Source organism: Bos indicus, chromosome 9, assembly GCF_029378745.1.
Source record: "Bos indicus isolate NIAB-ARS_2022 breed Sahiwal x Tharparkar chromosome 9, NIAB-ARS_B.indTharparkar_mat_pri_1.0, whole genome shotgun sequence".
NCBI lineage: Eukaryota > Metazoa > Chordata > Mammalia > Artiodactyla > Bovidae > Bos > Bos indicus.
In genome coordinates, this window is record NC_091768.1 from 49,193,523 (window position 1) to 49,725,950 (window position 532,428).

At 37.7% G+C, this 532,428-nt stretch overlaps 1 protein-coding gene and 1 non-coding gene across 2 annotated transcripts; one reads left to right on the forward strand and one right to left on the reverse strand.

The window, feature by feature from the left end:
- Positions 1-142,656: 142,656 nt before the first annotated feature.
- On the forward strand, positions 142,657-478,729 carry ASCC3 (activating signal cointegrator 1 complex subunit 3). Its single transcript, XM_019967310.2, has 42 exons — positions 142,657-142,966; positions 163,436-163,566; positions 165,108-165,258; positions 181,806-182,365; positions 206,350-206,470; positions 212,572-212,776; positions 213,455-213,596; positions 214,163-214,288; positions 231,708-231,908; positions 232,354-232,494; positions 271,246-271,410; positions 283,684-283,860; positions 286,314-286,385; positions 327,420-327,554; positions 342,109-342,300; positions 342,612-342,836; positions 349,237-349,356; positions 353,503-353,667; positions 355,949-356,035; positions 356,895-357,071; positions 360,161-360,386; positions 361,835-361,989; positions 364,745-364,843; positions 365,789-365,957; positions 367,499-367,719; positions 369,756-369,841; positions 371,294-371,460; positions 371,571-371,716; positions 371,837-371,957; positions 374,127-374,269; positions 392,252-392,389; positions 392,499-392,619; positions 393,975-394,107; positions 400,326-400,451; positions 406,152-406,263; positions 406,451-406,585; positions 446,185-446,409; positions 468,778-468,929; positions 471,109-471,256; positions 474,731-474,940; positions 477,448-477,623; positions 477,953-478,729. The coding sequence occupies exons 2-42, from the start codon at positions 163,477-163,479 to the stop codon at positions 478,095-478,097; spliced, it is 6,606 nt and encodes a 2,201-aa protein (XP_019822869.2). The 5' UTR covers positions 142,657-142,966; positions 163,436-163,476; the 3' UTR covers positions 478,098-478,729.
- A 1,545-nt stretch (positions 478,730-480,274) lies between these two features.
- TRNAC-GCA (transfer RNA cysteine (anticodon GCA)) lies at positions 480,275-480,346 on the reverse strand. Its single transcript has one exon. It is a non-coding gene; the product is annotated as a tRNA-Cys (tRNA).
- Between the last annotated feature and the right edge of the window lie 52,082 nt (positions 480,347-532,428).

Below are 532,428 nucleotides of genomic sequence, written 5' to 3' on the forward strand. Positions count from 1 at the left end.
GCATTCTTTACCTCTTCTTACTCTTCTGTCTCACAACAGTCCAGAAGGAGCTTGATATTGCCAAAAATCTCCCCAGAGAAGATGAATGAAGAACAAAATAAGGGGTCAAAATAGATCTCCTCTTCCTCCTTTACGAGGGTACAGGAAACACAGAATATTCATATGATAATTTTTCCCAGTATAATGCGAAAATCTTCTCAAAGCTATTCTTACTTCTTTTCTGCTTTCCCTCCTTTTCATTTTCCTCACTGCTGTTAGAGGAATTACTCTAGTTACAAATTTTATCCTATTGTTCATTCTAAAACATTTAAATAGTTTCTGCTATAAATTGAAAAAAAAAAATGGCCACAATTCTCCTCTATTCCCTATACCCAGGCTTCTTTGCAAAGGTGATGTGACTGGTCCTCTTATCAAAATGTACAGCCTAGTTCCCCTCACTCTTGGGAATCCTGCCATCTGTGAACAAGCCTAAGCTGCCCTGAGTGATGACAAGAGACACTTGGTCTGATAACCTCTGTCATCCCTAAAAGCCAGTCAACCACCAGACATGTGAGTAGGGCCATCTGACCCAGGCAACCACAGAGCAATGAGCAAGTCTAGTCAAGTTCAGTGGAACCTGGACCAGGTCAATATTACCAACCAGCAAAGCTTCTAACTAATAATGGTAATAATGGCTACTATATATGGAGAAGGAAATGGCAACCCACTCCAGTATTCTTGCCTAGAGAATCCTATGGCCAAGGGAGCCTGATGGGCTGCTGTCCATAGGGTCACACAGAGTCAGACACGACTGAAGCGACTTAGCGTGCATGCATGCGTTGGTGGATGAAATGGCAACCCACTCTAGTAGTCTTGCCTGGAGAATCCCAGGGACAGGGGAGCCTGATGGGCTGCTTGCTGTCTATGGGGTTGCATGGAGTTGGACACGACTGAAGCTGTTTAGCAGCAGCAGGCTACTATCTAAAGCCAAGAAGTTTTGAGACTGTTTGTTATATAACAATAACAGATAAACTCCCCATTGGATATAATGTCAGAAATATGAACTCTCATAATAATCAGATGCTTCATAAAGTGTAATACAAATGTTCAGCATTATACTCCAACCTTTAAGCTTATCTATATTACAGTTCAGCCCTTAGAGTCTGATCAATATTCTGCAAACAAGTGCATACCTTCATACCTCTGTGCTTTGCACATGAGCTGGAGGACAGAGGAGACTGAAACTAACAGGTGCAGAACATCTACAGTGTCCCAAGATTCTTACATATGCTTTCTAATTATGCCCTCACAGTTAACCCTGTAAAGCTATAGTCATCCCATTTTATAGGTTGGACCATTGTGGCACAAAAAGGTTAGATTTCTCAAGGCTATAAAACTAACAAGTGATAGATCTGTAGGATTTCAAAGTGTGTGATCTTCCTAATGCAAAATAGGTTCTCAGTTTGGTGACCAGAAGAGGAATGAGTTGTGGCAGATATTCAGAACTGTCATGATACTCCTTTCAAAAATTATTTGCCTACTCTCTCTATTCCACACACCCCTCTTTTAAAACTACCATTCTTACTTTTTCTATATTATTTTCTCTGTTTGAAAAACCCTTTTCTCCTTTTATGTCAGTCTAACTCATACACATCCTCTAAGGTCCAGATAAAAATAATCGAAACTTCTTACTGAAGATTAGATAGAAATATTATATGTAGAAGTACATGTTCACTCCTCTGAGCTTTAAAACCACTCTGCTAATGTGTACCTTCCCTTCTTCCTTGTGAGCTAACTGACAACAAGGACCATGTTTTATTTATTTTCATTCCTGAAACTATACCTGGTGTGTAGGTATAGCAAGTGCTCTCTGAATATTTGTGGAATTACAGTGAATAACTTCTCATGTGCTTAACAAGAAATGAAAGAAATATGTTTCTTTTCTTCCTCAGTGATCAATGCAAAGATGCAAAGAAATAGAGGAAAACAATAGAATGGGGAAGACTAGCTGCTGCTGCTAAGTCACTTCAGTCGTGTCTGAATCTGTGCGACCCCATAGATGGCAGAGCATCAGGCTCCTCTGTCCCTGGGATTCTCAGGCAAGAATACTGGAGTTGTTTACCATTTTCTTCTCCAGTGCATGCATACATGCTAAACCACTTCAGTCATGTCTGACTCTGTGTAACCCTATGGACATCAGCCCACCAGGCCCCTCTGTCCACAGGATTCTCCAGGCAAGAATACTGGAGTGGGTTGACATTTCCTTCTCCCGGGGAAGACTAGAGATCTCTGCAATAAAATCAGAGATACCAAAGGAACATTTCATGCAAAGATGGGCACAATAAAGGACAGAAACAGTATGGACCTAACAGAAGCAGAAGATATTAAGAAGAGGTGCCAAGAAAACACAGAAGAACTATACAAAAAAGATCTTCATGACTAAGATAACCACGATGGAATGATCACTCACCTACAGCCAGATCCTGGAATGAGAAGCCAAGTGGGCCTTAGGAAGCATCACTATGAACAAAGCTAGTGGAGGTGATGGAATTCCAGTTGAGCTATTTCAAATTCTAAAAGATGATGCTGTGAAAGTGCTGCACTCAATATACCAGCAAATTTGGAACACTCAGCAGTGGCCACAGGACTGGAAAATGTCAGTTTTCATTCCAATCTCAAAGAAAGGCAATGCCAAAGAATGTTCAAACTACTGCACAATTGCACTCATCTATCATGCTAGCAAAGTAATGCTCAAAATTCTCTAAGCCAGGCTTCAACAGTATGTGAACCAAGAACTTCCAGATGTTGAAGCTGGATTTAGAAATGACAGAGGAACCAGAGATCAAATTGCCAACATCTGCTGGATCATCGAAAAAGCAAGAGAGTTCTAAAAAAAACTACTTCTGTTTTATTGACTATATCAAAGCCTCTGACTGTGTGAATCACAACAAACTGGAAAATTCTTAAAGAGATGGGAATACCAGATCAGCTTACCTGCCTCCTGAGAAATCTGTTTGCAGATCAAGATGCAACAGTTAGAACCAGACAAAGAATAACAGACTGGTTCTAAATTGGGAAAGGAGTATGTCAAGGTTGTATGTTGTCACCCTGCTTATTTAACTTATATGCAGAGTATATCATGCAAAATGCCAGGCTGGATGAAGCCCAAGCTGGAATCAAGATTGCAAGGAGAAATATCAATAACCTCAGATATACAGATGACATTACCCTTATGGCAGAAAGTGAAGAAGAGCTAAAAAGCCTCTTGATGAAAGTGAAAGAGGAGAGTGCAAAAGCTGACTTAAAACTCAACATTCGGAAAACTAAGGTCACGGCATCTGGTCCAATCACTCATGGCAAATAGATGGAGAAATAATGGAAACTGTGACCGACTTTATTTTCTTGGGCTCCAAAAATCACTGCAGATGGTGATTGCAGCCATGAAATTAAAAGACGCTTGCTCCTTGGAAGAAAAACTCTGACGAACCTAGACAGCATATTAAAAAGCAGAGACATTACTTTGCCAACAAAGGTCCGTCTAGTCAAAGCTATGGTTTTTCTAATAGTCATGTATGGATGGTAAGATTTGGACCATAAAGAAAACTGAGTGCAGAAGAATTGATGCTTTTGAACTGTGGTGTTGGAGAAGACTCTTGAGAGTCTCTTGGACTGCAAGGAGATCAAACCAGTCAATCCTGAAGGAAATCAGTCCTGAATATTCATTGGAAGGACTGATGCTGAAGCTGAAGCTTCAGTACTTTGGCCAGCTGATGTGAAGAACTGACTCATTTGAAAAGATCCTGATGCTGGGAAAGATTAAAGGCAGGAGGATAAAGAAATGACAGAGGATGAGATGGTTGGATGGCATCACTGACTCGATGGACATGAGTTTGAGCAAGCTCCAGGAGTTGGTAATGGACAGGGAACCCTGGCGTGCTACAGTCCATGGGGTGGCAAAGAGTGGGACATGACTGAGCAATGGAATTGAACTGATAGCTATAGTAAGTGCTCACTGAATATTTGAATTATAGTGAATAACTTTCCATGTGCTTAACAAGAGATGGAAGAAATATGTTTCTTTTCTAAAGCTTAAGATAAAAGAGCTGGTTGGGGCTAAAAAAGAGATATTTGCTAAAATCCCAATTTATGTTGCTATTCCAAAATAAGAAAATTTGTCCAAATTTCTTTTATAAAGTAATTTACAATATAATTAATTCCAAGAATTAAAACTTGAAGCCCTCTAGAGAAGAAAAATAATGACAGCAGTGTCTAGGGTAATTGGGGAATGTAATTGTGAATTTGCACAATAGACAAATAGAACTCCTGAAGAAATCCATCCTGCTAAATGTAGTTATTAGCAAAGCACATATTAATCTTCTCATGCCAGATAAAGTTCCATACTTAAACTTCTACATACTTGATTACTTAGCTGACAAAGCTGTAAATACAGCTGCTAATTTTAAAAGAAATGGCAAGATATTGATGTAGCCTGGTCTAAAAGTGTGAAAGTTATTTGTTTATGTTAAGCTATTTTGGTAGATAATGCCCTTTCTGAGAAAAAGAATGACAACGAGAAGAGTACACCTTATACGTGAATTTCTGGACCCCATTCAAATATCCCCTGAACCCAAATCAATCTTCCAAAAGGAAGGGCCTCTGATTGTTACCTTGACACTAGGATCTGACAAATTGGGGCTCCGTATTGATTTAGCTCCATTTTAACACAGCAATATAGATTTCAGGGTTCAGTGATGCTATTTTTAATTCTAGATTAAGTTTGACCCTTGCCTCCTATTCATTTCAGTGACTAACCATACCACCACCATCTTCAAAAGTATAGGATCAACTTTGGTAATCACTGCCTGTAAGGAGACATGAAGACTATTTCCTGTGTCATCAATGTTTATTTTTATACAAGTGTCTATTATTCAGAGCAATAAAAGAGGCTTAATTTATAAGTACACCAATTGATGATCACAATAAGGTGTGTTGAACCATAATCTTAATCTGACTACATGGAAAATTTTTGTGAGCATAAAGATACATACAACATCACACACTAAAAGCGAGAAATACTATAGGTGAAACAATTTAGGCAGCTAATTGATCACAGATCATGAGAAAATGATCATTTGTTCATAAACAACAGAGTCAAGAATGTACATGATTCATTAATTAATGATATACGAGGGTATAAGTGCAGGCCCCCCAAAAGACTCGTCCAGGTGTACAGTCAGTTATAAGACAAGGTTCAGTTCAGTTCAGTCACTGAGTCATTTCTGACTCTGTGACCCCATGGACTGCAGCATGCCAGGCTTCCCTGTTCATCACCAGCTCTGGAATCTTGCTCAAACTCATGTCCATCGAGTTAGTGATGCCATCCAACCATCTCATCCTCTGTCATTTCTTTATCCTCCTGCCTTTAATCTTTCCCAGCATCAGGATCTTTTCAAATGAGTCAGTTCTTCACATCAGCTGGCCAAAGTACTGAAGCTTCAGCTTCAGCATCAGTCCTTCCAATGAATATTCAGGACTGATTTCCTTCAGGATTGACTGGTTTGATCTCCTTGCAGTCCAAGAGACTCTCAAGAGCCTTCTCCAACACCACAGTTCAAAAGCATCAATTCTTCGGAATGCCAAAGAATTGATAAGGCAGGGTAGCTACTGGCTACCTTCGAACATGTTAGTCACAGTTCTAGATGTAGACTACTACTACTACTAAGTCGCTTCAGTCGTGTCCGACTCTGTGCGACCCCATAGACGGCAGCCCACCAGGCTCCCCCATCCCTGGGATTCTCCAGGCAAGAACACTGGAGTGGGTTGCCATTTCCTTCTCCGATGCATGAAAGTGAAAAGTGAAAGTGAAGTCGCTCAGTCGTATCCGACTCTTAGCGACCCCATGGACTGCAGCCCACCAGGCTCCTCCATCCATGGGATTCTCCAGGCAAAAGTACTGGAGTGGGGTGCCATTGCCTTCCCCGCTAGCTGTAGACAACAGTGGCTTATTACAAACGCAAGAGTGGGAAAAGGAATTGCCACTTGGAAAAAGCATGAAAATCTCCAAAATTTAGCATTCAGCTGTTTAGGGCACTTATAGGTGTATGCATGTATGTATATGTGTGTGTGTGTGTGTGTGTGTGTGTGTGTGTGTGTGTGTATGTATATATGTGGATTGATTTATATTTTAAAGAATAGCATCATCTTCAAAAGTAGTTATTTTGTTAACACTAGTGAAGGTTAAATCATAAGAGAGCAGTTGATAAATAAACAGAATCTCTAAAAACAAAAACATCCTAGTAAAGGTGAAAACGTTAATCCCAAACCATACGTATTTACATAGTTCATGAATGATGATGGATCATAGGGTACATAATTGAAATATAATTTTGAAATGTAGTTGAAAACTTGGAACCAGTTTTACATGTTTCCTAGTATTTTTCCCCACTGAAGATTTTGGTTTGAGTTCTGTTTCCTTTGCTACTTTCCCCTGCCTGCAGTCATAATCTTCCAATTCTGACATAAAAAATCTTTTTTGTAACAACCAACTGTGATACCTCAAACAGAGGACTACTCTTTGAGATTTGAAAAATCAGCAGGAAATGACTGTCAAACTTTTTTTTAAAAAATCCCAGCAAAGAACTAAGCGAGAGAAATTCAGAGAACATAATGTAGAAACAGAAATGATCTTCCAGAGAATGCCTAATTTTCCCAAAGAGATTTTATAGGTTCTATTAGGCCACTTTCACAAAATACAATCACACAGGATTCATCTTGAAAATAATGACAGAGCTTCAGAATACAGAGAATTTAAGACCCAGGAATCGTTTAAAAACTCACAGTTCTAAAGAACATCACTATTCCAAACAGAAATCTCACAGAACTAACTTCTTAAAAATAACTGAGTAAATATTAGTAAGTCAAACTGTAAAATCAATATTAAGGAAATAGACTGCCCACAATAGAAATAGTACAACTTCCATGAAGTTACATGCTACTTCTATTTAAAGAATTTTTAACTGTTATAGAATTGGCAAACCAGGGAACAAAAAACTGACCATAATTGAATGACAAAATGATTTTGAAATGAATAAGCATTTAAATTTTTACTTGAAATACACAGTTAAATCATTTTTTTAAATTTCAAATTAACAATTATGTGAATATATTGCTCAAAAACAATACCATCCAAGCTATTCAAGAGACCAAGATCACTAGAACTGTAAAATAAATAAATAAATAAATAATAATACTGATTGCTGTGGGAAATAAAAGAGATAATATATATAAAGGAACTTTATAAATATAAGACATTAGTCACATGAAATGAATTGTAATAATCATTTTGGGGGACTTGATACAAGTGATTACACAGCAGATTCTTGGGTATTTTACACAACCTCATGATTTTGACTCTTTCAAACCAAATGTTTTATTCTCTTTTTTGTGATTGTCTCAAGAAACATTTTCTTTTTATTTTTAATACTCCATCTCTTGCTAATATTTTAAAGATGTTATACTAGGGGGGATAAGGTCTACTTATGTCTTATCTAGTTCACCTAAAGGCTTGTAAATCTCTTGGTTTGAATTTTCTAGAAAAAAGAGGCTAAAATGAGTAAGTGTATGCAAGTAAACTTAATGTGGAGGCAAAGTGAGACAGGGAATGACTAGTTAATGAGATGGTACCTGTTGAGGTCACTGATACAGTCATCCCAGCACTTCTGGGAAACATAGATGTCTGCTTGAAGAACACTGGACCTTTTCTCTACTGACTCTAGCCTCCACTGAGTTAGTCATTCCCCCAAAGCATTAAGGGCTTCCCTGGGGGGTCAGTCAGTATAGAATCTGTCTGCAACACAGGAGACCTGAGTTTGATCCCTGGGTTGGGAAGATCCCTATGGAGAAGGAAATGGCAATCCACTCCAGTATTCTTGCCAGGAAAAATCCCACAGACAAGGAGCCTGACGGGCTACAGTCTATGGAGCCACAAAAGAGGCGGACACAACTTAGTGCCTAAACTACCACCACCACCAAAGCACTAAGTTCCTCATCCTTACAAGCTTATGTGACTGAACAGAGCCAAAGAGGCATCAATTGCATTGGAGAAGACCCTGAGGTGGGAAGAGCATGAATACACAATGTACTCTGAAGAAAGGATGAAGCCAGTGAGAGATGAGTCTGGGCTCACACAGAACTACATGCAGCAGTTAAGGCTATGTAGTATTAGTTTTCTATAGCTGTGTAATAAACTACCAGAAACAGAGGCTTAAAATAATACCCATGGAGAGGCAGTCCAAAGATGGTGGAGGAATAGGACAGGGAGACCACTTTCTCCCCCACAAATTCATAAAAAGAAAATTTGAACACTGAGTAAATTCCACAAAACAACTTCTGAATGCCAGCAGAGGACATCAGGCACACAGAAAGGCAGCCCATTGTCTTCGAAAGGAGATGTTTTATCAATGGTGCTGTATAGATGGAGAAGTCTTGAGCCTACTTTAAAAATAAGACTGAACCAGAAGCAGGAGGCTTACGTCAAAATCCTGAGAACACCAGAGAACTCCCGACTCCAGGGAACATTAATCAACAGCAGCTCAGCAAAAGCCTCCATATCTACACTGAAACCAAGCACCAACCAAGGGCCAACAAGTTCCAGAGCAAGACATACCATGCAAATTCTCCAGCAACACAGGAACACAGCCCTGAGCTTCAATATACAGGCTGCCCAAAGTCACTCCAAACCCACTGACATCTCATAACTCGTTAGTGGAAACTTCATTGCACTCCAGAGAGAAGAAATCCAGCCCCACCCACCAGAACACCAACACAAGCTTCCCTAAACAGGAAACCTTGACAAGCCACCCATACAACCGCCCCCCCCCACCACCCTCCACAGCGAGGAAATTCCACAATAAAGGGAACTCCACAGACTGCCAGAATACAGCAATGCCACCCCAAACAAGGCAATATAAACAAGATGAAGAGACAGAGGAATACCCAGCAGGTAAAGGAACAGGATAAATGCCCACCAAACCAAACAAAAGAGGAAGAGAGAGGGCATCTACCTGATAAACAATTCGGGGAAAAAAAGATCATAAAAAGATCATACATCATGACCAAGTGGGCTTTATCCCAGGGATGCAAGGATTCTTCAATATCCGCAAATCAATCAATGTAATACACCACATTAACAAATTGAAAAATAAAAACCATATGATTATCTCAATAGATGCAGAGAAAGCCTTTGACAAATTTCAACATCCATTTATGATAAAAACTCTCCAGAAAGCAGGAATAGAAGGAACATACCTCAACATAATAAAAGCTATATATGACAAACCCATAGCAAACATTATCCTCAATGGTGAAAAATTGAAAGCATTTCCCCTAAAGTCAGGAACAAGACAAGGGTGCCCACTTTCACCACTACTATTCAACATAGTTTTGGAAGTTTTGGCCACAGCAATCAGAGCAGAAAAAGAAATAAAAGAAATCCAAATTGGAAAAGAAGAAGTAAAACTCTCACTGTTTGCAGATGACATGATCCTCTACATAGAAAACCCTAAAGGTAAGTCACTTCAGTCGTGTCTGACTCTGTGCGACCCCATAGATGGCAGCCTACCAGGCTCCCCAGTCCCTGGGATTCTCCAGGCAAGAACACTGAAGTGGGTTGCCATTTCCCTCTCCAATGCATGAAAGTGAAAAGTGAAAGTGAAGTCGTTCAGTCGTGTCCGACTCTTCGCGACCCCAAGGACTGCAGCCTTTCAGGCTCCTCGTCCATGGGATTTTCCAGGCAAGAGTACCAGAGTGGGGTGCCATTGCCTTCTCCGAAGACTCCACCAAAAAAGTACGAGAGCTAATCAATGAATATAGTAAAGTTACAGGATATAAAATTGACACACAGAAATCCCTTACATTCCTATACACTAATAATGAGAAAATAGAAAGAGAAATTAAGCAAACAATTCCATTCACATTGTGAATTCCATTCACATTCCATTGAAATGAAAAGAATAAAATACTTAGGAATGTATACCTAAAGAAACAAAAGACTATAAAACACTGGTGAAAGAAATCAAAGAGGACACTAATAGATGGAGAAATATATCGTGTTCATGGATCAGAAGAACCAGTATAGTGAAAATGGGTATACTACCCAAAGCAATTTATAGATTCAATGCAATCCCTATCAAGCTATCAATGGTATTTTTCACAGAGCTAGAACAAATAATTTCATAATTTGTACGGAAATACAAAAAACCTCAAATAGCCAAAGCAATCTTGAGAAAGAAGAATGGAACTGGAGGAATCAACCTGCCTAACTTCAGGCTCTACTACAAAGCCACAGTCATCAAGACAGTGTGGTACTGGCACAAAGACAGAAATATAGATCAATGGAACAAAATAGAAAGTCCAGAGATAAATCCACGCACCTATGGACATGTTATCTTTGACAAAGGAGGCAAGAATATACAACGGAGAAAAGACAATCTCTTTAACAAGTGGTGATGGGAAAACTGGTCAACCACTTGTAAAAGAATGAAACTAGAACACTTTCTAACACCATACACAAAAATAAACTCAAAATGGATTAAAGATCTAAATGTAAGACCAGAAACTATAAAACTGCTAGAAGAGAACATCGGCAAAACACTCTCCGACATAAATCATAGCAGGATTCTCTATGACCCACCTCCCAGAATATTGGAAATAAAAGCAAAAATAAACAAATGGGACCTAATTAAACTTAAAAGCTTTTGCACAACAAAGGAAACTATAAGCAAGGTGAAAAGACAGCCTTCAGAATGGGAGTAAATAATAGCAAATGAAGCAACTGACAAAGAACTAATCTCAAAAATATACAAGCAACTCCTGAAGCTCAATTCCAGAAAAATAAACGACCCAATCAAAAAATGGGCCAAAGAACTAAACAGACATTTTTCCAAAGAAGACATACAGATAGCTAACAAACACATGAAAAGATGCTCAACATCACTCATTATCAGAGAAATGTAAATCAAAACCACAATGAGGTACCATTTCACACCAGTCAGAATGGCTGCAATCCAAAAGTCTACAAGCAATAAGTGCTGGAGAGGGTGTGGAGAAAAGGGAACCCTCTTACACTGTTGGTGGCAATGCAAACTAGTACAGCCACAATGGACAACAGTGTGGAGATTCCTTAAAAAAACTGGAAATAGAACTGCCATATGACCCAGCAATTCCACTTCTGGGCATACACACCAAGGAAACCAGAATTGAAAGAAACACGTGTACCCCAATGTTCATTGCAGCACTGTTTATAATAGCCAGGACATGGAACAACCTAGATGTCCATCAGCAGACGAATGGATAAGAAAGCAGTGGTACATATACACAATGGAGTATTACTCAGCCATTAAAAAGAATACATTTGAATCAGTTCTAATGAGGTGGATGAAACTGGAGCCTATTATACAGAGTGAAGTAAGCCAGAAAGAAAAACACCAATACAGTATACTAATGCATATATATGGAATTTAGAAAGATGGTAACAATAACCCTGTATGCAAGACAGCAAACGAGACACAGATGTATAGAACAATCTTTTGGACTCTGTGGGAGAGGGCGAGGGTGGGATGATTTGGGAGAATGGCATTGAAACATGTATAATATCATATGTGAAATTAATTGCCAGTCCAGGTTCAATGCATGATACAGGATGCTCCAGGCTGGTGCACTGGGATGACCCAGAGGGATGGTATGGGGAGGGAGGCGGGAGGGGGTTTCAGTATGGGGAACACATGTGCACCCATGGCGGATTTACATTGATGTATGGCAAAACCGATACAATATTGTAAAGTAATTAGCCTCCAATTAAAATAAATTTATTTTTTTTAAATAATAATAATAATACCCATGAATTTGTCCACAGTTTCTGAAGGTCAAAAGTCCAGGCATAACTTGATTCTCTGCTCAGGGCCTCACTGGACTGAAATGAAAGTGTTGGCTGGGGCTGTGGTTCTCATCTGGACATAGGGTCCTTTTGCAAACTCACTCGTCATTAGCAGGAGGCACTTCCTTGCAGTTGTCAGACTGAAGTCCCTGTTTTCCTGCTAGTTGTTGCCTGGAGACTGTTCCTGGGTATAAGAGCCTACCCATATTTCATTCCACACAGACCCTCCCTAGGCAGGCAGTTCACAAGACGCACATTTGCTTTCTTCCAAGCTAGGAGGGGTACATCTCTCCGACTTCCTTTTCTGCCACCAGTTGAGAAAACTCTGTTTTCAAAAGGTTCATGTGATGAAATCAAATAATGTCCCTATTTTAAGGTCAACTGATCTGTACTTTGACTACATTTGTAAAAATCCCTTCACAGCAGCATCTACATTAGTGTTTGATTCAGTGACTGGAAAAGGATGTGCACACCAAGGACGAGGACCTTCAGGAGGTTAGAATTCTCTCCCCCAACCCAGTACTGAACTCACAAATTAGCTGAGAGAATATGACATGGAACATCAAAAACATCTGCTGCGTGAGTTTTGTTTTTGCTTAACAATTTAAATAAAGGAGAAGCCAAAGTCTAGGAAGATGGGTCTGAATTTAAAAGTAGCTCCTAAAGTTTGGTTTGGGCAACTAATTGATCATATTTTTTCTGATACTTTAATAAAGAACCAAATGGAGTAGATCTCAACACCCATCATAACCTATTCAATTATTTTCTCTGATATCTTCTACATAGTGTGCCTAGATAAGTATACCTGTTAAATAAGAAATATGCCATAAAACTGATTGCTCTGAAGAACTGTGCAACTACTAAAGAAGGTAAGTGGGATATTTTTGATTTACTTTCCCTTTATTTCTTTATCCTGTATTGTAAGCATTATTTGAATGAATTACAATGGACTCAATTTTTGCATACATAATTGTTACATTTTATCTAGCCTATTAAATCTAATATTTAAATTTAAAAACCCAGTTACTATAAATTAAATATCTGCCAATTTTATGGCTATGAGCACATGCTAATCTTCTTGCTGGAAGATGAGCCATGCAGATTGCAAGAAACCAAGCTAAATTTAGAAGCACATTACTGGAGCTGGGTATTTCAATTTGAGCTCTGTTAGATCTTGTATGACACTCTCTTCCATTTTGTAAAAATGTTCAACAGTTCTTCTAATTATATAATTTTACTACTGGGAGACTAAGTGGCGTTCTCTCATTCTACATGAACAACAGTGTTGTGTTTGTGGTTACTGCACACAAAGGCAGCCCTCAGATTTTTCTGAATTCATTTCCAGCTCTACTTGGCATCTCTGCTGTGGCTTCCCGGGAAGCTCGCCGGGGTAGTATAAATAAGAAAAGGCAAAGGGAAATACAGACCACAGGGGCCTCCATCTTTACTCTTGTACACCCTGATGGCTCCCCTGCTTCTTGGCTTGAAAGAGGGAGTATTATACATATGTGTGAGCACTTACTATATGCCAAGCACTATGCTGAGAACTTGATTTATATGCTTTATCCTCATTTAATCTTCACAGAAACTTTAGGAAAAAGGGCATCAGTGATATCCTCATTACAGATGAGGTTACGGAAAAGCTTACATGATGTGGCTAACAAGTTTGCACAGTCAATAATAAGCTACTGCTGCTGCTGCTAAGTCACTTCAGTCGTGTCCAACTCTGTGTGACCCCATAGACGGCAGCCCACACGGCTCCTCTGTCCCTGGGATTCTCCAGGCAAGAACACTGGAGTGGGTTGCCATTTCCTTCTCCAATGCACGAAAGTGAAAAGTGAAAGTGAAGTCGCTCAGTCAGGTCCGACCCTCAGCAATCCCATGGACTGAAGCCTACCAGGCTCCTCCATCCATGGAATTTTCCAGGCAAGAGTACTGGAGGGGGTGCCATTGCCTTCTCCGAATAATAAACTAATAAGGGTTCAAATCCAGGTAGCCTAACTCCACAGTCAGTATTCTGAACCTTTATGCCATACCATCAAGAAGGTGTGAATAGATTAATTTTCTAAAATTGCTGCTCAAGGTCCAAAGAAATTAATAAATTTTCCCGCAGGTCCTTAAAACCAAGATGCCTGGAGGATATAGATTCATAAAGTATTATAAAATGCCACATATAAATATACTGCCAAGTATACTTTAATATGAAGCTTTTGAAAATCTTAAGACTTCTTTTCCTTTTACAGAATATGTCATTTATTGAGGCATCGACAGAATTTTTATTATCAAATGTCGATGTGCCAAATGGAACAATGACTATAGGATTGTTTTTACTTTAAAATTAAAAAAAAAAAAAGTGACTACCAGAACAACTGTCTGAATATCAGAATTTATATTCTATTCATTTTTTCCCCTTAAATGTCAGTCATTTTTGAAAAATAAGGCAAAAGTTCTCTCGTGTCGGATATACTCATACCTGGCAAGTACTCAGACCTCTGAGTCCTTTTTCCCCAAGCACAGTAAGCAGGATTCATGATGGATTTTAAGGGTAATTATTTAAAAAGGCAAAATGATATAAAACTACTAACATGCATTTACTATTATTTGTCAGAGAAATTTTTCTCTTGAAGTTTGGTTCTTATTTGGAGGAAACAAAGTGTCACCTAGAATTAAAAGACTACCAAATGGTGATTCATAGTCCAAATGTATTGGTTCACATACTCTAAAAACAGAATGTTAAGCTAAGTCTTTAAACTGCCCATATGGACTTTGTAGGCTAAATGAAGTTTAGGATTGAACTACAAAAGGCATCAGGGATAAATTTCACCAAATGCGTTGCTTCCAAACTTAGTGTTATCAACTTCCAACCCTTAACTTACAGGATTTTGTATAACATTAGGGAACCAACATTTGAGCTCATGCATTTCTTTTTCCTTTAAAGAGTCTTGGTATCCTGGAACTGCAAGGGATGTTCCATAACTGGAAATGATCACCCATATTCCACTATGCCATTCAGTTCAACCCTCATTGAGTCCTCAGAGCTTCTCACAGTGTTCAAAATCATTCATTTCCTCTCTGTCATTGTGATGCATAAATTTTACTCAGTATAGATACATTTGGGGGTTTAATATCATTATACAATCATAATGTAAGAATAAAACTACTGTTTTTTCCCAGTTTGAGTAAAATATTTGCATATTCAAAATAAAAATTATAGGATCAATGAAAGAAATACAATATTTTGTATTGTATTTCAAATACAAATACAATATTGCAAATACAATACTTACAAATTAAATGCTTAACATGAGTGATCTGTACTATCATCAGAAAACCTTATTATACACACAATTTGTTCAAGTTCCTTTTATCAATTCTACTGAGAAGCAATGAGTATACGCTCTTTTAAAATATATGGTTCCTAAAGAGATCATAATCGACAGGTAAATCATTAATACCATAGTTCCATGAGGGTTATGTATAATAAAATTATTTCTTTAAATGAAGTAGAAAGGTTTTTTAATTCGATTTTAACTTTATTTTTTCTCTTGGAGTAGCAAGTAATTCATAGTAAAAACTCAAAAATATTGTATCCTCAGATATTATAGTGAAATGACAAATAAATATATATCAAATTTTAAATCATAGAAGGATGTCTGATATACCATGATTTGTTGCATTTTGGATAGAACAAAAGCCTTTTTCTGTAAAAGATAATTGATGGGTGGTTTTCTCATTTGGTTTAATATTTATACATTAAATATAATCTTGATATTTTAACTGCTTGATGCCATATTAATCCATATTTAATCATTTTTCTGGAGAGCTCTGAATCATGAAGGAGTCATACTTCTAATGAAACCAAGAACTTTATGATGAAACCATTCAGAAATCAAGGAAATAGCCCAGCAAGCAAGTCCAAGTTGGAATATAAAATAAAAAATAAATATATATGATATATATTTACATAATATATATCTTTATATGTGTATTATATAAAACTAACAAAAAGCAAATGCAACATATACTATATTTTCTTCACTGGGCAGAAAACCCAGGGAGGTGGGAGGTATAGTATTTGTGGCCCTGGACTTAGATGGCAAGTCTATGTTTAAAAAGAGCGCTTATAAAATAAATAAAGTTAGAAGAGCTCTTATTAACTGAATGACTCATGAGCCTAACCTCCTTCCTATAAATGGAAGTGATACCATAAATCACTGGCTTGTTGTGAAATATGTCAAGCAGTTGAATGGAAGAAGTTACATTTTTGAGACAGTAATTGAAATAGAGCTATTTATTTAATCCTTACAAAAACCAAACAAATTAAACACTATTTCCTCATTTTTTAGATAAAGATATGGAGGCTCAGAGAAGCTGAATAACTTGCTCAAGAATGCCTACCCAGAACACAAGAATAACAATATTTGAACACAGATCTGTCTGATTTTTCATTTATACCACACTGCAAACTGTATTCTACAATTCTCAAAGTGCCCTAAGGGGGGATTTTTATTTGTATTTAGTTTTAGTTTTCTCATTGCCTTTTATAGCCCCTGCCTTGGTTTCCTAGGACTGCTGTGACAAAGTACTAAAAACTGGGTGTCAGAATAAACAGAAATTTACTGTCTCAGAGTTCTGGAGTCTAGAATTCCTAGATCAAGATATCAGCAGGGATGGTACCTTGGAGGCTGCATGGGAGAAGATCTGTTCCTCTCTTTTTGCTTCTGATGGTTTACTGGCAATCTTTGGTATTCCTTGACTTTTGCTGCATCACCCCGATCTCAACCTTCAACTTTACATTGCATTTTTCCTGCATGTGGGTCTTGTCCAAATTTCTGCTTCTTATAAGGACATTAACGATTTTGAATTTGGGGTTCACCTTACTTCAGTATGATGTCATCTTAACTATACTTACAATGATCCTGCTTCCCCGGTGGTTCAGTGGTAAAGAATCCACCTTCAATGCAGGAGCCTCTGGAGACAGGTTCGGGAAGATTCCCTGGAGGAGGGCATGGCAACCTACTCCAGAAGTCTTGCCTGGAGAATTAGGCAAGACTACTAGAGTAGGAAGAAGGCAAAAATCAGGCAAGAATCTGGAGACTCAGAAGACAGAAGAGCCTGGTGGGCTACAGTTCATGGGGTTGCAAAGAGTCAGACATGACTGAATGACTTAGCACACATAGTGACCCTATTTCCAAAAAAGGTCACATTATGAAGCATAGGGGGTGGGGAGGATTCAACATATGAATTTTGAAAGTGAAAGTGAAAGTCAATCAATTGTGTCTGACTCTTTGAGATCCCATAGACTACACAGTCCAAGGAATTCTCCAGGCTAGAATGCTAGAGTGGGTAGCCTTTCCCTTCTCCAGGGAATCTTCCCAACCCAAGGATTGAACCCAGGTCTCTCATATTGCATACAGATTCTTTACCAACTGAGCCACAGGGGAAGCCCAAGAATACTAGAGTGGGTAGCTTATCCCTTCTCCAGCAGATCTTCCTGACCCAGGAATCGAACTGGGGTCTCCTGCATTGCAGGTGGATTCTTTACCAACTGAGCTATCAGGGAAGCCCTGTAAGAGGTATAAAGTGCTATGTATAAAATAAGCAATTCAACAGTCCCCAAAAGGGGAAAAAAATCTTATGCAGGCAGGTGTGGAGGCTTGTAACACTATCCTTCCCTGATAGGATTTGCCCACACAGTGCTTGGTGTATTGGTGTGATCATTTCACTGCTATGTTGTCTGCTGGCTCAAACTGCACAGTGCACTGATTGTGCATTCAACTGTGGCACCCAAAGCTAGCTTATTGATCTTACTTCTTCTCCTAGCCAGCATCCTTTGATCATTCAAGTCTCCCACCATCCCTTGTGAATACCTAGATATTCCACTGGAAAGTTAGGAAGATCTGACCTGACCAGTGATGAGCTCTCACACTGCCCATGCAGCTCTAGCAATCACTATTTCTTGCTGACATTTCCACACCCTATTTTAGAGTTTAACAACTTCTGTTTCAACTTCTGTTTCAGTTTTACCTAGAAACAGAATATTCTTTTTTTCTCTCTGAGTGGCAAATTCTCTTTACCTTTGAGTTTTTCATCACTGAAGATTGTTCACTCACATTTCTACTTTCAGGGAGCACTTGTGATTACCAAGGTGACATCTTCCTGCTCTGGGATGTTTATGTGTTTGTTCTACTCTTCGCAACATCATCACTGGCTGACTTGAGCCGGTCAGTTGATCGAAGCCTTACTTATCCCACTCTTGAAGATGATGAGGCATTTTTCCTGAAAATGGCTACACCTATCTTTCCAGGCACCATGAAACTAACTCAATTTGTTCTTAGTTTTTGAGATCCATTAAAAAATGGCAACTATGAACATGTATTACATATGTGTTAGGCTTCTCTTGCAATTAAGGGGACAAGACGTTGGGACCTGAATGTCATGATTTTTTGTTTATGGATTATATCCTGTCATTCAAACATAGAAATAAAAATCCAATATTATAGCATTTACTAGAAAATATGTCATATATTTCTAAAACTCTCAATAATTCCAGTTAAAATGGCTTCTCATGGGAAGGCAGGATAAAAGACAATTTTAGTGTTTAGGTTATAGAGTCTGGCAAAACCAAGTTCAGGTCCCATTTCTGCCACACCCCAGTTTTGTGACTTTGAGCAACTTAATTAAGTTCAATAACCTAAGATATAAAGTGCAGAATAAAATCAGCTTTTACAAATAAGGTTGTATTTGTGTAAAGCAGGGTTTTCAAATTTTGCCTAGTGATAAAAATTGCCTAGAACAGTGAAAACACAAATTCTAGGACCATTTTTCAGGAGAATAGGATTCAGAGGGTTCCCTGAATCCTCTACTTTTGAGATAGTAAGTATCTACAAATCCCTACATTTGAGATAGTAAGTATCTCAAATGATCAGTATTATCAAGCAAGTTTGGAAGATATTGCTGTATTTCACAGTTTATGTCCTACTTAGTAAATATTAGTGCCTTTCTGTTTATCAAATTTTATTTCCTAGAGACCCACAGAGGGAAGCTGAGGGAAACTTACAAACCAGTTTCCTCTTCCTGGTCCCACTGTTAAACTACAATTCCCAGGTCTTCTTGCTTCTCGGTGACTTCATGAAACTAGCCACATCAACAGAGATAGTTTGTCTCTTCTCTCTTCACCTCCCTCCCTCCAGTCTGTTGGTTGTGTACACTCTAAGGTAACCTTGAGACCCCAAGTTAAAGATGGTTAACCCACAGTTCACAAATTACATGGGTTTATAAATGACTTTGTAGCATTCAGTCCCCTACTGGCCCACACTTAGTTCAATACAAAGACAGATAAAGCTTTATTGTGGTTAGCCACTGACTTTTGGAACTATTGCACAGCCCGCATCACATTACACACCCACATGATATCATCAAAGATTACTGAAACTGGTCTCACTTCCTTCATTCAGGCTTGCAGTCTCTCAATCCAGTTTGCATACCACTGCCTGACGCTAATCTTAATACCACACTTTCCTCAACTCACTTATCTACACAAACACATATTAATGACTTTTTTTGTTTTTTGGCCCCACCTTGCAGCATGCAGGATCTTAATTTCCCAACCACGGATGGAGCCCATGCCTCCTGCAGTGGAAGCATGGAGTCCTAACCACTGGAGCACGAGGGAAGTCTCATTAATGACTTCTTTTATTTACCTTATCAGGTCAAAATTCTTCATCTTTATTTTTAAATCCCTGAATATCCCATCCTAACGATCTCAACTTTATTTCTAGAGGATGGAAGACATAAAATGCCTAAGAAAAGTATAAAGAACTAGGGAGCTATAAAGGTCATTCTTTCTTCATGGAAATCTTGTTTCACTTGGTGTCATAACCACACAACATGAAGTACCATTTTTCTGTTATTTTTTCTAAGATAGCTTTATCCCCTCTCCTGGATGATGCCACTAAACTTGGGGTCTATAGCTCACACTTCCTTTTTATCTGGTTTCGTGTCTGGCACCATGCTAAACACACAGCAGGAATTCAGTAAAACCTTGTTCCTTGATTGTTGAGCTGAGTTCATAAGGTTTTACATCTCCTTTCTTAGTTGAAACTGTTTATTTCTGAAATGTAGCACTTTACACAAAGTGCTGGAATAATGTGAGCAACCAGAGAAAGTATTCTACTTCGTGGCAGGCAATGGAGTGACTAAAAGCTATGTGGTTTCCTGGATTGGAGAAGCCTGTTGAGAGCTGCTCTGCCCTGCAAGACATATTTCAGTTCTGTTCAGTTCAGTAGTTATTTGTTGCCCATTACTTAGAAGTTTTGGTACAAGTATAGAAATTAAGAAAATCCTCAGATTCTTTATAAAATGGATTTTAGAGGAGAAATGAACCATAGGGCTTCCCTGGTTGCTCAGTGGTTAAAAATCCACCTGCCAATGCAGGGAACATGAGTTTGATCCCTGGTCTGGGCAGATCCCACTTGCCTCAGAGCAACTGAGTGCCACAATTATTGAGCCTGTACTCTAAAGCCTGGGAGTCACAACTACTGAAGCCCACTCACGCTAGAGCCGTGCTCAGCAATAAGAGAAGCCGCCGCAGTGAGGAGCCCATGCACCGCGACAAGAGAGAAGTACCCCTTGCCACAGCGAAAGAAAAGCCCACACAGCAACGAAGACCCAGCACAGCTATAAATAGATAAATAATCTTTTAACTGTTTAAAAAGAGCCATAAAAATTATCCAGTTCATCCCTTCATTTTTATAGACAGGAAAATGGCATGGTAGAAAAAAGATGTGACAAAAGGCCACACATCTGTTTTCTGGTTTTAGTCCCACATGTGTGGTTTGGGCAAAACACTTAATTTCCCCCCAGCCTCGATTCCTCATGTAAAGATTAAGGAAACATGATGATACTAAAGGCCCCTTCTAACTCTGCAATTCTAATAGTTCTATATGCTTATTAAATACGTTTGAAAAATGTTAATTTATAAGCCTAGATAAATAATGTGATTTCTCTACTTATACAAAAGAATGAAAAAGTCTTTATACAAAGATTGAAAAATTCATACAATATGCTGTGTTAATAAATATACTATGATATTCTACTTTGCAAAAATATGGCAAAACTAAGTTAATGAGCCCTTAGTTTAAATCAATGCAAACGAATTACAACCAAAACTAAAATTATGGACTTATTTTTTAGAATCTACAGTAATAAATTTTTGCCTATACTGCTTTACTTAAATCTATTTTTGAGCATATAATGAGTGAGCTTTCCACAGTACCTAAGTTATGACATGGACATCAATTAGGCACATAAAGAAAATGAGCTTTTGCAAGCCATCATATTACTACTTAGTGCGTAGAGGAAATATAATTACTAAATGATACACATAAGATTTGGGGGGGAAAACAATGAAGCTTTTATACTGACTTACTCCAACAGTGTTGCCTACAAACTAGACCCATACTTATTCACTATAAACTGTATTTATAGTGAATGAAATCCTCTACCCCTTGAGTTACAGATAAACAAAACCCCTCCCCTTATTCTACGGCCTGGACAAGCCCAAGTGAACATATAACCTCTGCCTTCTCACAGGCAGACAACCTTTCACTCCTCAGCAAATCAAATGTGATATTCAACAGCCATTCCACCCATTGCCTCAAAAGCTACATCAAAGCATTAATGAGGGGACTTCCCTGGTGGTCCAGTGGCTAAGACTCCAAGCTCCCAATACAGGGAGCCCAGGTTCAATCTCTGGTTGGGGAACTAAATCCCACAGGCTTCAACTAAGAGCCCGCATGCTGCAGTTAAGACTGAAGTTCCCATGTGCTACAACTAAGACTCAACACAGCCAAATACACATATATATATTTGAAAGCATTAATGAGAATTGAACACCTTCCCAAAGATCAGGGATCATGAGGAAGAATCACACAGCAATTTTAAGATTCTAACAATGTGAGAAGGGTTCTCCAAGTCTCCACATCTTCCTGAGGCATCATAATTTTCTTATCTTCCTTCACACCAAAGAGCCATAACAACAAAAAGTATTTTATCACCTCCTTTTCTAAAACTGCCTTCAATTCTCAGGTCCTTGGGGTGTCATCTTTTATACCTGGAGCATAAAGGTTTTTCAAAACAAAGTTCTCTCCTGTTTAAGGCAGGATTTAGTGGGAAGTTACTGAAAGAAACAAATTAGCTTAAGCCACAAAACAAGATTTATTAACTCATGTAACTGGGAAGTTGGAGGTGGATTCTAGGACTTAAAACTGTACCATTTAGACTTTCTCACTGACTCTCCTGCTTTCTTTCAGTGCTCTGTTCTCTTCTACCTGTCCATGTTTTTGGAGATTTGACAACTGGAAGATAGAATCATTTCATTAGAGCTCACAACTGAAGAGGACCAAGAGGCCTACTTAATCTGTTATTGCCATTCTTCAGAGGCAGCATGGATCCTTACCTAAAGTTTAAATCAAGTCAAGACTGATGAAACATAAACACAAACACCAGGAGAGTATAAAGAAGGCTTGCTACTATGTAGCAAGGGTTTCTAGAGAGAGCAGGGCAGACTTTCCATACTGGTCAGAAAATGGCTTGAGAGAGTGAAGGGGACTGACTTCACTTGAAAGAGTGAAGCTTTTGCTGTGATTAAGAAGTGGGGTTGGAGTGAGGGTTCCCATGCTTGGGCAGGTGCTTGCCCATCAGCACCAAAGGAGAACCCCAGTCCTTTCCTAACATCATGTCCAGATGCGAGGTGTAAGGGATGAGCAAGGGGTAGGCTGAAAAGTTTGTCAACTGCCAAAAGTATGGAATCAGACTATTTATTTATTACAATATTTCAACTATCAGAATCACGATGGTATCTGAAAGGATACAATCCTGTAATAGATCTCATGCTTACATTTGTGGCCATGGGACCAAAATGCTAAAATTGGCAGCCCCACCAAATCCAGTATAACCGGTGGTGAAAAAAGAGTGAATCCTCAAAGAAAAGATACATGCTCTTGCAAAAAAAATAATAAAGTTGAGGTAGCAGGCTGAGTAGAAAAAATATATATAATAATAATAATTCCAAACCCAATAAAGAGATTATAGAGCTACTTGAGGAGATTTGTAAAAATCCCCTCCTTGTTATGTGTGATTGGTAGCACAAATAATAAACAGAAGTGCATAATAAAGTAGCACTGAAGTTTGGATCCAGAATGAACTTGTTAGGAATGTAAAACCATTCACTCACTCTGGGAACTTGGGCAAAAGTAAAATAAGAAAAGGAAAAAGGTAAAAAGGAGAAAATAAAGATTTTTAGAAAGTGCTTAGGAAGTGTCAAGTAACATGATGACTGCTTTACGTGGATTATTTTATCTAATCTCCCATAAGAACCCTAAGATTTGGATGGTGTTATAACTTCCACTTTATACTTTTGAACTGAGAGTTTAAAAAATTGAGAAAGTTTATAACTTTCTCAAGTCCTACCACTAGAAAGTTTTGGTTCTTGAATTTAACTTAAGTGCAAAGCTTACATGATTAACCACCATAACTTAACTTCTTTAAACCATATAAAATGAATGATGAGTGAGTTTTTAAAAATAATTCTGAAATCTTTGCTCTTAAGTCAGTCAGTTCAGTTACTCAATCGTGTCTGACTCTTTGCCACCCCATGGACTGCAGCACACCAGGATTCCCTGTCCATCACCAACTCCTAAAGCTTGCTCAAACTCATGTCCATCAAGTCAGTGAAGCCAAACATCCCCTTATCCTGCCTTCAATCTTCCCAAGAGTCAGGGTCTTTTCTAAAGAGTCAGCTCTTTGTATCAGGTGGCCAAAGGATTGGATCTTCAGCTTCAACATCAGTCCTTCCAATGAATATTCAGGATTGATTTCCTTTAGGATTGACTGGTTTGATCTCCTTGCAGTCCAAGGGACTCTCAAGAGTCTTCTCCAACACCACAGTTCAAAAGCATCAATTCTTCAGTGCTCAGCTTTCTTTATGGTCCAACTCTCACATCCCTACAAGACTACTGGAAAAACCATAGCTTTGTCTAGATGGACCTTAGTCAATAAAGTAATGTCTCTACTTTTTAATGCACTATCTAGGTTGCTTATAGTTTTTTCTTCCAAGGAACAAGGTCTTTTAATTTCATGCACTGCTGTCACCACCTGCAGTGATTTTGGAGCCCCAAAAAATAAAGTCTATCACTGTTTCCATTGATTCCCCATCTATTTGCCATGAAATTACGGGACCAGATGTCATGATCTTTGTTTTTTGAACATTGAGTTTTAAGCCAGCTTTTTCACTCTTCTCTTTCACTTTCATCAAGAATCTTTTTAGTTCTTCACTTTCTGCCATAAGGGTGGTATCACCTGAATATCTGAGGTTACTGATATTTCTCACAGCAATCTTGATTCCAACTTGTACTTCATCCAGCCCAGCATTTCACATGATGTACCCTGCATATAAGTTAAATAAGTAGGGTCACAATATACAGCCTTGATGTACTCTTTATCCAGTTTGGAACCAGTCTGTTGTTACATATCTGGTTCTAACTATTGCTTCTTGACCTGCATACAGATTTCTCAGGAAGCAGGTAAGGTGGTCTGGTATCCCATCTCTTTAAGAATTTTCCACAGTTTGTTTCGATCCACATAGTCAAGGGCTTTAGCATAGTCAATGAAGCTGAAGTAGATGTTTTTCTGGAACTCTCTTGCTTTTTCTATGATTCAACAGATGTTGGCAATTTGATCCCTGGTTGCTTTGCCTTTTATAAATTGAGCTTGAACATCTGGGAGTTCTCAGTTCACTCAACCAACCCTTTAAATTTTAAGGAGCAACTTTAAATTTTTTTCATTGTATTATGTAAAATAGATTCCAACTCTTCATCCTTACTGCCAGCTTCACACTGGTTCCCAAAGATATCACCTTCAGAGCAAATATCTCTCAAAGTATTTTTTATATCAAATTATTAAATACAGCCCAAAGTATTTTTTTAAATCAAGATAATTCCCTCCTTGAGAACTGTGCTTATAATGTTTCTGTCTCATGAAAAAATGATCAAACAAAAATGATAGTGAACAAGAATGACATTACTATCTCACTGTCTCACATATGATAATGAAATCAATTTTATTATAGGATTAAGCAAAAAATCTAGTTAAAATTGCCCTTAAAAATTCATCCAAGTCTCCACTTGAGACCTACATTTAATTTGTAATTTAGTAAGTCCAGCTCCACCAGATCTTCCCCCAGCACTGAAGACTATCATTCATTTTGAGTGAGCTTAGTAGAATACTGGGCTTGTGTTTTAAAAGTCATGTATGAAAAATACCTACCTTTAATCACTAAAATTGCACTAAGCCCAGCAAGGAATTCACAGCATGAGAAGTGTGAAGAGATTAGGATTCATTGTGGTAAGAGTAGATTCAATGTGCCTTGGAATAAATACAAAAGAGATGAGATCATACTGGCATTTGAGAAAGATCATTTTTATTTCAATGTGGAAAACAGTTGATAGGAAAGAGACCAGCATGAAGTCTGTTGTACTACTCCCAGTAGAAAGACAGTGGTGGTGAGAACTCAGATAGCAGCATTGGGGGTGGAAAGAAAGAACTGATTGTTTTTAAGAAGGTAGACATAACAGAACTTAGTATTTGATTGGATGTAGAGTTGAAGGGACAGGGGAGCCTGGTGGGCTGCCATCTATGGGGTCGCACAGAGTTGGACACGACTGAAGCAACTTAGCAGCGGAGTTGAAGGAAAGGAAAGAGTTGAGGATGAAGACTGGATATTGAGATGATTATGCATGATACTATCAACACAGAAAACACTAAAACAATTACTTTTTATCAAGTGGGATACTGTCCTTCCATTAAAGCAGCACGATTGCTTTTTCAATATCACACTAGTGTTTTAACCAATTAGATCCCTAGCTCTTTTTTTTTTTTTTTTTTTTGCATAAACTTTAAACTTCTGCCAAAGTAATGTCCCTGATACTTTATTTGGTATATAACTTTTTAACCTCCTGATCCAATATGTGGCAGTTCTCATTTCTGGAAAACTTTTATTTGATAATCATGAACTGTAATTAAATATAAGAAACATGGTTAAATCTATGGGTAAATTTAAAACTTTATAGTCAGTTCTTATTTTCTCTTTTATTATCTATAAGTCCACGTGTCATGTGGATGTGGGAATATAAATTTCTAAGTGACTCCATGGGAGACAAACAAAGCTATGGCTATAAGTTACAGGCTATAAGCTATAGCTCAGTTGGTAAAGAATCCGCCTGCAATGAGGAGACCCCGGTTTGATTCCTGGGTCAGGAAAACTGCTGGAGAAGGGATAGGCTACCTACTCCAGTATTCTTGGGCTTCCCTTGTGACTCAGCTGGTAAAGAATCTGCCTACAATGCAGGAGACCCGAGTTTGATCCCCGGCTTGGGAAGATCCCCTGGAGAAGGTATGCTAGCCTGGAGAATTCCAGGGACAGTCCATGGGGTCGCAGAGTCCGACACGACTAAGCAACTTTCACTTCACTTAAGCTACAGGAAGATCGATTTTAGTTATGTATAAGGACAACCTTTCTAGTATCTGTAGCTATTCAGAAATGGAGTGAGATAAATGCTCTGTCTCTGATGGTGTTTAAGAGGCTTCAAGCATTTTTGGAAGAATTAGATCAGATGATCCTTCCAAAAGAAAAATGATGATGATAATGATGATAAGTAACAATATCTTACTGAAACCAAAATATATGCTAACATTGAGGTGTGCAAAAAAGAAAGTGTTTATTTACTATACTGACTTTATCTTGCTCTACAGCTCAAATCCTAATGATGACAGTACAGAACACATTTTCTTCCAGCTTAATATAAATATTTTCTCTCAGGTTCTTAACCTTTTTCAAAAAAATCAGAGTTTTCTTCATTTCCTAAAGTTATATGTGGGGATATAGTTGAGCAGAAGGATACACAGGACTTCGGGGGTAGGGAGCTGCTGCTTCTTATGCTGTTCTCCGAATTCTCACAGGAAACTGTGACGACGTCCCCAGTCCTGTCTGGATACCAGGTGCCCACAGTAACCATCCACTGATAGGTGGGTAGCCCCTTCTGGCTTGGGTAGCCATTGTACTGAAGCCTGTGGCTGAAATATATGGTTTCTGTCATCTTCTCCTGTCATTCTGATATCTCTTTCATTCCTTCCCTAGGCATCTTCATGCCCACCAGTTCCATCCTGGAACATATGGAAATTCTGGATCACATTCAGTGTGTCACATTCAATCTCAGAGTAGCTTAAAGAGCAATCTTAGGACCATCTAACTTGCTCCTCCTTTCACTGATGCTACTTCACTGCTCTTGCACCATGTTGGATGCTACTCTGAACTAGAAAGAAAACTTCTCTGGGAGGCTTGCAAATGTCCTGAGGTACACATGAGAAAGTGAAGCATTAGTCTGAAATGTTGGGGTTCACTCAAATATACCTGGTATTTTTACCTGCCTCTCCCTATTCCCAGAGTTTCTCTCCAGAGAAAAGAATAGTTAAGACTTTACCTCTTATCCTGGCTCTTTTTATGATTTCTTTCTCTTTGGCTCCTTTTATCAGTCATCTACTGCCACATTAATACTACGAACAAGTCATTTCAAAAACTAAGTGACTTAAAAAACCATCATATATTTCCACTAGTGCTTCTGCAGGCTAGAAGCTGGGGCTCATGGGACCTAGTCAGGGTTGGCTGGTTTAGCTCCAAGCTGAAAGTTAGATCCCAGTCACCATATCCTGTTTCTCATGCATGTTGGCCCAGTGGACTAACCAGGACACATTCTTGTCATGACCATGTTGCAAGCGCTGAAGCTCAACCACATGGACACATTTCAAGGCTGTGCTTATGCCATATTCATTAGCTTTTGCCTTGGTCAAAGTACTTTCCCCCTACTTTAAGGCCAAATTGAGTCACATGACAGAATCCAACATGAATGAGGTAGTGATGTAAATTCCATCCATGGAGATGGGGCAAAGGCAGGTGAATATATGTGAACAATAACCTAATAGAGTATTCTCCTTCTCCCAGCACCAAAAACTTTCTCTATTCTCTCTTTATGCCAGAAAGAGACAAAAAGACATTCCCATTGTAACACTGGCCTTTCCATTGAAGAATCCCACTGGATCACTGAGAAGAAAAAAAAATCAGGTAATATTTCAAATATGATATCCCCAAAGCAATTGCTAATATCATTTAGTCCAGGTCCTTGCTAAGTCTTTTACTATTTCAAATCATTTAATTATTACTGTAACCTAGTGTAACAATTTATGAGTACTTATTTTACAACTATGGGCCATGATAAAGTTCAGAAACTTGACCAAGATCACCCAGATGAGTGAAAGAGATAAAACTCAAACCAAATTCTATGTGATTCAATAATTTATTACCAGCAAGAATTCAAGCTCAGCAAGGAATGCTAGGAAAATACTTTGTAATCCCTGCAAACATATCAGTAAGAGAATGCTGTTTGTTAGACTAATGGCTAAATCTTAACATTTCCTACAGATTTATTGTTTCAATGAGCATTCATCATATTTTCTTAGTGATCATCATATGCCACTAATTCGTTTTGCCTAATGACCTCATATTTTCCTCCAAAATTCATGGCTCACAAGTCAGAAACTAAGACATTTCTTTATTTATCATCATCTAGTCTCCAAATATCAGGCACTGCTATCTGTCATGGTAACTTGATATCTTAATTTAGGAAAATCAATAGGAGCAATAGGGGCAAAATTTCTTGCAGTAACAGAGATCAGGAATGAAAATGTACTTGTGTGAAACAAATAACAAAAGGGCCACCTGCGAGACACACACACAAACCATAAAATACTAAAAGTCCCCAAATCTGTGACCATAAGTTATTACTATCACAAGGTGTGAAATCAATAATGACAACAGCAATGATTCAAGTTAATTGAAATCTGAGCTCCCTTATTGTTATCTTCACACCCCAATAGGTGCTCAGGAATCTTTTCCTGACTGAAATCATCTATAAAATACCTTCCACTCTCTCCTTCAGTGTGCATTAATATGTAAGAAATCAAATCAAATCTCTCTTTTTGTAAAGAATTCACAAAATGGTTGAGTGAGTTTTGTGCTCTTTGCTCACTTTTTCTGCAAAACTGTCATCTTCAGTTTAAAATAATATTTCTTGTGTTATGTACCAAGCATTGACCTAGACTCTGGATTACAAAGTTCAGCAAGACAAACAGGTCATTGCTTTGCAGAGTTTATATTCTGGAAAAGAAATATATGCAATAAACAAATGAAAGATAGTTTTATGTTGTGATTAAAAAACACTTAATCCTTGGAAGAAAAGCTATGACAAATATAGACAGCATATTAAAAAGCAGAGATATCACTTTGCTGACAAAGGTCCCTATAGTCAAAGTTATGGTTTTTCCAGTAGGCATGTATGGATGTGAGAAATGGACCATAAAGAAGGTTGAGCATCAAAGAATTGATGCTTTCAAACTGTGGTGCTGGAGAAGACTCTTAAGAGTCCCTTGGACTGCAACATTAAACCAGTCAAGCCTAAAGAAAATCAATGCTGAATATTCATTGGAAGGACTGATACTGAAGCTGAAGCCCCAGTACTGTGGCCCCTGATGCCAAGAGCCAACTCATTGGAAAAGCCCCTGATGCTGGGAAAGATTGAAGGCCAAGGAGAAGGGTGCGGCAGAGGATGAGATGGTTAGACAGCATCACTGACTCAATGGGTATGAATTTGAGAAAACTTTGGGAGATAGTCAAGAACAAGGAAGTCTGGCATGCTTCATTCCATGGGGTCACAAAGAGTTGGACATGACTTAGGGACTGAGCAACAATATATAAAGATGGTTGAGAAGGTGGCAGCAATTTTAGATTACGTAGAGGGAAAGATGTTCTGTGAATGAATATCCAACAAGACAGCCAATATTCTGCTGTGGTAAGAAGTGATCCCAATGTCTCAGTAGGGCTATCTGCTCCAATTCAGAACAACCCCCAGAATAACTGATATTTTCACAGTAATTCAACAATACAGGCTAGTGAGGTCTTCACTTTCCCAACTGCACCATCTGAAAGACCCCATTTCTCCACCTGATATGGCAGGAAAACAAAGACTGGAAAACAGCACAATCAATGGCTTTTCACTATCACCCTCCGTTATAGCCCACTGGCCAGAAGCAGTCACATAGCCCTGCCCAATGCCAACCATCATTGGTAATTTGCCCTCAAGATGGACCCTTTAACATGGTACACAGGGATCATCTTGACCTGTGAACTCTCCTATTTATCTCCCCAAACCTTGCCCATCCTAAAGCATAATGGGGCATGTTCACATCACACATTTACTTCCAATTCCTGAAAAGCTCTTCCTGTCACCATTCACCTCCCTCACCTTTCACTGGGATAATTTTTACTTGTGTTTCATAACCCAGCATACTCATCCTCCTCCTTTCCTCTGGTGAGCTTCTATGACTCCCCCAAGTTGGTCTAGTGTCCTCGTCTGTGCTCCTGTGCTTACCTCTGCACTTGCTAATTTATCATTTGTTTCTCTCCTTGACTTTCTACCAGACTGTAAATTTATGATGAACTTAACTGTATCCTCCTAATTATTATACCTCAACATATTTCCTTAAACACATAAGAGTTATTTAAATACTGTTGAAGGAAAAAACAGAGAGAAAAATAGAAACTAGAGGAAAGATGCTGAATGTTTAAGTGTAGATAACTCACCATATAGTATCATTCACATAAAAAATGACAAGAATCATGAAAACTAGTGTGTTTGATGCAAAAGGAAACAGAACAGGAATTTTTTTTGAGTGCCTATCATATGCCAAGTATTGAGAGAGAAGTATTATGGATGTTCACATGCAGTTTGAATATACTGAATGTAAGATTCTATTGGAATAATCATTAGAACATGTCCAAAACACAGTGGAGATTGAAGTCCAGTTGTCATGGAAGAAGACATGTAGAGTTTAGATTCATCCATCAGGGATAATGGGATCCATCCAGCATAGATCCCTGCATCTCAAACTCTGTGTAACAATACTTGATAGAAATAAAACCTGGCCAAGTCAACAGCCCACAAGCATTGGGTGATAGTGAAGAAAAAGCTTGTCTGACATCCTGAAGCAAGATACCGTTGAGAATTCTAAAGGACAGATTCTATGGCAAACAGGAGCTAATGGAAAGGCTGTGAGGCTCAGATTAATTCCATCACAGTTTTCATGGGTGTTCAGCTTGATTTTGATGTCCCCACATCATTTTTACATCTCCAACTGTTCAATTATGTTTTAAACATACCACCATTTCTGAAAAGAGACAACCGCCTCTTTATGATAAAGAGGAAAAGAACCGTGAGGATTGAGAGGGACAAAGGACTGATGAAACAGAAGGAAGTAGAGGGCAGGAGAGGGGATTCAGCATAGAATCTGAAGGGGGAAGTATATTTTGAAGCAGAAGAAAAACAGTTGAAGGACTAGTGAAGGGGCAGTTATATAGATACGGAGCATAATTATGGCATGTTTCTAGTGATTATTTCCAAGTGTATTAAATAAAGGAAGGAGCCGGGGGAGAGCTAGGGAAGAGGGAAAGACAATAGGAATAAAAGTAAATTAGTTATTACTTGCTTAATGATGAAACCATTTTCAATTTACAACTAACCACTGGAAATACTCTGAAAAAGAAAATTGTTTTATTTACAAGTGGAAATGCCACTTGCATCTGATTTTACTTCTTATATCATTCATCACTGATGCAAGAACTAGCTAAGTATCAGCACAAATCTGGGAAATGCCACTTGTTGGCTGTGTCTTCCTGATTGCAGAAGAACTGTGTGGAACTGAAATAGTCAATGCAATATACGCAATTCAATTTTAGCTTGTGAAGGCAGTCTCATGAGATCAGTGTTTGAAACCTCTCTGTTTTGTGCCACTTGTAGAGCTACATAGAAAGATTATGGTCAACTAGAAGCAAATCTTTTGTTCAAGCCAGCTCAACTCCAGTCCTATAAATATTGCTATAATGCAGTTGACCTTTGAGCCTCTTTGATTTTCATATAATTCATCTAAAATTTGTAATACATTGACTAATTCTGGACGAAGTTTATTTTTCCTAAACCTAAAAACCCTCTGACTTTCATTTCTACAAACTAGCTAACCAGATTATTTTTGAAGTGCACTCTGCAGAATAAATATTCACGATTTTTTTAAGTGTTAAATTCAGGAATAAGCAAGTTGAACAGCTTTATTTCCTATGAAATTTCTAAGCTTTTTAAAATATATTAGTGCCTATTGTGATTTTCTTAAAGGCAGATACCCTATGGCATGTTGCCAAAAGTTATTTGACCTTGAAACCCCTTTTTCCTAGAATGCATTTTGGGAAATATTAATTGAGCTTAAAGTATGCCAGTACAGATTTCATTTATTTTCAGACCATCTATACAGTATGACAGGCATTGTGCTAGCATGGTCTGAGGAAGCAGACCTAATTTCTGTCTGGGTAAGACACACACTAAGTTACAATTAATTTAATAATTTTGCATGTGCAAATTACTAAAAGAAAAATGTGGGGAAATATAACCTGACCTGGGAGGTGAAGAAAGACTTGGAAGTGGAACATTGTTTAAGACCTTCAAAATGGGTGTGAGTGTGTAAAATGAAGAAAGGCAACAGAGCACCCTAGTTAGAGGAAACAGCAGATACAATGGCCCTGAAGCAGGAGAAAGTATAGCCAATATGAGCAGAGCTGAAAGGCAGGAGACAGCCTTCATGGAACATACTCTCTAGTTGATGAGAAAGATGTGTTATACTTTACCCTTCTAATTCCAAACCATGAGGAATCATCTTTTCCAGCAAATGATCAACCGTTATTCAGGACTGATACAAAACTGAGAATAACCTGAAGAATGGGAAGAAACATGGAAATCATGTCTGAAGACATGGGAGTACTGCCAAAGTAGACATCGAAAGGAAACAATTCCAAAAGTAAGGGAAGCTGAAAGGTGAAGCAAATGTTGGGAACCTCTCTTAACCTGAAGGCATTAGTCGCTTGGAAGCATTAGCTGGAAGCTGAGAGGCTTAGCAGGCAAGTCAGTAGTTTCAAAGAGTTTGGATGACAAAAAGAAGAAACAGATTAAAACATTGAAGGTCTTCATTTGAGAAAACAAAGAACTACAACCAATGTCTAAAGTGAGTGTTTGCAAAGGCTAAATCCCAGCTTCAAATCAGCTCAATGTCTGTTCAGGTTAAAATGGTCCACTCTATCCTTACTGCCCACCAGAAACAAAAGTAAAAGTTAAAAAAGTATAAACCCAATCATCAGCAGACAGGACTACCACCTCACTCAGCCTTGCCCATCAGAGGGAAAGCAAACAAACAAACAAACACTCAGCACAAATATCACCCTATACAAAGCTTACAAAAAGCACTGTACCAAACTTAGGAGGGCAGAAACCAAAAGGAAGAAAGAATTCAACCATGAAGCCCGGGAAAAGGAGACTTCAAACACAATAAGTTTAAAAAAATAATAATGAAAAGCCAGAGAAATACTACACAAATGAAGGAACAAATGAGAAACATAGAAGTTCAAATAAACGAAGAGGAAATAGGCAAACTACCTGAAAAAGAATTCAGAATAATGATAATAAATATGACCAAAAACCTTGAAAATGGAGAAAATGCAAGAATCAATTAATACAGACCTAGAAAATTAAACAATAAACATACAGAGACAAACAGCACAATTACTGCAATTAAAAATACTCTAGAAGGAATCAATAGCAGAATATCTGAAGCAGAAAAACAAATCAGTGAGCTGGAAGATAAAATGGTGGAAATAATTTCTGAAGAGCAGAATAAAGTAAAAAGAATGAAAAGAACTTAGGATAGTCTCAGAGATCTCTGGGACAATGTCAAATGCACCACCATCTGTGTTATAGGGGTCCCAGAAGAAGAGAAAAAGAAAGGGTAGGAAAAAAATTTTGAAGAGATTATAGTTGAAAATTTCCCCAACATGGAATAGGAAATAGTCAAGTCCAAGAGGCACAAAGAGTCCCATACAGGATTAAACCCAAGGAGAAACATGCCAAGACACATACTAATCAAACTAACAAAGACTAAACACAAAGAAAGAATATTAAAAGCATCAAGGGAGAAGCAACAAGTAACATACAAGGGAAACCCCATATGCTTAACAGCTGATCTTTCAGCAGAAACTCTGCAGACCAGAAGGGAAAGGCAGGATATACTTAAAGTACTTAAAGGGAAAACCTACTATCAAGATTACAGTACCTGGCATTGATGGAGAAATAAAAAGCTTTTCAGAAAGCAAAAGTTAAGAGAATTCAGTACCACCAAACCAGCTTTACAACAAATGTTAAAGGGACTTACATAGTCAAGAAATACAAGAGAAGAAAAAAGATCTACAAAATCAACCCTAAATATGTAAGAAAATGACAACAGGAACATATATATCAATAATTACTTTAAGTGTAAATGGATTAAATGCTTCAACCAAAAGACACAGACTGGCTGAATGGATACAAAAATAAGACCTATAATAAATGCTGTCTATAAGAAGCCCACTTCAGAGCTCAAGACACATATATACTGAAAGTGAGAGGATGGAAAAATATATTCCATGCAAATGGGAAGCAAAAGAAAACTGGAGTAGCAGTCCTCATATCAGACAAAATAGACTTTAAAATATGGAAGATTACAAGAGATAAGGCAGGACATTACATAAAGATCAAGGGATCAATCTAAGAGGAAGACATAACAATTGTGAATATCTATGCACTCAACATAGGAGCAACTCAATACAAAAGACAAACACTAACAGACATAAAAGGAGAAATTGACAGTAACACAATAATAGTAAGAGACTTTAACACCTGTTCACACCAACGGACTGATCATCAAAACAGAAAATTAATAAGGAAACACAAGTCTTAAATGATGCATTAGATGAGATGGATCTCATTGATATCTTCAGGACATTCCATCCAAATGCAGAAGAATACACCTTCTTTTCAAGTGCACATGGAACATTCTCCAGGATAGACCACATCTTGGTCTACACATCTTGGGTCACAAATCAAAGCTCAGTAAATTTAAGAAAATTGAAATCATAGCAAGCATTTTCTCTGACCACAATGCTATGAGACTAGGTATTAATTACAAGAAAAAAAAAACTGTAAGAAACATAAGCATATGGAGATTAAACAGCATGTTTCTAAATAACCAACAGGTTACTGAAGAAATAAAAAGGGAAATTAAAAAAAATTCTAAAAACAAATGACAGTGAAAACGTGACAACTCAAAACCTATGGGATGCAGCAAAAGCAGTTCTAAGAAGGAAGTTTATAGCAATACAATCCTACCTCAAGAAACAAGAAAAACATTGAATAGACAACCTAACTTTACATCTAAAACAACTGGAAAAAGAACAACAACAACAAAAAAATAGTAGAAGGAAAGAAATCATAAAGATCTGAACAGAAATAAATGAAAAAGAAATGAAAGAAACAATAATAAAGATTAATAAAACTAAAAACTAGTTCTTTGCGAAGATAAACAAAATCGATAAGCCTTTAGCCAGACTCATCAAGAAAAAAACATAGAAGAACAAATCAACAAAATTAAAAATGAAAAAGGAGAGGTTACAACAGACAGTGCAGAAATACAAAGGATTATAAAAGACTATTATGAACGACTATATGACAATAAAATGGATAACCAAATGGAAGAAATGGACAGATTCTCAGAAAAGTTCAATCTTCCAAGACTGAACCAGGAAGAAATAGAAATTATGAGCAACCCAATTACAAGCACTGAAATTGAAGCTGTGATCAAACATCTCCCAAAAAACAAAAGCCCAGGACCAGATGACTTCACAGGAGAATTCTATCAAACATTTAGAGAAGAGATAATGCCTATCCTTCTAAAACTCTTTCAAAAAATTGCAGAGGAAGGAATATTTTCAAACTCATTCTATGAGGCCACCATCACCCTGATTAAAAAAAAAAAAAAAAACAGAAAAAGACAACACAAAAAAGAAAACTATAGGCCAATATTACTGCTGAACATAGATGCAAAAATCCTCAACAAAATTTTAGCAAACAGAATTCAGCAACACATCAAAAAGATCATATACCATGATCAAGTTGGGTTTATTCCAGAAATGCAAGGATTCTTCAATCAATCAATGTGATACACTATATTAATAAATTGAAAGATAAAAACCATATGATAACCTCAATAGATGCAGAAAAAGCCTTTGAAAAAATTCACCACCCATTTATGATTCAGTTCAGTTCAGTTCAGTTGCTCAGTCGTGTCCCACTCTTTGCGACCCCATGAATCGCAGCACGCCAGGCCTCCCTGTCCATCACCAACTCCCGGAGTTCACTCAGACTCACGTCCATCGAGTCAGTGATACCATCCAGCCATCTCATCCTCTGTTGTCCCCTTCTCCTCCTGCCCCCAATCCCTCCCAGCATCAGAGTCTTTTCCAATGAGTCAACTCTTCGCATGAGGTGGCCAAAGAACTGGAGTTTCAGCTTTAGCATCATTCCTTCCAAAGAAATCCCAGGGCTGATCTTCAGAATGGACTGGTTGGATCTCCTTGCAGTCCAAGGGACTCTCAAGAGTCTTCTCCAACACCACAGTTCAAAAGCATCAATTCTTCAGGGCTCAGCCTTCTTCACAGTCCAACTCTCACATCCATACCTGACCACTGGAAAAACCATAGCCTTGACTAGACGGACCTTTGTTGGCAAAGTAATGTCTCTGCTTTTGAATATGCTATCTAGGTTGGTCATAACTTTCCTTTCAAGGAGTAAGCGTCTTTTAATTTAATGGCTGCAATCACCATCTGCAGTGATTTTGGAGCCCCAAAAAATAAAGTCTGACACTGTTTCCACTGTTTCCCCATATATTTCCCATGAAGTGATGGGACCAGATGCCATGATCTTAAAGCTTTTCCAAAAAAAAATGGTCATAGAAGGAACCTACCTCACCATAGTAAAGGCTATATATGATAAGCTTCCAGCAAACATTACTCTCAATGGTGAAAAACTGAAAGCATTCCCCTAAGATCAGGAACAAGACAAGGGTGTCCACTTTCACCACTACTATTCAACACAGCTCAGGATGACCTAGCTATAGCAATAAGAGAAGAAAAAGAAATAAAAGGAATCCAGATTGGAAAAGAAGTAAAGCTCTCACTGTTTGCAGATGACGTGATATTGTACATAGAAATCCCTAAAGATAGTGTCAGCAAATTAGTAGAGCTAATCAGTGAATTTAGCAAAGTTCCAGGATACAATATCAATACACAAAAATGACTTGCATTTCTATATACTAATAATGAAAAATCAGAAATAGAAATTAAGGAATCAATCCCATTTACCATTGCAACAAAAAATTAAATATCTAGGAATAAACTTACTTAAGGAGACAAAACAACTGTACACAGAATATTATAAGACACTAATGAAAGAAATCAAAGGTGACATAAACAGATGGAGATATATCCATGTTCCTGGGTAGGAAGAATCAATATTGTGAAAATGACTATACTACCAAACACAATCTACAGATTCAGTGTGATCCCTATCAAATTACCAAGGGCATTTTACACAGAACCTGAACAAAAAATATCACAATTCATATGGAAACACAAAAGACTCGAATAGCCAAAGCAGTCTTGAGAAATAAGCACGGAGCTGGAGGAATCAACCTTCCTGACTTCAGATTATACTACAAAGCTACAGTCATCAAGACTGGCACAAAAGAGAAATATAGACCAATGGAACAAGATAGAAAGCCCAGAAATAAACCCATGCACCTATGGGTACCTTATTTTTGACAAAGGAGGCAAGAATATACAATGGGGCAAAGACAGCCTCTTCAATAAATGGTGCTGGAAAAACTGTACAGCTCCATGTAAAAGAATGAAATTAGAACACTTCCTGACACCATACACAAAGATAAACTCAAAATGGATTAAAGACCTAAATGTAAGACCAGAAACTATAAAACTCTTAGAGGAAAACACAGACAGAACACTCAATGATATAAGTCAAAGCAAGATCCTCTATGACCCACCTCCTAGAGTAACAGAAATAAAAACAAAGGAAACAAGTGGGACCTGATTAGACTTAAAAGCTTTTGTACAGCAAAGGAAACTATAAGCAAGGTGAAAAGACAACCCTCAGAATGAGAGAAAATAATAGCAAATGAAACAACTGACAAAGGATAAATTTCCAAAATAATCCTACAGTAGCTCATACAACTCAGTGCCAGAAAAATAAACAACCCATTCAAAAAGTGGGGAAAAGATCTAAACAGACATTTCTCCAAAGAAGACATACAGATGGCTAACAAACACATGAAAAGATGCTCAACATCACTCATTATTAGAGAAATGCAAATCAAAACTACAATGGCCATCATCAAGAAGTCTACAAACAATGAATGCTGGAGACGGTGTGGAGAAAAAGGAACACCCTTACACTGTTGGTAAATTGGTACAGCCACTATGGAAAATGGTATGGCGATTCCTTAAAAAACTACAATAAAACCACCATATGACCCAGTAATCCCACTCTTAGGCCTGATGAAACCAAAATTGAAAAAGATACATGTATCCCATTCTTCACTGCAGCACTGTTTACAATAGCTAGAACATGGAAGCAACCTATATGTCCATCAACAGATGAATGAATAAAGAAGTTGTGGTATATATACATATATACACAATGGAATATTACTCAGCCATAAAAAGGAATGCATTTGAGTCAGTTCTGATGAGGTGGATGAACCTAGAACTTATTATACAGTGTGAAGTGAGTCAGAAAGAGAAAGATAAATATCATATTGTAATGTATATATACAGAATCTAGAAAAATGGTACTGAAGAATTTATTTAGAGGGCAACACTGGAGAAACAGACATAGAGAATAGACTTATGGACATGGAGATAGGGGAGGAGAGGGTGAGATGTATGGAAAGAGTAACATGGAAACTTACACTACCATATGTAAAATAGATAGCCAACGGGAATTTGCTATATGGCTCTGGAAACTCAAACAGGGGCTCTGGAAATTCAAACAGGGGCTCTGGATTGGGTGGGATGGGGTGGGAGATAGGAAGGAGGTTCAAGGGGGAGGGGATATATGTATATCTATGGCTGATTCATGTTGAGGTTTGACAGAAAACAACAAAATTCTGTAAAGCAATTATCCTTCAATAAAAAAAATAAAAATAAAAAGTAGAGCTAAACTGACCCTAGAATAAAGGCTACTCTATGAACTCTCTTTAAAAAAAAAAAAAAAATGAGTAGAAATGGTGGGGGTGGGGGTCGGGGGAGGTTGAAGTGGAGACTGAAAGGATCAAGTTGATCCACAAATTCTACACAAGAATACATAAATCTCAGAGTGTCATACCAACACTAAGGCCCTCTGCACAAGTGCTGTGGGTCCTTCCTCTAGGACAAGGTAGGAGCAATATTATCAGTGGAAAAATGAAAATAAACAGACTGCTTAGAGCACCACTATCCAATAATACTTAATGCATACTACATATTGAAATTTAAATTGTCAAGTGACCACATTTTAAAAAATAAATGACATTACTTTTAATGTCTATTTTAAACTTGATATATCCAAAATATTACGGTTTCAGTGTTTACCTAATGGGAAGTAAATTATTATTAAAATATTTTACCTGTTTTTCATGCAAAGACTTTGAAATACAGTGTATAATTCAGCAGATCTGATCTCAGTTCAGGTTTGCCTGATTTCAAGTCCTTCACAGCCATATATGATTGGTGGTTACTATACTGAACAGCACAGACCTAAATCTAGGGAGTCTGAGTGTCAGTTGTGTATAAGAGTGGTCTAGGAAGAGAAAGAGAAATATCATATGACATCCTTTACATGTGAAATCTAAAAATAAATACAAATGAACTTACAAAACAAAAAGAGACTTACAGACTTAGACAATGAGCTCATTGTTTCCAGGGGAAGGATGAGGGGAAGGGATAGTTAGGGGATTTGGGATGGACATGCACACACTGCTATATTTAAAATGGATAACCAACAAGGACCTGATGTAGAGTACATGGAACTTAACTCAATGTTATGTGGCAACTTGGATGGGAGGGGAGTTTGGGGGAAATTTGATACATTTATGGGTATGGCTGAGACCCTTTGCTGTTCACCTGAAACTATCACAACATTGTCTTAATTGGCTATACTCCAATGCATAATAAAAAGTTTTTTTAAAAAAGAGTAGTCTAGGAAAGCCAACATCTCAGGACCTTGAGCTCATAAGAAGTTGCAGCCCCTCCAGCTGGAGAAAGAGAGTCATCATTCCCTTAGGAAAGGAACCATAGAAGCTAAGTTTAGAAGAGGCCCCTTGTAATCGTCCAGCATTATTTTGGGGCCATCCTGTTTGTCAAATCACAGAATAAGATTGTTAATACCCAAAATATTTATTTAATGTATCTGTCTGCTGTCATTAAAATAATGTAGCTTTTTCAAGAGCTTAATTAGACCATGAGGTAAACAGGAGCAACCTACTACAACAACTTCAGTCTTGCAAAGTCATTGACTGCCAGATGTCACCAATGAAAATCATATGCAAACTGATAAAGATCACTTCCATAATAGATCAATCATATTTAATACAGGCATGCCATTTATTAGAAATAATCCATCTACTTTACTTATTACAATAGACAGCAGCAAAAGAGTAGTCTATCTAAGAACTATAAACAGACAACGAAAGCAGGTAGCTCCTGGGTATGAAAGAGCTTGTTGTGAAAACCTACCAGTCCCAAAGGATATGCCAGTATGTATATCTAGACCTTATACATATAGGACACTGTGTCATTTGTTTATGGTTATAGATTTTTCATGTTACTCAGTGACATAAAATACCTAGTTTTCCCAGATACTTTGCATAGAATAAAAACATTGTAATTCATAGATCTGAGTTACAAAAGAAAGATAGATCTCTTTCAGTGTTTTAAAGAGTAATATGCTATGTTCCAGTTAAAACAAACCAAGAAATACTCAGAAAGCTTGTTTGGGGTAAGTGAGTACAGCGTAGATTTAGTCAGCTCAGAGATTTGGAGAAGGAAATGGCAACCCACTCCAGTATTCTTGCCTGGAGAATCCCAGGGACAGAGGAGCCCAGTGCGCTGTCGTCTATGGGGTCGCACAGAGTTGGACATGACTGAAGAGACAGCAGCAGCAGCAGCAGATCTCATATGGTTGTCTCATCTGGTATATATACTCACTGAGTCTCTGAATTTCTCTTTTCAGTGTAACATTCAGGCCTTCTTTTCATATTTCTTAAAGTGCTTCTGGTATCTCTCTATTTTAGAAGTGTGTGGAAAAACAAGACAGTGTATTTTTTAATAGACATCGCTCACCTCTCCAATGATTTTCACAGGATTCTTCCCTGTAGCCAAGATCTTCAGCTGGAGTCTGAGCCAAATGCACCTTTCCAAATGACTTCCCTGTTGGAAAACTGAGGCAGCTGGAAACCTGACCACACCCCAGGCACACCCTCCAAATAGAACTGTTTATTTCCAAACCTGGGGACTTGATAGCTTTTAGAGTAAACCTGTTGAGAGATAGCATATTCAGAAGCAGAGACATTATTTTGCCAACAAAGGTTTGTCTAGTCAAGGCTATGGTTTTTCCTGTGGTCATGTATGGATGTGAGAGTTGGACTGTGAAGAAGGCTGAGCACCGAAGAATTGATGCTTTTGAACTGTGGTGTTGGAGAAGACTCTTGACAGTCCCTTGGACTGCAAGGAGATCCAACCAGTCCATTCTGAAGATCAGCCCTGGGATTTCTTTGGAAGTAATGATGCTAAAGCTGAAACTCCAGTACTTTGGCCACCTCCTGCGAAGAGTTGACTCATTGGAAAAAACTGATGCTGGGAGGGATTGGGGACAAGAGCAGAAGGGGACGACAGAGGATGAGATGGCTGGATGGCATCACTGACTCAATGGACGTGAGTTTGAGTGAACTCTGGGAGTTGGTGATGGACAGGGAGGCCTGGCGTGCTGCGATTCATGGGGTCGCAAAGAGTCAGACACGACTGAGCGACTGATCTGATCTGATCTGTTGAGAGAATTTCTGCAGGATTATTAACAACGTTGACAACAACAACATAACTGATATTTAGTATCTCTTGAATGCTTATTACATGCAGGTCTTGAGCAAAGCTTTCCCCATGGTTCCCTAATTCCATTTGTACAACAACTTTTGAAGAAGGTATTCTGATTTTCCCCTGAAGGAATATCAGGGTAAAAAGTCAATTATCCAAACTCACCTTGCTAGCCATGATGGAGCTGGGGTTTGAACCCAGTCTGATTTCAGATCTCATGCAATTCTTGCTACACATACTGACTGTAACTTGTGAGGGAACAAAATCCCACTTTCAGCTCAAAATTAACTCAGACTCCACCAAAACCATATCTGCACCCATTCTGGATCTAAGAGTCAGCTAAGTATTCCTCTTCTTTGTTTTTCCAATAATGTTTGCATTCCCCATTCACCATACTTTTTGCATTATATAGAGCATTAATCAACTTCTCAGTTGTCTCCCACTAGTTTAAAATTTCTTTAAGGCAATAGTTTTAACCTAGAAGTGATTTCATCCCCCAGGGCACACTCAGCAAGTCTGGAGAGCTTTCAGTTGTCACTGCTGGCAGAGTGGTGCTACTGGCATTTAGTGAGCACAGGTCTTTTTTGTTTTTTTGTTGTTGTTTAATCACTAAGTCGTGTCTGACATTCTTGTGATCCCCATGGAGCCCACAAGGCTCCTCTGTCCATGGGATTTCCCAGGCAGAATACTGGAGTGGGTAACCTATCCCTTCTCCAGGGGACCTTCCTGACCCAGGAATCGAACCAGGGTCTCCTGCATTGCAGGCAGATTCTTTACTACCTGAGCTACCCAGAAGCCACTGTTTTTAACAGGTCAGAAAAAGCAGGTCTCAAAAATTACTGTCAGGACACTCTGCAGTAGGGACTTTCTTGCTTTTCCTGCAGAGGAAGTGGAATCTAAGCAAGCCTTCCTGTGAGAACTTGCTACAGAAAAAAGTGATTTTTCTCATTGAAAACAAGTGAAATAGGATCAAGAACCATAATGGATAGCTCTTATTCAAGAGTAAGAAAATGTTTCTTACAAAAGGCATTGAAAAATGCCTGTTAAATCTCATTGGGTTATTAAGATAACCTACCCAGACTCTTTTCATTAATGTTTATTTATTTATTTCTATTGAAGTATAGTCGATTTACATGGTTTTTAATTCCTGTGATATAGCAAAGTGATTTGGTTATGTACATATTCTTTTTTAAATATTCTTTTCCATCATAGTTTACTGTAGGATTTTTTTAATTAGAGGATAATTGCTTTACGATGTTGTATTAGTTTTTTCTGTACAACAATGTGAATCAGCTATAAGTATACATGTATCCTCTTCCTCTTGAGCCTCACTCCCCCCAGTTAGTGTTTTGTTTGATAGCAATCTAATATTCTAATATTGGTAAAATAATGGTAACCTGATGTCTCTCATATGAATTATGACCTGTAGTAGTCTTTCCTTAGTTTAAATCTCCTTCTGAGGCTGCTCAGTCTTCCTTTCTGGACTAAGATTTGATTAACATGTTACTCTGATGTTTTATTTTTTATAAATAATTATATGTCATTAGATCATAGTTTTCCCCTTTGAGATATTTTTCAAGTCTTTGGGACTTTGGAGCAAGAAATGTGAATCTGGTCAGTAAAGCAGCAGAAATTAGCTGATAAGTAGTGCTTTGAGTAGTTGCAAGAAGCTGGGAGAATAAAAATTTGAGTTCTAGGTGGTGCTAGTGGTAAAAAACCTGCCTGCCAATGCAGGAGACATAAGACAGATTCAATCCCTGGCTTGCGAAGATCCCCCTGGAGGAGGAAATGGCAACCCACTCCAGTATTTTTGCCTGGAGAATTTCATGGACAGAGAGGCCTGGAAGGCTACAGTCCATAGGGTTGCAGAGTCAGACACAACTGAAGTAACAGCACACAGCACTGGCAAGGAAACCCAGGACTTGAGGGACAAAGAGTCAGACATGACTGAAGCAACTTAGCACGCAGCACTGACAAGGAAGCCCAGGGCTTGATGGACCAAGAACCTGTATGAAAGAAAGGATACTTTCAAATAAAAGATACTGGGACTGTGGCATACCTACATGAGAAAAAAGGAGAGAGAATCTTGACCTTTATTTTATATCATACCATTTAAAAAACTCTTCCAGAAGTATTTTAGGTTTAAATATAAAATTTAAAACTAAAAGCTTCTAAAAGACAACAGGAAACTATATTAAGAGTGGAAAAAAATTTAAGCACCTCAAAGGCACTAAATTTAAAAGAAAAGATTGATCAATTGGACTGCATTAAAATTAAGAACTTCCTTTTTTTTTTTCAAAGGACACCTTTAAGAAAGTGAAAAAGGTAAGTCCCAGAGTAAAAGATTTTCAATTTATATATTCAACAAAGGACTTGTATCTGGAAAGTAAAAACAGTTCTTCCAAATCAGTAAGAAAAAATAGACAACCCAATTGAAAAAAATGAACCAAAGACTTACACAGATGCCTTGTAAAAGATGATGTCAAAAAGACAATAAACATGAAGATGTATCAAAATCATTATTTATCATGGAAACACCAGGTACAACTACAGTTACACAATAACAGCTAACATTTTAAAAGAATAGCACCAAATGTTTGTGAGATTGTGAGTAACAGTCTTACACACTGTTTGAAAAATGGGAATTGGTACTTCTACTGTTTGGCAATATAGGCTTTTACGTTAGACATATGTATAACTTAGGATCAAGCACTTCTACTCCTATCTTTCCACAATGCAAAGATGCAAAAATATGTTCAACAAAAGGCATTCATAATAATGTTTATTATAACACTATTTGGAATACCCCCAAACAGGAAACAACACAAATGCCTTTTAGCAGAATTGACTAATAAATCATAGTCTATTCAGACAAGGTAATATTAAATAAGAATAAGAATGAAATACTATAATATTAATAGTGTTAGCAATATGAATGAAATAGAGCAACATTGATAATCTTAATGAAGGAAAGAAAGCAAATACAAGGGCATACACTATGCAACTTCATTTATTTCAAGTTCAAACACATATAGAATTAGTTAGTGGCAAAGATGTCAAGATAGCAGTTGCCTTTGAGAGAGATGGTAGGGACTGCAAAGAATACAAAGGAGGATTCTGGGCTGTTGGTAATGTTCTTTCTTGACCTGAGTAGTAGTAGTATAACCACTAATGAAAAAAGTTCACTGAGCTGTACACTTATGATGTGGGCACTTTTCTTCTGTGTGTTATATTTTAGCACAAAGTTTATGCTCTAAAAATTCCATTACAAATCAGATGAAAAAACAATGTTCATGTCTTAGGCAAAGCCCTTAGAGACTGTATAAGATAATCAGGTTGCAAAAAGAAACTCTGACCTCAATATATTATTTGTTTTGATTAAGACAAAAATCTTAATTTCTTCTTTCTATTACATATTTTTACCACTTGACATTACAGTGTTTATTAACTTATTTATTGCCTGCTTCCGCCCCCCAACTAGCATGCAAACTACGTGAAGGCAAAGAGTTTGTCTAATTTATTCACTGCTGTAAACTCAGCATCTAAAATAGTACATAAAAATTCCTTATAAATCTTTACTGAATGAATGAATCAAGCACATTATGGTCATTACTGGTCATTGATGATTTCATTTTGTTTGAGTTTCACACACACAGAACCTTACAGAAACCTCACAATAATTCCAGAGCTTAAACAATTTGCAAGCGGTGGACAATAAGTAATTGAAAAAAGTTCTGGAAGATAACCCCTTAATCTTGCTTCATAGCGACAATGGAAGAAGACCATAAAGCATTATAAAGAATTATTTTGGTTGAAGGGAATATCTTGCCAATCAGAATATTCTCTATACAATGTTTAGTTTTATAAAGGGAGAAAACAGTTTTTCCTGCCACTCAGACAAGAAGGAAAATATGGCTCAAAGGCTATAAGATAATGCCATTATCTGGACTGGACTAGTATCCAGAATGATGTGACCATCTGCTGACTGATTTGCATCCCTACCTAAAGCACATTGGGTAGGTGAAGTAATATTGGGAAATCAATAAGAACATTCCCTTTATGAAACAGGTGATATGAGCCCCTTCCTTACAGGCTACTGGCCCCAGAGGATGTGACTTTTGGGCTCACATACAATCCATGGGCATGACTCAAAGAATCAGGCACTACTGAAGCAACAGAGCAAGTAAGCAAATGAATAACACAGAGAGGAAGCCAGAGAGCTCAGGGGAGGTCTGTACAGACTGCCTGGTGAGGGGTGAGCCTGGGAAAGCAGCCCTGGATGGGTGAGCACAGAGAGAAGGAGCAACAGTGGGCATAGCATCACAGGAGACCATGAATAATTCAGTATCAAGAATAAATGTGAGAAAAAATGGAGCAGGAAGAGAAAGCTAACAATCAGAGCCGTTGCAAGAGAAATGGGGAAATGCACACGTGTCCATCCACATCCAGGGAAGCAAAGCCCATTTACTGAACTGAGTATTGCATAAAGACTGAATCAGCTGACATAAGAAGAAATGGGAAGAGGAAAGAGGTGAAGGAGTGAGGAAAAGCAGGAAAAGCAGCAGGACAAATGGTCATTGTCCAATGAGAACAGGCAGCTGTCCTCATTGAGGGGGCAGAGCTAAATGTATGTGTGTTGAAATTGTGATATCATTGATGTTTAATACAGCTACTTCATAAGTGCATTTTAAGCTAATTCTAAAGAATATTAGTAAGCCTCCAAAAAGCTTTCTAAAAGATAATTAGTTTATATTTTTTTAAATTATGAAATCCTGGAGGACTGATGTCCAGTAAGGCTGTACATAACAGAGGCATGTACCTTCCCTACCTGGCAGAGAGAAAATGGGACTGTTACAAGGTAAATTCCCTAAATAGGAGTGGTTTGAGGAATGCCTGTGATCAAGGTTGTGTCTGAAGGATATCCTTCACAACACAAGCAGAATAAAACCTGATACACCAATCTGCTTCATTTGTACCCTTAGTCCAAGCAGCCAGGGTTTGGTCTTTATTCATGGCATAAATATGACTCAAACTCAGTATTCAAAATTGTGTTGGGTCAATAGACACAGCTAAGAATTCAAAATTAAAACTAATATTAGAATTGGTTAGAGCCTTCCTTTTTTTAAATGCAGACTCATGTAAAATATACCCTAGATAGGTTGTTATGGTTCCAAACTGAATTTTTTTTTTCCATAGAAGTTAAAATGTTAATGAAATGTCATTACCGGGGGCAAGGGAAAGGAAAGGATTAAACAAACTACTGTTGTATAACTCTGACTTAAGGGACAATATCCATGATGAACCTATTATCTCTTTTTCCAGGCAAGATATTTACTGAATCTACTTTTTAAACCAGCCAAAATTGCAAAATGCAATTCATTCTTTAAATAATTGGAAATCAGTATTGTGAATGGATTTTGATTGCTAGGAAAAATTTTTTTGGCTTTTTCTTATTAGCAAGGCACAGCTGAAAATGAAGATGGAAGACAAATAAAATATGAACTTGTTAATGGACCCTGGAAAAATAAATGAGTTTTTCTTAATTTCTTAGTGACTGTGGAGAGAATGTTTATGTCACAATAGAAAAGACAGTTCTGTCAAAACTCTGCAAAATAAGTGGGAAACATATAGAAATAGGTAAGTTATTTTTTTTTAATTTTATTTTATTTTTAAACTTTACATAATTGTATTATTTTTGCCAAATATCAAAATGAATCCACCACAGGTATACATGTGTTCCCCATCCCGAACCCTCCTCCCTCCTCCCTCCCCATACCATCCCTCTGGGTCGTCCCAGTGCACCAGCCCCAAGCATCCAGCATCGTGCATCGAACGTGGACTGGCAACTCGTTTCCTACATGATATTTTACATGTTTCCTTGCCATTCTCCCAAATCTTCCCACCCTCTCCCTCTCCCACAGAGTCCATAAGACTGTTCTATACATCAGTGTCTCTTTTGCTGCCTCGTACACCGGGTTATTGTTACCATTTTTCTAAATTCCATATATATGCGTTAGTATACTGTATTTATGTTTTTCCTTCTGGCTTACTTCACTCTGTATAATAGGCTCCAGTTTCATCCACCTCATTAGAACTGATTCAAATGTATTCTTTTTAATGGCTGAGTAATACTCCATTGTGTGTATGTACCACAGCTTGCTTATCCATTCATCTGCTGATGGACATCTAGGTTGCTTCCATGTCTTGGCTATTATAAATCAAAGAGGACACTAATAGATGGAGAAATATACCATGTTCATGGATTAGAAGAATCAATATAGTGAAAATGAGTATACTACCCAAAGCAATTTATAGATTCAACGCAATCCCTATCAAGCTACCAACAGTATTCTTCACAGAGCTAGAACAAATAATTTCACAATTTGTATGGAAATACAAAAAACCTCGAATAGCCAAAGCGATCTTGAGAAAGAAGAATGGAACTGGAGGAATCAACCTACCTGACTTCAGGCTCTACTACAAAGCCACAGTTATCAAGACAGTATGGTACTGGCACAAAGACAGAAATATTGATCAATGGAATAAAATAGAAAGCCCAGAGATAAATCCACGCACATATGGACACCTTATCTTTGACAAAGGAGGCAAGAATATACAATGGATTAAAGATAATCTCTTTAACAAGTGGTGCTGGGAAATCTGGTCAACCACTTGTAAAAGAATGAAACTGGACCACTTTCTAACATCATACACAAAAATAAACTCAAAATGGATTAAAGATCTAAACGTAAGACCAGAAACTATGAATTAAGTTATTTTTTTATCCTCCCTAACAACTTCTTGAAAATGAGTTTTAAAAATAAAAAACTAAGTAAATTACTTATTCAGAGTTGATTTTTCTTGTAGTTGTTGAAGTCTTAAATATTCAGGATACATACAGATTCATTGATTCCAGAGGCAAATAGACTTTCAAGCTTTATAATTTGGTGTAAAAGGTTGAGTCTTATATCTGGAAATATATCAAAAGAAAGGACTCTGCTCCACAATCAACCTTTAACTGTATATATAAATTGGGGTTGGTTCCTTAGCTTCTGAGAGTTCATTTACTCATTTGTTAAGTGGAGAAAATAATACCGTCCCACTCAATACTCATTGTGAAAATCAAATTAACAACAGAAGGAATAGGCTGTTGAAAGTGATTTTTCTTATTCTAACATCTTGTTCACTAGCTGAGCATTTGTTGACTTGCAGAGGCTTGTGTGTCCACTACTGGGCTGCCACCTGGGTGAAGAATGATGCTGCTGCTGCTGTTGTTAAGTCGCTTCAGTCGTGTCGGACTCTGTGCGACCCCATAGACAGTAGCCCACCAGGCTCTGCCGTCCCTGGTATTCTCCAGGCAAGAACACTGGAGTGGGTTGCTATTTCCCTCTCCAATGCAGGAAAGTGAAAGTGAAGTCACTCAGTCATGTCCGACTCTTAGTGACCCCATGGACTGTAGCCCACTAGGCTCCCCCGTCCATGGGATTTTCCAGAGGCAGTGTTATTAGGCTTCTCCAGAAAAACAAAACCAATAGATCTATCTACCTATCTATCTATCTTTATATTTGTCATTGTTTAGTCACTCAGTTATGTCCAACTCTTTGCAATGCCATAGACTGTAGGCTGCCAGGCTTCTCTGTCCTTGGGGTTCCCTAGGCATGTGCAAGTCGTTCAGCCATGTCCAACTCTTGGCGACCCCATGACAAAAAACAAAAACAAAACAAACAGCCAAAAAAAAACCCTACCATTGACTGACTGGCTTATAAACAACAAAATATATATTTCACAATTCTGGAGGCTGGAAGTCCAAAATCAAGGTGCCAGTGGATTCAGAGTCTGTTATTTGTCTGCTTCCTGGTTCACAGATAGACATCTTTTCACTGTGTCCACACACATCAAGAAATGAGGAAGCTCTCTGGTTTTTTTTATAAGGGCACTAATCCCTTCATCAGAGTTGCACTCATAACCTAATCACTTCCCAAAGTCCTCACCTCCTAGCATCACTACATTGGGCATTAGGATTTCGAGACAACATAAATGTTCATTTGTAGCAGATGCAAGGCAAATGCGCTTCCTCCAGGACACACTTCATCTGTGTGTGCTAAGTCCCTTTGGTCATGTTCCAGTCTTTGTGACCCTATGGACTGTAGCCCACCAGGCTGCTCTGTTAATGGGATTCTCCAGGCAAGAACACTGGAGTGGGATGCCATTTCCTTCTCCAGTGTATCTTCCCAACCCAGGAATCAAACCCACTTCTCTTACATCTCCTGCCTTGGCCAGTGGGTTCTTTACCACTGGCACCACCTGGGAAGCCCTCCAGGACACACACAAATAACCAATGAAAATGTGCATGTTTACTACACAGAGGATATTTAAAACCTGACTGCAAGAGTCTCAGGGATATAAGAAATATGATGATTTTCCACTAATCTGCTCTTCTCTTTCAACAGCCAGAATCATCTTTAGGTACAGGAAAGAGGGGCCACTGCTCTGAATCCTCCGAATGTCTCTTCCCCAGGTCCATCCTCCTAAGGATAGACTGTCCTGCGGGTATGTGCACCATACACTGAGAAGTGGCCAAGAGTTGGCTGATTGTAGAAGGTGTGCTAAAAGCTTGGATAGTGGGTCAAGTTAACCGTATATGTGGGTATAAGTCCCTCAAAGAGCCAAAGGTAAGAAGAGAAAGAGGCAGGTCCTCTCATTGGAGTATAGAACTGTCTGAAATTTTTAACTTCAGAATTAGCTTTCCAAAATATTATGAAGATCCATCTGTCAAAGGAAGAAAAGAGGAAATAATTTTATATTACAGTTTGTTGTCTTGATTTCTAACTGTAAGTTACAAATGCCAGGATATCTTGTTTCAGATCACAAAGGAAGCAGGGGTATATTATAGTATATTCTCATTGTCTTCAGTTTTTTCCTTTTCAGAGTGTTGGCTAACCCCCATTTAGGTAATTGGTAGTATCTAATTAAACTACCTATGTGGTTTTAATTTGTCATGGCATTTTTCAATGTTCCTACTCACCAAGAGTTAGATGAAATATTTTCTAAGTATATCATTTTGTAAAGCTCTCCAGAGTGAAACACAAGATTAGTATAAGGTCATAATCATGATGATAAAAGCAGAGTCTTAAATTTATGTTCAAAGTTTCTATAATGATTTGAGACAAAAACTTTTGTCATTATAAAATGTGATCAGTGGAAAAGTATGTCATTCAAACTAAATTGATTAGTAGATTTATGTTCTCTACTTTGACTTTACAATGCTTTTGCTAAGTTTTCAAGCCCATCTCCAAAACAGATCCATCAGGCACTTGCTAGTCAATTTCCCCATCAGTGAATTCCTGTTTTAAGAAATGTTGGGTCCCACACCCCTTACTGAGTGGGCAAGGTGCCATCTCCCCCCTGGCCTAGCTGACTAAATGAGGATGGTCACCTAATTTGAGCTGAACTAAGTAGCATTTCTTGCAAACATAGGCTCAACAGACTTGTGGACACAGGGAGGGAAAGCCAGGGTGGGGCAAATTGAGAAGTAGCACTGACATATACTACCATGCATACAATAGATAGCTAGTGGGAAGCTGCTGTATAGCACAGGGAGCTCAGCCTGGTGCTCTGTGATGACCTGGAGGGAAGAGAGGGAGGAGGGGATGGGTGGGAGGCTCAGAGGGAGAGATATATGTATACCTATAGCTGATTCAAGACAGGCGGGTCATGGTGCAGAGATCTGACAGAATGTGGTCCACTGGAGAAGGGAATGGCAAACCACTTCAGTATTCTTGCCTTGAGAACCCCATGAACAGTATGAAAAGGCAAAATTATAGGATATTGAAAGAGAAACTGCTACTGGAGATCAGTGGAGAAATAACTCCAGAAAGAATGAAGGGATGGAGCCAAAGCAAAAAGAATAGCCAGCTGTGGGTGTGACTGGTGATAGAAGCAAGGTCCAATGCTGTAAAGAGCAATATTGCACAGGAACCTGGAATGTCAGGTCCATGAATCAAGGCAAATTGGAAGTGGTCAAACAGTGGATGGCAAGAGTGAATGTCAACATTCTAGGAATTAGCGAACTGAAATGGACTGGAATGGGTGAATTTAACTCAGATGACCATTATGTCTACTACTGTGGACAGGAATCCCTCAGAAGAAATGAAGTAGCCATCATTGTCAACAAAAGAGTCCGAAATGCAGTACTTGGATGCAATCTCAAAAACAACAGAATGGTCTCTGTTCATTTCCAAGACAAACCATTCAATATCACAGTAATCCAAGTTTATGCCCCAACCAGTAACGCTGAAGAAGCTGAAGTTGAATGGTTCTATGAATACCTACAAGACCTTTTAGAACTAACACCCAACAAAGATGTCCTTTTCATTATAGGGAACTGGAATGCAAAAGTAGGAAGTCAAGAAACACCTGGAGTAACAGGCAAATTTGGCCCTGGAATATGGAATGAAGCAGGGCAACGACTAATAGAGTTTTGCCAAGAAAATGCACTGGTCATAACAAACACCCTCTTCCAACAACACAAGAGAAGACTCTATACATGGACATAACCAGATGGTCAACACCAAAATCAGATTGATTATATTCTTTGCAGCCAAAGATGGAGAAGCTCTATACAGTCAGCAAAAACAAGACCAGGAGCTGACTGTGGCTCAGACCATGAGCCTCTTATTGCCAAATTCAGACTGAAATTGAAGAAAGTAGGGAAAACCACTAGGCCATTCAGGTATGACCTAAAGCAAATCCCTTATGATTATACAGTGGAAGTGAGAAATAGATTTAAGGGCCTACATCTGATAGATACAGTGCCTGATGAACTATGGAATGAGGTTCTTGACATTGTACAGGAGACAGGGATCAAGACCATCCCGATGGAAAAGAAATGCAAGAAAGCAAAATGGCTGTCTGGGGAGGCCTTACAAATAGCTGTGAAAAGAAGAGAAGTGAAAAGCAAAGGAGAAAAGGAAAGATATAAGCATCTGAATGCAGAGTTCCAAAGAATAGCAAGAAGAGATAAGAAAGCCTTCTTCAGTGATCAATGCAAAGAAATAGAGGGAAAAAAAACAGAATGGGAAAGACTAGGGATCTCTTCAAGAAAATCAGAGATACCAAAGGAACATTTCATGCAAAGATGGGCTCGATAAAGGACAGAAATGGTATGGACCTAACAGAAGCAGAAGATATTAAGAAGAGGTGGCAAGAATACACGAAGAACTGTACAAAAAAGATCTTCAGGACCCAGATAATCACAATGGTGTGATCACTGACCTATAGCCAGACATCCTGGAATGTGAAGTCAAGTGGGCCTTAGAAAGCATCACTATGAACAAAGCTAGTGGAGGTGATGGAATTCCAGTTGAGCTATTTCAAATCCTGAAGGATGATGCTGTGAAAGTGCTGCACTCAATATGCCAGCAAATTTGGAAAACTCAGCAGTGGCCACAGGACTGGAAAAGGTCAGTTTTCATTCCAATCCCAAAGAAAGGCAATGCCAAAGAATGCTCAAACTACCGCACAATTGCACTCATCTCACACGCTAGTAAAGTAATGCTCAAAATTCTCCAAGCCAAGCTTCAGCAATATGTGAAACCGTAAACTTCCTGATGTTCAAGTTGGTTTTAGAAAAGGCAGAGGAACCAGAGATCAAATTGCCAACATCTGCTGGATCATGGGAAAAGCAAGAGAGTTCCAGAAAAACATCTATTTCTGCTTTATTGACTATGCCAAAGCCTTTGACTGTGTGGATCACAATAAACTGTGGAACATTCTGAAAGAGATGGGAATACCAGACCACCTGACCTGCCTCTTGAGAAATTTGTATGCAGTTCAGGAAGCAACAGTTAGAACTGGACATGGAACAATAGACTGGTTCCAAATAGGAAAAGGAGTTCGTCAAGGCTGTATATTGTCACCCTGTTTATTTAACTTATATGCAGAGTACATCATGAGAAATGCTGGCCTGGAAGAAACACAAGCTGGAATCAAGATTGCCAGGAGAAATATCAATAACCTCGGATATGCAGATGACACCACCCTTATGGCAGAAAGTGAAGAAGAACTAGAAAGCCTCTTGATGAAAGTGAAATTGGAGACTGAAAAAGTTGGCTTAAGGCTCAACATTCAGAAAATGAAGATCATGGCATCCGGTCCCATCACTTCATGGGAAATAGATGGGGAAACAGTGGAAACAGTGTCAGACTTTATTTTTCTGGGCTCCAAAATCACTGCAGATGGTGACTCCGGCCATGAAATTAAAAGACGCTTACTCCTGGGACGGAAAGTTATGACCAACGTAGATAGCATATTCAAAAGCAGAGCCATTACTTTGCCAACAAAGGTCCGTCTAGTCAAGGCTATGGTTTTTCCTGTGGTCATGCATGGATGTGAGAGTTGGATTGTGAAGAAGGCTGAGCACTGAAGAATTGATGCTTTTGAACTGTGGTGTTGGAGAAGACTCTTGAGAGTCCCTTGGACTGCAAGGAGATCCAACCAGTCCATCCTAAAGGAGATCAGTCCTGGGATTTCTTTGGAAGGAATGATGCTAAAGCTGAAACTCCAGTACTTTGGCCACCTCATGCGCAGAGTTGACTCATTGGAAAAGACTCTGATGCTGGGAGGGATTGGGGACAGGTGGAGAAGGGGACGACAGAGGATGAGATGGCTGGATGGCATCACTGACTCGATGGACGTGAGTCTGAGTGAACTCTGGGAGTTGGTGATGGACAGGGAGTCCTGGCGTGCTGCAATTCATGGGATCGCAAAGAGTCGGACATGACTGAGTAACTGATCTGATCTGATATGATCTGATAGCTGATTCATGTTGTTGTACAGCAGAAATAACACAACATTGTAAAATAACTATTCTGCGATTTAAAAATAAATTTGAAAAGACTAAATTAAAAAACATAGGTTCAAGGACTCTTGTCAGTCTCTGTTGGGCATTTGATCTGATACAGGGTGCAATGCCAAGATGGGGGTAACTACATTAGTTATGAGAGAGTGGAGCATAGGAAGTCTACCTGCAAACAGAATCACGAAGTAGACAGACAGACAGAGATCTTAGCAGAGATCCCAAGAGACTGAAAGGAAAAAAAAAAAAGAGATGCTGCCTTGATTTCTGTTACTTTCCCAATCCTGGTTCCAGATCAAGTGACTGACAGCTGCATTTGCTCTTTTGGGTTCTGAAAAGATGCCCTTGTATTTTTATAATAAATTAGATAGCTTACTTAAACTAATTTAAGTGGTATTAAAAGCAACCACCTTTCAATAAAAAGTAGATTTTACCATCTGTAATTCTGTAATTCTATGATGGCACTTTGTATACAACCTACATGCAGAAACGAATTTAATAATATAAATCTTATAATATAAATAGTATTAGAATCACCACTTTACAAATGAGAAAATTGAGGTACAGAGAAATTATGTAACTTGTCCAATGTCATTCAACTAGTATTGAAGGTCATTCAGTTAAGAATCAAAAACAGATTGTGTGGCTCCAGGATCCATACTCTAAAGAACTATCTACTTCATAGCATATCTACCATTTTTCTATGATTCAAATAACCATATTTTAGAGGAGGCTGATAGTAACTCATAATTTATTTAGTAACTGCATTAAGCAAAATAAATAAAACAATACAGCCATGAGAAGGAGCCTGAGAAAACCATTAGCATTTGGAATTATGAGTTTGTTATGCAGATTAAAGTCATAAAACCTTTAACCTTTCTTTATAGAATGCCTCACTGACCATCCTTTCTCAGAGGATCTACAAAGAAGATTGATGTATGATAAAATCATTATGAAAATTAGGGTATTTATTTTAATTTTCCAATGAATAAGCAAACATGAACTAGAGAGTAATAAGATTAAATATTTATTAAGCACCCAAGAGAGTCTGGATAACAGTTCCCACATGGCTGAGAATCTCTTTCCAGTTAAAATAATTTCTGTATATTGTCTTCTTTCTACTATATCATTTATTTACTTAAAATGAGATGTAAGAAGCTAAGATTACTGTGAGATCAAATTGAAATTTTAAAACTTTAAGGGTTCTTTTTTTTTTTTTTTACTAAAATTTACACCATTCTGAGATAAAACTAAATACAATCTCTAAAAGTAGGTTTTAAAATGTTAATGACCAAGAACATAACAACAATAAACAATGCTATGTTTTGGATCAGTAAGAATTAGATAATACTAATCTGCTGTTTATACTCTGAGCCCAATTCTGTGAGGTACAGGAAAAATAGAGGGCAAAATTCCTGTCAGTAAAAGTGTACAATCTGGCTTGGAAGACAAAAGAGATCTTCATGAAACAAGCACAGACTGGTAAATGAGGGTATGCTTTGTTATTTATTCATACTCCTAACTCATTAAAAAATATATCTGGTCATCTTCAAGTAGCAGCATTTAATCCAGCCTACATTGTGTGGCTCAAAATAAGCATCTAACAGAGAAGGGTGAGAATGGGGATGCAATAGTCAAGTATGATATCTTGTAGCAAGAAAGTAAGGCTTGACCTTATCCTCCAAGATGAGTATTCCAATAAACAGAAATAAGGGAAGAATCCATCCAATTTCAGAAAAGCAGCATAAACATAAGTTTGGAGGTAGGCAGTATTACACTGTGATTGTCCTTCCAACGTCCATTCTTGCTATACATTGGAAGATAATATCCCCAGTTCCAGGAATGAACCAGGCCCCAGGCAATCAGGGAAAATCCATCTTTTTTCCAGTCACTGGCCAAATTATCCAGGCCTAAACCAATCAGTAAATGTTATTCACTGGTCTGAGTGGTTTAAAGGAAGACTCAATATTGTTTTGGGAAAATATGCTTTCTTACACTGGCCACAGCAAAGCTTGGACTCTGGTTTTCTAAAGTAATCTTAAGTACTAGAACATGAAAAGTGTGATTCTTCATACTCATGGGAAATAGAGATGTTTACTACTGAGGAAATACTGTCAGTTTGTGATGTCACTGATTTGTGATTCTACTTACAGTCCTTAAAATACAACATCTATAAAGAGGAATTTTGTGTTCTTGTTGTATAATATTCTCATTGATAACATATATGAAGAATGAGAAGATTCCCAGGTGGCTCAGACAGTAAAGAGTCTGCCTGAAGTGAGGGAAAATACATTGGGGGATTTGCAAAGCATGTCTATTGTGTATAATACTGACTAAGTTACTTGACTTCAAAGATTATCATTTCATTAAAAGTGAAATACTGGCAAGGGGGAGGGGGGGACGGGGGGAAGTGCAATCCTTAGATGGTGGAGGAATAGGACAGGGAGACCACTTTCTCCCCCACAAATTCATCAAAAGAACATTTGAACGCTGAGTAAATTCCACAAAACAACTTCTGAATGCCGGAGGAGGTCATCAGACACCCAGAAAAGCAGCCCACTGTCTTTGAAAGGAGGTAGGAAAAAATATAAAAGATAAAAAGAGAGACAAAGAGGTAGGGGTGGAGCTCCAAACCAGGAAGGGAGTCTTAAAAAAGAAGTTTCCAAATACCAGGAAACACTGTCACTGCCGAGTCTGTGGCGAGCCTTGGAACCACAGAGGGCAACATAACTGGGAGGGAAAACAAATAAATAATTAAAATCCACAGATTACATACCCAACGGTAACTCCCCCAGCGGAGAAGCACCTCAGACGCCTGCATCCACCACTAGCAAGCGGGGGCTGGGCAGGGAGGCGCGAGCTGCATTGCTTAGAGTAAGGACCAGGCCTGAATGCCCCAGGGCTATCTGAGGGAACTAACTTGAGATAGCAAACCAGACTGTGGGATAGCTACCACGCGAAAAGCCCTAACCAAGAATACACAGAAGAACTGTACAAAAAAGATCTTCACGACCAAGGTAATCACAATGGTATGATCACTCACCTAGAGCCAAACATCCTGGAATGTGAAGTCCAGTGGGCCTTAGAAAGCATAACTACGAACAAAGCTAGTGGAGGTGATAGAATTCCAGTTGAGCCATTTCAAATCCTGAAAGATGATTCTGTGAAAGTGCTGCACTCCATATGCCAGAAAATTTGGAAAACTCAGCAGTGGCCACAGGACTGGAAAAGGTCAGTTTTCTTTCCAATCCCAAAGAATGCCAAAGAATGCTCAAACTACCACACAATTGCATTCATCTCACCCGCTAGTAAAGTAATGCTCAAAATTCTCCAAGCCAGGCTTCAGCAATTCGTGAACCATGAACTTCCTGATGTTCAAGCTGGTTTTAGAAAAGGCAGAGGAACCAGAGATCAAATTGCCAACAGCCGCTGGATCATCGAAAAAGCAAAAGAGTTCCAGACAAACATCTATTTCTGCTTTATTGACTATGCCAAAGCCTTTGATATGTGGATCACAATAAACTGTGGAAAACTCTGAAAGTGATGGGAATACCAGACCACCTGACCTGCCTCTTGAGAAACCTATATGCAGGTCAGGAAGCAACAGTTAGAACTGGACATGGAACAACAGACTGGTTCCAAATAGGAAAAGGAGTACGTCAATTAAGGCTGTATACTGTCACCCTGCTTATTCAACTTATATGCAGAGTACATCATGAGAAACTTTGGGCTGGAAGACGCACAAGCTGTAATCAAGATTGCTGGGAGAAATATCAATAACCTCAGAGATGCAGATGACACCACCCTTATGGCAGAAAGTGAAGAGGAACTAAAAAGCCTCTTGCTGCTGCTAAGTCGCATCAGTCGTGTCCGACTCTGTGCGACCCCATAGACGGCAGCCCACCAGGCTCCCCCATCCGTGGGATTCTCCAGGCAAGAACACTGGAGTGAGTTGCCATTTCCTTATCCAATGCATGAAAGTGAAAAGTGAAAGTGAAGTCACTCAGTCATGTCCAACTCAGCGACCCTATGGACTGCAGCCTACCAGGCTCCTCTGTCCATGGGATTTTCCAGGCAAGAGTACTGGAGTGGGGTGCCATTGCCTTCTCCGAAAAAGCCTCTTGATGAAAGTGAAAGTGGAGAGTGAAAAAGTTGGCTTAAAGCTCAACATTCAGAAAACAAAGATCATGGCATCTGGTCCCATCATTTCATGGGAAATAGAGGGGGAAACAGTGGAAACAGTGTCAGACTTAATTTTTTTGGGCTCCAAAATCACTGCAGATGGTGACTGCAGCCATGACATTAAAAGACACTTACTCCTTGGAAAGAAAGTTATGACCAACCTAGATAGCATATTCAAAAGCAGAGACATTACTTTGCCAACAAAGGTCCGTCTAGTCAAGGCTATGGTTTTTCCAGTGGTCATGTATGGATGTGAGAGTTGGACTGTGAAGAAAGCTGAGCACCAAAGAATTGATGCTTTTGAACTGTGGTGTTGGAGAAGACTCTTGAGAGTCCCTTGGACTGCAAGGAGATCCAACCAGTCCATTCTAAAGGAGATCAGCCCTGGGATTTCTTTGGAAGTAATGATGCTAAAGCTGAAACTCCAGTACTTTGGCCACCTCATGCGAAGAGTTGATTCATTGGAAAAGACTCTGATGCTGGGAGGGATTGGGGGCAGGAGGAGAAGGGGACGACAGAGGAAGAGATGGCTGGATGGCATCACTGACTCGATGGACATGAGTTTGAGTGAACTCTGGGAGTTGTTGATGGACAGGGAAGCCTGGCGTGCTGCAATTCATGGGGTCTCAAAGAGTCAGACATGACTTAGAGACTGAACTGAACTGAACTGAAGACACCCTCAGGCCCGGTCAGAACAAAGGAGTGAGCAGAGCAAGCGGGCTGCAGACCGGCCCATCCCCCTCCAGTGATAGGCAGACAAAGGCAACCAGAGCCAGAAGGGGGCAATCGCAGCCCCAGAGAGGCATTATCTACCAAACTGCAAGGAGGCTTCGTTGCTAACCAAGACTTCTTGAAATTCTGGACGGTCAACATCCACCTGAGAACGTGTGCCTGTTGTACACCCAGAAAACTGAGCGGCAGGGAAGGGGGAGGCCATAAGTCACAGTGACTGTGCTCACCAAATACCCGGTCACCTGAGCTGCTCTGACCTGAGAAGGGCACAAAACTCAGGCCCAACCGAGTCTGCACTTTTGAGGAGTACCCAAGTACCTGAACCTGAGCGGCTTAGACCTGGGAAGTGCATACAACCCAGGGCCGGCCTCAGACAGTTCCCAGGCAAAGCAACCTAGAGCCTGAGCAGTGTAGACAGGGAACGCACACACGCCGTGAGTGGGGGAAAATTCTGTGTGGCCGAGACACTGCAAGCACACGCCAGTGTTATTTGTTTGCAGCATCCCTCCCTCCCCACAGCACTACTGAACAAGTGAGACTAAAAGAGTGTCCACCACAGCCCCCTTGTGTCAGGGTGGAAATTAGACACTGAAGAGACCAGCAAACAGAAGAAGCTAAAACAAACTGAGGAACCGCACTGGAAGTGACAGATGCAATAGATTAAGACCCTGTAGTTAGTACCGACTACATAGGAAGAGGCCTATAGATCTTGAGAAACATAAGCCAGATAAATGAACTACCCGAAAATTAACTGACCCCACACTGCCCACAACAACACCAGAGAAAGTCCTAGATATATTTTTACTATATTTACTATCATTCTTTAATTTTATTTATTTTTTTTAATTTTAAGTCCATTGCTTCTTTAATTTTCATTTTTATAACCTACTATTACTTTGCAAAAAAAAAAAAAAAAAGAGAGACCCTATTTTTTTAAAGCAAACTTCATATATATATATATTTTATAATTTTTGTGACTTTTTTTTTTTCTTTTATATTGTATTTTTGAAAATCCAACCTCTACTCTAGATTTTTAATCTTTGCTTTTTGGTATTTGTTATCAATTTTGTACCTTTAAGAACCCAATCTTCAGTACCCATTTTTACTTGGAAGCGAGATTACTGGCTTGACTGCTCTCTCCTCCTTTGGACTCTCCTTTTTCTCCACCAGGTCGCCTCTATCTCCTCCCTCCCCTTTCTCTTCTCTACCCAAATCTGTGAATCTCTTTGTGTGTTCCAGACTGTGGAGAATACTTAGAGAACTGATTACTGGCTGGATCTGTCGCTGCTTTTGATTCCCCCCTTTATCCTCCTGGCCACCTCTGTCTCTTTTCTCCCTCTTCTCTTCTCTGTGTAACTCTGTGAACATCTCTGAGTGGTCCAGACTGTGGAGCACACATAAGGAAGGGATTACTGGCTAGCTTTCTCTCTCCTCTTTTGATTCCACATCATCTCATCCTGGTCACCTCTATCTCCCTTCTCCCTCTTCTCTTCTCCATGTAACTCTGAGAACCTCTCTGGGTGTCCCTCACTGTGGAAAAACTTTTCATCTTTAACCTAGATGTTTTATCGACAGTGCTGTATAGATGGGGAAGTCTTGAGGCTACTGTAAAAATAAGACTGAAAACCAGAAGCAGGAAGCTTAAGGCCAAATCCTGAGAACACCAGAGAACTCCCGACTCCAGGGAACATTAATCGACAGGAGCTCATCAAACATCTCCATACCTACACTGAAACCAAGCACCACCCAAGGGCCAACAAGTTCCAGAGCAAGACATACCACGCAAATTCTCCAGCAACATAGGAACACAGCCCTGAGCTTCAATATACAGGCTGCCCAAAGTCACTCCAAACCCTCTGACATCTCATAACTCATTACTGGACACTTCATTGCACTCTGGAGAGAAGAAATCCAGCTCCACCCACCAGAACACCTACACAAGCTTCCCTAACCAGGAAACCCTGACAAGCCATCCGTCCAACTCCACCCACAGTGAGGAAACTCCACAATAAAGAGAACTCCACAAACTGCCAGAATACAGAAATGCCACCCCAAACACAGCACTATAAACAAGATGAAGAAATAGAGGCATACTCAGCAGGTAAAGGAACAGGATAAATGCCCACCAAATCAAACAAAAGAGGAAGAGATAGGGAATCTACCTGATAAACAATTCCAAATAATGATAGTGAAAATGATCCAAAATCTTGAAAATAAAATGGAATCACAGATAAATAGCCTGGAAACAAGGATTGAGAAGATGCAAGACTTCCCTGGTCGCTCAGAGGGTAAAGCATCTGCCTGCAATGCAGGAGACCCGGGTTCAATCCCTGGGTCGGGAAGGTCTACTGGAGAAGGAAATGGCAATCCACTCCAGTATTCTTGCTTGGAAAATCCCATGGACAAAGGAGCCTGCTACAGTCCATGGGGTCACAAAGAGTCAGACACAAATGAACTACTTCAATCAATCAATCAGAAGAAATAAAAAAGAGTCAATATATAATGAATAATGCAATAAGTGAGATCAAAAACACTCTGGAGGGAACAAATAGCAGAATAACAGAGGCAGAATATAGGATTAGTGAGGTAGAAGATAGAATAGTAGAAATAAATGAATCAGAGAGGAAAAAAGAGACACAAATTAAAAGAAATGAGGACAATCTCAGAGACCTCAGGGACAATGTTAAATGCCCCAACATTCGAATCATAGGAGTCCCAGAAGAAGAAGACAAAAAGAAAGACCATGAGAAAATACTTGAGGAGATAATAGTTGAAAACTTCCCTAAAATGCGGAAGGAAATATTTACCGAAGTCCAAGAAACCCAGAGAGTCCCAAACAGGATAAACCGAAGGCGAAACACCCCAAGACACATATTAATCAAATTAACAAAGATCAAACACAAAGAACAAATATTAAAAGCAGCAAGGGAAAAATAACAAATAACATACAAAGGGATTCCCATAAGGATAACAGCTGATCTTTCAATAGAAACTCTTCAAGCCAGGAGGCAGTGGCAGGACATACTTAAAGCAATGAAAGAAAATAACCTACAGCCCAGATTACTGTACCCAGCAAGGATCTCATTCAAATATGAAGGAGAAATCAAAAGCTTTACAGACAAGCAAAAGCTGAGAGAACTCAGCACCACCAAACCAGCTCTCCAACAAATGCTAAAGGATCTTCTCAAGACAGGAAACACAGAAAGCGTTTATAAACTCGAACCCAAAACAATAAAGTAAATGGCAATGGGATCATATTTATCAATAATTACCTTAAACTTAAATGGGGTGAATGCCCCAACCAAAAGAAAAAACTGGTTGAATGGATACAAAAACAAGACCCCTATATGTGTTGTCTTTAAGAGACCCACCTCAAAACAAGGGACATATACAGACTGAAAGTGAAGGGCTGGAAAAAGATATACCACGCAAATCGAGACCAAAAGAAAGCAGAAGTAGCAATACTCATATCAGATAAAATAGACTTTAAAACAAAGCCTGTGAAAAGAGACGAAGGACACTATATAATGATCAAACGATCAATCCAAGAAGAAGATATAACAATTATAAATATATATGCACCCAACATAGGAGGGCCACAATATGTAAGACAAGTGCTAACAAGTATTAAATAGGAAATTAACAATAACACAATAATAGTGGGAGACTTTAATACCTCACTTACATCTATGGATAGATCAACTAAACAGAAAATTAACAGGAAACACAAACTTTAAATGATACAATAGACCAGTTAGACTTAATTGATATCTATAGGACATTTCACCCAAAAACAATGAATTTCACCTTTTTCTCAAGTGCACATGGAACCTTCTCCAGAATAGATGACATCCTGGGCCATAAAAGTAGCCTTGGTATATTAAAAAAAAAAAAAAATTTGAAATAATTCCAAGCATCTTTTCTGACCACAATGCAGTAAGATTAGATCTCAATTATAGGAGAAAAACTATTGAAAATTCCAGCATATGGAGGCTGAACAACACGCTGCTGAATAACCAACAAATTACAGAAGAAATCAAAAAAGAAATCAAAATATGCATAGAAAAGAATGAAAATGAAAACACAACAACCCAAAACCTGTGGGACACTGTAAAAGCAATGCTAAGGGGAATGTTCATAGCAATACAGGCATACCTCAAGAAACAAGAAAAAAGTCAAATAAATAATCTAACTCTACACCTAAGCAACTAGAAAAGGAAGAAATGAAGAACCCCAGGGTTAGTAGAAGGAAAGAAATCTTAAAAATTTAGTACAGAAATAAATGCAAAAGAAACAAAAGAGACCATAGCAAAAATCAACAAAGCCAAAAGCTGGTTCTTTGAAAGGATAAGTAAAACTGACAAACCATTAGCCAGAGCCATCAAGAAACAAAGGGAGAAAAATCAAATCAATAAAATTAGAAATGAAAATAGAGAGATCACAACAGACAACACAGAAATACAAAGGATTATAAGAGACTACTATCAGCAATTATATGCCAATAAAATGGACAACTGGGAAGAAATGGACAAATTCTTAGAAAAGTACAACTTTCCAAACCTGAACAAGGAAGAAATGGAAAATCTTAACAGACACATCACAAGCACGGAAACTGAAACTGTAATCAGAAATCTTCCAGCAAACAAAAGCCCAGGTCCAGACGGCTTCACAGCTGAATTCTACCAAAAATTTCAGTTCAGTTCAGTTGCTCAGTCGTGTCCAACTCTTTGAGACCCCATCAATCGCAGCACGCCAGGCCTCCCTGTCAATCACCAGCTTCTGGAGTTCACTCAAACTCACGTCCATCGAGTCAGTGATGCCATCCAGCCATCTTATCCTCTGTCGTCCACTTTTCCTCCTGCCCCCCCTCCCAGCATCAGAGTCTTTTCCAATGAGTCAACTCTTCGCATGAGGTGGCCAAATTACTGGCGTTTCAGCTTTAGCATCATTACTTCCAAAGAACACCCAAGACTGATCTCCTTTAGAATGGACTGGTTGTATCTCCTTGCAGTCCAAGGGACTCTCAAGAGTCTTCTCCAACACCACAGTTCAAAAGCATCAATTCTATGATGTTCAGCTTTCTTCACAGTCCAACTCTCACATCCATACATGACCACCGGGAAAACCATAGCCTTGACTAGATGGACCTTTTTGGCAAAGTAATGTCTCTGCTTTTCAATATGCTATCTGGGTTGGTCATAACTTTCCTTCCAAGGAGTAAACATCTTTTAATTTCATGGCTGCAATCACCACCTATCCTACTCAAACTCTTCCAGAAAATTGCAGAGGAAGGTAAACTTCCAAACTCATTCTATTAGGCCACCATCACCCTAATACCAAAACCTGACAAAGACGCCACAAAAAAAGAAAACTACAGGCCAATATCACTGATGAACATGGATGCAAAAATCCTTAACAAAATTCTAGCAATCAGAATCCAACAACACATTAAAAAGATCATACACCATGACCAAGTGGGCTTTATCCCAGGGATGCAAGGATTCTTCAATATCCGCAAATCAATCAATGTAATACACCACATTAACAAATTGAAAAATAAAAGCCATATGATTATATCAGTAGATGCAGAGAAAGCCTTTGACAAAATTCAACATCCATTTATGATAAAAACTCTCCAGAAAGCAGGAATAGAAGGAACATACCTCAACATAATGAAAGCTATATATGACAAACCCACGGCAAACATTATCCTCAATGGTGAAAAATTGAAAGCATTTCCCCTAAAGTCAGGAACAAAACAAGGGTGCCCACTTTCACCACTACTATTCAACATAGTTTTGGAAGTTTTGGCCACAGCAATCAGAGCAGAAAAAGAAATAAAAGAAATCCAAATTGGAAAAGAAGAAGTAAAACTCTCACTGTTCGCAGATGACTTGATCCTCTACAGAGAAAACCCTAAAGACTCCACGAAAAAAGTACTAGAGCTAATCAATGAATATAGTAAAGTTTCAGGATATAAAATCAATACACAGAAATCCCTTGCATTCCTATACACTAATACTGAGAGAATAGAAAGAGAAATTAAGCAAACAATTCCATTCACCATTGCAATGAAAAGAATAAAATACTTAGGAATATATCTACCTAAAGAAACAAAAGACCTATATATAGAAAACTATAAAACACTGATGAAAGAAATCAAAGAGGACACTAATAGATGGAGAAATATACCATGTTCATGGATCGGAAGAATCAATATAGTGAAAATGAGTATACTACCCAAAGCAATCTATAGATTCAATGCAATCCCTATCAAGCTATCAATGGTATTTTTCACAGAGCTAGAACAAATAATTTCATAATTTGTATGGAAATACAAAAAACCTTGAATAGCCAAAGCGATCTTGAGAAAGAAGAATGGAACTGGAGGAATCAACCTGCCTGACTTCAGGCTCTACTACAAAGCCACAGTCATCAAGACAGTATGGTACTGGCACAAAGACAGAAATATAGATCAATGGAACAAAATAGAAAGCCCAGAGATAAATCCACGCACCTATGGACACCTTATCTTTGAGAAAGGAGGCAAGAATATACAATGGAGAAAAGACAATCTCTTTAATAAGTGATGATGGGAAAACTGGTCAACCACTTGTAAAAGAATGAAACTAGAACACTTTCTAACACCATACACAAAAATAAACTCAAAATGGATTAAAGATCTAAATGTAAGACCAGAAACTATAAAACTGCTAGAAGATAACATAGGCAAAACACTCTCCGACATAAATCATAGCAGGATCCTCTATGACCCACCTCCTAGAATATTGGAAATAAAAGCAAAAATAAACAAATGGGACCTAATTAAAATTAAAAGCTTTTGCACAACAAAGGAAACTATAAGCAAGGTGAAAAGACAGCCTTCAGAATGGGAGCAAATAATAGCAAATGAAGCAACTGACAAAGAATTAATCTAAAAAATATACAAACAACTCCTGCAATTCAATTCCAGAAAAATAAATGACCCAATCAAAAAATGGGCCAAAGACCTAAACAGACATTTCTCCAAAGAAGACATACAGATGGCTAACAAACACATGAAAAGATGCTCAACATCACTCATTATCAGAGAAATGCAAATCAAAACCACAATGAGGTACCATTTCACGCCAGTCAGAATGGCTGCGATCCAAAAGTCTACAAGCAATAAATGCTGGAGAGGGTGTGGAGAAAAGGGACCCTCTTACACTGTTGGTGGGAATGCAAACTAGTACAGCCACTATGGAGAACAGTGTGGAGATTCCTTTAAAAACTGGAAAAAGAACTGCCATATGACCCAGCAATCCCATTCTTGGGCATACACACCCAGGAAACCAGAATTGAAAGAGACACATGTACCCCAATGTTCATCGTAGCACTGTTTATAATAACCAGGACATTGAAGCAATCTAGATGTCCATCAGTAGAAGAATGGATAAGAAAGCAGTGGTACATATACACAACGGAGAATTATTCAGCCACTAAAAATAATACATTTGAACCAGTTCTAATGAGGTGGATGAAACTGGAGCCTATTATACAGAGTGAAGGAAGCCAGAAAGAAAAACACCAATACAGTATACTAACACATATATCGGGAAAGGCACTGGCGACCCACTCCAGTACTCTTGCCTGGAAAAATCCCATGGATGGAGGAGCCTGGAAGGCTGCAGTCCATGGGGTTGCTAAGAGTCGGACACGACTAAGCGACTTCATTTTACTTTTCACTTTCACTTTTCACTTTCATGCACTGGAAAAGGAAATGGTAACCCACTCCAGTGTTCTTGCCTGGAGAGTCCCAGGGACAGGGAAGCCTGGTGGGCTGCCATCTATGGGGTCGCACAGAGTCGGACACAACTGACCCAATTTAGCAGCAGCCGCAGCAGCAAAGCTTATATATGGAATTTAGAAAGATGATAACAATAACCCTGTATGAGAGCCAGCAAAAGAGACACAGATATATAGAACAGTCTTTTGGACTCTGTGGGAGAGGGTGAGGGCTGGGTGATTTGGGGAAATAGCATTGAAACATGTATAATATCATATGTGAAATGAATCACCAGTCCAGGTGTGATGCATGATACAGGATGCTCGGGGCTGGTGCACTGGGATGACCCAGAGGGATGGTACGGGGAGGGAGGTGGGATGGGGGTTCAGGATGGGGAGCACGTATACACCTGTGGCGGATTCATATTGATGTATGGCAAAACCAATACAATATTGTAAAGTAATTAGCCTCCAATTAAAATAAATAAATTTATATTAAAAAAGAAAAAATAAAAGTGAAATACAATGTTTTTGTCCCTCTGTCTCACAGATTTTGGGAGTTATTGTCCATGAAAGGAGGATGTAGTGGTGATGCACAATAAGCTTTAGGAAGAACATAAGCATAATTGCACTAAAGTGAAAATCACTACTAAGCCAGTTAATAGCCAAATTTATATTCCTTTTTTGTTTATTTGTTTTATATTCCTTTTTAATAAATAGCTTTGCTAATGTGTTCTAGTTTCTAAAACACCCAGAACACTAGGCTTCTTTAATCAGAGTTCCTCTGAATCATTTTCTTTTCCAACATAGTTGAAATATTTGGAATGGCTGAAGAAAGAGTAAAAAGAGTAAATTTATATAACTCCTACTTCAAATAAGGAAAAGTACAATACAACTAATCCATATTCTTTGGAATGAAAGTCAGTTACAATATTACTTTGAGTAGCTGAATTTCTTATTTTTCTCTTGAAATCTAAACAGTCCTTTCATAACTTGTAGTGATTTTTAACTGAAATTTAGGTCAACTGACTGTCCTCTTTTTCCTTCTATTCTAGTTTTCAAATCTCTAAGTTTTATCAATTCATTTTCTGTCAGCACAATATATAAATACACAAAATCAATACTCAGTTTGATAGATACAGGACTAATTTTAACAATTGTTATCTCAATCAAACCCTATTCCAAATGTAATCTTTATTTTAAATGTCCTATATTAGTGTTATTAAAGTTATTTTCATTTCACTCTCAGCACCTCTGTCTCTTCATATGTTCAATAATAACTTGTCTGTTTTTTCTTATTTTTGATTTGGAAATATTTGCCATTGAAGAAGGAGTACCAATTGATGCTTTCTTTTTCACCTCAATTAATCCTTCAAAAAATTAATGTATAGATATAGCTTCTTATCTCTTGAAAAGAATTCTAATTAATCTTCATGGACAAAACAGCTCTGGTATATTAGACTCCCATAATATACTTAGATTAGGGACACATTTTAAAAGAAAAAAATTTAAGTCAATAGTTTCTCTCAATCTTTAAAAAATTAGTTTTCCAAACTCCTAATCTGCTTAACAGAAACATGAAATCTAAAACTTTATGAAAAATTTTATTTTATCAAAAGGTATTCATATAGTATCTTTCTGAACTTCCCAAAATATCACCAAACAACCTGTTAATAAAGCCATGCTAGGTTCATCTGGACTCACTGCATTAAAGTAGAATACCACTTTGACAAAGTGTTAGCAGTATTTCAGAAAAAAACATGTCAGAAGTGCAATATCTCTAATACTTTGGAGTTTGAGCTCAACTGGGTGAAGATGAGTCTTTTAAGGCAGGGAACTAATTAAGATTCAATAAAAACTTGTTATATAATTGCTTAAGTTGGTAGACATAGCCAAGAAAGAGTCTTGAAGAGACTCTTGAAAAGTAAACCCCTGTTTGTTTAGGAGTAGTTTGCCCAGGTGAGCATATTGTTTCCAATAAATTGATCTATAGGAAATTCCTGAAGCAAACACTGAAGTTTTATAGTTGTATCTCTCCAAAGCAAAATTTTCTTAGAACAAACAATTAATTCAGGTTGACATCATTGGTCTAAAATATTATTGAAGTCCTGTTGATACAGATAGTCATCCTCAGTCTTTCCTTTTGATCATTCTTCAACCTGTCCTGGTTGGTTATCATAAGGGGAAATAGTTAAATAGATGTTTGCAGAGCATCTGTTAAATATCAGGGTTCTGTTTTTCATTATTTCAACAATTACACACACACATCAAGTTTTCTCATTCTTTCTGTTGGATTATCATTTGATGGAATGTAACCTATGAAAGGCACTTAAGATTCTAAAGGTTACATATTTGATATTATAACACAGTCAAATACTTAGAGTACGATGATCAGATTCTACTGTCCACATCTTAGTCAAAAACCAAGGGTGGTCTAATTAAAACAAAATAAGAGATGGCATCCACAAAAAAACCTCCTACTGGATATCAGTTTATCAGCCAAACTGCCTAATTTTAACATTTTCTTTGTTTCCTGGACCATCTTAATAATATTAAAATTCTCAGAAATATCTATAGGAAATATTCTTTTTTGAAAGTGATATTTGTAACACCTCTGCAGTTCAGTTATGTCTAGGACTTTTTTTTATTTTTTTTTAATTTAAATTTATTTATTTTAATTGGAGGCTAATTACTTTACAATATTGTATTGGTTTTGCCATACATCAACATGAATCTGCCACGGGTGTACACGTGCTCCCCATCCTGAACCCCCATCCCACCTCCCTCCCCATACCATCCCTCTGGGTCATCCCAGTGCACCAGCCCCAAGCATCCTATATCCTGTATCAAACCTGGACTGGCAATTCGTTTCTTATATGATATTATACATGTTTCAATGCCATTCTCCCAAATCATCCCACCCTCGCCCTCTCCCACAGAGTCCAAAGGACTGTTCTATACATCTGTGTCTCAATTGTTCTCTCGCATACAGGGTTATCATTACCATCTTTCTAAATTCCATATATATGCATTGCTACTGCTGCTGCTGCTAAGTCGCTTCAATCGTGTCCGACTCTGTGCGACCCCGTAGACGGCAGCTCACCAGGCTCCCCCTTCGCTGGGATTCTCCAGGCAAGAACACTGGAGTGGGTTGCCATTTCCTTCTCCAATGCATGAAAGTGAAAAGTGAAAATGAAGTCGTTCAGTCGTGTCCGACTCTTTGCGACCCCATGGACTGCAGCCTACCAGGCTCCTCCATCCATGGGATTTTCCAGGCAAGAGTGCTGGAGTGGGGTGCCATTGCCTTCTCCGATATATGTGTTAGTATACTGTATTGGTGTTTTTCTTTCTGGCTTACTTCACTCTGTATAATAGGCTCCAGTTTAATCCACCTCATTAGAACTGATTCAAATATATTCTTTTTAATGGCTGAGTAATACTCCATTGTGTATATGTATCACAGCTTTCTTATCCATTCGTCTGCTGATGGACTTTTTATTTTTTGAATAGAGAAGGAGTTCTAAGGATTTTTGACATTATCTAACTCCTCTTTCAATCTTGGAACCATGGTGTGTTAAGATTTTCTTCACCATCCATTCCTCTAGTAGGGTGATATGAAGAGGCTTAAGGACCAAAAAAAAAAAAAATCATCCTTAATTTGCCTTGAATGTATAGAACTTCAGTTTTTTGGGTTTTGTTTTCTTGGTTTTGGGGGTTTTTTTTGTTTTTTTGGTTTTTTGTGTTTTTTTTTTTTTTGCCTTCTTGAAACAAGCTATAGAATTATCTTGTTTCCTGAGAGCATCAAATAGTGGACCAAAACAGTCTCAGTGGTATCAGAGACTCCTGACTACTTGAAAAAGGCATCAATTCACTAAGATAAGACGTATCTGTCTGATTTGTTGGCAGCAGTCAGCAGCCTTTTGTGCCACGTTGAATATCTATGCTAGAGGACTGCCCAATGACAAATTCTTAGACAACATACCCATGTGTGGATGCCAAGATTTATTATATAGTTTCAGCAGTATTCAAAAGTATTGGGTACTAGCTGGGAGAATATATAGTAAAGATGTCATGAAATAGATGAAATGTTCTATCTTGTAGAAATCTTTGGATTTCCTACATTGTTTTTAAGGTCTGTAAACTTGAGGCAGGTGTTAAATAAATTACATGTGTTCCCTTTCTGAGTCTTATCTCTGTAAGAGCTCAGTTATATAGAGATGTGCTCCTACAAGTGACACCTGGGTCCTCACTTTCTATCTTCCTAGGTGTTTTAGTTTTTGATTATCTGCTTGATGTGCTACCCTCTTACAAAAAAAAAAAAAACAATCAACGACAAAAACAACAGAACCTGTATGTTAGTGATGGAATCAAATAATTCACAAAATCACATTTTTTTATTATAAGCAATTGGAACTAAAGGGAGCAAGTTGATAGAGAAAACAGTTTCAAGCTCAACCATTGGTTCAATTGTATGCTTTACCCAAATCCAAATCATGAACAAATTACATTCAGATATTGGACTTATACTTAGTCATGAATAAGATGGCAAAAGGCAATATTGATCATAGAGAACTTTTAAATAATATAAACAACAATAAGTGTGTTTCTTTAAAATTCAGAATTTTAACTAGAAAAAGATGGAAATGGCTAAAAAAATAAAATAATGAAAGCATACAGATTAAAGAATGACGATCTTTGGCTCCAATCCTTAGAGTCTTTTCCATAGCTCTAGAGTAGACGTCATCCATATTATGCAACTGTCCATTGATGAGGTCAATAACCTCATGGAGAGGTCCACTGATGAGATATGAAGGGCTCCCAGCCAATAGTCATATGAATAATGTTGGAAATGGGTAGTCTAGTCAAGCCAAGGAGAAGGCAATGGCACCCCACTCCAGTACTTTTGCCTGGAAAATCCCATGGATGGAGGAGCCTGGTAGGCTGCAGTCCATGGGGTCGCTGAGAGTCGGACTCGACTGAGCAACTTCACTTTCACTTTTCACTTTCATGCATTGGAGAAGGAAATGGCAACCCACTCCAGTGTTCTTGCCTGGAGAATCCCAGGGACTGGGGAGCCTGGTGGGCTTCCGTCTATGGGGTCACACAGAGTCAGACACGACTGAAGTGACTTAGCAGTCAAGCCAAGACTTCATATAATGGCAGCCCCAACTGTTTTCTTGATTGGAACCTCATGAGAGACCCAGATCCAAAATCACCAGCCATATCATTCTCAAGTCTTGGCCTCAGAAATTATGGGAAATAACAAATGCTTACTGTTTTGAGTCACCAAATCTGGGATCATTTGTTAAATAATTTGTTCCTCAGCAGTAGATAACTTGGAGCTTCCCCAATGGCTCAGCAGGTTAAAAAAAAAAAAAAAATCCACTTGCAATGCAGGATACACAGGAGTCTTGGGTTCAATTCCTGGGTCAGGAAGATCCCCTGGAGAAGGAAATGGCAACCCACTCCCATATTCTTGCCTGAAAAATCCCCTGGGCAGAGGAGCCTGATGGGCTGTAGTCCATGGAGTCACAAAGAGTTGAACATGACTGAGCAACTAAGCACTATGGGTAAGTAATACTAAGGGTGAAATTCTGTGTCTTTTTAACTAGAAGACATAAATCCAGGGACCCTGAGAGTATAACTGCTCTTATAATCGCTGGAAGTATCTAATGAAGTTCTTTGCAAAATGGCTCCTAACAGTTTTCTTCTCCCTGCTTTTGTCTTGTCCTGAAGAGGAAACCTCCAGGCTTTAGGCCATATAGAGCTTCTTAGGAGGATGTAAAGAAAAGAGAACTTAAATCTGCTGCAATAAGACTGAATATATAGCATGAATACTTTGCAGTGATTTTCCACATATGTCTGAAGTACAGTCCAAAATCGAGGAGCAGTATCATAGGGTAACTTGTAACAAGTTCATGTAATAAGAATTGATGAGTCCCAGAGGATGTGAACCTCGGGATCTTAAGAGTTAGAGGAAGCCCCGAAGTGTCAGTTTTAATATCATTAATTCTGTCTCATTTTCTTGAGGTTTGAGGAGATGAGAACAATAATTTTCTCAATAAGTTCAAGGCCTTACAAAATTTTCTAATAGTCCCGGTAAAATGAGTGTCTCTATCACTGGAGCGAGAGATTGAACTTCCCCAGCTTGGGAACATATAATCAACAGTGTGTGTGCTATGTCAAAACCATCACTCTCCAGGAAGGAAATGTTTCAGTCCACTCTAAAAATAAGCAAACAATGATCAGAAGGATATACTAAAAACCCTTAGACATGCTGCAAAGCAGAAACTAACACATTGTAAAGCAGCTATTTGTATGCATGCATTTATGCTCAGTCAGGCCCAACTCTTTGCAACCCCATGGACTGTAGCCCACCAGGTTCCTCTGTTCATGGGATTTTCCAGGCTAGAATACTGGAATGGGTTGGTATTTATTCCTCCAGGGGATCTTCCCAACCCAGGGATTGAACCCACATCTCCTGTGTTTCCTGCATGGACAAGCAAATTCTTAACCACTGAGCCACCTGGGAAGCCCAAAGCAACTACAATACAAATTTTAAAAAACCCATAGGAGGAGGCAGTTATTTGAACTTCATATGGTCCTAGAAGCCTGGGCACTTGTCCATGTCCCATCTTTACACATACCCACAATTTTAATAAAATTTTCTTCATCAGTGTTCATTGACTACAGCAGTCAATTTGTCCTTCTTATGGTAGATAATTTCATATGAAAATTTGGGCAAGGTTCCGGTTAACATGCCCTAGTGTCATAGAGTAGCCCCTTTGAAGTGTCAGAGATTATCTTCACATATTTTAAAACTGGAATTTTCCCAGTATTCTTCATATTTTGGAGTCAATCACTGCCATTCCATAAAAGCTTCCTTCAACCTCTCAAAAGAATTGGCTTCTAGGACTATCATGGGAGCCAAGGAGCCTGCCTGCCATATTGATTATCTAAGATTTTTTGGCCTCCATGCTGTTTTTTCATGGCTTCAACCTTTAAAACAGCCAACTCCTTAGGAGTACTGCAGCATTTAAAAGTTACTTGATCAGTTATTTTTAACTAAGTTAACCTCTAAGATGAAAAATCTTCATTGTTACTACTTTATATTCTTTAGGATAGCTATTAAAAATATGGAAAATAACAAGTGTTAGCAAGGATGTGAAGAAATTGGAACCCTCGTGCATTACTGGCAGGAATATAAAGTGTTGCAGTTATTGTGGAAAATACTTTATATTAATATATTAACCTTAATGTTATATTATGCTATGTGAGGTAAGCCAGACACAAAAGAAAAAGCACTACATGATTCTGTTCATATGAGGTACCCAGAATAGGAAAATTCATATAGAAAGAAAGTAGAATAGAGGTTACTAGGGCTAAGGAAAGTGGGCAATGAGGAGTTACTTTTTAATGGGGATATATTATACTTTCTGTTTGGGATGATGAAAAAGTTATGGAAACAGATTATCGTGATGGTTGTAGATGCCTTGATCTTGGACTTCCCTGCCTCCAGAACTATGAGAAATAAATGTTTCTTGCTTAAGCCACCCAGTCTATGGAATTTTTGTTATAGAAGTCCAAATGGACTATGAAATATGTATGTGTCTATATATATGCATAACCATAATTTTTAAAAAGTTTCCTTTGTTTCTGCAGCATTCCAAAATCATGGACCATTCCAATAGCCTACCTGCTATGAGTGTATATTAACTCTTGTCTCTTATCAATTGGCAAGCTCTGGCAAGAACAAAAAAAAATTGACCATACGGGCTAAATTTACTTCTGATAAAGGGTCATATCCCAGGAATGAATTGAGATCTTTCATGGCATATCTTGCCTAATATTTCCTAGTTTCAGAAGAGCTGACTCATCAACAAACAATACTAAACCAGGATTTTCTAGGGATGTTTATAGCAAGTCTGTTCAAAGCATAGTCAGTTCTTAAATAGACTCTAGATAATCATTGGATTCCCTTTTTGGGTAATAAAGATTAATACAATTTAAAATACTACAATGATGGATACAATGTGAGGAAAAGTGATAAAATTTCAAAGGAAGTAAGCCTGCTTGCTGAATACTGTCATCTATTTTCAACAGTAGTAAATATTATACAGCATGAGATACCATCACTTTTAAGAAAGATCCTGAAACCAAGTCAGTATAATGTTCTACTTGCTTGGCTGCTGATGCTTAGATAGGAAGATGTGGGTCCAGGGAAAGGCTGAAATAAGCACTTAGTCTCTGATGAGTCCCGTGGGTTTGCATCAGAATACTAAGGGATTATCCCAGAGCATTGATGCAGAAATAGGAACTCTCAAAACTTAATTTAAAAAAGCAACCCAGTTTTTTAAAAGAGGTAAAACATAAAACCATAGCCAAGAAAGCTCAGGATACAATTATAGTAAAATAATATTTTCACCTATCAAAATGACAAATTACTTGTTCTATACTTGCAAGAAAACGTGAGGACAAATATTCATATTTTTGTAGGCATGTAGGCTGGTAAAACTCTTCTTGAGGAAATTCTGATGCTTTCTATTCTAGAGCCCTAACTATGCTCATTATTTTGACCCACATATTCTCTTTTGTGTAGATAAACTAAGGAAATTATTATACATGTAGTCAAAGATACAGCCAGCATAGGAAACCATCTGCACTGAAAGGCAGAAAATGTTAGCTCTTGTCATTTGTAACACATAAGTTTCTGGATTTTTTTTTTTTTTTTTTTTTAGATTGTGGATAACTTTTGTCTTCTTTATATTTTCAGTGTTCTCTATAATAAACATGTATTTCCTTTATATTGAAAATCAGATTGTTTTCTCTCACTTATTTTAGGTGGTACAGCAATCATTCAAGTGATGGCTTTCAGGTACTGATTTATCACAGGAGACAGTGAAGTTGCAATATAGATCCTTCTTTGTCTTAATCTTTTTAAAACACAGATTAAGGATAATAAGCTCAATCAGAATGTTCTTCAAGAAAATTAAATTAAGGGACAGTTTCCAAAGTTTTATGTGAATACATTTTTAAGACTGAATTTAAGAGTAGAGCACAGAAAACACAGTGAATCAGTGCTCTTTCCTTTGACACTGAGGGATAGATGGAAAATAATGGCTCATGACTAGTGGATTTTTATTTTTTTAAAAATCAGAGGTTGCTTTATTCAATCTTCTCACTTTGTAGATGGAGCATCTGAGAACTTCCTACTATCCCTATGCCTAAAAATCTACTATGCTAGCTAGTTACTATTTTCTATCCCATATTATGTAACAACCTAAATGGGAAAAATACATGTATATGTATTACTGAATCATTTTTCTGTACATCTGCAACTATCACAACATTGCTAGTCAACTGTATTCCAATATAAAATAAAGTCTTAAAAAAGGGTGCCTACCAGTACTCAGAATTTTGTTGACACTTTAGACATCTGTTGCTGCTGCTGCTGCTAAGTCGCTTCAGTTGTGTCCGACTCTGTGCGACCCCATAGATGGCAGCCCACCAGGCTCCACCATCCCTGGGATTCTCCAGGCAAGAACACTGGAGTGGGTTGCCATTTCCTTCTCCATTAGACATCTGTTAGCTTTCCTATTTGTTGTGGTAAACAGACAGGAAGGGATGCCAAAGGCAACCTGTATAATAATAAATGATGGTCACAAATGTGGCCCAAAATGTATCACAATGAACTTCTGCTACTTTTATTACTAGAGACCATCTCCCTTTCAAACTGTGTCTGAGTCATTTCTGACAGTCTTCCAGTGTGCTACCTCTCATGTGCTCTCATGTCTTGTCGTCCACTTCTGCCTCAGGTCAGTACTGTTACTTTAACGCTCCTAAAACTGCTTTACCATTGACTATAACTACCCTCATACAATGACTGTCTCCACTACTATCATCTGGTCTCAGAGAAAGAATTCTGCTCATTCATTGTCTACTTTGTCATAAATGTTGACCAGGTCTTCTCTTTAATTCCCCATAGCACACCATCAACCCCTCATTACATGGGAAATTGAAATTTATGGCACATCGTTAATGAGGATGAGGGATAACAGAAAGGAAACGTAGAGGAATGGACAACCTCCCATAGCCATCATTTGAGTAAATCATACAAAAGTAAAGTCAATGAATTCATACCCCAAAAAGGGGGTTGGAGGGAAGAGAGGGCTGTTAAACAAACAATTCTATTTCCCCTACACCATTGTGTACTCTAGTGAGCAAATAAGCCACACTCTTCACAAATGTCCAGAGATTTATTTTGTTTTAGATTGCCTGGTCAATGATTCATCTAAATCTTAAATACCTTTAAAGCTGAGATTAAAAAATACTTTTGCCATCACTAGATTTTACTACTGTGGCTCTCCTTCATATATGACATTTCTGAATTGTTTGAATATTTACATTTGTAACACTGCTGCTGCTACTGCTGCTAAGTCACTATAGTCGTATCCGACTCTGTGCAACCCCATAGAGGGAAGCCCACCAGGCTCCCCCGTCCCTGGGATTCTCCAGGCAAGAACGCTGGAGTGGGTTGCCATTTCCTTCTCCAATGCATGAAAGTGAAAAGTGAAAGGGAAGTCGCTCAGTCGTGTCCGACTCTTAGCGACCCCATGGACTGCAGCCTACCAGGCTCCTCCATCCATGGGATTTTCCAGGCAAGAGTACTGGAGTGGGGTGCCATTGCCTTCTCCGTTTGTAACACTAAAGGATAGCTATTATACTGCAAGTTCTTACCTTGAATTTGTTTCATTTATCCTAATTCCATCTCCACAGCTAAATGGCTAACATTGCAAGGACAAGAACTGTTATTTCTTTTTCCACTCTCCATAGTACTTTGCACAATACTGGACAGAGAGTAGGCTTTTGATAACTCAAAGACTTGAGTGCATTTGACTTATAGCACTAGGATAATTTGAGATTTGAGATATGATGGCAATAGACTTCTTCAAATGTTTATTCTCTTTCTTCAGTGATTTAAGTGCCTTAGCCCTAAATTTAAGAGTGAACATAAACCATTATAAACACTATCATGAAACAATAAGGAATGAAATCCAGATTTAAAAGGAAGTAACTATGCATACATATGATTAGTCATTTGTATTTGACAATCCAGTGTTATTCTCTTTCTTTACATAGTTTGTTAAGCTTTTAATGACAAAAATGTATTTGAAAAATGTATTCTATTTTATTATCAATCCAAGAAAACACATGGACCAATAGTATCCTAAGCACATTAACCTGCTGACTAGGGATTATCTTAAAAAACAGCAAATCTAACATTCATTCCCTGGAACAAGGACAAATAGAATAGAAAAACTGTTCACCTCCAGATTCAGGCAATTAGTTTTGAATATGTCTAGATGAGTGCTGAGATGAGAAATAAATGCACTGAATAGTAACTATGAAAAAAGATAAATTGCAAAAGAAGCCAAGGTACAAGTAAATAGCCTAACAGAAGGCACTTGAAAATAAATCCTCCCTAACTAATATCAGAGGTTTCAAAATATAAAGATCTATTAAGTTTTATTTCTGAACTTCTATAACTGTCCCCATGGTAACGTTCCAGGACAATTCAGATGGAAAATTTAAATTGAGAACCGCAGGTTGGACAGAAAGCACAAATGTCCATAAATCCCTAACTTAATTGAGAAAATGAATTCTAGCGTTCATCTTTTTAAAATAATAAAGCAATAGGCCTTCTGTCATGATCAGGAGATGGGGTAATCTGAAGACAATCTGATAATTCTTCTTTTAAAAATGTGACCATAAAAATACAAAGTGGCAAATATTCTCAAGATAATATTTATCTTTTCTCAGAATGGCAGCTATTCCTTTCCAAGTAAAAACTCTTATTTTGCTCCTATTATAAGAGTAATAGATGCACACAGAAACAAAAGTTTTTAAAATATAGAGGGTTTTAAAATGAAAAGCAAGTGTTTCTTCCTGCCTCCCATTTCCAATTGCATTCCCCATAGATGACAATTTTTTTATACACTTTCTGCTTTTAGTTCTTTTATAGATTACCTTTGTTATCTCCTAATTAACAAGGATTACCTACATTCTAGGTTATCTTCTAGGGGTTATCTATATAAGCATATAACAATATTGCTGATACCGCTATACCTCTTATCGAGGTTGTCTCTAGCAGAAAAAAATGAGACATTAGTCAGGCTTTCCACACCTTCCCCCTTCCCATTCAGTCTTTATTACATTTTTGTTTTAGTAAGTTTACTTGAGAATTTTAAGTAAACTGCTTAAATATGTCATTCTTTAATTTATATTTCATCTCACTGAAATATGAAAAATATTAGTTATTCTGTAGTTCATTCTACTTCTCCTAAATTCAGATATACCATTATTTTACTGTTATAGAATTTGCATCTTATTTTCTAACAAACATAAATTCCTTCACTTTGTCTATATGTTCAATTCTGAAACTGAAAACCAACAGAAAGCATTTCCATGATCATTCATTACAGAATCACATTCTATTTTTGAATTTAGAAGGAAAATAAATATAGTCTACAAAATTGAACTTTGTAAATAAAATATTCCAAGAGCACAGATCAATTGGATTCTCAGTGTTTACTTGGCTGCTTCTCAAATCTTTTGCCTAGGAGGAAATATCTGAAAAAATAATGAAACTATATTTTCCAGAATTCTTTTAAAAGTGAAATATTTCAAATTTTAAAAGTTCACAAAGTGCCAAAGTGAAGAAACAGAGAATATCCACCTTGAAACACACCAGAGTGATGTTTCTGAACATCAAAGACAAAGAGAACATTTTAAAACCTTACAAAGAGAAAGAACAGAGAATACATAAAGGAATAAGAATTAGACTGACTTCAGATTTTTCAATAGCAACACTGGATGAAAGAAGACAATGGAGAAAAGTCTCCAAAGTATTCAATACTAAATAAATAGCTTTTTCTCCTATCTTCTACTGGGTATTGATTCCTCTTTTTCACTATTTTGACTTTTGTGATCATGAACCTCAACCAAGCCAGTGAGACTCCCTTTCTCGGTATTATGTACTGAATTGTGCTCTCTGCTTCCATCACCAATCAGTGTTTAAAAGTAATCAGTCCTATGAATAAAAACTACATGAGAATAAGGGAGCATATGGATGGAGGAGGTGAGTCTATTTTAAGGTAATTGTGGTGGTTTAGTCATTAAGTTGTGTCCGACTCTTGTGACCGCCAGAGACTATAGCCCACCAGGCTCCTCTATCCATGGGATTTTCCAGGAAAGAATACTGGATTGGGTTGCCATTCCCTTCTCCAGGGGGTCTTCCCAACCCAGGGATCGAACCCGGGTATCCCGCAAGGCAGATTCTTTATCGATTGAGCCACTAGGGAAGCCAGGGGAGTAAATATTGGGAATTTTTGTTCATTGTGTGCTTGTCTACAGTTCTCAAAGGAAAAATACTCTCTAGTATCAGCAAGAGTTTTATGTACTTTTACCAATGACTGGTTCATTTTCACCATGTTAAAACCACAACACTTTTAACTGTTCACATTACACATGTAACATTTGTAATCTACCCTTACCAACAAAGGAAAGCAATTGGTCAGACAGCTGACAGCAGCAACAACTGAAGATAGAAAACAGAGGAATATTTTCAGAGAGAAGAGGCAATCATGAAATTGAAGTCATATTTTAAACATAAACCGTCTGGACCCAATAGAAGTGTGTCCTCATTATGGAGATGGCTAGATCAGGTTACCGATGTGCATTTGAATCGAGATAATAGCTGATAAAAATACCTTCTGCCTACAATACACATAATCTCCAATCCTAAAATCAATCCTAAAAATAGGCATTATTATCTCTGTTTTATAAAACAGAACTAGAGACTTAGAGAAGTTAAACTACATAAAACCACTCAACTAATCAAAAGATCCACTGTTAAGAGTTCAAAGCCCATACTCTGTACTTTAAACCACCAACCTTTCCTAATTTGCTAACTTTATGTTCATCAAGAAAACTTCATAATATTTATTATTTTTTTAATTTATTTTATTTTTTAACTTTAAAACATTGTATTGGTTTTTGCCATATATCAACATGAATCCACCACAGGTATACACGTGTTCCCCATCCTGAACCGTCCTCCCTCCTCCCTCCCTGTACCATCCTTCTGGGTCATCCCAGTGCACCAGCCCCAAGCATCCAGTATCGTGCATCGAACCTGGACCGGCGATTCGTTTCATATATGATATTATACATGTTTCAATGCCATTGTCCCAAATCATCCCATCCTCTCCCTCTCCCACAGAGTCCATAAGACTGTTCTATACATCAGTGACTCTTTTGCTGTCTCATATACAGGATTATTGTTACCATCTTTCTAATTTCCATATACATGCGTTAGTATACTGTATTGGTGTTTTTCTTTCTGGCTTACTTCACTCTGTATAATAGGCTTCAGTTTCATCCACCTCATTAGAACTGATTCAAATGTATTCTTTTTAATGGCTGAGTAATACTCCATTGTGTATATATACCACTGCTTTCTTATCCATTCGTCTGCTGATGGACATCTATGTTTCTTCCATGTCCTGGCTATTATAAACAGTGCTGCAATGAACATTGGGGTACACGTGTCTCTTTCAATTCTGGTTTCCTCAGTGTGTATGCCCAGCAGTGGGATTGCTGGATCATAAGGCAGTTCTATTTCCAGTTTTTTAAGGAATCTCCACACTGTTCTCCTTAGTGGCTGTACTAGTTTGCATTCCTACCAACAGTGTAAGAGGGTTCCCTTTTCTCCACATCCTCTCCAGCATTTATTGCTCATAGACTTTTGGATCGCAGCCATTCTGACTGGCGTGAAATGGTACCTCATAGTGGTTTTGATTTGCATTTCTCTGATAATGAGTGATGTTGAGCATCTTTTCATGTGTTTGTTAGCCATCTGTACGTCTTCTTGGGAGAAATGTCTATTTAGTTCTTTGGCCCATTTTTTGATTGGGTCATTTATTTTTCTGGAGTTGAGCTGTAGGAGTTGCTTGTATATTTTTGAGATTAGTTGTTTGTCAGTTGCTTCATTTGTTATTATTTTATCCCATTCTGAAGGCTGTCTTTTCACCTTGCTTATAGTTTCCTTTGTTGTGCAGAAGCTTTTAAGTTTAATATTTATTCTTAAATATATTTCACTACAGGGAAAAAATTGCATAGTGATTTTTCATAAAATTCATGTAAGAAATATATTTGAACTATTAGGGAATTTTTAATTATATGAATAATATACTGTCTTTAACATATAAAGTACAAGCCTATCATCAGAAGGACAGGAAGACTGGGATTTTTCTCAGTAGAAATGAAATGTTGGTCCTACTCTACCTGGCTTTCTCACTTGATTTCTCTTTATGCCTTTCCCAACCCCCAGCTGGAAGATGATTGGTCGTCATTAAGTGCTTAACTCAGCCATAGAACATTCTGACCCACACAAAAAAAATCAAATTCATGTCCTTGGCCTTATTAGAACTGTTTCACAAATCATCATTATCCAAGTTTATGTTTTAAAAATTCCAATAGTAATTATTGTCTGTACAATCTTCTCAGTAATTAATCATGCACTGCTTTGTGACAAATCTATTGTTCTCTTAAACTGTTACTTACTGTTTTGTTATTTATCTGGATGCTACAGTCCATCTTTTACACTGGCACAAAACTATCTTCTTAAAGCACAGATACTACAGTCATGTTAGTGGCCCTGCTCAAAAACTGTGAAAGACACATTCTTAGGATTCTCTCTGGTGTCAAGGCCCTTGTTTCCTCTGAATTGGTGCATTGTACAAACCATGACACTGTTCTACCTTCACTTTCTGTGCTTCCCCACAGGGCAGAGTAATGGACCCCCCAAAATGCCCACGTCCTAATCCCCAGAACCTGTGAATATATTACCTTGCATGGCAAAAGTGGCTTTGCAGTTGTGATTAAGAATCTTGAGATAGAGAAATAAGCCTGGATTAGGTAGGTGGGGGCCAATGTGATCGCAAGGGTCCTTATTAGGGAAAAAGGAAAGCAAGGGTCATTCAGAGAAGAAGTGACAACAGAGACCAGGATCAGAGTGAAAAATCTGAAGATGTGATGCTGTTATCTTGGAAGGTGGAGAGAGGACCACAAGCCAGAGAATGTGGGAAGCTTCTAGAACCTGGAAAAGACAGGAAGAGATTTTCCCTAGAGCTTCCAGAAAAAAACAGGCTTCCCAGGTGGCACTATTGATAAAGAATCTTCCTGCCAATGCAAGAGACATAAGAGACTCAGGTTTGACCCCTGGGTTGGGAAGATCCCCTGGGGCAACCCACTCCAGTATTCTTGCCTGGAGAATACCATGGACAGAGGAGCATGGCGGGCTACAGTCCATAGGGTCACAAAGAATCGGACACGACTGAATGGCTTAGCATGTACACACCAGAAGAAGCTAGTCTGCTGACACCTTCATTTTGGCCCTGTGGGACTGATTTTTGGACTTCTCACCTCCAGAACTACAACAAATTTATGTTATTTTAAGCCACTAAACTTATGTTAATCCATCATAGTAGCGATGAGAAATTAATACTAATCCAATTGAGGAAATCAGTCCCTTCTCTCAACTTGTAAAACAGACTCTAAATTTTACTGAGGATTTTGGGAGATTGAGTAGAGTGTTCACATTTCAGAATAATGAATATTAGACATCTCTGCTTTTAAAATATACAAACTTTTTCTCTCCCTTTCAGTTGTCTCTTCCCCCTTTCCTCAATTTCTTGTTTATCATAAATAGACATTAAGCTTTTCCCTATGTTAGATTTAGGGGCTTCCCTGGTGGCTCAAATGGTAAAGTGTCTGCCTGCAATGCTGAAGACCTGGGTTTGATCCCTGGGTCGGGAAGATCCCCTGGAGAAGGAAAAGGCAACCCACTCCAGTACTCTTGCCTGGAAAATTCCATGGACAGAGGAGCCTGGTAGGCTACAGTCCATGGGGTTGCAAAGAGTTGGACACAACAGAGCAACTTCACTTTCACTTTCTTTATGTTAGACTTCTGATAATCCACACCCTTAGGGTTTCAGGTAAAGTGATTTTCTTTTTCCCTTGAGAACAGAGCCCTTAGGGGTAAGATGGATAGCAGCCCAAAAAGTTATTGCTCAATCCTTACAGTCAAAATAAGTCAAGGATGGATGAGGGTGGTTAAAGACAGAACCCCAATCAGGACCTCAATCCATTGCCCAGGGCCCAGGCATGGGCCAAGTTTTTATCCCAGAATCTTTTGCCTGAGGGAGGAGTCAGGTCCCCATAAAGAATGATCCAGCAGCAGTGGGAAGAGGATACATGGTCATGACTTCCTCCATCCTTTTCCAAAGAAACCTGTGGCCATTTACTCACGTAACTCTGTCCACTGGGGAAAGGGGAGCACTCAAGCATGCTGAGGTTTAGGGGTGCAGGGTCCAAATTGACACTGAAACCTGGAGATCTGGCTTTCTAGATTAAGTTTAACTCATACTGGGTATCCCATGCCCATGGAGCCCTCCATGATCATTCCCTCATCCTCAAATATGTAACTGAAACAGACATCCTTGGTAGTTGGCAGAATGCCCATATTGCTTTCTTGCCTGTATAATAAGAGTTATCATGGTTAAAAAAAAAAAAAAGCCAAAAGGTGAATCTCTCTGCCCCTGAACCAAGATAGCAAATTAAAGGGGGAAAAAAAAAAAAGCATTATGGGGAAAAATGGCAGATATTAGGACCACCCTTAAAGATGCAGGTTTGGTGTTTCCTATCAAACTCACTTTTTTTTTTTTAATCTAAGCATTTCCTCAATAAAATCCAGCTGTTAAGATAACAGCTTTTTCATCTCACTGTACATGAAACAGATATCATATATGTAGATATAGATACATGTATATATTGCTTTTACCTCTCCAGGTCCTTTCTTAAGGCAGATGCTCAGCACATTTTCCTTTCAATTTTACTGGATCAGAAGTGCTAATATCTGAATTCAACATATAAGTTTTAGCTGCACACAGGGTTAAATAATCTGTTGCTGATGGCTCCTGGAATTGCCTTTGAATTTCCCGTCAGGAAGAGGTCAATGGATCTAAACTTAGTAGGACATTAGTTTTATTTGCTTTCCTTTTGTGCTGATAGTTTTACAAAGACCACTTGCAGCTTCTCCACATACTCTCTGTGACTAATGGAATATACTTTCGAAATGTTTGCCCATGTTTTTTTTCCTCTTTCTTTGTTTTCCTCCTAACTTGAAAGAGAGGTCTCTGAATTATCAATAGAATTATGTCCAGTACCTAGGTTTGTTTTTTTTTTTTTTTAACCTGAGACCAAGAGATGACATTAGACTATACCAACTAACAGGTCTTAGGAACACAAATAGAAAGCCAGCAAGAAGGCAGATGGTCAAAAATCGAGCACAAATACTGACAAAGAAGTACCAGGAATACTACAGGATACAGTTATAATGCCAATTTCTTGCTCTTATTTCCTAACTTTGTAGAAAGTTTTTAGAAAGCAAAATCACTGAATGTGATCAATATGAGGCAAGTCTAGGCTGCCTCAAGTTTTTCTTATCTTTTGTATTTAGAAGAAAAGTATGTAACTGGTTTGACAGGAAGAAACCAAAAAATGTTACATGAAATACTCTATCAAGGAATCTGTTTTATAAACACCGTTCTCCTACTCAAGGTAAGGAAACTATGGCACTATAAGTCAAATTCTGCATCTGATTTTATACTCCTTGAGTGGAAACACTCTACATCCAAAATTGTTCTGGTATTTGATGCTAGCATACCCCATTCAGAATGGAGCTTTATTTTTGAGATTTAAAGATTAGATCAGTTGAAATATGGCTAACAGTGGTTAATTAGATACTCAAAATTTCAAAGGGCAGAGATAATATTCAATCATTTACTTAAAATCCCATAGCTCAAGTAAATAGTAGAACATGACAAAAGGTTATTTCCAACTCACTTCCACCAGAGAAGACTCAAATTACTTACAAAGGACAGCAGTCTGTCACACCCCTCAATTCCCTACCAATTCTCCACATCTAAGTTAAATGGACACAATATAAAAACATGAGGTAATTACTTAAATTAAAGAAAAGCCCAGAACAGAGACAATATTCAACAGACACACCAGTAGATCAAATGCTCCCAGGTGAGCATATCTCAGTGTCACACATCGGTTTGTGTGAAATTATGCTAGAGGCCATTTCCCAGCCTCAGTTACACAGCCTTGCACTGACATTCTCTACTGAAGTAATTATTCTATGAATGCAGAGACATTACTTTGCCAACAAAGGTCCATCTAGTCAAGGCTATGGTTTTTCAGTGGTCATGTATGGATGTGAGAGTTGGACTGTGAAGAAAGCTGAGCACCAAAGAATTGATGCTTTTGAACTGTGGTGTTGGAGATGACTCTTGAGAGTCCCTGGACTGCAAGGAAGTCCAACCAGTCCATTCTAAAGGAGATCAGTCCTGGGTGTTCACTGGAAGGACTGATGCTAAAGCTGAAACTCCAATACTTTGGCCACTTCATGCGAAGAGTTGACTCATTGGAAAAGACTCTGATGCTGGGAGGGATTGGGGGCAGGAGGAGAAGGGGACGACAGAGGATGAGATGGCTGAATGGCATCACTGACTCGATGGACATGAGTTTGAGTGAACTCTGGGAGTTGGTGATGGACAGGGAGGCCTCGCATGCTGCGATTCATGTGGTCGCAAAGAGTCAGACATAACTGAGCGACTGAACTGAACTGAACTGATGACTGCTAACAACCTTTTTTGACATAAGCTGCTGTCAAAAGGTTTTGTTGTTGTTTTTGGTTTTGTTTGAAATGTCTTCTACCCAACTGTCTTCTATGTTTTCCCCTGCTGGAGAAGCAGATATTGCCAAGTATAATTCCAAGTGTATTGCTGAGGAATATTCTACTATAAGATATTCCATAATTTATTCATTCACTTTTCAATAGGCATTTGAGCAATATCCAGGTTTTTAACTATTGCAAATAATATTGCTATGAACACCTCTGTACATGTCTTTATGTATACACCTGTTTCAATTTCTTTTGGTAAATTCCTAGAAATGAAATTATTGGATCCTGAGGAAAGTATGTTTACTTTCTTAAGAACTGGCAAGCTGTTGTTAAAAATGGTCATACCATTTTATATTCCCATGAACAGTGAGTGTATGACAATTGTATTTTCTAAACATCTTCACCAAAATCAATCTTTTTAATTTTAGCCATTGTAGGAGGTATGTAGTAGTTTCAAATGCATTTCCTTAATTATTGATGAGCATTTTTCATGTGCTTATTTTCCATTTATAAATCTTCTTCAATAATGTGTCTGTTCAAATGCTTTTGCTCATTTTTGTGGATTGCTTGTTGTCTTAATACTAAATACTGAGAGTTATTTTTATATTCTGGCTATAAGTCATTTATCAAACTTATGATTTACAAATATTTTCTATTCACTTCATGTTTCATCTTTCACTCTCCAAGAAATATCTCTTGTAGAGCAAGAATGGTTAATTTTGATGAACAGTTTTTCAATGTTCTTAATGGATGGTGTTTTTGGTATCTTCACTAAAAAAAAAAAAATCACATAACCCAGGGTTTTCTACTATGCTTTTCTGTGTCTACTGAGATAATCCATATGATTTTTCTTGTTTAGTTTGTTGTTATGGTGAATTACATTGCCTGGCTTTCAAATGTTAAATCAATTCTGTGTTTCTGGAATAAGCTCCATATGATCATGACGTACAGGCAGACTTCAGAGATACTATGTGTTCAATTCCAGACCACCACTGCAAGAAAGCAAGTGTATCAATAAAGCAAGTCACATGAATATTTTGGTTTCCCAGTGCATATAAAATTATGTTTACATTGTACTTCCTAGGTGACTCTAGTGGTAAAGAACCTGCCTGCTGATGCAGGAAACATAAGAGATGTGGGTTTGATCCCTGGGTCAGGAAGATCACCTGGAGGAGGCCATGGCAACCCATTCCAGGCTTCTTGCCTGGAGAATCCCATGGACAGAGGAGACTGGCAGGCTATGGTCCATAGGGTCGCAAAGAGTCAGACATAACTGAAGCAACTTAGCACATACTGTAATCTATTAAGCGTACAATAACATTATGTCTAAAAAATGTACACATACCTTAATTGAAAAATACTTCACTGCTGAAAAACAGTAACCATCACCTGAGCCTTCAGTGAGACGTAGTAGTAACATTAAACCTCACTGACCACAGGTTACCACAACAAATATAATAATGAAAAAGTTTGTAATATTGTGAGAATTACCAAAATGTGACACAAAGACACAAAGATCAAATGCTGCTGGAAAAATGGTGCTGATGGACTTTGATTCAGGATTGCCACAAAGGTAAAAAATATAATATTTTTAAAGTATAAAAATAGTATTTTATAAAAAAACAATACATGTAAATCACAATTTAAAAAAAGAACCACAATAAAACAAGGTGTTCCTGCATTATCCTTTCCACATATTTTTAATATAATTGCAAAATTTATTTAAAGTGTTTCATCTTTGTTTTTGAGGAATGCCGCTGCTGCTGCTGCTGCTGCTAAGTTGCTTCAGTCATGTCCGACTCTGTGCAACCCCATAGACGGCAGCCCACCAGGCTCCTCTGTCCCTGGGATTCTCTAGGCAAGAACACTGGAGTGGGTTGCCATTTCCTTCTCCAATGCAGGAAAGTGAAAAGTGAAAGTGAAGTCGTTCAGTCCTGTCCAACTCTTAGCTACCCCATGGACTGCAGTCTACCAGGCTCCTCCGTCCATGGGATTTTCCAGGCAAGAGTACTGGAGTGGGGTGCCTTTGCCTTCTCCGTTTATGAGGAATTCAGTTCAGTTCAGCCGCTCAGTCCTGTCCGACTCTTTGTGACCCCATGAATCGCAGCACGCTAGGCCTCCCTGTCCATCACCAACTCCCGGAGTTCACTGAGACTCACATCCATCGAGTCAGTGATGCCATCCAGCCATCTCATCCTCTGTCGTCCCCTTCTCCTCCTGCCCCCAATCCCTCCCAGCATCAGAGTCTTTTCCAATGAGTCAACTCTTTGCATGAGGTGGCCAAAGTATTGGAGTTTCAGCTTTAGCATCATTCCTTCCAAAGAAATCCCAGGACTGATCTTCCTCAGAATGGACTGGTTGGATCTCCTTGCAGTCCAAGGGACTCTCAAGAGTCTTCTCCAACACCACACTTCAAAAGCACCAATTCTTCGGCACTCAGCCTTCTTCACAGTCCAACTCTCACATACATAGATGACCACAGGAAAAACCATAGCCTTGACTAGACGACCTATGTTGGCAAAGTAATGTCTCTGCTTTTGAATATGCTATCTAGGTTGGTCATAACTTTCCTTCCAAGGAGTAAGCATCTTTTAATTTCATGGCTGGAGTCACCATCTGCAGTGATTTTGGAGCCCAAAAAATAAAGTCTGACACTGTTTCCACTGTTTCCCCATCTATTTCCCATGAAGTGATGGGACCGGATGCCATGATCTTTGTTTTCTGAATGTTGAGTTTTAAGCCAACTTTTTCACTCTCCTTTTTCACTTTCATCAAGAGGTTTTTTAGTTCCTCTTCACTTTCTGCCATAAGGGTGGTGTCATCTGCATATCTGAGGTTATTGATATTTCTCCCGGCAATCTTGATTCCAGCTTGTGCTTCTTCCAGTCCAGCGTTTCTCATGATGTATTCTGCATATAGGTTAAATAAGCAGGGTGACAATATACAGCCTTGACATACTCCTTTTCCTATTTGGAACCAGTCTGTTGTTCCGTGTCCAGTTCTAACTGTTACTTCCTGACCTGCATACAAATTTCTCAAGAGGCAAATCAGGTGGTCTGGTATTCCCATCTCTTTCAGAATGTTCCACAGTTTATTGTGATCCACACAGTCAAAGGCTTTGGCATAGTCAATAAAGCAGAAATAGATGTTTGTCTGGAACTCTCTTGCTTTTTCCATGATCCAGCGGATGTTGGCAATTTGACCTCTGGTTCCTCTGCCTTTTCTAAAACGAGCTTGAACATCAGGAAGTTCACGGTTCATGTATTGCTAAAGCCTGGCTTGGAGAATTTTGAGCATTACTTTACTAGCGTGTGAGATGAGTGCAATTGTGCAGTAGTTTGAGCATTCTTTGGCATTGCCTTTCTCTGGGATTGGAATGAAAACTGACCTTTTCCAGTCCTGTGGCCACTGCTGAGTTTTCCAAATTTGCTGGCATATTGAGTGCAGCATTTTCACAGCATCATCTTTCAGGATTTGGAATAGCTCAACTGGAATTCCATCACCTCCATTAACTTTGTTCGTAGTGATGCTTCCTAAGGCCCACTTGACTTCACATTCCAGGATGTCCGGCTCTAGGTCAGTGATCACATTATCATAATTATCTGGGTCATGAAGATCTTTTTTGTACAGTTCTTCTGTGTATTCTTGTCACCTCTTCTTAATATCTTCTGCTTCTGTTAGGTCCATACCATTTCTGTCCTTTATTGAACCCATCTTTGCATGAAATATTCCCTTGGTATCTCTAATTTTCTTGAAGAGATCTCTAGTCTTTCCTATTCTGTTGTTTTCCTCTAGTTCTTTGCATTGATCACTGAGGAAGGCTTTCTTTGTCTCTTCTTGCTATTCTTGGGAACTCTGCATTCAGATGCTTATATCTTTCCTTTTCTCCTTTGCTTTTTGCTTCTCTTCTTTTCACAGCTATTTGTAAGTCCTCCCCAGACAGCCATTTTGGTTTTTTTGCATTTCTTTTCCATGGGGATGGTCTTAATCCCTGTCTCCTATATATAGTAATAGTTATCTGTAATTTTATTTTTGGTAATTTTTTTGTTATGGTATCAATAAATTTTGCCTCATTGAATTGGGAAAAGGAAACTCCTTTTTAATTTTCTAGGGAAGCAAAGGGTCACCTCCTTGCCGAGGCAAAGCCTTACGGGAACGTTACCCTCTGCCAGGCAAAGTTGGATATTGCATTTGGAACACACCACACGTAAGCAATTTTTATGAAGTGGGGGGGGGATTTGAGTTTAAAAGATTGAATGATGCTCTTCAGAAATCAGTCTTAAAAGGGACTCACATGTGACGATTTTGTTGCGGGGAAAGCTGTAAGTTAGGAAGTAGAGGAAATGGAGTTTTTCCTAACAGTCTTAAGAACAAGTACCAGGAAATCAAAGTGTGGATCTGTGGACCTGGACTGGACCTGACAGTCTGAATCTCTGATGTGGTTTTCCACTCTCTGCTCAGGACTTTCCTTACAGCCACTCAGGGGGCACAGGCAGGGATAGGTTGTGGTCCATGGTTGTGAGTGACTGTAGACGTGGCCATCACATGCCTGAAGATTCCACTGGTTTAAAGAAAACCTTGTGATTTTCGTAAGATTCTAAGTTTCAGCAAATAGAATATTGTTAGGTCAGCTCTGTGCTGTGAATAAAAGAAAAACAATTTTGCAAGAAAAAAAAAATAGAAGAGGTTGTTGAAAACTAGTATTATTTCTTTCTTAAATGTTTGGAAGAATTCACTAGTCAAGCCATCTGAGACTAAAGTTTTCACTGTAGGAAGGTTAACTGCAAATTATGAAAGTCTAATTTCATTTACTTATTTCTTCCTTAATAAGCCTGGTGTTTTGTGTCTTTGAAGGAATCTGTTCATCCAAGTTTTCTCATGTATTGGCATACTGTTGCTCTCAATTTTTAAAGCAGAAATTGTCAAAGGTTTGGGGGCTTCCCCAGTGGCTCAGCGGTAAAGAATCTGCCTGCAATGCAGGAGACAGAGGTGTGATTCCTGGGTGAGAAGATCCCCTGGAAGAGGGTCTTGCCTGGAGAATCCCATGGACAGAGGAGCCTGCCAGGCTAAAGATCTAAATTGCCATTTGTATTTTTATATATGTGGTAGGTTAGTTACTTTTCTCGGCCTTGGAGAAGCGACCTTCTGCAGGAGGTTCTATGTGTCCCAGAGGTGCACTACCCTCTCTCTCATCACCCAACCTGTATACTCTGTGGTTTTCCCCTGAGCGGGCTGCATGGGTTCTTCTATAGTGGTGGGCTGACCACGTGGGCAGTCTGGTGGGCTTGGTTGGCCTCTAATCTGGTGGATTGCCAGGTCCAGGCTTGTGTGGCTGCTTCCCCGTTGCTGGCTAGCAGGGCCTAGTCACAAGGTGGCTGGTTGCTGACTCACTGTTGAGTGGAGTCAGGGTCCTTGAGACTCTTGTCTGTTGCTCACCCGCTGGCAGGTGAAGCCAGATCCTGGTGTTAGTGCTGGATGACTGACAGCAGAGCTGGTTTGTGGAGTTTAGCTGTAGGACCCAGGGATCCCAAAGCTCATTTCAGATTGTTAGAGAGAAGGGACCGGTTCCTGACACAATTGGTATGGGGTCTGGAGTGTTCCGAATGTTGCACTGTCCTGCTAGTGGGCAAGGTCAGGGCCCAGCTGGCCCTGGGGTAGGGTCTGGCCTGTGTCTGCCCTCTCGTGGTAAGGCTAGTCTGGAGGTTTCCTGGTGGAAGGAACAAGTGCCTGCCCACTGGGAGGCGGGGCTGGATCTTGGCCCTGTGGTGGGCAGGGCTGTTTTAGCGGTGTGTCCAGAGGGAGGTGTGCGCTCTTAGTCTTTAGGCAGCCTGACTGCTGATAGGTGGAACAGTTAGTTGTCTCGCCTAAGACATCCCAGGGGCTTCGCTGATGGCTCATATGGTAAAGAATCTGCCTGCAATGCAGGAGACCTAGGTTTGGATCCCCTGGAGAAGGGAATTGTTACCAATGAATTCCATGGAGAAGAACCTGGCTGGCTACAGTCCATGGGGTCGCTGAACTACTAACACTTTCAAGACATCTCAGCACTGGTGCCTGCAGGCTGTTGGCGAGGGTCAGTGTTAATGTGAATAAGCTAAAGTATCTGCCAGCAGAGACAACAGTGTTCACGCAACAGCATATTTTCCCTTATGAAATGTTTACTGTTCTTTTAAACTATAAATTGTTACACAGCATCACATAACTAGCATAATTAAGTGTATTTCTTTCACTCACATTTCATTTAGTTACTACAATCATATAGAAACAAGAGAGTCTAGGAAGTGAATTCTACCTATATACACCCAGTAAGAATGAGAGAACAGCTTTTGGTGGACTGCTGGTATTCTCTGAAGGCACACGTTCTAGTATCTGGACATTATCTGAGCTGTGGTTCAGTTTCTTCAACTATACTGTGGAAATGGAAACCCAAATTTTAGTGGTGATTAGCTATTTCTGCAATAGCTGACTTGCGTTAAATGCCTATACTTGAACGGAAGAATGGAGGCCAAGAAACCGGATTAACTACTAGTAGTATGAAGGCCATCATTGTGCAGAAACAGAGGACAGAGGGAGTAGTTCTCAGAAGACATATGGACACAAGTTCTAGGTAGACAATTGCACAGATACACACTACATTTCTCAATAGATACCTTTAGAATGAATTAGTAACTCAATTGAACTTCTCTACAAAAGAATGTTTAAAATATAAAACTGTTAATGGACATGAGACAGATGTATACATCATGACACAGAAAGAGGTCTGTTGTATACTGTTAAGTGATAAAAGCAGGCTATAGCACAGTCTGTATAAAATGACCCCACTTATAAAAGCAAACAAATGAATATGAATATATATATATATATGCATGAAACAGTCTTGGGAAAAAAATGTATTAATACTTCAAACTGTTAACATTTGTTGCCCCAAGGACATTCACTTTCTCTTCACAGTTTGCTATTGTTTGAATTTTTTTACTATTTTATACACACTGCATTGTTTAAATTGTTTATACTAAATATCTGTTACATTTATAGGACTATGTAGTAATAAAAAGCAAAAAGAGCAATAAAAATAAATATATTCTTTATTTAAAAAAAACTCTCTAAAATGCTTCACAAATCTGTCCTTTTCTCTCCATTGCATGCTGCTTCCTAAGCTTAGTCCTTTACCATTTATTACCTAAACCAGCAAAATTTTCCTGTTACTGGCCATACAGTAAATATTTTATGCATGCAGACTATGTGGTCTCTTTCACAGTTGCTGCTGCTGCTAAGTCGCTTCAGTCGTGTCCGACTCTGTGTGACCCCATAGACAGCAGCCCACCAGGCTCCCCCGTGCCTGGAATTCTCCAGGCAAGAACACTGGAGTGGGTTGCCATTTCCTTCTCCAATGCAGGAAAGTGAAAAATGAAAGTGAAGTCACTCAGCCATGTCTGACTCTTCGCGACCCCATGGACTGCAGCCTACCGGCTCCTCCATCCATGGGATTTTCCAGGCAAAAGCACTGGAGTGGGATGCCATTGCCTTCTCCTCTTTCACAGCTACTCAATTCTATTGTTACAGCTTAAAAGCAGCTATAAATGATACCTAAAGTATCGTTTACAGTGTGGCTGTGTTACAATAAAACTCTAATTACTAAAACAAGTGGTGGGCCAGCCTAAGGGCCATAATTTGCTAACCACTCACTTGTGCTGTGGTTAGTCACTCAGTCGTGTCTGACTCTTTGCAACCCCATGGACTGCAACCCACCAGGCTTCCTCTCTCCACGGGAATTCTCCAGTCAAGAATACTGGAGTGGGTTGCCGTGCCCTCCTCCAGAGGATCTTTCCAACCCAGGGATCGAACCCAGGTCTCCCACATTGCAGGTGGATTCTTTACCAACTGAGCCACCAGGGAAGCCCAAGAATATGGAGTGGGTAGCCTATCCGTTCTCCGGGGGAATCTTCCCCACCCAGGAATCAAACCAAGGTCTCTTGCATTGCATGCAGATTCTTTACCAGCAGATCTACCAGGGAACTCCAACCACTCACTTAGACAACTTCAAATTGTATCTCTGACTCCAAACCTTCCCTCCTCCCCCTCCCATATCTTGCACTGTTTCTGTATATGTTACATACATAATTTCTTCACATCCCATGTTTTTGCTTAGGTCTCAGCCTCCTGGAAAATCCTTAGATTTCTGGTGACATCTAGATTATTTTTTAAGACCCAGAATAGCCTTCATGACTCCAATAAATAATACTGACTGCTTTCCTTCTATGCTTTCATAGAATTTGCACATACCTTGATTAGTACTCCATATTGTGATCATTTCTCTATGTCCCTCCCAGGCAGACACAAGAAGGCCGAAACTACACTTCTGAACTCCTGGAACCTGACACAAAACAGAGCAGATAATAAGGATTCAGAAATGTTTGCTGAGTGAATAAAGACAGAGAAAGAGGTGTCTCTTCCGCCTTTAGGTTTTCAAATTAGGTGCAGAAAATTGCTCCTTTCGGCAGTCCTTTTTCCTTCTACAATCAGAGATATCAATACCTGACAGCTTGGATCTTTCTTCTTTCCTTCCTTTTTACATTTCTGCATAATTTAATCCCCAGAACAAATAAACCACATAGGTAATATCAACTTTTTGAATCTAATTTGTCATCAGATCCATAACAATACTCTAAGCATTTACAAGTAACATCATTTGGGGGGTTGGTTCATCCTAGACTTCTTGTCCAATTTATAAGGATCTTCTCCAACCCAGGTTCACTAGGTGGTAAGCCACTTGACTATGGGGAGTATATTTCTGAAAAACTAAAAAACACTTAATGCATAAATGAATGGCTTCCTGTGTCACAGCCTGCAAATTCAGAATGTGCCTCTGGTATGCTTAGGACCTTTTCACAGGGCTTGTACATAGGATAAACAACAACAACAACTTACTTATGCATATTAACTATCAAAAACCTATTACATTATTTATTAATAACTTAATCTTCCATCGGATGTTTAGTGGCTATCATCACCAATTTGGCAATGAGCAAACTGAGGCTCAGAGTTGTTAAGTATCTAGCCCACTGTCGTGGTGAACAATGAGGGACTCCTTCAGATTTTAAATCCTGTGTCCTTTTCTCATATATGACTTACCCTCATCTTCCCTTCACTCAGCACTTGTATGAAAACCTTTTGTGTATCATTTAACATGAGTTATTGAACTATCCTGTCTAATCCTGGAGCTTTTGCAGCTGACTTTCCCCTAAATAATATAAAGTATGCAAATCACTGTTAAAAAGTTTGCAAAAGGCAAATGTGTTAAAACACATTTTAAACATTTAAAACCTAATATTTAATTTATTTTTAATTTTAATGCTTAAGTGTTTAAAACAGACAAGATGGTTTTAAGCCTCACTCTTTACTGAACTTTGTTGATCCATCCCTCGGTTTTGACCAGCAGTGAGACAGGCAGACTGAGATGACTTGCATGTGAAGACAGAATAAATATCCATCCACAGGCAAGGCAAGTGAATGGCTAGAACTGAGCAGCCCAGCATGGTTGGGGAAGGTTATTGTCAGTTACAATATTGGAGAATTTAACAATGGATGGGAGCTCCAGTACATGTACAGAATGTATTAACGAAAGATCCAATGATCTACCCATCATCCAAAAGATCCTGAAGATAACAATAGAAATCTACTCTCAGGGGTGGAACTGAAGTGAGAAAAAAAAGAAACAGGGAAGAAAGCTCAGCTTCATAGAAGCTAGTATACCCGTCTTAGAAACACAAGGCTAAGACTCAGGCGTGGGAACCAGCAAAACACCAGGGGCAAAAAGTAGGCTACAAAGTTAAAGCGACAGCAAGTGACAGGACTAGGGGCCCTCCCATTGTTGCTTCTCAAAGGCAGAAATGTTTCAGTTATGTAGGTTGGAAGCTATGAGTGGTAGATATAACCTTCCAGGTAAGAAGAGACAGGAAAAATGAGCAGAGATCATAGTCATCTGTATGAATATCTCTCTTCGAGAGCACCTAACTCCTTATGTATGTTTCTCTTTTTCACTCTTGCCTGCCTCCCTTTAGTCCTTGCTCCTCACTGTTCAAAGGCTTTATGGAACCAAAGTACTCTTTGGAATATTTTTCTTAATTATTAAATAATCATTTTTCTTGTTCTGAATTTTTTAAATAATTGAGTATTCTGCATTTCTATTATGAAAAATATAATACCCAATTGATTCCTTTCTTCCCTTTGGGCCAACAACACTCTGTAGAATTCCTAACCCTCCTTTACCCAACTCTTTATTCACCAGAATGAAAACTGTAATAAATTCAAACTACACAGATTAATGTTTTTTTTAAAAAATCTCTACCCTACAATAATAGTTAAGAGTATACATGCCTCCTAAATATTCACCAGTGATGAAAGTATTAATTATTGTGCATTCACTTGATGGAATATTGTGCACTAAAATGATATTTTAAAATGCTAAAAAGCCAAGTACACTAATGCCTACACTTAAAAAATGAAGCACTGTATACTTAACTACAAAGAGGTAAAAAATTTTATATGTTTTTGTATTATAACTATAAAATGGGCAAAAATGTTAATAATGTGGAAAAGGAAAAATATAATTTCATAAAGAGGCAGAAACAAAGACTAATGATGAATTATATTTTACTTTTTTGGTGTTATTATATTACTTGGGCAATTGATCATATTTCTTAAAATGAATAAGAAATATATAACCCTCACCTATATTCTTTTTTATATATATATTTAACTTTAATTGAGATGAGTGCATGAGCTCACATGACAGTTTCACAGAGCCACTGCCATAAAAAACGTTCAGTTGTTCCATTGTGATTGGTCTGAAATAAAGCACTTTAAAGAATCTAGGATCTTTGGGAAATGGAGCTGTAACATCATGTATCTAAAACAAAAGCAAGAGTCTTCCACGATAGGATGATAAAGGAAGGTGTCACTCAATACAGATTAGAACAGAGTATGCTCCAGGGAAATTTCTAGCTGTCACCTCCCACCCACCTCTATCCCCTAACCCTCTCCCTCCCCATGGTTCTGCAATTTGAAATTTTTCTCTAATCCTCAGTGTTCTCATTCAGAATGCCGAAAGACTTGTTGCCCTTCCTCTGCTTTCTGATATGCCATTTTGGGTTTCTAATTTGAATATACTTAAATCCTGCCCAAAATTAAATTCTGATTATGCATTCACTTTACCTTTTATTCCTTAAATGTAGTTTTCCTTCCCCTGAGATTATAGTAGCAGGCTGATAAAGGCCTGCTTACATGTGCAATTTTATTAAATTAATACACATTCAGTAGAAGCATTGAGATATGATTATTTTACTATTCATAATACATAATTTGTTTCCTTTGAGAAATCGTTTATTCTTCCAACAAGTAACTTCAATAAAATACAATAACTTAAGATTGAATACATAGATAGACCTTTTTCATTATGAAGAAATATTAAAAATATGGTCTTTTCCCATAAGAACTTCTTAAACATCAGTTCTAAAAAGATGAAGTAAAATGAATTTTTATAATAGTATTCAAATTTGTGGCAGTTTAAACTGAAAGAAGATTCTAATATGAAAATAGTTACTTTTTATTGTTTATATCTTCAGATTCATTGCCACTATATTGTTTCAGCTGCTAGCTATGACCTAATTTTCATTTGTTTACATTTTTTCATTTGCTTTATTTTTAAAATCTTACAGCAAAATAAAAAATATTGAAAGCTTCTTTCAAATAACATTGAAGATTTTATATCAACTTATTCTACAAAATCTGAGTATTAATGAATGTAAATTTGGAGTGGTGATTCGGAAGCAGGAACTTGCTTAAGCGTTTTCAATAATAGCAAGGAGGCAGGATGAGTGAAACAAAGAGAGGGAAGAAGAGGATGAATGAAGAAGGTAACAGCACAAAAGATAACCAGAGGGCAAGACACTGGGCTAGCTAGGTCTTCAGATATCATGCAGTAAGAAGCCATTTCTTTGAACTGGATGATGACATGACCTTATTTATGTTTTTAAAGGCTCATTCAGGCTGTCCTGTGGTGAGCAGACTGTAGAACCAGCAACATTAGAATTAGAGTAATGAGATGGTGGCTTTGAGATAGGTTGTTTTGCATTGGATGGTAAGGTGTGCTTAGATTCTGGAGATGAAGAAACCTACAAATATATCCTTTACCAGGTTCAATATCAAGCTCACTTGCTTTATCCCCTTCTTCCTCTCTCTTTCTCAAGCCTTATTACCATCTCTCTGAACTATTTGATGTATTATATTCATCATACATCATAGCCCTTTACTTTTTTTTTTTTAAAGAATGCTCTGATTATTTATTCAATTATTCAACAAATAGTTTTGTTTGTTTGCTTTTATAGTTGTTGTTTGGTCATGCTCTGTAGCATGTGGGATCCTAGTTCCCCAACCAGGGGTCGAAGTTGAACCCAATGCACTGGAAGCACAGAGTCTTAGCCACTGGACTGCCAGGGAAGTCCCCATGGCCCTTTACTGTTAAATTCTTCACTGTGCATTTCCAATGAATAGGGCTTATCCCTTAACTAACCCTTGTACAAATTCAACGTCAACAATGAATTAAAACATTGATAGAGCATCTAATTTTATGTAATTCACCATTCATATTCCAATCTTGTCCTAGTACACTGACCTAGTAATGTCCTTTATAGCATTGTTCCTTTCCAATATAGGATCCAGTGTTACACTTAGCTGTCATGTCTTTTTAGGCATCTTTCTTATGGAACTTCTCAGAAAACTTTGTCTATTATAAATGTATATTTAAGGTAGAGTCAACTAACAGGACTAAACATTTATACCCATGGATTTGTTGTGGGCTTTCAGGGAGTTGAGGATGACTCCAAAATTTTTGGCTTGAAAAACTGAATGGATGTCATTTATTGTCTAGTCTTTTGACTAGAACTCTCCTTGTTTAAAGATGAAGGTAAAAAAACACCATAGCGTTTATGAGAGGGACTTCAGGAAATAGAAAAAACATTAAATTGAAAAAACAGTGGATCACTGAAAATTATTTATTGTATACAAAAGAACAGGTAATCTTAATGGTTTTGTTAAAATACAACTTATATATCATAAAAGTCATTGATTAAAATAATTAAATAAATAAATATCTTATGTTTACATATACAACCATCAACACAATCTAATTTTAGAAGATTTCTATTATTTTTTTTAAAAGATGACAGGATTATACAGTGATTTCCCATCCCTACCCACCCGCCCCCAGCCCTGATTGTATCATATATCAGCTCATTTTTCTTCTTCTTTTTATTGTCTGTTACTACTGAAGAGTATTCCACTGTATTTTGTTTACACATTTGTTAGTTGATGAACATCTGATTTGCTTCCATTTGGGGGGGGGGGGGAGGTGCTATTGTGAATGATGCTATTATAAACATTCATGTACAAGTCTTTATGTTGACATTTTTACTGTTCGTTTCTCTTAGGTAGATATGTAAAAGCAAAAATGTTGGATCACATGTTGACTCAATGCTTAACTTTTTGAGGACTTGCCAAACTGTTTTCAAAGCAGCTACCCCATTTTACGTTCCCAAGCAGTGTATGAAGGTTCCAATTTATCCATGTCTTCCAACATTTGTTACTATCCTACTTTTCTGTTGTGGCCATTCTAGCAGACAAAAAATGACATCTCATTGTCATCTTGATTTGCATTTCCCTAATAGTTAATGAAGAGAAGTGAAAAGCAAAGGAGAAAAGGAAACATATAAACATCTGAATGCAGAGTTCCAAAGAATAGCAAGAAGAGATAAGAAAACCTTTTTCAGTGATCAGTGCAAAGAAATAGAGGAAAACAACAGAATGGGAAAGACTAGAGATCTCTTCAAGAAAATCAGAGATATCAAAGGAACATTTCATGCAAAGATGGGCTTGATAAAGGACAGAAATGGTATGGACCTAACAGCAGAAGATATTAAGAAGAAACTGCAAGAATACACAGAAGAACTGTACAAAAAAGATCTTCACGACCCAGATAATCATGATGGTGTGATCACTGACCTAGAGCCAGACATCCTGGAATGTGAAGTCAAGTGGGCCTTAGAAAGCATCACTACGAACAAAGCTAGTGGAGGTGATGGAATTCCAGTTGAGCTATTTCAAATCCTGAAGGATGATGCTGTGAAAATGCTGCACTCAATATGCCAGCAAATTTGGAAAACTCAGCAGTGGCCACAGGACTGGAAAAGGTCAGTTTTCATTCCAATCCCAAAGAAAGGCAATGCCAAAGAATGCTCAAACTACCGCACAATTGCACTCATCTCACACGCTAGTAAAGTAATGCTCAAAATTCTCCAAGCCAGGAGAACTGTGAACTTCCTGATGTTCAAGCTGGTTTTAGAAAAGGCAGAGGAACCAGAGATCAAATTGCCAACATCGCTGGATCATGGAAAAAGCAAGAGAGTTCCAGACAAACATCTATTTCTGCTTTATTGACTATGCCAAAGCCTTTGACTGTGTGGATCACAATAAACTGTGGAACATTCCGAAAGAGATGGGAATACCAGACCACCTGATCTGCCTCTTGAGAAATTTGTATGCAGGTCAGGAAGCAACAGTTAGAACTGGACATGGAACAACAGACTGGTTCCAAATAGGAAAAGCAGTACGTCAAGGCTGTATATTGTCACCCTGCTTATTTAATTTATATGCAGAGTACATCATGAGAAACGCTGGACTGGAAGAAGCACAAGCTGGAATCAAGATTGCCGGGAGAAATATCAATAACCTCAGAGATGCAGATGACACCACCCTTATGGCAGAAAGTGAAGAGGAACTCAAAAGCCTCTTGATGAAAATGAAAGTGGAGAGTGAAAAAGTTGGCTTAAAGCTCAACATTCAGAAAATGAAGATCATGGCATCCGGTCCCACCACTTCACGGGAAATAGATGGGGAAACAGTGGAAACAGTGTCAGACTTTATTTTTGGGGCTCCAAAATCACTACAGATGGTGACTGCAGCCACGAAATTAAAAAACGCTTACTCCTTGGAAAGAAAGATATGACCAACCTAGATAGCATATTGAAAAGCAGAGACATTACTTTGCCAACAAAGGTCCATCTAGTCAAGGCTATGGTTTATCCTGTGGTCATGTATGGATATGAAGGTTGGACTGTGAAGAAGGCTGAGTGCCAAAGAATTGATGCTTTTGAACTGTGGTGTTGGAGAGGACTCTTGAGAGTCCTTTGGACTGCAAGGAGATCCAACCAGTCCATTCTGAGGGAGATCAGCCCTGGGATTTCTTTGGAAGGAATGATGCTAAAGCTGAAACTCCAGTACTTTGGCCACCTCATGCGAAGAGTTGACTCATTGGAAAAGACTCTGATGCTGGGAGGGACTGGGGGCAGGAGGAGAAGGGGACGACAGAGGATGAGATGGCTGGATGCCATCACCGACTCGATGCACATGAGTTTGAGTGAACTCTGGGAGTTGGTGATGGACAGGGAGGCCTGGCGTGCTGCGATTCAAGGGGTCGCAAAGAGTTGGACACAACTGAGGGACTGATCTGATCTGATCTGATCTGAATAGTTAGTGACTTTTTTGTGTTTATTGACCATTTGTGCATCTTTTTTTGAGAAATGTCTGTTCAGATCCTTTATCTATTTTAATTAGATTATATATTTCTTTATATTATTAGCTGTAAGAGTTCCTTATTCTGGATATGTCTCTTATTAGATATGTGATTTGCAAATATTTTTTCACATTCTATGAATCTTTTCAATTTCTTGATGGTATCTTTTGAAATGCAGAAGTTATCAAAAAAATTTTTTCACTTGTAGTTTTTTGTCACATCCAAGAAAATTTCCTCTATGCTTCCTTTGAAAACTTTCACAGTATTAGCTTTTACATTTAGATTAGGTTTGTGATCCATTTTAAGTTAAATTTTATATATAGTGTGATTTAGTTCAGTGTCATCTTTTTCCATGTGGATATTCAATTGTCCTAGCACTATCAGTTAAAAAGACTCCTTCCTATTGAATTTTCTCAGCACCTTTATCAAGAAAATTGAATGACTTTAGAAAGGCAGTTGACATACTCAGTATGACAAGTCACTGACCTGTATCAAAGAAGAGTAAACCATTAGAAGAAAACAGGCTAACATTAAAACAAGAAGAGAATAAGATGAAATAGGTAAAAGAAGGAAAGAATGCAAAGGAATAAATAATGTAACAGAAACACTAACATGCACAGTACAGAGCAGAACTATTGAATGTCTAGCCTCTTCCAGTTATACACATACATACATACACATATATATACATATGTTAGGTAGTTAGAATAGGAAAAAGGAGTCTAAAATGGTGGTGGCTAAAAGACAAAGAAGGGAAAAGCCCGCAAAAATAGAACAAAAGAACGTCTGGGGACCAGAGTGAGAACCTCAGGTAAAACAAACAGCCCTCCTGGCTAGCCGGATTTACACAGTACAGGCTCAGGGAGGGGAGTAAATAACATGTAAAAAGAGGAGCCAAAATTGGACCAGGGGGCTATTCTCTTCCTGTCTTTTGTGTTAGCCCGCCCTCACGCCTCGAGGATGTATTTTCCTATACTTTCTAAATAAAACTGAGCTGTAACACAGCTGTAACATGGGCCTGTCTGAGGAAATTACACGGGGCTGTAACACTGGTCCATCTGAGGGCTGTAACACCGGTTGGTCTGTCACTTCAACTTTTTGTTGCAATGAGACAGAACCAAGGAAATTACAAACTCCCCGACATCTATGGTGCTGTGACTCATATTTAACCCGGCTGAAACAACCTTGGCTCAGCCCCTGCGAGGCAGAGGCCAAGCACAGCAGAAGCCCAACTCAGCAAAAACTCCCACGGTGGAGCTGGAACAAAAAGAAAACCCACCGCAGCGGAAGTGACATGAAGCCCAGCGTGCTGAAAACTGGGACAGCAAAAACAAACTCAACAGAAAGCTTACACGGCTCACAGTGATAGGTTAGAGGTGAATTTGTTCCAATTCAGAGAGAAGCACACTCCACAGAGTGTGGGCCATCACAGAGGAGAGTGCAGTGGCCATGGAATGTGTTGTGGTTAGTTTCTGCCAGCTGGGTTATTTCATATGCTAATGAGTGGGAGGTTCATCCCAACAATTAGGGAATCACCCTCTCCTTGGTCTTCTGACAGAGCCTTGGAACTGTCCTGGTGCCTCTGGGTGTGTCATTTAGCTTGTAGATTGAGGATCAAGGTTTAGTTGATCTTCTTGGACCCATTTGATTTTAATCAGTTTATGTTATGCCCTTGGGCTATGTCATTCTCTCAAAAGCTGTGTCCTGCCCCCTTCCCTCCGGTTTCATGCTTTTTTCCTGAGCCCTATCTGGGACCACAATGTTGCGTCTCCAGTCTTCTGGAGGAACAACCAGAAAATAGCTGGCCCTTGGGAGGGAAATGCTGTATAGTATCCAATCTCTCTAGATATTCAGGCCTTCATCTTCCATGTTTCCTACAACGTGTGCAACAACAGCATCTCTCAGTGAACCTGCTAAGGTGGGTGACAGGCACACAATGCCTGGTAGAAGTCCATCTGCTGGCATCCCTTCAAGGGCAATTGGGCTTCCAGGGATAATGTTTGCCACTTTGGGAGTTAGCCCTGCAGGCTGTTTGGGCCCAAACGTCTACCACCCTTCTCCTAAAGTTACAAACACACCCCAGGATCAAATCTCCACTCCACTTTTATGAAACATCTGGTCTGTTGCCTCTTATCAATTTGGTCTTAAACCACTTTCTAACTCCTACAACCAGGACCCTGCCCCCTTATAGGCAACATTGCTCCATCCTGCTTATTATTAAAATATTCTTAATGCTCCTAACAGGACCAGATAACCCATTCCCTTGTCATTACTTCTGCTATTACCTAAAGTGGGTCTATAACAATGAAATGTTTACCATTGGAGACACCCTAAGCTGCTCTTATGGAGGACTAGGGGAGGAAATCAGTGACTTACATTTCCTCAGAGCAATAAGAGGATAAGACTTATGGCTGCTTCACCAGGTTCCCAGTCTCAGGGCACAGGCTTGGATTGCTTTACATCATGATATCTATTCCCATCTGTGATGAACAAACTGGCAGTGAGTTAAGATTACAACTCCTCAATCCTACCCAGAACTGGTCATGCTGGAGACCTTGGGGATGCCCAACTCCAGTCCTGGGGTCCCAGGAGGCTGACCTGCCTTGACCTGCCTAGGGATCCTGTCCTTGAAAGGTTGTCACACCTCAACCTGCTCAGGGATCCGCCAGTCTAGGGATCCCAGGAAGTCAACATGCTTCGACCTGCCCAGGGATCCAATTCTCAAGATGCTGCCCTGCCTCGACCTGCCCAGGGATTCAATCTCCAAGAGGCTGTCATGCCTCAGCCTTCCCGGGGATCTGCACCCTGGCCCGGGGATGCCCAGCTCTCAGGTTGCAACAGTACTAGGTAGGATAAGCTTCAAAAAGCCTCACTCCTAAGAAGTCCACCCATGGAAATAGAAGGAAGCCTATTAGCCGTGGGACTATGCCCAACCTCAGCAATAACTCAGGAGTCCAATGAGAATTCCATTGCCTTTCTGGAAAGGCTAAAAGAAGCCCTCCAGAAGTTTACCAATCTTGATTTAGACTCTTATGAGGGACGGGTGATTTTAAAGGACAAATTCCTGTCCCAACATGCATCAGACATCAGAATAAAGTTACAACAGCTACAGCAGCAGGACCCTGCTTCCTCTTTAGATGAGATGGGCCAGTCAACCACCAATACCTTTTATAACAGAGAACAGGAGAGAGAGGCCAAGGCCCAGGAAAGGGAGTAAAGGAAAGAGACAAGCCATGCCCAGATGCTGGCTGCACTCCAGGGAAGCTCTATGTCAAACCCTGAGTCTTTAAAGGACAAGGTAGGAGGCAAATGCCTAATCTGTGGATAGGCAGGACATTGGGCTAAAGCGTGTCCAAACTGTGACAAGTCTCCTTGCTAAAAATACCATCAATTGGGACATTAGGCAGCACTCTGTCCTCGGGCCCAAGAGCCTCAAGGTCAAGTGCCAAGTCTTCCCTCACAATGGTTCAGGAGGACTGAAGCAACCCACTCCAACCAACCCACCAGTCACAGATAACCATCACAGGGCTGGAGCCAAGGGTGCAACTGGATGTGACAGGTAGTTCCAAGAATTTCTTGGTTGACACAGGGACTACCTACTCTGTCCTGACCTCCTGCTCCAGAGCCTTCTCCCCCCATATCTGTACCATTTTGGGTGCTACAGGAAAAACAATTACAAAAATACTCACCTGAGCACTTTGTTGCTGGGATGGACAAATATTTTCCCACCAGTTTCTGTTGGTCCCTGAGTGTCCTACTCCCTTATTGGGAAGAAATCTCTCTCCACCTTCAAAATCTTGCATATTTATATACTGATAGAAGATGCATTGAAACTCTCTTTTGGGGGCAAGCTAACTATTTTTACCAGCCACCAAGTGAAACAACCTCTGAATGGGAGAGGCCACTTATGGATGTCTGATCAAAGAATCCTCAGATATCAAGTAGTGCTGATGAAAAATCCAGGCTTGATTATATTCCTTTGTGAGGTTCTTAACCCTACCACCCTCCTGCCTATTCCCGAGGACTCTCTCCCCTTTCACTGTTGCCTAGAAACTTTGGACCACTGGACAAAACCATGAGAGGGGTTGTCAGAAGATGCTTTGATTGATCCTGAGGAAATCTGGTACACTGATGGAAGCAACTTTGCCTTGGATGGAAAAAGAAGAGCCAGATATGCAGTAGTTTCCAATTTTGAGACCATAGAGCCTAAACCTTTGCCACCAGGTACTTCAGCCCCATTAGCTTAGCTCATAGCCCTGACTCCAGTTTTGGAGCTGAGAAAAGGGGGAAAAGTAGCCATTTATGCTGACTCCAAGTATGCCTTTCCCGTGCTACATCCACATGTTGCTATTTGGAAAGAAAGAAGCCACTTGACCACCCAAGGGTCCCCAGTCAAATACGGGTAGGCTCTTAGAGGGAGTCCATCTGCCCACTGTAAAGGACACCACAAAGGGAGCACGGAAGTGGCACAAGGAAACCAAGCAGCTGATCAGGCAGCTAAGAGAGCAGCATTACAGAACAGTGACCTAATAGGGGTTTCCACCTTAGTTCCACAGACTAATTTGCCAGAAACTCCTTCATATACTGATGGTGAGACACTTGAAGCTAAGAGTGAGTGCTTTCAAGAAGATCATATGGGGTGGTTCAAAGAGGGACTCCTTTTTCTGCCTGGGAAACTCCAATGGAAGTTGGTAAACTCCTTACATGCCACCACTCATTTAGGGGAGAAGGCCCTCCCAAGATTACTAGAAAGGTCCTTCAGAGAAATAGGCCTCCAGACGACTATAAGGCAAGTGGTCTCCTCTTGTCCCACTTGCCAGTTAAACAACTCCCAAGGAGCTTGAAGACCCCAGCTATCCCAGCCCATCCAACGACATAGGACCTATGCAGGAGAGTACTGGCAGATGGACTTCACCCATATGCCAGTTTCTCAAGGGTATACATACCTATTAGTCATGACAGATACATTCATAGGATGGATTGAAGGCTTTTCCACCTGGACTGAGAAGGCTGAGGAGGTGGTAAAAAAAAAAAAAAAAAAAAAACTCCTCCATGAAATCATTCTGAGATTTGGTCTGCCCAGGTCATTACAAAGTGACAATGGGACATAATTTACTTCTAAGGTCACCCAAGGGGTCTCTAAAGCATTGGGCATTACTTATTATCCCCATTGTGCCTAGAGGCCTCAGTCTTCAGGAAAAGTAGAAAAGCCAACCAATTCTTAAAATCAACGATAAAAAAAGATAACACAGGAGACCTCCCTGGGATGGAAGGAGGCTTTACCAATAGCTCTCCTCCACACCCATACTGGCCCTAAGGAACAGGTTGGTCTCAGTCCTTATGAAATGCTATATGGGAGACCTTTTGTTTATGGCAGTGACCTCTTCCTTGATCCAAAGGCTCAGTCCCTCTGGTCTTATAATATGGCCATTGGACAATTCCAACAAGATATATGCTTGTGGGGTGTCAACCAGGACTCAAAAGATTCTAAAGAGCCACCAATATATGCTCCAGGGACTCAAGTCCTAATTAAAGTCTGGAAAGATGGGTCACCAAAGGCTCAACTCCAGCCCACATGGAAGGTCCCCTATCCTGTAATACTTTCCACCCCCACAGCAGTCAGAGTATCAGGACACAACTCCTAGATTCACTACTCACGAGTCAAGCCATGGAAGAAAACAGAAGAGGATACTCAGCACACCTGTGAGCCCCTGGGAGATCTCAGATACCTATTCAGAACTACAAATGAGTGCCATTCTAATGAACACCCCCAAAATTAAGTTTCTGGGGATAAGTTTCTCAGGATAGCTCTAAAGAGCCAACATAGCTTCGCAGAGGTTGTACTTCAAAATAGACAGGAGATAGACCTCCTGATCCCTGAACAAGGAGGGACTTGAGCCATCTTGAATGAGTTGTGTTTTTTCTGTGGGAATACCTCCAGCTAAGTTAAAGAAAGTCTCACAGTCCTCAAGAAAAACATTCAGGCCCTACAGGATCTCAAAGAATGAGCTGGAGAGTTCTTGGGGTGGCTACAGTCTCTCTTTGGGGGATCCTTCTCCTGGTGAGGGGGAATTTGGAGTTGGCTCATGCCCCTACTAATCCCTGTTATCACCATATTGATGCTGCTTATGATTGTTCTATGTATTATTAATTGTCTAACCCGTTTTGTCTCTGCCCAGGTCAAAAAGCTACAACATGCACTGCCAGTTCAACAAGGATGTATTAAACTACAGCCGACCATGGAAAATATCACTCACTCTTAGATGGGCACCGCTATAAGGAATCTGAGGCTTGAGACTAGCAAGAGGGGGAAGCCCAATGCCCTTTGCCATCCCAGTTCAGCAGGAAGTAGCCAGAAAGACCTCGATGCCCCTATTCCCAAAGAATTGGGCCTCCCATCTCTTGAGGGGGGAATGTTAGGTAGTTAGAATAGGAAAAAGGAGTCTAAAATGGTGGTGGCTAAAAGACAAGGAAGGCAAAAGCCCAAGAAAATAGAACAAAGGAGGACCTGAGTGAGAACCTCAGGTAAAACAGACAACCCTCCTGGCTAGCCTGATTTACATAGGGCAGGCACAGGGGGAGAAGAGGAGGAAAAAACATATAAAAAGAGGAGCCAAAATTGGACTGGGGGCTTCTCTTCTCTTTGCGTCTTTTGGATCAGCCCATCCTCACACCTCAAGGATGTATTTTCCTATACTTTCTAAATAAAACTCAGCTGTAACACGGAGATATAACACTGGTCCATCTGAGGAAATTACACGGGTCTGTAACACTGGTCCATCCATCACTTCAAATTTTTGTTGTGATGAGACAGAACCGAGGAAATTACAAACTCCTCTGAAACATACGTACATGAAGTGTTAGTGGCTCAGTCAAGTCTGACTCTGCGATTTCATGGACCATAGCCCACCAGGCTCTTCTGTCCATGGGATTTTCCAGGCAAGAATACTGAAATGGGTAGCCATTCCCTTCTCCAGATGCATATGTATACACACATGTATAAATATATAGATCGATAGTTTTTTTTTTTAACTGCCATATAAATATGAGACAGAATTTAAGAAATGCAATATAAGAACTTTACATGTTTTTAATTAATAAAATAATTTGCAAAATAATTAAGACATAGTTAAAGAAAGATTCCCTTAAGTAAAGATGTGCATACACAGATGAGAAAAGCTCAGAGCTTTCCTAGGAAAAACCCAAAAGAAATTTTCGTATAGATTTATTACAGAAAGAATGGATTAAAGTAAAATTCCTAAATAAATATCATATAAGGAAGATGCTTTGCATGAGAGGAACAATTGGATTGTTCCAGTTTCCTCTACTAAACAATAAATATTAATAAACAGTGAAAACATTTCAAGTTTTGAGTAAACAAACCTTTTCCTTTTTTCATACCAAAGATTTTAAAACCTGGAAATGTTATCTTTCATTTGAAAGCAACTAGAAAACATCTTAGATAGTCAAGGGTTCAGAAAATATGACATCTGTGTACCTTATTAGTAAAATTTACTTAAAGATTTCTCTTTTGTAGCAAAATAATGAATCAAAATAAAAAACTAAAAATGGCATATGACTTTATGGGAAGGTCTGATGGTCTGCCCATATTCTTTCTGAACCCTGAAGGAAGAAATACAATTAGATCTGGTTTTTAGGTTGATGCAGGAAGGAAGAGCTAGAACCTGTGATGTTTCACTCAGCTGTGTTTCATCAAGTTCTTAGTGAACTGTGTTATTTCTTGAATTATGACTACAGTCCACAATTTAGGAGACCTCACACTGCCAATTTAGTACTGATTTTTCTCCTATGAAGGTGGTAATTAGTAAAAAGTATTAGCCTGGCAGGCTATAGTCCATGCGGTTGCAAAAACAGTCAGCCACAACTCAGTGACTAAACAACAGCAATTGTTTCCTTACCCAGAGCCTGTGAGCAGAGTTTTCCTACAAATACAAATGTACCTCCTGGAGGTTAATTTGTTAATGAAGAAAGTATGGGAAAAGAGAGTGAGTGCCCTTTGGATAAATTCTCTTTTGGAATGAAGGTCATTCAAAAATGTAAGTGTCAATAGACTAGAGGTCCAAATTCTGAGGTTAACTGAAGTTTTGCTTAGATTTAATCCCACAAAAGCACAACACATTGCTAGATTTCTAAGTACCTCATAACCTGAAGTTTTCTATTCTGATTCAAAATAGTACAGATAATGCACTTAATCTTTACTTGGAAGTTCATTTCCATCACAGATACTGAATAGTGTTAGATCCTAAGTCAATTCGGTTTAATTCAACACATTTACTTTTATACTTGCACTATGCACGTTACTCGTTACTGACGAGAAGATAACTAACCACAAAGAGGAATCAACCACAGGCTTTATTCTTGAAATAAGGAACTTCCCAAGAGGTTGTTAAAGATGTAAGACCTGGCCTAGTTCTCAAAGCTTCTGATTCATTAATTCTTCCACAGGATCCCAGGTGAGAGATTTCTTTGGGAACATTTGTCTAGAAGACAAGCATAGAATCTATATTTTAATATGATGTCACCATTAGTCATTATTTAAATAATGGTTAAAATCATAGACTTCAGCTCCAGAAGATCTGGATTTGAATCTACTACTACTACTTACTACTATATGACACTGCATAAGTTGCTATCATAACTCTACAAAATCTTACTTCCTATTGTTGTAGATGATTATAACAAATAAAGGAAATTAAGTCTAAAGACATGAACTAAGCCTGAGAGCTTTAATAATTTTGTTTTACTGAAAAGTCCTGTAACAAAATTCCCCATTACAATAAAGGGACTTGGTGTAGGCAAAAGGAAAGTTGGAGACAAGATGTAGAGTCTGTAGATGAAGTGTGAGATTATGAAAGAGATGAACAGCAGTATTGAATTAAGAGGATTGCTTAAAGTTTTTTCTGTTGTGTGCAAGGTACCTTAAGAACACTTCATAACATTTATATTACTAGCCAGTGTTTTTGAAGTTGGACTTGCTTTTGCAGGGAATGCCAGAAGAAGTGTTGAGTCTGTTCTCAGAGTGGGCTGGGTGCAAGAGAAGAGGCTGCTCAAAGGGTATAGTCATATTTTTGTTGCATAAGTAAAAGGCTACTAGGCTAACACATGACAAGCCTCCAATAAATGCTAGCTATTACTCATGGGATGTCAAGTGCTCTAAAAAGAGGTATGTATGCAGTAGGTTGAACAGAGATTTCCCAAAAAGGCATGTCTTCATCCTAATCCTCAGAACCTGGGGAAATTGTTTTATGTGGCAAAAGATGTGATTAAAATAAGGATTTTGAGAGGATGAGTTTGTTCTGAAATAGCTACATGAGCCCTAAATGAAATCACATGCATTCTTATAGGTGTGAGGCAGAAAGAGTTTTGAAGCCTAAGAAAGGCAATGAGATTGGAGCCATCAGGCTGCAAGTCAAGGAACTCATGGAGCCACCAGCAGACAGCCACCAGGAATAGACAAAGAACAGATTTTTCCTCAAAGCCAATAGAGGGAATATGGTCCTGTTGACACCTTGATTTTAGATTTCTGGCCCCTAGACCTGCGAGACAAAATATATGTATATGTATATATTTGTAAATTTTATTTATTTTATTTACTATAACATAATAATAATGTTATTATTATATAATGTGCCAGGTCTTTGTTACAGCATGTGGGATCTTTGATCTTCATTTAGCCATGTGGAATCTTCAGCTGTGGCATACGAACTCTTAGTTGCAGCATGTGGGGTATAGTTCCCTAACCAGGGATTTGGAGCCCCTTGCATGAGGAGTGCAGAATCTTAGCCACTGGGCCACCAGGGAAGTCCCTTTCCTTCCAAGGAGTATCTCTTATTTTAAGTGATCCAGTTTGTGGTAATTTGTTATATCAGCCATAGGAAAACTAATACAAAACATTTTGGCCAATTTGTGAATGTAGAAATTGCTTTTGGAAACTGAACTGATCTAAAAGGAGATAAAAAGAGTCCAGTTTCAGTTCAGTTCAGTTCAGTCAGTCAGTCGTGTCTGACACTGCAACCCGATGAACTGCAGCACGCCAGGCCTCCCCGTCCATCACCAACTCCCGGAGTCTACCCAAACCCATGTCCATTGAGTCGGTGATGCCATCCAACCATCTCATCCTCTGTTGTCCCCTTCTCCTCCGGCCCTCAACCTTTCCCAACATCAGGGTCTTTTCAGATGAGTCAGCTCTTCACATCAGGTGGCCAAAGTATTGGAGTTTCAGCTTCAACATCAGTCCTTCCAATGAACACCCAGGACTGGTCTCCTTTAGGATGGACTGGTTGGGCCTCCTTGCAGTCCAAGGGACTCTCAAGAGTCTTCTTCAACACCACAGTTCAAAAGCATCAATTCTTCAGCGCTCAGCTTTATTTATAGTCCAACTTTCACAACCATACATGACTACTGGAAAAACTATAACCTTGACTAGACAAACCTTTGTTGGCAAAGTAATGTCTCTGCTTTTCAATATGCTATCTAGGTTGGTCATTACTCCTTCCAAGGAGTAAGCGTCTCTTAATTTCATGGCTGCAGTCACCATCTGCAGTGATTTTGGAGCCCAAAACAATAAAGTTAGCCACTGTTTCCACTGTTTCCCTATCTATTTGCCATGAAATGATGGGACCAGATGACATGATCTTAGTTTTCTGAATGTTGAGCTTTAAGCCAACTTTTTCACTCTTCTTTTTCACTTTCATCAAGAGGCTCTTTAGTTCTTCTTCACTTTCTGCCATAAGGGTGGTGTCATCTGCATATCTGAGGTTCCAGTTTAACTATATGTAAAACATTAATTTAGAAGAAAGCCATCAGACAGGAAACAATAAAATTTTTTCCAAAAAATATAAATGGTGGTCCATATGGAAAGATAAGAAATGAATTAGGCATGGTCAGTTAGGTCTTTGAATGGTACAACTAAGGAGCCAAAACTCTAAGCCCTTGGTACTCAAAGTGTAGTTTTTAGAGTGTCAGAGGCAGCGTTACTCAGAACCTTTTAAAAATATATAAGTGGGGGCCACATTCCAAACCTATTCATGTAGAATCTGCATTTTAACAAGATCCTTGGGTCACTTGTATGCATTCTAATATTTGAGAAGCATGCTTTTAGGGCAAGGTAACTGGAAGATTTTGAAAGATTTAACACACATCAGGGACAAGGTAATATTTGCATTTTAGGTCAAGCTATGTGATAGTATTATGAAGAACAGATTTGACCAGGGTAAAACCCAAGGCAGAGACAAGTGACTGCCATGGTACAGGTAAGAGATTAATGAAGTTTTGAACAAAGGTGGTGGTAATAGAGATGGGGGAAAAATGACACAACTTTAAGAAATATTCACATCCTGGTCTGATGTGTGCTAATGATGCTCCTACCTAGGTTCTATAACACGTCTTGATTCTTTATGATTAAATTTCTTTTCTTTTTTAAAAAAGCTTTTTATTGAAACTATTTTCAACTTGTTAAGGAGGAAACATCTTAGTTTCAGGCATAAGTGGTCCACACAACTGCAAGCTTTTACCTTAAGTTGTTTCAGACAGGAACGTGACATGACTATTTTCTCTTTCTTTCATTTATTTAGTTCTGGATTGTTGTGACATGTGGAATCTAGTTCCCTAACAAGGGATGGAAGCCAGGCCCCCTGGATTGGGAGTGAAGAGTCTTAGCCAGGAACACCAAGGAAGTCCCTATACTTCAATTTCTAACAGGATCCCAAAAGGAGTTTTTTTGGCGTAGTTTCTGTTGAAGCACCAAAAGATGATAGGATACCCAAGAGAGAATGAGATACATTCTCTTCTCCAAAGGCAGTTTTGCAAAGGAAATGTGTTCAAAAAACTGTTACATGATTCTCTGGGACTTCAATCAGATTTAGGATACAAAAAATTGTCATAGAAATAAACTTCCTCAGAGAACTGCAACTGTGTTGTTGATACCTACCCCCTGCAGAGAATAGATGTAGGTGAGTATGACCTTCCAATCTCACTTCAAATGGGGTACTTCCAGGGGACCATAGCAGAGCTTTGAAATGTGCCTTTTGCACCTAGAAAATGCAAAGATCTAGTGTGTTGATGCTGATGTCCCAAAAAGCTTAAATGGACTGTCGACTGGGATTTGACTCTACTTCCACTCCAGAGGCTAAGAGCATGACTGCCAACTTGATGTGGAGCCAAAAGAGTGCCATTGCTTTAAGACTGGTCTTCATTCCAGAACTTATCAGAGCAAGGGGTGTAAGCCAGGGAGAAGAGAGCTGGAGTGAGTCATGTTAGGAGTCTTTCTAATAAAGCCATCTGGAGGAAGAAGAGGTTCCCCTTGAAAAGAAAGTGTAGGTGCACAGCAGACTTCCCAGGGCCTGCGGAAGGAAAGACGCATGTGTCAGGGGACTGAAAGATTTGGGAGGGTCTGGCTGAGAACCTTCGAAGAGGCCCCAAGATAAAGAGTTTGCTTTAATCATTTACCTGTAATCAGGATCTGCAAGGGTCCCTGCCTTTAGACTCAGAGAGGGAAAACACCAGGCTTTACAGCCGAGTAAGAAATTTCCTCCATCTCCTGACTTCCTGCCAAACCCCAAAAGGTGTGAAACTTCCTTTCAAACACAAAAAGGAATATGTGTGGCCTTGGAAATGACAGTGATAATGGGGTGGGAGTATGCTATGATATGCAGAAAGGAGAGAAAAGGCTCATCCCAAAACTTAGGTTCAGGCCTTTGGCTTTAAGTCAACTTAATTAAGCTGGTAGAAGGGAGAAGAATTAACACTACCTCTGAAGGAAATGGCTACCCACTCCAATATTCTGCCTGCAGAAATCCATGCACAGAGGAGCCTGGTGAGCTACAGACCGGGGGGATGCAAAGAGTCAGAAACAACTGAGCGACTAACACTTTCACACTTTCAAGCTTAATTAAGCTGGTGGACAGAAGTTCAGTTCAGTCACTCAGTCGTGTCCAACTCTTTGCGACCCCATGAATCGCAGCATGCCAGGCCTCCCTGTCCATCAACAACTCCCAGAGTTCACTCAAACTCATGTGCATCGAGTCGGTGATGGCATCCAGCCATCTCATCCTCTGTTGTCCCCTTCTCCTCCTGCCCTCAATCCCTCCCAGCATCAGTCTTTTCCAATGAGTCAATACTTCACATGAGGTGGCCAAAGTACTGGAGTTTCAGCTTTAGCATCATTCCTTCCAAAGAAATCCCAGGGCTGATCTCCTTTAGGATGGACTGGTTCGATATCCTTGTGGTCCAAGGGACTCTCAAGAGTCTTCTCCAACACCACAGTTCAAAAGCATCAATTCTTCGGCGCTCAGCCTTCTTCATAGTCCAACTCTCACATCCATACATGACCACAGGAAAAACCATAGCCTTGACTAGACGGACCTTTGTTGGCAAAGTAATGTCTCTGCTTTTGAATCTAGGTTGGTCATAACTTTCCTTCCAAGGAGTAAGCGTCTTTTAATTTCATGGCTGCAGTCACCATCTGCCGTGATTTTGGAGCCCCCCAAAAATAAAGTCTGACACTGTTTCCACTGTTTCCCTATCTATTTGCCATGAAGTGATGGGACCAGATGCCATGATCTTCATTTTCTGAATGTTGAGCTTTAAGCCAACTTTTTCACTCTCCACTTTCACTTTCATCAAGAGGCTTTTTAGTTCTTCTTCACTTTCTGCCATAAGGGTGGTGTCATCTGCATCTCTGAGGTTATTGATATTTCTCCCGGCAATCTTGATTCCAGCTTGCGCTTCTTCCAGTCCAGCGTTTCTCATGATGTACTCTGCATATAAATTAAATAAGCAGGGTGACAATATACAGCCTTGACGTACTCCTTTTCCTATTTGGAACCAGTCTGTTGTTCCGTGTCCAGTTCTAACTGTTGCTTCCTGACCTGCATACAAATTTCTCAAGAGGCAGATCAGGTGGTCTGGTATTCCCATCTTTTTCAGGATGTTCCACAGTTTATTGTGATCCACACAGTCAAAGGCTTTGGTATAGTCAATAAAGCAGAAATAGATGTTTTTTTGGAACTCTCTTGCTTTTTTGATGATCCAGCGGATGTTGGCAATTTGATCTCTGGTTCCTCTGCCTTTTCTAAAACCAGCTTGAACATCAGGAAGTTCATGGTTCACGTATTGCTGAAGCCTGGCTTGGAGAATTTTGAGCATTACTTTACTAGCGTGTGAGATGAGTGCAATTGTGCAGTAGTTTGAGCATTCTTTGGCATTGCCTTTCTTTGGGATTGGAATGAAAACTGACCTTTTCCAGTCCTGTGGCCACTGCGGAGTTCTCCAAACTTGCTGGCATATTGAGTGCAGCATTTTCACAGCATCATCTTTCAGGATTTGAAATAGCTCAACTGGAATTCCATCACCTCCACTAGCTTTGTTCATAGTGATGCTTTCTAAGGCCCACTTGACTTCACATTCCAGGATGTCTGGCTCTAGGTGAGTGATCACACTATCGTGATTATGTGGGTCATGAAGATCTTTTTTGTACAGTTCTTCTGTGTATTCTTGCCATCTCTTAATATCTTCTGCTTCTGTTAGGTCCATACCATTTCTGTCCTTTATTGAGCCCATCTTTGCATGAAAGTTTCCCTTGGTATCTCTAATTTTCTTGGAAAGATCTCTAGACTTTCCCATTCTGTTGTTTTCCTCTATTTCTTTGCACTGATCACTGAAGAAGGCTTTCTTATCTCTTCTTGCTATTCTTTGGAACTCTGCATTCAGATGCTTATATCTTTCCTTTTCTCCTTTGCTTTTCGCTTCTCTTCTTTTCACAGCTATTTGTAAGGCCTCCCCAGACAGCCATTTTGCTTTTTTGCATTTCTTTTCCATGGGGATGGTCTTGATCCCTGTCTCCTGTACAATGTCACGAACCTCATTCCATAGTTCATCAGGCACTGTATCTATCAGATCGAGGCCCTTAAATCTATTTCTCACTTCCACTGTATAATCATAAGGGATTTGATTTAGGTCATACCTGAATGGTCTAGTGGTTTTCCCTACTCTCTTTAATTTAAGTCTGAATTTGGCAATAAGGAGTTCATGAGCTGAGCCACAGTCAGCTCCTGGTCTTGTTTTTGCTGACTGTATAGAGCTTCTCCATCTTTGGCTGCAAAGAATATAATCAGTCAGTTGGATTTTGGTGTTGACCATCTGGTGATGTCCATGTATAGAGTCTTCTCTTGTGTTGTTGGAAGAGGGTAAGAAGCTGCTGCTACTGCTGCTGCTAAGTCGCTTCAGTCGTGTCTGACTCTGTGTGACCCCATAGACAGAAGCCCACCAGGCTCCGCCGTCCCTGGGATTCTCCAGGCAAGAACACTGGAGTGGGTTGCCATTTCCTTCTCCAATGCATGAAAGTGAAAAGTGAAAGTGAAGTCGCTCAGTCATGTCCGACCCTCAGTGACCCCATGGACTGCAGCCTTCTAGGGTCTCCATCCATGGGATTTTACAGGCAAGAGTACTGGAGTGGGTGAGAAGAATTAACACTAAATCCAGTTTTTCATTTTTGTTATTATACTCTAGTGAATAGTATTAAATAGTCTAATCACTGAATCACAGTAGCAACTGTGATCTAAAATGACAATGGAAAGCTATATTATTTAAAAGTAAACAAAAACAATGAAACTATAATCTCATGAGTTTTCATCTGGAAACAAGTAAGATATTCCAACAAAAGTTAAAGGAACTGTGAGAGAAAAAAGGTTTCATTCTGGTTATGTTAAAAGCTATGTTTCCTCCAGTGTGCAGATTACATTAATATTTTAGTCATTAAAAAGCATTTTAGTAAATATTCCTTGTAACCACACAGGCCAAAATTCCAGTAAAGTGACAGATGCCATTCCAGAGCCTGACCCTCCAGGAGTGATGCCCACTTCAGACTGTGAACAGAAGGAAGGGGCCGGAAGGCCATGCTGGCCATGCGTGGCATGTGGGGCCATCCTGCTGGGCTGCAGGATCTTCTCACCATGCTCCAGGCACACCCCTCTAAAGCATCATTCATGCTGCACCTCTGTGATGAAGCACTATATTCTGGAGAAGTTCCCTGCTAATTATCTCTTCATTCTTTGCAGAGATTTTAAGATTTCACCTTCAGGAATATAAACAAAAGCATCTTTTGGGGATGTGGGCAAAGAAGTCGGTCTTCTTGCAAAGTATTTTGAGAGTGGATTGAATTGCCTGAATATTGAAGTTTATGTATATTTTATCTGCAAAACATATAAGTGAAATTTTTATTTGTTGTTGTTCACTTGCTAAGTTGTGTCCTACTCCTTGCTACCCCATGGACTACAGCATGCCAGGCCTCCCTGTCCATTACCAACTACCAGAGCTTACTTAAACTCATGTCCACCACTTCAGTGAGGCCATCCAAATATCTTATCCTCTGTCCACGCCTTCTCCTCCAGCCTTCAATCTTTCCCATCATCAGAGTCTTTTCAAATAAGTCAGCTCTTCGCATCAGGTGGCCAAAGTATTGAAGCTTCAGCTTCAGCATCAGTTCTTCCAATGAATATTCAGCACTGGTTTCCTTTAGGATGGACTGGTTGGATCTCCGTGAAGTCCAAGGGACTCTCAAGAGTCTTCTCCAACACCACAGTTCAAAAGCATCAATTCTTCGGCACTCAGCTTTCTTCATAGTCCAACTCTCACATCCATACATAACTACTGGAAAAAACATAGCTTTGACTAGATGGATCATTGTTGGCAAAGTAATGTCTCTGCTTTTCAATATGCTGTCTAGGTTGATCATAGCTTTTCCCCCAAGGAGCAAGTGTCTTTTACATTCATGGCTGTAATCACCATCTGCAGTGATTTGGGAACCCCCCAAAATAAAGTTTCTCATTGTTTCCATTGTTCCCCATCTATTTGCCATGAGGTGATGGGACCGGATGACGTGATCTTAGTTTTCTGAATGTTGAGTTTTAAGCCAACTTTTTTACTCTCCTTTTTCACTTTCATCAAGAAGCTCTTTAGTTCTTCTTATCTTTCTGCCATAAAGATGGTGTTATTTGCATATCTAAGATTATTGATAGTTCTCCTGGCAATCTTGATTGCAGCTTGTGCTTCATCCAGCCCAGCATTTTACATGGTGTACTCTGCATATAAGTTAAATAATCAGGGTGACAGTATACAGCCTGGACGTACACCTTTCCCTATTTGGAACCAGTCTGTTGTTCCATGTCCAGTTCTAACTGTTGCTTCTTGGTCTGCATACAGATTTCTCAGGAGACAGGTAGATGGTCTGGTATTCCCATCTCTCAAAAAATTTTCCACAGTTTGTTGTGATCCACACAGTTAAAGGTTTTGGTGTAGTCAATAAAGCAAAAGTATATATTTTTATAGAACTCTCTTGCTTTTTCGATGATCCAACGGATATTGGCAATTTGATCTCTGGTTCCTCTGCCTTTTCTAAATCCAGCATGAACATCTGGAATTTCACAGTTCACATACTGTTGAAGCCTGGCTTAGAGAATTTTGAGCATTACTTTGCTAGCATGTGAGATGAGTGCAATTGTGTGGTAGTTTGAACATTCTTTGGCATTGCCTTCCTTTGGGATTGGAATGAAAACTGATCATTTCCAGTCTTGTGGCCACCACTGAGTTTTCCAAATATGCTGGCATATTGAGTGTAGCACTTTCACAGCATCATCTTTTAGTATTTGAAATAGCTCAACTGTAACTCCATCACCTCCATTAGCTTTGTTCATAGTGATGCTTCCTAAGGCCCACTTGACTTCTCATTCAAGGATGTCTGGCTCTAGGTCAGTGATCACACCATCGTGATTATCTGGGTAATGAAGATCTTTTTTGTATAGTTCTTCTGTGTATTATTGCCATCTCTTCTTAATATCTTCTGCTTCTGTTTGGTCCATACCTTTTTTGTCCTTTATAGAGCCCATCTTTGCAAGAAATGTTCCTTTGGTTTCTCTAATTTTCTTGAAGAGATCTCTAGCCTTTCCCATTGTTTTCCTCTTTCTTTGCACTGATCACTGAGGAAGGTTTTCGTATCTTTCCTTGCTATTCTTTGGAATTCTGCATTCAAATGGGCATATCTTTCCTTTTCTCCTTTGCCTTTAGCTTCTCTTTTCTCAGCTATTTGTAAGGCCTCTTCAGACAACCATTTTGCTTCTTTGCATTTCTTTTTCTTGGGGATGGTCTTCATCACTGTCTCCTGTACAATATCATGAGCCTCTGTCTATAGTTCTTCAAGCACTCTGTCTATCAGATTTAATCCCTTGAATCTATTAGTCACTTCCATTGAATAACCGTAAGGAATTTGATTTAGGTTATACCTGAATGGTGTAGTGGTTTTCCTGACTTGCTTCAATTTAAGTCTGAATTGGGCAATAAGGAGTTCATGATCTGAACCACAGTCAGCTCCCAGTCTTGTTTTTGCTGACTGTATAGAGCTTCTCTATCTTTGGCTGCAAAGAAGATAATCATTCTGATTTGGAATTGATCATCTCATGATGTCCATGTGTAGTGTGTTCTCTTGTGTTGTTGGAAGAGGGTGTTTGCTATGACCATTGTGTTCTCTTGGGGAAGCTCTGTTAGCCTTTGCTCTTCTTCATTTTGCACTCCTAGGCCAAATTTGCCTGTTTCTGCAGGTAGCTCTTGACTTCCTACTTTTGCATTCCAGTCCCCTATAATGAAGAGGACATTTTTTAGGGGTGTTAGTTTTAAAAGGTCTTGTAGGTCTTCATAGAACCATTCAACTTCAGCTTCTTCAGCATTACTGGTTGGGTCATAGACTTGGATTACTGTGATATTGAATGGTTTGCCTTGGAAACAAACAGAGATCATTCTGTCATTTTTGAGATTGCATCCAAGTACTTTATTCTGGACTCTTTTGTTGACTATCATGGCTACTCCATTTCTTCTAAGGGATTCTTGCCCACAGTAGTAGATATAACGGTCATCTGAGTTAAACTCACCCATTCCAGTCCATTTTAGTTCACTGATTCCTAAAATGTCAATAATCACTCTTGCCATCTCCTGTTTGACCACTTCCAATAAGCCTTGATTCATGGACCTAACATTCCAGGTTCCTATGCAGTATTTCTCTTTACAGCATCAGACTTTACTTCCATCACCAGTTACATCCGCAATGGGGTGTTGTTTTTGCTTTGGCTCTGTCTCTTCATTCTTTCTGGAGTTATTTCTCCATTCTTCTCCAGTAGCATATTGGGCATCTACCGACCTGGAGAGTTCATCCTTCAGTGTCATACTTCTTTGCCTTTTCATACTGTTCATGGGGTTGCATATGTATGTATTCATAATTTCTTGTGTCTTTGCAAAGGCTTAAAAGGAGAAATTCTCCCACAGAGTGTATATGTCAAAACGTATTTTGTAAAATTCACTTTAGTGGTTGTTAGATAACTAAATCTCTTCACAGTTGTATAATCTGAGGCTTTATGTTCAAGCAAGGACAATTTTTATCATTGTACATTGATTGTACCTAGATTTTAAATTTTAAAATGATGCATTGATGAAATACACATCATATTTCTAAGGAGGAACTTATTTTTAGGCAACCTTGGATATATATTTTAAGTACTAACATACTGAAATGAATTATCTGTCTTTATTTCTCTTTCTTCTGCATAATAGCAACATAAACATCAAATGACAGAGTTGCAACCCTTCCTTATGGAGTCCTTTCTTCTGGTCTAGAAAATACCAGAATTCTAGATGATAAACCATACAATAAAGAAGGGAATGAGGGAACCCTTGACACCTTTGTCACCAGTCCCCAGGTCAAGTCCTCCTATTTGAAATTCCACATCTTGGCAAAAGATGGGGCTCTTGTATCCAACACAGAAACTGAAAGTGATGGAGGATAATTTTTCAGATTGCTGTTGCATAATCTCTCAGTCATGTCCTATCTCTTGTGACCACATGGACTGCAGCCCATCAGGCTCCTGTGTCCATGGAATTCTCCAGGCAAGAATACTGGAGTGGGTTGCCAATTTTTCCTTGAGAAGATCTTCTCAACACAGGGATCAAACTCAAGTCTCCTGCATTGCAGGCAGTTTCTTTACTGCTGAGCCACCAGGAAAGCCCACTTTTTCAGATAACAAGTATTTATGTTCATTACAGCCAGCAATGAATGGCCTTTTGCTAGCAAGGAAGTTCAGCTTTGGAAGATGAGCCAAGAGGCATTTAGACACACTCTTTCAGTGAGATTGTCAATGTCTTAGAGATTCAATTTCCTTACCTGTGAAATCTAGATAATAAAAGTGTGAATAATAGAGTTCCGGAAGAAGTGCTTAGCACAATGCCTGGCAAACAGCAGATAGATAGGCAATGAATGTTAGCTGTCATCCCTAAAAGCCAACAGTGTTTGTCTTCTCTGCACTGTGCCTGCTGACCCAGAGTAGGTATTCAATATACAGTATATCAGTTAAATGAAAGGCTGGATGAGCCTTCAAATCAACCTACAGAGTTAGCTAAAAATAGCTTTTAGTCTGAGACTTTTGAGCCTTTGAAATCAGAATCTTATGCCTGACTTGAACCTTGGCCTTCCTGACCAGTGACTCCATAATATCTGCCTGCCCGATTGTGATTTGATTGACTTTAATCATTCCGATCCTGCTAAGGTGGCTAAGATGGTGTTTCAGTTTCCAACTTGTTTCAATTTAAGTCTTGTATCTTACTATATTTTAACAACAATAGCAACAACAAAATCACAACTAATTTTAAACTTGGAAGAGAGCTAAACCTATCAAAATAATAATAACAATGATTTTAAACAGAAATTTGACATAAATAATAATTGGCTTCATAACCCTTTGTATTTTTTTATTTCATTTTAAGCCATGATGGTGTTAATTCCTCAAAGATGATTTCTCAAAATATTCACTTAAAGAAAAAAATATTCAAAATATAGGAATGATTTTAGACAATTTCACCCATTTCACCCTTCCTTATGGAGGCTTTAGGGAGTTAATACTCTTTCTGGGGGAATCTTACTCAACCCCCAAGCCTCAAAATCACTGAATTGTTGCTAATTCGCCTTGTTTTTCAGTATTGCCAGTACTGGTGTTAAAAGCTCCTGGAAAACTCTCAAAAGAACTAACTTTCAGAAGTACAAGTCAGGAATCTTGGTAGAATCCTTGTATTTATATATATTGGACAACTGGGGGAGAAAGAAAATGTTAGTATTCCTTCTTCAATCTTAACTTCTTGTCAAACATGTTGAGATGCTTCATAATAATTCAGAATCCTTAGAAACACAAACTTGTGAAATTAATCATTGAGAAAAAATTTTTCAAAGAAACAATTTAATTTTTGTTAAATTAAATTTAACAAAAAACAAATTCTCTTGTCAATGAGGTGAAGATTTGGGGGTATGTAGTAAAGAACTGGGGCTTTCCCAAAGAGAAATCTTGGCCTCTGCCCTCAGCCATACAGTATCTGCTGTTTGCCAGAGGGCTGTGGGTCCTAGTGGGTTGTCTAGCAATATGATTTAGGGTGGGGTCTGGCCATAGCATACAATCTTAGGTTGGGGGCTGGCCCTGTCACAGGCCCAATTGTGTGACTTAGGGTAGGGGTTTGGGGTCACAAAGTATCCATGGACCTGGAAACTGGGATTAAATAAGGGGACAATCAATCAATCATGTCTACATAATAAGACCCCCACCCCCCCCCCCCCCCCCCCGCCAGGGACTTCCCTGGTGGTTTACTGGTTAAGACTCCTTGCTTGTGCTTCCAATGCAGGGAGTGCAGGTTCCACCCCTAGTCAAGGAGCTAAGTAACTAAGATCCCACATACTGTGTAGTGCAGCCAAAAGATAAGAGAGCCCCCCACTCCCCCCTGCTGCCAATAACAACAACAAAAACAGCTCTGGACACTAACCTCAGGTGAGCCTTCCTGGCTGGCCGCCTGGCAGAACTCTGTACCTGCTGTCACACATCAGTGTTGGGAGAGTACCACGTCCTGACTCCATGGCTAGAAGACAACTAAAACTCTGCATGTGACCCCCTCCTGGACTCTGCTCTACCATGTCTTCTTTTGACTAATCTTAATCTGTATCCTTTCCCTTTAACATAACCATGAGCATGACAGCTTTCAGTGAGTTTTACGAGTCTGTCTAGCAAATTATTGAAACTGAGGTAGTTGGGGTCCCGTTCAAACCCTTGCAAACTTGCAGTTGGTGTCAGAAGTGAGGGTGGTTTTGTATAAGGACTGTGCCTCTAAATTTTTCTAACTTTTTTTTTATATTGGGGTGTAGCCAATTAACAATGTTGGGATAGTTTCAGGTACACAGCAAAGGGACTCAGCCATACATATACACGTATTCATTCTCCCCCAAATTCCCCTCCCATCCAGGCTGCCATATAATATTGAGCAGAGTTTCATGTGCAGGATAGTGGGACCTTGCTAGTTATTATCCATTTAAAATATAGCAGTGTGTACATGTCCATCCCCAACTCCCTAACTATCCCTCCCCTCCATCCTTCCTCCCTGTGCCCTGTACCTCTAACTTTGTAATTGACCTAAACTTCTCATATGGGATTTCCAGATTTGTCTGAGTAAAAAGCCACAGCAAGTTAACTTTATTGTCATCTTGGAAGTACCAGTTACACTGGCTGTGCCTGCCCTTAGAGTAAACACAACCTGTCTTTGAAGTGTAAAGACTAATGACAACTCTAATGCAAATTACCACTTAATAAACACCTTTCCTATACTTTTATGGGGTTTTCCCATAAGAAAAGACTTTAAACTAGAGGGTGGAAATATCTCTTTCAAGTTTCAACAAGCTACACAGATTAAGACCAGGGTAGCAACAACTTGAAAAAATGTTGAGTGAAATATTATTTTGTTTATATGAATTTCAAAACTAGGAAGATAATCTTTATTGATAGGAATCAGAATAGTGGCTACTTTGGGTGGCTGGGGTGGGATGAGCTGAACCGAATGTTGACTGGGAGGGTCATAGAGTAATTTGGAGAGTTAGGAATGTTCTATAACTTGATTTGGGAAGTAGTTACATGAGGTGGTATATGGCACTGTACAATTAAGATCTGTACACTTTCAGTTCAGTTTAGTCGCTGAGTCGTGTCTGACTCTCTGCAACCCCATGAATCACAGCACGCCAGGCCTCCCTGTCCATCACTAACTCCGGGAGTTCACTCAGACTCATGTCCATCGAGTCAGTGATGCCATCCAGCCATCTCATCCTCTATCATCCCCTTCTCCTCCTGCCCCCAATCCCTCCCAGCATCAGAGTCTTTTCCAATGAGTCAGCTCTTCGCATGTGGTGGCCAAAGTACTGGAATTTCAGCTTTAGCATCATTCCTTCCAAAGAAATCTGTACACTTTAGTACATTTCAATTTTTTAAAAAGCTATACCTCAATAGAAAAATGTTAAGTCCTTAGTTATAAAATAAAAGAAACACTGAGGGTAAAAGGAAAATTGTATTTATTTAACAGATACTTGAGATCTCAGAAGATATTAAGAAGACATGGCAAGAATACACAGAAGAACTGTACAAAAAAGATCTTCACAACCCAGATATTCACGATGGTGTGATGACTGACCTAGAGCCAGACATCCTGGAATGTGAAGTCAAGTGGGCCTTAGAAAGCATCACTATGAACAAAGCTAGTGGAGGTGATGGAATTCCAGTTGAGCTATTCCAAATCCTGAAAGATGATGCTATGAAAATGCTGCACTCTATATGCCAGCAAATTTGGAAAACTCAGCAGTGGCCACAGGACTGGAAAATGTCAGTTTTCATTCCAATCCCAGAGAAAGGCAATGCCAAAGAATGCTCAAACTACCGCACAATTGCACTCATCTCACACACTAGTAAAGTAATGCTCAAAATTCTCCAAGCCAGGCTTCAGCAATACGTGAACCATGAACTTCCTGATGTTCAGGCTGGTTTCAGAAAAGGCAGAGGAACCAGAGATCAAATTGCCAACATCCGCTGGATAATAGAAAAAGCAAGAGAGTTCCAGAAAAACATCTATTTCTGCTTTATTGACTATGCCAAAGCCTTTGACTGTGTGGATCACAATAAGCTGTGGAAAATTCTGAAAGAGATGGGAATACCAGACCACCTGATCTGCCTCTTGAGAAATTTGTATGCAGGTCAGGAAGCAACAGTTAGAACTGGACATGGAACCACAGACTGGTTGCAAATAGGAAAAGGAGTATGTCAAGGCTGTATATTGTCACCCTGTTTATTTAACTTATATGCAGAGTACATCATGAGAAACGCTGGACTGGAAGAAACACAAGCTGGAATCAAGATTGCCGGGAGAAATATCAATAACCTCAGATATGCAGATGATACCACCCTTATGGCAGAAAGTGAAGAGGAACTAAAAAGCCTCTTGATGAAAGTGAAAGTGGAGAGTAAAAAAGTTGGCTTAAAGCTCAACATTCAGAAAATGAAGATCATGGCATCCGGTCCCACCACTTCATGGGAAATAGATGGGGAAACAGTGGAAACAGTGTCAGACTTTATTTTTCTGGGCTCCAAAATCACTACAGATGGTGACTGCAGCCATGAAATTAAAAGACGCTTACTCCTTGGAAGGAAAGTTATGACCAACCTAGATAACATATTCAAAAGCAGAGACATTACTTTGCCAACAAGGTTCGTCTAGTCAAGGCTATGGGTTTTCCTGTGGTCATGTATGGATGTGAGAGTTGGACTGTGAAGAAGGCTGAGCACCGAAGAATTGATGCTTTTGAACTGTGGTGTTGGAGAAGACTCTTGAGAGTCCCTTGGACTGCAAGGAGATCCAACCAGTCCATTCTGAAGGAGATCAGCCCTGGGGTTTCTTTGGAAGGAATGATGCTAAAGCTGAAACTCCAGTACTTTGGCCACCTCATGGGAAGAGTTGATTCATTGGAAAAGACTCTGATGCTGGGAGGGATTGGGGGCAGGAAGAGAAGGGGACGACAGAGGATGAGACGGCTGGATGGCATCACTGACTCGATGGACGTGAGTCTGAGTGAACTCCGGGAGTTGGTGATGGACAGGGAAGCCTGGCGTGCTGTGATTCATGGGGTCGCAAAGAGTCGGACACGACTGAGCAACTTATCTGATCTGATCTGATCTGAGATCTCTGTGTCAGGCATTCTGTTATTACTTGTGGATACATCATAAAGCAAAAAACAGAAACTATAACTGCTTATAAATGACTCAGTTAGTCATCTTTAGACTTTATGCTACTATCAGCAACTGCTTGGACTTTAAATTCAACATGTCTTTTTCCCCCAGGATTAACCCTACAAATAAACCGTTTATGATTTTGCATATGAAAGGGTTTTATAAATAAATTACAGCTATTCTTATATGCCTAGTTCAATTTTCACTATTTTCACAAGGTTTTGTGCAGAACAAAAATGTTCTGCAGCCAGGAATGGCCTACCTTTACTTTAAATTCCTTTTGTACTCATAAAGTAAGTATCATACAACTCAGGGCATAATTGTTCTGAATAGTCTTGAGTATTAAATTTGTCTTCTACCCAAACTGTAAATTCTTCTAAGTTCCTTGAGACTAGAGATCATATCACATTTTTTCTTTGGGACCTTTCACACTGCTCAGTGAAGTATGGGTTTTGTGATATATGCTTAATTACTTTCGGGTTCAGCTCAGTTCGGTTCAGTTGCTCAGTTGTGTCCAACTCTTTGCTACCCCATGGACTGCAGCATGCCACACCTACCTGTCCATCACCAACTACCGGCGTTTACTCAACTCATATCCACTGAGTCGGTGATGTCATCCAACCATCTCATCCTCTGTTGTCCCCTTCTCTTCCTGCCTTCAATCTTTCCAAGCATTAGGGTCTTTTCAAATGAGTCAGCTTTTCGCATCAGGTGGCCAAAGTTTTGGAGTTTCAGCTTTAGCATCAGTCCTTCCAATGAATATTCAGGACTGATTTCCTTTAGGATGGACTGGCTGGATCTACTTGGAGTCCAAGAGCTCTCTAGAGTCTCCTCCAACACCATAGTTCCAAAGCATCAAATCTTCAGTGCTCAGCTTTCTTTATAGTCCAACAGTTAAATCCATACATGACTACTGGAAAAAACATAGCTCCGACCAGACAGACCTTCATTGGTAAAGTAATGTCTCTGCTTTTTAATATGTTGTCTAGGTTGGTCATAGCTTTTCTTCTGAGGAGCAAGCATCTTTTAATTTCATAGATGCAGTCATCATCTGCAGTGATTTTGAAGACCAAAAAGTAAAGTCTGTCACTGTTTCCACTGTTTCCCCATCTTTTTGCCATAAAGTGATGGGACCAGATTCCATGATGTTAGTTTTCTGAACGTTGAGTTTTAATCCAACTTTTTCACTCTCCTCTCACTTTCATCAAGAGGCTCTTTAGTTCTTCTTCACTTTCTGCCATGAGGGTGGTGTCACCTGCATCTCTGAGGTTATTGATACTTCTCCTGGCAATCTTGATTACAGCTTGTGCTCCATCTTGCCCAGTGTTTCTCATGATGTACTCTTAATATAAGTTAAATAAGCAGGGTGACAATATACAGCCTTGACATACTCCTTTTCCTATTTGCAACCAGTCTGTTGTTCCATGTCCAGTTCTAACTGTTGATTCCTGACCTGCATATAGGTTTCTCAAGAGGCAGGTCAAGTGGTCTGGTATTCCCATCTCTTTAAGAATTTTCCACAGTATATTGTGATCCACACAGTCAAAGGCTTTGGCATAGTCAATAAGCAGAAGTAGAAGTACGTGTAGGTAGAATGAATGAAAACTTCACTTTGACCATATTAAACATGCTTAAGAATAGTTTAATTTAGGTCATACCTGAATGGTCTAGTGGTTTTCCCTACTTTCTTCAACTTAAGTCTGAATTTGGCAATAAGGAGTTTATGGTCTGAGCCACAGTCAGCTCCTGGTCTTGTTTTTGCTGACTGTATAGAGCTTCTCCATCTTTGGCTGCAAAGAATATAATCAATCTGATTTTGGTGTTGACCATCTGGTGATGTCCATGTGTAGAGTCTTCTCTTGTGTTGTTGGAAGAGGGTGTTTGCTATGACCAGTGCGTTCTCTTGGCAAAACTCTATTAGCCTTCACCTTGCTTCATTCCGTATTCCAAGGCCAAATTTGCCTGTTACTCCAGGTGTTTCTTGACTTCCTACTTTTGCATTCCAGTCCCCTATAATGAAAAGGACATCTTTGTTGGGTGTTAGTTCTAAAAGGTCTTTTAGGTTTTCATAGAACCGTTCAACTTTAGCTTCTTCAGCATTACTGGTTGGGGCATAGGCTTGGATCACCGTGATATTGAATGGTTTGCCTTGGAAACGAACAGGGATCATTCTGTTGTTTTTGAGATTGCATCTAAGTACTGCATTTCAGACTCTTTTGTTGACAGTGATGGCTACTCCATTTCTTCTAAGGGATTCCTGCCCACAGTAGTAGATATAATGGTCATCTGAGTTAAATTCACCCATTCCAGTCTATTTTAGTTTGCTGATTCCTAGAATGTTGACATTCACTCTTGCCATCTCCTGTCTGACCACTTCCAATTTGCCTTGATTCATGGATCTGACATTCCAGGTTCCTATGCAATATTGCTCTTTACAGCATCGGACCTTGCTTCTATCACCAGTCACACCCACAGCTGGGTATTCTTTTTGCTTTGGCTCCATCCCTTCATTCTTTCTGGAGTGATTTCTCCACTGATCTCCTGTAGCATATTGGGCACCTACTGACCTGGGGAGTTCCTCTTTCAGTATCCTATCATTTTGCCTTTTCACACTGTTCATGGGGTTCTCAAGGCAACAATACTGAAGTGGTTTGCAATTCCCTTCTCCAGTGGACCACATTCTGTCAGACCTCTCCACCATGACCCACCCGTCTTGGGTGAACCAACACGGCATGGCTTACTTTCATTGAGTTAGACAAGGCTGTGATTATACAGTGGAAGTGAGAAATAGATTTAAGGGACTAGATATGATAGACAGAGTGCCTGATGAACTATGGATGGAGGTTCGTGACATTGCACAGGAGACAGGGATCAAGACCATCCCCATGGAAAAGAAATGCAAAAAAGCAAAACGGCTGTCTGAGGAGGCCTTACAAATAGCTGTGAAAAGAAGAGAAGTGAAAAGTAAAGGAGATGAGGAAAGATATTCACATTTGAATGCAGAGTTCCAAAGAAGAGCAAGAAGAGATAAGAAAGCCTTCCTCAGCGATCAATGCAAAGAACTAGAGGAAAACAACAGAATGGGAAAGACTAGGGATCTCTTCAAGAAAATTAGAGATACCAAGGGAACATTTCATGCAAAGATGGGCTCGATAAAGGACAGAAATGGTATGGACCTAACAGAAGCAGAAGATATTAAGAAGAGGTGGCAAGAATACACAGAAGAACTGTACAAAAAAAGATCTTCATGACCAAGATAATCACGACGGTGTGATCACTGACCTAGAGCCAGACATCCTGGAATGTGAAGTCAAGTGGGCCTTAGGAAGCATCACTACAAACAAAGCTAATGGAGGTGATGGAATTACAGTTGAGCTATTTCAAATCCTGAAAGATGATGCTGTGAAAATGCTGCACTCAATATGCCAACAAGTTTGAAGAACTCAGCAGTGGCCACAGGACTGGAAAAGGTCAGTTTTCATTCCAATCCCAGAGAAAGGCAATGCCAAAGAATGCTCAAACTACCGCACAATTGCACTCATCTCACACGCTAGTAAAGTAATGCTCAAAATTCTCCAAGCCAGGCTTCAGCAATACGTGAACCATGAACTTCCTGATGTTCAGGCTGGTTTTAGAAAAGGCAGAGGAACCAGAGATCAAATTGCCAACATCCGCTGGATAATAGAAAAAGCAAGAGAGTTCCAGACAAACATCTATTTCTGCTTTATTGACTATGCCAAAGCCTTTGACGGTGTGGATCACAATAAACTGTGGAAAATTCTGAAAGAGATGGGAGTACCAGACCACCTGACTTATCTCTTGAGAAACCTATATGCAGTTCAGGAAGCAACAATTAGAACTGGACATGGAACCACAGACTGGTTGCAAATAGGAAAAGGAGTATGTCAAGGCTGTATATTGTCACCCTGCTTATTTAACTTATATGAAGAGTACATGATGAGAAATTGTGGACTGGAAGAAGCACAAGCTGGAATCAAGATTTCCAGGAGAAGTATCAATAACCTCAGATATGCAGATGACACCACCCTTATGGCAGAAAGTGAAGAGGAATTTAAAAGCCTCTTGATGAAAGTGAAAGAGGAGAGTGAAAAAGTTGGCTTAAAGCTCAACATTCAGAAAACTAATATCATGGCATCTGGTCCCATCACTTCATGGGAAATAGATGGGGAAATCGTGGAAACAGTGTCAGACTTTCTTTTTTTGGTCTCCAAAATCACTGCAGATGGTGATTGCAGCCATGAAATTAAAAGACGCTTACTCCTTGGAAGGAAAGTTATGACCAACCTAGATAGCATATTCAAAAGCAAAGACATTACTTTGCCAACAAAGGTCTGTCTAGTCAAGGTTATGGTTTTTCCTGTGGTCATGTATGGATATGAGAGTTGGACTATGAAGAAAGCTGAGCGCTGAAGAATTAATGCTTTTGAACTGTGGTGTTAGAGAAGACTCTTGAGAGTCCCTTGGACTGCAAGGAGATCCAACCAGTCCATCCTAAAGGAGATCAGTCCTGGGTGTTCATTGGAAGGACTGATACTGAGGCTGAAACTCCAGTACTTTGGCCACCTCATGCGAAGCGTTGACTCATTGGAAAAGACTCTGATGCTGGGAGGGATTGGGGGCAGGAGGAGAAGGGGACGACAGAGGATGAGATGGCTGAATGGCATCACTGACTCGATGGACATGAGTTTGGGTGAACTCTGGGAGTTTTTGATGGACAGGGAGGCCTAGCATGCTGCGATTCATGGGGTCGCAAAGAGTCGGACATGACTGCGCGACTGAACTGAACTGAAGAATAGTTTAAACTTCAGGAAAAACTGATCCTTAATGTAGTAATGTAATCAGGATTTCATTTTCCCATTTTTTTTCACTAGCTCACTTTTTAAGTGCTAGAAAGAGATAAAAGTTATCCCTGACATTCTATTCTGTTCTCTGTGGCTCAGTTCTGATAAGGGAAGAGAGGTTATTCTCATCTGTTTAATACAAGTATATTTGCTTTAATTGAGAAGGAAACGCATTCTGGATGAAACATTTTTCTCCAAATATTTCTTACCTCCTGATTTTTCAATTTAGGACTGAGTCACCTGAAATAAAAACTACATTTTACAGCTTCCCTTGCAACTAAGTAGGTCATGTGACTGTGAGTGACAAGCATACTTTCAGTTCCCAAAGGGATGTCGTTGGGTTCCTTCTCTTCCTTTGGGCTGCTACTTGGAATATGAGTAGGAGTCATCTTGCACTATTAAATGAGGACAACACCCTAGAAAGGGCAGAGTGATGAGAAGGTGCCTGCGTCCCTGGATGAAAACTGAGAAAGAAAGCTTAACAGTTTAGGATCACTCATGCATTCTGTACATGAGGTATCTATTTATTGTTGTTTAGTCCCTAAGTCATGTCTGACTCTTTGCGATCCTATGAACTGTAGCCCACCAGGCTCCTCTGTCCATGGCATCTCCCAGGCAAGAAAACTAGAGTTGGCTGCCATTTCCTTCTCTAGGGGATCTTCCTGACCCAGGGATCAAACCCATGTCTCCTGCATTGACAGCTGAATTCTCTACCACTGAACCACTTGGGTCTCATCATGCTGTGCTGTGTTTAGTTGCTTAATTGTGTCCAGCTCTTTGCGATCCCATGCACTGTAGCCTGCCAGGCTCCTCTGTTCATGGGGATTCTCCAGGCAAGAATATTGGAGTGAGTTGTCATGCGCTCCTCCAGGGGATCTTCCCAATCCAGGGATCAGACCCAGGTCTCTTGCATTGCAGGTGGATTTTTTTACCATCTGAGACACAGGGAAGCTCATTATATATAGCTTAACCAATTTCCTACCTTATCAATGGGAATAATCATAGAATGGTAACAGTTGGCACAGAATAAATCTTCCCTTCCCACACAGTGCTTTCAGGAATAAATATGCTTCAGCCCCAAATTTTGGCTGGATCATTGGCTTGCATGAAAAAAACAGACCTAGCTTCTGCTATCAAAACACTAATTAAAAATGATTAGTTTTGGAGCTAAATACCCCTAATCATTTTTCCCTAAAACATATACTCACACTTATCATGGGGTGTCTCTTGGCATTTGGGCAACCAATTGGATATCAAGTTAAAGTAGCCAATAAGAACTGTGTGAATAGTAGTTCTCATTACATATTTTTATAGTGACTGAATAGTGTTGCTTTTTAATATCTAACCTTGACTACATCCTTGAAATGGTGTTAACCCGGCATTTAGTAATATTTTATGAAAATTTAATGTATGTTATTATAAAGCAATTAAATATATTCATCTACCAAAGAATTCATAATTTTAAGGCTGCCAAAAGATGAATAACTTTCACTTTTTATATTCAAGTTTGAAATTTCTATAGCTATACATATCTCAGTGTGTCTATGTGTTAAGGTGCTTCAGTCATATCCGACTCTTTGTGACCCTATGGACTGTAGCCTGCCAGGCTCCTCTGTCCACAGCATTCCACAGGCAAGCATTCTGGAGTGAGTTGCCATGCCCTCCTCCAGGGCATCTTCCCAACCCAGGGATTGAAATCATGTCTCTTTTGTCTCCTGAATTGGCAGGCAGGTTCTTTACCACTAGGGCCACCTGGGAAGTCCACATATCTCAATACCTTAAATGTATTCCTATATATTCCAGGATTCTCTGTTGCTGCTGCTAAGTCACTTCAGTCGTGTCCGATTCTGTGCGATCCCATAGACGGCAGCCCACCAGGCTTCCCCGTCCCTGGGATTCTCCAGGCAAGAACACTGGAGTGGGTTGCCATTTCCTTCTCCAATGCATGAAAGTGAAAAGTGAAAGTGAAGTCAATCCTCTAGTTCTGGTCTATCTCACAGAAAAATGTCCTTCTACCAAAATTAAGTATAACCTCCCCCATGGTCTTCAGGGCATCTTTGTCTGCCTTCACCCAATTATCTCCTTCTTTGCTTATCTCTTTTTTGGAGGTTCCTTCCCTCCACCAATCCCTGCCTCTACTCTTCTATCTAAAAAACACACACAGACAAAAGTCTTTCTCAGACCCTAATATTTCTTCATGTATTGTGTTGACTTTTTAGGACAAAAATGATTATCATCAAAGTTTTTATTTTCTCACTTCTCATTTACTCACTTAGATTTGCTATATGATTCCATCTTTTTACTAAAAATGTTTCCAATTCATCAGTCTCCTAAATCTCCACAGACATTTACTCAGTGTATACTCCCCTTGACTTTGGAGTAGGAATTAACCTTGTTGATGACTTTTAAAAAATAATAATTTTATATGTCTTTGCTTATCACTTATCTCTTTCACCACTCTTCTTCTTTGCTAGCTCTCTTCTCCCTCTCAATATTGATATAATGGATACATTCTGAAATGACCCTTTTCCTGATAATAATTTTTTTTAATTTCCTTTAAGGAACTACCCCTGTCTACATTTTATCATGGCACCATTTCATTTACTACACCTTCACTTATTTTCAAATCCCTTATTTTACCAATGTAGGAGGTGTAAGAGATATGGGTCCCTGGGTTGGGAAGATCCCCTGGAGGAGGGCATGGCAACCCACTCCAGTATTCTTGCCTGGAGAATGCAATGGACAGAGGAGCCTGGCGGGCTACAATCCATTGGGTCTCAAAGAGTCAGACAGGATTGAAGTGACTTGGTACACATGCGTCATCTGTTCTATTGACTGCCCCGTCTAGCACTCCTCCCCCGCCCCAGCATTTTCTCCATTAAGACCTTGCTCCTTGAACCCTTCTTCTTGATCCCATCTACATGGCTTTCTCTCTAGGCTTGATGCACAGCCCTCTTCTGTGATTTTTTCTTTGCCTTTGTCTAGGAGTGATACACTTTTTCCAGAATTCCATGGTTTCCTCTTGGTTTTTGCCTTTATTTTGCTGGAATATATGGGAGATCACTTTCTAAAAGATCACACGGGGGGAAAGTATCCTGTAGTTCTGCATTCTTGCTGATCTGAAAATTACTTTTGCTCTTATAGTTCATTAATAATTTGAATGTGTACAGAGCTCTAGACTGAAAAATATCTGCCATTTAAATTTTGTCTTTTAGATCCAATGCTGCTGAAGAGGTCTCATATTTATTCCTTTGTTAGTAAAATGTCTTTTATGTTTAGAAATTTTGCAGGTTTATTATTAGTATTTTTAGTTTTTTTTTTTTTTCCCCTCTTTAAAAAAAAAAAGATCCTATTTACTCATTTATTTTTGACCTTGTCAGGTTGTAGTTGCAGCACATGGGCTTAGTTGCTCTATGGCATGTGGGATCTTAGGTGCCGGAGCAGGGATCAAACCCATATCCCCTGCATTGGAAGGCAGATTCTTAAGCACTGAACTACCAGGGAAGTCTCTCCTAGTTTTTATTCTTGATTTTTTTCTTCAGTTAAAAGAAATCTCTTTCTCTTCTACTGATTCAGGGTTAGTCAGTTGGATTGGCTTTCCACAACTCTTTAATTTTTCTCATATTTTCCGTTTATGTCTTTATATCTTATAGTCTAGATTTCCTTGATTTTTATCTCCAATACTTTCAATGAATTTTCTTATTTAAGTAGTCATGCTTTTAGTATTTCAGAACTCGATTTCATTCTTTGGTTGCTCTTTTTTTTCAGAGTACTTTGTATCTCACAGATCCAGTATATTCTGAAACTGGGGTACATAAAGTGGAGTGCTTTAAAAAAATGTTCTTTTTTTTTATTTCCTGAATTTTAACTGCTTCCTTAGGTATTAGTTACTGTATCTGTTTTTCTTTGTCTTTCTCTTTCACAATGTTGATTTTCCTGATTTCCCTTTTGATTCTTCATTGTATGTTCCTATATACAAACAGCTGGTCATTGATGTGGTTTTCCTTTGCTTTTAGAAAGTAGGGTTTCTTCTAGTTCTCTCTCTTGTGTGGAAATTCTGAATAATTAGCAAGGTTGAATAAGGAAGGGCCAGGGATACCAGATATCAAGCTTCACTTTCTGACTGCGAGGCAAGTAACTGGTTTTTCTGGACGGTGGCCCTGAATGCCAGAATGACAGTGGTTTTGCTCTGAGTTGTTAACATGAAAGTCCTCACATCTTCTCTGTAATTTGTACAATTAATTTGAAGGAGATTTTGGGGTCTTTTGGTTTTTCTTTTTGTCTGCTGGTAGATGTGTCTTTGCCTGCTCTCTGTGTGCATAGATGAGAGAAGGAAATGTGTGTGGTGTTGATTCAGTTGTACCATATTTAGAAGGTTATCTCCATTTTCAGCCCTTATTTTCAGTTCTGCCCTGTGCCATGCCTCCAACCAACTCTTCTGTAGCATCTTCACTATATTTTGTCAGGCAATGGCTTTGGGTGTTATTACTAGTAGCTCTGTGATCCAGGAAACTGTTGAAATTTCATTTAGTTTTCTCCCCTTTGCTACCTACTGTCCTCTCCTAACTTAAGCACATACATACAAACACTTATCTTTATTCTTTGGTTTTTCTACTTCTACATTTTTATTTCAGTAATGTCTAGGATAGACTAGCTAGCAGATTACATGCCAAGTCAATCATCTTGAACAGAAACCCAAGAATAACTCTATATTTTATAAGCACCTATTTTGCCATTTGGGTAAAACATATTGCAGAATCCTCCCTAGTTTGGTCACAGGACCATCTCTATAACATTCTTTTTTTAAAAAAAATTATTTATTTATTTATTTTGGCTGAGTTTTGTCTTCAGTGCTGTGGAGACTTTTCTCTAGTTGCAGAGAGTGGGGGCTACTCTCTGGTTGCAGTGCTTGGGCTTCTCATTGCAGTGGCTTTTCTTGTTGAGGGGCAGGGGTCTAGGGTACGCAGGCTTCAATAGTTGCTGCACTTGAGCTCAGAAGTTGCAGTTTCCAAGCTCTAGAGAACAGGCTGAATAGTGGTGGCTCACGGGCTTAGTTTCTATGAGCCATGTGGGATCTTCCCAAATTAGGGATCAAACCCATGTCTCCTGCATTGGCAGATGGATTGTTAACCACTGAACCACCAGGGAAGCCCTCTACAACAGTCTTATTTAAAGGGAAATAGAATTATTACCAGGGTAACGGGAGAAGCTCACATTTCTTTAGTTTTGGAACGATAACAAATTCATTTTATTAAGAAAGAGGACAAAAATGGAGTCTACATAGGCAACCAATAGTCTGCCACGGTAGTGATCCATTTTTCCTTCCCAACATAGTTCATCAAAAAGTTTAGGGAGGCTTATTTTAGAATTGAGTCTTTTCTTAATCAGTATTGCCCAGCAGCTAAGTGTCAGCTCCAGGTAGGGAGCCACACTGGGGTCCAACACAGATGGAATTTTAAGATCCAATGTCACAAACTGGAGTAAGGAGGACAGCTGGACACTGGACTGAGAACAGTAACAGCAAAAAGGCATATAAGGTAAGGCTGTGGGACACTGGTGAGCTGAACAGACTTACTGGTCTTACATATTGAGATACTAAGAGATTGACTGGCTGAAAATGAGTCTGCAGCTTATTAACCCATCCGGACAACCCAGGAGGTGACAAGGCTGAGAATGAAAGGCTAACATGCTAATATGATGGAACATAGACACGAGAGGGCTAAAAACACGAATGACTTTGTTGAGCTACTGAAAATATGTTGGAAACATCCCACCCTGAGATTTTACTTTTGAGACACTTTTGGAATAATTAAGGTAATTTTGGTTAAATTGCATAATTACATACATCACATATATAATTTTACATATATGGGTTCATTGTATTGTTGCTGTTTAGTCGCTAAGTTGTGTCTGACTCTTTTGCGACCCCATGGACTGAGGCCTGCCAGGCTCCTTTGTCCACGATATTCTCCATGAAAGAATGCTGGACTGGGTTGCCATTTACTTCTCCAGGAGATTTTCCCTGACCCAGGGATCAAACCCATGTCTCCTGCATTGGCAGGTGGATTATCTGCCGCTGAGCTACCAGGGAAGCCCCCATATGGGTTCATATTGTACATATATTGTTTTGAAAACTATTTACTCAGCTGTACATCTTAATATGTTTCCATATCAAACAATACAGATTTCACTTTATTTACAGATGTGCCATAATTTATTTAAATCAACCCTCTACTGAACAGTTTTTGGTATAATACATTTTTAAGTACAATGAGTTTTAATTGGTCTCCCAATCATCCATTAATTTTAACCCACTACACTCAATATTCGGAGAAGGCAATGGCAGCCCACTCCAGTGCTCTTGCCTGGAAAATCCCATGGATGGAGGAGCCTGGTAGGCTGCAGTCCATGGGGTCGCTAGGAGTCGGACACGACTGAGCGACTTCACTTTCACTTTTCACTTTCATGCATTCGAGCAGGAAATGGCAACCCACTCCAGTGTTCTTCCCTGGAGAATCCTAGGGACAGAGGAGCCTGGTGGGCTGCCGTCTACGGGGTCAAACAGAGTCGGACACGACTGACACGACTTACCAGCAGCAGCAGCATACTCAATATTGCCAAGATAATCTTACAATCCCATTTTGAAACTGCCAAATCCTGATTGCCAATAGAACTAAATCCCTTAAATTTAAAATTGAGTCTCTCTTTATAGACAGTTTTCTAGCTAGTTCTGACTTTATTCGTCACTATCTTCTAATAAGAACCTTCTATCATGGACAAACATTTTACTCACCAAAGAATGCGTCTGCACTCTTGTTTCCTTACCTTTGCTCAAGGTATATTTTATGGACAGTGTTCCTTCTCTTCATCAGGAATCTTTGTCATCAGACTATCTTTCCATTAATGTTTCAGAAAATTCCCCCAGGGACTATTAAGAATACAAAGACAGTTCTTAAAGTTCAATGAAGTATATTTCCTTCTAGATCAGGATTATCTAATAGAATAAGATGCAAGTAAATGATGCAAGTGACTCATGTAATTAAAAATTTTTCTAGTAAGTAGATTAAAAAGTAAAATTGAACAAGTGAAATTTAACTCAATTATCTACCAAATATTATTTCAACACATCATTAGTGAAAGAATTACGCTATTTTACGCTTTTTCTTTGTACTAAGTCTTTAAAATCTGATGTGTATTTCACACTTAACTGTATTTCTGAAATTGGACTAGCTACAAGTATGATAGTGAAAGTTGCTCAGTCCTGTCCCACTTTTTGCTACCCCATGGACTATACAGTCCATGGAATTCTCGGGGCCAGAATGCTGGAGTGGGAAGCCGTTCTCTTCTCCAGGGGATCTTCCCAACCCAGGGATCGAACCCAGGTCTCCTGCATTGCAAGTGGAGTCTTTACCAACTGAGCCATCAGGAAAGCCCAAGAATACTAGAGTGGGTAGCCTATCCCTTCTTCAGGGGATCTTCCTGACCTAGGAATTGAACTGTGGTCTCTTGCATTGCAGGCAGATTCTTTTACACCTGAGCTACCAGGAAAGCGCATTACAAGTATACAAATTTATATTTGGCTAGTGGCTACCCTACTGGACAGGGCAATTCTAAACACAGTCTATTTTCAATTTCCTTCTTATCCCTTAAGTCTCTGAAACTGTGATGAGAACAATGTCATGTGAACTCCTAAAACTTATTGCTACCACCTCGCTTTATCATCTGGCCTTCCTTGCATTTTTTACCTTTTGATGCATTTGTTTCACAGCTAACTTGTAAATTCTAAGGCTGGAACCATGAACTGATTGACTTTTCAGGTTGTAAACATCTTTAACAAAACCATCAACTAATTCTTCTCTTGATGCCTGGCTCTCCTGTACCTAGGTCCTGTTAAGTAAACCTTCACAATCTACTTAAAAGTCAAATCCAGTGGTCAAGGCAACCATGTAACCTAAAGCAGACACCTTCTCTGGTGAGTGCCAGAAGGGAATCTTCTCAGGATCTGAAATCTGTTTCTCTCAACTCTGCATCTCTTGAGACCACATGAACCAAATCTATGTCACATGACAAGTTTTTACATATTTGGAGACAGTCCCAGTAGCTTTTGTTCTTCTATGAGAATCTTCCCAAGTTCAGATAATACTTCATTTGTCATGGTTTTGAGAATTCGTCATCATTTTGCTCTTCTTTTAAATAGTTCCAGCATCTTTGAGGTCTTCTTGAGGTATTTGATCTAGAACTGAAGAGCAGAACCCCAGAAGTAATAGTTGGGCCAGTTAAATGTATAATTGGATCATTACTGGCAGCCTCCATAAAACACGGTTCTATGAGGCATCAAGACACATTCCTTACAAGAGTGTGTTTGGAAGAGAAAGAAGGAGCCACAACACATTATTAGCTCATACCACCTTTGCGTGCTCGGCTTTTTTAGTCTAGAATCGTACACACATGCGAAGAGCTGACTCATTTGAAAAGACCCTGATGCTGGGAAAGATTGAGGGCAGGAGGAGAAGGGGACGACAGAGGATGAGATGGTTGGATGGCATCACCGACTCAATGGACTTGACTTTGGGTGGACTCCGGGAGTTGGTGATGGACAGGGAAGCCTGGCGTGCTGCGGTTCATGGGGACGCAAAGAGTCGGACACGACTGAGCAACTGAACTGAACTGTACACACATACTTGAGGTTAGTTTTTCTTAACCTCTTCCTGATTTGCAACTGAGCCAGGTAATCTCCAGGCATTTTGTTTTTGGTGGGGTTCGTCAGACAAAAGGACCAACTAGAAGACATAACTTTGAGAAAACTAAACTGAGACTCAGAAAGCTTAAGGAAGGCGGAACTTGAGAGCAAGGAGTCATGTATAAAGTGACCAGTGGCCAGGGTTGCTGGCTGGTGATGACAATGGCAGTTAACTTGGTTCTTCGCTCATACTCAGGACTCCTCTCTTATTTATTTGTAATAAGCATTATTTCCTCCAGGTCTTCGTCCGACACGACTGAGCGACTGAACTGAGTCTCCAGGTCTTCGCCTTAGAAATGGGCGAGAAGATAAGGCCGATCCAAGTATAATAACTGCAAAGAAAGACGCTCAGGTAATTTGGAGGTGGCCGGAGAGGCGTGGTGACGGCAACCTGCTGCTGCTGCTAAGTCGCTTCAGTCGTGTCAGACTCTGTGCGACCCCATAGACCGCAGCCCACCAGGCTCCCCCGTCCCTGGGATTCTCCAGGCAAGAATACTGGAGTGGGTTACCATTTGCTTCTCCAATGCATGAAAGTGAAAAGTGAAAGTGAAGTCGCTCAGTCGTGTCCGACTCCTAGCGACCCCATGGACTGCAGCCTACCAGGCTCCTCCGTCCATGGATTTTCCAGGCAAGAGTACTGGAGTGGGTTGCCATTGACCTACACACCCGGAATCCCAGGATTCCTTCAGCTCCACCCCGCCCGCACGCGTGCCCGCCCAAGAGCCCGCCCTCGCAGTTGGCGGGGTCGGGATCCGAGCTCCGCGGGCAGGAGGCGGGGCGGCGGCGCGCGCGCGCGGGCGGGGTGGAGCTGAAGGAGCCGACGTGCGACGTTGGCGCCGCTGCCGGCGGGTGACGTGTAGGCCCGCGTCTCCTCCGCCCCCTCCCTGCTTGCCGGGTCTGTGGGTCTGTCCCCTGGTCGAGCCGTCTTCGTGGACCCTGCCCCAGGACTGGGAGGGATCCGGCTAGGCCGGCGTGGAGTGCGGACGAGGACGCGGCGGGGAAGTTGTCCTCTGGCCTTCTCTGCCCTGCCCTCTGCCCCCCACCCGGCGTGGGAAGTAAAGATCAAACCGAAAGGGAGGGAGACAGGAGCTGGCAGAGTGATGGGAAGCTCTTGAAGCGGGGCCGAAGGTGAGGATGGGGACCTGGGAGGAGAAGGGGAGCTGCGGCCCGGGGAAGCCGGCGGGAGGCGGGGCCAGGGCGCCCCAGGTGCGATTGTCTTTCGGCCCCGGAGGCGAGCCCGGACCTGTCATTCCTCTCTGGGCCTGAGACTTTTCCGTGGTCTCGGATAGTCTCGTCCTGCTCAGGAAATTTGTAGGGTGGGGGTGGGGATCAAAACATGAACACGGCCACATGTTGCCAAGGTGTTAGGCCACAAGGCGAAGACCAGATGCGTGCTTTTTTCCCCTGTGCGTGAGTAGTTTGTTTTCATTAGTTTTCTTTTTTCTTTGCAAAAATGTAATAACTTTTTCATTTTCTTTACGTGGACTTCGGAGAGAAATCAACTTACCAGTATTTTTTACTTTCACACTGAACAGTAAATAAACTGGATAGGGAGTGGACCATGGTGAATTGTGGGTGAATTTAGCAATCGAGGAATCTAGAATGTTATTTTGAAGAAAGTGTGTTGTATGTGCGAGCATGCTGCGATGTTGTGGGTACGTGGGCAGTTTTTTTATTTTAAATAGGCTTCTTATCACACACTAACTTGTTCACTGATTGCAGTGTGCTCATGTATTTGCTCTCTGGTTTAAAAGAAACGTCATTTTAGCGCTAGCTAAAAGTTTAATACGAATGGCATGACATGTGCAGTTCAAACTAGTAATCTCATTTTCTTTCTTTCCCTAAGTAAAATTAGACTTGAGTAGCTGTTGTCTCCATCACCACATTTCATGTTTCATAGACTGAAATCATCTTTCCGACTTTTCAAAATGTTCTTAAAAGTTGAGGATTCAGCTTTTGATTCCAGTCTGGATTGTGCTCCTGTTCATATATCTTTTATTTTTAATCGTGGTTATAATAATATTCTTGCATAAGAAAAATGCTCTTTAGAGATGCCAGTTAAGTGTAAGCTAAACAGTGTTATTGGAGTGAATTGGGGCTTCCCTGGTGGCTCAGACGGTAAAGCATCTGCCTGCAATGCGGGAGACCTGGGTTCAATCCCTGGGTCGGGAAGATCCCCTGGAGCAGGAAATGGCAACCCACTCCAGTACTGTTGCCTGGAAAATTCCATGAATGGAGGAGCCTGGTGGGCTACAGTCCATGGGGTGGCAGAGTCGGACACGACTAGGCGACTTCACTTATTTTCTTTCTTTAATTTTTCATGGCTTATCATTGTGATCCCTGCTGTATAATTTTAGTTTTCTTTCATTCATCATTCACTTATTTATGTCTTTCTATGTGCCAGGCACTATGCTAGGCCTAGGCAGTCAAGAGAGACAGGATGTCTGTACTTAGGAAACTTTCTATAGTCCTTCCTCCTTCTAATAGAGAATCTTGATTAGGGTTCCTCCTCATGCCACGGATATCTAGTTGACAAAAGCAAGGCTTTTTGCAAGAAAAAGTTACTGTCAGTGTTTATATATAAAGTGGCATTGAAAGAGGAGCAGATCATTTTACTTGAACAGCATGACTTGTTTTGTTTTTGATCAAAAAGATAGTATGCATGCTTGTGTTTTGCCGGTTAAGAGGAGTAAGTTTTCTTTTGGACAAGTTGACTTAATTATAAAATTCAGAATTAGAAGTCAGTTTATACCTGAAAAATAAAACTTAAACATTAAAAATGTTTTTAAAGTAATTTTTCCAGTTTTTACGTTGGTCTGTTGGTCTATGTGTTAATTTAAACTTGTAATTCATTAGAGTAATTCATAGTAGTTCTATGCACAGAGCATTTTCATCAGAAATATGTATAATACTTGTTGACTGAAGTGAATTTATTGTCCAATAATACCTTCCATGGGGCAGTAGTTAACATAAGCCCTTTTAGTACAGAATAGTCTTGATGTGTTGTTAATGTTCAGTCAGTAAGTTGTTTACCATTCTTTTGTGACCCCGTGGACTGCAGCGTGTCAGACTTCACTGTCTTGATGTAATGTGGCACAGTTTTCAACTTTGAGCAGATGTCTACCTGAAACTGAAATTGTAGCAAACACATTTATGGAAAGAAAAAGTGCTTAATTACCAAGGAAGAGAGAATAAAATATTTGGGTTTGCTCAGTTGTGTTCTGTTCTTTGTGACCCCCATGCAATGTTGTCTGCCAGGCTCCTGTGTCCATGGAATTTTCTAGGCAAGAATACTGAAGTGGGTTGCCATTTCCTACCCAGGGTTGAACCTGTGTCTTCTGTATTGGCAGGTGGATTCTCTACCATTGAGCTACCTGGGAGTATATGATTAATAATTATCCAAAGGCAGACTTTACGTGTCTATCTCCTACATTATACTCTAAAGTTACTTAAAATAGTTACTTATTTCTTTTGCCTGGTATAATATCTGGCACATGGTTGACAGACCCATGTAAATATTCATTCATTCAATATGTACCATCTCATTTGAGTATTTTGTGGTTAGATGAGCAAGTGAATATTTTTGAGTGAGTTTGTCTACTGTTTGTTCATTTTCCTGCTGTGTTGGCTTATAATAATGTCTTATAGACATATTTATATTTCTGAAACTCTATGTGTTTCAGAGTTAGTGCAGTTAAACTTGTTTGAGTATTATGGTTTAATCAGATTATTCAGCCTGAAAGGGGCATAAAACAATCATTTTGTAACCCTCTTTATTTTATTGATCAGAAAATTGATACCTTGAGAAGTTAACTGGTTTTCTGCCATCAAACAAATTGGCCTCTGAACTAATTTACCTCTATTTTTATTCTGTTTCTTCCCACTGCATTCTACTTCTAAGAAATTGTTATTTGAGTAGAATAACCCTTGGGGATCTTTGTAAATTAGATTCCCATTTTGTCTTCCTGGTGTTGGAGTCTGGGGTTAGTTTTTCTCCATTTCTGTGATTTCCTCTTCAAGGAGAATCCATAGGAATTGCATTTGTTATCAAAGGTTTGAACTGACATGGAAAATAAGGGTGGGAATTTGGGAAGATACATAATTTAAAAATGTAATATGTAAGAAATTTTCAGGTAATAATAAAATTCTTGGGATATGTTTTAATAAGATAACTGGGAAGAAATATTTATATTTGAAGAAGAAAAAGTTCACAGCTACTTATTTAATGACTAAACCAGAGATTGTCAAACTACTAAATCATAATTTTGGGAAGTGGTGTCTGGAAATGTCTATTTTCAAGTGAATTCCCAATGATTCCAGTGCAACCAATTCATATTGTTGAAGGACTTCATATTAAAGCATATGAATTCAAGAGCCTCTTAATTGTAGATAATATCTATTAAACCAGAACTTCAAAAGAAGGAAGGTAATTTTATCTTAGGATTGTGGAGTAGTTAGAGAGGCAGTTGATAATGTTTTCCAGCATTTTCAAAGACTTGCCAGGTTAATTTCAAATGAAGTGAGTGACCAGCAAGTTCCTCAGTTGTGTGTAGCTAAGAAATGTGGCATATGAATTTGATAAAGGAAAACTACATTTCATTTCAAGGGAGGAAATTCTTGTTTACTGATGAGACAACTTGGGTTTGCCAAAAAATTCTTGAAAGTGCATAAAGTGTTCAACAGGCTAATCAAATGTAACAATATAAAAATGGTAAATTCTACTCTTATTTATAAATACAAATAGATACAGCTTCATCTTGATTTAAGAGATTTAATTATAAAATTCTACATAAATAATTTATAAGAAATTAATGTGAAGGGCAGGTCACAGTTTGCAAAAGTGATTTCAGTGCACCTTTTTCTAGTGCACATGCCTTTTCTAAAATGTTCAGTTCGGTCGCTCAGTCGTGTCCGACTCTTTGTGACCCCATGAACCGCAGCATGCCAGGCCTCCCTGTCCACCTACCATCTTACTTGGGTTTCTCTCACCTTGGATGTGGGATATCTCTTTGTGGCTGCTCCAATAAAGTGCAGTCGCTGCTCCTTACCTTGGACGTGGGGTAGCTCCTCTCAGGCGCCGCCCCTGACCTCAGGCGTGGGGTGGCTCTTGCTTTAAGTAGTACCTCTGTCACCAAGGGGGCCCATTAAACATTCTTTCTGAGCATTCTTTAATGAGTGAAGGAAGCTTTGCAAAAATATTAGCAATGCTTTTACTCTGGGGACTGGAGAGGTAAGGAATAACCTAACGATCACTTCTGGAAGACTTCACAGTAATACTCTGAGTACACATCATTGAATAGATATTTATTGAGTTCTTTGGCACAGGCCAAGAACTTTGCCAGGTACCAAAGAGATGAAGATATACATTACTTATTCCCTCTTGGAGATTATAGTCAAGATGTTGGCTCTGTGAGAGTGTTCAGTGTAATTCCTTAAGGCAAGGACAAATACTAATGCATGGCCACTGACTGCTCTCCTAGCCATCTGAAGTTAGAAAAGTAGAGGCCCTGTCGCTGATTAAAAAGGTGAAAAAGCTGTTATCGTAAGTCAGAGATTTTGGCAATCAGCTCAGAAAGAAAACTGAGTGGGTTTTAGAGAGGTTTAAGGTTGCTTGACTTAACACCAAGCTTTGAGAACTCTTCTATTTGTATTTATTAGAAACAGAACACTGGAAAAACACAGCTTAAATTCTAAATCCCAGGATATTTTACTACATTTCTTGACAGCGTTTGGCATAGTTGACCATGTTGCTTGTTTAAAACTTATCCTTCCCTTATCCTAACCCCAGTCTGGCCTTACTTGACCTTCTGCTGTTCAGAATCTCCTTTACAGACCTTACCCCACCCCCACCCCTGCTATTTTTTCTGTAAAGACTTGTGTTTCTCCACCTTCTGCTGTCTTGTCTTCTTTAGTCTTCATGTAAATCCTTGGATGATTTTCAGCTGTTCCCATGGTATTCCTTATGATTCTCATGTTTATATTCAGACCTCTCTCCTGAATTTCACACCTGAATATTCAGTCCCTGCTGGCCATTTTTACTTGAATGTCATATGGACATCTTAGATTCACTCTGTTTGAGATTGAACTCATGATATTCTGGTCTAGTTTTGTGAATTATATCATCACCTGATCTGTCAACGTGGAAGTTAACTGTGGTCCTTGCCTCCTTCCCCACCACAGATAAAAATAATCAGACTAAGCCAAATAGATTTGATTGGATTCCTCCACTTTCCTCTAATTCACTACCATTACAGTTCAGGAACTCTCATCTCTTCTTCTGGATTACTCTAACAACCTCATAGTGTCTTTCTGCTTCAGGTCTTGCCTTCCTGTGGTCTGTTTTCTTCTCTGCAGTCATAGTGCGTGTGTGCATGCTTAGTGGCTTCAGTCGTGTCCAACTCTGTATGACCTTATGGACCATGGCCTGCCAGGCTCCTCTGTCCATGGGATTCTCCAGGCAAGTAATCCCTGTTAAACACAGCTCAAGTCAATAACTCTTTCGGAGATTTCTTTTACTATTAAAAGAGTTTCCGAGCAACATGACTTACAAGGCCCTGATGACCTTGTTCCCACCTGTCTCTCCAGCCCCATCTCCTGCCACATTACATACTCCTTGACTACTATCCTTCAGTCATCTATTTAGTTCTTTGAATGTGGAATGTTCTCACCTCTCATCAGTATGTGTACCTGATTGACTCCTCATCCCTGTTGTCTCAAGTAAGGAAGGTACTTTTTCTTCCCGGTTTCCTTTTCTGCTAGGCTGGATGCACCTGCTTTGTGTTCCAAAAACGCTCATTACTGCCCTCTTTGAGAGCCAGCAGTCTTACTCTGTATTGAGATAGCTTATCTCATTGGGTTGTCTTCTGCACCAGATTGTGAGATTACCCTCCTGAAGTTTACTCCTTCAGCCCTGGGCACCTGGTGCCTCTCAGGTCACTGCAGCTGCCCTCATAGATGGTCACTTAAGTGTCACCACTACAGACTTGTCTAATCTTTTACTTTGTGTTCATTCTTGTCATTTAAACTTTTAAATAGTTGATACCTATTAAAAAAAATCTGGAGATCTCTTATTAACTTTTACTCTTAAGAAGATACAGTATTTACCAAAAGAGTTAGGGAAGACAGATATTTGAATATTCAGAGTAGTGTTTCTAAATACAGGATACAGAGTTAAATTTGGATTTCAGGTAAGCAACAGTGATTTTTTTTTTTTTTTAGTATAACTATATCCCATTTAAGAATGTCTCAAGTATTGCATAGGACATATTATACTAAAAGAATGATTTATTAAACAACCTGAAATTCAAATTTAATCCTGCATTTTATATTTTTATCTGGCAACTGTAACTTACAAAAAAATTTGTGTGATTCTTAGCCTGAGAGCATAGACACAAAGGTAGATTGGGTCTCTTGAAAATGTAATCCTGATGTTAATCATACATTAACTCCAATGATCAAGAAGAGAGAGGTGTCTCAAGAAACTGATGCTGTGCCTGAGTATTTTTTTAAAATATAAGTTGAACAATGGAGAAAGAGTACAAAAACTAAGAATGAATTAAAGAAAAGTGAATTTGTAGAACCTGTGATGTGAATCCTTGAAGAAACACTGAGGATAGTGAAACAGTTTTTAAGCTACATTTAGCAGTGTATTTCTTGGGGCAATTACTAGGATGTTAAAAGAGAAAATAGATTTAATTAACTGCTAAATTCTCTTCCCTCTTTTATGCTAAGGAGAATGGACTCTGGATTGAAAATGGCAGAATTAATTTGGTTAAATGGAATTGAAGTACATTATGGGTGGCAATATTAAAAGAGCACCCAGGTGTTCAATGTTAAGTCTCATAAGCCAGAGCATTTTCAGGAATGCTTTTAGAAGCTGCGATTTGCTAGACATTCAGTTTGATGCTTTCACAATTCTTCTGTTTCTTATTAGGCTTCTGTGTTTATTTAAAACTTAATTAGGGAGGGAGGTTCAAATGGGATATACATACACCTATGGCTGATTCATGTGGATGTATGGCAGAAACCAACACAGTATTGTAAAACAATTATCCTTCAGTTAAAAATAAATAAACTTAATTAAAACCTTAGTTTTGATATATTTCCAGAATATGGAAAATGTTCAGAAAATAATGTAACACACATTGCCATGCAGATTTAACAAGGAGTAATTTTTGCCTTGCTGCTACTGCTGCTGCTGCTAAGTCACTTCAGTTGTGTCCGACTCTGTGTGACCCCATAGACAGCAGCCCACCAGGCTCCCCCATCCCTGGGATTCTCCAGGCAAGAACACTGGAGTGGGTTGCCATTTCCTTCTCCAATTCATGAAAGTGAAAAGTGAAAGTGAAGTCACTCAGTCGTGTCCGACCCTCAGCGACCCCATGGACTCCAGCCTTCCCGGCTCCTCCATCCATGGGATTTTCCAGGCAAGAGTACTGGAGTGGGGTGCCATTGCCTTCTCCGAATTTTTTTTTTTTTTTTTTAGTTGCTTCAATTCTTCTCTTGAAAAGCGTTGCTAATTTTTTTTTCTCTTTTGTCACTTCTCTGCTGCCTCTCAATCCATTGCCTTGAAGCTGTTGTATAAAGTTCTCATGCATGTTTCTACATACTTCTGAGTGACAGGATATAAGCCAAGGCTTAACGAGGGGTATTGGTGGAAAGAAATGGTACTGATTACCTTGGTGAAGAGAGCATTTAAAGTAAGATGACAGGTTTATATCTAGAAGTCACTTATGTGAACAGAGTACTCAACTTTGAAAACTCACTGACATTAGACAGTACAGATAATTTTTTTAAAGTACTTTTAAGATCAGAAATCAACATCTAGTACTTAGTGACCCAGATACTTTGTGATTTATACTTACATGGAGATTTTTATAAGCCATTGAAAAACATCGATGTTTAACCTATACAGATGTCATTTTTATTAAACAATCAATAACTACCATGATTTTCCTGGTATCTTTACTGTAAAAATGGTTAACTAGCAATCTTTAGAGGTTTCCTTTAGTAATTATGTTCTAAAAAAGGTTGGAGATGTCATTGTCAAAACTTATTTTTTTCTCTGAAATGTAGTATATATAATTGGTTGGTAAAAAAAAATGGCTTAGAAAGTTAGAATATAAGAAAGAAGGAGAAATATGGATCTGACCCTTTCAGACATCTTTCAGTTTAGGAAGCTGTGAGTAACAGAGTATGGAGTGAGAGTTCAGCTCAGAACAGGGCACACAGAAAGTATTCTTATTAACTGTATTTGTCAGGGTGCATTTCTGGCTAATACAGAGTGAAAGAGAATACCCTCTTTTAGTAATTAAGTCTTTAATTCAATAAGATTGAAACAAACAGTTCAGACTAGAATGTTAAGTAACGGTCCTGGCAATACATTGTTTCAGAAAGACTAAGTAAAGCTCGCATTACATTAAATAACATGTAACTATGATAAAATTCTTATGTACTCTAATTTGTAACGCCCAATGAGTTAGTAATTTCCTTTTCTGTTTTTATATTTCTTGTTTACAACATAAATTCACCTCAGTCCTGTTGTTAATGCCTACTTTTTCTCTACTTCAGAGAGAGGGGTAGAGATTTCATCTGCTATTTCAAGGTAGTGGCAGCTTCTTTGACATAGTGTCGAGTTAGGGCTATTCAAGAATTTCCTCTACACAAAACAGTAAATAAAGATCAAAGCCATTATACTCTTTGATAAATTTTTTTTTTAGGATTTGGAGTGTATAATCCTAGTTTATTTGCATGTAAAAACTATCAGATTTCTGAAAGATCACTGGAGCTCATATTTGGGAATGTGATGGTGTTCCATATAACTGTGGTACAGAGGAACAAGTGTGCAAGGTCAGGAAAATGCTTTCTCTAAACAGCTAAGGCTAACTCCAGAGCATCACTTGAGTTTTGGGTTTGGTGTATGAGGGTACCTTATGAGAGGTTTCAGTTAAATTAATCTTCTCAGGGCTCATTAGGGGATAGGAACAGAGTCCCTGAGTCGATCTTTCCAGAGGCCCATAGATTGGAGTGGAATGAGAATTTTGCCTTTTTCAGCTAATTTGGGCCGCAACCTTTTCTACTGGAACGAAAGGAAAATATGTATTGCCTTGTATGTAGTGAGTCTGCTCCACACGTTTTCCGGAATACATGTGCTGGTTTGTTCCTTGTGGGGTGTTTTTTCTGACTGTTCTTCTCATCTGTGCTGATATGTTATTCTTGCCATTTATCGTCCCAGGAATATTTAAAAGAAAAGCTTTTCTTATCCTTTGTTAAAAGTAAATATAACCTTGGAGGTCTTCTGTAGACTCTTAGGTTAATAGTTATGAGTCTGTCTAGGTTTTCTCCCCTATCTGTGGTTGGTAAACCTGGAGTTAATGTAAGTAAGTAGTTGGAGGGAAAAGTTAGAGAACAAGAATCTTGTATATATAAATTTTATTCTTAACAAGCCATTATAGATTTTGATTCATATAAAAGGTGTATATGTTGTTGTTGTTTGTTGTTCAGTCGCTAAGTTTTGTGCAACTCTTTGTGACCCCATGAACTGCAGGGCATTAGGCTTCCCTGTTCTTCACTATCTCCCAGAGTTTGCTCAGACTCATGTCCATTGAGTCAGTGATGCTATCCAACCATCTCATCCTCTGTTGCCCCCTTTTCTTCTTGTCCTTAATTTTTCCTAGCATCAGGGTCTTTTCCGGTGAGTTGACTCTTTGCATCAGGTGGCCAGAGTATTTGAGCTTCAGCATCAGTCCTTCCAATGAATATCCAGAGTTGATTTCCTGTAACACTGACTTGTTTGGTCTCTTTGCTATCGAAGGGAATCTCAGGAGTCTTCTCCAACACCGCAGTTTAAAAACATCAACTCTTCGGTGCTTACCTTTCTTTATGGTCCAACTCTCTCACATCCATACCTGACTACTGGAAAAACTATAGCTTTGTCTATATGAACCTTTCTTGGCAAAGTAATGTCTCTGCTTTTTAATACACTAAGTTTGTCATAGGATTTCTTCCAAGGAGCAAGCATCTTTTAATTTTGCAGCTGCAGTCATCATCTGCAGTGATTTTGGAGTCCAGGAAAATAAAGTCTATCACTGTTTCCACTTTTCCCCCATCTATTTGACATGAAGTGATGGGACCAGATACCATGATCTTAGTTTTTTGAATGCTGAGTTTTAAGCCAGCTTTTTTGCTCTCCTCTTTCATGTTCATCAAGAGGCTCTTTGGTTCCTCTTCACTTTCTGCCATTAGAGTGGTGTCATTTGCATATCTGAGGTTGTTCATATTTCTTCTGGCAGTCTTGATTCCAGCTTGTGCTTCTTCCAGCCCAGCGTTTCTCATGATGTACTCTGCATATAAGTTAAATAAGCAGGGTGACAATATACACCTGACGTACACCTTTCCCAATTTGGAACCAGTCTGTTATCCCATATCCAGTTCTAACTGTTGCTTATTGACCTGCATACAGATTTCTCGATGAGGCAGGTAACGTGATCTGGTATTCCCATCTCTTTAAGAATTTTCCACAGTTTGTTGTGATTCACATAGTCAAAAGCTTTAGCAGTAGTCAATGAAGCACATTTTTTTTTTTTTAATTCCTTTGCTTTTTCTGTGATCCAGTGGATGTTGGCAATTTGATCTCTGGTTCCTCTGCCCTTTCTAAATCCAGCTTGTACATCTGGAATTTCTCTGTTCACTTGCTGTTGAAGCCTTGCTTGAAGGATTTTGAGCATTACATTGCTAGCATGTGAAATGAGTGCAATTGTATGGTAGTTTGAACATTCTCTGGCATTTTCTTTCTTTGGGATTGGAATGAAAAGTGACCTTTTCTACTGCTGAGTTTTCCAAACTTGTTGGCATATTGAGTGCAACACTAACAGCATCATCTTTTAGATTTTGATTCATGAAAAGAAATGTATATGTATGTATTTATTTATCTTTGCTGTGCTTTCTCAGTTCTCCATGTTCCAGGTGTGTTACCTAACTTGATTGGAAACTATTCAAGAGCCATTGCTTCTTGCTTAAGAATGAGTTAAGATCTAAAGTGAACTTGTTTGGTGAAGGTTATGAATAGTTACAAATTTCCCTTGAAAGTCCTTTAGGAAGACACCAGGTTGTCAAAACCTACTGTCTCTCAATATGTCATATACAGCCACACTTTTCCTCCAAACTTGGGACATATCGTAGTTTCTGAGGATGAACAAGATGAAAAAGTTGGCTTGTGTTTAATGGCCATGTATATTTTTTTAAAAAGGGAACTTGGTTTTAAACCTTGGAGTCCTGCAGTACAGCAGGATTCTCAGTTGGATAAGCATGTAGTTATTGAAACAGACTTAAGGGAGCGTCATATTCTTGTTGTTCACCCCCGTTCACTCAAGAGCATGTATTGAGTATGTGAAATAGTGGACAGAATCTCTAGCATTATTTTTTGTGTCTGTCTATACCTTGTATTTGGTTTCCTTTGTTTGATTCAAATAATTAATTAAATATACCTAAGATGTGACTTCACATTGACCTGTTGGTGGCATAAGGTACAAGGCAAGTAAGGAATACAAGTTCAGTACAAGTAACTAAAAGTTTTCTTTAGGATTTACCATGAAAAAAAAATCACCCCCTTTTGAAATGGTATAGTAGAGGATTTGTATATATATATATATGTACTACCATCATGGCTCAGAGGGTAAAGCGTCTGCCTGCAGTGCAGGAGATCAGAGTTCAATCCCTGGGTGGGAAGATCCCCTGGAGAAGGAAATGGCAACCCACTCCAGTATTCTTGCCTGGAGAGTCCCATGGATGGAAGAGCCTGGTAGGCTACAGTCCATGGGATCGCAAAGAGTCGGACACGACTGAGCGACTTCACTTCACTTCATATATATATATATATATATATAAAATATCTATTAAGGCTTATTTTTCTGAATTCTAATTTTAACAGTGTTAATTATATCTATATCACAACTTGATTTTTTTTAACAGATGAATTAAAATTAAATATTTCAGCTTATTTTTTCTAAAAGGTATTGTATGTGGGCATATAATTCTGTTTTGGCTATTGAAATCTTAAATTCTAATTTTTGTTCCATTCACAGCCTCATCCATCTTTTCAGTGCTTTTATCCCTTACCTACATTATATCTCTTTTACTTTCTTTTTCCCCTCCTAATAATTACCTGGTATTCATGATCACCAACAAGCAATTGCTTGACTTTATACTTATTAGGAAATATAGTTTGTTTCTTCTTGAGTTTTTGTTATTTATTTGTAATTAAAAATACTGTAACTGTATTTTCCTAAAGTTGCTGTCAAGCAGTTGGACCCTTTTTAGAGTAGAGAAACATGGGTTTGGAATATGAAAAATAAATCTTATAATTTTTAATATGCTACTTCAGAATAATGTGTACTAGAATTCTAGCTTACAAATTATTGGTTAATATTGTTTCACAAAGGGAAATACGTTACTGTCAGATATTTTTCTTCCCTATTTGAATGTTAAAAAGGGCGGTTAACTTCTTCAAAACAGTTTCTGTTTATCTGTTTCTGTATATCTGTCAATATATCTAATTGACAGTCTAAAGGCTTATTCAGATAACCATAGAGGAGTACTTCAGGGAATAGGAAAAAAAAAAAAAGTGACTTCTAGGCTTTCTATCTTTTAGAAAGATAGATATATTTGTTTTGAGGGATATTTTTATTTACAAAATTTTGGTTGGAATAAAAATTACTGGGGTAGCAATTGCTTTGTAGGTCAGTTTATCTTGATACGCCTTCGCTGTATCTTGTATCAGAAAGTTTAATAGTAAACATTACGATGTCTGTCTTTAAGACCTCTTAGTTGAATGTCTTTTCCTTTTGTTTTGGACCTCAAATCCAGCACTCAATCATTTGCGCCATTTAGGCTCCACTGCCCTCCTATTGTCCCTGAGTTATCAAACCTTAACCCTATATAATGCCAACCTTTGTTCCTGTGCCAGATTGTTGCCATTCTAAATTTATGGTTTCCAATATGGGATGAGCATTCATTTGCCACCTGAAAAATCCTTTTATGATTTATTAGTCAGTTTCCTCTCATTGTTGATGGTAAGGTCAAACTTTTGCCTCTGTCTTCAAAAATTCCATCTCACTTTATTTTGGCTAGTTTTGGATCTCAAAGAAAATAGGAGTCATTTGGTGGAACTATCTTCTACCATATTTTTTTCTCTCCCTATTTACCTTCTGCTTCCCTTATAAACATATATGCACTTCTACTCACCCAGCCCGCCACACTCCTTCTATCCAAGTGGTATATCTAGACCCATGATTGTCTCTCTTGCTTTCTCAGGGACCCTACTGTCCTAAGTCATGTTCATAGTCTTTGCTTTGGTTACTCAACCTGTCTTTATTGACTCTCATCTGATTTATAGAATTGTGCTGAACTCTCTCTTGTATTACTAAAAAGTATTAACCCTATGTTTTCACTATTTCTTTCTTTTTCTTCTCAACCACATTCCTTGAAAGAGTCGCTAGTACTCAATTTCTTCCTTTCCATTTATGTTTCACCTACTGAAATATGCTTTCTTCCACCATTTGTTTTGAAAATGTGTTTTCTAAAGTTATCTAAGACTTTAGTGGCTGAGTGCACTGGACTATGTAGCATAACATTTGAAACCTTTTCTTGTGATACCACTTTCTTTATATGACAGCTCTTTTTTGATCCTTTAGGACTCTGTCCTTGGCCCTCTACTGTCTACTCTCAAGAGGTTTTTAGGGATACATGGATGGATTTCATGGCTTTCGTGCATCCTCTGAAATGAATTACAAAATGTTTGTACGTGTGTATGTCTGTTTTCTTAGGGAGAGAGTCTTCAGGTTTATATAAATAATTTCACATAAAGGAGTATGTTCAACCATGCTTTTAACTACATTGAAGGGATAACACTAAATTCTGTCCTTCTAGCCCCAGACCTCTGATAGGAAACCCTAAACCGTATATCCCACTTGATGGCCCATGATCAAAACTTTCCAAAGCAGAACTAATCATCTTTGTTCTTCCAGTACGCCTTCTCTGCATACACACTCAGCTGTTCTGCCTTTCATGAGCTAGAAAGGTGGGGGTCCTGCCTCTTTCACCTTCATCCTCACATCCTGTCCATGAATTTCTTCTGTCTCCCAAATAAAAACATTTCTCAAATCCATCCTTTTCTGTCTTTTCTTGCTTCAATTGTATCCTCTGTTTTTCACCTAGTTTATTGAAATAAATTTCCAAATAGTTTGCTTGTCTCCAATTTGACCTCACCTTTAATCTGTTCACTATACTTAAATCTGAGTCATTTTTCTACAATATGTTATATTTTTTAGCAGGATAAAAAGTGCTTAAATTGAAACATGCTGTTGGGTCTCTGCTTACATCTTTAATTTCATGAGTCTCCAAATGAACTATTTTATAGGTTTTTTTTTTTTTTTTTTTTTTTTTTGCGGATAACACACTGACCAAAGAGACCAGCTGTTGACCTCTGTCCGCTTTTATAGGTTTTTTTAAGCAATAATCTGTTGGTTTAGTTTTCTTCTTTATATATTTACCTTGGAATAACCTTTTTTCCCCCACTCAAGTCCTTTAAAATCTCAGTTTCCTTCCTTCTTACCTACTTTCGTTTCCACCTTCTTGGGTGTTTCTCCCTTGTCTTCCTACAGTTATATCTGCATAATTTTTGCAGCTGTTTTTCTTTCTTTTCAGCTGTATTGTATACTTGTTATCTAGGGTAAGAGGCAGTCATACAAGAACTGTTTTTTCTTTTTCCCCCTTTTTAAATCTCTAGATCCTTGCAGGGTATCTAATACATTGTAGGTGATCTATAGATATTTGTTGATTAAATGAATAACCATAAGATTGAAAATTTATTTTTTCAATTTGAACTTTCCCTTAAATGTTTGGCGATCTTTTTACTGGTATAGGATACAGTGGGTTTTGAAGAATAGAGTTCTGTAAACCTTATTTATACCCAGTGCTTAACACAGTTCCTGCTGGATAGGAGATCCTAAAATATTTGTGAATAAATGATTTACAGGTAACTATGAAGAAGTGAACTATTATATTTTACAGTGGTGGTCATTTAACTTCAGGAATAAAGTAGATAAAACCAAATAAAAAAAAATCAAGGAATGTGCTTTACTTCATTTTTTGAGACGTATAATTCATACTGATTATTTTGATGATCCCTCGGGGAGCTTTAAAGTTTCCTGTTAGTGTAGAGTCTAACAGTGTGACCTCAGTACCGGGCCCTACTATTATTAGATCTCTTCTTAGAGTTTGGGTGTGAGCAGTTTGTTGTTTTGTTAGGATTTGTTGGATTGGTGAATTTGAATAAAAATCAATGAAGTCTTACTCCTTGCTTTTTATTTTTATTTTTAATTTTTTAAATTTTATTTTATTTTTAAACTTTACAATATTGTATTGGTTCTGCCATATATCGAAATGAATCCGCCACAGGCATACACGTGTTCCCCATCCTGAACCCTCCTCCCTCCTCCCTCCCCATACCATCCCTCTGGGTCGTCCCAGTACACCATACTCCTTGCTTTTTAAAGAGAGGCACAGGACATTCAGATGACTGTGAGATATGTCAAAATAATAATGAGAGATGCCAAACTCTGTTAATTCTTAAGACCTTGCCTGAGGTAGAATATCCCATGTATCACATGTTTCTTGTTCTGATATTATATTTTGAAAGCACTAACATGTATGGTTAAAAAGTAGATTCTGAGGCAGAATACTGTTCAGTTTAGTGTCAAGATCTTTCTTTAAAGACTTCTGACTTGTCAGTCATGAATAGAATTCTTATCTTTGAATAGAATTCTCTCAGTCTAGGTAGAGAATTTAAACTCCAGTGCCCTGAGGCATACATTTTATGCTTTACTACTCAATGGATGATATTAACTATGTTCCATCTGTAGGAGAATTGAGAAAAAAGTCACCCAGTTCACTTTCAGGAAGACTTCTCTCACAGATCCTTGTTGAGAAAGACTGCTGGGAAACAGATTGTGCACCGAACTTAAGCCGCTGAGTTCTTAATACAGGTGGAAACTTCGTGGTTACTGTTGGTTTGAGACAGGACTGAGATGGTGACTTCAGAATAAAAGATAACACCTCTGAAACAGTGGTTCTCCCAAGTGTGGTACTAGACTTGCTGCATCACTGGAGAACTTGCTGGGAAGATAAGATCCTGTGTCCCATCTCAATGCCATCTGGTCTGCTGAATAGAAGATTGGGGGTGAAAAGTAGGGAAGTGAAGCTCAGCAGTTTGAGAAGCCCTCTGGGTGACTGTGGTGCACACTGAAGTCTTACAACGTCAGTGTCCACTGACTCTTGCTTTCATTTATTCTTCCAAATGCTCTAGGAACTATGTTATGTTGTGTTAGAAAAATCCCAGTGTGATTCTTTGAATCATCTTATTTCCAGAAATGTTCTCCTAAACTCATTCCCAGTGGGTAGCTGAAATTTAAAGTCAGCCAGTGAGGGAGTTTATTTGCAAATTGGATCATTTTACTTTTCTGACTGAAATTCTTTATTGTGATGTGGAGAATCCAGCTGGTTTTTCCTCACCCGAATCATACCCTTTACTTACAGATTGGCAATGCAAACAACTATGTTTTTTAATCTTTTGTGTTTCTGATTTCTAATCTAATTGTATTTTATTCAGAAAATGTGAACTATATCTGGAGTCAGCAGATTAATTTGGTTACCCTGAGCCCAAGAATGATTTAAAGAAAAAAAAAAGAATATACAGCAGAGGCTCCCTGCCACACCTAAAATATTTGCTCTTTTTCTGCAAATTTTGTTGTCTGCCAGTCTATACTATACTTAACTTTTTGACATTTGTTGAGATTTACTAGAGATGGGAATACCAGACCACCTGACATGCCTCTTGAGAAACCTATATGCAGGTCAGGAAGCAAGAGTTAGAACTGGACATGGAACAACAGACTGGTTCCAAATAGGAAAAGGAGTACGTCAAGGCTGTATATTGTCACCCTGCTTATTTAACTTATATGCAGAGTACATCATGAGAAAAGCTGGGCTGGAAGAAGCACAAGCTGGAATCAAGATTGCCAGAAGTATCAATAACCTCAGATATGCAGATGACATCACCCTTATGGCAGAAAGTGAAGAGGAACTAAAAAGCCCCTTGATGAAAGTGAAAGAGAAGAGTGAAAAAGTTGGCTTAAAGCTCAACATTCAGAAAACTAAGATCATGGCATCTGGTCCCATCATTTCATGGGAAATAGATGGGGAAACAGTGGAAACAGTGTCAGACTTTATTTTTTTGGGCTCCCAAATCACTGCATATGGTGACTCCAGCCATGAAATTAAAAGACGCTTACTCCTTGGAAGGAAAGTTATGACCAACCTAGATAGCATATTGAAAAGCAGAGATATTTATTTGCCAACAAAGGTCCGTCTAGTCAAGGCTATGGTTTTTCCAGTGGTCATGTATGGATGTGACAGTTGGACTGTGAAGAAAGCTGAGCACCGAAGAATTGATGCTTTTGAACTGTGGTGTTGGAGAAGACTCTTGAGAGTGCCCTGGACTGCAAGGAGATCCAACCAGTCCATTCTAAAGGAGATCAGTCCTGGGTGTTCACTGGAAGGACAGATGCTAAAGCTGAACACCAGTACTTTGGCCACCTCATGCGAAGAGTTGACTCATTGGAAAAGACTCTGATGCTGGGAGGGACTGGGGGCAGGAGGAGAAGGGGACGCCAGAGGATGAGATGGCTGGATGGCATCACCAACTCCATGGACATGAGTTTGGGTGAACTCCGGGAGGTGGTGATGGACAGGGAGGCCTGCGTGCTGCGATTCATGGGGTTGCAAAGAGTCGGACACAACTGAGCGACTGAACTGAACTGATACATAGGCCATTTAAAATTGTTACAAATGTACTTGAAAAGAATATATATTTTCATTTATTTTAGGTTAAATTCACTAATTTCAGTGCTCAACTTCCTTTTTTTTTTTGGTTGATGTTGATTTGACCTATCAATAATTGATCGATTATTGAACTTTCACTTTGATGTTGGACTTGTTACTTTTTTCTGGAAATCTGTTTTAATTTATTTTGAGGCGTGTTGAGGTTTAATTAATTTTTATTGAGGCATGCAAATTCAAAATTTTTATACCTTAGTGAACTATAACTTCTAATATTATGTAGAGAGGTTTTTTTTTTCCTCCTATCCTTAATAATACCTTTTGTTTTAAAGTCTCTTTGATCTGATCTGATGCTGTTGATACAGCCACTAGCTACTTTTGGTTATCATTTACAGGAGGATCTTATTCCATCCTTTAACTTTCAACCTTTCTCTGTCCTGTTTTAGGTATAGCTCTAGTGTTTACTTGATTGCTGTTTAGTAATTCAGGCTGTCAATCTTTTGGTGTTAAGATTAATTTGTTTACATTTATTGTGAGTATTGATATATTTGGGCTTCTTTCTCTTTGATCTACTTAATTTATACTTGGTCTAGTTGTAACAGCATACTGCGTTATTCAGATATCTCTCTCTTGCAGAGCACCACTTTTGTTTTCACTGTATCTAATCTATTATTTAGCTCATTATTGATTGTTTTTTTGTTTAAGTATGTAGTTTTATTTCTAAAAGTTATATTTTCCAATTTGCCTAGTCATTTTACTGTTCTTCATTTTTTAAAAATTCTCTTATTTTGTTAAACATTTTATACAGTTTTTTTATATGTAGTTAATATAGGAACTGGAGATTTTACTGAGAATCAAATTTTATAATAACTTCAAAGGTGTATGCAATCAAGAAGAGCAGAAACAGGGAGTGGTCTGAGGCATCCTATATGGTCTCCTAGTTGCTATTCCAGTCCCATTAATGGACAGATACTCTTTGGCTCAGAATAATTAGTAAGGTCTCTTAATTGAGGTGTGTAGGTCTTTTCACACGTTGAGAAGTGCTTGGGTTACAAAACATCTCTATTTTTAGACTCTGGAGTGGGAATCCTAATAAACTCTGCCCTATTGACATTTGGGGCTAGATAATTCTTTATTGTGAGGAGGCTGTCCTGTGCCTTATAGTGTGTTTAGCAGCATCAATAGGCCCTACCCACCAGAAGACAGTTGCACCCACCCAACTCCCCAGTGACCCAAAGTGTCACCAGATATTGCCAAATGTCCCAAGTGGGGCAAAATTATTTCTGTTTGACAACTTTCATAGCTTGGGCTTCCCTGGTAGCACTAGTGGTAAAGAACCCACCTGCCAATGCAGGAAACACAAGATGCAGGTTCCAGGGAACCTGAACAGATCCCATGGACAGAGGGGCCATGGGGTTGCAAAGAGTTGGACACAACTGAGCACACACGCACATAGCTTATGTGACATTCTCCAGGGAGCCATGCCTTATAAATGTATATATTGTAGTTTTATTATAATAAGCAAGCTTAAACCAAGATAGCCCTCTAAGAGTATTCCAAGGTTGAGGACCCTCTTCATAATAAATAGTCTATCTGCCAGAAGACGAGTTGTTCAGTTGTTAGCATATAAACAAGGAGATTAGATCAGATCATCTGACTTTTCTTTGCCTGGGAGTTCTCCCCTTCCTCAGCTGCTCTGATTGTTTTCTGGTTCTTTAGTCTTCCCATTACCATGATTTCTTTTTCTCAGTTTTTCATCCTTCTATTATTAACCACACAATTATTGTTGTTTAGTTGCTAAGTTGTGTCCAACTCTTTGCAACCCCATGGACTGTAGCCCACCAGGCCCCTCTGTCCATGGGATTTCCCAGGCAAGAATATTGGAGTGAGTTGCCATTTCCTTCTCCAGGGGACCTTCCCAACCCAGGGATTGAACCCACATCTGCATTGGCAGATTCTTTACAACTGAGCCACCAGGGAGGCCCAACCAAGACATTATTGACTGCCAAACATATTGCTTTTCTGTTGTGTTTGCTAGCAGAGATGAGTGAAATGAAAGTCCTTTTTTTTCTTTTTTTTGTCATGAAGCTTACTCTTTGTCGGGTGAGACAATATATAAATAAGTAAATAAGAGACTATCAAATATTAATTAGTGCCTGTAAAGAGGAGTTTTGTATTATGATAGACAGTAGGTGGGTAGCTGCCCTGTCTGTGATTGAGTGGTCTTTTAAGCCAAGAACTTTGTTTAATGAGGCAATTGTATGAACGTCAGAAGAGCACTCCAGGTAATACAAATGCATGTAACTGGAAAAAGCCAGTGAGACAAAAAATAAGAGATTATGTGAGATGAAATCAATGAGCATAAAATGAAATTGGAGAAAACATGGGCAAATGCTTTTATCTCTGTCATTGTTCCTGGTTGTCGTACTTGGAAATCTATACAATTCATTTGAAGGAATGTTATAGTAGTACCCACAAGCAAGTGTTGTTGGTGTTTTTTTTGTGTTTTTTTTTTTCCCCACCTATAAGACAATGTGTTATAAAAGAACTACATGGGTAGAAAATGTGTCAAGAGAACTTTTCAGCATTGGTAGCAATTGCTTTTTAAGTGTTTTCTTTATTTTAAATACAGGCTAATTTGTTGAATGTGATTATCTCTCCCACCTCCTCTCTACAGTTAAATATCATCTTGTTTTGTTTCAGTTTCAAGTTTCTCATTGTATGGATCACTGATTGAATAATAGATGGCTTTACCTCGACTCACAGGAGCCTTGCGCTCCTTTTCAAATGTCACCAAGCAAGATAATTATAATGAAGAAGTGGCTGACTTACAGGTACATTGTTTTAGATAAAATGATTATAAATATAAAATATGGGCAGATATTTGACAGTCCTTTTCTCAATTCTGTGTGCGTTTTAAAAAATGGTAAATTTTACCTTCAGTTCCGTTCAGTCACTCAGTCCTTCTCCTCCCGCCTTCAATCTTTCCCAGCATCAGGGTCTTTTCAAATGAGTCAGTTCTTCGCATCAGGTAGCCAAAGTATTAGAGTTTCAGCTTTAGCATCCATCCTTCCAATGAATATTCAGGACTGATTTCCTTTAGGATGGACTGGTTGGATCTCCTTGCAGTCCAAGGGACTCTCAAGAGTCTTCTCCAACACCACAGTTCAAAAGCATCAATTTTTTGGCGCTCAGCTTTCTTTATTGTCCAACTCTCACATCCATACATGACTGTTGGGAAAACCATAGCTTTGACTATATGCACCTTTGTTGGTAAAGTAATATCTTTGCTTTTTAATATGCTGTCTAGGTTTGTCATAGCTTTTCTTCCAAGGAGCAAATGTCTTTTACTTTCATGGCTGCAGTCACCATTTGCAGTGATTTTGGAGCCCAAGAAAACAATTGGTAACATCCAATTGGTAAATGCATGATTTTTTTCTTGGGTCCAAAATCATCAGTACAACCAAGGGGAAAATTAAAGAGTTGGACATGACTTAGCAGCTAAATGACAGGAATAACATCTGACTCACTGCTTTTCATTTGGTCAGAGGATGTCACAAAGTTTAATCCAGGGATCAAGTTCAGTGATATGAAATAAAATATTTACAGCTTTCTGTGTCAGTTCTTGAGACTGGAAAGATTTATAGTTTCATGGAAAGACTATGTACAGATAAGAATCTCCTGGATTCCTAACCTGTTGTAGGATCAACCTTAGGAAAGCAATACTGATTTGAATATATTGAACCCATCATTTGTTGCTGTCGTTCGGTCCCTAAGTCATGTCTGACTGTTTGTGATCCCCATGGACTGCAGCACACAGGCTCCCCCCATCCTTCACCATCTCCCGGAGTTTGCTCATATTCATGTCAGTTGGGGCAGTGATGCTTTCTAACTGTCTTATCCTTTGCCACCTCCTTCTCCTTTTGCCTTCCCATCATAGGAGTCTTATTTTCTTTAAATGCCTTTCATCAAAAAGCATGACATAAAGCTCTTATATACAGTATGGTCTAAGCTATGTAAAAAACAAGCAGGAAAATGAAAAGAGGTTTGTGGTATGTTACCAGTTGTTATCTGGGTGTTGGACTTTTTGCATTTTACTTTGCCATATGAAAATTACTTCATAACGAGTATTCATTGTGATTAAACTATAGAAAAAGAAGCTTTTAAAAACATATCTTTGAATAAATGAGGTCCTTTGAAATCACATTTAAATAAAGCTCCTTCTGGGAGCTATAAATTTGGATATGAGTAGATACAATTTTGCATTCTTGTAGAAGGTGCCAAGTTGTATGATTAATGAAAAATATATGTGATAAATGATAGATTCGAGAAAACTTTTAACCAGTATGTTTCTGTATTATGCTGTCTGTTTCAGATGAAGCGGTCTAAACTTCATGAACAAATTGTAGGCTTGGACCTGACATGGATGAAGATTGTAAAATTTTTGAATGAAAAACTGGAGAAGAGTGAAATGCAAAGAGTAAATGAAGACTTAAAAGCTATATTACAGGCTGCAAAACAAATAGGTATAGTCTTGTTTTTGTTTTTTTTAAACCACTAAAGTTCAAAAAATAGATTCTTTTTAAACTGTATACTAAAATTCCCAGGAAAGTATTCATAATTATAAGATAGTCTTATCTATCAAAGAGCTTAGGATTCAGGGATGCAGAAGTAAGCTAATTAGTATAGTAAAATTAAATTTGAACGATCTTTAGGAATCTATTTAGAGTTTTAAACCACTGTCTTTACTGAAATAAGGATAGGGTAAATTAAAATTGTCATACAGCTGGAAGGAAACTTAAAAGCCATGTAGTTTTTACTCAGGCTACTTTCCCAAGATTGAAGAGAGCAAAACAAAACAAATGACTCTTTGGTAAAGCATCTGAATTTATTCATTGGAATTTGTTGCTTCATTCCAGACTCTGATAACTAAAAAGCATACTTTAACACTGCTGCTGCTGCTGCTAAGTCACTTCAGTCGTGTCCGACTCTGTGTGACCCCACAGACGGCAGCCCACCAGGTTCCCCCGTCCCTGGGATTCTCCAGGCAAGAACACTGGAGTGGGTTGCCATTTCCTTCTCCAGTGCATGAAAGTGAAAAGTGAAAGTGAATTCGCTCAGTCGTGTCCGACCCTCATTGACCCCATGGACTGCAGCCTTCCAGGCTCCTCCATCCATGGGATTTTCCAGGCAGGAGTACTGGAGTGGGGTGCCATTGCCTTCTAGTATACTTCTAACTTCAAATTCAGGTTTTTACGTACAAAAGCTTGAGACTGATAACTGTGGCTCTGTGTGATCTGGCCTTCATCTTTCTATCTGATCAGAAGTCATCCTTGCTTTTCCTAACTGTGCTTCGCAGACATGCAGCCTTTCTCACTTCTCAAACCCACCAGTTTGGTGCCTGTTTGGGATTCTTTCTACATGCTCTTCCCTGTGCTGAGAATGTTCTTCTGTCCTAGTCTTAGAGTGGGTAGATCCTTTCTTCTTTCTTTTGAAGTTATTCCCTTAATGAGACTCTCATTGGTCATCCAATCTCAAATGATTACCCATTCTTTATCTTGTAACCCTTGGTAACATTTTCTCCACAACATTTATTATTATCTGATATTTTGCTTATTTATTGCCTTTGTTTTGCTCAGAACAGGATCTTATTCTTCTTGTTCAACACACACCATCCCTGGTGCTCAAAATAGTGCTTGGTATATTTTAGAGTCTTAATGACAGTTCACTTGACAAATAAATGAAAATTTTTTTCAGGTGATTTCTCGGTAGAAGGAAAATTTAGAGTCTTACTTCACCATATGCTGGTTGACAGTTTTCTTCCTTTCACCAATTTTGGAAGGTGTTTCTATTTTATCTCATATACATGAATAATTTTCATTTATGATCATCAAATCTTTGAATTTATTATTCTGATATTTTGACTTTGCTGTATCATTCAATTATCATTGATTTGCAATATAGTATGATGTTAAATTTAATGACATCATAGTTTTATGTTGTGAAAATATAAAATGAATGTCATATATGTTTTTGCAGTGAGATAATGTTTTGAAATTCAAGGATTTTGGTAAGACTTGAGTTTGCTTATTAAGCCTGGGAAAAATAGAGCACACTGATGTGATTTGTGATAGCATTTGACATACAGTCATACTTTCTTTATATTTTAAGAATATTGTGGCAGTTGGGTTCATTGGAAAATAACGGTGAAAATGCAAAGTCTCCAATCTAACTAAATTACCTTGAATAGGATCTTAACCCTTCTGGGCTTCACTGTCTTCATGTGTAAGGTGTTAGAATGATTTTGGGTTGGGGTGTCTGACTGAGATAGTTTTCAAAAACTATAATGTCATTCCTCTTCTTTAATTTATAAAAATACCTCAGAATACCTAGCAAAGGCAGTATAAAATAGTAAGCTTATTCAGCACCATGACTGAATTAATTCTTTATTAAATGATGTGGAAGTTAAGATTTTAAAAAAGTAAGTTTTCCTTCACTACTTTCTGCAAATATCCCTGACAAGTCAAAAATTATTGTTTTAAAAGCCATTTAAAATATAACTTTAAATGTATTTAATATTATCTATTAAATATAATCCTAGGAGTTTTGCCTGTTAGCAAAATATCTGATTCAAACTCAGGGACTAATCTATTGACTGATGTATTTAAATAATTGAATATTTTGAGATGTAATATCTCAAAAGTTTAATACTTTTGTGACAGATGAAATCTTGGGGTCGGATTTAGGCAGGTGCTCTTTTTAATGGTGTGTTTAAGTTAAATAACTATTAGCTTTTTAGTGAAATTAGTAGTTGACTGGTAGTCATCTAGTCTGAATGAAAAATACTGGTGATACTGGAAATTTTATTAAAGCTAGCAGCATTAAGAGGATTAGTCTTATGGAAAAAAAAGTCTGTGTGTTTTCTCTTATATCATTCTTTTAACACAGGTAATTTTTGTGTAATTGTGTTAAAAAGGTGGAACAAGAGAATAAAGAAAAAGAAAATTACTTGTATTTCAGTTGAGTGTATTGGTATGAGGTACTTAAGACCATGTATATTGACGAGTCAGAGTTCTGGGTATTTCAGCTCGAGGAGACATCAGGGAACATCTTGTCCAGTGCCATCATTTTGTGTGTGAAGAACCAGGGTCCAAAGTTCAGTGAATCCTGTAGTTGAGTTGTGGTACTTCTAGGCTTGGACCCCAAAGTTTGAAATGGAAACATGATGGAATTCTAGATTCTTTCCTTGTGGTCAGAGGTCAGGTTCTGTCAAGTCTACTTTACAGCTGTTCTCAAATTGACTCCCTCTACATATTCGCTATTGCCCTAGTTCAGGCTTTTACCATGTTGTGTCTGAACCACTGCAGTAGCCTGTTGTCTCAAACTTCCTTTCTTATTCAACTTCTTTACTGTCACTAGACTGATCTTTATAAAAAGTAAAGCTCATTTTAGCCCCAGTTTAGTGGCTCAGCTGGTATCTGCCTGCACTGTGGGAGACCCAGGTCAGGAAGATCCCCTGGAGAAGAAAATGGCAACCCACTCCAATACTCTTGCCTGGAAAATTCCATGGACAGAGGAGCCTAGTAGGCTACAGTCCATGGGATCACAAAGAATTGGACATGACTGAGCGACTTCACTTTCTTTCTTTCTTTATTAATTTTTTAAACTAGATTCCTTAGAATGGGAAAAGAAAAGCTCCTTTATGAATTGGAATAATTTATCTTCTTCCCATTCTGTCACATGTAACCTTTATTCCTAACATATGTAATATTTACTATAATACTTTACTGGGAAGTACTCACTGTTTTTTCTCTTTGTAATTATGTGTTAGAATAACTTCCCCCGTTGTGTTCATCTGGTAAAATGCTTCTCATCTCTGAAGAAATGGCTTAGGCTTCATCCATGTCTTCTTCTAATGTTGTTATTCCTTATTAATGTTAGCAGACGGTGTTCCATTCGAATGGCATCTCTTCCATACCTTTTTAAGAGTACTTTCTCATTGTTTGGTATTTACCTCAGTCCCTTCACTGGTGGACTATGAATGCCTTAACGATACAGGAATTCCAGGAATCACAGTGTCTTTGTACTCCAGTGCCTAATGTGGTATGAGGCATATAGTAGATGCTCAATAAGGAAATGAAGTATTGAGAATCCAACTAAAAGTTGACTGTGGTCTTTACTACCTGTGATACTGATAGTGTCTTTCAAGTAACAGCTTTTAAAGAAGTTTTGTAATTTTAAAGTACTTTCTTACCTCTCAGATTTACATTTGATATATTCCCGTGTCTTTTTTACAACTTTATTCTCCCTTCAAGAATGTTTTAATAACAAAACTTAGCTTGAGGAAGAAAATACTATAAATTATTTTAAAATAGTGTTTTTGGCCCTTAATATTAATTTATTTAATTACTCATTGTAGACATAGATGTGTCATTAGAAAATTAATTTATCAGGGTCAGTATAAAAATCAGTTTTATTTCTCTTTACGAGAAGCAAATTTGTAAAAACGCCATTTACAAAAGTACTGAAAATTATCAGATACCTGGAAGTAAATTTAACAAACGATAAACAGGACTTCTTCACGAAAAACTAAAGTATTATTGAGAGAAATTAAAGATAGCCTAAATCAATAGAGGGATATACAAAAGATGGAAACATGACAATAAAGCTATCATTTTTATCCAAATTGATCTGCAGATTCAGTGTGACCTAATCAAGGTCTAAGCAGGTTTGTGTTTGTGAGTTGTGTGTACATGGAAATTGTCAAGGTAATCTGAAAGTTATATGGAAAATTAATGGTGAAGAGCAGCCAAGTCAACCTTGAAAAACAAAGAGGGAGAGCTTACTTTTTGGATATAATAATATTGATTTATTATAAAGATCAGTAATTTAGACAGTAAGGTATTGATCCAAGGATAGACAAACAGACCAGATGGAAGAGGGTCCAGAAACTAGCCCGTGGATATTAGAATACTTGATTTATCATGAAGGACTTCAAGTGTGAGCCATGAGTGATTGTTCAGTATGTGGTGTTTGGTCAACTAGATGTACATATGACAAAAAAATGTACCAATACAAATAATTGAAAGCAACTTATAAAATGAAACTGAAGCTCAGCACAATAAATCTAAAAGATAATATAGAAGAATATCTTCATGATCTTTGGATATAGAATAATTTTTTAAACAAAAAACAGCTTTCATAAAGGGAATGATTGGTAAATTGGACTACATTAAAATTAATGCATTTTATTCTTTCCATGTAAAAAGGCAGGTTATAGAGTGGGAGAATATATCTTCAACATATGACCAAAAAGATATCTTGTGTCTACAATAAGCCCTATAAATCAATAAGAAAAGGACAGATAATAGTGTGTAAATAAAAATGAGCAAGAGTCTTGAACACTTTGCAGAAGATAATGGAATAGTTAATAAATATGAAAAGATGCCCAACCTTGATAGTAATCAGGGAGATGCCATTACATACCCATCAGAATGGTTAAAATTAAAAAGACTGACATACCGATTGTTGGTGAGGCTCAAGAATATGAAACTAGAATTTTCATCCACCTCTATTAGAGTTTACATTGGTATGACTGCTTTGAATAACTGTTTGATAGGCTCCTCTGTGGTTGGACAAGTGAAATTTAAATCTTGATACAAAGTAATAGGTACATAAGTATCCAGTATAAGTGCCTGTACATGCAGAGACATGTGTGTTCATGGCTACATTATTTGTAAAAACCTTATGATGGAAACAGCCTAATTCACTGTTAAGTAGTGGCATGGATAAATCATGATATATAGATTACCTTATAACAATAATAAACCACAGCTACGTGTAACTTTGTAAACGCATCTTATGAATGTAATGTTGACTTAAAGAAGCCGAACAGAAGAACAGATCATATGATTCTGTTTATATGAAATTGAAAACTAGACATTGCTAATGTCAGGTTTCAGAAGTCAGGATAGTAATGACTGGGAATTAATATGGGAGAAGTTTCTAGGGAGCTCATAATGTTCTGTTTCTGGAAGTACTTACCCAAGTTGTATAGGTGTGTTCATTTTGTGATAATTCTTTGAGTTGTGTTTGTATTGTATATATCTTGTTATATTCAAAAACATAAAAATTGTGCTTTTCATATTATCAGTTTTCATGAAATGTTTCAGACTGATAAAATTAAAAATGTATATAGCAAATACCTGTGTATTCACCATTTAGCTTAACACTTGACTATCTTTCCTTCCAGTTTTCTCTTTTAAAAAAATAAAATCTTACTGACATCTTCAGAACTGTTTATGTACCTTGCTCAGTCTCTGGTAACTGATATAAATAGAATTAAAAATTGGTATTTATCACTCTCATGCCTATTTTTGTTTTTATGACATTTATATATTCATAAATATATGTTTTAAGAATGTATTCAACTCAAATATGAAAACCTACTAAAGTGATAGGGAGCAAGTAAGTTTATTTGTTTTCCTCTGACACCCTCCCTCTGCAGAATTCAGCTTGGTTATGTTGGGGTTAAGGCTGCTAATGGTTTGTCCTTTTCTTTGTACTTGTTGGCTTTTGTTCACCATGTCTGCTCTACTTCTGGCTGTCATATCTTAGCATTAGTCTCTGTTAATTTTTTGAGAGTAGATTATTTTGCTAGGTTTTCTGATAATTGAATCATCTCTGCATTCCTGAAATAAACTCTACTTGCTTATAGTTTATTTTAAGAAATATGGATGGTTCTAGTAAGTTAGTATTTTGTTTAGGATATTGCAACTGTATTTTTGTACCATCTTTTTGTTTTGTTTTCAGTTTTCATATTTTCTTTTAGCCTAGATAATTTCAAGTTATCAGTTAATATATGTGGTACAAATTCAGTTCTGTCATTTACTAGTGAGTGGCTAATTTGTGTTTGTGTGTGTTGTGCTTAGTTGTTCTGTCGTGTTCTTCTCTTTGTGACCTCGTGGACTATAGCCTGCCAGGCTCCTCCATTTGTGGGATTTTCCAGGCGAAAACACTGGAGTGAGTTGCCATTTCTTCTTGCAGGGGATCTTCCTGACCCAGGGATCAAACCTGCATCTCTGTCTCCTGCACTGGCAGGCACATTCTTTATCCACTGAGCCATAGAGAGCTAATTAATATCCCTGAATCTGTTTCCTCTTATATAATGTGATGATAGTTGTAATTCTTATGTGTAGTTGTTGTTATGTGGAGAAGTACTACAAAGTGCCTAAAGTAAAGCCTGGCAAATGATTGTCAGTGAATACTTTTATTATAACCTAGATGTACCAGTAGCCATTGGTAAACAAATAGTGCTCTGAGTGGTTAAATGTTAAATGATGTGCCAAAAGGTCAGGAACTTCCTAGGGTAAATCGGGAAGGAATTCTTAGAGAGGGAAACTTGGGACAGAGTTAGATTGTGTTTTGAATGCTAAGGGACAGAGGTGTGTTATATTTATGTTTCTTTCACAAGAGAAATTGCAACATGAAAAAGCTGAATAACTTGTTGAAAATCATAGATGACTTTTTACAAATGTATAAACAGGCAGTCCAGATTACTTGGCGATATGGCAAAACAGCTGAAAGTTAAATGGCTGTTGTAGCAATGGCAGGAGTTGGAAATAGGATCAACTCTTCACAATTTGCTTTAGCTTATCAGTATATTCTTCATTTACAAATTATTACGACTCCCTTAAGTATAAGGCAATTTATACTGCCCTCTGTAAGAGGTATTTTTAAAAGTTTCCAGTTAATTTTCTGTATTGTATTACCAGGTATAATATTACTAGGTGCCTGATAAATGGATGTAGCACTCAAGTGTATATTTAAAACATTTTTCCCCCTTAGAATTAAAAAAAAAAAAAAAAGGTCAGTTAATTATCAGTGAGCTATAACATTTGTTCAAGGATAGCGTTTCTATTTCCTTCAGTTCAGTCGCTCAGTCATGTCCGACTCTTTGCTACCCCATGAACCACAGCATGCCAGGCCTCCCTGTCCATCACCAACTCCCGGAGTTCACTCAGACTCATGTCCGTCGAGTCAGTGATGCCATCCAGCCATCTCATCCTCTGTCGTCCCCTTCTCCTCCTGCCCCCAATCCCTCCCAGCATCAGAGTCTTTTCCAATGAGTCAACTCTTCGAATGAGGTGGCCTAAGTACTGGAGTTTCAGCTTCAGCATCAGTCCTTCCAATGAACACCCAGGACTGATCTCCTTTAGAATGGACTAGTTGGATCTCCTTGCAGTCCAAGGGACTCTCAAGAGTCTTCTCCAACACCACAGTTCAAAAGCATCAATTCTTCGGCACTCAGCTTTCTTCACAGTCCAACTCTCACATCCATACATGACCACTGGAAAAACCATAGCCTTGACTAGACGGACCTTTGTTGGCAAAGTAATATCTCTGCTTTTCAAGATACTATCTATGTTGGTTATAACTTTCCTTCCAAGGAGTAAGTGTCTTTTAATGTCATTAAAAGGCTGCAGTCACAATCTGCAGTGATTTTGCTATGCTAAGTCACTTCAGTCGTGTCTGACTCTGTGCGACCCCATAGACAGCAGCCCACCAGGCTTCCCCCGTCCCTGGGATTCTCCAGGCAAGAACACTGGAGTGGGTTGCCATTTCCTTCTCCAGTGCATGAAAGTGAAAATTGAAAGGGAAGTCGCTCAGTCGTGTCCGACTCTTAGCGACCCCATGGATTGCAGCCTAACAGGCTCTGGAGCCCCCCCCCCAAAATAAAGTCTTGACACTGTTTCCCCAACTATTTCCCATCAAGTGATGGGACCAGATGCCATGATCTTAGTTTTCTGAATGTTGCTTGCTGCTGCTGCTGCTGTGTCACTTCAGTCGTGTCCGACTCTGTGCGACCCCATAGACGGCAGCCCACCAGGCTCTCCTGTCCCTGGGAGTCTCCAGGCAAGAACACTGGAGTGGGTTGCCATTTCCTTCTCCAATGCATGAAAGTGAAAAGTGAAAGTGAAGTTGCTCAGAATGTTGCTTAGTGATGTTCAAAATATGGTTTTATTATAAAACAGCTTTTATATAACATCAAAACTTTTATGTTAGCCATTTGGTTACTTGAGAAGTCAGGTTGTAATTTGATGCAGAATTTTTAGTAGAAATGATAATATAGAGACTGGATGCTGACTTAAAAGTCTGCCATGTAAGATGAGTATTCACATTTTGTAATGAATATATGTAAAATTAAACAGTTGACTTTAAATCATGGGGACATGTTTTGGTCTATTTTTAATCTCTTGTGTTAGTTACTACTCCCTTTTTTTGTACCAAATATGTTTCTCTATTCATTTTCTTTCATTTAATTATTTGCTCACCCTGAAGGCAGTTATTTCTATATCAATCTAGAAATAATATTTAAGCACTTCATTCAAATTAACACATTGAACATTTCTTGAATACTTTACCCACTTAACGCAAGATTTTGATGAGGTACTTTCATGCACAGAGTTACAATTTCTCTAAAATAATGAAACTCATTATTATTACATTACTTTGGCAATTTAAAATTTGCATCACATAAATTGTTCAGTTTATTCCCCCAAAATCCATATGGGTAGTTGTTTACCTCTATTGCATCATAAATTTGTTAAGTTGAATCACTTGTGTTTTTTATATGTAATGTTCTCGGAAAGTTGCTGATACAAGTATTTTCCATATTTATAAAGTAAATTTAATCATAATTATCAGTTAGCTAATCTCTATTCAAATATAAAATGCTTATAGCCTCTTTCCTACCTTGCTGATATTTTTAACAAGTGAGATGAGCTTAAGTTAACTCTGTGATGCAGGGTTGTAATATTTTGGTATTTACAGTTTATCAAGTGTCAAGGGTAAAATGGACATTTAAAGTTTGGTCATAACGTGAAACAAAAAATTTGTAAAATATTTTCTCCCATACATTAAAGATTTAACTGGTCAGGGAACTCATTTGTTGACAATTTCTAAATTGAATATTTAGCAACGATGTAAACAGTTGATATTTTTTATTCATTTTCAATTAAAATTTCCTACTCATCCTTTTTAATTATTTAGGTAGGCAGTTTAAAAAGCTGCAAGTTTCAACCTTGTAACTCTTAATATTTTGCACTAAAAGATCGCTGGGGGGGTGGGGGGAAGGCCTTTACTAGCGAGTTGGGGTGGCACCCTTGTTGCTGCCCTCCTTGGGCACACAGTTCTCTGCTCCAATCCTGAGCTGCCTTCTTATCGGGGGTTCTCTGACAGCCAGTCCCCCTGTGGGTGATACGTCATCACATGCGGACCGGGCGCAGTGACGCACGTCTCCGCCCCAGGCTGGAAGACACGCATGTGCAGTCACCTGAACACGGCTTAATCCACGTCTTCATTATGCGTTAGTGCTGCGGAGAAGTTCCTTAGTTTCAAAATGTGATCGTCAGTTTCTTGGAGAGCCAGTAGTTCTAAGAATGCTGTTTTCAAATACTTGTCAAAAATTGCAGCTCTCAGACTCTCGAGTAGCACGGTGCAGAGTTTCAATTTTGAGAAACCCCTTTGTACTCTTGCCTGGAAAATCCCATGGATGGAGGAGCCTGGAAGGCTGCAGTCCATGGGGTCGCTGAGGGTCGGACACGACTGAGTGACTTCGCTTTCACTTTTCACTTTCATGCATTGGAGAAGGAAATGGCAACCCACTCCAGTGTTCTTGCCTGGAGAATCCCAGGGACCGGGAAGCCTGGTGGGCTGCCGTCTATGGGGTCGCACAGAGTCGGACACGACTGAAGTGACTTAGCATTTGTGCGTAGAACCGTGTTCATTCTTAGCAATCTGCCTTAGAGATGCGGTAAAGTAGGGCTTTCCTGGTAACTCAGACGGTAAAGAATCCGCCTGCAACGCAGGAGACGTGGGTTCGATCCCTGAGTTGGGAAGATCCCCTGGAGGAGGGCATGGAAACCCACTCCAGTATTCTTGCCTGAAGAACCCCCATGGACAAAAGAGCCTGGCGGGCTACAGTCCATAGTGTTGCAAAGCGCAACATACAGCAGGTTATCCAAAAAAATTAGTAATTAGGCAAAGCTATTATTAATAATATGTGTGAAGCACCATTATGAACTAAGTTTAAAAGTATCAGTATGTTACTTACATTTTTTTATAGATGTACAAAAGGGCTCAAATTAAAAATTTGAAACCTTGAGAAAATTGTTTTTAGATCTTTGTAGGTGTTCCTAATGAATCTTCAATTTATTTTTTCTTCAAAAGTGAGCTGATAACCTTTTTTTCCCCCTCACTTAAAATATATTGTGGAGATTATTTTATAGCAAGATACATGGATCACTGCATTATGTTTGGGTTTTTCAGATCACGCTGGTGGTAAAGAAACCGCCTGCCAATACAGGAGATAATGAGACTGGAGAGACAAGGCTGCTAGGCTCTCGATCCCCTGGAGGAGGGCACGGCAACACACTCCCGTATTCTTGCCTGGAAAATCCCATAGACAGACGAGCCTGGCAGCTACTCCATGTCGCAAAGAGTCAGATGCGGCACACGTTATGTTTAATGTATATAATATATGGGTGTAATGTAATTTAACGAATGACCTAATAGGCATTTAAGACGTGAGTCTGAGTGAACTCTGGGAGTTGGTGATGGACAGGGAGGCCTGGCGTGCTGCAGTTCATGGGGTAGCAAAGAGTCGGACACGACTGAGTGAACTGAACTGAACTGAAGTTAATTCCACTTTTGGTAATAAATTGACTATTCTCGCATTTATTTCCTAGGGTGGTGATTATTTGTTTATTAAATGAGAATAAGCATCTGCCTGCAATGTGGGAGACCTGAATTTGATCCCTGGGTTGGGAAGATCCCCTGCAGAAGGAAATGGCAACCCACTCCAGTATTCTTGCCTGGAAAATCCCATGGACAGAGGAGCCTGGTGGGCTACAGTTCATGGGGTAGCAAAGAGTCTGACACGACTGAGCGACTTCAAATGAGAATTAGAGATAAATCTGGGCTTCCCTAGTAAACTCAGTGGTAAAGAATCTGACTGCCAATGCAGGCAACAGGGAAATGGCAGTCCACTCCAGTATTCTTGCCTAGAAAATCCCATGGACAGAGGAGCCTGGCTGGCTACAGTCCATGGGGTCACAAAAGTGACCAAAAAAAAAAAAAAAAAACCCCAAATAACTAAGAGATAAATCTACTTTCCAGAAGTGTAGTGTAGTAGAAAAAGTTTATTTAGGAGTTAGAAGACTTCTTTGAATCTTGCTCATTAAATAGCTATTTGATCTCTCCCAAATTTAATCTAAAGTGTCTTGTAGTATCTATAAAATGGAGATAATTTTGTTAAGAAGAATTAAGATAATTTAAAAGTTCTTAGTAAATTGTGTAAGAAAAATCCAAGATGCAAAATAATACCTTTACCAAAGAGCACATGTATAATGTTAGGTACAGAATGAGTTTGCAAATGTGAATTCCATTTATGGTCAGACTTCCTTAGTCCCAGTTCTATTGAATTATCTATAGAATTATCACAATCCATAACTTATCCAAAACGTAAGTTCTCCAAATCTCATATATAGACAGAATAACTAAAATGTACACAAATGCTATTTAATTAATTAAAGGCATTATTTGATCTCTAGAAGATATTTGTTATGTATTTTCCTAAGTACTAAAAGAATATGGTAGATGGTGCTTTATGAATTCTTTATAATCATGGAAGGTTTTATAGACTTTATACTTGAAGAATTAAATAATGGACTTATATTGTGTGCTTAACTTCACTTGAATAAATTGTTAGTCTTCTACACACATGTGGAAATATCAGATACAATAGAAAGTTACCTAAGCAGGTGGTATAATGTAAAAACAGTAGTCTGGTGTCTTTGAGGCCTGGGTTCAGATAATTCAGCAGTTTCTTCTTCTTCTTCTTTTTTTTTTTTTTTAAGATTTGTAGTCTTTTTTTTTTTTAAATTATTTATTTGGCTACACTAGGTTTTAGTTGCATCATGTGGGATCTTTAATTGCTACATGCAAATTCTTAGTTGTGGCATGTGGGATCTAGTTCCCTGACTAGGGATGGAACTCGGGCCCCCTGCATTGGGAGTGGAGTCTTAGCCACAGGCCATCAGGAAAGTCCCCCAAATTCAACGGTTTAAATCTCTTGAGACACTTATTTTGGCTAGGTAACAGGGAATAAAACAATGTACACAGTATTTTACTTGCTTTGAGAGAGGCATTTCAGCTGGACTATGAAACATGGGTAGGATTTGAGAAATTAGAGGCCTTGTTCAGTTCAGTTCAGTCACTCAGTCGTGTCCGACTCTTTGCGACCCCATGAACCGCAGCACACCAGGCCTCCCTGTCCATCACCAACTCCCAGAGTTCACTGAGACTCACGTCCATCGAGTCGGTGATGCCATCCAGCCATCTCATCCTCGGTCATCTCCTTCTCCTCCTGTCCTCAATCTTTTCCAGCATTAGGGTCTCTTCAAATGAGTCAGCTCTTCGCATCAGGTGGCCAAAGTATTGGAGTTTCAGCTTTAGCATCATTCCTTCCAAAGAAATCCCAGGGCTGATCTCCTTCAGAATGGACTGGTTGGATCTCCTTGCAGTCCAAGGGACTCGCAAGAGCCTTCTCCAACACCACAGTTCAAAAAGCATCAATTCTTCGGCACTCAGCTTTCTTTATAGTCCAGCTCTCACACCCATACACGGCCACTGGAAAAACCATAGCCTTGGCTAGACGGACCTTTGTTGATAAAGTAATGTCTCTGCTTTTTAATATGCTATCTAGGTTGGTTATAACTTTCCTTCCAAGGAGTAAGCGTCTTTAAATTTCATGGCTGCAATCACCATCTGCAGTGATTTTGGAGACCAGAAAAATAAAATCAGCCACTGTTTTCCACTGTCTCCCTATCTATTTGCCAAGAAGTGATGGGACTGGATGCCATGATCTTAGTTTTCTGAATGTTGAGCTTTAAGCCAACTTTTTACTCTCCTCTTTCACTTTCATCAAGAGGCTGTTTAGTTCCTCTTCACTTTCTGCCATAAGGGTGGTGTCATCTGCATATCTGAGCTTACTGATATTTCTCTCGGCAACCTTGATTCCAGCTTGTGCTTCCTCCAGCCCAGCGTTTCTCATGATGTACTCTGCATATAAGTTAAATAAGCATGGTGACAATATATAGCCTTGACGTACTCCTTTTCCTTTTTGGAACCAGTCTGTTGTTCCATGTTGCTTCCTGACCTGCATACAGGTTTCTCAAGAGGCAGGTCAGGCCTTGGGGAAGATTTAATAAAGGCATGGAAATAGGCATAGAGTAGAGCAGGACCTGCCATTACCAAGGTTAAAATCCCTGGTCAGTGAACTAGATCCCACGCGCCACAACTGAGAGTTGGAATGCAGCAATTAAAGATCCCATATGCTGCAGCTAAGACCCAGCACAGCCAAATTAATAATAATAATAACATTTTTTTTAAGGACTTCAAATCTTAAAAAAAAAAAGAACACCAAGAGTAACTAAAGAGTCTCTTGATGAGGGTGGAAGACGAGAGTGCAAAAGCTGGCTTAAAACTCAACATTCTTTATCATAGCCTTCAGTCCCATCACTTCATGGCAAATAGATGGGGAAAAAGTAGAAACAGTGACAGATTTTATTTTCTTGGGCTCCAAAATCACTGTGGATGGTAACTGCAGCCACAAAATTAAAAGATGCTTGCTCCTCGGAAGAAGAACTGTGACAAACCTAGTTGTTGTTCAGTTGCTAAGGGGTGTCTGACTCTGCAGTCCCATGGACAGCACTATGCCAGGCTTCCCTGTCCTGTCTCCTGGAGTTTGCTCAAACTCATGTCCATTGAGTCAGTGATGCCATACTATCATCTCATCCTCTGTTGGCCCCTTTTCCTCCTGCCCTCAGTCTTTCCCAGCAGCAGGGTCTTTTCCAATATGTCCGCTCTTTGCATCAGGTGGCCAAAGTATTGGAGCTTTAGCATCAGTCCTTCCAATGAATATTCAGGGTTGAATTCCTTTAGAATTGACTGGCTTGATCTCCTTGCAGTCAAAGGGACTCTCAAGAGTCTTCTTCAGCACCACAGTTTAAAAGAATCAATTCCTTAGTGCTCAGCCTTCTTTATGGTCCAGCTGTCACATGCGTGTATGACTACTGGAAAAATCATACTTTTTACTATATGGACCTTTGTCGGTAAAGTGATGTCTCTGCTTTTTGAATACACTGTATAGATTTGTCATAGATTTTTTTCCAAGGAACAAGCATCTTTTAATTTCATGGCTTCAGTCATTGTCCGAAGAAGCAGAGACATCATTTTGCTGACAAAGGTCCGTATCGTTAAAGCTATGGTTTTTCCAATAGTCATGTACACATGTGAGGGTTGGATCATAAAGAATGTTGAGTGCTGGAGAAGACTCTTGAGAGTCCCTTGGACAGCAAGGAGATCAAACCAGTGAATCCTAAAGGAAATAAACCCTGAAATATTCATTGGAAGGACTGATGCTAAGCTAAAGTTCCAGTACTTTAGCCCCCTGATTCAAAGAACCGACTCAGCATCATCATTTCTCATTGACGCTGGGCTTACCCAGCAGGAGGAAGGCAGGAGGAGAAGGGGATGACAGAGCATGAGATGGTAGGATGGCATCAGTGACTCAACAGACATGAGTTTGAGCAAACTCTGGGAGAGAGTGAAGGACTGGGAAGCCTAGCATGCTTCACTCCATGGGATTGGAAAGAGTTGGACACAACTTAGTGACTGAACAACCAGAACAGGACCTGAGTTTGGATGTTAAGAAATTCTTGTTGGCTAGAGTAGGAAATGTATAGTAGCGAGTAAAGCAGGTAAAACAGAATGGATCAGCGTTAGGCATGACTTTAAAATAAAGTATAGGAGTTTAGGTTGAATTACTGAGTTTTATGGGGCTTCCCAGGTGGCACTAGTGGTAAAGAACATGCCTGCCAGTGCAGGAGACATAGAGACCTGGTTTGGATCCCTGGGTTGGGAAGATCCCCTGGAGGAGGGCATGGCAACCCACTCCAGTGTTCTTGCCTAGAGAATCTGGTGAACAGAGAAGTCTGGCGGACTATAGTACATAGAGCCACAAAGAGTCCTACACAACTGAAGCAACTTAGCATGTATGCAGGCATTGAACTTTATCATAAGCTGCTCAAGATTTGTGATTAATGATGTAATTGGAGCTATGGTTTCAAGAAGGTGATGGTGTTAATTGTATTATTACTAACATTACAAATATTACTTTAGGAAGTCTTACTGACTTTTCAGGCCTCCTCAGAATTTCTTTTTTACTCTAAGAATATTCTTTGAATTCTATGACATAATTGTAGACTCTTCCTTTTGAGAATTAGATATGAGATACTAATGCCTTAAAGAAATTAGGGGCTGGTCCTTTTAACTTCCTCTTACTTTCATAGGAATTTACTTTTGGCCTCTTCTCAATAGCAGAATTTAAAAAAAACTTTTGTAGTATGGCTGAGTTTATTTTAAAAGATTCTTTTCATGTACATCCTTGATAGTATTAAATATTTTCAAAACTATTTTTTGTTGAAGTGTAGTTGATTTATGTAGTAATAAATATTTTTGAATGAAAACTATAAATCTGTTCTTGCCATCTCAGATGTACAGTACATGGAAAGAAAGTTATGGATTTGTAACTTGTGGGAGCTGGCTTCCTTCCAGCTCCAGAAGTCTATAATTCAGATTTTTTTTTGCATCTTTTTTATTTAACTAGCTCATCAAATCAAGTTTCAAAATTTGGTTTTAAAATGTCTTATGTAATGCCTCAAATTGTTTTTAGAAAAAGGTAAGGGATTATTATAGGTAGTTTCTATCTTACGTATAATAGTGACAATGGGTTATTTACCTAATGCCATTCTTTGGGAATTTGGGAATGGCCTTAAAGGGATTTTCCTGTTCCTGAATTGGTTATCTTCATCTGTCTCACTGTATCTAAATATCAGTATATTTTCACTGTTGAATTTGCTCAGAGGAATATTTGTAGTAGTTTTTTTTGGAAAATGGAAGCTTGAACCATGATCCATTTAAGCTAATACTGTTTCTTTTGTCTGAATAGTTGGAACAGATAATGGGAAAGAAGCCATTGAAAGTGCAGCCGCATTTCTCTTCAAGACATTTCACTTGAAGGACTGTGTTGGTCACCAGGAGACAAAGGCTATCAAACAGATGTTTGGTCCCTTTCCATCATCATCTGCCACTGCAGCTTGTGATGCTACTAATCGAATTACTTCTCATTTTTGTAAAGACAGTCTTACTGCTCTTGTCCAGATGACAACCGATGAAAATGGTGATCGAGTTTTATTTGGTAAAAATTTAGCATTTTCATTTGACATGCATGATCTGGACCACTTTGATGAACTGCCAATAAATGGTGAATCCCAGAAAACTATAAGCTTGGATTATAAGAAGTTTCTGACTGACCACCTTCAGGACCATTCCACCCTGAACCGCAAGCCTGCGGAAAAAACAAACGACTCTTTTTTGTGGTGTGAAGTTGAGAAGTACTTAAATGCAACTTTAAACGAAATGGCTGAAGCAACAAGAATAGAAGATCTTTGCTGTACTTTATATGATATGCTTGCCTCTGTTAAAAGTGGTGATGAACTTCAGGATGAGGTACAGTTGAAGTTATTGCAGTTTTATCTTAATGTGCATTATCTTAATGGAATAGCCTTTTAAAATATGGGTGTCTAGCAAAGAAAGTACTTTAATATTGTGCTGCAGTGATCAAATATGTAGCCAAATGGTTTTACATGGTAGGCATGCATATTTCTCCACTGTGTTGTAGGAGGACTGTGAGCGTGATGAATAGGGGAATAGTGAGGGTGTCCACATGACCTGGTTACTGGGACAGTTCTGGTTAAACCTGTTGTTACATTGTAATAATTAGAAGTGTCCCTTCTTCAAAAAGTATATAGGTTTGAATGATAAATTACATGGTTAATCTAGTAATATCTGATGAAAATAAGTTTCAAAACACAAATTTTATCTGTCTGTTGAATGACTTACTGATTTACAAAATATTTTTGGCTAGTTTCTATGATTTAAAGAATAAACTTGCAAAAACAAACTAATCTGGAAATAATTGGACTATTTTATATTACTTGTTCAATAAAGAATTGTGTATTTGTAAGTTTTTTATATCACACAAAGGAAACATTATTTTAATTCCTTTCTATGCCACCATTTGGTGATGTTACTCAAAAAAATGGTGAATTACTCTTACTGTCACATGAAAAGTTTATCTTGAAGGGTTTCGGTTGCTTTCAATCATGGCATTATATTCATTTTCTGATACAAATGTCAAATAATGTCAACCCAGTTTTAATACTGGATGAGTAATATATTTGATGAGGATAAAGAGAGGTGGCATATTGTTGTATTAATAGAAAGGGCAGAGGCTTTGAAATCAGAAGTCCTTCCTTTCCCACTTATTGATAGTGAGACTTGAGGTAGTTGAATCTCCTGGAGCCTGTTTTGTAGTTGAACTGTCTCAGGGTAAAAAGAATACATTGATTATGGAGTTGGTATAAGTCTTAAATAGGATACCATATGTGAAATGATAAGTAGCATTTGTAAATACTGCATGGTAGCTGCAATTATTTTTGTTGTTGTTGTTATTGAAATTAAGAATTTTAAAATCACACAGTATCAGAAATGTAGAAAAAAATCTCGGTAGTATTATTTTTTTTTTCCAGAAGTGGGAGAAAAATTTAGGGAATAGGAGAAATAAGTATTGGAGGCATGCCAAAAAATCTCGGTAGTAGTTTTTTTTTTTCCAGAAGGGGGAGAAAAATTTAAGCAATAGGAGAAATAGGTATTCGAGGACTAAACCCCTGGTAGTTAGATATTATACTCATTAACTGTAGTTTCAAAGTAAGTTAACATGCTGTTAATTCTTTGATCAGTCTTGTTTACCTTTAATGTTTTACACTTAACTTACCAGATATGGTCCACATTCATAAGTGGTTCTCTCTGACATTGTGAAAAGTAACATTCTTTTAAAAATTGTGATATAAAGAAAATTTTACTATTTGCTTGTTATAATTGAATACATAGCAATTTTGCTGTGATTATTGTAAACTGAAACTTAAAAACATCAAACTCATGGAAATTTGTCTGAGTGAGCCATAAAACTATTCTTTTTATTTTAGAGTATCTAGAGTGAAGTTTGCATTTCTTAGTTTTTCACCACAATTCTTAAGTATATAACTGAAACTGGTTGTTGGAAGAACATATTCTTCTCAAGATTGTTTTCATAATGTACCTAACTGCAGGGTCAGAGTGAATTCATGCTTTCATCCATTCATCATATGTTGTAGCACTAGGTGCTACTTACTGAACATAAAAGGATGCATAGGACAGCAACCTTGCTCTTGGGGAATTTGTTGTTTAGTCAGAGGAGGCATGCCAATAAGTAAGTGCTCCCAGATACCTAGGTATGATGATACTGTATACAAAGAAAAGTGGGGCATAAAAGAGTCAGTCATACATTTCGTAGGGGAGTTAGAATGGTAGGAAAAGTATGCATAGAGGAGTGTAAGCATGAGCCAAACCTTAAAATACAACAAGATTTAACTTCTTCAAGTGGATCAGAAAGGTAAGGAACATATTTTAAGTGTGAGAAAAAGCAAGGTGTGTTTTGAGGGCTGTAGTCTCTACAGTGAAGATGCAAGATATGCAGAGTGGGTACGGTCAGAGACAAGGATGAGCAGGGAGGTAAGGGCCAAATAAGGTAAAGCCTTATACACTTTGTTCAGGTATATTGTAAGCCACTCTAAAACCTGTAGATACACCCTGCTTGATCTTGTTTAATGATTTTCAACCAGGATTTTATGGACAGTTTAACATGTAAATGAATATTTCACGTATTAGATTAAAAGCTGTTAGAGACCTTAAGCACTGAAAATGTTAAATGCTGAGGCATTTCTTCTCCCCTCCCATAGACTTTTTTTAAAAATTAAAAGCATGCTACAGCAAATATAAGAAAGTCTAATAAAATTTTATTTTATTTTTACCATTGTGGCTGAATTGATGTCTTTTTCAAACATCAAATTCTTAAAAAAAAAAAGTTTTTCTCATTTTTTGGTACCCCTGTTTTGCTGGTACTTGAAGGAAATGTTTGGTGGCCTCATGGATTATTGCTCACTGGAGATATGTGTTTTATAGAGGTGCTGGGAAATTTGTCCAAGGTTGCAGGATAAATAGTGAATCCAGGGTTTAAACTCAGACAACCGTGACTCCAGTGTGTGCTTTCTTTGCAAAGAAATAGTTCTGTACATTTCCTTAGGTTTGATGCTTTGAAACATCAAGCAGTTTAAGTATGGTTAGGATTCTTTGGCCTTTACTCTAATTTACAATTTCTTCAGAAACAATATCTGTTCCTTAAACAGAATTCCAGATATGGAATTGGCTGAAATAAGAGAAAGGAAGAAATATTGAGAACTTGTTAAAGATGAGTTTTAAAATTTCTGTGGGGAATTGCATTTAAAGTAATTCTGTGTTTCTTTGAGTGTTGAACTAATAAAACAGCCAACTTAGGTTTCTGAGTACAATCTTCTTTTCCTTTCCTACTTTGCTTCTTTAAGTTTAAACTCTGACTCCCGGTAATTTATTTGTTAAGGCCATAGTTACTATGATTAAGCCTAAGAATTTGATTGGGCTAGACTCTTTATTCTTTACACTTTTGAGACTTACTTACTTCTAAAAATACTTTTTAAAGTTAGTACATTTTAACTACCCAGAAGAAGATAAGATATAAACATTTCAGATTATTTTCTTAATCAGGACTCATCCCTGGTTGGTATGGACATCTTCTTGGCTGCTGCTTTTCTGTAACCAGAATTGTAGCAATAGGTTTGGTCCTAATAGGATCACATAGTCAGTGAACTTTCAACAGAAACTTTTCCCCAAGAAAGTAGTAGTTTTAATAACAGCAAACCTCCCATGTTTTGAATGCCTGTTATATATAGAGTTAGACCAAGCTGTCTCACTTGATATAACCAGTTTCTTCATAGTTCTGCAAGGTAAGGATGGTATACTATGTATAAAGATAACAAACAAAATAACCCCCCCAAACCCGTGTCCCAGTTTGTTTCCTAAAGTCACAAAGCAAGACACTGGTAGGTATTCTGGGCCTTTTGTTTTAATCACCAGCACAAGCCTGCTGTTCCTCTCTGGTGTATCACTGAATTCTTTGAAGAGAAGGACACTTACTTAAAAGGCTCTGAAGGAAATTCTGTCTTTGTGCACTTACCTATTGTTGACGGTGGGCAGGTTATTAAACTCTTGTGAACCTTTGTTTCACAATGTCTCTGTAAGGATTTGTGAGAGACTATATACGTAGTACCTACCTAGCATAATGTTTCACAAACTGTAGGTTCTCGAATGTTAGATTCTTGCCTTCCACATTAATAAGGATTATATATTTCCATGTATGCAAAGTTTTATTAGAGTTGATACCTTACAGATCAGTATACAAATTTTATCTATGCCTTGTTATATATAGATGTTTCAAGTAGTTAATTAAATGATGCTTAGAGGATAGTTCTTAATTCAGAGAATTATTATTTTTACTGCTTTTTTTTTCTCTTTTGCTTTTATAAGTCTCACTATTCTAAAAGTCTTGAATTCAGTTTTTGTAGTGAGTTCTGATTTTAAAATCTTTGGTAAAATAGAAAAGAAATTAATAGAAAATTACTTGAAAATATTGGAAATGGAGTATACATATCTCTTGGTATTATTTCAGGATTAAATGCTATTTGCAGAGTTATTAATATTGATGTAAATATTGATAAGTTATGTTTAACAAGTTCTTAGGAAAAGTGAATTTTGAGTTATATTGATATTATCATAGTTTGCAGTTGGGCAGCTGAGGTTCATTCTTTATAGCTTTTCTAATTTTACATTCACTATTAGCATTATCGACTCTATGCAGATGGTGTTATTTAACCCATGAAAGTTCATTTCTGAACCCAGTCCTGTTCCAGATATGTACCTGATCTTAAAAATTAGGACTTATTTGGTTAGAATGTCTTTTGAGGAAAGACTATTTTTTTAAAATACTCATTTGCATTATAAATGATTCGAGCATCCTTTGAAATTTTAATATAGAATAATTAGCATGGCTTAATAAAGTGGCTCCCAAACTTTACATTGTTTAACATTATGGAGGATCTCATAGAGTTTTCTTTATGTTGCTTATCATAATGTTCTACTAGGGTCAGACATGACTGAGCGACTGAACTGAATGGAATATTATGTTAAAAATTGAAACAAAGTTTTTAATATGTTATTAAATACTGTATTTATTAAATAAAAATCATTTAAAATAATACTAAGTCTATTACATTAGTGTAAATAGCTAAATCTATTACATTAATGCCAATAACACTAAATATGTTATATTAATATAAGTAACATTTTTATGAAAAATAACTTTTCTAAAATAGAATATAAAGTATGAAGAATGGGATTGTATGGCATTTTTTCAAGTCTTTTCAGTATCTAGCTTAATATAAGACAACTAGATTCCCATATGTGCTTCTGCATGCAGTCTGTTCATATATCACACATTATGTAGCCTCTGAAAACTCCACTCACTTTATACTCATGGGAGGATGAGGATGAAGGAGGCAAATAACATTTGACTGTTATCACAAAATTAATTTTGGTTCATGGACCTCCTGAAAGGGTCTCGGAGATTCTAGACCACACATTGATATATACACTATAGCTTGGCAAGGAGGCTATAGTGATGATTTTGGTGCCTAGAGTAGGAAATTTAAAATATTATCGAGCTGAATGTCTAACATGAATGCTTTATGAAAAGTCTTCATATTATATAAGGATGCCAACATTAATGAGGTTGAAATTAAAATAGTATCTCTTCAACTCTAATGGCCAATTATGTGTTGCTTTTTCTATAGTCATTTCACCAAATAATCAGAAGAGACCTGCCCCTGCCCCAAGTCTGAGTAGAGAGCTGCCACTGGGTAAAGTTATACTTAGAGAATACTTAGAATCATAGCATTCCCCCAACCCTGCCCCAAAGTATATTATGTGTGTGTCTAGCATTCTATCCAAGTGATGCCCATATAATAAGATCTACTTATTCTAATGAGTTTCTTTTTTTTTTTTAAGATATTTTACCCCTTTCTTGAGTAGCCCTCGTCTAACTTATTTGTTTATTAAACTGACAAACTGCTCATATTACATCTGCCATTTAGTCTTATATCTATACATGGGGAAGTAAAGTTATAGATGTCTCCTCTTTTATATGATTGTGTTTTAGACATGTGATGTCAGTTATATTTTTCTTTTCTTTAGTATTTTTTTTTTTTAAGTGTAAAACTCTCCCAGTTTTCCTGTTAGCATTAATCCATTATCGACACAATTTGGATACAGCTGTTCAGTCCTCTATAGATCTAACACTATTGACGTGTAGAATGCTTTCATCATCTCATCTTCAAAGGTATCAAACTTTCAGTTGCTTTTCCAATCTAAGAACAACTAACCTAACAATCTCATAGGAAAAAGAAGACTATTTTGCCATGATTTTACTTGTGAATTCTGTTCATGTTCTGTTACATTTCCATGTATTGATATTAAGTAATTTTCACAATCCATCTTTTACATCATTTATTTTTTAAATTGGGAACTTTTGCCTTCATCTGGCACTTCTGTTTTCCTTTATTATTCCTGAGATAGCAAAGACTCTGGCCTCAAATCTGTAAGTAGTTTTTGAACCTTGGGATATGATTCATCAAGGTCTGAAAACCTGAAGTTATTTATTTGAAGACATTAAGTGATTCCTTACTACTTTCTCCATAAGATAAAGCTCAGTATTTCTCTGTAGGTAGCATTCAGTCTTTATGGTATCTATTCTGCTCTTTCCTGTCTTAAGCTAATGTTTCCTGTAGGAGAAGTGAGAATGGACTTCTCTTATCTTCCTCATGGAGGAACATGTGTCTTGGTTTTATTTCCTTGCTTCAAACTTGGTAAAGAAAGCTCTTTGTTATTTCTCTCATTTTTATGTGCTAAGATATTCTTAGAGATTTAACTTTATAGATACTACAATACTATGTTTTAAAGACATATATGTATAATTATGTTAGTTTTTATTGTGATTTGCTACCATACTTTCTCTCATGTCCCTCTAGGTTTTTTTTTTTTTTTTTTTTTTAGTTTATGGTTACTGCCTAGCCATAGTGTTTTATAGAATCCAGTTTTTTCCCCTTATTATTTATTTTCAAGACTGTACTGGAAATTCTAGCCTTTTGTGTCATTTCATTTTTTTAATCCACTGTTCTTTACACAACTTTATTTTTCTAATTAAAAAAATGTATCATTGTAGAAAATTTAGAGCACACATATATAACATGTAGAAACAAAATCATCTGCATTCTCAGTATATCTGGTCATGGTCATAGCAACTATTTTGGCATATATATTTTAAAAATATGAATAATTTAAAAATGGATCATATGGTCTATGAATTGCTTTTTTGTTACTTAACACTTCTGTGTGAGACAATAAAACATTTTTATGACAATAAAATCTGCAATACATTATCTATTGTATACATTTTTTAAATTGAAGTATACTTGACTTACAATGTGATATTAGTTTCATGTATATATCATGGTGATTTGGTTAATGTATAATACTTTTTAGTGGCTGCAGAGTATACATTTTTCATCATATCCTAGTTTATTCTGCTACTGAAGATTTAAGTTAAATCTAGCCTTACTCTATGATAAAACTCTTATGCTAAATATTTGCTCACACACATTTTCCCCTTTAATATATTCCTAGTACTTAAAATTTTGCATCCAGAAGTACTGACAGAATTCTTTCCTGGAAGAGTCCACCAGTGTACATTTCTGCCTGTAGTGTATAAGAGTATCCTTGAACTTACATTCTTGGCCGGCCCAGTTTATTAGGGGGAAAATGATATCTCACTGTTTTAATTACATTTTTATTACTACTGAGGTAAAGATTTTTTTCCCCATATATTTATAGGCCACTTACTGCTTTCTTATGAGAATTGCGAATTTTTCATTTGATGAAGTTGAGTTACTTTTTCTTAATTAATAAGATAATTTATAATGAGATTGCAAATGTTTTTGCAGATGTTTTGGGTATATAAATAGGCAAGTCTATTCATCTTTTCATTTACGAATCTTTTCTTTTTTTTGGTGTTCTGCTTAGAAAGGCAGTCCCCAGGACGTGATTGAACCTCTCTTTTATGAATTTTTTTCATTTTAGTCTCACTGGGTTTAGTCAGAATGTTATTTGGGTCAGATGTATCTTTGTATTTAATTTGTAGGTACATATATGAATATATTCATATTATGTGCTCTGAAGTGATATAGCCATTTTCTCCCAAGGTTCTTGTTACTTCCACATTGTCTGCCACTTCAGATTATTCATTCCTACTTTTACTTTATAAGGGATAAAATTTTTATGAGGAAAATTCATGTTCTACTTTATCTGAATGTAAAAATTAGGAAAGGTCGAGACAGTTGAAGTGTTTTACCTGCTGTAACAGGTCTCTTAAGTTTTACAGTCTATATTGGGAAAGCACTAGGTATATATATATATATATATATATATATATATATTTTATTTTGGTTGGATGTTGCTTTTATCTTCTTTATGGTTCAAATTGTTAGAACAATGGGCTGAAATGGCATGATAAAACAGATAAATATAAGTTCATATACTTGTAACAAGGAACACTGTTAATTTTAGACAGGAAGGTCTAGTTCAGCAGCAGCATTTGAATAAACTAAATTCAGTGGGAGTTAGCCATGGGACCTGTGAATTCAAGTGTTTAAGAGAGAATGGAAAAAAAAAGAGAGAGAGAGAGAATGGGCTTTAGGGCAGACACATGTATGAATCCTAGCTCTCCTGCTGATAACTGACTTTGGCCAAGTCACTTCTCCAAGGTGCAGCTTTTGTAATTGTTATGTGGAGAAAGTGATAGGCTTACCATATAGGTTGCTGTGAAGATACGATGTAAAGCACTTGAAGCACTTAAAATAGTGCCTAGCAGATGCTAAGTATTCCATATGTATTATTTTTGTAAGCAGTCTTATGTAGCTAGCTAACAAGACAATTTTAATATTAAAAAAGTACAATCTTATACATGGGTAATGACAGTTCAGCTCTTTTTTGTGCTCTTTAGGCCGCACCTGGCCACCATAGTTTTTTTAAGGGAGTTACAGTCCTACAAAGGCATAGAGAAGAGAGTGATGAGGTCAGTGAAGGAAGTAGAATTAATGTTTTGTGATGAACACTTGAAAAACTTCTAACTGTTTATTCTTTTTGAGAGAAATCTATGGTGGGATAGGAGGATGGGCATAATATTTGAAGATCTGTACATGGAAGAAGGATGCCCAAAATTTTAACTAGTGCTCTGGGTGGAAGGTACATGAAGACAGATCTCAGCTCAGGCAAACATTTTCTGAATCCTTTAAATATAAGGTGCTCTTTTGGCAAATAATGAGATCTTTTATTGGAAAGATAGACATGTATACTCAATGATTAGTTTGTTGAAATTTGTTGAGGGTTGAATTATATGACTTTTAAGATACCTTTCATCCCCAAAAGTTCTCAAGGTCTTGTGTCATCTTGTTGTAGATATGGAGGAAAAGATATTATTAATATGTTAAACTCACAATGAGGACTTAAAAATACTTACTTGCTTCCAATTTGTGGCAATAACATATTTCAGACTATTTTGCCCTTAGTTGGAATGATTGTTCAAAGAGTAAGACATTTTGCCAAATTTCATGCATTTAGTTTTATTCTTCTCTGTTTGGTACTGTTCATTCACTCATTCATTCATTCTCTACTGTGCGTCAAGTACTCTTTGGTTTTGGGAGACAAAAAGGTAAGGTAACAGAGTTCAGTCATCCCATTCCCATTATCTTGCTTTCTTAAGTCTCTTCCTCTTGGAACTTTCACACATATACTTAAAAGGAGAATGGGCAAGAAAATTATGTTTGATATAATGAATGTTGTTATGACTAATTTGGAAGAGCATGTGGATTTTCTAAACATATATTGAGAAATATCTGTAATGTATTGATACAGAAAAGTAATATATGAGAATAAAGAATAAATTTCTGTGTTTTAAAAGTATTTGAGATGAATAAAAAAGCATTCTGAATAATGTTTTAGTTGTCAGTTTATAGGCGTAAATAAGTATGGCTATTAGATTTAGAAATTGCTGTAAGCATTTATTTAAATATTTAAAATTTCATATTTGTTCAGCTTTATATATATATGAATAATATGGTCCACTCATACATGCATATGATGGCTATAAATTTGTTTTCACTAAGGCATTTAAAAATCAGCGTAATTTCTTTTTAATAATTAGTATACTATAAATTTGCCATGTGCATGCAATTGTAAAGTAAACTTTTAAATATACAATGATACTTAACTTTAACCTTAACTTATACATCTAATTAATTATAGTATGTGAGGAATAAATAGATTTACATTCCAAGTAGTTTTAATTAAGTTGTAAGTGACCTTGGTTTTAGCTTTGTTAAGTTGTTATGATAGATTAAGTACCTGTAAATAATGAGTAAGTTTTTCTGAAAATGTAATTTATCTAATTCTCTGCAATGCAGCAACAATTTGCATAGCACATTTTTCTTGAGAGAAAAATAAATGTTAAATAAATACTGTCCTAATTTTCATGGTCATTTTCTTTTGTTGTTTAAGACTTTATTTTGGAATGTATGAATATTTAATAATTTTTTATGCCACAAATCAAACTAAGAATAATTTACAGTGTTATAAATAACATGCTCTGCTTTATATAATTATTCTGATACTGAGTTCCACATGGACTGTTAATTCAAACTTTTCGGAATTACTCAGTTAGCGTTTTATTTTATCATACTATATTATTCTTTGTTTTCAGTATGCACATCTTTTTCATTTCATGTATAAATCTAACTAAAGTTGCTTATTGTCTCAAAGGAAGACATTCCCTGAATTGAGTATCATTTTTCTCTGGATACCACATTATCTATAGTGTATGGTGTATGCTGTTTATTATATACAGTAGAGGTGTAGGTACAACTCTTACATTTTAAAATTTTATAACTAAAAATGGAAATACATGGATTTGCCTTAGTTTAATTTATGAAAATCAGAATGCCTCCTCTTTGTCATGGGGCTTTATTGGATAGTCACATGATATTCCAGTCCTCCTACTATGCTTAGAATGCCAACCTGAGCAGATAATTTGTAAATTACCCTGTTTTAATACTAGTGTGTTAGTTGCTCAGTCATGTCTGACTCCTATGGACTGTAGCCTGCCAGGCTCCTCTGTCCATGGAATTCTCCAGGCAAGGATACTGAAGTGGGTCGCCATTCTCTTCTCCAGGGAATCGTCCTGACCCAGGGATCAATTCCAGGTTTCCTACATTGCAGGTGCATTCTTTACCATCTGAGCCACTAGGGAAGCCCATTTTAATACTAATGCCTAAGGTTATTCTGACTTCATAAAGTAAACTTCTGGAGGTTTCTTTATTTTTTAAAAAGGTTTCTTAAAGCAATTATTTCTTTCATGAAAGTTTGACACTAGTATGCTAATAAACTTATCTCACCTGGTGTCTTTTGTAGTTAGCAATTCATATTTTCCAGTTGTTGGTTTATTCAGATTTTCTATTTCTTCTTAAATCATTTGACAATTATATTTTTCTATGAAATTAGCCATTTCATTAGTCACATATTCAAGCTTTTTGCTCTAAAGTTACTCATGAATGTCTTCTAATTAAAAAAAAATTTTTTACACCAACTTTTAGTTATGTTGCCCCAGTCTTTTTATCTGTACTTTCAAATTTTTGATACAAGACTGTTTGCTTTCAAAGAATCACATTTTAATTTTGCTGGTCTTTTTTTTTTCTCACATAAGTTTTGGCTTTTATTCATATAGCAGGTATCCGTTTTAAATAATAAGACATCTGGTAGTTTCCCATCTTTAGATACAAAGGGTTTGAGACAAGCCTGATTGTCCTTCTAGTTACATCCAGTTATAACAGATATAATTGTTTCACAGTGGAAATGGGTTTCTTCTTTGAAATTTTTAACCTGTTTATAACTACTTGTTTTTAAATGCTATCGATAATAATCATGATAGCATTTGAAATACTCTAAAAATATAAAATGACATCAAGGACATTTATTGTATCTGCAAAATAAAATAGATCCCAATGAGAATATTAAAAGATATGTATATTTTACGACCTGGTAACTATTGCGGTTTGAAAATGACCTCATATTGACCATTAATTCCCTCTTTTCATTACTCATTTTCTTCACAAAGATTTGTTAAGCATCTTTTTTTTTTTTATATGTAAGGCATTTTACTAGGTAGTTTTTACTTAAACCACAAGTGTATGGTCCTTTAACTTTATAAATATTTATCAGCAGTAGGAGAATCACCTTGATTGATAGAGCTTTAAAATTTATTTTTCCTTGAATCAGTTATCATTTTTTAAATTAATAAACTTCTTAAATAGCAGCATTGTTTACAGAAAAATTGAGCAAAAAGGATAGAATGTTTCAATATACCTTCTTTTGTTTTGTTTCATAAATCCTTTTAATAGAAAACAACTGCTTTATTATCTCCTGGAACTTTAGTGCTTACTTGAAAGTCTGTATCACATTGTTCTGTATTACCTTCTTCTGAGTAAACTTAAGTTCCTGTGTCGATTTTGTTGACTGTCATTTTTAGTTTAAGATTTGTTCATATGTTTTAAAATTTTAATTCTTACGCTGATGTTGATTTGTAGGATCTTCCCTCCACATTCCCCCTCCTCCCCATCCTAGATTGCTGTAGAAGGTGTGGCCCCACGTCTCATTTTGATGGTAGTTCTTTTCAGGCCCTTCTCATGAACATGGGAGCTCTGTGCCCATGCTCTGGCTTCACCTAAGTCCCCTGGCTCTGCTTCCCACATTGTTTGCAGCATTTTTCATCTAGATTATCTCACAGGAGCCAGGCTCCTGGCCTTGCTGTCCAAAACTGGAGCTCAATTGTCACTTTTACTGTACTCAGTGCTTCCCTTTTTTTTGCTCTATTTATGGCCAAGAGAGATGTTTTTCTTCTTTTTAAGGTTGAGGTATCTTTTAGGTTTTTCTCTTTTTCTGTCTTACCAGAGAAGGTGCATTCAAGTGTGAATTTTGTGCCATACCTTCTTTTTCATCTTAATTGCTAATACTTGTTATCAGAAGGCAGCCTCCTTCCTGTGTTAAGGGTAAAAGGGAGTTTTTTTTTTTTTTTTTTCAAAATAATTTTAAGAAGAAATTTAAATGTAAAATATATTGTATTTTTTAAAAAAGAGAAATGACTGTGGTTATCCTTTAAGATCATTATTTTTTATTGTGACAAACTGTTTAAGGGTTTTTTTATTTATAAACATTCTACAATTTGAAAATAGTAGACTAAATTCAGTATATGGAAAGTCAGTTGTACTGTCAGAATCCATGACCAATAAACACTTCTTCTTCAGCTGTTCTTTCTACTTAGGGTTAAAATGGAAATCTTAAGTTTGCTTAAGACAATGGAAAATTAATCACGATGGTTTTGTTGTTTTAATAAGAATAACTAATACTTGTAGCCTTTACAAGTATTTTGATAATTTTAACAAAAAATTCCCAGTAACTCATTGTTCAGTTCAGTTCAGTTCAGTCGCTCAGTCGTGTCTGACTCTTTGCGACCCCATGGATCGCAGCACGCCAGGCCTCCCTGTCCATCACCAACTCCCGGAGTTCACTCAGACTCAGGTCCATCGAGTCAGTGATGCCATCCAGCCATCTTATCCTCTGTCGTCTCCTTCTCCTCCTGCCCCCAATCCCTCCCAGCATCAGAGTCTTTTCCAGTGAGTCAGCTCTTTGCATGAGGTGGCCAAAGTACTGGAGTTTCAGCTTTAGCATCATTCCTTCCAAAGAAATCCCAGGGCTGATCTTCAGAATGGACTGGTTGGATCTCCTTGGAGTCCAAGGGACTCTCAAGAGTCTTCTCCAACACCACAGTTCAAAAGCATCAATTCTTCGGCGCTCAGCCTTCTTCACAGTCCAACTCATTGTTACTTACTTTATTATTTTTGTTGTTGTTTAGTGGTTAAGTCACTAAGTTGTGTCTGACTCTTTGCAACCCCATGGACTGTAACCCACCAGGCTCCTCTGTTCATGGGATTTCCCAGGCAAGAATACTGGAGTGGGTTGCCATTTCCTTCTGCAGGGACATTATTATTTAGCTTTATTTTGTTATTTTAAAATAATTTATTTATCTACTTTTGGCTGTGCTGTGTCTTCGTTGCTGTGGGGGCTTTTCTCTAGTTGCTGGGAGCGGGGTTAGCTCTTCGTTGCAGTGCACGGGTTTCTCGTTTTGGTGAGTTCTCTTGTTGCAGAGCACAGGCTTTAGGGCTCTGTGGCTTCAGTAATTGTGGCATGTGGGCTCTAGACCTCAAGCTCAATAGCTGTGGTACATGAGCTTAGTTGCTTCTAGGCCTGTGGGATCTTCCTGGACCAGGGATCGAATCTGTGTCTCCTGCATCGGCAGGTAGATTCTTTACCGCTGAGCCACCAAGGAAGCCCTATTTTGCTCCTATTAACCCTGTGTCTTGTTTATATGGGTATTTGGTTCTCATAACTTTATTGCTTATGCATTTTATATATTAACTAATACCCAGAAAAAGTGATGTGTTCTGTAATATTCCTGGGGACTCAATTTCTGTGTAGAGAATATGCTACTGCTACTGCTAAGTCACTTCAGTCATGTCTGACTCTGTGAGACCCCATAGACGGCAGCCCACCAGGCTCCCCCATCTGTGGGATTCTCCAGGCAAGAACACTGGCGTGGGTTGCCATTTCCTTCTCCAATGCATGAAAGTGAAAAGTGAAAGTGAAGTCGCTTAGTCGTGTCTGACTCTAGCGACCCCATGGACTGCAGCCTACCAGGCTCCACCGTCCATGGGATTTTCTAGGCAAAAGTACTGGAGTGGGGTGCCATTGCCTTCTCCGGTAGAGAGTATAGTGTCTTACAAATCCTCCAGATAGAAAGTACACCTAATAAATGCTGTGATTTTCCTTGTCTCTGCCAGTAAGGAAAGAGGCTGAACATTATTCCCTGTGTATTACCATGAAACATAATAAATAAGTCTCATACCAACATTGAATGTATATTTGAGGAGTTACATGTATTACTTTGTGAAAATGTTAAATTGCTTTTGATATACAATTAAATAAGCTTACTTGGAGAGTAATACTTTATTCCCATGCTCCATTTTGTAAATCTAGTCATTTAAATGCTCAAGCAAATTTTTAATTTCTGTTTGCAAGCTGCTGTTCCTTTCTCTAACTAGCTTAGTTCAAAGTGCCATCATGGCTCTTCTGTTAATATTTAGAATACAATGTATTTTCCACACTTTCTGCATCTCTATACCTCTCCAGTTAGATATTAGGATAATGGATTTACTTATTAACTCAAATGATTAAATTGTTACACATTCATTGCCATTGGAACTGATAATTATAATGTTAAAGGTACTGAAATAGTTTTTCAGTGGTCAGATTTTTTAGAAAATGCTGTGTTAGCCTGATTCCTTTGTGGTTACACTGTATTTGATTTTAAAAAAAGTTTTTCATTTGAAAAATAAGATTTGGTAGAGGAAAAAAGTTTATTCCTTGGTCCTTGTACTATTAGTTATCAGCTGATTTGTTAACATGATAAGGGATTTTTTGGTTTATATAATTTCTTGTGTTCATTCCAAATAATGGCAATTTGTGAAAATCTATTTTATTTATTGTTAGTGATGCTTTGTACCCTTAATGGAAAAAAAGTTAAAAAACAATTGTTAAACCAGAATCTTGTTTGTATTATCTAAAAATAAAACTTCATCTGATTAAGTAATATATGTTTATTATTGTAGAAAATTTGGAAAAGACAAAAATGAAAAATGTGCAATTTAGTGATATTTTTTCAGCATTTCTCTCAGTAGGACTTGCTTGCATATTTTTATGGATGAGATAATTTGTGTAAAAAAAACAGAATTTAATGAAATAAAAAATAAAGACAGTTGTCAAAAGCAAACTAGATATCCTTCAGTAGGGAAATAGATGAATAAACTGTGGTATATCCATATGATGGAATAATATTCAGTGATAAAAGAAAATGAGCCTGCAAGCCATGAAAAAACTTAAGAACTTTAAATGATTATTGCTAAGTGAAAGAAGTCAATCAGAAAAGGGTGTGCACTGTATGATTCCAACTATGTGACATTCTGGAAAAGGCAAAACTCTGGAGACAGTCAAAAGATAAGTGGTTACCAGGGTCTGGAGAGAAAGAATAAAGGGATGAATTGGTGGCACACAGGGGATTTTTAGGGCAGTGAACTCTTCTGTTATGATAATATAATGATGGATACATGTAGGCATCATACATTTGCCAAAACTTGTAGAATATACAAAAGTAAATAAACTCTATGTAAAACTATGAGTTTTAAAGAAAATCTAATTTGGTAGTCATTGTGATACAACTAGACAGATAAATTTTTCTGTATAAAAATATTCTATCTATATCTCAGCAGAGTGTTTTATAATAGAATCAAAATATCTTCTAGCCTAGTGCTGTCTTTTTGTGATGATTAAAGTATTCTGTTTACTCTTTAATGCAGTAGCCACTTGCCTTATCACTAGCCTCGTCTCTTGACATGTAGTTAATGTGACTGAGGAGTATTAAAAAGGATGCCGTTTTGAAGAGTATTTAACTTTATTATTGATATTAAAATTCTTTCTAGTCAGAGCAGTGCAATTGAATATACCTCAGTATCAGTGTTATTGACTCTTCATTTAGCACTTTGTGATGTTTTGAGGTTCTGGTTCTATGTTCAGTTCAATTCAGTACTTTATCTTGAGAACAGTGGAGGGCAATTGAAAATTTGTTGTCAAGGGATGGACAGAAGGCAGTGAACGTTGATCAGATCTACATTTCATAAAATCGTCATTGTTCTGTGCTCTGTGTCATTTGGATAGATGTGCAAAAACCATTTAGGAAACCTTTTGAGTGGTATAGGCAGTAACTGGGAGTTTAAGACAGACTAGGACAAAGGCTTGAAATCTGTTTAGTAATTGAGAGAACTTGAGAGTGGATTGAATGACAGGGTTAGAGTTGGGTGTGATGGGGTAAAGAGGTGGTAAGGATGCATTTTAGCTTTTGACTTGTGTAACTAGAAGGATGGCAGTGCCATTCATGGAAATAAAGAGCAAGTATAAAACAGTGAAATATGTGGAAAACTGAGAGATAGTTTTGGGCATATGTGGAATTGTGGGAGGTCTTAAGACTTCCAAGTGGGAGATGACAACTGGGCAATTAGATACATGAAATTCAGCATAGAGATCTGGGAAGGATGTGTAAATGTACGAGTTATCACTATATGCGTGCTAATGGGAGTTGAAGGCTCGTATGTGAGCAGTTAAGGAAAGAACAAGTAGTGGAAGTAAGAGAAAGCCTGGGATTAAACCTTAAGGAGCTCCAATGTGTAATAGTCAAAGTGAACCTGAAGAGAAGGTAGGAATATAACAGTCAGAGTGATAGGATACATATCAAAAGAATGGTGTGTCAAGGATATCAAAGGAAAAGTGTGTTTCAAGAAGGATAAGGAATGATATATGGAGGAAGATCAAGGAAGATGGACCCAGAATAATATTCATTGTCTTTGTCAAATCTATGAATGAGGATCCTTCAAACAGAATGGATAATAATAGATAAGAGATCTGCATAGATATATATCTTGCATAGATATATCTTATTTTTACTTTCTTTTTCTTGTTCTACTCTTTTTTTGTCTGTTTGAAAATGTATAGATTAAAATTGAACTCAGCCGTATAAATATGATTCAATTAATGTAGTATCCTTTGAGATGCTAAGTGGGATTTTTGCGATACAATATTGCAATTTTCCCCTAGCCTTCATTGCATTTTAAAAAATCCATATTGAGTCAGTAAATAACCAACCTCTCCAGCTACAGTCCATGGGGTTGCACAGTTGGACACCACTGAGCAACTAACACATACACACACACACACACACACACACACACACACACACACTATCTTTTCTGGATTTTTCTTAGGAATTTATTTGTGGGATAATATTTCTTAATCCTGTACACAGGAGCTTTTTTTTCTATTTGAATTTTTATTGTTGTTGATTTTACATGTGGTTTCTATAATTGTGGGGTTTTATATTTACCTCTATTACTTTTCCTTTGGTCTGGCAGATTATATCAGACTATTTAGAAAATTTCAAAATTTTGATTCTATCATGAACCATATTAATACTTGAAGTAAATTTGATTTAATATGTCTTCTAGTTTATATATCATAAAATTTTGAACAAGACAAAGCCATGGTCAATCTTCTTTTTTTAATTTTCTTTTTTTTTACCATTAAACTTGTAAATTTTGTATTGGTGTATAGCCAGTTAACATGTTGTGATAGTTTCAGGTGTACAGCAAAGGGACTCAGTCATACATGTACATATATCCATTCTCCCCCAAATTCCTTCCCATCCAGGCTTTCAAAGAACATTGAGCAGAGTTTCCCTGTGCTATGCCATATGTTCTTGTTGGTTATCTATTTTTTAAGATTTATTTATTTATTTAATTTTTGGGCTGTGGTGCTTTGTTGTTTTGCAAGGGCTTTTTTAGTTGGCCGTGCCTTCTCTTGTCGCAAAGCATGGGCTCTAGAGTGTGGGTTCAGTAGTTGCGGCTCCCAGGCTGTAGAGCACGGGCTCCGTAGTTGTAGTGCAAAGACTTAGGCAAGTGGGATCTTCTTGGACCAGGGATCAAACCCATGTCCCTTGCATTACAAGGAAGATTCTTATGCACTGGACCACCAGGGAAGCCAGGTTATCCATTTTGAATATAGCAGTGTGTACCTGTCTATCACCATGGCCAGTTTTTGAAGAACAGCTTTAGAGGGTAGTCTCCATATTGTGGTTAATTCCATAATCCACTTAACTGTATTGTTGTGCCTCATTCACATGAATGTATTATGCCTAATGTGCATCACTAGCTGTTTTTCAGAATGCCCATTGACTATTTGATAGGGAGAATCAGTTCAGTTCAGTCACTCAGTCTTGTCCAGATCTTTGTGACCCCATGGACTGCAGCACTCCAGGCTTCCCTGTCCTTCACCAGCTCCCGGAAGTGGCTCAAACTCATGTCCACCAAGATGGTGATCCATCCAAGCATCTCATCCTCTGTCATCCCTTTCTCCTCCTGCCTTCAACCTTTCCCAGCATCAGAGTCTTTTCCAATGAGTCATTTCTTCACAGGAAGAAGGGAGACTGATTGGTCTTTATTTTGAAAGTGATTTTTTGGGAACTTCAGATAGACTTATTTTTGACTTTTAATGAATTCCTTAATATTGACTAGATGGCAACAGAATGGAACTGACAAACCTTTTAAAAACCTGAGTTTTATTTGCTTTAAAGCTGTTTTAGTGATTAAATACTTTGTCTAACATTTTTTGACTAACCTAAGAAATAGGCTTCAAACAGGACATTAACATGACCAGAACCTTTCACTTGGAAATAATGTTTTGCATGAAAATCTTTGAGTAAACCCATAAGGCAAGTATGTTTATCATGTTTATTCTGAGGTTTCACAAACCCTCAGCGTATCTCTGCATACCCTAGTTCTTGAACAGATTTATAGTTCTTATTTAGCCCCATGATAACTTTTTTTCTTACCAGTTTTCCTAAGATTTGTAGTATAATTTTCCGTGGTATATTATTTAAAGGTTTTCATTACTTTATGTTTTGCTTTTATGATAATATAATGTTTCTGATTTATTTGATACTGTGTTGGGGATATAGCATCCACTATAGCTTTGTTCCTGTTGGAATAAAAATGATATAAGTCAGAATACAGTGGAAGGTGGGGATTGCCTTTCCTGAGAGATTCACAAACTACATTCATCTGTTAAAAGTGTAAGAAACAAAGAAGTAATGCTGCTTTAAAGTTAGTCTGTACATGTTCTGAAATTTATTTTTGACTTTTCAGGAATGTAGTCTGTTGGTTAATTTTTCTTATTGTTTCCATTATTTTAGTCTAATGAGGAGGTACTTTAAATTAATCATCTAATTTAATAAAAAAAGGAATTATGATAACAGTGAGATCTCTGAGCACCTTTATCTGTTGATAAATTATTTAATAGATAATGTTGGCTTTAGCAGAATCTACCAGGAATAGGATATTACCTGTCTGTTCCTATTGTGTCTGTTCCTTTAAATCTCATATCCTTAACTTACAGCCAGAGTAAAGTTTTACTTAAAGCCAAGTAAAACTTGTCTTTTTATTGTTTGAGAGCTGTATTTTTTTTTTTTTTAAACTCTGTAGTTGATGCCTTCTTCTCTACCCATAGCTAACTTTTCCTACCTGCCCCCCCCTTTTTTTTTTACAATTTGATAGCTTCTGGAACTTGTTTGCAATCATCCAGACAGCTGTACCTTTATAAACAGCTAGTCTCAGTGCCAGATTAGTTTGTAGTGCAAATCTTGAATGAGAACTGCACCTGCTCTCAGTGTAGATGAAAATGGCAAATGTTAGGAAAAGCAGAATTTGGGATTGCTTTAAATCTGATGGCAGCTGATCTCAGAATTCTGCTGGGGATTCTTCATTGTGGGTTAGGGAAGTCCTGCTATTCAGAGCAAAACCGCTTTCTTGTCTTTTTGCTAGATCTACAGATATGTTGTTTTTAAGAAATATTAATAACATGTTCTATGTGCTATGATTTTGTACCTGAGATATTTTGTCTAGAAGTTATCTTCCAATTACACTGGTGGTTTCCTAAAATTATGTTAGACTAAAAATTTCTGAATCTAATTTTTCATATGTCAACATTATATTTCAAATTAAATAACCTTGAGTAGCTGGGAATATATGTCAGGGTAACTGCTCCAGTATATCACATTCTTATGGGGAAATGGTTTCAATTTAAGAATTAACACAGTCTTTGAAAGTTGGTAGGATATAAAGACATTTCATGGTGTATGTAGAGAGCATTTCCTGATACAGTTGGTTTGGAGTGTCGGGGGAAATTAGCTCTGTAGGTATGTGTTACATTTATGTTTTTTGAATTTCTTGTTTTTTAATACCACCCTTACCTTAAGCATGAGGATGGCTTGTGTCTAACAGCCATTCAAAACCTACTTAACATGCTTATCAGGAGATTTATATTTAATCTTTATCCTTAATATTTCCAACCCTAAGCAGTTTATTGGTTACTTTAAGTATTATAAGTCATTTTGGTTCATAATTTAAAAAAATAGCTTCATCGATAAATAGTACACATACCATACAATTCTCTCACTTAAAGTATATAAATCAGTAATTTTTAGTATATTCATAGGTAAGTACAACCATCACCATGGTCAACTTTAAAGCATTTACAAAACTTCAAAAAGAAATCCTGAACCTTTAGCTATTTATTTTCTCTACTCCCTCCTGACCCCGCCCCCTTGCCCCAACCCCCAAGCCCTGAACAACCACTAGCTTACTTTCTGTCTCTAGAGATTCCCCTATTTAAGACATAACATATTAATGGAATCATATATGACCTTTTATGACTAGCTTATTTTACTTAGCAAAGTGTTTTGAAGGTTTATCCATGTTGTATACTACTTCATTCCTTTTTATGCCTTAGTATTTTCTGTTGTGTGAGTATACTGCTTTTTGTTTATCTATGCATGAGTTGATGGACATTTGGGTTATTCCTACCTTTTGGCTATGTTAATAGCCCTATTCATGTGCAAGTTTTTGTTTGGATAAGTTTTAAATTCTTTTGGGTATATACCTAGGGATGGAATTGCTGAGTTGTATTGTAATTCTATGTTTAACTTACTGAGGAACCAGAAAGCTGTTTTTCACAATGGTTACACAACTTTGTATTCCTACAAAGTATGAGAATCCTAGTTTTCTCTACATCCTTGCCAACACATTATTTTCCATTAAAAAATTCTTCTTTCCAGTGGGTCTTCTTTGCATTTCTTTAGTGACTAATGATGTTGAGTATCTTTTCATGTGCTTATTGGTCATTTATCAATTTTCCTTGGATAAATTCAGATCCTTGGCTCATTTTTTCATTGGTTACCTTTTTATTAGTAGTAAGAACTGTTTATGTATTCTGGATACAAGTCCTTTCACAGATATATGATTGGCAAATATTTTATCCCATCCTGTGAGTTGTTTAATTCACTTTCTTGATGGTGTCCTTGAAGCAGATGTTTCTTATTTTTATGAAGTCCAGATTATCTGTGTTTTCTTGTGTTAATCATGCTTTTGGTGTCATGTATAAGAATCCCTTACCAAATCTGAACCCATTAAGATTTACTTCAATAAAGAGTTCATAAGTTTGTATGTTAAATGTAGATAACTGATCCATTTCTCTTTAATTTTCGTGTGTGGTATAAGGGTCCAACTTCAATTTATTTCATATGGGGCTAGCCAGTTGTCCCATCGTTTGTTGAAAAGACTGATCTTTCCTCACTGAATGGTCTTGATGTGCTTTTTTAAAACCTCACTTATTTATTAGTTCTAATATTATTTTAGTATGTTCTTTAGTATTTTCCACATAGAGAAAATTTAGTATTTTCTATTTTCCAACTATTTCTGCAAATAGAAGTAGTTATACCTTTTCATTTTCAGTCTGCATGCTATCTGCTTCTTTTTCTTACCTAATTGCCCTGACTTGAACCTCCAATACAATGTTCAATAGAAGTCACAAATGCACACTCTTTTGTCTTGTTTCTGTTCTTAGTGGGAAAGTAATCCAGTGTTTCACCATTAAGTATGATGTTAACCGTGGGATTTTTATAGATGCCCCTTATCAGGTTATGGAAGTTCCTTTCTAGTCTTAGCTCATTGATTGTTTTTATCACAAAAGGATGTTGGATTTTATCAAATGGTTTTTCTGCATCTGTTGAGCTAACCATGTGATTTTTGCTTTTTATTCTATTGCCATGATATAATATATAAATGATTTTCTTATATTGAACTAACCTGATATTCCTGAAATAAGTCTCACATTGTCATGGTATATACATTTTTCATAAATTGCTGTATTTGATCTGGTCTGCTTGTATTTCCCTGAGGCTTTTGTGTCTGTATTGCTAAGAAATACTCATCTATAGTTTTCTTTTGATGTATTTGTCTGGTTGTGGGGTCAGAGTAGTCCTGACCTCATAAAATGAATTGTGAAGTATTCTTCTTCCCTCCTCTGTTTTTTGGAAGTGTTTGTGAGGAATTGGTTTTAACTTTTTAAATGCTTTGTAGAATTCACCATTGAAGCTATCTGGACGTGGATTTTTCTTTGTGGGTAGTTTTTGATTACTAATTCAGCTTTTACTTGTTTTAGATCTATTCAGATTGTCTTGAGTTAGTTTTGGTAGTCTTGAGTTATTTTTGGTATGTCTTTCTAGCAAGTTGTCCATTTCTTCTAGTTCCACCTATAAGGCTTGTTATTGTTATTGCGTGTTGATTTAGTGGCCAGCTGGATTATTTCAGTGCAGACATTTATTTTTCACTCCACAGTGTTTAGTTTCTGGTGGTGCTCCTTGTGGAGACACATCTGTGAGTTTACCTGAAGTCACTCTGGGACAAAGGTAGTGTTAGCCGAACCCTTTTTCCCACTTCTCCTGACTCCACTCAGCCATTCAGTTCAGTTCAGTTCAGTCGCTCAGTCGTGTCCGACTCTTTGCGACCCCATGAATCGCAGCACGCCAGGCCTCCCTGTCCATCACCAACTCCCGGAGTTCACCCATACTAATTACCAGCTGACCATTCTATTGTTTGCAAAAATGCCCTGGACCCTAAATGGTTCCATGAACTAATCCAATAAATCTGTGACCCCTTTGAAGGACTAATTCCAAACGTTAGTGTTGATGTTTATTCTCACCCCAAGAGGGGTCCTCTCAATTGTGTCTTTTCTCAGTTCTCTTCTGCAACTTGGTTGTTGAATCTGTGAATCTTCTAATTGTGGTTTACCACAACTCTGCTGTTTTTGAGATAGCTCTTTGGCTTCAATTTCATGGCCTTGGTTATCCCAAGAGAAACCAATTGTAAGAAACTTTTGGTTTGTGATTTAGAGTTTTATATATGAATCATAATTATTTTAACAGTTGGGTCATGCTCTTTATTTATATAGGGCTTCTCTGGTGACTCAGTGATAAAGATCCACCTGCGATGCAGGAGACCAGGGTTTGACCCCTGGGTCGGGAAGATCCCCCCAGGAGAAGGAAATGGAAACTCACTCCAATATCCTTGCCTGGGAAATCCCATGTAATTGCAGATAGTCTTATAAAACTGAAAGCTCCTTAGCAATATGAGGAGTTTTTGGGGTTTTTTTTTCTTTCCTAAGTTATTATTTTTTTACAATTCTTTTCTAAATATTTTTTAGGTTCTTCTGTGTTAGTTTAGCTTCATCGCTCTGTTGAATAGATGTTAATAACTTGAAAACGTTAATTTTGAGTTAACAGTTTGTTTTGATTTTCCTCTTCTTATAAGCTGTTTGAGCTGCTGGGACCTGATGGACTTGAACTTATTGAGAAACTCCTCCAGAACAGAGTTACAATTGTGGACAGATTTCTTAATTCTTCAAATGATCATAAGTTGCAGGCTCTTCAAGGTAAGAAAGTAATCAGTGGTAATTTTACTTTAAAGGAAAAACTCATTGTTTAGCAATTTTTTAATGCAATTATACTTTTAATATTCTTTGGTTGTTATATAACTTACTGATAACATTCTCAAGTAGATTTTAGATATGGAAGATTATGAAACAATTATCAATGCCCTAAATAGGGTTTTATGTCAGAGAGTCTATCTATGTTTAAGTATGACAGAAGATCTGAATAGACAAAAAAAAGAATTAAAGCAACTACGTATAATGCTTAGGGTCAAATAGAGTTACATTTATAACCACATTTTTTATTTTGAAAAATTTCAGACCTTAGTAATGGTGCAAGGATAGTATAATAACTACTCACATACTCTTCATGTAGATTCACCAGTCATTAACATTTTGCTTCCATACCCACCCCTTATCTTTCTCACACACTCACACAAACACACACAAACACACATGTGCAGGTGTATGCATACATGAACTCATACATGTTCACAGTTAAAATTTTTGCTAAACAATATGAAGTTGCACACATCATAATATTTTAGATATAAAATCTTCAACATACAAATTCTCCTACTTAACCTGTAGTACAATTATCATAGCCAGCAAGTTGAACATTTGTATAGTCATGTATTACATATATTTGAAGACCCCCAGAAGAATTAGAGTTGTCAAGGAAGCTAAAATTATTTATAAAAAAAAAAAAAAAAAGCCTGACTTACTATGAGACAACTGATGCCAAACTCAGGTTTTAGGTGGTAAGTATTGATAGGAAAACTGTTTCTTACCTTTACCAAATTTCTTTGCCAGCCTTGTAAATAGTTTGGAAGTTTTAAAAAAGTGCATGAGCATAAGAAATTAGATACCCCTCTTTAGAGCAGTCAATATTTACCCTTTGTTTAAGTAAGTGATATCACTTTTTTCTTACATTTATGAGTGTGGCACTGAAAGGAAATTACAAAACCAGCCTTGATTTAAATCCAAAATTTCTTAAGGGTTTTTTATCCTACACTTTGATTACTGGTAATTGCCTTGGAGTTGCTTTGAGATTTCTAGAAACTTTGAAAAGTGTTTTGATTCTTTAAGTATATTGAATACTTATAAACAACCTTGCTCTAAAAGGACTCTCACCTGTTAAACCGTGATTAAGCAGACATTGCAATAAGCCAGCAGAACTGAGTGTTTAAAGTGGGTATCTGCCAGAAGAAAAGGAATGAATTTAAATATCTAGTCTTGCAATGTAATTTCAGAGAATTTGGTGCTCATTTTTTCAGTCTTTAAAGTGCTGATTCTTACTGATCCCACCTTTCATTAGTTCTAGTTTATTAACAGAAGTTCAAAATATGTTCAGCATATGTATTTTTTTAAGAAAGCTGTAGGTGATGAGTGAATGTTGTTTTTCCATTTCATTATGGTCATTTTTGTATAACACAAACTTTATTCTACTAGGATAACTTTTAAGAAGCAGCACACTTTTTAACCTAAAACCACATATTAAATTTGAATTATTAAAAATTTTTTGAGCCTTCAGTTTGCCCTGAAATATTTTCTACTCTTCCCAATTGGCATTTACTCTTTTTGTCTATGCTAGGTTGTTATTCATGTTGCTATTAGTGAATAATATAATTATAACCATCAACAATTTGGGACATTTAAACAGACTAATTTCTTCTAAGGACTGTGGTGAAAGAAACTGACAATGAGCATATATTAAAGATTTTTTAAATAGAGTTTTTGTATAATTGCATTAAAAATGATTCTCCTTAATTTCTTTTTGTGAGGAGTGGGGGAAGGAAATACTCTTGAAGAAAAGAATCATTGGACTTGTTACTTTATCTCTGTTCTCATCCATTTATGTATTTTGATATAATTTTGTATTAATGATCTTTCAAAATTCTCTTAAAACTACCGAATTGTTCCATTCTTTATTAAGTTACCTTAGTAAGAGAGTCACATCCTATTCTTTTCTCTCTTCCACAAAATCATGGTCTTAGATAGCAGTCTGATGGCCCAGATGGTAAAGAATCTGCCTGTAATGCAGGAGACACGGATTCGATCCCTGGGTTGGGAAGATCCCGAATGGCCACCCACTCCAGTATTCTTGCCTGGAGACTCCCATGGACAGAGGAGCCTGGTGGGCTATAGCCCATGGGATTGCAAAGAATCAGACACGACTGAGTGACTTTTCACTTTCAGAGAGCAGTAGCCTTTTGCCATTTAGTGTTTTCTATCTTTTATACTGCTTTTCTTTGAATCTTTATGTATTCATAAAGATTCACACACACACACACACACACACACACACCCTACTTTATCTCTGTTCTTATAACCAGGAAATATAAGGTAGGCTAGAAGTGAGTGAGAATAATGTACTAACTGCTAAGTTGATAGTTATAAATTGAATTCTGTTTTGGGGGCTGTTGTGGCAAATGTTTAGTATAGGATATATCATAAAAAAAAGATTAAGTTAGCTTATGCTGTCAAATGACACTATTTTGAGTAGTTATAGAAAACTTTGTCTGTCATAGTAGCGTTTTAAAAGGATACAAGCTCTACATGTTCGTCAGTAAAGTTCTGTATTAGAGTTGCTGTTAAGCTTATTCATTTCATTTCTGCTTGTCAGTCTCTACAGTTAGCTGAACTCATCAAAGAGAATAATACACTTAAGCATTTGTGCTTAATAACTTGATTTTAAAAGTCACTTATTATGTTCAATCTTATGGGATTTCAGTATATTCTGACTGAGGCCTTTTAAAGCTATTAATATGGTAAATATAGTTCCTTCTTATAATTTTGACTTTCTTATTTTGATGATCACAGATGTGTCCAATAGTATTTTGTACCCGTCACATTTGTTTAAAATATTAATGATGTTAGCATAAAATATAATATGTCACCTGAAGACCCCTTCAAAAGCAGAGACATCACTTTGCCGACAAAGGTCCATACAGTCAAAGCTATGGTTTTTCCAGTAGTCATGTATGGATGTGAGAGTTGTACCACAAAGACTGAACACTGAAGAACCGATGCTTTCTAACTATGGTGTTGTAAAAGACCCTTGTGAGTCCCTAGGACTGCAAGGAGATCAAACCTGTCAATCCTAAAGGAAATCAACCCTGCATATTCATTGAAAGAACTGATGCTGAAGCTCCAATACTTTGGCCTCCTGATGCGATGAACCAACTCATTGGAAAAGACCCTGATGCCGGGAAAGATTGAAGGTGGGAGAAGGGGATGGCAGAAGATGAGATGATCAGATAGCATCACTGACTCAATGGATATGAATTTGAGCAGACTCCAGGAAATAGTGGAGGACAGAGGAGCCTGGCCTGCTGCAATCCATGGGATTGCAAAGAATCAGACACAACTTAGTGACTGAACAACACCCAAAGAATTTAGTTTCACGTACACAACCTTTAACATTCATTTATAGTAATAAGTTTATGGCATTATTCATATGTTTTAAAAAATCTGCTTAATATCTCTGTTCTTGAGCATGTGACTTTGCAAATAGGTTACTTTTTTTTTTCATATTTCAGAGTACATTTGAAAAGTGGCAGTATGCTGTTTTCTTTCTCTAACACTAGGGTTTCTTGGTTATAAATTCAATCATTATAATAGATAAATAAGATTTACTTACAAAGCAAAATATGTAAGACTTAGAAAAATACTTTTCTCAGAGCCATAAAATGTAGTTCCAATATAGGTAAGATTATATCTTATTTCATAATTTTCAGATGTAACTTTTATTTCTCACTTTCCTTTTTGAGACTGATGGTGCCCTTATACACAGGGGTTATTTCATGTGGTTGAGAGTTAAAATGACTTATTCAAAATCATGTAATGAGATAATGACACATGCCTGAGAATTGTGAATAGAGTGAATTAGAAAGCTAATTTCCCCCTCCTGATGCTATGTTTAAATCCTTCCTTGTTTTGTATTAGGTCTTGGAACTTGATAAAATAACTTGCACTGTGCATCTTCAGAGTGTGGACCACTTTCATTCTTCATTGTTTTTCTAGCCTAGCAGCAGTGCCTGGGACCTAGTAGGTCCTTAAAACAGTAAGCTTGTATTGACTTGGATTGCCTTCAGTGACATTCCTGTCAGTTCCTTTAGGGCTGCAGTGAGCCAAGATACTATTTCTTAGAAAGATTTAATTAAACACAGAAGGTAATCCTGTTAGAACATTTTTCCTGAATATTGAGTTGACCAAGCACAGGTTTAATTCTCCCTTGTAAACACTGAGCTTTGATTGACCTGATTCCTCTTAAGTGGTTCTAGACTTCTCCCATTTTTTAAAGAAGCTGTATTTTCCAAATCAAAACTACAAGGAGGTATCACCTTACACCAGTCAAAATGACCGTCATTTACCAGTTGACAAATAATAAATGCTGGAAAGGGAACCCTCCTACCTTGTTGGTGGAAATATAAACTGGTGTAGCTACTATGGAGTACTGTATGGAGGTTCCTTAAAAAGCTAAAAATAGGGAATTCCCTGGCAGTTCAGTGGTTAGGTGCTTCTACTTCAGATGGCACAAGTTTGATCCCTGGTTGGGGAACTAGATCCCTCAAGCCATGTGGTGTGCCCCCCCACCACCAAAAATAAATAAATAAATATAGATGTACCATATGGCCCTGTAATCCCACTCCTGGGCATATATCTGGATAAAACTCTTAATTTGAAAAGATATATGCACCCCAGTGTTTGTAGCTGCACTATTTACAATAGGCAAGACATGGAACCAACCTAAGTGTTCCACTGACAAATGAATGGATAGAGATGTGTTATATGTATACAATGGACTATTACTCTGCCGTAAAAATGAATTGATATAATGCCATTTACAGCAACATGGATGGATCTAGAGATTATCATATTAAGTGAAATAAATCAGAGAAAGACAAATATCATATGATATCTTATGTGTGGAATATAAAAATAGGATACAAGTGAGCTTATTTACAAAGCAGAAGTAGACTCATAGACATAGAAACAAATTTATGATTACAAAGGGGATGGGGGATAGATAAAATTAGGAGTTTGGAATTAACATATATATATACATAGTGCTGTATATAAAATTCCAAACAAGGACCTACTGTATATAAACATAAACTGTATATAAACATATCTATAAACATAACTATAAACATAAACATACATATAAACACGTATCTATATTGTATATAAAAATATGCTGTATATAAATATATATATAGTATTGTATATAAAATCCCAAAGACCTACTATATAGCACAGAGAACTATATTTAATATTTGTAATAACCTATAATGGAAAAGAATCTAGAAAAGCATATATATATACACACACACACACACACATCTGAATCACTTTGCTGTACATCTGAAATTAACACAACATTATAAATTAACTATACACTTTCATGCATTGGAGAAGGAAATGGCAACCCACTCCAGTGTTCTTGCCTGGAGAATCCCAGGGACGGGGGAGCCTGGTGGGCTGCCGTCTATGGGGTCACACAGAGTCGGACACGACTGAAGTGACTTAGCAGCAGCAGCAGTTTAAAAAATGGTTAAAAAACCCTGCATTTCCATGAAAATGTGGAGCATAGTTAGTTTGCTTTAGTCATCTTCTGAATATATCCTGAGCTGTATTTTATTTTTATTTTACTTTATTTCATGTATAAATTAGTAGTGACATGTAGACAATTTAACAGAGTCAGACCTATTATATGAGAAAAAGTTAAATCTTATATGTAAAGAATATCTTTATTTTATTATGTTAACAGTAAATGCTGATTAGTATTGTTAATTATTTTGAAATAATTTAGATTATTTCAAAATTATGAAATACAATTTTTAGTTTCCTGATGTTATATCTAAGAATTTATATTAGTCTGTAGAAAGACAATATCTGCTGACTTTTTCTAAGCAAGGGTATTATATCATTTAGAAATTGTGACTTAGAAAAACTCTCCTTAGAACATGTAATTAAATGTGCCACTCTAAAAAAATGAATTCTTAGAGCATTGTGTGGCTTATGTTTTGGTAAAGAGGAAAACTGGTTTTCATAAAGGTTAAACTTGTAAAAATATGGATCTTAAATTTGCTTTGCAGACAATTGCAAAAAAATTTTAGGAGAAAATGCTAAACCTAATTATGGTTGTCAAGTCACTATTCAGTCTGAACAAGAGAAGCAGTTAATGAAACAGTATCGCCGGGAGGAAAAAAGAATTGCTAGACGAGAAAAAAAGGCTGGAGAAGATGGAGAAGCTACAGAAGGACTCCTGTGCTTTGATCCTAAGGAACTGCGGATACACAGGTAATAAAAACCAGAAGTTGAAAAATGCTTGTGTTGTAATTGTTGCTTTTATGTATCATAATTTTAGTTTAGTTTTAACAACTTGGATGATTCTTCTAGACACGTTTTCTTACAAGAATAGAATTTTGTTGTATGAAAACCTAATTTTCTAGGATAAGAAAGCAGTGATCTGCTTAATTAGAATATTCTTGGTTGCATCCACAAAGGTGAGAGATTTAGATGCTGTGCTTTATGAAGTGTACACAAATTTATTTTGAGACCTTTTTCTTTCCTACCTTAATGAATGCTCTTTCCCATGTTGTTGAAAAGTAGAAAGGAGGCAAATGAAATAAAGGCATTATTATACATGGTATTTAAAATATTGAAACCCAATTTAAGAAAGGAACTTATTTATACTTTGTTAAATATCTTTGGATTGTGAAAAAGAAAATTATAATAAAAAACATTAAGTCAAACTTATCAGATGAGGTTATCTAAAAATAGTACCTGAAAATGTGTTAATACTTATGTGATTACACGGGAAATGTCAGGCTTGCTAATAACTTTGTGTTGTTTAATTTCTTCTCTTTTGTAATTGAAGACTACGTGAAATAGTTATTATAGTGATTTTGTTTTAGTATATGCTTTCTATTGTGAGATAAAAATGACAGATTTAGCCTATTATTTTTTTATTTACAGAGAGCAGGCACTCATGAACGCTAGAAATGTTCCAATTCTGAGCAGGCAGAGAGACACAGATGTTGAAAAAATACGTTATCCCCATGTGTATGATTCCCAGGCTGAAGCCATGAGAACATCAGCATTCATTGCTGGTGCAAAGGTATGTCATTGGTATATGACCACTTTTGGATAACATGTCTGTTCTAGAGAAATGACACATAGATTTTTCCGTTTCTTTTTACTATGCTAAACTGTATATTTAAATTTTGAAGAACATGAGATAGTGCAGTTTATGTGAAGTTCTTAGCACATAGTAGGTATTCAAAACATATTTGTTCTCCTCCCTTTCATTATCTCTGCAACTTGTGTTTTTGAGTTTTAGCAGTTGTACCACTTTTTAACTAAACCTTACACTGTGTATTGCACGTTTTCCCTGGCTGTGTAACTACATTTATCTTCAGGAATTCCATGTAATTACTGTGTGCTTAAAATTCATCAGTGTAATATGGTTTGTGTGTTATATGAGATATCTGACTCATGAATGCTTTTTGTATATGTATGTGTGGTTTTTGGTTTGTTTTTGTTTTCCTTTAGCTACGTTTATTTGCTAGTGCAATGTCATGAAACCAATAGCGTTTTTCCCTCTCTCTTTAATTAAAGAATCTTTACCAGAGACGTTATTCTATTTTGTATTATTATTGGATTTTAAATTTTTGATGTTTGTAGATGATTTTACCAGAAGGAATCCAAAGAGAGAACAACAAGATATATGAAGAAGTAAAGATTCCTTATACTGAACCAATGCCAATTGGCTTTGAGGAAAAACCAGTTTATATCCAAGACTTAGATGAGGTAAGATTTTCATTTTATAAAGTTGATAGTTTTGATGCTTGGTATGATTTTGAATGCATTTGTATTGGAAAAATTATTTTTAAAAGTCGGTTAATACAGTAAAGAGATACATGCAGTTGGTTACTAATGAAATAGGGGAATTTAAATTAAAAAATACATATACAGTATTTCTTTACACATTGAACATATTTACAAAAATTTTGTGTATATTTCTATAATTATATGTTTATTTTAGCTATTTTAGTTCATATTTGATTTACCTTATGTAAGCTGACTCAAGTAAGTTGTTTTAAAGGATTCATGTATTGACATATCAAACGGTCAGCCTATAATAAAATAGAATATTATTTGAGTATAGGACCAAATTCTAAACTAACTTTCCCTCAACTTTTAAATTTTGAATAATTGCAGCCCTATGGAAAAGATGCATGAATAGTAATTCCCTTCTGTTTTGATTTACCATTAGTTAAAACTTTGCTATAACTGCTTTATCTCAGAATGAAATATTTCTTCATTTAAAGTACATATATTATTTAAGGTTAGCCTTTTCATCACCAAAGTGAAGTTGCTTTATTTTATATATATGTAAGTCATATGAAGTCATTCAGAAATATCAAATAATATAGGCATACAAAAGGAGCAGCATAAGGAGTAACTATAGCCAACCAAAATTAGTTCCATTCTATACATATGGGTGCATATGTGTTTTGATTTTACAAAAATAGAATTATATCCATAAATACTTTTTTTGTGTGTTTATATATATATATATATACTTACATCTTTCTATGTCAATAGACATATTTTTACGACATTATTTTAAATCACTATGTGGTATTCCAACTTATGTCCTCATTACTTTTACACCAGTTTCTTATTGTTAGAATTTTAAGTTTCCTACAAGTTTTTATAGTAGGCTAAAATTTTCATTGAAACTTATATTAGTGGGTTTCATTCAGCCTTTGCATCAAAATTACTGTAGAATTTTTTCAAGATCCAAATGCTTTGATCCCTATTAAATCATAATCTCTTGGGTGGGACGCATAATATCTATATTTTGAAGGTGATTTTTAGAGCTCTATAGGTGATTCTGAAATGTAGGCAAGGCTGAGAGCCTATAGAATTAAATAGTTATATATATAATTCTTTTTAAACCCTACTGAAATGGAGAAGGCAATGGCACCCCACTCCAGTACTCTTGCCTGGAAAATCCCATGGACGGAGGAGCCTGGTAGGCTGCAGTCCATAGGGTCGCTAGGAGTCGGACACGACTGAGTGATTTCACTTTGACTTTTCACTTTCATGCATTGGAGGAGGAAATGGCAACCCACTCCAGTGTTCTTGCCTGGAGAATCCCAGGGATGGGGGAGCCTGGTGGGCTGCCGTCTATGGGGTGGCACAGAGTCGGACGCGACTAAAGCAACTTAGCAGCAGCAGCAGCAGCAATCATTATAAGGATTATTATCATGAAGATTTATTTAGTTTTATATATTAAATACTAACTTTTTTTCATGTAAAAGCATCATTGACATTCATTATCTTTATAATGAATGGACCAGGCTTCTTTTTCTCTCATATTTATTTCCAAATAAATACTTTGTTCACTTTAATGTAGATTACAGGATATGAATGGACCAGGCTTCTTTTTCTCTCATACTTATTTCCAAATAAATACTTTGTTCACTTTAATGTAGATTACAGGATATGAATGGACCAGGCTTCTTTTTCTCTCATACTTATTTCCAAATAAATACTTTGTTCACTTTAATGTAGATTACAGGAGTAAAAGAGATTTCTGAATGGGTTCTTTCCATCTGCAACCTTAATGCCTCTTTGCCATGTAGCCTAACACACTTATAGGTTCCCTGGATTAGGATGTGGCCATCATTGGGTATCATTATCCTCTCTACCACGCGAGATGTGGATGACCACAATTTAGCTATTCACAGATGTTGACAGACATCTGTGTTGTTTATAGTTTTTGGCTCTTATGAATTCTGTGAGTCTATTTGAGCTGCCCTAAGCCCAGACTAGGTGGCTTAAAGAACAGACATTTGTTTTTTCACAGTCTTGGAGGCTGGAAGTCCCAGGCCAAGGTGCCGACAGTTTTGTTTTCTGGTGAGGACTCTTTTCCTGGATTGCAGCGCTTTGTCTTCTCTCTGTGTCCTCTTGAACTCATATGGCCTCTTCTCTATGTGTCTAGAGACCTCTGGTGTCTTTTCTGCTTCTTATAAGGACACCAGGCCTATTGGATTAGGGTCTCATTCAGATGACCTCAGAACCCTAAAGGTTCTGTCTCCAAATATGATCACTTTGGGAGTTAGGGCTTTAGTTTATGAAACTTCGGAATACATAATTGCATCCATAATGTGGAAATAACTGCTCCAGATATTGGTGTACAGGTTTTTGTGCGAATGTAAGTTTTCATTTCTCTGGGATAAATATCCAAGAATGCAATTACTCAGTCATATTATAATTACTTGTTTAGTTTTCTAAGAAACTACAGTAATTTTTTTCCAAAGTATCATTTTATATACCCAACAGTAATCCAGTGTGATCTAGTTTCCCCACATATTCACCAGCATTTGGTGGGTATCACTTTTTAAAATTTTTATTTTAGCCATTTTAAGTCATATTTTTGTATATTACGTGTATTTTCCTTCTTGTGGTTTAAATGTGCACTTTCATAAGCAGCAATATTTGGGGAATACTACATTCAAATGCAGTGTGTCATAAGTACATAAGTAAACTCTTTGATGTCTTAACAATGTAGATAATGATCCCAACTAGATGCTGTCACTGTGGATATTAATATAGAGCTCAGGAAAAAATATAGATGTTAACAGACTGTTAGTTTAGTTAGATGCATCTGTTAGTTTGTATCTTTTTTAAAAGGCAGGATCTTTATGTATCAGGAGAAATGCTCTTGAAGATGTTATCTTTCTCTTTTCACTGAGATCATAATTGGATTCTGCTCCTGACAGTCCTGTGGAATAATAGATAAAATGCTTTTATGTCCTCTCACTGACTGAATGTCACATCAGATAAATTTGTCCTGTCTTTCTTGTCTTCTTAAAATACTTCTGTAATTTGATTAAAAAGATAAGGATAATTTAAAAATTCTAAAATGATGTGCAAAATTGCTGTTAATGCTCTTAAATGGGTTTTGTACTTTCTTGGAGAGGGAATAATCCAAAAAAAGAACCAAAAAAATCATTAGATGGGCTTCTGTATTAGATAGAACTCATTCATTTGGAAGTTAGAGAAATGAAACTCAAAGTAAGTTTTAGCAATGAATACAGACTGTTGGCTTTTCTAACCAAAATATCTGGGAATAAAGCTGCCTATGCATTCAGATGGATATATAAGTTCACATGATGTCATCAGATCTTTTCCTCGGTCTTCATCTCTTTCTCTGTCTCTCTATTTCTGTCTTTCTTTATACCTTCTCTTTCCCTTCTCCCTTATCTTCTCCTTCCTCTCTTTTACCCTCTATTCCCCTCCTTTTATTTCTCTGGTTCTTTTTATCCCGACTCTCAGATACATACTTTTTACATGTAATCAGGGAAGAACATAAGACAGCAACTTCAAGCTTTTCTCTCCCCTCATTCTAAAAGCAAGAGGGTTTTCTCCATTAAAAAAAAAAAAAAAAAAAAAAAACTCCTGTAATGAACTCTTATCTTCTTGACTTGTTTCACCAGTTCATTTCTGAACTACTTTCCCCACGGTAGGAGTGTGGGGTTCTTAATTGACTGTGCCTGCTCACTTGAGTTGGAGAAGGCAATGGCACCAGTACTCCAGCACTCCAGTACTCTTGCCTGGAAAATCCCATGGACAGAGGAGCCTGGTGGGCTGCAGTCCATGGGGTCGTTAAGAGTCAGACACGACTGAGCGACTTCACTTTCATACATTGGAGAAGGAAATGGCAACCCACTCCAGTGTTCTTGCCTGGAGACTCCCAGGGACAGGGGAGCCTGGTGGGCTTCTGTCTATGGCGTTGCACAGAGTCTGACACGACTGAAGCGACTTAGCAGCAGCAGCAGCTTACTTGAGTTTCCTCACCCTCAGCCCACTGTGAGCCATCAGGAGTCAAGGAGGAGTTTCCCAAAGGGAAGATGAAGCTGTTATCCTTAAAAAGGAGCATGTGAAAGATGCGTAGCAGACAGAACTGTGTCTTTGATATTTTGATGAAAGAGTGAGTTTTGCATTTTTTTTGGTGTTAAATCAGTTGAGTGCTATCTGTTTCCACAGGTGGGAGTTATAGTTTTTAAATAGCCAATAGAATGTTATTTGGCATAATCAGAATACTGATCCAAATATACTATTTAGTTTGGAAAAGTAATGTAAAAGATGCATATAATGTTTCATTTGAGAAGTTAAAAAAGTTGAGTCCTTTAAAATCTGAATGTAGAGAGTTTGAGGATTTTTGTGACCCCAGATTATTGAATCCCATGTTTACAGGCTAGGTCCTGGGGGAAATTATAAACAGATCCGACCTCTGATCTTAAGTTACTTAAGTAACTCGCACAGAGTCGGACAAGATTGAAGTGACTTAGCAGCAGCAGCAGCTCACTTGAGTTTCCTCACCCTCGGCCTTCTTTGAGCCATCAGGAGTCAAGGAGGAGTTTCCCAAAGGGAAGATGAGGCTGATATCTTTAAAAAGGAGCTGATCTTAAGTTACTCCATGTAGTGTATCTGACCCACACCATTTCTATAGAAGTGATTAATAGAGTAGGGGTATGTTGTGCAGGTTTCTGAGGCAGCACAGAGAAAGCAGATTAGCAAGTTCACAGAAGTCTTCATGGAGGTCAATGCGGGGCATAGGATTTTGCCAGATAGACAAAGGACATGGTGGGGGGTGTATCATAGGCAAAGGATGCTCCATGAAAGAGTATGTGACCTTTTGTAAACATGTATTTCAGTATTAGTAGTATGCAAGCTACATATGTAGCATGGCAGCAAATTAGTCTAAAAAGAGACTTACTAGTGTACATGAAGGACTTTGAAAACCATACATAGTAAGTTTAAATTCAATATTGTGGGAAATGCTACTTCTTAAAAATAAAAGTAAATAAAAAGGGTTTTTTTCACTTACAGAGATTACTCTGGTTGCAGTAAAGAAAAAAAGAAAGAAAGAAAGAAAAACTGATGGTTGAGAGTAGAGCTGCTGCAATAATTCAAGGGAGAAATGCTGTGTGCCTGAATGAAGAAAGTGGAGCCTATACAGAAAGTGGGACAATGAAGAATAGATAGCTGCTAGTTAAATGTTAGTAAATGTTAGTTTAGAAGTTGTATAACATCTGATGACAGGTTAAATGACAAGAGATGAAGCAGAGAGAAGAAACTGAAATGATATCCAGGGCAACATGGGTGAGTGCTGGTGTCATTCGTTAAGATGAGAAACAGGAGAGGAGGAACAGAGTGTGTGTGTTACGTCCAGGAGGTCACATGTTGGTGAAGAGTGAGGCTGTGAATCCAGGCGGTTGTGCTTGAATCTTGGCTCCCCATGTTCTAGCTGAAAGAATGGGGCCAAGTTACTCTCTGAGATCCAGTGTTTCACTTGTAAAATTGGGATGATAATACCTACCTCATCATTTTATTGTGAGGATCAAATGAGTTCAGTTCAGTTCAGTCGCTCAATCATGTCTGACTCTTTGCCACCCCATGGACTGCAGCACAGCAGGCCTCCCTGTCTATCACCAACTCCCGGAGTTTACTCAAACTCATGTCCATGTCCAAACATCTCATCCTCTGTCATCAAATGAGTTAATATATGTAAAACACTTGGAAGAATTATGAGTACTTAAGACATTTTAGATAGAATGTTAGCTTAAAATGAATGGTAAATGTAAACAGACAACTGGTGAGATCAATCTGAGTATGGTTAACATGAAAAGACTTATTGTTTCTCTGGAAATTATATTTATTAAATACATTACTTGTATGTTCATTTATGCTCTTCAGGTATTCTTTCATTACAAGTACATAGTCACTCTATGAAGACATAGGGTAGTTTCCAGTTAATTGACAGAAAATAAAGAAACCTGTCATTGTATTTATTGCTATCTCAAGACTAAGAGTTTGGGAAAAGGGAAGTAAAATGAGTATAAAAAACTGTTACTTTTCTTGTGGTTCTACTGTGTTCTCTGAGCCTGAAGGGATCCTAAATCTGAAAGAGTTTATTGACACAGTTTGATTCAATCAAATTACAAAAGCCAGAAAGCTAAAGAGTCATCCAGAAAAACACTTCAGAATGTGAATCATTTTTATGAGATCAGTTTGAACAGGAAAAAATGTGACTAAAACCTGGACATACACCCAAATAAAAAGCCTTTTCCCACAGGCTGCTTAGTACCTGTCAAGTGTATTATCAGTTTCATCAGCACCATGACCTTGAATTCCTCACTGCTTTTTTTAGAGGTGGTATCAAGAAATAATAACAAAATCTAAAGTTCAAAACTGAAAAGTGAGCTTACTTTTCAGTAAAAAAGCTTATCAGTCTTTTTCATACTGATAGAGATCTTAGTGAAGAAGATTTCATAAATTTCACCAGGAAGGAAACAATGTGACAAATATTAAATTTCTGATCATTTTACCAAATTATAATTTCCCTTGATACATGTCTCACCTCACCTGGCAATCAAAGAAACATGAGTATTCTGATAGTATTTGCTATTATATTTGTCAGATTTTTCAGTACTTATGACCACCAAAACAAGCAAATGAACAAACAAATATGTAAATATAGACACCTTCTACATCTGTTGTAAACCCCACAACACGTTGTTATTCTTTTTGCAGTTAACAGTCTTTTTAAGATATTAAGATGTCTAAATGGTAACCAGGAAACGTCCTTATACGTGTGCATCTATCAGCTCTTTTATGCTTTGTGTAGGGAGATTCAGATGTCCATCTGGTATTCCTTTTTTCTAGTGCAGGTCTGCTGGTGATAAATTCTTTCAGTTTTGTATGTCTAAAACAAAAAAACTTTATTTTGTGTTTGTTCTTGAGGAATATTTCATTTGCTGTGAAATTTTAGGTTGATGGGCTTTTCCCCTAGTACTTACAGATGTAGCTGCTTCTTGCAGCTTACAGATGTAGTCTTCTTGCTTACATTGTGTCTGATAAGAAACTTGTCCTCATTCTTAATCTTCTTCTCTATATAATAAGTCTTTTTTTTTTTTTTTTTCTGGTTGATTTTTAGATTTTCTTTTCCTCACTGGTTTTAGGCAGTTTGATTATGATGTGACTTTGTATTAACTTTCTGTTGTTGTATAAGAAATTACCAAGATATTAGTGACTTAAAACATCCATTTATTATCTCAGCATTCTGGAGGTCCTATTTGAATGGGCTGGACTGGGTTCTCTGTTTGGACACGACTTAGCAACTAAACAAAACAAAAGGATTTTAGGGGTTTTCTGTTTTAGGAGTCAATAAATGTGCAGTATATAAAAGTTTGTTCCATGAGATAAGCTTTCCCATAAGAAAATGCTTATATGTTTTGACTCTCAGCAAACATTTATATGATTAAAAAGTAATATTTACTTGCTAAGAAAGTACATTATAGTTCAAATATATGAAATAGCTAAGTCTGATTTGAAGGAGTGAATCTATATTTTCTTTTCTAAAAAATAATTTTGTCTGTATGCCCTGAACTTTTGTAGGATTATACCATAAAGTATACTGGGAACGCTGCAAACAACTAACTAGGAAAAGGGCACCAGCTGCTTGAAATATACCTGCTAAAGAGAGTTATAACTAACATCTGCCTCTAGCTAGGAGTAATTGAACAAAATAACTTTCTTTACAACCTATACTTTATTGATTTTATGGGGAGGAAAATTAGAAGAGAGAAGATTAAAGGCATAGTAGCATATTGAGCTTCCCCAGAATGATAATGTTAGAACTCAGATGATTTCAAAAGTCTGAAATGTGCATGAATTTACCTTGTAATGTGGGAATTTCAAGTTGCTTTAGAAATGAACTTTGTCCATATTTTCCAACATATCTGTGTGTTGTAGTTACGCAGGCCTATCACAGATAGACAAAAATATTGGGTAGGATTCTATTGCTACTATAGAGTTTCATTATTTGTCTTTGAAAGTATATGTGAATTGGCTATCTGTCATCAGGAATCATTTCTTGAGTCTTGATTGATGCAAGTCACTGTGCTACAGTGGGTATCAAAAGGTTTGGAATTACGATTGTGCATTTGAGGAACTTACTATCCCGTTAGGCAATTAGAACTGATGGGGATTCTCAGCTTTACCATTTGCACATTTTGTGACGTGGATCAAGTTACATAACACCTCTAAGTTTCAGTTTCCTTATCAGTCTGTTTATTCTGAGAAGACTATATGAGTCAGCACACAGAAAATGTGTAGCAGTATCTGTGATATATTTTGAAAGATGGGCTACCCAAATTGCAGTGTGGTATTGCAATCCTGACAAGGTTCAGGGCATACTTTGAATTTTTCTGTTAAGACATATGGAAAGGTGAAATTATTTTGGTATAAGTAACATTAAAATTCCTCAAAGATGAATACTGGGGCTTCCCCGAGGGCTTAGCAGTAAAGAATCTGCCTGCAGTGCAGGAGTCACAGGAGATGCGGGTTTGATCTCTGGGTTGAGAAGATCCTCTGGAGGAGGAAATGACAACCCACTCCAGTATTCTTGCCTAGGAAATCCCATGGGCAGAGGAGCCTGGCTGGGCTGCAGTCCATAGGATCACAAAGAGTCAGATGTGACTGAGCATAGTACAGCACACAGAAAAGATGAATATTCAAGTAATGTATAAAATGGCTTTAAATTGATAAAGGTAAGGCAAAGGAACTTGCATTTTTTTAGTTAATACTGTACACTTTTTTAGGCTTATTATATCACATTATTTAACTTAATCCCCTCGTACAAACCCTGAAAGCAAGAGCTTTTAGAAAGGACAGGTTTCAATTGGATTAAATGGTGCAAATATCAAGCAGTGGCTAAATAAACATAGGGTTACCTTGCTTTTTGTATTCTCTGCAAACTCTTAAATTCTTGATACATTTTAGAGTTGTATGAAAATAATAATTATATAATTTGAAAGTGTTAGTTGCTCAGTCATGTCCAATTTTTTGCAACCCCATGGACTGTAGCCCACAAGCCTCCTCTGTCCATGGAATTCTCCAGGCAAGAATACTGGAGTGGGTAGCCTTTTCTTTCTCCAAGAGATCTTCTCAACCCAGGGATTGAACCCAGGTCTCCCGCATTGCAGGCACATTCTTTACCAGCTGAGCCACAAGAGAAGCCATATGAGGATTCTCTTAATATTACTTTTTCTTGTTTAAGGATTATATGTTTAAAATGACATCCTTGATTTATTTAATTAGTTTTGAAAAGTTTAAAGTCATTCATACTGTAAAAACATTTTAAATTTTAAATGAAGAAATTACCTATAATTTAATAAATATAACATTTTTGTGAACTTGACCACATTAAGTGCCTAAATACTTCACCTGCTTTAAAGATTTCAAGCAAGCTAATGAAAGTAATTTAAAAGTTAAGGTCAGAGATAAAACTGGTTATTACTATAAATACCAGCCAAGAAACTGAAAATGACATTTTCTTTGTGGGACTCCACCGAATTGGACAGAGATTCTTCTGTTGTATTGCCATGGTTAGAAGTGTGGCTGTTTATTAGGAGGCAGGCCCCACAATTCTGGTCAAGAAGACTGTGATACCAATTAAATAATAGTGTCTTACATTTTTAAGATCTAACACATAAAAAAAGTGATATCCTGGAGGGCTATTTACAGTATATAATGTCAGGATAAGTTCATCTCCCTTATGAAAATAATTTATTTGCTTAGTACTGTTACTGTTAAGTCACTTCAGTCGTGTCCGACTCTGTGCGACCCCATAGACGGCCACCCACCAGGCTCCCCCGTCCCTAGGATTCTCCAGGCAAGATTTCTGGAGTGGGTTGCCATTTCCTTCTCCAATGCATGAAAGTGAAAAGTGAAAGTGAAGTCGCTCAGTAGTGTATGACTCCTAGCGACCCCACAGACTACATCCTACCAGGCTCCTCCTTCCATGGGATTTGACAGGCAAGAGTACTGGAGTGGGGTGCCATTGCCTTCTCCCATTTGCTTAGTAGAAAATGCCTTATTCTTTGCCTCTAATTTTACTTCTGCTTTAAGCATCTAAAGTTTGTATATGTAATTATAATAATACTGGTTTGTGAATCCAGCCCTTGTTTATTCTAGAGAAGCAAGCCAAACCTAGCCAACTCAGACTTAAAACTGAGGTCCCACCATGTTTTTGTATTTTTTGTTTTTTGATTTTTTGGCCCTGTTGTGTGGCCTGTGTGATCTTAATTCCCCAACCAGGAATCTAACCCATGCCCCTTGAACTTGGAGTGCAGAATCTTAACCACTGGACTGCCAGAGAGTTCCCTTTTACTGTCTTTTTGTGCATTGGGAATGTGACTCTTGCCACAGCACATTGGTGAAGGTGTTTCGGAAGGACATCTGACCTGCTGACTGTGCTGGTAGAAACCCACCTGTGCAATCATGATGATTTATCAGTGGAATTCGTTATTGTGCAGACAGACTTTTGTCTTTTAAAATTTCCTCTTGAGATTTTTTTCTTCAGTTTCCTCAGTAGTTAAGCCTTAGCTCAAACCTGGAAGTAAGGAGGATACCTTCCCCTTCCAAGAAGAGGATAGTACTCCTTTATTCTAACACCCATTATGCCTTAAGTTCTCAATTAAAGGTGCTAGTGTTGCTATTATTTGTTTTTCTTTCCTTGTATTTTTCTCTTCAAGGCCAGTAATAGCTACTTATTTATCATTTTGTCATCAGGGAGTTCAGTGTATTTAGAAGATCCATCTGTTTATTTAATTGGATTTTTTGGGTGGTTGTCAAATGGACTATCTTCAGGATGAGAGAATTTTTAGAAATTGATACTTCAGGGCATATGGAGTATTTTTGGTTACTTTTTTAAATGATGTAAATGCATTGCTTTAAATAATATGAAAGGATTATGAATTATGCATTGTGATTTCTTACTGCTTTTTTTGTATGTAATGAAAATTGGCTCAGTTTCATATTAGACAATGACTAACTTACTTGATTTTCACAAAATCTTATAATCTCATTTCCTTCAAAGATTTAATAGAAGATTACTCTCCTGAGGTCTTTTGTTGCTAACACTTAATTTCCTCTACCCAGATTGCCTGGTTCAAAATGATTTAATATCATAAAACATTAAAACATATAACTCTCCAGTAAAGAGTAACTAATAATGACCATACACTGTCTTTCTTATCTCTTTTTTTCTTTTTACCCCTTATCTCTTAATTAACAGCATTCATTAATTTTTCAATGTGTTTTCAAGTAGGAGTACAAATTGGAAATTTGGGTTTTGGTAAAGATACAGAACTCTTCATATGACATAATTTAAAACAGAGTGAATCAGTTACTTTTTATTAACATAAAACATTAAGTGTTTATCAGTTCAGTTCAGTTTAGTCACTCAGTCGTGTCCGACTCTTTGCAACCCCATGAACCACAGCATGCCAGGCCTCCCTGTCCATCACCAACTCCCGGAGTCCACCCAAACCCATGTACATTGAGTCGGTGATGCCATCCAACCATCTCATCCTCTGTCGTCCCCTTCTCCTCCAGCCTTCAGTCTTTCCCAGCATCAGGGTCTTTTCTAATAAGTCAGCCCTTCGCATCAAGTGGCCAAAGTATTGGAGTTTCAGCTTCAACATCCGTCCTTCCAATGAACACTCAGTACTGATCTCCTTTAGGATGAACTGGTTGGATCTCCTTGCAGTCGAAGGTGTTTATAGCTGTTAAGAAAGAAATTATTACTATTTTTAATACATTAAGACAACATAGACTAAATCCCTTTTTGTTTTTCCTCAAGATAGATATTTTTCTTATATATAGAGAAAAGCATTTTTGTGAATCTGATTATAAAATCTGTTCTATAAGAAATATCTAAAATGTAATATCTAAATTTATAAAACAGAAGGTAAAATTCCTTTATAACCCCAGATCCAGTGAAACAGTTTGATATATATCATTTCATAGTTTTTTGTATAACAGTTTCTATTTAATTAATTATGTTACTGTTCTGTGGCATATTTTGTTTTCCCCTCTTAGGTGTGTTTGTTTGTAAGAATATATATCTTCCTCATCCTATTCAGGGTTTCCCAGGTGGCTCAGTGGTAAACAGTCCACCTGCCAAGCAGGAGATGCAGGTTCAATCCTGGGTCAGGAAGATCACCTGGAGATGGAAATGGCAACCCACTCCAGTAATCTTGCTTGGGAAATCCCATGGGCAGAGGAGGCTGGCAGGCTACAGTCCACGGAATTGCAAGAGTCAGGCACAACTTAGCAACTAAACAATAACATCCTCTATAACTACTGTAATTCATAAAGAATTCATCATGAATTGCTTGTCTCCTGTTTATGTACATTCAAATTGTATTAGCTTTTTCTTAAATTATAAATAATATTTTAGCAGATATCTTTGAGCTTAATCTGGCATTCTTGTTCAATTAGTTAACTTAGGTAAATTTTTTGGAAGTGGAATTTTTAGGCTAAATGATATGCAGATTTCTCAATGTTGATCATTTAAAAGCAATGTGTATGATTTAAAAGCAATGATCATTTAAAAGCAATGTATATGAAGACATAAAAATTACAAGAATAATCCAGTTTTTAAAGTCTTAAGCACCGAGATTAAAAACCTTCTTACTGTATTTTGCATTTATTTATTAGTATGGTCAATGTTTTTGTGACTTTATATTTTTATATTTTCTATCTATATATATTTTTATTTTTATAAAATTAAGTTATACTTGGTTTTAAAAGATCATTGTAGGGAATAAAAGTGTAAAACATAATGACATCAGTAAACTTTATAAGTTTTTAACTTGGACTTTAAAATCTGAATTTGTTCCAGTCCTTGCTTTGCTACTTCTTGGCTGTTTGTCCTACGGCACAGTCTTCAATTTCTCCATGCCCAGTTTCCCTATCTTTAAAATAAGGATAATAAAAAAAGACCTACGTCATGGGTTTTCTTTGGATACTGAGAGAAATAATCCCCTTAAAGCTTATAAAGCAAAGCCTCATATGCAGTATGTGCTCAATAGAAATGCTAGCTAACTGGTACTATTATCATTAAATTAACTAGTGAGTAATTTACCTGCCAATTTAAATAATAAGGAATTTATTATCTCCTGGATTTATCTATAATTCAAGAGTATTAAAAGTAACATTTTAGGTTTTGTTTTGTAACATACACATCTACAGATCTTGCCACAGATCATCAGTTTGGGGTTAGCAGTCAGTGAAGCAGTGTGCCAGGTCTTCGAAGGTTGTGGTGCGTAGGTGTGTAGTAGTAGACCTATCAGTTCAGTTCAGTTCAGTTCAGTCCAGTCACTCAGTTGTGTCCGACTCTTTGCGACCCCGTGATCCCAGCACACCAGGCCTCCCTGTCCATCGCCAACTCCTGGAGTTCACTCAAACTCATGTCCATCGAGTCGCTGATGCCATCCAGCTGGTTGGGGCCTAAGTAACAAACTCTTGGTGGCCTAGGTTTATCTGCTCCACCTTTAGGTCTTCAAGACAGAATATAAGACCTGATAGCTTGGCACTTGCTAGCTAGAGTTGGGTGCATGACACACAAGTGGGAGGGTACATTTGAGATAACAGCAGAGTGTAATATAGGCTTTACGTATAATAATAGATCTGGACTTTTGATGAAACCGTAGCATCTTGGGTGAGATCCCTGATCTAATGTTATAGGTATTAGATACTATAGGAAGAGAATCTGCTGTTTCTTCTATTCCTAAACTTGTGATAGAGAAAAGCCTTTGAGGAATTCAGCATATTAAGACCAAAAAAGAGACTGTTGAGGAAGACATTGAGAGGAGGGACATAGAACTTAATTTAAAGAAACTTCAGGAGGGTAATTCAATTTAACTTTATTTAAAAATTTTTAAGATTTTTTTGGCCATGCTGCACAAAATGTGGGATCTTAATTCCCCAACCAGGGAGCAAACCCATGTCCCCTGCATTGGGATCACAGAGTCTTTATCACTGGATCATCAGGGAAGTCCTTCAGTTTTCCTTTTTCTCTCTCTAGGGTAGAACTCTAGGAATAGTGAGAAGAACTTTTTAATATGAAATAGTTTTGCAGTACTTGAGAGCTCATTTAGGCATCACAACTTAATCAGACCCATCTTTAATTTTCTGGTTTTTTAAGGAAATCAGTTGTATATCTTTGTGCATGTCTGTTATCTTTTTCTTCTTCTGTAAGTATTATCACATTGTAAAAACTAGAAATCTTTAAATAGCAAAATATCTCTTTAATTTATCCTTGTCCCCTGTCAGCCGAGATCCTTACTTCTTCTATCACTATATTAGATTGTGTGTATCCTTCTAGAATGTCTACAAGAAAATATGAACATATTTTAATGTTAAATATTAAGCATATACAAATAGTAGATTCTTATTCCCTATTCCCTACTGCTGTCATCTTTAAAAAAAAATTTATTGATGTATAGTTGCTTTCCTACCATCTTTGAGAAAAGTAGTATAATATTGCTGTGCATCTTGCTGTTTTCCATCTTAGTAAGCAGAATATATTCCATGGCTAATCAATTTATAGTATGGAATATGGTTTGTAAGAAACATGAGAGCAATGGATTCCAGCATATACAGCTTGGACTGACCGTACTGAGTTGTGAAATTTTGAGCCTAAGGCACATGCTATCTAAAACTGGAAGAAACTTAAACTTTGAAAATTATATATGTCTCTGGTATCTTTATGATTTTTCCTAAATATATGGTGAGATTGATGTTTACTGTTTAAAACTTAAGCTTATGATACATACACTAACTTGGGAGGGATGACATGATCCTGGCTTCGTCTTAGGTACCTAGTTAATGCATTTTAACTGGTAGTACCTACATTTCATTATTATAAACATTTAATGCAGTATGTTTCATGTACATTTTTGTTCTTCCAGGTAAATCGTATTATACAGAATATTTTTAAAAGATAAAACCTGCATTTGAGAGCAGTCTGTGTAGCTAGTGTTTGGTAAAATATATTAGAAACATACTTTCTGTGGATTTGCATATATGAGCCATGTCATTTCTGTGAGATTAGTAGTATGATGAATCCAAAATATGCATAGACAAGTGGATTTAGGATGAAACTTGTAACATTTTCATCTACTGATTATAATGTTTTGAGAGTAGTAAAACTAAAAGGGAAAATGGTACTTATTTAGAATGACTATCTAAGCTAAACATAAAGCCTTTGTGATAAATTAGCCATGAGATACTCAGTTTTCTGTTTAAGAGCAAATATTAACATACTAAGAAAAATAATTACAGTTTAACTTTTTATACTCATTAGCATAAGAAGTCAATACATGAGTTAGAAGGATATTAAATATTTGGAAGCAATGATTTTTAGTGCCATTTAATTAGACATTAGTGGATGTTTGGTGTATAAATAAAATGATGAATATTATTATTACATAGTTTGAAATTTGAGTAAATTAGAGTTTTGATATAGTCACACTTTTCTTCCTCTTTAATCTTTAGTTTTCCTAAGATATTTGTGAATATAATTTGAATATTGTTCAAATACAAGAAATTCCTTGTGCATAATGAGCTTTAACTTAATTATCTCATGTTCCAGTAGCTCACAGAATTAATTTGAAGTACAGTGAATCTTCTAGTGATATTTTTAAATAAAGTTATGGTTGCTGTCTCTGCACATTCCTTTTATTCTTTTACTGACAAGTTTATTCATGAAAATTATTTCATGAATTTTTCTAAATTTTAAATAAAAAACAAAAAGAAACTTGGGACAAGGGGGCAGAAAGTTAGCTGCTTAAAGTAATTTATAAATTTTTGCGGGTTTTGGGGGGTAACTTGCTTTTTCTCATCAGCATGGTATGTTACTAGTAAAGAGTGTATATATGCAACAATATTTTAAGGGTTCTTTTGCAGTGGTTTTGAATATAGAGTTCTCTACAGTAGTTCAGTCTTCTTAGTCTGGTCATGACCTCCTGTTCCATCTACATCATCTCTGCTGCCCCTTCCTCCCGTCTCTGTCATACCACTACTAACTTTTAACAAGTTCCAGATGTCTTTCTAATACTCTGTTCCTTCTGCCTAAAATAGCATTCTGCTTACTGAAACTCTCCCTCAGATGCCTCAGCACATAGTTTGTGTCTTTAATATAGACAGCTAAACTGATGTAATATAATTCTATCACCTTTTCCCCCTTTAAACAACAAACTAATGTGTTGTAAGGATCATTTTAGATACTCTCTAACTTTTGTTAAGAGAAAGAATATTTATATAAGTCCTTCAATTCAGCTCAGTTCAGTTCAGTTGCTCAGCCGTGTCTGACTCTTTGTGACCCCATGAACCGCAGCACGCCAGGCCTCCCTGTCCATCACCAACTCCCGGAGTTCACCCCGACTAAGGTCCATCGAGTCAGTGATGCCATCCAGCCATCTCATCCTCTGTCGTCCCCTTCTCCTCCTGCCCCCAATCCCTCCCAGCATCAGAGTCTTTTCCAATGAGTCCACTCTTCGCATGAGGTGGCCAAAGTACTGGAGTTTCAGCCTTAGCATCATTCCCTCCAAAGAAATCCCAGGGCTGATCTTCAGAATGGACTGGTTGGATCTCCTTGCAGTCCAAGGGACTCTCAAGAGTCTTCTCCAACACCACAGTTCAAAAGCATCAATTCTTCGGTGCTCAGCTTTCTTCACAGTCCAACTCTCACATCCATACATGACCACTGGAAAAACCATAGCCTTGACTAGATGGACCTTTGTTGGCAAAGTAATGTCTCTGCTTTTCAATATGCTATCTAGGTTGGTTTCTTCCAAGGAGTAAGTGTCTTTTAATTTCATGGCTGCAGTCACCATCTGCAGTGATTTTGGAGCCCCCCAAAATAAAATCTCTCACTGTTTCCATTGTTCCCCATCTATTTGCCATGAAGTGATGGGACTGGATGCCATGATCTTAGTTTTCTGAATGTTGAGCTTTAAGCTAACTTTTTGACCCTCTTCTTTCACTTTCATCAAGAGGCTCTTTAGTTCTTTTTCACTTTCTGCCATACGGGTGATGTCATCTGCATATCTGAGGTTATTGATATTTCGCCCGGCAATCTTGATCTCATCATATTTTTCAAATTTAGTGAGTTTCAATTCCCAGGTGCATTAGAATTATGCAGTAGTTGTGAGTTGTTCTCAACTGCATATAGCTTAGATACAGGATTTGAGAGACTAAATAAGTCTTTCTTTTTAATTAAAAAAAGATGGCATTTAATGTTTTGTGTGGGACCTTCACATTTTTAGTTTATCGTGGATAATTTTTTTTTTCTTTTTAGATTGGACAGCTGGCTTTTAAAGGAATGAGGAGACTCAATAGAATCCAGTCAATTGTGTTTGAGACTGCCTACAACACCAATGAGAACATGCTGATTTGTGCCCCTACTGGAGCTGGAAAAACCAACATTGCGATGCTTACAGTTTTACATGAAATTCGCCAACATTTTCAGCAAGGTGTTATCAAAAAGAATGAATTTAAGGTAGGAACTAAATTGAACAACAGCTTTTTAAATTGTAAAATCTAAAATCATTTTGCAGTGGTATATATTGTCTGATATGTGGTAGTTTTTAAGGATATTATAAATGAAGTCATATAAAGAATGCTGCATGGTTTCCTTCGTTACTTTTAGGCAATACCTCTTTGTGTTATGAAAGTCCCACTATCCCTGTGAAAGCTATCAAAATGCACTTAGCTTTAAAGCACCAATTTTCAAAGTGATGATGCTATATAAACATTCCATAGTTCTTTAAACAGCTGTACACTTACACAACAAAGATAAGTATCTTTCATCTATCAGTATTAAGATTTTTCACCATAAGTGGCTAGAATCATGTGTCGTAATAAATATGACTTCAGTTGACTTCTTTGAAACAAATGGCATTGTAGTTTTACTCATTCATCAAGCTAGTGTTTCTTGGGCACAGATTGTATATGTTGCTCCAATGAAAGCCTTGGCAGCTGAAATGACAAATTACTTCAGCAAACGTCTGGAGCCACTGGGCATCGTTGTGAAAGAATTGACTGGTGACATGCAGTTGTCAAAAAATGAAATTTTACGAACTCAGGTATGTTGTATACTTAGATTTTTTTGTTGTTGTTTAATACTATCTTTTTTTTCCAGGTAGTTGTGAAAATTGTTAAACAACTGTTCCTTAAGTAACTATAAAATGTAATATGAATATTATGTGGTGAACTTCTTTTGTTTGTAACCACATCTTAGCATCTACAGAAGAGGTTTTTACTGGTGCTTTATTCTGTTATATCCCTTCTAATTTCCATAATTCTTGCTGTATCTTGAATATTGTTAGATTGCTAGTGTAGATATTTAAGTCATTGACAACAGATATTGAGCTTTTAAAACAATAGGCAGTGAGGATGTAGATAAGACCAGGCTTCAGTTTTAAGAGCAGGAAAATATATAGACCTTTAAATGATCCCATAGCATTCTAAACTATTCCATGAAGATTTAATGTACATAAAAAAGTTTCTAGTCATCCTTTTTTTCCCTGGTGGTTCAGAGGTTAAAGCATCTGCCTGCAATGTGGGAGACCAGAGTTCGATCCCTGGGTAGGGAAGATCCCCTGGAGAAGGAAATGGCAACCCACTCCAGTGTTCTTGCCTGGAGAATCCTATGGAGGGAGAAGCCTGGTAGGCTACAGTCCACGGGGTCGCTAAGAGTCGGACACGACTGAGCTACTTCACTTTCACTTTTTTAGCAAATAGGATACCATTAAATCATACACTGTATATAGCACTGTGTTAAGTGAAATGTATGACAACTAAGGCATCTAAGATACAATCCCTGCCTGCGAAGATCTTATATTATGACTGAGTAAACAAAAACTACATTAGAATTGCAACTAGATTATCATTAATGGATGCAACATGTAAGTAAGGTGATGTTTATAGTGCTTTAAAAAATAAAATAATATATAACCAAATATTAATGGGAGAATTCAGGGGAATTTAGTGGAAAATAGGTGATGAGGCTTTTGAAACAGTGAATAGGCATTGATTTAAAATGTGATTGGAGATTATCTTCAGGTCCTAAGGCTGCCATAACAAATTATCACAAGCTTTGTAGCTTAAATATCAGAAACTTAATTCTCTCACAGTTCTGGAGGTCAGAAGTCTGAAATCAGGGTGACGGTGGGATTTAGTTCCTTCTGGAGGCTCTGATACAGTATCCTTTTCACGTCTCTCTCCTAGTTTTTGGTGGCTGCGGGCAGTCCTTGGCATTCTATGGCCTGTACACACATCACTCCAGTCTCTGCCTGCTTCTCACATGGACACTTCTGCATATTTTTCCTCCTGCTTTTCTAAGAACAGTCTTTAGGACCTACCCTAATACATATGATCTTATCTGAAGGTCCTTACCTTCAGTATGTCCACAAAGATACTTTTTCTAAATAAGGTTAACTTCTGGGTAGATGTACATTTTGGGATGCAACAATCCAACCCAACAATGGGAATACTGGGTATAGTGAACCACATAGCAAAGACAGAAAATCAAGTTCCAGCTGAATGTATTTTGGACTTGATAAGGATAGAGTGCATTGTAATAAACATTTTGGTCAGTTTTGCCAGTTATTATTTTTACTTTTTGTCCACACCCTTCTTTTTTCATAGACACTCTTGAAAAAATCAAATCTTAATATTTGTATACAGGCATGTTCATATAGGGGCTTCCCTGGTGACTCAGTGGTAACGAATCCACCTGCCAATGCAGGAGATGCAGGTTTGGTCCCTGGCTCAGAAAGGTCTCCTGGAGAAGGAAATGGCAGCTCTCTCCAGGATTCCTGCCTGGGAAATCCCATGTGCAGAAGAGCCTGGTGGGCTACAGTCCATGCAGTCGCAAAAGAGTCAGACATGACTTAGTGACTAAACAGCAACAGTGTTCTGTAGTATTTTAAAAAATACATAGCAAAGATTAAGAAGAAGTTAAGTATCTGTATGAATAGAAGACTAGTTGAACAGTATTTCACTTGATGAAGTAAAATATTCCTTAAAGTGATGTTTTCTGGGAATTTTTAATGATCTTAGAAATTAAAGTTAAGAAAAAAAATACAGAAACAATTCTTTATATTAATATAATTATCTATGCTATATAACAACCAAATCACTATCAGGAGGAATAATTATATTAATAGTAGTTATGTCTGGTTGTAGGATTATGGAAGATTTTTCCCCCAAGTTTTCTACCATAAGAATGTGTTAATGTTATCATCTATAAAATATGCATAGTTTTCATTTTACTTTAGGCATCGTTTTATTTAGCATAATTATTTTTCTTCAGTTGTTTCATAACCTATCATTCAATACAAATGTAACACTGCAGTTCTATTGAGAATGAGGCTTACTGAGGTAACAGTTCTTGCCTGGGGTCCCATTTCTAGTAAATCATGTAGAAAGAACTGGATTCCAGGTTTTCAGATTTCAAAGTCTGTGATGTTTCTGCTAAAATATGTCACTTTTGCCAACACAATTTATTGTTGTTGGTGGTGGTCTTGGTGATTTAAACCACCAGGATACCAAAGGAACTTGGTAGTATTTGAAAGAAAATCAGTAAAACAAGGGTATGGTATGTCCATGGAGGGAAAAAGTGGTACAATGAAAGTAAGGGAAGAAATTAAGTCAGTTTGTTTCTCTTTTGCTACTTGCAATTCTAGACTCATGAAATTTTCTGTAAATGTTAAATTTGGCTGTGGTAATCCTATCTAACTCACTGCTATGCCCCATCTAGGGCCTTTCCTCTGTATCTTTCTGCTCTAGTCTTTCTGCATACCAATAACAGACTGGTGAAAAAAAACAAAAACAAAAACAATTCCCTGCATTGATTTGGTCATTCTCATTGCTATAGAAAGGCCACTCTCAAAATGGATATGGAGACACCCAGAATTTGCTGAGACTCCTCAGGGGAGCAAAGAGGTTAAAATGCATTTTTGTAACAATATTATGATGTTATTTTCTTTTACTCTCATTATCTCACAAGAATACAGTTGGCTTTCCAGCTACATAACATGTGATTTTCATCATCAATGACAGTTAATGGAATGAGTACTTTGTATTCGTGTGTTGTAAGGATCTCTTAGTTTCAATTTATAATATAAGACATATTGATAGATGTAATCCAGGAAAAAAAAGCTTTTTTGGAGCCTCAGTAGTTTTTAAGAGTGCAGAGGAGTCCCAAAGGCAAAACGTTTTAAGAACCACTACTTTAGGAGAAAGCTCCTTGTATATTACATTGGATTCTCTTCATAATCTTCATCCAGTCTAATCTTCAGCCTTTTTAATGATTTCCTAATATAGACTTCAGCAAGACTGTTCTTACTTTTTCTAAAATCACCTTACTCAACATTTTCTCAAATGAATTTTCTGGTTAGTAAGTTTCATCTTGCATTTTCTCTTTTTCGTATCTTCCTTTATCCATTGACATTTGTCTGAATCTTACCCTGAGTTCTAAAAAACTCAGTTTGAACTCTGTAAGTACCTTATTTCCTCTTGCCTGAGTCCTGTAACATCATTCATTTATATTCATAAAAAAATACCTAGTCCACCAAGCCCATGATTTTGGATCTGGTCTTAGAAATTTGGACCACTCTCAAATAAAATTTTGATTGCTAGTGCGCCATATTCAGTTGCATTACTAATGCTTATGAAAGAATATTTATGGAAAGAGATTATAACATTTGAATTCAAATTATGGACCAATCACTATAGTAAGTGCATATATACATTCTCACTAAGTCATTACAGTAACCTTATTGAGTAGTGTCTTCATTTCATACATACAGAAAGCAAAACTTGTCAAAATCTATCTCGATTTATGTATTATATTTTCAGAAGATTGATTACCATCTCTTTGTCTCTCGTTTGCTCATCTCCGTACTTCCCTAGATCTGCTCTGGATGCTTTGGCAATATTTGTTAACTCTGTAAGGGCAGGAACCATGTGCTTGGCCACAGTAATAGTTTATCAGTGGCTTCCTATTTTATGCTTGCTTTTCATTCTCCTCCAGTGTACCCCTACTATCTGTGACAGTAATTTCTGTAGACCTGAAACTATATAGTTATTAGCCTCTTCCACCCTATCTTTCTATGTATTCTCACATTTGTACAGATTAATAGACTGCACTGCTGTCACCACCTTCGAGATTGGGCTGTAGAGAGAACAAAACAGGAATATTGCAGGGCATGCGGGAGAACAGACACACTCAACTTTTTTTGAATTTTTAATTTCCTGCTTTCCTTCCTTTTCCACTTTTAGAATTTTTAATAGCTTTTTAATGATTCCCATTGTATATTTCTTTTGGTAAGTAAGTTTCCCAATAACTTAAACAATTAAATATAATCTTAAATTTTCCCTGTCATTTTAAAAATATGTTTTCAATGTCATTGGTTTATTTTATTTTACTTTAGCATGCGAAGGCAAATTGATCTCATTTTGCAAGCTCTCTGTTATGCTGTTCTGATCGTATTATTTCCTTGCTCATAAAATTTCATTGGCTCTTTATTGCTTATTGAATTAACCGCAACTACCTAGCTTGTTAAGAATCTTGTATAAATTAAATATAATGCGAGATGTAATCTGTTTTGTGGTTCACTAGGGATTGTCACGGAGAAGGCAATGGCACCCCACTCCAGTACTCTTGCCTGGAAAATCCCATGGACGGAAGAGCCTGAAAGGCTGCAGTGCATGGGGTCGCTGAGGGTCGGACACGACTGAGTGACTTCGCTTTCACTTTTCACTTTCATGCATTGGAGAAGGCAGTGGCACCCCATTCCAGTGTTCTTGCCTGGAGAATCCCAGGGACAGGGGAGCCTGGTGGGCTGCCATCTCTGGGGTCGCACAGAGTCGGACACGACTGAAGTGACTTAGCAGCAGGGATTGTCAATGGCAACCCACTCCAGTACTCTTGCCTGGAAAATCCCATGGACAGAGGAGCCTGGTAGGCTGTAGTCCATGGGGTTGCTAGGAGTCGGACACGACTGAACAACTTCACTTTCACTTTTCACTTTCATGCTTGGGAGAAGGAAATGGCAACCCACTCCAGTGTTCTTGCCTGGAGAATCCCAGGGACAGGGGAGCCTGGTGGGCTGCCATCTCTGGGGTCGCACAGAGTCGGACACGACTGAAGCGACTTAGCAGCAGGGATTGTCAGGTCAAGCAGAGGTTATGATTTTATTGAGATTTGATATAAAATTTCCTTTTACAAGAGAGAATTGTATAGTTCTAAGATTTATTAGTCATGAGAAATAGTCTGTGTAGGGAACAGACACCTCTTTGTTGTTCAACTGAAGAGCAACTTTAAACAGTAAGGTTGTCATCAGTGAAAACATCAATCCACTTTTCAGAACTTATTTTTCATTATTCTATACCTACCATTAATTTCAAACTTCTCCCCCTAAATGTATGCTTTATCAAGATAAATTGCTATTTTATAATATTCATTTGGCTTTTCAGTGGTTCCATGGAGCAGTCACACTTTTTCTTACATTATTTCCTCAATTCAGATTATCCCTTCTGCATTCTTTCCTAATATCAGAGATGCAGTATTCTTTTGAATCTCAGTGAAAATGCTGGTCAGAAATTTTAGAAAAGGTTTCTCCTCTCCTTTTTCTCCTCTCCTATTTCTCTGGTGTTATCCAAAAGTTTCTGTTCATCAGGGCTGCCCTCCATCAGTACTTTGTTTAGAGAAAATATATAAAAGTATCTTTGGATCTTGAATGTTTTATTTTGTTTTGGGAGTGGGTTCTGCACCCTTTTTGCTATCTCATTTTGAGCTTCTTCAACAACTGGTTGGGATATATAGAGGCCAAAGAAAGAAACCCTAGGGAACTCACTGCCATGTTATTTGTTGAATCCCGAGATCCCTCTTCACTTCTTCTTTCTGAATTTTAGAGTCTTCTGATGTCTGTTTCATATATTTTATCTAGGGCTTTTAAGGTAAGGTAAGGTAAGGTAAGGTAAGGTAAGGTGAAGTCACTCAGTCGTGTCCGACTCTGTGACCCCTCGGACTATTGCCTACCAGGCTCTTCCATCCATGGGATTTTCCAGGCAAGAGTACTGGGGTAGGTTGCCATTTCCCTCTCCAGAGGATCTTCCCCACCCAGGGATCAAACCCAGGTCTCCCGCGTTGTAGGCAGACGCTTTACCATCTGAGCCACCAGGGAAGTCTCTAGGGCTTTTAGGTGTAATAAATTATTGATGAGATGAAATGTGTCTAATCTGTCTTATCCAGCAAGACTTAAAATTACAAGAAGTTTGTTTTATTTTCTTGGAAACACTACATGCATACTTTGGAGATAGTGCCAGTTTGGTTCCAGATGACCACAATAAAGCAAATATTGCAATAAAGAAAGTCATGAATTTTTTGGTTTCCCAATTCATGTAAAAGTTATTTATACTGTACCTTAGCTGAGTTCATGTTCAGTAGCTCTGTGTCTTAAAAGATAATGTAACGTCTTAATTTTAAAATTAGTAACGCTAAAAAACGCTAGCTATCATCTGACAGTGCAGGGTTGCCACAAACCTTCACCATTTGTAAAAAAAAAACACAGTATCTGCAATGCACAGCAAGTGAGATACAGGGAAACGAGGAATGCCTATTCTTTAACCCAAGTTTATGAGATCTTTCTCCTATATTTTTCTTCTAGTAGAGTTAAAACTTGTTTTTCATATTTAAGTCTTGAATCTCTGAATTTTAGTTGTTATATCTGTGAGGGCAGAATTCTAATTTTTTTTTTTTTTTTTAACCTAAGAAAAGCCAACTATTTCATCATCACCTTCTTTATAAATTTTCCTGGTAAATTTGAAATGCCATCTTTATGATATTCATAATTCTACTGTTGTGGCTATGACTGAATTTTCTGTTATTGCATTCATGTTGTGTATCTCTAGCCTGGTCTTAGGCCTATGCTGTTTTAATTACTGTTATTTTAGAATAAGTCTTGAATATAAACAAATTCCACATCTTTATTTTATTCTTATTTTTCAGAATAACTTTAGATGTTCTTCAACCTTTATTTGAGCATTTTCATTTTGAAATCAGACTCTAATTTAAAAGGATCTGTTGTGATTTTGCATTGAGTTTATGAATTAGTTTGGAGGAGAACTGACAGGTTTATCATGTCATCTCTCCATCCATGAGTATTGTATATATTCCACTTTTTAGGTCTTTTTTGCCCTTCAAAATGTTTTGTAATTTTCATTGTGGGTCTTCTATTAATACATCTCTTTTAAGATTTATTTCAGAGGATCTTGTAGTATCTTTTGCTGTCTTTTAAAATTTCTCTTATGTGATAGGTACCATTGGAGTTTAAGAACAGTATCAATTTCTGTATGTTTATATTACATGCTAACAGCTTATCTTAAATATCTTTGATTATCTGTTTCCATTGTTGTTTAGTCACTAAGTCATGTCTGATTCTTTTATGACCCCGTGGACTGTAGCCTGCCAGGCTCCTATGTCCATTGGATTTTCCAGCAAGAATATTGGAATGGGTTGCCATTTCCTTCTCCAGGGAATCTTCCAGACCCAAGGAGTGAACCCACGTCTCCTGCATTATAGGCAGATTCTTTACCCCTGATTACCAGGAAGCCTTGATCGATTGTCTCTGTTGATGGTGATATAATCTATAAATTACAGCAGTTTGGTCTCAATAACTTTGAGAGTAGTCATGCATTGGAGAAGGAAATGGCAACCCACTCCAGTGTTCTTGCCTGGACAATCCCAGGGACGGGGGAGCCTGGTGGGCTGCCGTCTATGGAGTTGCACAGAGTCAGACACGACTGGAGCAACTTAGCAGCAGCAGCAGCAGTCGCTGACCCTGATTTCTTTAGCTTAGTGTATGTGTGTTTGTGTTGCTTTAAGTAGTTCCTCTTATGTGTTTTTGAACTGAAGAGTGGAATTTATACCAGTTCATTCTGCTTTATTGAGTGAAAGTTAGAAAATTCACTGTTCTTATGGTAATGGACAAGACAATTAAAATGATCACAAAATAATGACTAAGATATAAGTGAGGGGTTACTAAAAAAGTTGATTTTTTTTAATTTTAGAAGTCCGGAGCCTCGATATATTTTGCAGAATTACTGAATTAAAAGTTGAAAACAGAACAATATTTTTATCTCTGAGAAGAAAAAATGTCGTAAAACAGAAAAGTAAAAGTAGTATAATGTTCAGAATTCAAAATCATTCTAATGTATTTTTCACTTGTGAGAAAGAGGTTTAACTATTATGACATTTGGAAACATCATTTGTCCTTTAAATTTGGCTAATTGAATATAAACACCCACTCAGAGCAAGTTTTAAACTACCAGTGTTTCTTTGATTAATGACAATTCCAGACCTTATTTTAAGGGGGAAATTCTTGATAAATTACCTTTGTGTCTCATTCAAGAAAAAAAAAAAAAAAAAACAGGATTCTTTAAACATATGAATCTTAAATCTCCTGATGACATCTATAACATAAAATATTTTATTTTGTGTGCTCTTCCGTCTTCCATTTAGACATAATTCAAAAAATTTACTTTTAGTAACTTCACGTCTAAGGAATTCATTCATACTCTATTTATAATAAAAATAAATTACTCTTCTAATTAAATTAACCAGATCATTTTATAAAATTATCACTTGACCTAGTACTTTTAGACAGAAAATGTAAAATGTTTCGCGAAAGAATCCTAGATTTGAGTCATAACAAGGCTGGTGTTTAAAGGGACACATTTGAGGTATATGTAAAATCATCATTAAGTAGCTATTTACTGAATTATGAACTTGTATCTCCAAAAGTGTCTTAATCCTACATCTTCTTGAGGGTTCATTTGTTGTGCCTCTTTCAGTTCAGTTCAGTTGCTCAGTCGTGTCCGACTCTGCAATCCCATGAATCGTAGCACGCCAGGCCTCCCTGTCCATCACCAACTCCCAGAGTTCACTCATACTCAACGTCCATCGAGTCAGTGAGCCTTCCAGCCATCTCATCCTGTCGTCCCCTTCTCCTGCCCCCAATCCCTCCCAGCATCAGAGTCTTTTCCAATGATTCAACTCTTCGCATGAGGTGGCCAAAGTACTGGAGTTTCAGCTTTAGCATCATTCCTTCCAAAGAAATCCCAGGGCTGATCTCTTTCAGAATGGACTGGTTGGATCTCCTTGCAGTCCAAGGGACTCTCAAGAGTCTTCTCCAACACCACAGTTCAAAAGCATCAATTCTTCGGCACTCAGCTTTCTTCACAGTCCAACTCTCACATCCATACATGACCACTGGAAAAACCATAGCCTTGACTAGACGGACCTTTGTTGGCAAAGTAATGTTTCTGCTTTTGAATATGCTATCTAGGTTGGTCATAACTTTCCTTCCAAGGAGTAAGTGTCTTTTAATTTCATGGCTGCAGTCACCATCTGCAGTGATTTTGGAGCCCCCAAAAAATAAAGTCTGACACTGTTTCCACTGTTTCCCCATCTATTTCCCATGAAGTGATGTGCCTCTTTAGCAGTTTCAAAAGTATCCATTTATTAAATTGCCTTAGCTGATTTTAAATTGGGTCTGGTTGGTCTGCATAGAAGATGAGAGAGAAGAGCTCTCTGTGGATTGCCTCTGTGGGCGTCAGGTGTCAAGAAGATGTTCAGTGCCTGGGGACAGACACTAATTGTGCTGCAAGCTACCCTGAAGTTTTGTATGTCCTGAAGGTAAATTTTGCTGTACACTTTTTCAGTGTTCAGTAGTTAGTATGAGGGTTTTGTGCTAAAGCTAAAACTGGGAACTTACCAACATTGTGATTTCAATAATTCTTTTATTTATTTTTGCTTGTTGTTGTTGCTCAGTTGCTCAGTTGTGTCCAACTCTTTGCAACCCTGTGGACTACAGCTTGCTAGGCTTCTCTGTCCTTCATCTCCTGGAGTTTGCTCAAACTCATGTCCATTGAGTCAGTGATGCCATCCAACCATCACATCCTCTGTCGTCCCCTTCTCCTCCTGCCTTCATTCTTTCCCAGCATCAGGGTCTTTTCCAATTATTCAGCTCTTCTCATCAGGTGGCCAAAGTATTGGAGCTTCAGTTTCAGCACCAGTCCTTCCATTGAGTATTCAGGACTGATTTCCTTTAGGATTGACTAGTTTTATCTCCTTGCTGTCTAAGGGACTCTCAAGAGTCTTTTTCAAAGTTCAGAGGCATCAGTTCTTTGGTGCTCAGCCTTTTTTATTGTTCAGCTCTCACATCCATACATGACTACAGAAAAAACTATAGCTTTGACTTTGTAAGCATAGTAATGTCTCTGCTTTTTAATATGCTGTCTAGGTTGGTCATAGCTTTTCTTCCAAGGATCAAGTCTTATAATTTCATGGCTGCAGTTATCATCTGCAGTGATTTTTGGAGGCTGTGAAAATAAAGTCTGTCACTGTTTTCATTGTCTCTCCATCTATTTGCCATGAAATAATGGGACTGGATGCCATGATCTTAGAGTTTTGAATGTTGAGTTTTAAGCCAACTTTTTCACTTTCCTCTTTCACCTTCATCAGTTCAGTTCAGTCACTCAGTTGTGTCCGACTCTTTGTGACCCCATGAACTGCAGCACACCAGGCCTCCCTGTCCATCACCAACTTCCGGAGCCTGCCCAAACTCATGTACATTGAGTCGGTGATGCCATCCAACCATCTCATCCTCTGTCGTCCCCTTCTCCTCCTGCCTTCAGTCTTTCCCAGCATCAGGGTCTTTTCAAATGAGTTAGCTCTTCGCATCAAGTGGTCAAAGTATTGGAGTTTCAGCTTCAACATCAGTCCTTCCAATGAACACCCAGGACTGGTCTCCTTTAGGATGAACTGGTTGGATCTCCTTGCAGTCCAAGCGACTCTCAAGAGTCTTCTCCAATGCCACAATTCAAAAGCTTCAATTCTTCGGCACTCAGCTTTCTTTTTAGTCCAACTCTCACATCCATACATGACTACTGGAAAAAACATAGCCTTGACTAGACAGACCTTTGTTGACAAAGTAATGTCCCTGCTTTTTAACATGCTGTCTAGGTTGGTCATAACTTTTCTTTCAAAGAGTCTTTTAATTACATGACTGCAGTCATCATCTGCAGTGATTTTGGAGCCAGAAAAATAAAGTCTACCACTGTTTCCATTGTTCCCCATCTATTTGCCATGAAGTGATGGGACTTCACTAACTAAGATGCCATGATCTTAGTTTTCTGAATGTTGAGTTTTAAGCCAACTCTTTCACTCTCCTCTTTCACTTTCATCAAGAGGCTCTTTAGTTCTTCACTTTCTACCATAAGGGTGGTGTCATCTGCATATCTGAGGTTATTGATATTTCTCCTGGCAATCTTGATTCCAGCTTGTGCTTCATCCAGCCCAGCATTTCACATGATGTACTTGGAATATATATAAGTTAAATAAGCTGGGTGACAATATACAGCCTTGACATACTCCTTTCCCAATTTTGAACCAATCCATTGTTCCATGTCTTGGTCTAACTTGTTTCTTGACCTGTTTACAGATTTCTTATGAGGCAGGAAAGGTAGTCTGGTATTCCCATCCCTTGAAGAATTTTCCACAGTTGTGATCTGCAATGTCAAAGGCTTTAGTGTAATCAATGAAGCAGAAGCAGATGTTTTTCTGGAATTCTGTAGATTTTTCTATGATCCAACAGATGTTGGCAATTTGATCTCTAGTTCCTCTAAATCCAGCTTGTACATCTGGAAGTTCTCAGTTCATTTAGGCAACAAAAATGGGCTTTCCTGGTGGCGCTAGTGGTAAAGAACCCATCTGCATTGCAGGAGACATAAGAGATGTGGGTTCAATCCCTGGGTCTGGAAGACCCCCTGGAGGAGGGCATGGCAACCTATGCCAGTATTCTTGCCTGGAGAATCCCACGGACGGAGGAGCCTGGCAGGCCCCAGTTCATGGGGTCACAAAGAGTTGTACACAACTGAAGTGACTTAGCACACATGCAGGGAACATAAGTGAAAATGAGAGAAATAATTAAAAATTTTAACTTTTATTATACTCCATAACAGATTGTCCCAGTATATGTGTGGCAGTACAGTATTTTGGGGAGCTGCTGAGTGAAAGCCAGAACAGAATGAAAATTCTGTTCATTGTGGGTAGTGACTTGCAAAGTATGGTCAGATAGTCAGATGATCTGAACCCTGTAAGAGACTGATAATCCTACGTGTATAAGAAAAACTAAGATGCCTTGTAGCATTTTTCAAACTTAATGGAACATAGATCACTTCTTTCACAGAGCAATTATTATTAGAACTTGCTTGAGAAGTGCTACCCGTGAACATATTCACTGGTCTAGTGAAGTCATGTTCCAGGAAGAAAAGTTAGTTTTAAGATAGTTGATAGTTTTAAGATAGTTTTGATAGGTTTAAGAAATCAGCCTCAGGTAAATATTCTGGGTTGCTCTGGTCTTTGATTTAATGTATCTTGACCAAACCTGAATATGTTGAAAGTAGTCTGTTTTAAACCAAATTTTCTTTTCAATGTTTACAACTGCTTCAAATATTTTATGCATAATTATACTTTAAAAATTTTGTAATGTTGATATTTATATTCCAGAAAATTCTGTTCATTGTTAGTAGTGACTTGCAATGTATTTATTTCTTAAAACAGTTTGCTCACAGAATGCCCTGGTGGTCCATTGGTTAGGACTCTGCACTTCTATTGCAGAGGGCACAGGTTCAGTCTCTGGTCTAGGAACTAAAATTCTACATGCCACATGGCGCGGCCAAGAAAACAAAAAACAAATTGCTCAAATCCTTTAACTATAAAAGGAGTGTCAATTTTCAGCACAGTGACTACATAACTGAATACTTGGAATTTAATCATGATCTAAAACTAATGATAAACTCTTCTGGTCTTCCCGAGAATACTCAGAAATTGCTGTATCAAATAGTGTACAGGTTAATAGTTAATATCAAATATTTTGAAATAATATGCATTCGTGTTTGATATATGTTTAATTAGGTTATGGTTTTGTGTACAATATTGCTCTGTGCCAAAATGAGTGTCAAAAACAGTTATTTTTTCTAACATAGCCTCTCCTTCATTGATGTCAGGTTTCTCTTTTAGAAATATCAAGACATTCTTAGAGTGCTGAAATTTTCTCCTCCCGATAGAAGGCATTTTTTAATTTATCCATTCCTCCATGCCCTTTTATGACATTTAATACGACTTTCTTCCATATCATATCCATTTAATTTTAATTCTGGTATTTTAGTACAGCTGATACCCATTTTTATTTTGAGAGAATACTTTTTTTTTTGCTGTTTAATATTTGAGCAGCAGACTATTTTTCAGACATCTTGATCAAATTTGGTTAAATTTAAGATATTAAAATTTTTACTTTTTCTTTCTCTAATTTTCCGTTTCAATTTATAAGAAATTATTTAAATATCACAAAATTGAGTTTAGTTACTTGGGACTTAGGTGTGTATTAAGGTTCAAATTGAATAAGGTTGGAATCTTCAACATGTTAAATGGGAAAACTTTAATCAAAAATCTTTGATCAGAATGATAGATTGATTGGTAAAGCCCAGATCTAAGCTTTAGAGACCCTCGCACCTTGTGCTCTGAAGTATACCCTTTCATTTCTTATATATTTCCTATTACATATTTAGAAAGAAAGTAAGCAGAAAAAGAGCTTGATAGGTATATCATTTACTTTCATTTTTTCATACTTCACATTTTCCCACATTTGAGAATTTTGCATTTAAATTGGTATTTTTGACTGTGAAAGAAACAATAATGTAAAAAAATACTATACTTAAGCATTTTCTGAACATCTTATATATAATACCTTGAACTGTACGTTGCATAGATCTTATAGTGTGGACAAAATCTATACAGTGCCATTGAGGCTATGACTTCTGTCTGACTCATATAAGTAGAATTGGTCCATTTAACATTCTGGACAAAGTTCTGACAGGTTGGAGAGTAAATGGATGTAATATACCAAAATAACATTTTCCTAGCAGACAGTTTTGAACCTGAATATATAGTAGAACAAAATAACTTCTTGTAAGAATAGAGTTTGGGTTTAAATATTTAGAGCATGAAAGATGTCTGGAGTTATAAACAAAATTGAGTTGGAAGGGCAAGCTAATCCAAAAGAACTTGGGTAACGTTTCTGGAATGTTAGGAATATAATGTTACTTGGGGTTTCCCTGGTGGTTCAGATAGAAAGAATCTGCCTGCCATGTAGGAGACCTGGGTTCAATCCGTGGGTTGGAAAGATTCCCTGGAGAAGGGAATGGCAACTGACTCCAGTATTCTTGCTTGGAGAAGTCCATGGACAGAGGAGCCTCATGGGCTACAGTCCATGGGGTTGCAGGAGTCGAACATGACTGAGCAAGTAAGACACACACACACACACGTAATATTACTTTCGCTTTCACGTATAATTTCTAATAGATCTGGTAAAAGGTGCTAAATGCTCCATACTTGTGGTGGGTAGGCGTGTGTTAGGATTTCCTGAATCTTACTCTCCCCTTGAGTTTGAATTGGAAGAGCAAATACGCACAAGTATATGCCATTGTAATGACCCTGAGCTGGGAAAGACTGGGAGAAGAGGGCAGCAGAGATGAGATAGTTAGACAGCATCACCGACTCAGTGGACATGAATTTGAGCAAACTCTGGGAGATAATGAAGGACAGGGAAGCCTGGCATGCTGTAGTCCATGGGGTTGCAGAGTCGGACATGACTTAGCGACTGAACAACAACAATGACATGCCATTCTGCACAGTGTGTTCTAATGGTTCACTCATTTCAGGCGAGGCAACCCTGTGACCATTTTTTCATAAAGCAGAGAATGCTATGACTTAGGAATTATAATCCTAGAATACCTTGTTTGGGCACAGCATTCGCTGGAATCTACACAGACTTACATGGCCCTCAGTTTGAGTAGGACACTACACATTTTAGTGTGCCGCGCTTGTTGTTTTCCTGTGTTGGGGATCAAACGTTTTATATTAACACTGCTGGCATGTATATTGTTAAATACTACAGTAATGCCATTATTTTGTTAGCTATTACACAAAAGCAGCTAAAAGGTTTGTGCACCTTATAAAGTATGCAGTTATGTAAAACGTATGCAGTTATTAAAAAAATAAAAATTCGGTGAGAGAGCTTCCTCTTCTATAAAAGTTAGAATGATTCTTGACGACTCTAGGGCAAATACATTTTATGAGTCTTAATGATATGGCATGTGCTTTTCAGATATTGGTATGTACCCAGTAATATATGATAGTTCTGGGGAAACTGTACTGTCTTGGCATAATTTACTTTTTAAACAGTCAATTTCTCTAAAACTGAACTGCCTTGGGTAGAGCATAGACTTTATAATTCAAGTACATCTTCAAGTTTCTTCTCCTAAGGCATCCACAGAAACATAAGGACATTCTATATACTCATTAGCATCTGAGATATTGTGAGTTTATTCTTATCATTTACCTCTAGAATTAAAAAACAACTCTGCTTAAAAGAGCTGATGAATGAAAATATTCAATGTTAATCTGAATTCTTACACTTTCTTAAACAATACCAAGTGCTTGTGCTTTCTCCAGAAAGCTATAGTTTGATCTGGTATGATATCAGTGAGAAAATACAGCCCTATAAGATCCTGAGAGGTTGTTAGTTTGGGGCAGTTTCTTACTTCTTGATTTGAAAGCAAGTTTTCTGTTGTTACGAGTGCTTTAATCACTCTTCAAGGAAATTGTTGTCAAAAAGGCCCATTTCTCAAACTCTGCCACAGAACTATAAAGTTGCTATAAACCTAAAATGCAAGTGCCGAGCTGGCTAATTTTAGGGCTTGTAGGGAACTGTGTTTTCTGTAATTTCTGTGACTGATCTAAATGCCTTCTCTTAGATGTATTGTTTTCATTTTCACATTATTGTAAAAAAATTATCTTTCCTATATCAAAACTGGAAATACATGAAATCTTATTTCTGCAGAGCTTTGTGCTGCTACAGCCATAAATAACTTTCCTAAAGGAAACTAATTGTACTTGGGTTCATCATTTATTTGAGCCTTTGTTAATTTGAATTCATTACATAGAAATATTTACTGTCTGTTGGTTTGTGGATAATCAAAGTCACCACAACCTTGTAAGGCTTGGTGCTTTGTATGTGGAATCAGTCATGATTACAGCAGGGCCAAGCCTCAAAAGATATTAGTCTAAAAGAATAATACCTAGTTTTTCCTATTTGCCTTAAAAACATTTTTGTTGTGTAGTACTTTGCTCCTTTAAGTTAAAGAAGACTAAAATATTCTAAGTGTCTCACTGTTATTTGATATAACATATAAAAGATATTTTGAAGATAACAGCTTTGTACATAGTTGGCCTTCAACAAATGTTAGTTTCTTTCTGCATCTTCATTGAGTTCTTTATTCTCCTAACCCACTGTACTTCATGAGAAATAACCCCAGAGTTTACACTTGATTTGTGCTACACTGACTCTTTGAACTAGGCCTGGCTGTTACAATCCAGGAGAAAAGGGAAAAAATGATGGCTTTCCCTCCAGTGTTAGAAGTGACAGTGTAGTTAAGTGAGTGCTGTTTATTTGATAGTATTATAAGTAGAGTATCCTTTTGACTTACCCCTTTGGCAGAATAGTAATCTGTGGAACTGATTCTGGGAGAAAACCTTTTGAAGGTTTGGTTTAAGAGAATGCTTTTATGTTAAGTTTGATCTTTTTTTTATATATAAGAAAATTAAAGCTATTCATTCGTTCCTAAATTTGAATCTTTTCTCACCAGAAAGAAAAATAATAATTACATTCTACAGAAAGCACTAGAGAGTACTATATGTCATATTTAATGCAGGTGTGTTAGTTGATCTTTAAACATTTTATTTCAGCTTTATTGAGGTATAACTAATGTGCTAAAATGTACATATTTAAAGAACACAATTTAATGAGTTTTGACATATGTGCATACCAGTGAAACCATCACTACAGTCAAAATAATGAACATATTCATCAGCCCTAAAAGTTTCCTCACATCTCTTTGTAATCTGTCTCTCACCATCTGCCACTCATATCCCCAGGCAACCACTGAAATGCTTTCTGTCATTAAAATAAAAGTTCGTTTACAATAAAGAAAATGTATGTAAGTAGAATAGTACAGTGTATGCTTTATAAAAAAATCTGGCTTCTTTCATTCAGTGTAGTTATTTTTATATTCGTCCATGTTGTTGCATGTGTTAATGGTTTATTCTTTTGTACCACTAGGTAATATTGTATTGCATGGGTATATCATGATTTGTTTATCCCGTCAATTTTCATAGTTCTGTGCCTTTGTTCCAGTTTTTGGTTATTACAAGTAACACTGCTATGAACATTCTTGTATATTCGTTTCTGTGGACATATGTCTTTCATTTCTTGAATAAGTACCTAGGAGCACAGTTGCTAGGATTATGGTAGATGCATAGTAAACTTTTTAAGAAACTACAGAACTGTTTGCAAAGTGGCTGAAGTACTTTATATTCCTACCAGCCATGTATGAAAATTCCAGTTCTTTCACATCCTCCTTAATACTTCAACTTTAATTTTAGCTATTCTAGTGACTTTGTGGTAGCATCTCTTTGTGATTTTAATTTGCATTTTCCTAATGATGTTGAGCATATTTTATGTGTCTTTTTGGCATCTGTGTATGCCATCTTTGGTGATGTATCTTTTCAAGTCTTTTGTCTTGTTTGAAGTATTTTATGTGGGTGGTTTGTCTTACTTTAGAGTCATAAGAGTTTGCATGACTCTAAATACAAGTTCCATGTTGCATATGTGCTCAGCATGTATTTTCTCCCCATTAGCAGGCTTACCTTTTCACGTTTGTAATACTGTCTTTTGAAAATTAAACACGACATTTTAATAGAGTTTTAACTTACTGACTTTATCCTTCATAGTGCATACTTGTGTGCTGTTTTAAAAATATTTATCAAACCTAAATTTTTTTCTTATGTTTTCTTCTAGAAATTTTATAACTTTCTCTAGAAATTTTATAGTTTCAATTTTTAGTTTTAGGCTGCGATCTATTTTGAGTTAATTTTTGTGTAAGAAGTTCAGGTTGAGGTTCTTTTTTTCTTTTTTCAGGATATCTGTTGTTCTGACATCATGTTGAAAAGGTTATTTTTCACCTTTGAATTACCATGGCAGTATTACTAAAAACTAAATTCACTATATATATGGCTCTATTTCTGAATTCTGTTCTATTTCATTGATTTATATGTTTATCTTTGTGCCAGTACTACACTGTCTTGATTGCTACACTATATATACTGTATGTCCTGAAATCAGGTAGTATAAGTTCTCCAACTTTGTTCTTTTTCAGTTGTCTGATTATTCCAGGTCTTCTCTTTTCCATATAAATTCTATATATTGTGGTTGATTTTGATAACATTTCTCCATTTATTACTATGAAATTTTGCCAAGTAACTGTAGAGAGAGAATGTGTTATAAAAGTGTGAATTGGGGGATTATGGCTATTTATTTTTAATTGTTTTGCAGAACTTGAACCTCCTAAAAACATTGCTTTAATGGCAGTAGAAGCTAAAGTGACTAAAGAGATTAGAAATATTTTGAAAAGTAGGGAAAGATTATCCACAACACCTTAGGATTACAGATCTTTTTCAAGTATTTAATTCTTTTTAATACTTTGAATTTTTGTTCCTCTTTTCAAAGCATATTCTTTCATTTCAGAAAAACTTTACAATAGGCAAACAGAAACAGCATGTCCAATTGTCAGTTGTTTTGAGTGTATACTTTCTATTTCTCGTTTTTGTGCCAGAATATATTCATGTATTTAATGAATGGCAGTATGGCATAGTGATAAGTAGAAGTTAATTGATTTCCTACACATGAAGTGTTTAGAACTGTGCTTATCAGTATAAAGTTCTTAATAAGCAATAGCTGTCTTTTAATAAAACTGTACAAGCAAGCTGCTTTGTGTTGTGCCTTTTTAAATTATTTAACAAGGTACCTCAAACAGCTCACCATCCTTGTCAATAGGTATATATGTCTATGACAATTTTAATGATATTAACTAACTGAACAAAGCAGATTACTGATTGGTGAAAGAGGACCACACACACAAACCTGCTGTGTGTTCCTGATTAATTAAACTGGGAATATAGAGCACTGTAGTTCAGTACAGTAGCCAGTTACCACATGTGACTATTTATATTAAAATTTAATAAAATTTAAAGCTTTTTCCTTCATTTGGACTAGGCTTATTTCAGCTACTCAGTAGTCATCAGTCATTACCGGATCTATGCCTGATTCATTTTGAGGTTTGACAGAAAACAACAAAATTCTGTAAAGCAATTATCCTTCAATAAAAAAAAAAAAAAGAATAATAATGCAGATGTAGAACATTATGCCATCACAGAAAATTCTGCTGGACAATGACAGTATAGTGCTTAGAGGAAGCATTGTGCTAATACAGAGGCAGAAGCTGAGGCAGTGTACGTGTCTGCACATGCATTTTCTTTTGATCTGGAGCATACAGTGTTCCAGAATGCAAAAGAGTCTTGCGACAATTGAGAAAGAAGCCAAGCATCACTCAGCCATTCCTGTTTTGTAGAATTCAGTCTCTGGGCCTCAGCTTAAGGCAGTGTTTACCATCAGTCTTTTCTGTTTCTGAACCCATTTTGATTCAATTCTCAATTGTACAGTTGAGAAATCCTTGCTTCTAGCTCCCCAGGGTCCTGCAGACCCCTCTCCTCATAGTAGTACACAACACTGTATGGGTATTTTATGTTTTATTTAACTCTTGCTTGGATGTTTGTTTACAGTATTTTCAGACTTTTCCTATTGAAAAATCAAAAAGTATGCATGATTGGCTAGAAATGTGTACTACTGGAAAACAAAGCATATATAATAGAAAATTAAAACCCCTTCAGTTTTTGAAAAATTGGTGTAAATGCTTAATAAAAACACTGCAGTTTTCAGAACAATCCTGTAAAGTACTAACATTGTAACATGTTTAAATTAGTAACTAGAAATAGCTTTTTAATCAATTCATCGTTTCAAAATTTATCATTGCAAAATTATTTTTTATGTTATCCTTTTTTTATTGTTATCTAGTCATATTAGAGACCAGCTTAAGTTCCAATCCATGTCCTTTTATATTACAGATCTAGACATTGAATTGTCATGTTGCTATATTCATTGTATCTTGCTCTGGAAAATACAGTTTTACAGCTTACTTATAATAATCACCATCCCTCCCCACCCCATCTTCCACCCAATGCTGTATTTTATATGAAGAGCTAAAAAGAAAATAACGTAAATTTCAACTGCTTGATAAAATCTGGAATAAAAATCCTAGAGCAAGTGAAAATGAGGTAGAATGAAAATTTTATCAGTGTAAAAGAATTTGGTTCTACTTCTGGGTTTTGTATAGATATGAACCTCTGCCAGGTACAACTAAGGATAAAATCACTGATGTAGCTCATTAAAAACAGTGTATCTGTTTCATAAGTCAGTGAAGAAAGCTAATCATTTAAAATCATTGTTTACTAAGCTACTTAAGTATAGTTTAAAATCAGTTGAAAAATGCAGGGTCTTAATGAAGAAATCTAAATATTCTAGGTATTGATTTAGTTTAGAAATTACTGTGGTATTTATATTTGTTATAGTGTTGCTTCTTATTTTCCTAGTTGTTTTTATTGGGTTTGAGGATTTTTTTTTTTTTTTTTTTAGTATTACTTCAGAAGCAGAATAAAAGACAACAATATTCTTTTGTAATATGAAGGTGAATCTTGACTGCTTAAGCTTAATTTTTCAGGTGACTGCACAAGTATAATTAGTGTGTTTTTGGTGGCAGTAATGATTTTTCAGTCTTTCATAAGTCAAAACATTTTGCTTTTTCTATTTTTTAAATCTGAATTTCCAATTTATATAATTGAATAACTAATAGCCACAATGAATTTTTAAACCTCCTTTCATTAAGAGATATACCAGAAAATGGGAATAGAACCTGAAATGTGAAAGCTTTGATCTCTAACAGAATAGTTAGTTTTAAAAGGCTTAGCCATGTGTTTATAACTGAACTAGAAGGCTACCACTTTCAAAATCCCTTGATGAAATGTAAATATTATTTGCCAGGATAACTATTTCCTGCATCTAAGGCGTGCCATTAAGAAGTAATAAGAGTTCCATTTTGAAGAATGTGTCATTACTTTTATTAGTAAGTAAGCTATAAATTGCTTAGAAGCATCCTGGAGTTCTTAGTGTTAGTTACTGATTATTTTTACTTTTACAAGGTTTAATAGCTACTCATAAAATACATTAAAATGCTTTGAGTAAAAAAGCCCATTTCTAGATTTAAACTACTGTTTTAAACTGTTTTGTTCTTTGTAATAAACTTGAGTTGGAAAGGGTAGTAAGAGAGCTATAATTTTTGATACATGAATGTCTGTGTAGTGATTGCAAATTATGTATTATGTGAGATGCTTTTCTTAGAGAAATTTAATAGTAGTCAGGAATCTATCTTTACTTTCTCTGAAAACAATTTAAAATAACAACTTTGCCATGAGTATTCCTTTGCAAAAAAAAAAAAAAAAAATAGCTTGTTTCGTAGTATTTGAGGAATGAGGAGAGGCGTAAGGATTATGTTCTGTCCATGTTTTTTTTTTCTTTTAGTTGTATTGTTTTCCATCAACATTTAGTTTCTTTTTTTAATTATGTGACTGTTTTATACTCCTATGGATGTTGAGTAAAAATAGCAAAGTAAAAAGTTTATTTTCAAATTAAAGAACCCTGCTTGTAAAGTGTATCGTGTTAACTTACTGAAACTCAGATCAAAAACCGAAAGAAATTTTATTATTTTCTTCTTCCTAAAGTGAAAAATCAGAATGTCTTCTATTGTAAAATTATAATACAATACATAGCATGCTTAGAAGCAATCTGGGTTTCCTATAAACAGGGACATAAAAATAAAAGGAAATATCAAGAGAACTATGATGCTCATTCCAAGTATTTTGATTACTTATTAAATTTCAGAAAAATCCTTCCACCATTATATGGTCAGATGGGAGCTCACTAACCACAAATATTAGTTTCATTTTGAAAAAATTACCTCTTTTTCTCAGCTATATGATATGTATTAAATAGTCAAGGGTATATTATCTCTGTTGCTGCTGCTAAGTCGCTTCAGTCACGTCCAACTCTGTGTGACCCCAGAGATGACAGCCCACCAGGCTCCCCTGTCCCTGGGATTCTCCAGGCAAGAACACTAGAGTGGGTTGCCATTTCCTTCTCCAAAGCATGAAAGTGAAAAGTGAAAGTGAAGTTGCTCAGTCATGTCCGACTCCTAGCGACCCCATGGACTGCAGCCTACTAGGCTCCTCCGTCCATGGGATTTTCCAGGCAAGAGTACTGGAGTGGGGTGCCATTGCCTTCTCCATATTATCTCTGTAGTCTTTCATAATTGCAGATCCATAAACATACGTGTGTTTCTTTAGTTCTCAAAGACTCTAATGAAATCTGCAGCATACTAAAATTTTTTGGAAGTTAATTATTGTCAATAAATAATAGGCATCAGCTTCTAGAATTCCTTTATATCAGTATTTTTTTTCCCCTTTTAACCTCATAACTTAATCTTACAGTTATTGGGGGTAGAATCTGTAAAAAGGAGTTTGACACATAAGTGTTGGCAGCTAATGACCTAGGAGAGATAAAGAGGTTAACCAGCTTTAATTTTCTTCTATTATATTATCAAATCAAGTGTCAGAGGGTAACTTGTAGCTGTATTGAGCATTTCTTAATGTTTTATTTGTGATTATCTCATCCTGAATACGAAGAAGGCAATGGCAACCCACTCCAGTACTCTTGCCTGGCAAATCCCGTGGATGGAGGAGCCTGGGGGGATGCAATCTATGGAGTCGAGCAGAGTCAGACACGACTGAGGGACTTCACTTTCACTTTTCACTTTCATGCATTGGAGAAGGAAATGGCAACCCACTCCAGTGTTCTTGCCTGGAGAATCCCAGGGACGGCGGAGCCTGATGGGCTGCCGTCTATGGGGTCGCACAGAGTCGGACACGACTGAAGCTACTTAGCAGCAGCAGCAGCAGCAGCATCCTGAATAAGGGGTTTAGTAAAGAGAAGTAAAACATCTGACACAGAGGAATTTTCTGCAGCATATCTTTTTATGTTATATATATATTTAGATAAAGTCATTGACTATGCTTAGCTTATATATAGCCTATATTTAAATATAAGGTAAATATAGTCAATCCAGCACCCCTCCCTATTGATTTTTGGTTTTATCTCCTAAGTATTTCCTAGATTTGTCCATGTCCTCTCCATCTTCACTAGGACATCTTCCTCATTTGAGGTTCCAATTATATTTCACCTTGATTACTTTTATAGTATTCTATCTGTAATATCAGCATCCAATCTGCCCCCTCCAGTTCTTCCTCCACAGTCAGGAAAGCAACCTGGTCAGTTTTACTCCTTCCCTTTTCTATTCGCATAACTCTGTTGTATGAAAAACAATAGCAAAAAAAAAAAAAAAAAGGCTCTCGTACTTTTCCAGGCTACTGTGAGAAGTGACAAGAATACAACTGAAAGTGACTAAATGGCCTAGTAGTCTGCCCCTGCCTATCTTATTTCCACTAGTCTCCATTCTTCTCATCCTGCTTGCTCCGCTACACACTGCCTGTGTTCAATCTCTCCCATCCATGTTGTCTCCCACTATGCTTTATGCCTGTAACTGCTTCTACTTATTACTCTCTTTTTTCTCCTTCACCTAATTAATTCCCTTTTATCCTCTAGATGTTATGTCAAATGTCATTTTCTTAATTAAGGCTTTTCTGATTCTGGTTAGGTCAAATTTTCCTATTATAATTTGTTGTAACACTGCAGAACTTATTCTCAGTAGCTTATCACAAGTAAAAATTTGTATTTTATGACTTTTTGACTAATGTGTATTGCCATACAACCTCCACTACTGTGAGATCAAGGGCTATCTGTCTTTATCTTTCTTCACCATTGCATAGCTCATGGTATCATGCCTGGCTCATTACAATGAGGAAGAAGAAGATGATACCGGTGATGTTAGAAAACATAATGGATCCCTATTTTGTGTCAGGCATTATTCTAAACATTTTATTGTATTAACCTGTTTACTTTTCTTTAAAAGTATGTCATACTTTTGTTTAAAAGTATGGCATGTCAGTACTTTTTTTAATTTATGGCAGAAACTGTAAGATTTGTAGTAGTAGAGACACAATAAGTATTTGATAAATGCATGAATGAAAGATAGGGAATGTGTTTTTATTAAGCATTCACAGTATATTAGAATGCATTGATAAATGAGGCATGGCTATAAGAATACTTAAAATGTTGATAAATTTGCTTATAGAAATATAGGTTTTGATCTATGTTAATAGGGCTATCCACTCTCCTTCTTTGCCTAGTAGGAAATAATGTTTGGAGTCCTCAGCTATTGCCTATGAGACATAGGAAGTGAAAAGCTGGCCTGTTCTGATGGGAAAAGCCTGGGGCAGGTTTGGGTGGGGTGGAGAAAGAGAGGCAGGAGGGAAACATGATAAAAACCTGTAAGTCCTGATTGCAAAATGTTCAAGTTATATTTAATCCTCTTTGGAGGATGCTCTGAGATGCAATCCTGTTCTTCCTGTAAGTTGAGGATACTGGCCACTTAGCTTATTTAGCTTACTACATAAGGAGCCATCTAGATCCCACCTTTCCTCAGCATATTCATCCTAAGTTGAGGTAGTATCTAGACCAGAAACCTGGAGTGTCATCCCCTGAGGCCACAGGGAGAGCAGTAGGGGTGCCAGTGCTGTCTTTCCCCAGGACTCAGAAAATGAACTCTTTCTTGTGTAAGCTTTTCAATTTGTCAGTTTGGTACATTTACACGAATGAATTAAGGAGAGCATTTCCCTGGCTAATTCACAAACTTTATTATGTGACAGTATCCTAAAGGTAAATTTTTTAAAACTCAAGTATCTATGTAGTAGAACATAAGTTGGATAAATCCTGCTATTAAATATAGAAATATTTGTCCTACTTTCTTATTAGGCAAGAATTGTTACCACTAATATGTGGAGTAATTACTGTCTGCAAAAATATATAATCCATCAGCAGTCCTTGAGTATGGACAGTGCAACAGACCACTTGAAGACATTGTAGATACAATAGCGATCACTGCCCTGACTTGACTGTGCCTGTGGTTTATTGAGAGAGACAAATATTTAAGCAAGCAATATAGTGTATTAGATACTGATATAGAAAATATGAGCACAGTGATGCTGCAGAACCCTATGAAAAGGAAATAGTATTAGGGTATTGTGGTTTAAAAAAAGTTGCCTAAACATTTCAACTCAGGAGCTGGAGAATGTAGAGAAATATATGTATATGTGATTTTGTTTTAGTTTAATAGTGGATCATATTTATGTACACATGTGTATGTGTTTGTATAAAATGTATGTAATTTTCCCTTTTCCACTTAATATCAATGTGTGCAGATCTACCTTCAGTTCATTTCAGTTCAGTCGCTCAGTCATGTCTGACTCTCTGTGATCCCATGAACCGCAGCATGCCAGGCCTCCCTGTCCATCACGAACTCTCAGAGTCCACCCAAACCCATGTCCATCAAGTCGATGATGCCATCCAACCATCTCATCCTCTTCTGCTCCCCTTCATCCTCGTCCCCTTCTCCTCCCGCCCTCAATCTTTCCCAGCATCAGGGTTTTTTCCAATGAGTCAACTCTTTGCATGAGGTGGCCAAATTATTGGAGTTTCAGCTTCAACATCAGTCCTTCCAATGAACACCCAGGTCTGGTCTCCTTTAGGATGGACTGCTTGGATCTCCTTGCAGTTCAAGGGACTCTCAAGAGTCCTCTCCAACACCACAGTTCAAAAGCATCAATTCTTCTGCTCTCAGCTTTCTTTATAGTCCAATTCTCACATCCATACATGACTACTGGAAAAACCATAGCCTTGACTAGACGGACCTTAGTTAACAAAGTAATGTCTCTGCTTTTTAATATGCTATCTAGGTTAGTCATAACTCTCCTTCCAAGGAGTAAGCATCTTTGCAGTCACCATCTGCAGTGATTTTGGAGCCCAGAAAAATAAAGTCAATAGTTATGGTTAATATCTCCATTAAAAGCTGAATTTATGTGAATTGATGATATAAACCCAAATACTATATATAAGAGTAGACTCTTACCACAAGGGAAAGATGCAGTTTCATAAATAAGGTGTTAAACATCACTAACAATCAAATAAATATAAATTAAAATACAAAGCTGCTTCTCCATGTTAAGTTAGTAAAGGTAATGATAATGCCCCAGCCAGGCAGAACTACACTGTAATTTCAGCTCTCTGCCATTGCACATAGTGTGGCAAAATCTTGTTTTGTTGACTGATTTGCTTAAAAGAAATCTGTATAGTACAGTGAAAAACAGTGTAATTACCGGATAGAGAATGAGTGTGGGAGTCCTTGGGCCCTGGAAATTTGAAAGATTTAACCAAATTTTCTTCAGTTGCAATGTCATAATTACCTGGGGAGTGTTTTCCTACTGCACACACTGGTATTCTTTTTTGGTAATTGACATCCTAACAAGTGTGAGGTATTAGGATCATTGTGGTTTTGTTTGCATTGCAAGATGATTAGTGATGTTGAGCACCTTTTCAGTTACCAGGTATGGGTTCACGGGAGCCTGCTGGTAGGTATACCATGGCTGCTTCCTGAGGCTTCAGGAGCAGCCCTGCCTTGGGTGGCTGGAGCTAGTAGGAGCTGGCTGTAAGCTGGGGACCTAGGTTGGGAGGCCCTACAGCCTTGGGGTTGGCCTGATGTTGGGGCCTGCAGTTAGGTACTTCGTTTTACTTTCTTCTCCAACTGGAAAGATATTTTTTTCTGTGCTGGGTTTCCTGGGCTTAGAAGACGTCATGGGGCTAATGTGAATGTATCTTTCCTACCCTCCTCACTGTGTCTTATTTCTGTGCTTCACCCACATGTGGTAATCTCTTACCTGGAATCCTTGGTTTTTGCGAAGCAGTGTTTGTATGCACATAATTCTTCCAATTAATGTTTAATGTTTCTGAGGGGAGGGGATGAATGCTAGAAATTCCTGTGCCACCCCCCTTTACTAATCTAACTCCCAGTTGTTTTTTATTTTTTTTTCAATTTGGTGTTAAGAAAACTTACAGCCAGGTTTTATACTTAATCACATATAATATATTAGCTAATTCTTTAGGTATATTTGCTTTTGTCCTTCTTTATCACTTTCTTAAGCCTTGTTTTTATTGAATTTGAGTTTCTGTTAAACCACTTCAACACCAATAGCAAGTAATTTTGTTTGATCTTTTTCTGTGCTGTAAGTTAATTAGATTGTAGGAAATGTAAGGAAATGGAGGGGGAAAATGCAGAAAAATGTATCATTTCACTCTGTTCTGCACTGTAGTTGTATTGGTGCTGTACGTGTAACTTATACATGTGTAGTTGTGGGCGGATTCAGTGGCAGTTTCTTGAACAAGGTTAACTGCCCCTTTTTAGGCGACATTTGCATTTCATAGCCTTGTATGAGAGAGAATTTAGACCAGCTTTCACTTCTTTGCTGTGTTTTCACCTTGAAGTACAAGCTTCTGAATTTCTTGCCTTTTATCTTTGTGTTCTTAACCATAGAAAAATATCAGAAGACATTGAGGTGAGTGAGATAATCACAAAGTTTTATTAAGAAATTCTCCTTTGGATAACCATACATTATAATTAAATAGTACACATGTCCTGCCTTTAAAAAAAAAAAAAGAAACAAGAATCCAAATAAAGGAAGTAGATTAACAATAAAAACAACTAATTTCCTTAATTGCGGTCATTTTCATTGGCTTATGTCCTGCCGTAATTTCCTCTTAAGATTTTAGAATCTTGTCTTCAAGTGTCGCTTCTTTCTGAAATAACAGACTCCGAACATTTGATTAATTATTCTTGAATTAGTAAAACCTCTTAGTATTGAATGTTTAGAATTAGTTTGAAGAGATGAAATTGGTATTATTTTCATATTAGCATTTTTATGAAGAGCTTCAGAATACATTTTGTTTTTTAGCTCAACACATTTGAGGTTTTAGGTTTGGTACTACAATATGATATTTTAAAATATTTCACTTTAGTAAGAAACTGATCCTCAGTCTGAGCTCTTCACAGGTGTTAGGAAAGAGGTAATGACTATCAAACTATCAAATATTCACAGTCATATGAGACAGGATGTTTCTCCCACTTTCAAAGGGCACATTTTCCTGTTTGATTTTGGAGGAAAAAAAAAACTACTTTATAATAAACCGAGGAAACTCATTCAGTATGAGTCATATCGTCATTGTACAGGACAAGATTTACAACAGGACAGGTTTCTACCACAAATTAGTCAATTGTTGTGTTGTTTAGTTGCTAAGTTATGTCAGATTCTATTGTGACTCCATGGAGTAGCCCACCAGGTTCCTCTGTCCATGAGATTTCCTAGGCAATAAGATTGGCTTAGGTTGCCATTTTCTTCTCTGCAAATTAGTCATATTCAAGAAATATCTTTTATGAGTGAGCAGAATAGGAATCATTGTAAGTTATATCAGACCCCTGCTCTTTGAGACTTTAATGGAACTAAACTAAATCCTAGGGTATTGTGGACAGCCAGTTAGAATGAGAAGATCTAGGTCTTCATGACTTTTACATATTGCAACATAAACAAATTTTTTCATTTTTCTTTATGTATGATTAAGTTTTAGGATAATCAAGCACTGTATTCTTTACATACTTATGTTGATGAGGCTATCAGTTCAGTTCAGTCACTCAGCTGTGTCTGACTCTTTGCCACCCCATGAATCGCAGCAAGCCAGGCCTCCCTGTCCATTACCAACTCTCGGAGTTTACTCAGACTGATGTCCATCGAGTCAGTGATGCCATCCAGCCATCTCATCCTCTGTCGTCCCCTTCTCCTCCTGCCCCCAATCCCTCCCAGCATCAGAGTCTTTTCCAATGACTCAACTCTTCACGTGAGGTGGCCAAAGTACTGGAGTTTCAGCTTTAGCATCATTCCTTCCAAAGAAATCCCAGGGCTGATCTCCTTCAGAATGGACTGGTTGGATCTCCTTGCTGTCCAAGGGACTCTCAAGAGTCTTCTCCAACACCACAGTTCAAAAGCATCAATTCTATGATGCTCAGCTTTCTTCACAGTCCAACTCTCACATCCATACATGACCACTGGAAAAACCATAGCCTTGACTAGACGGACCTTTGTTGGCAAAGTAATGTTTCTGCTTTTGAATATGCTATCTAGGTTGGTCATAACTTTCCTTTCAAGGAGTAAGCGTCTTTTAATGTCATGGCTGCAGTCACCATCTGCAGTGATTTTGGAGCCCCCAAAAATAAAGTCTGACACTGTTTCTCCACTGTTTCCCCATCTATTTCCCATGAAGTGGTGGGACCGCATGCCATGATCTTCGTTTTCTGACCTTTGAGTTTTAAGCCAACTTTTTCACTCTCCTCTTTCACCTTCATCAAGAGGCTTTTTAGTTTCTCTTCACTTTCTGCCATAAGGGTGGTGTCATCTGCATATCTGAGGTTATTGATATTTCTCCTGGCAATCTTGATTCCAGCTTGTGCTTCTTCCAGCCCAGCGTTTCTCATGATGTACTCTGCATAGAAGTTAAATAAGCAGGGTGACAATATACAGCCTTGACGTACTACTTTTCCTATTTGGAACCAGTCTGTTGTTCCATGTCCAGTTCTAACTGTTGCTTCCTGACCTGCATATAAATTTCTCAAGAGGTCAGGTAGTCTGGTATTCCCATCTCTTTCAGAATTTTCCACAGTTTATTGTGATCCACACAGTCAACGGCTTTGGCATAGTCAATAAAGCAGAAATAGATGTTTGTCTGGAACTCTCTTGCTTTTTTGATGATCCAGCGGATGTTGGCAATTTGATCTCTGGTTCCTCTGCCTTTTCTAAAACCAGCTTGAACATCTAGAAGTTCACGGTTCACGTATTGCTGAAGCCTGGCTTGGAGAATGTTGAGCATTACTTTACTAGTGTGTAAGATGAGTGCAATTCTGCAGTAGTTTGAGCATTCTTTGGCATTGCCTTTCTTTGGGATTGGAATGAAAACTGATCTTTTCCAGTCCTGTGGCCACTGCTGAGTTTTCCAAATTTGCTAGCATATTGAGTGCAGCACTTCCACAGCATCATCTTTCAGGATTTGAAATAGCTCAACTGGAATTCCATCACCTCCACTAGCTTTGTTCGTAGTGATGCTTTCTAAGGCCCACTTGACTTCACATTCCAGGATGTCTGGCTCTAGGTCAGTGATCACACCATTGTGATTATCTGGGTCCTGAAGATCTTTTTTGTACAGTTCTTCTGTGTATTCTTGCCACCTCTTCTTAATATCTTCTGCTTCTGTTAGGTCCATACCATTTCTGTCCTTTATCGAGCCCATCTTTGCATGAAATATTCCTTTGGTATCTCCAATTTTCTTGAAGAGATCTCTAGTCTTTCCCATTCTGTTGTTTTCCTCTATTTTTTTGCATTGATCACTGAGGAAGGCTTTCTTATCTCTTCTTGCTATTCTTTAGAACTCTGCATTCAGATGCTTGTATCTTTCCTTTTCTCCTTTGCTTTTCCCTTCTCTTCTTTTCACAGCTATTTGTAAGGCCTCCCCAGACAGCCATTTTGCTTTTCTTGCATTTGTTTTCCATGGAGATGGTCTTGATCCCTGTCTCCTGTACAACGTCACAAACCTCAGTCCATAGTTCATCAGGCACTCTATCAGATCTAGGCCCTTAAATCTATTTCTCACTTCCACTGTATAATCATAAGGGATTTGATTTAGGTCATACCTGAATGGTCTAGTTGTTTTCCCTACTTTCTTCAATTTAAGTCTGAATTTGGCAATAAGGAGTTCATGATCTGAGCCACAGTCAGCTCCTGGTCTTGTTTTTGTTGACTGTATAGAGCTTCTCTATCTTTGGCTGCAAAGAATATAATCAATCTGATTTCGTGATGAGGCTATAGTTCAGTATATATGTTCTGAGATTGTTGGAAAGTGTTTTAAATCGACAAAAAGAATGGCAAATATAATTCTGCTCCAGTTATAAACACATGCAATCTAGAAAGTATTTTTCTTATATGTTTAATTTTGAGTTATATATTATAGGAGCCTTGTCTTCCTTACTCCAGAACTCCCTGCTGTGTTCCTTTGCAAGTATTAGGATTTCTTGTTGAATTATACTTTGTTTCTTTATTTAGTAAATGTTTACCTTTGAGCTTTTAACTAAAAATAGTATCGTACAGATTTTTTTTTGAACATCAAGATGCCAAGATATATTTCAGATTATATTCCTTATGCTTTAGCTTCACCATATCTGTAGTTTCAAGAGAAATATGCATAAGAATACTTCTGTAGTTGAAGATTCTCCAGTTAACCTTTATATTTTCATTTTATAATGGAAAGCTATGATCCTTGACATAAGTATATAGCTAGATACTTCAGAATACTTTAGGCTTTACATGTGTGCGTGTGCACTCAGGCGTGTGAATTGGTGGGAGAGGAGGGAGCATAAAAAAAGGTAGAAAAGGAAGTAGTTGGAACGAACTGATTTGTTGTAGTGTCCCAAGTGGCAGGTATAATCTGCAGGCTGTCAGGTTCCATTACGGGGGTTGTTGCCATCAATCAGAACTGACATTTGTAAAGCAGAGTTTAGTATAACTGTAATTATATGTGTTTTTACGGAATTTAAACCCTGTGACATTTTAGATTTTATCCTTAAATTAAAACATTCATATAATTTATAGGCTTGTTGGTTGAGTAGGTATGTGATTATGTATTTTAAAAAGGAAGATAGATTTCCTAAATCCTGCAAACAGTTGCATGGTCTAAGTCTATAGCATTAAAATGTGATTTGTAACAGCTCCAGGCTGACTGTTTTCACACAGAAAATGTATTGAGCACACATTCTTGAATATTGTTCTTTAGCATAGTTAATAGATCCCCAACATTTTCAACTAAATGTACAGTATTTCATCAATTGTAAGACATTAGAAAAATGTATTTGGTGTGTTTTTTTTTTAACTTCCTAGTGACACATGAAATGATGATATAGCTCAAAATCAATAGCTCTTGAGACCTGATGAAGTATAGTGATATACTCTTAGATTTTGATGACTATATTTTAATATTTTACCATTCTGTTTTTTAAAATCTAATGTAATGAGTTTAAACTATTAAAATTTTTTCTATAGTCTAAGTACCAAAAATTTCAAAATTTATTTTAAGTATTGTAAAGGTAAGAAAGCATACTTTCATTTTTAAAATTTGTTATATTCCTTTGACTTAACATTTTAAATCTAGTTTTAATTTATAGCCATCTGCCTCAAGGAAAAATACTGCTCCAACAGTCAAAATGTTTTTTTAAAATGTTTAAAATTCAGTAGGATATCAGTGTGACTTGTATAGCTTTAAATAGATATAACAGGATTTGTTAAGTATAAAACTGTATTTAGAAATCACAAACATTCTGTCTTAAGCTGGATATATATTGCTATTAGTGATATAATTTCAAGACTGTTTTTTTGTATAATGAATTAATTTATTGGAATTAGAAAATTTTATGGACTGGTCTATGTATGAAAAAATGAATATTGAAAAATAAGAATAAATCTTATTTTTAAATAGATATCAACAACAATAACATTAAGGAAATATGGAAATTATGAATTCTAAAATAGGTGTCTAATTTCTCTTCTTCATTCAAAAACTATAATGTTAAAAAACATTTATAAATATGCCAAAACTTTCTTATCTCTTTGCTTTTAGTGCTTATAGAGGCCTCTGGTTGAGGAGAACATTGATAAGTGGTCAGGAAATTGACATAAATTTAGAAGTTGTCATTTGTATGAAAAATAAATCCAATCAGTAGGTTGAAGAACTTGGACTTCTATGTAAAAGATTTTGTATTTGATTCCTTCCTCAGAATGCTTGTGGTGTGCATAGAAAGATTATACAAGAGATGATATATGTGACTAATGCATATTAGAAGCACAAAGAACAAATTTTGCTTATTTTTCTTTGTAGCATGCAATATTTTTTTTTCCTTTCTTTATATAGCAAACTCTTAACCTTTTGCTTGTTCAGTTCAGATATCCCTTCTTGTTATTTAATTTTTTTTAATTATAAATTATTTGTAATTATAATAGCATGTATGTGCATAGCTTACGGTTACTGAGTAAAATACATACTCAGAGTAATAGTGCAGAAATTGTTAAGTGAACTGCTTGATAAATTTTCCTAAACTGAATACACTGATATAGGCACCACACTGATCAAAAGAGTTTTACCACACTTCGGAATCTTTCCTCATTTCTCTCCCATTTGCTGTGTCCTTCTTCCTCTTCAGAGATGACTCCTAGCTTTTCACACCTTATGTTAGTTTCACCTGTTTCAAAACTTCCTAGCCATGAAGTTTTATACTGTATAACTGGATTCTTTCACTAACAAGATTTTCAGGTTTTTACCATATTATTGCATATAGCAATAGTTTACTCATTTTTGTTGTTTTGTATAATTGTTTCATTGTATAACTGTTATAACTTATTTATCTGTATTATTGTTGATGGAAATTTGGCTTCCAATTTTGAAGTATTATAAATAGTATAGCTATGAAAATTCTAATATACATCTTTAGGTACAAGTATGTGTGCATTTCTGTTCAGTACATAATTTACTAGGGATGGAATTGCTGGTCACAAGGCTTACATATGTTCATCTCTAGTAGGTAATACCAAGCAGCTTTTCAAAATGGTTGTGTGAGTTTTCATTTCCACCATTGTTTCATGAGAGTTCTAGTTCTTCCACGTGCTCTCTAAACATGTGGTATTTTATGTCTTTCATTTTAAAACTTTTTCCTGCAATATTCAACATCCTTTTATGATTAAAAACTCTCCACAAATTGAGTATAGAAGGAATTGTCTTCAGCATAATGAAGTCCATATATAATAAATCTATAATTAACATCATACTCAACAGTGAAAGATTGAAAACTTTCCTAAGGTTGATCTTTCTTTGCTAAGATCAGGACAAGGGTGCAGATTCTCGCTATCCTGTTTAACATAGTACTGGAAGTCCTAGCCCGAATAATTAAGCAAGAAAAAGAAGGTCTTCTGAATCAGAAAAGAAGTAATATGGTCACTGCACATATGATTTTATATACAGGAAACCCTAAAGACTCCAGGAAAAAACTTCTGCAACTAAGAAACAACTTCAGTAAACTTGCAGAATACAAAATCAACATGCAGAAAGCAATTGCATTTCTATACACGAACAACGAACTATCAGAAAAAGAAATAATCCTGTACACAAGAGCATCAAAAAAAAAATGTAATGCTTAGAAATAAATTTAACCAAGGAAATTAAAGATCTATATACCAAAAAACTGTAAAACACTGAGGAAAGAAATTGAAAAATAAATGGAATAAATAAATGGAAAGATAGCTCATGTCTGTCATATATTGAAAGAGTTAATGTCTTTCATGCATTGAAAGAGAAAATGTCTATACTCTCTTAAGCCTTCTGTGGATTCAATGCATCCCTATCAAAATATCTTTATGATTTTTCACAGATATAAAAAAATGCATTTTAAAGTTAGTATGTAACCACAAAAGACCCAAAGAGTCAAAGCAATCCTGCGAATGGACAAAGCTGAAGGTATCACACTTCCTAATTTTAATCTATACTACAAAACTATAGTAATCAAAAAGTATGGTACTGGCAGAAAAATAGACACATCGACCAATGGAACAGAAGAGAGACTAGAAATTAACTCACACATATACCATCAACTAATATTTGACAGTTGAGCTGAAAACAATTGGGAAAGAATGATATCTTTGGTAAACTGTATGGGGAAAAGTGGATAACAATATACAGAGGAATGTAAATGGCCACCTATTTTATATTGCTTACAAAAAATTAAGGGGCTTCCCAGGTGGCACTAGTGGTAAAGAAACTGCCTGCCAATGCAAGAGACATAAGAGAAGAGGGTTTGATCCCTGAGTTGGGAAGATCCCTGGGTTAGGAAGATCCTTTGGAGGAGGGCATGGAAACTCACTGAAGTTTTCTTGCCTGGAGAATCCCAAGGACAAAGAAGCTTGGTGGGCTACAGTCTATAGGGTCGCAAAGAGTGGGACACGATTCAAACATCTTAACATAAAAATGGATTAAACACTTACATGTAAGACCTGAAACTGTAAAACTACTACTTCAAGAAAACAGAGAAAAAAGCTCTTTGACATTGATCTTGGGAATGATTATTGGATATGACACCAAAAACCCATGAAACAAAAGTGAAAATAAGCTTCCACACAGCAAAAGAAATAGCAGAATGAAAAGGTTACCTGTAGGAGAAGACGTTAGCAAGCCATCTATCTGATAAGAAGTTAATATCCACACAACTCAAAAGCAAAACACACACATAACACAAAAGCCAAACCAAAACAACAATAAATGGACAGAGGACTAGAGTAGACATTTTTTCCAAAGAAAGCGTGCAGATGACCCCCAGTACAGTAAAAGATGTTTAACTTCACTAATCAGCAGGGAAATGCAAGTCATGATCACAATGAGATATCCCCTTACAGCTGTTAGATTGACTTGTTACCAAAAAAGACAAGAGAGGACAAATATGGGCGAGGATGTGGAGAAAAGGGATCTTTTGTGCACTATTGTAAGTTGCTGTTGTAAACTGGGAATGTAAACGTGTACTGCCACTATGGAAACACTTTGAAGGTCTCCCAAAAAGTTAAAAATAGAACTACCATATGATGCAGCTGTTCCAATTATGGGTATATATCAGAAGGAATTGAAATCATTACCTTGAAGAGAGATTGCTCTCTGATGTTCTTTGCAGCTTTATTCACAGTAGCTAAGATATGGAGACAACCCTAAGTGTTCACCAAGAAATGAATGGACAAAAAAAAATGTGGCATATATGTAGAATAGAATATTATTCAACCATAAAAAATGGAAATTCAGCCTTTTCCCACAATAGGAATGGACCTTGAGGTTATTATGCTAAGTGAAATAATTCAGAAAAGAAAAGACAAATACTGTTATGTTCTCACTTATGTATGGGGGTAGAAAAGCCAAACTCAAGAAAGTAACAGAGAATACGGTGTTGGTTGCCAGGAACTTAGGGATAAGGGAAATGGGAAAATGTTGGTCAAAGTGTACAAACTTCTAGATATAAGATGAATGTGTTCTGGGGATCTGATGTACAGTGCAGTGAGCATAATTAACATTCCTGTGTTATATCCTTGAAAGTTGTTAAGAGAGCAGATCTTAAATATTATCACCACACACACGCACACACACACTCAAACATGAAAGTACTATGAAGTGAGGGGAAGAAAGTGTTAACTAGCCTCATTGTGGTAATGGTTTTACAATATGTATGTGTATCAAATCATCACAGTGTGCACTTTAAGTCTGTATATGTTACATGTCAGAAATAATGCAGTAGACAAAAAAGGGAAGGAGAGAGAAAGTGATTTCCCCTAGGTCACAATGTTTTAAAAGGCAAAAGATTATGTTTATGTTAGTTACCAGATGAAGTGGTTCTAGCAAGTCTTAGATCTTTTTGTTTAGCTGTCAAATGGATGGAGCATTTTAAATTGAATATACCAAATTGTTGACACAATAGTGGTTGTATAGCATCTCAACTATGCCATTTTACCAGTGGTTAGGCTAAAATTGGAACAGTTTGGAATAATGATTTTTACACTCCTAAAGGAATAAAGTACATGTATTGAGAGAAATTTAAGTTGACAGTAAAAATATTGACAGTTAACCCATGCCCTAATACAGGAGCAGATGGAAATGTCTTGCATGAGTTCCAATTCATTAAGCAAATGTGACACTTTATTTTCTAGCCATTTTTGTTCAGGAAATTAGAGTAATGAAATGGTAATATAAATGAAGTCATTTCTCACTGTGCTGAAAGTATAGAAAACAAAATGCTAAAATGGATTTTTAATGTTTGGTAGTATAGTTTTCTTATATCTAAGAATTTTTATTTTAAAATTTAGTTGTTACCACATTATTAGCTTTGTAGTATGCTTTGTAGCTTTCTTAACATTTATTAATTGTAAGCTTATTTTATATTTTAATGTAACATGAATTTACAATTTAGAAGAATTGTTGCTTTTGAAAACACACGGGCATGTTTTTTAGGATTTTCAGTTAAAGAGTTGTTAGTGAGTGATCCCTGAGCATATTTGTAAGATATATCTTGGATTGTTTTAAATTGTCATTTTTCAAAGTAGAAGTTATGTTTAAATTATTGGAATATAAAAGATGTTAATTAATGCATAGTGAATGTTTCAAACCATTTTAGATCTTAAAATTCATTATACATCTGTTTATACTTAATTCCAGTAGCACATTTTTTTCAATTTGATGTGGCTTCAGTATTACCATTTAACTTTAGTAAATTAACTAAGTAGCTTCAGATTCATAGTATTTTGCACCTTAGATATGAATGCCTTAATCTGTTTCATTATAGTTTGCCAATTAATGTTATATTGAAATACAGATGCTAAATTTTGTGGTTGATACAGTTTATTTCAAAGTGATCATGATATCTCTAATAATGCAACAGATTATACTGACAAACTTGGATTATGCATTTATTAAGATATGTATGTGATTTGCAGTCTAAGAAAATAAGATTACCATTCCCGTAAGCAACTTCAAAACAGACATGAGAGTAATAGCACAACAAAAATGTTGAACAATGTGACTCCCATCTCATTTAACTTCTTCAGGAAATAGTTGAATTTTGATTATCATCAGGCTCTATAATCTGATATACTGGCTAAGAGAAACTTCAGTTTTTGACTTGTTACCTCACATGTTAAATATATACTAGTGTAATATTACCATAGTAGGAGGTTTATTGTCTTTTTCTCTGCCATAGTATGCTTTTGGAGGACACAAGCAATTCAATATGTAGAAAGCAAATAGATTTATAATCACAGCTCACTTCAGATGGTCTCTTCTAAGAACTTAACATAAATACCCTGGGCTCGCCTTCTGCTCTAGGTACCCTGCACCTCCGGTGACTCATTGTTTTTATTGCTATTATGTGCTGGTTATGCTGTAGTATATGTATTGTTTTTTAGAATAAAGAGCTGCATATACTAGTTGATATTAAAGGGGGTAGTTTTTTTTTTAATTTTATTTTATTTTTAAACTTTACATAATTGTATTAGTTTTGCCAAATATCAAAATGAATCCGCCACAGGTATACAAAAAACTGTGTATCAGTAGTCAAGTTTCCTCCAAATCTGGAGAAGTATAAACAGGTTACTGACCATTCCTAGAGTAGATTCCTGGTATCCTTTTCATTTCCTTTTAATGCTTTGTTCACTTGTTTTTATCCCTTTGCAAATGAAAGCCATTTAAAAAAAAAACACAAATGAAAGCCATTATCAGTACACACTTGTTTAAAAGATAGTGTCATTTGTTTTTCTTTTTTTTTTTTACATTGTAAGATACATTTGAAATATGCTTGTGTAATTTGTACACTTTACAGTACAATTTACTGACAGGCTACCTTCACTGAGTTTTAAAGAACTGCTTAATATCACAACTTATAGAGAAGTGACTGTTGTGTATAGGGTATCAGATATCATTTTGGGTATCTTTAACATCTTGGTCAATTGTATTTCTTTTTGAATGACAGTGAAAATTTAAGTAATATATGATCTTTTTCCTCTTTTAAGTTTATCTTTTCTTGTGTTATAGATGCTTGTGACCACACCAGAAAAATGGGATGTAGTAACAAGAAAGAGTGTTGGAGACGTAGCTCTTTCCCAAATTGTAAAGCTCCTTATTCTTGATGAAGTCCATTTACTGCATGAAGATAGAGGACCAGTATTAGAAAGCATAGTGGCACGAACTTTACGGCAGGTAAGAGGAAGTTATATGTATGCTTATTTTGAGGGGTAAGTTTTTAAATTTTAATCTAGCATTCAAAGAAATATTAATATGTGTTGTGTATGGGGAAAAAGATAATTTTAGTGTGGATAAACCTATAGGTATTTCATTTTTATGTTAAAAGTACCTGATTGTTCTTCCTTCCAAGTCTTATTGAAGTCTCTTTAAATTAACCAAAATAAATACAGGAAAACTTCTAAACCTGTGTTTTGGATCTATTATTGACAAAGCAATATTACAGTTGATCTTAGCGAAAAGACCGAGGAGCAGTTGACTAAACAATATTAACATAATGGTGGAACATAGGAAAATGTTAGTGATTCATCTACTTTTCTCCATGCCTAAGCTCTCCCCGCTGAAAAGGGAGTGAGAATCCTCTGACTGCCAAGGTTCAGCTTGTGAATTAATCAGCAGTCACATCCACTCATCCCTGTTTACTCGGTTGGTAAAGACTCTGCCTGCAATGCCGGAGACCCCAGTTGGATTCCTGGGTCAGAAAGATCCCCCGGAGAAAGAGTAGGCTAGCCACTCTAGTATTCTTGGACTTCCCTGGTGGCTCAGCTGGTAAAGAATCCACCTGCAATGTGGGAAACTTGGGTTCCGTCCCCGGGTTGGTAAGATCCCCTGAAGAAGGGAAAGGCTACCCACTCCAGTATTCTGGCCTGGAGAATTCCATGGACTGTATAGTCCATGAGGTCTCAAAGAGTCGAACACGACTGAATGACTTTCACTTGCACATCCACTCAGTGACCTCTTCCAGCACAAGATCTAGTCACTTGCCGTGTTCTTTTTTATTCTAAATATTTACCCTGGAAAAAAGCACTTCCTTGCCAATATCACCTAAGTCTCTGCATGTAGTCCCTGTCTCTCCGCTGACTTCTAGTCCTGTCCAAACACAGTTGGCATTTCTACTTTGATATTCCAAAAACATCTCTTGCTAAACATGTCAGAAACTCTGTTGTTTCTCCCATATATTTATATAGGGCATCACAATTCACTCAGTTCTCAAGCCCAAATTGAGTGTGTGGGAGTCACCTTAACACTTTGCCTTAACACTCTGCCTCACCCCAGTAACTAGTTAGACATCAGTTCTTTTACATTTCCTATCTTGAATAGCTGTCATCCAGATCTAGTTATGGGAATTTAAATTTAAAAAGGGAATACAGAACTTATGAAGTTTATGTTGCATTTTCAAATATTTTAAAATAATGTATTTTAATCTGGTAAATATACCATAAAATTCTAGATGAATTAATCATTTAACTATATCAGACAAAACTCAGTGTATTAAAGAGAGCATTTTGAAAATAACCTTGCTGTTGGATACACTCTATGCAAAGTATAAAACTCCAAAGGCTATAAAAGGAAACATGTGACTCATTTGAATATGCATTAAAAACTTTTGACCAGTAAAGATCCAAAAAGATAAAATGTAAGAATAATAGAAATTATTTGTCACACATAAAATAAGCTTAGATGTCCTTTGTAATTAAAAGGTTATGGTAAACTAATAAATATTTGTTGTTCAGCCACTAAGTCCTGTCCTACTCTTTGCAAACCCGTGGACTGTAGCACGTCAGGCTCCTCTGTCCTTCACTATCTCCCAGTTTGCTCAAATTCATGTCCACTGAGTCAGTAATGCTGTCTAACCATCCAATGCTATCTGTCTTATCCATGCCCCACTTTTCTTTTGCTTTCAGTCTTTCCCAGCATCAGTCTTTTCTAATGACTCAACTCTTTGCATCAGGTGGCCAAAGTATTGGAGCTTCAGCATCAGTTCTTCCAATGATTATTCAGGACTGATTTCCTTTAGGATTGACTGGTTTGATCTCCTTGCTGTCCAAGGGACTCTCCAGAATCTTCTCCAGCACCACAATTCGAAAGCATCAATTCTTCAGCATTCAGCCTTTATGGTCCAACTCTTACATCCATACATGACTACTAGAAAAACCATAGCTTTGACTGTATGGATCTTTGCTGGCAAAGTGATGTCTATACTTTTTAATATGCTGTCTAGATTTCTCATAGCTTTCCTTCCAAGGAGTAAGCATCTTTTAATTGCATGGCTGCAGTCACCATCTGCAGTGATTTTGGAGCCCAAGAAAATAGAGTCTGTCACTGTTTCAGTTGTTTCCCCATCTTTATGCCATGAAGTGAGGAGACCAGATGCCATGGCCTTAGTTTTTTGAATGCTGAGTTTCAAGCCAGCCTTTTCACCAAGACTCTTTCATCAGGAGTCTCTTTAGTTCCTCTTCATCTTCTGCCATTAAAGTGACAGGACCATCTGCTTATCTGAGGTTGTTGATAGTAAGAAATATAAGTTTTTTGAAAATTTGGAAAAAGCACTTTACAGTAGAAATAAAAATACTGAAAATCATAGAAAAGAAGCTTAAAAAGAATCCAAATTAACTTGAGACATTCCTCTTCCATTAGATTGGCAAAAGTGAAAAAGAATGTAATTTGAAAACTCTCACTAAACTATGCTTTTCCTTCTAGAGGTCTAACCTATGGAAATAATAGCACAGAAGCATAGATATAGTAACTCCAGTATTCACTGATGCTTTCTTGTTAATGCAAAATATGTAGGAAACAACCCAAATATTCAACAAAAGAAAATATGATTGAATAAATCCTATTACAGTCATCAAATAAAATGCTACTTTGCAGTCTTTTAAGAAGAATGAGGCAGAGCTATAAGAACCAGACCTAAAAGATATCCAGGTTATATTCTTCATTGAGAAGGCAAGCTGGGTCCTATATATATAGCACAATCCCAGGAAAAAAAAAAACAAGGAATATATTTATATTCTCATTCACTCATTTACTGAACATTTGTTAAGTACCTGCTGTGTGCCAGCTTCGTGGTTCTAGGTGTTGTGGATGTAGTTAACAAATTTCTTGCCTCCATTTAGATTTTTAAGCTGGGTAGAGTAGGGTGCATAGATGTGAAACCATATGCAATAAGTGTAAAAGTGGTTTTATAGTAGAGATGGAATTAGAGGACTTTTTAGGACATGTTCACTTTTTACCATATAAAAATAAGTGCATACATACATACATACAGACATGTAGACACAGAATACAAAGAGTTGAAGTATTCAAGTAGACACACACACACAGAAGTCTGAGATTTTAGCTAATACTCAACTTAGAACAGCTTCAAGAATACACGTGGTTGTGAAAAGTCTGCAGCTGCAGCCACTGTTCTCTTCTTTTGCTCTGGCAGTTAGTTTACTTGTGAAGTCTTGAAAAGAATCATTCCGGGCATCATTTATGCAAAAGAGAGCTATTTTGATCATGAGATTTTTAAATAAAAACTTTAACAGCTTTATTGAGGTATGATTGACATACAAAGCAATGCATATGATTAGCATATGGGGTAAAGTGAGTTTGTGGTTAACAGAAGGTCCTACTTCCATGGTGATACTTCCTGATCATGAGATGTTTTGATTTGGTACCTGGATATGTACATAGCTTAGTGATGTTTTTCAGGGAGCCCAGGCCACATGACTCCATACATTCCTGGTTTGTTTGCATTGAGCTATCTGGAGAGACCATGTCCATCAGCTAAAAGCATTACAAAGATAAGGCTTTCCTGCAACTATAGAGCATTAGAGGTCAAGTAAGTACCATTAGTATAATTGCCAAGAGGACTATCAGTAGCATGTTTTCAAGGGAGTTTGACCAGGGCATCTTTCTTTCTTGAGCATTCCCAATTGAGGGAGAAAATAGATTGCAGGAGTGCTGCTGTATACACCTGTACACAGACACACACACATTTGTATCATATATACTTTGAGGCATTCATTAAAATTCGTAAATATTTTGTAATATATGAATTTTTAATAGTATCATTTTCTATATGTAGTTTATAAACTATATGATGTAAAATATATAAAATTGTATATTATGTTTCAATTATATGTAGTGCAATTATAAATATACCATGTTAATAGAAGATACAGGAACATATAATATGTTGAATGTAAAATGGATATATAATATGTAAATATCCTTGGTAATTCAGCTGATAAAGAAACCTGCAATGCAGGAGACCCTGGTTCTATTCCTGGGTGGGGAAGATCCCCTGGAGAAGGGATAGTCTACCCATTCCAGTATTCTTGGGCTTCCCTGGTGGCTCAGATGGTAAAAGAATCCACCTGCAAGCAGGAGATCTGGGTTCAATCCCTGGGTTGGGAAGATCCCCTAGAGGAGGGCATGGCAACCCACTCCAGTATTCTTGCTGGAGAATCCCATGGACAGAGGAGCCTGGCGGGCTACAGTCCATGGGGTTACAAAGAGTCAGACATGACTGAGCAACTCAACATAGCACAGCAATATTTAAATATATAGTATATTAATTCATCCTGCACATTAGCATCTTCATAATATAGCCAAATTCCAATTGTATAGTTTATCAGTACTATGCTCACAAATCTCTGCTGACTTGCTGTTTGTTTATCTTAAGAAAAATGTTTAAATACCTTAGCTGGTCTTAAAAGGCTATTAAAACCCTGATCTATTTGTTTAATTTTAACTTTTCCATTCTATTCCTCAGCTACTTAGGTTCCAACCACCCAGAAATAGTTTTTTTCCTTCTCAAGTTTTTTTTTCCAATGCCTCTTTTTTTTTTTTCCATCTCTTTTAGAGATGAAACTAATCTTACTTAAGTCAGAATGTATCTTTATTTTATGAGATTAAGGGTTGTAAATGCAAAATTGTATGTTATCACTCCACAGATCTATCTGTTGAAAACCTACTGTTCTTTAGAATCTGCCCAGTATCACTTCTTCTATGAAGTGTTTCCTAGTTCACTGCTCAGCATGAATTCCACCTTTTCTGTGTTCCCTCTATATTCCCTTTCTTTGCACATTTTTAGCACTTACCAGTCTTCCTTATAACTTCACAACTTGTTATAGTTAATTCTGTCTTTATTTGTGCCCCTCACTAGATTTTAATCTCCTTGACAGAATGATCTATATGATTCTCCTCATATATCCAGTGTATTAGTGCAGTGCAGTGCTCATAAATATTTTTATAAAAAGCGAAGTTCCTATTTTTGTTTGTTCTTGTGATTAGCAGACACTCCCAGTAGATGGCAGTGCTTCACATGGCACTTTGTAACTAACATAGACACCATAGGGAGCTTTTCTAATGGGATGTAGATTCTGTTCAGGTTCTAAAATTACATGATGGTATTAGGCACTAAATTCACAACATCCTTGGCATGAGAGAGATTTGGAAAAGAGAAAAGTAGAATTAAACCCAAATCTGTTGTATTTAACATTGAACTAACATTAGTTGTTTTAACTAAATTTACTTTCAGTGAGTAGGGAGACTTTGTCCAAACTTAGATTTTATGTGAGGGAAAATGCTATAAAAATTTACTGCCTATTTTTTGGGCTAATGATAAAGAAGAAACTGCAAAATGTTAACTTTTTTTAGTTTTCAACTATTAATATTTTCAGATTACTCTATAGTGTGTAGAGTTTCAAGATGTGGTTTAAGACATAAAGTTTCAAATTATCCATATTTAAAGGAAAATATTTCTCATACAGATTTATGAGTATAATAGATTATTTTTAGATTAAAAAGGTAACAGTTTTAAAATGGGGGTTTAGCAGAAAAATATCTGTAATGTTTGCAAGGTGTCATGTATTTAACATCAAAAGACATTAAAAATATACTCAATAACTTATGTGTTAAATGATTTTAATACTAAAAATTACTTTCATATCCTTTCAAATCACCACCAATAGTAAATAGAACTATGGCATAATTAAAATTATTCTAGGGGCTTCCCTGGTGGTCCCATGGATAGGACTCCATGCTCCCAATGCAGGGGCCCCGTGTTCAATCCCTGGTCAGGGAGCTAGATCCTACATGCCACAACTAAAAATTCCCATATGCTGCAACTAAAAGATCCTGCATAGCGCAATGAAGAGCAAGATCACATGTGCCACAAGTGAGATGTAGTACAGCCAAATAAGTAAATGTATTTCAAAACAGCATTCTAATTACGTAAAGGAGTCTCATTATAATATGTAAAGGAGACTTCTTAAATAACAGGTAGGGTCATCTGTTCCCCTTACGTAGGGTTCCTTGGCTTGGGTTGGGTTTGCTTGGGAAGCTATGTGTGTATCTCATAGTGTTTTATTTAATCCTCAAATAAGCCCAGATATATAACCCATTACAACGAGTAACAAGATTCATTTTTGTCCTACTTACAGAATGAGTTTGGAAGGGACAGGGCCACATTTTCTCTTAGTTCCTGTAAGTGATATTTGTGTCAGGGAGTATGGGACCTTGGATTTTCCCAGCCGATGTATGCACTGTGTTGAAATATCCAAGGTGAAATCCAATGTTGGGAGCTTTCACTTAGGTATAGTAACTTGAAGATACTAATATGAGGCAAGCAACTTTTGACTAAGAAGGTCATAAAAAACCTGAAAAAAAATAATTAAAATATTTGCTCAAATAAGTATATCCCATGAATCCCCTTATTTTATTTATGATAGCAAGAACATTAAACATTCCTAGATTAAAAAAAAAATAGTACTGTATAGTTTTTTGTTACAGATTGAGAATTTTTTTTTATGCATTATTTCATAAAGGAATTTGTTTGAAGTTAATTAGCTTACCAAATTCATTCCAAGTCATGTGTACTTAAATCACATCAGAGATTTTCAAACTTTTTCCCAGGTAAGAAGCCGTTTTTAATTCCAGAAAAATAAATGACCCAATCAAAAAATGGGCCAAAGAACTAAATAGACATTTCTCCAAAGAAGACATACAGATGGCTAACAAACACATGAAAAGATGCTCAACATCACTCATTATCAGAGAAATGCAAATCAAAACCACTATGAGGTACCATTTCACGCCAGTCAGAATGGCTGCGATCCAAAAGTCTACAAGTAGTAAATGCTGGAAAGGATGTGGAGAAAAGGGAACCCTCTTACACTGTTGGTGGGAATGCAAACTAATACAGCCACTATGGAGAACAGTGTGGAGATTCCTTAAAAAACTGGAAATAGAACTGCCTTATGATCCAGCAATCCCACTGCTGGGCATACACACTAAGGAAACCAGAATTGAAAGAGACACGTGTGCCCCAATGTTCATTGCAGCACTGTTTATAATAGCCAGGACATGGAACAACCTAGATGTCCATCAGCAGATGAATGGATAAGAAAGCAGTGGTACATATACACAATGGAGTATTACTCAGCCATTAAAAAGAATACATTTGAATTAGTTCTAATGAGGTGAATGAAACTGGAGCCTATTATACAGAGTGAAGTAAGCCAGAAAGAAAAACACCAATACAGTATACTAATGCATGTATATGGAATTTAGAAAGATGGTAACAATAACCCTGCATACAAGACAGCAAAAGAGACACTGATGTATAGAACAGTCTTTGGACTCTGTGGAAGAGGGAGAGGGTGAGATGATTTGGGAGAATGGCATTGAAACATGTATAATGTCATGTATGAAACGAGTCGCCAGTCCAGGTCCGATGCACGATACTGGATGCTTGGGGCTGGTGCACTGGGATGACCCAGAGGGATGGTATGGGGAGGGAGGAGGGAGGAGGGTTCAGGATGGGGAACACATGTATGCCCGTGGCGGATTCATTTTGATATATGGCAGAACCAATACAATATTATAAAGTTTAAAATAAAATTTTTTTAAAAATTAAAAAAAAAAATAAAATTAGACTTTTACATGGAAGCCTAGTAAATATATAAAAATATAGGATGAGATGGTTAGGTAGCATCACCCACTCAGTGGACATGAATTTGAGCAAACTCTGGGAGATAGTGAAGGACAGGGAAGCCTGGTGTGCTGCACTCCATGGGATAGCAAAGAGTTGGACACAACTGAGCTACTGAACAACAACAGCAAAATACAATAGAAATTTAGAAAGAAATTCTATATCATAAAAAACTATATATGCACAAATATATATATATATATATATATATATTCCTATCTACATACAAACACACATGTATGTGTATATATATAGATAGATATAGACACAAACATACACACATACCTTCTACACTTTGGATTTGATAAATTGATATAAAACCCAACCATTTGAAAGATTATTCTTCTGACACTTAGAGCTCAGTAAGTGCTCATAGAAGGAAAAGAGAGAGTGACAACACTCTTATTAGAAAATAATGAAAGTTTACTTAGTACAGACAAATTTATAGTTAAGAGTTCAAATTATACTCTAAAATGAAACAGATATGTAGGGACTATAATAAGTTAATTATTAAATTTTAACTGTTAGATAATATTAAATAGAATTGCTAAAAAATGGAAAAATGCTAAAGTTGAAAAAATAAAATACAAAATAGAAAAACAATAAACTAGATTTATTAACTAGAGTCCTATAAAAATATTTGTAAAGCTAGTTTTTAAAAAAGTAAAATAATCTTATAACAAATCTAATCACAAATAAGTAGAAAACCTATGAGTGAACAAAATTAGAAAGGATAAAGAAATTTCACAGAATGTTTAGAAATGAAAAAAGATGAAAATACTATAAGCTGTCATCATAAAAACGTAATTGAATGAGAATGGGATAGTGTCCTGTGTTCATAAGCAGTAAAATGGAGAAACTTCTCGGCATGCAAGATTTCTCACAATCATTTCTACATTTCTGTTACCTCCCTTCTCTTAACTGGTACCACTAGTGTTGCCAAGTACAGTGTCTTAAACCCCCTTCTTCCTGGCCTACGTTCCTCTACTCTTCTCTTAGAACAACAGCTGTCACCTCTGCGTGTCATCTCTCTTCATTGTTCTCACAATTTTTAGAAGGTGCTACTGTTAATGGCATACATTGCAGTGTTTTTTTGTGGTTTTTACAGACTCTAAACCCCTGCTTTCCCTGCACTGCATTAAAAGCTTACTAAATGACTGGCAAACAAACTAATCAATGTTATCAGCAGTGTTTAGCAGCAAAATTAAAATATTACACCCTAGCAGTGAACACAAGAGGATGGCAAGAGTTAACATCGACATTTTAGGAATCAATAAACTAAAATGGACTGGAATCAGCAAATTTAATTCAGATGACCATTATATCTACTACTGTGGGCAAGAATCCCTTAGAAGAAATGGAGTAGCCCTCATAGTCAACAAAGAATCTGAAATGCAGTACTTGGGTGCAGTCTCAAAAATGACACAATAATCTCTGTTCATTCCAAGTTAAACCATTCAGTATCATGGTAATCCAAGTCTATACCGCAACCACTAAAGCCAAAGAAGCTAAAGTTGAACAAGTTTATGATGACCTACAAGACCTTCTAGAACTACTAACAAAAAAAGATGTCCTTTTCATCACAGGGGACTGGAATGCCAAAGTAGGAGGTCAAGAGATACCTGGGTTATCAGGCAAGTTTGGCCTTGGAGTACAGAATGAAGCAGGGCAAAGGCTAACAGAGTTTTGCCAAGAGAATGCTCCAGTCATAGCAAACACACTCTTCCAACAACACAAGAGATGAGTCTGCACATGGATATCATCAGGTGGTTAATACCAAAATCATATTGATTATATTCTTTGCAGCCAAAGATGGAGAAGCTCTATACAGTCAGCAAAAACGAGACCTGGGGCTGAGTGTGGATCACATCATGAACTCCTTATTGCCAAATTCAGACTTAAACTGAAGAAAGTAGGCATAACCACTGGACCATTCAGGTATGACCTAAATCAAATCCCTTACAGTTATACAGTGGAAGTGACAAATAGATTTAAGAGATTAATTTTGATAGAGTGCCTGAAGAACTATGGATGGAGGTTCGTGACATTGTATAGGAGGCAGTGATCAATACCATCCTCAAGAAAAACAACTGCAAAAAGGCAAAATAGTTGTCTGAGGAGGCCTTAAAAATAGCTGAGAAAAGAGAAGTAAAAGGCAAAAGAGTAAAAGAAAGATATATCCACCTCAATGCAGAGTTCCAAAGAATGCCAGTAAAGGACAGAAATGGTATGGACCTAACAGAAGCAGAAGGTATTAAGAAGAGGTGGCAAGAATACACAGAACTATACAAAAAACATCTTCATAACCCAGATAACCACAATGGTATGATCACTCACTTAGAGCCAGACATCCTGGAATGTGAAGTCCAGTGGGCCTTAGGAAGTATCACTACGAACAAAGTTAATGGAGGTGATGGAATTCCAGTTGAGCTATTTCAAATCCTAAAAGGTGATGCTGTGAAAGTGCTGCACTCAATATGCCAGCAAATTTGGAAAACTCAGCAGTAGCCACAGGACTGGAAAAGGTCAGTGTTCATTCCAATCCCAAAGAAAGGCAATGCCAAAGAATGCTCAAACTACCACACAATTGCTCTCATCTCACACACTAGCAAAGTAATGCTCAAAATTCTCCAAGCCAGGCTTCAGCAATATCTGAACTATGAACTTCCAGATATTCAAAAATTTAGAAAAGGCCGAGGAAGCAGAGATCAAATTGCCAACATCTGCTGGATCATCAAAAAAACAAGAGAGTTCCAAAAAAACATCCACTTCTGCTTTATTGATTATACCAAAGCTTTTGACTGTGTGGATCACAATAAACTGTGGAAAATTCTTCAAGAGATGGGAATTCCAGACCACATTATCTGCCTCCTGAGAAATGTGTATGCAGGTCAAGAAGCGACAATTAGAATTAGACATAGAACAGCAGACTGGTTCCAGTTTAGGAAAGGAGTACATCAAGGCAGTATATTGTCAGCCTGCTTATTTAATTTATATGCAGAGTACCTCATGCAGAATGCCAGACTGGATGAAGCACAAGCTGGAATCAAGATTGCTGGGAGAAATACCAATAACCTCAGATGTACAGATGGCACCACCCTTATAGCAGAAAGTAAAGAGGAACTAAGGAGCCTCTTGATGATAGTGAAAGAGCTGCTTAAAGCTCAGCATTCAAAAAACTAAGATCATGTCATCCAGTCCCATCACTTCATGGCAAATAGATGTGGAAACAATGACAGATTTTATTTTGGGGGCTTCCGAAATCATTGCAGATGGTGGCTGCAGCCATGAAATTAAAAGAGGCTTGCTTCTTGGAAGAAAAGTTGTGACCAGCCTAGTCAGCATACTAAAAAACAGAGACATTACTTTGCTGACAAAGGTCCATATAGATGAAGTTAAATGGACTACTGGTTTTTCCAGTAGTTATATATGGATGTGAGAGTTGGACCATAAAGAAAGGTGAGCACTGAAGAGTTGATGCATTTGAGCTGTGGTGTTGGAGAAGACTCCCTTGGACTGCAAGATCACACCAGTCAATCCTAAAGGAAATCAACCCTGAATATTCATTGGAAGAACAGATGTTGAAGCTGAAACTCCAATACTTTGGCCACCTGATGCAAAGAGCGGACTCATTGGAAAAGATCCTGATGCTGGGAAAAATTGAAGGCGGGAGGAGAAGGGGACAAACAGAGACTGAGTTTGTTGGATGACATCACCGACTCAGTGGACCTGAGTTTAAGCAAGCTCCGGCTGTTGGTGATAGACAGGGAAGCCTGGCGTGCTGCAGTCCATGAGGTTGCAGAGTCGGATACGACTGAGAAACTGAACTGAACTGAATGAACACAAAGAATGAAGCTTAGTACATTCTTTGAGAATGTACTTGTAAATTTTGCCCCCAAGTTTTGGCTGTTATTCCACGCAAACTCTCCCTTATACAGTATATCATTTTAAATTTAAATTTGTAAAACACTGAAAGAATCTGCCTTAATTATTTCAGACTTTTAAGTGTTTGTGTTTAAAATAAATTTGAAATTACTGAACTTGAGAATAAAGAGTATATACTTTAAATGCTTGAAATTATAAGTTAACACATGTCTTTCCTAACACATGTCAATTGCCTTGTTACATTTTTAGGAGGAAAACAAAAGAAACCATTTAACTAATAGAATTTTCTGGTTCAGGAAATACACTAAAAGTACATTTATAATCATTTTTATATCATTCCACATGCCAAATTTAGTCCAATTTTTTTCATATTATCTTTCAGACTATGTGTTGTTACTCTTATCTTGATATCTTTAGTGATCTTATTTTCTGCAAATGTTTCATACTTTATACTACCAAAGCTTACTTTAAACTAAGTACAAATCCAGTCTTATACATTATTTAATACTTATGCATGTTATTTATAAATTACTTAATTAAATAATTTACTTAATATCTTATATGTTATTTAACTCCTATAGGTTGAATCCACGCAGAGTATGATAAGAATTCTTGGACTCTCTGCTACCTTACCCAACTACCTCGACGTTGCTACATTTTTACATGTTAATCCCTGCATTGGACTTTTCTTCTTTGATGGCCGTTTTCGACCTGTTCCTCTTGGACAGACATTTCTAGGGATTAAAAGTGCAAATAAGGTAAATACTTCTTTTAAAAAATTATGCTTTTCTAGAAATATTTTTGTTGATGTATTGTTTAATACTTGTTTGACATTAGAGACTTCAGACCACCATTACAAATATGACAGCTTAGAAGAAAATCAAGTGCATTTCCTCAACTATATGTAGGAGAATGTCTCCTCTCCAAAAAGCTGCTTGTAATAGCTTGCATTGCTGTTATCAGTGAATATTTTGTATTCTTAGCTAAGAATACAGGTTATATATATATTCAAGAAGTTATTCTGATAGGATTGAAGGCAGTAAATAATAAAAGACTCTAGTTAAATCAGTAATATATATTATGATATATTATTCATCTAAAATAAGTAATACCATATATACAATTGAAAAATAATTTCATGGTAACAACTACTAAATGAGGTGTTCTGTTTAGCTTGTATAATTATCATATTAATTATATATACAATCAGCATTTCTGAAATTCTTTTGTGGTGTTCCTTAAATGTTATTACCATGTACCATTTGCATTATCAGGGTGCTTATTTTAGGCTTTTATAGAATCATGAAGGAATATTTTGCTTAAAATTTATACGTTTATTAAGTTTCATGACACTTATTTCCCCCTGTGGAACAAATAGTTTTAGGAGAAGATTCATGGGCCATATGACCTCTTTATGAAAGAAAATGAGAAAGAATCATGTGTTACTGTGTCAAACTTGATCTTTAGTGTATTATATTACTTCTTGTCTAAAAATAATTTTGTTACTAAAATAGAGCTATTTTTACCTTACAATATTATAAATAAAATACTTAGCTTAGAAAATACTAAGAGCCAATATCACTGCAACAGTTAATATACTCTATCTGCTTATTAACTAAGATATGTTTAGAATTGTGGGGAACCATTTCAAAATGTATACACAAAGGATAGTTCATGATGTAATAATAGTTATGAAATACATCTTTTATTTGATTGTTTCAAGTGGTTTTCAGTATTACTTGCTGCTTTTTTTTTTGTTATATCTTAAAATATATTTGATTATTTAGTTTATTTTAATGTATCATTAGAACAGATGTAGAGTTGTGTATAAGATTGTTCTTTCAGTTCATAATTTGAATGATAGCAGATGATTATCCCAGAAAAATATAAAGTGTTTTCAGATGCTTTCAGCCATCATAGAACTTATTTTTATCATAGAAATTGTTAAATCACTTAAACCTAATTAAATTCTAAGTATTTTCACCACAGTATGTTAGCATTGTAATCATAAAAGGAATGGTGTGAGATGTTGATCTGTGGTAATTATTTAGAAGGTTCAGAAATTTGGCAAAATTTACAAAATACTTTTATCAATCTTATGTAGTATAAATAATAAACTAATTATACATATTAGTTTTCTAAATGGAGAAGGCAACTAAAATGCATTAGTTTTACACTCAGCTGACATATACAGTTGGTAACAATTAAGCAACTCCCCAGGGTGTCGTTTAATATATTGTAACCATTGTTAATTTGTCATTTCTTATACTAAGAAATCCTTGTGGATTTTTGAAAGTTTCTTTCAGAAGCTCATGATATGATTCAGTTGTTGTGGAAGAACATGGGAAAATAGTGTCTAATGATTGAGAATTTTGTTTGGAGGAGTTTTGGTGGGTTTTTTTTAATAATTAATGGAGAGTCAATTGTCTTGTGATTATTTCATCTTACTTAATCACTAAGTCATAAGAGTTCCAGAATGTTAAAATGAAAGGATCTAAATTATAGTCATTTTAGATGTATAACATTTTCATCCCATGCAAAGTCTTAATCAGTGTTAAATAGAGAGACACAAGCTTGGTCACATGCCTCCTGCTTTATGGTAACCACCTTACCTTTTTATGGTTGGAAGTCATCTCATCATTAATAGAGAAAATGAGACCTTTTTAAAATTCATGAATTTGATACTAAATTTCCAATCAATTTGGAAAATGTTTCTGTAGAAAAATATTTACTGAACTCCATATTCATTACAGAAATAGTAAGCTTCCTTACATTTTGATATTCTGTGGTAATATTCTGTGATTTTGAGAGTTAGGAAAGCTCTGTATTTTTATGGAATGAAACAGAAGAAAAACAGCCTGAAGAATGGGCTTCTCTGGGGAAAACAGTGAAAAGAAACTTAAAATTATTTTAAAATATCTCTAATTAGAATATTGTTCTTAAAATTATTGTCTTTAAAAAACTTGGCATTCTTAATAAAGTTAGTACACTGAAAGTGTTGCATATGAGGTATTTTATTTGTAGTTTTTAATTACATTGTGTTTACTTCCTATGGGTTGTTATGTATTACGTATTGATACTGCACTTTTATTTCAGCATTCTGGCTAATCTGAAAATAAAAGGAGATGCCTCATAATTGGTAAAGATTTTTTTGTAGCTAAGCAGTTTATAATTGCTCTATTTGATATTTTTCATTTTTAAAAACTTTAAGGTGCAGCAGTTAAATAACATGGATGAAGTATGTTATGAAAGTGTTTTGAAGCAAGTAAAGGCTGGACATCAGGTACACTTTATCCTGTTTTTAGAGATTACATAATGATTAAAATTATTAATTTTATGGTCTTAAAAGTATTCTTCAATTCTGAAATAATGATCCACAGGTTTTATTTCTTAGTAATATTTTAGTCCACTAGGTAACCATTTAAGTCATAAATTTTTCAAAGATAATACTATCATCCTGATATTGATAGATCATGCTGTTTTGTTTGCCATTTTTATTAAATAGATAAGAGGAAGAAGAATTTCATCCTTAAGATAATACCAACCTCCTCTCACACATCAAAAATTTTAGTTTATTTGCATAATGTAAGAAATTAACATGCTATATTACTGTTGTTTCATGAAGTAGTAGCAATTGAAATATATATATAATAAATTTTCATGTTGTTTGGATATTAACTGCTCTTTAAATTCCAAGGTTCAAGATGTTACAATAAGGATTGTTAAGAAAAATGTAGAATAATGATAATTACGTACATAACAGCTAACCAATGCCAAATTGTATATGGTTCTTCAGGTCACTTTATATTATTATGGGATTTTTTTTCTACATTGTTAGCCTTTTATGGCAGGTAAAATGAAATTCTGGTCCTTTGTTTTTAAAATATTTTAAAAGCAGTGACATCTTTTTCCCCCAGACTAAATATTGTTTGGAACCTCAATATGTAAAACAAAGATAAACTAGAATTAAAAGTGGAACACTGCCCACTCAGCATTCTTGATGCATTTTTTCCCCCTTAAAGGCACAGTTTTAAAATTCTAACCTCAAGAAAATGTCCTTAGCAGCAAAAGAGACACAGATGTATAGAACAGTCTTTTGGACTCTGTGGGAGAGGGCGAGGGTGGGATGATTTGGGAAAGTGGCATCATTGAAACTTGTATATTATCATATGTAAAAACGAATCGCCAGTCCAGTTTCGATGCATGATACAGGATGCTCAGGGCTGGTGCACTGGGATGACCCAGAGGGATGGTATGGGGAGAAAAATGGGAGGGGGGTTCAGGATGGGGAACACATGTATACCCATGGCGGATTCATGTCAATGTATGGCAAAACCAATACAATATTGTAAAGTAAAAAAATAAAAAATAAATAAGAATAAAACAAAAACAAACAGAAAAGATCAGAAAAAAAACGTCCTTAGTTATAGGAATAACTTTTATGGAAAAGAAATCATGATTAAATTGTATGAGAATATTAGTAACTTATTAATATATTTCTTAATGATCAATAAATACCTGAAACTGCTAAAATTACCTTACACTTATTATCTCATTGACTTCTCTCAGCAGCCAATGAGGCAGACACTGTTATCCTAATTTCTCAGATAAGATGATGAGATGCTATGCTGAATGAAGTAACACATTGCCTTTGTTTTTACTCGTGCACTTACAAATAAGACCATGCAAGTGTAGCATCTTGGCTAGCCATGGTCTCATATCACTTTATTTGGATTTATTTTATAGCTTTGGTCCTCTTTGATCTTCATTAGAGAACTGCTTAGTGGGGTTCCATTATTTATCATGTACAAGTAAAGAAGTATTAAAAAACCAATGTTCTTTCTTTAATACAAAAATATGACCAAATACCACCAGTTCATTCTTGGTCTGGAGACAGAAAACTTTTCTGGAAAGGGCCAGATAGTAAATATTTTAGACTTTGTGGGGCTTATGTTTCAGGTACTCACCTGTACTATTGTAGCATGAAAGGAGCCATGGACAATATAGGAACAATTGGGCATGGCTATGTTCCAATAAAACTTTATTTATAAGAACAGGAACAGATGCATTCAACTTGCAGGCTGTAGTGTACCAACCTTTGTTCTAGATTTCCTCATGAGATTTATTTGTGGCAAATGTCTGATGATCCTAAAATGCTATCTTGAGAAACTTTTGGTAGCATTTCACAGGAAATCCTAAAACACAGTGATATGTTGCATAGCCACCAGTATTTGCACCATCTTGTAAAAGAACAGGATAAATTAAGTGTAATTAGCTAGATGTTACCACCATGGACATTTATTTCCAACTTTTATATTACAGACGATATCAACTATGTTATTAGCTAAGGAATCTAGCTCTGGAGCCTATGCCATATTATAAATATTCAGTAAATATTTCAATGTTTTCTCCATTAACTTTTTTTAATTAACTTTATTTTTTAGAACAATTTTGGGTTCACAGCAAAACTGAGCAGGAAGTAGCAAGAGTTCTCATACACCCCCTACCCTGGCACATGCACAACCTCCTCCACCATCAACTTATCTTCCACTGGTGTGACACTTTGGTTTCAGTCTATGAGCTCATGTTGACACATCAGAATCACCTAAAGTCTATTGGTTACATTAGGCTTCACTCTCCATGTTGTACTTTCTATGGGTTTGGACAATGTATCCACCATTATAGTGTCATACAGAAAATTTCACTGCCCTGAAAGCCCTCTCTGCTCAACTGATTCATCCTTCCTTCCCCTTAACCATTGCTAACCATTCATCTTTTCATTGTCTCTGTAGTTTTGTGTGTTCCAGAATGTCATATAGTTGGAATCATATAAGATTGTAGCCTTTTGTAATTTATTGCCTTTTCAGAATAGTTTCTTTCATAATATGTGTTTGAGGTAACTCCCTGCTTTTTCATGGCTTGATAGCTTGTTTTTTTTTTTAGCACTTAATAATATTCCATTGTCTGGATGTACCACAATTTATGTGTACATAACAGCTTTGAACAGATTTTATGTGGACATTAGTTCTCACTTCCTTTGGGTATATACCAAGGAGTGCAATTGCAAGATCAATATTTATTAAACTACTTCAACCTTTCTCCATATAATCTTATGTTATGAAATATGTCTTTTAAAAAAATAAAATGCAGCTTTATTCCTAAATATTGGGAAATAGAATGGTTGTATCTTCTATTGTAGGTAGATAAAAGTCCAGGTAAATATATTTAAAGAATCCTAGGAAGATTATATCCTCTTCCTCTTCTGGCATAGTTTGTTCTCTGGCTGTTACAGGGGCTAACATGTCCCTCTAGAGATCATAAAGTTCAAATGCTGGCTGGGCATGTTTCATCAGTAGAGATTAGATCTCACTGCCAGCCCTTTCATTCTTAGTGATGCCATCCATTGCATTACTTTTCAAAACAATAACTGCCATAGGGCAGGCACTTCTAGTAGTAAATTCAGAGCAGACAAGAGTGAGATGGAGAGAGAGGTTCATAGTGCTGGTTCCTGTTTAGAAAGGACAGCAAAGCTGGGAAGCCTCAGGAGAGGAGGAACCCAGGAATATAGAGAGTGCAAAACTACGGCAGAAGTTGCACACATGCATTACCTCCCGTTTTTTGTGTGCATGTCACGGTGTCCACAGTCACTAGCCTTTTAAGGATACGTGACCACCAAGCTGTCTCCTTTCTGTACACTTTGATCTGGCTAAAAATACACTGTGGGTGACTCAGTAAAGTGTGGTTGCAGTTTAGGAACCCACCGGAACGCTTCGGTATCAGTTCCTATCCAGATCTGTGCTCACATCCCTCTGCCCTTTAGGCTGCAGGTCTCACAGTTTCTGTCTCAATGACTAGTGATGATGTTTGTTTTCCATAATAGTGGGACTTTCTTCAGTTCTCTACACATACTACATACCCATTTACTTTTTTAAATTGTAAAACTAAAATAACTGTTTAAATTTTTTTTCATAGTTCTACTATTATTTTACCATTTCAAATTATTATTATAATTTTTATTCATGACCTGCTGGTCTTTTTTAATCCATTTGCACATGTACCTTTTAATTTTCCTCATTCAAACTTAATTTTAATTATTAGTTACAGTCCATTGCTAAATTATAATTACACTGTATATACAGTTTTATATTCACTGTTTTCCTTAATGAATAGTAAATAGTTTTCATTCTTTCTCCATGATCTTCTCAATGTTAATGTCTGTAAGAGACAGAAGGGAGTTTTTATTCAAGTTCTAATTTTTAGATGCTGTGTAAGTCACTTTGGACTTTTAAATCTTCATAATCTTCTAATATAAGCATTAAATCTCCTTTTGTTAAAAGAGAAAATGAGCATAAGACATGTTAAGCAGCTTCTCAAGGCCATACAGCTAGTAAAAGGTCACACCAGGATTGAAATACAAGCTTATGTTGATAAAATACACAGCATCTTCAGTACTTGACACTGTCACTTTAGCATTAAGCCAACATCAGCTGTTCTTCTTCTTATTGGTTATCCCGCCATTATTGAGTATATTAAATGTTTGAGGCTCGCTCTTATTAAAGATGTGCTAAGTTGCTTCAGTTATGTCTGACTCTGCAACCCCATGGACTGTCATCTACCAGGCTCCTATGTCCATGGGATTCTCCAGGCAAGAATACTAGAGTAGGTTGCCATGCCCTTCTCCAGGGCATCTTCCCAACCCAGGGATTGAACCTGTGTCTATGAAGGCTCCTGACTTAAGACAGGTGGATTCTTTACCACTAATGCCACCTGGGAAGTCCCTTATTAAGGACAGGACTGCTGTAGTGATCATCTTTCTATTATTTTTTCTATTGAAACGTTTACTTAGGGTAAGTTGTCTAAAATAAGATTACGGCACAAATGGCCACATTTTGTGATCTTACCCCATGATCCTATGATGCACTCCAAATGGGTTATCACATTTTGTTGTCATAGCAGACCTACAAAGGATTTTACAAACCTACACCATGTCCTTCTGAATAATTTTATCAAGTTGTATGATGTAAGTTATGATCTGATGTGTGTGTGTCATTTTGAATTTGTTTTACAATTTTAAGGTGTATAAGACCATGTGTTTTACCAGTGAAATTTTTTCTTATCTACAATTACCTCTAAATTATGATTACAAAAACACGTGTTTTACATACCATTTTGTCCGTGCTTTGCTTTGGATGTGCTGCTACTTTCCATTAGAAAAACATGTTCTTCCCTGTGTTTTTTGCTTCACGTGTGACCCTGTGGTCTTTGGCCTCTGTAATTACATATTTAAAATGTTTAATATAAAATATGATTAATATACTGATAACAGAGAGTGACCAGTAAAAGAGCTTAAACAAATTTAACCTTTGGGCACTCCATAAAGTAAAAATGAGGGGGGAAAAAATGATTGAATTCTACCATTCAGAGATAGTGTTGGTGTATGTCCTTCTATTTCTTAAAATGCATTTTACTCCCTTAATTTTCTAATTTCTCTATTTTCTCTACCTAAAGATACAATAGAAAAATAAATGGAAACAATAACATGTAAATAAACACTTAAAGATGTCAGATTTTAAAAGTTTAATCACTGTTCTTTGTGGTGTTTTGTTTTGTTTTGTTTTTTTAGGATTTGTGTTCCAGTGGAACAGGTCCCACTAAGTAAGACTCGGTTATAAGGAAATATTGTTGGTTAAGTTCCTAGTGTGGTGTCATGTACATGGGGACTCTGATAAATAGGATTTTGTTTGATAAATTGCTCATCTTCATAGATCCTTAGTTTATTGGGGATACTGGGAAATATTGAATGCATCAGGACTATGGCCCATTGGTTGATATTTGCCTCTAATATTACTGGTATTACAAATGCCCAGGCCAGTACCTTCAGATGTTAAGTACTATGTTGTTGGTTGTTAAAGCAGCATCTTAGTCTTTTACATTAATGTGATCATTTCAGTAAAAAGCTCTTTTACAACACACTTTGAGAACAAACCTCTTTTTCATTTCTTTAAATTATCTGTATTATGTATGTAATTTTGGGAAAGTTGCCCAAAACTAAAATCTTTTTCTGTTTTAATCTTTTCAAAAGAATCGTTCTGTCTGTTTAAATCTTCTATTTGCAAGTTTCTCTGCCAAATGCTGTTTGGCTTAGAAGTTCAGTTAGCTTGATAGGTGGCAGCTTCTGCTGATTGTCTTTGTAATATGTCCAGAACTGGGATTGAAAAGTGTGCTTACTTGGAAAAGAGGATTGTTACGCATTTTGACTTTGGAAGCTGAGGTAGGTACCTATTTCAACAAGGCTAGCAATCTTTGTCTGAATCCATCACACAAGAATTGCTATTAATACTTCATGGTAGTCTTTGATTACTAAGACTCATATGGAAGTTTGTTTTCAGGGCCTTGCATTCTTTCACTGGATTATTTTTCTCTTATCTGCTTGAAGAAATGCCTTCACTAAGCTGTGGTCCTTTGCTTTTATTAGAAGGTTAACAGAAAAGTCCCCAGTGGAGTAGAGTTTAAAGTTTCATTTTTTCCCTCATAATTGAGGTTGAGTATAATGTTATCCTAGTCACTTGCTGTCTTTGTGTAAGGTTCCAAGTGATAAATTCCAACAAATGAGTTTGTATCCATCTGTCAGAAAATGAAAAATAGATAATTCAACAATCTTTTAACTTATTATCTCAAAAATTGACAGCTAAATTAACTCTTCAATTATATTATTCTGCCTAACTCTAGTGACTGAAAGGTCTAACAATATGTACTTCATTCTAAGAAATTCTTCTGTATAAATGTTTTGTTTTACATATGAAAGTGCAGTAAATTGTGTGTGTGTGTGTGTGTGTGTATCTGTGTGTGTACAGAGAGACAGAAAGAGAAATAGGCAGACTGAAAGCTTTGGTCTGGAATTCAGTTATAACTAACTGCACATTAGTGCATTGTTATTAAGCAGCCAGTATATATTTGATAAATGTACCTTTTTTTATTATTAAGGGAGCATAAGTTATTTCTTATAGGGCTGTGTACCTAACAAACTATAGCTTTATTTTACTGCCTTTTAAATATAGTTTAGCAGTTAGTGTACAGTAGTAAAAAAATTGTAAGTCAGTCTGTTCTAGTTCAGGAAAACATTCAGTCTTTTTTTTTTTTTTGCTACCACTTCATGCCTACCGGGAGAAGGCAATGGCAGCCCACTCCAGTACTCTTGCCTGGAAAATCCCATGGATGGAGGAGCCTGGTGGACTGCAGTCCATGGGGTCGCTAGAGTCAGACACGACTGAGCAACTTCACTTTCACATTTCACTTTCATGCATTGGAGAAGGAAATGGCAACCCACTCCAGTGTTCTTGCCTGAAGAATCCCAGGGACGGGGGAGCCTGGTGGGCTGCCATCTATGGAGTCGCACAGAGTCGGACACGACTGAAGCGACTTAGCAGCAGCAGCATGCCCCACCACCTTGCCAACTAGTTAAAAAAATTCTTTCAATGACTATTCCTTAATTTTGTTTATTTGTTTGCCTTCAAGTTGTTTCATATTTTAGATTTTCTCTCTAGTTGTGCTTCCCCTAAACAATTTTATTGGAGCAACTACTTTTCAGACCATTATTAAGACTAAAAATATGTGTCCGTTTCAAAAAAAAAAAAAACTATAACTCTCAGGCAAATAAATACTTTTCATGCTGAGAATTAAGTTTCCTCTTATATATATAAATGAATTAATTTTGTTTCTCTCCACTTAAATTTAATTAGAACAGAGCAAATTTCATGTTCAAAAGCCATGCTGATGATCTCTGATCATAATGTTGCATGGGTTTCAGTGTACCAATCATCCAAACTTGTGTGTTCATGTACTTAATAGATTTCATGTGCAACTTTGTCTTAAAAGTATTAAAAGCAGTAGGAGGCAGTTGTGTTCCACTCAAGCATGTGTGATGACAGATGGAGAAAATCTTTTCATGTTGACTTTTCAACAGCCATACTCTGCAAGACTTCAAGCTCTTCTTGGCTATTGGGAAATTAAAAGTTGGCGATTCAGCCTTTAATTTTGATCCATCTGCTCAAACTAATGAGACGTCTCATTTGTAAGCTTCTCTTTGCGTTACCAAATGCAAGTACAGCTTTATCATTCCTGTTAATAATTCCCCTCCTCCTGTGTAACTCGCAGAATGGGAAAATAATTGATGCCTTAACCCTATTGAGATTTTTCTAGTTATACAAACTTTGTTACAGTGATAGGAAAAGAAATTAGAAACTGCCTCAGAGGTTATAGCATATTTTTTAAGTTTACTTGTTCTTTTTTCACATTATCAAAATGTTAAGATCCTTACTCAATAGCTTCTTACTCAAAGTCTACCTCCAGTTTCAAGAATAAAAGGTTTTGCAGTATTAAAAAGAAAAAAATAATTTCAACCTTGGATTAATGCTAAACATCAGCTTTTCCTTATTCACATATGTGCCTTTTTCTTCATTATTTGTAAGTTTTTCATAGATATATATGTTTCTAGTAAGAAACCACCTTAAAAATTGACTAATAATTATATATTAATTTATTACTGTCTTAAGGAAATTCTTTGTTTTTTAGCATTATAGTTTATCTAAAAATAATTATGTCCAATTGAAAAAAACTACTTTGCTAACTTTTATAATGGAATTTTTCCATTGACCCTTTGCCTAAAAAGTTTTCTTCCTCCATCTCTCATTCTTGGTACTAATGGTTTTGTCATATCAAATTTGTCTGCGGCATGAATTTTATAGGTAAAGTATTACAGAGCTTCTTTCTTTTCTGCCTTCTTTGCTTCCTCCCTTCCCCAAACTTTGACATCAGCCCCAAGGAATAGAAGAGCAAAATTCATATTCAAGCCCCATTGTGCTTAGTTGCTCATCTGTGTCCAGCTCTTTGCAACCCTGTGGACTGTAGCCTGCTAGGCTCCTCTGTCCATGGGATTTCCCAGGTAAGAATGCTGGAGTGGGTTGCCATTTCCTCCTTCAGAGGATCTTCCCGACTCAGAGATTGAACTCGGATCACCTTTGTCTCCTTCATTGCAGGCAGATTCTTTACCTTCTGAGCCAATCTGAGCAAAATGTATAAGGAGGGGACATTTTAACAATTATGAGCATAAGAATTAAGGACATTTCTCCTTCATCTTTGCTGCTAAAGATGGTAGTACTAAAGAAACATTTTAGGTGTTTTCTAAGTATGAGAAACGCTAAAGGAAGCATTCACTAAACCTCTACCTTTGGGGAAAAGAAAACAAAACCCCTCCCTACCTATGGGAAGAAAACTCTGATGAGTCTGCTATCAAATTGAAATTTCCTTATTCTTCCTTATTTCACAGGCAAAATTAGTTTTTGATACTGTTGAGTTCTATATTTTATGTTTTAATCCGTATTACTAGTGTTCACTTAGATATTTTTTTTTTGTCTTCTCTCTGTATGATTTCCATAGTATATCTGTGTACATTTAGTTAAAATGAAGACTAAAACAGAACATTCTTATATCATAGAAGGAGTTTCTGGTATGACATAATGAAAATGTATCAAAGAGAATTGAATTATAATTATATTTAGAAGTCAAAATTTTAAAATTAGACAGTATAGTTCAGGGAAGTAGTTTTTTAGCACTGTCAGCTGCAAGGTTGATCCTGTGATCACTGTACTGGGTACTTTGGTCATGCCTAACTTAGGAACATGGAAAATGATGTCAGCCGAGGCATTCTGCTCTTTCCCCTGCCAAAGCCAAAGGGAGTTCCAACTAAATATTAAGTCAAAGCAAAACTTGATACATGCTTAATGAAAGTCTGTTTTGTTTTTTTTAAGGCGAAACTCCCTTATGATGGTCACTCACAGCTGGGAATAAAATAATCAAAGGGATTACAAAGAGGTTATAAAGTGGAAGTAGTTGCAAAATGCCAGTTTTTCTTTGTGCTTTTCTTTTCTGGCTCTTGTAATACAAACTCACCTTCCTTGTCTTTACCTTCTAACCTTTTGGGCCATCTTTTTTCATTGTTTGTAGCCTTTAGTGGATCTCTGCTTCATCTTGCTAGACTTCTGGTTGATGTCTTTTGGTACAGAGAAAGCAACAAGTCACCACATATTCAGGACCCCATGGGGCAGGACCTAAGCCTTATACTTAGGTCAAATGATTCCTTCTCTACCTGACTTGTTCCTAGACCCTTTTAAAATTTAGCACTCTTTCTTGTATCATTCCATCCCAGTTATTGACCTTTATGAAATAACTTATATATTTATATTCCTAACCCAGAGCTCTTCCCTGAACTCTAGATCCATATTATCCTGGCTGACCTCTCCTCCTGGATATCACAAATACAGTATTCCAAACCAAGTACATAATTTGCCCCCTCTAAACCAATGGTTATTTCTTCCATTATTCCTTGGTTCAATTCAGTGAATGGCATAACTATAGATAGAGTTCTGTAAAACAGAAACCTAAAAGTCACCCTAGTCAACTCTGTCTCCTGTGTTCTCATTTCTAGTCCATCATTAAGACCTGTTGATTTGACCTGCCTCTTAAGTCTTCTCATTTCTTTCCATCACTTTCTTTTGCACCATCACCTCCAGCACCTAATCCAGGTACCTGTCAGGTCATCCATGACACCTCTTAGCTGCTTTGCCTCTCTTAACTCTTCCTTCTATGTCCATTCTGGCCTTGCTCTAGCTGTTCTGTCCACTGGAGCTGTATCCTTTCAAGGTACAGCTCCAGAATGACACATGAGTACTTAAGGCTCCTTTCAAAGGGCCCAGGGGTCCCTATATTGTTTGGCCATTACCTCTTTTCATTTTCATCACATACGTGTCTTGCCCTCATCTCCCACCTCCCATCTTCCTGGCCTTCTTTCTTTTAGAGATGCTCTTTAACTTGCCCCTGAGCTAGTGTATAACTTGTTCTCTCTGCCTCACACATTCTTCCTTATTCTCCACTTAGTTGTTCTCTACTAAATCCTTTAGATTTCATCTTTCTTAAAGAAGCCTTTTTTTTTTTTTTACCTCTTTCACCTCCCTGTTATGAACTATATAATAACACAATGTATGTCTTCTTCCTCTTTCTTACTATAGATTTACATTTTTCCTGGCTGTTTTTGATTAATAACCACTTTTCAGTAGAAGATCATAAGTCACATAGGAAAGGGGGCATCTCTACTCCGGCTCATAATCATATTATCATGGCCTTACCAGTACCTAGCACACAGCTGGTGTTCACATATTGTGTGACAAATAAGTGAATGGAAGATATGGTAGTCTTTGTAAGTCTTAACTTATTCTTAAAGGATTAGGGAGCAATCAACTTCAAAGAAAATAGTAATTAGATCCACAGTAAGCCGAACGCCCAGGCTGAGGAAAGAACACCTGGAGAAGTGGCATGACATCAAAGATTGCTTTGATTACTTTCTTAGGGAGTTTTTTCCTCCCTGTAGTCTATAAAGATCAATGAAAGAATGCTGGTATTCTCCTTAAAAATATTTTATTACATACATTTATTCTTAATATTATTTCATGTATTTATAGTCTTCTCTGTTAGAAGTACTAAATTATCTCATTTTCTCCTAAAATAAAATGTCCATGTGACTTAGCTGTTTTTCATGATATGGGTAACATTTGTGCCACCAGTTATTTTAAGTTAATATGTTCTTTCTTTTATTTCTACTCATTAAGCCCTAGAGGAGTAACTTTTGAACCCTTTAAAAATTCTACAATTTTAAGAAAGCGAAGTTTCTGAACTATAGTTTACCAAAGGAGTACTCAATTATACTCGAGATTTTATCAGTTTCTTTGTTAGCTTTGTAATGTTTTCTTCATTTGCACAGGGAATACTTTTTGATGAGGAATAGTAGAATTGCATTTTCCTTCATTGTTCTTAAAATTACTTTTTTGCTAAGTCTTCAAGGACTTTTATTACTAAAATAACACATTCTTATAACAATTGAATCAACACAAATATGTGAAAAGAAAAGACTAATGAATTACTGTTGTCTCCTCACCTCTGCTCACTTCAGTGCCTTTGCGCATGAGTGTATTCAGTTTTCTCCTGGTGCATACAGACATATACAGGTATGTACATACCTTTAGGCGTTTGAGTTTTTTAATGTTGGTAATCAGTGGTTTCTGGAATTACAGCACAAATTGTTCAAGCACATGGAACAGTTTGTCTCAGAATGACTTTTAGAAGTTTTCAGGATATAAACTAAATTTTCATCTATCCTTATACAGCCTATAGGTCTTCTGCCAAAAGATCAAAAGAAAAAAAAATGCTGTGTATAATCTTGGAATAAAATTGGAAGTAATACAAGTGGTTTTACTTTTGTGAAACTGGTTTTATTTTTATATGTTGAATCAGTAAAATTTCCTTATAGAAGTTATCACCACCATTTCTATCCATTTTCTCATTCTGTGTCTTCTTTGTTGCCCCTCTTCATATTTAAGTAGAAAAATGTGAAGATAGTACGAGTTTTGCTTTGCCCTCTTATAGGTACTATTATGTTGCTGTTGCTAAGCCGCTTCAGTTGTGTCCGACCCTGTGTGACCCCATAGACGGCGGCCCACCAGGCTCCCCCGTCCCTGGGATTCTCCAGGCAAGAACACTGGAGTGGATTGTCATTTCCTTCTCCAGTGCATGAAAGGGAAAAGTGAAAGTGAAGTCGCTCAGTTATTTCCGACTCTTAGCGACCCCATGGTCTGCAGCCCACCAGGCTCCTCAGTCCATGGGATTTTCCAGGCAAGAGTACTAGAGTCGGGTGCCATTGCCTTCTCCAACTATTACCATATTATTATATAATTTTCCTGTCAGATCTGTATAACTGTAACTATCAGACTTTGCATATATGCTTTTTGCAAGTAGCCAGTGTATAAATGCATGTTTTACATGAAAAGTAAAGTTAGTTAAATTGTATATAATTTGTTACAAATTTTATTATTTGAAAGATTTGATATAGATCCATAGTTGATTTAAATGAAATATTCCAAACTTAGGAAGTGAATTTATTAGGTTATTTGGTAATTTATTGATGTAATTTTTGTAATTGCAATGTTAAATTACAGTAAATGTATAATTATCAGGAAGCATTGACTATTTTGCGGTATTTACTTTTGTCAAATACTCTGTATATTTGGAATTTTCACTAATTCTGTTTGAACAATAATATAAATAATTAAAATAACAGTATAAAATAAAGATAAATGTAAACTATGTTTCATGGTTTAAATTTACATTTTAAACCATGTTTCATAGTTTACATTTATCTTTATTTTATACTATGTTATTTTAATTACTTATATTATTGTTCAAATAACAGTAATGATATAGATTTGGGAAGAAGTAAAACAGCATTTGACTGCTTGTAATCATTTTTCTTTTATGCACCATGGAAAATTCTCCAGACAGTAATTCAGAATATTTTACATTAAATTGTTGGAAGTTAATTTGACAGCTGTTTATTTCATTTTAGAAAATGATAAATTAAATTTCTATTAGCTGGTTTCCAGCTGATATTTGGACTTGGTAGCAGTTGATATTTGGAAGCAGTTGGTAGGTATATTTAATAAGTTTAATTACCACCCCAAGGATTTGTTGACTACATTTTTGTAGCCATCTTTTACAGTATTTTTTTTTCTTTTTAAATTAATTTGTATTGGGGTATGGTTGCTTTAGAATGCTGTGTTAGTATATACTACACAGCAAAATAAATCAGCCATACATGCACATATATCCCCTCCCTTTTGGACTTCCTTCCCATGTTTATTAAAGCTAAGCATAAAATTTTGTGTCCCAGAAATCTGATACAGCTATTTGTGTATTTGCTAAAAGTGCAAAAAAGAGAGCTGAATATTTAAATTCAATGAACCACTGCAAACATTTACTGTCTTTTCTTGTAACTAGGGTTTTTATCAGTTTTTTGTGGTTATTGTTGTAGTAGCATATTTAACGGAGAAGGCAATGGCACCCCACTCCAGTACTTTTGCTTTGAAAATCCCATGGACGGAGGAGCCTGGTAGGCTGCAGTCCATGGGGTCGCGAAGAGTCGGACACGATTAAGCGACTTCACTTTCACTTTTCACTTTCATGCATTGGAGAAGGAAATGGCAACCCACTCCAGTGTTCTTGCCTGGAGAATCCCAGGGACAGGGAAGCCTGGTGGGCTGCCATCTGTAGGGTCGCACAGAGTCAGACAAAACTGAAGCAACTTAGCAGCAGCAGCAGCAGCATATTTAAGTGAGAAGGGATGGGAAAAAAGAAACTATGTCTCTATAGTTAATAGTAAAATATTCTGTTTTTTAAGAGAATAGTATAATAGTGTCAGATCTTATCTTACTTTTTTCTTGGTTTTGTGAATGAGTAGCTAGGAAGTACAGCTCTGACTATATTATGGCAAATAAAGTGAGCATTTCCCACCTGTACCGCGTTCATCACGTTAGTGGCTGCTCTTGAAATATGGTGAGTGACTTAAGTCTTGTGAAGGTATTACTCTACATGCATGCTAGCTAGCCACAGGCTAACTTTATTAAAAACCACACACACACACACACACACATGCGCACACAGAAATAGGAGACACTTAGGTAGGGTACAGACCTTTAGTTTATTCATAGAGCATGGTGTTGGTTGCCCCTTTTTACAGGGTAACATGGTAAGAGCCAGCTACCTCTGTGTACAGGGGTTGCCCCATAGGAATGCTCCAAAATTTATTTATTTATTTATTTTTATTTGATAAATTTAACGCCTTTTATTGCCATACCTCATTTTACTGTGCTTTGCTTTAGTGAACTTTATAGATACATGTTTTTTTTTTGTTTTTTTTTTTTCCTTGTTAATTTTCTGTTTAGTTGATCTATCCATAAGTGTGAGTGGGGTATTAAAGTCTCCCACTATTATTGTGTTATTGTTAATTTCTCCTTTCATACTTGTTAGAATTTGTCTTACATACTGTGGTGCTCCCATGTTGGGTGGATATATATTATATAATTGTTATATCTTCTTCTTGGATTGATCCTTTGATCATTATGTAGTGACCTTCTTTGTCTCTTTTCACAGCCTTTGTTTTAAAGTCTAATTTATCTGATACGAGTATTGTGACTCCTGCTTTCTTTTGGTCCCAATTTGCATGGAAAATCTTTTTCCAGCCCTTCACTTTCAGTCTGTATGTGTCCCCTGTTTTGAGGTGGGTCTCTTGTAAACAACATATGTAGGGGTCTTGTTTTTGTATCCATTCAGCAAGTCTTTGTCTTTTGGTTGGGGCATTCAACCCATTTACGTTTAAGGTAATTACTAATAAGTATGATCCCGTTGCCATTTACTTTATTGTTTTGGGTTCGAGTTTATACACCATTTTTGTGTTTCCTGTCTAGAGAATATCCTTTAGTATTTGTTGGAGAGCTGGTTTGGTGGTGCAGAATTCTCTCAGCTTTTGCTTGTCTGAAAAACTTTTGATTTCTCCTTCATACTTGAATGAGATCCTTGCTGGGTACAATAATCTGGGCTGTAGGTTATTTTCTTTCATCATTTTAAGTATGTCTTGCCATTCCCTCCTGGCTTGAAGAGTTTTTATTGAAAGATCAGCTGTTATCCTTATGGGAATTCCCTTGTGCGTTATTTGTTGTTTTTCCCTTGCTGCTTTTAATATTTGTTCTTTGTGTTTGATCTTTGTTAATTTGATTAATATGTGTCTTGGGGTGTTTCTCCTTGGGTTTATCCTGTTTGGGACTCTCTGGGTTTCTTGGACTTGGGTGATTATTTCCTTCCCCATTTTAGGGAAGTTTTCAACTATTATCTCCTCAAGTATTTTCTCATGGTCTTTCTTTTTGTCTTCTTCTTCTGGAACCCCTATGATTCGAATGTTGTAGCGTTTGATATTGTCCTGGAGGTCTCTGAGATTGTCCTCATTTCTTTTAATTCGTTTTTCTTTTATCCTCTCTGATTCATTTATTTCTACCATTCTATCTTCTAATTCACTAATCCTATCTTCTGCCTCTGTTATTCTACTATTTGTTGCCTCCAGAGTGTTTTTAATTTCATTTATTGCATTATTCATTATATATTGACTCTTTTTTATTTCTTCTAGGTCCTTGTTAAACCTTTCTTGCATCTTCTCAATCCTTGTCTCCAGGCTATTTATCTGTGATTCCATTTTAATTTCAAGATTTTGGATCAATTTCACTATCATTATTTGGAATTCTTTATCAGGTAGATTCCCTATCTCTTCCTCTTTTGTTTGGTTTGGTGGGCATTTATCCTGTTCCTTTATCTGCTGGGTATTCCTCTGTCTCTTCATCTTGTTTAAATTGCTGAGTTTGGGAGTCCTTTCTGTATTCTGGCAGTTTGTGGAGTTCTCTTTATTGTGGTGTTTCCTCGCTGTGTGTAGGTATGTGGAGGTGGCTTGTCAAGGTTTCCTGGTTAGGGAAGCTTGTGTCGGTGTTCTGGTGGGTAGAGCTGTATTTCTTCTCTTTGTTCAGTCGCGCTATGGGGAGGGAGGGAGGGATGCTGCAAACAAATGACACTGGCGTGTGCTCGCAGTGCCTCAGCCACACTGGGTCTGCCCCCGCTCACGGCGAGTGTAGCCTCCCTGCCCACACTGCTCAGGCTCTAGGTTGTTCCGCCGGGAACAATCCGAGGCTGGGCCTGGGTTGCATGCACCTCCCAGGTCCAAGCTGCTCAGGTTCAGGCACTCAGGTAGTCCTCAGAGGCGCAGACTCAGTTGGGGCTGCATTTTGTGCTCTTCCCAGGTCCAAGCAGCTCAGGTGATGAGGTGTTTGGTGAGCGCCAATGCTGCGACTTATCACCTCCCCGCCACTTGGTTATCTGGGTGTAAAACCGGCGCACCTTCTCAGGCAGATGTTGACCGTCCAGACCCCCAATAAGTTTTAGTTAGCAAAGAAGCCAGTTTTATAGATAATGTCTCTCTGGGGCTGTGATTGCCCCCTTCCGGCTCTGGCTGCCTGTCACCGGAGGGGGAAGGTTTGCAGCCGGCTACCTCTGTTTAGTCCTTTGTTCCGTGCGCGGGCTGGCGGTGTCTTAGGTTAGGGCTGGCTTTTCGCATGGTAGATATCCCACAGTCTGGTTTGCTAGCCCAAATTATTTCGCTCAGATAGTGCTCAGGGTATTCAGGCCAGATTCTTACTCTCAGCGATGCATCCCGCGCCGCGCCTCCCTGCCCAGCCCCCGCTTGCTAATGGCGGATGCAGGCGTCTGCGCTGCTTCTCCGCTGGAGGAGTTACCGTAGGGCTCGCAATCTGTGAGTTTTAATTGTTTATTTATTTTTTCTCCCTGTTATGTTGTCCTCTGTGCTTCCAAAGCTTGGCACGGATTCGGCAGTGAGAAGGTTTCCTGGTGTTTGGAAACCTCTCTCTTTTTAAGACTCCCTTCCCGGGACAGAGCTCCGTCCCTCCCTCTTTTGTCTCTTGTATTGTCTTTAATATTTTTTCCTACCTCCTTTCGAGGAGTTGGGTTGCTTTTCTGGGTGCCTGATGTCCTCTGCCCGCATTCAGAAGTTGTTTTGTGGAATTTACTCGACGTTTAAATGCTCTTTGATGAATTTGTGGGGGAGAAAGTGTTTTCCCCGTCCTACTCCTCCGCCATCTTGGCGCCTTCCCCCAGAATGCTCCAAAATTATAAAACTTGAAACTTATGTAGCCGCTGCTGGTACATCCTTCCTTCTAGTAGGGGAAGAGAGGATGTAAGGAAGAGAGAGGGAAGGAACAGAGGAGACAAAGAAGTAGACCAGCTGACCTGCCCAAGGACCTTCTCTTTCACTCTGGAATATAAATAGATTCTCTCTTGAGGAGGGAAGAGGCGCCTGTACCCTGGAATATCTCTTTGAATGAAAAGAAGAAGCCTCTAGGCTTTATTACCTATAGAATGGGAAGAAATGGTGCTGGGAGAGTGGAGACATTCTCTGCTAGTAGAGCCCTTCAGTTTCCACTGCTCGGAAGGCCCTGACCATGTAGGATCACCAGGAACTTCAGGGAGGATCTTTTTCCAACAAGACCTAAAGGTATCTTGCAAGGACAGGTACTCTACCAAACTATCCCAGTAAGATAGTTCTCTGCTACCACTGCTTTATAAACATCCTTCTAACCTCACCTAACTCTCTCCAATTGTCCTTTGTTCTGTTCTCTGTGGACTTTGATCTCATCATTTTTTACTATGGTATTTTATCTGCTCTGTCTTGGAGCTGTATTTTTTAAATCACGTGGAGAAAAGCTAAATAAGTTAACATGTCTTATGGATGGTCGAACGATAATGTACCTTTTTTAAAGTACAGTTATAAGTATCTCAACTTGGGTTTGTAGATCTTTTGTTTCTTCTTTTTTTCTTTTTTTTTTTTTGTTGATGGGTCAATCAAAGAGTACAGTACAGATATATGGAGAACTAAGGTGGTTTTTTATTTGTAAGCACAAACACAAGAGCAGTCACAAAAAATGGAGACATTTAAGAGCCAGTCTAAGAGGAATTACAACTTTGTGATTTTCTCTTTATAGCAATACAGTTTTAATTAGTCTAGTTAGTAAATTTTATTGAGAGATTATTGGCTTAGTGGGATTTTTTTCTGCTCAAGAAGGTTTAAACAATTCTTTTTCTGGAGAATCTATTCAAGTGTATTAATGTATTAAATGCACAGTTGGATATTTAGAAATTATAAGTAGTGATTATTGTCTAAGAAAATAAATAAAAAATACTGATAGAAATCTTAAAAATACATTTTTATGTTCTTATCTTACTGAAATTCAGTTCAGTCCAAAACATCTTATAATATTGAATAGTAATAGAACTTCAAGTCCAACAGCATCTGTAGAAGTGAAATTGTTAGCTCATTAATGAATTTTATTTGCAAAGTAATAGACTAGCTATTCTTGCTTAATTTGCTATACAGAATAGATGTTGCTATTTTGGAACTGTCAATAACAAACGTCAATGCAATTTGGACTGTCATGGACATCAGTAAAGCATTTTTCTGTGTGTGATGCTATAATGTATTGAAATATTCTTTATTCTGTTTCATCAGTCTTTAGTGGATTGACCTAGGTTTAGAAATGAATTAAGTTAATACAGTTGTACTATGGGGACTAACTGAGAGTGGTGTAGTTTGGTTCAGATATTAGTCATATTTGAAAACATCTTTGATAAAGCATGTATTCAGAGTGGTTAGAGTTTTAGAACTTTATTAAATTACTTCATTATTAAATTAATTATTACAAGTAGGTTGACTTCAACATAATGTTTCTTAAAAGTTTTACTTATGTGTGTGTCTGTATGAACACTTATAATCTTTTAACACTTACAGTGTAGACTGAAATTTTAAATGCAAATTGAATTGTAGACTTTAGAAGCTTATAAATTACTGGGACTTCCCTGGTGGCTCAGACTGTAAAGTATTTGCCTGCAATGCAAGATACCAGGGTTTGACCCCTGGGTCAGGAAGATCCCCTGGAGAAGGAAATGCTACTCACTCCAATATTCTTGCCTGGAGAATTCCATGAAGAGAGGAGTCTGGCGGGCTGCAGTCCATGGGGTTGCAGAGAGTAAATTACTAAGAATGGTTCATAATTGGGATCTCTTCTAGGAGCCTGTTTGCCTTCTTAAGGTGAGAGCTACAGTGGGTAGAGTGCTAAGTATAGAAACTGCTACACTTTTCTTGCAGCATGTGAACCATATCTGACTTGTCAGTATTAATTCTAGGTATTGAAAAGAATGGAGATGGCTTATAAAACTAGACCAAGGCAATGCTGGTAAATATTCAGCAAGTATTTTTTGAATAGCCAGTGTGGGCCAGCAACTGTGCTAAATACAGAAAACAGAGACACTCTACATTTGTGTTGCTTATAAGCTGATGAAGGAACCAAAGGCTAATTAAATCATTGTGCATAAAATGTAAATTACAGATTTCACAATAAACTTTTACCTACTCATTTTAGCATGTTGATGATTTTCTAACTCCATCTTTCCTTTCATTCCATTGTATGTAAAAAAAGAGCATTCCCCTTCCCATTTGTTCATCTCTCTGTTGACTCAGATTCCTATTTTATTCAAAAGGTTATAATCCATTATTACATTATTATAAAATAACCATATTAGCCCAAATTCGGCAGTTGGGAGCCCCTTCATACTGGCTTCTTTATCCTTTTGACATGTCCACATCCCAGAATTGGAATTAATCATTTCTGATTAATCATTTCTGCAAGCAAATCTGGTGTAGAGAATGGTATTTAGAAACCAGTGAAAGTAATTTATTTCATAAATGAATTTTTCCTCTTATTTTTTTCCCCCAAAATATTACCCAGAATGAAAGAGAAATTAGGGGTTTTAGAATTTTCAACTTTTTACCAAAAGGAAATTCAGTTTTGAGCAGTTCCTTTCCCCTAGTAGAGTTCCTCTCACAGCTATTATTTTTAGACTGCTCCAGCGTCCTCTAACGGGCGATGGGAAAGGCTGGCATGATGTTGGGAGAGGTGTGCTCTTTGGGAGGCAGAAATGAGATTTGAGTCTATCAGGTCCACTTAGGTAGCCTTGTGTTTTATTGTGGTGGTTATTTTTTTAATAGCTCCTGTGAAAGAGTTTAGTGAAAGAAATAATTACACAACCAAAATAAGTTTTTAAAACACTGTCCTATGGCATTAACTTTTCATAATTTCTGCAGGGATGAGTAATTTCTGTTCTTGTGGTGATACCAAATGAACTGATCTTTCAGGTATACAGTATCAGTTTAACTTTTCATGTAGGGATAGGATTAGATCTTCCACTTTGTCATATATATATTAGACTAAGAAAACCAGTAGTTTTTTCTTTATGGGCTTTGAAAACTAGGTGGAGTACTAACTGGATATACCGGCTGAATGCACTAGCCTAAAAGTTTTCATATATAGTGTCTTTTAGTCACCAGGCAGCTATGACTCTGCTGTTGTTTAAATCAGGTACACTTCAGTTCAGTTCAGTTCAGTCACTCAGTCGTGTCCGACTCTTTGTGACCCTATGAATCGCGGCACACCAGGCCTCCCTGTCCATCACCAACTTCCGGAGTTCACCCAAACTCATGTCCATCAAGTCAGTGATGCCATCCAGCCATCTCGTCCTCTGTCGTCCCCTTCTCCTCCTGCCCCCAATCCCTCCCAGCATCAGAGTCTTTTCCAATGAGTCAACTCTTCCCACGAGGTGGACAAAGTATTGGAGTTTCAGCCTCAGCATCAGTCCTTCCAGTGAACACCCAGGACTGATCTCCTTTAGGATGGACTGGTTGGATCTCCTTGCAATCCAAGGGACTCTCAAGAGTCTTCTCCAACACCACAGTTCAAAAGCATCAATTCTTCAGCGCTCAGCTTTCTTCACAGTCCAACTCTCACATCCATACATGACCACAGGAAAAACCACAGCCTTGACTAGATGGACCTTTGTTGGCAAAGTAATATTTCTGCTTTTTAATATGCTATCTAGGTTGGTCATAACTTTCCTTCTAAGGAGTAAGCGTCTTTTAATTTCATGGCTGCAATCACCATCTACAGTGATTTTGTCAGGTAAAGTCTGACACTGTTTCCCCATCTATTTCCCATCAAGTGATGGGACCAGATGCCATGATCTTAGTTTTCTGAATGTTGAGCTTTAAGCCATCTTTTTCACTCTCCTCTTTCACTTTCATCAAGAGGCTTTTTAATTCCTCTTCACTTTCTGCCATAAGGGTGGTGTCAATTGTATATCTGAGGTTATTGATATTTCTCCCGGCAATCTTGATTCCAGTTTGTGCTTCTTCCAGCCCGGCATTTCTCATGATGTACTCTGCATATGAGTTAAATAAGCAGGGTGACAACATACAGCCTTGATGTACTCCTTTTCCTATTTGGAACCAGTCTGTTGTTCCATGTCCAAATAAGGTACAAAGTATTGTATTTGCATAATAAGAGAGACCAGTAGCTGAAAATGCTACACCACACCCCTGCAAACTAAGACTCAACCAGAAAGTAGAGTATACTTTTCCACTGCCCTTTGGTACTTAAGAAAATGTTTTTAATTATGTTAAAAACTTTATAGCAAAAGGAAAATGCATTCAAAATACTTACCATTTTAAAATTATGTTTTTAAAAACTATTCTTTTTTTTGTGGTCTAAATATTTTTTACAGGCCATACAGAAATGTAACTGTCTTATGCTTCTAAGTGTACTATACAATGTCCTGACACATGCTGAATTGACTGTAAAATAATACTTTTTATAGTGAGCTAAGCTAGAAATATATTTTTGCTGTTATATTACATAGACACTAAGCTATCCAAGTTTGTTTTTTTGTAATTATTATAGATTTGATAACTAGTATCTTTAGGGTTTAGAAGATGTAAAATATTGTGGATTTCTTTTAACCAACTATGGCAGCTCCATACAACTGAAACAGAAACTGATAAATATTAAAATGATTCCTTTAGAGAAATTGATGGAGAATATATTTCACATTCAGGGTAATACCCTAAATGTAATTCAGTAATGACCACCTGAGTCTATTTATCACTTAAAAAAGCTTAGATTTCTCAAGAACAGCTATATATCTCAGTGTGAGAGTTCAGAGTTGGCTCTGAACTGCCGAATATAGATCTAATTACACAGCTTGGAGTGGTGGAACCACTTCTCTCTACCCCTGATTACCGACCTTGTTTTATTTGCATAATTTAATGCATGAAGACTAATCAATGAATTATATAGTTTTCTGATACAGTTTTCTGATATAGATAAGACAAGTAACCCTATTTGAGGTAGTTTGTGTATGTGATAAAGCTTTTGCCACGTCTTTTAAAACTAAAAAATATGCTTGGGTCTTCCCTGGTGGTCCAGTGGCTAAGACTCTGTACTCCCAGTGCTGGGGCCTCATGTTCAATCCCTAGTCAGGGAACTCGATCCCACATACCACAACTAAGAGTTCGCAAGCCAGAATTAAAAGATCCTGAGTACATGATTAAGACCCAGCACAGCCACGTGTATATATATATAGTAATGCAACTGATTGGCAGGAATATCTGATGATAAATGCTAATTGTTATACTCATGATTAATAAAATAGAGAATTTTAAAATTTATTATTTTACCCCTATTTTTAGTAATAGTTTTACTGTTACATAGTAACAGTAAACTGTTATATATAGTAATCCAAATATACATGCTTAGTCACTCAGTCATGTCCAACTCTGCGACAGTATAGACTATAGCCTGCTAGGCTCCTCTGTCCATAGAATTCTCCAGGCAAGAATACTGGAGTAGGTTACCATTTCCTCCTCCAGGGGATCTTCCCAACCCAGGGGTTGAACCCATGTCTTCTGTGTCTCCTGCATTGCAAGCAGATTCTTTACCTGCTGGGCCATCAGGGAATTGTCAAATTTTCTACTGTTATAAAATATAAAAATGCTTTCTGTATTCATATCCATCAGTTAGATATTATTTTAATTAATGAATCTGAATAATTTGATTCATTGTAAATGTAGTTAGCGTTGATTTAGGAACTTTTTGACTTCAAAGTCAAGAATATTTTTTTTTAAGATGCTCTTAGAATAGCTTATTTTATGAATTCTTTTTAAAACTTGAATTTTTAACTTTGCAATGGCATTAAAATATCAATTGACCTTGAACAATTTGGGGGTTAGGGACGCCAACCCTCTTTGCAGTCAAAAATGTACCTATACCTTAAATGGCCCTCCCAATACCTGCTTCCTTTATATGCATGTTTCCTCCAGATCAGCGGTTCTGCATAGGATTCAATTAGTAATGGAATGTGTAGTTCTGTAGTATTTAATACTGAAAAAAATCTTCAAATAAATGGACCTGCCCATCTCAAACTTACGTTGTTCAGTGATCGACTGTATACACACTGATACAACAGTATCAAAAAACTAATAGTAACAATTTCAGTTATTAAATATCAATGGAGCATTTGATAATAAATTTAAATAAATTATCCAGGAAAATTAATTATCTGATTGAGTAATTGGAAGTTAGATTTATACCTTATATCTAATAAAATATATCAGTGAAGGTGAATGGCAACCCACTCCAGTATTCTTACTGGGAAATCCCATGGACAGAGGAGCCTCATGGTCTATAGTCCCTGGGATCGCAAAAAAGTCAGACATGACTTAGCACTTAAACAACAATCAGTGAAAGTATTAACTCAGCCTACATCCTATTATTATTTATAAACTTATAAATTTCCATCTCTTCTCAGAAAGGAATGGAGATGCAGATGTAGAGAGTGGACTTGTGGACACAATGGGGAGGGAGTGAGTGGGAGGAATGGAGAAAATAGCATCAACATACATCCACTATCATGTATAAAATGGATAGTTGGTGAGAAGGTGCTGTATAAGACAGGGAGCACAGTCTGGCACTCTGTGGTGACCTACAGAGGTTGGGGTGGTGGGGAGGGGAGGGAGGCTCAGGAAGGAGGAGATATATGTATAATTATGGCTGATCTGTGTTGTTGTATGGCAGAAACCAACACCACATTTGTAAAAAGTAAACAAAAAATAAATAAAAGACATAAGAAAAGAAAAAAATTCATATCTGCTCAAAAATGTGCTAAAAATAAGTGTTTTTTGTGAATGCTGAGCATTTTTAACATTGGAATTTCAGCAATCACTTGTGAGTGCTGCTGGTTGGATGATAGCAGGGAGAATGGCATGGGGGGGTCACACGGAGACCTCAGAATTAGTCAGATGTAAACATACCCTCAGTCCACACCCAATGAGGCACTATAACTTGTCAGAAAGAAAATAGACTTTGGAATATCATATCTGAGGCTAATTCCCAGTCTGCTCCTGAATGAGTAGCAAGTTATTAAAACTCTGAGCTTCCGTTTTCTCGCCTGTAAAATACTAATAGAATAGTAAATTAGATAACTGTGCTGGCAGCTAGTGCTGGGCTTAGCACATAGTAAGCACTTAATAAATATTTTATTATTAGTCCTGGTAATTATTAACAATAATGGAAAGATCTATGTACATCTCCAGATTACACAGGGCACAACCATGAACAAAGTGCCACAGAAGTGACATTTTTCTCTGGAGAGATTGGAGAAGTGTCATTTAGAACTGGGCCTTAAAGGCTTGTAGAATTTCCCCAGGTGAAGTTGGCAGGAGAACTAGGTAAAGTAAAACATGGGTAAAGGCTTGGGAACATATTGATACAGATGCATGGAGGCTGTGATCAACAGGAAGGATTTAGAGAGATGACACCCCAAAGCCAATAATGAAGAAACTTGGAATGTCATGACCTTTAAGCTAAGGAATTTACCAGCTTTAAGAGAGGACCCCAGTTAATTTCTAGATTACATTTTTATTTCTTTTTTTTTAAAGCTGCATCTTCCTATAGTTGTTCGTGTAATGAGTGGCAGTTTCTGTGTGTGCCATATTCCTAGACTCCAGTAATGCATAATAGTAACTGGGTATTAGCTCTGTGAACACAGGAACACGTGCTAGGATCATCCACTATTACATCCCCAGTACCTCTCATGAAGTGTTAGGTGATCGCAGACTCACAGAGGAGCTAAATCAAGCACAAAAATACTTTAAAATGTTTGTGCTCAGTTGCTAAGTTGTGTCCAACACTCTGTGACCCTATGGTCTGTAGCCCGCCAACCTCGTCTGTCCAAGGGATTTCCCAGGCAAGAATACTGGAGTGGGATGCTATTTCCTTCTCCAGGGGATCTTCCTGACCCAAGAATTGAACCTGCATATCTTGCATTGGCAAGCAGATTCTTCACCATTGAGCTACCTGGGAAGCCAGTAATAAATGCTTAAGAGAGGAATGTATGGATTCTTTGGATGCTCAAAAAGAATAAAGTATCACTTGTACCTGGACACATCAGGGAAATTTTTATTATTTTAATTTAATCATAATAGTAGCATCATCTCCCTCCATGTAGGTATGAGTTTCTTTTCTTCCTTTTTTCTTTTTTTAAATTTATTTTTTAATTGAAGGATAATTGCTTTACAGAACTTTGTTGTTTTCTGTCAAACGTCAACATGAATCAGCCATAGGTATACATATATCCCCTCCCTTTTGAACTTCCCTCTCATCTCCCTCCTCATCCCACCCCTCTAGGTTGATACAGAGCCCCTGTATGAGTTTCATGAGCCATACAGGAAATTCCCATTGGCTATCTATTTTACATATGGTAATGTAACTTTCCATGTTACTCTTTCCATACATCTCACCCTCTCCTTCCTCCTCCCCATGTCCATAAGTCTATTCCCTATGTTTGTTTCTCCATTGCTGTGAAGTAAATAAATTCTTCAGTACCATTTTTCTAGATTCCATATTTATGTATTAGAATATGGTATTTATCTTTCTCTTTCTGACTCACTTCACTCTGTATAATAGGTTCTAGGTTCATCTACCTCATAAGAACTGACTCAAGCTCATTCCTTTTTATGGCTGAGTATTATTCCATTGTGTATATATACCACAACTTCTTTATCCATTCATCTGTTGATAGACATCTAGGTTGCTTTCATGTTCTAGCTATTGTAAATAGTGCTGCAGTGAACAATGGGATACATGTGTCTTTTTCAGTTTTGGTTTCCTCAGGGTATATGCCTAGGAGTGGGATTTCTGGGCCATATGTTGGTTTTATTCCTAGTTTTTTAAGGAATCTCCATACCATCTTATGTAGTAGCTGTATCAATTACATTCCCACTAATGTAAGAGTATTCCCTTTTCTCCACACCCTCTCCAGCATTTATTGTTTGTAGACTTTTTGATGATGGCCATCCTGACCAGTGTGAGGTGATATCTCATTGTAGTTTTTATTTGCATTTCTCTAATAATGAGCAATGTTGAGCATCTTTTCATGTGTTTTTTAGTCATCTGTATGTCTTCTTTGGAGAAATGTCTATTTAGGTCTTTTCCCCACTTTTTGTTTGGGTTGTTTGTTTTCCTGGGATTGAATTGTATGAGCTGCTTGTATATTTCAAAAATTAAACCTTTGTCAGTTGTTTCATTTGCTATTATTTTCTCCCATTCCAGGGGTTGTCTTTTCACCTTGCTTATAGTTTCCTTTGCTGTGCAAAAGCTTTTAAGTTTAATCAGGTCCCATTTGTTTACTTTTGTTTTTATTTCCATTACTCTAGGAGGTGGGTCATAGGGGATCTTGCTTTGATTTATGTCATCAACTGTTCTCCCTATGTTTTCCTCTAAGAGTTTTATAGTTTCTAATCTTACATTTAGGTCTTTAATCCATTTTGAGTTTATCTTTGTGTATGGTGTTAGGAAGTGTTCTAATTTTATTCTTTTACATGTAGCTGTCCAGTTTTCCCAACACCATTTATTGAAGAGGCTGCCTTTGCCCCATTGTATATTCTTGCCTCCTTTGTCAAAAATAAGGTACCTGTAGGTGCATGGGTTTATTTCTGGGCTTTCTATCTTGTTCCATTGGTCTATATTTCTGTTTTTGTACCAGTACCATACTGTCTTGATGACTGTAGCTGTGTACTATAATCTGAAGTCAGGAAGGTTGATTCCTCCAGTCCATTCTTCTTTCTCAAGAAAGAAGACTGCTTTGGCTATTCAGGGTCTTTTGTGTTCCCATATTGTGAAATTTTTTGTTCTAATTTTGTGAAAAATGCCCTTGGTAATTTGATACGGATGGCATTGAATCTGTAGATTGCATTTGGTAGTATAGTCATTTTCAAAATATTTATTCTTCCTACCCAGGAACATGGAATATCTCTCCATCTGTTTATGTCATCTTTGACTTCTTTCATCAGAGCCTTATAATTTTCTGTGTATAGTTCTTTTGTCTCCTTAGGTAAGTTTATTCCTAGATATTTAATTCTTTTTGTTACACTGTGAATGGGATTGATTCCTTAATTTCTCTTTCTGATTTTTCATTGTTAACATATAGAAATGCAAATGATTTCTGTGTATTGATTTTATATCCTGCAACTATGCTAAATTTACTGATTAGGTCTAGTAATTTTCTGATACTATCTTTAGGGTTTTCTATGTACAGTATCATGTCATCTGCAAACAGTGAGAGCTCTTCTTTTCTATCTGGATTCCTATTATTTCCTTTTCTTCTCTGATTGCTCTAGCTAAATCCCTTTTATAAGATCTGTCTTAAACAATCACACTGTTTCTCAGGGAACCTTCCCTAAGTATTAACACTTTCTCGTTCATCTTCACTCTTCATAAACAACATGGCCCTCCTTTTCCTTTTAATAACCCCACCCTTTTAAAATGTCCTCTCCATTGTTCTTTCACTTTACAGTTCCAAAATCATCTTTAGGTTTTTCCAGTGTTTTATCTACCTTTTTCTTTTACACTAACTTGAGTCATATTTTTTTTTTGTCATCATGTAATATATATTCCTTATAAAAACACATTTTATTTTCATGATGATGACATTCTTTTTAACTGCCCTGTTTAAAATCTTTGTCTAACATAAAAATAATTTTTAAGTACTCTGTATGAAAAAAGCAAGAGAGTTCCAGAAAAACATCTATTTCTGCTTTACTGACTATGCCAAAGCCGTTGACTGTGTGGATCACAATAAACTGCAGAAAATTCTTTAAGAGACGGGAATACCAGACCACCTGACCTGCCCCTTGAGAAACCTGTATGCAGATCAGGAACCAACAGTTAGAACTGGACATGGAACAACAGACTGGTTCCAAATAGGAAAAGGAGTACATCAAGGCTGTATATTGTCACCCTGCTTATTTAACTTATATGCAGAGTACATCATGAGAAACGCTGGGCTGGAAGAAGCACAAGCTGGAATCAAGATTGCAGGGAGAAATATCAATAACCTCAGATATGCAGATGACACCACCCTTATGGCAGAAAGTGAAGAGGAACTCAAAAGCCTCTTGGTGAAAGTGAAAGCGGAGAGTGAAAAAGCTGGCTTAAAGCTCAACATTCAGAAAACTAAGATCATGGCATCTGGTCCCATCACTTCATGGGAAATAGATGGTGAACCAGTGGAAACAGTGTCAGACTTTATTTTAGGGGGCTCCAAAATCACTGCAGATGGTGATTGCAGCCCTGAAATTAAAAGACACTTACTCCTTGGAAGGAAAGTTATGACCAACCTAGCTCAGTTCAGTTCAGTCACGTCTGACTCTTTGCGACCCCATGAACCGCAGCACACCAGGCCTCCTTGTCCATCACCAACTCCCAGAGTTTACCCAAACCCATGCCCATCGAGTAGATGATGCCATCCAACCATCTCATCCTCTGTTGTCTCCTCCTCCTGCCCTCAATCTTTCCCAGCATCAGGGTATTTTCCAGTGAGTCAGCTCTTCGCATCAGGTGGCCAAAGTATTGGAGTTTCAGCTTCAACATCAGTCCCTCCAATGATCATCTAGGACTGATCTCCTTTAGGATGGACTGGTTGGATCTCCTTGCAGTCCAAGGGACTCTCAAGAGTCTTCTCCAACACCACAGTTCAAAAGCATCAATTCTTTGGCACTCAGCCCTCTTTATAGTCCAACTCTCACATCCATACACGACCATTGGAAAAACCATAGCCTTGACCAGATGGACCTTTGTTGACATAGTAATGTCTCTGCTTTTGAATATGCTGTCTAGGTTGGTCATAGCTTTCCTTCCAAGGAGTAAGCGTCTTTTAATTTCATGGCTGCAATCACCATCTGCAGTGATTTTAGAGCCTAGAAAAATAAAGTCAACCACTGTGTCCACTGTTTCCCCATCTATTTGCCATGAAATGATGGTACCAGATGCCATGATCTTAGTTTAACAGCATATTAAAAAACAGAGACATTACCTTGCCAACAAAAGTCCGTCTAGTCAAGGCTATGGTTTTTCCAGTGGTCGTGTATGGATGTGAGAGTTGGACTTTGAAGAAAGCTGAGCGCCGAAGAATTGATGCTTTTGAACTGTGGTGTTGGAGAAGACTCTTGAGAGTCGCTTGGACTGCAAGGAGATCCAACCAGTCCATTCTAAAGGAGATCAGTCCTGGGTGTTCTTTGGAAGGACTGATGCCTAAGCTGAAACTCCAGTAGTTTGGCCACCTGATGCAAAGAGCTGACTCATTTGAAAAGACCCTGATGCTAGGTAAGATTGAGAGCAGGAGGAGAAGGGGACGACAGAGGATGAGATGGTTGGAAGGCATCACCAACTCAATGGACATGAATTTGGGTATGCTGTGGGAGTTGGTGATGGACAGGGAGGCCTGTCATGCTGCAGTTCATGGAGTCACAAAGAGTTGGACACGACTGAGTGACTGAACTGAACTGAACTGACTGTTTTCAGTGGTTTATCATTTTTTTCTGAATCTTGAATTTTTTTATTGTATACAGTCATAATGTGGTTATGTTTTACCTTTCCAACTATTATTGCTCATCTGTCTAATGTCCATTTCTACTTAGAGCCTGTATTCACCAAATCCATATGGATTTGGTGTCTTCTCTGTGCCTTTGACCTCTGTATATTATACTTTCCTAGGAAGTACTATTTATTTTCTTCTGCTAAAACATGTCTCTCTTTTATTCCTAAAGCATTTCCAGGTAAACTAAAACTTTTTGATCAAAAGTACAACCACTACCCTTTAAAAGTCCATTATTAAATATGTGTTCTGTAGGTTTTTACTTTGATGCTGTAAATCCCTTACCAATAAAATAATCACATCAAATATAGTAGAACAGTAGTATATCATAAATATACCTTTACAACCTCATTATTGATCATTGCTCATTTTCAGTATAATTTATATGTTTATAAAACTTAAGGCTTGTTTCAGTGGGCAAGACAAGTAATGTAAGATATACAGAGAAAAGATTATCTTTTTATACCCCCATCCTATTTTCATTTGTGAGTTAATTAATTTGGTGGGTGTCCATTCATGTATGTCTCTTTTTAAACATGCACACACATGCACACACCCTTTATAATATACTCCGAAATATGCTATGGAAATTGTTTTTAAATTTAATTTTTTTAAGTACCACTGTATTATGGATATCTCTGTAGATATCTTTGCAGACTTGTGCATGTGTATGTGCATGCGTGTGTGCATGCATGTGTGTGTGTGTGTGTGTGTGTGTGTGTGTGTACAAGAACAAAATCCAGTTCTTCTTGTGCCCTTCATTGGATTTCGAGAGCCACACTGTACTAATGAAGTCCCATACCTCTTGTGTTGATGACTATTTTCACTTTCTTGCCTATGAATTTCCCAGTAGTCATAGGGAAAAATCCTGACAGGTCTAAAGAAAAATATAACCGTTTCCATACTAAATAAGATATCATAAACAGTCAAAAGATAAAGCATAGACTAGAATAAAAAATATTTGGAATGTAGAAAAAAAGACAAAACATACTATCTTCTATATTGTAAGAGCACCTAAAAAATAATAAGCAAAAATGCCCAATAGTAAAATAGACAATATTCAAAATAGAGACATAGTTCAATTGTCATATATACCTGACCCAACAATTTGGCTTCTAGGAAAATATCTACAAACATATGAAATTACTTGTATACAGAGTTGTTTATTACAGCATTACTTTAAATAATAAAAGATTAGAAACACCGTAAATACAACAAGGATTGGTTAAATAAATTATGGTATTTCTAAGTAAAGGAATACTATTGCAAATGAAAAAATAAATGAGGAAACTTAGTATGGATGTGAAAAATATCTTCAGATGACCAGTGTCTTCAACTGGTCAGTATTGGCAGGACTGAAATGAAAACTGATTCACAGCAATCAGAATGAAGCCTTTTAGAATTACATTTACTTGATATCACAGATAAGTTAATATAATCACAGCAATAAAAATGATCTTGTTGCCTGCCTGCCCTTGTGGTATATAAATCCGAAATCCATCTGCGGTGGCACTCCTCATTCAGACTATACATCATAGAAAATGATTTGGCTACTTTCTCCATTCTCCTAAAGATAGTACTTATAGAATCATTTTAAATGCACAGAGGACAGGTTTAAGGGTTTGTTTTTGTTTTGTTTTGTTTTGTTTTTTACTTCCAATGGCTGCCATTTCCTTGGACTCTCACATTTTAACATTCAACTTATTAATGACTTATAAAACCAGATTGCTTGGTCCCATCCTCCTCATTTTTGGCTCAGATGTGAGGTGATACTATTAATTGGTAATTTTAACAAGTTTCCAGAGGATACTGATGCTCTTGGTCAAGGGACACATTTTTGGAATCATTATTTGTTTAGATCATTGGGGCTTATTTCTCTTGAGGATCCTGGGTTAAGAATGTTAGGAAGAATTGAGAGCAAAACAAATAAATGGCTATGGTGGTTAGAGTCCTAACATGAACACCACGACATAAACTTCCTCACCCTCAAGCCTTATTCTTTAATCACTGCAATAGCCAATACCATATATTATAGAATGTTATATTTCTCAGCCACATTTCCTATGGAACATCTATCTGCCATGTTGTTGTATCTTTTTCAGTTATGTTGATTCTTCCTTCTTAGTGGAAATGTCTAGGGAAGAGAGTTTCATTCAAGATTTTACAGTCAATCTTTGGCCTTCCTCCTGTTCTAAAATAATCTCAGGCTTAAATATTTCTGTTAATCTCCTTTTATTCCTAGTTCATCTGGCACAACACCCTTCCAAGGTTGTTGAAGTGTTCTTTTTAATTATTTTCTGTGGTGTAAGATGGGGATTCCCAGGTGACTCAGCAGTAAAGAATCCGCCCGCCAGTGCTGGAGACACAGGTTCAATCCCTGGGTTGGGAAAATCCCCTGGCAGAGGAAATGGCAACCCACTCCAGTATTCTGGCCTGGAAAATTCCATGGACAGAGGAACCTGGCAGGCTGTACAGTCCAAGGGGTCTCAGAGAGTTGGACGTTACTGAGCATGCATGCACCAAGCACATGGTGTTAGATATGCACGCACTTACGTAGATGAGGAATAAATGTTTATATAGGTGACAATTTATAGTACTCATTCACTGATCTAACCCTTTGGTCTTTAGGGTCAAATTAATTTTATTAATGTTTATTACCTTTATCATGGTGTTAATACTTACCAGCTTTGACTAAGGGTCTCCAAATTCCTATACAAAGAGTTTTAGCATCTCCTTTGAACTTGTTAGAAGTGCAAATTCTTGTCTTGCCTCAGACTTACTTATAGAAAGGGTATTGAGGGAAGGAGCAATGGTTTGTGTTTTTAATAAGCCTGCCAGGTGATTTTGATGGTTCTAAAATTTGAGCACTGTTGTCTTATTAAATGTAGTAGTTCACTTACAGGGTATCCTTAATCCTTACAGTAATCTTGTGACACTAGTAACTATGTCATAGAGGAAATGAGGATCAGAGGTAAAATAATTTGTTCTCAATCACACTGCTATTTAACAAACTTCAAAGTAGAATTGTCTTTTTAAGATGATATGTCCTTCTTTCCTTTGAATACACTGAAACAGTATCAGTTACTTTAGCATTTTGGTACTGTGAGTGATTGTTGTCTGAACTTTTACTTTTCATTAATTTTAATCAGCATCTTATTTGAAAAACAGTTTCTTTGACAAGTCAAATAACAGAACCAGAACTCAAATTCACATACTTTCTTTCCTAGTCCAGAACTGATTCCCTGGTACATTCTTAAATGGCTTTTTCAACTAAAAATAAGTATATAAAATATTTTTAATTCCATTAACCTAACAAACCCCGAGTTAAAAACATAAGCAGTTCAATAAAACAGTTAAAACTTATCAGCATTATTGACTTGAATCTACTCTTCTAATCTTATTTTAATGACACATGCCCATTTAACTGCTGTTTGGTTACCAGCAGTGTTTCTAAGATTAATTTGGAGTTATTTCTGCTAAATGAAACAGTGCTGTCCTCTCTGTTAGTTATCATTTTCATATGAGCCTATTTAAATTAATTAACCAAATTAGCAAACCATAAAATCAAGTATGTTTATAGAGACCCAAAACCTTGTAATGGCTTCTATTGAAGCCTCTAGACAGAAAATTCTTAATAAGAAAAAGAGTTTATTTTACTGAACAAGACATGATGTATTCTTTAATAAAAAGAAATTGCTACTTTAAGTTGTAACTAATATTTCTCTTGGCTGCAGTAGAAAACAATTTGCAAAATGATAAGTTGACAAGTCAGACTGAAATAATTAATGAAGATTTAGGGTCATATTTTATTTTCCCTTATGTTTTCCATATCTGTTATTTTAACAGGATTTACATAATATGCTATTTGAGTTATGGAGAATAGAAATCTTGTTGTATTCTAAAACTCTTGCCCATCTGGAAAACGACCCTGGGGCAATACTAATTATATAAAATATCTTAATAATATCTGATATTTCATATGTATAGGTAAATAAAGATAGGTTATTAGGGAATCTTTGTAGTGGTGATTTTACTTATGTTTCCTTTTGAACTCCTTTTAATTTAGAAAAAGAAAACTAAGTTGGTGGTAATCATTAACTGTTTTCACACAGTAATACAGTGGTGATCTCAATAGTTGTTAATAATTAAGTTTTTAGCCCCTACCACTTGATATTTTTACTCAGTCGGTTTTAGGGAAGGACTGAGAAATCTATTTTAACAAGCCCCAGCAGTAATTCTGAGGAAGTGGCCCCTGGGCCTCAGTGTAAGAAACTTTGAAAGAGAATCTACTTCTTCAAGCTAACACACTGAAACCACAAGGGCTAAATACTCTATAGACTACCATAGCTTTTTCCATGCAGACTGCACCCAGCTTCTACACCCAGGAAGGGTCAGTTCCTAGTGATTCTGTCTTGCCATAACAGTGCAGCTCCAATTTGGTGCTTGGACAGACTTTTCATAGTTTCCCTGGTGCTTTGGCCACTGTTTGGCACTCAGTAGGTATGTGTATACATCCTGGCAAGGATGAATAAAGGAAACCAACTAGCTCCATGTTTACCATTGCTGTTATCCATACTTCATCTGTCTTTTGGATCAGTTCCCTAAATTATTTCCAGTTTTATCTCCCTCCTTAAATTGTATAGAAGGGACCATGCCTTATCCATTTGCATATGTCTCTCAACAGTATTTTACACACACATGGCCAATAAATATATATTAAGTAAAAAAAAATATTTTGTGCTTATTAAATCCAGTTTGAGTTTGAGTGAACTCCGGGAGTTGGTGATGGACGGGGAGGCCTGGCGTGCTGCGATTCATGGGGTTGCAAAGAGTCAGACACGACTGAGCGACTGAACTGAACTGAATCCATCACACAAGATTCCCATCTCTATGAGGATAGGGACTTTGTGTCTTTTTCACAGCAGTTTTCTCAGGGCTTGGTAGTGACTACATGCCCAGAAATGTTTAAGCAAATTAATAAAATATAAGTAATTTAAATAAATAAAATAATAAAATATAACTTCATTCTAATTGAGATTTTCTTAAAATTTAATGTTGGGGTAAATGAGATTTTGTGTGTGGTCAAATATATTTTTATATAAAAGAAAAAAGTCTGCCTTACTTACCCTTTAAAAAGAAATTCATAGTTGAAATGCCCTTACCTTTAAGAAGAAAAGATGGTGGAATTTGACAGATTATAAATTGGTGAAGCTTCAGCACAGCATTATGGTTAACAGAATATTCTATCTAAATTAGTATTAAACAATTTATGTCAGGAATTATGAAAATATCATAATGAACATAATGTCAACATATCTTTGGCATCCTCTGAGGTAAAGATGACTCCTCAGAAAGCTAGAAAGCCTATGAAAAGCAGATTTATTTTTTGGTTTTTTTTTTTTTGGCAGGGGTGGTTGAAAATAAGGAAATCAAAAAATTTTCTAAGTATCCATGAAACTTACTGAAATACATTTTATCATTCCATCAGAAATATGCTTATGATCATATTTCTTTTCAAATCACATTAGTATCAGAAAATAAGTTCAGTCAGTCAGTTCAGTCACTCAGTCAAGTCCAGCTATTTGTGACCCCATGTACTGCAGCACGACTGCAGCACACCAGGCTTCCCTGTCCATCACTAATGCCCAGAGCTTGCTCAAACTTAAGTCCATCAAGTCAGTGATGCCATCCAACCATCTCATCCTCTGTCATCCCCTTCTCCTCCTGCCTTCAATCTTTCCCAGCATCAGGGTCTTTTCCGGTGAGTCAGCTCTTTGCATCAGGTGGCCAAAATATTGGAGTTACAGCTTCAGCCTCAGTCCTTCAAATGAACATTCAGGACTGATCTCCTTTGGGATGGACTGGTTAGATCTCCTTGCAGTCCAAGGGACTCTCAAGAGTCTTCTCCAGCACCACAGTTCAGAAGCATCAATTCTTCGGCTCTCAGCTTTATTTATAGTCCAACTTTGACATCCATACATGACTACTGGAAAAACCATAGCTTTGACTATATGGACCTTTGTCGGCAAAGTACTGTCTCTGCTTTTTAATATGCTGTCTAGGTTGGTCATAGCATTTCTTCCAAGGAGCAAGTGTCTTTTTATTTCATGGCTGCAGTCACCATCTGCAGTGATTTTGGAGCCCCCCAAAATAAAGTCTGTCACTGTTTCCATTGTTTCCCCCTCTATTTGCCATGAAGTAGTGAGACCGGATGCCATGATCTTAGTTTTCTGAATGTTGAGTTTTAAGCCAACTTTTTCACTCTCCTCTTTCCTTTTCATCAAGAAGCTCTTTATTTCTTCTTCACTTTCTGCCATAAGGGTGGTGTCATCTGCATATCTGAGGATATTGGTATTTCTCCTAGCAATCTTGAGTCCAGCTTCATCCAGCCCGGCATTTCGCATGATGTACTCTGCATATAAATTAAATAAGCAGGGTGACAATATACAGCCTTGAGGTACTCCTTTCCCGATTTGGAACCCGTCTGTTCCATGTCCGGCTCTAACTGTTGCTTCTTGATTTGCATACAGATTTCCCAGAAGGCAGGTCAGGTGGTCTGGGATTCCCATCTCTTGAAGAATTTTCCAGTTTGTTGTGGTCCACACAGTCAAAGGCTTTGGCATAGTCAATAAAGCAGAAATAGATGTTTTTCTGTAACTCTTTTGCTTTTTTGATGATCCAACGGATGTTGGCAATTTGATCTCTGGTTCTTCTGCCCTTTCTAAATTCAGATTGCACATCTGAAAGTTCTCGGTTCATGTACTGTTAAAGTCTGGCTTGGAGAATTTTGAATATTGCTTTGCTAACATGTGAGATGAGTGCAATTGTGCAGTAGTTTGAGCATTCTTTGGCATTGCCTTTCTTTGGGATTGGAATGAAAACTGACCTTTTCCAGTCCTGTGGCCACTGCTGAGTTTTCCAAATTTGCTGGCATATTGAGTGCAGTGCTTTCACAGCATCATCTTTTAGGATATGAAATAGCTCAACTGGAATTCCATCACCTCCACTAGCTTTGTTCGTAGTGATGCTTCCTAAAGCCCACTTGACTTCGAATTCCAGGATGTCTGGCTCTAGGTGAGGGATCACAACATTGTGGTTATCTGGGTCATGAAGATCTTTTTTGTATAGTTCTTCTGTGTATTGTTGCCATCTCTTCTTAATATCTTCTGCTTCTGTTAGGTCCATACCATTTCTGTCATTTATTGAACCCATCTTTGCATGAAATTTTCCATTGATATCTCTAATTTTCTTGAAGAGATCTCTAGTCTTTCCCATTCTGTTGTTTTCCTCTATTTCTTTACATTGATCACTGAGGAAGGCTTTCTTATCTCTCCTTGTTATTCTATGGAACTCTGCATTCAAATGGGTATATCTTTTCTTTACTCCTTTGCTTTTAGCTTCTCCTTTTCTCAGCTATCTGTAAGGCCTCCTCAGACAACCATTTTGCTTTTTTGCATTTCTTTTCCTTGGGGATGGTGTTGTTCCCTGCTCCCTGTACAATGTCACGAACCTCCATCCATAGTTCTTCAGGTACTCTGTCTGTCAGATCTAATCCCTTGATCTATTTGTCACTTCCACTGTATAATCATAAGGGATTTGATTTAGATCATACTTGAAGGTCTAGTGGTTTCTCCTACTTTCTTCAATTTAAGTCTGAAATTCACAAGAAGGGGTTCATGATCTGAACCACAGCTGGATCCTGGTCTTGTTTTTGCTGACTGTATAGAGCTTCCCCATCTTTGGCTGCAAAGTATATAATCAGTCTTATTTCAGTGTTGTCCATCTAGTGATGTCCATGTGTAGAGTCATCTCTTGTGTTGTTGGAAGAAGATATTTGATATGACCAGTGCATCCTCTTGGCAAATCTCTTTAGCCTTTGCCCTGCTTCATTTTGTACTCCAAAGCCAAATTTTCTTGTTACTCCAGGTATTTCTTGACTTCCTACTTTTGCATTCTAGCCCCCTATAATGAAAAGGACATCTTTTTTGGGTGTTAGTTCTCGAAGGTCTTCATAGAACCATTGAACTTCAGCTTTTTCAGCATTACTGGTTGGGCATATACCTGGATTAATGTGATATTGAATGGTTTGCCTTGGAAATGAACAGAGGTCATTCAGTTTTTTTGAGATTGCACCCAAATACTGCATTTCAGACTCTTCTGTTAACTATGAGGGCTACTCCATTTCTTCTAAGGGATTCTTGCCCACAGTAGTAGATATACGGGTCATCTGAGTTAAATATGCCCATTCCTTAGAGCACTGATAAAGTGTGAATACTCCAGCTTTATGTCCTTGAAGGCTGTGATATACTTATGTTAAATTTTACCAAATGACCTAGCATGCTGGTTCTATTTTCTCTGTAAACACTTTGGGAGATTTTCGTTGAGTAACTTCTGGTCTTCTCCAGAATATCCATTCTCCTTTACTTTTAATACACCCTAATGAGTGTCACTTAAGTATTCTAGTTTCTTGAACAATAGTTATCTCAGATTTTACTTCACTATTAATTTTATCGGATCCCATATGTGAAACATTCCCTTTGACAAGTTTATTGTGGGCTAATGCGAAGAGTTGACTCATTGGAAAAGACCCTGATGCTGGGAGGAATTGGGGGCAGGAGGAGAAGGGGACAACAGAGGATGAGATGACTGGATGGCATCACTGACTCGATGTACATGAGTTTGGGTGAACTCCAGGAGTTGGTGATGGACAGGGAGGCCTGGCGTGCTGCAATTCATGGGGTCACAAAGAGTTGGACACGACTGAGTGACTGAACTGAACTGAATCATTAAGTTGGCCAAAAAGTTCATTCAGCTTTGCAATTCGATATCACGGAAAAACCTGAACAGAGTTTTTTGCCAACCCACTATAAGGTTCAGTTCAGTTCAGTCGCTCAGTCATGTCCGACTCTTTGTGACCTATGAATTGCAGCATGCCAGGCCTCCCTGTCCATCACCAACTCCCGGAGTTCACCCAAATTCATGTCCATCGAGTCAGTGATGCCATCCAGCCATCTCATCCTCTGTCGTCCCCTTCTCCTACCCCCAGTCTCTCCCAGCGTCAAAGTCTTTTCCAGTGAGTCAACTCTTCACATGAAGTGGCCAAAGTATTGGAGTTTCAGCTTTAGCATGAGTCCTTCCAAAGAACACCCAGAACTGATCTCCTTTAGAATGGACTGGTTGGATCTTCTTGCAGTCCAAGGGACTCAAGAGTCTTCTCCAACACCACAATTCAAAAGCATCAGTTCTTTGGCGCTCAGCTTTCTTCAGAGTCCAACTCTCACATCCATACATGACCACTGGAAAAACCATAGCCTTGACTAGATGGACCTTTTTTGGCAAAGTAATGTTTCTGCTTTTGAATATGCTATCTAGGTTGGTCATAACTTTCCTTCCAAGGAGTAAGTGTCTTTTAATTTCATGGCTACAGTCACCATCTGCAGTGATTTTCGAGCCCCCAAAAATAAAGTCTGACACTGTTTCCACTGGTTCACCATCTATTTCCCATGAAGTGATGGGACTAGATGCCATGATCTTCGTTTTCTCAATGTTGAGCTTTAAGCCAACTTTTTCACTCTCCTCTTTTACTTTCATCAAGAGGCTTTTTAGTTCCTCTTCACTTTCTTCCATAAGAGTGGTGTCATCTGCATATCTAAGGTTATTGATATTTCTCCCGGCAATCTTGATTCCAGCTTGTGCTCCTTCCAGCCCAGCGTTTCTCATGATGTACTCTGCATATATGTTAAATAAGCAGGGTGACAATATATAGCCTTGATGTACTCCTTTTCATATTTGGAACCAGTCTTTTGTTCCATGTCCAGTTCTAACTGTTGCTTCCTGACCTGCATATAGGGTTCTCAAGAGGCAGGTCAGGTGGTCTGGTATTCCCATCACTTTCAGAATTTTCCACAGTTTATTGTGATCCACACAGTCAAAGGTTACTATGGGTTAATTATATAGCATGAGCTCTAGATATGTATCATTCTGTCTCCTTTCTGGTCAGACCTCCTTCCCATTTTCACTTTTGTTGAAAGTGTATGCAGGTCAAAATGATCTCTTACTCAGGTCAACTCCCATGAGCATATTAATTTTCTGACTAAAAGCAGTCTGTTACATATCCTTCTAAATGTGTAGCCTGAGATAACACCAAAGTTCCAGCTTCTGGGAAAACACAGTTGACAGAAAAACATGGAGAGGCAAGAATTAGGAATTGGTCATGGCTCTTTCAGAAGGCTGGGGTTCAACTATGAAGGGAGGGGACAGGAGAGTGGAGACCAAAGAAAAAACATCACATAGAAGAGAAGGCGGGACCTGATAGACAGCAAATGCAGACTGCCAGTCATTCCCTGATTTTACTGTCTTTTCTGCCTGACTACTATCCCTGAAAGGATGTTTATCCTCTTCCTCTTGACAAAGCATCCGGACACTCAACTTCCCCTAATTCAGATTTCCACTGTCACTTTGTAGAAAGGCTGCCACAACAGAAAATTCCAAATACCTCTCTAGAAGCTTTGTCTTCTCCAGCAGTCCCCTAAACTCTATTTTAAAAGGTTGTTCTTAGACACGATTTCATCCAAAGAAAAGTGATCTTTATTGTTTTCAGTTTCCTTAAACATCTTAATGATACTGGCAGTTTCATTGACTGGGGAGAATAAGGCTCTAGTATGTTTTTATACTCTGTCCTCATAATATATGATTGTGCTAATGAATCACATCTTCAGAAGAAAAATGCATAAATTAAATTTCACATTTTATATAATCCATTAATTTCATTTTGACATCTGCCTATCTTTTAGGATTAATGATAAACAAAACCATGGTATTGACTTTTATTTAACTTGCCTTTATCCAAATGCAATTTGTTCTAAAATAAGCAAATGTTGACATGTTCATAAACTAGGGGTTTATTTTGAAAAGTTAATAGTTGTTTATATACTGTGATTTCCAGACCAATATTAAGCTATCTCTTAATAAATGTGAATATTAAATCCACTGTTTTCCTTTATTTTAGGTGATGGTGTTTGTACATGCTCGAAATGCCACTGTAAGAACAGCTATGTCTCTAATAGAGAGAGCCAAGAATAATGGCCAGATTTGCTACTTTTTACCTACTCAAGGACCTGAATATGGACATGCAGAAAAACAGGTAGGGAACAAATGACAAAACGATACAAGAACTAAAATACATAATGTGCCAGATATTTTATTTATGAAAGATCCATGGTCTCTAATTTCCAATAAGTTAAATTATAGAATTATCATGTTATAATTTTACTTTTTTCTTGACTTTCAAAGGATCTCAGTGCTTGATGTGTTCAATTAGCACTTTTTTCTATGTGATTATAATTGTAATATTTAGTTCTCTTTAAAATATAGTTAAAGTGTAAAATAGTTAAATATTCTAAAGTCTGTTAATGTCTAATGGATTCTTCTTTTAAAGATAAGTTTTTTTAAGTTTCTAGGGTAAACATGGACAGATATAAACAAAAGCTCTTTTTTAAAAAAACATTTTATTTTATTTTGGAGTAAAACCAATTAACACTGTTATGGTAGTTTCAGGTGGACAGCAGAAGGACTCCGCCACACATACACATGTATCCATTCTCCTGCAAGCTCCCCTCCCATCCATGCTGCCACATAACATTGAGGAGTGAAAGAGTCGTGTCTGACTCTTTGCAGCCCCATAGACTGTAGCCCACCAGTCTCCTCTGTCCTTGGGCTTTCCCAGGCAAGAATACTGGAGTGGTAGCCATTCCCTTCTCCAGGGGATCTTCCCAACCCAGGGATCAAACCCTGGCCTCCAACATCGCAGGCAGATTCTTTGCCATGTGAGCCACCAGGGAATTCCCTATAAATAACATAAACAAAAGCTCTTTTTGAGAGTGCAAGTTTGAGACCCAAAAGATTCAGAACAACTGCCTTGCTATTCAGTATATAGTCAAAGGGCCTGAAAAGTCTGGGTCCTTGTTAGAAAGGCAAAGCCTCAGCACCCCCACCCCTGCTGTGATTTACTGCCTCCTGGAAATTAGGTTGCCTTATTATGCTATCTCAGAGACGGCAATGGCACCCCACTCCAGTACTCTTGCCTGGAAAATCCCATGGATGGAGGAGCCTGGAAGGCTGCAGTCCATAGGGTCGCTGAGGGTCAGGCACGACTGAGTGACTTCACTTTCATTTTCACTTTCCTGCATTGGAGAAGGAAATGGCAACCCACTCCAATGTTCTTACCTGGAGAATCCCAGGGACGGGGGAGCCTGGTGGGCTGCCATCTCTGGGGTCGCAGAGTCCGACACGACTGAAGTAACTTAGCAGCAGCAATCTGCATTTCTGCTTGATTCCCAGAGGATATCTGCACATGATAGTTTGAGAAGCACATCTCTAGGTTATTTGGGTATTGATAGTATTCAAAGATTTACCAAACATTTTGTTTACTCATATCAAATAATGATTTAGATAGAGGGGACAGACTACAGCCTGAGGGCCAAACGTGGCAATTTTTGTAATTAGTTTGTTTTTTGTAATTAGTTTAATTAGAAAATAGTCAGAGCCCTTCCTTTATCTTCTATGAATGTCTTTACACATGGGGGGAAAATTGAGTACTTTCTATCGAGATTTACGGAGAAGGCAATGGCACACCACTCCAGTACTCTTGCCTGGAAAATACCATGGACGGAGGGGCCTGGTAGGCTGCAGTCCATGGGATCGCTAAGAGTCGGACAGGACTGAGCGACTTCACTTTCACTTTTCACTTTCATGCATTGGAGAAGGAAATGGCAACCCACTCCAGTGTTCTTGCCTGGACAATCCCAGGGACGGGGAAGCCTGGTAGGCTACCGTCTATGGGGTCACACAGAGTCAGACACGACTGAAGTGACTTAGCATAGCATAGCATAGAGAGATTTATGGCTCACAAAACCGAAAATGCCCTTTATCCCATTTGAAGAAAATTTTGCCTTGATTTAAAGCTATACAAATAAATTTTTAATTTTAAAAAAAACTGCATGCATAAAATGGTGGGAACTTCAAAATATTTTGTATGCATAAGATTGAAGTGATATTTGCTGAGCAGCTGCTACATATGCTCTTACCTTCATACTTACTAGCTTAATAAGATGTATTTGGTTATTAGGATTGTGCTGTAAATTTTACCATTTTGCATTGATATTTTAAATTCTATCTGTGATAATCTGGTACAGGTTGTTTTGAATGTCAGATTCTCTTTCAGTGTAACTACAAAATTTATGCATTTGTTTCTCTTTATAATTTTCTATTACATACCACTTATGCAGCTTTGTATTCTTCCAGTTATCTATTAATTATGAATTTATGAGAGTCTTTGAAAAGTCAGGTCAGCATTCATAAGTCTTGTTTCATTTTCTTTGGAAATACAGAGCAGCTCTATTGTGTTTAAAAGCCAAGCCTTGAGAGCCACCTTGTGGATTTCTGGTTATTTCATACCTCTCCATTCTGAGAGTCATTGCTGTTCTAAATCATACAAGTTTATTGTTTCATTGTGATAATATTCAGTATTTATCAAGAATTTACTTGAGCCAGGCACTGTTTTCATTGCTTTCTATTACTTACTCAGTGGTCACAACTTATGATGTAGGTTTGTACTGTTATTATCTCTTGATGTGACATATATGCATAAGTAATTGAAATATAGCATTAAATAGTCTAAAGCATATAGAAATAGTTTATGTAGAGACATTTTCAAATGATATTTATTTAAGGCCACACCACCAAACATGTAATCACAGAACTCTAAACTGGAAAAAAAAAAAAAAAGTAGAGAAATGTAGGGTTTTTCTACAGTTAGGTAGACTTGGAAACCCCTAATCATTTTATTGAACCTTTTTTTGGATATTTTTATTATACTTGATTTTTATCCTGACCTACTTGTTATTATTTTTTTGAACAAGGGTGGATTCCACCGAGATTTATTAATAAGTACATATTTTCAAGGAACATTGTCCTTGTCTCCGTTATATTTTTTAATATAGTATTTGGCTGATTGTAGCTACCCTAAAACTACCTTTCTTGTTTGCCTTTTGAAGAGATGTTCTCACTTTAGTTATCTCATTTGACAGAATGCCACTATTCTGTCTTTTAAAGATTCTCATCCCTATTTTACAAATAAGAAAACTGAGAAAAAAGAATAAATCTTCCCAGAGACTCCTGTGTAGTAAGTGGAGCTGTGATTTGAATTAGTCTGACTCCAAAGTCTGCCTTTCCACCACCCATTTCACAAACAGTGCATCCTGTTTGTCCAAAAGTGAATATATCAAACCCAACCTGTGGTTTGCTAAAGGCTTTAGAGCTTTGAGTTTGTGGTTTGGTTTTGTTTTTTTAATTAAGTGGAAGAACATTTCTTCGGCCCAACTATATCCTAAAGAAAGATTTAAAACAGTTGGCCCCTCCACCACGGAAATTATTTTATAACAAAAGATATTCTGAATGTTTTCTCAAAGCTCTAGAATTTTAGTTTATTCTTCTAGTACAGGATATATGTTTGTTCCTATTCCTTGAAATGCCTTTTAAACTTGAATAGTATTAACTTTCAAGCAATCTAAGGACACTATTACCATGGTGGTAGGAGATATTTCTTCTCATGAATTTGAAAAATGGAAAATTAAGTATTCAAAACATGAAAATTAGTAGGTAAATTTGCTATGGTAGTACATAAAAATTTAGTCTCATGACTCCTATTGCTGGAAATACAGCTCAATACCTATTGTGCCATAGCCATACTTTACTCCTAAGTGTTTAACCATCTCAATTCCTAACTCACCAAGTATGGTTTTTAAAAAGCATTTCTTCACAGTTTTATTCAACATACAGTCACTTTATTTGTTAAATAATAAAAAAGACTCATTATGGATTTTTTTTCATGGAGTTGGGGGAGTGGTGTGTGTATATAATAAGGCTATGTCTGTACCTTAATCACAGCTGAAAATGAATCTCTTCTTCCCAGTAGCAGTTATATTTCAAGACCCCTCATGCCAGTCCCATCTTTGATTTCTTTTTTTTTTTTTTTTGCACAAAATGAATCTCTCTATATTTCCTCCTTTATCCAAAGATATCCTTTCATTTAAAAATCCTTGTATACCTGTGGCGGATTCATTTCTTTTTCTTTATTTTTTTTTATTTTTTATTTATTTTTTTTTTAATTTTTAAACTTTACAATATTGTATTAGTTTTGCCAAATATCGAAATGAATCTACCACAGGTATACCCGCGTTCCCCATCCTGAACCCTCCTCCCTCCTCCCTCCCCTACCCTCCCTCTGGGTCATCCCAGTGCACCAGCCCCAAGCATCCAGTATCGTGCATCGAACCTGGACTGGTGACTCGTTTCATACATGATATTATACATGTTTCAATACCATTCTCCCAAATCTTCCCACCCTCTCCCTCTCCCACAGAGTCCATAAGACTGATCTATACATCGGTGTCTCTTTTGCTGTCTCGTACACAGGGTTATTGTTACCATCTTTCTAAATTCCATATATATGTGTTAGTATACTGTATTGGTGTTTTTCTTTCTGGCTTACTTCACTCTGTATAATAGGTTCCAGTTTTATCCATCTCATTAGAACTGATTCAAATGTATTCTTTTTAATGGCTGAGTAATACTCCATTGTGTATATGTACCATTGCTTTCTTATCCATTCATCTGCTGATGGGCATCTAGGTTGCTTCCATGTCCTGGCTATTATAAACAGTGCTGCAATGAACATTGGGGTACACGTGTCTCTTTCCCTTCTGGTTTCCTCGGTGTGTATGCCCAGCAGTGGGATTGCTGGATCATAAGGCAGTTCTATTTCCAGTTTTTTAAGGAATCTCCACACTGTTCTCCATAGTGGCTGTACTAGTTTGCATTCCCACCAACAGTGTAAGAGAGTTCCCTTTTCTCCACACCCCCTCCAGCATTTATTGCTTGTAGACTTTTGGATCGCAGCCATTCTGACTGGCGTGAAATGGTACCTCATAGTGGTTTTGATTTGCATTTCTCTGATAATGAGTGATGTTGAGCATCTTTTCATGTGTTTGTTAGCCATCTGTATGTCTTCTTTGGAGAAATGTCTATTTAGTTCTTTGGCCCATTTTTTGATTGGGTCATTTATTTTTCTGGAGTTGAGCTGTAGGAGTTGCTTGTATATTTTTGAGATTAGAAATTCACTCCCAGGTGCAAAACCAACTGCTATTTCCAAATTGTCCACTGAAACAGGAAAATACAGAACAGAAAGTGAAGTACTCTGAGAGTAACTTAAGCTATAAGGATGGTACTTGCAATTCTCCTAGAGGAAGGGAGCATCTCAGGAATTCCAAATGAGGCCCATAGTAAGAGGGCACATTGACAAAAAGCTTTGGCTCTGACTTCACCTCAGAGGCCCTGTGGCCTTAAACACCTAAACTTTCTCTTCTATCAAGTGGAATAATAATGGGGTAAATAATACCTGTTCTAGTAGTTTACTGTGAGAGACAAATGGAATGATATACGAAATTATTTTGCAAACTAGCTGAAAAATGAAAACATTACATGTCATATTATGGTAATCTACTTCTAGAAATTTACTTTGCATATTATTTTCACCCTCTCCCACAGAGAAACTCTTCTTAAGAAATCACTATTTTCGATAAGATAGAACATACTTTAGGGAATAGCGACAGTAGATTGTGTTTATTCATAGAAGTTTATCATTAGGGATACAGACATTTTCACTGGGTAAGTGATTGTTTTTAATTATAATTTTAAGTTGAATAAATTATTCCAATTAGAATCTTCAGATTCTGTTTCACTCTCCATCTCAATGAAATAAATTCTTTCCTTTAGGGACAAAACTTTTAACAGGCATTAAATATTTTAGTACTAAGATGGGTATTCCCACCCACTCTGTACCATATTTCTCTGATTTATGGACATCAATGTGGTTCAATTTTTTACGTATATTAGTGATATTAAAAGTTTTCCTTATAAATAGATATGAGCTTCCATGGTAGCTCAGGCAGTAAAGAAATCACCTGCAATGCAGGAGACCCGGGTCGGGAAGATCTCCTGGAGGAGGGCATGGCAACCCACTCCAGTATTCTTGCCTGGAGAATCCTATGGACAGAGGAGCCTGGCGGGCTACAGTCCTTTGGGGTTTCAAAGAGTCAGACATGACTGAGTGACTAACACACACAGGTAGATATGGTCTATCATGCAGCAAGTCTCATGAATGTAGTTATTAGGGGTATCTATTAAGCAAATCAGAACACTAGAAAAAAGCCAGTAATGGTATGTACCCTCAAGCTACTTTGAAGTATCATTTTATGACTTTTTAATATTATCTGTATCTACCAACCATCTCCTGTTTTCATAGGTTAGCCTTAGCCTTTGCCTAAGTTATAGGAATTAGGATTTGATATAAGTTATCAGATACTTAATATTGATAGCCTTAATTATTTCTGCTTTAGCAGCTTTCCAGCATCACTATAGCCTAATAAAATTAGAATTTCCTCTTCCGGGAATAGATGATATCTGTTAGCTAAAGAGAGTAGCAGGTGCCTAATAACCCCCTTTCTCTTACTTTTTTACTTTAAATAAATGTAAAATGTTATCTCAGAGTTTATTCTTTCCTCAGGCATATCAACCCCCTTTCCTTCTGAAGGCTAATATATTAATTCTGCTGTCTGTCTGTAACCTCATAAAAAGAATGTTAAAAGTATATTAACTTTTAAGTGAAATCAAAGAAAATTAATTAAACAATAGATCTAAGTGTTTAATTGGATTTTTGGAGGCATGACTTTTTCATTTTCAAAGGGAAATAGTCACTTTAGCATAAAGACTGAATCCAGGCAAACCTGGGTTTTAATCTTGACTCACACACTCTAACATATCAGTCTTTTGCCTTCCTTGGGCTACAATTTGTCATAAACAAAATGAAAATAAGGTAACATAGATCTTGCCAGTCACATAGTAGACACTCTGTAAATGGTTATGTATGAACTTTGAAGGTAAAGAAGATGACAGCTTTAAAGAATAGTAGATGCGACAACATTTAAATTTGAAGGTTTTGGACAACAAAAAAAATTATATTAAATTGTAAAAAGTAATAAATAGGTTGGGGAAATATTAGTCACAAATACAACAGACTAGTTAATATCTATATCTTTAGATGTTGTACTTACTATGTTTAATAACTAAAACATGATTTCCAATAAGTAAATGAAGAAAAGAAGGAAATAAAATAGATAAACTATGGGCAAAAATTACTAAAGTTGTATAAATTAATAGACTGTATATTCTTAAACTGAATAAATTGTCAAACACTAAAAATGATAACATCAAATTCTGAAGGTGATTTGAGGATTTCGCATACTCCTAGATTTCCTGTTGCAGTAATCAGTTCAATTCTTTTTAAAAAGTTTTTGGTAACATATTTTAAGAGCCAAACTTTTTTTCAGAGCCTTTAACCTTGAAATACTAAATCTGAGAATCTTTCCTTGGAAAAGTTAATGTACACTAAGAGTTTTATCCAAACATATTATATATAATGAAAAAATTACAGACAGCTAAATATCCAAAACTAGGTGAATTTTAAAGTATGGACAGTTAATTCAATTAAATATGATATACCTACTAAGAAAACTGATTTTAGAGTATATTAGACATCCAGTTCTAAATATGTCAATTTTAGTTCAGCTGATCAAATGTGCCTCTCTAAATAAATGACCGAATGAGGCAAGACATACAATCCCACAGAGGATTTAGAAATATATATATAAAGAAAGAAAAATGTGGCATATAACATGAAAGAATGAACAGTTCAATGGGAAGACAAAAAGAGATTAATTTAAGCTGGTGGTCTTGTATTTCAGTAATCAACAACAACAAAAGAGTAATCAAGGACATTTTACAAAAAAAAAAGGAAGAAAGAAAAGTAAAGGACATTCCAAGAGAAAAAGAACGAGAACATGGGCAAAGGGAACCAATTCATATATTTGAAAAATGAGAGGGTTTCTTGACCACTGGACTGTAAAGTGAAGGAAGGGCCAAGTACATAGATTTTGGTCAGAATTTAGAGGAGCGTAGAAGAGTAGTTCATTGATTAACTTTATAAACAGTGAATGATGAAAATAGCACTTTCCCAAGATGAGGACTCTATAATATTTTTTTCCAATATCAATAAGGTATACTTACTGGTAATTGTGGAAAAGAATGGTATAATTTGCGAGAAACTATTTGCCTCCTGGTTAAATTTTAGTTTTTATGATGACAGTTAAATCATTTCTTCTTAATGGATTTGAAATTATCCACATTAAAGCATATCTTATCAAGATAAATTACTTCAGAAGGCTTACAGAGGTCACTAAATTATTTATGCCATTTCCCATTACTCTTTCATTCAGGGTTTGTAACTGAGCTAAAGGTCTTGTGTTACATATGCATATTTTTTTCATCTTATGGAGTTAATTTATTTTCTTTTAATATCTTCAGTTTTTGCTGTCAGTCTTCCTTTAACCATGTATTTGTGTTAGTTTGGAAGTCAACTTTGGAAAGTGTTTGTATTTTAACCTTATTCATTTTAAAAAGTAGTCACACTGATTTTCTGTGTCACAGTTAGGGAAAAGATAAGTAAAGTCATAGAAGGAAGCTGGGGTGTGCTTTCACTGGGGGGAAAAATTTAGCATCCTCTGTGTGCTAATGGATTCTTAGCAGTTATCCATTCTGGTTTAGTTTTACTGAAAAATAAAGCCCTGTATGGGAAGTTGACTTGTGAGAACTGGAAATATAAAGTCCAGGAAAACCAAGTTAGATAATTTACACTCTTGACTTCCTTTACCTTTTTACAGTTTAATGTTCTTTGTGCTGAATTTCCATGTATAGAGACACTGTATCCAGTGAGTATAGTGTTGGATCCCTGATGCCTTCCTTGGAGAATCCAGTACTCTGTTCAGAGAATGTGAACAAGGTGGATTATACCCCTCCAGCCCTCCAGAGGCTACAGAAGCCTAAAAGCCTAGCCTCCAAGTAGAGCTCACCCTGAGAAGCCAGGCAGAAAACAACTGTTGTGATACTTGAGGAAGCAGCAGGCATCTTGTATTCATAATAAATAAGTCCAGCTCCATAACTCATGGGCTTAACCATCTACCTTCATTCATTTCTTCAGATGAAACTCTTGTAAAAAAGCTTCTTATATTTATATTCCTTTCAAGGGAAGATTTTGTACAACTACCATTGTGTGTGTTTGCATGTGAGTTTCAGTATAAAAAAACTGGATCATGTTCAGTTCAGTTCAGTTAAGTCACTCAGTCGTGTCCAACTCTTTGTGACCCCATGAATCACAGCACGCCAGGCCCCTGTCCATCACCAACTCCTGGAGTTCACTCAGACTAACGTCCATCAAGTCAGTGATGCCATCCAGCCATCTCATCCTCTGTTGTCCCCTTCTCCTCTTGCCCCCAATCCCTCCCAGCATCAGAGTCTTTTCCAATGAGTCAACTCTTCGCTTGAGGTGGCCAAAGTACTGGAGTTTCAGCTTTAGCATCATTCCTTCCAAAGAAATCCCAGGGCTGATCTCCTTCAGAATGGACTGGTTGGATCTCCTTGCAGTCCAAGGGACTCTCAGGAGTCTTCTCCAACACCACAGTTCAAAAGCATCAATTTTTCGGTGCTCAGCTTTCTTTACAGTCCAACTCTCACATCCATACATGACCACAGGAAACACCATAGCCTTGACTAGACGGGGTGTTAGGCACACTTTTATGTCTCTTGCTTTTTTTGCTTAGTGATACATCATGGAGATCTTTCAAATCAACACAGAAATATCTGATTCATTCTTTCAACAACTCCATAATATACTCCAATGTGGACATTATTTTCATTCATTTATCCTGTCTTGATGGAGACTTTTGTTGTTTCTAATTATGTTTTATTGTAAACAGTGCTACAGTAAACATTCTTGCTCATACTCTTGGCAGTTGCAACAATGTCCATTGGAAAAATTCCTGGCAGTGGAATTTATCCATCAACATGGTACATGCATTTAAAAGTTTGGCGAATGAGTGGTCCTGAATTGCCCACTAAGGAGATTGTTCCAATTTACATTTCCTGGAACAGTAACTTCCTCCTATCTAACTGCCAGCACCGAGCAGTGTTAGAATTTTTGAGTTTATGACAGATTTAAAGGCAAAAAAGATACTTCATTATTACTTTTACTGGCATTTCTTTATGAGTGAAACAGCATTTTTCACATTTGCTGTTTGAATCTCTTCTGTAAATTGCATGTACTATTATATGTGTTCAAACATTTTTCCTAGTTAACCTGTGATTTTGATTTATTTATGAATATTTTACCATGATGAGATTTTTATTAGTTTTTATAGTATTTGTCTTGCTTATAAAGGCCACACCCACTTAAACATGATTTCCTCCAGCCCTTTTTAAATTTAATTTTTAATATTTATTACTAAATCTTTGATCCATCTGGAACTTACTGCATATTGTGATGGTATTGGTTTGCATTCTCCTCGAGACCTTTCTGAGTATAATCTGAAACCTCCATAATACAGAGCGCAAGGAGAGACTGAAGACCATTCTAGATTGGTGGGTCTCAGGTTTAAAAATTAAGGGAACTTATATACAAGTAGATCTCCAAACCTACCTGCTACAATCTTAAAAGTTTATATAGAAACTTTAACGGGATTTAGTCACATACACAGTCAACACTGCATTTCTAACTAAAGGCTGTATTCTTGGCCAGCCACTAGCATAGTGAAGGCAAGCAGAGTGCACATTCCAAGGACTGGGGAAAGGATGAGGTACCTCTGATTATCTGGGCCCAGCTCGTGGGTCAAACTGGTGGTCACATCTTTTTGATGACCTCCTGAAGCAGATGAGTTTCTGAATGTCCGTGTTAAGTCGCTTCAATTGTGTATGACTCCTTGCAACCCCATGGACTATAGCCCACCAGGCTCCTCTGTCCATGGAATTTTCCAGGCAAGAATACTGGAATGGGTTGCTATTTCCTTCTCCAGGGCATCTTCCAGACCCACGGATCGAACCCATGTCTCTTACATCTCCTGCATTAGCAGGCGGGACTCTGTGTTTATTCCATTGATTATAAAATTGAATGTAACATACAAAATTCTCACATTTGCCTGAGTCAGTTTCTGAGTTTTCTCTTCTATTTCCCTGAGCTTATTGACTCTTTTCTGGTATTAAACTATTTTACTTATCCTGTTTTTATAGTATTTTTAATATGGTTTGGGATAAGCATCCTCATTATTCTTCAATTTTAGAATTTTTTTCCTGGATAAATATACAGGTATACTTTTTAGGATGTACTTCAGTATCACTTCCAAGAAATGATGTTTACCTTTTAGTTAAGTTAATATATTGATTTACAGATTACATTAGTGAGAATTGATATTTTTATCAAATCAGGTTTTTCCAACTCAAAAACAAAGCATATGATTTCAGTTGTTGAATATCCTTTGGCAGTGTTATGATGATTTCTTCATGTAGGGTTCTACCTATTTCTTGCTTTTTTCTGTTTTTGATGGCGTTTATAGATGTGATATTTTCTTCCCTTTTATTTTCTAACAAGTTATTGTTTATACATAGAAACACTTGTTTAAAATATTGATTTGGGGGACTGTCACCTTTCTGAATTCAGTCATTAGTAGTTTTTAATTAATTCTCAATTTTCTAAGTAGATGTTTATTTCATCTGCAACTAATAATTGGTTTGACTTCTTCTGTTCTAGTATTTCTACTTTTTATTATTTTCTCATGTCTAATTCCATTAAGACATTAGTTAGCTGATGTAAACAACTTTGCCTTGTTTCTAACTTTAATAGATATACTCCTAATGTTTTATGATTCAGTGTGGTTTAAAATCAATATTGTCACCTCTGCTCATTAAGATTGAATGTGGTCTTTTGTGAGCTTTCAGTGCCTTTAGATCAGCTATGTTCTTTCTCCTTTGACTCATTCATAAGCATGTCCATATAAATATATTTATAGGTATAGATAGTGCCTTGCCTTCTGGGGTTTGATGTACTTAGTTGTGATATGTTGTTTTAATGCATTGGTGAATTCTATTTTCCAAAGCTCTGTACTGTTTGATTTAATATTCTTAAGAGATATTTCTCTATTGTATTCTGTTTCCTGCTGCTTTATCAGGTTTTACTATCAGTGCTATTACACTGTCTCTGTAAGATTAATTTTTAGACTTCTATTTCTGTGCTCTAAGGTCCCTAACTAACACTAGAATTAATTTGTTTTTAAAAAGGATGAAAACCTAAATGTTAGACAGCCTTTAAATTTTCTTCCATTGCTCTTATTACAATTTTCTATCAGTTTTAATATAAATGTTAGTCACATATTTTCCTAGAGCCGATCAGGGGGTATGATCTACCAGGGGCTGTAGGAGGGGGAGGGTTTAACTATAAAGAAATAACAAGAGAATTTGAGGGGGTGTGTAAAGGAACTGTTTGTATCATTATTATGGTAGTTACACAGTTTGAACATATAGTAAAGTTCATAGAACCATACACCAAAAGTGAAAAGATAATTTGACTATACGATAATTTTTTAAATAAGGTTTTAAAGCATACTTATCCCTGGATCTCTTTCCCAAGATTTCTCATTTATTTCTATTGTGAACTAGGCTAGATCAAAAACAGCAGATTCAGGTTCAAAGATAGTTGAGAAAGACCAACCCAGTCTTACTTTAAGATTGTTGTCACTTCAGGTCTCTACTGAAGTAATATAATAAAAAAAAGCAACAGCACAGAATATCAGTGAGAATAGAGACAAAGGAGAAGTGACCCCTGGGACCTCTTGGTTGCTTACAGAGACCAAGCTGGTTGATCCCTCCTGGTCAGGGTGGGAGGTGCTGTGTCAGCTCCCCATGAGCCATCTACTACCTTCTAGGAATATTCTGCACCACAGTTACATATTTCCAGGTTCAGCTTCTTACTGTGTCATGGTGTCACAACTCAAGGATTTTGACTAAAATCTGCATTTATAACAAGCCTATCAAGATATTCCAGTTCAGGAGTCCACAAACAACAGATGCACCCAAAAGAGCCATCCAGCGGTATGATTTGTTCTGAATGTCTCTAAGCAGTATTTTTCAGTTTCCTCTGTTAGCTCTGAATATTCGTTCACTCATGAATGAGTGAAGAAATGAAGTAGGTAAAATGTTTTTATTTTTCTACCTTGACCTCGCGAAGGAGCTTTGTTAGATATTAGCAAATACTCCATAACACGGAGACCGAAATACTCCATAACATGGAGCCTGTATTTGTGAGATTGACATTAACACATCTAAAAGAATTAAAGTTAAGGCAATATGATCCTTAACTTAAGGCCAATGTAGATAATCATAAAGTGTGCATATAAAATTATTTGTAAAAGGCTGACCACACTGCACAAAAATGAAGTAATACCCTCCTCATGAAATTTTAAAAAGGTAAATCTTTTTGTGTATATATTTCCAAGTTGTTATTTACTTGGCTGGCCACTAGATGGTGCGGTTTGTTAATTTATTCTCTTCCATTTTATATTCGAAGCAGATTTCATGACGTGCGGTTTTCACAGATCATTTTCTTAATTATTATTAACTTCGAAGTTTCAGATTTTAAGAGATAGTCAGTGTGATGAAGTCAGTGCTAGAACCCTGTTCCCTGCCAGTGTAGTGCACCTTACATAAAAACTATGGAAAACACTTTCAAAAGAAGCTATCAAGATGCTGATCTTGAAATTTTCGGAGCAGCAGCAAACAAGCCAGGATGTGGTGCCCAAACAGAAATTTTGAGCACTTATGTTAGTCTTTAATTTTGCTGAAAAAATGTCTCCATTGTACGATGAGCTATCAGTGAATTTTAAAAGATTTGCTGTAGCACTTACACAAATTACAGATAAGTGGACCAGACCCCACATCTGAGCTCAGACCAGGCCAAAGACCAGCCCTCAGAAGCGGGTTAGTATATTCAGGGCAGATGTAAAGTTGAGGAGATAAGACAGGTGGCTGGTGCCCTCCTGTCAGAGATCAGCAGGAACACAGGTGTGAGGGGGAGCACAGCTGGGCTTATTGGCTCATTATCATGAGGAGTGCGTGCCCAACCGAACCAGGGGCATCTCAGTAAGGGGGAGAGGTTTCCAAGGCAGTGAGTCTAGAACAGACAGTGTGAAGACCTCAAGGCAGGTGTGGATTTGTTTAAAAAAAAAAAAAAAAAAGGACCTTAGAGAAAAAGCCAGTATTTGTGTCTGGCATGAGTAAGTGGGGTTTGGGGATGGGAATGATTTCTGTAGGTCTTGCATGGTAAGGACTCTGGCCTTTACTCTGAATGAGTTGGAACCCACTGAGAATTACGCTTGCTTCTAATAGACTTCTTTTGGAAGAATACACAAGGTAATACTGATTGATTACAGGAAGAGGACACCTGAGTGAAAGGAACACTTGATTTTAACTTCTTTCCTTTTGGATTTTGTGCCATGTTCAAGGTTACCTATTTTTTAAGATAGCTGAAATATAATTTTAAGTGATCTTGTATAACACATTATATACTAAAACTTAGTAAGACCTTAAGATGCTTAACAATAATTCTATGCTCTCTTTGATAAACTTATTCAGGAGACATGCTAAATAACAATTGCTTTTAAATGCTAAATAACACTTTTATGTTTTGTTGCTTTCTACTCTAGGTGCAAAAGTCAAGAAATAGACAAGTACGAGAATTATTTCCAGATGGTTTTAGTATTCATCACGCAGGCATGCTTCGGCAGGACAGAAATTTGGTTGAAAGCTTGTTTTCTAATGGGCATATCAAAGTCCTAGTCTGTACGGCTACATTAGCCTGGGGTGTCAATCTTCCTGCTCATGCTGTTATTATTAAGGTGAGAGCTTACCTTCCTTTTTGCATGGATTTGAGATATCTTAAAACAAACCTGTGGGTTGATTTATTTAGAAAATTATTGTGATTTGGCTGCTTCAGTGACTTTGAATGTTATTCATATAAGGTCAGAATTATTTTCTCCAAAAGAATCTAGTTTATATTGTGAAAATTTAACTCTATCACAGATAATGAAAGGATTAGTTAAAGTACACTTTTGAGATCTTGCCATATTTGCCTAATTTCAGTATTCAAGTCATCAGGTTTATATTTGTGTGTGTTTATGTAAATTTTTATTAACTTTCCCTCATCTAGGGAACACAAATATATGCTGCAAAAAGAGGCTCCTTTGTTGACCTTGGAATTTTAGATGTCATGCAGATATTTGGTCGAGCCGGAAGACCACAATTTGACAAATTTGGAGAAGGAATCATCATAACAACCCATGATAAACTCAGCCATTACCTCTCTTTGCTCACTCAACAAAACCCGATTGAGAGCCAGTTTCTGGAAAGCCTTGCAGATAATCTAAATGCAGAGGTAAGAGCTAATAAGCAAAAGGTTGGAATGGAATCATCAGCTTCAAGAAAGACTAAGAAAAATAAAGGTTGAGTTGATTGCTATTTTGTAATATTTAATAATACATTTTATTTCATACACAGTCATGAGACACAAGAGGTGGAATGGTGATATCCTTGATTAGATCAGAGCAATATAAAATGCAAATGAGAACTGATAACAACTCATTGCTAAAAGACTGCTTTTAAGTCATGAGGTTTTGTGAAAGGACAGAAATCTAACCACAGCTATACACACTAAGGAAATAGTAATAAAAACAACTGTGTTCATACAAACTTTTATAAAGTTTATTATGAAGTATTTGATAAAGTTTTTATAAGGTTAATAAAGCTCTTCTGTTTTAGCTCATTCGATTAACTTTGTTATAGAAAATATGATTGCTTAAATTGAGCTACAGTATTATAATTTATTTCACTGTGATGTGTTTTTGTGTTCAGATTTAACTAGCAGACCCTGGAACCCTAGGTAACATCTTAACTGGTAAAGAGGATAAACATTCTAAATTTAAGAACCTGTGTGTCAAACAATCAAACAAGTTTTTGCTGTTCTTATGGCATTTTTTATTGTTGTGCTGTCACTCAACACTTTTCTGTCTCTACATCCCTTCTTACTATTCAAGTTGACTCAGTTTTTGAAAGTAGGTGGAATATAACTATTAAATACATGAATAAGTGAAATATTTGAAGTATTGTAGAAATTTCACTTAGATCTATTGATCTGATCTACAAGTCTTTTTAGAGGATGAAACACACACTGCAATTCCTCTGTTAAGGAGTATATAGTCCAGAATGGGAGAAAAAGATACAAAAACGCAGTGCAATAGTGTTGGTAGGTAATAAAGTTCTAAAGAAGGATTCAGTAGAAGGAGAAAACACCTTTGGCCCCAGCCTATCAAGAAAGGCTTTGTTCATGAAGGTGATAAAACTTGATCTGGGTTCAGAAAGTTAGGTAAGGGTTAGAAGATCTAGTTGGAAGTTAGAAAAAAAATCAGGAAAGATGCTGCTTTGTAGCAGCAAAATTATAAGAAAATAAAAAAATTAGAAAATTAATTATGATGTAGGGATTGTCTCCAAAACAAATACTATAACTCAGTTTTTATCCTCATTGCCTACTATAATGGCATGGTTTTAATAATTAGGTCTTGGGTCACTGGGATCTATGATAGAATAGTCTGTTGTACAAAGACAGTAATAGTAGCAATGGACTGAGGATGTGCCAACCTGCTGGATACTTTTTGTATATTCTCTCAGTACTGATGCTCAGGAGATATTGTTCTCAGATAGATAACTGGCCCAAAGCTCATGCAGGTACTAATTTTTGAAACTAGTACTGTTCAAACTCAAGTCTTTTTAACCACAAAAATAGTCTTTTTATTATAGCCTAGATTTCAATTATATAAAATGTGGTAAGTTAAAAATTAATACATTTCTCTATATTAATTAACCTACCATTTGCCACCTTCTGAGACCAGGACTAAATATTTTCCAAAATGGCAGTAATCATTTCTCTTAATTACAATAAAAAGCAAGATACAATTTTATGTATAATGTTTTATATATAAACATTTTGTATAATGTTTTATATATAAACATTTTATATAATGTTTATATAGTTATACTGTTTTATATAATGTTTCTAGAAAAGCATATTAAGAAAGCCTACATCTTTGTAAACTTAGAATTATTTTCCTTGATAGCTTTTTGTAAGTGGTAGACACCAAATAGTGATGCTTTTATGCAAAAGACACAGATGAGTAACTCTTGTCCTCAGGAATTCTTTTTCTTATGGACTATAAAATTCCATCATCAGTGAAACTATTTGGTCAATTCCTGAGAAATTAAAAATGAATTGTAGCCCACAGATTCACTTCATATTCATAAACTACTTATTAGTGTTTGTCATTTTCAGAAATGTCAACTGTCTGGAACCGTAATTCCATTTAATACTATAAATAACATTCAAATAACAAAACATATACCTTGAAATTTTTTGCTAATATAGTGAAGTATAGCCATTGCTAAATTTTCTTCATCTTATTTTGTCTACTAGACTAGTTCCCAATTAAAGTAAATTTTCTTCTTAAGGAAACAAATTCCCTTAAATTATAGTTTGAATGTGAAATTAAATTTGGTAATCTGTGGAAGCCAAGTGTGAAATTAGTTTATACAATGAATGTGTGCTGTGCTCTCAAGGTAATGAGTTTTTCAGTCTTTAGATTCCCAAAATCTTTGCCAGACTGTATAGCAACAATGATCAACACCAAGGTCATGTTAGATTAGGAATGTTGCCCAGACTGCTATCCTTGAACACTAGTTTAGAAGAACTGGAGAAAGTATTCCATCAAGCAGTCATTTTAATGCAGACATTTTATGAGGCATCTTTGCTAATTGATCCCTAATCGGGCTGACCGCCTAATACTAACTAATGCCAAAAGGTCAGAAGTTCCGGCCCTATATATACCATTTCATTCTGCTCTGTTAGAAACACTGAAGCATGTTTGAGGCTTATGAAAATTTATTCAGCAGACGTGACTGGGTACCTCGTCTGTGCCAGTGCCGTGTGGTCCATACTTTAAAATGTGTTAATCTTTCTGTAAGTGTACATACATTCTTTGTACAGAGTTCCTCGCATCTACACAGCAGTGCATGTGCGTATACGTGCTCAGTCGTGTCTGACTCTTTGTGACTGCATGGACTCTAGATCCCAGGCCCCTCTGTCTATCATCCTCTGTCCATCTCCGCAGGGTATAATACAAGCACTTTGTCTTTGGATTTATGGCCTCGGTAGCCTGACATCTTCCCAGTTCTGACTCTGGTTACTTTCCAGAACGGCTCTTCTGCTCTAGATAGGCTCTCAGTCCATTTGCTTCACCTGTACAGCACTCATCTTCCCATGTTTAAATTAGGAATAGTATCACTAGATTGTTGTGAAAGGCTAACAAACACCTGTGCCAAGTTGTTATTCAGTACAAGATTATACCACTATATTACTTCATAGTCCCTTTATGCTCAGCCCCAAGTATACTTGCTACCCACACAAATTTTAGTGGAATAAATAAACAAATAGTGGTATAAATGTTGTTTGCATACATGTACTAGAGGGATTTGTGTATGCATATGTATTTATCTAAATATGATTATTACATTTGCTTGTTTAGTTTTATTTTATTTCAACTAGCTTTTTAAAAAGCACATACAAATAAACAAGGTAACTGTAATGACTAAAGTTTAAGTAGATAAATCAGATACAAAATGATACTTTGAGCCTTCTAAATCACTAAAGTTGAAATAGATTATTTTTTTCCTCTTTTACTTAGCACTTAAATCTCTGTTACACTATATACTAATGGCACTTTTATAAGTTATACATGTTAGGTGTTTTTCTTTAAAAGCATTTTTGAATACATATTGTGTCCTAGGCACTGTGGATAATGGTTTCATAGATGTCATCTTAACTAGTTACATGTATCTCACCTAAGGGACTACAGAACTTCTTAAGACGAGGCACCAGGCTATATTTATTGCCATATCCATTGTACGTGACTTACTGGCTTCTTGTATGATTATTGGGATGAATGAATAAATTTCAGAGAGATACTATGAAAAATACTTGTTCTGTGTAAGCCTCCTATCAGATCAGATCAGTAGCTATTGCTGCTGCTAAGTCGCTTCAGTCATGTCCGAGTCTGTGCGACCCCATAGACGGCAACCCACCAGGCTCCTCCGTCCCCGGGATTCTCCAGGCAAGAACACTGGAATGGGTTGCCATTTGCTTCTCCAATGCATGAAAGTGAAAAGTGAAAGTGAAATCGCTCAGTCGTGTCCAACTCTTAGCGACCCCATGGTCTGCAGCCTACCAGGCTCCTCCGGCCATGGATTTTCCAGGCAAGAGTACTGGAGTTGGGTGCCATTGCCTTCTCCAAGTAGCTACTAGGAGACCACACATATTTGCAAGTAAATTTTTATTGTTGTCACTAGGTGGCATTCAAGGATTAATCTCACAGTATGATGTACCATCATAAATTTACATTCATTTTTCTGAGTAGTCTTTTCCTTTTTGGTGAACATTTGAAAGACTTGTATTACTTGATCCAGGTTTTGCTACTTACTTGGTCTTTTCCTTTATTCTTATCAGTGCCCAGCAACAGCTAATTACCAATTATTGTTAATTTATTCTCTGATTTTGAAAGTAATATAAAGTTTATTTTATTTTTTATAAAATTTTCTACTCAGGAGTTGTGTGATGTTATTTTAAAATATCTATAAATGATAAGGGAATTGATACAATCCAACTCAAATAATAGAATTAAAAATGGAGAATGCTATAGGATATCTTGCCATATTATCTAACTAGTTTCCTTTGCCTAAGCAGACTAAAAAATGTTTAACTGTGATGTTTGTACATATTTAGGAAGTCTTGTAGAACTCACTCCTTAGGTAAATTTTAATTCTTGTTACACTTTGTTTTGTAGAAAGTCTTACAGTTCACATTTTAATAAATGTGTATGTTTACTTACACTGTGGTCAGTTTTAGTCATTGGTTAATATGTAATGTAAATTTTTTTGTTCTTTCCAGCTTTATGGAGTTATAATTGACATGACATTGTAAGTTTAAGGTTATACAGTGCAATAATTTGACACACATATGTATTTGTGAAATGTTCACCCCATAAAGTTAGTGAACACTTCCTTCACCTCATGTAATGACCATTTTGTCTGTTGTTATGTTGAGAGCACTAAAGCTTTACTCTCATATCAACTTTCACGTATAGAGTACAATAGGATTACCTATAGTCATGATGCTATACATTAGATCCCCAGAGCTTACTCATGTGCCTGAAAATTTGTACCCTTTAACCAACATCTCATTTTCCTTACCCCTCAACTCCTGGCTACCACCATTCTGCTGTTTATGAATTTGGTGTTTTTAGATTCTGTATATAAAGGAGATCATACAGTATTGTCTTTCTCTGACATATATCAAGATAGTGTAATTTTTTTAAAAGATAGTCAGCATCTGCCTTGTCATTTATTTAGTTTTGGTCATTTATTTAAGGATGAATAGTATGATATAATACTATAATGGTATTAAATTGCTATATGTCATCTCCAACTAAATAAAGATAGCTAAGCCTACACATACTTACTTTACAAAATTAATTATGCAGAATGTAAATTATAATATGAAAATAAAGCAAACATTAATGGTTATTTTCTTTAATATTTTATACTAAAATAACAGGATTTATTTTTCCTTCTTGTCTCCTAAAATTTGGTTATTTAGGGTGGAGACCATCAGTTATCCTTTGATTAAAGTATTACGATGTAAAAATTTTTTCAGGCACAAATTCAGGAAAAATTATTCAAATCTGAAGTGGCATAACTTGGATAAATTTGTTAATTAAAATGAACACTCTAAATAGAAGCAAAATGACTACCTATAGATCCAGTGTCTAAAAAAGTGTATTTTTAAGATTTTTCACTGCAGTTCTGTGTTAAGATCATTTTCTAGCAATTCCATTCATTACACAGATTTTATATGTTATCATTGTTTTAAAATTATTAACTTTGGTTTCATTAAATTACCATATTATAAAGTTATATTAAAATGCTATGTTTAAAAATTTCAGATTATAATCTAAAGAAATACCAGTGTTTATTATAATTCAAATTTATAAATAACTATTTTCTCCCTAAGATAAGTTTACCAATAAAAAGATTAAAACCACTCCCTGTTCTTGTATGGATTTTGAGGTATATATGTTATTAATATGTATAAATCCCAATAAAATATTTGTGCCAAAATTATTGCATTTACCATTGTATTTATATTATATATTTATACTAGTTATGCTGCAAATGGGAATCTTTAGAGGAAAAAAATTAATGTTATGATACCCTTTGTTATTTTGGTGATGACAGTATACAAAATCACAATAAAGAGGGATAAAATCATCAATATTATGTTTTATTTGTGGTACAGTTACATTTAAAACTATCAATAATGTTGTCACATTAAATGAAGCCAAGATTTAAAAGAAACAAGAAGAAGAAGAATTAATGAATACCAAAATGTTTTTAATACTATATAAAATTAAACGGGAAAAATAATCCAATGCAATAATAGTAAGTAAGGTCAGTTTTGGCAGGTAGCATATCTAATGTACTGTTCTCAAATGAAGCAGGGCTGATTTTTAATTAATTGGAGAAATGTCATGGCCAATAATTATGCTTACCTTCTTTTAAATACATCATAGTGATGCATTTTAAAAACTTAGCTTTTGACAAAATGGTCCTTGATGCAATGTTTATATTCAACTTTAATGCATTAGTTTAATTTTTGTTATATTTTTGATTTGCAGATTGCTCTGGGAACGGTTACTAATGTGGAAGAAGCAGTGAAGTGGATAAGCTACACTTATCTTTATGTACGGATGAGAGCAAATCCATTAGTATATGGCATCAGCCACAAGGCTTATCAGGTAAAAAAACTCATTTATTAAAAAAAGAAAGTCAGACCTCCTTTTTAGTTCTCTAATCCTTTCATGGTATGAGGATAAATATTTGCTATTTCTGCTTCATCTGAAAAGAGTTAGGTACCTGTAAGAAAAACAGAGCTTTAATCTTTTTATAGAAAATACTGATGTTCAAGTTGGATTTAGAAAAGGCAGAGGAACCAGATATCAAATTGCTAACATCCACTGGATCATCGAAAAAGCAAGAGTTACAGAAAAACATCTACTTCTGCTTTATTAACTATGCCAAAACCTTTAACTGTTTGGATCACAATAAACTGAAAAATTCTGAAAGAGATGGGAATACCAAACCACCTGACCTGCCTCTTGAGAAATCTGTATGCAGGTCAGGATGCAACAGTTAGAACTGGACATGGAACAACAGACTGGTTCCAAATCAGGAAAAGAGTATGTCAAGTCTGTATATTGTCACCCTGCTTATTTAACTTATACTCAGAATACATTATGAGAAACACTGGACTGGATGAAGCACAAGCTGGAATCAAGATTGCCGGGAGAAATATCAATAACCTCAGATATGCAGATGACACCACCCTTATGGAGGAAAGTGAAGAAGAACTAAAGAGCCTCTTGATGAAAGTGAAAAAGGAGAGTGAAAAAGTCAGCTTAAAACTCAACATTCAGAAAACTAAGAATATGAAATTTGTTCCCACCACTTCATGGCAAATAGATGGGAAGACAATGGAAGTAGTGGCAGACTTAATTTTGGGGGGCTCCAAAATCACTGCAGATGGGGACTGCAGCCATGAAATTAAAAGATGCTTGCTCCTTGGAAGAAAAGTTATAACTAACCTAGATAGCATTTTGATAAGCAGAGACACTACTTTGCCAACAAAGGTCTGTCTAGTCAAAGCTGTGGTTTTTCTAGTAGTCATGTATGGATGTGAGAGATGGACTATAAAGAAAGCTGAGTACTGAAGAATTGATGCTTTTGAACTGTGGTGTTGGAGAGTCCCCTGGACTGTAAGGAGATCCAACCAGTCCATCCTAAAGGAAATCAGTCCTGAATATTCATTGGAAAGACTGATGCTGAAGTTGAAACTCCAATACTTTGGCCACCTGATGCAAAGAACTGACTCATTTGAAAAGACCCTTATGCTGGGAAAGATTGAAGGCAGGAGGAGAAGGGGACAACAGAGGTTGAGATGGTTGGATGGCATCACCAACTCAGTGAACATGAGTTTGAGCAGGCTCTGAGAGTTGGTGATAGACAGGGAGGCCTGGCATGCTACAGCCCATGGGGTTGCAGAGTCGGAAACGACTGAACAACTGAACTGAACTGAAGGAAAATTAATTTTATCCCCTGTAATTATTTTACTTTCTTTATACCTCTTTTCTACTGATACTAATGATCTTTATGTTGTTAATCAATTTAGTATTCAGATGAGTTTCCATTTGATACTACTATTTTGCTATGATTTTTTTAAACTATTTTTTTAATTTAGTTTTTGGAATAAATTAGACATGAGGAAACTTATAGACTACTTTTAATAATAGGCTGATGTTGTATACAGTATGTTCCTCTTATCAAATCCTTCTAAGTCCTTGTTCCTAAGTTAAAAATAGCATTTATGAGTTACTATCTTAACAGTTTGGAGGCTGAATCGGTCCTGCTGAGAACATAGACTGAGAATCAAATGCATGTGGTCACAGCTCTTCCTACAAACTTCACAGCTGTGTGGTCCACATAGCTTACAGATTCTGTGAGATCTTGTCTTTTCTTTAAAACTCTGCTTTATACCCTGTAAATGCTTCCTAATTGCAGATAAAATCCAGTTATTCTCTAATGAATATACTATTTCACCACCATCATATCGATATTCACATGGTGTTAAATCAAAATTAGAAGAAAGGTTGAATTTAACTCAGAATTATAGTCTTCCTCCAGTCATTAATTATGTTGGCTTAGTTTGTATATATATTCCATGGTGTTATCAAAGCTTCCCTGGTAGCTTAGATAGTTAAGAATCTGCCCGCAATGTGGGAGACCCAGTTTCAATCCCTGGATCGGGAGAATCCCCTGGAGAAAGAAATAGCAGCCCACTCTAGATTCTTGCCTGGAGAATTCCATGGACAGAGGAACCTGGTGGGCTTCAGCCCATGGGGTTGCAAACAGCTGGACATGACTGATCAATTAACATTACGTTAACATTATAGTTTTCCTCCATTTATAAATAATAATGGCTTAGTTTGTGTATACATTCCATGGTGTTATCAAAGCAGATGGCTATCTTTTTTCTTCTTTATTTTTCCTTTTCATATACAGTAAATGTGATCATGGAGAACTTTTGAAACTTAAGATTTAGGAGGGGGAAATAAAAATAACAGCAACAACTAGTTACGAAGCTGTTCATCTGAAATCACTTTATTTGTATATTAAATACTTAGGTTTACTCTTTTACTTAATACCTAAGTATTAAGATATCTAATACTCAGGTATCTTCTTTTACAGCCAGATTGCTATCAGCTATAAAATGTAGATGTGTTGTAACCTGTAACTTTATACATTTTAAAGAATAAGGCACTAGCTTATTACAGATACAGGCTTTGTGAGACAGGTCAATGGTACTATGAAAGTATTCTGAAGGAGTAAATTTAGGAAGACAAAACACAACTTGTTTTTTTTATTTTCCATGGGCTAAAGCATCTCAAATCTCAACATAAACATACCAATTGATTTCTCTTAAAGTACCAGGTTAATATCAGAAGTCATTTTTATATGATTTTCTAGTATAAAAAAGTGACTTTTTTTCCCCGTTTTGAGGTACATGGTTTTATAGCCTTCACAGTTCAGATAACTAACCTTTTTTCTGACCTACGTGTTTTTATTACCCAATAAGAATTTACAGCTATAAAACTCATGTGAACTAACACAAATAATTTAATACTTTAATTCTTTTTAGTGGTTTAGTAATATGTGATTAATAACATGGTTTTATAAGGTAAACCTGAAACATGTATTATGTCACTTAGTGAAAATATTTAAGACCTTTTTGGGACTTCCCCAGTCGTCCAATGGTTGAGACTTTGCCTTCCAGCACAGGAGGTAAGGATTTGATCCCAGGTCTGGGAGCAAAGACTCCACATGCCTCGCGGCTGAAAAACCAAAACCTTAAAAACAAACAAACAAAGAAAAACCCCACAAGCAATGTAACAAATTCAATAAAGACTTAAAAAAAAAAAAACTTTCTGTATTTGCTAATATGACTCTTGATTCCACCTTACTTCCCTACAGTTGATTTTCCTTTGCCTCATTTTTTTCTGATTTATTCATTTTTTGTAGCTATATTTGGTGCATGAACAAGTTGATATAAAAATCTGTTAGAACAAATAGTAGGAGTATTAACTCATAAATTGATTTCTGAAGTATTTTATACTTCCCCTCACCCCTTGGAAGGTCATACTTCACTTTATTGCTTGTGGCCAGACTGCAATCTTCAGGACTTGGTGTGTGTACCTGTATGTGTGTCTGTATACATATATTTACACACACATATCTTAGTAACAAGAACATTTATTAATATCCAGTGTTAATGTCCTTTCTGCTTAGAAAAATACTGCAAAGTGGTTTTCCCACCACAGTTATGAAAATTGTTAGAACACTAAAACCATGCTTTTTAAAAGATAACTTTTCATTTATTTTTACATACCCTTATTTCAGCAGAGGAAAGCATTCTCACTATCATTTCTTAAAACAGCTGATAAAGCAGGACTATGATTTGGTATTTTATAATTCTTATTTATTTTAGTGTGGGAGGGAGAAAACAATGATTTTTTTCATGTATCTAATTTCTAATCCTGATTAATCTTAAAGATTATAAGACTATACAGAAATTTTAGATTCTAAAATTTACTATCTGAAAACAATATACAGATTGATAATTTTCATTAATTTTAAAAGCTTTCTTTATATATGAAATAAAATATTTTCTAATTGTTCTAACTTTTTAAAAATGTATTCTTTTAACATTGTAATAAAAATGTATGCTAGAGCATCAATAGAAACATTTAATTTCCATAAGTAGATATACCTTTGCAAATGATGACTGAACAATTAGTCAAGTGTTTTTTTGTTTGTTTTTTTTCCTATAGATTGACCCAACATTAGCAAAGCACCGAGAACAGTTGGTCATCGAAGTTGGACGGAAACTAGACAAAGCTCGGATGATTCGTTTTGAGGAGCGAACTGGATATTTCTCCTCAACTGATTTGGGTCGAACTGCTAGCCACTACTATATTAAATACAACACTATTGAGGTATTATACTGAGTGGAACAAATAGAATAATGTGTCTGTTTTTAAATGTATATACTTTCTGGACTTCAGAATATAATATTACTATGGAACAAAATTCATTTAACTTTTAGGAATTCAACAACATGCACTCAGTAAAGATAAAAAAAAAAAATAGGACTTTAAATATTCAGGACCTTCTTGCCATCCTGCTCTATGAGTATGTCCCAAGCTGCAGATGAACCCAAGCCTAAAACCATTGAGCATATTAGACCTGGGGAATACAGTGGGGACTGTTGGCTTATTGATGTCCATGAATAAGAAGTTGAAAAGTTAATTACAAATTATTGAGAAACACTGACCAAAAAGGATTATAAAAACTAATAAAAATATTAGGGCACTCAGCTGTACTATTTGGACAGTTTAAGAGATTACTCAAAGGTAATTTGTACTACACAGTGGTATCCTTGCCTGTTGCCTTTTAATGTAATCTTATGTAAGGTAGAGTACCACCATAATATCTACATTTTAAATAGTACATACTTGTCTTCATGTGTATTTATATACCTATGTATGTACCTTCATTGGAGAGGGAAATGGCAATCCACTTCAGTATTCTTGCCTAGAGAATCCATGGACAGAGGAGCCTGGTGGGCTATATATAGTCCATGGGGTCTTAGAGTCAGACACGACTGAGCGACTAACACGCACACACACGTACCTTCAGGTATTACTACATGGTAAAACTTAACAGTGATTACCTGTGAAGAGAGGATTTAAATTTGAATGGAGGGAGATAGATCAAGGTGAAATTTACTCATTACTCTTTTTATAGAGAGAAGGTTTGAATTTTCTATGTTCACTTTTATTTTTGTTCTTAAAATTGTTTCTTAAATGAAAAAGTAATAGAAATCACTAAGATGAGATTTCTTCAAGAATATGAACACCAAAGCCTGTATGAAAGTTGTGTACGTGTTAAATGTTTTGTACTTATTTAACATCTGCTTATGCATATAACATGTTTCAGAAAACATTTTCATGTGCTTAATAGCTTTTCCTCCCTTGCCACATTCATATCTCCTGTTTCTATAGCACTTTGTGTGTGTGTGTGTGTGTGTGTGTGTGTGTGTGTGTGTGTGTGCGCTCAATCATTCAGTCATGTCTGACTCTTTGTGACCCGGTGGACTGTAGCCCACCAGGCTCCCCTGTCCTTTGGATTTTCCATGTGAGAATACTGGAGTGGATTGCATCCTCTTCTCCAGGGGATCTTCCCAGCCTAGGAATTGAGGAGCATCTCCTGCAGCTCCTGCATTGGCAGGTGGATTCATTACCATTGCATCACCTGGGAAGTCCCATATATCACTTTGAAAGTGTGAGTCACTCAGTCATGTCCGACTTTATGTGATCCCATGGACTGTAGCCTTCCAGGCTCTTCTGTCCATGGGGTTTTCCAGGCAAGAATGCTGGAGTTGTTTGCCATTCCCTTCTACAGGGGATCTTCCCAACGCAGAGATCGAACCCGAGTCTCCTACATTCCGGGCAGATTCTTTATTATCTGAGCCACCAGGGAAGCCCCATATAGCACTTTAGGTTCCTTCAAAGTCTTTTAACATATATTATCTTACAACTGTGATCTCTTAGTTCCTCAACCCACAACATTTCCCCCAGCTCTCTACAGCTTGCATCACCTACTCATGTCCACTTGTTTGTCCAATAAGTTTCCTTTCTCATTTGTCCACCTGGTAGTGTGTTGCTGGCAAACTACATCTTAAGCCTGTTTGCAGCTCACTTTCAGAAACTCGAGCCTTTTTTCAACTGTATTTTTATTCTGATCTTTTTCTTTGTGATTTTCTGAATTTCTGTATGCCCTTACTAACAATATTACAATATCTTTGCCAGAATCTTCAGGTTACATATTTTTAGTTATCCCTCCATCAATTTTATGTGATATACGATCAGCTTAAAGCCAGAGAATGGTATAGATTTCCATATGCCCATGCTGAAAATGAGCCAAAACCAGAATGCTATGCTGAACATTGTTTTAGATATCTAATGTAGGCCTCATTAACTGATTTTATTGATTTTTTTTTTCTTCTAAAGATCTTCTCTAGCTAAATATTCTTTTTAGCCTTTGATGACTTTAATAATTGTTTAATGATTTGGAGCAGTGTGCTACAAACCTTGTAACTCTGCATATTCTAGGGCTCGGATGTCCTTTTAGAATGTGGATTTATAGTCAGGTTTTGAATTTAAAATATTTTACTAGGCCTTCTATTTTAATCAAATGTAACACTTACTTTGGTAGACCTTCAATGAACTCTTTGATGCTCACAAAACAGAAAGTGATATTTTTGCTATAGTCTCCAAAGCTGAAGAATTTGATCAAATCAAGGTAAGATTGCTTGAAGCTTGAATTAAATGCATATGTCATATATGTGTTTATTCATTTATAAACATTTACAATAAATTGTTATTCCTATACAATATAAACTATATGACACTTCACATTTTGAGTACCAGCCATGTTGTTCCATTTATCAACAATGTCCAGTATTATAGATTTTGATAGTATTTCATACCTGACACCATTCTTTGCTCTCTACTGCAAATCAAATACAATTTAAGTAGGTTTTATGGTAATGAAACTATCATAGAATTTAGTGTGTAGATTTTGGTTTATTTGCAATGTAAGGTTCACTGAAGAAAATATAAAGGACATGCATGATTCAGACTTAGATATGAATATTTCTGTAGTCATATTGTAATTTAATCTTATTAACAGTGAAAACTTTAATGCTTTGAATCATAGTACTTCACAGTTTTAAGCTATGAATGTGTTATACCATATAAAAATATATGACTGTAATGAATGCATTTGAAGATAATTCAAGTTTGCTGTAATCCATTTGGGCAGAGGTTTTACTCTGGTCAAATAAAAAATGAAATCTCATCAATATAAGGATGGTGAGGTCAGAAGATTTAATTTTTGTGGCGTATCAAATTTTTATATGTCAATGGCAATTTTAATATTGGTGATGAATAATAAAACGTAGTTGTATCAGTCTCAAGGTAGTTTTTCATTGTATTTTATTAGTAGCCTATGAAAAAATTGTTTTTATTTTAGTATACAAAAGAAAAATGTTGAGTAATGACATGGAAACTTTTAGAACACATGTAGTATGGTTTAATTTCAGTGTAAACATTTTAAATAAGTCAGCCCAGATAATTCTATAAAATCATGATTCTTCCAGGTCAGAGAAGAGGAAATAGAGGAGTTAGATACCTTACTAAGCAATTTCTGTGAACTCTCAGCTCCTGGAGGTGTAGAGAACAGTTATGGGAAAATAAACATCCTGCTTCAAACTTACATCAGCCGAGGGGAGGTGGACAGTTTCTCCCTCATATCAGATTCTGCATACGTTGCACAGGTAAAAATATTGCTCCCTTTCTGTTTTCTCTTCCTTGATTACTTTTAGAGATTCAAGGAATTAATTCATGCTATAATGTATTGGTTCATGATTGACATGCTGTTAAATCAGCATTTTATCTTAGAACTGGTTCTGTTTAATTTGTATGTCTTTTATTCCATTTCATGCTATTAGATCAGGAACAGAGGTCAGATTTGGTTGTCATTTTGGCTTTTTTTTTAATGTTGCTCTTTTACATTTTAGCATGTAAAAATATCAGTATCTGATTTTTTTTCTGTTTTAAATGGTCAAGTTCATTTCTGTTACTTAGAGCAATAGTACAAAAATATTTCAAGCAAAAAGAAAACATTATGGAAACTTTGTAGCTTTTCTCAAAAGTTAGAAATGTAAACAATTGTTTTTAACCATTAGACAGAGTTTAATAAATGTACCTCATATCATATATTCAGTATGATATATCTTTTATTTTTAAAAAGTCATCTTCCCTACTAAGCTGATTCTTATAAATTGAGGGCTGAAAGAAAATTAATCCATAAATTGCAGCTCATTAAATATTTAGCTTTTAGAATTATCATAATATAAAATCTTGTAATATTTATGTTTTTATATTCAAGAACTCATGCAATATATAAAGTAGATTTGTGTGTGTGTGTGTGTGGTAGTATATACCTTTCAGATGAGAGGTTTTCCTTCTAGGGAGAAATATTTTTTATCAAAAATACTTTTTTCCATTATTTTTATTGAGTAATGCCTCTTGTAGGTTAAGTAGAATAAAACGTTAATCATCCTTTAAATATAGAAACTATTGCATTATGTGGTTTCTTTTTGTAATTTTGTTCAAAGGCTTAATATAGAAAAAGTGTGTTTGTGTTAAATGAATTACTGTTAATAACTATGTATACACCAGAGTACTTTGAAACAACTGCAAACATGAAATATTTACAAACGTAAACCAAGATACATTAGCAAACAGTTTGAATGAAATGCAGTAATTTAATCAAAGTAACCAAGAAACTGGATGATGACTTCAAATATAAAGTAAATATGGATGTGGTGAAAACATCTTTTTTTTCATTTTGCAACTCATATGTTTCTGCCATGGAAAAATATATGTATTCTCAAAAGCCTAAAGCTGTAGAAGGAACCATTGTTTTTAAAGTCTTTTGTTTTACCTGTTTTTCTGAAAGATAATATATTGTCATTTTATATAATCTAATGGTTTTGTATTGAAATAGTTAATGATTTAATGAAAAGGCAAAGTTTTACTGCATTCTGGATGGATAATCTGACCACATTTCTGCTTGATTCAAGATTATGAAGATATTATCAGAGACTGATTTACAAATTGCTTTACAATATAAAACTCATGGTCTCCTCATGATTGGTACCCAGAAAGTCAGTCTCAGAAGGTTGAGGATGTATCTCAAGGCATCCCTGGTTCTTCTTAAATAGCTCCTATCGGTTTATCATTCTTGACTGCGTTAAATAAATTTTGTTGAGTTTGGGGGTTTTTTGTTTGTTTGAAGTTTAAGCCATTACTAGTTCCACAAGCACTGTCAGATCTGTAAAATGGTACCTTCCTTCTGCACTCCTGAGACTTTCTCTCAGCCCTTAAAATAAATCCTTAGTTTTTTTATTCTATGGTGTTATAAAGGAGCCTGTATCTTCTGCATGTTAGAGATTTTGATCATTGTTCCCACCCAATTTGTATCATTCCAGATTTAAATGTCCTATTTGTATTATGTCACACAGAATTTCTCTTTCCATTTCTTTTAGCTTTTAGGGAACAACCACAGGCTCTGAAATATTAAAACGCGTTTTCAAACACAGTTGAAAAAATTAGGCTAACAGTTTTTAGAAGAGCATCTGTAGGAATACCTACTTGATAGCTATAAAATGTTCAATTTATTTATCATTTTAATGCCTAATGAGAGCCATCCTATCATTTTTGAACCATATTAGAGATAGCCTCACATGCTTCTAAATACCATTTTTTAAATTTCTAATACTGAAACAAATAGTCGAATTTATCAAAAGATGAATAACACTTTTTTATAAAATGTAAAACCAAAGCCCTTAACTCTTACGATTATTTTTCACCTCATAATTTCAAGCCATATCATGTTTGCTTTTTTTCTATTTAAAATCTCATTATTTTTAATCTATTTTTATGATTTTGACCAGATTTAACATTCCTCATTTTCAAATTCACATGTTATTAGATATTATAGATGTCTCTAAGTCATGATTTTTAAAATAATCTTCCGTAAAACGATCTGAAAAGTTAATAATAGAAGGAAGCAAAACAAATGAAAACTAATTATGTGAAAAAGAGCCTCAATTATTGTGTCTTTCTATATGTCTGTGAATCAAGTTTTCCTCAGGTCACTGAATTTAGAATCTTGGTGTTAACTTTGTTAATGTTTAGATCTAGCTTTCAGAAGATACTCTGACAGCAACTTTCCAAATTATTAAAATCACTAAACTGTAGTATCTTCATCTATAAAATCATAATATCAAGACCAAATGCATTTGTCATAAAAATTAAATGAGATAATATATATAAAGCAATGAGCGCATTGTCTGGTTTGTAAGGAAGCCATTAATATGGGTAGTTGCACTCATCAACATTTTTTGTTATTCTTTTCTCACTAATTTTTCTCTGACTAGATCCCAAGTCTTCTGCATTTCTCCAAACAGCTTTATAAATTTGATCATTACACTGTATACCCAAGGACATCCACTGCTGTCTCTTAGATTCTAAATGGTTTCCATAACCTCCTAAATATTTCACATGCCTTTTGTCTCATCTGCTTCATTCCTGTTTAGGGAGATGTGATGTGGAACTTCCTAAGAACTTGGAAATAAAGCTATTCTTGGAGAATTAACCAGAATAGCATCCACATAAAAGGATCGATTATTCTTGTGTAAAAATAATAAAGATAATTAGAGGTATATGAGGATAGATGTTGCCCACAATTAAAGGATGCAGTTTGACATACTTTTTAAACTGAGTCTGAATAATAATTTCATTGATAAATTAAAAATGACGTTGGACCTAACCACCAATCCCCCTTTTCATTCTTCAGAATGCAGCTAGAATTGTCCGTGCTCTTTTTGAAATTGCTTTGAGGAAACGCTGGCCTGCCATGACCTACAGGCTCCTGAATCTTAGTAAAGTCATTGACAAGAGGCTTTGGGGTTGGACTAGCCCTTTGAGACAATTTTCAGTTTTACCACCACACATTCTAACAAGATTAGAAGAAAAAAATCTTACTGTGGATAAGCTGAAAGATATGAGGAAAGATGAAATAGGTAAGAAGGAAGCAAAAATGTTTTAATGTAACTGTTACATGCAATTAAAATATTTTGCTTAATGTTACAAAAAGCACTATGAATTTTCATTTTACTACAGATAAACTTTTACCATTTTATTTGTTTTTTAATTGATCTAAACTCAAGCAAAATTTAAACTTCTGAAAAATCTTTAAATTTTATGTAGTTACTCAATGAAATTATTAGTTAAAATGGAGTTTAGGTTGTCATACCCTTGATTATTTTACAGATACAATCTTAGCTACAAATAATGAGAATTAGTTAATGACATTTATTCTCAAATTATTTCTCAATATTTAATTCATTTCATTGCCTTTTGTTATGTGTATCAACAGTATTTCAATAAAAAAAGTATGTCAGCAATACACTGTACAATTTTTCAGATTCTAAATGAGCCTCATCATTATATATGTATAGATCTTTAAATACTGTTGCTATCAGTATGTAAATAGTATTTGGTCTTCTATGCTTTCCACATAATTCTGAAAAATTATCCCTGCATATCTTGCCATGTGCCATAACATTCTGTTGAACAAACATGGATTAGGTAATGTTTCAGATTCTGAATAGAATAAGCTTTACACATGAAGGGAGGCAGGCTGAGGAGAACAGGGGTTTGGCAAAAGGCCCATAGATACAAGGAGAGGCTGGGATAGTTATTTCCCCTGTGTAATAAGAATACTTCTAAGATGGAATGAAAAAAGGGAGGTATCAATAAATGAACTAGAAAGTTGGGATTACTCGCATTTTCTAATGTAAATATTTTATTAAATAAGAGGAATCACCTTAGTTTCAAACTTTAGTGTACATAAAACATTTTGGTTTACTTATAAATGTGCTTTAAAAAAATTATATTATGAACCACCAGGACACATAAGAAATACTGATCCTATAAAAAATATAACCTATTTCCACTTAGTCGCTTGAATTAGAATAGGAAAATGTTTCTAGTTAGTCACATCTGTTTGTGAGCCCCCCAACGCCACCCTGATGCTTTCCTGCATATCTATATTTCAGGATCTCAACATTTATGAAAATATGTATATATAAGTGGTTAATTTTGTGCTAGATTGGCCATATTTTATATTTTATCTGTGTTTCCTATAATGTGTCTTAAATTGACTAGGAGAAAAGTAGAACTGTTTATAGTAGTTTAAAAACTATCAAGTTTCAGTAATTTTAAGAACCCTATTAATAGCTGAAAAAAGAAAAAATCCTGATACTGGTTTTCAGAGCTATGAATTGCTAATTCAAGTTAACTATTAAAAAATATTCAAACATGCCAGGTCAAGAATGTCAACCATTCTACATAGCAAATCATAAAACAAGCAATAAAATCACCTTCTCTGAAATCCCATTTACAAGTCAGATTTTATTGCTTCTTTCCTGTCTGGACACATTTCTTCTAAGTGATGTTTTCCCTGCAGGTCACATTCTGCATCATGTGAATATTGGGCTCAAGGTCAAACAATGTGTTCATCAGATTCCTTCTGTAACGATGGAAGCATCCATTCAGCCCATCACACGGACTGTCCTCCGAGTGACGCTTAGCATCTCTCCTGATTTCTCTTGGAATGATCAGGTAGACATGGAAAACACCTAAATCTACCTACATTAAGGAAATATGTCTGTACTCCAGGTTCAACTATACCTCCCTACATCTGTCCTCAAGGCGTATAGAAAATCCTTTAAAAAGAATATACATTGAAGAATCATTTAAAACATTGTAATAGTATTTACTCTCATCCTCAAGGTAAGCATGTGGTATAATAGATGAATAATATGTCAACCAATGAGAGTCCATCAGAGAATTATAGGAAACCTAAAATGTCACATGAAACAATGGTATAGTGGTTTCAACTCCATAGCGACTTTGTTTAATTCTATCCTCTTTCATTTTTTTTTCTAGCTGTATGTACTCTGTCATTTTAATGTACTTAAAATTCAAGATTCTTCATGCTAAAAGAGCCCTTTTAAAATCCTGATGTTTCTCAAACTATCATTCTCTTCTTCACTGTTAGACTTGTAGAAGGAGTAATCTACATTTACCTCCTGGTTGTCTGATTCCCACTGAGACAACTACTTCAGTGATCACCAAAGACTGACTGATTGCCATAATAAATAGCCTTTCCTTAGTTATCTTCTTTATTTCCATAAGCATTAAGTGCTATACATTGTCCTTGCAAATGTCCTTCTTTGGCTTCCATCCCTTTCCTATTTCTGTTTTTACCCCTACTTCTGTTCTTTCTTCTAAAACTTAGCTGTTACTATGTGTGCATGTGTGTGTGTATATACACACACATACGCACGTTGAAAATCCACTCTGGATCCTCTTATTCAGTCAGTAATTCTTTGTGTATTAGCTGCTCAGGCATGTCCTACTCTTTGCAACACCATAGACTGTAGCCTGCCAGGCTCCTCTGTCCGTGGAATTCTCCAGGCAAGAATACTGGAGTGGATTGCTATTTCATTCTCCAGGGGATCTTCCTGACCCAGGGATTGATCCTGGGTCTCCTGCATTGCAAGCAGATTCTTTTACCACTGAGCCACCAGGGAAACACTCAATAACTTTAAGGTCTATCTTTGCACCAGTTACTATACAAAGAGTACAGTAGAAAGGAGATTGCAGGTACAGACAAGCAAGTGTCAGTCCTTTCAAGAGGCCAGTGGGGAATGAAAATCAGTAAATGTAGTATAGCAGTGCCTACTTTATAAGGTTCTAGTTAAGTGTAAGTAAATATTGTCTGCATATTTACAATATTTGTCATAATGTCATCGTCTGCATGACATTAGTACCTCTTTAAGGTGAATGCATTTTATTATACCCAACCATAGCCCTAACTGAAATCAACCATTGGCCTTAAAGTGTCCTAACCATTCACTTTCAGTTTCCTCATCTGTAAACATGTATTATAATAATAATTATCTTTCTCACAGAATTTCTGTGAGGATAAGATGAAAGAAAATTATACTTAATATTTTTATAAATATAAAATTTATGTAAAATATAAGATTACCATTAGCCATAAACTCTAGTTTTTATATATTGGAATACATAGAAGTTTTAGATTTTTTACCCTATTTTCTTCTCTTAAGATACATAATAAATCTCCCACAATGCATAGCTGCTTTTATCAGTTAGAATACTGTTGGCTGTAAGAATAGCAAATATGAGTAGTCTCAAACTGACTTAAGGAAAAGAAGGTATGTGTGTGTGCTGAGTCACTTCAGTCATGTCCAGTTCTTTGCGACCCCATAGACTGTATGTAGCCCACAGGCTCCTCTGTCCATGGCTTCTCTAGGCATGAATACTGGAGTGGGTTGTCATGCCCTCCTCCAGAGGATCTTCCTGACCCAGGGACCGAACCTGCGTCACCTGCAGCTCCTGCAGTGCAGGCAGATTCTTTACCACTTGAGCCACCAGGGAAGCCCAAAGAAGATACATCCTCTTACAGAATGACAGGTCCATGGGTAGAAGAGCCCCTAAAGATGACTGAGTCTTCTGTTTAGGAATACTGTTCCAAAGCCAGGATCTTTCCATCTCTTTTCTCTGCTGATATTTTTTACTACTTCTCAAATGTATTCATGCTTCCTTGTTCACAGTTAACAGAGAGCGGGAAAAAATACTCCCTGCTTCAGCAGCCCAGAGCATGCACCTTTTCTTTAGCCCGATTGGGCCAGTTCTGGCCATGTGCCTGTCCCTTGCCGCATGCTCTTGTGAAGGGGATACTATAAGCTGATTAGCGTATGCTAACCAAAATTACTCTCGGAGGTGGGGTAACCTTCAATGTTACATGACAGAGAAAAAGAGATGAACATACTGAACAAGTCTAGGCTTTGTTAGGAATAAAAATGGAGAGGAATGAGTACACAGAACACAATATATCTGTCCAATGGAATATTACCTGTTAGTAAGAAGGAATGTAGGACTGATGCATGCTATGACATGAATGAAAATATTATGGCAAGTGAAAGAAACCAGTCGCATATGATTCCATTTACATGAAATGTCGAAAACAGGCAAGTCTATAGAGAAAGAAAATAGACTGTGGTTGTCAAGAGTTGGAGGTTGATATGATGGAAAGATGGATAGGGTACAAGGTTCTTTAGGGGATGATGAAAATGTCCTAAAATTAGATTATAAAGATGGTCACAAAACTTTGTAAAAGTATTAAAACTATTGAACTGTATACTTTAAGTGAGTAAACTTTGTTATGTAAATTCCATATCAATAAATCTGTTAAAAAGAGAGAAAGGAATGGGTTCTGGGAATGCTAACAATAGAATCCCTTACTTGAATTAAAATATATAGTATTAGGATACTATTTTCCTTCTAGGTCCATGGGACAGTAGGAGAACCCTGGTGGATTTGGGTAGAAGATCCTACAAATGATCATATTTATCATTCAGAGTATTTCCTAGTTCTAAAAAAACAGGTAAATATGTCTATGTGACTCTATCATTTTGTTGCTATCATTGAAAAGAAAATATAAACTAAATAATTTCTGTTTTTACCTATTTCTCTACAATTTCATAATGCCACTGAAGCTTTATTTATTATGTTTTATGTTTCTGTTTGGTTTTAAAAGAGAATAGTGATTAAATGTTATAATATTCATATATTCAATGTGATTTTCATCTGAGAAATTGAATTATAATCTTTCTAATGGTTTAAGGCATAGATTCCAGAGGGGTGGAATGTGTCAAGTGGGTGGAATAAATAAAATTTTTAAAATTAAATGAATAAAAAATAACTTCAGTGTTATACAGGCACAGTATTAAGACTACTGAGTACATTATATAAAAGACATTCTTTTTTAAAGTTCCAGAAAGACTCAGTTTGATGGAATTCACTATGATGCTTCATTCCTAATTTCTCTTTTTATCAAAGAGAAACAAGCTTTAGGCCTGAGTGGACATCTATAGAATTTTATAGCAATATTTTATTTTCATTGCATTTGTGTTCATGGTTATCTTTTATTTATGCCAAGTGTTCTGTTATTCCACTTATGGTAGTGAAAGATTTTTTTTTTAATATTAAATGAATAATTTGGTAAACATGAAGTTAAGTACTTGAATGAATGAAGTTAGGAAAATTATGATAATGAGTTAAATTGGTAACTTGATAATACATAATGATATGTATATGTAAATATTATAAGTTCAGCATATGTTTTTCCTTCTGTAATATCAGATCTCCTCAGAGGATGACCACCTACAAGTTTCTGAAGTATCTGAATATCTCAGCTATTTAGAAATCCAAGATATTTTCTTTCTCTTTAGTACATATTGCTGTAGATACCATTGTTTTCACAAGAGAATAATAAGGCCTCTAGGCTACTAGAATAACCATATTCATTTTATACTTTATTTCACATTAGGTCATCAGTAAAGAAGCTCAACTACTGGTATTTACAATCCCTATTTTTGAGCCTCTGCCTTCCCAATACTACATCCGAGCAGTGTCTGATCGATGGTTAGGAGCTGAGGCTGTATGTATTATCAACTTTCAACACCTGATTCTACCAGAGAGACATCCTCCCCATACAGGTAACATGTGGAATAGTAACTTGAATCATTGATTTTCCAAAATTGTTGGTTTTAGTTCATGTTTAAAAGTATCTATGCTTTAAAATTGTCTGAATTTAAGTAAAAACCCATCTTATTTATCAATAGAGTTTGAGAAGAGACTTTTCGAAATCAAATGTAGACACTAATGCAGGCCTAAATTTGTTTTTTTAATTTGAGTTCCAAATACATTAAACTAAGCCTAGTTCAGTTAACAAGAATGACACTCACTGTTGCTGTATTACTGTACCTTCATCTCTATAATCATTATGATTTCTCAAAAAACAATGAAATTGTAATATCTATTGATCTATTCATTGAAGAAGACTTTTCTGATTTTCTTTCATCAAATAAGCTTTGTGATACCTAGAATCTCAAAATAAAAAACTTAAAAATGGTGCTTTATTTTTTGATTAAAATGTAGTTGATTTACAGTGTTGTGTCAGTCTCTGCAGTATAGCACAGTGACCCAGTTAGATATACATATGTACACTTTTAATAGTTTTTCCATTATGGTTTATCACAGGATATTAAGACTAGTTCCCTGTGGTATACATTAGGACCTTGTTGTTTATCCCTACTAAATGTAATAATTTGAACCTACCAACCCCAAACTCTCAGTCCATCCCTCTTCTCTTCCTTCCCCTTGGCAACCGCAAGTCTGTCCTCTGTGTCTCTGAGTCTGTTTCTCTTTTGTGGGTGTTTTTAACATACGCTACCAACATCACTACTAGGTCTCTATGGTTGTAGTACCTGATTTTAACATGTATTGATGTTATATTTTAATTCTCATTTAATCCCTTCTTTGTTGAGTGGATAAGCATGTTTATTTATGTATTTAGATGATTTTCTGACTACATTTTTAAATGCAACAAATGTACCACCATGACATATCAATTGGTATTAAAAAACACATGATGTAACCTCAGTGATTTCTAGTTCTGTGTGGATCCAAGTATATATTCAGGCATTCCACTGAGCTCGAATCAGCCAGGATTTTCCATGTTTTCTCAGCACAGTTCTTATTTACCCAGTCATGCTCTGATTTAAAACTCCCACACAAGTTTCTTCTTATTTTAGGTTGTTAGTTTGCATTGTCTAGAACAACAGTGTACTCAACCACTCTGTTTTGTCAATTATCTAACAAATGAAGAGTTATTTGTTCTTAGTAACTGTTTTATACTAGTTTGCAAGTGGTTTTCCTTCTTCTACAGGTTGGTGTAAATTTAGTTTTCTTCTAAAACATGCATATATCCATATACCTGTCATTTAGATCTCTTTCCTGATTGGAAGATCATTAGCACTGTCTTAGAGGGAGCTCTGCCAGAAAAGCAAAATTATGATATGTCAATATCGTAATTGTGGTAATGAGGGGGGGGGGAGATCTGTAACTAGTATATAAGAATTGGTTAATCCTTTTTTCCCTCTAAAGCATTAAGGATTATTATAATTTGTTTCAAAAAGACAGTATTTTATAATGTGCATGTTCTCCAGTTTTGTATGTACTTGTTGAATCTTTTCAGAATTACTGGATCTTCAGCCTTTACCTGTCACAGCTTTGGGCTGTGAAGCATATGAAGCACTGTACAACTTCAGCCACTTTAACCCTGTGCAGACACAAATATTTCATACGCTGTATCACACAGACTGTAATGTCCTACTTGGAGCACCCACTGGATCAGGAAAGACTGTTGCAGCTGAATTAGCCATTTTCAGAGTCTTCAACAAGTACCCTACTTCAAAGGTCAGGTGGAAACAATCACATATTTACATTCAATTATAAAACATAATTTATAATCTGTAAATTAGCCAGTTCTAAATATACTGGCAGGACTTACTGAATAGATTTGCCACTCTCTTGTGAGTTTTCCACGGGGGCCCAGATCAATATATGAGTAAATGGCCACAAGGAAATTTATATTAATACTTTGGAGTCCTTTAGTTAGATTTCTAATGTACTTATTGGCACTCACATGTCCTTTCCTCATTGTAAAGTATCTATAATTCATAGGAAGTTTCATTTTAAGATATGTAGTTCATAGCCATACTTATAAGAAATATAATGATTCATAATCATTAATCATAATCAAACCCTTTGGCTGTGAAGGAAATATACGTTAATAAATTCAGCTGATTACCCTCAGGAAATACCAAGGCAGCCTTTATTCCACATTTCTCCAAATGGCCATGCTATTATTAATGTAAATAATGTGTCGAGTCAAATAAGTGTTGATTTTAAGCTTTCTTGAAATGTGAAGTACTCTCAGAAACCTTTTTTTCCAAAAAAGTGAATTTATTTGTTATGATTAGAATTATGCACTCTTTTCCTCATCATTTGTGATTTTAGAAATGTTTTAACTTCCTTTTTCAATGATTTTCATTTAGTAGCTATTCTTCCCTGCTTAACTTTATGTTTTCCTGGTGGCTCAGAGATTAAAGCTTCTGCCTCCAATGCGGGAGACCTGGGTTCGATCCCTGGGTCAGGAAGATCCCCTGGAGAATCCCATGGACAGAGAAGCCTGGTAGGCTACAGTCCACAGGGTCGCAAAGAGTTGGACACGACTGAGCGACTTCACTTTTACTTTCTTTCACTCTTAAGTTTATTATGTGGCTATGGATCCATTGAAAGTGAAAAAAAGTGAAAACAAAAGTCACTAAGTTGTGTCCGACTCTTTGTGACCCCCCAGCTGTAGCCTGCCTGGCTCTTCTGTCCATGGAATTCTCCAGGCAAGAATACTGGAGTGGGTGGCCATTCCCTTCTCCAGGGAGTGTTCCCTTCTCCAGGGGATCTTCCCAAGCCAGGGATCAAACCCAGGTCTCCCACACTGCAGGTGGATTCTTTACCATCTGAGCCACCAGAGAAGCTCAAGAATACTGGAGTGGGTAGCCTATCTCTTCTCCAGGGGATCTTCCCAACCCAGGAGTCAAACCAGGGTCCCCTGCACTGCAGGCGCCTTCTTTACCAGATGAGCTACTAGGGAAGCCATTAGGAGACAAATTTAACACAACCAGTAGAGCTCTGTTCTAAATTCGAAACATTCTATACAGGAAAGAATTTTTTTCCAGTAAGTAATCTGTATGGAAGTTTAGATTATTAAAGACCAGGGTTTTTTATTTTTAATTTATTTTTGTTTTCTAAATTGTAGAACACCTAAAATGTATGACTGGCATTGGCGTCTTCCATAAAATCTACATTAAAATTTAAACAGCTGGATTATTTATCTGTATAATTTCAAAATTAGTAGCTTTTTTCATGAAAGGGTTATAGTATATATAATTTATTATCTCCTAGTTTTTAAAAAATTTTCACATTATGTTAAAAGATAATTTCATTCTGTGACAACCAAGAGGGGTGATGTGCAGTAGGGAGTGGTAAGGAGGGTCAACAGAGAGGGCACATATGTATACTTAGGACTCATTCATGTTGTTGTATGGCAGAAGCCAACACAATATTGTACAGCAATTATCCTCCAATTAAAATTAAAAAATTTCAAATGATAATTTCATTATAAACCACCTAAAGAAAATACCAATGGTGCTTTTTAAAAAATATTTAAAATTATCTATGTCAGTATTTTCATGATTTGTTACATTCAAGTCTTACTTTGGCTAAATGTAGTTTAAGCTAATGACATTTTCCCATTAATTTAAAATTTTAAGTCTTTCAGTATTAAAAGATACATTTAACTACACTTATATTTTGATAAATTTTATTGAGTTTACCTTTATTTGAAAATGATGTCACTGTTTTTATGAGATCTTTTTGTATCCCCATTTTAGGCAGTATATATTGCACCCTTAAAAGCCCTAGTACGTGAACGAATGGATGATTGGAAAGTTAGAATAGAAGAAAAACTTGGTAAAAAGTAAGTTCTTACTTTTCAGAAGATATGTGATGAATAATTGAAAAAGATCAGGAAATAAAAGATTTGCATAAAACTGTTGAATGCTTTTAAATGATTTTCATTTTATTTAAAAGTGTTATAGTTAAAATGTTATCAATATTCTCACTTGTTTCAAGATTGAAAAATGAAAGCCCTTAATTTACTTAAACTTTTATTTGGCAAGAAAATTTTCTCAAAACTTTAGATTCAAAAACAAAAGAAAAATAAGATATGTCTCTATTTTTCTTTCACACACTTCAAAGTAGCTTCCAAAAACTGCTTAGAAGGCATTTTGCATGTAAATAATTTACCAAAAAAAGAAAAAGAAAATCATTGGAGAACATGACTTAAAAAAATTTTTTTTACTACTGACAAGGTTACTTATTATAATATTTTTTTAATAGCAAGATTGCATGTATCCTGAGTGACTGCTGGAACATCACTAAATATATTATGACACATTCACACAATGAAAATATTGTCTTACTCTATGAAAAAAATGAATTCTATATACTGAGAAATAGATCTTCCAAGATACTGTTTAAAGAAATGTTTTTAACTTAAGTATTCCCCTTTTGTTTTTAAAACTTGGTGAAGAATATAAATATGTGTTTGTTTTAGAATGAGAATCAGGTGATGAGAATATCCATTTTGCAGAGACTATTTACTACATATATATATATATATACTTTGAACCATACAAATATATTACCTATTCAAAATAATAAATAAAATGTAAAAAAAGAATAAAAGGAACAAAAAGCTTTGGGAATGCTATCCTTGGAGGAACTAATCTTGATTTTTTTTTCTGTTTTTTGAAAGTCAAAACAGATATAAAAATGACTTCATGGTTACCTAAAATTTGGAGTTAGCCTTCAATTTTCCTTCTTTCTCACAATAATTCTGAGATCTTCTCAGAATGGGAAGACAATATTTGCCCCAACTGACCTTGTTTGTGTCCTTATATATTTGAATTTGCCTATAATATCTAGACAATTTCAACCTAAGAAAAGAAATGAAACTTACACACAATCATATTCTTAATGAATGCCTCCTTTTGTCTTAATAAGTTAACACTTCCCCTCATTAGAAAGGTGTTTATTCCAACATAAGGAGGAGGTGTGAGTTCACCTCTGTAAAATCACAAAGGGTAGAGACTTTGTAAACATAATCAAAACAAAGTTTGATACTCTTGCATATCTGCATAGAAGTTAGATTACAGTGATTTGCTTTTATACATTCTTCATTTTATGGGAGGAAATCATCTTAGAATCATTAAGAAATACCTGTTTTGGACTCAAGTCAAAAAATTTCAGAAGTCAAAGGGAGATAAAGTAGTTTTAAGCATAGTAAAATTTTATTTTGAAGGCCATATTTTTTCTAAGCTCATGTGTTACCTGAAAATTTAAAGGGATCATTTTTATTCTCCTGCAGAGTTATTGAACTGACAGGAGATGTAACTCCTGATATGAAATCCATTGCCAAGGCTGACCTTATTGTGACCACACCAGAGAAGTGGGATGGAGTCAGCCGAAGCTGGCAAAATAGGAACTATGTAAAGCAAGTCACTATTCTCATCATAGATGAGATCCATCTGCTCGGTGGGTACCACTGCATCTGAATCCAGTTTACAAACTTGGACTCGTCATACCTGCAGCAGCTAGCATCAGGACTTGTTAAATGATTAACATCCATTATTCCTCTTTCTTAGGGGAAGAAAGAGGCCCTGTTCTAGAAGTCATTGTATCTCGAACGAATTTCATCTCATCCCACACAGAAAAGCCTGTTAGGATAGTTGGACTATCCACTGCATTAGCTAATGCCAGAGACCTTGCTGACTGGCTCAATATTCGTCAGGTATGTGAAAGATTGGTAAACCAGACATTTCATGGTATGGGTTAGGGCCTTATTAAGGAGGCAGTAGAATATTATAAAGTATAAAAACTGGAAATGGTTTCTCTCTCCTTTTTACTCTAGATGGGCTTGTTCAACTTCCGACCATCAGTACGCCCAGTTCCACTGGAAGTTCACATTCAGGGTTTCCCAGGTCAACATTACTGTCCTCGTATGGCTAGTATGAATAAGCCTACATTTCAGGGTAAGCTTCAGATTTCCTGGGATGAATAACAACCGTTTTGTATGGTGGCCTTTAAATGCTTTCTAAATATCGTGGGCTTCTTTGAAAGGGTGGTGCTGCTCCAACTTCTACAAATATCTAGAACTATTTACCTTAACTGTTGAGGAATATTAGTATATATTGAACTGACTATTGAAAGTTTGATTTCATAAGTTAAAGTGTCTTCATAGTAGAATAAATGTATGTACTCTAAAAAAATCAAATTATTCTTAAAATTAATTTATTAAGGTATTATGATAGTAACTTGAGTAAATGACAAGTAGAATATTTATTTTAGACTCATAATACTAATTTTTATCAGAAATCATCTGAAAAATTTAAGTACTGTTTTTGGCTAGGTATGTGTTTATGTTTTATTTTTTGTTTTTCCCTTTCTAACAAATTAGGCAGGCAGGAAAGATTTAAGAATAACACTCCTATTTTATTGAAACATGTTTTCATGTTTAGGCTGCATAAGGAATATTTATTATATCAATTAAAAATAACCTCCAAAATAAATTCTCTAATGTGAACTGCTGTTGATTGTGAGGTGACAGTTGTGAGGTGACTTTTTAGCTGCTATAATTAGCCTTATGACAGAAGCAAAGTATTGATTGTGAACTGGAGACCAATCTTGGCAGTTCAGATTATTTACACCTCCAAAGAAGCATTGTACAAAATCACTAATGAACAATAAATCTGCCGTGAGCTGTTCAGCCACACCTGTTCTTGCAGCAGCAAAAATCCATTAAATGTTTGAGGTTTAAAAAAGAGGCACATTCATTCATTCATGATTATGTGCACCAATGATAGCAATATTGTGCTAATATGTGTATTTTAAATGTATCTATAATATGATTTATCAAAGTATTACCATTTGCATTCTATAAATTCTGATCAACTGTGAATGTGTTAATTTTTCATAGTATGTTTGATGGATTGGTTCCATTTAAGGAATGACTGATTCCAAACCAGTGATTGAAATGAAGCAATTTATATTATGTAAATCAACAGTAAATTAACTATGCCTACACTTCTCTAAATATTGCATAAGTACAGCAGCTATCCTTGTAAACTCTTTATTATACCTGTAGTGGATCACTATATTTCTTTGAGTTTACATTTATGATTTTGTGGTAGCTTTATTTCTCACTGTTAGGTATGAATATAGCCAAGGTCATGTCAACATTTCCATTTATGAACCTTGTTCTTTTACCCCATAAAAAAGAAATTCTGCAGCTCACATTTCAAACAAGAAATTACAAGGAAGTTGTACTTTTTAGTATAAAAATTTCTCATATCTCTGTTTTAAGAGACCTATGTACACATAAGTATAAATTCTCCTTGTGCCATCTTATCAGTATTTTGGAACCTATGCATAGCAAAGAAACTTCAATCCCAGTTAAGTCAAATGATTTGTGTGGCTATTTAAGTAATATTTTTTCGGTCTTATTACCCAGTTTTCAAACTACTTATCTTGTGTGCCTACTCCCTGTGTGCCGTCACTCAGACATGGATTCAAGCATGGTATTTTCTTCAGCTCTCTTCTGCATTCTCTTATCTTCCCACTTTAAACCTTATGCTTATGTTTTGGGGAAAACATTTTTATGACATATCTGGCTAATTTATTGATACAAACTCACTTAATTTTTCTATCTACTGGTGACAGGACAAAAATAAAAGGAATTTTTTGTGGCTTTCCTTCAACCCCACCCCTGCCTCAGGTCTTGATTCTCTCTCCAGACCCCAGGACCAACTAACTCTGTAGTATCATTGCTTAGGCAAGCAGAAACACAACTCAAAAATAGAAAACCCAACCTGAGATCTAGTATCCCTGTACAGTTGTGTCCATATACAGTTGTTTATGGAGAGTCTCAGCTTTTCAGTCTCCTTCCTTGGCAGGTCAGAACTGAACCAGGAGTCAAGATAGTTCACTTTTCCCTGTCTTGGGCAAAAAATTCCGCTAAGTAGAGACAGCTACCTTTCCTTTCCTATCATTTCTCCAGTATAATGTTAAAATTTCATGACCAAATTAAGAATTCGATTAAATCATTTACATCCTTAGTTTTCATGCATTTGTTTGATATCCTAATGAAATTCAGATTCTAGTTTAAGTGGCTTACTATTTTATTTTCTACAATTTTTCAATAGCAATTAGAAGCCATTCTCCAGCCAAACCTGTTTTGATATTTGTCTCATCAAGACGTCAAACTCGCCTTACTGCTTTGGAATTGATAGCCTTTCTAGCTACTGAAGAAGATCCAAAGCAGTGGTTGAATATGGATGAAAGAGAGGTAAGCAACATATTTTAATTCTACTTCTTATACCTGTCAAATTAGTGTGTATTATAGCATAATGGGAATTACATATATAATTATGTTTAGTTTTAATCTATTTATTACCATTGCTGTTGTTTTTAAGTCATGTCCAACTCTTTGCATCCCCGTGGACTGTAGCCCACCAGACTCCTCTGTCCATGGGATTTCCCAGGCAAGAATACTGGAGTGGGTTGCCATTTCCTTCTCCAGGAGAGATTCCTGATCCAGGGATCAAACCCATGCCTCCTGCCTTGCAGGCATATTCTTTACCATTGAGTCACCCAGGCTTCCCATTTATTACTGTATTTCTCCCTTTAACTTCATCACCTATGTATATTTTAATATTTGGCTAAGTTTTTTCATAATATTTGAATGTTCACTGCTCTTGAAATTCATAATCAATTTTGCAAAATTAACTTTGTATAAACTATATAACATGACCATCTTCAAAAATTTAGAAAACACTGATAAAGTAAAGCCTATTATTGTCCTTTAAGTAATAAGCATCATTAAAATGTTTTCATATCTGCATAATTCTATTATATGACTATTCCATTGTACTTTTCTCCTATAATTAAATAATCATTCATCTTTATTATTATGGGTTTTTCTTTATTTAGAGTTATTTCCTGAGTACAGACTTATAAATTTTAAATTAATGGTTCAAATAATGTAGCCATTTTTTATAATTTTTCATACACACTGATAATTACTTTCTAAAAGGGCTGTACCAATTTTGATTATCCCTATTGATGTATGAATTGTCAGCAGTGTATGAGAGTAACAGTCTCAGTATATGCTCACTTGTTGTAATTTATTGTTATAGATAAAATGTTTCTTGTTTTAGTGTTTTAATGTGTGCCTTAATTTTTTTGTAGTTGAACATTTTTTTCCATATATTTAATTTTATTCTCTTTTGTCCCTTCATTCCTTTGGGCTTTTATCTGTTGCAGTACAGCATTTTAAAAATATATTTGTGTGGGAACCTTACCAAATTGAAATACCATATAGCCATGCATACACCCCTAAAACTTTATACAGGCATACCTTAGAGATATTGTGGATTGGGTTCCAGCTACTGCAATAAAACAAACATTGCAGTAAAGCTAATCACACAAAATTTTTGTTTTCCTAGTGCTTAATAAAAGTTACATTTACACTATACTATAGTCATCTAAGTGTGCAATAGTATTATATCTTTAAAAAAGTACATAACTTAATCTATTATAAAAAGACTGTATTGCTAAAAAAAACACTCACCATCATCATCTGAGCCTTCCATAAGTCATAATTGTAATATCAAAGATCACTGATCACAGATCATCATAACAAATAAAATAATGATGAAAAAGTTTGAAATACTGAGGGAATTGCCAAAATATGACACAGAGACATGAAGTGAGCAAATGTTGTTGGAAAAATGGTGTTGATAGACTTGTTCAACATGAAATTGCTACAGACCTTCCGTTTGTAAAGAAAAAATAAAGCCACATTATTTGCAAAGCACAATAAAATGAGGTATGCCTGGTATGAGGCATGTCACTCATGAAGTATGTTACTTTTTTCCATATGTATGTATTAGTTATATATACATGTATTAACCTTCCATCTGCTTTATTAGTAAATTTTGGTAGTTCACTGAGTGTCTTTTAGTTTTTTCAAATGGCAGTTTTTGCATTTTATGTGAAACAGTCTGTTAATATGATTCTTTGTGATTCCTTCCAGTACTTCTAAATGTAGGTATTCTCCTATCTCCTGCCATAGATTGATAGTGATTTTTTCTTCCTTACACTTTTCTGGTTTTTTAAAATATGTTCCTAGCTGGAGTTACGATTGGAAAAAAGTAGCTGAAATCAGTGATAAAACTGTTGCATTGTCTTCCTTCTCCCTGCACATCTCATGTGGCCTGAAGGACAGTAATCACAGTGCTCCTAGCCTACGAGTGCCAGTCTCAACAGTCACATATTCCTACCCTTCCATGTCTCACAACTCATTTAGGGTTGGATGGTCCTGTGTATATTACAGTCATATGTTAACATTAGTTAACTAGCAACAGTTAATATTTCAAGATGTTCTTATGTAGGACCACAGATGACCTTATTAATCACTAATAAGTAGCAGAACCCAAAATTAACTTCATGTAAAAGCTATCACATAACCCATGAAGTAGGGTGAAAGCCATCATTTATCTTTCAAGTTTCGTCATTACTCCTTTAATGTGATTTGTAGGTATATACATGGTATATAATTCAAGATAATTTAAAATCAAAATAATTTTGTCAAAAGTTCCTTATCCTGTGTTATTTACTTATTATGCCCAAATAAATGACCCTGTTGTATTTAAACATTATCTTGACTTAAAGGAAATGCTGAAAAATTGATGTATAAAATATATACCTGTATACAGTTTAGTTTATATACAGCATCTATCTAACCTTATTTTCTTTTTGGTTTTGTTTTTTTCCTCTTGTTTCTTATCCCTAGCAGTGTTCCTAATGGAGACTTTTCTTTGAAGTCAGGGTACAAGGTAGCTATTTACATTTGGGGATGTGTGCTCAAAGCATATTTATATAAGAACTGTGCCTTTAGCACATATGTGACTCACATGAACCTCAAATGTGAACCTCATGTGCTCTCCCCAGCTGTAGTTCAACTCTACTATTCTTTATTTTTCATTTAAAGGTGTGAGGCCTTAGAAACTCTGGACTGCTCACCATTGTATGAAACTACTTCTCTGTTTTGTATTTTTTTTTTTTTAAGCAAAAAATCTATCACCAAGGCTTATTAGAACATACAGAAATTACCTACATGGTTTTTGCTGTTTCATATATTTCATTGCTAAAATAGGCCAGTTGGAAATTATGTCATTTCTGGACATTTTGTTTCACTAAGCACATCTCAAGAATAAGACAACCCAAGCTTTGTTTTTATTCTTGCCACTAAAAGCCATCACCTTTAAAGTCAAATTCTCTGAGGGTTTACAACTGATTATTATGTGAATTCATCTAATTATACTGAAACCTACTATAAAGTAAGTTTTCACTGTTGAATCCTCTAAATGAATTAGGATTTTTTCAAGGCTTCAATTTTTGTAAGAGTTACTCTCCATGATATCCTGGCCTAGACATTTAGTAACTATTCCTGTTGCTGCTTCTTGGACAGTGTCAGGTTGGTGTTCTGTGGTAGGTCATGAGTACTCTGGGTAGGAAACTTGAGCATTCAAAGGAGGCAGGGTAAGCATGGGAGCAGTTATCCCAGCAGCTATAGAGTAGGGAGACCTTGTGGAAGATAGTAGCATCAAAATAATTCTTCAGTTGAATGGTGTGAAGTCAGGAAGTGTCCCTAGATGTGGAGGTGGGAAGGGAGGGATTCAGGGGAGGGAGGAAAGAAAGCTACGGCAAATCTGAAGAGGATGGAGAAACAGAATGTGACCAAGGAAGAATATATGTGTTCTATTTTGATTATCAGCAAAGACAAAAGAAATTATCTATCTAGATTCTTAACCCAGTAAAGCATCAAAGTAAAATATTAGAAAGTATCACTGATGTGAAATCATACTGCAGAATGAGAAAACTCTAATAATAGTAATGTTCTTTCATATTTACCATTATGAAGGCTCCTGCAGTGATTCCAAAGGTTTGTAGGCATGTGCTGCTATGCGTCTTGGATTTCTCAGTTGGACAGCCACCACTCCCACCATTAACCCCAAATGGTTGGGTCTTGCATCACTCTCTCAAGCTTATTGCAAAATTCACGTTTAAATTGAAGAAAGTAGGGAAAACCTCTAGACCATTCAGGTATGACCTAAATCAAATCCCTTATGATTGTACAGCAGAAGTGACAAATAGATTCAAGGGATTAGATCTGATAAAGTGCCTGAAGAACTACAGAGAGAGGTTCATAACATTGTACAGAAGGCCGTGATCAAAACCATCCCCAAGAAAAAGAAATACAAAAAGGCAAAATAGTTCTTGGAGGAGGACTTACAAATAGCTGAGAAAAGAAGAGAAAGACAAAGGAGAAAAGGAAAGATATATCCATCTGAATGCAGAGTTCTAAGAATAGCAAGGAGAGATGAGAAAGCTTTCTTTAGTGATCAGTGCAAAGAAATAGAGAACAATAGAATGAGAAACACTAGAGAAAATTAGAGATACCAAGGGACTGTGTCATGCAAGTTCAGTTCAGTTGCTCAGTCATGTCTGTCTCTTTGCGACCTCATGCAGTACAGCACTCTAGGCCTCCCTGTCCATCACCAGCTCCCGGAGTTCACTCAGACTCACGTCCATCGAATCGGTGATGCCATCCAGCCATCTCATCCTCTGTCGTCCCCTTCTCCTCCTGCCCCTAGTCCCTCCCAGCATCATAGTCTTTTCCAATAAGTCAACTCTTCACATGAGGTGGCCAAATTATTGGAGTTTCAGCTTCAACATCAATCCTTCCAGTGAACACCCAGAACTGATCTCCTTTAGGATGGACTGGTTGGATCTCCTTGCAGTTCAAGGAACTCTCAAGAGTCCTTTCCAACACCACAGTTCAAAAGCATCAATTCTTCGGCGCTCAGCTTTCTTTATAGTCCAACTCTCACATCCATACATGACCACTGCCATAAGGGTGGTGTCATCTGCATATCCGAGGTTATTGATATTTCTCCCGGCAATCTTGATTCCAGCTTGTGCTTCTTCCAGTCCAGCATTTCTCATGATGTACTCTGCATATAAGTTAAATAAGCAGGGTGACAATATACAGCCTTGACATACTCCTTTTCCTATTTGGAACCAGTCTGTTGTCCCATGTCCAGTTCTAACTGTTGCTTCCTGAACTGCATATAGGTTTCTCAAGAGGCAGGTCAGGTGGTCTGGTGTTCCCATCTCTTTCAGAATTTTCCACAGTTGATTGTGATCCACATAGTCAAAGGCTTTGGCATAGTCAATAAAGCAGAAATAGATGTTTTTCTGGAATTCTCTTGCTTTTTCCATGATCCAGCAAATGTTGGCAATTTGATCTCTGGTTCCTCTGCCTTTTCTAAAACCAGCTTGAACATCTGGAAGTTCATGGTTCACCTTATTGCTGAAGCCTGGCTTGGAGAATGTTGAGCATTACTTTACTAGCATGTGAGATGAATGCAATTGTGCAGTAGTTTGAGCATTCTTTGGCATTGCCTTTCTTTGAGATTGGAATGAAAACTGACCTTTTCCAGTCCTGTGACCACTACTGAGTTTTCCAAATTTGCTGGCATATTGAGTGCAGCATGTTCATAGCATCATCTGTCATGCAAAGATGGGTACAATAAAGGACAGAAACGGTGTGGACCTAACAGAACCAGAAGCTATTAAGAAGAGGTAGCGAGAATACACAGAAGAACTATACAAAAAAGATCTTCATGACCCAGATAACCACGATGGTGTAATCACTCACCTAGCACCAGACATCCTGGAGTGCAAAAACAAGTGGGCCTTAGGAATCATCACTATGAACAAAACTAGTGAAGGTGATGAAATTCCAGCTGAGGTATTTCAAATCCTAAAAGATGATGCTATTAAAGCACTGCACACAGAATGCCAGCAAATTTAAAAACTCAGCAAGACCAGAGGACTGGAAAAGGTCAGTTTTCATTCCAGCTCCAAAGAAGGGCAATGCCAAAGAATACCACCACACAATTGCAGTCATCTCACACACTAGCAACATAATGCTCAAAATTCTCTAAGCTAGGCTTCAACAATATGTGAACCATGAACTTCCAGATGTTCAAGCTGGATTTAGAAAAGGCAGAGAAACCTGAGGTCAAATTGCCAACATCTGTTGGATCATCAAAAAAGCAAGAAAATTCCAGAAAAACATTTACTTCTGTTTCCTTGACTACGCCAAAGCCTTTGACTGTGTGTATCACCACAAACTGAAAAATTCTTAAAGAGATGGGAATACCAGACCACCTTACCTGCCTCCTGAGAAATCTGTATGCAGGTCAGGAAGCAACAGTTAGAACTGGACATGGAACAACAGACTGGTTTCAAATTGGGAAAGGAGTACATCACAGCTGTATATTGTCCCCTTGCTTATTTAACTTATATGCAGAATACATCATGCGAAATGCCAGACTGGATGAAGGACAAGTTGGAATCAAAATTGCAGGGAGAAATATCAATAATCTCAGATATGCAGATGACAACATCCTTATGGCAGAAAGCAAAAGGAACTAAAGAGCCACTTGATGAAAGTAAAAGAGGAGAGTGAAAAAGCTGGCTTAAAACTCAGCATTCAAATAATGAAGATCATGGCATCCGGTCCCATCACTTCATGGCAAATAGATTGGGAACAATGAAAACAGTGACAGACTCTATTTTCTTGAGCTCCAAAGTCACTGCAGATGGTGACTGCAGCCATGAAACTGAAAGACACTTGCTCCTTGGAAGAAAAGCTATGACTAACCTAGACAGCATATTAAAAAGCAGAGACATTACTTTACCAACAAAGGTCCATCTAGTCAAAGCCATGGTTTTTCCAATAGTCATATATGGATAAGAGAATTAGACCATAGAGAAAGCTGAGTGCCGAAGAATTGATGCTTTCAAACTGTGGTGTTGGAGAAGACTCTTGAGAGTCCCTGGGACTGCAAGGAGATCAAGCCAGTCCATCCTAAAGGAAATCAGTCCTGAATATTCATTGGAAAGACTGAAGCTGAAGCTGAAACTGCAATACTTTGGCCACCTGGTGCAAAGAACTGACTCATTTGAAAAGACCCTGATGGTGGGAATGATTGAAGGCAGGAGGAGAAGGGGACGACAGACGATGAGATGGTTGGATGGTATCACCAACTCAATGGACATTAGTTTGAACAAGCTCTGGGAGTTGGTGATGGACAGAGAAGCCTGGTGTGCTGCAGTCCCCGGGGTCACAAAGAGTTGGACACCACTGAGCAACTGAACTGAGTTGAACTCGAGCTTCAGGTCCAAGACAGAAACATCTAAGTGCCTAAGCTTCAGTATCTAGCATGCAGCAGGGGTAAGGAATATCTTTTCTTCTTTGGCCTGTATTGAGAGATGTTCAGGCACAGGCTGCCTATAAACAGTGAAGGTTCAGCACAGCCCTTCTGCTGCCCAAATGCATCCATACACATTCTCTCTGAGTCATTGATCTATAAAGGCAGCTCTTTCTGGGTAATGAGAGACATAGTAAGAACAGGGGATCTCCTGGCATTCTTTGTCTTAATCTTTCTCTATCACGTGAGTTCCTCAGTAAGAAGCATTATCGTACAGGAGATCATGATGATGTATAAGCCTTCTTCAGTTATCCTGCCATTCAAGGCACTGACAGGACATGATGGGCAGCATAGGAGAATCAAAATCTATATTGTCCATTCTAGACATTGTCTCAAGTAGATGTCCCCTCTGTGCTCAAAAGGGTCCAGTATAATTTCAAGTAGCTGTCTGTTCCCATGGGGAAAGTACTTACAACAGGCCCAGGCTTTTATGCGTCGCTCACATATTAGGTGCTGAGCAGCAGCAGCAGTGGGTCTGTCTGCCCGAGGAGATGGAAGCCTGTGTTTAGCTCAGGCAGAGTTCATCTCTCCCGGGATGGAGCCACTTAGTACATGAACCATTGCACAAGACCTAGGGCCTGGGAGAGAGGCTGTTGGGTGCCCTCAGATGCCCACTAGACTGTTAACAGCGTTTTCCACACTGCTGTTAACTTTTTGGTAAACATCTTCATGGGATATAGGGAGCTGTTTATTCTCGGACCGTTTTAAAAGTTCATCCACATAAAACTTCTGCTTTCTTGCCACTTGTTCTCTGGTAGCACTCTTGCCAAGCTCCTGGCCGTTTGGCTAATCAGTAACTACAGAGTAAAGAGTGGATGATCAGTTCGCTCCATCTCTATTTTACAGTAAAGTGACAGGGAAATACATTACAGTCAACTTTTACTTCTTTCTTTAGAGTCATGCATCAAGTGACCATAATACCACAGCAATGTACTTCTTATAGTGCTACCATCTTGTTCAAAGCCATTTGAAATTTTTCTTCCCTCAGTCAGTTTCACATAAAAAGTACCCCATGGGGCCTACGTGGGTGGACTGAAGTAGAGATGGTATGGCAGGAATAGGCACACATGGACGGTTCATGGATCACATTTTGTAATATTTTTCCATTGGGTCCTTTTATTTCTCCTAATGATGAGTGCTTATACAGCAGACGACATCCAATTCATGATCAGCAGCTTCAGTTGCAAGTTTACCTGACATTACATAATTAGGAATTCTTTCTCTCCCCTCTCAAAAATATCCATTAAATAATCCTCTCACTTAAATCAATAGGTAGCTCTTAACAGAATCAGTGAAGTGTTCATTTAACATCTATTTATTGAATGTCTACAACTTAATAGGCACACGTGTTAGCCTTATTGATCCCAAATCTCAAAAAGCTTAAGTGAAGAAAATAGGAGTTTAAAAATATATACATGATTAAATAAATAGTTGATATCAGTTATCAAAATTGCTATAGAAGAAGGCAATAAGAAATGAAATACAATAGAGGAATGGGAGGTTCTTCATTAAGTAGAATGGTCAAAGAAGCGTTCTCTAAGGAGATGGCATTTAAGCTGAGCACCGAAGCATGAGAACAAGCTGGCTACACCAAGAGAGATGATAACAGCCTTGCAGATGAAGGAACAGCATGTTAAAGGAACTGAGAGAAGTTCAGGTTCAGCTGGAGTAGAATAAGCTAGGAGGAGGATGGTACAAGTTATGTTTGAGAGACAAGCCAGACCCAGCTCATGCAAGGCCACTGACCCATGGTTAAGGAGTTTGGATTTTTATTCTCAGTACTATGAGAAGACATTCATGTATTCATGTATTAAATCAACACTTATTGAGCTCCTTCTTATGTCAGGCGGGTAAAGTTCCTGCCCTGTGGGATTAACACTCTGGTGGGAATGATGGCTAATAAACAAGTATGTCAGATTGTGATCATTGATGTGGGGAGAAAAAATAATTAAAGTAAAGAGTATAGGGGGTGCCAGGGATAGTAGTGAAATGTTGTAGAGTAATGCAAGTTGAGGAGCCCTCCCTGATGAAGGTACTTTTGAACAAATAACTGAAGGAAGTGAGGAAGCAGACTAAGCTGAATCTAAGAAGGGGGTGTCCCCGGGCTTTGAAGGCTTTTAAGCTAAACGTTTTAAAATCACTTTTGCTGCCTAGTGGAAAATAGTTTGAAGTGGAAGTATGCTAGTAAAGAATCCTCCTGCAATGCAGGAGACCCCAATTCAAATCCTGGGTCTTGAAGATCCACTGGAAAAGGGATAGGCTACCACTCCAGGACTCTTGGGCTTCCTTGGTGGCTCAGCTGGTAAAGAACCTGCCTGTAATGTGGGAGACCTGGGTTCGATCCCTGAGTTGGGAAGATCCCCTGGAGAAGGGAACGGCTACCCACTCTAGTATTTTGGCCTGGAGAATTCCATGGAATGTATAGTCCATGGGGTCATAAAGAGTCAGACACAACTGAGTGACTTTCACTTTCACTTCATTTTGCTGCTTGGTGGAGAATAGTTTGAAGTGGAAGTATGCAGGGAATTAATGATGGTGGTGACCTCGAGGCCACCTAAGAGTGGTAACAATAGGAATTAAAAGATGTGTTTGGGATTAGATTCAGTAGGACTGTCTAATAAATAAGAAATGGTGATTGAAAAAATGAAGAGAATCAAGAATTGTGCCCCAGTTATTAACTCTAAACGTCTGAGTAAGTAATAGTGTCTTGTATTGAAATGGGGAGAGCTGAGCCTGTAGGATAGAGAGGAAGGCAGAGACAGATTTAGGATGGAAAGAGGAAGACAGAAAACAGATTTGAGCTTTAAAAACAAATGGAAAGAAAAGGGGGAAAAGTTATGTTTTTGACATATTAAATTATATCTCTAAGACTTTCAACCCTGGAGGAGGGCATGGCAGTCTACTCCAGTATTCTTGCCTGGAGAATCCCCATGGACAGAGGAGCCTGGCAGGCTGCAGTCCATGGGGTTGCTCAGAGTTGGACACAACTAAACTCAGCACAGCAAGACTTTCAAGGAGTTAAATATAGTTAAGTCTGTAAAACTCACAGAGTGAGTGAGATGAACACATGAACTTTGGAGCATCTGTGAAGAAGCAGCCTTTGAACCCAAGTAAGCAACTGAGACCCTCAGAGAGTGTGGAGCTTAGAAGGCAGGCCTGAGGGACTGTCATTGTGAGCTTAGGAGAAAATGAGGAGCTGGCAAAGGACCCAGAGATAGTGGTGCCAGTGTGGAAAGATAGCATCCTGAACTCTGTAGGCAAGAGGGGTTCATGAAGGAAGGAGTGCTTGACTCCATCAGATATTAATGGGAGTTGAGTGAGATAAGAACAGAGAAACACTCATGGGATTTAGCACTTGGACGTCCTAAATGAACTTGGCAAGTACGGTCAGTGACATGTTGTGAACATAAGCCAGTTTGGAATGAGCTGAGTAAATGGGTGGGCGGGGAAGGAAATGGAAGCAAATAGCATATACAGCTCCTTCTAGAAGCTTTTCCATGTAATTTAATTAATGTTATAATTTAGTACCTAACAAGTACAGTCTGTTGGATTCTGCCAAATATTCTGCTAGTTCAGTGTGCAGGGTGAATGGTGCTGAGATCTGGATAGTTGCCAGCCTGCTCTGCAAGATAAAAGAGCAGAGGGAACACCCTTTCTTCTGAGTGGGTTTCCTGATTGAAAGCTCAGAATACTGCGCTTATTTCATCACTCACACTTTGGATGAGATGCATATCTGGAATGGGAAAACAGAACCCTGGCTGAAGATTAGACTTTATTCTTCAGTCTGTCTTACATTCTCCTCCTCATCTCCTCTACTTATCTATCGGGTTAGCAGCATAGCTAACCCTTTCTTCCTCCCCAGTGTTAAATAAGGTCCAGGTAGCTAAAAGAAAAGCACATCAAAGAGAACTACCTTTTTTTTTTTTTTTGTCCTTACATCGTTACAAGTAGGAATGAATTAAACACAATTCTGCAATATTTTTTGCCCTAAAGGTCCTGCGCCACAGTGTTTGAGTTTACTCTAAGGTCTACGGTGCCACCAGAAGGTGGATTCGGGGAAATAATCTGAAGCAGGAGAGGGAATAGCTTTCTGACTATATGAAAGGTATCTAGATGTGGAACATGAAAATCAAAGTATGGAAGATAAAAATTCCTTGGAACATAGTATTGTTAAACAATACTGTTAATTTGTTAATTCAAATCAATTGGCTATATGACTTAGGTAGATGACATTGAGCGTTATTAAGGAAATGTGCTAATTATAATTTTATACAATGCTTCAAAGTGAATTCATGAAAAACTGCATAGGTGCACACTAGGAGCACATTCATGAAAAGTAGAACTGATGTTGTTTCCACTTGCTTAATGGGGGTTCCCAGGCAGCTAGGTGGTAAAGAATCCTCTTAGCAATGCAGGAGATGCTGGTTGGATCCCTGGGTGGGAAGATCCCTTGGAGGAGAAAAAGGCAACCCACTCCAGCATTCTCGCCTGGAAAATTCCATGAACAGAGGAATTCCATGGAAGGCTACAGTTCATGGGGTTGCAAAAGAGTCGAACACAACTGAGCAACTTGAGCATGCATGCACACCACATGCTTCATACTGAAGAAATTTTTTGATGCTTGAAAATTTTTCTCTTTTTAAGCTAAACATAACTCACCCCACTACAGTACAAGTAAAGCCTTCATAGATGAACTCTAGGTTTATACAAAATCATCACAAGTTCAGGTTTGGTGGAGTTTCTTCCGACATTTTACTATAGCTTTCTTTCATTCATTTGCTTTTTCATTCAACATATACATACTGACCTCTTCCTATAGGTAAGAATTTAGCACCAGGCTTTGAAGATGGATGTTGAGATTTTTGAAAATCAGAAATTAAGTTGACTGTAATGAAGGTAACCATATTTTTAACTTAAAAGGTCTGTTTTATCAAATTAAAATAGATTTAGTTCATGATACAACAGTCCCATCCCACATGCTTTCTATTTTGATCAAGCTTCAGACCTCTTAAAGTGAAGTCTCTCAGTCATGTCCGATTTTTTGCAACCCCATGGACTGTAGCCTATCAGGCTCCTCAGTCCATGGAATTTTCCAGGCTAGAGTACTGGAGTGGGTTAAGGACTGTCCAATACAGAAGACTATTAGGCTAAGAATGTTAAGTATTAAAACAGACATTATCTGCAGATTTGCTGAGCATTGGACATTTGAACTGAGTTGGGCCTCATGGAGTGTTTGTGTAATTAAGGGCAGCTTCAAGATATGAGACTTTTCTTTTTTGTTTTGTCTTAGTTGATATTATATATGTCCTATTGACTAAAGAGGTAAAGCTCTTATTATGCTTAGTAATAACTGATATATTTATCAAGAATTTTAATCGTTCCCTAAAGGCTTACCTTATCCCATTTAATCATGAATTCTGGGAGGATTGCTCCTGTTATCCCAGTTTTACTGATGCAGGAACTGAAAACTTAAAAGAATTAAGTGACTTGCCCAATAGCACAAAGCAAGGGAGCAGAGCATGTGAGCTGCAGATCAGAGTGGCTATCTCAGAGTTGTGTTTTTTTATTGCCCCGCATAGTTATGGAATCATGGACAACATGCTGTCTAGAGAAAATGGAAAAGTCAAAGTGGGGGTGTGTGTCTTTTGATAGGGATGGTAGCTAAAATATCAAATGCAAGCAACCAAAAAGAACTGTGCCATTTTCAATAATAGGTGATAGTTTAAAGAAGAAGATAATTAATTGTGAGTATTCTTCATTGTGAGCATAGGAGAAGAAATCAACAGTATAAAAGAAATGTGCAGATCACCTGTATAGAGTTTCCCAGCTGCGTGAGTCTGGGACATTACTCATGATTTCAAATCTCACCTATTTTTTTCATACTGTTTAAAACAATGAGGTCTAACCCTCAGCCAAGTGGATGATGTCATTACTTCAAGTAGGTACTTGAAACATCCCTCATTCACGTGGTGGTTAGAGGGTGGCATTGTGGTGGAGAGCATGGACTGGATCCTGGCTTCCCAGGTTCTGGACTGACTACCCACTGCAAGCTAGTGACCTTGGTCAGGTGTTTCACTTCTGAGCTCATCGTTTAATCTATGAAAGGATGATAGTAATCCTATCCCAACAGGATTCTTGTGAGGATTAAATGTATTAGTATATTTAATGTGCTTAGGACAGACCTAGAACACAGTTAAATGTTCGGTAAATGTCATTACATTGAATAGCACTTTTTTAAACAGATATTCTTTTGCTGAAAGCTCTGTGGTAAAATTTGATCATATATTCATAATCTTTTACTTGTGATCCTTCACAGATTTAATTCATATTAATATAGTATTTGTTTGCTTAAAATTATGCTGCTTTAGATTATAATGCTATAATGTCCCTTTTATCAACTTTCTCTGTATTTTGGTTATCTTTTAATATTTATTTATTTCCTAATTTATTTGGCTACCTCGGGTCTTAGTTGCAGCATGTGAGATCTTTGTTGTATCACGCAGGATCTTTTGTTGGCAGCGCACGGACTCTCTAGTTGTGGCAAACAGGCTCAGTCGTTGCAGCCTGCAGGCTCAGTTGCTCTGCAGCATGTGGGATCTCAGGAATCAAACCCACATCCCCTACATTGCAAGGCAGATTGTTAACCACTGGACCACCAGGGAAGTCCCTGTTTGCATTTTAAGAGCAGACATCTATGAAAATGCTCTCCAAGAATGTTTTGAAATTTGCACTCACCAAAAATTGAAATGAGCATAAAATATATGTTCGGAAATTAATAGTGTGAAAGTGTTAATCCCTCAGACTCATGTCTGAGTCTCTTTGCAACCCCATGTACTGTAGCCCACCAGGCTCCTCTGTCCATGGAATTCTCCAGGCCAGAATACTGGAGTGGGTTGCCATTCCCTTCTCCAGGGGATCTTTCCAGCCCAGGGATCGAACCCAGGTCTCCTGCATCACAGGCAGATTCTTTACAGGCAGGCAGCCACCATGTGAAGCGCTTATACTGGGATTTCCGACCAATAGCATAATGAATTAAGTTGGAAACGTTAATAAAGAAAAAATTTTAATATCTCACCCTATAGCTCAGTTTTGATACTGCTATTATTAAGAATCAGACTAAACTAAAAGCAAACATTGAAAATAATACTGTGTTTATTTAGCAGATATAGCAAAGATTTATATCTTATTGTTTAGATTTCATTTACATATTTACTTCTCATATAATTTTATATTTAATCATTTATAAATACATTTGTATATTAACAGTATGGTAAATTACTTTGAGGTGTGGTTGTTTTGGGTCTCAGATAGGGCACAGGAGAACATGTTCTGAGGTGTATCAGTAAAGTTTGAAAACATACTACCTTTAATTAATATTACTTTTAAATTTTTTTCATATTAGTAGATCAAAAGAATGTTCTAAAGTGTTTCTTTTATTTTTGTTTTTCCCGTTTAGTCTGTAGGGTGTATCATAAAGAAGTATATTTTAAGAATAATAGTAATTATGAGGAAATGTTTTAACTTCATTTAACATCTGTGCCAGATGTGATGTATTTAATTATTTTTTTAAAAAAGAAAGTGTTTGTAACTTTCATTATTCTTCTGTGTGGTGCATCTTTTATTGAGTGTTTTATACAATTGATAAGCATTATTCAGTGGCATATGGTCTGAGTCTGACGTGCTTTGAAAAGAGTACAGAGTTCTGATAATGAGGATTCTGTGAAAATGGGAAAACCAGCACAACAGATATGCTTTGAGAAAGTATGGGTTTTTAGCATCTTGAAACAATATATCACACTCAAAGGGACAGAACTGGGCTGCACAATCTGTTAGCTCATTCTTGTCCAATCTGGTCTCCTCCTTTCTTTTGGAGCCAGCATTGTCATCAACTCACTGAATTATATTCTGACTGGAATGTATTTCAGGCGCAGAGTAATGTATCTACTTAAATGGAATCCTATCTTTCTACAAAAGCTTTTTGAGTATAATAAATTTAAAATATAAAAAAAAATTTCTATTAAGTTAAAGTAATTGGTTCAACAGTTTACATATGTGCCTCCTCCCCAACCACCCTAAAAAAAAGAGCATACTTAGAGAAGTGTAGGGCTGTTTTCCTTTTATTTTTAATATTGAAAAAAATTTTTTGGTTTCACTAACATATAGTCAGACATATTTCAGAGACTGTTTATTGGAAAGATACCTGTACCTTATAGCAATTGTTACTTGAACAGAAGTGAACTGTGGCATTAAAACTTCCTCTAGCAAGGAGTTTTAATTATGATTATTCTTTTTAAAATTCAATAGCAGCTTTCTAACAAAAATTAGGCCTTAATGTCCTACGACATCCAATGAATGTGATAAATGAACTTTATCCTAAGCATCTAGATGGTACTAACTGTCCTTGAAAAAATTAAGACAATGGTAATTCAGATATTTTTTTGTGAGGTTCAATTCTCTCATGGAATCAGAATTGAGAAAAACTACTATATAGTATTCAAGATTACCCAGTCTTTTAATTTGAAGTATAACATGTTGTATAAATGAATTGAGTGTTACCTTAGAGCTATATTACTTTATGTAAAGAATTAAGTGTTATCATTTTTGTAAAGTCATAAGCACAATGCCTGATACTTAGTAAGTACTCAACAAATTATATATATTATCATATTTAAATTCCTAAAAAATTTTGCTCATATTATGTTGTTTTGATCAAGATGAAATTAAGTATAGCAGTAAAGATGCATATAATCTAGTCAAAAATTATATTTTCAAATTTAAACAGGCTCTCCTAGTAATATTTTATGCTTATTGGTTGAGTAACATTACTATAAATTTTGCTTTTTTATAATGTACAGATAACTCAGAATTCATCTATAGTAACCATGTAATAAAAGAAGTTGTTTTTTGTGATTGTCCTCATGAGGATTTTAGGTCTTTACCAGTTCAGATAGGCAAATAGTTCTTTTTAATGCATTGATTTATGTGGAAGTGGGGGCAGAGGAATGAGAAGCAGCTAGGCTTCCCTGATGTGGAAGGACAAGATATTATTGCCTCGCCAAACCTCCTGCCATAGGACTCTTCTTCTTCCCTATGGTAAATTGTATGTTATTTTTTCGATATGATTGGCATTACCATGGAACACTGCAAATTATACAAGTTATAAATATACAGTGATATTTAAGATGTGAAACTGAAAAATCCCCAAACTAATTATCAGAGCTCCAATATCAGCAAATTAATTCTTGATAGCATAAATTGAAGCTATTTTATTCAGTGAACTATTGAACAAAAAAAGGATAACAGGCTGTCACTTGAGAATGGCTAACATAATTTGTGAGACAGGACAGCACCTTTCTTTATAGCATACATTTGTAGTCAGTCTTTATGCTAATACATTTCCATATTCTTGCAAACAGTTTATAAAGAAAATAACTCAACAATACCCGGTGACTATACTGTGACTGTGAAACAGAACAAATTGTTTATACATTGCGTTCAATTCAGGAAAGTGGATAAATGACATTTCTGATGTATATGTTAATAAAATGTTACCTAGTCTATGCACTACTTCTTATACACTGATAATTATTATAAAGTGAAACTTCATCTTTCTCTTCTTTTTTTTTTGGATAATTGGTATAAAACAACTTTTTCCTACACAGAAAAACTAGTGAGTTTTGTAACAAAAAAGGATTTGTTCCCTTTGCATAAAATCTGTGTTGTATTAAGTATTTTCCATGTAGAAAATGGAAAGTGATTTATTTCACTATATTCTGAGAGTATTTATAAAATATGAGTTTCAGAAACTGTTTGTACATATAAAATTCAGTGAGCTAAACTGAGGCTGGAAATGCAGTCTGTTTTACAATGCAAAACATGGAATGTATGAGAATTCTGAATACAATCAAATTAGCATTTAAAATAAATAAGGTAAAGAGTTACTTAACCAAATAAAATAAATAAATAAGAATTACTTTATATTGCTAGAATACTTGATAGACTGTTTAGAAAAAATAAGCTTAGATTTCTACCATACTTTTTATTATGAAATAAATTACAAGTTAATATTTAAATGTAAAAATAAAACTATACCAGAAGTTAAAGAAATAGTAGGTGCATATGTATTTAATCTCAAGATGAGGCAGTTTTCTAACCAAGAAAACATAAGGCCAATTTAAATTTTAAGTCCATAAAGTAAAAAACAAATAAATAAATTGATAAATTTATAAATAAATAAATTGACAAATAAATAATAAATTGTAAATTTAGTATTATACATATAAAACTGGATGAAAGTTTATGATAATTTATTAAAAATGAAACAATTTTTAAAATGAAATGAAAAATGAAAAGTATTTAACTGAACTGTTGATCAAAACATGAGAAGTAAGTAAAAGTATATACCAGGTTGGTTTTTTAAATGAAGAAGCTGAGGCATAGAGAGGGTATGTAACTTGCCACCAGGTCACTAAGTTCAGTGAGAAAGTCTAAATATGAATGCTCACTCTTTGGTAAAATTATAACTGATTTTTTCTATTAATTTTTTGTCCTTCCTAAAGTTTTATTACTGAGCCAAAAAATAGAAGTCTTTTCTGTAACAAGACAAGCAGACACTGAAACATCTTTAGGCAATATTGCATCCCTTTTAATAGTTGTGACTCATCAAGGGGTAATGAGTACAGATTTTTTTTTCCTTGATACATAAAAATAGGATTGATAGCATTTAAATTTTAATTAATGTAGGCTATACATTCTCACTAAGCAGATATTCTGTTCAACTAATTTAACTTTAATCATTACTGCAGATGCGGCCTAGATTTTTATGCCCATAAGAATTAAAAAAACAAAATTAACCAAATATAGTCTTATGAAAAATGTAAAGCTTGTGCACCTACAACTTGTAATTGTGTTTTTATTCGCAGATGGAGAATATCATTGGAACAATAAGGGATTCCAACCTGAAGCTGACACTTGCTTTTGGAATAGGAATGCATCATGCTGGGTTGCATGAAAGGGACCGAAAAACAGTAGAGGAACTATTTGTAAATTGTAAAATTCAGGTATTTTTTTTTTCCATGAACAGACATTTAAAAGTGACTTGAAAAAAAAAAAAAGTGACTTGAAAATTGTGTTTTAGTTAGATGTAAGATATTATCTTTTATTTTTTAGGTTCTTATTGCTACAAGTACATTAGCCTGGGGTGTAAACTTTCCAGCTCATTTAGTAATTATTAAGGGAACAGAATATTATGATGGAAAAACACGACGATATGTGGATTTTCCTATTACAGGTAATATTTTTAAATTTACAAATACATTAGACCTCTGTTTTAGTCTTAAGAATTTGAATTTGCATGAATTAAGGTTTAGAGAATTGGTCACATATGATGAGCAAATTGTAAATTTTTGTTTCCAGTAAAAATATAACTCAAAGTGTTGAGCCATTTTTATTTTTACTTATCTAATTTGTTAATGAATGTCAAAAGCACAATAATTTTTTTTTTAATTAAAAAGAGATTAGTACTGATTAGGAACTTCGCTGGTGGCTCAGACGGTAAAGCGTCTGCCTCCAATGTGGGAGACCTGGGTTCAATCCCTGAGTTGGGAAGATCTCCTGGAGAAGGAAATGGCAACCCACTCCAGTATTCTTGCCTGTAAAATCCCATGGACGGAGGAACCTGGGAGGCTACAGTCCATGGGGTCGCAAAGAGTTGGACACGACTGAGCGACATTTACTTTACTAGTAGCTATTAGTGACTTTCAGTGTCTGTGTGTGTTGTTCAGTCCTGTCCAACTCTTTGCGACCCCATGGACTGTAGCCCACCAAGCTCTTCTTTCCGTGGAATTCTCCAGGCAAGAATGCTGGCATGGATAGCCATTCCCTTCTTTGGGGGTCTTCCTGACCCAGGTATCAAACCTGGGTCTCCTGCATTGTAGGCAGATTCTTTATCGTCTGAGCCACCAAGGAACCCCCATAAATTATAATTAAATATTATGTTTAATTTTAAATCTCCTTCAATAGACATGATTGTTTCCATAGGATTTCTAGAACCAAAGCACTTGTTGCTATAATTCGTATAAGTCAAGTAACATATTTTAAAACCTGATAGAATATTTTCAGTAAGTTTTGAACAGGGTGATATACCAAATGGATATTTTAACTCAGTTAATGTATAGAAGACCTATATCATTTCTCAGTAATAATTTACATCAGAGACTCCTGCAGTATAAAAGAAAAATTTTATACAGTGGGTGAGTTGAGGATGAGGCCTAAATGGATCCATTACCATAGGTAAAAATAATCAAATTACCCTGCTAAAGAGGTTTTTCTATGTGTTTTATTTTTCTCTTATTTGACTATAGTAGTTATAACTCTTAAATATCATTTGTTAAACATTTAACTAAAGGAACCTTTGATCTTTCTTACTTTTACATACACCGTAAGGCTCTTCTGAGGACTCAGTTTTCTGTCTTAGTGAATTGGTTATTATATTATTAGAGAACTCTATAGTAGGCATAAGAGAGCATCCCTTGTCTTAAAATACTCTTTCTTATTTTCTGGTATTGTAGAAGCATGCCATAATCCGTCAATATTTTTTGTGCTACATGCCACATTACAAAATAACTCTTGTCCTCTTTTTTATAGATGTACTCCAGATGATGGGGCGTGCTGGGAGGCCTCAGTTTGATGACCAAGGCAAAGCTGTAATTCTGGTTCATGACATAAAGAAAGACTTTTACAAAAAGTTTCTTTATGAACCTTTCCCAGTAGAATCAAGGTAAATTTTGCTGTAAATTAATTTAAATGGATTATGTCTTAGCAGGTTGATGTTATTGTGCTTATATTTTATTAGGTAAAAATCAGTAAAACTTGTAGTTCAGAAAAATTATTTGAAGTGAAACAATAGATTTATCACAATAAGACAACATTAAATTATAATTTTCACTGAAAAACAAAGCTGTTTAAAAGAAGCAGTGAAGTACTTTGTTCAGTCATGTTGACTCTGGAGCCAGAACACTTAGGTTCATACCTGAGGTCTCCACCACTTATTTGCTATCATCCCTTTGACAAAATGGACAATGCAAAGAAATAGAGGAAAACAATAGAATGGGAAAGACTAGAGATCGCTTCAGGTAAATTAGAGATACCAAGGGAACATTTCATGCAAACATGGGCATGATAAAGGACAGAAACCGTGTGGACCTAACAGAATCAGAAGATATTGAGAAGAGGTGGCAAGAATATACAGAAGAGCTATTCAAAAAAAGATCTTAATGATGGCAGAAAGCAGAGGAACTAAAGAGCCTCTTGATGAAAGTGAAAGAGGTGAGTAGAAAAGCTGTCTTAAAACTCAACATTCAAAAAATTAAGATCATGGCATCCAGTCCTATCACTTCATGGCAAATAGATGGGGAAACAATGAAAACAGTGACAGACTTTATTTTCTTGGGCTCCAAAATCACTGCAGATGGTGACTGCAGCCATGAAATTAAAAGACGCTTGCTCCTTGGAAGAAAAGCTATGGCAAACCTAAATTACGTATTAAAAGCAGAGACATTACTTTGCTGACAAAGGTCCATCTAGTCAAAGCTATAGTTTTTCCAGGAGTCATGTGTGGATGTGAGAGTTAGGCCATAAAGAAGGCTGAGGGCCAAAAAATTAATGCTTTTGAACTGTGGCATTGGAGAAGAATCTTGGGAGTCACTTGGACTGCAAGAAGATCAAACCAGTTAATCCTAAAGGAAATCAGTCCTGAATATTCACTGAAGGGACTGATGCTGAAGCTGAAGTTCCAGTACTTTCACCACATGATGTGAACAGCCAACTCGTTGCAAAAGACCCTGATGCTGGGAAAGATTGAAGGCAGGAGGAGAAGAGGATGACAAATGGTTGGATGGCATCACCAACTCAATGGACATTAGTTTGATGAAGCTCTGGGAGATGGTGAAGGACAGGACAATCTGGTGTGTTGCAGTCCACGGGATCACAAAGAGTCAGACATAACTGAGCGACTGAACAACAACTTTGACAAACTCTTTGCTCATTTCTCAGCAAAAAATAATCTTTTCTCTGTCAGATTTGTACATTTTCATTCTTAACATATATCACTTGCTACTTTTTATCACTGTCTTCTTAATATACTGAACTTCATTTACTATATTCTAAATGCAAAGGATAAAACACATTTCTCATTTATACTGTAAATAGTTATTGAGATTTTTTTACTGTGTTAGAATTTCTACTAATGTTCACTTTTTTAATTTGGAAAATATAAAAATATTTAATATGTGGGACATAGCTTATCCTGTGCTAAGAGAAAATTTATGATCATAAATATATATTTTAAAAGAAAGAGGAAAAATGAATTATCTGAATATCCATCTCAAGAATTTGCAAAAAAATTAGCAAATTGAACTCAAAGGAGAAGATAGATAAGACAGAATTACTGAATTAAAACCAAACATACATTACAAAAAAGTATCAGCAAAGCCAAAAGTTTATCAATAATATTGATAAACCTTTAGTCTGGTCAAGAAGAAAGAGAGAAGGAACAACATAATATCAGGAATCAAAAGATATAAAAAAATTTTAAATAAAAATATGATGAAAAAATTTATGCAGATTTTAAAATTTTATATCAAATGGTGAAATTCTTTTTTAAAAAAGCTTACTAAAACTGACACAAAAAGAAATAGAAAATTTAAATAGTCTATCAAAGCAATTATATCTGAAATTTAAAATCATTCCACAAAGAAATTTTCTGATCCAAACATTTCACTAGTGAATTCTTTACAGCATTTAAGGAAGAAATTGAACATGAACTCTTTTCTGCTCTATAATAGTAGAAAAGATAGGAATATTGGCCAACTTACTTTATGAGATTAGAATAACCTTAATACCAAAACCTGATAAATTTAGCAGAAGGGAAGGTAACAGAGCTGTGTCTCTCATGAATATAAATGTAGAAATCCTATATAAAACTTCAAATCAAATCTAGTAATGTATAGAAAGATAACATATTACATCTAATTACAATATAAGTGCAAAGGCTTATTACTTGAAAATACATGAATATAATTCACTGTATTAGCAGGAAAAACATGAGAAAAATTATATGATTATCTCAGATATTTTAAAAACTGTTTGATGAAATTCCACACCCATTCATAATAAGAATTGTTAGCCAACAAATATACAGGGAAATGTTCTTAATCTGATAGAGTATCTACTAAAAATCTACCTCAGATACCATAATCAAGGGTTCAATATTAAATGCTTTCTCTTAGAGACAGAAAATTATACAGGGATATTGCTTTCACCACTGCCAGTAATTAAGCATTGTGCTAGAGACCTAAGCCAGTACATTAAGGTAAAGAAAAGAAAAGTGAAAATACTTTTTGAGCAAGTTCAGTTCAGTTCAGTCGCTCAGTCGTGTCCAACTCTTTGCGACCCCATGAATCGCAGCAGGCCAGGCCTCCCTGTCCATCACCAACTCCCGGAGTTCACTCAGACTCACGTCCATCGAGTCAGTGATGCCATCCAGCCATCTCATCCTCTGTCGTCCCCTTCTCCTCCTGCCCCCAATCCCTCCCAGCATCAGAGTCTTTTCCAATGACTCAACTCTTCGCATGAGGTAGCCAAAGTACTGGAGTTTCAGCTTTAGCATCATTCCTTCCAAAGAAATCCCAGGGCTGATCTCCTTCAGAATGGACTGGTTGGATCTCCTTGCAGTCCAAGGGACTCTCAAGAGTCTTCTCCAACACCATAGTTCAAAAGCATCAATTCTTCAGCACTCAGCCTTCTTCACAGTCCAACTCTCACATCCACACATGACCACTGGAAAAACCATAGCCTTGACTAGACGAACCTTTGTTGGCAAAGTAATGTCTCTGCTTTTGAATATTCTCTCTAGGTTGGTCATAACTTTCCTTCCAAGGAGTAAGCGTCTTTTAATTTCATGGCTGTAGTCACCATCTGCAGTGATTTTGGAGCCCCAAAAAATAAAGTCTGACACTGTTTCCACTGTTTCCCCATCTATTTCCCATGAAGTGATGGGACCGGATGCCATGATCTTAGTTTTCTGAATGTTGAGCTTTAAGCCAACTTTTTCACTCTCCTCTTTCACTTTCATCAAGAGGCTTTTTAGTTCCTCTTCACTTTCTGCCATAAGGGTGGTGTCATCTGCATATCTGAGGTGATTAATATTTCTCTCGGCAATCTTGATTCCAGCTTGTGTTTCTTCCAGTCCAGCATTTCTCATGATGTACTCTGCATCTGTTAAATAAGCAGGGTGACAATATACAGCCTTTATGTACTCCTTTTCCTATTTGGAACCAGTCTGTTGTTCCATGTTCAGTTCTAACTGTTGCTTCCTGACCTGCATACAAATTTCTCAAGAGGCAGATCAGGTGGTCTGGTATTCCCATCTCTTTCAGAATTTTCCACAATTTATTGTGATCCACACAGTCAAAGGCTTTGGCATAGTCAATAAAGTAGAAATAGATGTTTGTCTGGAACTCTCTTGCTTTTTCCATGATCCAGCAGATGTTGGCAATTTGATCTCTGGTTCCTCTGCCTTTTCTAAAACCAGCTTGAACATCAGGAAGTTCACGGTTCACATATTGCTAAAGCCTGGCTTGGAGAATTTTGAGGATTACTTTACTAGCGTGTGAGATGAGTGCAATTGTGTGGTAGTTTGAGCATTCTTTGGCATTGTCTTTCTTTGGGATTGCAGTGAAAACTGACCTTTTCCCGTCCTGTGGCCACTGCTGAGTTCTCCAAATTTGCTGGCATACTGAGTGCAGCACTTTCACAGCATCATCTTTCAGGATTTGAAATAGCTCAACTGGAATTCCATCACCTCCCCTAGCTTTGTTCGTAGTGATGCTTTCTAAGGCCCACTTGACTTCACATTCCAGGATGTCTGGCTCTAGGTCAGTGATCACACCATTGTGATTATCTGGGTCGTGAAGATCTTTTTTGTACAGTTCTTCTGTGTATTCTTGCCATCTCTTCTTAATATCTTCTGCTTCTGTTAGGTCCATACCATTTCTGTCCTTTATCGAGCCCATCTTTGCATGAAATGTTCCCTTGGTATCTCTAATTTTCTTGAAGAGATCTCTAGTCTTTCCCATTCTGTTGTTTTCCTCTATTTCTTTGCATTGATCACTGAGGAAGGCTTTATCTCTTCTTGCTATTCTTTGGAACTCTGCATTCAGATGCTTGTATCTTTCCTTTTCTCCTTTGCTTTTTGCTTCTCTTCTTTTCACAGCTATTTGTAAGGCCTCCCCAGACAGCCGTTTTGCTTTTTTGCATTTCTTTTCCACGGGGATGGTCTTGATCCCTGTCTCCTGTACAATGCTACGAACCTCAGTCCATAGTTCATCAGGCACTCTATCTATCAGATCTAGGCCCTTAAATCTATTTCTCACTTCCACTGAGTAATCATATGGGATTTGAATTAGGTCATACCTGAATGGTCTAGTGGTTTTCCCTACTTTCAATTTCAGTCTGAATTTGGCAATAAGGAGTTCATGATCTGAGCCACAGTCAGCTCCCGGTCTTGTTTTTGCTGACTGTATAGAGCTTCTCCATCTTTGGCTGCAAAGAATATAATCAGTCTGATTTTGGTGTTGACCATCTGGTGATGTCCATGTACAGAATCTTCTCTTGTGTTGTTGGAAGAGGGTGTTTGTTATGACCAGTGCATTTTCTTGGCAAAACTCTATTAGTCTTTGCCCTGCTTCATTCCGTATTCCAAGGCCAAATTTGCCTGTTACTCCAGGTGTTTCTTGACTTGCTACTTTTGCATTCCAGTCCCCTATAATGAAAAGGACATCTTTTTTGGGTGTGTGTTCTAAAAGGTCTTGTAGGTCTTTGAGCAAGAGGAGTGACTAAAAAACACAAAAAGAAGACCTCTGGGACAGTAGGAATGCTTGATCTTGGCATTGGTTACACAGATGTGTTCACATTGTGAATATTACTTGAGTTGTATGTATATAGTTTATGTAATTTTTTTCTATATATACTTCAGTAAAAAATGGATTAAAAATTTAAATGTGCACATTGGATGTAATATTTTATCTTCTACAAAATATATATAGAGAAGTTATATATTAACTTCTCTATTAATGGGCATTCAGAGTTTCTAGTTTTCTCTCTTATATATATTGCTGCAGTGAAGGGTTTTGCTTCCCTATCCTAACTTTTGAATGTTTCCCTAACAGGTGATAATGAAAAAGTAAAATTGCTGGATCATAGTGATTATTCACATAGACATTGCCAAATTGCCCTCCAAATTAGCTATACGGATATACACTCTGCCACTGATGACTGGAGAGGAATAAGGCAACTTTTTTTCATTCAGTTTATTATGACCTTTTCCTCATATCCTTAAAAACATCCTTGTGGAAGCTGTTTTTAATACTACATATTGTTCCATGTATCATAATTTACATGTTTTTATCCTTTATTGGACATTACTTCCCTTTTTTGTATTTTATATAAGAAACTGAAATGACCATTTTGTTGTGCCAATATTTCAGTGCATCTGATCATCGCTATATTCCACACCACCTAGTACATTTATCTTATATGGCTGAACTTAATATTCACTGAATTAATGAAGGGAATATCCTTGCTCCAACATAACTGTCCCCTATTTCCTACCAACTCTTCTACCATCTGCCTCAGTATTATTCTGTACTTACTCCAATGCCCTATAAGAAAATTCTGCTCTCCAAGGTGTGTCGTCTCTTGTCTACTCATAGGTTGGCTCTCATCTTCTTCTTGTAAAAGTTACTAGCTCCCTTCCTATCAGCCTGTGTTTATTTGCACCTAGCAATTCATTTCGCCAAGATTATATACAAAGTATATAAATTACAGGAAACACATTTGTCCTATATCTTGGAACATCAAATTTGAGTCTTGACTATGTGTTCAAGTGTTTTTCATTTAATTTTCATGTATGTTTCCCATGTCTTATTCACTCTGTAGTTTATTAGGAGTGCTGTCTGACCATTTAAATGCAGAGATTGCTGGTGGTACAATAACATCTAAGCAAGATGCAATGGATTATATTACCTGGACTTACTTTTTCCGTCGTCTTATCATGAACCCCAGGTAAGCACAGGACTATTATTTATCTTTGTTGTTCTTCTCTAAAGATCCTTTTTGTATTTAAAATATCACCTGTCTGTGGAAGACCCAAAATATTTCACTCCATCTGCTCTCCATTAAGTATAGTCTCATTTCTCCACCAACCTTCTGAATGTTGCCACATGGACTTCCTACCATCATTTCAAATTCAACATGCCTAAAACTGAATTAATCATATCTAAAAATTTTGCTCAAATCTCACTTTCTTGGTCAGAAATTAAATATATTGTTTTGGAAATGGAAAGTAGATATGGTTTTCTTAGGAGACATAGGATAAGTGGTGGCATTTGAACAAAGACTTGAAAGAGGTGAGAAGGTTGACCACATAAATATCTAGTGAACAGCATTTCAGGCCAGGGGGACAGGAGAGGTTCTAAGACAGACATGTCTGGTGTGATGAAGGTGCAGCAAGAAGAAGATATAGCTAAAGTGGAATAAGTGGGGGGTGTGGAGAGTAGTAGGAGATGAGGTTGGGGATTGTGGGTGGGTGGTCAGTGGTCTTATTAGTCTTATGAGGCCTTCGGCACCCATGTAAGAACTTTGATTTCTATTCTGGGTGAAATGAGAACCTTTGTTGCGTTTTTGATCAGAGGACTGACAGTATCTCTCATATCATAAAGAAGGCCAATTATAATCATAAATGTTATAAATAATTTGAACTTCCCTGTTGAAAGGTAGAAATTCTCAGATTTATTTTTTAAATATCACTAAAAAAAAATTTTAACATTTCAAATCAAGAGAAAGGGCCCAAATAAAGTTAACAATTTGCATATTTTACTTATCTGCTATAGTCATGCTCTGCACTTTTCTTTCTAATTGGCCCTAGTATCTTTTTATTGTTGTCTGTGTTAAAAGCCCCTATCCACAAAGCCAGAGCAAAGAAAGGCACAGGAAATTGGTACACTTTTTCCACTTACTTTTAGTTCTAGTAAAAGTTTTAAGAAGGCTAAAATCATTGTCTCAAATGAAGAGCTTGTATTATGTATTTAATATATACTTCATACTTCATGTCATTCAGTGCCATAAACTGAGATTTGACTTTTCTTTGGGTGGGAGGGGCTTGTATACACACTTGTGTGCGTGCATGTATGTGTGACAAGGAGAAACTGAAGTTTACTTAAAAATTGAAAGAGCAAGCACCACTCCTGAAATACAGTCACATATAGATAAATAAATATGTCCCAATTCTCCAACCCTCTTCATTTATTCATATTACTGTAAAGTGTCCACACCATACCACCACCCAAAATAAAATTTATGTTGAGAAAGATTTCAGTTCCTGGGTTGTTCTCTGTATGTCTTTGTATATTTTTATGTTTTGATATGCATGTGTGTATATATGCAAATATATGTAAATACATATAAAGATATATATTTATAAGATTAAATATATATGTAGATACAGATATATGTATAAATTAGTTTGTTTATATATAAACACATGTATTGGTGCATCATGAAATATAATATATTTCAAATTGAGTTCTGGATTCAATTTGTATGTTCAATTTTACTCTCTGTTTTCCCCTGAGAAAGCTTCTAAATATTTCTAGGGGGAAAAAATGTTGTGGTAGTTTCAGCTGTCCCTGTAACCACTTCCATTATTTGTGTCATTATTACTGCTGCATAATCTGAACATAAAAAAGCATGGTGCTGTAACAAATGACTTCCCAGTACTGACAGTTATAGCAGCAGCATTTCTATACTGATGAAAAATTTCCCAGCGAGATCTCTGGCCAGGTTTACATAAACCAAACAGGAAATGACTGCCACTATTCACATTAAATCCAAACTGTTTGGTGTGACTTTATCTATGTTTTACATTACAATAAAATCTCTCTTTTTCAGCTGGTAAACTTTCATTCTTTTTAAGGTTGAAAAAGATAACAAGGTTTCGTGTGAGGTATTCTTGTTTATCTTTTGATAAGATCTTTTAAAGTTAATTTTTTTAAGCTTGTTTTACTTTTTGATCCTTTAAATGTAATCAACTTTGTAAAATTTTATGATAGGGAGAGGTTTGTTTAAACTTTTTCCCAGTGGACTGCTAATAGAAGTAGCCTGTCTAGCCCATGTGCTGGATGCTGTCAGTATCAAACTGCCTTTGACTTTCACACCTCTCAGGGGACTAGTAATTGTTGTGTTCAAACAGCCTGTAATTGTGATCCCGCTGGCTTTCTCAGTACGCTTCTGGCTATTAGAATCATTAAACAACTCAGCACCTGTTAACAGCATTGTAAATATTCAACCCTGCTTGTGTGCAGGTTGAGTCCAATATAGAGAAATCTTACAGAGCTCAGCCTCGTAAATTACAGCCTCTGACAAGTCAATTATTGTGAAACTGGGTTTCTCTGTGAAATAAATGAAATACCATGCTGACAAAAAAGGTAGGCTGTCTGTTTATAGCAGAGAGAAGATAATGACTTGATGATTCAATGCAGTGAGCATGAAACTACATTGTATCCTTTATCCATAATTAAACAGTTGTATAATATTTCTGCTTTAATAACCAATAAATTATAAATTTTCTACTGTGGCAAGTGCAACATGAAAACAAACCTTTTTACTTAGCAGTTGCATGCTTTTTCAAGCTAGTAAAGTGATTGTTAAAATTAATATGTAATTTTCAAGCTAAATGCTTATAATTATTTAGGCTAGAAATTGCATGGTTACTGAACGTTCACGTGTTAAAAGCAAAGGCCGTATAATGCTACTAATGAAGGTTATATAAATATAAACTCCATCATTTATTCACAAAAAAGTGTCAGAATATATTCTCAAAATTTTATGGGATCTAAAAAATGGATATGAAAATTTTTATATAACCTTAGACTCTCAATAAAAATATTAACAAAGAGTAATAATACTTGATATAGATCCGTGAAGTCATCACTAGCAAAACTAGATGCATTTTACTATTTGTGTTGGCTACATAGGAGAAAAGTTTTTACTATTATATTCAACAATGTAATATTTAAACTAGTACTGTGTTTCTAAAGTTGTCACTTTTAAAAAATAAAGTTAATCACTTACATGTGCCAGAATATCTGAAGAAAACAATTTTAGGGATTTTGAAAATTCTTGATAACCCCCCAGATGTAGTAAGGACAAAAGTTTCAATACTGAATGTATTGAATGTCAGTTCAATTACTTAAATAGAGTTTTTCATTTCTACTCTTATGCAGGTCAATAATGTTGATGAGCACATTGGAAAAGAACAGCTATATTAAGAAATTTATCAATGGAAGCTTTTTAAGTTATTCTGCTCCAAAAATGCTGTTAGTTTTTAGCAAGTTAGATTATTAATAATATTTTACTGTAGTCATTAGATAATTTGTTGGAGTCTCAGAGTCATGATTTTACTTGAATTTTTTTTTGCAACTCATTGTAAATGTTTAAAACATGTTTATCCTGACTCTACTTTATCTGAATAAATGCCACAAAGTAGTTTAAACTATTTTCCAATAGATTTGAATAAACAAACTTCAGATGAGATTTTAGCCCATCACAATATGTCTTATAAATACATAAAATAGTGAATAAAATAAATAATTTAAAAAGAATCTATCATTTTTAGAGATGTTTTTATCATTAATAGTTTTAAGTATTATTTTTAAGTGTACCAAATTCATTAAAAATTAATTAAAATTAAAATTCATTAAAGCATAATATGGTAAAGTTGACATTCCAGTTATATTTATATGGGAATGTCTGTGATTATCTGTAGCAGCAACCATGAGATTTTTTTTGTTTTCTAATAGCCTAATAAACTTATAGATGAAATGGAATCACGACTTTTCATTTTTCATGGTAATATTCTTTTCACAATGTCTTCTTTCTGTAATTTTAATTGCATAAAGAATAGCTTGATTTGTGTTCTGCAAATAGTACTACTTATTCAGTGTCCTGGACACATTTTCACTAGTTTTCGTCCAGTTAGATACAACTTTATCAATGTTGTATTAGTCCAGACAGCTGACAAAAGTATTGGAAATTTTATAGGCTTAGCAAGCCAAAAGAATGTGAAATATAAAGTCAGCGCTTGCATTGCACAAAGTCTGGCTGATAAATTTCATTTGTTGGGAAAAATATAAAAGATAAAAAATATTGTTAATAATTTGAAACAGCTTTGGGGATCTGTCTCTTTTATGGAACCTTGAATGTCCAGAATTTTTATTTTTACCTCTAATGCAGTATAAATTATTCTAACTATATGCTTCTCAGTCATAATTCAGAATAAAGGAAGTATTTTCTAATAGTTTCTAATGCTGGTTTTTCACCTTCACATATGGCTGGTTACATTTTGGTTAAATTAACAGCACTGATCTAGCTGGTGTTTATCTGTTCATTGAAAAATATTGCTTCATTTGGGATTATGAAAAGAACTTTTCCAGGAAAGGCAATAATTTCTCTACAGACTAAAATTTAAACTATTTCTCTTTTATAAGAAAATCCTTAGCATTTAACTATGATTTAAATAAATAACCTATTATTAATCCATACTCAATGGAAACTCTCAAATTTGAGGGTACCTAAACATTTGGGCTAACTTCTCTTTCTAATGAAAATATATCCTGCCATGATTTAAATCCTGCTTTTTGTGTTTTTAAATAAATTTTTATAGTATTGACCCCAACTATTTCCCTTGGAAGAAAGAAAATCACCATACTTGGCAGGCCTTAAGGCCTCTCCCATTTGAGATTGTTAACACTTTCTTCCCCAGGTTCTGACTACCCCCTTCCTGCGGCTTCTGCTGCTAAGTCGCTTCAGTCATGTCCGACTCTGTGCGACCCCTTCCTAGTCCTGTACAGATGTTAAACCTTCTTGCTGGGGTTTCAGTATTGACAGTCTGTTCTCTGAGGCTTGTATCCTTGATTTGGATGGAGGTAGGGCATGTAATTCTCCACGCTGACTAGGGAACAGGATTCACCCAGCAGGAATTAGCGGTCTGCCATGACTGTGGGGATGGTCCCTCACCTCTTGGATCTTTTCCCAGGCATAGATTCCTAGTAATCTTAGGGATTTGCCAAAAACCTCTTGGAGTTACAGGGAAGAGCATTAAGGTGAATTGCATGTCCTTAAGTTTTTATGTAGAAGGTGTATAGAGCTGAACTTGTATGTTTTCTGTATAGGTAAGCATAGTTAGAATGCTTGTTAGCCTGAAGATGTTCCTTCTAATCTTTAGAATATTCCTTAAGGGAACAACAGTTGACTAAATTTCCTAAAAGAACTTATCTACTATCCAAATCAATAGTTATTTGAGTTTTTTAATGTTACTCCAGATGAGTTTTACATATAAAAGGGTATTATATGTTTATATGTAATAAGCTTCTTGCTGCTACTGAATCTAGTACATAGATTTAGTTTGCTGTAGATGCATAAACTGAAATAGTTTTAATGCTGGAAAATTAGTGTCTTTTTAATGTGTTGCTGAATTTTATCTGCTTATCCTTTATATTTTGAATGTATTGCCATTCTATCAGTATCAATAAACTCAAGTATGAGGATTTTGATCTGTAAGGTAGAAATGACAATTGCAGTTGCTTTATTTCTTTGATTTGCTATAAATGGATTTTTTTTTAGTTCTGAAAAGAACAAAGTGAAATTGAAGTGACAGTTTTAATAGGAAATATTTTGAAACAAATAATGACCTTGCTTGTTTTCTAGCTACTACAATTTGAGTGATGTGAGCCATGATTCTGTGAACAAGTTTCTGTCCAATCTGGTTGAGAAGTCTCTGGTTGAATTGGAACATTCCTATTGTATTGAAATTGGAGAGGTACGAGTGGGTCATATACATTCCAATTGAAAAGATTGCCCAGCTTTCTAACAATAGGGCTTTTGCTAACCATAGTCAAAAACTGTAATGAAATGTTGCGATAGCAACGGGCAGTATGAATTATTAACATTATGAACATATTTATTGTGCTTTCTATTTACATTACTTTATCTTTCTTCTGAAATAGGATAATCGGAGCATTGAGCCTCTGACATATGGCCGCATTGCCTCTTATTACTATTTGAAGCACCAAACAGTTAAAATGTTCAAGGAGCGTTTAAAACCTGAATGTGGGACTGAAGAATTGCTTTCAATTCTAAGTGTGAGTTTCATATTATTGCATTGTTTTTAATATAAAGGGATTATATTTTGTATGTGTTATACCTTCTCTTTTAATTTGAGTCTTAAACTGTTGCCTTCTAGTTCCTCTTGAAATTTGGCAGAAACTGTATGAAGTTCGTTGCTCTGTCAAAGATCACTACAAAGCAATATAACTGGGCCAGATTCCCCATGGATAAGATGACCACGTAATTTATCATCCAAACTTGAGTCAGCCTGAGAATGGAATCTGGCACTATTAATATTTAAGCCGGGATAATAGTTATAAACTGGGCTGTCCTCAGCAGCCAGGTGATTACCCTATCCTTCATTGTAATAAGCTTTGTGAATTATAGTTGAAAGCTTTTCTTATTGCTTTTTTGAGGAATTCTATGGAATCCATGGTATTGCTGAAGTTTTTTAACATAAGGATCCACTTGATTAAGTTCTCTTAGAATTATTGCCAGAAAAGTTAACTCCTCCCATCCCCCCTTCCAAGAAAAAAATATACAGTCAGCTTTATCACATGGTAAAAAATTATACTCTGCTTATTTTGGTTTTTTTGCCAGGAAGCTGTGAACTAAATTTAATATTGAAGTTAAAATTACTATTAGCAGTATCTTCTTCACTTCTTTCCTGCATATTATATATGTATTATTTTTTTTCTTTGTTGACTTTATGTATAATAATTTACCATAAAACTTTGTTGGCATATTAATTGGGATCCAGGAGATAGTGAAGGATAGGGAAATCTGGCATGTTGCAGGTCATGCGGCCACAAAGAGTTGGACAGAACTTAGTGATTGAACAGCAGCAGCAAATATTATATTTTACCCCTCAGATATGTTGGTACTTTTTAAAAAAATTAAGACCCCTTGGACTATAATGTCTTTAAGGGCCTTCTCTTATAAAGTCACTGAGTCTGCTGTAGTTCACTTATTATTAGCTTTTTTCCTACCTTTCCTATTGCTTTATCATTCTCAATAGGCATCAGTATCCTCACAATTTTCCAATTTTTCAGTGTTTTCCCTTTGAGAAACTAGTGTATAGCTTTCGTGTGTGTTATAGGGCCACATACAATGTAATGAGTCAGAAAATATTTGTTAACGAATTGATGGATGGGTGGATGGATCCTGTATAAATCAGTTTCCTATTGTTTGCTCTATAGAAATGAGAGGAGGATTAAGTATACAAGACAGCTATCAAAAAATTATATTTTGTCAAATTAACTCATTTCTGAGATAAGAATATTTTTTAATTAAGAATTTCTTTTAGATTTCTAAGAATGAGATGTTTTTATCATTTTCTAGACAGATTCATAAAAACAAAATTAGGAGAAAGACAGTAAAATGATGATTAATTTCATCCAGCATCTTAAACTAGTATCTGTTAGATTTAAGAATATAATGTTTCTTTCATATTTACCTACATTAATGTATTTGCCTAATTTAGTATTTTAAAGTGCTTGGGATCATACAGTAATAGATAACACTTTTCATGTGCCAGACACTATTCTAAGAACTTCACATTGACAAACATTTAATCCTAACAGCAGTCACTAATTTGATATTGATAAAATCCCATTATTATTCATGTTTTAAGGATTAACCAACTTGTCCAGGGTTGCACATCCGGTGAGTAGTTCGCAGTCTAGCACCTTAGTATAAGTTCTTAACCACTACCCTGTTCTGCCTCTCCTGTGTGTGTGTGTATGTCTCTCTCACACACACACACAGAGTGAGGTGGAAAATACTGAGGTGGGAGGTCTAAAGTAGATCATGTTAAGACTAGGTGCATATTGTTTTTGTAAAGATTTGTGAATACCATACACCTGTTACATTCTGTATCCTCCTGTGAATACCATATACCTGTTACATTTTGTATCCTCTTCCACCCACTATTTGTGCATGCCTGCTTAGTTGCTTCAGTTGTATCCACCAGTTTGCGACCCCATGGACTGTAGCCTGCCAGATTTCTCTATGGGATTCTTCAGGCAAGAATACTGGAGTGGGTTGACATGCCCTCCTCCAGGAGATCTTCCTGATCCAGGGATCAAACCACCTACTACAGAAGCCCACAAATGTATATAGTACCAAGGGAATTCAATCATTTTTCTCTTTTGTCTTTTACATAAAAAGACATTGATCAAAACAAGTGGTCTGTTCACATCCTTTCAGCATCCTTTTTCTTTCCAGTATCACACTGCCTAAAATGACTTATGCTAATCTCCTGATACAGCTTTATTAAAATAGAGTCAACTCTTTTGTGAATAATAAGAAAAACGAATCATCTGCAAATGTATTTAAAGTAAACTACAGTATATTTACATAGATATTGTTCAGCAAGCCCCCTTAATGATTTCCACAGCAACAATGATCTAATGTCTTCATCCTATGGTATTTGATCCAGGAAACTCTCAGCTTCTGCTCAGTAGTATCTAACTAAGTCTGTAATATTTAAGTGAGCCCTCTTTTTAAGTGAGGATGTTGGGGCATTAGGAGTGTAGGACTCAAATGTAGGAAAAGGAGATCTGTAGGTACCGCTTTTTTGCTTGCTAATTTCTTGTTTAAAAACCATATGTACACAAGAACGTAAGTATAACAGAGAAACATTAAATAATAAATCAGGACTGTGTTTGAAGTAATTATAATGCAATTTCTAGAAATCATTCTTTCAATGAGAAGTGTTTTTAAATATTATTCTGTGGCCACACCTGAGATTCCTAAGTGAGTCTCAGCATAGCTTCATTATCATCTCTGCTCTCACTTCCAAAACTGCATATTAATCTCCTTGAGGTTTTGAAACAAGGAGAAAGAAGTGGTCAAGCGGAACTATAGAGGAGGGTATGACAAACACAGGAAGGCAAAGAAAAACAGCGTGTGTGAAAGTCCTCTTGTCTACCAGCACTGTTTTTGTTTTTATAGTGTTTAATAATGTCACCTTATGTTTTGAACAACACAGTATTGTAATGTATTTGCTGTCAGCGTCTCCTTTAACTTAGATACAGTCACTAAAGTTTCTAAAGTCATTTTCAAACTTTTTTATTTTTAAAATTTAATTATTTTTAAGAGGAATTTTTAGTATTCCTGAAAAGATCACAACTGAAAAGCTTCTATTCTCTTGGGCATTACTTTGAATTCACTGTAACATTTTCATCAGTTTAACTTTGGCAGTGCATAAAGTTTTCTCATTTTTTAGGCTACATATTATATTTAACTTTCGGTTAAATTACATGCAGAAATTATGTTCATTAAGATTTTAATTTTAGGTGTTCTAATTATGTTCCAATGTGATTATTGTTGGTGCAGAGAAAACAAACTAGAAGGTAACAATAGAATGAAAAAAGAATATTAAAACATTCATTGACTTTTACCAGGCATTTAAAAACACATGAACCCTGATATCTCAGTTGGTAAAATACCCACCTGCAATGCAGGAGACCCTGGTTCGATTCCTGGGTCTGGAGATCTGGAGAAGGAATAGGCTGCCCACTCCAGTATTCTTGGGCTTCCCTTGTGGCTCAGCTGGTAAAGAATCCACCTGCAATGCAGGAGACCTGGTTCAATCCCTGGGTTGGGAAGGTCCCACTGTTCTGGCCTGGAGAATTCCATGGACTGTGTAGTTCATGGGGTTGCAAAGAGTTGGACATGACTGAGCAACTTTCATTTCTGGAGAAGGGAATGGCAATCTACTCCAGTATTCTTGCCTAGAGAATTCCACAGACAGAGAAGCCTGGCGGGCTGTAGTCCATGGGATCGCAGAGAGTCAGATGTGACTGAGCAACTACATTTTCACACTTTCACAATTTTATTGCCAGTAGTTTTTCTTTAAAAACTAAAAAGAGAAAGCCATAGAAGCAGGTCATTTCATGGTATGCTTCCTTTCACAGTGTTTTTGGCCCTTAAAATTTCCCTCTACCACAGTGTTCCATAGCAAAAAGTCGTCAGATTTGGTTAAAAAAAAATCCCTAACATTAGGTACATGTGTACCCTGTCTTCTGAATTCTGTCCTTTTTGTCCTTTTCCTCTGTCAGTAGGCTAGTTAGGATCAGCCTGGTATTTTGCAGAATAGCATTTACTATATTGACAATATCACCCTTTTGACAAAGGATGAGTTTAAAAAAATGAAAACTAAACTCTATTTTAAGCACGTGATGAAGTATGTATAATTTGGATGTTTGTCTTTAATATTTTACTCTATTCAAGTCCATATTAAACTCCATCAGTCACATTTCTACCCACAGACTATGTATTGATTCATCTAAGAAATACTTATTTGATGCCTATAATGTATAACGCTCTTTCTAGGGGCATGAGATAGAATAGTGAACATTCGTGACAAACTCTGTGTATGTGTGTATTAATATACAGATAAACTATGGGCATGGTAATAAACTATGAAAGACTTAGGTGTTGCTCCTGACTGAGGTCCCCAGCAAATGTGCTACTCAAAGAATCACAGCAAAATATTCTCCACCATGAAAAAGAGTCTCTAAAAACAAAATAGGATACGGTATTCTTCCTTCAAGTTAATCTTTCCTGTGCATAAGATTTGCTATATACGTTTCTGCTGGCCACACATCAAAATAACATCATTCAAAAGAATGGGCCCAGGAGAGCTGCTCCAATGATGAAAAGTATATTATTGGAGCATTTCAATCTAAAGAGGTAAAGGCTTTGAATCAGTTAACAGATATTAAAATCATGAACTGTAAGAATAGATTGTGAACACAGGTAACTTTCATAATTAATAGGAAGCTCCATCTGATCCTGCAGGTAATAAACTCAGAGAATTTATTACTTCACTTGACAAATATAATGTAGGCCAAAAATATATAGATTCAAAAAGGACTAGAAAATATTTACAAATGATAAAACTACTAACAGAACTAAAAGAGAAAATGGAATTTTGCGTATCATATTTGGTATGGTAGATGCTGATCATTCTGTTTCAGAAAAGGCAAGGATGAGGCTTAGATGAAAATGTATCATCTATATGGTATTTTTCTCTGGGTTCACCAGATACTTGGACTATTTTTTATCCTTCAGAATATATGGGGTTGGTATTTGTTTCTCTGAATGTGACAGTCTGTTACACACTCAAGAACTAATTCCTGTTAATTATAACTTCATTAAATATAAATCTTTTGTTTTAGTCAACACCTAAACAGAAAACACTCCCACTAAAGTTTTTTTCTCTACTAACACCTCTTTTGAAAATCCCATTTTCACCTATCTTCTTCCTAAAAAATTGAGCTGTTTTCTGGCTTACATTTTTAGTTGTCATTGTCTTTTTCTTTTTTTGTCTTTAAATGATAATAAAATATTCTATAAAGAGTAAAGATAGTAAAAATAGTAAAATAATCTAGGTGTAAAACTGAAGATTATATTGAGACCATTTCTCTTCACTTATTCTATGATAGCAACCCATTTATTTGAATCTTGTCTTTTCAATATATTCATTAAACAATTATACCAACTACCTTTTGTGAAGCGCCTACAACATGCCAGGCATTTAATATACATTATTTATAATACTCAAACACTTCATGGTAAATGTTAATATTATGTAGAGAATACTACTGATGTTTGATGAGGATATTTTAAGTTTCCCCAGGTTTTATATGAAGTAGCTGTTTAGAACTCTTTTCCCTGCTCCTTACTTCCTCTCTTAGACATAATTTATCCTTATTCTATGATTTAATTCCAACTGTAAAAAAATTTTAAGTACTGAAATGTGATGGTAGATACTTTTTAAAAGTCAGTTAAGAAGCAGAATTACTTTTAAAATTATGTGTGACCTTGTAACGTAGACTTACAGGTTTTAAACACAGGTGTTAATTACTGGCAAAATAATTATTTCAACATTCTTTATTGAAAGTGTATATTTTAAGTTTTAAGCAATATGATGCTATTTGGAAAGGTTAGGTACTTTATAAGAACTCTTGCCAAGATTTTTTTCTAACACCATGAATTAATAAGCTTCATAATTAAGGCAGCTGCTTCACACTTCTATTGTTAACCAATGACATTACATCTGTCTTGCTCCATTGATGCCCTCCTCCTACTTATTGAAGCATTTAGCAGTTTTGGCAACAGGGATTACATGGCATGGAGTAAGTAGTCTAATTAGATATAAGTGAAAATCCTGAGGGAAAAGGACCTTTAAAAAGTAATTTGAAGAATCTCTTAATGATGTTGGCACTGACAGCCAAGTAGAGTAGAAAATGCCTGTCATCATGGCAAATAATGGATTGTGATTTGATATGTGCAGTGGAGTTTTAGAAGGAGCCTGTTTTAACAGAGTAATAGAATGAAGAGATTTCAAAGTCAGGGGAAATTTGAGTGAATTTTTCATAATATGCTTGCTATAGTATTAATAGTTTTGAAAGAAAGCAAAATATGCCCCAAATGTATTCTGATCTAAATGAAACAAATGAATTTATTTACAAAACAGAAACAGACTTAACAGATACCAAACACAAGCATAAGGTTACCAAAGAGGAAACATGGCGGGGAGGGATAAACCAAGAGCTTGAGATGAACCTACACACACTAAATATAAAAGATAGATAACCAGCAAAGAGCTACTGTACAGCACAGGGACATCTACTCAGTATTCTGTGATAACCTATGTGAGAAAAGAATCTTTTTAAAAAAAGTGAATTATGTGTATAACTGAATCATCTTGCTGTACACCTGAAAGTAACACACTTTAAATTTTCAATAGATTGTTTTTAAAAAGATATACTCAGTTGTTAAGGTTCTAGTGACTACACTGAGAAATGAGATTATATACCAAATATCCAATCTGAAAACTTGTGAGATTCTCATTTTTCCATGAAGCCTTGGATTTTGACTAAAATTATGGGCTTCATGTGTTAATGTAAAATTGAACCATTCCAAATTTAGGGAAGCTCCAAAGCGATAAAATTTTGATATATTAATAAATTTCCAGGTTTGACAGTTCTCTGCACTGCTTTCTTTAAAAACATACTGGTTCTTTCTTTGCCCACATAGAGAAGATTTTCAGTAATACAACATCTTTAATGCTTAAATTTTGTTCTCTTTGGGACACAACCACAGATCTTTTGGTTGAAAATTACAAACGTATCTTTCTTATAGACTTGGAAAAATGAACAAGAGTTTTTTTTCCTAAGGAAGAAGTTTTAAATGTAATAAATAAAAAGGACAAGCCGTATATGAACACCGTTGGTAAGGAACCGCACATGTAAAATTAAAGAGTTCATTAAAGGAAAAATGAAAGGGAGGAAAGGTTAACTGAGTAACAGTGAACATCACCAGCCTCATGGCCTTCCATTTCCAAATAACCTCCTGACAATCGCAGGATCCCATCTGCTACTCTTTATCATCCTAGTGGGGAAACCTAATGGGATATCTTCCAGGGTTCATGAGGAGAGCTTCCCTAACCTTCAGTCTGGGGAGTTGGTTGGCATCTTTAGGAGAGGCACAGATGGCAGATGTCTTTAAAAAAAAAAAAAGGTATCTTTCTACTTCTCTTGGTCTGTTTCCCTTGAGACATTCCCTATTCTCTGCTATTTCCTTAGCTTCTTCCTAGCTTTCCACACTTACAAGGTTTTCTCAGCTCAGAAAAAATGGAAGTAAAGTTTTCCTGGTGAAAACTTTCATTTCTCAGATAGATCTGGTGTGATATAGTAGATTCCTCTAATGATTTTTAAGCTAATGATGTTCTGGTGAGCCTAAGACATATTTGTAATATTACCTGAAATTTGACCTGTTTTAAATTTTTTATACTTTTTTTTTCAAGTTACTCTTTGGCTTTCAGTTATTCTCTCCCACAGAATAACAACTAACAATTACTGGAATTCCAAATGTTGCTGATTAAATAGGGTTGTTAACTAAGAAATGAGTTTAGATTACCAAAGTATGAATAGCTTTAATATTTCTTTCATTATCACCTAGTTTAACTTTCTCATGTTTTCAAACATCAGAGACCCAGTTTTGCTCAAAATGACAGAAATCTGTATGGAAAAAAATAATACAAAAACTGCTCTCAAAGGGCAGAACTGAAATTAGAATTCTTATCCCCCAGCAATCTTTTAAATGCCCTTCTCTTTTTTTCCCCTTTGCTGGGTTTTGTATTGAGCATTTTCTTTTTCATCTTCTTGAATCTTATTTTTCCCTTTTATTTAAATTTACAAAGCAAGGCATATAAAAAAAATAATTTAGTCACTCAGTCGTGTCCAACTCTTTGTGACCTTATGGACTGTAGCCCTCCAGGCTCCTCTCTCCATTAAATTCTCCAAGCAAGAATACTGGGGTGGGTAGCCATTCTCTTCTCCAGGGGATCTTCCCAACCCAGGGATCAAACCTGGATCTTCTGCATTGCAGACAGATTCTTTTACCCTCTGAGCCATGAGGGAAGCCCAAGGTATATAAAAAGGTGTGTGTGTGTGTGTACATATATATAAATAATTACATATATACTTATTATTATACATATAATATTATAATCACATATATATATATGTAATTTTTTAAGGTATAAAAAAATGGATGTACCATTAACCTTCTTATCCTAAGCCATCTATAAAAAATAATTCTGGCTTGTCAACAACAATTAAGATTTGCAAAGTGTTCTCGCCAATACTCAGCACTCTTGGGGGAATACCAAGGAAATAGAAGACAGAGCTATGTCTTTTAAGGATATTTGTACTAGATCCCAAAGAACCTCATAAAAACAAAGAAACAGGCTTGTGCCACGTATATCTGTCTCTGCTGCTGGGCCTGCTCCAAATAGTTTTGTCTCTTCACAGAAAGTGTTCAGTCCTGCTTATGGCATGGCAGAAGAGTTGCTGACATTGTCCTCAAAAGTCCAACTTACTAGCTTGGCCTGGGGGCAAGATTGGATCACCGAGCTCCTGGGGGTCATGTTAAAAGCATTTGCAAAAGGAGATTCCACTTAGACATTTTTAAATTACAAATAAAATCTTGAGTGGTTTCATGTAAATTAAGTCATATTTATAAAACTCCAGGGTAGTCTGCTTTTCAGGGAACCCTATCATGAATCACGTGGCAAAGTAAATCATTGTTAACTTGGTTTTGAATATAGTTTTATCATTGGTAGTAACTCGCTGCTTAACTTAATGATATCATAACTAGAATTGTCAGTACACATGCAATGACATTGGGAAATAAAAATGTAATGAAAATGTGAGATTGAAGGTTATTGTCTATCCGAGGATAAAATCTCTTCCCTAAATTCTAACCATTTGTCACTTCATTCTACTTTGAGTAAGTAGAGCATTATTTAGACCATAAAAATAAGTGAAAAATAAATAGAAACTTTAATAGTGAATAAGACATTTTAAAATATAATTTCCATATGCTAGAAATTGGTTTCAGCTCAAAATGTTTCTAATTTCATCCCAGTAAAATGTAAGTACTCTGAAATTATGCTTAGGGTTTCATTGGTCCAGCAGGTGGAGCAGTTCAAAAACCTATGCTAGCTCCATCCTCAATAGTGTTGATTAGGTTCATGGTTCCTGTCCTAAGTATCTTCCCAATAGAAATAATGCTGAAGTATTGCCTTTTATTTTCACAAAGCAGCCAAGTAGGTAAATAAGTGTGGTCATTCCCAATACTTAAAGCCAACTAAATATACTTTATTTAGTATACTGTATTATGTATACAGTATCGTTTTCTATGTAATAGAGCGAAAGAAAAATTAAACATCCTAAAGAAAAATTAAATATCCTTCCCAAGCCCCTATTAGTATAATTCAGAGTCCTTCGGTATTACATTGTTTTGGAAACATGGAATTTTTAAAAAGTGACCATAGAAATACTCGTTGGTGTAGAGAGAGATATACAGCTCATTATGTTAACTAACATGCCAGACCTTCTCTTTATGTAATAGTATAGAGAAACACAATAGAAACACTATGTGCTTTAAAAAATAATTTTAAACTGTATTAACACAGTTTCAGATAAACTTTTTATAAACTCTCTAGATATAAAAATAGTGTGTTAAGGTGTATCCTAATGTGTGATATAACAAGAGCAAGTTGTTATTTTATTGAATCTTGTTTTATAGAAAATATTACTTTTGTAAGTTTGAGGGGATTTTTAAGGGGCTTCCCTGGTGGCTCAGATGGTAAAGCGTCTGCCTGCAATGCGGGAGACCCGGGTTCGATCCTTGGATCGAGAAGATCCCCTGGAGAAGGAAATGACAACCCACTCCAGTATTCTTGCCTGGAAAATCCCATGGATGGAGGAACCTGGTGGGCTACACTCCATGGAGTCACAAAGAGTCAAACACGACTGAGAACTGAACTTCACTTAATGAAAACAGTACAGTTACCCTTTTTTATTTGTTTGTTAATTCTGGCCATATTTCTTTATACTTAACAACTAATGAATTGTTCTCTAATCTCTTTGGTTGTCATCAGACCTCTACTGGCCCTCATACATTAGCCATTATTTAGTCTGTAGCTCAGCGGTAAAGAATCACCTGTTGATGCAGGAGATGCAGGTTTGATCCCTGGGTTGGGAAGATCCTCTGGAGGAGGAAATGTCAACCCACTCCAGTATCTTGCCTGGGTTATCTTATGGACAGAGGAGTCTGGGGTCACAAAAAGAGTCGGACAGGACTTAGTAACAGAACAAGAGATTTATATATCCTGGTCACTTTCTCAAAAGACAGTTTCTTGTCCATTAATTCTTCTGAATTGTTCTTTTTGTAGTCATTGTATTTTAAAGAAAAGAACCTATAGTTCAATTAAAGAGTGATTCCATAACTGTGACTTTTGTGTTATCACCTCCATAAGTATCTCATGGAATTATTGGGGGAGATTAAATTAGTTAATGTAGGCAAAGAGGAGAACACTGCTCATTTGCTCATCTGCAGTACTTAGTGTTAGCTATTCTTGTATTTAGTCATATTTACTGAAGATACAATGGCACCCCACTCCAGTACTCTTGCCTGGAAAATCCCATGGATGGAGGAGCCTGGAAGGCTGCAATCCATGGGGTGGCTGAGGGTCAGACACGACTGAGTGACTTCACTTTCACTTTTCACTTTCCTGCACTGGAGAAGGAAATGGCAACCCACTCCAGTGTTCTTGCCTGGAGAATCCCAGGGACGGGGGAGCCTGGTGGGCTGCCGTCTATGGGGTTACACAGAGTCGGACACGACTGAAGCGACTTAGCAGCAGCAGCAGCAACTGCGGATACACTATGTCCAGGCATGGAGTATACTGCAGCACACTAAGCTGATGAAGTTCCAATAATTATGGAACTTCATAATGAAATTAGCAAACAAGTTAACAAATAAACATATAAATTCAGGAATGTGTAAATGAGTTTAAAAAAAAAATAAGGCAGGAGTCTGAAGATAATAGAGAAGCCTGTTCTTCATAGAACAATTGAGGAAAACTTTTCTGAGCACGTGATATTTGAACAGCGAACTGGGTGACATGAAAGAAAACTCATGAGAAATCCTTGGGGGAAAAAATTCTAGGCAGAGGGAATAGCAAATGGAAAGGTCATGAGCTACTTGTCAGGGAACAACAGGAAAGCCTGGTTGGCAAGAGTGGGCAGGGCAGGGCTGAGGTGTCTTTGGCCTGGCTGAGGAGTTAGGAGCTTATCTCAAGTGCTAAGAGAAGCCATTGGAGGAATTTTGATCAAAAGAGTGATATGACATTATTATCAGATTGGCCAAAAGGTTCATTTGTTTTTTTCTGTAAGATGTTCCTTTTTTTTTTCTTAAGGAACATATGGTAACTCAGACCTTGGCATTCTTGATCACAGTGTCATTTTCTGAGTTTTCACTCTTAGATTGTTCTGCCCCTATTCCCTTGTTCTCTCTGCCTTTCTCCCCAGCTTAATGTTTTACTCGAGGCCATGGCTCTAGGTTTTAGCGTACCGTGGGGGAATGACAAAGTCTGTAAAAGTAATGATTCCCCACTGCCACATTATCCTACCTCCAAATAAAAAAGCACTGCGGTTCTTTAATGAGACATTACCCTGGCTTCCAGACCAATGTCTGTGCTCCTAAGAGCACTCATCTATTCATAGTTGTTAAAAACCACTTAGTAATTAGAAGAAATCATAAAGTAATTATGATTCGTAATAGTGATTATGGCTGGGTGATTACTCCTTCACTAAGATGCTTTGCAAATGGATTAGCACTTCTTTGAATTAGGAGCTTTGGCTTGAAATCTATGAGGAGGCTATATTAGTAAGAAAAATGTCCTTTCTTTTGGGACTAAGCAGAAAGCTATAAAACAGCCAGGAAGCCACTGGAACCTGGCTGACAGAAAAATCAGGCAAACCAAATTGGCCAGTTTATTAAGCATATATTCATCTGAAACAATTTTCTTCATTCAATTGCAGTTAAAGCTCTGGTCAATTTAATATATTAATAGTTCATTAGTCATTCCAACTCTCAATTGGGCTATGATATATAGTAGTTTCTCTTCCTGAATAATTAGGTAAATATTACATTGCTTAATATGAAGCTTGGGAAACGGGACCATATTAAAGTCTCAGTACTTGCTAAATACAGCTTTTCAAAAATTAGTGTTTTTGATACACAGATAAAGCATTATTTCATTTTAATTTTTGATGAGGAAATAAATACCATACCTTTTATTTTTCCGCACTTTTCTAATCTCTTCCTTCCTCTACTTCAGTTTCTTCTTTGCCTTCCTTAACTAGTTATACTTTCTCTTGCTTGTCCTTCATTTTCTCTTATCTGGAAGCTTTTCTGTTCTATGCCTGTTACTGTCCTACAGATATTCTTAAATACACATTTTCAACAGACCAGCAAGTATTTATATAGCACCTACTGTGTTAGGTGCAAGAGGACAGTGATAATGAAGATGCAGTCCCTGCTTTCAAGAAAGGAAGAGGCCTATGTCTAAGAAGCAATTCTAGTTTGATATTAACTATTTTAAAAGTGTAAGCTGTACCAGCATGTCTAGAGTATGCTGAAAGTCTAGTTATTAAGAACATGAGCTTTAGAGTCATACAGACCTGTCTCTGTCATTTTCTAGCTATGTGACCTTGGGTTAGTCACTTAATCTCTCCAAGCTCCATGCTCCTCTGTAAAATGAAGAAGAAGATTAAATAAAGGAATATGTGTAAAGCCTCAGTCAATACATTACCTGCCATATGGTAATCATTCATATCTATTATTGCTAGTTTTCATTAATAATAATATTTTAATACTGATAAGTTCTAGTAATTGATTTATTATAATTTATATAAACCATAGCTATATAGAACAAATATCATTATTCTCTCCTATTCAAAAACACCTTATAAGGGACTTCCCTGGTGGTCCGGTGGTTGAAGATCTGCCTGCCAATGCAGGGGACACATGTTCAGTCCCTGGTCCGGGAGGATTCCACGCACCACAGGGCAACCAAGCCCTTTTACTGCAACCACTGAAGCCCATGCACTCTAGGACCCTCCCACCTAGAGCCTGTGCTCCACAAGAGAAACCACCATGATGAGATGCCCTGCTTACTGCAACTAGAGAAAGCCCATGCACAGCAGTGAAGACCCAACACAGCCAAAATAAATGAATACATAAAATAAAACAAAAACCTTATAATATTAATTCTGATTCCTTACCATGCCATATGAGACTCTTCGGAGCCTAGCTCCAGTGTACAGATTGGAGTAAAAGTAGCCTCCATCTTCAGCTGTGCCTCCCCTTTCTCCTTTTAGCCTCTCTGTGGAGCTCTTGCTGCTCCATATGCCTAGTATGTCTCCCTCCCCACCTCAGCCAGGATAGTTTTCACACATTGGTCAAGACCAGCTCACTTAATCTGTGTGACGCACTAACCAAATACAAAGAAAGCACCATAAAATCATTGGTTAAGGGGCAGTTTATTCAACAGATATTGTTGGGTAAATTGTATAACATTTTGGAAAAATATTCATTTGATTCTGACTTCATAGCACATACCAGAATAAAATTCAGATTAAGGATTAAAGCCAAGAATAATGTTTACATTTCAAAGAGGGAGAGGGGAAGAAGCAAAAGGCATAAAGGAACTGAAGAAATTATTTAAAAAAATGAATGGATTTGCCTAAACTATAAAATATATGTATGTCTATATAAAATTTTTAAAGCATTAATATTTGTCATTATTTTTAATTATATTAAAACAGTAATATATTTTAATTTTTCAAATTAAATTGAAAAAATGACTATAAAATGAAAAGAAGGCATTAACAACTTGCAGAAAAATAAATTCAATCTTAACAAATTTTTTTAAAACCCCTCAGACTTCTCAGTGATTAGAAAATATTAATTGAAACAAAAAACAGCAATCTTTTTAGCCTATTAAATTGTTGGAAATTCAAGAAGGATAATACCCATTGATGGTGAGTGTGCTGTGAGTTGCAACATTCTCAGACACTGCCAAATAGAGTTTTTATTGACTTAAACTTTCTAGAAAGAAATTTGATATCTATCAAAGTTAAAAAAAAAAAAAAAAAGAACTCTTAAAAGTTTATGCTCTGTGGCATTGTAATTCCATTTCTAGGAATCTATGAAACAAGGAAACAAGTCAAAATATATGTACAAGGAAACAAGTCAAAATACATGTACACAGATGTTCATCACAGCATTACTTATAGTAGGAAAAAAAAACCTGCAAAAGTTTTTTTTCAAAGATCAATATCTCTTTAAGAATAATTTATAATTGCTTATGCTAAGTTTTTGAAAGATAAGCAACAGAAAACATGGGTTTTGTTTCGATTTGTTTTCATATATCCCTATAGGTGTATTCTTGTATGGAGATATTTATAAAGCTTGACCTTGTTAGACAATAGAGGATAACTTACTGATTAACTGAATAGCTTTGAAAAGCTCTTTCAAGAAAAATATCTAACTAGTGATTAATAATTCTTAGCAAACTATAGTTTTCCCACTGTGAGGATGAAAACGAATACTTTTATGCTGAACCATTATACATATGGCAGAAGCCTAGAGGAATTTCCTCTCCAGAGATACATTAAAAGCTGAATATCTTTTGATTTCTCAACCCAAAGAAATGGATGTGCCCCATTCTTATACGTACATGTATTCTAAAAAATCATCATTACTACCAAATAAAATGCATCGAGATGGTCTTTATTACAGTAGTATTATTCATACCATCTGCATTTTGTTTTAACATCACATTCTCCTAGAAAAGAACTTATTTCACAATGTTTTCCAGCTGACAACCCCATAGCATTTAAGCATGTCTCAGAGGTTTGATTACGTCAGAAGGTTAGAACTCACTTTGCTTTAAAAACAGAAAACACAATACGAAAGAACCTGAAAGGCAAGAAAAATTTATAAATGTCAGTCTCCTCAGATACATAAATTCTACATGTTCATATGTTCTAGTCATTATTTTGTATGTAATTCAGAAGAATAATGCAGTTTGGCAGAAGCACTATAATATGTTTTAAGGACTTTAAAGATTTCCATTGGCAACAGAGAATTGTTCTACATATACTTTCTTCAGCCTATTAAAACATAGGTCCTCCATCCAAACTCTGTGGGTATTTTCTGTTATTTATTAAACAGTGTCAGCAAATTTGTAAGACAAATGCCAAACAGGTGTCATCTCCTACTGACAGATGAACAAATAAACTATCTTGCAGAACCAGTGACTGAGCTGGCAGTGTACTGCTCTGCTGGACGAGAGCACAGAAAGGGTTATAACCTTGAACTTCTTTTACTTATGTTTTGTCAGTGAAGGAGGAAGAGAAATGAGAGAGGAAAGAACCAGTAAGGCATAGAAATAAACAGTGAATTCCAAGTAAAATCAGGAAAAAGGAAAAAAGAGTTAATTGTGATTGAGACCACACTAAAATTGTGTGGATATAGCTTAAAAGCAGAGTGAGCTTTTTTTTTATTATTATTATAGAATGCAAATATGCTGTGATTATTTAAAATATTTTTGTTAATAAAATTTATAAATATATGTCTTATACAGATTTCAGAATTCAAAGAACTTTAATGCCATAGAATACTCTTAGAACTGTGCTGAAAAAATGTTTCTTTGATCATTCAGAAGACCTATAAAGATCTTTCAGGGTCTTGAAGCTATCTTTATAAACATCAGTCATCATTACATTATGGATATGTTAAAATGCTAAAGGGCTCATTAAAAAAGAGCTGATAGAGTCCTGATAAACTGAATTTGCTATTTGTGGACCAAAAGCAATGGTTCTTTTGGTTTTAGAGCAGGCAGATGTCCACAGATAACCACTACATCAGTGTGTCAGTAAAATAAAGCCAAGTAAAATGAAAGATTTCTCTGTATAGCACTTTGTTAGGAACTGATTAAACAGTCTTACTTTTCTTATTGAAGCAAATAGTTGGCTGCCACATCTGAGAATCTGGAAATGTGTATATGCCTGATATATATTATCATATTGCACTATAGAAGTTAAATTTCAAGTTAATGAGCCCCATATGCATACCAGACTTAAGAGCTATATTTTATAAACTCTAAACACTTTGTTTTCCAGCATTTCAAGCACCAAGGAAATGCAGACTAAGTTGAGGAATTGGGTTAATTTAGCTTACAACATGCGATTGCCTGTGATTGAATAGGTAGGTAGGAACGTAGGTAGGTCGATATATATATAGATATTCCTATAAGATGTTCTGGGGTTTGAATATGACTTTAGCCATAAGAATGCATGTTTGCTTTCTTTTGATTCACACAGAGCAGATGGATGCTTGACTGCCTGCTAATCCACAGCTGGAATGGTTTCAGCAGCTTCCACGTTGCTGGGTTAGAGTGGCTTTTCTAGTGGACTGAGAGGGCAGCAAAAGAGGGATATCATTATTCATCAGTATCCCAGTGGGAGCGCTGCCAGTAGAGATTAATTTTTTCTGTTATGCTTGTAAAACAAGCTCAGGTGGAGTCTCTAATCCTCAGGGCACGGGTGGCAGATCAAGGAAGATGCTACAAAGCTAGTTAATTTTCTGATTCTGGGGGAAACAGAAGCTCCGTTAGATGTATAAATACATGATTGCAAATTTAAGTAGCTCAAATTCAAATGGGATCTTCCCACACATCTGGTACTGAAAATCTCTATTTTTCTTTGTTGTCTTTAAATATAACTTCTTACAAGTTTGTCCTGGAGCCAAAATACTGGTAACTCTACATATGAGGAAGTAATTAATTTTTTGAGTTAATGACAAAACGCCTAATTTTTACAAACATGAACAAAAGCTTTCTACCTAAAGCAGACTCGAACTTAGATGCCTAAAATACCCACTTAAGTATATTACCAGAAAGGTATGGCACTAGCTATCTGATTGGCACAGTTGGTTTGGTATTGTTTTTTTTTTTTCCCTTAATGTATAGTCAGTCTATTTTTTAATGGTTTTATTTTTATTCTCAATACATGATTTCCATGTGACACCTGTTCCCTGTATCTTATTATATGATCCATCAGTATGTTTATAGATTTGAGCAATTAATGTAGGCTTCAAAATAAAGTTAGGTGACTTTTTTTTAGTAAACAGAACTTATCCAGTAGGTATTGTCTTCTTAAGATTATTTATCTTTAAAAGTCCTTTACTACACTTATTACAAAAATTTTTAACTTCTTCCAGGCCCTTGGCACTTCTGTTGATTCTTTGGGTCCAAGTAGATATTCATTAATGGTTCTTTCTTGTTTGAACATTTGCTTTTGTTTTGAGAAAATGATAAGCAGTTATATGAAGCCTAGATTCAGAAGACTAAAGTTGATTGATGAAGTCAGAGAGTATAATTTGGGGTTGTGAAGTTGATTATGACTACAAGATAATGTAGTTCCTAAAGTCTTTCTGACTGAAGTTATAAACATTTGAAAGCTGTTTCAAAATGTTTTGAATGACAGAAGCCTTATTGAAAGGAATTTATCGCTTCTCAGAATATTTATTTTGAATAGCATGACATGCATGTGTTCTGGGATATTTATTTAAAATCAGTCCCTCCTCTGACTCTAGTCACACTTTGCACACCTTTCTTTTTGTTAACTTTTGGACTTTTGTTAGTAATGAGTCCAAATCTTGTTATTTACTAAGAGCATTTCATAGTCCAAGAGGAGATACACATTTTTAAAAGCACTCAGTGAAATGCAAAAACTACCACTTCGTGAAAGAGGCCCCTACCAAAGGCACAGTGAGAGTCAGGAAGGTTTTCGGCTGCTGCTGCTGCTGCTAAGTCGCTTCAGTCGTGTCCGACTCTGTGCGACCCCATAGACGGCAGCCTACCAGGCTCCCCCGTCCCTGGGATTCTCCAGGCAAGAACACTGGAGTGGCTTGCCACTTCCTTCTCCAATGCATGCAAGTGAAAAGTGAAAGTGAAGTCGCTCAGTCGAGTCTGACTCTTAGCGACCTCATGGACTGCAGCCTACCAGGCTCCTCCATCCATGGGATTTTCCAGGCAAGAGTACTGGAGTGGGGTGCCATTGCCTTCTCTGAGGAAGGCTTTCTAGTTATGAAGAAATAGCCAGAGGAATAATGAGAGTTAAGCAAGTCTCCAAGGGACTAGAGAACTAACTGAGGAGTTAGGATGAAGCTCAGAGTCATTTGTTAATAATTTTTGAAACAGTAAACTGCTAATAAATTTAAGTAATTGTTCCCTCAATCTGTGTCAAATAAACAATTCTTATTGTTAGTTGTCTATCCCACTCAGAATAAAATATAATTTAAATACTATACCTAGCTTAAACTGTTCCTAACCAAACCTAAAACCCCACAAATCTATAGCTTCTTCATTGATCTTTTCAGATGGTTTAGTTGCTAAGTCGTGTCCAACTCTTGCAATCCCATGGACTATAGCCCACCAGGCTCCTCTGTCCATGGGATTTTTGAAGCAAAGATACTGGAGTGGGTTGCCATTTCCTTCTCCAGGGGATCTTCCTGACCCAGGGATCATGTGATTAATTCTGTAGCTGGCATTTGACTCTCCACAGTGTTGTGGCAATCTGATCACAGGTTGGAAAAGAATTTCGTGACGCAGAGTTGCAGAAAGGAGTGAGTTTAATAAAAACAAAGAGCAGAGGTAGTATGGACATTGCAAGTGCAGCGGGCCGACAACTCCTGACAGGCCAGCGAGAGTGGACAGGATGCTGTTAGAACAGTGGGTCAGCTAGTAGCCAGTTTTTATAGCCTCAAGACAAAGAAAACTTCTGCTGGAAGGTTGGCATTAGGTGAATGGTTAGGGTGCTATAGTGTGAGCAGTGGGGTGGGGCTCTTTGCCTGATATGTGGTCAGGAAGCATGCTGGTGATGATCAGGGGACTTTTCAGCAGTGGTTACAGAGGGGATCAGAGGTAACTTTGGTTGTGGGCTCCAATTCTGTCACCTTGGTGCAAGGCCTCACACCTGTGCCCTTAGGGCAGGACTCCATTCATAAGGAATACTGTTTCAAGAGAGAATAGAAATTATTTGTTGAATCAGTCCTTTATTTTGGGGGGCTCCAAAATCACTGCAGATAGTATTTGCAACCATGAAATTAAAAGATGCTTACTCCTTGGAAGAAAGTTATGACCAACCTAGACAGCATATTAAAAAACAGAGACATTACTTTGCCAACAAAGGTCCATCTAGTTGTCAAAGCTATGGTTTTTCCTGTAGTCATGTATGGATGTGAGAGTTGGACTATAAAGAAAGCTGAGCACCAAAGAATTGATACTTTTGAACTGTGGTTTTGGAGAAGACTCTTGAGAGTCCCTTGGACTGCAAGGAGATGCAACCAGTTCACCCTAAAGGAAATCAGTCCTAAATATTCATTGGAAGGACTGATGTAAAAGCTGAAACTCCAATACTTTGGCCACCTGATGCAAAGAGCTGACTCATTTGAAAAGACCATGATGCTGGGAAAGATTGAAGGTGGGAGAAGGGGACGACAGAGGACGAGATGGTTGGATGGCATCACCGACGCGATGGATTTGAGTTTGAGTAGGCTCCGGGAGTTGGTGATGGACTGGGACGCCTGGCATGCTACAGTCCATGGGGTAGCAAAGAGTCGGACATGACTGAGTGACTGAACTGAATTGATCAGAATTTTTTGTAAATTTTAGGGATATCTACATTTTTCTTCCTAATCAGTGCAGATTTTGCTGCTTGATGGAGTAATTCATATGTGAAAGACAGTGAAAATCACTCAGTTGTGTCTGACTGCAACCCCATGGACTGTCCATGGAATTACCCAGGCAAGAATATTGGAGTGGGTAGCCATTCCCTTCTCCAGGGGATCTTCCCAACCCAGGAATCGAACCCCAGTCTTCTGTATTGCAGGCAGATTCTTTACCAACTGAACCTCTAGGGAAGCCTCAATTCCTAAAAACACTAATGTATACAAGCTGCCATTTCAGTTTCCTCTGAGAACCTAGATTTTTGCATTTCAAATAAATCCAAAGTTCCCTTAGACTATTTAAATAAGTTGTAGGAAAGGAACTTTCCACTTAGTGAATAAAAAGCAATAAAATCTAATACATTTGAAATAATACCCTGAGCTGTTCTCTATTACTGATAGGAGCCATTCAGGCAGTATGGCTGACTTTCTGTCACTTCAGGTGCTATGGCACAGGTCTTTCTTCTTCTGAACTCTCAACCCTAGTGATGGGTTTGTTGATTAGACATCTAAGAGGTTGGGTTTTTTGTTTGTTTGCTTTTGAAACTTACAAGGGTGTGTATGAGCACTGACTCATTTCAAAAGTTTTACTACTATATTCTGTTAATGTGTTCATTGTAGGTTTTAGTTTCTTGATATTCATAAACTATCCTGATGAACAATCATTTATAAAAATTAAATTTATGTTTGTATTAATAATGATGATACTGTCCAGATAGAATTCTGTGATGCACTTACTATATTTACCATATATTCAAATATACAGATCTGTATACCCTATTGTAGCTTGAAATTCATGTTCTCCCTCTTGGAAAACTGTGTTAAGACTTTTAGGCCATTGAAACAAAGATTTACCATAACGTTTTAATACAGATATATAGAATTACTCAATTGTGAATTGAGAGCTTTGTACATAATCATTATTAAGGCACAGAATTTATACAACATTCAAAATCTAGCTAATTGGAAGTCTTGTTGCACCATTACACTAAGTAAGATTGAAAGAATCAAAGAAGAGGCAGTACTAGAGAACTGAGGATACAGGTCTCTAGAAAAAGCCACTGAAATTTAATCTGCTTAAAAGAGAGCCTAATATTTTATAGCATGTGGGGAGAAGGAAAAATAATTTAATGAAGAAAGATTTTTATTTTAATAATGAAACTAAAAGCTGTGGAGAAAAGTTCATTTACTTTTATATTCAACAGAATTTGAACTTACATCTCAATTTACTCTTATATTTTTGCTAACTCTTAAAAAGGCTGAATCAAATTTATTTTGTTTGTGGTGATTTTTTGAAGCACACTGTCTTGACACAACTTTCAAAAGACACAATTTTTCTAACATAATCATATATTAAGATATAATACTTTTCACTTTGGGTTTAACTTTCAGCGTACAATCTTAAAGAAAATAATTTCTTCCAAAAATACACTTAGGACATCATCATTATACCCAATAATCTATTTCAGTACTTTGATATTGAAATCATTTGCTTTTGAGTACTTATAGTATCATTATTCTTAGATATTTTTCTTCTTCAGATGTTAATCAGACTAACTCTTCCTCACTTTCATTGCTAGTGGATTTCTCTAGCAAATCTTTCGTTGATTTAATTAAAAAATGCATCTTTTCCAAGATGTTTAGTTTTACTTGGAGATCATTTTTCTTATTGTTTTGCATTGTTTTATTGAATTGATTTTAGACAGTTCAATTCAGTTGAGTTCAGTTGCTCAGTCATGTCCAACTCTTTGCAACCACATGGACTTCAGCACGCCAGGCCTCCCTGTCCATCACCAACTCCCGGAGTCTACCCAAACTCATGTCCATTGATTTGGTGATGCCATCCAACCATCTCATCCTCCATCATCCCCTTCTCCACCTACCCTCAATCTTTCCCAGCATCAGGGTCTTTTCAAATGAGTCAACTCTTTGCATCAGGTGGCCAAAGTATTGGAGTTTCAGCTTCAACATCAGTCCTTCCAGTGAACACCCAGGACTGATCTCCTTTAGGATGGACTGGTTGGATCTGCTTGCAGTCCAAGGGACTCTCAAGAGTCTTCTCCAACACCACAGTTCAAAAGCGTCAATTCTTCTGTGCTCAGCTTTTTTTATAGTTCAACTCTCACATCCATACATGACTACTGGGAAAACCATACCCTTGACTAGATGGAACTTGTTGACAAATTAATATCTCTGCTGTTTAACATGCTGTCTACGTTGGTCATAACTTTCCTTCCAAGGAGTAAGCATCTTTTAATTTCATGGCTGCAGTCACCATCTACAGTGATTTTGGAGCCCAAAAAAATAACATTAGCCACTGTTTCCACTGTTTCCCCATCTATTTGCCATGAAGGCATGGGACCAGATGCCATGATCTTCGTTTTCTGAATGTTGAGCTTTAAGCCAACTTTTTCACTCTCCTCTTTCACTTTCATCAAGAGGCTTTTTAGTTCCTCTTCCCTTTCTGCCATAAGGGTGGTGTCATCTGCATATCTGAGGTTTTTGATATTTCTCCTGGCAATCTTGATTCGAGCTTGTGCTTCCTCCAGCCCTGCGTTTCTCATGATGTACTCTGCATATAAGTTAAATAAACAGGGTGATGATATACAGCTTTGACGTACTCCGTTTCCTATTTGGAACCACTCTTGTTCCATGTCCAGTTGTAACTGTTGCTTCCTGACCTGCGTACAGATTTCTCAAGAGGCAGGTCAAGTGGTCTGATATTCTCATCTCTTTCAGAATTTTCCACCATTTATTGTGATACACACAGTCAAAGGCTTTGGCATAGTCAATAAAGCAGAAATAGATGTTTTTCTGAAACTCTCTTGCTTTTTCAATGATCTAGTGGATGATCTACCTGACTTCAGGCTCTATTACAAAGCCACAGTTATCAAGACAGTATGGTACTGGCACAAAGACAGAAATATTGATCAGTGGAACAAAATAGAAAGCCCAGAGATAAATCCACGCACATATGGACACCTTATCTTTGACAAAGGAGGCAAGAATATACAATGGATTAAAGACAATCTCTTTAACAAGTGGTGCTGGGAAAACTGGTCAACCACTTGTAACAGAATGAAACTAGAACACTTTCTAACACCATACACAAAAATAAACAAAATGGATTAAAGATCTCAACGTAAGACCAGAAACTATAAAACTCCTAGAGGAGAACATAGGCAAAACACTCTCCGACATACATCACAGCAGGATCCTCTATGACCCACCTCCCAGAATATTGGAAATAAAAGCAAAAATAAACAAATGGGACCTAATTAACCTTAAAAGCTTCTGCACAACAAAGGAAACTATTAGCAAGGTGAAAAGGCAGCCTTCAGAATGGGAGAAAATAATAGCAAATGAAGCAACTGACAAACAACTAATCTCAAAAATATACAAGCAACTCCTACAGCTCAACTCCAGAAAAATAAATGACCCAATCAAAAAATGGGCCAAAGAACTAAACAGACATTTCTCCAAAGAAGACATACAGATGGCTAACAAACACATGAAAAGATGTTCAACATCACTCATTATCAGAGAAATGCAAATCAAAACCACTATGAAGTACCATTTCACGCCAGTCAGAATGGCTGCGATCCAAAAGTCTACAAGCAATAAATGCTGGAGAGGGTGTGGAGAAAAGGGAACTCTCTTACACTGTTGGTGGGAATGCAAACTAGTACAGCCACTATGGAGAACAGTGTGGAGATTCCTTAAAAAACTGGAAATAGAACTGCCTTATGATCCAGCAATCCCACTGCTGGGCATACACACTGAGGAAACCAGAAGGGAAAGAGACACGTGTACCCCAATGTTCATCGCAGCACTGTTTATAATAGCCAGGACATGGAAGCAACCTAGATGCCCATCAGCAGATGAATGGATAAGAAAGCTATGGTACATATACACAATGGAGTATTACTCAGCCATTAAAAAGAATACATTTGAATCAGTTCTAATGAGATGGATGAAACTGGAACCTATTATACAGAGTGAAGTAAGCCAGAAAGAAAAACACCAATACAGTATACTAATGCATATATATGGAATTTAGAAAGATGGTAACAATAACCCTGTGTACGAGACAGCAAAAGAGACACTGATGTATAGATCAGTCTTATGGACTCTGTGGGAGAGGGAGAGGGTGGGGAGATTTGGGAGAATGGCATTGAAACATGTATAATATCATGTATGAAACGAGTTGCCAGTCCAGGTTCGATGCACAATACTGGATGCTTGGGGCTGGTGCACTGGGACGACCCAGAGGGAGGGTAGGGGAGGGAGGAGGGAGGAGGGTTCAGGATGGGGAACACAGGTATACCTGTGGCGGATTCATTTCGATATTTGGCAAAACTAATACAATATTGTAAAGTTTAAAAATAAAATAAAATTTTTAAAAAAAAGAAAGATCTAAATAAATGAAGAGATATCCCATGTTCATGAACCAGAAGGCTAATATTGTTAAGATGGCAATACTCTTTATATTCATCTACTGGTTCAACACAATTTCTATCAAAAATCCCAGCTGACTTTTTTTTCAGCAATTGAGAAGCTGATACTGTAATTCATATGGAAATACAAGGCAAACAGCCAAAGCAGTTTTAAAAAGGAAGAGCAAAGTTGGAAGACTCATACCTCTTGATTCAAAACTTACTACAAAGCTACTCTAATCAAAATAATGTGGCAAAAGGAAGGCCTTATAGATCAATGAAATAGAATAGAGTGCAGAAATAAATTCTTATGTTATAAACAATTGATTTTATACCAGAGTGCCAAACCAATAAAATGGAGAAAGAATGGTCTTTCCAACAATTGCTACTGAAGTAATTGGATATATGCATACAAGAGTATAAAACTGGACCCCTCCCTCACACCATACACAAATATTAACTCTAAATTAACCATGTAGTAGCTAAAACTATACTACTCTTAGCAAAAAGAAAAAAGATGTACGTTTTCCTCACCTTGGGTTGGGTAGTGGCTTTTTAGATAAAACACCAAAAGTGCAAGTAACAAAAGAAAAAAGTAGATAAATTAGACTTCGTTAAAAAAAGTTCTTGTGCTGCAAGTGATACTGTCAAGAAAGTGTAAAAATAGCCCACCAAATGGAAGAAAGTATTTGCAAATCATGTAGCTGATAAAAGACTTGCATCCAGAATTTATTAAGAATTTTTCATTTCAATAAAAAACAAATAACTCAACTTTAAAGGATATGAAAAGACATTTCTCCAAAGAAGATATACAAATGACTAATAAGCACATAAAAAGATGCTTAATATCAGTAATTAATAGAAAAATGCAAATTGAAACCACAATGAGATACCACTTCATACTCACTAGGATGATTATAACCAAAAAGACAGACAAGGTATTGGTGAGGATGTGGAGAAACTAGAACTCCTCATCCATTGCTGGTGAGAATGCAAAATGGTGCTGCCACTTTGGGAAACTGACCGTTCCTCAAAATGTTGAGCAGAATTACCATATGGTGTTCCAGTTCCACTTCTAAGTATATACCCAAGGAAATCAAAACATGTTCAGACAAAAACTTACACACAAATGTTTTATTCATAGCAGTTAAAAAGCAGAAACAATCCAAACTATGAATAGATAAAATGCAGCATATTCTTAAAAATAGGTAACAACTGATTTTCAGTAACTGGCTCTAGTACTCCACTGGTTCTCCCCCTCATAACTCTTTCTGATGTACAATTTTCTCAGTAGATCTCTTGATATTGTTTCTTATAAACTTTAAAATAAAATTTTTAACTTAAAAAAAAAAAGGTACTTCTGAACATTTATAGGTCACCCTTAGTCTGAACAAAAGAAACCTATTTATTTGGTTTTAACATCCTCAAATTACCATCTTATTTTCTTTCTCCTATTCACTGCCAAAATAAAAAATGAAATCTCAATGTGTTTCCTTCTCTTTTCCACCCATTTATTTGTAACTTCCTGCAATCTGGGTTGGTATTACTCAAAATTTTCACAGCTCCCTAGTGCCCTCAGAATTACCCAGTGCTATTGTCTTTTCTTAGTGCTCATTCTCTTTGATCTTCTATAGCATTTGACAGACACGGGTTGCTTCTTGATACTCTCTTCATCTTTCAAAATGTTCTTTCACATCTTATCCCATTCTTGTTCTGATTGTTTGACATTGGTTCCTTTTCCTGTGTCTAAACTCCAGCTGTTCTCAGATTTTTTTTTCTTGCTTTCCTATGTCCTCTGCCAGGTCTCACCACAGTTACAGTTTAAAGTGTTGCCTTTAAATAGGTGAGCCTCATAGCATAGTCTACTTGTCTTGACCTCTCTTACAAACTATGGTTCCAACTTCTGCATGCTCACTGGACATTCCCACTTCATTGTCCCTCTGTGACCCAGACTCACAATGTCTCAATCTTCCTTTTCACTATTCCCAAAATTCCTGTCCTTATTTTGTCTGTCGGTTATCTTTGCCTTCTTTCATACCTCCAAGATGAATTCCTTCGAGTAATCCATGACTCCTGCTTTTCTCCTCCCCAGTTCCACACATTATACAGATTACCAAGACTATTTCTTCATAATTGTTTTCTCAAGTTTCTCGGACTTTTTAAAGATTGTTCACTCTTCAGGTCCTGTCAGAGTTCTCATCACCCTGTTTCAAAACAACTGTGCTCACCAGTCTCCTAAATGATCTTCCCACTTTAGTCTCTATCTCCTCTAATCCACCAACTCATTTATCTGTTTATTTGTTTTAGAACATCATTTGCATCATTTCTCCCCTTAGAAATCTAAAATTATGTAGATTTTAAAGCATTATTTCCTTAGCCTGGGTATACACTTCACAGCCTTCCTTTTTAGTCTGAACCTTCTTACTCTCACCTATAAACATGCTATATGGATGTCAACTTCACACTTTTGCTATAATTCTCATCTAGACAATGTGTCTAACATTCATCCTTAGCATCTTGGCTCAGCTCCCTCTAAAATATTTTCTTATTGAGATGCAGTGGTTGCTACTTTTTCTAAATTCATGACACCAGTGTTTGTTTCATTCATTCATCAATCACTCCTGTATTGTCTTGTTATGTTTCTTGTATATTGATGTATTTTGATATTTCATTTTTAGATTTATTTTGCTTTTTCTATATGTATATCTTAACTCCTGGGAGAAAGATATACAGTAGCTGTTAAGTAGATTAGAAGTATTTTAATGTTTTCACTTTGCATTTTATTTTTTAATTTTTTGCATGTTTTTTTATTGTCATTATAGCCTATAGAAATGCAAATTATAAAAAAATAAAAGTTTCTCTAGTAAAAATGCGAAGTTTTAAAGATAGGAGCAAGTTGTAAAAATAAAGTTTGTTTATAGCTTTTAAAGATGGATTATGAAATGTGACATTTAACCATGCATAATTATTATATATTGCTGCTAATCTCAGTTATTCCCTTTTAGGATTCAAACCTGATAGCCTCGAGATTTTTATTCCTAAGAGGAAAATATCTAAACATTGTTAAGCTATAAAGCATTTTTATTATATCCTTGAAAACTGAGGAATTTTTTTAAGTTTCATCAAAGTACAATTTTTTAAGGATTTAGCTATAAATCCTAGGAAATAGAAGTTTTTGATGGAATTCTTACCACTGAAATTATTTTAAGTACAACAGACCTACTAGTACTCACTATTGTAAGATCCCATAAAATCCAGCTGTCAACCAGGTGGTCATTCTTACAATGGAAAGAATAAGGTATTATTTCTTGTTCATATTTATTTTTGGCAAATGATTCTGTGGTTGCCCTAATTGGTTGAAGGCCAAACATATATCCATAAGTTTAAGACATTGATATAAATCAGACACATATTCTCAACATAAGGCCTGACAGGAAACACACATAGATCTATGAGTAATTACAAGTATATCTGTCAGTGTTTACATATTTGCCATCTGCATATGATAAAATTATTTTGATACTTTATTCCAGTAAAGCAGATTTTATGCATGTTGGACAAATATTTTATTGCTTAGCTAGATCTTAGTTTTACCATTTTCCAATAAATGTTTTATAACCAAGGGGCTCTTTTGTTACTTGTTAAGTTCATTCCTCGGAGAAGGCAATGGCACCCCACTCCAGTACTCCTGCCTGGAAAATCCCACGGATGGAGGAGCCTGGAAGGCTGCAGTCCATGGGGTCACTGAAGGTCAGACACGACTGAGCAACTTCACTTTCACTTTTCACTTTCATGCATTGGAGAAGGAAATGGCAACCCACTCCAGGGTTCTTGCCTGGAGAATCCCAGGGATCGGGGAGCCTGGTGGGCTGCCGTCTATGGGGTCACACAGAGTCGGACACGACTGAAGTGACTTCGCAGCAGCAGCAGCAGCAAGTTCATTCCTGGTATATCTTTCACTGCACTTTGAGGTCATTATAAGTTCCATGTAGGTCTAGTTTTTAGCATCGTTTTAGAGATGAACTTTATTTATTATAGTGGTATATAAGTTATTCACTTTGAACAGATAATTTGAATAAAAGCATAAGTCTTAAGGTTAGAAACAATACTGCTTAAATATATATATATGATTTAGAAAATAAGTTATATCAGTTTTTTCATAGATTAATGGTTGAATAAAAGGTAATCTGAAGTAATAAAGATAAAAATAAAGAGGCTTTTTATTTATCCCTTAATATATCTAGACCTGGATCAGTAAATGCCAGATTATTTTTCAAATATTATGATAAAATATATGCTTCTGCTACTGCTGCAAAGTCGCTTCAGTTGTGTCTGACTCTGTGTGACCCCATAGACGGCAGCCCACCAGGCTCTCCCGTCCCTGGGATTGTCCAGGCAAGAACACTGGAGTGGGTTGCCATTTCCTTCTCCAATGCATGAAAGTGAAAAGTCAAAGTGAAGTCCGCTCAGTCGTGTCCGACTCCTAGTGAACCCATGGACTGCAGCCTACCAGGCTCCTCTGTCCATGGGATTTTCCAGGCAAGAGTACTGGAGTGGGGTACCATTACCTTCTTCCATAAAAAATACATAATATACAAATTAATGTAATCCTTCAGAAAGGCACAGAAATTAAGCAGGGTTCCTATCTGGGAAATTTACTGAAATGCTCTTTCTACAGCTTAAGTGGCCAAAAAACAGTGTTGGAATGTGAGAAACTAATTTTGGTTTGTTTTAACGCCTCAGAATGTTACAGATTAATCAAGTGCTACTTAAAGTCTGGAATTCATTAACTTTACATGTTTTGCTTTTCCCATGACAGAGATTGTTACAGCATAAGGCATCTTTAGTCGCTCACCTTGGTCAGGTTTACCATCCCCACTGTCCAGGAGCCCTCTTACCTGTTCTGCTTAGTGTGTTCAATGCAGGCAGTGATGTGTCCAGCAGTGTAAAAGTACTAGTTTCCTGTTACGTCAGGCTTACACAAGACTGTGCAGCAACCTGTTCCGGCTGTTTATTACCTCAGTGATTTGCTTAGGTGAAGCAGACTCTTACAGTCACTGCAGCTAGAGTAAACACACTCACACATACACAAACAGAACTCATTTGTTTATACACGTTCACTAAAGAGAAGAAGCAGTGTATATACTACATATTTGATAAGCTTCTTGTTAACAAATCTAAAAAGTAAGCCGTATGATCAGCAAATTTAAGGGCCACAAGGACACGTAAGACTTACATATTGGATAATGGTACCCAAGTCCTAACTAAACCCAAGTACTCCTAATCTCTGAAAGACATACCTCATCAGTATAGACTGGCCAGATTGTTCTTCCAAGAACAAGCAAAATAAGTCAGTGATACAGCGGTGTGAACGTATCATTATGTAAGAGTGTATATCTTCACTAAACTAAAATCAGTGAGGCCTGCCGTGCTGCGGTTCATGGGGTCGCAAAGAGTCATACACGACTGAGTGACTGAACTGAACTGAACTGAAAATCAGTGTAAATATACAAGCAAAATGTAGTAGCATACATACATATGTTTGTGGGTTGTTGTTTTTTTTTTTTTTTACTTTATGTGGAGTAGCTGAGTTTATGGCATTTCTCGAACAGATTGAGGTTTGTGGTAAAAAGGAAAACAAAATGAAAACTACTGAGTGAATAGCAGGGCCCATTTGATGTGATTATGAAAGATGTTTCTTTATCCTGATTTCTCTTTTGCAATCGAAAAACAGTAGCAGGGGGTTGCAAGCAGAGTTCATCATAGGTTGTCAATCACTGTCACTCAACATTTGCAGGGAAGATGTCTTTATTCAAGGACAGCTGGGCAAATCAGAGACATAGATTTGCAGTTAGTAGCCTGTCCAGCCAACAGTAAACAAGGACAGGGCAGACAAACCAGCCTCTCACATGAAAATATAATGGGCTCCACTGACCTCACTGCCCTCCATTCAGCTTCAATCCCAGTTGCATAAAAGCTTCATTGCCCACTTTCAATTTCCTTTAATTACCTACATGATGTAGATAAGAAAATGAACCTCACTTATAGTTAGTGATCACACACAGGAAATTAACTGGACAAGTTGTTTAGAATTAGAGGAGTAATTTGGAGATAAATAGAGTATCTTACTGTGGAAGAAGAGGCTAGAAAGGGGTTTTGTTTGGCCATTTGTTTTTAAGCAGGGATTTTATTATTTTACTAGCTCTCTGTGCAGATCCTGGGTTTGCTGCTTTCCTAATCTAAATAAAAAATCTCCTTTGTAAGTATCCTGAAACACACAGAATAAAATACTTGAAGGAAGTGAGAGCTAAGTAAAGTGGTGAAGCAAACACACCATATTCTAAAGAACTCAGAAAAATTGTGAACTGGAATGCCAGGAATAAATGATCATGGTTTTCACAGAAGGGTCTGGTGGAACAACTGAGAGTTAAACAGCAGTGTCTTCCGCCAAGTCTTTATTTTAAATGAACCATAATCAAACCGCGAAAAATTAAATTCAAAATGCTGATAATGTTTTTATATATTCTAATTGATTTAAAAATCAGTATTTTTGTTTCATTCTTGTGGGTCACAGCATTTAAGTTTTAAGTAGAAAATACTGTAGGATTTCAGAGTACTGTAACTATCCATAACACTTTTTCTTCAGAAAAGTTGCAGCAAGTGCGTAATATCAATGGTTCTTTCTCTTCCCTGTCTCTTCATTGTATTTTGAGTTAGTTCACTGAAGAAGATTGAGAAGAGCATATTTCCTTAACACACACTGATATGCTTTTGTGAACATTTAATTAATGTAAATTTAAAAGAAACCAAGGTGGATATTGGAGACTAAAACCTGCAGTATCAAACCTGTAGTTCAAGAGAATATAATTTCTGAATATTTTATCTTTAATTTGGCTATCTTGTATTGACAATATTGTCTTTCAAAGAATTGATATTTTCTGTAACACAGTTACATAAAAATTGTATGATTACTTGGATAAAATGAATGTGCCCCTACTAGTAAAGCATCAGTTAAAAAAAAATAATAATAACCTATTTCTTTGAAAAATATTTAAGAATCATGATATTTTTAAAGTGAGTTAATTAAATATCATTTTAGGTAGGGAAGTATTTTTATATAATTGTAAACAAAGGTCTATAACTGAAAACTGTAGAACAAAACTCAAATAATTGAATCTTAAGCCTCAGTTAACATTCTCTATACTATGGTATATACTATATAGAGTATATAGTATATAGATATGGGGATTATTATTATAGTAATAATGCCTGACATTCATACAGAGTCTTACAGCTTTAAGTGGTTTCATAAACACTATCGCATTGAATCTTCACACCAAGTCCCAACTTAAGGAATTTGGGACTTAGGGAAGTTCAGTTATTCTCAGTAGGTCACATAGCTTGTAAATGGCAGAGCTGAAAATCCACCTGTTATATCAGTTCCCAGACCCAGTGTTCTCTCTACCACCTCACACTGTGCATACCACTCTCATGATCTGTAACATTTCTTAGGGGATGAATTACTTGCTACATTCTTTGGATTCCCCTTCAATTCAAACACTGGAAACAGAAAAGGAGGGACCCTCAAAGGAAGTAATAGCTTTTGATGAGACTTCATTTAATTATGGATAATTTTTAATTACAGAAACTATTATTGATTTGATATTTTTAAACATAAATCAAATGTCACCTCTTTGAAGATCTCACAAACATTGTCTTTGTAAAATTTAATAATGAAAAAGACATTGCTAATCAAAGTGAAGTGAAGTGAAAGTCACTCAGTCATGTCTGACTCTTTGCAATCCCATGTAGCCTGCCAGGCTCCTCCATCCATGGAATTCTTCAGGCCAGAATACTGGAGTGGGTAGCATGTTCCTTTCTCCAGGGGATCTTCCCAACCCAGGGATCGAATCCAGATCTCCTGAATTGCAAGCAGATTCTTTACTGTCTGAGTTATCAGGGAGGCCCCAAAATTCTGGAGTGGGTAACCTGTCCCTTCTCCAGTGGACCTTCCCGACCCAGGAATTGAACCAGGATCTCCTGCAATGCAGGCGGATTCATCACTAGCTGAGCAACCAGGGAAGCCCACAGCTACAAAGTTGGCTTTGCAACCCTGTGGACTGTAGCCCACCAGACTTCTTTGACCATGGGATTTCCCAAACAAGAGTGAGTTGCCGTTCCCTCCTCCAGGGGATCTTCCTGACCCAGGGAACCTGCGTCAAACCTGCGTCTCCTACATTGGCAGGCAGTTTCTTTACCACTGAGCTACTGGGGAAGCCCTAGTAATTAAAAGAATAATATTAAGTAATCAAATCCGTGCAAGTATTCTTAAGTGTTTTCCTGTAGTAAGAGGCTGTGCCCCTCTTTTTGAACTCAAGTTTGAACCTTATCCTATCACTTTCCCTTTTTTACCTTAAAAAATTTTTCTTTTTACTGTCTTTCAGCTCAGTCATAACCTCCTCAAAGATACATTCCCTCTGACCTACAGTTATTATTTGTACCCCTCCCTTACTTGTCCAGTTGTCATTTTACATTTATTCATGGGCAATTTTGATTAAGGTTTAGCTCCCCCATTTAACTATGAAGCTTAATGAGAGTAGGGGATCAATCATGTCTTTTTTTTTTTCCCACCATTTGGTACCCAGCAATAATATATGCTAAATAAATATTTGGTAAACAAATGACTAAGACATTGTGCATTGTGTTTATTAAAGTATTTTTAATTTTTATTATTAAAGTGTATAGATTTTGCAAAGAAATTAAGGACCCCTTAATTAACAAAGGAACTCTTCGATTGCTTTTATGCACCAAGAAAAGCCATCACTGAATTAAATTTTTCAGTAAGATCACTGTCTGAGTAATCTACATTAAAGATTTGATTGCTCCCCTAATCAACCTAGAAAGATCTCTCCACTGCAGAGCATTTTTTCCAACCTAAAATGTACTCAGCTGTTAGCAGACTCATCTGATACTGATACTGCTGGCAGTGAGCAAATTCACAGTCCTGGTGAAGCAGGGGATTAAAGCAATAAATCGGGGGTAATTCAAGCAGAATTGGCATGATTTGGAGAACAGTGGAGTCACATCTTACTTTAGATTCTAAAGTAAGCAAATACATTAAGAAGCACTAATGATAAAAGTTTACTGAAAATAACCCTAAAAGTAGAATAAGCATAATTTTGAGTAGTCAGTCTTGCTCAGATATGCTAATTCTCAGTGACTTCAACATCACTGGTTTTCCCTCTAGTATTAGAGCAGATCATTGTTTCTTTAGCACCAAATGAAGTAGTTGCTTGCATTTGGAAGTCAAGCTTTATGAAAAAATGTGCATCTTTGGATACTAGAATCATACGTCACACTCTCAGAAGTATTTGCGAACTAAGACTGGGAAATGCCTAGTTTATATTGTTGCCTGCTAATCAATCAATTGATATCTAATCTATCTGTTTCTCTCCCTTTCTCTCTCTCTGTCTCTCTCCCTCTCTCTCACACACACACAGAGTGTGGGGAAGAGGGGTGTGTAATGTATATAATAAAATGTGAACAAGATTGTACAGAAGGAAGTAGATTACTTAGATAATAACATTAATTAGTGCTTTTAGCCAAATCCTTACTTTCATGTAATTTATAAGTCTAAACCTGTTTCCTACATATCTGAAACCTGGAGGACCAATACAGTTGTCAGTATTAAAATAGTTATTCAATTTTCTTTTGGTAAAAGATCGGTTGTTGTTGTTCAGCCGCTCAGTCATGTCTGACTCTTTGTGACCCCATGGACTGCAGCATGGCAGGCTTCCCTGTCCTTCACCATCTCCCAGAGCTTGCTTAAACTCATGTCCATTGAGTCGGTGATGCCAGTGAATCAGAGGTGGTTGTATTTTTTGAACAGTATGAAGAAATCTAAATATAAATAAATTTTAAATTGTGAAACAGATTTAAAGCTGATTTCTTCTCCTTCCACCTCCACCCAACTATCTGGATTGTAGTCCTTTCTTTAAGTGTATTTTGCACGCTTAACAGAAAGCCCCTGCTCACTGAGTGTTCCCAGCCTGTCTGTTATTAATAGCATCATCATTCTCCTCATCCCTGGGGCTCAAACCATAGACCCCTCCTTATCTGTTTTTATGGATCTGCTCGTATTATTTTCTGCGCCTGGAATGCAAGGAATCTCTCTCCCTCTCTCCTCTTCTGCAAATTATTCTAAGCCTCGAACAAACACTATCTCTTTTAGGAAACTTTCCAACACATCCAATTCACTTCAGCCCTCTTCTCTGAATAGCAGTACTTTATTCTGCACTTAAAATAATTATTTATATAAATTGTTTTCACTGATATCACTTCATTTTTTTTGAAATAAAAGGTCATGTTTTAGATTTCTGAACCATCTTCTTCCTTATCTGCTGTTACATTTTCCTTAAGCCATTTGGCAAGGCTGAGATAGACAGGCATTGATGGGAATTTGAATAGAGCCCAGATACTAAGTTGAGATATGTCAGTCATCAGGTGTCAATGTATCAGCCCTGAAATTCACCTAAAATCAAAAAGAATAGCCTTGCCATGTATAACTGGTCCTTCTTTGGCAGATGACTTCAGAGAGAATAGGAAAGAGTTGAAATGACATATAAAAAGAAATCCAAGATGACTCATAGAGGCAAAACATTATTAACTGCTAACTTGTCAGTATATACTTCTTACATAAAGCAGCACAAACTGGTGAAGACAATGTTCAAAATAGTGTAAAGCAGCTGTGATATTTTTGACTTAAAAAACAAAGTAAGACAAGAGACATAATTCATGAGAAAATGTCATGATTATTTTAATATTTCTATTAAATGTCCTGGTTCCAGGAACACTATTCACGTCTCTGTTCATCTAGGTACCATCTGCTCGTCTTCGGTATCAGCCTATTTGCCTTTTCCTTCAAGAAACCTTTATGACCGTCCTAACTTGGTCAGATATCTTTGCTAAATTCTCATGCCCTTTTACATATTTCTTCTTCATGGAATTTATCATCATATCACAGTTGCATTTATGTGGCTGAATAGTGTCTGTCTCCATCATAAGGTGGATATTCAACAAATATTTGTTACTGTTTTCTATTGTTGTCCTTGTTGTATGTCCCTGTTTTTGCCTTTTGTTGTCTTATTTGAGCATTTTATATGATTTCATTTTCTACTCTCTTAGCATATCAGTTATATATGTATATCTTGCCTGGAAAATCCCATGGACGAAGGAGCCTGGTAGGCTGCAGTCCACGGAGTCGCTAAGAGTTAGACACAACTGAGCGACTTCACTTTCACTTTTCACTTTCATGCATTGGAGAAGGAAATGGCAACCCACTCCAGTGGTGTTGCCTGGAGAATCCCAGGGACTGGGGAGCCTGGTGGGCTGCCGTCTATGGGGTTGCACAGAGTCGGACACGACTGAAGCGACTTAGCATATATATATATGTGTATATATATATATATATATATATATATATATATATATAGTGGAGGGGGGTGGGTTTGGCTTTTTTTAGTGGTTACCCTTGAGTTTACAATGTACATTTACAAATAATTGAATTCCACTTTCAAGTAGCAGTATACACTAGCGGGTAATGTAAATATAATAACAAAGTAGTCATAATTCCTTCCATTTCTTGTTTCATTGCTGCTGTTCATGTCACTTATATACAAGTCATATACATAAGCATAAGACATGCATAAGCATACATGATTAAATACATTGTTATTATTTTGAACTAACTGTTGTCTGTTGGATCAGTGTTCTTCTTTTCTTTATACAATGCCAAATTTTGGACCTATATTATTTTCTTCCTCTGCAGAGAACTTATATTTCTTGCAAGGCCATTCTACCAGTCTGTTGCCAGCAAATTAATTCAGTATTTATTTGTCTGAGAAAGTTGTATTTCTCTATCCCTTTTGAGGGATAATTTCACAGGGTATAGAACCTCTAGGTTGGTGGAATTTTTTTCTCAACACGTTAAATATTTCATGCCACTCTCCTCTTGTTTGCATGGTTTCTGAGGTGAGTAATTCAGAAGTAACATTTACCTTTGTTCCTTTATAGGTAACATGATTTTTTTTCCCCCTGTCTGACATTAATGGGTAGGGGGAAGGATTTTCGATCATTATTGTTTCAGCTGTTTCTTCTCTTACTTTCTCTCCTCCTTCTGGTATTCCCTTTATATATATGTTACATCTTTTGTCATTGTCCCACAGTCCTTGGATATCATCTTGTGTCTCTTTCAGTCTTTGTTCTCTTTGCTTTTCAGTTTTCAGAGATAAGATTGTTATATCCTCTAGCTCAAAAATTCTTTGCTCAGCCATGTCCAATCTACCAATAAATTCACCAAAAGCATTCTTCATTTCTCTTAGTGTTTTTGTCTTTAGCTTTTCTCTTTGGCTCTTTTCTAGGATTTCCATCTCTCCACTTCTATTGTTCATCTATTCTTGTGTGCTTAGTCACATCCAACTCTTTGCAGCCCCATGGACTATAGCCTGCCAGGCTCCTCTGTCCATGGGATTTCCCAGGCAAGAATACTGGAGTGGGTTTCCTTCTCCAGGGGATCTTCCTGACCCAGGGATCAAACCCACATCTCCTGCATTGCAGGCAGGCTCTTTACCACTGAGCCACCAGGGAAGCCCTTATCTGTTTTTACAGGCTGTCTGTTTTATCTGTCGGACCTCTTAGCATATAAATCATTATAAATCATTGTTGTTGTTGTTGTTAAGTTGCTTCAGTCATGTCTGACTCTGTGCGATCCCATAGACAGCAGGCCACCAGGATCCCCCGTCCCTGGGATTCTCCAGGCAAGAACACCGGAGTAGGTTGCCATTTCCTTCTCCAATGAATGAAAGTGAAAAGTGAAAGTGAAGTCACTCAGACGTGTCCAAATCTTTGTGACCCCATGGACTGCAGCCTACCAGGCTCCTCCGTCCATGGGATTTTCCAGGCACGAGTACTGGAGTGGGGTGCCATCTCCTTCTCCAGTTATATATCATAGTTGTTTTAAATTCCTGCTCTTATAATTCTAACATCCCTGCCATGTCTGGTTCTGATGATGGCTCTATTTCTTCAAACTGTGTTTTTAGCCTTTTGGTATACCTTTTTTCTTGATAGCTGGACATAGTGTATTGGGTAAAAAGAGCTGCAGTAAATAGGCCTTTTGTAATGCAGTGAGGTGGGGCACAGAGGTGTAGGGGGAATATCCTCTGCTCCAGGGATCAGGCCCCATGTTTTTGTGACTCTGTGAATTTCACATCTGTTTCTCAGTGTTTTTCTACCCTCCCACCTTTGGTGGGATAAGATGGCTAGCTTGGGCTAAAGTGGGATATTCCATTCTTCCATGTGCAAAGCTGGAACTGGTTACAGTTGGGTATTTCCCTTATCCAGGTCAGATAGGTTTTGATAATATCCCAGCGGGTTAGGCTCCAGTTAACTAGTTCTCCTGAGAGCTGGCCTTGCTAAGAAGGACAGAGTGCTCTGGTGTATTTCAGAATGGTTCTTTTCCCCTCCCCTTGCCAGAAGTCCAAGGGGATTTTTCTCTGGTATTGACTATAGGAATCTGGCTGGGCTCCTGAAGATAAATCTCATAGTATTGTGAGGCCCCTACAACTTAGTCCCCATGGAGCTTTTAGCTCTTGGAGTTGCCCACACTGAATCTCCCATAATTCATCAGTTACAGTTCAGGTTTTCTTACCTTCACATATTCCTGTGACATTTTCTGCCTATGAGTCTCTGCTCCTCTTAGCCATGACTCCCTGCATTTTCCAGCCTTGGGGGCAGCAGTTTGTCCTGTGTCCTCCCTTCTCATATGGATCCAAGACCATATGTTGTTGGTTTTTTCAACCTCTTCTGCTCTTTTTTTTTTAATTGATGTATAATTGATATATAGTGTTGTGTTAGTTTCTGCTGTATAGCAAAATGTCAGCCTTTTCAGCTTTTTACTTGTTACAATGGAGTGGTGGCTTCTATGCTCCTTGCATGTGGAACTGGAAACCGCCAAATGTGAACAATTTTATTTTAACCTAATCTGTCATAGTTAAGTCTTAAGTTAATGATCCTGGTCTTCACCATTTTCTTACCTCACCAATCCTATCCTCATCCACCTTTCTTCCAGCCCTGCCTATTTCTTCCACTCATCCTAAGTCCCCAAACTGACTATCCCTTTAATACTCTGTACTTACCATATCATAGCATTAATTTCCACTTTGTAGGACTTGTTTTTTCCTGATGAACTCTCAGTTGCTGATTTACTGCCATGGGCCCACTGTCAAGCATGATGTTTGATGCTCACTACAACCCACTCCAGTACTCTTGCCTGGAAAATCCCATGGATGGAGGAGCCTGGTAGGCTGCAGTCCATGGGGTCGCTAGGAGTCGCACACGACTGAGCAACTTCCCTTTCACTTTTCACTTTCATGCATTGGAGAGAAGGAAATGGCAACCCACTCCAATGTTCTTGCTTGGAGAATCCCAGGGATGGTGGAGCCTGATGGGCTGCCGTCTATGGGGTCGCACAGAGTTGGACACGACTGAAGTGACACAGCAGCAGCAGAATCTGTATTACTTTTGTTGACTGTATAAATAAGATCATACATGAGTTTCAGATATATTATAAATTACTAGCTTTTGCTTAATATTAATAGAGTGTGTGTGTTAGTTACTCAGTCATGTCCAAGTCTTTGTGACCCCATGGAGTATACAGCCCGCCAGGCTCTTCTGTCCATGGGATTTTCCAGGCAAGGATACTGGAATGGGTTGCCATTTCTTTCTCCAGGGGATCTTCCCAACCCAGGGATCGAACCCAGGTCACCTGCATTGCAGTCAGATGCTTTACCGTCTGAGCTACTAAGGAAGCCTGAATATTAGTAGTAGTATTGAACAAAGCAGAATTTTAAGGGATATGGTTATCTTAGAGGTTTTTCTAAAGCATATTTTAAATGTTAGTAGTTAAAGCTAAGTACAGTAACTATTATACTTTTGATCCAGTACATTATGTATCTCTGTGAATTTGTATGTTTTTTCAGGATGCAGAAGAATATACCGATTTGCCAGTAAGACACAATGAAGATCATATGAATAGTGAACTGGCAAAATGTCTTCCCTTGGAATCGAATCCTCATTCATTTGACAGCCCTCACACCAAAGCACATCTCCTACTGCAGGCACATCTCAGCCGAACCATGCTACCCTGCCCAGATTATGACACTGATACCAAGACAGTGTTGGACCAAGCTCTCCGAGTATGCCAGGTATGAAAGTCCTTTCTAATTATCTACATTTTCTCCAGTTCTTTCTGGGTTTTTTCTTTTTTTTTTTCCCCTGTTGTAGAAGAAAATATGCTTGTGTTTAAACACTTTTATTGTAGCATTACTGAGAAAAACCTAGTGAATCAAATCAGAAATTTTTGAAGGAAAAGAAAATGTAAATGCAGTAAGGTGACAGTTTCAGCCATCCATTCCATCGAAATTTATTGAAGGTAAACTGAGTACCAGGTATTTTTCTAGGTTCTGAGCATACAGCAGTGAACAGGACAGAAGAGACCCTGCTGTAATGGGCTTTCACTGGAGACGTAAAAGACAGACAATTAAAAATATAAGTCAAGTGGCAATCACTGCTATGTTAAAATAGTAATAAAGTATAATAAAGGAAATATGGAGTAAGATGGAGGGTGCCATTTTGCCTATGAAGTCATTTAAGAAAGAAAGGGAAGGGGGTGAGCCATGGGTTATCTACTCAGAATAGATTCTAAACACTAAGAAGACCTAGTGCCAGAATTCAAGTATACTCAAGAAAAATGAAGAAGGCCATTGTGAAAAAGTTGAAAAGGAGTGGTTTGAAATGAGATCCGAGAGGGTGGGAATGGACACTATAGAGAAAATGGGATCAGGTCATGTAGGGAGTTTGTAAACCATCGTAGGGATTTTGGTTTTACTCTGAATGAGAGAGAAGCTGTAGAGTCGTGGTTCACTAATGGTTATGGTGGTTGTATTGATATCTATGAATATTTGCCATATTAATTCAAACATAAATTCTCAAATATTACGTCATTTGAAAATAACAGTTGTAAACCCATTATATGTTAATGATTTTTCATAAGAAATAGCTATTTTTGAAAACAATGAGAAGTGTAATAGTGTTTTACATTTTTGCAAATATCTTTCATATCTCATTTACCAGAAGTCAACTCAATTCATTTATCATCTTTTACAAGCAGTCTGTTACAATATGATATTTTAATTGAAGTATCTGGAGGAAATCCAGCCTCAGACAGATATGTAGTTTAAAGAAGAGAGTATTTGTATAGCCTTTTCAGAAAAGTGTAGATATTCTCTGATACTGTACAAAACCTTGACATGTGATATTCCTTAGTTAGTTGCCATGCAGAATCTGAAATCGTTGTCTATGAACTTTATAGCTTAAATCAAGCTATAAGGCTAGGCAAGAAATGATGGTGGCTGGACCAAGTTGGTGTGGGAAAGACTGGTGAAAAGTAGTTGGATCCTGTATATTTTTTAAGGTGAATCTGTTAATGAATTGAACAAGGGTTTTTAGGCAAAGCATGAAGCCAAAGATGATTCCAGAGCTTTTCCCCAGCGCCACTAGAAGGCTGGAGTTGCCATTTCCTGGGAGATAACTGTGAGAAGAGCAGGGTGGGAGATGCACACTTGAAGGATTGAGCTTATAAGAGACTTTGATTTTCTACTTTATGCCTTTTGGGACATTTCTATAGCAAAAACAAGTTTTAAGGTTTTTAAGAGACTTATGGTGTTTTTAGGACTTCTCTGGTGGCTCAGATGGTGAAGAATCTGCCTGTCTGAAATGCGGGAAAATTAGGTTTGATCCCTGGGTTGGGAAGATCTCCTGGAGAAGGGAATGGCAACCCACTCCAGTATTCTTGGGGCTATCCTAGTGATTCATCAGATGGTTAAGAATCTGCCTACAATGGGGGAGAACTGGGTTCTATCCCTGAGTCCAGAAGATCCCCTAGAGAAGGGAACAGCTACCCACTCCAGTATTCTCGCCTGGAGAATTCCATGGAAAGAGAAGCCTGGTGGGCTACAGTCAGTCCATGAGATTGCAAAGAGTCAGACACAACTGAGCAAGTAACACTTTGACTTTCACATGGTGTTTTTAAAGGTGGAGTAAATTAATCTGAAGATGTATGTATGAGTGAGTGAAGTCGCTCAGTTGTATCTGACTCTTTGCCACCCCATGGACTGTAGTCTACCATGCTCCTCCATCCATGGGATTTTCCAGGCAAGAATACTGGAGTGGGTTGCCATTTCCTTCTCCAGAGGATTTTCCCAACCCACGGATCAAACCCAGGTTTCCCACATTGTAGGCAGACGCTTTACCATCTGAGCCACCAGGGAAGTCCTAGATTTATGTATAGCCATTTACAAAATTAAAGACTTAAAAGATAACCTAGGCATCTTTCAGGTTATAGAACACTGCAGAATATTACGGTTCCTCTTATTAATTCTGTATCTGTCTAGAATATCTACATAAATATGTGAATATATATATCTAATGACAGAAGATCCAGAATAGTATCTACCAAAAGATTAACAGTAGCCATCTCTGTCACAGCATTTGAGGTAATTTTTAATTTATTTTCTATGCTCTTTTAAAATGTTTGTATGTTTTCAAATGAGCTTTTAACAATTTTATTATTGGGAGAAAAAAAACTTAATCTTATTATTTAAAAGAATAGAGCTGTTTCATATAATATTCACAAACTATCAGGAATTAGAAGGGATATAAGGCTATAATACACAAGTAAATTTTTTAACCCTTTTTTGTAGCTAACATATGGTTTATCTCTCTAGGAAGATGATTTGCCACTCTTTATTAGTCACACTTTATCAATGAAGGTTAAAGCTCCTAAAGTTTTAGCTGTGGCCACCAATACTCATTTGTGTTTCCTGTAGCCATTTTTTCTCCTCCTCAAAGGCTGACCTATTAATGAACTCAGGGTCAGGAAGGGTTGGAGAGACATTACAGGAGAAATTAAATTTTTGTACTTATAGTTATACTTACAGGTGTACGTATTTACATCATATATAAAAGTTATAATATATATCAACTCATTCATAGTTTCTTTTTCATCACTCAGTCAATAATGATTCAAAAGCTGTAAATAATAGAAATTAGTGATTTTACAAGGAGTCTATTTCTAAATTTACTCTAAGGAAAAGATTCAGTCAGGTACTTTTAACCTCTACTTAAATATTCTTATATACTATTTCTTGGATATTTATACTTCTTAAAAATTTTTTGCTCCATCTAAACAACATCTAAAGAGAACTAGGTCTTAACTATAAAAGTAATACATGTCACTGTAGAAAATTTGGAAAAGCAATGTATTAAATTTAAAGTCATTCATGGTAGTTATATCTTTAACCCTGTGAATATGAGACTCTTTTTGGTTGATGAATTAAAAATTTTTTAATTCAAAAAATGTTTTTTAATTTTTTTTCATTTTGAAGTAACTTCAGACATTAAAAGTTTGTAAAACATAGTACAATAAAATTCCCATGTGTCTTGCACTGGGCTTCCCCTAATGTTAGCATCTTGCCTCAGTGCTGATCCTGGTAACTAATCTACAGACCTCATTCCAATTCTGTCCATTTGGATTTTATCCCACTAATACCTTTCTCTGTTCCAGGATCCAGTCCAGGATCCCACAGAGCACTTAGTTGTCACGTCCCCTTCAGTCTCCTTGACGTTCAGGACATTGGCACGTGTGAGGGGCACTGGCCAGGTGTCTTACAGAGCTGTCCCTCAGTTTGGGCTTGCCTGATATTGCCTCATAATCACATTGAAGTTACATACTACTGGCTAAGAATGCCATAGAAGTGATGTTTTGTCCTCTTGGTATATCATATCAAGAGGCTTGTGACATGGATGTGTTATTACCAGAGATATTGACTTTGTACACTTGAGGTAGCATCTTCCAGGCTTCTCCACTGTAAAGTTACTTTTTTTTTTCCTTTTGTAACTAATATGTTGTGGTAAGAAACTTTGAGATTATGCAGTTATCCTGTTTCTCATCAGATTTTCCTACATTATTTTCATCATTCATTGGAGGCTGTCTCCTGAAACAGTTACTACTGTGATCTTTTTCTGTCATTCCCAGAATTTCCATTCTCCTCCATTTATTTATTTACTTTACATATTTATATAAGTATAGGCTCACAAGTAGAGAGTGGTTTTAGAGATGCTCATTGACTTCATTGCTACCTGGGTGTTGTTACCTCTAAGCCTCCTCAGTGGGTAAAGCTAGGAAATATAAGTATGTATACATAGACATCTGTATCTGTTTGTTTATCTACGTGTGTGTGTGTGCATGTTTGGATGTGTAGAAAACATTTGTATTCATAAAACCATGAGTTCATTCCAATACCTCCAATTCCAGTTTAATACCAAGAGTTCATTTTAGTCTTTCCCTTTTAAAAAATTGTAATTCTTTTCTTTACCCATGAGAAACTTGGCTCTCACTAGTCAAAATTTGTGTACTTAATTCCTCCATCCTAGCCTACTCCTGATATAGCTTTAGAATGACTAAACCCTTCAGTTCAGTTCACTTCAGTTGCTCAGTCGTGTCCGACTCTTTGCAACCCCATGAATTGCAGCACACCAGGCCTCCCTGTGCATCACCAACTCCCGGAGTTCACTCAGACTCATGTCCATCGAGTCGGTGATGCCATCCAGCCATCTCATCCTCTGTCGTCCCCTTTTCCTCCTGCCCCCAATCCCTCCCAGCATCAGAGTCTTTTCCAATGAGTCAACTATTCGCATGAGGTGGCCAAAGTACTGGAGTTTCAGCTTCAGCATCCCTTACTCCTGCCAAAAAACAAGTTTACTAACTAGAGTAAATAGCTGTGTATAGTTCTTTTTTGGTCTTTGGAGGCTCAGAGGCTCTCTTTTTCTTTGTGCGTTTACTCTCTTTCTTCCTTTGCAAATTTTTATTATGTTATTTTCTAACCTTTAAAAAGGTAGTTTACAACGTCAAGTATTCTTCTCAAGTATAATTTCTAATGGCCACATTATATTTTTTCATAAGAAGGTCACAGTTTGTTTATTTATTTCCCATTGTTGGGCATTATGTGTGCAATTTTCCGTTAGTATAAATTACAAGCATTAGTTATGTTTATGGGCTTTCCTTGTAGCTCAGCTGGTAAAGAATCTGCCTACAATGTGGGAGACCTGGGTTTGATCCCTGGGTTGGAAAGATCCCCTGGAAAAGGGAAAGGCTACCCACTCCAGTATTCTGGCCTAGAGAATTCCAAGGACTGTATAGTCCATGGAGTCACAAAGAGTCAGACATGACTGAGCGACTTTCACTTGCATTTAGTTATGTTTATAAATGTAGATTTGGCTTTTTGGAAGCCACCTAAAATGAAAATTAATTGTAAAGAAATGGCAACCAGCTTCATATACTAAATCCTCTCATTCCTACAATTTTTTTGTAAGAGTATGATAAAAGTAAACAAGCCAGGAAGAGGAAATATTAGGGTTGCTAATGGAAAATTTGAGGGTAAGTCATGACTTGATAATTTTCCATGACAGAGTGACAGTTTTCATTATTGTACACTATTGTTCTCATTTGCTACATTGATACCATTGGCCTGGAAAGCATTGATTCAGGCAGTTTTCCAACCTGAAGCCCTGGTGGCTGATTGAAAATTATACTGCCCTCATGGGACATCAGCATGACCTTGTGTTCTGAGTATGGGACTTGGTACCACCATCTTACTATAAATTCAGCTCTGTTCCTGTTTTGGTATAAAGGCCTTAGGCAAGTCACTGAATTCCTGCTGTCTAAATAAAAAATAAAATCTTACGAAAGTGGGACTTTAGTTAATATTTATAAAATGAACAATGATTTGAGGACTCAAGGAACTAAGTCTGTCTTAGTCTTCTCATTCTTAGTAGTACTTTTACTTCCTTGCTTTTTCATAGTCAATTAACTCTAAATTCTGTTATTCCCTTTAATTTATAGAAATATACCTTTTACATAAGCTATCATTTAGGTTATGAAAACTGTAGTCTTAACTACCGTGTCCTGGGGAATCTTTTACAAAGAAAGACATAGTTGTTATAGTCATGTTCACTCTGGCTTGAAGTCAGAACCCACAATACAACCTGCCTTTGCTTCTTGTACCCATTTGAAATTATGTATCAAGGTCATTTGTTGGTTTAAGGTGGTTTTGTCATGGTTCCTTTTAATATTTTACTGTTAATAGCATTTCCATTTTCATCCCACTCAACAAAAATGAGTAAAACTTTATGTACATATCTCAATTTTTAAACCTGCTTAAAATATGCTAGTTTATAAATTGAGCAATTATAAAATTACTCTTGCCAGTAGTCTTTGAGATCCTCTCCTTGATTACATTAACTCTAAAATATATTTATAAAATGTAGTAAATGATGTGACATACTTTGTGTGCCATATATACCCAGGAAAAACTTAATGTTAGCTTTTATAGGAAAATTAAATATCAAAAATTAAAGTGACCTGCCTAAATTTTTCAGAGTTGATGACCAAGTCAGAACTGTTGAAAGGTTTCAGGTGTCTTGATTAACGCCATAGTGTTTTTTGTTTGTTTTTTCTTTTATCAAGGGAAAAAAGAAACTGGTTTTCAAATAAGTTAAATAATTTAGCTAAAAGGTGATCTGTTGAGGCAGTCCATGCTGAAACCAAATGGAGATACCAGGACTTTAAATCCTGCTCTAATAGTTGTGATCTTTTCTAAGAAGTGCCATAAGTCTTCACATTAAAATCATCTTCATTTCAATGAAAAGTAATTAAATACAATACTGAGCCAAATAGTATCAGAGTACATGATTTATCATAGCCACTCCCACTACCCTCTTGTATAGTATTTATAGCAAAACTTACCAGTAATTGGACACTTTCAGATGTTTAAGGGAAAAAGGGAAAGCCTGGCTCGAGGAGCTAAGTGAGCTGAGGACCAAAATGTGTGATTCAGAGTGTAATTGTGCCGTCAGTTTGCTGGGTGAATGTGGAAAAGTTGCTTTCAGATAAAGAGAGGCCAAATTTACCCTTCAGCCAATGCTATCTACCCTGCAGCTTAAGTTTAATAGATCAAAATATCTGTGTGCATTTTAAGATTTATTTTAAAGGACTTTAGCAATAATGGGCTTCCCTGATAGTTCAGTTGGTAAAAGAATCCACCTGCAATGCAGGAGACCCCGGTTTGCTTCCTGGGTCGGGAAGATCTGCTGGAGAAGGGATAGGCGACCCACTCCAGTATTCTTGGGCTTCCCTTGTGGCTTAGCTGGTAAAGAATCCACCTGCAATGCGGGAGACCTGGGTTCAATCCCTGGGTTGGGAAGATCCCCTGGAGAAGGGAAAGACTACCCACTCCACTATTCTGGCCTGGAGAATTCCATGGACTGTGTAGTCCATGAGGTCGCAAAGACCTGGACATGACTGAGCGACTTTCACTCACTTTAGCAATGATACTCTTAACCACTACAAGATACATCTCATGAAAGGAGAACACACACACACACAAGCAGAAATATGACAGTGTAGATTGATTAGAAAGATCTCTGGAAACCTATACTTCCAAACTGAAATTGGAATTAATGTGTTAAATACTAAGTTCAACCAGAATATTTGGAGAACTGCATATTATCCCTGCACCCCCACACCAAAAAATTGCTATTTAATGATGGTCCCTAAGGCAGGCTATCATTAATAGTGTTGCTGGTGAATGCTTGTTGAGAATTTTCTTTGTAGCAGGCTCTGTTCTACTTTGATTGCATAGACTTATTTGCTGTAATAGTCCAATGAAATAATACAGTATCTTCATTTTACAGATTAAGACTAAATAACCTTCCCTAGATCATATTAGAAAAACAGTTTTCAGCATAGGTTATCTATATAATAAAACTTTATCTTATTGGATTCCCTTTGTCCTATAAAGATAGATCTAAGAATTGTACTCTTGGTCTAGTCTGGATTTATTTTAGATATGAGAACTTCACAGGAATTTCTACTTTTCTTTTTAGACCAAGAATTCCCACTAGAACATGAATAATATTTTTTAATTAATCCATTCTTTTCGGAGTATACTCAAATCTCCTCCCTTTAATTACTCTAGTTCCCTTTCAACAGTCTGCCTATAATTACTTTAACCAGTTTCTAAGAGGGACTTCTTAATAAGACTGATGTTTGTAATTGCTTTATTATATTATCTGAAATGTCCAATTGATATACTGTTTGCCAGTCAATATGTTTTTTGTTTCAACAGCTTATGATCCTTCCCAAAGTTTTTATATTTTTCTTGGTTGCCCAATAAATTAGCCATTTGATTCCTCAGGTTCTCCACCAAAAATTACAATAATTGGAAGCAGTGAGGGAAAGATCAGGTTGCTGATACAACCACAAGAAGAAAAGGGAATGCCATAATAAAGATACTCCTAGTGATACACACTATGAAATGACTGTGCTTAGACTGACTATTCTAACACATATACAAGCATTTTATGTTCCTCTTTCCTTCTTAAAGGTTTGCTTTCTCTGCTTAGATTAGCTTCTCGGCTTCTCTCAGAGTAACCACCTCTTCTTCCCTGGAGGCGGCTTTTGTCCATGCACCTGGTCCTTTTTGAAAAAGTTCAAATGTCTAGAAGCAACAGGCAATCTCAGGGATTCCTTGTCCCAAGATACAGAACTACCAATCCCCTTCAGCAGTAACAGACATCTCCTCTTTACTGTTGGAGGAGAGTATAAAGTTCTGTACTCTGTATAACAAGGCACATGTTTTTATAGATTAAATTCGTCATGTTCCATTGTACTAATGGAAGTTGGCAAAAAGTAAACCAGGAGACTGGCTTTGAAAATGACTTATTAATAGGTGATTCAGTGCCTGAAAGAAAACATTTAGGGAGCTATGGTCTGATGGGTAAGTTTCCATTGTTTTGTAAATTCTTGCATCTAATTTTTAATATAGGAGCTGTCATTTTACATCTTTTTCTTTAATGCCCAAGCTTTTTTGAACAGGTAAGTTTCCAGCCTTTCTTCTCCTTCACATGAGATAACATGTAACTCATATACCGTATACTTTAATACGTTGCATAAACAGAAAAAAGGGGGTAAATGTGTGAATTGGTATGCTTTACTTCTTTTAGAAAACCTTAAATTTGTGAAACTTAACCCCTGAAAGTTTATTAATAGGGCTAAATAAATAGGGTTATTTAGTCCAAACTTCAGAACAGTAAGTTGACTTCTGTAACAATATCTGATAATGTGCATTAAATTTCAAATAACTAGTATCACATTTTTATAACCCACAGCTATTCTGAAAACAGATTGCGTCTTCAATCTCTTTTAACTGGTAAACTTAAGATGTGAATGTATGCATCATTAGAGTCAGAATAGAAAAGAATAGGATAAGGGAAGCAAAAGAAGATAAAATGATATGAATATTTTTATTGACCTGAATATTTTAACTGAGAGATATTAGAACTATAGCTAGAAAAAAAAAAAAAAAGAACTATAGCTGGGTCTATTTTCCCATTAACAAATGATCCCCATTTGTAGTAGATTAAAAAGCTAGACTATTTGATGATACCAGGAGATAAAACTGCCAGGCTAATGTAACCTTTGAAGTGTATTTACCTATGGATGCACTCAGCACAGGCTCAGTGGGCTGTGAATGTATTGAATGTTTGTGTCAATTAAATGAACAAGTTCTAGAATCAGAGTCAAATATAGTTAGTGGTGAATAGTCCAGTGTTACCGAGCTTAACCAAAGAAGTACTACATCAAATCATTAATCCAAAAGTTGTAAGAAATATTTTGATGTAGCAAATCATAGGTTAACTCTCCTGTATATTCTTAATAGAATCCTTCCTTTCACATTTTTAAATGCTTATGATGATTATTAGATCAAATGAAAAGCTTATCTTTAAGTGGACAGTACAGCACAATAGACTTCAGAAAACTTCTTTAAATCATTTTGAGAAAAAGATAGGTGATGATCAGTAAATAATTTTTAGACTTCCTAAATTGGATTATACATATTTAATAATATATGAAGAGTTAATTTCTGCAACTCAAGTCTTTGAAGGATCCTAAACTGAACTGAACTGAAAATGCAAATTACACTATTAAGTTTTAAATATATCTTTTATACTTTTATGGGTATGTTTCAAGGAATATTAATACTATAAGCGTACATTTGGAGGATTTTGTATCATATCCAAAATATGCTGGAACCTTATCAATAACTATTTATAATGTCACTGACTGTTAAGGTGACTGGGCATAATTCTTGGCACATAACAGATCTCAATATATCATGGGTGAATATAATGAATAAATATTTCACTTTTTCCTCTCTAGTTCTTTCTTAGGAAAGGATTGAAAAGGGAGATTTCTTGTGTGCAGATTCTCACAATGTTTTTCAAATTATCTGCCAAGTCTGAATTGTCTACCAACAAATGTCTGTATGTTGTAAACATTCATGTGACCTTATCAAATTCATAGAGACAGGGAAGTCTAATTCAGGCTGCTTTCCTGGCAAGACTGCCAGGAGCTCATATCTTGCCACAGAAGGCCTGATGAGGTTTTATTAATGGATGTCTATTTCAAAACAAATAATTCTAAATAAACTTAATCCTGAGTGGTTATTCTTTCAAATGCAAAGATCCACACTGTGGTGCAGAATCATCATCCAGCTAGTGCTTATGTTACCCTGTATCAGAGTCACATTCAACAATAGAACACCCGAAGTGAAAGTGTGAGTCACTCAATGGTGTCTGACTGTTTGTGACCCCATGGACTATAGCCTGCCAGGCTCCTCTGTCCATGGAATTCTCCAGGCAAGAATAGTGGAGTGGGTTGCCATTTCCTCCTCCAGGGAATCTTTCTGACCCAGGGATCGAATCTGGATCTCTCCTGCATGGCAGGCAGATTCTTTACCATCTGAGCCACCAGGAAAGCCACACCACCTAAAACAAAGCACCATTCCCCACTGCAGATGCAACACAGAACTAATGCATTTAGCATTTCCAAAACTAACACAAATGTGTGGATTTTGAGGTGTAAAACACCTTCACTTACTCTTGTGGATTTACAATCTCCCTTCAAGGACTATAATGTAATTTGGAAGGCTATTTCCCCCTGGGTGACTCTACCTGTAAGCTTTTGTATGACAATTTGGTACTGGTTTATTGACGCTAGGATGCTATTATGAAGGATCCTTCTACCCCCAGCTCTTCTTCTCATACCCACATAACAACCCTTTTCCCGGTTGGGGCTGTAGGAAATGAGTAATGCTTAACCCATTTGTGTGATCAATTCACTTAAGCAGCTACTGTGAAATGTTAATCACAACTTTAATTTGTACTGCATTAGCATTTTGATTAACTTGTAGGCTTGCTAGCGCACTTGAAGCGCTTTTACTCATAGTTACAGCTCGGAAATGACTTTTTGATTAATTAAGTTTGTTAGACAGCAGCTGAGCTTCCTGAATGCTAACCTTCTGGGGGTAAAAGTTCAGGAGAAAGTTACTGTGAACAACTGTTGCTATTGAAAAAGATTCTTGTACATGTACTTATAGCATTTTAATTATTGACAAAATATTGTATCATTACTTGCAAGTGACCTGAACCTTTAAAGGAGTGTGCCTTTCTGTCTAGAAAGCTTTTTTTCAGGTTTTTCCCATCATTGTAAAACTTCTGGGAGCTCTTGAACTAAATAGTGCGTTTTCTAGCAGATGTCTAACAACTAATGTTTTAACAGGCTGCCTAGGCTGAATTACTATAGTGCTTTTTTTTTTTTTTAATAAACTTCGCATTTTAGAGTAGTTTTAGACCTGAAGAAAAGTTACAAAGACAGTACAGATGTTTCCTGGATACCCCACACTCAGTTTTCCTCTGTAGTTAACACCTTATGTCAACCTTATGTCACAATTAATATTTGTCACGATGTACCTTTATTGATATATTATTATTAACTAAAGTCCATGCTGATTCAGAATTCTTTAGTTTACTTAATGTCCTTGTCTTGTTCTAGGATTCCATTCAGGACACCTCATTATATTTAGTTGTCATGTCTCCTTAGTCTCCTCTTGGCTGTGAGTTTCTCAGACTTTCATTGCTTTTGATGGTATTTCCATAGCAGTTTGCATTTTCTTGATATTCTATAGATAACAACTTGGTTCCTGAAAAACAATGAAAATGTTATCTTCTCTTTCTGGACTGAATAAGTCTTTTTCTTCAACTCTGACCATGTATTATGTTTATGTCATTTAATTTAAACATAGCAACATTTTCTAGCCATTTGAACCTTGTCATGACCTTGTTTTCATGTGGTTTTTCCCTGCACCGTCACTAAATATGGCGGAGAGATGTGAGGAAAAGGAGAAAATGTCCTTGAAGAGGAGAAAGGTGAAAGGAAGGAAGAATAGAGGTTGTAGGTCGTCAGAATGCTGAGAGGGAGTAGAGAGGCTGAAACCTCTCATTATACTCCAGATGCACAGCCCACAGCCACAGCTGACACGCTGAGGACTGAATTTACAGATTCTGTAAACTGAAGTTTAGAAAGTTTTTAATGCTGGATCATAGAGCTACATCTTTTTATGCACCTGTTAACATACTTCTTGGTGTACAGTAAATGATAGTTTTTCCTTTTGGTGAGATGAGTGATTCTATTTCCTTACAATGAAGTTGACTTAATTCAGTTACAATTCTCAGAGTTCCAGTTTTACCCTTGGATTATTTAAATCCAGAATTCAAGCATATTTCAAAAGATATTTAACGGCTGTGTATCCAGTTCCAGAAAAAATCTACTTTTGCTTTATTGAATACGCCAAAGCCTTTGACTATGTGCATCACAACAAACTGAAAGATTCTTAAAGAGATGGGAATACCAGACCACCTGACCTGCTTCCTGAGAAATCTGTGTGCAGGTCAAGAAGCGGGGGTTAGAACTGGACATGGAACAACAGACTGGTTCCAAATAGGGAAAGAAGTATGTCAAGGCTGTATATTGTCACCCTGCTTATTTAACTTATATGCAGAGTACATCATGCAAAATGCTGGGCTGGATGAAGCACAAGCTGGAACCAAGATTGCCAGGAAAAATATCAATCACCTCAGATATGCAGATGACACCACCCTTATGGCAGAAAGCAAAAAAGAACTAAAGAGCCTCTTGATGAAAGTGAAAGAGAAGAGTGAAAAAGTTGGCTTAAAATTCAACATTCAGAAAACTAAGAACATGGCATATAGATGGGGAAACAATGGAAACAGTGAGAGACTTTATTTTGGGGGCTCCAAAATCACTGTAGATGGTGACTGCAGGCATGAAATTAAAAGATGATTGCTCCTTGGAAGAAAAGCTATGACCAACCTAGACAGCATATTAAAAAGCAGAGATATTACTTTGCCAATGAAGGTCTGTCTGGTCAGAGCTATGGTTTTTCCAGTAGTCTTGGATGGATGTGAGAGTTGGACTACAATGATGCTTTTGAACTGTGGTGTTGGAGAAGACTCCTGAGAGTCCCTTGGACTGCAAGGAGACCCAACCAGTCCATCCTTAAGGAAATCAGTTCTGAATATTCATTATGATGCTGAACCTGAAACTCCAATACTTTGGCCACCTAATGCAAAGAACCGACTCATTGGAAAAGACCCTCATGCTGGGAAAGATCAAAGGTGGGAAGAGAAGGGGACAACAGAGAATAAGATGGTTGGATGGCATCACTGACGAGATGGATATGAGTTTGAGTAGGCTCCAGGAGTTGGTAATGGACAGGGAAGCCTGACGTGCTGCAGTCCATGGGATCACACAGAGTAGGACATGACTGAACGACTGAACTGACTGAACGGATAACCAAATGGTGGATTAAAATTTATTTTTAGATTTTAGGTTTTCAAAACTCCCGTTGACAAATGTTCTGAGACAATCAGTTAACTGCATAATAATTCAGAATCTGCATAATAAAATCTGGAGTCTACATTTTTCTGTTAAGTACAAGAGAAAGGATAGATGTAAACCACTTTAAATCCTTCTTGAAATAAGACAGGGTATGTCTTCAGGGTATGTCATTCAGAGGTTGTGGAATATAGTGTGATGAACACAGATATAAAATTAGAAAACCAAGATCAAGTCTTTTCACTTTTCACCAGTGTGGTTACAGTCACTGGACTGATATGAGCTTCAGGAGACAGTACTAATGTCTGCCTCATAACTGGTGTTGTGAACTATTTTTAAAAGTGTTGTATAGCCAACACACTACTGTACAAATATTCTTGTCACACTTTATGTGTGTGCTGTCTATACAATTTGAGTTTTATATATAACTCATTGCTACTTTTCAGAATAATTGAATGCAATGTACTTTATTTGATACAAAACACAGATCTATTGTCAAACTTGCATTTTTAAGTATAATCTATAGTAGTGGAACGGAGAAGGCAATGGCACCCCACTCCAGTACTCTTGCCTGGAAAATCCCATGGACGGAGGAACCTGGTGGGCTGCAGTCCATGGGTTCACTAAGAGTCGGACACGACTGAGCGACTTCACTTTCACTTTTCACTTTCATGCATTGGAGAAGGAAATGGCAACCCACTCCGGTGTTCTTGCCTGGAGAATCCCAGGAACGGGGGAGCCTGGTGGGCTGCCGTCTATGGGGTCGCACAGAGTCAGACACGACTGAAGCGACTTAGCAGCAGCGGCATAGTAGTGGAAAAAGAAGAAAAATATCTGTAAATTTGGATAAATCCATCCTTTGTAGGAATAGTTTACATCTCTGTGAAATGTGGTTGTATTTATTATAAATGGCAAGACCAAGCTTGATATGCTTGAGGAATTCTTGAAATCGATTCAAAATAAGTGTCGAAGACATGAGGTATATTCAAGTCAGAAAGCATGCCCTTGGCTTCACAATGCTTACAGCCTAAAAAATTTTCTTCCAGAGAGTGTCCATCTTCTAAACTCCAGTTCTTTTGATTATGGGGATGAGAAGCAGGGTTGTTTTTGGAGGTGGTAGTGGTTTTACCTTTGCACAAAGCCAAGTTCTAAAATGTTCCCTGTGAGTTCTACATGAGGATCAGGTCTGGGATGTTTGTAGTATATGTACCCATCTTTGTTTTTACCTCTCCTTCTCTAGCTGTCAGTCAGACACAGACAGACACATACACCACCTCATTTCTGTGATCTCTTTGAAACTCCTGGGCTGGCTCGTTCTTAGTGCTTCTCCAGTAATCGAAGTCTGCCTCCTCAGATCTCCCCAACCACATCTTTCTTCTCAGATTCCTGCTTCTCTTATCCATGTATATTTTACTTTCAGTGTCTATAAGATTTCTTTTTCAACTGTGTTCCAAAGTCTGGATCTCTTTTCCCACCTCCCTCAAACACCAGTTCATAGCGTGCAGCTCCATTCCAGCTCCTACAGTCACCAGAGTGGCTTCAGCAGATGACCTTTCCAACCCTGTAATCACATTCATCCCAAACTCCTCTGCTGTAATACTACATCCAAACCACTTCTGCCACCACCTCCATGGTATCACCCTCTCACTCTCCTGACCACAGCTTCTTTACCCATCAGGATGGCTGAACATTTCTGTTACTCATCAGCCAGGAGTCTCTCCTCGCCTTCCTGATTCCACGGTCCAGTCCTCAGTCGTCTATGACTTCACTTGCCACCCACACAGCGTTGGCCCTCCAGTTGTCCACTTCAACAGTGATGTCACCAGTAACCTAAAATCTCAACATCTGAATTCTCTGCTTTCACACCCAAATTAATCCTACTCATTACTGTCAGAATCAGTCATGAAACATTACTATTTCTATAATTTCTCAATGTTTCTAATAATTTCTGTAATTACTGTTTCAAAGTCATGCTGTTGAAACTCACCAATGCTTAGCTTTTATTCACATCAGTAATTCCCCCCAGGACTTATTCCAGATCTTTTCATGCTCCTTTACAGTACTTTCTCCCAGCAAGAGGTATCACCTCCAGTCACAGAGGTGCTAGATACCCTGTGATATGAGTGCTATCAATGTCCATCCCCTTCTTTCAGAGCTTCCCTCTCTGCCATGACTGTGTGCGGTCTCAGTGACCTGCTGAAGCCGCTCTTCTCTGTGAGGCTCACATGACCCAGGCATGGAAACCTCATTTGCTGATCCTAAGAGGGTCTTTTCTCTCTGGACATCTTACTCTGTGCCTACTGTAGGCTGCCTCCTTTTTTGACTTATGTTTTTCTGCCCCATCTCCAAGGGTACTACAGTCCCTCTGAAAGATATAAAGGGAACTTTATAAAAACAAATAACAATATAGTGTATGTTGGCATTTTATTGGAAGGTCAAGGCTTGCATTTAACTCTTCTGGCTTCAGAATGGCACCTTGGTTCAAATGAGTTCAAATGAGTTCATTGCCTGCTTTCCTATAAAGAAATGAACCACCCCATAGTTTCTGTTGATTATGATAGTGTTAATTGTAGTATAATTTTATAAATTAATGCAATGCCAGGAGTCATATTTCTAGTTTGTCACAGTCGGAAATGATAGAGAATTCTGAGTCAGCAATCAATTGAAGTTGATTCCAACTTAATAGGAAAAAGTCTCCTGCATGGAGTCAGCCCCCACCCATTTTGCCCCTAGACTTAGAATCATCCTAGCTTTGTCTGATAAGGGGCATGCCCAGTAGAAGATGGACAGGAGGTAAAAGCAGGTGGGAGCGGGGCTTCAGTATTTGCCTAATGTTAATGCTAAGCCAGTGAAGAATGTCCAGATTTTTCTCCACAGTGTACTAAAGCAGCTTTTTGTTGTTTGAGTATTAGATCTCTATAAGGGATTTTGAGATTTCTTAGGGAACTGAACCATGATGTCCAGCTACTACAAAAACCAGCCCTATGCTAAGGAGGAGTATACACTTACTAGTACTTTGTGTTTTTTTGTTGGTTTTTTTTTTTTTTAATTTTATTTTATTTTTTAACTTTACAATATTGTATTGGTTTTGCCATATATCAAAATGAATCCACCACAGGTATACATGTGTTCCCCATCCTGAACCCTCCTCCCTCCTCCCTCCTCCCTCCCCATACCATCCCTCTGGGTCATCCCAGTGCACAAGCCCCAAGCAAGCATCCAGTATCGTGCTTTGTTTTTTAAACACAATTTTTCTTCTTTTTTCCTGGCCACACTGTGCGGCTTGCAGTATATCCTAGCTCCCCGACCAGCGACTGAACCTGGGTCTTGGCAGTGAAAGCACCAAGTCCCAACCACTGGAACACTTGAGAAATCTCTTTAATACATCTTTAAAGGTTACACTTCATTTATAGTTATTACAAAATACTGGCCACATATCTTCTCCATGTTGTACATAACATCGTTTAGCCTGTCTTACACCCAGTAGTTTGGACTTCTCATAGCCTGTATAGCCCCTGACTAGTAACAGGTTTATTCTCTATATCTGTGAGTCTGCTTCTTATCTGTTATATTCACTAGTGTTATATTTTTTTAGATTCCACATATATAAGTGATATCATACAGTATTTATCTCTGTGTGACTTGTTTCACTTAGCATAATGCCCTCCAAACCCATCCACACTGCTATGAATGGCAAAATTCTGTTCTTTTTTATTGCTGAGTAGTACTCCATTGCGAATATACCACATCTTCTTTATCTGTTCATCTGTTGATGGACACTTAGGTTGCTGCTATATTTTGGTTGTTGTAAATAGTGCTTCTGTGAATATTGTGGTGCATATATCTTTTTGAATTAGCATTTTCATTTTCTTTAGATATATACCCAGGAGTAGAATTGCTGGATCATATGGTAGTTCTATTTTTAATGTTTCAAAGAACCTCTATGTTGCTTTCCACAGGACTATCAATTTACATTCCCACCAACAGTGTATGAGGGTTCCCTTTTGTCCATCTCCTTGTCAACGTTTGCTATTTGTGTTCTTTTTGATGATAGCTATTCTGACAGGTATGAGGTGATACCTCATTGTGGTTTTGATTTGCATTTCTCTCATTTTTAGAGTGCTACTCACTCAGTCATGTCCAACTCTTTGTGACCCCATGGACTGTAGCCCGCCAGGCTCCTCTCTCCATGAGATTCTCCAGGCAAGAATACTGGAGTAGGTTGCCGTGCCCTCCTACAGGGGATCTTCCCAACCCAGGGATCATGATTAGAGATGTTAATCATCTTTTCATGTACCTTTTGGCCATCTGCCTTTCTTCCTTGGCAGAATATTCAGTTTTTCTTGCCATTTTTTATTTGGGTTGTCTGTCGGATATTGAATTGTATGAGCTGTTGATATATGTTGGATATTAATCCCTTATCAACATCATTTGCAAATATCTTCTCCCATGGAGTAGGCTGTCTTTTTGTTTATTGATGGTATCCTTTGCTGTGCAAAAGCTTTTAAGTTTAATTAGCTTCCATATATTTTTGCTTTTATTGCCTTTAGGAGACAGATCCAAAAAAATATTACTGTGATCTATGTCAAAGAATGTTCTACCTTTGTATGTTTTCCTCTAGGAGTTTTTTAGTATCTGATCTTCCGTTTAGGTCTTTAATCCATTTTAAATGTATTTTTGTATATGGTGTTAGAGACTGTTCTAATGTATTTTAGAGGTAGCTGTCCAGTTTTCCCATCATGACTTGTTGTAGAGACTGTGTTTTCCCCATTGTAGTTCTTGTCTCATTTGTCGTAAATGAGTTAACCATAAATGCATGGGTCTATTTCCAGGTTCTCCATCCTATTCCCCTGATATGTGTTTTTGTGCCAGTACCATGCTGTCTCACTAGTTCTTGTCTACCAGGAAGACTGCTGTAGAAGATAGTGAGATGCAGGGAGTCCCTGCTAGGCACAGTCATGCAGGGGTATGTCAGGGTGACCTACCAGACCCTCAAACCCATCTACCTGGACCATCCCTTAGCCGTAGCCCCTTGAGGTATGTACCTACATGGTGGCTTAGACTTGTCCACTCAAACCGAGAACCAAGTCCACATGCTCCAGTTTGGCCTGCACTGCAGGGTCTGCCTTTGGTTTTCTGTGTCCCCTGACTGTCTTGCAGTTGCACACCTCTCCTGATGAAGTTTTGCCCATTCCATGCATTTGCTCCCAACCTTCCATACTTTGCTCCTCGAAATCCTATACTCCTCAGTGCAGAAATCAATCCCCAAAGGTCCAAAGGAAGTCTCTCTTAGAAAGTCTCTCTTAGGTTGTTTTATAGTGTTCTTTCCATTTCCTCATAGAGGAACGTTAAAAATAAGTACCTGTTTATCGAGATCTATTACTGAGATCTAAAAGATTTATTCTGTTCCAGGCAGTGTAATAGATATCTTACGTAGTACATCATCTTATTTTACCCTCATCAACCCCTGTACAGACATATAACACTTCTATCAATAAGAAATCTATCCTCTTAGGGTTAAGTAATTGCCCCAAATTTATACATAGAAAGTGGGACAAAATTAACATTCAAACCTATGTCTGACATCAAAGCTTGTAGTTTTTTTTTTTTTCCTGCACTGTGCTGCCTTTGGCAGATATGCCATAACAGATAGAATGTTTGTTATAATTATTGTAATTGGATTTTTATGAATGTTCTTTCCTAAAATGAATATTTCTTGAATGCTCTGTGCTAGGACTGTAATTACCAAGACTACTTCCAGAATCTTGCCATCAATGAGTCTATATATTTAATGGGCATGTGTGTAAACAAAGACCTACAATATGATAATAGTAGCATGGAGCAGTAGACACCTAAGAAGTACCTCCTGTCCATTAGGTAGCCTTCACAGGAAGAAGTAGCATTTGAGCTTGACTTGAAGGATGTGTAGGAATTTCCCAGGTAGACAAGGTAGAGGGAGCAGGATATGTAAGAAGAGGACCTGCAGAGAAGTGTTAGCTTTTTGTCTGCTATGAAGCTTGAAGCCATTGAAGAAACTTAAGCAGAGGAATGACATAACCCGTTTTACCTCTATAAAAATGCCCTGAGGTAACAATACAAAGTATGAAGAAAACTTAGAATGAGGATAAAGTGGTATTTATCATAATATTCCAGGTGGGCGTTGATGAGGGTCTACACAGAGGCAGTGGCCGGAGGGGGAAGAAAACAGGACCCGCTAGGGAGTGAGTAGGCAGTCATGTGGCAACATTTATTCAGCACTTTTGGGTTGTCGCAACCATCTCATCCCCGATTCTTCCCTACCTGCCTTTTTTCTAAATTAAAACAAGATAAGTGATAGTTTTCAATTCATGATACAGCCTTTTCATTTACTTCACGTAAGCAATCACTTTGCATGATTTTTTACGTTTTCACATCTGGCTCATACAAGGAAAGATTGTGGGCAGCTCTCATAAATTTTACGAAATCTTTCAACTTCATCATGAAAACTTCAAAGTTAAAAACATATGGTCTGTCCATCTAGCTCTTCTAGTATATGAGCTTTGGGTCTGGAATTTATTTCCAGTCAAGTTGTAATATAAAAATCACAAGTAAAATCACCATAGTTACTCTACATTACAGCTTCCAACATCATCATGATACTGCATTAGGTATAATTATTCATTGTCTTCCCTTTCGGAATTCAAGAGTTGTGACTTGTGAACTAATACTTTTATTTTTGTCTGAGGAATGTTCCTCGTGACCAGCTTGTCTCATATACTTCAAAGGCTAAGCGTTTTAATCAGCTCTGCAGAGAAATAGGAAGAACAGAAGTGGATTTCCCCTGGATTTATAAACACATACATTCGTGCATGTATACACTTTCATATGCACACATACATATACATATATTATACCAACCATAAAGCTTTATAATGTGCAATTAGTAGGCTCACAGTTACATGAGTGCTAAGTCACTTCAGTCGTGTCCGACTCTTTGCAACCCCATGGACTGTAGCCCACCAGGCTCCCCAGTCCATGGGATTCTCCAGGCAAAAGTACTGGAGTGGGATCCCATTCTCTTCTCCAAGGGCTCTTTCCAACCCAGGGATTGAACCCACATCTCTTAAGTCTCCTGCATTGGAGGTGGGTTCTTTACCACTATCACCACCTGGCAAGCCCAGGCTCATGGGTACTAAAGGCCAATTTGACTATTCCATCATACCCAGTAACCAGCGATGTGGATCCATTTCCCTGTAATACGTATAAAGTTGACCATTGCATCATACCCCATACCCAGCGATGTGGATCCATTTCCTTGTAATATGTATAAAAAGACCACAGATTGGTTTAGCCAGACGTTTTTTAAACTATTTTACATTTTGTAAATTAGAAAACCCAGAATAGGAAATTCAAAACTTGGAAGGAAAATGTGTCTGACTCAATAAGTACTAAGTAATATGGCAGATTAATTTTACTAACATAATAAAGCTTTAAGAACCATTTCTAAAAATATACTTGTAGGTTTTGTACATTTTATAAATATTTTACAATCAGTGAGATGGTGAAATATCATTTTAGGCATTTATGAGGTACATCTGATTTCTCTTACCTTCATTTCCCAAAACAAGAGAGTGCACTCCTAAAACTGTATAAACTAGCTGCCTCAGATCATGGTATTAACTTATGTGTCTTTAAGTCAGCATTCACTAGAATCTAATTTAATTGAAATAGCTTTGCCTGTGTAAACTTCTCCTTTGTTTAAATAAGATTTCACTGTTTGGTTTGGCCTTAAGCAAATGCAGCCGTTTGTTTGTCCATAAAACATTGGATTAAATGTATAGACTAATATGAATAGCTTCTCATCATTCCCCATGTACATGTACACTGGTCCTTGCCCCCTTTACTGTGTGGCATAGTATAGTCACTGAAAACCAGGGCTCTGCTTTTAGCCTGCTCTCTGGGAAAAAATAAATTTTGGGTAAGTAGACCTATCACCTTACCATTGTTGCCTTTAAATTTGGGAAAGACTACTTGAGATTTGAATCAACGGTAAAGAATCCACCTGCAATACAAGATGTGGTTCGGTCCCTAGGTCAGGAAGATCCTCTGGAGTAGGAAATGGCAACCCACTCCAGTATTCTTGCCTGGGGAGAGGAGCCTGGTGGGCTACAGTCCATAGAGTTGCACGAGTCAGACACAACTTAGTGATTAAACCAGCACCACTTGAGATTTACTTTTTAAATGGAGCTGCTGCTGCTGCTAAGTCACTTCAGTTGTGTCCAACTCTGTGCGACTCCATAGACGGCCGCCCACCAGGCTCCCCCGTCCCTGGGATTCTCCAGGCAAGAACACTGGAGTCTTGATACAGTGAATTATATATAATTTGCTCTCAAAGTACACTGAGTTTTTCTCATTGTTTTATTATAGTGCCAATATTATCTGCCTAATCTTTGCTGACCTAAAAAAGCTAAATAATTGGCATTTTGTACAAAGTAATGTGCAGTAAATGTTGTAAGAGATGTTTCACCAATGTTTCACTACAGACGTTTCACTATGTTCCTTCCAATCCAACTGTAGTTTATTTTCTGGTTTCTTCTTTTGATTAGTAGTAATTTAGAGGCATAACCCTGGGAGCTTTTTGTTAAGGCTAGATATCAGATCCCCATGGAGAGGGAAGGTGCCATGGTACTCTTATAACGTGTGTGTTCTCCCTGTTCAGGCAATGCTGGATGTGGCTGCACACCAGGGCTGGCTGGTGACGGTCCTCAACATCACCAGCCTGGTGCAGATGGTGATCCAGGGGCGGTGGCTGAAAGACTCCTCCCTGCTAACAATACCACACATAGAAAACCACCATCTGCACATTTTCAGGTCGGTATTTTAATTCTCGATGTAATTGGGTTTTTTTATTTCAAAAAATCATTTCCTTTACATGTATGGTCACTTGAATTTCACGTTGTGCCTAGAATATTGATTCCTTACAGTGAAAATGCCCCTGTTTCCCAGAGGGAAACATAGACTAGCGACAATGGAATTCTCCCTTGAAATTTGATCATTGGCCTCAAGCTGAACTGCAATTCATTTTAACCTTCTATTAAGTTGTTTTCCATTTGCAACATCAAATGCATCTTCATTTTAACTCTTTCTTTGCTGTGCCAGCCTTCATTTTAAAAAATGTTATGCAAGTACTTTAAGTGACCTAAAGCAAAAGAAATTACCAATTTCTGTCATTGCAGAATAGATTTGAGAGATCAGAAATCTTTTGTCAAAAGTAAACTGTGCATCTGTAAAATGTCCAAAAACCAAGTAGTTATATATACATATCTAGCACCTCAAGATGTAACTTGTGCCTATAAGAAGAGTTTATGTTATCATAAAATTATTCAACTCTTGGGTCCTATGTGAAAAGAAAGTGAAACTATTAGTCACTTATTCGTGTCTGATTCTTTGCGACCCCATGGACTGTAGCCCACCAGACTCCATGGAATTTCCCAGGCCAAGAATACTGGTGTGGGTTGCCATTTCCTTCTCCAGGGGATCTTGCCAACCCAGGGATTGAACCCGGGTCTCCTGCATTAAATATTTACCATCTGAGCCACCAGGGAAGCCTAGGTCCCATGTACATGGCTACAACTACTTTAGCAAAGGAAAGAATGGTACATACTACAAGCAAGACTGGCGGTGTTTAAACAAAAATGTTTCTTTTCACACCACTTGAGAGACACTGTGCAGCCAAAAGATTGTTTCACAGTCATGTAGACGGACAAAAGAGTCTGCCTGTGCTTGCCATCGAGCACCCTTCTGCCTCTCATCAGCTGGACGAGGAGTGGCATTCATGTGATGCATCTAGAGATATTCGTCAACCCGAACCTCAGGCACACATGGGGTCTCCTCGGGGAAGTCCCTCCATCTGACTGACATACACTGGCTTCCAGGGCGGTTGATCCCATGGTGCTCGAGTCCCTGCTATGAGATGTCCCTGAGAACTAAAAGCCATGTTCAGAGAATGGACCACACCAACAGCAGGTGACGTGGGGCCGGGGAAAGGAGATACCTCACGTGTCTACGGCTCAGTTTCAGGAACTCTTTCAACATGGTACTAGAAGTTACGAGAGTTGGATTTCAGCAATAAAGGAGACACACTAGGGTACCAACCCAACAGCACATGGGTCTGTTATGGAAACTGGTTGGGGCCTAGGAGCTTTGATCCATTTTATTATTGCTACCCAGAAAAGTGGCTGTATTTGTCTAATTTCAAGGATATTTTTTATCTTACTATATAAACAGAGAATAGATTTAGGTAGACTCCTTTCCTGGTGATCCAGCACTATTTATACTGTAAATCTGAAATATTCCCCTAATATACTTTAACTGTGGGATGTCAACACAACTTACAATGAAAACTTTATTCAAGTAAATGTATTAGAGACATTTGCCTGCATCCATTGCAAACAGGTCAGGGCTCCAGTTCAGTATTTTATCCACATGGATGCATCAGCACATATTAGTGCTTTCCTATAGAAAGACACCACCTGTCTATCAATCCTGGCTCACACGTGATTCACACATTTTATGCTGCTGCTGTTGCTGCTAAGTCACTTCAGTCGTGTCAGACTCTCTGCGACCCCACAGACGGCAGCCCACCAGGCTTCCCTGTCCCTGGGATTCTCCAGGCAAGAACGCTGGAGTGGGTTGCCATTTCCTTCTCCAATGTATGAAAGTGAAAAGTGAAAGTGAAGTCGCTCAGTCGTGTCTGACTCTTAGTGACCCCATGGACTGCAGCCCACCAGGCTCCTCTGTCCACGGATTTTCCAGGCAAGAGTACTAGAGTAGGTTGCCATTGCCTTCTCCACACGTTTTATGTCGTGGTAGCAAAACTGCCTTGGATTGATACCTTCGAGAATCCTGACTGATTTTGAAGCTTCAAAATAGTGGTCTTTAAAAAGTTATACAGTAAATTTAATTTTTAAACTCTTTATAGAAACCATCGTTGTCAGAAAATCTCATTTGTGCTATGAAATAATTATTTGGTGTTGATATTATTTCTTAGGAAATGGAGCCCAGGTATGAAGGGCCCACATGCTGGTTACCATGGGTCCATTGAGTGCCTCCCAGAACTGATCCATGCTTGTGCAGGGAAAGACCATGTATTCAGTTCCATGATAGAAAAAGAGCTACCGGCCCCCAAAATGAAGCAGGTAAGGCCATCAGTTCCATGTTTAGACACTCCCTCACTCTATCTGGGAAGTTACACAAAAGTTTTCTAACTTAGAGTGTTGCTTTCAGAGTCAGACTCTCCTGGGTTTACATTCCACCTGCCATTTACTATGATTATAAACATGAAAACATTATATCAGTCTCATGAAATTCTTGGGAAGATTAAGCAAGATGTTATTATGTAAACTGCTGTATGCTCTATATCTGTCCTGATACAGGATAAGAGCTCAACAGATGGTATTAAAAGTAATGACTATAACAATAATTAAAAATAGCAGCTACATTATTAGAAGGTTGTTTCAGTATAATGCTGTTACACCGGCTGAGAAAGGCCTACTAAGACTTAGTCATCTAGGCTACATTGCCCAGGAGTCCTTCTATCAATAATCCCTTCTTCATGGTTTTTTGTTGTTTTTTTACACTTGGATATATTTTCATGCAACTCCCTCAATTACTCTTTTATGCCCCCCTCATTTTAATCACTTTTTGTTCCTAGATTCTAAAGTATTTCTTCAAACAAACTCCTTGTTTGTATACTTTGTAGCTCAGGAAAATCTAAATCTGTGTTGTGAAAGACAACATAAGTCATTGCTCCAAACTATCTTTGGAAAGACCAAAAATATGAATGAACAATGCCAGAAATATTTGGCATATATAGACTTTTAAATCTTAAGCAATTTTACCCTAAGCATGTAAATGTTCAGGGTTTACAACATAATTAACATACTGGCTTGCCAAACAGGTAGTAAAATAAAGAAACTTCTAAACCATGTCATTGGCCCCCCGCCCCTAGTAGAACTCATTTTAGGCAAGACTTTGAAAAAGTGTAACAGGCATTTAAGTCTGATTGTTCAATTTCTGTTGAACCCAGAATTGGCACAAAAAATCTATTTAAATATTCATAATAAGTGCCTCCCTTTCTAGCTAAATTATCATCAAAATTATGAATAAAAACAATATATTTAAAACAAGGCTTCTATTAGCAACAACAGATTTCTAACATAACATACAGTGGTTTCAAGCCAAGTTTTAGATGTGATAAAAAATTAGAACATTGTTATAATTAGTTCAGGGAAAACTCAGAAGTAAACTTACTTAATTTATTTGCATAAATTGCCATTCTGTTATCTTTAAAACCAAATGCAAATTGGCTCAGTCTGATATGATGATGGTTATTTGGCTCAAAAGTGCTTCAATTTGCAGAGCAATCTGGTGTCGGCTCTGCAGTGAGGCGATCCCAGGTAACATACAAATCCTGAATTATTCCAGAAATTAGTATGTTTAAAGCATCAATTTAAGTGCTAATTGCAGTAGTAATGAGAAAAAGCAGTACGACTGTGAGATTTGCATCTTCTACCCCATCAGTATGCCTGGAACGGCTGCTGACTGGCAGAGGATTTGGCTGCTAATTAAATAATTGTATGCATGGCAGTGCTCTTGCCTGATTCAATAGATGAAGATTAATCCACAGATAAATATGTTTGGCTGGTGTTGAAATGTCTTAGCAATTTCTTTAAAAACAGCTCATGTTTTATATACTTACATATGTGTGTATGTGTATATACGTTTGTATATATGTATGTACAAATGTATACACACACCCAAAAAATTGTATATGCATTATAGATTGCAAATAATAATATTAAGCACTGCAAAAAGATTACAGATATATAAAAGCAAGATCTGACTTTTGGGGGCTTTGTAAAATAAAGTTCCAGTGAGTTGCTAATAATTATTATATTGCTAACTCATTTAAAGGTACAAGAAAAATATGAAGTCTTACTTCATATAATAAATGCTACTTGTGTTGTCTCACGAAGTTAAATGCTATACAGAAATGGTATATTTGTGTCCTCGCTCTGGCTAGTCTAAGAACATCCAGTGGTACAGCTTCTAGACTCAGCTGGTTCTAGCAGGGGATAAGCCATTATTTGTACCTTAAAGCACCATGTAGACCATTCTGTGGCTTGAGTATTTCAGCATCTATTTCAAACATAATTTCAGATTCACCAGTTACAGGATTGGTGTTGAATTGAAAATTTGCATTGGATTTACATTTTTTGAATTCCTGAGGGATAGTTTGATTCATCAGGGCTTCTTCATTTCAATTAGGTGGTATACTCAACAGCAATAAAGTCTTAGCGAATAGGAAATCAAGCCTATAAGGATACCTATGGAATATTATTAAAGAAATAAAAGGAAAAAATTAAAGTATTCATGAGCTTTTAAAAACTTAGAAGGTAACAACAGATAAAACAGCCAATATAGAGAGTTTTCTTGACCAGTGGTGATATTTGCCACATAATTATAAATGTTAGAAGATGACAATTATCTGAGGATATTAGGTTATTTTTTTTACATCTTTTTCATAGACTTAGGAATTCATTCATTCATTCAACAATGATAAGCACTTGAAAAGTGAAAGTGAAAGTCACTCAGTCGTATCCAACTATTTGCAAGCCCATGGACTATAGTCCATGTAATATTCCAGGCCAGATTACTGGCGTGAATAGCCTTTCCCTTCTCCAGGGGATCTTCCCAACCCAGGGATCAAACCCAGGTCTTCTGCATTACAGGCAGATTCTTTACCAGCTGAGCCACAAGGGAAGCCCCATTATTGATAAGCATTTACTATTTGCATTTTGATTTTTCACAAATATTTTTAATTAAAAGAGCAGGAATAAAATTGGTAATATTTTCTACTCCTTTAATATGTGTCATTTAAGTTGGTATTCTCAATATGATAATACCAAAAAATATATATTTGTTTCTAGAAAGAACCCTAGACCTAGAGATTTCCTTACAATATACAAACATATAAAATGTTTTCCTTTCAGAATAATTTGGCATAAAAACAAAAGAATCGTCCATTTTGTACACTAAATGGTCAATGAAAGATGCTGACATCAACAATTGCATCACAGCATTTTTTCAAGTTGCTTTTATATCCCCAAGTAATGCTCTCCACCTTAGCAGTCACATAAATGCTTATACTTGATGCTTCTCTAAAACTAGCCAGTTCAACAATTATTTTAAAACTTACTTTTTTAATATAGTCAGTAGCCATTCAATGTCTCAAAGGGATTTATGATAAAAGGGTCACAAGTTTAAGTAATGATTAATACTTTCTTAGTTTTTGTTAAAGGGACTTTAATAATATAAAAAGCACACTATTTTTACAAACAAATGAGTACAAGAAAAACTAGGAAATCTGAACAAGAGCTGTGGATTGTGTCACTGTTAATATCCTGGTATAAATACTTGTACCGTAGTTGTGAAAAGTGCTCGCCTGGGGGAAACTGGGGAATGGTACACAGGATCTGTCTGCTTTATTTCTTACAACTGCATTGAATCCAGAATTAATCTCAGAACAAAGTGGTTGATTTTTTAAAAGTTCACTACTTCTTAGTTGATCACTACATTTCAGTTGCCCACTCTTTTCTCTTCTTATTCAGGCATGGAATTTCTTATCTCATTTGCCAGTGATTGATGTTGGCTTGAGTGTTAAAGGCTGGTGGGATGACGCGGCAGAGGGACACGACGAGATCTCCATCACAACTGTGGCTTCAGACAAACGCAGCGACAACAGATGGGTCAGGTTGCATGCTGATCAAGAGTATGTGCTTCAAGTCAGCCTGCAGAGAGTCAGCCTCGGGTTCCACAAGGTAGAGTGTTTGGTTTCCATTCTCAAATGCTTCACACCAGATACAAGCACGTGCCAGCACACATGTCTGTTATGTGACTAATGCCTCCGTGCCCTTCACAGATCCCGCTTCCTCAACTGGCCTTAAGCAGCAAGAGTCAGTCTTCTGAAATGAGTCACTTCTCCTCACGTGCCATGTTTCAACCCCAGAATACCCATGGGACATCATAATATAATGCCTAGAGTCCTGTTCTCAGAGCATGGTGTACAGATTCAGCAGAATTTCCTAGAGTAGCTTTAAGAGCACAGGTTCCTTGACCCTATACCAGGCCCACAGCAGTCTCAGGGCCCAAGGAAATCTCAAAATCTAGACTTTTACTCCACTAGAAGAAGATACTAGTTAAGTTTTTCTGTGCCTCCTTTGCCACAGCTACCTGCTTCCTTCATTAGAATGCATATGAGAGAGCTCTGTCAACATGCAGATAGGCCAAAAATTTATATTTTAAGTTACTGTGCTCTATTCTGCTGTCTGTGGCAGCATAGTAATTACTGAGCCCTTCAAGAATATTAGTGCACAACATGTGGGCAAATTGGTTTTGGGACCATAACAATCGTTTGTTTATTTTTTACTGCACTGGGACTTGGTTGTTCTGAGCGGGCTTTCTCTAGTTGCACTGTGGGGACAGGGGGGCCTACACTTCCTTCCAGTGGCTTCTTATTGCAGAGCACAGGCTCTGGGCGTACAGGCTTCAGTAGTTTCTGCTCCCAGCCTCTAGAGCACAGGGTCCGTAGTTGTGGGGCATGGGCTAAGTTGCTCTGCAGCATGTGGGATCCTCCCTGACCAGGGATAGAACCCGCATCCCCTGCATATGCAGGCAGATTCTTACCCACCGCACCACCAGGGAAGTCCCATGATCATCAAAATAAGAATTTGCCTTCTCCTTAGCCCAGGGAGAAGGGGCTTTCCCATATCTAGAACTCTCCCTCAGGAATGAGGTTGTGGTTCACTAATATTCTCCTCTCTGTATTCACACACAAAATGATCAGTAACTTTCTGTTAAAATGTCTTTTCAGTACTGTGCCTTTAAGTCTCATCTCACTTGATTTCTAATTCAAAAAATCAGTCAGTGTAAGTATGAACTGATTGGCCTCTGGCATTTCAGAGGCTTTCATATGAGCATTTTTAGATGACTTAAGGTATCCCAACTTAAAAAAAAAAAAAAAGGCAGTGGTAATTATAAAGATAAAATCATGAGGGAAAAAAACTGAAGAGTTTTCTTTATCACTGCTATGTAAGAAGATGTGATTTCCTATTTTACAGAATAATGGGACTTGGGGAGTAAGGAATTTGCCAAGGTCCTAGAGACAGAAAATATGAGAGCAGGATGGGAACCCAGAGTTCTCTGATTCCAGTCCCTGTTTGCTTTGTACCTGCCGTGTGTGTACACACTGACAGAAACGAGGCCAGTCCCCAAAGCTGGACAGTGGACCCCCAGCCTCAGGGGGCTCACTCACAACAAATGCTCAAGCAACGCAATACAGCGCCCAGACTAAGCGTGTACTGAGGTGTAGCTAAGGTATGTTGCGAGCACTAGTGAGGGAGAACTCTGAGGCCTTTGCAAACATTTCTGACAATAAGATTCTTTTTACCATAATATTAGTACTTAAACATTAGATTTAATCATGCTAGAAAAACTCTAAATTTTGTTTCTAAGTGCTGTAAAAAATACATTACTCTCTGACCTCTCTTTTAAAATGCCTTCAGTGAAACATCTCCCTCTGGAATATTGAGTGAAGTCTGATTGAGAGCATGTCATTATTAGCATCTTTTACACCATAAACTCATTGTCTTAAGGAATCTCTAGAATCTTTGACTTTCTAAAAATCAATCTAAAATACAGACCTCAAGTGTTGTCATTATGGAGATATCTAATCTTGGGTGGTGGTGATTAATATATTTTACAATTTGCTTGGCTCACAATTTCCCATTCCTTAGAGAAAGGACTTTTTAATATTGCCATATTGGAATATGTGCTTTTTCATGTGAGTTTTATTCTTGGGGAGTGGGGGAACATGTTTATATGACAGTGTTTATTATCTTAAGATTCCAGAGTCCAGCTTCAATTGACTTTTTTCCCCAAGTATTGGTTTCTTGTATATAAAGCTTTGGAAGATTTAGTTAATATGATTGTATCCCAGCTTGTTCATCTGCAAATAGGGTATTAATTTTCTTTACAAGAATGGTGTCAGAATTTATTTTGATGTCAAGATTCAAGGGTTTTGTGTTCTGAGCCAAATAATCCTGGTGGTTATGGCCACAAAGTAGTCGTGTGGCTATAATGTGCTTTGAGAATCTTAAAAAAAGGTAGATGATGGCATATCAAATACATAAAACCTGAAAATTAAACACATCCCAGATACTCAGATTTATGGCCGCCAAGAAAGACAACGTGGCCTTTTAACCACAACCAAGTGGTATAGAAAATCTAGCCATTATGATACTTTATCTTTCCTTTTTCTGCTTTACAGGGAAAGCAAGACAGCCATGCAGTTACTCCTCGATTTCCCAAATCAAAGGATGAAGGATGGTTTTTGATATTAGGAGAAGTGGATAAGAGAGAACTTATTGCTTTGAAAAGAGTGGGCTACGTCCGAAGTCATCACATGGTCTCCATCTCTTTTTATACCCCTGAAGTACCCGGAAGGTAAGCAGAATCTTTACCCCCAAAGAATTAACCATGACTGTGATGAGAACACCACAGACTATGGGCTTCCTGGTGGTACTAGTGGTGAAGAATCCACTTGCCACTGCAGGAGACACAGGAGATGCAGGTTCCATCCCTGGTTGGGAAGATCCCCTGGAGGAGGGCATGGCAACCCACTCCAGCACTCTTGCCTAGAGAATCCCATGGACAGAGGAACCTGGTGGGCTGCAGTCCGTAGGGTCACAAAGAGTCAGACACGACTGAAGCAACTTCGCAGACATGTGATGAACACAGTGGTTTCACCATTTTGTTCCTCTGTTGTATGTTAGGTATATCTACACACTGTATTTCATGAGCGACTGCTACCTGGGCCTGGACCAGCAGTACGACATCCACCTCCACGTCACACCGGCCAGCATCTCTGCACAGGCCGACGAGATCTCTGATGCCCTGACTGACCTCAAAGTGAAGTAACCCAACCTAGACAATCCGTCTGAAGGAAGTGGTGAAGCCTGGCTGTTCAGTCATCTGGACAAAGTTGAATTACTTGATGTTTGCCTTGGAGGAACCGGCTTCCAACCTCAAGACGCAGCAGAGATTGGCAGTGGCTGCAGCTCTGACTCCAGCAACACCAAGTCGGCTGCGGGAGGGGGGCCTTTTCACAAACGTTGCCTTTTATAAGTGTCTTCATGGATCGCTAGATATGTAAAGTGACTACGCCCGTAGGAGAACCTTTCAATTTGTGTATATTGAGATGCTACTTAGGAATTATCAAATTTTACGTTTCACAGTGTACTGTTTACAAGAACATCGGCTCCTCTTTTTTCAAGGAAAACTACACGGGGGAGTGACAGTGTTCAGATTTGTTAGAACAGATTTCTAACCAGATTTCTGTACAGTGACGCACAGTGCATGTTGTGTTGCAAAATTTATACTTTGATCACATATAGAAGTAATTTCATGAATTTCTTATAAATATTAATAATATATGATATAAAATTACTTTATAGACCCCAATGATGATTTAAAAGAAAGCAGAATATACTGGACTTAAAAATATAGATACTGTAACTGGTGGAAATAAAATATTTAGAGTGCCACTTCAAGACAGCCTGACTCACTCACTCCCTCTGCCTCCTTCCATCATAGCCCCTCTTGACTCTTCATTTCCTTCTCTGTCAAGACGTCACTTCCGTTCTTTTTCTGATAGTTTATTTATACAAGGAGAGATATACAGTCTAATTCACACAGACCTCATAGTTCAGGTCTTTGTCTTTATGTGCTTTAGGATGGGCCTGAGGCAAACCCAGAAAATGTTCAACCCCCATAGGTAGGTTTTTACCTTTGATAAAGGACATTTCTCTATACCCAAACAATTTCCATCTTGAAAAATACTTTTTTCCAACTACAAAGTTGTTGGATTAAAATGTCCATATAACATACATTTTCTAGTGAAATGATATTCTACCTTTGCAAAATAATTTCAGTTATTCCTGGTCCTGCAATGATTTGGCGGGGGGCGGCGGGGAACAACACTGTGTCACATGTGGGATCTTAGTTCCCTGGCCAGGGATTGAACCCACATCCCCTGCATTGGAAGCACAGAGTCTTAACCACTGGACCACCAGGGAAGTCCCTGTGATGAATTATCTTAAAATATTTTCAATGTAACTACCACAAGTATTGGAATTTAAAGCTTTTTCTGAAACTGAAACATACTGCTTATGTGTACCTCCTTTTCCATACCAAAAAATAAAATAGAAAAAAAAGAGGGGGGGGCAGTGGAGAAGAAGGAATAAAAGTAGGATGGGGAGAACCAGGCATTCAGCTCCCCACATTAAATCTAAGCAACTAATATGAACGTACCGAGTGCTATGGGCATGAGGTGTCCAAAGAGCTCTAGTCTCAGGACTTTACTTCATATAAGGAGATCTTTCTGCCTTTCATTTGGCAGTTTATTTCTACTGGCAATCCATACATAAGCACTGTTTGAGTGAAATTAAAAGAAAGTGAAAATTATATAGAGACAGAGGATTACCAGTTCATACAAGAACCTGAAAAGAACTCATTGTCTGCATGTTTATCAGCATCATTCTTTATTTATTTTTTTTTTTTTTTAACAAGAGCTGGCTACTTTGGGGAAGGAGGAGGTCCACTGGACGTGTGACAGGGAACATAGGAGCAGTAGAAAGAATGTCATATCCATTAAAAGAAAACACATGACTAATTAATTTTAATATTGAAAGCGATGAGTTCATAATAAGCTAAGAAGACACTAGTAAGACAAGGTATGCTTAGATGGAAAAGTTCATCTTATTCCAGTGAGTGACCAATGCTATTTGTCTATGGCTTTATCCTCACTCATTACTCAACCAAAATTTTAGAGTTAAGTGTGCACTATAATATAGGGCATGTGCTAACTATTAGATTAATTCCATATTTCATTTTTAATTCCATATTTCATCTTACATTCTCTTGGATTTTATTGACTCCAAATAGTAATGGAAAGTGAAAGAAAGTGAAAGTGAAGTCGTTCAGTCGTGTCCAACTCTTTGTGACCCCACGGACGGTAGCCTACCAGGCTCCACCGTCCATGGGATTTTCCAGGCAAGAATACTGGAGTGGGCTGCCATTTCTTTCTCCAGCGGACCTTCCCAACCCAGGGATCGAACCTGGGTCTCCTGCATTGCAGACAGACGCTTTACCGTCTAAGCCACCAGGGAAGTGCAAGTCACATATTCAGTCTAGGCATGACGTTGAATACTCTGAAATCTACATGAATCAGAAACGTGTCCTCTTAGACAGGTGGCCTGGTGATGAAAAGAGGTGACTATAATAAAAGGAAGTCACGGCAGTGGTGAAATATTTGGAAAAACCTTGAAGGGACATTTAGGCTGAGTTTTGAAGGTGACTATGAAGATGGTCAGAGATGACAGAGAAGAGCCCTCCAGGTAGAACAGCATTAAGAAAGTCTCTGAGATAGCCTGGGGTGTCCAGTTGGTCTGCATTTTCAGAGAGGAGAAAGGGACTGAGCCAACAAAAAAAGACTAAATATTGTGAATACTTACCTTGAATTACAGGGTAAGAGTTGTGAAGCTCATATAAGTGAGTGTAATGGAATTCCTTGAGAAGGCACCAGAGAAGATGAGAAGGAATTCTGAGACTAGGACAGAGAACCCGTGGAGTTGGAGGGTGTGCCCCCATGCCTGTGGATGGATACCAACAAAATTGAGACTTGCCTCAGATTCTGACGTGACTAGTAGCTTATAAAACTACTAATTCAGTAGCCTTGGAAAACTACACATTGCTTCCCAAGCACACTCTTTACAACTTCCTCCAGTTGCTTACACCAATACCTTGGGGGTCAATCCTTGACTCCCCCTCTTGCTCACTCCCTGCCGGCCACAGTGGTCACCGTGCTTCTCCGGGAATGTCCTGTGGACCGTGGCTTGTGCTGCTCCCTCAGCCTGGCCCTCCCCAGACACCCACAGGCCTAACCATCTTACTATAAATGTCAGCCCACCCAAGCTCACCTATCCCATCACGCTTTCCTGTTTTTTCTTATCACCACTAATAAAAATGATTTGTTTATTAGTCTCTCCAACTACGTTTCCTGATTAAGCTTCAGGAAGAGTTCTTTATCACATTCATTCAGGGCACATTACCAGGACCTACCATCACCTGGCACATGGTCACTGCTTGATAAATCCTTGCTGAGAGGCTTCCTTGGTGGTGTAGTGGCTAAGACTCTGGACTCCCAATGCAGGGGACCAAGGTTCAATCCCTGATCAGGGAACTAGAGCCCATGAGCCACAACTAAGACCCAATGCAGTCAAAAAATAAGATTAAAAAAATCTTCTTGCTGAATGTCTAAATGAATAGAGACAACCATGGATTTTAAAATACCACACACCTGTGGTATTTTACTCGATACCTTTATTTTACTTTACAAGTTCACCTGACACCTCCTTTTCTAGAGATGGCAAATACTCTCAGGCTCAACCAAGAACACGGACTTGCCTGATCGTCCTGTCACCTGTCAACAAAGGGAAGCATACTGAAAACTGAGTGGTAGCTTTATTATGATGAAGACTATGGAATATTTTTATATAGCAGTGGATCTTGGGTATTACAAGTATGTTAAAATTTCAAATCATCATAAAAACTTTTTCACCTGAAGTTTCTCTTTTTTTAAATAGGAGGAGAATTGCTTTACAACGTTGTGTTGGTTTCTGCCATACAACAACTTGAATCAGGTATAAGTATATGTACGTGAGCCTCCCTCCCTCCTGCCTCCACCTACCCGTCTCCCTGCTCTAGGTTTCAGAGCAGCGGGCTGGGCGCCCCGTGTTATACAGCAGCTCCCCCCATCTGTTTCACATGTGGTAATGGATATATGTCAATGCTACTCTCAATTCGTCCCACTCTGTCCTTTCCCACTCTGTGTCCACAAGTCTGCCCTCTACATCTGCTTCTCTATTCCTTCGCCACAACCGGTTCATCTGTTGTTGTTATTTAGTTGCTAAGTTGTGTCCAACTCTTCAACCCCATGGACTGTAGCCCACCAGGCTCTTCTGTCCATGGAGTTTCCCAGGCAAGAACACGGGCCTTTTTTTTTTTTTTCCAATAGAAATGCCATAATTTATTCTGTTGTATAAAAAAGTCATCCTTATGTAACAAAATGTCTTCTTAGAAGAAGATATATATTATTTCAGATCATAAATAACCAGCAAACATACAACTGTTGGCAACTTAAAAAACAAAGTCAACACTGGTGCTTTCCATCAGTGCTGAAAACAAACCTGCTTAGGATATATTTACAGGATATTACAGTACTCACACACAAAAATTGAGGTATTTGGTTGCCATTTCCTTCTCCAGGGGATCTTCCTGACCCAGGGATCAAACCCACATCTCCTGCATTGTCAGGTGGATTCTTTACCACTAAGCCACTAGAGAAGCCCTAGGCTCGTCAGTACCACTTTTCTAGATTCTGTATATATGCATGAAATAAGATATTTATTTTTTCTGTTTTTGGCTTAAATCACTCTGTATAACTAGCCTAAAGTTTTTCTCTTCTCTCACTAGACTCCTTTCTTTCCTCCATCACTGCTTGTAACTATTCACAGTGAAAAGGCTCACCAAACAGGAACTCCATATGTTTGAAAAATATGAACTGACAGTAACTTCTCTCTTTCAGAAATAATTCCAAATGAATATACAAGCATTATTTCATGATCAGATCAGTCGTGTCCAACTCTTTGCAACCCCAGGAATTGCAGCACGCCAGGCCTCCCTGTCCATCACCAACTCCTGGAGTTCACCCAGACTCATGTCCATCGAGTCAGTGATGCCATCCAGCCATCTCATCCTCTGTTGTCCCCTTCTCCTCCTGCCCCCAATCCCTCCCAGCATCAGAGTCTTTTCCAATGAGTCAACTCTTCGCATGAAGTGGCCAAAGTATTGGAGTTTCAGCTTTAGCATCATTCCTTCCAAAGAAATCCCAGGGCTGATCTCCTTCAGAATGGACTGGTTGGATCTCCTTGCTGTCCAAGGGACTCTCAAGAGTCTTCTCCAACACCACAGTTCAAAAGCATCAATTCTTCGGCGCTCAGCCTTCTTCCCAGTCCAACTCTCACATCCATACATGACCACAGGAAAAACCATAGCCTTGACTAGACAAACTAGCTTCTTATAAAGAAAAACCTGATTTAAGTTTTAAATCTTTTTACTATTACCAAAATAGAACTTAGCTTCAAAGATATATATTGAGCCCGTAGATTAGCACTGATTTTCTGCTTTCAGAAATCTAAGCTCTAAATCTGAAAGAGATGAGGAGATAAATTTTTTGAATTTTAAGATTCCCCCAAAATGCTCAGAATGATAGTTGATTCCAGGTTATTCTGAAAGCCTGTTTTAGTAATAGAGGATGGCTACAGAGACTTCTGGAAAGAGTTATTGCCACAGTTTCAAGCTCAGTTAACTTTTTTCATTACAGAGCATTCTGTCCTATTTCAGAAAAATTAAGTGCTTCAAATTTGAGGACTTTAAATGAGATTTCAAAGATTCTTCTTTGTCTGAAATTTCTGCCCCAAGTCTTTTGCATGTCAATTTGAGAAAGACCTTGGGGTGCTATTCAGATCTTGGGTCCAGTCCTACCCAAGGTCAAGCTTTGGGCCCCAACAGCCACATCTGAATAGATGCTTAAAATTTTACTGTTACTGTTAACTGGCCTGTGATTCAGAAAATATTTCTTAAAAGCACTTGAGTGAATTTTCACAAGTACTGTGTCTCTTTATGGAGACTTCCTGGAGAACATAATGGATTATAAATCAATCCAAGTTTGGATAAGCAGAATTACAGCACCTCCTCCTAATTAATAGTTCTTTGAATCCTGAAATCTGTGTTTCCTTACTTATTTTTATTATTTGTCTGTTCTTGGTTTTATTCAGACTTGTTAAATCCTGTAGATGCCATGCCTGTCCATTAAAAACAAGTGAATGATTGTACCCTTGATTCCAGTTGTACTGGAAGCAGTTTTTAATGATTCGAGGATCGCAGGGCTGATCTAAGACGAATTTTATTTCTGAACTTTCATCCAAGCACACCTGGCTCTTGGCATCAGAACACTGCACCTTGCAGGATGTGGACTGCTCTAGCCGGTTGTGGACTCCCTACAGCCAATGGCCCGTTCTCCCAAACAGCCTGGAAGGCACCAACTTTTCAGAGGGGAATAGAGCTTATGAAATAACCAAATAATTCCTGCAAGTGAGATGGCTAGTAACACTGAGTAATGTTGACTGCCATAAAAGAAAAACACCAAAGACCATCAGAAAAAGGAGATTCTTCCAAAGTTTCTCATGGCAATACATCAGAATTGGTGCATGTTCCACTAACCACATCACTCTATTTAACCCCTCAAATTGTATGTAATTATTTTATTTATTGTTAGGTTTCATGTCTCATAATCATGTTTCCATTATGGCTTGCAATTGTAAAGGGAAATTTATTTGGATGTGTAAGTTCTAACCAAAGTGGACCAGCAACACATAAAATGAGTTTAGATTACAGAAGAGAAAGTTTGAATTGGAACAACAAAACTTCCCAGCAAAACCTTTATCTAGATCATAGGCAGTATTTGTAAACAATTTTTATGTAGTTAATATATTCAACATCTTCAGTTGATCTCTTATTCTGCCTTACAATTTTTAAATCATTTTTCAGTCATTAGTAATTTCCTTGCCATGTAAAAGCAACAGTTAGCACTCAGAAGCTCCACTCTGATAGCCATCTGGGTCTCACATTGCTAGCTATTTCACTGCAGTGCTGATCGGTGCATTGAGCCAAGAATAAAGATAAATAGAAAGGAGACTGATTGATTGATAGATGATAGATATAGACAGACAGATAAATATGGGTATTTTGAAGACTATTTTCTTTTAACCTTTAAAATCTAAAATTTCCCCTTCCCTTGAATACGTACAGAACATAGTAACTCATTCCCAAAGAATAGAGAGGGCAAATAGTAACTGAACCATGGAGAAATCTTGTTAATCTTGATAACCTTAACCAGTTATCAAGTTAACATCACCAGTGACAAGGCTTGTTGATAGCATGCAACCTTGATATGATGTGATAAGGAGGGCATGCTACCTGTCTCCTATTTTACCCCCAAACCTATATAACCCCAGTATAATCATGAGGAAAAAAAATAATAAGGCAAACCTAGTTTGAGGATATTGTACAAAACACCTGACCAGTACTCTTGAAAACTGTCAAAGTTGTGAAAAACAGAAGTTCACAAATAGAGACTAAAAAGACATGATGACTAAATTCTGAGTTGGGTCCTAAAACATGAAAAAGAATATTAGTGGAATATTGGTGAAATCTCAATAAAGTTTGCGTTTTAGTCCATTAAAAAAAAAAACTGCACAGCACAATTATAAAATAATCCGTAGCCAACAGAAATCTTCATTAACCAAACATTATCTGCCTCAACATCATAGCTGTCTTTCCACTGAATTCTGTACTAGAAACAGGTCATTGCATTCTGCTTTAAGTTCCTGAAATTGATGCCACATAAAAATGTCTAATAGTCATTTCAATAAAAGATACCAATATCTTCAACTGAACTTTCAAATAAGATTTTCTAATTGCAATACAAAGACAGGCTAATTGTGGGCAGTATATCACAACTGTGCGCCTTTACCTGTGTTACTTAAACTGGGTATTGTCAGAAAATATGCTCTATTTCCTTTCACAACATAGTTTTACCAGAGAAGGAATAGATATGCATTAGAAAAGCTGGGCTTGCTGTATCAAGAGAAGCAGCTTTGGAGTTTGGTGGTTATTCTCCTCTCACGATCTCTTACCCCTGTATTATATTTGGTGATCCAGCTCCATAGTGGAAGGTTTTAGGACAATACATCTGATCAGCTCTCTTCAGCTCTCATTTCCTACCCTACAGAGGTGAGGAACAGAGGTAATGCCTGCCCAGGCTTCCTCTCAGAGTAGTTGGCTCCATCGCAAGATAAGCAGCAATCTTCATTACTGTGCCACAGCAAATGTTTTCTCAATTTTTTTTTCTCTCAATTTTGATGAAATATGTGAAAATGCTTAGAAAGTGATAAGGAGCTCTAAAGAGGAAATAAGATGTAAATAAAAGTCTAAGGTGATAAATTAGAAATAAACTCCTCCTTGGGATGGATTTTATGTCAGTAGGCAATAGTCTAAGAGCCCACCTCATCATGCTGCTGCTGCTGCTGCTAAGTCGCTTCAGTCGTGTCCAACTCTGTGCGACCCCATAGACAGCAGCCCACCAGGCTCCCCCGTCCCTGGGATTCTCCAGGCAAGAACACTGGAGTGAGTTGCCATTTCCTTCTCCAATGCACAAAAGTGAAAAGTGAAAGTGAAGTTGCTCAGTCATGTCTGACTCTTTGCAACCTCATGGACTGCAGCCCACTAGGCTCCTCCGTCCATGGGATTTTCCAGGCAAGAGTACTGGAGTTGGTTGCCATTGCTTTCTCCACCTCATCATGCTACTCCCACCAAAAATACCAAATCTTTGTGTCCAGAGAGGGATGAGCTTGTGTTCCATTCCTTTGTGCTGCAGTACTTCCACCTCTCCAAATACAAATGCATGCACACTTTGATTTATAGCTCAGCACCCATAGAAGAAGGCTTCCCTGGTGCTTCTATGGTAAATAATCCATCTGCAATGCAGGAGATGTGGATTCGATCCGTGGGTCAGGAAGATACCCCAGAGAAGGAAATGGCTACCCACTCCAGTATTCTTGCCTGGGAAATGCCATGGACAGAAGACCCTGGCAAGCTACAGTCCATGGCGTTACTGGAGTCAGACATAACTGAGCGACTAAACCACCACCACACAGACGGGAATGGTTATTACTTCAGTGGGACTTTTCTGAGGATGCTTCCTGGGAATGATAGTGAAGGGTAAGACAGAAGCCCCTGACAGCAGAAAAGTCTGACTACCTCATTTGTACCTCTCTGGTTTCTGAGGACAAGCTTCACCACTTTACAACCCTCCCAAGGCTGTTTCTAATGTTCAAATTAGCAGAAACAAGGACCATTCTGGAAGCAAAATAGCTTTTGAGAGCAAGAGCTGTGGGCACCTCACACTTTCAAGTGTTTGGGTTGCAAGACATATTGCACCCAGAGTGAAATGATTGTCAAGTAAGTTCTAAAATTTCCTTAAAAACCTTTGTGTACGTCCCTTAATATTGCACGCAATACCCACTCTGTCCAATTTCCCTGGGAGTATCATTGCTCCCATGCTTGTATAAGTGTGAAAATCAATTTAAGCATATTCTGTAAAAACCTAAACCCTTTCCTCTTAAAAGCAAATATTTGATTTTTCTTTCAGAAGTAACTATTTTTACACCATTCTGTCCAACTTCTGAAACCTAAATCTAGCCAAAGAAATAAGGAAGAGAAAAATGCCACTGGCTTCTAATAGAGTACATTAGAAGCAATGAGAATAATACAGACATCTTAGTAAAACATCAATCTTCTTTTCTGATACTTTTGAAAATACATCTCCTCTTCATTTTGATATTTGTCAAAACTAATACAATTATGTAAAGTTTAAAAATAAAATAAAATTTAAAAAAAAAAAAAAAAGAAAATACATCTCCTCTAAAAACACATTATCCTTCAAGTGGCCTTTGGAGAAACTGAAACATTGAAGAAATCCTTGGATTGCAATAGAGAACATTCTCCATGGACAATTCTAATCAATTGTAGAAGCATAACTGTACCCAGATCATAAAATATACCACAGTGATGATCCTGGCTTCTGTCCATCCTCTAAAAAGCTGCAACCCACAAACATCATATGTGCTGCTGTTTGTAGCTCTCCAATCCAGAAAGACTTACTCTCAACTGACTGTTACTTTTCACGCAGAAAATGACTATACATCTGCATCTTCTATTTCCGTTTTGTCATTTTGTTATCTTTGCCCACTGTGTTAATTATTTTGGAATGCCTCAATCCTGTCTCCAAACAATGTATTTAAAACACTCATGAGGATGCATTGCATAAATATTGAATGCGTTAAAGACAGAGTCTGAGGTAATTCAGAATGAATTTAAGTAAATTGATTGGAATCAGCTTTTATTTAGGAAATCTTCTAGGGACAATTCTGACATATTTAAAATAACTAACTGTTCACAGAGATGCAGTCTGTATGTGCATTCTAACAAATTCATGAATAAGCAATCAGAACAGAAATACATACCTTTGAGATGCTGGAAAACTGCTAAAAAGAGATACCAATTACAGTAATAAAATACCTGGGATTATTCTTCAGACGAAAAATATTTTCATAAAATCAGATAAAGATGATGTAACAATGATGAGGTGTTAAAGAGAGGAATCAGATCAGATCAGACCAGATCAGTTGCTCAGTCGTGTCTGACTCTTTGCGACCCAAGGAATTGCAGCACGCCAGGCCTCCCTGTCCATCACCAACTCCCGGAGTTCACTCAGACTCACGTCCATCGAGTCCGTGATGCCATCCAGCCATCTCATCCTCTGTCGTCCCCTTCTCCTCTTGCCCCCAATCCCTCCCAGCATCAGAGTCTTTTCCAATGAGTCAACTCTTTGCATGAGGTGGCCAAAGTACTGGAGTTTCAGCTTTAACATCATTCCTTCCAAAGAAATCCCTGGGCTGATCTCCTTCAGAATGGACTGGTTGGATCTCCTTGCAATCCAAGGGACTCTCAAGAGTCTTCTCCAACACCACAGTTCAAAAGCATCAATTCTTTGGTGCTCAGCCTTCTTCACAGTCCAACTCTCACATCCATACATGACCACAGGAAAAACCGTAGCCTTGACTAGATGAACCTTTGTTGGCAAAGTAATATCTCTGCTTTTGAATATGCTATCTAGGTTGGTCATAACTTTCCTTCCCAGGAGTAAGCGTCTTTTAATTTCATGGCTGCAGTCACCATCTGCAGTGATTTTGGAGCCCAGAAAAATAAAGTCTGACACTGTTTCCCCTGTTTCCCCATCTATTTCCCATGAAGTGATGGGACCAGATGCCATGAACATTTTCTGAATGTTGAGCTTTAAGCCAACTTTTTTACTCTCCACTTTCACTTTCATCAAGAGGCTTTTTAGTTCCTCTTCGCTTTTTAGGTCCTCTTCACTTTCTGCCATAAGGGTGATGTCATCTGCATATCTGAGGTTATTGATATTTCTCCCGGCAATCCTGATTCCAGCTTGTGTTTCTTCCAGTCCAGCATTTCCATGATGTACTCTGCATATAAGTTAAATAAGCAGGGTGACAATATATAGCCTTGACATATTCCTTTTCCTATTTGGAACCAGTCTGTTGTCCCATGTCCAGTTCTAACTGTTGCTTCCTGACCTGCATACAGATTTCTCAAGAGGCGGATCAGGTGGTCTGGTATTCCCATCTCTTTCAGAATTTTCCACAGTTTATTGTGATCCACACAGTCAAAGGCTTTGGCATAGTCAATAAAGCAGAAATAGATGTTTTTCTGGAACTCTCTTGCTTTTTCCATGATCCAGCGTATGTTAGCAATTTGATATCTGGTTCCTCTTCCTTTTCTAAAACCAGCTTGAACATCAGGAAGTTCATGGTTCACATATTGCTGAAGCCTGGCTTGGAGAATTTTGAGCATTACTTTACTAGTGTGTGAGATGAGTGCAATTGTGCGGTAGTTTGAGCATTCTTTGGCATTGCCTTTCTTAGTGATTGGAATGAAAACTGACCTTTTCCAGTCCTGTGGCCACTGCTGAGTTTTCCAAATTTGCTGGCATATTGAGTGCAGCACTTTCACAGCATCATCTTCCAGGATTTGGAATAGCTCAACTGGAATTGTATCACCTCCACTAGCTTGGTTCGTAGTGATGCTTTCTAAGGCCCACTTGACTTCACATTCCAGGTTGTCTGGCTCTAGGTCAGTGATCACACCATCGTGATTATCTGGGTCCTGAAGATCTTTTTTGTACAGTTCTTCTGTGTATTCTTGCCATCCCTTCTTAATATCTTCTGCTTCTGTTAGGTCCATACCATTTCTGTCCTTTATCGAGCCTATCTTTGCATGAAATGTTCCTTTGGTATCTCTGATTTTCTTGAAGAGATCCCTAGTCTTTCCCATTCTGTTGTTTTCCTCTATTTCTTTGCATTGATCGCTGAAGAAGGCTTTCTTATCTCTTGTTGCTATTCTTTGGAACTCTGCATTCAGATGTTTTATCTTTCCTTTTTTCCTTTGCTTTTTGCTTCTCTTCTTTTCACAGCTATTTGTAAGGCCTCCCCAGACAGCCGTTTTGCTTTTTTGCATTTCTCTTCCATGGGGATGGTCTTGATCCCTGTCTCCTGTACAATGTCATGAACCTCATTCCATAGCTCATAAGGCACTCTATCTATCAAATCTAGGCCCTTAAATCTATTTCTCACTTCCACTGTATAATCATAAGGGATTTGATTTAGGTCATACCTGAATGGTCTAGTGGTTTTCCCTACTTTCTTCAATTTCAATCTGAATTTGGCAATAAGGAGTTCATGGTCTGAGCCACAGTCAGCTCCTGGTCTTGTTTTTGCTGACTGTATAGAGCTTCTCCATCTTTGGCTGCAAAGAATATAATCAATCTGATATCAGTGTTGACCATCTGGTGATGTCCATGTATAGAGTCTTCTCTTGTGTTGTTGGAAGAGGGTGTTTGTTATGACCAGTGCATTTTCTTGGCAAAACTCTATTAGTCTTTGCCCTGCTTCATTCCATATTCCAAGGCCAAATTTGCCTGTTACTCCAGGTGTTTCTTGACTTCCTACTTTTGCATTCCAGTCCCCTATAATGAAAAGGACATCTTTTTTGGTTGTTAGTTCTAAAAGGTCTTGTAGGTCTTCACAGAACTGTTCAACTTCAGCTTCTTCAGCATTACTGGTTGGGGCATAGACTTGGATTACCATGATATTGAATGGTTTGCCTTAGAAATGAACAGAGATCATTCTGTCATTTTTGAGATTGCATCCAAGTACTGCATTTCAGACTCTTTTGTTGACCATGATGGCTACTCCATTTCTTCTGAGGGATCCCTGCCCACAGTAGTAGATATAATGGTCATCTGAGTTAAATTCACCCATTCCAGTCCATTTCAGTTCACTGATTCCTAGAATGTCGACATTCACTCTTGCCATCTCTTGTTTGACCACTTCCAATTTGCCTTGATTCATGGACCTGACATTCCAGGTTCCTATGCAATATTGCTCTTTACAGCATCGGACCTTGCTTCTATCACCAGTCACATCCACAGCTGGGTATTCTTTTTGCTTTGGCTCCATCCCTTCATTCTTTCTGGAGTTATTTCTCCCCTGATCTCCAGTAGCATATTGGGCGCCTACTGACCTGGGGAGTTCCTCTTTCAATATCCTATCATTTTGCCTTTTCTTACTGTTCATGGGGTTCCCAAGGCAATAATACTGAAATGGTTTGCCATTCCCTTCTCCAGTGGACCACATTCTGTCAGATCTCTCCACCATGACCCGCCCATCTTGGGTTGCCCCACGGGCATGGCTTAGTTTCATTGAGTTAGACAAGGCTGTGGTCCTAGTGTGATTAGATTGACTAGTTTTCTGTGAGTATGGTTTCAGTGTGTCTGCCCTCTGATGCCCTCTTACAACACCTACCGTCTTATTTGGGTTTCTCTTACCTTAAGCGTGGGGTATCTCTTCACAGCTGCTCCAGCAAAGCGCAGCCATTGCTCCTTACCTTGGATGAGGGGTATCTCCTCACCACTGCCCTTCCTGACCTCCAACGTGGGGTAACTCCTCTTGGCCGCCGCCCTTCGGGCATGGGGTCCTCCCGGCTTCTGCCTCTGACCTCGGACGTGGGGTAGCTCCTCTCGGCCGCGCTTACCGTGCTGGTCGAGATAAAGAACCTGCCTGCCAATGCAGGAGACTGCCTGCAAAGCAGGAGAAGTGGGTTCGACCCCTGGATTGGGAAGATCCCCTGGAGAAGGGCATGGCAACCCATTCCAGTGTTCTTGTCTGGAGAACCCCCATGGACAGAGGAGCCCAGTGGGCTATATAGTCCTTGGGGTGACAAAGAGTCAGACACAATTGAAGTGACATAAGCACACATGAACGCACAGTACATCTAAGCTGTAATGACATGTGTTTTATAGATTCAGTAGATAGAAAATTCTCCACCCTGGTGGACCCCTGGTGGACAGTGAGGGAAAGAGAAGTAGCAACTGTAATTAAAAGTCAGATGTCCTGCACTGGATTTGGCAATGATTTCTTGGATATGACACCAAGGGCACAGGCAACAAAAGAAAAAATGCAAACTGAGCTTCATAAAAATGTTACGCATGAAAAGATACTATATGGGACTTCCCTAGTGGTCCAGGGACTAAGACTCAGCACTGCCAATGCAGGGAACTGGGGTTCAACCTCTGGTTAGGGAAGTAGACCTCACATGCCAAAACTAAGAGTTCACACACCACAACTACAGACCCCACAGGCTGCAACTAAGAGAGGTGCAGCCAAGCAAACAAAAACCTTTTTTAAAAGGACATTATGTGTTAGCAGTATGGGCTTCCCAGCTAGCACAGTGGTAAAGAATCCACCTGCCAATGCAAGAGATGCAAGTTCAGTCCCTGGGTCAGGAAGATCCCCGGATGGAGGAAGTAGCAACTCACTCCAGTATTCTTGCCTGGAAAATTCCATGGACAGGGGCACCCGATGAGCTATGGTCTCATGGGGTTGCAAAGAGTCTAACACAGCTAAGCACACATGTATTAGCAGTAAAAAGGCAACCCACAGAATATGAAAGAAAATATTTTCAAATTATATATCTGATAAAGTATTAATATTCACAACATATAGAGAATTCATAAAACTCAAAAACAAATGAAACCAACCTAATTTAAAAAAGAGTGTTGGGCTGCACCCTACAGGCCTACAAGCCCTGTACTTGCCTAGCTTCAAGACCAAAGAAAGAGCCTGGAGTCAGCAACAGAGATTTCAATGGTTTAATGTACGGAGGAGCTCACAAGTCTGAAACAAGGTTCTGAACATTGGGCAGGACTTGGCAACAGTCTCTGCTCCCAGAAAGAAAAGATCACCACTTATAAGAAAATTGACGTCAGGTGGGCTCATTAATTACCAGGGAAACCAGTAGATGGGCAATGCCCCTCACCACCCCTTAGATCAGATCAATCACCAGTTGAAGCCTGAGGCAAGAACACAGGAAAGTCAGTCAGGTGCAGAAGACACAGATGAAGCAGGCCCTGGTCGGGCAGGGGATGTACAGAGAGTAAGGGAGCAGCCATCTTGAGTGGCCTGACCATACAATGGAGATAGATAGATGAGCCTCAAAAAGGAAATACATCTCAAAAAAAAAAAAAGATATTCAAGTAGACAATGGTCACATGAAAATATGCTCGACATCACTAATCGCTGCTGCTGCTGCTAAGTCACTTCAGTCGTGTCCAACTCTGTGCGACCCCATAGATGGCAGCCAACCAGGCTCCTCTGCCCCTGGGATTCTCCGAGCAATAACACTGGAGTGGGTTGCCATTTCCTTCTCCAATGAATGAAAGTGAGAAGTAAAAATGAAGTTGCTCAGTCATCTCTGACTCTTAGCAACCCAATGGACTGTAGCCTACCAGGCTCCTCCACCCATGGGATTTTCCAGGCAAGGGCACTGGAGTGGGGTGCCATTTCCTTCTCCCCACTAATCACTAGAGAAATGCAAATCAAAACCACAATGATACCACCTCACACCAATTAGCTGGAGAAAAATATTAACCAGTGTTGATAAGGAAGTAGAGAAATTGGAACCCTTGTGCACTGTTGTTGAAAATGTAAAATGATACAACCATTGTGGAAAAAATAGCAAGGCAGATCCTCAAAAACTTAAAAATCGAATTACAAAATGCTGGGCTGCACCCCTCAGCCTTACAATGTCTGCGTCTGCCCAACTTCAAAACCAAAGAAAGAACCTAGAGTCAACAACAGAGGTATCAGTGGTTTAACAGATGGGGAGCTTACACATTTTGAAGCAAGGTCCTGGAGAGACAACCCAAGTTATGCAGCGGATGGCAGGAAGGACATGGTGTCAGTCTTTGCTCCCTCCTGGGGATAGGGAAGGAGCAATTACCAAGTATAAGGGAACTGACGACAGGTGGGCTCATTCGTTACCAGGGAAACCAGCAGAGGGGCATGCACCTCCCAGCCCCTTTGATAAGAACAATCACCAGCTGAGGCCTGGATGTAGGAAGGTCAGTCACGTGAGTGGGATATAAGCGAAACAGGACCTGGTTGGGTAGGGGATGCACAGAGAACAAGAGAACATCCATCTAGGGTGGCCTGATCATACACTCCACCCCTAGACACCCTGCACAACCCTTACAATCTTGGTCCACCCCTCTTCCACACGATCCCCTGGGTCAGGTATGCAGAAGGCACTGCAACCAGATACCACAAATACAATACAGAGAGGTCACCCCTGGTTTTCACAAACCCAGAGCCACCCCCATGGGGAGGAGTGGGTCTGGGTCAAAGAGAAACACTATTGTTGGGAATTCCCTGGCAGTCCAGTGATTAGGACTCTGCATTTCTACTGCAGGGGTCATGGGTTCAAACAGTCTGCCACTCCATGTTATGTTGAGTGATGTTAGTGGTGGACCCATTAGGTCTTTCCAAAGAAAAAAAAAAAGAGTTAATCTCACTAGTTGGACTTGTGTCCAGAAGTCAGCCTATTCTTCTTCACACAGTATAGTCCAGGGGCTCACGGGCAGTCAGTTGCACAGTAACATTTACCGATGAGTCCTTCTGACATATTGGCACATGGGACCGGAAGATGATGGGTCTTTCCCCCCATCGTCAGTAGTCCCCATATAGTCACATGAGCTAGATCAGTTTTTCATGGAAGTCCAGAGGAGACGACAACAGCATCTCACTGTAAACCCAGCAATTAGACTCATTTCACAGTGAGGCCAGTGTTGCTGCTCAATCCTCAAACAGATTTCCTCTCTCAGGCTAGGGACAAAACGTAAGCCATCTCACAGGCACAACACAGGGAAGATCACAACAATTAAGCAAAATACAAGCAGTAATCACATTCTGAGAAAACACCACACCTGCCTGTGGGTTTTGTTCCAGTGTGCAATACAGTTGAGAAAACTCAAGTTTTCACTAATACAAGAATGTGTCTAAAATCAACATATACAATAGCCACTTAGTTTCACCTTGGATCTCTGGACCACAGTTACTTCATTTTGACTTTCAAATGCATTCCCTTCCTCAATAACCAAGGCAATGTACAATGAATATTGGCAAGGTCAGAGAACAAGCTGCTCTGATCATTAAAATTTAAGTTAAACCATGTATAAGTCTTCTTATACCCCATAGCTCAACATGGACAGATTTTTCCATCATTCCCTCTTTGATTGCAAAAGCATTGACTACAAAATATCTATCCTTTGATGTCAGGGTGCTGGCTCCTATCCCAGGTTTAGATCATGTCCGTTGGTGCTAGGCCTCCTTTATACTCCCCCCGCAACCATTCACAAGTGAAAACTAACCAGATCTCATGTACAGGCCGAGGTTATGTTAATGTGATATGCTTTACAGGCTACACAATTTATCTCTCATACCCAATTGTCACACAGGCATTGTACATGTGCTTTTAGCAGCAAACTCTAAGCAGTGCCACACTTCATGAGTAGTTACATTCTGTGACAATTTCAAACATAATATTGTTCTCTCTTAAAAAATTACCCTCATCTCCACCAAACACAGCCAATCAAGACTAATTTGTTCACAAAATAAGTCTGGTCAACAACATTGCTGTTGTTGTTGTTTAGTTGTTAAGTCCTGTCCAACTCTTTATGATCCCATGGACTCTAGCGCACCAGGCTCCTCTGTCCATGGGATTCTCCAGGTGAGAATACTGGAGTGGGTTTACCATTTCCTTTTCCAGGGAATCTTCCTGACCCAGGGATCAAACCCATGTCTCCTGCTTGACAGGCAGATTCTTTAGCACTGAGACACCTGGAAAGCCCCAATTGACCACATAGGTTCCTCCAAACTGGCTGAGGGAGACCTCCTCAGGAGTCTCAGACTGAATTCCCAAAAGGTCTCTCAAGGTCAGCTAAGCCATGTCAAAACCCTGCCATCAGGCACTGCCTTGGTGAATTTCTCGCTCCTAGAGGTCCCCAGAGTATTGAGATGCTGCACCTGTCAGAAGGCAGGCTTTCTCATTCACCTGAGAAGGCTGCTCAGAACCTAGTATCTCCAATTTCTGGACGGATCAGGCAGAGAAAAAGAGATATGCTTCAATACTACCCACAGGTGCAGTTTGCCAAACTACTGGAAGTCATAACTAACTTGAGGGGAAGGGCTTTCCTCTAAATCTGTTCAGAAAACAACAGATCAAAACCAGTAATATTCTAGACAAAACCTGTAACACCATAACCATAGCCACAGTTCACTCAGTAACCAAGCTGTTCACATTTTATAATGTCATCGGGTCTTCCATTGGGATTAAGTTCTTAACCAGCTCGGTAGTATAATAACCCTCTATAAAAGACAAAAGACAAAAAAGACATGGTTAAATACATGATTACAATGTAATCAATAAAGAAACTTGGTTATAAGAACTGGAATTATGACTGATTATAATCTTAACCCTTAAAAATCTTAATCTCTGGCAAAAACCAAGAAGCAAGCCACTGTGCACTTTCTGATAGTCCTGCAGGAAGAGGACCTCTTGTAGGGCCCGAGAGTGAACTCATCTAACACTTGGAAATGAATAGCCTGAGGAGACATGTGCTGACAAAGCAGGAGACCTTATTGGAAACAGGCACCCAGGGAAGAGGGCAGATAGCAGGGTACAGAGACCCAGGAGAACTGCTCTGCCACGGGGCTCACCCTCTCAGGCTTTATGTAATGGGGTTAGTTCCCAGATTGTCTCTGGCCAGTCATCTTGCTTGGTTCATATTTGGTCTGACTCAGGGTCCTTCCTAGTGATACCTGCATCTCTCAGCCAAGATGGATTCCAGCGAGAACAACTCTGGGAGATCGGTCATCTCTTCCCTCTTCTGGCCCCTCCCAAATTCTTCCAATTGGCTTCCGTTTTCAGCGGCAACACTAAGTTCCCTGTTGGGACTTCCTGTTGTGAGGAGGCAAGCAGGCCTGGCCAAAGTTGATGGTTTTGGTTACCAGTTTCCTAACTATTGGAAAACTTACACTTTAATCTTCATCTCCTAAGAAGGCAAGAGTAGGTAAACTTAGACCCACCCAGCAATTAGTGTTCCAATATTTTATCCTATTTGAAATGACACAATCAATGAATTCTCTTCATTTAACTTAGTTTCAAGTTACCAAAATCTGGAGAAACTGTTTTAGATAATTTCAAAACAGTTCAGTTCAGTCACTCAGTCGTGTCTGACTCTTTGCAACCCCATGGACTGCAGCACACCAGGCCTCCCTGTCCATCACCAATTCCCAGAGTTCACTCAAACTCACGTCCATGGAGTCGGTGATGCCATCCAGCCATCTCATCCTCTGTCGTCCCCTTCTCCTTCCACCTTCAATCTTTCCCAGCAACAGGGTCTTTTCCAATGGGTCAGTTCTTCGCATCAGGTGGCCAAAGTATTGGAGTTTCAGCATTAGCATCAGTCTGTCAGGTAGGTAGAATAGGAAAAAGGAGTCCCCGAATGGTGGTGGCTAAAAGACAAGGAAGGGAAAAGCCCTCAAAAATAGAACAAAAGAAGGGCAGAGGACGGGAATGAGGACCTCAAGTAGAACAAACAGCACTCCTGACTAGCCCAATTTACATAGGGCAGGCCAGGGGAGAGGAAAAAACATAAAAAGAGGAGCCAAAGGGCCGGGGCTCCCTCTTCTCTTCCTGTCTTTGGGTCAGCATGTCCTCATGCCTCAAGGATGTATTTTCCTGTTATTTTCTAAATTAAACTGAGCTGTAACACAGAGCTGTAACACTAATCTGTTCAAGAGCTATAACACGGTCTGTCCGAGACCCAAGAGATATAATATGGTCTGAGAGCTGTGACCCACCGAGGGCTTTAACATCCATTGCTTCAAATTTTTGTTGAGATGAGACAGAACCGAGGAGATTACACTCCCCTGACAAGTCCTACCAATGAATATTCAGGACTGATTTCCTTCAGGATGGACTGGTTGGATCTCCTTGCAGTCCAAGGGACTCTCAAGAGTCTTCTCCAATGCCACAGTTCAAAAGCATCAATTCTTCGGTGCTCAGCTTTCTTTGTAGTCCAGCTCTCACATCCATACATGACTACTGGAAAAACCACAGCTTTGATTAGATGGATATTTGTTGGCAAAGTAATGTCTCTGCTCTTTAATATGCTGTCTAGATTGGTTATAGCTTTTCTTCCAAGGAACAAGCAATTATTTCTAGAGTTTATCTAAAAGCTGTTTTTTTCTCCTTTACTCTTAGAGATCACAGGAGATTAAGTTCCAGAGAGCTCAGGTAGATCATTTACATCTCAAAGGTACAAGAGGAGAGTCAGCTCCTTTGAGAGACCTATCAATGGCTTAAATTACAAAAGGCTCAGTTTGATACAGTAGCAGAGCCATTAGAGGCCATTGTTCTCCAGATCTCTAGGAAGCCCCGGTTAAACAAGGACAGCCACCCCAGCGCTCTTCATACTGGTGGACAGACAACCGAGGATATGCTCCGCAACTTTTGAGATCACCTCTGGAAATTTTGGGCCCAAATGTCAGTGGATGCCCTTGCAACTTTCCACTCCCGTCCTGTATTTCCAGACATCTCGGAGCTCAGGGGAGTTCCCTTGGTCTCCTGGCTGCTCTGCCAATTGTTGGGCTGAACCCTACAGGCCTACAAGGTCTGTACTTGCTCAGCTTCAAGTCCAAAGAAATAGCCCAGAGTCAATGATGGAGACATCAGAGGTTTAATGGATGGCGGAGCTTACCTGTCTGAAGGAAGGGCCTGGAGCAACACCCCACTAAGTGTGGCAGACATCAAGCAGGACTTGGCGTCAGTCTTTGCTCCATCCCAGATGGTAGGGGCTGGGAAGGGAAGGGGAGATGACTAGTTTTAGGGGAATTGACATTAGGTGGGCTCACTGCCCAGGAAAACCAGCAGAGGAGCACACCCTTCACAGCCCCCTTTGATAAGAACAATCACCAGCTGGGGCCTAAGGCAAAAATATAGGAAGATCTGGTGCATAAGATATAGGTGAAGCAGGCACTAGTCAGGCAGGGGAGTTCAGAGAGTGAGAGAACAGACATCTTGAGTGGCTTGATCATACAGCATATGATCAAGCAATGTTACTTCTGGATATATATATCCAAAAAAGTAGAAAACAGCATCTTGAAATATTTCTACACCCATGTTCTTAGCAGCATTATTCATAGTGCCTAAAACATGGAAGAAACCCAAGTGTCCATTAACAGATGAACAAATAAGCAAAATGTGGTATATACATGTAATGGAATATTATTCAGACTTCAAAAGGAAAGATATTGACATATGCTGCAACATGGATGAACGTTGAGGGCACGATGCAAAGTTAAATAAGACAGTCACAAAAAAACAAATATTTTATGATTCCACTTACACAAGGTTCCTAGAGTAGTCAAATTCAGAGAGACAGAAAATAAGATGGTGGTTACCAGGGGCTGGGGGAAGGGAGTTTGGGGAGTTAATAGGTACAGTTTCAGTTTTGCAAAATAAAATTTAGGAGATGGATGCTGGTAACAATTGTATAACAATATGAACGTAATTCCACTGAACTGCATTCTAAAAAATGGTTAAGATGGTAAATTATAAATGTGTATTTCACCATAATAAAAAAGATCTTTTGTTTCATCTTGGGGTTTCTTTTTGCTTGCAGGATCTCAGTTCCATGACCAAGAATTGAATGCAGGCCACAGCAGTGAAAGCCTGGAATCCTGACCACTAGGCCACTGGGGAAATCCAAAAAAAGGTGTTATTTTTTAAAAGTCAGATAGACATCTTGGATCAAAGATGAAGAATTATAAGAAAACCACATAACATTCAAAACATTTAATAAAAGTTCAGGATAATGTACTTAGTCAGTATATTTATACAAGAAAAAGCAAACATTCCACAAGGAAAACTTATCAGGCCATTTGCCAGTTTATTCCACTGAAAATATATTTCAAAAACCTGTCAGATCATTGTTTCTAGATATTAGAAAAAAAAGAGTGGAGCAACTAATTTCCTTTCATTCATCCTTCCCTACTTTTCCTGCCAGAATCCATACCCCTCAATTAGGTCCGAGCCAGGTCTTCTCAGAGTGAGAGGGTGCATCAGCATTCCCAACACTTGGCCCCAGACTTCATACCTGAAAGTGTTAGTCACACAGTCATGTCTCACTCTTTGCAACACCATGGATGGATCCTCCATCCAGCCACGGGATTTTCCAGGCAAGAGTACTGGAGTGGGTTGTCATTGCCTTCTCCAAGTTCCCCAAACGGGGATCCAGAGAATGCTGTCACCCCCACCCCCAGGCGATTGCTGAGAAGCTGGGGGAATGCAAGAAGCAGCCATCTGCCACTCAAGGTGAACAAGGAAACAGGATTTGGCCCCAGATAGCTGAGAAGGAAATGGCAACCCACTCCAGTACTCTTGCCTGGAAAATCCCATGGACAGAGGAGCCTGGTGGGCTGCAGTCCATGGGATCACAAAAAGTCGGACACAACTGAGCGACTTCACTTTCACTTTTCACTTTCATGCATTGGAGAAGGAAATGGCAACCCACTCCAGTGTTCTTGCCTGGAGAGTCCCATGGACGGAGGAGCCTGGTGGGCTGCCGTCTATGGGGTCGCACAGAGTCGGACACGACTGAAGCGACTTGGCAGCAGCAGCAGCAGCAGCAGCAGCTGAGGTGCAAATGTAATGAATGAATTCAGTGAGCCAGAGGCTTCCATCTTCCCATACACAAAATGCTACATTCCTTAACTTGATATCTGATCTTTGATGTTCCCACTGCCTGCTCCCTTTGTTGCAAACACATATATAGCCTGACTTTCCCTCCTGCCTCCTTGGAGCAGTTTTCTCAGAGCTACTAACATGCTGTCTCAGGGCTTGGAGTCCTAAACATTCCCACCAAATAAGATAACTCTACTTTCAGGTTGTAGAGTTACTTTAATTCTACAACTAAATAACTATATTTTTTTAGGCGATACTACATAATTTTATTACATGTTTTTACACTATTTTCATATATAAGCAAAAAAGGTATTTAGCAGTAGTGGTCTGCAGCCTCCAAGATGGCCCCCAACAACCTTTCTTCCTGGTGTTCACACCCTGGACAATCCCCTCCCCTTGAACTTTGTCTGGATGTAAGGATTAACTTCTAATGAGCAGAATATGGCAGAAGTGATGGGATATCACTTCCAAGATTAGATTATAAAATATATTGCTTTTGGATAGCAGAAACTAATACAACATTGTAAAGTAACTATACGCTGGTTAAATATATATATATACATATATATATATATATATATATATATACACACACACACATATAGTTTTTGAGATTTATCTATGTCAACATAGTTTACCATACTAAATAAATATATCACTGCTGCTGCTAAGTCGCTTCAGTCGTGTCCCACTCTGTGCGACCCCATAGACAGCAGCCCACCAGGCTCCCCCGTCCCTGGGATTCTCCAGGGAAGAACACTGGAGTGGGTTGCCATTTCCTTCTCCAATGCATGAAAGTGAAAAGTGAAAGTGAAGTCGCTCAGTCGTGTCCAACTCTTAGCAACCCCGTGGACTTCGGCCTACCAGGCTCCTCCATCCATGGGATTTTCCAGGTAAGAGTCCTAGAGTGGGTTGCTATTGCCTTCTCTGAAATATATCACAGTTTATTTATTTTTAAGTTGATGGACTTTTATATTTGTTTCCAATATGTGCTACCACAAAAACGGCTGCAACCGGGACTTCCCTGGTGGTTCAGTGATTAAGAATCTGCCTGCCAACAGAGGGGACACCAGTTCAGTCCCTGGTCGGTGAAGATCCCACATGCTGCAGGGCAACTAAGTCAGTGTGCCACAGCTGCTGAAGCCCACACGCCTAGAGCCTGTGCTCCTCAAGGGAGGCCACCAAGGTGAGAGGCCCAAGCAGGGCAACAAGGAGTAGCATCTGCTCTTTGCAACTAGGAAAAGCCTGCATGCAGCAACGAAGACCCAGCACAACCAAAAATAAATAAATAAAAATTTTTTAGATATTGTTGCAATCAATATTTTTCCTTTTTATCTTTTTTTTTTTTGGACTGTGCCACATAACTTGTGGGGTCTTAGTTCCCTGACCAGAGTCTAAACCTGGGCCCTTGGAAGTGAGAGTTCAGATTCCTAACCACTAGACTGCCAGGGAATTCCTATTTTTCCCACTTCTTATTGAATTAGCTTTAATTTCATAAAAATGCACATAAAAATATTCAAGTCAATATTTTAGTCCAGGAATCAAAAATAACTAGACGTAAAGAATGTATGATTTGCCTAGGCTAGTATGGGGCTTCCCCGGTAGCTCGGCAGGTAAAGAATCCGTCTGCAATGCAGGAGTTGCAGGAGAAACAGGTTCGATCCCGGGTTGGGAAGATCCCCTGGAGGAGGGCATGGCAACCCACTCCAGTATTTGTGCCTGGAGAATCCCATGGACAGAGGAGCCAGGCAGGCTACAGTCCATAGGGTTACAAGAGTCGGACATGACTGAAGAGACTGAGCATGCAAGCAAGCAGACTAATATGGCATGTTTATATTTTTAGGGCAAAATATAATCTGCCATGGATTTCTCCACAGTAACATATCTAAGTAGGTGATGTTGACATTGTAAAATACAATAAAGACAGCCAAGGAACCATATTCCAGGCCAAGGCTGATGGAACACAGGCAGCCATGGTCTCACAATTCCTTGATTATGTACAAATGAAACTAGTTAGCATGAATTTTCCTTTTCTGCTCTTAAGCTTAGATTTAACTGCAGAATTTCCCAATGGATGCTTCTTTTGTGCTTCAGTGGGAGACCTCCTCACAGATGGATTCTCTATGCGTCACTGGAAGAAAGGGGTCAGGGAGCAGAGCCCCAGCCGTCAGTGCTCTGTTGAGCGGGGATTCAACAGGCTGTGTCTAGAGGGACCACAGGAGTTAAACTGAAGTTGTAAACCTCCTCAGAAATGGGAATATGCTCTGTCATCATCTCTCCTGGCAAAATAAGACTGGTTAAAATGTCATCATGAATTAACAAGCATGCCTGCATGCTTCATGGTGTGACAAAGGTCTTAAAAGGTTCTCTTCTATTTTTGATTTACAGACTTTTAAAGCTGACATTAAAAATTATTCCTCCCATACAGGGTATTCGGTCAAATGGTATCACATTTTTGGATAAGCTTGGTTACTTGTATTAAATCTCTTTCTTCATATTTCCTATCACGTGTGGATAGGAAAGGAGAATCCTAATCCTGCAGACTCTTGCCTCCCAGTTTTAGCTGAAGCTAGAGCAGCAACCTACCCCCAATACCCCCACCCACATTAAGACACAAAAATATTAAATAGAGAAAAGCCAGCTTTGATGCAAGTTACAAATATAGTAATACCCCTCGGTGCCCTGCCTTGAATGGCTGTTGTTCTTAGGCACACGGAAGGCAATCTATTTAAAGGGTTGTCAGACATTTCAAAGAACTTGTATTACCATTTCATTACAACCTAAGATTTATTCAAGAAGAAACCTAAAGATTGCCTTTTAAAAAAATTCCTTCATTATTTGAGTCATTATCAGAAGCAATCTATCTCTCTCTCAAAATACACTGTATCTCATGCACGTCAACCAAAGAAAAACATACTAAGCACAACTTTCAACCAAAATTGAGCTATGTAGATGCTTCAGAACATAAGAAGCAACAAAAATCAGCCAGTGCCGGTCTCCCCTGCCACCTGGTCCTGAGCCTGCCCTCCTCTCCTGACCCCAAGCTGCAGCCTTTCTCCTGGTCACTAATTGGTTCACCTTAAACCCTCACCTGCAGAGCCCATGGCCTCAGTCAGGTATAAGAAGCGCTTGAAAAATACCCGTGGCACAAATACAACTGTAAAATAATAGACTGAAGGGCTGTCCCATGTAGACCATGAAGCTAGCAGAGAATGAAGGTGATACAGCTTCTGCAGCACCCTCTGCGCCCACTGTCCTCGGGTGAGGCGTCCCCAGGGAAGGTCAACAGAACAAAGTAAGGTCACAGAATATCCTTCCTGCTTGCAGGTCATTAGGCAGACAAATGCCTTCCTGTATCGGGAAAGATGATCTGATGGAGAATCAAGCAAGCACGGAATTGAGGAAATTAAAGGCATTTTTCAGGCAGTGGGTGCAGGAGTAAATGCCCCTGATGTGTAACCCGTTGGAGACTATTTTACAGCCTCCACCCCAGATTGCTACTCACTTAACGTGTTCCCAACCAAATGTGAGTTGCCGCAAGAACTCAGTACTCTCCATTGGATAATTCTGGAAGGTCGTAAGAGGAATTTATGAGCGGTGGTTTCTGAGAAGGGGACAGAAAGCAGAAGTTTAATGTGTAATGTTTTGCACTATTTTTTTTTAACCTTGTGCTTAGTATTTTTCCATTGAAAATAGTCAGTTTAAAATGTTTGATAAAAGAAAATAAACTCAAAATTATAACCTATTTCAAACCAAACCTAACCAAAAGACTGTGCTCGGTTTTCCTTTATTAATTTCACTAGCTGTGCCTCTGAGGGGACAGGGCTTCCATGGCATGTTAAGGAAAAAAAAAAAAAAGAAAGTTTAATTTACTGCTGAGGACAACCTGGGGAGAAGGAGGGTGATTTCCTGTTCACGCCTGGAAGGGACCCTCCTGAGAGCAGGCACAGGTCCTCTGACATGTTTGCTGCCTGTGAGAACAGCATAGCTGGTGCTGGAGCCCTCAGATCCTCCACGAGACACCATGAACCTGTGTGGGGGTGGTCGCTAGAGATGATTCTTCATTAAAGGATGATTAAAACAAGGGAGGATTCAGTGTTCTGTGTAGGGAGGAAAACTGAAGATTTTCTGGGGAAGCGGTTTTGTGTTTGTGCTTTTTGTGTCTCTGAGAATCCCAAGGTGACTTCTTCCCAAGGGTAGAATTGTGTGTTCCCCACCCCACAAAAAAAGATATGTTGACATCCTAGCCCTCAGAACCTCAGAACTTGATGAGGCTTGCACACAGGCCTTTACAGAGGTCATCAAGTTAAAATCAGGGCCTTGTGGTGGGCTCTCATGTGCCATCACTGGTGGCCTTATTAAAAGGGCAGTTTGAGCCCAGAGACAGACATGTATGTGAAGAGACACAGGGGGGACGCCCGTGAAGGAGGGGGCAGATATTGAAGCCAAGTTAACACGTGGGGTGTCAGAAGCTGGACAAGGCAGGACAGGTCCTCCCCTTACAGATTTCAGAGGGAGTGCCTGGCTTGCAGATTTCTGGCTGACAGACGATGGATTCCTATTGTCCTGAGCCGCTTAGTTTGGGGCTCTTCGTTACGGCAGCTCTGGTCCTAATGCGAACCTCCCCTGTATCTCCTGGGCTTACCAGCCCTCTGTGACCTCTGCCAGGCCTCAGTGCCTGTGGCCTTTTGCCTCAAATCCCACCGATGCCCTCTGTTTCACCTCATTGCTTTTAGTTCCCTTGTGCTGCCGGCACTTCCAGGCCTTGGCCCAGTTGGTCTCCATGCTTGAAAGGCTTTCGGGGCCTGGGGGCCTTCGTGGCTGTCGCTTCTCACTCATCCTCAAGTCTCAGCCCTCGGAGGCATCCCCTCAGGGTGGAGAAGCTCCCATGCCCAGCCCTACCGTTCCTCCCCTCTCCCCCACTGCTGTGCCTGCTGAAAGTGTCTCTGTGCGTCTGTCCAGCCTGTGAGAGTAACTCCCTCCAGAGCAGGGACCACGTCATCTTCATCTTTTGCTCCCAAGCCCGCCACAGTATCCAACACACAGATGCTCAGTGCATTGTTCCTGAGATGAACTGCCCTCTGAGTACCTGCTGAAGTGGAACCCTGTCAGGAGATGCTCTGTCATTCCAGCCAGCTGCAATAGGAGTCAACACCCAGAACCTAAACAGCCTTGTGGGGGATCAGGAAGGAGACACACCATGACAAGGAGAAACTGGGGCATCTGGTCTCACTTCTGTAACTGTTACTTGTCCCCACTCAGAGGCCCTGCAAGAGACAAGCCCAGAGCAACAAACGGGGCCTCAGGAGTGGGACCTGGTCTGGGTTATAAATCTGCAACATCTGGGGTGTTTTTCCCCCATCATCTCTCATTCATCTACTTGTACATCTGCCTTGACTGCATTTGGTAGTGAGTTTCTTTGGGGCAGTAACCTCCTCTTCAGAGAGTGTTATTCAGGGACCTCTGGGAACTGAAGAAATAATGGCTGGATTGAGACTGCAAAACCAGGAGACTGAACAAATGGGTAGAGGTGAAAGAAGGCTCTGGAAGAAGTACATGGTCTCATCCCCTCCCCCCACACTTGTTTCTTATAAGATAAAAGGAACACGTTTAAAGAATTAATGATTTAGAAAGAATAAAAAAAAAGTGGAGGTGAATGCCCTCTTTTTCTAAGGCAAGAACATTTTCTCTTGATCATCCACAAATTATAAGATGACATATACTAGCATGCTATTTCATTAACAAATTACAGTCCATTCTCCACAGTGGAGGTATAAAGAAAAAGTTCACCTAATAGGAGAGGTTAGCTCCTAATTAGGATCAGACTGCAGAATTTGCCAGGTGTAATTTTCCACTGCAAATTGTTCTCGAGTTGACCTTGGCTGGTATTAAGGACATGGGTTTGAAAACACATCGTTCTTTTGCCAGCACGTCCCAACAAATCTCCAGCGCCTTCCACATCTGTTACTGAGTCTGTCTGCACCCCCAGCCTCCTGCTCCCCAACTATCCTGCCTTCCTCCAGCTTTAGGGACCTTCCTGAAGAGAAATTAACATTTACTGAGTACGTTGGAGTAGTAGAAAGGACACAGGACTTGGAGTCAGACAGTCCTGGCACTGAGTCATGTCTCCACTACCTACTCGCTGCTCTGTAGTTTCACTGAAACTGGGTCTCCAGTTGAATGATGAAATGATGAGAACTACTTTCAGAGTTGTAGAGGTTCATCGTGAGGGTGGTGTGAAGGGATGAGGCAAGCGCTCACATGTGTTATTTTCCTTCTCTTTCAAGTCTAGTGAGCAACTCTGTGAGCCTGGCATTCCCCCTCATTCCACAGCTAAGACGCCCAGAGAGGCCAAGTGAGTCTCTCAAGGACGTTAACCCGCATATGTTGAGGGCGGGCTTTGAACCTCTGACCCCAGAGGTCCAGCTCAACCACACTGTCCACTCCGGCACAGTGACCTTGAAGATCAGCTGCTCGAGCTCACACATGGGGTGTGGGCCTCCCAAAATGTAGGTGCTAATTAACCACAGTGGCTGTTGATGTCTTTCCACCCTTTGGGACATAAAAAGTGAGTCAGGGGGAGAGGTTGGGGCAGCCAAGGTGACCCTGGGAATGGATCTCCTCCCTTCCTCCAACCCTGTCCCCCTCACCAGGCTGCCACAGGGGAGTTCCAGCTTACCCTGCTACCCCAGTGGCTTCTAAGGAGATTGTGTAAAAGCCTTGAGAGATGAATGCTCTTTCTTTCCAAGCAACCACCACCACCTACCCTCTCACCCCGTCTCACCTCCTCTCCCCAGATATCTTGTGAGGCCCCAGGTGTGCTGGCTGTGTGTGTAGCTGAGGTGGTGATTTTGTAACGAGGCAAGAATCAGGGCTTTATACGATCACTTCATCCATATTGATTGTTTCACCACATGAATAGGAAACCTGTGGAAAAGTTCTATAAATGTTCATCAAGAATTCCAGCTCCCTAAGTCAGCACTTAGGAAAATTTTGGGGTTTTGAAAAATTTTCCAGAGGTTCCAGAGATGTGAATGTGACCTTCAGAGACAGGACAACGGTGGGAGGGGAGAATGATTTCCAGCTCAGGCCACTTGTGCTCTCATATTACTACAATGAATGTCTGGGAAATCTTACCTGAAAAGACCTTGAAAATAGAATTAATAGAATCTCCTCAGACTTCAACTTTCCTTGACCCCCCCCCCTTTTAGGGTTTGCTGTCTCAATTTGCCCTAAACAGGCCCCACTTGGGCTGCCTGAGAACTATCATCAAGAAAGAAATTTTAAGAAAAACAAAATCAGTTAAAATCCCTAACATTTAGAGATCAAAGAATATCATAGGTTATGGAAGACAGAGAAGTAGCAAAAATGAAAAATAAGAATGCAGTAATAATTTGTCTTACCCAGTCCTTATGGCAGGTGATCTAAAGTCTTCATAAAACGGGAACCTTAAAGTAGAGATCTTAAACACTCCAGTGAGTTTTAAAGGTGAACAGTAAAAGATTTCTCTTTTTCCTCTTGCATCTTAAAAGGAATTGTGCAAATTTAAACAATCTTCCTTTGGTTGAAAATGACTTACGAATTTGATTATATAAGTACTCAAGTTTACAATAATGATTGGAAATCAGTCTGACTTTTAGCAAATCCCCGAAATAGCGTCTGAACGAGTGTTATTGACTTCAGAGTCATTAGCTCAGAAGACTCTGCTTATTTCAACAATGAAGTTATCTCCCACAAGTGTTTGAAACTTCCTTTCTAAAATCAATTCAGAACCCAAGGTATATTTCTTAGTAGTGGCAAACGTTTGTTCTCTAAGAGAAAATTTGACTTTTGGAAATGACCAAAAATGAACATTATCAGTCTTGGTAAAAACAGCTTTGATCAAAAACAAAATGAGACTATGATTCCAGAGACACTGATTTTGAAACTAGTTCCCAAAGAGAAGTCTAAAAAAGTGTTTTCCACAACAGCAGCCTGTTGGAGTAGGAGCTTGCCCTGCCAAGCTGGATGTTCACTCAGCTGTATGAAAAGTCATTCTCTAGTTTTCTTGAGCCTAAATCTCAGTATTGAGTTTTTTCCTAGTCGCTTTTCACAAAGTTTTAATTAACCACTTACAACTTGATGATACTACGTCTCCTTTCACCTGGGATCAGTGATTATTTTTTTGAGAACTTTCTGGTGTAGAAAATTAGAGCCCACAGAACCAATTAGCTGGTGGATGAGCCACTGTAGATTTGCCCAATAGATTTATTCTTTAGTTTACAGCATTTTCTGGCATTTATAAGCTGTTAAGATTAGAGTTACGTTATAGCTTTACCATGTTTCTGATGCCAATAACCTATGGAGGTTAGCTGGGCCTCCTCTCCTCTCTAATTTAGAAGCTCATTAGGAGACGTTTATTTACTTCAAAAGTGCATGACTATCAAGGTTATCAAGTGCTAATCCCTGCCATCTCATCACAAAGACAAAATTTTTCTACACCCACAATGTTTATGAGTGCCTTTTGCTCGGTTCCTGTGGCAACTTCTCCATATTCTGGCGCAAGATCCAGGGTGGTACCTACAGGAAGAAAAAGGATAAAGTTATTTCTAAATGATGCTCTCCCTGCGCCCACTTGAGGCATCTGTGTGCTTCCTTGTGGTCCAAGTCTGCCTCTTTTACCCAGCCGAAAATAAAGCACACGAGCATCTTCCCTTTTCCAGTGAACGCCGAGGCTCGGCCACAGAGGGTGAGATGGAATCCTGGTGTTTGGGAACACAGTGGAGTCACCCGGGCTACCAGGGGTGCCTGTTCTGCAGAGGTCAGCTGTCACAAGCCCATCTGAAATTGGCATCAGGCTAAAACAGGGTGTGTGTCCCCCTGGGCCATATCAGAGGAGAGTGCTCAGAGGAGGAGACTCAGGCGTCTTAGAAAACTCCGGGTCAAGCGACACAGGGACCTGCCTGCAAAGAGCCTTTCAGATGGTGACTCCTAAAGACAGTTGTTTTGCCTACTGACCCAACCTGATATTTTGGGGTTGGGGTGTCCAAGTTTTTCCTCCCCTGGACAAAAGGATAAAGGACTTCATGCTGGTCTACATTTAATGTGAGTGTTTATCTTTGTCACTGATGTTTACCTGGAGATTTTTATAATATTAATATAACTTAATGTCATATATGTAAGCTGAGCTCTGATGTATATACTCTTTTCTTTATATAATCAAATCTTTGTGACTCTAGATTAGGGAAAGGTGCCATATTTATCCCTTTTAAATGTGTGTTAGTTGCTCACTTGTGTCTGACTCTTTTGTGATCCCATGGACCTTAGCCTGCCAGGCTCCTCTGTCCATGGGATTCTCCAGACAAGAATACTAGAGTGGATAGCCATTCCTTCTCCAGGGATCTTCTGACCTAGGGATTGAACCAGTATCTCCTGCATTGGAGACAGTCTGTCTTCTTCACTGCAGCTGGATTCTTTACCATCTGAGCCACCAAGGAAGCCCCAGTGATTGTTTGTAATTCCTAAACACCCAGGATGGCTTCCCAAAATGGAACGTGAAGCTAGGTGATTCTTCTAAATTGGCATCAGGTAATTATTTGCTCAAGAAGACAAAGAACATAAAGTTAGATTCCGAATTGAATCCCTAAGTTTAGAGTAAGTTTTCTATAGGATACATTCTACTGACAAATTTGCAGCTACTTTGAAACACACAGAATCTGCTTTGGAAAATGGGTTTTTGCCTGGAGTCAATGTATTCCTGTAGGATCACATGGCCTGTCTCTGGTGGCTGGCTGCCTAAGAAGTAAAGAGGAGAAAGGACCAAAGAAAATTACGGATAAACTAGAAGGATTATACACTATGGTGCTTCCCTCCTCCATGCCCCTTGTTGCTTTATTTCTCAATCCTCACTTGAGAAGCTGGTAGTAACTTAAATATATGTTGTTTGTACAGATAACTCATAATTTGTCACAGTATTGTCAGCACGGAGGACATTTTATTGAGAGAAATCTCCTTGCAAAATATCTCTCCTCCCACACATCAAAATACCCCCGTTTTTGACACATGTAAATGTGGTTTTAATAAGGGAATAAAATACAGACTCAGGTACTCCCTCTCCTTTGTTTCTTCAGCCTTTCTCTCTCTCTCTCTTCACTTTTTATTTTTGAATTTACTAGCTTGTTGAGGAAAAGAAGGGGTGGGTAGGTGCTATGTGGAGACAGTCATGATGAAAATCTCTAGCCCCTGAGGGACACAGGTCAAATTTCTCTGTGCGCTGGCAAAGAAACCCATAGTCACTGCCAAAACCACAGAGTAAAGTCTTCACAAAATCCCCTCAGACGGCGATGTTTTCAGAGTTAAGCCTTTTCATTTATATTTGGACAACCACCTGTTGACTTCTACTGGCGCTTGTCAAGGGCGGATGGATAGCGGGAACCTGCAGCAGAATTAGCCCATTCAGAGGGCTTGATGCTCCTCTTTGAAGAAGTTGCCATTGTTTTCAGTGGAGCCTAGTCAAGGCTCATAAGATCAAAACATGAAAAACAAAAAAGGAAAGAGTTTACTTGGGGCAGGGTCTCGCTCTCCTCTTGTGATTATCACAGCTTCCACAGGCCATCCTTTTAAATCCAGGAATCGATCAGGGCAGTCTTTACGATGCCTTTCCCAGTCCTGAAATGCGGTGGGTGAGAGCCAGGGAAAGACAAGGGAGAAAGTCCAGGACAGCAGGGCCTGCTCCATGGCTGCTGCTCTGCCTGAGCATTTTCCAGGGCCAATTCTGCTCCTACCATGAAGAAAGAGGAGAGGATGAAGGCAAAGGAAAGCCAGGGGAAGCGAACAGATTGCAAAATGTGCTTCATTTAAACCCAATCTCAGATTTGCGATGGGAGAGTTGACCACCATAGGATGGCATCTTTGGCAAGGTGCAGACAGTTCTAGGCACTGACAATGAGATGCCCAGTCCTCCAGCCTGCCTTGATCAGGCTCTTCCCAAGTATTTTGTGAGCATTTGCTATACCCTAGGCCTTATGGCAACTCAACCATGAACCCAACATGGATCCTGCCGAAATGAAACCATATGTTGTCAATTACCCTTACCAATCCCCAAAGGAGACAAGAAGACAAAACTCAAAACCGTAGGCTTGTTTTTACTGAATGAAATATTCCAAAGTCTCTTTTTGGAGACAATTTTGCGGCTAGTTCAGTAGCATGAGCAATGGATGGTGGCCTTTACTTACCAGCATGATATGTGTACACTGCAGATCCAGAATTAGGCAAAGAATCCAGAGTCACAGAGGCAGCTCTGCTGAGAGAACCAGCCTTGCCCTCCTCCTGCGAGTGCTGTGACATCTTGACAAGAGTGCACGTTTAGCTCACCAGCTTCCTCCTGTGGCTCCCCTTTCCCTCCCACAAGCCACTCATTTCAGAACTACTTCTCTCCTGACCTGCCATGGACATGGGCCCTTCACTCTCATCCACATCGACAGCAGCCAGCACCTCAGGCACCCAAAGGGGCTTCCTTAGAGCAGCAGAGGGTCCACAGGCTCTGGGCTGGGCACTGGGGAAGCAAGGCCCAAAGTCAACACTTTGTCCTAAATTGGGTTGTCTGTGACGGGGTATGGGAGCCTGGAGAGTCTGCATTTGATTTTGCTGAGAGAGACACAAAGGCTTCTGTGTGTTTTTACTTGCTAAGTCATATCTAATTTTTTGCGACCCCCATAGACTGTAGGCCATCAGGCTCCTCTGTTTATGGAATTCTCCAGGCAAGAATACTGGAGTAAGTTGCCATTTCCTTCTCCAGGGGATCTTCCCAACCCAGGAATCAAACTGGCATCTCCTGCATTACCAGGCAAATTCTTTACCGCTGGCCCACCTGGGAAAAGGCGTCTACACTCCTAATTAAATCCAGCATCAACTGCAACCAGACCTGAGGCAAGGCTCAAGCGGGCAAAACAGGATTAGGGCTTCTGTGATGCTGGGGTTGCTTATGAGATGCTCAGTTCTCAAGATTTATCTTCCAATTCCCCGAACATGCATCTAAAAGTAGCATTTGGTTTTCTAAGCAATGAAACACATGTCAGTGAACACACATGTCATCGCCACAGCATAGCCAGGGGAAGAGGTAGGCACTCCGCAGAGCAAAAGAGAGGGTTTTCTCAACTGCCTTCCTCCCCACCCTTGTGTCACTGCCTCTTTGATCCCAGGCGCTCATCTACCCTTCTCTCCAGATGGATCCCATCTCTCTATCATCTTGAGGGCCACTGTTCTTCCCAAAAGGCCATGAGCACCTTGTCTTGGCAGGTATTTCTAATAGAAATGGGCAGGCACACACAGAGTTGAAGTGAGAAGAGTTTGATGAAAGGACTACGCAGAGCAGAGCAGGGTTTGGGGTGTCACCAAAAGGATGACAGAGCACCTAGAAACTAGCAAGAGTAAGAAGCCCTCACCACCTCCAGGCCTAAGAGGGCAAGAGATGAGAGAGCTGCAGCTATACAAGAGGGCTATCCACCAGGGCTGGAGCCTAGGGGAGCATGACCACCACCATGGCCACAGCAGGAAGAGTATAAAATAGGAAACCATCCAGCCTTTCCCCTCTCCCATTCTCCAAAGGCTGCCCACTGGTTGAACTCAATCAGAAGCTGAAGAGAGCCCAGCTTCCCTCTGGGATCCTCTGAGGAAATTCAGTGCTGTGCTGGGGAGCAGAGAGCAGAGTCAAAGGCATAGAGAATGGATCTGTAGCAGAGAGTGCTGTGCTGTGCTTAGTCATTCAGTCATGTCCGACTCTTTGCGACCCCATGGACTGTAGCCCACCAGGCTCTTCCATGGGGACTCTCCAGGCTAGAATATTGGAGTGGGTTGCCATTTCCTCCTCCAGGGGAATCTTTCCAACCCAGGGATTGAACCCAAGCCTCCCACTTTGCAGGCAGATTCTTTATCATCTGAGCCACCAGGGAAACCCAGAGAAGGGTGATAGAAAATAACCAACACACAGCTACAAGGAGATTGTTCAGAAGCCTTCAATCTAATGGACACTGCATGACTCTCAAAGATGTACGTTGCCTTAATATTACTTCTGATTGCACACCAGACCCCTGAGCAAGGTTGTGCTACATACATTATCTCATTACCCATTTTACAGATGGTGAAAGTGAGATTCCATTAGCTTAAGTGTCTCCGGCAAGGTTTACAGCTAATGGTGGTGGAGTCAGGATCTGAATTTAAGTTTCTTTGACCATGGAGCCTATGTGCTTTACCCAAGGAAGATGCACCTACAACAGGACTCAGGGACTGGTGGGGTTCTGGGAAGGGAGGAAGAGGAGAGATCTGACAACGTCTTTTAGGGGTTGACCTTGTGATTGTCAAGCCTTGAGCTGGGGCCTTGAACTGAATGGGACAAGCAAGTCCTTAAAGTAAGGAACCGTTGGGTGGGTGTGTCAACACTCAATGTAGATGCAGATCTGGAAAGCATCTGGAGGTCTCAAAGCCAGGAAGAAAGATTGATAGCCATGGTATGGGTGATGGCCGACACCTTGGGGTAAAGAACACATGGGGAGCTTGCAGGGCAGGGATGAGAAAAGGACCCAGGTAGGGCCCTCTAAGCCCCCTGCATTGAGCAGTTCCTCCAGACTTGAAGAGAATCTTGTATCGCCTAGCATGGCACACGAGGCCCTCCTCCCCTGGGCTCCACATATGTCAACATTCCAGAGACTAACCCTTGTCTCTGTCCAGCCTGCCTCCGCTTTCCAAACCCTGCCTCCTTTCCCATGCTCTATGCCTTGCCTTGCCGGCACCCTGCTCCCACTTCACAATGTTTTGGCCTAGCCGATGGCTCCCTTCCTTGACCCTTAGTGGTTCCCACATCTCAACCATGAAACACAAGCTGTCTTATAAGGTCTGGGTCTTTTGTCTCCACCCCATCTGGAGAATTAGGTGCTCCATGAGTATTAGATGTACTAATTCAGGTGGTCCAGTGCCTTCCTACCAGGGTTTCCCTCCAGTGGCTAAAACTCTGTGCTCCCAATGCAGGGGGGCCTAGATTTGATTCCTGGTCAGGGAACTATATCCAGCATGTCACAACTAAAGTTCACATGCTGCAACTAAAGATCCCTCATGCTGCAATAACATATAGCAATGCATGCCAAATAAATAAATATCAAAAACAGAAACCTTTGATTCAATCACATGCTCATTCTGGAGACAGCCAAAGCCAAATTTCTTCTTTGATTCACACTATCCCAACAGTTTAGACTAATTTGTTATTCCTAAAACAGCTCCAAAAAAGTAGTGGCAGCATCATTGGAATATATGGATAGAATTTCAAAGGGACTATGCAAAAAGGACAGCACTTATTTGGAAATATATTACAGTGGCTAAACTCTCAGTAGGCTCATGAATCAGATCATCCAAGTTCATATTCTGCTCCTACTGCTCACTTCCTTGAAATCTGGGCAAGTGGTAATGTGTGCTTAGTCGTGTCAGACTCTTTATGACCCCATGGACTGTTGTCCACAGGCTCCTCTGTCCATAGAATTCTTCAGGTAAGAATACTGGAGTGGGTTTCCATGCCCTCCTCCAGAGGATCTTCCCAACCCAGGGATCGAACCCAGATCTCCCACAATTCAGGTGTATTCTTTACCACCTAAGCCACCAGGGAAGCCCAAGTTGTAATAGGGGTACCTATAAATAATACCTTTCATAAGATGGGCTTTCCTGGTGGCTTAGACAGTAAAGTGTCTTCTGGCAATGCAGGAGACCCAGGTTTGATTCCTGGGTCAGGAAGACTTAATGGAGAAGGGAATAGCAATCCACTCCAGTATTCTTGCCTGGAGAATCCCATGGACAGTGGAGCCTAGAAGGCTACAATCCATAGGGTAGCAAAGAGTTGGACACGACTGAGCAACTAAAATTTTCACTTCCGTAGGTTTGTCAAGCACATCAGATAAGATAGTGCTTAGCCCAGGGCCTGACAGGTAGTAAGGCCTTAATAAATGTTAGTGATCACTGTTATGATTACTTTTAGCCCATAGAGTCTAGTTCATTAAAGCCAGAAGGAACAGCACAGAAATTTTATCCCGATCACTTCATTCACAGATGTGGAAATAGATGCTCAGGCCATGGTCAGGCAGAGCTCAGTTGTCATAAAATGAGGCCCTCATGGTCTTTCCTCACTGCCCAACATTATTCAAGGGAAGGAATGATGCTTCATATCTGTACAAGTCTGCTTTCACTTACATTACAAGCAGTGGGACAGGGTGATCTAGATCTGTTTTTTGTATTTAATGTTCTAAAGATTGCTGGTGATCCTTATGGGAACACTGAAAGCAAACTTGGAGAACACAGTTGGAGAAGTCATGGGGATTTTTTGTGTGTGACAGGTTTCTGTTTTGTTTTGTTTCAGATCAATATCTCAGACACAGGCAAACACTTGTAATGAAAAAGTTCACCTATAGGTGGCAAACTTACACTGCTGGCATTCTGTCCTTGAGTGCCCTTGAAACAAATGTCACCAGGGATGGAGGTGAAAGTGAAATTTAAAGAAAGAAAATAAGAAAGCAAAATGGATCCAGAGATAACATTCTCACACAAATGCACGATGAACAAACACCCACATAACTTCACAAAATACTTAGTCTGATTTGTCTGCAAAAACACAGGCAAGAATTGCACCAAATACACTTACTTGAAATAGCTGGCAAGCTATTTCAAATAAATGCACTACAACACAGCACCCCCTGGCTTGCAGTGAAAAAGACACACTTCACCACCTTGAGAGCCCTGACAGTGCAGGGCCTTCCACAACAAAGCCCTTCTAGCAATAGCTTTCGTCTGGCGCAGCCGTTGTTCCCGATTTGACAGACGAGGAAACAGAAGCTCATACACACACAGAGCAGTAGCAGTGACGACTGGAGCCCAAACCTTTGGATTGCAAGTCTGATCTCTGTCTGCCGCTGTATGCTGCCTGTAATACAAGGCACAAAGTGACGAGATGATCCAGAACTGGGGATCGGGCTAATTCAGCTGGCTCTTATCATTCACAAAGGAGCCTCAGCTGGTTCTTCCAGAGCTTTTCTGAATAGTGTCCTCAGCTGCCCCAGCTAACCCAGACTTGCTCCCTAACCATGGTGGGGGGTGGCTGTTTACTAAAGTATAGGTCTGGACCCCCTGGGAACTCTAAGGAAGGTAATGAAGAATCTAATTTATCAGTAAGGAAAAAAAGTCTTTTCGCACTACTGAAAAATCTTTGGATATAATTCAATCTTTTAAAATATCTTTAATTAGAACCACATTAAATGACTTTAGACACAGAAAGAGAGTAAATCCACCCCCTGCTCCTTTCAAGAGTTTCCTATGTATTACTCCAGACCTATGACTATGTATTTACAGAGATGTGGATATATAAGTGTGCAGACAGAGGTTTTTTTACCCACTTCATATATCATTCTGCCACTTGCTTTTTCCATTTAACAATATACCTTAGAGGACTTCCTGAGGATATATGTCACTGGGTTTACTGTGGCATGGCGATTTATAGTTTGGATGTACCATAGTATATAAAACATCCCCCTACTGGTGGATATTTAGGTTATTTCTGCTTTTCACTATTGCAAACATTCTGTAGTGAAATCCTTTTACATATAACTGCACATGTGCAAGTAGCCCCCAAGGATAAATTCCTAAAAAATGAAAAACCGTTGGAACAAAGCATATATACATTTTCATAAATCTTGTTAGATCATCCCCCAAGAAGGCTGCATTCACTTTCGATTGACTCATTCCAGATTTTTTGTTTTCTTTCTTATTAACTTTCTATTCTCATCCTAGTCTCTGCATCACTGTTATCCTACATTCTAACTTTAACCTTAGAGTCTTCTTTCTCCCTCCTTCTCCCACATCCAATCATCAGAAAGCCCTGTTGGATACACCTTCAAATATGTCCAGAATCCCAGCCCCTCTCATCATCTCCACTGCCAGCACCTGGTGGAAGCCAGCATCATCTCTGTCCTAGATGCCTGTGTGGTCTCTTACACATCTCTCTGCTTCTGCTCTTGCCTCCTTCAAACTGTTTTCAGCACAGCAGCCAGAGTGACTCTGCTAACAGCAGGTCAGCCGGTGGCAGTCCTCTGCTTGAAGGGTCTGCACTTCACTCAGTGATGTCATCATGATGGCTTCCACACCTCTCCCCCGCCCCAGTGACCTGCCCCTCTCAACACTTCTCTATTCTCTCTTCCTTGCTCCATTCTGCTCCAGACACCCACCTTACTGCTATTCCACCAGCATTCCCCTCCCTCCAGATATCCCTTAAGTCCTTCACCCCCTTCAAGTCTTACTTCATCCTGCAAATGCCCTCTCTGGCTCCCCGTCTTCTTTGTTCCTATTGCTTTTCCCTGAGCACTTACAACCCTCTTACCTGCTATGTAACTTTTCATCATGTTCACTGTCTATGTCTCTGCCATGACTGGAACTGCCACACTGGTGGGGATCTTTGCTGTACTTTTTTTCACTGAAAAATCCTGAGTACACAGAGCAGTACCTGCTACACAATAAATGCTTAACAAATACCTATGCAATTGGAATTGCCATTCATTCCCCTGTTGTGGTTATGAAACAGATTCCCAGAGGAGTGATTTTGACACTGAGGCATTCCCTAGTGGATGATTTTGTCCTATGGATTTAAAAATAAGTTTCAAAAAGAAAAAGGAAATATTGGACATCATCCAAATATAAAATGTTAGCTATGTGAAAGACCATAAAAATGGAATAAAAAGACAATTTGGGGAGAAAATATTTGCAAATCACATATTCAACAAAGGGTTTATTTACTCAGAATGCATCAGTCAGTCAGTCAGTTCAGTTGCTCAGTCATGTCCCACTCTTTGTGACCCCATGGGATGCAGGATGCCAGACCTCCCTGTCCATCACCAACTCCACGAGTTTACTCAGATTCATGTCCATTACTTGCTGAAACCACCCAACCATCTCATCCTCTGTTGTCCCTTTCTCTTCCCACCTCCAATCTTTTCTAGCCTCAGGGTCTTTTCAAATGAGTCAGCTCTTTGCATCAGGTGGCCAAAGTATAGGAGTTTCAGCTTCAACATCAGTCCTTCCAATGAATATTGAGGACTGATTTCCTTTAGGATGGACTGGTTGGATCTCCTTGTAGTCCAAGGGACTCTCAAGAGTCTTCTCCAACACTGCAGTTCAAGAGCATCAATTCTTTAGCACTCAGCTTTCTTTGTAGTCCAACTCTCACACCCATACATGACTACTGGAAAAACCATAGCTCTGACCAGACTGACCTTTGCTGGCAAAGAAATGTCTCTGCTTTTTAATATGCTGCCTAGGTTGTTCATAACTTTCCTTCTAAAGAGTAAGCATCTTTTAATTTCATGGCTGCAGTCACCATTTGCAGTGACTTTGGAGGCCCCCAAAAATGAAGTCAGCCACTATTTCCACGGATTCCCCCTTTATTTGCCATGAAGTGATGGGACCAGATGGCATGATCTTAGTTTTCTGAATGTTAAGCTATAAGCCAACTTTTTCACTTCTCCTCTTTCACTTTCATCAAGAGGCTCTTCAGTTCTTCTTCACTTTCTGCCATAAGGGTGGTGTCATATGCATATCTGAGGTTATTGATATTTCTTCTGGCAACTTGTGCTTCATCCAGCCCAGCATTTCTCATGATGTACTCTGCATATAAATTAAATAAGCAGGGTGACAATATACAGCCTTGGCATACTCCTTTTCCTTTTTGGAACCAGTGCATTGTTCCATGTCTAGTTCTAACTGTTGCTTCCTGACCTGCATACAGATTTCTGAAGAGGTAGGTCAGGTGGTCTGGTATTCCCATCTCTTTCAGAATTTTCCACAATTTATTGTGATCCACACAGTCAAAGGCTTTGGCATAGTCAATAAAGCAGAAATAGATGTTTTTCTGAAACTCTCTTGCTTTTTCCATGATCCAGCGTATGTTGGCAATTTGATATCTGGTTCCTCTGCCTTTTCTAAACTAGCTTGAACATCTGGAAGTTCATGGTTCACGTATTACTGAAGCCTGGCTTAGAGAATTTTGGGGATTACTATACTAGCATGTGAGATAAGTGCAACTGTGTGGTAGTTTGAGCATTCTTTGGCATTGCCTTTCTTTGGGATTGGAATGAAAACTGACCTTTTCCAGTCCTGTGGCCACTGCTGAGTTTTCCAAATTTGCTGGCATACTGAGTGCAGCACTTTCACAGCATCATCTTTTAGGATTTGAAAGAGCTCAGCTGGAATTCCATCACCTCCACTAGCTTTGTTCGTGGTGATGCTTTCTAAGGCCCACTTGACTTCACATTCCAGGATGTCTGGCTCTAGGTGAGTGATCACACCATTGTGATTATCTGGGTTGTGAAGATCTTTTTTGTACAATTCTTCTGTGTATTGTTGCCCCCTCTTCTTACTATCTTCTGCTTCTGTTAGGTCCATACCATTTCTGTCCTTTATTGAGCCCATCTTTATATGAAGTGTTCCCTTGGTATCTCTAATTTTCTTGAAGAGATCTCTAGTCTTTCCCATTCTGTTGTTTTCCTCTATTGCTTTGCATTGATCACTGAGGAAGGCTTTCTTATCTCTCCTTACTATTCTTTGGAACTCTGCATTCAAATGGGTATATCTTTCCATTTCTCCTTTGCTTTTCACTTGTCTTCTTTTCACAGCTATTTATAAGGCCTCCTCAGACAGCCATTTTCCTTTTTTGCATTTCTTTTTCTTGGGGATGGTCTTGATCCCTGTCTCCTGTACAATGTCATGAACCTCTGTCATAGATCTGATAGACAGAGTCCCTTGAATCTTTTTCTCACTTCCACTGTATAATCATAAGAGATTTGATTTAGGTCATACCTGAATGGTCTAGTGGTTTTCCCTACTTTCTTCAATTTCAGTCTGAATTTGGCAATAAGGAGTTCATGATCTGAGATACAGTCAGCTCCCGGTCTTGTTTTTACTGACTGTATAGAGCTTCTCCATCTTTGGCTACAAAGTATATAATCAATCTGATTTTGGTGTTGACCATCTGGTGATGTCCATGTGTAGAGTCTTCTCTTGAGTTGTTGGAAGAGGGTGTTTGCTATGACCAGTGTGCTCTCTTGGCAAAACTCTATTAGCCTTTGCCCTGCTTCTTTCTGTACTCCAAGGCCAAATTTGCCTGTTACTCCAGGTGTTTCTTGACTTCCTACTTTTGCATTCCAGTCCCCTATAATGAAAAGGACATCTTTTTTGGGTGCTAGTTCTAAAAGGTCTTGTAGGTCTTCATGCTGCTGCTGCTAAGTCGCTTCAGTTGTGTCCGACTCTGCATGACCCCACAGATGGCAGCCCACCAGGCTCCGCTGTCCCTGGGATTCTCCAGGCAAGAACACTGGAGTGGGTTGCCATTTCCTTCTCCAATGCATGAAAGTGAAAAGTGAAAGTGAAGTCACTCAGTAAGTGTCTGACTCTTCATGACCCCATGGACTACAGCCTACCAGGCTCCTCTGTCCATGGGATTTTCCAAGCAAGAGTACTGGAGTGGGTTGCCATTGTCTTCTCCTGTAGGTCTTCATAGAACTGTTCAAATGCATAAAAACTCTCAAAACTCACAGTAAAACACCATAGAATCCAAGTAGAAAATGCACAAAGGACATCAACAAATGCACAACAACAACAACAGGACATCTGATGTTGTTCTGATCTCCAACATCAGAAGGGAGACAGAGATGGCAAACAAGCACATAATAAAATGTTCAACATCATTAACCATTAGGGAGATGCAAACTAACAGCATAATGGTATCAGACCTGCCAAATAAACAGTAAGGATAATACCAAATGCTGACGAAGATACGGAGAAACCAGATCACTTATACATCGTTGGTGGGAATATTAAATGGTACGCTCGCTCTGGAAAATAGTTTGGCAGTTTCTTTTAAAACTTAAAAATGGACTTCCCATACAATCCAGAAGTTGTACTCATGGGCATCCATCCCAGAGAAATGAAAACATATGTTTACATAAAAATTTATATCCAAATGTTCACCATGGTCTTTTTATACATAATATCCAAAAACTGGAAACCATCAGAATGCCCTTCAATGGGTGAATGGTTAAACAGACTATGGAAGCGTCATAGCATGGAATATTATTCAGCAGTAAAAAGGAATAAACTGTTGCTACATGTAACCACTTGGATCAATCTCAAGGGAGTTAATGCTAAGTAAAAGCACCAATCTCAAAGTTTCCATATTACAGTGTTCCATTTATATAACATTCTTGAAATAAAAATTAGAAATATAAAACAGATTGTTTATTGCTAGGATTTAAGAAGTAGAGCGGGGGAAGGGACAAGTGTTGCTGTAAAAGGCAGTGTGAAAGAGACTTGTAGTGATGTTACACACACACACACACACACACACACACACGAGTGCATTCATAAGTGGAGAAACTCAAATAAGCTCTGTTAACACTGAGGCAGGCAGGGTGAGAGTAAGGGATGCTTGGCATTCCCCCATACATTTCTTTGAAACCTAGTATAAATCTATAATTAGTTCAAAATGAATAGTTAAGAAAAATTTCAAAAAGCGATCCAGGCCAGCTAGTAAGTTCCTCCTTTTTCAGCCTAGAGATGTTTCTGCTTCCTTGATTTCGTGGGGATGTTTGCCCCTTGGGTTATTCCCTGTATTTTCAATGCATATCATCCCCTTCTACTTGATCATGTTCTAAAAGTTCCAAGCACTTTTCAAAAGAAAATCTTGAAACACTTACTTGGGTGAACATTATTTCCATGGGGTTCTGAGGAAGTTACTCAGCTTGCTTTTGGAAACTTGGAGAGCTGTCATCTGTCCCCCTCCTCATAGCAATGCTGAGGATTACAAATTCACAGAAGTTCCAATGAAGTCCTGAAATCATCGAGGGAGTGAGAATCCCCTCCACGGAGCGCCCTGCTCATTTTCCTCACTGCTCAGGGGCTCCCACCAAAGTGTCTCCTTTGTCAAGTGTCAGCTCATTCTAGAATGATGTGAAGAGTCTTTATGAGTTTACAGTATTACCAACTGTTGGATAACTGGTGGTTAATAACACTATTAAATATTTTGGGTCTACAGTAGATTTATACCCTTCCTCAAATTTCAAATTAGTCAACGCAAGTGTGATTTTCTGAAAGTTACCTAAAATGCATAAACTTACTGTTCAGTGGATTTTTTAAAAATAAATATATTCCACTATTTTAAGGCATTTCCCCATGAATTTGACCAACAGATTTAAAAATTATCTCATGCATGTTGATGTCAATACTTTTTCCAAACACTCTTCCCTCAGTTCTTCCCACCTGCACATGTTTCTCTGCTTCTCTTCATCACAGTAACCTTTCTTTTTCACTCCTTTACTTCTCCAGAACATGACCTTAGTAAACAAATTTGCTGCATCACTTCTAATACTCTCCTAGAGTAAATCATTATTTGCTGGTTGCTCTGACTAACACTGGCAACTGGAGTTAACCACTGAAACCCCTGCATGATGATTTCCAAAGGGTCATAATAAACATTCCTCGAATGTGTCACACAGCCTAGATTCAACAAGTGGGGCAGTGTTAGCCCAACAAGAGCTACTCCACAGAGCACCTTTGTGCAACTTAGGAAAAGGTATCTTCCCTGGGTAGGACATGGGACTGAGTCATAGCTGAATTTCAATCTTGACCTGCCCAGGTGGAGCACAAGCCCCCCACCTGGACCCAGAAGCTCTCCACCAAGTTCAGGAACACAAGCTTGGCTCCTTTTGACCTTTGCACTGATTCCATCATTGACTTGCATTGTTTCTAAGAGCAATCACTTGACCCTTTTTTGACACAATTTTTTCCTGGGTCACAGGAAAAAATACAAAATACTTAGACACAAGGTATTACAAACTCATCCTGTTACAAATTTCTTTTTTGTCCCCCCCGCAACAGTCACTGCAACCGTGGTGCCAATACTCATTGGGAGATCAGCAGATCACTGAGCCCTAGCCAAGCTCAAACCATTTTGGTTTCCTTTAATGAGGAAGAGGGAACTCTGGCTGGCTATTTTTGTCCTTGTTCAGCTTTCCTCTGTGGTCAGTCCAACAGTCATGACGTGCTGTCCAGGCTTTGAGACACACATTCTCTTCAGTTGAATAACATTTGACTCGCTGTCAATTTGCTGTGAAACACACCTCCCAGATTTCTACACTATGTAATACCAGCTCTGAACATTTCTCATTCAGTGTTCATCTCTGTCAGCTAGTCTGAAAATTGGAACCAGAAACACTTGACAAATCAATGGCCACATTATGGTTACAGGTGGTGACATATTGCTGCTGCTGCTGCTGCTTATTCATGAAACTGGAGGTTAAGACTCCATTTCTGAGATGTAAAGTAGGGAAAACCCCACATAAAGCACCAGCGTTGGACAGAATATCACATAGACAATTTCCAACTGAAATGCCAGTTATTAGAAGTCATGTGGAGTCAGGAGTTGCCATGGAATCCATTTGTTTCTAAACCAGCTCCTCCTGAAGGAATAGGTTTTCATTATCATGTCTTTCTTATAGGGAAGAGGGACAGAGAGAAAGAGAGAGACAGACAGACACACAGACAAATAGATGGGGCTGTTATTTGATATAAAACTATATTATAATTCTTATACACTCAAGTCCTAATATTAATCAGATATTTAAAACTTAAGGAGGGTTTTAATATCAGCTTTAACATACATTTATATTGTTGTCTGGTTTGGAGTAAAACAGTCACATTGTCATCACATGACTTCTGATTATTCAAGGAGAATATACGGTGGCTTATCATATGACATTTATCTTCACAAACAGGTTATCAGATCTCTGAGAATAAAAATAAATATGAAAACAGATCTAAGCCACAGTAGGCTGCACACTTGCAGCACCCTTGTTTTTTCCTCTGCTTTCTCCCTTGTATCATTTGTATTTAGATTCTTAACTAGATCATTATAAGTTTTTCCTGTGAAATTACTGCCAGGATCAGTCTGTCCCCTTGTTCCTTCAAGTTATCGGCTTAAATCATACAACACAGTTGGCTCGCATATGTTAATGTTTGAGTTGTTTTTATGGTAAAGTCTTCTTGTGTTTGCAGGTAAAATACAAAAACAATTGGTTCAAATATCAACCTGGGACAAGTGAATTTCAAAACATACAGAATCCATAAATTAACCACTATTTTAACATATGTACAATATAATTGAAGATAATTAGATCAATTGGATGAAAACACATTCAAATTATAATTGTATATTTATCTTATGTGTTTTACACTAAAGAATATTAAATATTTTATATGAGGGGTGAGGGAAATGTCAGTAGATGACTCCAGACCTTTGAACTTGTATTTCTGACTGTTTCCATTTCCCAGAGGTCTGGGGAGCTCTCCTCCCCAAGAGGTTCAAGAAACCCTCACCTCCCTTAAAAGTCAGGTCCCAGCTTTTCCTCCAGCCCAGGAACCTTAACCTTGTCCAGAGCCAAGATGGCCCCACCCTCAAATGTTTCTGGAAAGACCATTCAAGAGGAGAGAAATTTGAAAAGCCCTTAGGCATATGAAAAGATATTCACCTTCCATAATAAAAGAAAGACAAAAGTAGACTGATTTTTTTTTTCACCTACCAGATTGGCTAAAAAAAAAAAAAAAAAAGGCTATAATGTTCTTCATTGCAAAACTGTGGGAAAACAGCTACCCTCTACCCTCATGCACTGATGGTGGGGGCATCAATGGGCACAACTTCTGTGGACGGCGATGTGGTAGTATCTATTAGGAGTACAAATACACGTCCCCTTGGCCTAGCAATTCCACTGTGGGGAGTCTGTCCTGTGGTTACACTGCTACACAGGTACCTGACTGCTTGTGATAGTAATGATGAGGAACAACCTAAATGCCCTTGGTGGATGCCAGGTTAAATAGATTATACTGATATATTTCATAAGATAGAATGCTATAGGGATTTTAGAAAAGACAAGATGAAGAAGTTGTCATGGAAAGTGAACAAATCAAGGTGCAGGACAGTGTAAGGTATCAACCTTAATGTTTGCTTGAATATGTGTAAAGCAACTTTATAAAGATAGTAAGAAATCAGGTATTGTTGTATAGCAGCAGACACCAACTGGCAACCCAAGTCTGTTGGTTTGCATCTGCTTGGTTTGCACACCATTTTAAAATTGGATTTCACTTAATAATCTGATATCCAGGTAAGGAAAAAAAAGTGAAGCAGGCCAGGTGTTAAGAAATGGTGCTGATAACCTAATCTGTTTGGATTTTTCCAGCCAGTTTTAGGGTCATACCTCAGACATAACTAAAGCAGGGTGGAGGGCCTCTGCAGTGTGAGCCCTGAGGAGCCAATCCATTTTGTACCAGAAGCAGGGCTGTGACTTATGGATAAATACGACGGTCCCAAACCTCTCTCCAAGTTGCCTAAAGAGACTTAGGAACAGAACCTGTGACAAGACACACCTATCAGCCCCATCCTCCCAGCTATGCCCAGGGCAGCATTTGTCACAACAGGCACAGGACAGGGCCTAAAGCCCCTGGCAGTTTTAGAAGCCCATAATATGTTTTAATTTTAAGCTCTTGTACAATCAGAAGAAAAAATATAAAAGAATAATGAATATAAGATTATGAATTCAGCCGAACTTGCATTAATCTTTGCACCAACTCAATTGTAAAATATAACCTTTAGTATTTTTAACAGAGGAAGGGACCCATAAAAACCTAAGTGCCCAAGGACTTACAAAGTCATACTGTCCAAATGTGATGCTGAACGTGGCGCTGCACAGAACAGAGCATGACCACTCAGGAGGAGGCCTAGACCTCACAGGTCCCATGGGCCCAGCCATGGCTGCTTCTCCGAGGGACAGTCCCCCTGCACCAAAACCGCACACATCTTGAGTACATTATGCTTAAGAACTCCGCAAAATCAGGGAATGATTTCAAGGCCAAAAGGAGGACCAATAGGTTATCTGCCACTTTTCCAACGTGTCCTACCCTAGGTGGACTGGCGCAAACCCTGTGGACGTCTCCAGTGAGAGCACTGGAACTCCGGCACCTTCTGGGAGTACTCTGAAAACTTCCCTGTTCTTTGGAGGCCAAATTCCCCACTGAAGGCTGGCCTGGCTGGGTTTCCCTGGCCTCCTCTCTGTCATCCTGAGGGCACTATCCTCTTTCTTAAGAAGGTAGGAAGGACCCATCGTCACAGCCTCAAGCCTCACCCCTGGACCTCAACTAGACAATCAGATTCTTTTAAGCCAAATGCTCAGGCTCCTATAATAGGACTCTCACTTTAAATCTTTTCCCTCCAGACTGTCTTCTCCAAAGACAAGCTGAGAAAAGGCAGACTAAAGCAATGGTTCTCAAACTGTGGTTCCCTGATTGGCAGCATGAGCATCATCTGGGAACATGTTAGAAAGGTGACTTTACTGGGTCTCATCCCAGATCTGCTGAATCGTAAACTCTGGGAGCAAGGACAAGCCATCAGTGTTTTTCCAGGCCTCCCCAGGCAATCCCCATATAGGCTCAAGTTCCAAAACCACCAGCCAGGAGCAAGGCTGCCCAGCTTTTCAAGGGCAGGTTCCCAAGGGCACAGAGGTGATGAGTCTGGCTAGAGTGAAACTCCAACATGCCCCAGATGTCAGAGGCACTTGGTTCCCGTCCCAAAAGACAGAGGTACTTCGCTGGGATCCTGCGGTGATGCCCCAGGCGAGGGGGTGGCGGGGCAGGGGGGAGGGTGGGGCGGCGGCATCTCTTCCAAACTACAGTCTGCCGGCGCCCCCAGCCGGGTTAAGCCGCAGAGCAGAGTCGGGGGCGGAGCAGAGAAGGTTGCGACCGCAGTCACCAAGCGATGGGAGGAGACGCCCGCGCCCCTCTCTCAGAGCTCGTCCTCACCCCTGCTTCTGCGGCTCGTGGAGTTTCCTAGAGCTTGGACCACCCCCGCCCCTCCCATACTTTATAAATGCGGACTCCAGAGTGCAACCAGGATTTCCGATCCTAAATCAGAATGGGGCCTGAAGGTCCATACTTAAAAGCTAAGCTCGGCACAAAACTCCACCCTCAGGGACCCCCGGGCTCAGCCAGGTCTGGAAGCCCCGTCATCTGTTTATGGATTAGAAGCATCCGCCTCGGGTGAATGCCTTACCTACTCCGCCTAGAGTGCGGGGCTAGGGGATCCTTTTCAGGCGCTCACCGCACAGTCCCTGGGGCACATCGATCCCAGGAGCTAGACTCAAAAGTTGCGGCTCAGGGAAGGATTAACTCTCCAGAAACGTAACCCAAAGGCTCTCAACGCAGGAGAGTGAGACACAAGCCCTCTGGATCCTCACAGTTCTGACGCCCCTCACCCGTTTCGAAGTCACAGACTCCTCTCGGCCCCCTTTCGGCCACCTGGCTTCCCCTCACACCCCGCACCCCACCCCTGCGCATCTTAGCCACCCACTTGCGCCCACAGGCTTGGCGTGCTTTCCAGTAGCGCACCGACAGCATGATTTAGCCTGAAAATTGGAAACTGGTTTAGGAATCAAAGCGTCTTCCAACCCCAAGTAGCAAACCAAGTCATCTTCGGCTTTTGCACACTTTGATTTGTGTTCCTGGGCTCTGCTTTGCTGAATTACACACACACACACACACACACACACACACACATCTTTAGCTCAATTTCTGGAAAAGAAAATTGTAAAAAGTTCCCGCGCTCTGAGCTGCAGACACCCACCAGCTCCTGTCCTCAGAATGCGCAGCATCAGTTTATCCATTACTGTTAATGCTCTAGTGGTTCAGCTCTTTAAAAGTGCGCAGTTTAACAGGCACTCTTGTTTTTCAGCGACCAATTCAAGGTTATATTAGACTACAGTTCAAAATGTGGGTGGAAAATATCCAGACTATTTAGAGAAACTATTTAAAAAAATCTTTACTTGCATTTTCACGTTAACACATTTTCCTTCCTTCCTTCTCTCTCTTTCTCCCTCTCCCACCCCCACTTTCTTTTTTTTTTAGTGTGTAACCACTGAAGCTAATTTTCTGGACATGTTAAGTTAGTCCAGAAAGTTAGTCCATGTTAAGTCCTTAAAGTCCATGTTAAGTTAATTTTCTGGTCAATTCAGGCAGGCGCCTGAGAAGTAGGACCTCAGAAGAGAGCTGTTTTTTGTTCATGAAATAACTTATACTTTCCCAAACATCCTGATCAAACAAAGAATACTTACAATATACTTACAATAATTTGAGAAAGATTAAATACTGCCCTATTTTTTGGAGGTTCCTCCTTGTCTTTGTTTTCTAGCAGACTCACCCCTGGGGGGGGAGGGGGGTAAATTTGTCAGGGGCCTTTGTTTATGCGTCAACATCACAACGACTAAATCTGGTAATAAAATGAGGCTACACTCATTCACGTACATGGAAGAAGAAAAACGTTAGTGTTTCCCTAGACATTAATATTTCCCTAGATAAAGTCTCCTTTCCACTAATAGACAGTGAATATCTGGATATAACATACTGAGATATTTAAGTTACCATCTTCAAATTTTAATCTTGAATATAAATATCCTTCATCCTGACCTTGGCCATTGAGTAAAATCCGTGCCTGAAGTGCTTTATGCGATTGTGTATATGTGATATGATAGAGTGTAAAAGTGCATATGTCAGTCCCTAGCAGTCTTTTTTATTTTTTCTTAAGCGTTATGCGGGCGGCATGGGAGACAGCAGTCTAGTTTTGAAGCAGCAGGGCGCAGGGAGGAGTTTCCAGAGGCATGAGGGAGTCTGTGCCCGAAGCAGGGGTCGAGGCCTCTGTGCTGAAACAGGCTCCTTGGTGTGCACCGGAATTCAGCTGGGCGTTCACTCGTTCGTTTACAACCCAACTCAGCTTCTCCAGATTGCTCTTTGCCTGAGCAGGCGAGAGGTCCTCAGAGGATCCTCTTTTAGCGCGCGGAACTCCGCAGGTTCTCGGCTCGGCCACGGCGGGCACGCCTTTCTCCCTCTACTCCGAACTTGAGCCCTGGACCTCTGCGCATCTTGGCATCCAGGCCCATTGAGGATAGGATCCGTGCAACCTGGGATTATCTCGGAAGGGAACCTCGAGTGCACGATGTTACTATCACTCTAGGCTGTTGGCTCTCCTGGGAAAAGGCGGGGGGCAGGGATGGCGAGCGAAGGAGGGAGATGTTTGTTTATAAATCGGTTCTGGTTTCTTCCCGCTTCAGGACCGGGTTCTGGGGTAGCATAGACAGTGCCCGGGCGTCAGACGGCTGCAGATTGAGGCACCCGCGCAAGGAGGCGGTGGCCTAGCCTCTTACGGTTCCCGTTTGGTGTTGGTGGGTCCCGTGTGCCCATCTTTTTCCTTTCTGGGGCTTTCCCCCTTAAATCGTCAAAAAAGTGGGTAGGATTAGCCCCTTAGCCTCAAGAAGCTGGTTTAAAATTACCCCTGCTAGAGGTGAGCAGGGATCCTAAGAGCACGTGGGAGGCACCCGAGGTCGCGGCTCCTGCCCGACAGGCTTGGTGCCCACGGGGCCCCAGGCAGGGTCGCCGGGCGGGGGAGTGCCAGAGCCGCGTTCCTACTCCAGCCGGGTTCAAAGATTAGAAAAACAGGTGTTACGTCGCCATGCTAATTCACTCTCTCGGTAAACGCGGCTCAGACAGTTGTGTGCGGAGGACTTAGCGAGGGGGCCGTCACCATATGGCCCTGCATTCAGTTTGTTTATTAAAGGACACATTCTCAGTTCATCGACTACTGAGCTTCACTGGGACACTGGAGTGGCCCTCACCACCTCCGGGACGTCCTCTTTGGTGTGAAGACTTCCATACTGATCTTAATCTAAAGGCAAAACATTCCATTTCTTTGGCGCCAAACACGCCCTGTATGGGAAGTCGGCTCTGCCTGACCCCTCGGAGTCCCAGCGGTGGGCAAGGGTTTCGGACCGCTGCAGAGGTCCAACAGTTCTGCACATTGTTTGAAGCGGAAATAGGGTTTACGATAACCGTCGACTTAATTGAAATCCTTTCTAGAACAGTCGGAATAGAAAAATGCTTTTTACCCCTGAAGGGGGGTAAATGCTTCATCTGGCCGCTCCATTTCACTCCTAAGATCTGTCCAGGTTGGGGGCTGGGGAAGTGGGGAGAAAGAAGGCTCTCAAGAAAGGTTCTTTCACCCTTTCCAAACACCCTCTTTTTTTATTTTTTTGGCACGAGTCAGCTTGATCTTATCTGATCTTTCCAGAATCTTGTGTATAAGTGAGCTCCAGTACATCTCTCTGTGTATTCCTATTCATAAGAGAGCATTACTTGGTGGTTGAACCGCCCAGAGCCAGGTTTCTAAGTGGCTACAGCCTCTGGGGAAATGACTCCTCCTTCTAGATTAGAGTCCATTTGCTGGATTCCAGTTTGGGAACACCTATAACGTCTCTACATTTAGTTCTTTTACAAAAAAGTTCCTCACCCCTCCTGTCCAGAACGTTCACCACTTCCTCCTGCCAGGTGTTTCCCAGATGTGTAAATATCCCCAGGACTCTCCCACTGTGGTTCTTCAAGCTTACTGCCATTGGGCTGCAAAGAGGCGGTGGATGTATATATTTTTGAACAAACACTCTTAAATTTGTTCCAAATATCAGCAGGATGCCACACACACCCCTCTTCAGAGTCTATGTTTTCTCCGAGGCAATTATCGCCACAAAGGAGGAGTGCAACATGACTAGTGTTCTGTTTTATCGCTGATGAAACAACTGCCTCCAAGCCGACCTCCGGGAGCCTTTAAGTGGCCACTGCTGCTGCTGCTGCTGCTAAGTCGCTTCAGTCGTGTCCGACTGTGTGCGACCCCAGCCACTAGCAGCACCAAAAGGAAGCAAGGAATTGCTTCTGTAGAGAGTGATTTGCAAGTAGCAATAACTATCTTCCAGAGCGAAGGAACTTCCCCCGTTGCTGTTTTGTTTTGTTTTTTAAATCCACAGATGACAGAGAAGGCGATTCAAATTAGAGGTTCTCTTAAAAATAACTTGTCAGCAATAGTACTTACAAGCGTTTGTTTAAACGGTTCCTGTAAAGGATTGTAAATGCTGTAAATTCATTCATGCAGACTGTATCCTTCCGTTAAGGAATACTGGTGTTGGACTTTGGTTTCCTGAAACAAAACCCAACAACAAAAATCTTCGCCCAGGATTAGGGTAATAGATCGCTGTGAGATATCTCTATGTCAACGACTCTATTTTGGCCTGAAGTGTAACCTCTTTTCCTCTAGTGTCCCCTAACTGCTCCTCATAGGAAAACCCCGAGACTGAGCTTTCTACGGTGAACAAGTCAGCCCCCATATTCGACCCATCTCGAAAAAGAAGCTCCTCTTTGGGATTAATTTAAAGAT

Bases quoted from the DNA above. Each gene is read 5' to 3' on its own strand.
- ASCC3 (XM_019967310.2), top strand. From the start codon at position 163,477: ATGGCTTTACCTCGACTCACAGGAGCCTTGCGCTCCTTTTCAAATGTC. The intron at 163,567-165,107 runs GTACATTGTTTT...TGTCTGTTTCAG, and splicing joins AAGAAGTGGCTGACTTACAG to ATGAAGCGGTCTAAACTTCA. The intron at 446,410-468,777 runs GTATGAAAGTCC...CTCCCTGTTCAG, and splicing joins AAGCTCTCCGAGTATGCCAG to GCAATGCTGGATGTGGCTGC.